Here is a 574,490-nt window from a genome sequence, read left to right on the forward strand (position 1 = left end):
CTTCTCTCAATGTGTAGTGTCAGAGGCACTCGATCACAAATTCACACACACACACACACACTCACGCACACACACACACACACACATGCATGCACACGAACACTCAAGCTGCCAAAGCAGAGTTCAACCCCACAGACTACTGCTATCGACGCAATCAGGATATTTACCTTTATGTACAGTCTCCTATTCAAATAAACACCAACAGCACAGTGACCCTGACACATGTTTTTATCTCTTTCTCTCTCTCTGTCTCTCTCTCTCTCTCTCTCACACACACACACACACACACCCACTCTCAAACACACTTGGGGACAATGCACTTCAGTGGGGTTTCCAATGGCCAAAGGCTGCAAAGCACTTGTAGTTTTTTCTTTTAAGAGAAAAAAAACAGAAAATAAAGAATAAAAATAAAAACAACAACAAAAAAAGACAGAACAGTGCACATAAGACGGGGTGACTTTTTCTTTTCTTTTTCCTGCATAAGAAATTTGGGTGAAAACGGAGAGATTGAGCTTGACTTGAGGATTATTTTTCAAAACAAAAATGTTTTTTTTTTCTTTCTGCTTCTTAGCCCTCTGCTTGAGTCGGAGAGAGAGAGAGAGAGAGAGAGAGCTCCGTCAGTACCGTCTCTCCGTGGGGAAAACGATTCTTTTCTTTCACGATTGTGGGCGAAAGAGTGCAAAAAGGTGTCGCTGCAGCCGCGTCAGAGGCGCTGCTCTCTCCGTGAGAAAAGTCATTTTTATTTCTTTATACATTACAAATGATAAGATAATGATTGATATAAATAATGCCCTGTAATACGCCTGAGAGGTTTCCTTTGTGACTAGGGTCAAAACACTGTATGGGGAAGAAGACGATTGCCTATGTGCTATTTAAGTGCTCTATTTTTTTTTTTCTTCTAGTGGATTCTATTTAAGCCTCTACTGGACCGTTGGACACGAAGTAAGAAAACACCATGCTTCTGTGGTCTAATATACTTCTCTATGGGGCTCTCTGCTGAAGTAGCTCAGGAATTGACATATGTGCATATCATATATACATTTATACAAATCTACTACTTATAAAATACTTTCTAAAGGCTTGCTTGAGCCTGTCTGGAACTGATTTGGACAGGTCTCACGAGCATTAGTCGGTGTGTGATTGTTGCGCAGGTCACAGGCCACTTCACTGATGTGTTTAAGGCATCTACTTGGGAATTGCATTCGGTGACGTCAACAATAGTACGGCGTAGGTTTTTTTTTTCGACAAAAGCGCGCGGCGGTATCCGTCCTCTGAGGGATCTACGACAGGGTTGGGAGTCTACGCAAAAAAAGTGATTTCTTAGAATGATTGTCATACTCAAGTCAAGCCGTCTCTCCTGTGAAAAATGAGCTCCTTCAAGGTTCACATGCTAGCACCCCAAGTGGAAAGTTGAAAGTAAGAGTCACAGTAGACCAATCAGTGACTTTGCAGCCATAAAAAGACCAAGGGTGCATCTTTTTTTATAAGTACTTCTAGAAAAATACCGCCCCTCCCCCTAAAACTCCCAAATTTAAAATACACTGGAACATGTCTCACCGTCATTCGGTAGGCCTATAAGCTAAAGAAAAAAAAAAAAAAAGACCTTGTCATACACTGCATAGAAAGCAGTCCCCACTTTGGTCAATAAAAAAGGAAAACACCCACAACAACAACAACATCATCAACAACAACAACGACAAACAACGATATCAACAAAATAAATGCATTACAATATTGTCTATCTCCAAACTAGCCTCTAATATTTGACGCATCTATAAGCACTACCTACATAGGCAAAACTTGGTATTGCATAATTTTCATAATTCTGAATTTCACCCTCCACAATAGTAACTGGAAGATGAACAAAATGAGCACTGAAAAAAATAAGGAAAAACAAAAAGATGACAGGTTATTTGAAAAACCACCAAAATACTGAGAAAAAAAAAAATGCTGGTTGATTACAAACTTTAAAACGGCAACTATACACAGCCTTGATATGCAATGTAACTGTGAGATAGAGTAGTACATGAAGTTAAAAATCAACAATTTCATTCAGAGTACAAAACAATTCTTATTCATAAAAATGTTAATTTTTTTCTATAATGATAAATGCAGCAAAAACAAGTGTAGTGATGTCTCTATATTCAAAGGCAAGGCACGTAATGTGGACTATATGTCATCGTGCAAATTAAGAGTACTGGAGAGATTTTCCTTGTATAAATACGTCTGGACTGGAGAGGCAATGGCTGTCAACATGCCATGCACAATTCTAGATTTCAGGGATCTGCCACCACCTGGATTCATAATTTCAGTTTTCAACCTCTTCCACTGCAGAGTTAACCTTGCACAAACTGTAGCTTTACACATAAGCTTGCTGTACATTTGCATGAATTGTACATTTCATGAATTAACACTTTGCATTCCATTTTTTTTTCTGTAAACATAAGCTTTAGAAGCTGATGGCCGAATACATATGCTCTTGATCTTATCGTGAACATCTCTTTAAAAAAATGAAATGCCATTTTTTGAACACACTATGTGTGTCTCATTTCTTTACTTATGTTCGCTTTTTTTTTTTTTTTTCCCCAAAATAAATAAAAAAAACTCCCCATAATGATGGGAAGGGCTCAAAAGAAGTGCTGGTTTCGCTCAGCGCTGCACAGGTAGCTTAGTGCTTGCCTTCAAATGCCTTTCGCGCTTGATGTTTTTCTCGTGAGGAGACGGATATGCGACTGAAATCAAATTCAAATGCTTTCTTAAACATTTTACCCATAAAACCATTTAATATTTATCCCCCTTCCTTTAGAGTCTTAGGGCTGACAGACTGATAGCTTCCCTTCAAAAATTCAATTGCACTTGCCTCTATCGAGATTTTCTTTTTCTCCGTCTTTTACTTTTTTTTAAAATCCTTTTGTAAAGGAGTTGCAAATTCTTTTAATGAGGGGTCCAATCTCAAGCCAAACTTTTAGTGTTTTTTGAAACCGCATTAAGAGTTCTCAACTCTTACCGTAAGTGTTTACATTAATTCTTGAAGTAAGTAGCAGTAAAGAATAAACAAAGTCAACACATTTTCTGAACAAAGAGTCATATCACAGTAAACTGAAATCAAACGGAAGAAGAAACACTCTGAATTCACAATTTTTTTGTTCCTATGGTGTACACAGTGAATCGTTTGACATGGGAAAACCTCTTTTCAAGAGGTCTGAGTCGGAGAGCTTAGAGTCTCAGAGCCTTCCACCAGGCAGAGGTTGTTGATGCACGGACCTCTTCACTTGTGTGTGTACGTGTGTGTGTGTCTGTGTACAAGGTGTGTGTGTGTGTGTGTGTGTGTGTGTAGATCAAGATTTTACATCTTCCCCCGACATGGAAAAGTAGTAGGAATTTCCACTAAGAGACTAGAGTGTCATGCAATAAAACATTAAGGCATCTATACATCACAGTATCTGAATGGATTGAAAAGTTCTGCAAACACAACAACTGACTGGTGGTGGTGGATGTGTGGGCTGGGCTGTTTCTTTTTTTCTTTTTTTTTTTCCTTTCCTTTACGAACCAACCCTCGTCTTCACTTCACGGCCAGGGTCCATCATGGTGTGGAGGGACGGGAGCGGGTGAGGGAGGTGTGGAAGGGTCCAGATCTGGGTTTGGGAGGAGAGAGCTGGGTGAAAGAAGGTGGGGGAGGAAGAGGAGGAAGAGGAAGAGGAAGAGGAGGAGGAGGAGGAGGAGGGGGGAACGATTGTGCAGCTCTTGCTGCTTTTGCTGGTTTCATCCATGGCTGCGGAGACACCTGTAGTGCTGGCTCTGCACCGCCACCCACCCATTCGCCCTGGGGGTCGTCCGGGCCTCTGCCTGTTCAGTTCCCCGTTTCCGTGGGGACCAGGGGCTCACCAATGATGTTTATGCTGTAGTTCTGGTGGACATTTGTTGGCAGAATCGGAGTCCCGTTCGGCACTTGGAATGGAACTAAGCTCGCCCAGGTACCAGGACTGTGGGGAGACACACACACAGAAGAAAAAGAAGACGACACAGAGACGTGGAGATTAGTCACATGCCATTAACTTGTTTTGTGCAGCATGAAATAAAAATTAGATTCTTTCTTTCAATTATCCTAAACACTGAACACTAATGACCAGCATCACTGATCTGCTGACAGTCATCAAGGTTCAAGGTCTTATTTTTGTTTTGTTCAGACAAAGGAGGGTAAACAAAAAGAAAAACAGCAGCAGTAGCTCATTAATCTAAGCTGAGACGATTCCACTTGATTCCCAGTGAAGGACATCATGTGAGCGGGCCGTGACGCAGGCCCTCCTCTCTGCATTGATGGTGGTATAGAAAGAGCACGAGGGGGAGAGTGAGTGGTGGTGGTGGTGGAGGAGGAGGAGGGGGGGTTGTGAGGGGAAAAAGTGGTGGTTGTGGTGGTGGTGGGGGTGGAGGGGGGGTCTCTACACAAAGCTGTCCCATCCCTATTCATCTCACGCTAATGGCAAAACAACACAGTGATTGTTCCTGGGGAGCAACGGTGCTAACTGAAAACGCGAGCGGGAACAAACAGCATGTTGTTCCCGAGGGGTGCTGCGCTACGTAGATGTCAGATAATTAGCCCCCCCCCCCCTCCTCCTCATCCTCCTCCTCCTCCTTCCCTCCCCACAGGCCCCCAGCATGCACTCGTCTAAACACCCTGCCACCTCTCACATCACCCCCGCTAAGTATGAGAATACCTGTGTCGTGCACTTGCTACCCCCCGATTTCAGTCATTTACAAAACTTTTTTTTTTTTTTTGCGCCGTACTTATCGGCTAAAAAACCTGGAGACAAGGGGGAAAAGAGGGAGGAGAGAGGGATGAGCGTGGGACACGGTGAGGGTGAGGGTGAAGGTGAATGTGGGACCCGAAATGCTGAGGGAGCATGAAGGAGGACGAGGAGGAGAGGAGGAGAGGAGGAGAGGACCAGAGGTGGAGCGCAGACTCGGCTCTTTGTGAAGCTTCGCGATTAGACAACAATGTCTGCTCCTGTGAAAAGCAACTCATCAACCAGTCTGAATTTTATACAAATCACCAGTCACTGCTCTTTTACCTAAAAACAATGGAAGTGCAAATTCAATTCACCTCCTGGCCTAAAAGCGCCAGACTCTTTGAGAAGGAGTGAATGAAAGGAGAGGCAGAGAGGAGAAGATGTGCTCCAAATAAAAACAAACATCATTCAAGTTTCACATTTCAGTGTGCGAAGAGTTAAAAACAACCCCAAGGCTAAGCCTCTCTATCCGTCCTCATGCTATCCTCTCTCTCTCTCTCTCCTGCTTTCTTCCCTCCCTCCTTCTCTCTTTCACCCTGCCAAAAATCATCGGACAGGAAACGGGGGATTAAGTTTTTCCTACCTTGCTGAACAAAGAGCGCACAGAGCGGCCAAGGCGCTGCAGCTTTCTCTTTTCCCCCCGTTTCACTTTCTTTCTCTCCCGCTCCCTCCCTCCTTCCTTCCATCGGCCCCGTGTTTGTCTTTCCTTATGAAACTTCTCTCAGGTAATGGCTTACATTAGGGAGGGGGACCACACAGCTACAAAAGCCGACTTGAGGGCCTTTGTGCGCACTAAACCAGCAGATCGGTTTTAATCTTGTTAAAATCGATGGATGTCAGAACGTATCTGCATCCTATAACCTTAAAGCTGCGCTCGGCTGGACTTTTATGTAAGGAATACTTCTCTGATCAGGCTAAATCACTAAATGTATGTATATGTGTGTGTGTGTGTGTGTGTATGTGTGTGTCTGAAACCTTCCCATCCCTGCTGAATAAGACTTGCAGATTAGTTAGACTTAAAACACAGACTCTATCTGAGTGAGGGCCCCACTCAAGGAAAGCCAGACCCACCAGAGATCCAGCTTTAGTATTTATATTATTCATATTTCAGGTAAACATGCACAGGGCCTTGCTGGAAATGCACGTCTTGATGCCGCATTACAGGAATTCTGGGTATTGTTGTTCCAACTCTGTCAAACATTTTCCAACTGTTACGATTTGAAGCTGTCAAAACGCTACAGCAGCTTCCTCTCTGTCCAAGTGTTTTGCTTTATGCTTCTGCAGCTCTCATAACTCTGACCTCCCGTCACTGTATTTCCTTAGGTAACCTTCAAGATGGCCTCCCCCTTACCCTGTCCAGCTCCCAAACCTCACTAATTCTACTCCCTGCAAGCACAGCCCGGGCATACAGCGTGCTTCGTTTAAGGATTAGCTCCCTAAATTAGATTATCTAATGGCATCTTAATGGATTGCTGACCCATTTCCTGCACAATGGCAACATGCGAGTCTGGCAGCGTTTTAATTTGGGGCTAGTACTGAAGAGGCATAGTGGAGCGCTCCGTTTTAAAGGGCAAGCAAAGATAAAAGAGAAATCCGACTGATTTCATCTGTATGTTGAGCGGGTTTTGTGAGTATAATCCATCAAAGAGGAAAAAATATAATACAATTACCATCCCATCCTTGTAACAAAATAAACTAAATCATTTGGGGTCAATTTTATCTGCACTCATTACTGTAGGCTCACATGGAGAGAAGTGCAGGAGTTAGCTGCTGCTGTGTGAGTGGAATAAGAGACTTGGAGCTGCTGCAGGGGACATTTTTCTCTGCTACCTCCACTGGCCTATTAGGAGGCCTGTTGAAGGGGCTTCTGCTGTGTGCATGTGTGTTTGTAAAAAAAAAAAAAAAGTCTGTAACTTCAGCGAGCGCAAAATGAGCTGTACACACACACACGCATTCACGCACACACACACACACACGCTTCCAGGGAAAAGGGGAAAAGGGAGACGTAACAGGAAAAGGCTTAGCTCAGCTTGCTCCACGGTGAAATGGTTCAGGTTTTTCCCCCCTGAGAGGGCGGGGGGGTACAGTATGGAGGCAGGGGGGGAGATGAAGGGAGGGAGGGAGGGGGGGGGCTTGCTGTAACTTTAAGTTAAGGAGAATAAAGCATGACTTCAGCACAAAATCAAACAAAGCTGAGCCTGTTCAAACGGCGGACAGTAAACGGCTTTTCCTCTGACCTGACGTGACTTTGATTCAACACGATTTGACTTCATTTGTTCTAATTACCTCCGGTGAACTTTGTGTTTTGAAGTGAGAATATTGTGGTGTTTTTTTTTGTTGCATGTGAATCCACGAGGACAGCTGCGTTTGAAAAGCAGAACACTGAAATCCAAATGTTTTTTGTTTTTTTTTACATTTGCAACTTTCAAGATAAGAAACTGTGTTTCTACTTTCTGAAAACAACAGTTTAGTTTATGGTGGATTTAAAAATAACACGACAAAAAGATCAATCCAAAATCATAGCTCAACTAAATCTAATGATCTTGTAACTTTTTTAAAGACTCCAAATTACTGAGAGAAGTGGGAAAAAGAGATGATGTATCAGAAAGGAGGGAAAGTAAAGCACAAGAGACACAATGGGATGTGTGTTACTTTTATCGAAGAAAGGCATGACTACTTTTTAAGAGTCCAAAAGATGAAGTTGCCCAACAAACTACCCCACTACAGGAACAAGAGTCATAGCTACTGAGCATTTACGTCTATATCTGTGTCAAATATAGGAATTTCTGACATGTGAAACGTAGACAATCAAATCAAATCAAACATTTTACTTGGCATTATCAATTCATGGAGTGTGTGTCTGTTTGCATGTGTGTGCGTGTGTGTAGTGTAGTGTGAGAGAGACAGAGAGACGGCATGATGAAAGAATGAAAAGGTTACCTTTGCCAAGTAATCCCCAAAGTGTCGTCAGTGGCACTGGGGCCATAATGCCTGCCGTTTTGAGTCACGCTCCAGTCACACTTCCTCAGCTGTCAATTGAAACCTAGCAGTCAGATCACTGGGCCAAGACAACTTCCACTTCAGATTACACTACAACTCAACACTGTATACACACATGCATGCAGAAGAGCCTAGAGCAAAAGCAGCAAAGATTTAAAATAAATAAATAAATAAATAAAATAAAAGACTCCAGAAGTGAGTCCTAGCTGTTACTGACAATATGAAAATAGAGAATGGAATCAGTAAATTATCAGTTAAATCAAAGCTGTGGCTAAAACAGGCACAAAGAAAAAGAAAAAAAAACAACATGCAATCACAGTTAATGGTTAACAGCTAACCTGGAAGTAAGAAGTAGTTAGTTAGAAAATGTGAGTGGCGTCATATTTGTAGTTTCATCTGTGAGTGGTTACAGCGTGTGGAGCTGGTTAGCCAGTGAAGCCATGCAGTCCACTGGATGCATGCAGCCTGCAGCCTGTCCAATCACTGCTCACTGTGAGTGCACTTTCAGATTCAGGACGGACTACGCATGCCCTCCAGCATGCAGACTTTTTTTCATTAGCTAACTGTTTTTATTGATTGGAGGGGGGGGGGGGGGGTCAAAATTACAATGAAGTTAAATAGCATACACACACGCACGCACACACACACATACACACACACACACACATGCACGTGCACAACCCTTTCCCCCAGCTCTAAATACATGCCAACCTTACATACAGATTACAAATTACTGCAACAAAAAAGCCACACACAAACGGTGTCTCCTTTGCATGCATTATGCGAGCGCACGTGTCGGCAATCCAGCTGAGAGCTATCTCTGCCAATACCAACCTAACCTTGCCCTGTGGTCAACACATTCATTTAGTAATGCATCAGGATAAAACTGCACTGTTAGCACTCTGCGTGCAGTGGCAGACGTTTTGCTGAGGCTCTTAAGAGGGATTTAATCAGATATACGCATACGCTGAATATTCAAAGCCATTTGTAGCGGTCAAGAAATGTGTTCTTTCTTTCTTTTTTTTTCTTTTTTTTGCTCCGAGCACCTGGATGAACACATCAAGAGATGATGATGGTTTTCCTACTTAAGCCGTATTTAAATTCAGTGATGTGTTTTTGTTATGCTCCTTGAATTTCTCTGGAACAAATGTGAAGTGGTGGCGGGAAACGAAACATTTTTGGGAGGAACTGCTACAGCAAATGAACGTGGAAGGCTTCGCAGTGATGTAATAACCTCTCATTATGTTACCATTTAATATATTAGTTCTAATTGATGAATTGCTTTGAGTAGCTGCTGTAGAAAATTGAATAAGAAGCAATGCATCTCAGCTCCTTCCAGTTGCGTTTTTCTCTGTATTTATGGAAGGTTGGGAGACTAAACCCCCCCCACCCCCCCGATGCCACTCCCGCACTCTCCAGCCTGACAAAAGCTTGGAGAGAATGTGCGGGTTGGGCCAGACGCTCTGTGCCACCGCTCCTCGAGGGGCTCGCCATCTGTCCGCTGGCACCGGCACATCAGAGTGGCACCGGCAGCGGGGAAAAGAGGGGGACGGAGCCGGGGAACGTTAGCAAACAGATGCGGGCAGATTGTGGATTAGGATCCTTCCTTAGATAATACCAAATGACATCTGATCATGGATCTTTCCCAGTGGAATGCTAGATGGTGGCATTCCCTCGAGGGGTTAACCAAGGCGAGAGATGAATGGAGGGTTTTCACACATTCGCTGCCTGGGAATCGTAGAGCAGGTGTGGGAGCGTGTGGTGGTGTTGTTTTGTTTTGTGTTTTTCATTTCTGAAGCCTAGTGTGTGTGTGTGTGTGTGTGTGTGTGCCCAAGGACTTCTATTCTAGTGGTGCCACAGCTTAAAATAGGCTCTGCTCTGAAAAGAGGCTGGTTTTAAACTTTATTATAAGTTATCAGGTGACTATTAAGTTATTTTACAGTAATGAAACAATATAGTTATCATAATTACCGTTCATAGTTTGGATTTAACGCAGTAAAAACAGTCTCACTGAGGGTCTAATGGACACACTCTGTTATTAAAACAATAAATCCAGCGTTTGAGTTTTCCAAAAAGCTTAATAGCTTTCTCAATCTTCTGTTTTTCCTCTGAAATCAAAGGTGGCTCTGACAGCAGCAGAGGCAGATGCAGAGCAAGTCATGGCCTTATCCATCACACAGACAGACAGACAAAGACCAGCGTACCTCCGTGGTGCGGGCCCCAACGCTAACCACATTTTAAAAGCCTCTGCATCGGAGAATCTGCTCTCCACGCATGTGCGCGACATCTTTCCCTTCCCCTGCCCGGCCGGGCGACAAACGGCTGCAACTAAACAACTAGAAGTGTCTGTGAAGCCTCGTGGATCCCCACATAATAAACATCCCATCGCCAGATGAGGACAATGACAGAGTATTCAGTGAAAGTGTTTAGTCCTGAGGGACTTGGCTCAGTGTCGGTCCCGCTCGGCGAGGCCAGATCCCAGGCCGTTAAATCATACCACAGAAAACAAAAACAACCGTGACAAGCAGAAGTATGATGAATCAATGTAGAGACTGTTTAGAGTTCCTTAAGCTGACAAGAACATTTATTCATCTGGATATAGCATGTAATAACCTTGTGGAGAGGTGTCACTGTTGTGCTTACAAATCTTTCATTTTTTATTCCACATTTAACGCCGCTGTCTGTTTGATAAAAGTCTCTCCAAACTGAGTCCAAAGATATCTGTTCTAAAATAATTTATGTTTTGTCGTGCAACGGGATCAGAAAAATATGTCTTAGGGTAATTCAATTTTGGGTAATCACAATTTAGCAAATAAAAATAACAGTAAATTGTTTTTATTATATTATCATACTGTGTTTCTTCTTCTGAGGATATTTATATATCTGGCTGATTTACACTTCAAAATCTGGAACAAAGAGTCCTTATAGCCTCTGGGGGCCGAGCTTTGGACAAAATTCAGCGGGTCATGCAGCTACGCTCAGACTGCTGCTGCCTTGTGTAGCCACTTTGTGCCCCACTGAAAGAAGTAGCAGGGCTACTAGAAAATGTGGAAGACAAACTGTGCAACATCAGCCAAGTGAATCCTCCCTCTCCTCCTCCTTCTCCTCCTGAGTGGAATAAAAGCATCCCACTACTGCTGACAAACATTTACTTTTTTTTTTTTTTTCTTCAGCAAGAGGGGGAAAAATGAAAGGCAGAGAGAGAGAGAAAAGGAAAGACAGAAAGAGGAGTGAGGAAACAGAGGCCAGCTTTGTCATTTTTACTAAACATAAAAAAAAAAAAAAGCGAGCCGAGGAGAAACCCAACGATCATTATGTAGCCGCGTGCAGATGCATTCAATTAGCTGTGGTTGGAAAAGCCTTGGCCTCAGACCAGCGCTTTCAATAAGATGGGGTGGGGGAGAGCACTCTCTCCCGTCCGACAACACCGCAACACTCCCAACCTCGCAGGCGCACACAAACACACCCACACACACACACACACTACACACAGGGTCACCACATCTGTCCTAAGACCACTGCTGGAGCAACCGCGTGACGCCAATGCTAAATATTCGGCTTGTGTGGCGTAAATGAGGGAGTGCACTGATTACATGTGGTATTTGTGTGTGTGTGTGTGTGTGTGTGTGTGTGTGTGTGTGTGTGTGTGTGTGTGTGTGTGCACCCGTGTGTGAGTGTTTCTAAAGTAATGTGCAAGGGAAATACAGTTGAGCACATTACACTCTCAAAGACACCCACATGTCCCATCCATCTTCTGAGTAGTGGCCACACAATGACAGTGAGTTTCCTGACACCTTCATTTCTCCCTCAAACTGACCTCAGGTCAACAGACGCCTCGCTTTGCTCTGGACTGTGGGATTTAACCTCACACACACACTCACAGTAATATCTTACATTTTTTATCAACGCTAAAAACTCCAGAGAAAGTGTTGTTTTCAGTTCCATCATTTATCTTTATCTTATGTACGTATTATTGGCATTTGGTTAATTCTACACTGCTCACAAAGAACAGATGAGAATCTATATAGTATATACATATTTATAGCGCATGGAGATTAAAGTAAAAACTAAATCAGAGGTGTTAGTAAAACTAAAACTTTAACAGCAGCATCAAGAGAACAGCATGAGCAGCACGATTTGATTATCGGTAAGACTCGCTATCTATAGCTGTGTTAAGCTCAGTCCTTTTGAGGTCTGAAAAAAAAAAACGTGATATGTTGGTAATTCTTCATGCCAACAGTGAGTGCAATGCTTGACCTCAGCGTAGCAGAGCTCAGATCTGATCTAAAAGCGCTCATGTCTAACATGACAGTTTAATGCTTCCTACAAATCAAATTCAGAGTGTGACTGGCTGTTGCAAAGGGCAGGGGCTTCACATCTGATGTGTGGGGAGATGGGAGGGTGACACACACGAAAAAAAAGAAAGGATAAGAGGAGCAAGTGAGCTGAGGGCTGGAGGGGGGGAGGTCTCACCTGTTGCTGGTGGAGGAAGGTAGGATCTCTTGGGCTCAGGCCTACAAAACGATTAGCCGTCGGGGTGCCAGGGGCTGAGTAGCCTGGGTAACACACCATCACAAAAACAAAAAGTCACGCTTGATTTACTATTAGCATTTCAGGAATTTACATGCAGCTGTTGTTCTTATCCGCACTGACTTAAATTGACTACAAATATAAAGTCATCAACAGCACAACAATCTCGAGAGCGATACATGGAGTCCCACAAGGTGCCATACTGGGCCCACTCACATTTTTCAGCCATTCGGAAACTGCTGTACATACAATGACTTTTTTATGTACGATTTAAAAACATTTTTCATTTTTGTGTCATATTGTAAACGAGAGTAACTTGACTATAGCTGAAACTCTTGACCTTTAGTGGCCTTACAGCAGTGATGCAGATGTGCACTCAAAGTGCTGATGGGTAGGGTTACAGAATACGCTCAAGACCACCCAACTACACCCATCACTGGTGAAAACATAAGTGCAACAGGCTTGACACTTTCACAGAGTGAGGGCACTGAAATACTGCTTTTTAGCTCCGTATTAAATTACTCTTTAAACATGACTTTCCTTGCTATCATTGCATGTTCAGAAGCCCGGTGCCCTGACATGAAACACTGAGCTGTCATGGAAGTTGGACACATTATAATGTGCAGAGGGAACAACTCAAAAAAACATAAAATTCAAGTCGGCTTCAGTTGAAACTGTTAAATTGTTGTAGCGCTGAAGGGTGCTTGGTGTTTTTTAGATTTGGGAGTGGCGGCGATTGGAAGTGGGTGTTGGCAGAGCGCAGCGAGCAGGACTCACCTTCTGTGGATGTGGTGATGGGCTTGGTGTCGGGCATGGAGAGCGAGACGGGTCGCACAGCGCTGTGGTGTGGGGAGGGAGCCAGGACCGGGGTGAAGTGGCCTGGAACCTTTCCTACCACCTGACCACTGCTGTTAGGCTGCAGGTGGGAGCAACACACAGAGAATTTAATTTCAGACAATAATTCATCTTGCCCAGATTTAATGGATGTTGATGACAAACACGTGTGGAGTGGTTTACTTCATTCCTGGAGTTTATCAGCTTTTGTTTTGGTTTGTTTGGTAAGATGAGAACAATGGCTGTAGTGCAGGGGGCTGTTAGTGAAAACACAATCCAAACTATCTGCCGGAAAATATGTAAATGTTAATTTTAATGGTCCTCCTTGACAAATATTGATATCTGCCTGGAATCTACGCTTGGAAAAAAATAACATAAGAGGACGAGGGGGATAGTTTAAGGTACAATCTTTGCTTTCCTGAAGGTTGCATTTGTTTTGTCTCCAACAAACCTCTAACCTCAGGAGAGGACAGGCAAACTGTCCAGTGACTCAGGTTTACAAGCTCTTGTAAATGTGTAAATGTGCAGTTGAGCAGATCTCAATAAACCGATACAAGCACGTAACAAACGACACTTTTTTAAAATGGTTAGCGCTAAACAAATTGAATGTCCAATCACACCCAAACGTCCCCCTGTCCGATCCCACCCATCATCCACTCTCCCGCCCCCTTTAACTGCTCTGTTTGCCCTCAAAAGCCCACTCACTCTTACACTTAATGCTCCGCCTGAAGAAAAGATTTTAGTACTTGCAGTCGCTGTGTTGTCACAGTTATTACTAAAAACTCTGGGGGGCAGGAGCAACAATAGATCCTCAGTCACTGACGATGGATTTCCTACATGATTTTAAACAATGATTTTAATGGCACTCATAAATGAAATTTAAGAGGACGCGGGTGTGAAAAGACAGAGAGAGCTGCGGAGTGACCCGGTACAATGGTGTGAATGTGTGAGTATAGAGAGTGCGGCGGAGAGACTATATATATGGGGGAAGAAATAAAGGAAGCTAGTGGGAGCTACTCTTTCAGACGGCTGGAGACTGTCTGGGGCGTTCATTCCAGGGCCGCCCCAAGTTCAAAACTCAAACAGGCCTTTTTGGAAAAGAATTGTGTCCACAGGGTTCCCTCCGATGTGAATAGAATGTTTAATTAGAGTGTAATATAATCTGCGTTAAAGCAAGCATAAAAACATTCTGGCACTCGTCCATGGGATTATAAGCGCTGTGTTATTTGCTGAGCCCCCACCCTATCCCTCCACCATCCCTCTTCCCCCAGCTGGTCTTCTAGCTACTCTCTCTTCCCGACCGGACCCCAGCTCGCAAGCCCACCGCCACGGCTCCCCCCTCCCTCCCCCCTCCTTCCTCCGCCGCCTCTCTCCTTTCTCCAGCACCCCAGCAGAGGGCCAGTTAATTCTGCACAAGAGCCGGGCCCCGGCAACGGCAAATATTTACAACCTTTATCATTCCCCGCGGTTTTTCTCTAGAGTAACAGCCCCCCCCTCCTCCTCCTTCTTCTCCTCTCCCTCCCTCCCTCCCTCCCTCCTCCTCTCTAACCCGCTCCCTGCTCTGGAGATGGAGCCGTCTACGAGGCCTTTGTTTACAGTGAGAACAGCGGGGATATAAAACTCACATAAATATCACACGGCTCTCTCATCTATAGAGACGCCTGCTTTCTCTCTCCAACACACTGGCCGCTCTGTGTACCCAGAACCTAGAAAAGCCTCTATACGCTTTTTTGATTTACTTCGCCGTCTCGATACAGTTTTGTATGTCACATCATGTGACTGCAGTTGTAATAGTTTGCTCGACTATTTTATGGAGTCGTGCAGTCAACACAAATACAAGGCCGGGGTCGGAGTATAACCTTTAACATGAGCTTGCAGAAAATATATGTTTCTGTGTCACGTGAAGTGAAGAAGTTCAGTCTTTGAAATGTGTGTGTGAGTGGTGATTTAACTTTATATAAATTGCTCCAATAAATTCACTCTTGACAGTGACTACTGGAATTACAAATACATCGGCCGACCAATATTATCTGTCCACATAAAGGGCAGGCAGTGCAGTGCAGTGCTTAAACTAGGGGTGTGAACATTTAAGGGGCCTCTGAAGGGCCCAAAGTGTCTAATATCTGGTTTGTAATACTTTTTTTTTTTGAATAGGTGGCACTGTCTAAATGCAGTTTTATTATGTCACTGAACAACCGGCATGTCATTGAAATTCACTTCTAACAAAGAGAATGAGCAGGTTTAAGACAAAATAATAAAAAAAACAGGCACAACAGGATGATGTGGCTCTACTTGCGAATGCACCGACGAGGCAGTAATGAAATAATGGTGAATGCATGCTATAATTTATCTTATCTTTAATCTTCTGAGGTCAGATAGGAGCTGAGCCGAACAAGATAACAGAGAACAACCCGAGGCCATGAAAGTCGTGCCAAACCAGCCCCAGACTTCTGGCCTACAAACCAACCAGCTTCTTCAAAGACGGAAAGAGAGAGAGAGAAAAAAAAGAATGAGACCGACCTGGCTGCTCTGTGGGCTGGACGGGTCGTATGACGGCACGTAGCTCTTGAGGGGATCAGCAGGGTTGAGGTGGGGCGGGTAGCGGATGGTGGTGTGCGAGAAGTAGGGCGACGGCGCCGGGGGCAAGATAGCCGAGGCCGAGAACTGCAGGGGCGAGTGTGGAGGGGGGCTCCTCGTCGATATAACTGCAAAAGAGAGACGCACAGAAGAGTTGAGCGGACGGATACAGACTGAGCGTGTGAGAGAGGAGCTCAGATAAAGCCATCATCATCGATCTACGGGGGCTAAATTAAGTATCGACATGGATTTTCCAACTGTGTTCATGCGGAGGGAGTCGATTAGAGCTTTTGGATCCTGCAACATGGTGGTTAAGGTTCAACTCACCACTGTGTCCTACACCAGTTAGGCCTGGGTGGTGAGGCTGAGGGAAAGTGCTGAGTCGTGGTGAGGAGTCCTGCGGAGAGGTGGGGCTGAACAGCGGCTTCTCTGGCTTCTTCATGGTGGGAGAGGACATGTCTGCTAGTAGAGACACACACACACATACATATTGATGAATATCACACAGTCACAAAGTCAAAATCTGCCTCAGTAAATATTCATAATGCACAAGTCTTTGATTTTTTTTTTTTTTTTCAGGCAGGTAAGGCAAGACGGGAGAATTATTATTATTATTTATTTTGGCTTTTTCGCCTTTTATTTGATAGTACATAGTGATATAGACAGGAAAGGGGGAGGCAGAGAGAGGGGGAATGACATGCAGGAAAGGTCTGCCCGACGCGGGATTCGAACCGGGGAAGCCTGCATTGAGGACTGTAGCCTCTACATGGGGCGGCCGCTCTAACCACTGCGCCACGCACCGCCCCAAGACGGGAGAATTTGACCCAACTTCTTGCATCAACAGATTCATAAAGGCATAAATAATAAAATGACATAACTTATGCAAAAAACAAGCAAACCCAAAAACAAATGTTGCAAGGTTGCTTTTTTTTTCTTTTAATGGTTAGTTGCTGAAAATGAATCACAGCATTTCCCTGTAGCTTCTGCTGGTGCTTCCATCTCTCATGAATGAAAGGAATTGAGAGCCAAAAAATGAATTATAGTTGAAATTAAACAGAATTTGATCTGCACTGGATTAGTATTATCAGGAGACCTATTTCTTTTACAAACTCGAAAATGAAAAATGTACTTTGCAAATTACAAACATCGCAAAGGTTCAGAATCACATATAATCTCTGGAATCATTACAAATCACTGGGAGATGTAAGTCCTGCGGAAAAAAATGTGGCTTTTGTCATGTGCGAGCACACAATTAAATCCAGCCAACTGACACACTGTTGGACTGCGATGCGCGGTGTACAGTTGGTCACTCAAAGAGGATTTGAGAATTTCAAGACGCTCACGTAATCTTAAATAGAATATTACACTGTGACATCTGCTCGCCTCGGCCTTACACGCTGTCGGACAAGCTGCTGTAATTCCCCATGAATAATCTTGAAGGCTCAGCGGCAGACATGGAAATTTGTTTAGGAAATTTGTGCAGTTTTACAAACTAAAAGTGTGTACACAAACTCGTACAAGTTGCTCATTATTGCCGCTCTACACTTCCGTGAGCAGCGCTCTGCTGTCACGGCTGCGCAGGTTTCAATTTTCCATCGCAGGACACAGTGTCTGAAGGGAACGTGATAACAAATAGATGTGAGGGGCAACAGCCTATGTCTGCCCCTTGCTTCTTCTATGAGCATTCATCAAGTGCTTTTCTGGTCTGCAACAGATTTTTGAGGTGTATAACTTTCAACCCATCCATCTCTTTGCCTCGGAAAAAAAAAAAGCCATGTAAGCCCTTTTTGTCGAGGCGTTTCTATAGTATAAACCATCCTTCCTTGTGTTTTTTCCCACAACGGGGATGGATCCACCCGAGCGACGGGAAGAATCACTCATTTCCAGAGCGGAGAGCGACAAAGGTGGCTGGAATTCAGGGGGATTTCCCACTCTGAGGTTGCAAGAGGATACAGGCTTAAGCGCTTTCATTTCTGTGTCAGAGGAGCGAAAATACCTTTGAGGAGATTGATATAGCTGCTTAATGTTTCCATGTAAAAGAGGGAAATATTTTCTGTGACGGAGGTATTCGGCTTTTCCTCTCTTTCTGCTAATTAAATCTTTAGAGGATCAACTGGACTGCCTCAGGGAAATTAGACCGGACAATTAATTACCAGAAATTAAACACTTTAAATAGTTTAAATTAAAGGTCAAAGTATTGTTGCGCTGAAATCAGATGTCTTTTGTTATCTGATTTATTTTGACCTGAATGGGTGAAACTGTAGCAGGACATAAAAAGCCCACAAAGAGAAAACAGTATTTAAAGTGTACAGTACTTTCCCAGAGCAAAGTACAAGAGAGAAACTATGTCTTCCACTACATGGTGAGGTTTTGTCGAATGACAACCATGTGCGAGAAATGACCGCCTGGCACTTGGGAGGCCTCATATGGGTTTAATATCACCCCACTTCTCATTTATTCTCTCCTGACAGAATAATGGCTGTCTTTGGAGAGTTTCCTACCCACTGCTTTCCCTTTCTCCTCGCCCCAAGTGTCTAAGTTTACGCAGAGCAATAGTCAGGCCTTGTGCAATGGGACACGCTGAAATTTCATGTACCCACATTGGGCTGTGGTTAAATCCCACGAGTGCCATGTCTCTTGTGTATCATCTGGTGTTTTCCTGCCTCAGCCTTTCTACTTATTATATTAGAATGAAAAAAAATGCAACAAAAGAAGGAGCGCAGATGTCAAACAACAGCTAAAAACCACACTACAGCCAGCTGAGGGAAAAGCTGGGATGTTTCCAATCCCAAATCATTCGACAGTCAGATGAAACCTTCCCTATCACCTCCTGTCAGATCAATCCTCGGACAGTTTTGCGTGCGGCAAAGTGCGGAAAGAAGTCCGGGAGAAAGTGAGAATGATACCGGAAACGCGGGACAGTGAGGCCTTAATTAGAAGTGCAATGGGCTCTGCTCTGCACCAGGAGACAGCGTAATGAGACATGCAAGCTGTCCCGTGAGGATCTCGCTTTCCCCCCACCGCGCACGCAGAAACAAGCACGTATAAAGGCAGCAGGCTCGCTCTTCCTGATTGGTGCATCTTTATCTTGTCTTTACTCCAGATCCAATAAAGCCGATGTATGAGCTTGTTAGGCGAGCTTTGTTTTTTAATTCCTGTCTGAGAAGTCCCACGCAATAAGGCGCAAGATCATTAAATTTCTACCAAAAGGGAATTTCTCTTAAGCTCAGCCAAGACATATATAGCCCCATTTCCTGATGAGAGATCAACTGACACATTTGCCCTGCAGGTTGAAGAGCTCTCCATCTGGAGTTTCTCTATAATAGCCACTCTCAAGGTGTTTCAGGTGTCTGGATGTGAGGAAAAATGGCACAACTGACACTTTGAAAATTCAAAACTTGCACTTTTGCGACAGTAAAACTAATACCATGATGTTTACCGGTCATGCAAATAACAAATGACCTTTTAGAGAGACTTTTTAAGCTAGAACAGTTTGTTCTCACTGAGGACGCTCTGCATTGTTTCCCTTGTTTAAGCAACAGGTGTGAGAGGACGTAAGTTTACACTCAGAGGGAGATTCAAATGGGTTGAAACATTTATATGACTGGGGGAAGCCTGGGGCTATCTCTGTCATGGTATGTATTTTAAGAGAGTTCAACAGGTTCATGAGCAGATAAAACCAGATGCAGCTCGTACGCGGCGAAACAGGCGGAGACGCTGACGTACAGTAGCTCATGACACGCCTGAGAGTTAAAGAGAGTTCAGCTGCTGCGAAAGAACAATGTGAGGTGTTTGCTTTGATCACAGATATTTGCATGTGATGAGAACGGAGGATCTGCTATCCTGCATTCGGGTTTGTCAACACGCTCTCCTGCCACGTTGAGCCGCGTTACTGACAGAGTGCATCCATGCCTGACACACCGCCCCGAGGTAAATAAGGCTGGTCAGGTAAAAAAAAAGAAAAGAAAAGGGAAAAAAAAACAGGAAAATCACCTCCGTCTCGGTCGTGCCAGTTTGCCCGACTGCTCGCCGGTGAGCTGGGTGACGAGTAGAAGTCGGGTCCCGTCGGGCTGGTGTCCATGTTCTCCTCCATATTCACGGTTTTGGGCCTTTTGCTGCAAACATGGAGAAGTTTTACAGTTTAACACACGTGGACATTTTTCATATCAGGACTGTCAAGATTAGATAGAGCCTGTGGAGTGGATGTTCAACTGATTATTAACATGAAGCGCTGGGATACGTTTGTTTAGCTTAGCATAACGGCTGGAAGCAGAGACACACTCATTAGGCCAACTGTAAAAAAAAAAAAAAAATCTAAAATTTTTCACTTTTTTTTTTTTTCCTTCAAATGTTTGACCTTTGACCTCAAGAAGTTAATCATTTTTACCTTCAGACAGTCATTCTGCTCAGCTTAACCAATCACTTTCTAGTACAGCATTATATCATAAAGATTATCATTATCATATCATATCAAACTATTCCTGTGTGGTTATTTCAGTTCATTATATGCATATAAAAGATATCATGAAGGTGCACAGGGCTTGACTAAACCTCACTCAACTAAAAAGAAAGACAATATCATTTCTATGGTGAAGGAGCTTTTCCTCAAGCGCTTTTTTAGCTGCTGTAGCTTCCACTGACCTGCCAGGAGGGGAGGACAGGGAGCGATGCAGCCCCACGCTGGAGTTCAGGTCGTGGTAGTAGGGTTGGCTGGGCATGTCAGCCATGGAGAAGTTTACTGCTGCACCGTGGGTGATGGGCACTGTGGAGGACAAAGGGGGGAAAAAAACAAAAGAGAAGACAGTTCACGCCGCAGTCACCGCAAAAAGAAGGAGTTCAATGTCAGCGGCTGAGCGCTGCCTTCCCCCCTAACCTTGCATCTGGAGACGCGCTATTAATTGCACAATAGCTTGACTGACTATTATTGATGCTTTGTGTTTAGAGGCGCTGTGTATCAAATTAAGTGCTCCCTGTTCACAGGTTAACTGTCTGACCACTGCAGGCGTTTCTGCTGAGCTCTCTCGTTAACAAATCACCTCCTTTCATATGCTGCAGGGGAAACACTGCTACGTTATTATCACACATATTAATAAGTCCAATTTAGTTCATTGGTGGCACTGGGAAGACAAAACCAATTTACATTATTATTAAATACAAATGATTAAATAGAACTACTGCCAAATGTGTTATCCAGTCATTTGTTGCTAAATGGAATTATTAGTGATGCATTAAAAGTCCGATGAGCTCAGTAAACTGAGTGAAATTTATGTTTCACTTCTCTCCAGTCCAACACAACACTCAGCAGTTTCCTCACTCGGTGATTAACAGTGGAAAAGGTGCTGTTTTTCTCACTGCGGTCAAGGTGAGGGATATTGTTTCAAGGGAGGACGGGGCCAGTGTTTACAGAACAAAAGAAGTTCACCACCCATCCTCCTCACTCTCTCTCTCTCTCTCTCTCTCTCTCTCTCGCTGCAGTGTGTGGCCCGCGAGGCAGCCTGCAGCTCGAGCGGTTGGTTGGTTTGGAGTCGATGAGAGGATGGAGTGTGTGGCGCCGTCTGTTGTGGTCTGAGGTTCACCACTGGCACGATCCCTCCGCCAGCCTCCGCCCTGGCAGCCCACTGTAGCCCTGGCAGCGGCCCCTACCCGCCGCGGCGCTACCCATACCGAGCTGTCTGTGGAGGAATGCATCCGGCCCGAGGACGCTGAATACAAGACCATTGTTTTGCTTTTTCATTCATGGCTGAGCATACCCCCAACCATCTCTCTCACTGCTGGTCTCTCTCTTCTTGGCACGGCACAATATTTGTGATGCCACTTGGCCGGCCTGCCAATCATCTCATTTAATAATCTGGGCTTTGACTTTTTAGGCTCAAAAACACAGTGAATGAAACAATGATTGTGCAGAAATCACTGCACAGTGCACAGTGCCCGCGCCACCGGATCACCTTGTTCTCCCCTGTACGAGCAGATAAGAGAAAAGAGAATGCCCCTCACATATTTAGATCAACAGTTTCATTTGCCCGTGCATGCCCACGTTTTTCTGTTGACAAAATATTTTTACGCTGGGAGCCGGGGCTCCTGTTGCATTAATGAGCGTCCTCGTCGAAATGCTGCATTGCAAGTCAGCCTTGAACTCCACAGCTCCCTTTGATGGACTTCAAAGAATGTCTCAAGAGCCTGGAGAGTTGGGAGAGAAGCGCGATGACGGATGAGCGGCTGCTTAGATATCTTCCCAGGGAGTGACCGGCTGACTGAGTGACAATTCCTGTGCGTCCGTCGACCTTTTTAAAATTCCAGCTCGACTTCAGTCGGCTTTAGTGAAACCCGGGCTCGGTCACATGAGAGCAAACACGCCGGCGCAGCGGCCATCTGGTCAGGGGGCAAATTAAACACTAAACAAAAACACAGCCTTTCAAAAAAAAAAAAAAAAAGGATGTTCAGTCTCTGAGCAGTGAAACGAGCAGGTTCTGCCTTTCAGAGCGGAGCGGTTAAGACGACTCTGTGCTCAACTGTTTGATACAGTCATGAACGGGAAACCAAGGTCAGCGTTAAATAATATTTGTGTTTTCCCATCAATTATACATGTCAACAGCTGTTTATTAGGAGCAGCACAATAAACCTGCAGACGAGCATTGAGCTTTCTATTTCTAGCTCTGATTTTAGTTCATTATTCTGCCACATGAAATGACATCAATTTTCTTATTTTGTCTGACAAACGGTTAAAAACTCAAAGGTTTTTCAATTTATTTTATATAAGATGGATAAGACAGAAAATTCTCATACTGGACAAGGTGCAACCAGAGCACTGTCATCTTTGCGAATAAAACAATGAATTGATAATCAGAAAAGCTGCTGATTAATTTTGCATCATTCAACTTAATTATTATTATTATTATTATTATTATTAATTAATTAACTGATTCTAACTAGAAAAAGAAAGAATTTCCTGCAGGAAATGCGTGTGAGTGCTGAAAGCAGCTGAACGCTATTGCTGAAGCAATGCTGAATTAGCTGAAGAAACTGCTATACTACATACTACATACATATATACATACTATATTATGAATTAATTAACTGATTCTTACAATTACAAATCATCCTGAATGTAACACCAGGACCAGGGCTGCCTGCTGCACGCAGCAACTCACAGACAAGCAAAGCCCACAGGTATGTGTCTTTTAAACACAGGTTGTCGGGGGTGACTGGAGTTTTTAAGCACCACAGGCCACAGTGTTCCCGAGCGACCACCACCTCCACTAAGAGGCAGTACAGGGAGGCTGTGTGTCACGCAGCGGAGGCCCTAAGCTACCAGAGAGAAGAGGACTGCAGCCCCTGGAAGAACAACCGTCAACAGCTTCACAGAGACATGTCCATACACATACACACAGGTTCACACAGATGGCTGAGCAGTCGAGTATTCTCTTATTGCAAAGCAGACTGGCCAAACTGGATTTACCGCACTACAGTTGTGTGGTGGATGTCAGTAATTATACAGGTTGGGATACGTCAAATAAGCGGTAACTTACGAGAATTTTTTGTGACATTTAAACGAGACGACAGACAGCGTACGTCACAGTTAACTGCTCAAAAGACTTGCAGCAGCAGAGGTGTAACCTGTTGTGGATCTGATTTTACTGCAAATCATCAAAGGTTTTACTGTGTTTTATTTACATATGTGACTGGTGATTCTACACGTGCACTTTATGACCAATTAAAGTGCAGCTATGGCTCTCTCTCCAGTCATTTAGACAGAAGCTTGGTCTTGTTAGCCCAAAAATAACTGCGCAGGGACGTTGCCAAGATGGCTGCCGAGTGGTGGGGCTGGCCTATAAGGACTTTGGCTGCACCTGTTAGATTAGGAAACTTACACCTTCAACAGTCTTCCGAGGACATGGACTTTGGTTTCCCAGTGTTATTCCCAGCCAAGCTCCGCCCCGCCTCGGGCTAAGCTCGGGGGCTAATCAGTGATAACTGACAGAATAACTGAATATGTGAAAACATGCACTTACTTCTGGACACTCGCACCAGTTCTGCAACACTGAAGACTCCTGATTTGATGAAGCTGTCTTCCAAGTAGACTGTAGAAACAGAGACATAGAGATAATTATTAATACAGAGTCCACAATCATGTGGTTGATCATTAGTTTAATACATTTCAAAGCATTATTAAGCACAAGATGCACAATTAGTGTGTAGAGGATAATTACAATACAGTTAGAGTTGTATGTTGTGTTTTTCTTGAGTGCTAAATGAACAATAACACTGAATAATTGCCACTAAATAATCTCAAGAAAATTGATACAACATGAACAGATTGTTTTTGTTAATATTTCCATTTTTAAATGTGTTTGTGCTGAGAAAAAAGAGGTAAAAGAGGTAAAAAATAAAAATAAAAAAATAATAAAAAGTTAAAATCCAGTCTTCTTTCAGACTGATGCATACACAAACTCCCTATGACTTGTTTCCAGGTGCTCCTCTAATCTGGATTTTATTCATTCTAACTTTCATCATTTTCCAACACAAGATGCACTGCAAAAACTTTTATTGATCTTTTCTTCTGGGTTTCCTTTTCTGCTGACACTCTTGTTACAGTGTTTTAAAACCAATGCCAATGAAGCGTTCTGTGAGAGTGACACAACAGGTGTGTGAGGACGTGACATGCAGATTGTGTCAGACTTCAACTCCTGAACCACAGTTGCTGCCTACTTTACTTTATCAAATACACATGTAAAACTTAATGACCGACAATATTGACACTGTAATGCTAGGTTTGAGCTGCATACTTAAATTCAATTATTTTACGACACCAACTGGATCTCTTTGATCCCTTTGGTTGATGTCTTCTTCTTCATAATAAATGTTCAAACACGTCTTGTTATTCTGTTTCAGTTTCAATATCTGATATAGAGGCGGGGCGGGGCTTGTGGAGTATCGTTGTGCCAAAGGGGTGAACGTAACGCTACGTTAACATGTCTTCAAGGCATACAGTGAGGTTAAATTATTACAGGCTTCATGCCAATAGGACACGATGCGTTATATGCAAATAGAACAGTACTCTGCCAAGACTATTAACAGGACGCATGTCATGAGAACTTCCATGAATAAACTCAAGAGCAGAGAGTTTCTCCATGTTGGACCTCGAGTACAGACCATATCTCCCTGCCAGACTCAGTGGCACTGTGACTGAAAGGTACTGCAGTCTGGCATTTAGTGTATACCTCTTTATCTTGATATATATCGGTTTCATATGAATGGACAACTTCAATCTGCAGTAAACAGGTCCGTTCTTTACGCCGTTAAACTGCTTTGAGTGGAAACACGCCAAGGTGCTGAAACATGAGACTAAAGAGTTGCAACCGACTTAAAACAAACAATAAACTTAAGCTGAACCACATTGTGACGAACAGGTTTATATTTTTTATGTTATGAGACTGCTGTGAGTGTGTAAAACTGTCTGGAAAAGGAGCTGGAAAATAAAAGTAAACTTGTTCTGTTAAAATGGAAGAGTATTGGACTATCCAGCCCATATGCACACGGTACGGTATCACGGGGAGACGGATCCACCTCAGTGAGACCTTCACTGCAGCTTTGATATGAAAGATTATTTTGAAAATGTGACACTGCCTGCGTCGCTCCCTCCAGTCTAAATAAACTGTTTTCAGACTCACTTGGAATCGTGAGCTGCTTTGGAACCGAGATGTGGTTGTTTCAGCACAGCCAGATTTTTTTTTTTTTCTCCTTCTCCTATTTTGAGAGTCCTATTTTTAGACTCAACAAAACAATGGTTAAAATGTATGTTTCTTGCGGTGCCGAAGCATCGGGTGCATTCTGTGTGACCTGCCCAGGACTCGGCAGCACTAATCAAAGACTGTCTGTCAAATAAAAACAGCTAGACGAGTTACTGACACCCAAATGACTCCAGCTCGGCTTTGAAGCGGTGCCAGGGACACTCGGGCCGTGCCAGAAAGATAGGCAGCTTGACTGGCACCTACAACGTCTAATGCCTCCAGTGAGCCAACGGCTTTTGAGGGGGAACTGTGCCACTGCCGAAGGCCTCCCAGGCCTGAGTCATTGGCTCGCTCGCATGTTTTCCTTGGCACTCGTATCTGCAGAACCTGCTCTTGAGGTAGAAAACTAATTATACTTCTCAAACTATTTTCATACCAACATTGTGATGACACAGTGTAGGTCAGTCCAGGGGAACAACAGCGCTGTCAGAGAATATTCTCCTCAGCTCAGCTCTGCTGGCTCACTTTGATGCACTCCACCACCAGCCAATCTGCTCCAACACTTTCACTTTGGATCTCGAGTGTTTTTTTGTTGTTGTTTTTTTTACACCGTGTTCAACGTTGCCACTGGGATGATGACAATTCAGATTTAATGATCCAATCAAATTTTATTCCACCTCAGCCCATGCTAAGTTAGTAACTGTGCCCTCAGCTTGCGGGCATCCCAGTGAAGTTGAATAACAACATTTTGTCCCACTTTGGCTCACGTCATTTGTGTTGATGTCTCTTTGTACGCGCTTTAATAAATGGAGTGTTAACACAGGCTAGACGTAGCGTGTCTTTGTTGTTTCAAAAGAGCAGTTTTGACATACTCTGACGGTGGAGCGTGCGGTTCACGACGAGGCTGGCGCTGGATTTCTTTAACCGGGGAATTCAAAGCAGACCAGCGCTCATTCAAATGAAGTAAGTTACTGTACTGTATGTAGTACACAGGTTGGTGTACAGTGTGCGAGCTGCAGGGGAACAATAGAGCAGTGACAGGAGGGAGGAGGGAGGACCACTGGTGCTTGTGCATACCTGGAAGAGGGTTCTTGCCTGGCTCATTGTTACTGGGACTTCCTGACTGCTGCGAGTCTGCAAACACACAGAGAGGAGGAGGGGACGTTAGTATATAGCACAGCAACATACCTTCCCAGCTAAAGCACCTTTTTTTTTTTCCGTGTCAGCATTGATTATTTCCAGCAAAGGCAAACATCCTGCAACTTTAAATAAAAAAACGGCAGATCCGAGCGTTGACTTCATTTATTATTAGCCTTTTGTTTTCTCACTGGTCGTCTTGAAGTAAAGGAATAAGAAACTCCTGTCAGCTCATACTGGACGACAACGTTCAGGACTTCATTCCTGGGTGCTTAAATGTTTTTTTCCTTATCTAGCAGTCAGGGGGAGCATACCTACTGTACATTACACAAGACAGTTTTGTTTCAACAGCATTATCATTAATGGGAGGGCAAACTGAAAAAAAAGAGGCTCTGTGTCTGACACAGGATAGCTTAAAAGTTTTTACCAGAAGACCTCTGGGTAATTTTTCAAAAGGGGCTAAGGGAGTGTTGGAGGGGGGGTGGATAGAGAATGTGTATAGTCCTGCTGTGCAAGGTACGAGCACAGAACAAAATGTGGTGCGAGGACAGGAGGGGCGGGAAAACACAAGGAAACATGAGTGGAATTCTTTCCACCGGCTCCGGTGCACAGGCTGTGGTATGAGACGGCCCGGAGTCGGACTGACGTCTTTTACCTCAAAGCCTCTATGGGAGGGGGATCTATCATTCCTCCAGCAAGCTCCTGCTCCGGTCCATCACCGGCAGCCATGACGCCTTTTATCTTTTTACACCACGCAACGCCGAAGTTGTGAAACACCCCAAATTAAGTAAATAATTAACCCGCTGTCGGATTTCGATACGTGCAAAGAGCGATTGGTGTTTCTTTTTTTGTTTTTTTAATAAAAACAAATGACTCATCCCCTAATGCAGCGAGGCCTCGCACCCATGCACCGACTGGCACTAGACTGATGCCTCAGCAGTGAATGGCAGTGTCTGAGCAGGACCCCCCGTAAGGACTCCAACTGGCCCGAGCCCACACAGACCCCCGAGCAGAGAGAGAGAGAGAGAGAGAGAGTTGAATGAGAACCAGCAGGGAGATTATCATCTACGCCTTTAACACGAGAGAGCCGAGACAAGAAGCTCGAAACAGTGAACTCAGATACCCTCGCCTTGCAACAACACCCCTTTTCCTGCCACGGCTCTCATGAGCTGTGTTACGGAGAGAAGGAAAGAGAGGGGGGGGGGGTGGAAGAGAGAGAGAGAGAGAGAGAGAGAGAGAGAAAGAGTGAGAGAGAGAAGAAAAAAAGTTGAAAGATTTATCCTTTTCTTGTTCTCTCTCTATGTCTCTCTCCCTCTCACTCTTGTTCCCCCTCTCCTAAATTTGACTATTAAACAGCACTGCAAAAACAGAATGTTCTTGGCTGAAGCTCAACAATGACAAAGTAGGGAGGGAACAGGACCATACGTTAAGGAGAAAAAAAATCCCCCTCTTTTCTGAGTGCTGGGCCCTAAAAACGTAGCAGAAACCTACAAGTTACGGTCTCATCATATATCTCAGTTCAGCTTCCGAAGAGTAGAATCCTGAGCCTGACTTGTGGGATAGTCCTACGGGTTTTCGGGGGATCTCTGTTCGATCTCGGAACAGTTTGAACATGTTTATTTTTGTCTGTTTCTCCGTCTACAAATTGCCCATCTCAATTTCCCAGAGCCAAACGTCATGTCTTCAAATTGCTTGTTTTGTCTGATTTGCCGCCCGAAGAGCGAAAGATATTCTCTTTACAATGATATAAAACAGAGAGGGAGAGTTAGGGTTCTTCCAATTGGAACGAGGACGACCACTGGCATCTGTCCTCGCTAAATCACTTAAAATGCTAATCAATTACCAAAATTGAAGATTAAGTTTCTGTTAATCATTTCAATACAAACATCTGTATTGCATTGCAAGTTGTGCACTCTCGAACATGTTCACGTCATTGTCTGGCCTCGGAGAAATACTTTCCTTCGCCTTGCACCAATAAGCAGTGGGTCCCTTTAGTTGCCCTCGACACACACACACACACACACACACACACACATAGACGCATATGCATACACACATTCTGTAAAGCAGCTTTTGTGGGTGAGCAGAGGCTTGTGTGGATTTGGCACAGCACATGTCCATAAAGTGATTGCAGGGAGCTCAGTGGCCTTGTCTCCCTGTCTTCTCCCGCCCCCATGCCATTTTCAGAGTCATCCATCAGTCTAGTTGTGACTGCCAACTCCACGTTCGCTCCCCGAGAACTGCTGAGAGCGAAAGAAACGAGCACGGAGGGGCGGGGGCGGGGGGGCGGGGGGGTGGATGGGGTCGGGGCGGTGGGCAGGGAGGCAGAGGAGAACGGTAGAGGAGGTGGACGCTGAAAAAAGGCGGTGACGGAGGAGGGGGAGGGTGGAGGTGGGAGCGGTGCGGCGGTACGTTCACACCGGATCAGAGTTTTTTCCTCTTTTATTCTTCCTCTCCTTCTTCTTCTTCTACGTCGGGCGAGGGCTGAACAGGCAACCATGACAAAAAGAGCAGATGGTCGTGGCAATTAGAGATCCCAGGAAGCATCTTCCAGCATGAGGCCCCACTGTAGCACCAGGAGAGACCACCTGGATGACTCAAGGTGGGATGCGAGCATATGGCGCATCTGCTGGGCCTGCACCAGACCTGGAAACACCTCCCCTATTGCATTACATTTTACCTTTGACCCAAGAAGGGCTGCTTCATGCTTCATCCAGGGTGATTTCATTATTTGGCAAAGGGCTTGCACATTTGTCTGGCTCTGTGTTATCTATTTCAGCCTTTTTTTTTTTTAAATCTACTCTGTTGTCTAACACCGCAGGTATTCAAATAAAGCATTATTCCTAATGAAGGAAAAGCTCATTCTGGATTATAGAAAGTCAGATTCAAGCGTAGATAGGTGTACAGTGAGTTTTATTCAGAAAAAGGCATTGGAATAAAGTGGCTGAAATGAAGTAAAGAAGTGAGATTAGAGTCCTGGTATCTGTATCTAAAAGGTGTCCTGTGCAGAAGCCTGGTCAATCTGATAGTCTTCAAATAAACACTAGTGTAACCTGTAAATAAACAGTTGTGGTGGAGGAGGCTGGGCTTTGCCCTGGAAGCTTGGCAGGGCTTGATCACAGAGCCAGACACCACAGACACACACTCTCTCCTGCACACACACACACACACACACACACATAAACACGCACGTACACACACGGCCCTTTTCCAAAAACAACATTTCTTGGCACCCTCCGTCCCTGCCACTTGTTTAAATAAACAAACTGGTTCATGAAGGAAGCGAAACAACAGTACCACGTATGAATCACATTATCTGCTGTTACTCAGCAAAAAAAGAAAAAAAAGGACGTAAAAGAGGAAAAAAAAGTAACAGAGGGGGCTTGTGGGTATTTTGGATGTGTCCACGAGTTCTTACACCTTCGTGTCCGGTGGGATACTTATCATACCACTGTAACGATTAGGGCAATTAGGGGTAATGGCAACAGAAATCTGGCTCGGGAAGAAAGTTTCTCAGTGCTTGTGAGGCGTCTCCACGCCCATGTGTGTTGCTCGCCTGGATTTTATAATCACTTAAACACTCACACACACTCTCCCTAACCCACCCACTCATTTTTTTGGCATGATACCCATTCTGTTCCCACTAAATTGCCGAACACGCATACACATACACACATGCAGTGTGGATTAAATTAGCCACACAGTTTGGGGAAACTTTCTTTTTCTTTTCTTTTTTTTTGGGGGTTGTTGTTTTTTTTTTCCTGACAGCGGCGGTGCACGTTCCTCGGGCCGCAAACACTTGCAGACGCGTACAGATATCCTTCCACAAAAAAACAGTGCGCACGCGCGACACGCACACCCTGCAGATGCATACCGCTGTCGACATTTCAGGAGGAGAAGCCTGTCTGGCAGCCATTTTATGCCGAGCGGGGTTCTGTGCACATGTATAGCACTCTGGCTGCCAGAGGCATGGGTCCCGAGCCAAGACGCATTTCAGCAGCCTGGGGAGGCGAGGGGAGGGGGGTGTGGAGGAGAGGTGGAGAGGGCTGGACTCCCAGAGAAGTAGGGAAACAGAGAGAGAGAGAGGGAGAGAAGGAGGAGAGGGGCAGAAAATATCGACCTAATTACGGAGCAGCTCCGATGCGTAATGTTTCGACAATACAGCTGCTCCTGAGTAAATATTTGATGTGGCCGAGCAGACTTTCTGCTCAGTGTCCTCCTGCTTTTCTTTCCTGTTCCGCTGCAGGAGACGCTGCTCTGTCCTTCGTTGGAAGTGCACAGTCCAAATATGACTCTGTGTGTGTGTGTATGAGTGTGTGTGTGCAGCACAGGGTCATGCAAGTCTTGACAGTATGCATAAATGACTGTACATGTGCCGGTATGTGTGTTTGTGTATGTACTGTATGTACGTGTGTGTGTGTGTGTGTGTGTGTGTGTATACTCTGTCCCGTGTCCTCCTCTGCTCCTGGTTTCTATCATTCACAGCTTTGTCGATGACCTCACAGCGCTCGGGCCGGCTTCCAGCAGCCAGCAGAACCTGCTCTCTTCTCCAAATCTCTTGTCTTTCTTCTCCTCCTCGCTATCTGTCCATCGCTGTCCCTGTGCCTGCAACAGTATCCGTCCTCCATTGTATCTTTTCATACCCGCCTGTGTGTATATCTACTATTCAGTGTGTATCTGTGACGATATCGTCTTATCCGGTGAAAAGTGCACACTATCTTTCTTGGAATTTAATGATTTTTTTTCGTCCATAATCTTCTTTTTTTTTAACACTTTTTCTTTCTTTTAATGTTTCCATCTGTGTTGGCGCTCTCTCCCCCCTTTGCTGCCTTTTTTTTTAATGCCCCCTCTCTTCTCTCTCTCTCTTTTTACCTCTTTGTCTCTCTATCTCTCTCTTCTCTCCCTCCCTCACGCTTTGTTGTCTAAACAAAGTGGCCTTTATCAGGATGAGCCGCAACCCAAACAAGCCAAACAAAAGATATGGGCGAGGAAATCTGCCCGCAGAAGAGGGAGGATCTTATCGTGCCAGCCATTGTGTGCCAGCCTGCCAACTGGCGATGCCCCCCACCGCCGACCCCTCCCTGCACTCACACACACACCAAATGCTGGCATCTCAGCCCCCCACCCCCCCACCCACCCGCCCGCCCACCCGGTCTCATGCATGGCAGTCTGCAAAGGGCTGGCACCTGACCTGGCCGAAAGGAGAGTGATGTTGACGCCAAGGGGTGAAGGGAAGACAAACGCAGCAGCCAAACGACGGACGCCATCTTGGGGCGGCATTGTCTCGGGGAAGCTTTGACGATGGCGGTGAAAGAAAAAAAAAAAAACCTAAACGCACACTTTCGCTTATCCGTTGAACTGTTTTCTCTGCGTTTGTTCGGCCGGGTGTTGAACTTGAGCACTTTTTTTTCTCTACAGTGTTTTATTGTTGGGTTCATAATGAGTGATACCTCTGCACGGACAGACATGGATAGGACTGTATTCCCTTTGACAAACTATGGCTGTGTTCCACCAGTGGTGCCCATACACTGTGTGACACTGTAATGATTATCTCATAATTGGAACAAGGCAAGTATTTCTTATTGGCTTAAAGGAGCACCTGGTAATCCGGATAGCTACCCTATCAAATGACTGCCACTGACGGCGGGGGGGTGGGGGGTGGGGGGGAATGCAGGTACAGTAGGATGAGTTACACACACAAACACACATAGGCACACACACATACACACACATACACACACACACACACACACACAGAGCAGAAAAGGAGAAAAGCAGGGAGAAAGTGAGAGGGGCAAAGTTGAAACGTCTGTGAGAACAATGACATTTTGCTTCTTTTCTCCAAGACAGACACCACAGACTTGTTCAATAGAGCAGGAGGGGACACACACACACCACACACACACACTACACACACACACACACACACTCGCATGCACACACAGTAGGACTGTCAGGGTTTTGAGACTTATGGAATCAAGTGGGATCCCAGCCCAGACAAGAACAATGACAAGCCATACAGTGTGTGTGTGTGTGTGTGCGCTCGCGGTTGACTGTGTGTGACCCAGCTCACTTGTATCTCCCTGTGTGCATGTGCTGCCGCCACCTCGGTGTGTACGGGCGTGCGTGCGGTGTGTGTTTGTTTCTAATCAGTGCATACTAATGCCGGTGAAGAGCGGGCCCTCTTTCTCTCTGCCGAGTCTCTGTGCCTTCTCCTCCGTAAACTCTCACGGCAGTGAAAAGAGGAGAGCATTTTAACCGAGCCGGGAGGACAACAGGCTCCTCATTGAGGTCACCAAACAGTGTGGACGGGGAGGGAGCGCATTCAGTGGCGAGTGGGCCTTGAACAAGGGACTGAATGGCCTGACGGATCATTAGCCACACCGGCCCGGGAGAGGAGAAGGAAGAACCTGGCCAGCACAAAGGGATACACAGCCACAAAACCAAAGATGCAGATGAGGGTTAAGCCATCTAAATTCAACTTCCCCACCTTTTAATTTGTGGAATAAAGTTTACCCACCTCGACACGGACGCACGCATCACATGCATATACTCGGCGTACGAACAGGGAGCTGAGAAAAACCGCGTAGGCCGTGCTACACGGGCACACACGCACACATACATGGATTCACATACACTGGTGCACAATCAAGGGGGAACACACACACACACACACACACACACGGCGTCCCGCAGTGAGCTGATCTGTGCCGTACATGTGCGGTGCAGTCAGCGACCGAGGTGCAGACAAACTGCACGACACGACACAGTGGCTCATCTGTCCCATGAAAAATGACCAGGCCGGCCTCCAATCAGCACACTGCGTCCCACTTAATGTTTCCACCTCCTCCCACTCTCTGTTTGTCCTTTTCTCACAATGTGGCCCTCTTTTTTATTACACTCCTTCTTTCTTCGCCTTTTACTGTATCCCCCTTTTCATCTTTTCCTCTCAGATTGCTGGCCAAATTTTCCTTTATGGCTCCTGGCACCATCAATTGCACTAAGTGCTACGACGCAGTTTATCTATACGATCAAAATAAATTCTGCTAATATAACCAAGTGGATTGAAGGGAAATCATTTTTGATAATCTTGTTAATCATTTAAGAAATGTAATCTCGAAATGTAATGTAATCTTCTATGAAATGCTTGCTAGATTTAGTGAAAATGTGTAAGTTTCTCATTTTCTCTCATTGTAAACAGCATCTTCTTGGATAAGAGCTTTTAGAAAGTGAAAACGAGCCATGTGAAGGCTTCACTTTGTGTTCTGGGAAACTGTTCTGACTTCTTTATGACATTTTATGGCCAAAACCAATAACTTATCAATGAGAAAACTGCATTAACAGATTGACGGATAATGAAAGTAATTCTTAGACGAAGCCTTTGAATTGTTTACAGTTTAAAAAAAAAGAAAAAAAGAAACCACATGGATTAGCTCGCCTGTCCAAAAGTGTGGGCTCATCATTCACAAGTTTAATCAGCGTCAAGTCTGGCCTGTGAGAAAAAAAGAAACAGTGCATCTGCGTGGAAACAATGGGCCCATCAATGGCCAACCTCGGCATCTTTCTGGTATGCACCAAACAAACAATTAGCTTTGTTGTGGCGTAATTGACTGGCAGGACCGGGTGGCATTTACATTCGCCCGCTGTTGCCACCCTGCCATTCGGCGGGACGGGGTAAGAAAGAATAGGTCCATATGAGGGTGGAAGGTTGGCCACATCTCCCTGGTACCAAGACACGGTGGGGTTTTTTTTCTCTCTCTCTCTCTCTCTCGACGGTGGCAAACTTCCAAGCAGGAGCGTTTTTTTTTTAATGCATGGCCGTGGAGGAAGGAGGGAAGGGAGGGAGGGTGGAGTGAGGACGAGACTATAGATTTCATTATGCATGCGTGTTTTCTCATTCATTGTAGTGGTGGGAAGGGGAGAGGGAGAGGGTAAGGGGTTTGTGGTGGGAGGGTTGTGGGGGGGCGGGGGAAACCAATGACATTCCGTCGTTGTAGTCCTCCTCCCACACACACACACACACACACACACACACACACACACACAAGGAGCAGTCTGGGAGCGAGCCGCTATAGGCTAATGAGGTGACACTCACCGTCTGGAGACTAGCCAAAACAGTCCATTAACTCCTAGCCAGTAGTTAAGAGGAGAAGAAGGAGAAAGGTGGTGGTGGGGAGGGTGGAGAGGAGAAAAGAGGAGGCGGATGAGAGGGGGAGAGGGTGAGGTGGGCGGCTAGCCGATGGGTTGGTGGGTGGAGCATGCAAGGGGGAGTAAAAAAAAAAAAAAAAAAGAAGAGAGTCTGAAGTCTTTCAGGATGTGAGGGTGGGGGGTATTTCTGCAGTTTTGTAGTTGTGAATGAACCAGCGGGGTGGCTGGTATGGGGGGGGGGGGGTGCTGTGCACGAGCGTTCACCGTCGGCGATTATGCTCTGTGGAGGCAGCTCTTGAGGAAAAAGTAAGACTGTGTGAGTGTGTGTGTGTGATGGAGTAGAGGTGGTGGGGTGGGCGGTAGATGCCATGAAAGAGAGAGGACAAGGGAGATAGATCCAAAACCCCCCAGTCAGGCAGACAGACCTTTGACAGAGGAGCTCTGTGATTCGCCTCTTTCATCTTCAGAACCCCCCCATCCAGTCGGATAATTATGAGACAAATGCAGCGGACCCCTGCTGCTTGAGTGGCAATGGGCATGGGAGGCCAGAAACACAGAGAGAGGGTTCAAACCTGCACGTCTCGACTGGTCCAGAGGGACGGGACGGGACGGGAGGGGAGGAGAGGGGGGGACAGAGGGGAATGAGAGATGGTGGGGGTGTTTAGGGGTCTGGGAAATTCCCCACTCTCCCAAGAGAGACAAGTTGGCCCACAGATCATAGTTCAGGGACAGCCTGGTTGTGATACTAGCGAGGCTTAACTGCTGTTAGCCACCAATTTCCTTTCAACTTCTACACACACACCCACACACACACACACTCATTTAAGAAAACACTGTTTTGGTTTTCAAACAAACTTTTCTGGAAATCATCTGAAATAAACTCCCAGATTTTTTTTTTTTTTTTTTTTGGGGACTTGCAGCTGGCGGAGTGCGCGTCTGAACCAGTTCACAACATGTTGTTTTATTAATGTATTTGATGGTGCTCTGGTCTGCACTGATAAGGGAGCACAGTTACCTACATCTTTATCTCACACCAGCCACGCTTACACCCTGAAGCAAACAGCCGTGCGCCACTCAATTGTATCCAACTACAAATTCCAGGAGAAAATCAATTTGTAAATCTGTAAAGAAGAAAAAAAATGGCTTTGAATCATGAAGTGATTTATGTGAAAATGATTTAAAATTTAGAAATAAGAGGAAAAACATGCAAGAAAAGAAAAAACTCTTATTGACGCCAGGACTTTCCGGTTTTAGTATTTTCAGATGAAAATCATTTTCTTGTCTTATTAAAGTTTCAGAGATGAGGCCGCTTCATTTTTCGACTGTGTAATATTGTGTCTGTGAGTCGCCTGCCAGTGATGTGTCAGTGATTGTCAGCGCTTACGACGCTGTCAGGCCTCAGCCAAGAGGAGTTCCCACTGGCTGAGAGCAGCAGGCCGAGCCAGGGCGACTGGGTGCTCCCTCACAGGGCAAAATGGCTCTCCTCCAGCTGGGCGAGAGGCCACTGAGGATCCCTGCCACCCATTGCCACTGTTTGCACTCCCTGAGCTCTGCCAAGCGAGCAGTGGTTAAAAAAAAAAAAGAAAAAGAAAGAAAACACACACACAAACACACACGCACGCACACACCTTAAACTGGGGACGTGGAAGGAATTATCCGATCATAGAATGCCACCACATCTAAGACCAGATCTTGGCCCAAAACAGACAAAGAAAACAAAGTGTGCACTCATTCAGACGATTTTGCTGGCACTGCTCCCCTGGAACAGGACATAGGGTGGAGAAAGAGAGAGGGGGGGGGGGGATCAACCACAGAGTTTAATGTGTCATTACAAGCATAAAAACAGACTACTGACATTGCCAACAGATGTCGAGCCAGTTTATTTTTGCCATTACAACTGCAGTAGGGAATAAAGCAGCAGGTGCAAAAGAACACAGTCTTGTAGCTTTCTTCTTTACTATCCTGGCTACTGTGCTTTCTGCTGCTGCTGCTGCATCATCATTTCTGCTGATCTGTTACTCCAGACATGCATCATGAGGTTACGGCTGATAGAACACTTAAATCCCTCCGTGATAGCATCCCTATCCAAATCTGGACAATGTGACGCCTGTTAAGTGTCAAAAACTACCACGGAATGTTCAATATGTGAACTTCCAGGTACTGAAACTCAGGTGTCCAGTCCAATGTGTTATTTACATATTACCTGCATGTGTCCCACATGGAGCAACATTCAAGACAGCCTTCCTTCTAATAAGAAGGAACACACTTCTCCGAGCTCACGACGTCCAATCGTGCAGTAATGAAGGAAAGATGTTTTAACTCTTTAGGGTGTAGGTTGTTCAGACGGAGGAGAGGGAGCTTGTTGGTGGTTTAAAAGCCGGCTGCCTGCCGCATGGCCAGTAAAAAAAAACCCTCCTTTCCTGTTAATGAGCCTGGAGACGGGGGCTTTCGGAGGCCCCCAGTCGGAGCTGGCCCGAATCAAAGCATCCGTGGGGATCAAGGCTCGGGGCCAAGAGGGTTTCTTGAGGGAGCGGGCTTCGGGTGTCTCTACTGGCACAAGCCCAGCGAGAGGAGCTTTTTTAGGGCAACCAGGGAAATGATGGGAGTAATTTCGCTGAAACCACGAATCTTATAAAGGAAAGTGTTGGTGGTTCTTGTAGAAATGGCCGCTGCGCCAGGTAAGTGCTCATTTGGTGAGCCACAGGAAGATGCAGAGCAGCAGTTTTTTTATAATAAAATAAAAAAAAACCCAGCATCATAAAACAGGTTCTCACATAAGTCAAGAGGAAGTGACAGCGGCTGTGCCCGCCACAAGGTCAGAGCGTTGGCAGTCGTCCAGAGACGGTGGAGCTCCTTCGCTCCTCGTGGACCCTCCAACTGTCTGGAGATCTGCAGCCAACAGCAGCCAAGGTGCAAAAGCATCTTTTGCTCTTTTGTGGTTGTTGGTCCCAGATGCGCAATTTAAACGCAAACATCCAGAGACTGGATACAGTCAACAGCCCCGTCGCTCGCCACAATAAAGTGCCATATAATCATGACAAAACATCTTGGTCTTACAGGAGATCAAAATGCAAATCTAATCTCTCAGGGTTACCAGAGTATTCCCTGTGCCACGCCACAAGCGCAGGATTTATAAATCATACTTAAGTGCATGCTAAGCGAGATATTCACAGCCACAGAGAGAGAGGGAGAGAGAGAGAGAACTCTATTCCACATTCCTGGCAGAAAAACAGAGAGCAAATCTGTTCTGTGCTACTAAGGCCTGCTGAGGCAGCCCCCTCTGCCACTGCAGCAATAACAACATGTGGTTTGGCTGCACAGCACCAGTTTACAGTGGGAAGAGGAGAGGCGCGAAATTAATTTCAGATTCTGTTGTTTGAGAGTCATAAACAATGTTACAGCAGAGCATGGCATCCAGAGAGGCAGCGCCAGTGTTTGGTCACATGTTTGAAGACATTACATCAGTGGCTTCTCAGCGTTTGGAGGATATTTATATAGATATATATATTAAAGAGAGGTATTACAGATCACATTTACTTGGCACAGTGTGGTCACATTGAACTCACTGTACGTGGAGCAGGAATGTGCGCATGCTGTGTCCTCAGGCGCGGCAGGCCTGGTCCCCCTTTGCTATTTAGAGCGAGACTTTGGAAGGGTTTTCATAGGAAATGGCTTGTGCTTGGTCTCACCTGGCAGGTTTTTCTGTTTGTTTGCCGCCTCCGCCTCGAACGCTGCGGTTTGGCGTTGACACGCTCGCTCTGATACAGTTAAGAAGGGAAGGCTTTTCTGTTAAAGCGAGTTTAAGTCGGGCTGTCCTCGGAGCTCTTGCTTCAGCCTTTCCCACGAGGCTCTCCCAACTATAATCTCTTGAAATATTTGCACAGATGACGGCAGCACTCGGCTGTTTTGACATGGAGCGGCATGAGTGAGATACTCGCAGTCACTTTTTCCATCGCTTTTTACTTCAGGAACAGGAATTCCCCCTTTTCCCGCTGTAACCGGCTCGCGACGCCTCCCACCAGCCCGTATAACTCCCAGCACTCCTTCCTCCACTTCCTCAGCCTGCTAGGATTTGTCCAGTCAGGGCCACGCCACAGGGGCCTTTACACCCGCCTCACAGCCAGCTCCCACAGCCCTCGCTTTCCACTCGTTCAAGCATGTTGTTTTCACTTTATCCGAGATGCCAAAAGTTCGTTCGCCGGGATCAGGGGGTGGGTGGGAGGGCAAACAGGGTTAGAGTAAATGCTGCAGGGGAGGAGGAGGGGGGGGGGGGGCAACGATTCCTGAGCATGGCGATGTTCATGTTTAATATCTCTGGCTGGGGTCGTGTCCGTGCTGCCAGGCTATAGAAGAGGTGGGTTATGTTTGTGTTTGACAGGGATTTGATTTTCTCGTTCATCACAATCACTCACCCGCGCCCCCTCCCTCACTGATGCCGGTTCAAGCTGCACACAAAAAAATCACAGCGCACACATGCTCGCACTCGCACACATTTTCCATTTTTACCTCTCTTAAACTCTTAGCGGTGGCCCCTCGGGCAGCCCGATGTGAACAGAAATATTACACTGTTGTCTTATGCAGCGATGATGTTTGCCTCCGAGTGCTTTTCCATTGTCTGACGTCCTCCCACCTCCTCATACCCCGTCCTTTAATGTCATCTCTTTCTCTCTCTGTGCTCCCTTCTTCATGCTGCTGACTTTCTTAATAACCAACCATAAAGGACACTTAGAGTGCTGCATATATTCTATATCATGAGCTTACCCATTAGCCTGTCAGTTTAATTCAGCAGCATGTGACCACTTTATATATATTTATTATATATATAAATATAATTCTCATTCTGCAAAGTGAAAAACTGTACGTCGTTCCAACTGGGAATACTTGAGAATTTCGGTCGCTTCACTTTGCACTGAAGTTAGTGTGAAATCTGTCCAAAGGCCATAAAAACATAATCTCCTCATACTAGCCACACTGTTGCATCATGGGAACTGGAAAGAATATCAAAGGGCCACCGCTGGAGCAAACTCTATAATCCCCCTCCTGGCAAGCATCTACATACATACATCTCTCCTTGCTTTAGTTTTTTTCTCCCCCTCCTGTGTGTATGTGCGTGTAGAAAACCATATCTCTTTACTGACACTGACAGCAACAACAGGCTTGTTGCAGTCACAGCTCTAGCAAGGTTGGCAGCCCTGCAGAAACACTTCCCATTTGCGGTGCGGGGCTTAGTCCAAGCCACTTGAACTTGGCAGAGCTCACCTGGAACAGCCTACCCGTAGGACTGCCACAGACTCCCCCCACACACCCCCACCCCCCCTCTCAGCCAAGGCAGGAGGCCTCACTGTAAACTACAACAGCTGAGGTCGGCCACACCTCCAGAAAACTGGCTACAACCGACTTCCGAGTATTTATCAAGGAAGAAGGAGGTGATAAGTTTTCATCAACCTTTTCCTGTTACGCTGGAACTGCTTGTTTTCAGCAAAAATATGTTTTTAATTAGTTGATACAAACACTTAAATGCTCAGGCATTCCCTCCAAATATAACCACGATCGTAGAAGAACTTGTTTCTGACTGGAACAAAGTTGATTAAATGTCCTGAACAGCACAGAAGCTACAGTACCTTCCACAAAGGACAGAGCTGTTCAAACAAGGTGACTTTTCTTTTTTTTTTTTTTTATCAATTGAGAGAGAATTACACAGATCATATGACACCATATGGAATTCTTTTTACACATAATGTATTTCCTTTGCAGGCGCTGTGAAAGGCGAGGCCTACAGGGAGTCCTCTTTAGGAGGAGGGGAGGAGAGAGAGAGGGAAAAAAAAAAAAAAAAACGCTGTATGTATGGTGAGGAGGGAGGGGGGTGGGGGGTCGGGGGGTTTAGTGGGGCGGTCCAAGCACGCTCAGCGAAAATATGCCTCATGCACTCGTTGAACTTGGGGCCTGCGCGGGCTTCTCTCAAGGTTACAGGAGAGGCCTGTGCAGAGAGAGGAGCAGGAGAAAGAAAGCATGCAGCCAGCGCTCCACACGCAACCAGCAAGCAGCTTTCCACTGCTTCTCAGAAACGCCTCATTGTCAGTTCCCTCATAAGCGCTCCGAGGTGTAAAAAATTAAAAGCTTGTGACAATTTTATGATCGTTTTTTTTTTTTTATCTAGTTAGTAGTATCTCAACCACAGCGAGCGTCTGACACTGACTCTTGCAAAGCAGAGTGTCTGTTGCTCAGATAACAGAAGCAGCGAGCGATCGCCTTTGACACCAGGTTTCCTTCCCTCCTCGGGGCCTGCCGGGACCCGGGCCGTGTATCCGCTGCCGCACCCCTGAGCCCTCGACCACACAAAGGTAGGAAGCGGCCGCCAAGGCAGGGCGCATTGTGACGAGGTCCACTAAATCACCTCTTGTTTCATCCAACCGCTATTTACGCACGTTTCGCCAAAGGAAACCATAAAGACAACAAGGCTCAGTAAAAAGAGGCTGTGCTGGACAGAAGGGAGCGCCGAGCTATTAGCTAATTGAACAACATGGATAGTTGGGAGTTTTGATGCGATACATCCACGCGCAAAGAGAGTGACACATTCACGAGGCCGTCGCGCAATGCAATCAAACGTATTGCAGTGTAATACAGCTGCAATAAATAGGACTGAGCCAGAGAGATGATGATTCGCCCTTCATTTCTACTGACGCACAGCGTCACATGTACATCATGTAATTTTCTTAATCTCCATGACACAGCTCAAACACAATATTGGATCCACTATTAACACTAAGAGTAAACAACACAACCCCCAGAGTAAAAGCTCTACACTGCCCCACTGTACAGGATTATACAGGTGTTATTATAATGTGTATGATATAATGAGTTCATGAGTGTGATCCACTGCAATGCACAGTAATTATACCCTATATATGCCGGTTATATATGTGATGGCATACAGCATTACGGTCTGTAAAATCAACATGTCAGAGCAGGGGTCAAAGGGCAATAGGTAGTAAACGTTGAGCTGAATGAATTGGTCACTTTGCCTTTCCTCAAGAATTAGCAGGCCATTAGCACCTCGTAAAAAGGGCCACTTCTCTGTTTTACAACAGATTGGACCCCGCTTCCGTACAAACAGCCAAGCAAAGTGATTCAATCACGGCTCTGGCGTAAATAAAAGCAAAACAGCCACAGTGGAATTATGTCTACATAGCCTACATCAATGGACAGATATTACTTTGATATAAGCTTATTAAAAGGGACCAAAAAACGCTTCTTCACAGTCAATCCCGGATCATTTTCCCCCCAAAAAAAAAAAAATCAAATTAGCATAAGATGAAGTGGGTCATTCTCATGTCTTGATTAAAGTAGGCCTCGGCTTTGCCCATGTGGCCGAGCCGCAGACTGCAAGTCGGGCTGGGCGCGCCGAAGGCCTTATCCAAGCCGCTTTCGTAAACAAGGGGAGGAGGGGAAGAAATAGCCCCGACCAACATAATAAAGGGAGCTTCAAAGCAGCCATAGAGGAGAATCAGTAGGAGTATTAGAAGCCACTTGGGGTTGTCAACGTGATGGCTTAGATGTCACTGGAGAACATCTTCACGGACGTAAAGCGGGCAAACAAATTAAGAGGGATGAGCTCGCACTTGGTGGATTAGTTTTTAGATTTATGGAGGCAACTCGGAGTCAATGCAGAGCAGGGGAGAAAACAAGTCAGTCAAAGCCGAGGAGACGTCCGCATGTGCACAGTCGGCGACTGAAGCACCTTTGCATATTTGTTTATAGTTTTTACTCAAGTTTCAGCATGTAACATTTGTTTTGGTCGTTTGATTGTGTTACTGTGATATAAAGAGCATCTGAGGTTCACTGAAACCGGCTCGACTCGACGGAGTGCTTCACATTGACGATTTCGACCTCATTTCCCCTTAGTTAACCCTGACAACTGTAGCACAGTCTGTTCGGTAAACACGACTGCACGGGAATGACTGTGTGTGTGTGTGTTGTGTGTCCTGATAGCAGGTTATGTGTGCTGAGCAGTAGCCCTGCGGCAGGCAATTGCTCATCAGCACTTCATAAAACAAGGGTGCGGTGCAGGTGCTATGCAGCGGGAACCTATAGAGTGAACTTCAACTGAGGTTGCGGTGCAGGTTTTGAGTCAGGAACAATTAAGGAATGCTTCAACCAAATGGCTGAAAGCGGGAGGGAGGGGGGGGGTTCGTTCTTCGTTCTTCACTGACACAAGACGGGAACAACCCTCAAATAAGTTTTAAATGCTTTGAGTGTTTCAACAGATGAATTTCGGCGCTGGCTTTCGGGGACAAAGTCCTGAGCAGCCAGCAACCCAAATGTGAGACGATGGGAAATGCACATGGAAGGGTATTTTTAGGCCGGCGCAATTTTCCTTGTGACACATTTACTGCAAAGGACCTGGAGAGTGATAACATGCGCAAACCACAGCGTGCCGAGGAGAGTGACAGCGATACTCGGGAGCCACAGGAGAGACAGGCCAATTAATGCCAAGAAGTCCTCAGAGTACAGCCCCCTGTATAATCCCACAACCTACTTTATGGGGGGAAAGCTCCCCTCTTTCGTTGATGTGTAGATCATTAATCACATTTCATATCAAAACGCCTATCCCTCGCCGCAAATATTCGTTCCCAAAACTCAAGAGCTATGTGTGTCAAATGCTCCTCTTCACCCGGGCGAAGCTACTCAAACTTTCCATGACCGGTTATCAAGAGAGACGACGAGCTGGTTAAAGTGCGTAAGATGTTTATTTTTGACAAAACACCCAAATCAAGAGAGTTGCATTTTTATAGCTGAAGTACCTTCAATCCCAGCGTTTCTCTGCCACCATGTGAAAAGACTGAAAATACACTTATGAAAAGAGCTTGCCAACATCATCGAAAGAAAAGAGTTAAGATGGTTTAAACTTCAATTTAACCAATTCCACTTAAAAGCCGCACGCTCAAAATTCTCGCTCAGCACACAGAACTGGCACTTGAGACATGAAAGGGCAGCTGTGACGTTTGGTTTACATTATATCTTAGTGGTTTCCACATTGTGGCCAGGGGATAAGCATCAGGAGAGGTTTATCTCTGTCACAGCGCTCTATGGAATATGTAAACACTATGTGTAATCAGCGCTGCAGTGAAATGGAGTGCAGGGGGGGAGGGGGGGTATGGGAAAGTGAAGTGCTTTAGGAATAAGCCGCCATCTTACTCCTTGAGCAAAAGGAAAGATAAGACATTGGGAGCAAAGCTGCAGGACCAATAACTCTGTACACTGTTGTTTTTGTGTTTTGTTTTTTACAGTGTTCTTTTACTTTAGAGAAAAACTGTATTGCATTGTTAGAAACTTAGGTGTTAACTTTCACTCTGCTGAAGACCTTCCCTCTCCTCTGTCCTCATCTCCTCTGTCTCTTGGCTTAACTCTTGTCAGAGTGTCTTTGTCCCCGTCACCCACCCCCGCGAGGCAGCGCTGCTCCTTTTTCTGTGGAAGACGGGCGCTCGTTTTAGACGAGGAGCCTCTCTCCCGTCTAGAGCCCAAGTTTTTAATATGGTGTCCAATCCAAGTGATTAAGCATTGCGGAGCACAAACAATGCTTTCCCTTAAATCTCTGAACCCTCTTTCACTGGAGCGAATGAAAGAGCACTCTGTCTGCAGCAGCAGATGACAGACGCGCGCTTGAAGATAAGTCTTCTCCATGAGCCCTTATCCTACCAACACCCGCCGTTCGGCCGAATAAAGAAATAAATAAAACGGTTACAAAACTCCCAAATACAACAGAATGGGATCCCACCTTAAAAAAAAAGGCATCAATGGGGGAAGTGAAGGGTGCAATTTGCCAGCAAATGTTCCCCTTTGGAGCCAAAGTGCCCCGAGATGATACCTAAAACCCAGTGGCACCGTGGAGAGCTCAGCAGAGGATGGAGGACAAACACAGTCACACGTACACACACAGACAAAAGCACAGTGCAGCGAAGGAAAACCTGTCAACACAACGTCCAACAGTTAATCACAGATCAATATCGACCCACTGAAGGACAGCGTGTTTCACATGAAAAGGAAATTCTCCCCCAAAAAAGGAAAAAGTTGGTGAAATTTCCCGCAAATCGCTCACGTCGCGCACATAAATTACCAACAATCAGAATGCAAGATGTACGCTGCATGTAACACAATACCCCCAACTAATGCATTAGATGCACGCGGTTCCTTAACGGCAGCATGAGGATTTAAGAAAGAAGCTGGACTAACCAACACTGAGAGGATACTGTTCGTGTTGCGCCTTTCTAAAAAAAACGCCAAGGGCCAGAGTAGTGTTGCAGCATACAATGACACAGCGGCTGGACAAATGTCTCATCATTAATATAAGATGAACATGAGACAGCATCACCTTGATACATGTTTTCACCTCCTGTAAGGCAGCCTCACATCTGCCAGTTCTCTGACTGGGGAGAAAAAAAAGTTTTCCCCAATGGGTGAGCAGGAAAATGCTTCGGTGAGGAGACTAATTCATATGAAATATTTAGCCTTCACGGTTGCGTACATTGTCTTCCAAAATTACAAAAACATTGCAGCCTCCTCACAGCTGTAGCTCTATTAGCCCACGAGAGGCATTCAATAACCACACACACATGCGGACACATCTACAAAGTTGAAACAGAGAGAGAAGCAGACAAGCGTCATCACTCAGAGGTCATGAGAGGGAGGAGCTGGCGCTATGACAACAAGACATCAGCCGTCTGCAGCCTGCTGCCGTCAACAAGTCAGCATGAGCACTACCATCTGACTGGGCTTTCCTTACACTGCCCCCATGCACTCAGCCAAAACTAGCTATTGCTGCTGCTGTTACTGGCTCCTGCTTTCAATTTCACTAGAATGGGCCAAGTAATGGCTTCAGCGTTTTGTGGTCTGCCGACACATATGGTCCATGTAGCGATCCGGTCCTGCCCCCCCCAAAACCCCTACCCCACCCCTCCGCCCCTTCCATCGATGCTTTTTGGGACATGTGGGCAGAGGGAGGCAGACATGCAGCCCCCGGGGGCTGGCCACAGTTATGGGGTAAGCATGTATGGGCCTTGTTATGACTGCCATGAGAATTGGGCTCCATCAGGTCACCGCAGCAACCGGAGAGCAGAACCAAACCGAACAGAAGCTTCACGTCTTTTTGGAAATAAAACATGTAGGAGGTGCTGTTAAAGCTCCTGCAGTTACACAAGTCCTACTTTTTTTCTTTTTTTTTTTTTACACCCACTGGTTGGTTGCAGAGTGAGATTTTAGCAGGTATGACCATATGAGGAATTCAACCCACTAATAATGAGGCTCGCCTCCATTAAAACCCAAACAGCCCCCAAGAAATAATGTTTACAGAGAAACCCATGAGAATGACCACATTAACCTTCTCTTTATCGCTTACGTCACCACTAATGCGGCTGCTGGTGGTGGCTGCTGTCGGCCCTATCTGGCTGCATGACCTAGATTAAAGGTTATTTGCTCAAGTCGCAGAGGCAGCTCCTTTGGCTCGCCCTTGTTGGGTTTCCTTATCTGGTTTTGTCTGGACAAATCTTGGGACACAAAGCACCCATTTTGTGCTCCTCTCTGGAGATCCTGTTACAGCGTTCCAGACACGACGCAGTAAACCAGCAGTGCCTCTGGGAGCACCAGCGTTTTTGGCGGGGGTGGCGCGATTAGCTGCTTCCTCGACTGTAAGCATATGATACATGTGCGCTCCCCTTACATCTCCGAGCGCGCCTTTTGTGCCGTTACGGGGGTAAAATGATCAGCGGTGGGGTCAGATTATGTCATACTGGGAGAATTCATATGGAGCAAACTCCCATCCCCTGTTACCAACCAAAGAAAATATACAAGTGGATCCAACGGTGCTTCAGGATTCCCCAAAGTCCATGTTCTGATTGCTTTTAATAATTGCAATCTTGCACAAGCACCTCCAGCCTGTTAGTACTTGAGATATATCAGGTAATTTTCATGTCAGTTTCCTGGACAGTTCCAGACAGAATGACACGTTATAAAAATAACGCTGGATCAAAAACCTGACAGGGGTGATTGTTGGGTTTAAGAAAACAATAACTCCCTCGACGACACTATGAGGAGAACATTAGCAAGTTGTTGTTTGTTAATGATCCTGCCGGAAACAACTAAGCCTCTCCACACCTAGCGGCGCACATGCCCGGCGAGCGCGTGCAGATGCCTCCAGGTTGATCCAGTGGCCTTATTCCTCCCGCTGCTCCAAGAGGACAAAGTGCAACTATAAGAGAGTGAGTGAGTGAGGGAGGCAGAGGGAGAGAGAAAAACGAGGGAGTGAGAGAGAAAAGAGTAGTGTTCGCTGACCTCATTCTGACAACAAGCCCGGGAAGAGCCTTTCCCTGGAACCATTTCGCAATACCGCTGTTGTTTATACAGGTGGTGGGTGAGTCGAGCGAGATATGCAGAGAGCATGCATTTTGCAACACCTCATTATGAATACTAAACACATGCGGCATGTCAAATCACACAGACGCACACATACACAAGCGCTTTATCCCCCCCCCTCCCTCCCCTCATCCCCTTTGTCCGAAGTGTGGCTTGAGTTTTGATGTTTTAGCCGTGACATTTGCAGGCGATGCATCATTTTCGTAGCGCCGTGGCCCATTCATCGCTCTCTGTTTGAATTTCAAAGTCAAGTTCCTTTACGCAATCCAAGAGCTGTCAAACACTACTATCCTCGGGTATCGCCCCGGTGAGTGCTCGCCTCCTGGAACGGAGGCCTCTGGTTGGCTCGCATGTTTGGCTGCGGGGCCGTCTCCTGCAACAACATCCACTTGGCCAGAGTTCAGGCCTGTGGAAGGCTACAATAGCCCAAAGGTGGCTGCCCAGACCATTGTTTATGCAACAGCACACCACTGCCAGGTTAAAGGGAAAAGAGCAAGACAGTGGATAAATATGGAAGGCCCCCGCCTGAAACAACCCTTATGCTTTCTCGTAATCTTTCCTGCACAAACACAGACGACTAGGAGAGTTTTTCAACATTGATTTTATCGTCGCATTTTAAGTTTCTGGGCATGTTGCTATCTAAGAATACTGCTATTCCTAGATATTATACTGTACACATTGACAGTTGATTTAAATTGTGTTTGTTCTGTAAAATAAAATAAATGGGACTATGGCACCTTAACCAAAGCTATTTAACAAAGATGAGATTAAATAGATTTTACGCTGTTATTTTTCTAACTATTGAGTCCTGAATGCAAATCAACGCATGAGTTAATGTAGCGCCTATCTTATTTTCCCACTAACCAGCGAGGTGAACCAAATCCATTATATCTTAGAGAGAGATGTGGAAAAAAAAAAAAAAGGATCCACACAACAGCTGTTTGGTAAACATACCAAAGTAATTGTTCCAAATGCCTTACTTTAACACAGATTAAATGCAATTAGAGGCTGTTTATCTAACCACAACAAGTCTCTCTGCCAAACGAGAAACCTCTGTCATTGTTTCTAGCAGTTCTGCTCAGAGGGATTACAGCTGGGAATAAGATGCCTTTTTTTTTTTTTTTTCTCAATCGTAGCTTCCTTATGTACAGGAAGGAACTTTTGTACACAAACAAAGCGTATGCTCGTTGCATAGGAAGAGTATAGGGGTGGAAAAAAAACAGTTGGTTGGCTAAGGCAAGGGTCTTCTGAGGTGAATATGAGGAATTTAGGTCAGTGCAGCCGAGACGTTTAACCAGCTCAAGCCGCTGCAGCCTGGGTGGAAATAGCATGGGAGGCCAGGGAGAGGGAAACCAGTGCGTCACAGCTCCCGGCCCGATTCCAGGCTCCCCCCCGACGCAAACAAGAGCCATGACTTCCCTAATGATCCCAGATCATGTACGCCTCACACACGTTCCGCCAATAGGGAGCGCTTCCTCCTCACCTTTGACCTTAAAGTGGGTGTGCCTACCTTTTGGCTGTGCATGAAGTTGAGAACGTGTACGCGTGGTGTTCATGTCGTGGAATGAAGAGTTGCCAAAAAAAGAAGGAAAAAAAAATGTAATCTGTGAGCTTTAAATGTGCAATTGTGGGAAAACTTTAATCCAAGTATATACAAACTCTCACCGCAACAGGCCTAAAAATCTTGGAGAAATCCTTTTTAAGACCTGACAAATCTCTTAATATGTTTAATATTTGACAAGTCTTGATAATCTGACACACTCTTTGCTTTCATTTTCAGTTGCCCTGTCACACACAACTGCACCGTGATTCAGAAGTCCGACGCCGCACACACTCACACACGCACACACACATTGTAAACAGTCTTTATTGAGACGTGAGTGCTTGTATAAACATAGACAAGCCCTATTGAGGGTCCAGGGCTGGGTCGAACAATAAGAGGGGGAAAGTTGCTGGACGTTCCTCACAGACGGTGTGTACAAAATCCAATTATCAGAGCCACGGCATTAACATTCCAGCAGTCTGGCAGGTGACGGCTCCGTCTTTTCAGCCCCCCCCCACCCCCTCCTCCCCTCCTCTCCTCCTCCTCCCCCTCCCCTACACCACCAGCATGGGATAGAGTCGCCCGGCAGCACCTCGACAATACACACACACACATGAAGCCCTCTTCAGCACCCCACCTTCCCCTCCTTCTCCTAAGATCCCCCAAGTATTGAGACATATATAGAGGGAAGAAGGCAAAGAGCGGGGAGGCAGTTGTGTGTGTGTGTGTGTGTGTGGGGGGGGGGGAGTGGGGGTCCACCAGCGACACTGGTCTTTTCTTCAGGAGATCAGCGCGACTGGCCTAGCAGGCAGTATCAGTCAATGGGGCATTCTTCTCCTTTCTGTCTCTGGGTGAGAACATGTTGATCGCTGATAACATTGCTTTGATTGCCATAATGGGGAAACCACTTTTTGTTTTGAGCGTTCGCCTCTAAACAGTGTGTGCTTTGTCAGCCCTGGGTGATGTTCGTGGCATACAAGATGCCGATTAAATAAAGGTTTAACGGTAAAACAAAAACAATGTTGTTGTTCTTGGCTACAGGGCCAGTTGATAATGGATTAAAATAAATTCTGCGCCCACGGGCCCCTCTGTGACAAAAAAGCAATTCAACTAACCCAGAGACCAGAACACTGCACACTTCATTTTAACCATGCATCCACTTAAAAACTGACAATACTAAAATAAAATGCTTACAAAATGCAGACTTCATAGTCTGTGTGCTTCAATTAGACTCACTAACTCCTGGAATTAGCATATATACCTTCTTCCAGCAGGCGTGCATCATTAAGAGTTGTTCTGTTCTTTGCTGTACATACAGCGCACAGGGTCGTTATCACCACGGGATGTGGTGTATGTGATATGCAACGCCTCTGCCTGGTGTCCATCTCCGTACCCTTGTCAGGTCCTATATATATATACGTACATCTGGCCCCCATTCTGTTCTTTCCATCATGTCATCCTGCCTACATACTGCAAGAGGAGGCTGTGAGAGATAACATACAGTGCGGGACATCACAGTACAGTAAGGCTGGAACAAATTATAGTTTCCATTATGGATTTATTATTTTGTGACTGATTATTCTCTTAAAACAATAAAAATGTCAGAAAACGGCAAAAAATGCCATAAATCCAAAACGTCCCACAGCTCAGGGAGACGTTTCCACATTACTTCTACCAAAACACATTCAATTCATAAAGATATAAAAACAGAAAAAAAAAGGCAAAATCTCCTTGTATCTGGGAGATGAGAACAACATGTGTTTAAATGCTGCTATGACAATTATCATAACTGAGATCGAGTCTTCAACTAACCGCATCATCGTTGTAGTGCAGCCCGGACAGGAATAAAGTTAAGAATAGAGCGCATGTTTCATCCCCGGTGGAATGTGTGTGTGTGTGTGTATATTTTCATTTCTGGGTAATGGGGCGAATAAAATGGTTTTCTGATATGTGATCTGTAAACAACGAATATTTAATGAACTTACGACAACCTGACTTTTCATTATCATTCTATAATAAATCTTGACACACCTTTTTACTCTATTTTTGGTTTCACCTCTCTTCCCTCTTTCATAGCAAACAGTGACTAAGAATGAGTTTATACTTTGTCCCGAAACAAAACTCTTTTTTTTTTTTTTTGTTGCTTCCATCTCCCCCCCTCTTTGTGTTTCACTGTCTTCCTCTGCGGTGTGAGATGTGAGTCAAGTGTCTTGTGGCTTTCTCCACCCTCACCAGAAGGCCTGCGAGCAGTTAATTATTCTTGGATGGTGGATGAAAAAACTGACTTCTTTCTTTTTTTTTTTTTTTCATTAGCTCAGCAGCAGTTTTTCATTCATAATAGTTGGCACTGGTTTCGCACTGCCTGCCAGAGATCACACCCCAACCATTTTCATTTTCCTTCATCCATTTGTTTCATTCATGTCATAGATTTGGCAGGGGCCCGCGCCGTTTTCCTGATGGCCGTCGACCCTTCAACACCCTCCTTTTGAGTCTCCAACTCCTGTTTGTGGCTTTGTTTTTGCACCAGAGTGAAGAATATGTGGAAACAACAATTCACACTGGTTTGCATCCAAGTGACGTCTTGAATTTATTTATATTTTTTTTCATCCGCGGTATTATCGATTGAAATGTAAAACGGTACTGTGTAAAGCACTGCTGACATACTTTTGGACAAAGAGGACTTCACACACCGAAATCTTTCCTGGGAAAAGTAGTTGGATATTGTTGGTGTATCGGAGTAGCAGTGTTGGGATAATTCCAAAGTTAAAAAAGAAAACCATTAAGTAAAGAGTGTGGGTTAACATTCCCCTGCCTTCCTATGGTATATTATCCTATATGACCGTGCGGAGGAAGTAAATGCACTCTCCCCCACGCTTTAAGTGCATTCAGCTATCCGAGGCCCCAAGAAACAGCAGTTTATCATCATACAACTACTGCAAATATGCACACTGACAGGAAAGCTAGATCGCACATGCACGCATACATCCAAACGCACGGCTCCCACCCACCCGTTCAGCACCCACTTTGCAAAATCTATCCGCTGCAGCTGCGTGCGTGCATGTGTGTGCGTTTTTATGCATTCACACAAGCCGAATCCACGTGAGTTTGTATGTGCATGTGAGTCAAAACACCGCAATGTACTGTGCAAGCTCTCGGGGCTGCAACATAATCCCAGGCAACTCCAAAGTGACAAATAAAACCCAAGCTCTATAACGTCCGGGGGACCAGGATTCCCAACATGGAAACAAACAAGGTGGCTACCGTGTCTCCAGCCCGAGCAGGCCCGGTGGTGTTCACCAGCTCCCATCTGAATGGAGTTACAGGCTGGCTAGCAGGAGCACAGAGGAGAAGAGTCTCCTGGGGCAGTTGGCTCAGCAAGCGGGACCAGAGGATGGCTGCACCATGGATTAGGGCCCCACAGTGGTCCATTGTTAATTGGGCGCCATGTGTGAAAGCTACAGAGAGATTAGTTTGTACAGCTGCTGCCATTTGTCATAACTGCCCTTAACAAGACACACATGGCAACCCAAGTTACAGCCAGAGGTTTTACAGAAAAAGGGGAGAAAAAATGTCTTGCGAGCGTCTAATAGTTTGCGAAACAGACCTGCATAAGCAGATAAAGATGTTCCTGGGAAACACCAAGCAGACTCAGCTGAGCTCCCATAAGAGATGATGAGTTGGAGCATTACTCATTTAGCCATCTGTAGGTCAACAGGGGTCATTATCATAACTGCTTAAAAGGCTATGTTAAGCCTGTAGAAATCCCAGACCACAGGTTGCAAACAACCCTGTGAAAACAATGAGGGAAGATCAGCTATTACATCATGGCCCTAATGGACAAAGTTCAAATTAGACGGGATCTGTGTTTTATTAGGCTGGAACAGAGACACTGCAGAGACAACATGAAGGCTAGTTAAGGCCGATGACCTCTCGTTGGCTACGTTTCCGTCAGATTATGGGCTGCGCCATGAGGCTTTTGGAGGGATGGTGGAGTGGAGTTATTTTTTTGGTAAGAATCCACAGTGTAATTGCGGGTTGTAGGTCTGCGCACATGTTGGAGGCCTAATTACAATCCTGACTTGGTAAATCCGGAACAAGCTTTTAAAGCGCTCTCACTTTCAGTTTTTTTTTGCACGAGAGACGCGAGAGCAGTGTTATTGAGGAGCTGTGGTTCATGGAATCTAAATGTAGTCCCGCAGCTAAATGAGCTGAAGTGCAGGTGAGCAATAATCTGGTGTGAGTTTGTGTGTGTGTGTGTGTGTGGAAAGAAACAGTTTATGGCTTTCTGCGAGCCTACGTATTTGGGCGTATGAGCGTAAACACGTGTCCCCACGTGTGCATTTTTGTGTTAGCGTATAAAAAAACTTTGGAAAAGCTTTTCTGAAAGTCAGTGCAGCTCAACTACCAGCTGCAGCCTTGTGCCAGTGCAGAGAGTGGGCCAATTTGAGAAGAATTCGAGCTATCTGGAGCCAGATCATATAGGCTTTCAGAACACACCATGGTAACCGGCCCTGTTCTTCCCCAGTAAAAATAATGGGCTTCATTAACCATCCTTGTTAGTACTACAGCAGGCTTTAATCACAGAGCCCAGACAGCAGTGGACTAACTTGCAAGTAGTTGCACAGTGGCCAAAACGGTTTCATAATTACCAAACCCACAGTTTCCTGCTAATTCAAACTGATTCAAATATTCAAATTCACACCAAATGAAACTTTTTTTGCAAAAAGGTGCGACAAACAAGAAGTGATAGGACTGTTAAATTTTATCGTTTAGCTTTGGAATCGAATCTTAAAAATGTTCCTTCCCAGAAAAACCTTTGTTTTGGAATTTCTGATTTACTTTGCCTTTTGTGCACCATGTGTTCAAGGCACGGCTAAATTCAACTCTCAAATATTTATGTGGGAATCGCTTTCAGAAGACGCTGCATTGCTCACTTTTTCCCCCCTTCTCCGCCGCGTCACTTTCGCTGCGTTAATGTAAAGAGACAGCGCGAAAAAAACTGTCACAATGGAGGAAGTCAATCTGTAGAAAATCTCTAACATCTGCCGGCTTGGTGGTCCACAGATATGAGATTTTCATGCCGATCCAATCAACAAGGTGTCCATATTTTCTCTCCTCCTGCCGTTCCCTCTGCATGGCTCACTTTAATCACACACAGCCCCACTGCTCAAATATGCTGCCTTTCATAAAAGACGGCATGTTTATGTAAGTGCTAAAAATGTAAATCACTTTCCCAGCCGTCTTTTCTATTGTTCTGTAACTTTTCTTACTGTGGTTGTATTCTTTATTACACTGAGTATTTGGCGTCTTTTGCTGATCGGGACTTGGTTTTTCTAAATTTGGGAGCTTTTAGAGAAGTGAACCTGACATATGTGAGGGAGGAGTGGAAGCTCTTTGGCTGGCTTTGACAACTCAATGGGGAGCTGATGAATCCGTCCCAAGCAGGCCATTCCCAAGCCCCAGACGCCATATCCCCACTTTGACCCACGCACTGACATTAGAAAGAAATCCTCCAGGGATTCACCCCCACCCACCCACCCACCCCCAAACAGCAACGTGCCCACCCAAAAGTACATTTTGCACAGCGCTGCGATGGCAGCCCTTTCTTTTTCTGTCTCGCTCAGGTCTTGTCGAGCCGTCACAGTGATGGGACGTACTGTACCGCCAGACAAAGGAAGAGACAACCATCACTCTGGGCCACTGATCGGCCCTGTCTGGACTGAAAAGACTTTGATGGGGCAAAGCAGGGTGGGGAGCGCTGCACAGAGAAGTTAGTGTCTCCTGGGCAACCACTCTGATTGTCTATCCCTGCCCGAAGTTCCCCATCACACCCCACCTACTACCCCTTCTCATTTTTTTCTCCCCTTCATTGGTTCTTAACAAGCCTCCTTCCTGGGTAAAGGGGACTGGCTTTTACATGAAAGTCTCAGTCTGGTACTTGAGGGCGCTTTTCTCCTGGCTGACTTAGGGAAAGAAAGAAAAAAACACAAGGTCAAAAAAGCTCTTCACGTGAATTCTCTATCTAAAAAAACCTCTGATTCTCCCCTCATCCTTCTTCCCACAGCAGACCCTCAAGTCCAACGTGACCAGTCTAGCAAGCAGCTGGGACAACTGGAAGTTTGTCTGGCGGTTACGCTCGTCCGATGGCAAAGAAGAAGAGGGCAGACACCGGACGGGGAGAGAGACTCAGGCAGCGGGGAGAGCCGGCTTTGTAAGGCAGGACAGTGAGGTACAGTGTAGCGCCTGGGCTAGGGGGTGAATGTACCCCATTTGTCTTCATTTGGGAGGACCGGCAGACAGAGTGGGGGTGGGGAATCTATCCGGGGAGGTGGGAGGTGCCGGTCCTCCAGTCAAGTGGCCTCGGGGGGATTTGAAATGCATTTGGGGTCCTCCCCGAAAGCCTGGGAAAGTGTGGAGAAGCTGAGATCTTAACCATAGACTAATGACACAAACTGCGCTCCTCCACCGAGTGTAGTCACAGACGCAAAAGTGAGTCTCCTGCTGAAATACACAAGAAAAGGCTTTTCAGCACAATGGCCGAGCCTCAGAATGCCAAAGAAAAGGCCTTGTCTGGTTTTTTGACGGATGCAACAGTGCAAACTGTGACACAAGCAAATTAAACACACTGTAGCACAGCAAAAGAGAGTTGTAAATTTTGTTGAGAAAGAAGGCATCCACATTTCTCAGTGCCCTCTGCTCCGAGTTGCCTTGTTTCCATGGAGATTTATGTACACATGGCACACAAAAGAGGGCTAAGGAGGTAACACGGCCTGTTTAAGCCTTGAGGTATTTGCTCGAGCAAAACCCCGCTGCTAATAACACAAGCTCCACACTGAGCCAGGCAACCTGGCTGCACTGCACCCAGGTTAGTGTTTGAGAAAGAGCAGAAGAGAGGAGAGGGAGGCGGAGGAGAGTCAGATGGAGACCCACAAACAACCAAAAAGATCCCGGGGAGGGAGTGAAGACATCATGACAGAAAGAAAGTAAGCGAAAGAGAGAAAGCGAGAACGAGAGAAAGCAAAAAAAAAGAGGGAAAGAAAGCAAGAAGTAAGCAAGAAAGAAAGAGCACTGCGAAACATAAATAGCTCCTGGGTTAAGAGAAAAAGGATCGGGAAGACATTTAGTGGGAAGCGGAAATCAATAAGGCAAGCGGTGAAGCTGAGAGGGAGTTCTAAGTGGATTAGATTGAGAGAATGTGTTCGATAGGTTATGGCTCTGAGAGAGAGGTAGCCAGACACCGCAGGCTGTATTGCATACTAATAAGGGAGCCAGAATGGAAGCTAAGCACGGGGTTGTGCAGTTCACTCTGAAGAGTTTTTATCTATATGGCTCTGGAGTCATCGGTTAAGGTCTTTCCCAGAATCTGTATTTTTAAAATCCTGCTGAATTTTTTGTCTGGATGTGCCCTGTTGAAATTCGCGTCCAAAAATAAAATTCAACTCAACTCAAAGAGAAAAAACTTCTCCTCCAACTTTTTGCCAGTTTCATCATACTGAGCAAACTTCACATTAAAGCTGAAAATTTTGACTTGGTCTACCAAAAAAAAAAAAAAAGGAAAGAAAGAAAAAAAAGAGGACAAACAGTAGTGTCCTTAATGCTGTCTGCTTACAACAAGTTTTGTCTCACACTTCTGGCACAAACCCAGACACCCTTTCTCTGGCCAAGCGCCTGGGCCTGGGACAGCTGTCATGGTCGGAGTCTCGGGCTTGAGGGAAAGCCAGGGAGTGAGAAAAGAAAAGAGACCGGGAGAGAAGGAGTGAGAGAGAGAGAGAGAGAGAGAGAGAGAGTCATTTGGCCTGGGCTGCGTGCCGCAGGGGTGATTCCTGATGGCAGAGGAGGATAAGGGGATGCAGGGAGGGAGGGATAGATGTTGTGCTTAGTCACAGACCTCCACTGTGACCCAGAAGGTCAGGCCTCCGCACTGGCCGCCTGACCAAAGCCTCCGAGGCAGCTGGGCGGAAAACAAGATGCAAACAGCCGCCCCACGCGGCGCGGCGCGGCGAGGAGAGGAGAGGAGAGGAGGAGGCAGCGGCCGGTCCTGAAGATAGGGACCGGCCAGACTATGCAGCCTGAGAAATTGGAGAGGGTGGTGGGGTGGTTGGGTGTGGGGTGGTGGGGGAGTCACTGGTGCCTACTCCTCCCCACTTAGGCCAGTGAACCAAGGGACCACCAGCCAAACCAGGAGTGGCGGGGGAGTGGAGGGAAACAGTTGCCAAGAGACCTCCGGTGATACTGCGACCGCCGCGGTTTGACCCTGATTGTGGAGGTCAACGAGGGGGGCTTACGAGCTGCCGCCTCCTCCCCTGACCACCACCACCAACAACAACCCCACCCCCACCTCCAACCCCAGGGCAAAAAAAGTCTTCCTCCTCCACGTGCCCTGGGCCACTGCGACGGCGCGTTTTTTCACTGATCTGATTTGCTCAATTAAACTTCAGAGGACACCCTGCCACATCCCTTTGCAAAAAAGGTCACGACCCCGGTGGCGGGAGGGGGCAGAGGTTAAGTCTGGCGCTCGTAAAACAAGGTCTCCATTAACATGGCAGCGTGTATACAGAGGTAATCCATCCATTTCCACAAACTATCATGACGGTGTGAGCAGGAGGGCGGAAAAAAAAAAGAAGTTACTAAGTTATTGGGTGGGGGTGGGGGCTGGGGGGGCGTCAAGGTAATGATGTTTTATGGCTGTGTTAACTTTCAGCACCAGAGTAATGGGAAAGCTGCTTGACCTTGACTTCTTTAGTCTCCATTGGCCTACCTCAGCAGTCCCTTTCTGTCACTGCTTATGAGGTAATCCACTTCCCTTTCAAAATGCTGCCAACTCTTTCCACTCATTCCTATTCTCTTTTAACATTCCCACTTAATTCCTCTTGTTGAATTCATTCATAATTGATATTATTTTGGAAAATAAACAGCCGAGAATTTACATGACATTTTCCAACGTTCTTCCAAATTCTTCATTATATTATCCTTGTGTTCCTTAATCACACGTGTCCGTTTCATTATTTTATTTCCATGTTTTTATTAATTGCATGCATGCGTAATGAGAACAGGACGTTTGAATATTCCAGAGGGCCGAGAACTTTCGGCGGAAACAATACAGTAACTGCATTCCTGCATTTGTTGAGGAAGCGGTGATGAGCAGCTTAAACCAAATACAAACGAGGCCTGCAGTACTCGAGCATGTCCGAACACGACAATTGTCTGACACGCTTTGTTACAACTATTCCATCAATCTGTCAAACTGGATATGCAAAAGTGAACGCAAGGCGGGAGAGGCAACGATTCAAAGGAGGAAAATAAAAAATAAAAGAATTGCACTTCTTGTTTTTATCAGTTAAAGATAAAGCGGCGCACCGAAGTACAACAGCAGTGTGTATGTGTGTGTGTGTGTGTGAGAAGCCAGGGCCCTGTATTGAACACTGCCAGTTGGCACAATGGATGCCACAACCCCCACTCCCAGCCCCCAGCCTACTTCCCAGCGGGCATTCATCTGGGCATGCACATGGGTGCTACAGCTCTGCCTGGCTAAATGCGTCTGTGCCCCAGAACAAGGGGGCTGAGTGCCCTCTCTAAATTCACCCAGCACACTCGCTGCCAACCCCACGACCTTTCTCAGGCAGCGACCCACCAGAACCACAAACAAATACGCTCGGAAGTTTTCGATTTTTGCCACGAAAAATAAGAGGGAAGAAAGACGGAAAAGAAAAGAAAAGAAAATACAGTCGAGTAAATTAACGGCAACAACAAATTCGACGTTTGTTCCAATTACACAACAGGGAGCAGGGAGGGACAACCCTCGGAGCTCGGTCCGCAAAAAAAAAAAAAAAAACGATTTTTTCCAGCAGTTCGCACAAATCACCAGATTCTGTTTGAGACGGAGCCGTTTGCTAGTTTCTTTGTGTTGTGATTGTATGTTTGTTTGTTTCGTGCAGTTGCAGCGGAACAAAGGCAGCAGCTTCCATTCTGCCACTGTCAAAAAACTTTCCAACGTGCCCACTGCATTGCGGATGCCAACCAACGAATCAAAGGCATGCTGCAAAGCAGACAAAGAGGGTTTGATGCCAACCTCCAAACCTCTAACAACCATTACTGGTGATTTGCCTGCCTCCCTGGCACACTGCAAAACAAAATGGCGCCATGCCGCACGCTACCACAATATGGCTGCATTGTCTAGAGATGGGCACTGCTTGGTAACTTGGAGAAAAGAGAAAGACGCTGTAGCTTGCAAAAAGACGAAAAAGAAAAAAAAGAAGAAGGAGAAAAAAAAGCATCGCCGTCTCTGTGATCCCGCTAAAAGAATGCTATTTTGTATTTGCCAAAAGTTGGGACGAGAAAAATTTTGAAGACGGCGGCAAATAATCGCTGTGATCTGCAAAGCGTTGTGAATCAGACTGAATTTACCCCCCGACAACAGAGAACAGTACGATACGGAGTCCGTTTGAAAACATTAAAATGAATCTTCTTGCCAGTAAACTGCTCTCCCCTCCGAGACAAACAGCTGAGACACTTCTCCCCTAAAATAAAAGCTGTGAAAGTGAAGTGAAATGTCCGTCCGTGACACAACACAACATAGGCGCTAGCTTCACATTTAAATGGTGAATATTAGAAAAAAAAAAAAAAAAAAAAAAAAAGCACCAAAGGAGCTTTCTCTCAAGTTGGTGCTGAACAGTTAAAAATGCAGCAGATGCAAACTAGAGGAGCGGTGGCATCCTACAAAAGACACAAAAGAGGGTCTGATGCCAACCCCGGTGCCAGTGGCAACCATTATTGTCTCTGTGCTGTGCCTTCTGCTTTCCCTGGCACTTATCAAACACAAAATGGCGCTCAAGGTTTGATGATAATGAGCTAGCTATACCACCATTTCTCCCTCAATAGCAAAAGCGTTGGTGGTTATTCTGTGCTGCTGCAATAGATTTAACAGAGGGGGATTTCAACAGGGAATACTATAGGGGGGATTCCTATGGTGAGTGCACATAAAGGGAGGAAGTTCAAACCTATGAGAGACATGAGAGATTGAAATTTAATTATGTGCTGTAACAGAACTGGTCTGCTGCAGACAGAGAATGTATTTGGGAGGATGTGATAAAGGTGCCTTTAATTCTGATAAAAATCAGTAGATGTGATATTTAAATAAGAATGAAAGAACACATAATTTGGGAATTTAGACCTTCCTTCTAAATAATGTTTTCTGCAGAACTTGTTTAGCGTCTGTCTTTAATTAGAGTATGGAACATCAGATTCAAATGTGATTTTCTGTAGTCGAATACTGGGTGAAAATTCACACTTTCTTTTCTCTAGTTTTACACTTTGGAAAGAAAAAGAATTTCCTGTGTTAAATTTTTTTTGGCTAAAATCATCAGCAACGTTTCAGTAAATGCCATGATTTTATGAGTGTGCAGGATACACTAGTTTTCGGCGTACATCAATGCAATACATAAATTATTTCTGAAAAGGAAAAATGTTTTAACACACAGCCAATCATGAAATGTTCACATCAACAAAAAAAAAAACCTACTCCAGTACCTGGCAACAATTTTTTGTTTAACCCCTATTTCACACTGAGCTGGAAAAAAAAGACTCACGATTCAGTTTTCACAAAGGCTTTCATCTGAAAGAAACCAGCTTTTCAGGAATGAAGAAAAGACACAGATCCCCATTTCAGCACAAACACGCTCACACATTATAACCATTTTGTATATATATATATATATATATAAAAATATATATTTGAAAACTAACAAGTGAAATTTATTGCAAATACAAGGAAGGGCCAAATTTCACTCACACTTTCAGTGTTAAGCTGTGATCTCACTTCTATCGGCAATACGTGTTTTTAATCTCAATTGAAAACAGAATTTACGCAATTTTTGATAACAAACTAATCTAAAAATGACATAATGTTATATTGTATAATAGAAACTATAGGGATGAAGACCGTATTTTTTTTAACATCATATGGTCACCCTCAGATTTTAAAATATACTGTCAATATAAACCTAAATTGAAATGGCGAAGGCTTTACAAGAACCCAAAGTAAATAGGCTCATTATTAGATTTATGCTTTATTTTAATTTAACCAGTCTAATCTGCAACTTTCCACTTACTCTCCAGGTGCACAGTGTGTGTGCAGTAGCACAAGCGTGTGTTGGATGTGTGTGTGTACGAGATAATACACACACAGTCCATTATGGTAACTGAATAATTAGTGAACATGAGTAGGAGCTGCTACTGGAGAACAGCAGAGCAAACACACATTAAAAGCATGTTGTACATTTAGTATTGATTACAGATTGTCTTTATGCTTATTAATGAGCCATATTTGAACCATGTAAAAATGTATGTTGCACACACACACACACACACACACACACACACACACACACACACACCCACTACGATGTTTCTTCTATTTGTTTTTCTTGCAAATGTGCCGGTGCGTTCGGTCGATCTGCGCAAAAAAGGGGGGCTGCCAAAAAGTAACACGTGTGACCCTCGACCCCGGCCACGCCATCATTCACACATGCGCGTTAGCTCACGCACAAAGTGAAACAAACACACACAGTGTGAGCTTGAACCTACCTTGGTCCTGGACATAGTATGCTAGAAACAAGTCCAGCTCCTTGACCGACACTGTTATGTGGTGTGGCTGGACACAAAGTGCTGGGTTGGTGCAATGTGGAGACTTGACGAGGCGCTCGCCATCTGTACTTTCCAGAGGGATGCCTTTGAAGAGGATGACCATCACCAGGTCCAGACGCCAAACTTTGTCGGCCTGCCGCAAACAGTCAATCCGGCGGATCTTGCCCTTCTGGTCCGGGTTGGACAGCACGCAGCACGGGTGCTTCTTGCCCGTCACGCTGAGGACAAAGTCCTCCCGGTACTCCTGCCGAATGTCCTTACGCAGCTTGGCCAGCAGCCTGGATGCCCATTTCTGCTTGACCTCGGCCTTCTCGCCCAGAAGCTCGTCCTTCACCGCGCGCTCCTCGTCCTTGGACATCCGCTTCTCGTGCTTCTTGAAGTACTTGCGTTTTCTGGCCTGGAGGTTGAACCACGTGTAGGCGATGGCACGGACGTGAGGGAGAAGTGCCTCGATGAAGGGATGAAATTCATCCTGGAGCGTCCAAATTGGGGGAGGAGGGGAGGGGGGGCAGTGAGAGAAAGAGAAGGAGAGAGAAAAAAGATGTCGTCAGAAACTAATGCGAGACATGAAAAAGAAATATGGGTTTAGTCAGCTGCTAATCTGAAGCAGGAGGGGAGTCAGACCACAAACTAACAATTCCTCATAATCAGTCACATCACATCTTAGTGGCAGCAAATAAAGCTTCTCTTCATATAGCAACTGTGTTTTTTTACCATTCTGGATGTATCAGGATGTAGTGCAGGTATGACAAGGAAATTCCACTGTTTACATCAACTGCCAGCACTACAATAGCAGCAAGCCCGCTGACTGATAGCACTCGTGTCTCCGCTCTCTCTTCTCCAGCATGCTCTGAGCGGGACTCTCGACTCGCGCTGCTGCTGCTGCTGCTGCTGCTGCTACATGGAGCATGCGCCTCTTCCACTTGCATATCTCTTATCAAAACTATTTCACACTCGGAACGTGAACTTATCCCACGTTCACCTCGGACGGAGCGGGCCTGGTGGGCCGCCGCAAACGTTATTAGGAAGGAAGCGAGTTCTCTAGAACAGAGCATCATACACAAGGCTGAGTGTAGGGAACGAACTCGGGGGAATGACACTTGCTCTGCTTCATTCCAAGACCCTGAGGTCAGACAGTGATAATAAAATATCCTCCTGCCTCCTTTTTAAAAAATCTTCCATCGTTGGAAAAAAAAACTTGTTTTTATGTTAGTTTCCCAGACATAACAATGTGATTACAGTGGAAATATTCACACCGTATCAGTTATTCCCTCTTGGAGGTTTCAGTGTATTTTCCCAATGAGAGTGTAAAACTTTATCTCACATCATCTTTAATTCTAAACTCCAAAAAAGTGTCTAAAATAAAACTTCCACTGTTCCCGTTTGAGAGAATTCGTCTTGACCTCTTCAGCTGAATAATAATAATAAAAAAAAGAAAAAGAAACACCTCACAAAATATGTGCACAGCAGCTCGCTGGCCTACGGGCTTTCACACCAATAACACTGCAGTAATTCTAAAGCAAATGATCATAATCAATCAATACAATTCCTCTGTAGGTGCAGGGATGTAGAGGATGGTGCAAATGATTTAAGAGTCGTCAGAAATTACAGCAGCTGTGAGAGATGTGGAAACATCAACTTATCTTTGTTTAAGGTCATTAAAATGTCAAATTTAATAAGTTAGAAGCTGTGTCTTTTCTTTTTTTTTGGAGCAAGCTTCTGAAGAGTTAAACCACATATTGTTCTTTTTTATAAGCAGCCAGTCAGGCAGGCCATAGGAAACCACAGAAATCGACTCCCTATCTGTGAGTGTGGTGCTGCTGGTGCTCCTCTGAGAAGCCACATTTCTGCTCTGCACTTTAGGGCCAATAAAACCCTGCTCCAAGTACACTGATGTCATATTGTAATCTTTTAACACGTAGCGTGAATTAACATTTCATTCCTGACAGATTTCAGTTTTGATATGTTTTATATTTACAGTGGATACTTACTACGGATGCTGTACATATTCACAGTCTGTTTAAAAGAGGTTTTTAAAAAAAATAATAATTCTCAACTCCTTTTAATGTCACCTCCTCGCTATAAAGTTTCCAATTAAACTGACAAAAGTTAGTAGTAAATGTGATCTGCAGCGACTTGCTTCCGAAATCCTTTTCACTCCTGGTTTCCTGTTCAAAAACACTTTAAATATTCTGTTAATTTTTTTTTTTTCAACCAGTCTGAAGCCAAACGCTTTAAAGATAAATGACTTGGCCAGGGCCTATGCAGTGCACTTCAGCTGGGGCCATAAAAGCACAATCCTCTTAAGTACAAACTAAACCACATCTCAGTCAATCACTTACTTATGCCAAGTAAAATATAAACAGTAAAACTGAGTCAGCCAAAACAGTCAGCTACTCTGTCCAAGGCTGAATCAACCTTATCATGTGTTTGATCTTCCTACAGTGAAAGTGGCTTTATCTCCTTCCACCTTCACTTCCCTAAAATATAGGGGTTTTTACTCCAAATAAAAAATATACAGGTGCAAAAAAAATACAAACACAGCTCATGCGAGGCCGGGAAGTGCGTGTGAGGTTATTAGAGGACACAAATAACCTAATTAAACCTGAGAGATACCTACACTTCTTATACAGGACTGTCAAGAACGCCAAGTTTTGGATTGCTCTTTAAAATCACCTTTACGCACAACTTTACGCACAAAAAGAGCGCAGATAGACTGACGCACACTTACTTTTAGGTATCTATAGGACTTTTTTTTTTTTTGCATTAGTACTTTCGGTGGAATCTAAGATTTCGAAAGTTAAAATCACCACAATTATAAAACCAACGTGCGCAATGAGGATAAACAAAGTAAAATTCGGTTCGTTTTAGCGCTATATTTTCACTAACAAGACAAAAAAGACATTATCAGTAAGAGTTATGAAAGTGTTCCCCACGCAGAGATGAAAACTGTAACTGCAACCCTGGCGCACGCACACAGAAGTTTCTAATATCATTATAAACCTGCAAGTCACGGCAATTAAATGAACATTTCAAAAAAAAAAAAAAAAGACACAAATACCTGAGTGAGACAAATTGGAGAGTACATGACGAGACGGCTACACAGAGAGTGAGTGTACTTGGACTGATTCCTCTGATCACTTTATCGCGCCATTCCTGGACCGATGTGCACCATGCAAGACTGTGGAGCTGCTATCCGCGTCAAACAAAAAAAGATTATCCAATAACATCCATGGATTTTTTTTTTTTGTTTAAGAATGCGATCCAAGATTGTCGTCTCCGCGGATAAAATGAGATTTTCTGCAGAAGGTTGTCTGTTTTTGTTTTTTTTGAAAGTTGACGTGCACAGAGAGCACTCCGCTGATTGTACTCTCGTAGAAAGCCGGTGCAAAACGGGGCTCGCTGCTGCTGCGTCCTCCTCTCTACTACAAGGGCTCTCTGCGCGTCTCGGTGCACTGATATCTGCTTCATAAAAGCATTGTGTGGAGCTTCAGAGGGCGCCGAGTGTGTGATGTTCACCCCTGCTTTAACCAAACTTGATATGAAATCGACCGGTGCACCTTCGGTCCTGCGCAATTCCAGCAAATCAGACCCAACTTTTTTTTTTTTTTTTTTTTTTTTCACCCACGTAATTACACAGTCACACTCCTCCTCCTCCTCCTCCACCACCTCCTCCTCTTCCTCCAAACACACTCACACACACATACAACCCCTATCTACCACCCAGCACCTTCTTCTCCTCCTTGTCTATCTTAAAACACAGCGTACAATTCATTTCGCCCTCCTCGTTGCAGCAGAATTATTACAAGAGCCTCGGGGACTTTGGACCACAGCCTCGGTCACAGAGACGCGGAAAAGGGAAAAAAATAAATTCCCCCTCCGCGGATCTGGCACCCTTCACCCCGAGCTCCCTGTCAACAACACGCGCTTTACTCCTTTTTCCAGTTTAGATAATTCAACGGGGTGTCTGTGGTTCACAGTAAAAACAAACAGCGGCTCTTATTTTACTTTACTTTTGCCACATAATGACAGGATCATCAGCTCTTTTTTTCTGCCTTAACATTTTATATATATAGATATATAGATAAAGAAAAGTTCCTGGAATCTGTTCTGATCAGATAAATAGCACCTGAGATAGAAGATAAGGCCAATTTTATACAAATAATAGGTATTTTTATTCTCATTAATTTCATTGTTTACTTAAGGATTGTTATTAAGATATCTATATTGAAACTTTGGCACGTTGCAAATAGTTTTTAATTGTTTATAAATCCATTTTTCTCCCATTAACCCTGCACCTGCAGGAGCTGTAAAGCCCTCATGACTCAGTTATGTGTGTGTTGTAACATTGCTGCTTTAATGCTTAAAAAGGACTGGAGGTTAAACATTGTTACTCTGTGGCTGCAATATGTGTGTGTGAGTGTGTGTGTGGATGAGTGTGTGTGCGTGTGTCCCACAGAGCTGTCAACAGTCCACATAGAGTTCATTTGCCAAATTAAGGGGAATGGGATGTTAACATAGGCTGCTGGAGAATCTGTGCCAAGTTTAGTACAATTTTGGCCCGACCGTGCCAATGTTGTGGTCCGTGTTAAGTTAACCCACTTCTCCACATTTCTCAATCGTCGCGAGGACAGGACAGAATATCACAAAAAAAAAGAAAAAAATGGTATCACAAAGACCGTTATCACAACATTTGAAAGCAATAATATCCATGTTCACGTACCATTGCACTGTACTGCATGGATTAATAGGGAATCCTGGAGCCTGGTTGAAACACACAAGCCGGTAGCTTCACATTTCTCACGTTCAACTTTGTGCTTTGGAGGGTTTTCTCTTGCAGTGCTCGCAAAAAAAAGAAAAAAGTCAACACCGGAAGACAATTCTTGGCAGATAGCGGTGAAAAGAAGTTAGGAGCACCTCGCGTTTTTTTCTCTTTTTTTTCTTGTCTTCCTTCCTCTTCGAGTCTTACTTTTTTGGATCGTTTTTTGGGGTTGTTCAGTGAAGTTGAACGTGATCCAGAAGAGGCTGAGTTTTCGGCACTGGGTTGGTCTCCGCCTTCACTTTCACTGTCTGACTAACTGCCGCCCCCCCGGTTCTCAGCGCTCCGCGCCAAGCCGGACACACTTCTAGTGACACCACTTCCGGTTGGGCTTTTCGACGTAAAAGCCCGCGGACATGTTCAAAGAAAGAAGTGATTCTGTTTATGCCATGGTTTAAAAATGAAACGTAAGTATTTATTACGAGTTACCATTTTTAATGGACTAAATAAATCTAGGGTAGGCATTTAGACACTCCCTTTTATAAGGTGTAACTGTTGTATTAACTTTACAAGAACGTGATCCCTTAGATGGAAGCACGTTTAATCGGTTTGATATCCACCAAACAATGAGAGGCTAGCTCCCATGGTTTTTCATTGCACATTGTTTAGCTGGCTTTAAGTTTTGGTTTTGTAATGTTATGTCATAGCATGTCGGCTATACCCATGTTATTTAATGTTTCCCGCTCAAATTACTTTAATAACTTGTGGTGACACCAAAATACATTATTTTCTAACCCACGTGCATAACAAATTGGGCCTTTTATTTTGAATTTTCCCAGCCACGTTTTCCGGGTATTATCTGCCTGTTTCTCCGCAGCTTGACGCAGCTCAGTTTTGTAATGGTGTTTGCATTCTTGCCTCTCATTGGCCAGCAGCAGTGGCCCCGGGACTCTCTACCCTGGGCCCCTCATTTCCGCTCCTCTGACGTGCTGTTTGGGGTTTGACAGAGCTGGACAGTCAATGCTGAATAGCGATGCAGCCGCTGGCTGATGGTGGAAATCACCACATTGCAGTAATTACGGCTCATACACAGTAAGAGAGAATTATTATTATTATTATTATTATTATTATTATTATTATTATTATTATTATTATTATTATTATTATTATTACTTACTGTGGTCATAAGTTGCTACCATTGTCTGATATTCTCTCCACATGTGACTGTACCAACATTTTCATGTAGCTGTAATGTTACACATAAAAGTCATTTTTGAAGAAATAACTGTGATTCCTAAACACCAAGTCTCTAAGTTATCCCAGTATCATGCTGCTTATTTTATTTACTCTTAGCTTCCTAGAGTATCATATAACTGTCATTATGTAATTCAGTCAAATATTAGCCACAAAAATAGCAATGAAAACACTGATATGGCTCCTACTTCAGTACATATCAGTTTTTAAGTGCTCATTAAGTAATACCCATAACATTAGTCTAACAGCAATAACAGTATTAGCAGCAGTTGTGAGCAGTGTTGTAATAGTAACAGCCCTAATGGCAGTGCTGTGGAAGGCAATAGTAATAATGGTTCAATATTGCCAGAAGAGTTGACTGATAGAATATTTTAAAAGGGTAACCTTGCGCTGAATAATCATTCACTGGGTGTCCATTACTGCGAGCCAACATAGCTACAACAGAAAATGTGATCATTGAATGGGTTGTCTACAACTGATTTTCCTTCTCTTTTATCATCATGATCACGATATGAGCACACTATTCCCAATTTCTAAATGTGCCATGGCTGTTGTGTAGTCCTGTCATGTCCAAATGATTATAAAGAGCTAATCAATGATCATTTCAACGATAAATTCAGTCTGATGCTGTTGCTGTGCCAAGTCTTTGAGTGACAGTCTTGAGGCAAGGCCATTTGGTGGCATAAAGCAAATCCTGTCCTTTTGACTATAACATTTTTAAAACATTCATTTATACCCTGATGAAATAGAAATTTAAAGTACACTCAATGCATCCACACTCAGTTTATATAATCAGTTTTACTTTCAGATTTACCACCTTGTATTTTATTTAAATGTTAATGGGTCATGGCCACGAAAGACTTGACTGCTATCACACACAATAACTCCATAGTTTCTGTGCTTCTATTTATCCAACATTAAATCGTTCCAGTCTAATGATGCTGATGGCATGAGCCCCCACAGATTCAGCCCTCTGAATGAGGATCTGCTGCCCCCATGTGGCTTTAGACAGGACTGCTAGTTGCTTGATAGGGACCCACTGGAGAATTCAACCTGGGGTCCTGTAGCTACATGTTGCAGTAGATATGTTTCAGCAGCGCACAGGCAACACAACTTATACACACACCTAGAGTAGAATCATAAAGTTTATTTCCTCTTTTCCTTTACTTGTCAAACACTTGTGCAACCCTATGAAGGTTCGTATTAACACAGCCATAATTGGCAGAAGAAAGTGCTGTTTCATTACCAAAATATCAACACTGACAGATACAGCAGAGGCTGCTGATATCATGTTGGGAGAAGAAATTATTTGTAGTAAGGGCACAGCTGTTCCTCTGTTCCTCAAGTGTCCTAGTAGACATGGCAGTGGCACAGTGAGCCAGCAGTCATAACAACATCTTTGATACCATTAGGTGGCAATAGACCTGAATGAATGAACTCTAAAGTAGCACCATTCATTATATCAGTGTGTTTGGCACTTAAAGGGATAGTTCAACATTTTGGCAAAATTCACCTATTGCCATAATCCCGATAGTCATAGCAGTAGATTCATTACCTGTAATTATTGGTGCATGTTGTTTTGAGCTCCGCGGGCAGAGAAGCATGCTGCTCAGTGAACACAATGGAGGTGAATGGTACAGGTCCCCTGTCCCTCATCAAATACACAATCCAACAACTCCAAAATGCTCTCGTGGAGAAGTTGTGACCTGCACATTCACCACGCTATGAAATAATAACGTAACATTACGAGACAAAGTTGTTTTTGAGGCAAATGCGTATGTAGCCAATGTCATATCTGGCCCTCTGCGTTGTGTTTCAGTATTGACTGCCCCAGGTGGGGTTCAAACCCTGGTCTCCCGCACCGCAGGCGACGATGCTAACCGTTTCGCCAAGAGCTCACTGAGCACTTGGCAAGTTGGTTAGCACGTCCTTTATGGGTGAGTGAGTGCACCTCCGTTACACGTAGCCAGAACTACATTCCAGACAAGGCAGCGGAGTGATTTCAAAAGTGCAAATAGTTCTGAGAATTTGCTTTATGTGTCGTAATGTTACATAATTATCTCATAGCGTGGCAAATGCAGGTCACAACTTCTCCACAAGAGCGTTTTGGAGTTGTTGGATTGTGTATTTGAGAAGAATACAAGCTCAGAAAATACAAGCTCTGATCATTCTCAAAATGTTTACATCTTTAATGATAGTACAACTACAAGGTTGCTGCTAGTATTAGCTGAGAGTTTCCCTTATGATCACATATAATGTGATCTGGACGTCCTTCTCCTCTAAGGTTAGATTGATAATCACTCTATAGGCGCTTCAGTCTGTGTGATGCAATTTCCTATCATTGCACCATTTCCTATGGGCTTTTCATAATGGCTGTGAGCAACTTTTCATCAGATGACAGCGGATCAGTTAGTCCCTGCCTAAATCCCTCTAATCTAACCTTTAAGATGAACTTCTAATTAACTGCTGTTTCTGGTCATGAAGTGCCTCACATCGTGTTCTGTCCCCTGCTCACTGAAATTGCTCTTAAAATCCCCACAGAATTCTTGAAAGCATAGAGGCTCTGTCTTTATTTGAAACCACCGATTTGAAAATCTGAGCTGATTCTGTTCTGTCCTGTCCTTCATTTAAAACAGCAACAGCTAAATGCACCAAAGTCCCCACATTTAATACATGCAAGCTAATTAATATCCCTAGAATAACATTCACGCATGGCTGCCATGTACACACTGACATCAGACATGAATGAATCCAGGATAAAATCAACCAGCAGGAGCATGACCTGGAAAGAAAGAGTCATTTCTTTCAGCTCATATGCATGGTGACGGACGGACAGACCTTGGCTCTAAACCCTGGAGATGGAGCACAATAAAAGCGCGCCTGTAGTCTGACATGTAAATAAATATTCAGAGAGAAATGTCAGGCTGTGTTGCCTCTTCAGCATGGGAAAGGCGCGGGCTGGACAAGGGCTCTTTGTTCCACACTATCAAATCAACACTGCGGAGGGTGCACAGAGAGGTGCACTTGAGGAATGCTCTTATACTTAAGGCATACTGAATGCTTCCTTTAGTTATTCTCTCTTACCACATATATATTTTATTTTCATAGCTTATTTTCAGCTCTCATCAACTTTAAAATCTTTGATTTTCTGCAGTCATATTGAATTATAACTTAATTACATGATCAAAGATACAAGTTAACCTCTGGCCTTCAGAATCACAGTTCTTTAGAAATGAATGTACAATTATTTCCAGAAAATATAATTTAAAACAAATAGCTTTTGACGAGCTAATTAGTGATGTAGTCAAAATCTTTCACTATGAAACATTTTCTACATTATTTCTCTATGCTAAAGAAAATATGGTGAAACATGTCCTGGGCACAGACACAGATAATGACACAAAACAAAATCCCAAAAGCAATAAAAACTGATGGCACCTCAGGTAAATTCAATTTTGAGAGGGCTGTCAGAAGGATATGATGTTGAGCTTAATCAGACAGAGTCACAGTTTCAGACAGGATTTTTCAGTCACAATTTCCAAAATAATATCAAATGTCTGCAATTGTGGCACTAGATTTATATTTTTTATTATTACAAGAAAAAAAATCTGCCTTTTTGAAGTTGATTTTTGCCCAATTGTGATGTTGACAACAAATGAAAAGATGACAAAAGAGCTTCACTTACCATCCACCACGTCCTGGCTGACATGTCATAACAAAGCTGCCATTTAATGGACCTCTCTGTGAGTTTCCCAGCCATCACTGTGCTCCCGGCTCTCATCGGATGCAGCCCGGTTGGAAGATAAGACACCTAATCAAAGGGCATCAGTGGAGGCATGCTGTGTCACATGAAGGCCGGTCCTTTACAACACTGCATTATGGGAAAAAAAAAAAAATCAGCAACAGCTTGACCAGGGACTTGAACCTGACTGTGGTAATTACAAGAGCCATGACCCTGCAACCCTCACCATCCCCCTCCTACTCTAACCTCCTCCCCTCGCTCTCTCCCCCCTCCCTCCCTCCCCTCTCTCCCTCTTTTACACTTGTTCTACAAAGTGCTGGAAGTTACAGTTAATGCGAAGATCCATCACAACAACATGGAAATACGTTTTGTGTCAAGTATGCGGTAATTATCGTAATCTTAGATCTCGTTTTTGTTTTGACAGACTGTAAAGAATCAGGATTTTCTGCTGGAGATGTGATTATGTGAAAACAAGCACACTCATCTTTTTTAATTTTGAACTGGCTGAGAACAGGAGCATCATTCTTGTGTAATATTGAGTCAGAGACAAGATAATTGTGGGACAGTGCTGACGTTTGGCCTGGATCCATCTCTCGGTTTCAGCCTCATCAGCTTTGTTTTTGTGTGACTAATAAAACTAGCTGCAGAGCCGGGGCGGTTCAGTATCACACTGAACTAAAGGTCACCAGGAGCCTCTTGTCTTCTGCATATTAAAATGCACTGTAACTTGCAGGGGTTTTGTTCAAGGGTCACTGAAAATGACTGTTCTAATTCACTCACTCTGTTACCTTTCAACCAGCGGGGAAGATCAAGTAGTCCTCCAGGGAACTGTTGCATTAAATGTGCCCTCAGTGTCAGGGCTCCGGTGGAAGATCAGCCTGTATTTTGATCCATGAATGAAGACGTTTGGCGTGTCCATGTAAATGTTATCTGAATGCCAGCTCAAAAGACCTTTTCTCCCCCTGCCACATTCCAATCCTCCTCACTGAGGCCGCTCGGTGGCAGCTGGATTTCCCCACAGGGACAGTGGGTGGACTTAGCAGCAGTTACTTAGCATTAGTTACAACAAGAAGAAGGAGAGAAAAAAACAGTGGAAAATGAAGACAAGGGCTTCGTTTGATTACGCTGCAGCTCAGAAGTCACAAGCACTTGGGGTTAAATCTACACAAAAGTGAAAAATGAAATGAAAAGCGAGAGCAGGATGCAGCAGCAGGACTAAGTGAGCACCTGTCGAGTAAAAACAACAGGCTGTAGCCTATGTTAGTCCTGCAGCTGATTGCTCCGTATAGCTGCTTTTTAATGAGGACCTGTTCAGAGCTGACCTTTCAGCACACCTGACATTAATAAAGCACTAATTAGGAGCCTAATCAGGCGCCGGCTAATTGAATTGGTTCTTAAACAGAGAAAACAATAAAGCACTCCACACTCATCATGGAAGCCAAATGTCAGAACAAGGAAAATGGATCTGACGGAGGGAACATATGGAAGGTCTACTACGTGAGCACTGTGGTTCATAATATACAACAATATGGAGGAAGTACATAGTATTATAATCAGCATCTAGACATAGGAGCAGTTTACCCTGTGATGTTTCCACATGTTATTCTGAAACTTTATTTTTGAAAAAAATTATAAAATAGTGTGTGCTAGTGTGTTTTTTTTTTCTTTTAACCTATGTTTCATCCATATGAACCCAAATGCAAACCTTTGTTATACATTATATACCCTTTTTCACTACAAATAAGGACACAGTAAAGTGCATTGATTAAATACTAGGGCTGGGCCGATATGCTTTTGTGCCGATTCGATTCTCTAACGATTTTTGGGTCCCGATTCGATTTAAATTGCGATTCTGATTAAACAAGTATTGCGATTCGATTTTACCAAGTATTGTGATTTTATACCTCAATTATTGTGATTTTCTTTCCTTAAACAAGAGCAGGTTGAACCAAACACTTGATAATACATCATAAGTCATATTTACAAAAAACAATACACACATCACATCAGTTTGTCTGTTGTGTTCGTTTGTTCACAGGCCGGTTTGACTTTGTCGAGTGTAATGGCACAGAATACATGATCGTACAATAAAGATCGGTTGTCCCAAAAAAAAGAAAAAAATCGCGATTAATATAAAAATCGATTTTTTGGCCCAGCCCTATTAAATACAGTGGATTGCAATTATTACTGTTTTTACACAAACAGCAGTGGGCTATGTGAGACCTCTAATGATGAGAAATGAAAACAAATCCCAGAATTTGTTCACTTGAATGAATAAAAAGGAACAGTTAGAAAAATAAAATGAAATAAAATAAAATAAAACATTTCTGACACAGCCTTGAGCTGGTGTCAAACATGTGCTCCACGACTTTGGAGAAAGGCAAATGTTGGAGGCCGAGCTCATACACCAGAGCCGCATGCACCTTATTGATTTTGAGGGTAAAATCGATACATTTCATCGTCTTGATTGGATTAACTGTTTCAAGTTCAATTTTTAATTGGATTTCTACTTTCTACTATGAGAGCTTATTTGAAAATCAATAGGCCAATCAATACCTCCATGTTCAGAAAGTTCAGCTGTGGAGCTGAAAATGGAGGAAAGTAGCTGACACCTGCCACTGGCAACTCACTCACATGACGATCACTGACCTGATAAATCTAATCATGTATTTGAAACAATATAGAAAATAATGTTTTTTTTAACTTAATCAAATCTTTAGTGGACATTTAGAAAGAAATCCAAATTTAAGATCTAAAAAGAGCTTCAAGGTCGTTTAAATGTGCCTTTTTATGTTTACAAAGCATAAGAAATTCCCAAATGTAGAGAATCACCAACCACAACAGCCCAACTTTTTGTCAGGATCCTTACCTCCAAAAAAGGGCATCAAAGCAAAGTATAGCTAATCTTGGGGATGATCCTACTCATCAAATCATATAGGAAATATGGCCCATATGGATAGAAATCTAAAAATGATCATGCTACTCATAATTAGTGAGCCGATGATGAATTGTATTTTCCATAGCGTAGACTTAATCCTTGTCTAGGCTTGGCAAAATGGCAGCAGAACACGCCAAGCCACTAACTCCAATCCTAGACAGGTAAACAGCCTTGTTCTTGAGAGATAACTGTTCCGAGCATAGTTTATGTTTATGAAGCATGTGGCTAATTATTTCTTTTGTTCAGCCAGATGTCATAGACTGTAAAACTAGCAGGTGGTCACTTATTTAATTAGTCCAGTTGACCAACCAATTGCCAGAGATTAGGAGCACATTGCAACCCAGGCTGCTGCGGGCTGCTATTATCTAGACTGGACTCCTTAAATTTTTATCATCCCGAAGCGCAAACCAACAAATTAAATTTCACCCCAGGCACATTACACCATACTGGGGTTTGAACTGTTTTTATTACAAATACTAATGTGGGTATTAAATCTATTGTATTTGCAGAATCTTTTCTTTTCAGGGTGATGAAGACACAGGCTGGGACACAGGCAGCAGAGACTGATATTAAAACGGGTTAATTGAAGGACATAGCCATGTGTTAATAAGCATATTTATCTCTGTTCGCTGAAATTGTCTGTACGTCCTTAAATGAAATCCTGCAAAATACAAAGCACTACAACAGGATCATATATTCAGAATGATCATTGTGGTATAACACAATTAAAAGTATGACATTTATAACTATTTGACACTTTAAGAAGGCATTTCCTATCTGTGATATTGATATTATTATTTTTTTAAAATCCTAATATAGGTAATATAAAGACAAATTGAATGAACCTATTAACCCTTAACCAGTGGGCTATCCTTTCATGATGACAGCTGTCACCCAGCTACTAGCAATGTGTTGTGACACCATCATTTACCAGTACATCACTGTAAGATAACTGTGACATAACAAATAAACAAACTTGACCTCATCTCAAGTGGACTGGGACAACACTGTTGTGACAGGTCAAGATTTTGGCTGGTGAAGCCCAAGTCACTCGGGGTTGCCGAGGGCAATGCAGTGCCATTGTGTACGTGTGTGTGTGTTCAGAAAATGTTAAAAACATGTAACCATTTTAGACAACACATATAGATTGTGTTCACGGATCGTGCACACATTACACACGCCTCACTGAGACTTAAGAACTTTTCAGGACAATGACCATTTGGTGTGAGACAAGTGAAGCAGCCGTAGGCTCTTATTGTGTGCAGTGTAATTGTACTGAGAGAAACAAACAGTGCGCTAAGCATTCATGCAGACTGACTTTGATGTTACCCAGTCAGACATTTACTGAAAATTGGCTGGAAATGAGAAAAATTGTTTTTTAATTTTAATATTGTTTTATCGATTTTTCCATAACTGTTTGATGTTATCACTTATCAACAGCTAATTTTGACTTATCATCAGAGCCAGAATAATAATAACAACACAAATAACATTAATACATGAACCAGACTAATAATATCACATAGGATGCAGAACCAACATGTGTGCTATTGATAAACAAGTTCACTCATGCTGATAAGACTTCACCTAACTTGTTGGGGAGGATTCATAGCTGAACAGTGAGTCGAAGCATAACTATGTGGTTTGTTTGCTGTCATTACGTGTACGGGAGCTGAGAATGATCAAACTTGCAGTTACATTTTCAAAGCAGGATGAAGTTAAAGCAGAAGTAAGTGATATATTTGTGTTAATATAAGTCTTAAATAGTTATATCTTCCGACAGCAATCACTTACATAGAGTGTTTGGACCGAAACACGGGTCTCTCAGTCCCTCTGCTCTGCTCTGAGCCGAAGAGAAAACATTTATCGTATCCTACAGTTTTTATCCAATGAGGAGAGAGAACGGCATGCAGGGCTGTGTGTGCAGCCAAGGAACGCCGTGAATGTGGTGACGTAGCGACGAGGACTGTTATGGTGCGTTCAAGGAAACTCGTATTTTTCCGACCGTGAAGTGGTACCAGTTCGATCTGGTACGAGTTCACTGGTCGGAAGTTACGAGTGGCCGTTATAGTGACTTTCACCGGTAAAACAGGTCGGAAAAACACGAGTGGGTTGCCTGAAACGCTACAGAGTCGTAAGTTGTGACTTGAAGCTGTAATTTACTATTTCAAAAGCCTGCCTGGAACGCAGCATTAGCGAAAACGACCGGACCACTTACTTCTGCTTTAATTGTCTGGTTACTTTGAGCTTGTTTTCTCTTCATTTATCCTACATTAATTGATCTTGAAAAAAGATCTTTGTTACCTGGAGTTAACCAGATACTCAATCTGTCATCGCATGAAACAAAGGGTTGTTTGGTCATATCCCTTAAGTGTCAGATGAATGTGGTGAACAAATCTACACATTTATGCCTTAATTTAGTTATGAACAGTCATGACAGTGATGGAGAAGGCTGAATTGACGTGTGATCAAATGAGCCAGACACTCATTATAATCATCCAGTGACTTTACATAGAGACATCTGCCTTTTGTTTTCACATGAAGAGACAAATCAACCAGTGATCTTGAGATAACATTTTAATTGATTGTAGAATAGTAATTCTCAGCCTCCATAACTTTGACTTTTACTCCTTGAGCCTGTTACAAGTGTCAACATACTATGGAGATAAAAACAATTAAGAAGAGATAAGAAGAAACAGCCTTTTGTTCTCTTATGATATCGGGTTGATTACCTCAAGATGTGAGAGTTTGAGATGTTTATACTCGTATTTAAATGTTTTAACTTGTCTGATAAATAGGCTCCAGCTCACCCGTGACCCTAGTGCAGGATAAGCGGTATAAAAAATGAATGAATGAATGAACGTCTGATAACTTTTACAGGTCTATGGTGTGGTGGTGACAAGACTGGAGGTCTCCACCACAGGATCATAGAAGCTTCTCCTGCAGTCAGTATTTAAGTTGCTAAATAGCAATCTGAGAAAGGAGAAACAAGCTCAGACTTATTCAGAATCTAATTTATTAGAATATGAATACCTGTGATATTATATGATATGTTCTATAATCACAATTAATACACTTTTCTGAGATAATTAACAGATTATTCCACAGGGCTTTCTACACTTAAAGAAATGGATGTTATATGGTGTATTCATTTAATTCACAAAACTTGGCTGTTCCAGCGTTTGAGGTATGAATCAAACAAAAATAAAGCTCGATAACACATTCCAAAAACCAGCAAATGAACATTGTGGAACAAAAGAGCACGGGTCCAAACAGAGAGCCCTGGGGGATGCCAGATAGCGGCCATGGAGGGAAGTGAGTGAGCACAGCTTCTCTGAAATCTTCACACCTCCAGTCTCCTGCAGCTCTTGATTCAACGCCTGAATTGGAGCCTTTCGGTTAGCCCGTCACTAACAACTACACACAGCAGCTACAGTAGTATTCATCTTGGTTGAGGCTACGAAAGGATTAGTGGTTAGAAAGTCAAGAGTGAATCCCATCGATCCAACTTTATATACTTTACAATACATATCAGATATTCACTAACAATAAAGATGGCTTTACTGACACACAACGCTTATTGCTTTCAAAAATGATATAAAAACAAACAGTAAATGAGATTCATCAGTAGTACCCCCTTCTTTTACTGCCAATCACACACATATAATACCCACCCGTTATCAAACCACAAAAAATTAAATACAAACATCCAAGAACCTGAATCTGAGTTATAAAAAACCACTGAGCAAAGTTATCAACACACACTCATGCAAATGTAAAAAAACAATAAAATCTGATTATGAATAAAACAAAGGATACACGACAAATATAAGAACTTCAAGTGAAGACTTGCTTCCAATATCGATGCAGTAAAGCAGGCCGTGTGCTAATGTGAAAAATCAGTGCATAAGATCGAACCACTACCTTCGGTCGTTTGATAAAACATGCATTGACTGAATGCTTTGCTGACTATTGCAACATTTCCCCCCGGTCTTTGGCTTGTATGGAGAACGACATGACTAGGATGTACCGTGAGAGTAAAAAACAAGACCTGGACAGGCACTTGGAGCTATTTTTGAAAAACTAACTAACGTTTCCAGCACATTGCAAGCTTTGATTACATACAGGCTGAAGGATTGCCAAGCATTATAGTCGATGACAACCACGCTATGCTAACGTCATTATGCACGGAATCATCTCCTCCTGTTAAAGAATTCAATAAAATCTCTCATCAGTACCATAGAGTTATAGCAGAATCACCATAAATACATTTTGATTGCTGTGTCAAGTGGCAACTAACCTCCTTGTGTTTGGGTTACTTTTTCATACACGTTTTAATACCTAACTATGTCCGCTGCAGCACTAACATGAGAAGTAGAAACCACAAATGATTTTATCAGCAGGATAAAAAGAATGATTTGTTCATCTGTGGCAACGCTTTGTTAAGTGCTATGGTTGATACAGCAGGTTCAAGATCAACAGGTCACACATCTGTTTGCTCTCTTACATTGAGTTACATGAGAGGGTTGATACCATTCTCATGTCTGTTTGGTTAATGAGGAGCTACAGCCTGCAGCTAGTTAGCTTAGCTTAGCTTAGCTTTATGATTGGAAAGTTATTTCTCTGTTGTAGGTGAAAACTGTTTGCTTTTCAACAGCTCACTCACTAATTTATTATAGCTTGTTTTTAAAAAAAAAATCTGTACAAAAACTATGAAGTACGTATATCAAGGGAACTGCCATCTTTCTGGCATTCCTAATGCTAAGCTAAGCTAATCAGCTGCAGGCTGACAGACATGTGAGGTATTGATCCTTTCAGCTAACTCTCAAGAAACAGAGTGAACCAACATCCCAAAATGTTAAACTACTCAGCTGAGAGGTTTAAGTGATCTTTGAAGGCAGTATATGACATAGAACCCCTTCAACAACGACAGGTCAGGATATTAACAGACTGTAATGTTTGTTATACGCAGAGTAACTTGATTATACAACGACACAAACAGCCTACGATTAATAGCATCAACTTCTAGATTCTAGTTGCACCGTGGCATCGTGATGTGTTCACTGTCTGCTGTTACTGCACATTATCTTCATAACCGGCTGCTCATCATTCTTCAAGTTATCACCTTTGTTCTGTGGCCATGCTTCATTAATACATCACTTTGTGGATAAAATGATCACAGAGCAGAGCAAGGAAACATTCATCAATCATCATATGATCACCATTTAAAGATCCCTTAACTATTCACAAGGAATTTGCCAACTGGAAGATCACCAACCAGAACACATAAAGCAAAAGCACTGCCCATGCATGACAAATTAAAAAACGACAACGGCTAAAAGAAACAAGGCACAAACTTTATACAAAAAATTGCCTCTCTAGCAGACACACTGGAGTTACCCTAGTTCTGTCTGTAGTTGATTAAAGGTCAGTAGTGAAGGCTCTTTTGATTAAAGTAACCTGAGAGGGGTCCCTTCTGCCAGCTGCTTTCAGGTGAAGACTTCCATCCTTCTGATGCACTTAGCCATTGAAAGTAGTTTCCAAATGCTGAAAGTAGCAGTCACAGTGAGTAAAAAAGCAACATTTCTCCATCATTCCCAAAGGTGTATCTTGACCCTGTTTACTGCCAGTCTGGGTCTCGTAGAGAAAGGCAAAAGAAAACAAAAACTAAATAAATAAAACATTAAAAAAAAACAAAAAAAAAAACGCTTCCAGTATCCACTCACAAACCAAGACTGCTGCCCAGTTCCCAGAGCACAGAAGAGGACGGTGAAGGCGAGCAGATGGATTCTTTAAGTGTGTGTACAGTGTTTCATGGTGGCAGCCCCGACCATCTGTGCAGGCAGGAGGTAGTGTGGCTACCGACCTACACGTGGGTGCGGTAGAGATGGCCCGACTGGAGCGGCTGCCTGCTCCGGAGCGGTATGAGCCACAGGAGTTTCCAACGCGTGCCACAAACTTCAGCTAGCGCCCACTGCCAGGATTTCTTCAAGCCATATCTGCAGAGATCAGGGAAAAGAACAGATAATCCTCATCCTGATCATTTTAAAAGGACAGATCATAATTTTTCATAATACACTCATTTGCTTTCTAGCCATGCTAAGGGGAGTTAGCTTGGAGTGGTGGGGATACACTGGTAGCACACTCACATTTCATTTGAGAACTGAGCCATTTTCTCAATGGTGGTCGTATCCTGTGCAGGGGGAAAAGCAAAGGTCAGTGCAATGGATCATTTCACAAAACAAAAAGCTCCATTGATCAGCCATTACATTTCAGTGTTTCTCTATATTAATTATCTGAGGTGCTTGTAGTGCCTGTATGTATATGTGTCTGTGTATATATGTGGGTGCATACAGTAATATATGTTTGTCTACATATGTATAAATGTAGATACGTGTGTATATATTTGTAAATCCATTATTTTAAAGAGATAGTTCAACATTTTGGCAAATTGGCCCATTGCCATAATCCCTATAGTCATAGCAGTAGGTTTGTTAACTTTAATTGTCGGTGCAAGCTATTTTTAGAGCGGCGGAGCAGAGCCGGGGGCTGTTCAGAGCTACACTACGGAGGCTCATGGGATTTCTTGGTTTCCCTCATCAAACTCATCAAATACACAATCCAAAAACTCCAAAACGCTCTGGTGGACAAGTTCTGACCTGCACATTCACCACGCTATGAGATAATAACAGAACGTTACGAAACGGAGCCGTGTTCGAGGTAAATACAGAGACTGTTTGCTGAAAAACTGTCCATGAAGGCAATGCGCATCAGCCGTTTTGCATGAATTTACCTCTAAAACAACTCTGTCTGGTAACGTTCCGTTATTATCTCATAGCGTGGTGATTGTGCAGCTCACAACTTGTCCACCAGAGCGTTTTGGAGTTTTTGGATTGTGTATTTGATGAGTTTGATGAGGGAAACCAAGAAATTCCAGTAGCTCTGAGCAGCCTGCCGCTCCGCTCCACTGTTCTAAAAATAGCTTACACCAACAAATAAAGGTAACGAACCTACTGCTATGACTATAGCGATTATGGCAATGGGCCAATTTGCCAAAATTTTAAACTATCCCTTTAATTTATTTTATTCTATTTTTTTCTTCTTCTTTTGCTTTTATACATACATGACCTAATTTGTAAAAGGATTCTTGAAAAAAGGGTTAGACTACATACAGTAAGTTTGCTTCTTTCATTCATTATTTTTTGTAATAAATTGTTTTTATTTTCTCACACATTACAACTGTGACAGAATTAATGATGACTAGCTCCTGATAAAACTATCTTATTATGTCTTCAAAGACATTATGGATATAGTCTTCATATATCACAGGTTGATGTAATGTAATGCTCTCTGACAGGATGTCCAAACACACTTGCATGCACACTCACACACACACAAACACACACACAGTCTCCAGACTTTCTCTCAGTTCCTTCTATTGATCCCTGCATTACTGGCATTGAATGTTTTATTTTTACGTCTAAAGCTTAGTGTGCTGCTGCTGCCTCCTCCTTTGTACTCGAACAGACAGAGCTCGCTTTCCAAAGCACAAAGACATTGTAAATAATGACCGTCGTGTTTATGTTTCAGATCCTACAAAATTACATTAAAGAGTTCAGTTGGAAATGTTTGAGAGGACATAACTGCATTAGCATTGTTGGAGTAGAGAAGGTCATTTGAAACAGGATAATAAGTCCTCTGGTCATCATGAAGTACTCACAGACAGGATGCCCGTCATCTGGGTATAGAACAAGCTAGTCATGCCACCGAACATGACCATACCCATGAGCGCTGAGATTCGCAGCAGAGCGAGTTCATGGCGCGTCGTAAACTTCTCCTGTCAGCGGAAAAACAGAATGACAGCCCCCTCATGTTAAACGATGCTATCTAAGTCACATATTAACTTGGAGCCGATTCCTCTGAGATATGATTAAAAAAATTCTACTGTGTTGGCAAAGCTGACACGTGAGCCTTTAAATAACTAATTACAGTGAATATTTATAGTTCATTCTGCTACACACATTTTCATGTCAGCTGAGGGTATCTTTTGCTTGTATTGCAGTGCAGCGTACCTGGTCTAGTTCTGTCAGTGGCTGGAAGTAATAGTATTGGCAGAAGTCCAACACCAGGGTGAACAAACTTAGGACCTGAGTGTAGAAACATAGCTGCAGGAAGAGCCAGTGGTTGTCTTCTCCCACACAGTTATTGATCCTAGAAGCAGACAGGGTTGCAAATTACCTTGTGTTTTTTTTGTGAATGTCTATATATATGATATGATATGATATCATCACATGATCTGTTCTCAGGGTCCAGAAAGACAGCGTTTTGGGCAAATACTCAACATCTTTTGTGAGAAAATAATCGATTTCCTCAAAAACAAAATAAATGGTACAAGGTATCTGCTGTTCACCACACACATGGTGTACACATGAGTAAAAAAAAGGCACTTGAATTTCTAGCATCATATTATTAGCCACTATCAATTACAATGAATAAGCATGCTATCAGCATTGTGTAGGCTACATTACGTTTATTTTCTATTACTGATGTCATTTAGCTGTAGAACTGTGCCATATATGTATTAATAGAGTTCAATCTCACCAAGGACAGTGGTGGTCCATCCTGCGTACACAGTGGCCACAGCGACTGCAGTGGTGGGACCTTTTAGGTCTCATTAAGTTGCACTTGTTGCACAGCTCCCAGTGCTCTCGCTCTGTCACATAAGGACAAACAAGACAGGGTCATACAATGGTAACATACAAATTTCAATAATAAACAGATGTTATGTAGCTATTTTAAACTTTTGTCTTAAGATTTGTAGTATGATCGACACATTGGAACAATATCAGGCGAGCTTTTTCATTTTACGCACCAGAGTGAGGTATGTGGGGGTCCACAGGAAGACGACCAGGATCAGCTGTGGAAGCTCTGACGAGGGCCGATATGCAGAGAGCTGATGCTATGTAATAACCTGAGGAAATACACAAGGAGGAATTTACTTCATGAGTGGAACCACACACTTTTGATCCAGAATAGGGATGTCACGATTATACATTTTCTTGGTACAATTATTGTCAGAGAAATAATCACGGTGCTATGATTATTATGCATTAATTAATTTCACAACACTATGAATGTGTAAAATCAAATATATTCAAAATATAATTACATTACTCATTGTTTACACAAAATATCTCAAGTATCTATTAATATATGACCAATTCTTAATCCCCAGGGGAAATGTTTGAAATATTCAGGTCATAAATTGTTATCTATACCAAATGTTTGCGTTTATTTTAATGATTTTTTGTTTTGTTTTTTAATTAAAAATGACACGCTAACATTTAAATTCCTACCAATTCAATGTTACATTAGTTAAATGGATCAGTATCTGTGCATTTACCTTTATTTTTGCGCACATCTGCCAATAAGGTTCCAACATCAAAGTTTTGTGAAAGTAACGGTATTTAGGAATCTTTACGATTAAATAATTGTGGCGTTTGATACCACGATTAATTGTGAAAACAAGTAATCGTGACATCCCTAATCCAGAATCATGATACTGCAGCTGTATCATTGTTTTGCCCATGGTTTCCTTCTATACAGAAATTCTCATGACTTTCTCTGTATCCTCAGAAACAGAGTGGACTCCTCCTTTCCTAATCTCTCAACGAGGAGCTGATCCAGTTGAAACAAGGACACTCACAAACAACTGTGGCCCAGGGGATGTGTCCTTCATTGTAGTGTGGAAGGAGGACCAGCTTAGGAATGAAGAACGTGTTGTAGAGCCAGATCCCAAACACCATGCTGATGCACAGCCAACCCATAGGGTCCACCACGAAGTGCAGTCGAAGTTTCATGGCTGCAGGGGCTGCACAAACACACACACACACACACGTAAATATCTAGTTAATGTTATAAATAGGTGGTCTTGCACTAATTAGCACGCTGCACATTTTGTAACGGCTGTTATCATACTTTAACATAACTGTGTGTGCACATCAGATATAATTGATTTGTGGTTATTTGAAATGATTTGTTATCCACAATGCAGTGACATTTTATTACAGGAACAGATTTAATATATTACTGAACATAAGCAAAGCAGAGTGATATGAATGAAATGACACTCTTATCTGACATGTGCGGAAGAGGAAATATTAGGTCATGATTTATGTAGATTTGCATGAGGTTAACCATCAACACAGGCCTAACATAATGTGTTATCAAGCAGCTTTAAATCAGAATAACCTTAATTATCACTACAAACCTTACATGTATTACAACGTGAGCACTATCTGTTTATCTCACACATACAGGATCCATATCACTGCCAGTATGTGCACTAGAAACCTGGTTATTCCACTGCCTCGCCTGCTCCATCATTCATACTACTGATACCAGTGACAGGCGTGACGGGCTTGGCTCTGTAGCCTGGCTGTGTTGTTAGCTAACCTCAGAGGGCTTTACCCCCCATTTAAATCACCCCGCACCGCCATATACAGATAAAATAATACAGCTACGCAGCGTCAGTCGCGGTTTCATCATTTAGAAAATGAAAATGTACCTACTTTCTGGGAGCCGTCCAATTCCGCGCACGTATCAGTGAAGCTACTTCCTCATCCGAGCCTCCTGTGGGCTGGACAGGACCACTGTTTTGTTACCTGCAATGAAAAAAACACACATTTCCGGTTCATTTACGATAGCAAATAAAACACTCTAAAACGGGACGATAGCCTAGCAAAAAATAAATGGATACGGTAATAATAAAATATATATATTTTAAAAGGGGCGTATTCGACACAAATAAGCATGTATTATACATGTAACATAAATATTATTAGAGTTTTGTGCGCTCAATTGGCATATGATATGAAGATGATATGAAGATTTAATGTCCATATAGAAACTGTTTTGTTTGTTTGTTTGTTATAACTAGGTGACAGCTCCAGATATCCTTTAAAATAATTAAAAAACAAACAAACAAACAAAAAAAAAATCGTGTTTTTTTTATACAGTCTATATGGTTGGACCGTGTTGTCATTCTTGTGTATCACTGTCGTTGTCTTCTTTTCTTTTCTTTTTTTAATAACAAATTTAGGGCTTTTATTTTTTCAACAGTTTCCTGTTGTGGTCCGGCTGTTCTGTGAGCTTGACGCAGCAGCGGGGCAGGTGGGCGGTGGACGCGGTGGACGCGCTTGGAGCGCAGTGCACCACCGCCGACCATGGAGAACGATCTCCTGCCGCCTTGTGGTGAACCGATGTAAATACATTTATGTTGGCAGTGTGTTTTGTTTCCGTCTGTGATTTTTTAAATGTATTTCTGAGTAAACATTCTCAAACATAATACTTATGAATGGGCATATTTAATTTCAAAGAAATTAATGACTTTATTATTTTGAATAGGGGGGGAGGGGGGAGGGATGGGTCAACGATCAGAGTGACGTATTTCTACTTCCGCTAGCACTAGCGGCTGGCGTTTGTTGACAGCAACGCCGCTCGGCATTAACACCACCGTTGTACTTTCGTTGTGTTGTCGGGGAAAATGGCATCGCCTAACTCATACAAACTCAGGTGCTCCATCCCGGGCCACGAAATGGACGTGAGGGGACTAGCAACCGCTGCTTTTCCAGAGGGGGCTTTCGTGTCTGTGTCCAGAGACCGAACCGGAAGGGTCTGGGTACCAAACTCAAGGTAGCTAGCGTTAGCTTGCTACTGACTCACTGAATGTTTTGGTTGGCTAAGATTTGTGCGAGTTTATGAACAGCCGTGTGCTCGGGAAGTGTATTCTGGCCGAGAACTGTAGCCTAGCAATAACAGCGCCCGTTGAAGTTATTTACAATTTCTAAATTTACTATGGCATCGGTAGCTAAGTTAGCTAATTAGCGCCTTGCTAACGTGTACTCAAATTAGCTTTGTCATTCATTCTGCCCTAAGTCAGTTTACACAGTCAGCGCAGGTAGTGCTAAAGTTCAGCATGTTCACAAAGGGTTTCCTCTTTACTCTGGCCGTCAGTTCACTGAGTCTTGTTACTATGAACACCTAAAAAGCTGCGCTGTGCTTGTTCCGACGCAGATAACTCTGCTGACTTGAGATGTCTCTGCTCTGTCCCTCCCTCCGACAGCCCGGACAAAGGCTTCACAGAGATGCACTGCATGTCTGGCCACTCAAATTTTGTATCCTGCGTGTGCATCATCGCGCCCAGTGAAACATACCCCCGAGGACTTGTTGCCAGCGGTGGGAATGATAATAACATTTGTGTTTTCACACTGGACCAACCACAACCTCTATTCACTCTCAAGGGTCACAAAAACACAGGTGGGTCGCGCACTATTGTGTATTATTAGTTTATAAACATACCTCTAAGCAGCTTCTTGGCTCCACGTTTCACATCAAGCATGTTAGCAGTTTGCTTCAGCTTCTCTAACCTTTTATCTTCTCAGTTTGCACTCTGTCATCTGGGAAGTTTGGGACACTTTTGAGTGGCTCCTGGGACACTACAGCTAAAGTCTGGCTCAATGAGAAGTGCATGATGACCTTGCAGGTATGTTGATGTATCTATAATCCTAAATCATACTCTGATCTATTCTTTCCCGAAGAGGTGGTTGGCTAAATTAACTTTCTTTAACACAGACTTAAACTGACTTATGAAACCTTCACAGTAATTGATGTTGATTTACAATCTTAACAGAGCATAATATTGTCTGCTTGTTAATTTTGCCACAGGGCCACTCTGCAGCAGTGTGGGCAGTGGTCATATTACCTGAACAAGGCCTTATGCTGTCTGGATCAGCAGATAAGACCATAAAGCTTTGGAAAGCTGGCCGATGTGAGAAAACGTTTACGGGTGAGTGTTTGCATATGTTAATATGAGTCAATATATTTTTCCAGTTTCTGTGTGCATCCAAAATTGTGACTGGCTCTCGACAGGTAGAACTACTTAGACTTTATAGTTTTAAAATGAGTAACTATTATCACTCTTTTATAATAACTGGACATTTTGGACTGACTGGTTTATCTATTCAGAAGTTATTCACTTGTGGGAGCCATGACTAAAACCATCTTTTGTTTTTTTTTTCTCCTCACTTTTAGGCCATGAAGACTGTGTAAGGGGACTAGCGGTGATCAGCGACACTGAGTTCTTCTCCTGCAGCAATGACGCCAGTATTAGAAGGTGGCTGGTGGCAGGCGAATGTGTACAGGTTTACTACAGCCACACCAACTACATCTACAGCTTAGCTGTCTTCTCCAATGGCCAAGGTGTGTACAAAATAAGAGACTTGTGATATGTGTTCCTGCTGCTCCTTCGTAACTCAACCTGACCACATACCAATGTTTTTTTTTTCCATTAGATTTTGTAAGCACAGGAGAAGACAGGACTTTGAGGATATGGAGGCAGGGAGAGTGCTCTCAGACCATCCGCCTGCCTGCCCAGTCTGTCTGGTGCTGCTGTATTCTACCTAATGGGGATATAGCTGTTGGGGCCAGGTAATAAAAATGCATTTGGCATGCTCAGCCCATAATCCTTTCATTGCTCATATCTGTTCTCCATTTGTCGCAGCTTCAATATTATCACACCTTTTTCTGCTGCCACTGACCTATATTTATGCTGCAGTACACAACATGATGCAGATTCTCAGGTGAACATCGGAATCAGTAAATAGTCCTGTGACTAACTCAGATGCTGCCTCTCTGTCCACAGCGATGGCATTATCCGTGTTTTTACGGAAGTTGAGGACCGGATGGCCAGTGCGGAAGACCTACAGGCCTTCGAAGACGAGCTCTCCAAAGCTACTATTGATCCTAAGACGGGCGACCTTGGAGACATCAAAATGGAGGATCTTCCTGGAAGGGAACACCTTGACGAGCCTGGTGAGAATATAGTTATTTTTACTGTTTTCTAATAAAGAAAGTGTACCATCCCTCCATTACAACGGCCTGCTTTGCTTACTTCCTCCAGGAAACCGCGATGGACAGACACGGCTGATTAAAGAGGGACAGAAGGTGGAGGCATATCAGTGGAGTGTCAGCGACGGTCGCTGGGTAAAGATCGGAGACGTGGTTGGAGGCTCAAATCAGCAGACTTCCAAGAGCGTGATGTACGAGGGAAAGGTAAGACCACAAGCTTAGTGAAGAGGAAAAGAACACAGCACAAAGAACGCAGCCATAGAGAGCCTAAGTGGAAGCAGGAAGTAACGCTTGCTAGGGCTGGGACGATATGCTTTTCTCCCGATTCGATTCTTCTACGATTTTTTGGATGCCGATTCGATTTAAATTGCGATTCTACGATATTGCCGATTCTCTCGATTTTTAGTCGCATTTTTAACATTTATCTGCACACAAACACTGTAGGAGCCTATAAATTAACATACTCCATTATAAAATGAACTTAAACCCTTTTCAAAGCCTGTACTCTCTGTATGTAAAAGAGGCTAACAAATACACATTGCACAATATTTAAAAAAATTCAAAAAAAAAAATTTCAAAAAAAAAATTTTTTTCAAAAAAAAAAAAAATCGATTTTTGAACAAAAAAATCGATTTAAAAATCGTCAAAAAAGATATCGCGATATCTATGTGAATCGATTTTTTCTCCCACCCCTAACGCTTGCCATGGGACCTCAAATCAGAATAAATCTCCATGTAAGTCAACGGGACTCAAAATTTTCTTTCGTGATCCGATTGAACTGTGCCATGAGAAAAATATATGACCTCTACCTATTTAAAACATCACGTTTCATGCCAAGAAATCGTCAGTTTGTTGTAAAACTATTGTAAAATAAAATTCAGAAAATCCATAACCAGAAAGACTACAGGTTGCGTAGGTCACGTCGCACACCACACGTCGCTCTTTCCCATGTCAGCTACTCCACTGCCTGTTACTGTAGTCCGTAGAGCAGTCTTCACACAAAATAAATTCTTCTGTTGCCGTTTTACGACAAACTGCTGATTTATTGGCATGAAACACAATGTTTTAAATAGGTGAAGGTCATATATTTTTCTCATGACACAATTCAATCAGATCACAAAATAAAATTTTGTAGGGCTGCCCCCAAATAGTCGGGGGGGTCGGGTCGATTAGTCGACTAATCACCATAAATGACGACTATTGGTCAACCAAGAAAATCTTTGGTCAGGGGCAGCCCTAAAATTTTGACTCCCATTCACTTGCATGGAGATTTTTTTTCTGAATTGAGGTCCCATGGCGAGCTTCTCTTCCGCTTAGGGCTCTCTATTGATGACTCCTGACCCTGCCCCTTTAGGAATACGACTACGTCTTCACCATCGACGTGAACGAGGGAGGACCATCCATGAAGCTGCCTTACAACGTGGCGGAGGACCCCTGGCTGACGGCACACAACTTCTTGCAGAAGAACGACCTCAGCCCCATGTTCCTCGACCAGGTTGCCAATTTTATCATAGAGAACACCAAAGGTCATGTGGTGGGACCAGCCCAACCAGCTGGCGGTGATCCATTCACTGGTGAGGCCAAGAGATAGTCACCCAGGCTTGTGTCATGTACTTTATCTATATTTTCATTTGTGTTTTCGGACACTATCCATAAGTTTCTTTGTGTCCTCATCTGAACAGGAGGAGCTCGGTATATCCCCGGGGGTTCTGATGATCGGTCAGCCTTTGGAGCTGATCCCTTCACAGGTACGAGATCTTTACTCTTTACTTTTCACAATTTTTACATTAGCAGAGGTTTTTCTTTTTTTATAACAGCTTTGTTTTTTACTGTGCAGGCTCTGGCCGCTACATCCCAGGGTCTGGTCCGAACCCAAGCGCTCCCGTAGGTGTTGCAGATCCCTTCACAGGTGAGTGATTTAATGAGGAACCAAAGAGCTTTGGATAACACTCTCAAACAACTGAGACAATGAGATGATGAGGCTTGTGTCTTGAATTTTGACCAGGGATAACATTGTGTCATGTTTCTCATCCTAACTGATAAAACAACAACAACATGAGCAGTCGACCCAGTAGAAACATCTACCTATCCCATGTCATTTGCATGTCTCCTATCTGACAAAAAGAACAAAGCAGTTGTGATTTGTTTTCAGTCCTTTTAATATTGAATATTAGACCATGTGGATCATATTCTTGTCTCCCTGGCAGGTGGAGGCGCCTACTCCTCAGCAGCTCTCAGACAGACGGCGACCAACATCTACTTCCCCAAGACTGATGGTGTAACATTTGAACAAGCCAATGCCACACAGATCATCTGTAAGCATTTTTATGGACTGATAACGATGTGCAATTTCAGTCTACAAAAGTAGCCAGCGTAAATTTCCACAATATCCGTATATTGACCAAATTGCTACTCGAGACATAGAAACTCAGTTAAAATCATTGGTTTAGAAATGGAAGGTCTCAGTTGGGGGACTGATCCCACAAGACCACATGCCTCACGAAGCAAAAAAAAAAACCCATTGGTTTTCTACCCCTCAAAGGCTTTATAAGTTGTGTTGATGAGGATATTGTACACACTTTTTTACTTGGTTCTTTCAAATGTACTGCCTGTGTCACGATAAGTGATATGTTCTTTCCTCACCAGCCAAGCTGAAGGAGCTTAATGGAGGCGCCCCTCAGGAGCACAAGCTTTCTGAGGAAGTTCTGGAAAGCCTTGAAAGGCTGCTGGTGTCTGTCTGTGGGCCAAACTCCTCTGAACCTCCTCCAAACCTCCAACAGATCAATCTACTCTGGAAGGCCTCTCACTGGCCTGAAGGTACAGCTAAAGATTTTTAACCCAAATCATGATAACATTTTCCTTTTACATTGTTTTTGGTTTCCTATAAAGTTGTGAACAATGTGTATTGTAAAGTACTGTGAACTAACTGTACCTTCCTTTCCTTTTCCTTGGATGGTAGACATAGTGTTTCCTGTCCTGGACATCATGAGGCTGGCGGTGCGCCACCCACAGGTTAATGAGAGCCTCTGTGGAGACGCAGAGGGAGTCCAGCTGTGTAACCACCTGCTGAGCCTGATTAGGCCTGAGGGGCGCCCTGCCAATCAGATGCTGGCTCTGCGGACTCTGTGTAACTGCTTTACTGGCAGGCATGGCCGAGCCCTCCTCATGGCACAGCGTGAAACGGTGCTGTCGCGTGCTGCTGACCTGGCCACAGTGTGCAATAAGAACATCCACATTGCCCTGGCCACTCTGGTGCTTAACTACGCAGGCTGCCTACACAGCCAACCTGATCTGGAAGCCAAGGCCCAATGCCTGTCCGTGGCCAGCAGAGCTCTGGAGACAGTGCAAGACAAGGAGGCTGTGTTCAGGCTGCTGGTGGCCTTGGGAACCACTGTGGCCTCAGACCAAACAGCCCAGGACCTGGCTCGCTCCTTGGGGGTCAACTCTCAGATTTCCAAATACACATCAGTGTCTGATCCGCCTAAGGTCGGAGAGTGTTGCCAGTTGGTTTTAAAAGAACTACAATGATGCAAATGATTAGAACAAAGGGCACTTCTTTCTTATTATCACTCTGTTCCGCTTAATCAGTTGTGGTGGAGACTCAAATAATTGTATGCTCTGCAATAAAAAAAGGATAAATAAAATCTGTGTAGTTTGTGTTTTTATTAGCCTCTCCTTTCCAAAGCACCCTGAAGAGTGAATGCTGTTACAATGATGCATACATGTTAATGAAACAATAACTGCACACTACATAAAGATACATTTATGTCTAACCCACCAACTTTTTTTAAATACTGTATATACTAACCAGCTTTGTACCTCCCTAAATTAGCTGTCACAGGGTCCTTGCAAAAAAAAAAAAAATTACACTAACTGGTGATATTCAGTTTATTTAATATATAAAGCAGCAAATATATGCTGATGTTCATAGAAGGTTATGTATGTCTATAATCTAATGATATAGGGCCCTGTATCCTCTCTACATCATGCTCTCTACATGCTTTAGCTCAGGCCTTGCTAGCTCTCTTCTGATTGGGCGTTCCTTACGCTCAGCGGAAGTACTTATTATAACATCCGGGTCACTTGGAAAAAATTGGCGGTTTGTTTGTGTAGGCGCTGTAGTGTTTTCCTCTTCACGGTAGGAAAGAGCAGTCAAATTTACTTCAACACATGACCGCTCGGATGTAACTACAACTGCACCTGGACCGATAAGACTTGTTGCTGCCCCATGGCAGGACTTAATTTGAGACGGAGTTGATAAATGTCTGCTGACAAACTAGGAGCAGGATCGAGAGCTAAGTCGGCTAACGCTAACGGTAAACTTTGTGGCTAGCAGCTAAGCTAGCTGGCTAGCTGGTTCATAAGCCAGACTGACTATTGGCTTTTTGACCAGTTACCACAGGGTACTCGTACAACTTCTCCTCATCTCGGAACAATGGCGAACCCGGTGTTATTGCAGAAAAGCAAAGGGAAATATTTGTGGTTTTCTCTTCTCGGACTGGGATTTCAACCAGAAACTGCAGTCTCGTCTTTCACCAGCAAAACCAACGTAAATCCTAAACACATCAACCTGGGACCGTGAGTCTGTTTCCACTGTTTACATGAATAACTACAGGGCGTGTGCAGTGCAGTGAGCTGTTAGTTCCACTTTAAATTGCATTAAACTTTTATTCACAATATTACTCCTAAGCTTGGTGTTGTGTATCTGTTGACAGGAATATGTTTGATAGACCAAACAAAGATGCCTTCTACATAGTGACACATTTCCTGTTGTTCAAACTCAACCCAACACGATATCATGAAGCGTACAGGTAACCTTTGTCACTTTCACTTTATTACTATACCCAGTAATAATAATAAAATCATAGAAATAAAAGTGCAGTCATAAAGATTAATTGTTTGTTTTGTGTTAGGTATTGTTGGCCTATTTTAAACCACAAAGCAGATGCTGAGTTCCGCAAAGTGACCTGTGCCTGGCTGCGGGAAATCATGGTAAGAATTTGCGAGTCTTTACCTGTTTTCCTTCTCAGTCTGTTCACAGTGCATTTCACTTTTTCCTCTCAAAACTGGTCCAACATTTCTTCCTTTTGATGTTTCATTTCGTTTGGGCTCTCATTTCATCCTCGTCAGCCGCCCAGTCTCCCTTCTCCTCACATACTTAACATAAAGATTGTAATGCAGTATTTATATGACTTTAATGTGATATTAAAGCAGAAGTAAGCGATCCGGCTAACTTCCTGAAAGCATATTAAGTTAGCAGTCCCCGCCCTCGTCCCTACATCACCACATTTCACGCGCATCCCTTGGCTGCACACACAGAGAGGACCGCCCCTTTATGCCGTTCTCTCTCCTCATTGGATAAAGGTTGTAGGATACAAGGAAAGTTTTCTCCTCGGCTTACAGCAGAGCAGAGTGACTGACAGACCCGTGTTTCAGACCAAACACTCTATGTAAGTGATTGCTGTCGGAAGATAGAACTATTTAAGACTTATATTAACACAAACATTACGCTTACTTCTGCTTTAATCTGCATCTCTAAGGACAGTTTTGAGATGTGATTATGGCCAAGTCCAATGTCCCTGATCTGAATCTTGTGGGATTCTTTAGTTGCACATCATCTCTCTCTCAGCACATTTCCTGCCTGCATCTTGACTGTTAACCATAAATTCAAGGGTAGAAAAAAACTCTCATGCTATTAATAAAATATCTTTCAATCTGTAAATACATCTTTTGCAGTTTAGTATATTATACTCTACAATTAATTGACACTCATGTGGCTTTAACTGTGTACAGGATGAAACTGCAAATGCAGGATCCAAGGTGGTTGCCTCCTTGTTTCTCTCCCCCGGAGGCCCCAAGTTTACCAACTTGATGCTTAATTTGGCCTGCCATGTCTTACTGCAGGAAATGAAGACATTCACCACAGGTATGTCTAGAGATGAGATCTGTTGTTCACTGCCAGTAGGAATTATTCACAGCAGCGGTCAGACTCTCTGTCACCTGAATCAGCTGAATTTGTCATGAAGTTTGGATGCGAAAGCTGAGCAATGAATCTTTAAATATTGCCATTTCCAGATGACAGCTGGGTGCCTGAGGCTGCAGTGACACCCGCCTCCTCTATGGATGTGGAAGCGAAGAGACTCAACCTGATCAATAAAAGGTTTTTGAAAACCGCAGTGGATGAAGATCATTTTCTCCAGGAGTACCGGAGACAAGCACAGTAAGTCCTGGGCAGTCCGGCTGGACGGAGCTAGTTGATGCTCATGCAGAGACACAAAAAATGATGATAGTACATTTTAAAGGGAACACTTCAATGAGTGCAGATGTTTCTGACACCCCTTATGCTAAGTTTAGACATTTTAACTTATTAACGCTACATTGTCCTATTCTTAGTGTTAACTTGAAGTCATTTTCAATTAACTACTCCAGAGATTGTATGTAATGGGCTCTATGCACAGCTCCAATACTTCCTGAATTTAAGGCTGCTTTATTATTGGACAAACTGATTAATCCAGGTGTGTCTGAGTAGTCACAATGGTCAGACACACCTGGATTAATCAGTATGTCCAATAATGTAAGACAGGAAATAAAGGGGTTGCCTTAAATTCAGGAAGTAGTGGAGCTGTGCATAAAGCCCATTGACTGTTTGTTGTAGGCCCCACCTGTTTGTGCGCACTAATTGGTAAACCCAGGGTTAACGAGGCCAGCTGGTGCTTGCAATCAGTGTGATTAAAACCATGTGCACAGACAAAGACAGTATGTTGTAGGTTTGGTTTTAGAGCAGTAGTATATGCTGTGGAGGAGTTTGTCGCTTAATTTAAGTCGTTTTCCATGCTTTATCCAGGCTTGAGGCAAAGTCTGTGAAGGATATCAGAGAAGAGCGGAGCAAGTATGATGAGCTACTCAAGTATGTATGGTATTTTTTTCCCATGTCGCACTTCTAACTTATGTTCCTATGCAGAGTTAAGTCATTAATTTACTGTCCCCTTTAGGCATCACAGCACTGATTCTGCACAGACAGGACCTCTTCCAGCTGAGAAGATCGAAAAGGTGCTTAATCTGTTTGCAAAAAGATACCAACAACTTACTATAAATCATAAGGTGTAATTTGTGCTCTCTGTGCTGATCAAATGCTTCCTGCTGTTTCAAACTGGTTCATATTATTGCCAGAGGTATGATGGGACTTACATTTTAGAATGAAGATTAGATTTAGAAAGCTGCTGTTCTGATTTGAGCCCACTCGTTTTTTTTGAGAGAGAGAATTACAGCAGTACTTTGTCGTTCAAAGGTGCGCTCCTTGTGGTCAGCCATTGGTGAAATGTTGTCGACTACCAAAAAGGAGCAGAAGTCAGTGGAAAGTGTTTTGAAAGGGGATGTAGACCAATACATCCTGGATGGGACAGACAGAGTCCTCAAAATCCCCAAGTGTCTGCTGGAGAGAATTGAACAGCTCCCACATCAGGTGAGAGCAAAGATTTGAATATAACCCTGATTCTGACCTACATCGTGAAATGTAGCAAATTCTATGAACACGATAATCCTGTGTGTTATTCAGGGCACTCAAGTGTGTATCCATAAATTACACCGAGTCTTCACACTTGGCTGTATTTGTGTATGAATGCCCTGCAGTTGAGCTCGGGGAATGTGTATGAGGCTGGCCAGCTGAACCTCCTGTGTGTGATTGAGCTGGCAAACCACGCGCTGCAGATCCTCAGGGAGGAGCGCCTCCGGGTGTCTCATGCTCCCAAGCTTCAGCTCGATCCTCAGCACCTGCAGGTGAAATGTCAGCAGATGGCCCGTACGCTGCAGGAACTCCAACTCATCAGGTATACATGACCCCACACTCTTTTGATAGGCGAGGTAAAAAATTTAGTTTAGTTTTTTCTTGGTGCAGGGTTGAGTTTTTTTTTTTCATGGTTTGGAAACTGATGGAAAATTTGGGAAAAGAGTGACCTTAGTGATTATCTGCTTGTTCGACGATGAGTATCCCTTTTTTTTTTTTCTCTCCTTCTAGACAGAAGATTTCCAAGGAGGAAATTCCTCGGGTCACAATTGCCATCAGAGAGTTGGAAGCAGAGTGGGACAAGAAATGGATGGATACCCTCAAAGTCACACCCCTTGTCGCTTTTCTGAATGAAGACCCTGTGAGTGTTTCTTGGAACTCATTGCTTTAGGCTGTCGGAGATCATAAGCCTCACCACAATACGTTGTCACTACAGAGCAGCAATGCTTGAATTGTTTTTCTCATAATTTTAGGCTCTTGGTTTCCTCTCACCAATGGCTCCACTGTCATTTGAGCCGGCAGTTGAAAGGAGTCACAGTAGCATCTTCTCACAGTTTCCTGCAAAACTTCTCGGTAAGTAGAACCACATTTTGATAGTGAGTGCAAAAAATAAATTACTGGTATTTATTTGATACTGTACTGACACAGTTGTATGTACTTTTTCAGAGGAGATGCCGGAAGAGAGTGAATCCCACGAAGGCATCAACTTAAGTTTTTCTAACCTGAAAAGGTAATCCATAATATCAAATGTTGTCCATCTATCATAGGACAGGTAGTAAGGGAAGTGTGAGTGTTATGAAAACATTTAGTGTTGTAATTGAGGTGGTGTTTAGTGTGTGTGTGTGTGTACCTTGTGTTGGGAGGCAGATACCTGGACAGTCCTGAGCAGTGCTCTGTCCGTCACTACTCCTCCCTACAGCATCCATGCTCTCTGATGACCGAGGCGAATTGAGGGAAATCGCCACGGACAGATACGGAGCAGACACTCCATTTCTGAAGTTGTCTTTAATTATACAGAAGTTGTGTATACAATGACCTTAAATACAGATAGTAGAGCAGAGAGGAAGTCAAATATACCAGCATTAGGCCTTGTGGCTTATTTAATAGATTGTGGAAAACCTGAGGTAAAGCACAAAAAAAACATACATGTAATAGAAATAATTCAGCTTCTGTCTCTTTGAAACAGCTCTTGTCCTGCTGCAGCTGAGAGTCCTGAAAGTCCTGTTGTCACTGCTGAGGCATCACTGCGAGTGAATAGCTCTCTTGACAGTCTTTTTGACACCCTTCTGTCCCCTCCTCTGAGGCCTCCACCTGTGGCCACACCTCAGGCTAGTGTTCATTTTAAGCAAACCTCTGTTTTGTGTCACTCTTGTTTCTTTGATTCACATTTGAATTTGTGTGCACCAGATCTTCAGATTTAACCATAACGAACAAACTGTGCTCATGTTTAGGCTAGTTTGACGAAGACGGCCTGTGTTCACCCCAAGGTGGCTCCCATGAGGACCAAGACTCAAATAGTCGACATGGAGTGTGATAACCTTGCAGATCAGGTATTGACTCAGTTTCATAGAAATATCAAAGGCTGTGATTCAGGAAGCATTTTTGATGATAGATAGATGAACAATAATGAATCATAATTTAGTTTTATTTGTACAACTAGAATGAACAAAATAAATGAGGTAGGTGAGATAGAAACCCACTGTGGGTTTATCTTCACCTATAAAAAGTAATTACACAAATAACAAACAAACATTTAATATAACTTGAATAGCATTACAAACAAAACAATACAAAATAGAATAAAATAAAGGAAACGATTTTTAAGTTACCAAGAGTATTCTGACTGAAGTGTCTGTCTGTGATGTGTCAGTTTGCAGATGCTGTAACTACAACCGGTCCTACAGAAGGCAGGCTCAAAGGTGTGGACCTGGAGGGTCTTCTCAGCACTATTCATGGAGATCCCTTTTCTACTCGAAAACAACTCCCGCGTACACCTGAAAGCCTCAGTAAGTCATGTCACATCTGTACATGTGAGACATTTTGTATGAACACATTAAGTGGGAAAGTGGGTTGAGGGATGTGTCTCTTTATTTACATGACTTTTGTTTCCTCTCCAAGTTATGGATGTGAAAAGCTCATGGCGGAAGGCAATGGAGGAGGACAAAGCGGAGAAAATCCGACAGAAGGGCATGCTGAAGTCCAGTCTGCTGTGGGACACCTTCAACACTGATGCCCAGGACAGCCCAAGTGGCACAGGCAGCAGTGCTGTCCAGTTCAGTCTTGACCATGAAACTCTCCCTGAGATGCCGAGCTGTGACAGTCTGCTGAGCCTGGACGATGAAGCGGTCGGCATGGAGAGTGAGGAGGAGGAGGAACTCCTCATCCCCTCTCTGAAGACTGAAGCAAAGCATTCACCACTAACCATGGCTCGTCATCACGGTCTAGTCCAGCAGGCGTGCCACGGCGTTTCCTTCACTGAAAGCAGCAAGAGGACACCGCAGAACCTTGTGTCAGGTCACATGGTTCCTGGTTTGGACAGAGACTGGCTCATGGAGCCTGCAAAGTCGGTGGAAGCCTCAGACAAGGTCTTCTCACTGGACCTAGACTCACTGGACACACCCTCACCCCCAAAGAGACAGGAGTACAACCTCCCAAAACTGATCACATTCTCCCCAATAGATGACATGAAGTGTTAATTGCTCACATCAAAACCACTTTTCAGCTTTTATGGTCTTAAACAGTCTGCCTTGAGTTTAAAAGAAATGTAATGTTACTGATACTAATTAGGTGTACATAGCTGTGAAATAACGTCATCACATACTAATGTAGTTTAATGTGTGACTTTATTGGTTTTAATTTAAATTGTGACATGAACTACTTTTAATAAAAGTGTAAACATGTTTTTCATTAGTTTGCTAACATGACAGTGTGTGTGATTACATGATTTAAAATAAAAGATTCCTCTGTTCACTTTGTACACCTGGGCATCAGGAGGTAGAGCTACTTTGATTTCAAGTCTTGCTCTTTTCCACCTATGTGCTCTTTGCACAGCTCACTACTTCCTGAGCTTAATGCTGCTCCTTTTTTCCTGTCTTACACTATTGGACAAACTGATTAATCCAAGGTGTGTCTGAGTGGTCACAGTTGTCAGACACACCTGGATTAATCAGGTTGTCCAATAACGTAAGACAGGAAATTAAGTTCAGGAGGTAGTGGAGCAGTGCAAAGAATTGTGCCTGAAGTGAGTCTGTTGTTGATGTGATCACCATCACCCACAAACATGCACGCACTTGAAGTTAAAGGATTACCGTGAAACTGAAATGTTTTTATTGGTGGACCAAAGGATGCAGCATTCCGGTATCCATGTAAATTACATACAATCAATAGTAACTTCTTGGTTTTTCAGTGAGGTGTCAAAAGATTTATATTTTATATCTCTATACAAAGTGTAGTATATGCAATTTACTTTAAATAAAAGTAAAATGTCCCATGGGCAGAGCTAACATCCTGATCAGCATTAAAACATTTTGATGCATATTTTTTTACATAAATATTTTTCCTAAAGTATTCACAATACCACAATAACAAAACACTATGTAAAATGAAAAGTTACACAAGCTAAATCATAATACTCATAACATTACATTTATTTCTGCATTTTACATGAACAATTACACAAGTGTGAAAAGGTTGGACTTATATTCACTCCATTATACTACTATAATATACATGTGCTGTATAATTATTTCAATGTTTAGAACAATGGGCCTCATTCACGAACCGTTCTTAAGAACAAATTTGTTCTTAAGTCCTACTTACGAAGTTTTTACAAAGATTGTGGCATTCATGAATGTTTTCTTATCCAGAATTTGTTCTTAACTAAGAACAAAATCTATGAACAGTCAGGAGTATACTTACGCACTTTTAAGTGCTGAGACTTCTGCAAAAATAACCGATTATAGCGTTTTCTTTTGTTCTGCAGTTGTATGACATTATATGATTTAAATAAGAATTATTTTCTTATCTTTTATGATGTTTTTAATAATCATATATATTAATAATAATAATTGACAAATCATTGCAGTCTCTTAAAAAACATTATAGACACTTAATTCATATCATATCTTTTTTTTTGGGGGGGGGGGCATACAGCTGCCGATATGATTTTTTTTTTTCCTAATTGCGGGCTGCAACAGTGCACTTACTGTAAGTGTTCACACTACACACAATTGTTTTTTTTTTCATATGTGATAATATGATGATATTTATGATGGCACACGTGAGAGTGTGGTCTCTCTGATAACAACCGAAGAGCTGCATCTACTGCTGACGCTACTAAATATAGCCTAAATATAAAAATATAAACTAAATATAAGCCTTTTGTTTGTTTCTTTGTTTCATTCCTGCTGCAGTAGCGCCACTTCACTACTTAAGTTCTTTTTACGTTTGGAGTCTGGTGCTCCCTCCCAGATTTTCATTTGCGCATTTCAACTTTCTTTCTCACTTCACCTCCTCTGCTCAGTGCCTGTGGTCTCTGTTTGCACACGGCCCTGCAGTCTCATGCCCTTTTACGGGCATTGATGGGGCCGTTACCTATGCTAATCCTATGTTAATTAGACTCACCTGGCACACGCCCTCAATTTACGAGGAGATGGCATAAGAACACAGCTGCGAACAATTCTGAGGCTTACGAACGCGTTGATGAATCTGACGTAGGGTTTTCTTAAGGAACTTCTTAAGAACAACTTAAGAAAGAATCTAAGAAGGTTCTTAAGAAGATATTGGTGAATGAGGCCCATTGTTATTTTTTCATTTATCTTGAACTCTCGCTGTGTGCAGGATGCTCTTCACACTGTAGACTGGCTGGAGAGGGTGGAGGGTAATTTCTTTACTGACAGGACCTTCAGATACTGTCTGTTGAGGGTAGTGAGTACGGTGCTGGCTGGTTCAGTGCCTTTGGTGCTGAAGAAATATGAACATACATATTGTTGGTCTCAACTCATCACAGCCTTATGTGACAGTTGTTACTTGTTTAGTGTCACTGAGAGGATTACGTACTGAGCCCACTGAGACAAAGCTGACCACTCTTCTCCAGCTGGTCCTGGGGTCCTCCATCCTTCTGTAAATGGTCTGGGAGTCCAGTGTTGGACTCAGGTCTTCCACATTGTTACTTCATGGGGGTTGATGGAGAGTTGAGACTGGGAAAGTCTACTTGCTCCACCTGTACCAACAATAAGAATCATTACCGTCATTGATGACTGCAATGCAATCACAAATCATAGTTTAAAGAATACAAAAAACAGGTTATAAAGATTAAATGACTTCTGACATATTCTTACCATAGCTGGTGGTGAAGCAGTGGTTCTTAGCATAGTCCTCTTTGCCTGGAACTAGACTGCAGGGATCTCCATCTCATTCAGCCAACTATACTTGAGGAAATTAGCTTCAAAATACAAAGAAAGTAAAACGAATAGTTAAATATGTGAAATTAACATTTTCTGTTCATGGTATTAATATAAAAATCTTACCTCTGGTATACATTTCAAATTAATTTAATTTATATAGCACCTTAAAAGCAAACAGTGTTTGCACCAAAGTGCTTCACAGACAAACATATCATACAAACATAAATACATGTGTTTGGTTATACAATTTTACTCTATTCTTATTCTTAGCAAGAGGGCCAGCACTCGGGTTTACAAAATGTACATTGAAGAATTTTTTTATTTTTTTTAAATCAAGGGATCTGAGGCCTGATGTTGAAGGAGCAGACTCCTGAAGGATTTTCTCTTTTTCTGTCCCACCTGCTACTTACCTGCTCACTGTCACCAGACAGAACATCACCAAGAACAAGAGGAAACTCTTGTTGGTAGCCATGTCAGAACTTTTCTAGGGGGAAATCCTGGATAAGAGGAGAGTAAAGCGTGCCAAGACTACCCAGGTTTCAATTGAGCTGCTTCATGGAGTCGAGCCCTGAAGGATTTTCTCAGTGTCCCATCCAGGCCTTTTCTTACTTACCTGCTAATATCATTAAGAACAAGAGAAAACTCTTGTTGGTAGCCATGCTAAGGTTGTGGTGGTGGAGCCTAGGCCTGATGTTGTGGTGGTGGAGTTGAGGACTGAGGTTGTGGTGGTGGAGTTGAGGCCTGATGTTGTGGTGGTAAAGCTGAGGACTGAGGTTGTGGTGGTGGAGTTGAGGACTGAGGTTGTGGTGGTGGAGTTGAGGCCTGATGTTGTGGTGGTAAAGCTGAGGACTGAGGTTGTGGTGGTGGAGTTGAGGACTGAGGTTGTGGTGGTGGAGTTGAGGACTGAGGTTGTGGTGGTGGAGTTGAGGACTGAGGTTGTGGTGGTGAATTCGGGCCTGAGGTTGATGGAGTTGGATCCTGAAGGATTTTCTCAGTGTCCTATCCGTGACTTTTCTTACTTACCTGCTAACATCATTAAGAACAAGAGAAAACTCTTGTTGGTATCCATGCTAAGGTTGTGGTGGTGGAGTTGAGGCCTGATGTTGTGGTGGTAAAGCTGAGGACTGAGGCTGTGGTGGTGGAGTTGAGGACTGAGGTTGTGGTGGTGAAGTCGGGCCTGATCTGGAGTTGGGTCCTGAAGGATTTCTCAGTGTCCTATCCAGGCCTTTTCTTACTTACCTGCTAACATCATTAGGAACAAGAGAAAACTCTTGTTGGTAGCCATGCTAAGGTTGTGGTGGTGGAGTTGAGGCCTGACGGGGTGTTCCCACCAAACGCGATGAACGCGATTGAATCGCGCGTCAAATGAAATCGCGTCGCGCTAGACGCTCCAGTTTTGACGCTGGTTCAATATGCAAAAAACGCCTCGTCGCGGCATCGCGTCGCGCGACGAGGCGCTGCACTATTCCTGTCCCTGTAGATGGGAGAGGAACAGCGGTGTGGGTCTGGCTGCAGGAGGAGGAGGAGACGGCTCCGTGAACTACTGTGTGACTGACCGCCTGTTGAGTGCTTTGGGACGGGGCGGCCGGCTCGCCGCGCCCGCTGGTTGAAAACAGCAGTGATAACGGGCTTTCAGGTCCGAATCTCCAAATCAGAAACGTTTGTAACAGCACCGGAAAAGCAACAGTGAAGAGCTGTGGCTTTGCTGCAGCTAATGGGGATCTGAATAATAAACTAAACTAAACCAGAAAACTTCTAATATTGTCAATAGACTCGCTCTGACTAAACTGCCAAGGGAACACCAGTACGTCCGTACGTCAGCACGTCGGTGACGTTCTCAAAGCTGATAGGCTGTCGCGGCGCGTCTTCACGCGAATTCGCCGCAAAAGTTCAATTATTTGAACTCGAGCGATGAAGCGTCATCGCGCCGGGCGACGCGATGGAGGCGATTTTTCGCGGCCAACGCGTCCATCGCGTCGCGCTATCGCGTCCATCGCATCGCCCGGCGCGATGACGCGACTAATCGCGTGTTTGCATTGACTTTACATGTAATCTCGACGCGCGATGAAGCGTCATCGCGTTTGGTGGGAACACCCCGTGAGGTTGTGGTGAAGTCGGGCCTGCGGTTGATGGAGTTGGCTCCTGAAGGATTTCTTCAGTGTCCTATCTGTGACTTTTCTTACTTACCTGCTAACATCATTAAGGACAAGAGAAAACTCTTGTTGGTAGCCATGTTAAGGTTGTGGTGGTGGAGCCTAGGCCTGATGTTGTGGTGGTAGAGTTGAGGACTGAGGTTGTGGTGGTGGAGTTGAGGCCTGAGGTTGTGGTGAAGTCAGGCCTGAGGTTGATGGAGTTGGATCCTGAAGGATTTTCTCAGTGTCCCATCCAGGCCTTTTCTTACTTACCTGCTAACATCATTAAGAACAAGAGAAAACTCTTGTTGGTATCCATGCTAAGGTTGTGGTGGTGGAGTTGAGGCCTGAGGTTGTGGTGAAGTCAGGCCTGAGGTTGATGGAGTTGGATCCTGAAGGATTTTCTCAGTGTCCCATCCAGGCCTTTTCTTACTTACCTGCTAACATCATTAAGAACAAGAGAAAACTCTTGTTGGTATCCATGCTAAGGTTGTGGTGGTGGAGTTGAGGCCTGAGGTTGTGGTGAAGTCGGGCCTGAGGTTGATGGAGTTGGATCCTGAAGGATTTTCTCAGTGTCCCATCCAGGCCTTTTCTTACTTACCTGCTAACATCATTAAGAACAAGAGAAAACTCTTGTTGGTATCCATGCTAAGGTTGTGGTGGTGGAGTTGAGGCCTGAGGTTGTGGTGAAGTCGGGCCTGCGGTTGATGGAGTTGGCTCCTGAAGGATTTCTTCAGTGTCCTATCTGTGACTTTTCTTACTTACCTGCTAACATCATTAAGGACAAGAGAAAACTCTTGTTGGTAGCCATGTTAAGGTTGTGGTGGTGGAGCCTAGGCCTGATGTTGTGGTGGTAGAGTTGAGGACTGAGGTTGTGGTGGTGGAGTTGAGGCCTGAGGTTGTGGTGAAGTCAGGCCTGAGGTTGATGGAGTTGGATCCTGAAGGATTTTCTCAGTGTCCCATCCAGGCCTTTTCTTACTTACCTGCTAACATCATTAAGAACAAGAGAAAACTCTTGTTGGTATCCATGCTAAGGTTGTGGTGGTGGAGTTGAGGCCTGAGGTTGTGGTGAAGTCGGGCCTGAGGTTGATGGAGTTGGATCCTGAAGGATTTTCTCAGTGTCCCATCCAGGCCTTTTCTTACTTACCTGCTAACATCATTAAGAACAAGAGAAAACTCTTGTTGGTAGCCATGCTAAGGTTGTGGTGGTGGAGCTTAGGCCTGATGTTGTGGTGGTAAAGCTGAGGCCGGCGGTTGATGGAGTTGGCTCCTGAAGGATTTCCTCAGTGTCCCATCTGGGCCTTTTCTTACTTACCTGCTAACATCATTAAGAACAAGAGAAAACTCTTGCTGGTAGCCATGCCTACTTCAAGCATCATTCCAAGGGGACATCACTAGTCGGAGTCGGTAGCATCAAACCAGGAGGGCAGGTCAGCACGACTAAGCCAGGGTCCTGTGGTTGTGGTGGGGCTGGTGCCTGAGGATGAAGGAGTTGGCTCCTGGGGGCTTCCCTCCAAGTCCAGTCTGGGCCTCTTCCTACCCAGCAGCTCGCTGTCGCTCTCCTCCCTGCTTCTTCTGGTGGAGCCATGGCCCGAGGTAGTGGGAACAGGGTCTTCAGAGCTGCTGGGACCAGCAAGGGGAAGAACTCCGGGCAGTTGCTCCTTAGGAAGCCGTGGGTGTGGAACATCCCCAAGAGGAGCAGGAGAAAACCTTCGTCGCCAGCCGTGCCAGAAGTCCTCTGGGGGGAATTCCTGGTCCAGAGGGGAGCGATGGCCGTCGTCGTCGTCATCTTCGTCTTCCTCGAACTCCGACAGGGTGCCATAGCCGGAATCCTCGCTGGACCAGTCTTCCTCCAGATCCGAATCTTCATCCTCCTCTTCCTCCTCCACATCTTCGTCCTCCTCCACATCCTCCTCTTCGTCTGAAGAGATGGCGATGGGGACATCCTCCTCTTCGGGGCGTTGGACGGCTGGCTGAAAGGAGTCACCTGAGGGGAGAAAGTTAAACCAACTAAAGACTTGTACTCACAGCTTAAAACTGTACCATAATATCAATATGTATGTATCAATATCAATATTAGCCCTTTGAGACAAAGGAATGAAGTCACTTTCAACATTTGAGTATCAGAATAATTTTCTACTGCACTTAGCCTACATGAGAAACTGATACTAACAAATAGCCTACTGCTTATTAACACACTTTTGTAACCTTTTACAGCAATAAGCTCCTCTCAAACCTTACATTACCTTGTACCTTGTGGATAACTTTATGCACATTTATATTGTAGAATTTATATTTATGCAACATTATATGTGCTATTTTCATATTCCTATATCTTGTAATCTTACATCTTACACGGTTTCTTATAGGCACAATAACACATTTTACTGTTCATTGTACTATGTGTAATTGCATATGTAACAAATAAATCTCATCTCATCTCTTCTTACTTAGTAATGACCAAAAATTAAAAATTATATTTAATTGCTCAATGTTATGAGGAAGGTTTTCTTGTTCTTTTTACATTTCTTGAATCTTAACATGTTCTAATATAATATAATAATAAAATATGCATTGTTATCATTAAACAATGTTTTATAAAGTGCATTTTAGTGTGTGAAATACCAAGATATCAACAAGTAAATGACAATAGGGGGGACCAAGGATGACATGGGTCAGTTGTAACACTGTAACACTAATTTCTCCAATCAGGACCAAGTTATGAATCATCTGATTCACTTTCAGATTAGTCCTTCTTCTATATGTCAGGAAGTAGCACCCTGTGGCAGACAGCCAATCATTTTGATGTGAGAAAGTTTTTTATGTTTTACTTCATTTGTTTTTGTGATAGTATTGCCTGTTTTGTAGTTAAACTCATAAAACATCACGTTTATTGTGTTTCAACATATCTTGCATGCAGGTTGCAAGCTAAGGTCACCCCTCTACAGAAAGCATTAACTGGAAATAGTAGGCCAATCAGTATTAACTTAGGAAAACCTATGGAAACTATTTAAGCAAATGCTAAATTACTTCTCTTAATAGTATTAATTCTGACTTTCAACATGCTAACAAAACTGGCTATTCACATGCACTGCTGTCACACAATAACAGATGATTGGCTGAAACCAATAATAGATTATAAATTGGAACAGTGATGTTGGATTTTAGCACAGCTTTTGATCTTGTCGACCACAAAATGCTAATTATAAAACAACATTGAGTTGTGGCCGTCCTTTGTCTTGGCCCTTTATTATACTCATTTTTTGTAAATGATATGCCATATATTAAAAAAGAAAAAAAAAACCTGAGACCTGAGCAGCATACTTCAAAAGCTGAAATGAATATTTCAAAAACCAAATGCCTTGTTATTTGCTTAAATTACGCTCAGAGAAAAGAACAAAAATGATACATTTCCTTGCTTGGAGCTATTATTGAACCATTGAGACCAGATTACAGATAAAAGACTTTCTTGGGGTACTCACATTATAACATCATAGCAAAAATGAGTATGCATTTCAATCAGTAGAAGATGTGGCTACTTTCTAACTAGCGCAACTACTAAGCAAGTAATAAAATCCCGCTGTAACATCTTGACTATTGCCAAGCAATCTGGTCAAATGCATCCAAACTGCAACTAAATGCTAACTCAAAATAGAGATGCAAAACTTGTTCTGCACTGCTCATTTAGGACAGCACAGTGTCGAAAAAATGCAATGAATTGTCATGGATGACAGGTGGTGGGAAACTAGCTTGAGAGAGTCAGTGTGTTTTTGTTAGTGTTTTTCTAAGCCTGGATGAATATCTGTAGCAGCTCCTATTAGAGCTGGTCAACGCCCCAATAATACTGTTCCCTGAGTCATCCAGGCAGCACATAAAACAATACATTCAATTTTTTAAAAGTACTTCACAGTTGGGCACATTTAAATAAACAAGAGTTGACTAGCACTGTGCCACCTGGGCACCTGAAGCAGCAACCTGTGCAGAAAGAAAGAAAGATCTGAATAGGGAACATTTAACATCAGCTGAGCAGATACTAAACCTACAGAGGAGTATATTAGTTTGAGCATATTGCTTAGAACACTGCCTATATGTCTATCATCTTGCCAATCATCAGTAACAAAATTCCCAAGATACTTTGCCTCCTGACATGGGGATTATTTTTTTGATTGATTTGATTTGAAATTCTTTATTCAGTCACATCACACAATAGCAAACATTATCGACACAAACATTATCGACAAAATAGTGAGTGAAAAGGCACAGGCAGAAGCATGATGCTTATATGCCTGTCCTACACCAAATGAAGCTACCCAGCATTCTTACAATATAAAACATAAGACAACAACTAACTAACAAACAAGCTAACGAACAAACTAAACTAAACTAAACCAGAGGAAAAAAACAAACAAAACGGAACCAATAAGGTTACCAGTATTTAAATATATTGTAGTAAATACATTTTTAAATAGCAGAGAAAAAAACAGACAAACAAAAAAAAGTAAAGCTACCCAACATTGTTACAATATGAAAAAAACAAACAAGCAAACAAACAAACAAACAAGCAAGAAAACAAACAAACATAAAAGCAAAACTAAACCAGAAAAGGACCAGAACCAATAAGATTAACAGTATTTAAATATGTAGTAGTAAATACATTTTGAAATATCAGATAAATATCAGAGAAATACATTTTGAAATATCAGAGAAAAAACAACAATATTTTTTTCTAAATTATCATTTAGAAAAAACTGAGGAAACACTAATCTCTTGTCCTCTTTGCTCCTGACTATCATGACATTACTCTTCTTGTCATTAAATTTAATGTCATAATCATTTCCATTGTGAACATACATTAAGCAAACTTTGTAAACCAGCACTGTATGGACTAGAAATGACCAGGTCATCAGCGTACATTAAATGATTTACAACAGTATTTCCAACAGGACAGCCTGTGTTACAGTTCAGCTGTCTTTACAGGTCATCCATGTAGATAGACATTAAACAAAAGAGGAGACAAAATGCCACCATGGCGAACACCATTATTTACATGAAACAGGGCATGACACAACATTACCCCATTTAGCTAACACTTGTTTGTTGGCATACCAGAATACAAGTATTCTGTACTTTGGAATACCTCTGGCTGACAGTTTCAAAAATAATTTTTCATGATTAATTCATTCTGTGAAATGCCTTAGATGCATCTATGAAACAGAATTAGTGGAATTTTGACTTTTATAATGAGCAAGTACTATTTTTTCTTTTAAAACAAAATTAACCATGGTTCTACTCTTTTTCTTTCTAGCACTTTAGATACAATACTAGCAAGGGCAATAGGCTATCCATGTAATTTCCCAACCTTGTCCTTAATGACAGGCACTTGAACAGAGGTGAGAGAATCTAGGAGGACCCCATGGATCATGAAACCTGTGAAGCACCTTGCGAGCAGAGAACAAAGCCTATGGCTGGCATTTATAAGATCCATACCACACGCCTTGTTACTTTCTAACATCCCAATGTCTTTGTATACATTGTCAGATCTAATAATTATGTTCTCAGAAAGGTCAACATTATCTACCATCAATACATTACTTTTAACACAAGTTACATAAGTTACAGTAGTGTTCACACCAGAGCTCAGCTATCTTGGCTGGTTCACAAGCACCCTCTATATTAGATAGTAAGGAAGTTTTACAGTTGTTCATGACTCTCTTTACAGAAATCATAAGGATTATTATCCCTCAACTTCCTGGCGAGTGAATCAGCTCTCATTTTGTTCTCATATCTTTTAATAAAACGAAGTGCATTTATATTTTGCATTTGTAAGTTTTTTGTGCTCAAACAATAACCCTTGTCTAGGCCTACCTGCATGTGACCAGAGTTTGAAAGCTTCTCTCGCTGCAGCATGCTGTTCAGCTACAAACAGCAACCTTGTTTTTATATTTACTTAAGGGCTTACTAGAAGTATTAAGGGCAGCCACTATATTGTCATACATAACATGCCACAAAGTTTGATTTGGGTTTTTACAGTTCATGTTAAGACACAGAGGAGCGTCCATAGGCAGGTCAATATTACTTAACAAGTTATCTGTTACAGTAAAATATCAATTTAGAGCCTCCTTGGTCAGATTTGTCCAATCCAGCCTCCCACTGTTAGTATCAGTAACTTTATTAGTCAGCAATGGTATACTTTCAACATTCATGGAGATGACAATTGGTAAAAGTAGTAGCCATTCCATATATCCATATTATCTATAGCTGCATGAGCGTCTGCTGTACACAGGCAGTAGTCAAGACACGAGTTGTGTGCCAGGCTTCACTGACATCTAGGTAAAACTGTTGTCAGGCAGGAAGATTTTGCTGGAATATGAGATTGCTATCACTACAAAATTGCAGCAGGTGTTTAGCAAATAAAGATTTCTGATCAAACAAATCAGCATTAAAATCCCCAATAACAAAGACACAAGATGAACCACTGTCCTCAATGGAGGAATGTATAATTGCTTATCTACTCAAAGATTCATCCTCAAATTCATAAGACTCATAATACATATTTATGAGAGTAAACTTATTTTTATTACAATTAATTTCAAGCCCATTAGCCCAATCAAGACAAATGGATGTCCTGTTCCAAAATACTGCCACACCTCCAGCTATCCTCCCTTGTACTATTTTTGTGCTGAGGTTTGTGGTGGACTCTCCAGCACCATAAAAGTCCTTATGTAGCCTAATATTATTATTGAGCATATGAACTTTGATAAAATAATAATATTGAAATTGTGGACCCCAGGAATAAACAACTAACCCAGACTATGGGGTGAATTGTGTTTGAGACTTAACCATGCATTTTCTGTTCCTGTTGGCCCTATTTTGTATCACATTTTGAACACACTCACTGTCTTAAAAGAGCTCCACACAAAGTGTCAAATGTGTCAAAAATATTACAACCATCCAGTCTCCCCTACTACAACCCTGTTCAAGATCCTGCAATATTCAGACACTGCTTTAGTTTACCTCACTCTGTTGGTTAACTTTGATGAATATTCAAACATTAGGTAACACATTTGAGAAACCTGAAGTGAGAATATATTTCAACTGCAGATACAATTTAATTCAAGCTACCATCAAAACAAACAGATGCCTGACTGTGCCCACCATAGACATATGGAGGCCTGTGCCTGGTGACAACATTCTGACATTCAAAGTTCCATTGTTGCTATGGTGCATTAAAAAGGCTCATTTGGCATTTTATAATTTTTTCACATTAATTTTACCTTTAAAACTTAGAAAAAATATCCCAAATCTAAATAACAAATGTTTCAAACTAAAATACAATTGTTAATTTATTCCACAGTTCTCCCGCCTCTTCTAACACATTCTAGTCACAAAGCATCCACAGCGGAATCCTTCGTTAAAGGTCAAAATCTTCGTTTTTCCACCACGGCATCAACTGTGCACCTTTAAATTTAAAATGTTACGTTTATTTTCCCACTGAGGGAGTTTTCAATGGTTTTAGATAGATTAAATATTACATTTGCAAATAAGAAAACATGACTTTGTGTCTTACCTGGGCGCTGGACGTCCATCTCTCCGGTGACTGCAGTCAGGGGGCGGCTGAAGGCCATGTCCTCTCCTTGGGTCCCTTGGTTATTCCTTGGTCCAGAAGGTATCCAAAAAACCCAAGGTCCAAGTAGGTTGTCCTCCAATGGATCCGGTGTCCAAGTATTTTCCTCCGGGGTCCAAGTAGTTGCGTCCTCCGATGTCCAAGAAGTTGTCCTCCAATGGATCCGGTGTCCAAGTGGTTGTCTTCTAGCAATGATATCTTAGCTTAGCTTTCCAGTGGTTAGCTTCCCAGAGGGTTTTTGCAGCAGGTCAGCTCAAATCAGCGTCCAGGTGCAAAAGGAACGTTATGATTGACGGGCAGAGTTTATATAGCATCGGTTGCGTCATCGTTCTGTTTCCATGACATTTACTGTGCGTGAGATTTTTCTCACGTTTCTTCACATTTCATACTTTTTTAAATTTTTTATTTTATTTCAGCTACTATTTTATTGTGTGTTTATTTATTTTTACACACTGATTTTGAACCATGGGTTGAACTGCAAAAATACAGCTTGAGAAGTGTTCCTGTATAACTTGCTCTTTTCGTGAAAAGGTCCCGCAAACAAACAACTGTTGAAAGATATGGGATGTCCTTTACTGTTGTGTGTATTGTCCCTCTCTCCATATTGACAATGAATTAAGATACAACTTTTCTTCCAAGAAACAATTCTCAGGCTTTCTGCTGTTTTATTCCCCCCATGAAGGTTTTCTCACACCTGTTGCTGTTTTTTTTGTGTGTGTTATTTCTACCAACTGTAGGGGGCGTCAGACACTGACCAAATTCACTGAAAGAGAAACAAGTGCGTCAAGGCAGCAGTGAAACATCAAAGAAGAGGGGAAGTCAAGACGTTTCACCTTCACAATAAAAAGGCCAAAACAAATAACTTCTGAAATTAGTTTTGGTTTTCTATCAGTATATCCTTTGGTCTTAATTATGCCACACCCTAGCAAGCTAACTTAGGTGATAAAGGCCTACACAATATTCAGACAGAACTATTTAGAAATACAGGTTGCATTATGCATTAATTTAAAGTGAAGAGTGAGGCATCACCAACTTCTAGCTCAGGTGTATTGTGGTTTTATCCATTATTTTCTGCATCATGTAAAATTGCATGATGACCTTGGACCTTTAATATCCAGTTAAGAAAATGGTTAAGACAAGAAAGCAGTAGCAAACAATGTACTCCCACGTATACCTACAGAATATACATATATACATATAATTAGTGCATTTTGTAAATAGTATACACATACATAGGCCTACATACATATATTCAAAAATATATATATATATATTTATATTTTAATAGTGTGGAAGATAAATTAAAATGTAGAATATGCAATATGTGTAATAGTTGTGTTACAATGTAATGGAAAAGTATGCAAACACTTTTCAAGAGTAAATAAAAACTTTTACTTTGAAAAGCAGCTCCGGAAGCTGGTGGTTTCCGGTGTGCTAGCTTGACGGAGCTCCCCTCCCCGGGGCCAGCAGCCTGTGTGAGCTGCGGTGGCCTCTCCTCTTCTCTGGGCGGTTCCACTCTGAAAGAGACGTTTACCAGGAAAGCTCAGCAACAAAACTCTCCGCTCAGACACAAACATGGCGCCTGCCTCCGCCGACAACTTCAGATGAGAGTGTGGCGAAGAAGTGTCCAGCGAACTTTCTGAGGACTAATTCGGAGTGGCTTTAGTTTTTTTTTTCCCGCGTGCCGTCCCGGTTTAACCTGTCTTCGGTTTGCACAAATAAACAAACGAACCAAAAAAACACGGAATATATCAAGCGGGTAAAAGCAGCAAGTTGCCTACATGTCAACATTGTCTCTCGCTGCAGTGTAAACAGCTGGTAAGTACTCATATTCGACTAAGCTGAGTTTGCTGTAAGTGTGTAAGTGAATATAATTGTAGTTGGTCTGTTTGGGTGTCAGTAACTGTGTACAAGTAAGGTCACCGGCTGAAAAGAAAGAAAAGAAAAGCCTTTTCCTGGTGTTGGGCTGCTGCGGAGCTGCTTCTGCACTTTCCACCGCGGAAAGAGACACACAGCCACGTAGGAGTGCACAGGCTGCCCGCGGGAGGGCATTTTCTATTGTTATGTCCGCGACGAGGTGTATTTCCTGCATCAAAGTTGACCGACTTATGGGGTCGGATGCAACAGTTGGGAAACATAACACCACCATCCCCCTCCTCCTCCTCCTTCTCCTCTTCCCCTCCTCCTTCTCTCCTCTCTCCTCTCTCCTCTCCTCTCTCCTCCACGGGCCCTCCGTGACGCCAGATAATCAGCCTGTGCTCTCCTGGAGCCAGTCTAACCTTGCAGGTGTCTGTCTGTCTGTCTGGTCCCAGCCCCACTTACTAAAGTGAATTTCCTGCCTGGAATAAAAAAGATAGTTGAATAAAACTAACTCCAGCAGGGGAGGAGGAGGAGGAGGGGGGAGGTAGCAGCTGAATAGACTCATGATAAGGAACTATTAACCTTACTTCCTTTTGGACATGTGGCTTTGCTTTCATCCAGGAACTTTCTTTCTGAGTAGGCTATATGCCCTGTCTAAGCGTTTTCTGTGACCCCAAGCCTAGGACACAGGAGTTGTGTAAGATGCTTCTGTTGGTTTTGTGGCTGTGTGTAAGGGGGGGAGCACTGGATGCAATGCCAAGGTGCTCACATATCTATGCCTCAGCACTTGACTGTTTGCCAGCCTGCAGGAGACTGTAAAGCCCCGAGGGCAGCGGAGTGGTGATTCACAGCGGTCCGTGTGAGGTTCCTGTTATGACAGCCGTGGCTCAAGTCCCAGCAGAAACCGAGGATGGCACTTCCTGTGGTATTGCACCAGAGGGATATTCTCATTTAAGTGTTTTTAACACCCAAAGATCGTGGCAGCGGGGAAAATCGTGAGATGGTAACAGAATAATTGAGGTTTGGTGGAGGGAGAGAAGTGAACTGCATCGGCACTGAGCCGCTGACACGTGGAAACATGGCAGGGAAAATCTCTTCCTTGACCTTGGCTCAGCCTGACAGCCACTGGAAAAGGGGAGTGGAGCGAATGTTGCCTCCTACTAACTAACGGCTGCAGGCAGAAGCTATAAAAAGTGGGTCATGGCTTGTGTACATTGAACTTGCACTTTGTCACTGCTGCTGCTGCTGCTGCTGCTGCTCAGCCAAAGGCTCCGTCAGGTGACCAAGCAAATGAAGCAGATTGGCCAGGGCAGGGAGCTGCAACAGGCTGGAGAAGGACTGAGCAGCAGAAGTCAAATAGGATTTCTGAGGAGTTTCTTTGGCTCAGTGTCTGCAGTCTCTGCTTTGATACATTAGTTCAGATCTTTTTTTAGTGTAGTTTTTATCTCCCATTCCTCAAATAACATTACAACTGCGTATAATCCAGTTTCAACACTTCATACACTGGAACTGGCTCCCATTTATTTCAGGACCTCCACTGGGACTGACATTTCAGCTCCTCTCTGAGCTTAAAGACCCACTGAGTCTTCACCTCTTTTCACCACTCTCACATTGACTGATACTGTACTTTAAAGAGGAACTAGGCAAGTCCAGTTGCTTTTCCTCTGTTTTGCTAACCCTCCTCCCGGCCATGTGCATTTGTTTTCAACGAAGCTTGCGATAAATCAATCAATAGAGCAGATGATAAAATTATATATTGTATACGATGTTACAACGTGTATATTTGCGTGGTTCAATCTGTCATAAAGAAGTGATTACGGGTCGTGTGTTGTGATGCCGCGGAGATGAGAGCTGGGATACCCGGTCGGAGGCTCTGATCTTACAAGGTTGGTTTTCAGCCAAGAGACTATAGGGGTGGGAATCTTTTACTATCTCACGATTAGATTCAATTCTGATTTTTGGGGCTACGATTCGATTCAAAATCGATTTTCGATTCAAAACGATGCAATTCATAATGATTTCTGCTGCAGTCTATCGGTGTGCAAAGGATCCTCATGATCTACTCCAGTCTGCTTTGCAAGACATGAATGACTAAAGTGTCTTTTTCACATTTATTAAGTTTTAAACATTTCTCCATGCTTAGATGGAATTGTTGAAACTGTAGCATAAAAGCAATATCACATATTGGCTAATGCTGCGTTCCAGGCAGGCTTTTGAAACCGTAAATTACAGCTTCAAGTCACGACTTACGACTTTGTAGCGTTCCAGGCAACCCACTTGTGTTTTTCCGACCTGTTTTACCTGTGAAAGTCACTATAACGGCCACTCGTAACTTCCGACCTGTGAACTCGTACCAGATCGAACTGGTACGACTTCACAGGTCGGAAAAACACGAGTTACGGGTTGCCTTGAACGCACCATAACGTCTTGTCAGCTGATGGAGTTAGCAGCCCCCGCCCTCGTCATGGATCTATTGGTCCTCGTCCCTACGTCACCACATTCACGTGCATCCCTTGGCTGCACACACACAGCCCTTTATGCTGTTCTCTCTCCTCATTGGATAAAACTTGTAGGATACGAGAAATGTTTTCTCCTCGGCTCAGAGCAGAGCAGAGTGACTGAGAGATCTGTGTTTCGGTATTAACACAAAAATATCGCTTACTTCTGCTTTAAGTAACAAAATTAAAAGTGCCTCTTTATTAAAAAAAAAAAAAAGTAGGCTACAGTTAAACATCCTGTTTTCAAATTCTAAGGAAATGGAGGCCGACAGCCAGCAGATTTGTTTCATTTTTTTATTTTTTAAAATCAATTTTGGGACAGTTAATATCGATTCTGAATTGTATTAAATGAGAATTGCGATTCTTATGTGAATCGATTTTATTTTTGGCACACCCCTACAAGAGACACGAGGTGGAAGGCAGAGAGCCTCCATTCTCCCTGTAACAAGTTACAAGTCATTTATTTAACCATCACAATTACTCTGAAAGTGTTAAATTAAGGTACAAATGTAGCACAGTCAAGGTAAAAATCCTGCATAGTTCCTCTTTAACTTTTTCATGAAGGAAGTCTTCATCCATGAGGGGGGGTGTGAGGTCACTGTCAGCAACACAATAGCATCCCCAGCGCCGGTGGGCTGTCAATTGTCCGCCTCAAGGACACATCAACAACCCTGGTCTGTGTTCTCGGCCTTGCTTGTTACTGCTGCTGTGTATGTTTTTCACGTTGTTTTCCACTTAAACAGCCAGAAATAATTGTGGATTGGATGCAGAGGCCCCCTGACAGTACAAGTCCTTGAGCTCGCTGATCCAGCACGTCGAAACACCTCAGTGCATTTTGCATAACTGCCTTCATGTCTGAACATACATTAACTCCAGAGAGCCGTCAGCAGTCAGAGAGCAACAACACGGGTTTTGTATAGCGCAGCCAAAAATCCCTCTCAGGTGACCTCTGTCCTTCCTCTGACTCTTGAACTCTGGCGTGTGATGTGTGATGTGCCAGCAGCGTCTGGGTCGTCCTCCCCGGGTCTGGGCCGGTCTGAGCCCAGCTAGTTAGTAAGGGCAACGAGTTTGCCCTCTCTCCCTTCTCCTCCGAGTGGAAAGAATGCTCTGTGTCTGCCGGGCTGTCACGCTCCAGGAGGGAGGCAGTCTTGTGACGTTTCTGCTGGGCCCGGCCTGGCCCGGCCTGGCCGCTCTGAGCTGCTTTCTCGTCCTCCGTCTCCCCCGGCAGCTTGTTTTTAATTGAAGAAAGTTGTATTTTTCTCGGCAGCTCGGCTCGCGCTGTCCTTGTGTGACCTTCTGGTCGTGCCGTAAGGAAGCATGACCTACCTGTTGGTGTGGGCTCATTGTTTTTCTGACATAGCTTTGAGCATGTCACTTTCTCTTGGAAACACATCCACCAGGTCTTTGTAGCGTGCAACGACAGAAAAAAATCAGTAGAAATGTTCACCTTTTGGTTATTTGTGTATAGCTACTTACTTCCCCTGTGATGGTAGCCACTGGTCGCTGCTGCTCACTTTGATGTTATCTTGACAAAACATTAAACCAGGATCCAGGGCAGTTAGATTGCTGCTAGCAGAGATGAAAGATAAAGTGCTGGAGGGTGAGCAGACAGTGTGAGTGAGCCTTCACTGGATGTGCTGACAGTTTTGATAATTAATGTAACATGTTGAAATATCACACGTTTACAGGTTACAGCTTTTAAAAGTGCAAAAAAGGAAACAGTTTTTATGTTTTACCTGGTAGCAAAGTGAATACTAAAGGTCTCTTTTAACTTTTGAATGTGATTATTTTCCATCATTTTTGACTCAAGTTGTTCTGACTCTGTTCCTGGTAGATACAGTAGGCCTCCAATGCTGCTTCAGTACTGAATTGGATATAGTTGAGCATGTGAGTCTGGGCACCAAACTGACACCACATCATTTGAATATAAACGTTATATTTTTAGGCTGAATAAAAAGGCAGTTTTCACTGTAATCAATTTCTCTCTGGTCTAGGTAGCCCAGACGGGAAGTTGTGTGTCTGTTTTAGAGCAGCAAATAAGAATTGGTTTCTGGTAAATAGTGAAACGGCATACGATTTGACCAGATGTTACAGTTTGAGTGAGCCTTCACTGGATGTTTTGACAGTTTAGATCGTTTTTAAACATGTTAGCCTCAGATAACAAGGCTTTATGACTTACAAAATTGATCAAAAAGCAAATTTATGACAAAAAATGAATCTATTTGTTGGACAGAAGGCTCAACCTGGACCATGGTACAGTATTCATCGATGACGGCTACCATTTGTCGTATTCTGGGAAGTGTTTTTGATGGCTATCGCTAGCAGCACCTGAAAACGGGTGTTTTGTGTGTATAGAAACTGCTCCCAGGGTTAAACAAACATGACTAAGGAACAGAGTTCACTGTTGGTCATTTTGCTTGGCTGAAGCCATGTAGAGCGACAAGAGATGTTGTTAGCATGTGGATGTGATAGTGCCTGACTATCCCTCGGGCTTATCTGGAGCCTAAAGGCAGATAGACTGTGAATGCTCCACCTCTCGCTCAACAGCAAATATTGAACAGTTAAATATATTTCCTGCCTCTGTCAGGTGCACTTGAGGTTGTTTTTTTATCGTTTTCTCCTTATTCTCTGTGATGAAAAGTGCAGGTTAGTGTGGTTTAAAGCTGGTAGTCTCATCAAGACTCGCTGTTGAGATTAATTAGCATGTGAGGTATTCACAGACCACAGTTTAACAGCCGACCACGTGCACACACGCTCCAGCTTTCCCCCATATGAATTTAATCAGACGACAGCTCAACTGACTTTTCATTTGAGTTCATCTCCCCCAAAAAGCCGCGCTCTGCCTCAAAGGGAATGCAGAGCGCTGGTTTTTCTGTGGTCGTCGCCTTGTAAAACGGAGGTTTCGTCACCTCGTTGGCACCTTGCGCTCAGCCTGGCCTCCAGCAACCAGCAGCACACTGTGATGACAGGTAGTACAGAGGGCCACTTTGCTCTTCACATCCTCTCCCAGAGCCCAGAGCTACAGAGTGGCACTTGAAGCTGACACGCAGCGTGGCTCAGCGGCTGCCACTGGAGCTGAAAGGGTCGTCTTTTGGAGACCATTACGGTTGAAATGCGATTGCCTGTTCCTTTGGCAATTTTTACTCAGACAGTTTTTTTTTGTGTCAGCGGGCATTACCAAACTTTCAGGACTGATTTTAAGTGCACTCCAGCCCTGTTACATGGAGATGGATGGAAGGTAGTGGTGTAGAAGCTCACATACATGTAAGTGAAGACTCAGCCTTATAAGTACTGTTTATAAATAAAGGGATAGTAGCAAATGTGCCTATTTCCATAATCCCTATAGCCATAGCAGTAGGTTCATTAACTTTAATGATTGGTGCATGTTGTTCTGAGATCTGCGGGGCAGAGATGTAAGCTGCTCAGTGAACACAATTGAGGTGAATGGTACAGGTTCCCTGTCCCTCATCAAACTCATCAAATACACAATCCATCAACTCCAAAATGCTCTCGTGGATAAGTTGTGACCTGCACATTCACCACGCTATTAAATAATAAAGTAACATTACGAGAGAGTTGTTTTCAAGGCAAATGCATAGCCGGAACTACATTCCAGACACTGGGCGGAGTGATTTCAAAAGCGCAAGTAGTTCCAAATATTTGCTTCATGTGTCGTAATGTTACATATGTATAATATACATATACACCACGAGAGCGTTTTGGAGTTGTTGGATTGTGTATTTGATGAGTGCGATGAGGGACAGGGGACCTGTACCATTCACCTCCATTGTGTTCACTGAGCAGCATGCGTCTTTGCCTCGCGGATCTCAGAACAACATGCACCGATAATTAAAGGTAATGAACCTACTGCTATGACTATAGGGATTATGGCAATAGGCGAATTTGCCAAAATGTTGAACTATCCCTTTAACAGTCAGATTGCTGCATGAGTGCGATCTAGCTGCATGGACACATGCTTTTTATCCTCTATTCGCTGTGTCCATAGTACAGATGTGTGTGTCAGGCTCAGCTGCTGTTTTCGGCAAAGCTGCAAGTGGATCTACATGGCAGGACTCCTCCTGAAGTAACCAAGACAGATACGGCACTGTCTGTTGTCCAGCATCACACACAAACACACACACACACACACACACACTTGTCTTGTGCATGCGCTCACATGCAGGCAGGCTCTTTCACCCCTGGGGAACGAGCCTCCAGGCTCTTTTGTGTGAAAGGGATGAGATCATCGTGGGGCAGACCGTGGGGGGATGGAGTAAGGGGTTTATACACACTATACTTAAATAGAGAAATCTCTCTTTCTATGTCTGTCCATGTCTCTCTCCCTGCAGCTATAGGAGCTTTGCTTACATTGAATTTGGCACTGTGGGTGCTCAGAGGCTTGATAGGTGAATGCCATTCACAGCACACAAGTGCTGAAAATGAATAAACATCAGGTTTGGTCCACATGAATGTGAGCAGTAGGACCTCCCTGGTTTTATTTCTGGCAGTGAGGAGTGTTCCCCTGCCCTCAGGGACTCCTGGGCTGCACACACAACCTTTGGCACGTTTGCAAGCAAGTCGAGACCAGTGCCACCACCGAGGAACAAGACTTTCTAGCAGAGGGTAACCTGAGGCCTTGAGGAATGGCTCAGTTTAGGAATATCAGGAGTAAAAGCGATCACCGATTTAATTTTCCATGAGCTCACCAGTTGTTGTTGTTTTTTTTTTGTTTTTTTTAGATCTGACACAAGTAGCCTAATCGCACAGGTCTGCAAGTGTTAGTCACGTTACTGTCTATGTCTGAAATGTGAATATGTTTCTCTGTACTACGAACCTTTCAAAATGAATACACCATTGTACTGGAAGCAGTGACTCACTGCATCTTGTTGTGTTGCATCACACCTTCCAAAACAGACGTGTCCGTCAAAAATAACAGAGCAGCTTGACAGTTCACATACTGTAGCATTACAGGCACGCGCTTGAATCCCTCTCTCGCACCTGCTTCATTAGAGATGACACTGAAGATGCTGTTGTCACTTCTGAAGCATCTGGATTCTAAACGTCTGTTTCAGTTCAGAAAAAAGAACGTAGGCATTAGAGGTCACTGTGTTTTCTATCAGTGATGATAGACAGTGGGATCTTGATTTGAATGTGATGTGACTGAATGATTGACACTTTCAATTTGCCTCATCATTGAAAATAAATGTAATACAGTTAAAAAGTGATCACTTTTTTATCAAATTTAAAATTGTCAGTTTGTCATCAAATAGTTTAGGTGAAGGCTTGAGCCAGAGTTGTGCACTGTAGATCAAATCCTCTGTCGATAATCTCACAAATAAGTATCTGTTCTCCTGTTAATCCGACAAATGAGATACTTCACGGATCAATTTATTTCACTGCAATGGTGTAAAAATCAAGTATAACCATTAAACATCTCTGTCTCTGTCCATTAAATGAAAAATTGCAGTGAAAACACAAGAATGACGATTAAAGGGCTGCAGCTGTAGTTTATATTCTTGATCTGGTGATTTAAAGTAATGGAAATGTCTATTCCAGTTGCAGTATACTGGGATGCAGAGTGACCTGATCAAACAGCCCATAAGCCCAGAATCAGCATTTTTTTTTCACATCTGACTAGTTTGACTCATCACATGCTTTTGTGGCTTGAGAAATGACCAGTTTCTGCAGAATTAGATGAAATATTACGATATAAAGGGGTTTCCATTGATTGATCATTATCTCAGCACACCAAACCTAACTAGTGATGAATTCCCAAATTTCCCACACATATATAAGAAAACTGAAAGTGTGCTGGAGGCTCACTTCACAGCTTTCGGATTTCATAGCAACAAGGAAGCCTTGAAGCCAGTTTCACGGTGTACATGTGTGTATGTGTGTCCACTACGGCCTCGTAACATTTCTGTGTCACGGTCTGCAGTGACCTGACTCTCGGAGCGCAACCCAGACAAAGAGCGTGACACTCGATCATCGGGGCCCAGGAGTGACAGAGGAACAGGTTTTCACATGGGGAGGGAGGGGCAGAGCAGAAAACAACCTTTAGAGGCAGGGGCTCAGGTTACAACACAGGGCTTTATACAGTGGAAACCCAATGGACTAGTCTGTCTGTCAGTTTGACCCAAGAAAGCTTCACCATGTTTGCCTCCAGTCTGAGTCTGAGAGGTGTTTATCTGCGCAGCGTGCTGCTACGAGCTCAGGACCAGAGGATTTAATGTTACACTCACTTGGGTTTACGGTGGGTTTAAAGCTTTCAGTGTAACTCCCTGTCAGCGCGGCCGGAGTTTATTGCCACCACCGTGTTTTATTTGCTCACTAGACATTAAAGTGAACAATAGAACAAGCCATTTTCTGTACAGAGAGTCTGGAAATGAGAGTGGACTTTTAATCTGGCGAGTCTGAAAACAAGACCACGCTAAATGTACCCTTCAAGGACCCGGAGATCAATTTCCTCAGCTAGAATGGCAGCACGTCACAGCTCAGGGTCGGGCGGCGCAGCCTGGCATTGTTTGGGCCCCGGTTGCCATGGCAGCATCAAATGTTTGTCTATCATGGTTTGTCACAAAGAGATATCTCTGTATGGTTGTGGCGGTGGGGGCTGCCTGCTGCCACACAATGACCCAGCCAAGGCAGTGTGTCCACACAAGTGTGCCCTTCTCGTGATTACTCATTTCAGCATCACTGATGGTGATTGTGACCCAGTGGAGGGGATCAGTGTTTGTTTGTTTTTTACGACGTAATGCTACATTCGCTGACCCCTTTTTGTCACAGTTTCTTCTCCACTGTAGGCTACAGAGGCGATACAGCATGACATATTGTATCTAATGTAATCCTAAACCTCCCCACAACAAATAAAGTGTTGTGTTGCCACCGTAACGCCCCATTCTGGTAGTGAGAACAGGAAATGACATCTCATCTGTACATCACATTCTGAGCTATTTAAACAGCCTGCAAACAGAAAAGCGCTATTAAATTCACTGACATACACATGTGATGCCTGATTAGCTGTGGTTGGGTTCTCTCATGAAAGCATGAAAAAGTGGTTGTGTATCTGCGGAGGGGGGTCAGACTCCACATGTGCACAATTAATAATAATAGTAGGCTAATGGAGCTGTTTTTAATCTCAGTTGATATAAGGGAGAAATTCTGAGTGTCACATTTAGGGCGACTGACGTGTGTTTAATGTTCTCCGTGGAGTACATGTTGATTCACTGGCTTACAGTCATAGGGCAGCATTCAAAGGCCAATCAGGACCAAACAGATCTGCTGCGTACCCAGAGTGGTGTTTGTTTTTCCCCTTTTTTTTCTGCTAACATTTCTTTGTTCCCTGCTGTGGCACTTTGTGGCAATCCGTGCCCGTACTGTCAGGAAGCTCCATGACTCACACATGGATGTTTTTCATAGCAGCGACATTACTGTTAGGGCAGATGAGATCTCTAAAGGCTGATGTTTATTGCTTGTTGCACAGCCGGAGCAGATTCTTGCACAGTGGTGTGAAAAAGATATGTAGCGGTCAATGACAGGGAAGACAATGTTCTTCAGGTGTTCTTAGGCAGAGCAAGGAGGGGAGGTGTATTAAAAGTCAGTTTCACCTCGATGAAGGACGACCTGCAGAGGTTGAAACTCACATACATGACCAGATATAGGTGTAAATACATCTCCTCTTCTTGCTCTCCCTAAGTGTGCCGAAAGGATATTTCCTTTTCTTTACTTTATTAAGATTTTTTTCTATTTTCTAAGCGAGGCGCTGCACTCTCTCACGTCACTAGAGTAATTTAATATTGATTTGGTGAACCAATGTCTTTTCATGTTTCCTGTATATCACACAAATACTATTTGCAGTTACATTAAACATAGTAGAAACACTTCACTTTAAGTAATAAGTTGTTCTAGGGAGCCATACATTCTTTTTTCTTTTTTTTGTCCTATGTCTTCTTGATATTTTTGGCCTTGGTGACTTTCTGTTGTCTTTGAAAGCAGCTATAATCAATATTTCTATGAAATGAATGTGTAATGTGGACAGTGGTCCTTCATCGTAGCCCACAGACAATCATGGCACTACAGAGCTTTATAGCATCATTCATCTCTGCTTTGGTTTGATTTTCTGGTCTGAAACTTTAAGGATTAGGTTCAAAAGCAGTAAAAAAAAAAAAGAAAAAGCCAGTGTGTTTTCTGCCAAGCACCAAACGGCATACAGACAAACTTAGCAGCTAAAGAGCCAGACTTTCCCTCAGGAGATGGTGGAGACTAAAAAACTAGGCTAAAAAGAAGAGTGAACACTGGGCTTCACATTTAAATGACCAGAAGTGCTCCAGATGAAAGCCAGTTAATGTTTGATCAACCTGCAAGCCAATCTCACTGCTGTGTTTAAAGGGATAGTTCAACATTTTGTCAAATTGGCCTATTGACATAATCCTTATAGTCATAGCAGTAGGTTTGTAAGGGGGCTTTCACACCTACCTCGTTTGGTCCGGACTTTCGGACTTTCCAGATAGTTCGGATCAAATTGACAGGTGTGAAAGCTCCCCCGGACCACGGTCCGGACTAAAGACCGAGTCTTTGGTCCAGCCTCAGGAGGTGGTCTCGGTCCGGACTATCCTGGACCAAGGTCCGCTGCTGCGTAGTGTGAAAGCATTTTTTTGGAAGGTTCGAACTATCAGACCAAATACAGGAAATAACGTCAGATTCGCACGTGCCGAAAAAAGTAAATAAACAGAAAAAAAGGAAAGAGGAGCCGCGGCAACCGGCGGCAACACTTGGGGAGAGGAGGAGATCATATTATATCCAGATTTGGTCAGAGGGATGGGTGTGTCAGTGTAGGCTACACTTTTTAACAGTAGAGTGTTTAATATAAATCCCCAAACGATACATGCATTTTCTTTATATATACATGCAAGCCTATTTCTATATATTGACCCGAATATATATTTTTTCCGCCGAAAAAAGTCTGAAAAAGACGGATATTTATCAGCGGGCTGCGGGTGACACCAAACAACGTCTGCCCCAGCAAGTCAGAGCTTTTATTTCTCTCACACTCACACACACAAGTGACCTGGAGAGATGCAGCATCTGACAGGAGGATCGCGCGTGTGTGCGCATAGCGTGTGTGTGTGTGTTCCCCTCCACTACACAAAACAGCTGATCGCTGATCGCTGCCACTCTGATCAATGAGAGCATTTCGCTGCGGCACAACCCTCTTTTTTTCTCTCCTTTCATCAGCTCTAAACTCACTCTTCTGCACCACGATTACAAACCACAGCGTGCTTTCCAGCAGTAGGCTATATTTTTCTTTTTTTTTTTTTACACATATTTCTATTTTATTTTTTTCAGAGCACTTTCTATGCGCTAACGTCAGACGCACGCTCATCCGTCATGACGTCGGTAGATCCTTTGGTCCGCTGTCATAATAGCAGTGTGAAAGCGAACTTTACTGGACTATATGGAAACAATGTAACAAAAAAAAAAAATTAAGTCCGGACCTTGGTCCGGACTATTAGGTGTGAAAGCGCCCTTACCTTTATGTGTGCAAGCTATTTTTAGAACGGTGAAGCAGAGCCGCGAGCTGCTCAGAGCTACGCTACGGAGGCTCATGGGATTTCTTGGTTTCCCTCATCAAACTCATCAAATACACAATCCAACAACTCCACAATGCTCTGGTGGACAAGTTGTGACCTGCACATTCACCACGCTATGAGATACAAACAGGTTGTTTTCGAGGTAAGTTCATGCAAAACCGCTGATGCGTGTTACTGTCGGGGGCAGTTTTTCAGCAAGCAGTCTCTGCATTTGCCTCAAAACAACTCTGTCTCGTATGTTACATTATTATCTCATATTGTGGTGAATGTGCAGGTCACAACTTGTCTACCAGAGCGTTTTGGAGTTGTTGGATTGTGTGTTTGATGAGAAAAACAAAGAAATCCCATTAGCCTCCGTAGCGTAGCTCTGAGCAGCTCACAGCTCTGCTGCTCTACTGCTAAAAGTATAGGGATTATGGAAATGGGCCAATTTGCCAAAATGTTGAACTATCCCTTTAATGTAGATCAGTATTGTCAATGCAGCCGTGGCTTGAAGGTCAGTGGTTCGGCTCATGTGTGTGACTGCAGTGTTTGAATGAGAGTGTGAAAACCACAAACACAAGGGCCAGCGGCAGGAGCAGCAGGTGCAACTACCCCAATTGTGACACACTGACCCATACCCATGTCCTGTGTGCACGAGCCGTCATGGGGACAATACACAGGTCAGCAGTTTTGAAGTTGAAAGAGAGAGACTGTGCAGTACCTCAGTTAGATGTAGACCAGACAGTTCATGGAACAAGCACCGTTAAAAATCACACGAAGACCCTGTTACATAACCACAACGAGTACGTTTATTGATTCCCACAGAGGGTGTAGCTCTGTCAAACTCTAGTGACGGTGTACACCACAACAGTTGTGTGAGGAGTATTGCTTTTGTTTCAGTTATAAACAGACACTCTTTCACCCACGCACACACAGGAAGATGATCTAGTCACTGTTTAAAAACAGTGACTACAAAAACACAAAAGTACATTCACTGGCCAGACTGGTCAGAGCTATGTGTAACGATGCAGTGCAGTTATGAAGCAAATATAGACTGAAAAACAGCTTCTTTTTGTTGTGCTTTTGAATACGGTTAGGGTCAGTGAGATCAAGTAACCATGGCTACAGTCTAGTGAATCTCTTCAGAGCAATATATCTCTGTTGTGTATCATCATACAACACAAGCACAGGTCTTTTTTAGTGGAGTGTGGACTGGCTGCGTTATTCATTGTGTTGTTTAAGAAAACCACATCTGGAATCATTTGGGCTTGGACCAATTTTATTTACAAGCCCCAATAAAAACTTAAAATTCGGCGACACTCCTCGGAACGAGTGAGTGTCCCGTTCTGGGAAACAAAACAAAGCAGATTGATTGGGGGTGGTCTCGGTTTCAAAAGTAAATGTACCCAGGACTCCCACTCACTCAGCAGAACACAATGCTGATCCTGTGTGGGATTGATGCACTTTTACTGCCTTTTTCTTTCTGTTTGTAGAACATTGAGGTCACAAAACATCTGATTGGACATGACATAAAACTGTATTGTTTTTGCTCGGGGGCTCGCGTTGACTCTTTGCTCTTTTGATTTGAGTGTTTTCCCGACATTGTTTGAAAGGGTAATGAAACATAGGGCCGCATTCTGGGCGAATATCCAGCTCCAATTCTTCAGAGCTACCTGGGCTGCGAGGCCCGGGCTGTGCACTTGAAACAAATCAATTTTGGCATGTTCACATTGGCAAAATGCCAAGTTTAAGATTAAAAAAAAAAAAAATAAGAGTGCTGCATGAATCTTTGAATAAGATAGGATGTGATATCCCGCTGAGAAATAATGAAACGTTAATTAGATGATTTGTCGCATGCATTATGCCATTGTTGTGCAGAATGCACGGCCGTACAACTGATAGAAATCAACGTCTCAAAGTCTGGAAAGGGTTGTTTTTTTGTGTGTGTGTGTGTGTGGAAAATGTGTGGAAAGTGTGTCAGCTGTTTGCTTGGTGCTGCGGCTGAACGATTTCCCTCCCAGCCAGGTCAGCCCGCCTCCTACCGCTCCTTCCACAAGCACCGAGCCAACGGATGTCCTGCTCTGAGTGGACGCCACCGTGCACTGCTGCTGCCTCCTGCCCACAGACACACACTGACACTGACACTACACTGCTCCACGACCACGTACACTCTCTTTCATTTCAGAATAACTCAGATACCTGCGCTGCGGCTTCACGGCGACGTGTCAAAGTTGAAACATGCGGTGGTTGCGTGGTTAGAGTTTTTAAAATTCAGAATGGTAATGAAAGAGCTACAGCGGTCGGTGTTGATCTGCACCGTGGAGTCCAGAGCTGTCTGTGCTTGTGCTGGCTGTGGCCTTACAAAGAGGCTTCTTTTTTTTTTCTTTCCTCTCCAGCCACAGCTGACTCATTGCTGGAAAAACTGAACTTCCTATGTCAGTCTTCACAGCTCTGTAAAGTTTTCTCTTTCTTCTCCAACAACCATGCTCTCTGTGTCAGTTTTGGCCTGGTGAGATAAGACAAGTGCTTTCCTTTGACAGGGCAACAGTATTTTCTTGCACTACAATAGAGTAAAATGATGAGCAGCTATTTAACTCTATCTCTATTATTATCACACACTAAAAAGTGCCCCTTCAATTTTCAATAGAGATTAGTGGAGAATTTATATTAGTTATAATAACAGATTCCATGTGTATTTTTGATACATGATCTACTTTAGTCAGACTGTTCAGTCCTATATCAGCTTGTGTCTTTGTTATTTTATGCTGTTGCATTGCAGCCGATTACTGAATCACTGACTTTTAGGAAACTAAATTTGGTGTCATGACTCAAAGTTCTTCAATAAGTAAATGACTGGAGCATATCTAGGGAAGAGGGTGTCATTTTGAAAATATTTTCCATCCCTCCAGCCAAAAGTGCCACCATATTTCAAGTGTTTTACAGACATCGGGTTCCTGCTTGATTTATGCTCCCGGTGACATTTCTGAGCATTCCTCCGGGCTCAGCCGCTCTCCCTTGGCTCTGCTGCAGCCACCGCAGCTTTAACTCTCTCAACGTGTCGGGAGCAGCAGCAGCAGCGGTGATATACAATGACAAGAGTGTTTGTGAATCTCGACAGATCCAGTCCCTTCATTACCCCTTGTGTTCCCCCCCCCTGCCGGTTTGTTTGCCTCGTTGTCGAAGCAGCGGCCTTAAAGGATCCTTTTATTGCCCCCTGGCCACGGTATTATTTAGCATTCTGGGTATGTTTGCATGCGTAGTCCATCCCACTATCCCAAAGTGAGACATAAGAGCTTGGCTTTCTCCAAATCTCCAACATGCAGTGTGCTTGTTGGCTATAGCTTAAATCCAGTATCTGGTGCTCTGCAGGGACGCGGTACAGGCCAGTTTATTGTTACTGAGCAAATTTACTCGTGGCTTTATAAAGATCCCTCCAAATCAATGTCACGTCTCTCCTCTCTGCCTCCCAGGTACACCCAGCCATGATCGAGGACAAGGGTCACCGTGTGACCGACTACTTTGTGGTGGCCGGGCTGACAGACAAGTCCACGCCCTTGGAGCAGGATCTGTCCGAGACCAAGTCCAGCGGGCCCAAATCCCCCATCACGGACTTGGCCGTCATCAACAGGTCTGCGGGAGAGGCGGTGCCGGAGGGTTTCACGTGCATCGACAGCACCTACAGCGGCCAGCAGGCCAACCTGAACCATGGCAGCCTGAAGAGCCCGGAGCTGTTCCTGTGCTACAAGAGGGCTCGGGGGAAGCCCCCCCTCATTGACATCGGGTAAGTCAGAAGTTTGTTGGTGTCGCTGTTTGTAATCTGGATTGTCTTTATGCCTGCGGCGGCGAATGACTCATTCTAATTGGCTTCACCATCAGTTTCTAGGAATGTGCCCCACTGAGAGTCAACACACCCTCCCCACAAAAAAAAAAATGCAACTTTTGATTAAAGCTCAGTCTGAATCATTCATTACAACATGAAAAGATCTTAAAGTGATAATTTTATATCACTCTTGATGAACTTTTATGACGACAGCTGTAAAATTCATTCTTACTGTGGGAAAGAATTTCCCCCTGGGGTCAATAAAGTCTTAACTAACCAACTTTATCCAATTCCACATGTTAACTGTGTTATTACTGAGATCACACAGTTCCACAGTGCTAGTGAACATGTTGTCAGTGTTTCACATGCACTAAATCACCCTGACGAGGGCCCTCATTGTCGCTCTGTCTGCTTTTGTGAGGTAACTTTGAACTGACTGTCAGTTTGTCACATTCAGAGCGACTCTGATAACAGGATCCAGCATTCTTTCAGAGGTGGAAGGAAGTAGGTGTGTCGGCTGCATCGCTCACCCCCCCCCCCCCCCCCCGTTTCGTCATGGAGTCCTCCCCTCCGGGCCACGCCTCTTGGCTCTCGTCCATCGATAGGAATTTTCCTGCTTCCTCCTATTATCTTATTTCAGGTTGCACCATTTTGATTTATTTCATCTGGTCGAGCGAGCTGAAAGGCAACACGGCATCGCTGCGTTGCATCATCTGCTGCGCTTCATACACATGTTGTCTGTGATAAATGAAGGAGCAGGAATGTTTCATCCAGAGTTGTGATTGCCACTACCTGTAGCGTTTCAGATCAACACACCTCCGTCTTTGTCTGAGGCCTTTTCACATCTCCTGCTAACAAACTGGACTTTCCAGTTACAACTGTTCACTCTGAAAAACTCCTGCAAAGTCAAGCTTAGGCTTAAATCAGAAATAGTTGTCGCTGTACTAAAAACGCCAACACTACACACTCTATTCTGCTTCGTCCTGTGGTGAATTTGCTTCGTTTCATCTCTTGTTAATGCGATTCCCGTGTGCTAACTGTAGCATTTGACTGCAGAGCTGCATAAAACCCTGCTGAAAGGCTGCAGCAGGTTGGGCCGCTGAGCATAAACAGAAGATCGTATGTCGAGTAATGTTTCCTCTTAAGAGGTTGTGCAATCCTGACATATGGGGCGGAGGAAATAGAAGTAACTCAGCTCCTATTCGAGGATTCACAGTCATTGTCGGGCTCCTATGTACTTTTGTTTTTATTCGCTGAAGCAACAAATCAGTCATGCAGTTTAATGAGGCTGAAGGACAGATTACACCAGCTTGTCTTCCTCTCTGTCTGCAAACACAGAAAATATTAAGACTCACTGTAAAATTCATGACTCTTTTATTAATAAATGATATAAAAGGCGTGTTTGTTTTAATAGAAAAGCCATGCATGGATGCTCGGTGCCATTCGTCCAACTGCTAATGGTCAGTGAATATTTTTGGCCGTGTTGCAACACCGGTGTCTTCCTCTGCCATCAGCTGACAGACCCTTAGACCTGCGAGCTGCCTTATTCCACTGAAATAATAAATCAGAAACTAGCAACCTGTAAATCATTCATTCTTCCGTCTGCCTCCTCTCTGCTGTCAGCGCAGCCAGCATTCCCAGCCCCGAGGCTCCACAGCGTCACGACTCACTGTGCCCATTAAGACTCTGTTTTTGTCGCCTAAATGAGAATTTGTTGGCAACTGTACTCCTGGCCTCTTTAGGTTTGTCCTGTGCTCTTTTCAGAGCAAATGGAGTGTTTCAGGACTATTATATCTGCAGTGGCTGGCCCGGACCCCCGCACAAGGTTACAAAACGTGTTTTGGTGTCGTTTTGGTTTAAAAGGGGAGGGGGGGGGGTCAGCAATCAAAGCTCCTGGACTCCCACATGGCATTGTCCTGATGGAAAGGGAGGACATGAAGCGTTCTGCCATTAAAGCCCTGCAGTCATGCAAAAAAGCCCAGCACAGTGGGGCACTGATTACTTTCCTCAGTGGAACTTTTAATAATGCGATACTTCACAGCAGGCGTGATAAGAGAGTGAGTGTTCACTTTTCTTTGTGCTTTTAAGTTGGACGTTAAAGTCTTAACATGCAAGTTTCCCCCCGTCTGGACTCTTGAGTGAGTCAGCTGGTAAATATGTCTGAATCAGATCACCCAGTGAAGAGCAGCTTCTCACGAGGCCTCAGAGGGAAAGCAGAGCTCTAAACAGAGGGACAGTGATGCCGACCACACACTGATACTCCCTGTGAAGCAGGAGAACCAGGGATTATCCCATAGGCCCGCCTCTTGATGGATGGATTGGCAGGAATGAAATGCACACTTTTGCTGTGTGTCTCAAACTCATGGTTCACTGTTAAAAGGGATTATTACATTTAAAGGGATAGTTCAACATTTTGGCAAATTTGCACATTGCCATAATCCCTCATCCGTCATAGCAGTAGGTTCATTACCTTTAATTATCGGTGCATGTTGTTTTGAGATCAGCGGGGCAGAGATGTGAGCTGCTCAGCGAACACAATGGAGGTAAATGGTACAGGTCCCCTGTCCCTCATCACATTTATCAAATACACAATCGAACAACTCCAAAACGCTCACGTTTGTTGTTGTGACCTGCACATTCACCATGCTATGAAATAATCATGTATAATTACCTAACATTGCCACACATGAAGGAAATATTTTCTTGAGTAGCTGCACTAAACGTGCACTTTTGAAATCACTCCACCCAGAAGCCATGTCTGGAATGTAGTTCCGGCTATGCATTTGCCTCGAAAATAACTAAGTAATGGTACATGATTATCTCATAGCGTGGTGAATGTGCAGGTCACATTTTGGAGTTGTTGGATTGTGTATTTGATGAGTTTTGAAGGTCAGGGGACCTGTACCGTTCACCTTCATTGTGTTTGCTGAGCAGCTCACGTCTCTGCCCCGCAGATCTCAAAACAACATGCACCGATAATTAAAGGTAATGAACCTACTGCTATGTCTATAGCGGTTAAGGCAATAGGCGAATTTGCCAAAATGTTGAACTATCCCTTTAAACTTGAACATGTTGATGTTCTTGCAGCGACACTGTTGCATCATCACAATGTGAGTTATTTGTCTCCTGGCAGCAGACTTTGTTTACCTAATAAAGGCCTGGCCTGACAGCAGAGCTGATCCCAGGACAGCAGCACTGTATCTGAGCCTCTTGATTGTCTCTGAGAGTTTTGTAATGTGTGGGTGTGATGTCAGCGGTGCCATCTTAATATCTCACTCTTAATTTAGAAACAGAAAACGCTTCGATAGACTTCCTCTTTACATCTCTGTTTCTCTCCTCGTCCTCTGTCCCTTTGAACGTTATCTCATCTCCATCTTGTCACAACATGATATTTAGCTTTCTGTTTTGCCGTGTTCGCCAGGGTTCTGTACGAGGGCAAGGAGCGTCTGATCCAGGGCTGCGAGGTCATCCAGGCCACGCCGTACGGCCGCTGCGCCAACGTCAACAACAGCTCGGCCACCTCGCAGCGCATCTTCATCACCTTCCGCCGAGCACCGCCCGTCCAGCCCCAGAACTCCCTGGCGGTGACGGACATCTGCGTCATCGTCACCAGCAAGGGCGAAATACCACCGCACACCTTCTGTAAAGTGGACAAGAACCTCAACTGTGGCATGGTACGTCTGGTTTTTATTCCCTCGCCGACACTTTAGCATCATCACTCCCGAGATAACAAATGTGTGACGCCTACGCAACCTTTTTGAACCTTTCAGTGGGGCTCCAGTGTGTTTCTGTGCTACAAGAAATCAGTATCTGCGTCCAACTCCATTAGTTTCAAAGCTGGTGAGTAAAAGTCACTTGATTATATGTCATAACATCTTCTGCCGTCATCTGTCATCTGTTCCCTCTGAGCAGCGTTTGCTCTTTTTTTCATTGGCTCCCTTTTATCATTGTTACTTTATGACTTACCTTTTATTTTATCATTATCATTTATCATTTCATATCATTAATAGTGCTTCATTTATCAGCCTTTAGCTCTGCTTCCTTTCAGATTTATTGGCTCCCTTCCTCTCATTATCCTCCCTGATGCCACAGTCTCAGATAAGAGCACAAACACCAGTGAATATACCTGTAAACTACTTCATGGCCCTGTATGTAAAACATGCTTTCACGTTAGCCTGATTTTATTGTTATTGCAAATTTGACATTTATGAAAAAGACACAAGATAAAAGTGAACACACTGGTCTTTAAAGGTCATTGTGTGTGTATAGGAAATACGCAGTGAGTAGAATAATTAATAGTGTGTGCAGTTTGCAGAGCGGTGTTGCAGAGGCACAGGAAGAGAAATACATAAGTGATAAAACACTTACTAAAATTATGAAAAGGCACATCACAATTTGCAGGAATTGGCTTTGACACACGGTATTTGATGACATTGTTATTGTTATCGATCAGCAACAGGTTGTTGCTCCAGAGAAGTAACACAAATAGACTAAACAACTCCTTTGTACCCCGGGCCATCCAACTGGTATATTCCACAGTGGGTGGAAGGGGAGGAGGGGCTAGAGGAGGAGTAATGCCTACTGCCTGATCACATCCCATCACACTACATCACATCCCACACAACACTACACCAAGATTCACTTTTTTTTTATTATTATTTATTATCTGGTAATTTAATTAACCCTAATTAACCTTTTTATATGTTATTTGCGCTCTTCAGTTTTTTTTGCTGGACCATATTGATATTGATATTTGACATTTGGCACTATTTTCTTTTTCTTTTTTTTATTAGATTTGTGTTTTTATTTTCTCTTTTTTGTGCATATTCTTCTTTCCCTTTCATCTTTTAATGCATGGCGCTGCAACTGGAACTAACATTTTCTGAAGGGATTTGTCTTCATCCATCCATCCATCCATCCATCCATCCATCCATCCATCCATCCATCCATCCATCCATCCATCCATATATTGTTTCTACAATTATGCAGCCTAGTTAAAGGACACAGTACCTGAATTTCCCTCATAGGCTTGAATAAAGTATTTTTCTATCCTATTCGATCCTACAGTGATATAGAAATATGCTATAAAATTTTATTTGGAAGTAGTACAGCTGCCATCAACTATGTTTTGGTCTCATCTCAAGCAGGCGGCACCGTCACTGATCAGGCTGTAGATCTTAATAGTGTTCCTCAGCTGACATTTCATCACTGCCGTGTGGCATTTTCACTGACTGAAGGCTTCCTTAACAACTTGACCTTTGGAATAATTTCATTGTGCAACACACATATAATCAGTGCTTATATAAACGTGTGGACACACACCCATGCAGACACACACACGCACACACACTAGCTTTATCTTCTCTTGCCGGCCTTTTTCCTGTGAAGCGACTGTTTATTCATCTCAGACAACAGCACTTCCTGCCACGCCTGTTAATTGTGTGTCAGCAGGCTTGTTTGGGTATGTGCAGCATGTTCATGTAAGAATGTCAGTGTCTTGTCAGAACTGCATCTCATCAAACAACTCACACTGAGAAGCAGAACAGCTATTCCTCAAAATGAAACCTCACCAATGACTGTGTTTCATCTGTACTGGAAAATACTGATGTCCCTTTGCTTAGAGTTTCCTTTGAATCAATCCTGTATTTTCTTTGATACCGTGTCATTGCTACATCAGCATAATGTGAGTTGACAGTGACATCCACTTTCTCCCTCTCTCTCTCCAGGTCTAATCTTTCGTTACCCGGAGGAGGACTATGAGTCGTTCCCTCTGTCCGAGTCTGTCCCTCTGTTTTGTCTGCCTATGGGTGCCAAGATCGAGTGCTGGGCACCAAACACGCGCGACCCCCTGCCTGTCTTCTCCACGTTCGTCTTAACCATCTCCTCTGGTGAAAAGGTGAGGCACGGCTGTCAGAGATAAAATATTACCAATGAATTCGGCAGAAAAAGAAGATTGCTCCTCGATTTAACTGATTGAAGGCTTCACAAGATATCTACCATGGCTTGGAAACCAGAATAATCCAGGAGTTTGTCCTCTGGTTGCAGGTGTATGGATCAGCCATCCAGTTCTATGAGCCATATTCAGTGGATTTGCTGAGCGAGAAGCAGAAGATCCAGCTGGGCCTGCTCACCACGGTGGAGAAGAAGATGATCCCCAATCGTCCCGTAAACACCAACAAATGCATCTGTCTGCTCTCGCGCTGGCCCTTCTTCGAGTCCTTCCGCAAGTTCCTGATGTTCCTCTACAAGCTCTCTGTCTCAGGCCCACACCCACTGCCTATTGAAAAGTGAGAGCCTCTTCACCACTGTTGTTCATTTGGCTGCCGTGGACACTTGGAAATGATTCAGACATCTTCTACACCAGATTTAATGAGCTGTGTTTGTGTATTTATCTCAACAGGCACATCTCACACTTTATGCACAACGTGTCATTTCCTTCCCCTCAAAGGCCCAGAATCTTGGTCCAGGTGAAAAATCCCCAACCTCCCCTTCCTCATCTCATTTCTTTAATCACAGATCAGAAATATACTTTTGCTTTTGTTTTCATATTTTCCTCACTGTCGACTTTGTCTTTCAGCTCTCAGCACATGACACCCTGATCCTCTCCCAGCCCGTGTGCACACCTCTACCCCTCAGGTACAGCGAGTGCCGCATCGCTTAACAATTTCTCTACAAATGATAATGTTCTGTTACTTTGCTCAAAGTCCTCACACGGACGTGGATTCTTTTCACTTCAACAGTTTTGTTTCCATTCGGGATAAACGTAACTCTTGTCCTTCACCTCATGTTCTGTATCAGTGAGGAGAGTTGAAGAAAAACACTCGAAGGTAGTTCCAGAAGAAAAAATAAGAAGCAAAACTCATTTGTTCGTTTTTTTTTGCCCATTACACTGAAAACAACCTTGCCCATGACTATTATTGAGTTTTTTTCAACTTTCATCAGGCATCCACTCTCTTTGACTCACCTTTTTGCGGCTCTGAAGGCTGCCTCATGTAACACTGAAAACTGAAGCGCCCACAAAAACCCCTGAATTGATATTCAGCTTAATGTGACCAACTGCTGCTGCCTATGCAACTGCAATTTCCAGTTGTTAATGAGGATAGCGCATGAAAAATGAAGTTGATTTCCAGGCGTAACAGTTAAAGCTTTCATGATGGTCGCATTATGTTCTGGAAATGCCTCAAACAATGTAACAACATTTGCACAAACACAAGAAAACTGCCTCGACTAGTGGAAACAGTGGATCAAATAGACTCTTGGCAACCACGAGCAAATAACACTTAATGGGATATTGTCCTAACAATATTAAAATCTGCTGTGCATCCTTAGAAATGACTGTCAAATTGAATCAGTGCCACACACAGTCTCAGAGGAGATTTTCCATTGTAAGCACAGTGTTTTTCTTTTTGGGATCTTTATTAGCTGCCATTGTTTAGATGAGTTTTAAGTTACATGTCCCAGTGTTTCTGTCTTGTTCTTGTCTCTTATATAACTAGCTACATGCCCTAGTTTTAAAGCCTTAACTCCATCTATTCACTCCTTCCTCTTATCTTCTTCCCATCCTGAGTTCATTATCTCATCTGTCTCCTCTGTGTTCTCCCTCCCTGTCAGTGGGGCAGACTACGGCACCCTCCTGATGAACCTGGGCTCAGAGAACTGCGCCACGCTGCTGCACTTTGTCCTTCTGGAGAATAAGATCCTGCTGCACTCGCTCCGACCCGCCGTGCTCACTGGAGTGGCCGAGGCTGTGGTGGCTGTGAGTAGACCGGCTCCACTGTCCAAGTTTCACACAGTCGTGCAGAAAGAACTTCAGTGACGTCTCCTGATTTCCATCTGCTTTAAGTTATCAGTTAAATTCAATTTACTTTTGGACCAAGTCTGTAGTTCAGGAGAAGTTTGAAGTATTCTAAACATTAAAATACACGCCATGTGAAATTACAAAATTATTTTCAAAATGTACAATGAACCCTCACAGCCTCTACACCGTATATGTGATGCGAGCAGCTTTTGGTGCCTTATGTACTTCAGAAAACAATTTACTGATTTACTGTATCTTTTCATTGCCAACTTTTAAGGTGAGGAACACATAACCAACACCATAAAAGCACACAGAATTATCACAAATGATGCTGACAAGTGAAAAAAAACAAGTGAATTCTAATAATAGATAGACGGATAATAATAATAGTTGTAGGAAATGCTAAGTGATAAATACAAAAAAACAAACAAGAATCACAAGTTCATTTTTGTTTGGATAAACCAGTTCTTAAACAGAAATATTAATACCACATCATCTGCATACATAAACAAGCATAAACTTTAATGTTGAGAAAGCCAAAAACACGTCCTGATCATTACCTGCATATGCACACACACACACACACACACACACACACACACACACACACACACACACAGTCATCATTTGGATTTCGTCCATTTCTTCAGGCATTTCATCATAAATCACTATCATGCCCTCAGTGAATCATCAACAGCTCATATTTTCCCATGCAGACAAAATATGCTTCTGACATAGTTTTAACATTAAGAACTTAACACTGATATAAACCGTCAGCTGCCACCATAGAGCAACAGCGACATGAGCGCTACAGAGTTCCTTTGGAAAATGTTTGTAGCTTTTTGCATTTTTGCATGGTGACAGTGTGTGTACACACTCACACATATATATATATATATATATATATATATCGCAAGAAACACAAAAATGGCGTTGCAAACAAAATAATTCTCAGAAAAATGTGGATATAAATCCTCTGTAACAATCACCAGATGAGTCATTATCCTGAGAGAATAAGGCACTAAATGTCGTCCGTTGGGTTACACCAGATTCTACATTGTGTGTAAATATTAGTAATGACACCCTGTCTATCATTATAGTACACAGTTATATCTCACTCTATAATCACAGTCGCTCTATCATCACATCTCAAAGCTAAAACCCGTTGTCATCATTCAATCACACAACATCAACGGTTAGGGTTAATTATAGGCCATAAAATGTAGGTACTGGACCCGCCTGACTTTCTCCCTACTCCCTGTTGCAGATTCTCCAGCTCCATGAACACAACATTTTCAATTATGTCTCTACAAATACTCAGGATGTCACAATCCCCCAAAATCCCCTGAGGCATTTGGACTGTCACGTTACATTAACAGTTCAGCTGACAATATGGAAGAAGGTTACGTAACTGAGATCGTTGCCCAAGTTTAATTCTGTAGACGGTCTTTTTAAGTTCAGAGTAGTGATCAGAACTCATGTACCTCTTAGCACCATTTTGGATGTTTGTTTTTCTGTTTTGACTCAATGTTTCTCCCTACCCAGGGTGTGATGTAAAACCCCTCACCACTGTCTGTCTGTCTGTCCTCTCCCTCTCGTCTCTCCTCAGATGATCTTTCCCTTCCAGTGGCAGTGTCCCTACATCCCACTGTGCCCACTCTCTCTAGCGGGCGTCCTCAACGCTCCGTGTCCATTCATAGTGGGTGTGGACTCCCGCTACTTTGACCTTTACGACCCCCCACCAGATGTTGTCTGTGTGGATCTGGACACCAACACTATCTACCTGTATGTTGTGCCTCGTCACTATAACCCATCTCACCACCTGCCTTGTACAGTATAAATATTATTATGCGACACAGCTGAATAAGTCGGTTACGTTGTGTGTTGCAGGTCGGATGAGAAGAGACACAACAACTGGAAGAATCTCCCAAAGAAGCCCTGCAAGAGCCTCATCAACTCACTGAGCAACTTACACCACCAGCTGGCCACTGGTATGAACAGCAGCTCCTGTTTAAAGTGGACAAAATAACAGGAACACCTTACAACATAATCCAGCTAAAAACAGCAACATGTACACGTGTGTAATGTAGAGTAAAGTCTTTATCACAGTCAAAAATACCCGGTCATTATAAGCGTGTCAATACCAGGGCCTTTGTATTGGTTTATATTGTTTTGCAAAGTCTGCATGATATATTGTTCAGCACCTGTTGTTGTCTATGAAGCCATGAAACTGAAATGTAGTCAAAGGTCAGACAAGTATAATTATACAACTTAACAGGTCGATAGATCATATTGGTTTATTAATAACAGTGACCTTTATTTATTTATTTATTCATTATGCACCTTTCAAAATATAAAAATTATAATTAGGCAAAGTAAGATAAGATAGTCTAAAAGCACAAGGTCTTAAAGAACAATAGAGATAAGTTATGCACTGAAACATTGAGATGCTTTTCTTTTATATGATTATAACTGCACATCTCTTCTCTATGTTAGACATAAAAGTTGCGTGGAAAATAAATGTGTGCAAAGACTAAAAACATTTAACCTGAGCAACAGAATCAGAAGGAAGAGTAGATTATAGAAAAACGTTATTATTTCATTATGTAATCAGTAATATTTCAAACTAACCAACAACTGTTTACGCTTTGTCACTCAAACAAATGCGTAAAAATACCCTTTTTTCCTTTGTGTTTCAGTTTCAGTGCGTCAGACGTCGCAGGAAGGCTCAGCGGTGGACATGACCCCCATCGAGGCCGACTTCACCTGGCACAAGAAGAAGACGGCGCTGGAGATGGAGATCCAGGAGGCTTTCCTGCGCTTCATGGCCTCCATCCTGAAGGGCTACCGCTCCTACCTCAAACCCATCACGCAGGCGCCGTCTGAAAAGGCCACAGCTGCAGACTCCCTCTACGACCTGCAAGGTGAACCAAGGGGATTGGGAGCTTACGTGAAACACAGTTCTTTTATGAAAACAAAAGTCAAAAGGATAACGTGAGAGACCCTCTAGATGAAGTATTGATTCTGTTCATGAGGCAGCCTGCTGCTTTAGAACCTGGATTTGTTGATGGCTTCCTGGCTTTGTATCCTATGCATAATTTACAGCCTTTATTCACCTAATGTTTAATTTTATTGACATCTCTATTTCAAGGAGGGTCTCAGCTATTACTCAGCTTAAGTGTGTTAGAGATCAATCACCTTTCCCATGGGCTGTAATAAGAGATCACTAATGCTTGTTGCTGGGAAACTGGTCTTTTACAAACCAATTTAGACGCGCCGTGAAGGAAAAGGCTTTACTCGTATATCTGAACACTTTTCAAAAATGGCTGCACATTGATTTGATTGACTGAGGTCACGCAGGGATGGTAAACACACAGGAGAAGAGTCGGATGCATATTTTGTGTATTTCTTTTTGTTTTAAGTGAATACAGAAAGACTGGCTTCTATGATAACCACAGACCTGCCTTTTCCTTCCTACAGGGTTTCTCAAAAGCAGAGACAGAGCCCACCAGAAGTTTTACTCCCAGCTCACCAAGACCCAGATTTTCATCCGCTTCATCGAGGAGTGCACCTTCGTTAGCGACAAGGACACCGGTTTGGCCTTTTTTGACGATTGCGTGGAAAAGGTGATTAACCAAACCTCAGCGTCGGCCTGGCTTCGCGTATCTACACGTCGAGCGCTGGCTTCTTGTTGTTTTGCGTTTCCTCTTCCTCTGGAGGGTTTTCTTTCCATAAACAAGTCTTTTGTTTTATGTTGTTTTATTGGCAAAATAACATTTGTCTGCTGGGAGACTAAGGAAGCCAAAATTTCCTCTGATTCATTCTTTTCCCTTTGCTCCATTTCCTCTTTTTGCAGCTTTTTCCCTCTGATAAAATCACCGACAAGGGCACCAAGGTAATCGCTTCCACTGTGATCAGATTTCCTCGCGCCTTGCTTCTTTTCTGTTTGTGTCTAACTTTAAAGGGTAAATAAATTGACCATTTTCTCCCTTCGATAAACGCGTTCACCGAGGGGCTCGAACACTTCCTGCTTTTCTTCTATCCTTGAAAATCCTAACTACAATCAAACAAGCATGTTTAACTTCCTAGTTAGAAAAGAATAACGGAGTGCGATATGCTTGTAGATGTTTACTTTCTGCCATCGGAGATAGCGTGTGCCGTTTTCAGTGAGGCTAATGCTGTGGATGTGATCCTCACTGCAGGTTGAGGGAGAGTCATCTGAGGACACCAGACTGCTGGAGCTGGATGAGTCTCAAAAGAGTGAGCACACCGTGTTTGTCATGCCCCCCGAACCTCCGCCTGACGACGGATCCCAACCGGCTATCCGATACACGTAAGTCCTTTTTTTTTTAACTGCAGGTTGTTAAAACTTCAGTAAAAATTGATGTATTTGAATATTTTCCCATCGATTTTTCACCGTCTCTCTCCTCCTCCAGCTATAAAGGCTTCCCCAGATTGCAGATGGATCTGTTTGACCGTCCAAGAGTGTTACGACCAGCACTCAGCAGCAGAGCAGCGGGGGCCAGTTTGTCCAGCAGCCCTGCACTGTTGGCAAAGAGGACAAAGCAGGTGTGTGCATCCTCACACAGTCAGACACTCTGTTCCTGTGTTAATTTTGTTGGCTATCTTTCAATTTATTCTTAGTCTTAGTCTTGTGTCAAATGCCCGTCAATCTTTTTTTGGTCTTTGAAAGCAGATTGACTGTAATGTTTATCAAAATTATTCTAGTCAAACCAATAGATTCATTTTAGTCTTTTTCTCACTCATTTCACAAGATTTATGTCATTATTACCTGATGAAGTAGCTCCACATGTTGCCAAAGATCCCACCAATTTAATTTTTTTAAACAGATGCAGCTACAACATCTCAAATAAGGATTTTCTTTTCTCAAATAAAGAAGTTTTATCTTTTATTGTTCGGTGTGTTTCAGGCAGGAATACATTTATTGAAACACGGGTTAACACGTGAAATGTGAAATGTGTATTGATTGGCAGCACGTTTTACCAGAGAAGCTCTGTTTGTACTCGCCGCATTTAGCACAGACAGCACCTGTGTGTGTGTGTGTGTGTGTGTGTGTGTGTGTGTGCTCCTCACTCAGACACACACACACACCTGGCAGCAGCGCAGGAGGAGAAAAAAACTGACGTGCATCCAGTGAAGGCACTTTTTGGATTGTAATTTAAAAGTCTCTGACGAAAAAATAAAGAGACATTTTATTAATTTTTATTAGGTAGATTTCGTCTCGTCTTTTTTCTTCAACAAAAAATGCGTGTTAATTTCGTCACAGTCGGTGTTTAAGGGCATTGATTTCGTCTCGTCTTCGTCTCGTTTTCGTCATGAAAAAAAAAAACATCGTTGATGAATATTTCGTCTAGTCTCGTCTGACAAAATGAACACTACGGTCTGTTCACGGTGCTACTCATCCTCCGTCTGCAGCGTCTTGTGCGTCTGCTTTGTTAAAGAAACGCCTCACGTGTTGTGTCTCCTCTATCCAACAGGAGATCAAGTTGGCCTACAAGATGGCAAAGCGTTTCTACTCCAACCCTCCGCTGTGGGCCCGCTGTCTGTTCAGTCACTGCTACAGCATGTGGTTCATCTGCCTGCCGGCGGCCGTGCGGCTGGCCAAGTCCAAGAGCCGCGCCATGCAGCAGGCGTACAACGTCCTCCTGAAGATGAGGACCACTGAGGTGGAGGTGCTGGACGAGGTACGGTCAAAAAACATGTGACATTTTGGTTTATAATGACTCAAATCTTCATAGTTTAATCTAGAGGCTTCATTGTGTGATAATACTTTTTGTTAAATTTTCTAATCCACGCATTAAGGTTCATGTTTCCTTGTCTCTGGCTGTAGGTGTGTTACAGAGTGGTGATGCAGCTCTGTGGTGTGTGGGGTCTTCCTGTCATGGCTGTACGGGTCTTGGTTGAGATGAAGAAAGCCGGAGTACACCCCAACGCCATCACATATGGATATTACAACAAGGTCATATATCACATAACATTCTTATATTATACCATACAATCTAAAGCCACAATAGAAATTAAAAAAAGCTGACCTCCTGTGTCCTCATCCTCCACAGGCCGTCTTAGAGAGCCCGTGGCCAAGCAGAAACCGCAGCGGCCTTTTCATGTGGACCAAGCTTCGCAATGTGCTTCGAGGAGTGGCCCAGTTCAAGCAAGCTCTCGACCGCACGACTTCCGAGAAGGGACTTGCACCCAGCACCACAGGTGGAAATTGAATATCTACCATATGGTCAATATTTTCTTTGCATTTCTCCATTTTTCACACTCATTTTCTGTCCGTGTTCTCCTGTAGCCGCATCAATAGGAGGATCAACCGCCTCAGACGCCGACTGCTTGAGTCACGGAAGCGCCGATAGCTCCAACGAGGTCAACGGTGAGGAACGGAACCTGTTTGCACACAGCCACAGCATGGAGGACACAACGGACAACCACTGTAGTACAGGTAAACCACTCCCTGGAGCTGCCACGCTGAAATATTTTCACAGCTTTGAAATGTTTCATACTGTCACTAACAGTCTCAATAGAGCTCAGTATGATGTAAACACATTCCCAGTTTAAGTCATAGTTATCTAAACCAGTCAGAATGGGGAAAAGGAAAAGACAAAATGATTGAAGTTAGACACAGGCTGTGAAAAATCTCCTTTAAATAATATGCTCTTTGAAATCCAGTTCTACCTGAGTGCAGCATGGTAATGTGATTCTGTGCTTCACAGGGCGGCAATCGGATCAAGGCTACGGCTCCAAGGATGAGTTACACCAGGAGCTGACAGAGCATTCAAACACAGCTGTGCTCTCTGCTGAGGAGAGGAGCGCTGCTAAAGCACAGCGCAATGGTGAGAGAAGCTTCCTCTTTTCACATGCGTTATGTATGTATGCACGTTGATGCTGATGTGTTATTTATTTATTTATTTATTTTTTGCACAAACATATTTAAAATAATAAAATAAACAATTATTAATGATTGGATGTGTAAACCGGTATGAAACCCGAGAGGGCTTATATGAAAACCTCACCCATGAAGACAATAAAAGACCACAATTGTTACAAACAATGGCAAAAAAATAAGAAACAATTAAATGATAACAAGAATGAGTAGGAGAAAGAGGCCATCAACTGAGTGATTATACAGTGAATATGGGAAGGAAAAATAAAGATACATACATCATTGAATAATGTAAAACAATAAAGATACATGCTGAGCAGAGTAGACAATAAATAAACATAGAATAGAATAGTAAATACTTTATTAATCCCTAGGAGGGAAATTCAGATCGTCCAGCAGCTTACATAAAAATGATATGATATAAATGCTATAAAAAGTAAACGTGTATAACCTAATAAATGGCATAACTTAACTATAGATGACTTATTATGTTCAATGGTACATAGTTTGGCTGAGAGCCTTTTTAAATGATGTTTAATAGATGATTTTTTCAGATAGTCAGGTAGCTGATTCCAGAGACAGGGACCGTGTTAACGTATTGCAAATTGCCCAAGAGTGGATCTAAAGAAGGCAGCGTGGAGATCGGAAGAGTTTCATGTCGAGTAGCTGTGGACTTGGTTGTTTGACACAATTATGTGTTGACTGTGTTTTAACCCAGGAGGCGACATCGCTGGCTCGGTGGACAGCGCAGTAGCAGTGGCAGAACCCCCCAGTCCTGTCGATGTGATCTCACCTGTCCCCAGTATTGTGAAGCTGTCCACAGGAAGCTTTGATGGTGAAACAGGTGAGGAGGAGGACTTCAGTTTTAAAAAAAAATAGCTTCATGATGAATGGATTCTTTTGTTTTTCATTTTCACTGTTCACCTCTGACTTTCACTGTTGCAACCTAAATTAAACAGGCAATTCTTATACCTTCTCTCCAGGGGCAGGGAAGCTGTTCAGGAGACAAAGCAAGAATGATAGCGTGTCTCTCCCTGATGACGATGCCTCACTAACATCAGGGGATGTGGCCAACCAGCCTCAGCAGCAGCGGCAGAAATCCTTCTCCGAGCGCAGCTGCAGCTTCAGCGCTGAAACCCGGGCGGGGATGCTCCTGGAGAAAGGCGTGGACCACATGGCCAGCCAGATGGGCGCAGACGCTCGAATCCTGGCAGCGCTCTCTGCAGGCCAAAGCCCGCCGCCCAGCAGTGTGTCCAAAGCACTTTTTAAAGATCTGGAAGAAGAGCCCGAAGACGATCAGGGCTTGATACTTGGGAAGCTGTCGAGGGAGGAGGAGGAGGAGAAGGAAGAGGCAGTAGCAGCAGAAAAAGGGAAGGGAGATGATAAGGAGGCAGAGGGGAGTGCGGAAAAAACGGAGGAACAAGAGAGGAAGGACCCTGAAGCAAACGAGGATGATTCCGCAGCGCGAGGGGCCGCTCTGGAGAGGGCCGACGTGGAGGCGGGCGCCGACCCGCTTTCCCTCCTGGTGACGGAGAGCGAGGAGTCGGCCTCCGTCAACAGCCAGGAGCCGCCACGCGCCGCCGTGCCCGCCGTGGTGTCCCGCAACTTGGCCGAGGAGATCGAGATGTACATGAGCCTGCGGAGCCCTCTGGGCGCCAAGTCCTCCAGCATGGAGCTCCAGCAGGCGCAGGCGGATTCCACCGACGCCCCGCAGCCCAAACAGACTCTGGAGCGCAGATCCAGCCTCCCCGTGGCTCCGGTTAAAACTCCCACCGGCTCGGCGGGCGACACGCCCAAACGCAGCCCCAGCACCGTCACCCGCTCCAAGACGTTTACTGCAAAGATGAAAACGCCCGCCAGCACCACGGCCAGCCCGGGCCCCAGGTCGGCCTCGCTGACGGCGCTGGTCAAGTCCTCACAGGGAGGGTCTCTGGGCTCGGTTATAAACTCCATTTCGGGCATCAAGATGGACACTCTGCTGTCAGGACCTAAAATCGATGTGCTGAAGTCCAGCATGAAGCAGGCGGCAAATGTAGCCAGCAAAGTGTGGGGGGCAGTGGCGTCGGCTTACTCCTACTCAGATGATGAGGCGAGTGTCCTTCAAGGAGAATTCCACATATTTAAGACATGTTTTCTCAGCAGTTGATTATTTTCCTGAATAGGCTCAGTTATTCAAATGTTATGTAATGTTTCCCTGACACAGGACTTCATTCTTGGTGTATTTGAGGTGTTTTTTATCTTATTCAAACTGAAAACAAGTCACTTTCTCCTGCAGGATGAACAAGCTCAGGGCGGCGGCGGCTTCCCAACACGTCTGGATGAAAACATGTTCGCTACGCATGACGTGGACGAGAGTCCCGAAAGAGGCGGCATCCCCGGCTTGGTGGCCAACGGTTTGAACCAGAGCTGCACCAGCCTGGGCAGCAGCAGCGGCAGCAGCGACACAGGCCGAGGGACCCACCAGACACGTAAGCACCGGCACCGCATCCGCACACACTGGAGCGGCAGAGACGAGCCCAACGCGGCGCTCTCTGACCGAGGAGTGGGATGTCCCGTCAAAGTCTGATTTTTTTGTCGCTGTCTGTAGATCCAACTCCAGGACGAGGGGGCAGAGGTCCGGACTCTGAGCAAGGCTCCTCGCATCACGCCTCCTCTTCAAGCATCTACCAGAACTGCGCACTAGAGGTCAGACATTGCACACATAACCAATCGCTGAGGCGCTGTTTGAGTTTGTACTCACAACATGTAGTAGGTCTAACTGAGGTCCTGTTTCCCCACTGACAGGTGCTGATGTCCAGTTGCTCCCAGTGCCGCTCCTGTGAAGCTCTGGTGTACGATGAGGAGATCATGGCAGGGTGGACGGCCGACGACTCCAATCTAAATACCAACTGTCCCTTCTGCCGCACAGCCTTCCTTCCATTGTTGCACGTTGAGTTTCATGACTTACGCACAATGACTGGGTAAGGATATGTTGTCTATAGTGTTAAATGCAAGATTTGTGTCCTGAATTGATGTTAAGACGTAATTCTCGCTGGAGAAAATGTTTTTAATAAATACAAATTAACTTTATTTTGTATTTTTTTACATTCTCATTTTCAGGTTCTACATGAACCCCAGTGCCTCAGGAGACAGCATCCACAGCACCAGTACCCACCCCACAGCCAGCAGCGCAGCAGACATCAAGACACCGGACCTCATCTCTTTCCCTGAAGAGGAACCGAGGGAGACGGCAGATAATCGCCCCGGAGCCCATAAAAGGTACATCTTCATGTGAACCACTGGCATGCATTAGTTACACTTGGATTAACCCTGCAGGGATCTGTATTCAAAAATTGTAATCGCCAGATTCCTCCAGCGGTACCTTTTCCTGACCCCTCTTTTGCCCTTTTTGTGTTTCCAGTCTGGTTCCGGAGCCGGTGCAGTCGGACCCTCTGGGTCTACTGGAGCACCACGGAGCGGGGAAGCAGCAGAAATGCAGCGGGACGTCACTGACGCGCAGCAACAGTGTTGGGGGGCCACTGCAGAGCCTGGACTACTCCCAGAGACCCGGACATGGAGTCTCCACAACCAGCCTGCCCTGCAGCCTGCAAGAGGTGCAGGTCAGTGTCGCATACAAACACAAACAAGCCCTGTTGCTTTAAAGAGGAACTATGCAGGGTTTGTATTTTAACTATGCTACATTTCTACCTTAATTAAACAGCTTTGGAGTAATGTGTTAAATAAATGGCTTAACTTGTTACGAGGGAGGGGCGGTGCGTGGCGCAGTGGGTGGAGTGGCCGTCCCATGTAGAGGCTGCGGTCCTCGCCGCGGGCGTCCCCGGTTCGGGTCCCGCGTCGGGCGGGCCTTTCCTGCGTGTCATTCCCCCTCTCTCTGCCTCCCCATTTCCTGTCTATCTCTACTGTCATCACTATCAAATAAAGGCAAAAAGCCGAAAAATATATACTTTAAAAAAAACTTGTTACGAGGGAGAATGGAGGCTCTCTGCCTTCCATGTGTGTGTCACTTACTGCGTCTCTTGGCTGAAAACCAACCTTGCAAGATCAGTGCCGCTACCCAGCTCTCTGCGCACCATGACACAAACACGCCCCATTAGCCGCAATCTCTTGTTTATGACAAATTAAATTACACAAATATACGCACATCATAACATCTTATGATATATAATGTTATGTACTGCTCTATTGATTGATTTCTCGCTGGCTTCGTTGTAAACAAATGCACATGGCCGAGAGGAGGGTTAGCAAAACAACGGAAAAGCGACCGGACTTACATAGTTCCTCTTTAATTTATTGCAAGGAAGTGCACTGTCTGTGATACAGTGAATTGAAAGTGTGTGTGATTGTCAGGATGGCATGGGAACCAAAAGGCCGAACCCCAGGCCTGTGTCTGTCCCGTACCTCAGCCCTCTGGTGCTGCGCAAGGAGCTGGAGACTCTGCTGGAGAATGAGGGCGATCAGGTACCCACACTATACAAATATTTAGACAGACTACTTTATCACTGTATAGGTCTCCACATATGATCTGGACTGATATGTTTCCCTTTAAATCCAACTTCTCTTTGTCCATCCAGGTGATCTACACCCACAAGTTCCTCAGCCAGCACCCCATCATCTTCTGGAACCTGGTGTGGTATTTCCGTCGCCTTGACCTGCCCACTCACCTACCTGGTCTCATTCTGACCTCTGAACACTGCAACAATGGAGTACAGGTTGGAGACTTAATATGTCATCTATCGTCACTGTTTCTTTCTCTTTCAGTATGACTTCTCTCTTTCTTTCACATTTGTTACGGTCATACAGGTCTGAGTGCTTAAACATACCATCTACACAATGTCTTTTCAGTTAAATATGATCTGTCGTAATATAACTGCGAGGTTTATCTTCACAGCTGCCGCTTACATCACTGTCCCAAGACAGTAAGCAGGTCTACGTGCAGCTCCTGTGGGACAACATCAACCTGCACCAGGATCATGGAGAACCCCTCTACCTGCTGTGGAGAACTTTGTGTGAGTATGAACACAGAAACACATGAGGTCAAAGTGTCCGCCCAAATGTTAGTCATGCCACCTGACTCCCCCTAACAGCATTAACATTATATGGTATAATGGATTGTACCGTGATAATATATTTACTAGATCTAAAACTACCACTAGAGGGCAGCAAAGTCAACAATTTAAAATTCTACACTTGGTGGCTTTAGTGTACGTGGTTCAAGGGAAATAAAGTTGAGTAACCTTATTCATGAATTCAAAAATAATCAATGATGATAATAATTTATATCAGTGTTTATGGATATTTGCAACCATGCAACACATTGTTATGATGTTTTACTCAGCTATTTAGAGTGTTTATGATTTTTTATTTTTACAAAGACACAGCAGTCTACACGAAGTCCAAGACTTTTTTCACTGTGGTCCACGATGTTAAAACTGATTCAATGCATTAACAAGTACTGAGAGGTCTCACACCTGTATATCAAACACAATGTGTATCATGAGCAATAAAATGGACAGTAGAAACTGATCATACACACATGAAAAAGACTTACTTATCCCCATAAACTACAAACTGGTTGTTATTTATGTTTTAATATACACTGGTAAGTTTCATGCAGCAAATAATCTAAAGGTTATTTGAAGATCAGCAGGCACAAGTTTGCAACAGTGGCTCCAGTCTAATGAGTACGTGTTCATCCAACCCTACAGAAACGGTCCTCAAGACAATGAGGGGCTCTGTTGTAAAACTTAGTCTGAACCACACTTAGTTGTAGTCATTTGGCTCTGTCCTGTAAAGGTAACCATCCAAACTGTTGGAATAGCCATTTGCCGTTTGTGTGCTCGAGTTCACATCCAACACAACTAATTTGTTGTGAGAGGAATAAAAATGTTCCCTTGAGTGTTTTCCCCAGACCCTTTAAGCAACCCAAAACAGCAGATTTACCAGCAATCTTACATTTTCTTTGCCAATGAAATCCTTTTCTTGCCAAAAACCTGATTCTTTTCTTCACCTTCCTCCAAGTCCGTCCACCCAAAGTACAATGTAAGAACAAACAACCTGAATAGCAAAATGTTTGGCAGCACAAATCTGACCACCTAAGACCAGACTGGTCAAAAGCAGTTAACTTGACTGAGGGTTTGATCCAAATAAAATAACTTGCATTCCAGTTGTATGGCTAGAAGAGGTCAGTACTGAGGCTGATTGCTTAAAGGATGGTTGTGTGTGTCCTTTCCCAGGGGAGAAGAAGGGGACACTGGCTCCGACAGACCACCAGGAGATTCGTACCCTCCTCAACACCATTGTTCGCAACATTCAGACCAACGACGTCTACGGACCAATCAACCTGTTGATCCGAGAGATAAAACGGCGCCCGGAGGGGGTGAAACGGCAAAGGTCAGTTCTTCCTTCACCTTCACCTACATCTGGGTTCAAAATATTCCTTCAATATTTTTTACAAGTTTATACTCATCTGTGTCTTCTGTGCTCTTACTGTTTCTCAGAAGTATCTATAGAGAAATACTGTTTCTGTCACTGGTGGCCTTGGGACGGGAGAACATCGATGTCGGTGAGTGAAATGTGTCACACTGTGAAAACCCGCTGCACCGTACAGCTCCAGAGTCTGAAGGTTGTGAAAAAGACTGAACTGTTCCCAAACTGTATCTTGACCTGAATCTCCGCCCCCTCTCTGTTTTCCTGCAGAGGCCTTCGACAGGGAGTACCGCCTGGCGTACGACGAACTGAGCGCAGAGCAGCTCAAGTCCTTGCACCGCATCGATCGGCCGCCCACCCCCAGCATCCAGTGGTGCCTTAAATGCTTCGGAGCCCCTGTCATCTGATGACCCCGAGACCTGCGGCGATGAAAGAAAAGTCTGGCTGGTCACGTGTAACAGGAAGGGGCGGGGAAGGATCGGTTGCGCGGCCCGGGGTGCGAGCGAAACATTTTGTAATTGAACGCCTCCAATCGTCCAAACATGGTACTACTTCCTACCCCCCCCCCCTTGTTCTGGAAGATGTCCATTGTGTGCTTTTCTTTTTTTTTTACGACCTTGTTAAGCTTTGATAGGTTTTCCTAGCAGCTGCCAACAAGTGGGGCTGTTTCTGTGAACTGCTTGGAGGGTAGCAGTGAATCTTTTGGGATGAGTTGTGATGTGTTTCTCTACAGATGGTGTATAGAATGATAAATCATTGTACAGAATGTATTGACTGACCCTGTGGTGAAGACATATCTGCTCTGTGTGTGTGTGTGTCTGTGTGTGTGTGTCTGTGTGTGATCACGTTGCCGGTTCCCAGTCTCGTAGCCTTTTCCCCGCTTTGTTTAGATCTGTCTTAAGTGTTCCCAGATTAGATCAGTGAGTTGTTGAGACCGTGTACAGACCCCAACTGTTCCTTGTGCACTTTCTAGGAGAAAAAAACAAAACAGGAACTCAAAGCCCACCTGTCTTTTGTACATATTTTTTACATGAGGTAAATCTGAAGCCTGAGTAGCAGATTCTTTTTTGGGGGGGGTCAACAAGTCTTGATGCCTTGACTGTTTTGTGTGATCCGAGTCTTATTGAATGTTTGGTTGTACATGTACAGGTTCAGAGTGAGAGGCTCTCTGTCTGTGTAAATATCTGCAGGTGACAGACATGTAAATGGGAGAAGACTGTCAACGACAATCACTAATTATAATCACTAAAACTGATTCATAACATTCCACATTCCCTGCAATCAAAACAGGTCTTAAAGAATATTGATCTCCGCAATAACACTCGACAACACGTGATTCAAATCTGCTATTTGGAAGGAGAGGGAGAGAGAGAAAAAAAAGAAGAAATCCATCAGTTCTAAGAGAGAAGGTGTGCCACACTACTGATTCCCACTCATCAAAATAAGACACGTTCTCTTGCAGGGAAACAGCAGCTCGGTGCAGTGCCTCTGTCACAGTGATCAGTCCAGCATGTGTTTTTAATATCTGCATTTTTTTAACAGTAGCTCACTGTACTTGTTCAGCTAATACGCCTTATTCTTATAAATTAGACATGTATTTGGGCAGTCCTTTACTCTAGCATAGAATATACCAGTAAGGTGTTTTAAATTGGGAATATTATTTGCTGACAAGATGGCTTTTATGGTTTACATACAGTAGCTTTGAATAATAGTGGTAGCATTTTGGGCTTTATACTGCAAAGGGCTTTCTGTACAGCTGATACTGCGTTGAGAAAGATTGACTTGACATTCCACTAAAAAATGAAACGGGAAGAGAAATAGCAAAGAGTTGAGATGGACTGTTGGGAAACGGTTGGAGATGGTCCTGCTGTAGACTTGGGAGAGTGACGCTGACTTGTACAGATGTTGTAAAATATTCAGTTTGCACTGCAATAGATTCAAACCTGACCTTAACCCGAGGTAAGGATGAGATGAGATGAGACCACCTGAGAAGATTAACAACATACAGTAGGGTTTTTTTCCCCCCAACAAAACAAAATGAAATTCTCAATTATTTATTTTTGTATTATTGACATTCGGATTGCAGACAGTGTAGTAACTTGGCATTTTTATGACTAACAACCCCTCTTTCCCTTTCAAATCTGTCTTAAGGGTTGCCACCTTGTACTGACTTTGTAAATTTGACCTCCTTATGGCAGAGGATGTACAGAAGAGACTGTTCTTTAACAATTAGATTAAGTGATCTCTTACCGTCCTGTGGAAAGGAATTGAATGTCTACACGTTAAGTGCGCTGCAATAAATGAATTTGTGAAATGATTGAAAACGAAATGTGTCTATTGTTTTGTCTCTGATGATGGAGCTTGTCTTTTTTTTAATTTACTTTTTATATTTTCTGGTCAGCAACAAATCCTCATGTTCTCCTTTAAAGCAGAAGTAAGCAATCCGGTCGTTTTGGCTAACTTCTTGTCAGCCGATGGAGTTAGCAGTCCCCGCCCTCGTCCCTACGTCACCACATTCACGCGCATCCCTTGGCTGCACACACACAGAGGACCGCCCCTTTATGCCGTTCTCTCTCCTCATTGGATAAAGGTTGTAGGATACAAGGAAAGTTTTCTCCTCGGCTTACAGCAGAGCAGAGTGACTGACGGACCCGTGTTTCAGACCAAACACTCTATATAAGTGATTGCTTTCGGAAGATATAACTATTTAAGACTTATATTAACACAAATATTCTGCTTACTTCTGCTTTAACTGTATGTTCTACATCTTATTCACCCTGTCTTCCATCTCCTATATTTTTGTTTTTGCATTTTTAACAATGTAGGTATAGCATTTACTGAACACATTCATTGAATTCAAGTAACATTAAAATGTTTTAATAACATTTATTCAATTGTGCAATTAAATACATACGCTTTGTGGAAGGATGTGTGTTTTTTTTTTTAGAGAAGACCCAAAGGACAGTGATGTGAAAGCTGATGTATCCTTCCGCCAGTCAACTTAGTTCTCGTTGAACCCCCATGGCGAGGTTTCATCAGGCGCACGGATACGTTAATTAAATGTGCGGCCTCAGGTGCGCGTGGCAACTTGGACACAGCAGAGCTCGAGGAGGCGGAGGAGGGAACAGGGAAGGAAGAAGGAGACAAGATGCCGGTGAGACGGACGAGAAATGCGGGGAATGCTGAGCAGCAGAGCCGGGAGATGCGACTGAGCAAACTGACTCTGTTCATCCAGCAGTTTGAGAAAGAAGGTTTGAGAGCTCCAGGCGGACATTATTATCATGTCAGGGTGGACCACTCACACTGACCCAGTGAGACCACTCTCACCTGTCTGTCCTAAACCCGGCGTTTGTTTTTACTTGTAGCTCAGGAGCGCATGAGCGACCTGGCAGCTAAAATGGAGACCATGGCGGCCACAGTGGACAAGATCAACAGAGTGGAGATGATGAAGAGGCCTTCTTCTCTTCAAAACACACTCATAGGAGACTTGATAAGTGGTGGGGATTTTTTATTTATTTTTTTTCCATTCTTGACTTTACCTGCCTAAAGTTATTAATTCTGAATAATATTTTTCATTTCTCTCTGACTCACTCACACACATTAGAGGAGGAAGTCTCAGCAAGTGAGGTGTCAATTGCCATGAAGGTGAGCTGAGTGAACAGTTTATGTCCCACCTGCTGCTTCCCATGTGTGTTTGTTATTGTAATGATCTGTACAACAGGTATAATTGTCATATCTTGCAGAATGAGTCCCCTGAGATGCAGCCGCCCCTCAGAAGAGCACCCAGAAGAAGACGTGAGTCACTTCATTTGAAACATCCTGCTCAGCATGTTTAAAGTAGTCTTGTTTAAAGTAATCATCTGCTCTTCTTTATTTTGTAGTCAACTCCACACCAGATCAGTCTACCCCAGTCCAGAGGACATTATCCAAGACCTCAAAGGTAAGGGGATGGAGGAGAGATATAGGTGTGCTGTGACTGATGTAACACACACAGGAGTTACAAGCAGCAGAATGGGTGCACAATGTTTTAATTTCACTTAAGGTTGCAAAATTCTGGGAATTTCCATGGGAATTAACGGGAATATATGGGATTTAACGGGAATAAGTCAGACATTTTACCATTTGATTGGGTGGGGGAGGGGGGTGATTAATATTTTACTCAACATTCATCTTTTCGTTGTTCATAATTAAAACTTGATAAAGTTCTCCTCACAAATAAATCTGTTGAAATGTCATGTTTTTAAATTGTATAATTTTGCCTGGATGTCTGCTTATGATAAAACAAAATATTTACATTTATGTTTGGATATGATATAGTTTGTTTAAATTACCCCCAATTTCCAGTTAATTCCCATAAATTCTCAATATGTATGGAAAGTTTCTGGAAATTTACCAGAACTTTACTGGACATTTTCCACCCCTTTGCAACCCTAATTTCACTTCTTGAAAGATTCAACTACTTAGAGCATTACCCAGTCTTGGTTCTCTATAAGTGCAGTATCCACAAGTCATGCATGATTACATCATCATGAATGGATGTTTATTCTTATGTATTTTTAGGGAGGAAATGGGACAAAGAAGACCAGAATCTTAGCTGGTAGTAACAGCACTGGGAATCTCAGGTAACACTGGAGTGTGTTGTGTATTTATTTAGTGTGTTGATGACTACATGTATGTGTATCTCGGCCTGCTTTGATGATGCTGTTGATTTCCCACAGGGGATCCACAGTCACTGGCAAAAAAACTTCAAGTCGAGCGACCAAGACCAACGACCACACTGTACCGACCAAACCAAAACTCAGGTTTAGGTTTTTTTTATTTCACCTGTTGATATTTGTTTATTTGGATACTAAGGAGAGTTTGTTAATAATCAGGAACTGACCTGTTCCTGTTGTGTTGCCCAGGTCTGTGGTCTCTACTGGTGATCTGCACTGTTCGATGGCCGGCTCTGCTGCACACGTCACTGTGACCACGGCACACGGCCAGGTAGTTTACTGTAACTGTAGTTTCCCCACTGTCATGAGTCATGATCTAAAGTGTTAATACTGAGTCACTGCATTGTCATCAGGTTCTACATGTGGTTCTCCTTCCAGACTGTCAGCTTTTCAGAAGAGACCAAGGATGAAGTCAACCTGGACTTGCTGGACGACGTGGCGTGGTGTCAGATTCAGAAGCTGACGGTACAGTGCTCAGTTTTTTTTTTTATTTTTAAGTTCATTATCAGAGGAAAGGATTTGACATTTAAGCCTTTAGAAACATACTATATTATTTGAAGTGTACCCATATAAGGACTGGTAATGGTTTTCTGACAACTGGATTTTGGACTTTCAGAATTTGATGGAGTATCTGTCCAAGCGAGGTCCCTGCCAGCGATGACCGAAGGAGCCTGACCATCACTGTGACTGGGATCTCATTTTAAAAATATATATATGGAATTGTTTTATAGAAGTTTGGTTTAATACTAAAGATTGGATCCAATAATAAGTAACAGTTGCTTTGTTTGTGTTTAAGAATTTTAAAAAATACATAATAATAAAGCTTATTAGTGTTATGAGCGACTGTAGAAAGTGTTTGTCTGTAAAATGTCAAGTCAAAGAGCAATAGTTAAAATAATCCAGGATAACCAACTGTTCTTAAATCATTAAATTAATCTAATATCACTGTTGAAATGACAGTAATGAAAACAATTTAAGAGCTTTTACTTGATAAAAGTAAATAGATTTTAACAATCTAATTTTATGTGAATCATAAGCTTTTTATGTGAAGAAAAAGTAGTAAACACAAATGACTGGTTCCAGCAATGTTTATGTAGAAATGAACACAAAGATTGCGTTTTTGACAGATTGGCTTTTAAATGTTTGTTATAAAATTTCTGCACAGAATTGTCAAATCCGACAAGTGAGCTGATTAAAGTACAAATTAAACTTAAAAAAGTACAAAATGCGTGCGTTGTGTTGGACACAGAACTACAGCATCATAATGTGTTCAGCATCTTAAACATCAGAAAGTTAAATATTTGCCAGTGACAATTTAAAAAGCGTGAGGCTGTGTTGGTGTCACTGCTCCTTCTGGAAGGGTAGTGACTCCATCTCCACCTCCATGGGCTCCTCCTCCCTGTGTAGCTGGGTGGAGGCCGAGCTGGAGGGGGTCGAAGGCGTGCCGCTGGAGGGGGCCGGTGTGCGATTCGTCTCGGGAGATATTCTGGGATAGAAGGGTCCGACCAGCCAGTTGAGGGGCGTGTTGTTGACCAGGTAGTCCATGACGTTGTCGAGAGAATCCTTCATCTTCCCCAGCTGTGCCTTGCTGTTGGTCAGCATGCTGTCCGGCAGGTCTCCCAGCACCTTGGCCGTGCTGAAGTTGGTGTAGACCTGTGTGGCGGAGCGGCTGAGGGAGAGCGCCTCCTGCTGGATGTTGTTGGGGAGGCCCTGCAGGCTGGAGACCAGGACCAGGCATGTGGTTTGGAGCTGCTGGGTGAGGGAACGTGCCAGGGCCAGGGTGCGAGACTCGATCGCCTGAGTGGACGTGATTGACAGATTTAAGTAACCTGAGATGACATTTATCTATCAACCCTAGAAAACACAGTATTCACACCACATGTTCAGATCAAACAGACCGGGATTGCCGGCCCGTCCTTGACACACTTGGGTCTGTTATCTCACAGCATATTTGTGTTTTCCACCTCCTCACCTCTGCCTCGTGACCGTTCTCCTGGTTTGGCCCGTTGGACTTCCACACTGCCAAAGAGCTCAGCTTGTCGTTCACCATCTGGTTGGCCCCGCCAATGTTCCTCCTGCCGTACTCAATCTGGAAAAACAAACACTTCAAATGAGGTTTGGACGGGAAAAACGATCAGGACATTTTCTTCATCATGAGGCGAAGTTGTGTAAATTGCCACTGATGCTGTTAAAGAAAAACAAGACTCACTAAATCAACAGTATTGTTGAGCTCAGAGATGAACTCCATGCTGCGCTGCCTGCCGTCGCGGATTCTGGTCACAGCCCCGGTGTAGGCCCGCTGCCTCAGCCTGGTGGAGAGGGAGCCCAGTCGGACGTAGTAGCTCTGCTCCCTCTTATCAAAGCCTCTCACAGTTTTGGCTTCCAGCTCTGTCACAAGAGAAGAAAACATAACAAAGAGGAAATCAGTGATCATGAGAATCCATGGTGATCGCAACACAGTTAAGATACGACTGCTAGAAGTGTAGAGAATCTTGCTGCAGATCTCTAAGATGTTGGTGTTCTGCATGTTAAAGTAGCCGGAAGCTTTAAAAAAACATAAAGAATGTAGTTGTACTACTTAGACATCAGTTTAACATAGCGTTGTTTGTTTATATAACATTGAGTATGTATGCACTTCATCTCCTCCTTTTTCAATGTTTTCAATTTGTTAGCCTTTGAAATCTAAATTGCTTGTAATTATTGAAAGGGGTGGAACTCTTTGTACAAGCCCCTTCGGCTTTGTTCCTTCCTTGCACCATTGAGTTTAAATGTATGCTAAATAATAAAAACCTTTAAAAACAAAACCTAATAGTGTGCAAGATTATTTGCCATAAGCTTCTGCAACTACCACAGCTCACTGGACAGCAACTCCTTTTAATGGTGTAGGAAAAAGAAAACAGCACTGATGCATGTTTAGATTCTCAGAGGGACATAATCCAATAAGCCCTTTAAATCCATCATTAACACAGTCCAGCTGCCTCTGACCTTTGATACAGCTTGTTACACATAAACAAGTTTAATCTCTCCACACTCTTGTTTTGTATATTCTTTCTTTAAACATCATTAAAGTGTGTTTTTGTTAAACGGCAGCCCAGGGTTCGGTGGCAGTTGCAAGATATTTAGAGGATGGGAAAGAAATTACGCAATGTAGATTTTTATATTGGAACATTTGAGCTCCAAGACCTTTAATCACATGTAGATGAATGTGTTTTAATGGCTTAACTACTCACCCAGCTCGTCCTCAGTCAGAGGCAGGTACTGCTCCACCAGGTTCTCGGACGTACTGAGGGCCGTGTCCACTCCACTGCTGACCAGCTGGCCCACTCTGCTCTCCAGCACCGTGCTGACGCTCCCGCTGACCACGGCCTTGGTCTTCTCCACCCCATCCTGCACCGCGCCCCGGGTCTTCTCCACCACGCTGGTCAGAGTGCCCGACACCGTGTCCTTGGCACTGGACACCGTGCCTGTTACCACATCTTTGGCCGAGCTGACCGCATCCTTAGCGCTGGAAACAATCTGGGTGGGTTGGGGAAAGAAACATGGACTAATAAATGGTAATGTCTTCAACACGATTGCAACAAAGGATGAGGAGACAGCAGTTTAGAAAGACGGGACACAGGTCACGGCTGCACACTCAGGAGATTGGCCAACCGACTGTGAAAGAGGATGATTGTGCAATTTAACTTGGTCATACAGTAAGTTGGTACATACCTGCTCAGAGGGCTGGTGCAGAATCGGCAAGGTTTTCTCAATCTTATCCAAACCTTTACAGGCCAGGTCATTGGCAATGGCAACTGAAGATAACCAAAAAATAAAGCAAATAATAATAAAGACAATGGTTTTATAGGAGAATGTACATCTTCAGTGTTCTATGTGTCATTATAGACTGATTATGAGTAATCTGGGTAACTGGGTGAAAGATCACAATGAGTAAGAGCCATTATCCTTCCCTGAACTTCCTCTTTTAACTCTGCCTGTGTGACTCAGACAGTCAGCACATAGCCTACTATCCTTATAGTTTCACTTCTCCTTTGGTTTTGTTTTGACATCCTACACAATTTGAGGCCACGTCTACACATGGATGATGACAACAAGTCGACACTAAACATTTCTTACTCTGAGGCTCCAGTTTGTCCATGATGGGGGAGGCGGTGGTGAGGGCCACGGAGGTGATGGTGCGGACCCCCTGCTCGGCCGCCTCGCACACGGTCCTGATGTAAGGGTGGGTGTCCTTGGTGTTGGTGTACACGCTGGACACCAGGCCGTAGGTGGAGGACACCAGAGGGAGGCTGGTCACCCTCTCTACCACATTCTGTGAAGGAAACACAAACATAACAGTTCAGTATTTCAACTCATAGTTCAACTGAGCTACTCTGTGATTGAATTATCTCCAAATTCATGCTTATAAAATGGTAATAAAACAGGACGTTGGTAGATTATCCTGAGACAGGGCCGTTGTATAGGGGAGAAAGGTGATGATAATTCTAGGGGCCCAGTGCCCAGTAGGGCCCACAAAAAACCCCAGTAGTCTAATCTTTGTATGACTGATTTATTCTGCATAAGACTCTCACTAATACTCATAGTTAATGCTGCATTAGCATCAAAACAAAGTAGGCTAAATAAAAAATGATAATACGTACGTAGTCTAAGAAAAAAAAAAGGAAAAGTTAAGGGGCAGGGGCCCACTTTAGTATTCTTTAAGGGGGCCCAGAATTCCTAGCAACGGCCCTGTCCTGAGTTCTATTATATACATTCATGTTTTCTTTAAGAATTGTGTCAGGCAGCTCAATAACATGTGTAAGTTGAAGTAAACAGAGGGCAAAGTCTTTCTAACAGTCTCACCTGATTGGAGATAACGTCAGCTGCTGCCATGTCTGCTGGAAACAAGTCTGAGGAGAGGACACACAACTTGTAAAATGTCTTTTCCACATAAAAATCAATATCCTATATTTACTTCCGTGTTACAGTTGGGTTGTTCTGATAGATAGATACATAATAATAATAATAAAAAACTTACACTTTAATAAAATTTAACGAAACTTTCGCTGTGAAGCTGGATAAAAAGTAACATGACACAGCTACAAGTAGAAACTCACCGAGTGATGTGTCTCTCCCAGATGTCAATGAGCTGTCTGATACCACAGCAGGGGCGGCAGCAGCTGTATTTATAGCGGTTAATTATCGCGAGATGTGGTGCCGGCGCTCTGACGTCAGCGAGCCAGTATTGTTTCCTGATTGTTTCTAGGGCAAAGGTAAAAGGAGTAAAAGTTTAGTCGGGGGGGAATTCCTCAGTAACCAGCGGTCACGTGCTCATGCGATGACATGTTACAGCAGTCTGGTTCCTCTGCGTGTCAGAAGCCACAGACTGGTGTCGGCCATTGGAGGAAGACTTTCTACAACGTCTCCAGGAAGCCTGCTGGGTAAATCTGAAAAAAACCATAACACAAGTCTGAAAGTGTGAGTGTGCAAGTACACACAGCTCAAGTCAAACACTAGCAGAGGGGTCCCTACTCGACCCACTTCATAGCCTGCTATTCCAGAAGTAGTAGCACACACACACACACACATACACACACACACAGTCCAGTCCTACGTGCTATTTCAATTATAGCTACTGTTATTTTTGCTTACAGCCCTAAAGACCAACCATTGCTCCTGCCCTGGAGAATTACCTGGCCCCAGGTTAGTTGTCTGTAGTTACACCAATAAGAAAGAGCAGATAATGGTGCTGGGATCATCCCTCTGTTCCCCACTTTGTATGGGACCGGGGAAAGCTTGCTATGTGCCCCCGCTTTTCCCCCAAAGGGTCCTATGTTCCCTATCTTTCCCCAAAAGGACCTGGGGAACATGCAAGTTATACCTGGAAGTGGAGTTGTGAGTGACTTGGCATATTTTTTGCCTATTTTTGAGTGAGAAGTTGACTCTGAGTTGTGATTTTGAGTGAGAAGTGGAATTGTCCCATTGGTTGGGTTTAGGCAATGAAGCAGGGAGTTGGTTAAAGCAGAAGTAAGCGATCCGGTCGTTTTGGCTAACTTTCTGTTAGCCGATGGAGTTATCAGTCCCGCCCTCGTCCCTACGTCACCACATTCACGCGCATCCCTTGGCTGCACACACAGAGAGGACTGCCCCTTTATGCCGTTCTCTCTCCTCATTGGATAAAGGTTGTAGGATACAAGGAAAGTTTTCTCCTCGGCTTACAGCAGAGCAGAGTGACTGACAGACCTGTGTTTCAGACCAAACACTCTATATTTAAGACTTATATTAACACAAAAATCCCGCTTACTTCTGCTTTAAGTTTAGTAAAAAGACCAGGTAGAGGCTAGACAGGCCAGATAGATAGATAGAGTCCAGATAAGTAGCCTACATAACCCTAACCCTAACCCTAACCGGGGAACATAGGACGTTTTTTCAAAAACACTATGAGGAACATACTAGGTACGCTCCTATGGTGCCTCCAGGTGCTTATGGTAGTGCTATGAGTTCCCAAACAAAAGTGGACACACAGTGTGATTTTTTTTCGGAGGGTGCCCTGGAGTCAGTTTCCATCTTTGCAGGGTGGGGGATCCAGGCTCTGCCAGGACCTGTCGTCATTATTAGGCTAAGTGTCGCATTATAGCTCAAATAGACATAGGCTAGTTAACGTGGTTCCTAAATAGGGGGGTTGTTGTCGTTAGATAAGACAATGGAGATGGAGACAGTCCAGCAAACCAGGTCCCACCTGCTTTATTTATTTTTTGCCACAGATAAAGATAAAGCCATGTGAGCCATATCAGCTCTGTACATTAATTCAAGCATCCCTCCAGACCACACATAATCTGTTATAGGTTTTAAGCGGAAAAAGAGAACAAGTTGAAATAGACCATTATGTATGTTTTCCAGGATATCAGTGAACAACATACAAACATAACATTCATGAATTAAGCAGCTTTGACGCTCTATGCTACACAGTCATTTAGGCCACTAAGTTTCTATGTAACGGCAAACTACCGCCTCATAAATACAAACCTCCAGGGCTCCCACTGGCAGATATAGAGTCTGTGTTAACAGTCTGCGATGGTAATGTAATGCACAACAGTACATATAATGTGTCTTTAAAATGTCACAGCGTGGGTTTCCAGGCCCTTTTCCCAGCAGACATTGTGATTAGTCACAGTGAGACAAACACGCGTGTAACTAATAACATTATCAATGGCTCCATTCTATTCCAGTAATCAATGATGTGGTTTTGTAGTCTTGTGGTTTTGATCATCCACTGCAGTTGTTACCACACATGAATGTCTGTGGACAGCGTTGAACACAGAGGTCTGCCCGCTTCATTTTATGTCACTGTTAGCTCACTGGGAGGAAGCCAGCGTAGTGCTACTTCTGACAAAAGTGATGAGATTTTTAATTAAATTTTTTTTTTTGAATTAATACATGAACTCTGAGCAGAGTAACACCTCCTCTAATTCATTTCTGAACACTTGATTTAACGGCCTTAGTACCGTACGGTACGTCAGTGGTTTACCCACAGATCAACAGGTCTGTGTTTGCCAGTAGCTCATCAGAGCCAGATGTGTGGCCCTGTTTCTAATTTGAGACTTTCTCAGTGTTTTTTCTGTCAGCGCTCATTCCTCTTAAGAATTCTTGTATGTGTGTTATTATAAATGGAAATAAAGTGTTAATTCAGTTTCTCTGGAGGCCCGATGAGGAAACATGGGCTTAGTTCAGCTTCTACACTTGGCTTCCACACTGGGATCCTGGGTTCTGTAGATAAAACCCTTTCAGGGGCTCATTTATCAGTCCCCGCAGAACTCAAATAGACCCCATATGAAAATGTTGGCGGCTGTAAACCACAGGCCTCTTGTAGTTTTTCCAACTTGTTTCGATCTCAAACCGGTCTCTTTCAGCCGAGTGGAACGTCTGCGCTGTGTGTGTTGAAGAGGTGTCGTAGGGGCTTGAGGAGGTGTCGCGTGGTTTGAAGAGGTGTATGTCGGAGATTTTTTCCTGTCCTGTTTTTGTCCGGAATGTTTTTAATTTGCTGGTCCATAGACACATGCAGGTTTCCCTCAAATCTTCCCTAAAAACAGATTTTTCCTGCTGCAGCTCAAAGGAAGAAGAAACAAATTTGAACTGAGTAGTGAATGACTCACTTGATTTTGTTTATTACTTACCAGACTAAAATGAGACAAACTTTTAAGAAGTTTCCTTTTGCACTATGATTATATGTTGCTGACAGAAGCCTGTTTATGTGTTTGTGCAGCTTGAAGTAGCTTTGGGCTTTTGCCTTTAACCTGATAGTTGCAGTGAGAGAGACGGAGAGCAGTAAAGGGCCTCAGGTTGGATCACTTGGATGGTGCCATGTGGGGTCCCAGTGCTTTTAACTCACTTCAGCAATAACCCTTTATTTGACTCTTCCATCCCTGACCCTTCATGTGTCCGTCACTGCCGTTCTGCTCCCTTCGACTGTGGAAAATGATCCCAAGTCATCGTGACTCACATGTACGTGTTGACTTGTTTTTGTTCAGTCACAGAGGTCGTGTTTTTTTGTTTTCTGTTGCTTTGAAATAAGACAGCTGACACATGTATGATGTTGCTGTTTTTGCTTTTTGCATTAGCACTGAAACCCTCCTCCTCCTCCTTCTCCTCCTCTTCTCACTCCTGAACTCCAGTGAACTCCAAGGTCCCAACATTGTAGAATGCTGTGACCACATGTTCTGTGATCAGTTAAAAGGAGCACAAACAAACAGGAAGACACTCATATTGTACATGACCTCACTCTCATATTGAAATGGTGATGTCATTTGAGGATCAGTGTATTAACATCTGATGGTGAAAGGGCTGAGGAGGCTAAAACAGCAGATTACAAAACAGCTGATCTCCAGTCCACGTATAGAGAGATAAAGGCTGAGTTTATGATTGAGATTAATGTTTGACAAATGACACGCTCAAAGTTTATCTTTAAATTCAGTTCATACTTACCACTTTTGTTTCACTTTCTTCGGTATTTGAGGCTTTTGAATTCTAGTTAGTGTTCAGATTAGATGTGAGGTTTCAGTGTCTCAGTAGTTCCCGAGAAAAGTGACAGATTAGATCAACCAAACACTTCATAAACACTGTTTCTCACACTCATTATAACAGTGGACATCACAAGCATCATTCATAGAGATAATGCCACTGTGACATTGAATTACTGCCCCCTCTGTGATGTGTTGAAGAGTCTGTTCCATCTGTGTTCACACCTCACTGTTTATTAGAAGATATACTGTATCTTCAAACCTATGAAGTTCTGTAGATTGTCTTCTGGCTTCAACAGAAATCTGCTTTTCTATTATTATTATTATTATTATTATTATTATTATTATTATTATTATTATTATTATTATTATTATTATTATTATTATCAGTTATTATAAAATCCCACCAACTGCACCAACCGTAGGAAGCTTTATAATGTCAATCACAGCAGCTCCTCTCTTAAATAGCAGTTTAATGAGTTGAGACTTTCTTTTTAACATGGAAACATAAAGTTCCCTAAATTTTAGTTTATCTTAAGCACAGCGTGCTTCGTTCATCATGCAGCATCCCAAATCCACCGCCGAGGGCAGAGCAGATGGACTGGTCAGTGTCCACATAACACAGTAGACACAGTCAGAATGAAAATGAGCATCTGTCTGTGTGTTCAATTCATTTCTAAGGCTGTTTCTCCTGGTTGCATCTTCATGCTGCACACAGAGCTGCCATTGTTAAGACTGCGTGTAATGGTTCTGCTTGTATGATGTATGAAATCACAGCAGCCCTGCTCACTTTAAAGTCTTATGATCATTGATAAAGTTCAGTCTGAGTAATTTGTGAAGTTTAAATTGCGCAAAATCCTGCATGCAGCAATTTTGTATCGTTAAAATGAGGTAAAATGAATAATTCCAGATACATTGCTACTGTAGCATTTGTATTTTCAAGGAAACTTTGGTGGAATGTTTTTTAGAAAGACAGAAAAAGAAGCATAAATTGGAAAGAGACCATCTTATTTTGCGTAATCTACGATTGTCCGAGTGATTTTTATTTGTAGCTGATTCAATTTGAGGAGATTTGATTTGATTTTTCGAGTCAGTCCGCCTGTCCATCAATCCACGAGCTCCCACAGAGAAATCTTAAAAGGTCTGAGTTTCCAGCTAACAGAAGCCAGAACCCTTCATCCTAAAATACTGCTCATCCGTGGATCCTCAGTGATTCACCCAGCAAGTTGATCAGATGAACAGTTGTTGAGAAAATGGAAAAAGACAAAGAGATTTCTCCATTTCTAGTCTCATTGTGTTGGAAGAGACATTTCTCATTAGTTTTGATTTAGTGAAGAGCTATAAAAGTAAGATATACTGTATCACTGAGTGACAGTCCACTTTAAAACACACAGGAGGCCTTGTAGAGTCCATATACACACTCACACACACATACACTCACACACTGTGACTGATTATCATACTGAACATTGATCCGATCATATTTTATTGTCCACGTCATATTCTCTTAAGTGCCCTATTCGGCCTTTGTGTGATTCGATGGCAATCAAAGTGCAACCAGTCGATCAAGACTTATGACTCATCAGGATGACATCACCAGATCAATAATATTTCTTGGCTCTGGGAGTTCTAACGTCTGGTTCTGAAATGAACGGGCTTAAATGACGTCTGCAGGCTCAGCCTCTTTTAAAACCTGGAAATGTTTATAGTTTATGGAGCATGAAAATGATTCTGTGTGGGTGCATAAAACCATGAGTGTTTTGAAATCCACACTCTCGGTGAAGACATGTTATAAATATGTAGAGTGTGTTCTGGTTACATTCTAATTGCCTTCAGGACGCTGCTGTGTGGGCTATTTGGACTTATCAAACGTCCAATTTAATGAGATAGATTGTTAAAAACTCACCACAACAGACTGGTGAATGAAGCGAGCAACAACCTGGACCATAAAAAAAACAAAATTATTTTTATCATTTAGACTCAAAGGTACCAAATTTTCAAACACTATTTACTTTGTGGACGGCACAGTTAATTTGAAACACTGCAGTTTGGTTGAGCTGTGTTTCCATACACCGTGCCATTACTCGGCTTCTGTAAATACACTCTGATTCAAAGTGACACAATCAGGCTCATTTCAGTTCAGTGTCCTAACTTGACTTGTTTCAGATCGTGTAGAAATCTCTGGGTCTGATCAGGGGGAGGGAAAGTTCGAGAGGTTGACCTTTTTCAGTGTGACACGGGACGATTTCACAATAGAGGGCAGATTAATTTTTAACGCACATCTTGGTCGAGTATGGAAGCCAAGAAGCTGTGACACTGGATGTTAAATCGAGGACTGGAACCAGAAAGTGGATCTGTCCGGCCGAGCTGTTTGAGCAGTAACTTTCCCCCTTCCTTCTCTTTTCACCATTTGCCGGAGTCATTTTTATTTCAACCCAAAGACCTGCTTAAGTGCATGTGACGTTAAGCTCCTGTAAAATAATTCAAACCCATAATTCATATGAATCAAATACAGCGTATTGGATAACGACACGCATGTTGTGACAGTATAACTGTTACCTGATGGCTAAACCAGTCGCCACTGCCTGGCCTGTTGCTGAGATGTTGAGCTGATTTCCTGGCATTTACACATTTAGACCACTAGATGGCACCAAAGTAGACAAAGTTGTGTCAAGTGTTGTCTATCACACCCAGTGGTGTCACTGGTGATGATGCCAGTATGGCTACTTTTACTACCGTATACTAATATTCTATTTAAGTGGACATATTATGAAAATATCACTTTTTGAAGGCTCTTTAACATGTATTTGGGTGTTTGTCTTGCCTTCTGGTCCCCAAAATGTGAGAATTGACAGAAAAATCAGTAATTTACAGGCTCCCCAGGTTGAAATCTGTGTGGTTTTATGAGCTGTTCCCTCAGTTGTCATACAATCAGATCATTAGTTTTCGAATTTTGCATAATACCACCCCTACCTGTGAGTACTGCTACCAGTAAACGGCGTGGGGCGAAGTGAGCAGTCTAGCATCTTGCATTTTTATTTGTCAAAATGTATGGTTGAAGGGAAGAATGACAGCAGACAGAAATTATAATTAGAACATAAATGAGATTAAATGAGATATCCTTTGATACAGCATGCAGTATTTTTAGCAGCTCCATAGAGGAAGAAGCCCAGATCAAAGTGCTTTTTATTTTTCTCCTCTGGTTTGACAGACAGTTGAGATGAAAAGACAGATCAGTCATGGATGCTCTGCTCTCCTGGTTCCCTCGGGGTCTGCCGGTGTGCAGGTGGCAGAGGGGGTTATAGATTCTGGCCGGACCGGAGAGGAGATCCTCACGCGGCGTCCTCGCCATTGTGCCCCCTCTGAGACAGGTAGGGCCGTGGGCAGCGCGCCAAAAGCTCCCGGCTGGGTAACAGATATCTGTGCGGGGCTACTGGGAAAGTGTCACACCTCCGGATCACACACAGTCAGAGGCGCTGTGTGAAGAAAGGAGCGCAGACAGGAAGAGAAAAGAGAGCGGGAAAGTGGCTATCCTTTCATGCTCTTCAGATGGCGAGGGAAGGAGGTAGAGATGTGGCTTTGGAGCGGAGGGAAGAAAGAGAGTGACATGTCTTTGGTGCAGCGGTATGCTTTGGTTAACTCTACCCTCATACACTGTCAGACAGTGGAGCCTTTAGTGACAACTGATAGACGGCTGGACCATCCACCAAAACTGGAACAGAGCGCTGTGGATTCACTTAATACACCGACTGGGATCATAAAATAACAGAAAACCAAACTACAGCTCCAGCTACAGCTTATAATATATTAAATTATATATCTGATCAGATGACAGGATGAGAAAAACCTATTATGGTCATAACTATGGCTGTCAGGACCTGGGTCATGCTAACTTTAGACTTTGCCACCTCTGTTTTGTGGAAACACAGTATATGTCAGTAGTTCACAGCCATCAGAGAGCTTCCACATAAACTCAGCCTTACCTACATTAAATATAGATATTACAAGAATTTCTTAAGGAGGTTTAACCCTCTTGCCCTGGTATAGAATTAACATCAGAGTACAACCCAGAGGAAAACAAATACCCCCAAATTTCCCTTAAGGAGGGTTACTAGGTTTTAAATTGTGTTTAACTATTACCTAAGGCATTTAAATGAATAGTTCAACAATTTGGCAAATTGGCCCATTGTTTTTGAGGCAAATGCAGAGACTGCTTGGATTCAGCTTAATCTCTATTAAACTGCCCCCAAAGGCAACACACATCAGCGGTTTTGCATGAATTAACCTTGAAAACAACTCCGTCTTGTAACGTTCCGTTATTATCTCATAGTGTGGTGAATGTGCAGGTCACAACTTGTCAACGAGAGTGTTTTGGAGTTGTTGGATTGCGTATTTGATGAGTTTGATGAGGAAAAGCCAAAAAATCCCATTAGCCTCTGTAGCGTAGCTCTGAGCAGCTTGCGGCTCTGCTCCGCCGTTCTAAAAATAGCTTGCACCGACAAATAAAAGTAACGAACCTACTACTAAAACTATAGGGATTATGGCAATGGGCCAATTTGCCAAAATGTTGAACTATCCCTTTAAATCAAATATAAGAAGCTGAGGATCAACTCTGTTAAATATTAGTTTATCAATAGTTAATATTTGAGTGTTATGCAAAGTTGTGTTACTGATCTGCAGCTCCAGGGCACCATTATCTCTTATCACTGCCTGTGTTTAACCAGGTTAAAGTAAATCTTTTACTTTGCTCCGTTTAGAATTAAACAGCCTTATTAATACATGTTCACAAACAAAATGCCTGGTATGATGATGATACATAGTCAAATTATTGTAGGTATTACGGGAACAACCTGGAACAGGACGTGAGATGAAAAGCGCTGCCATCGTGGAGAAAAGGTCTGGGTGTCATTTTGATCAAGTAGGAGTGAACAAACCATTGGCCGTCTTCTCGTTAGGAGGAATTTACACCAGAATTTCGACATCTAGGGGCCAAAAAACAGCTCCAAAACGTTTTCTAGCCCCTGCTGCCAGAATTGACACTATTATTCTTCCCAGCTTCATCCCAGCCGAGGAGCCGGAGAGGTCGTGCATGCAGAAATGAATTACATCTTAACAAGATGATGGCTGCCCTCTTGAAATAACCATTACTTCAGCCTTTAATAAGTCACGGATCTACACAGACAATATTTGTTTAGCAGGGTATTAACCATAGATTTGTAGCAACAATATAGACAAGAGTCTTGTTAAGCAGGGCTCTGTGCACCTGTCGGATATAATCCTCAAATAATGACTTCGGCTCATTAACTACAACATCCTAGATAACCGTCCACATTTCCCACTGAGAGGATCTGGTCAGACAATCAGCCAACAACTGTAGAGGGTTAAAAGTGTGAGAAAAGGTCAGTGTGCGATCGGTCTTGCTTTGAAAACGAAATCCTCGGGCGCTCCCGACGGGACCACGCCCTGACCCCCACTTCCAGCGTGATGATGATGATTTTCAATAATGATTTTCTATCGGGGAAAGCGCTGGTTCTGGTTTAGTGACCTGTGAGGCACAGATATAATTGCTAAGCCGATCTACTAGCGCATACTTTGAATGGGTCAGATAGGAGGTGAGACAATGACCACAGAAGGCTTTCCCCTCATGTGGCTCCAACACTGTCCCACATGACCCTGCCGTGTTTCGACAATATCCCGTCACAGGCCATTTTCACAGAGCCGTGCTGGGATTAGCGGGCCGGCTGTTTGTCCTGGCAAAGGGGCAGCAATTCACAGCTATATTTTCTGGGTGCCGATGCTGACAACCAGACCGAGTCCTAGTAATTATGATATAATTGAGAATGATCTAAAACCAAATGTCCGAGCTCTGCTGTCTGAGCCAGTGTTTACAGAAAACAGCTGCTTAAATAGGCACTTAGAAGGAATTAGAATAACATTTTTTATGTCCCAGTGTGTGAGTGTGTCTCTGTCTGTGTGCAAGTGTGCATATATGCGTGGGCTGGCTATTTGGGCACCTACACAGACAATCTCTTTGTTTTGGAAGTGTTCGCTTAAGTCTTTGGGGGTAGACAGGAGCCAAGAACAACGTGGGAAATGGGCCCTTGCTTCATTTCTGCTTTCTCTCCGGTGCTTTTCGTTTGCAGCCTCTCTGTCAGACGGACATTCAGCTGGCCTCCAAAACAGTACCTGAGGCGTGCTGAAGTTTGGAGAAACCAAGGGAACGGTGCCCGGACATGAGAGAGGTCATAATGGGAACCGAGTGGCAGCTGACAGCCGGGCCAAACTGTCTGTCAGTTCCCTCTCTGTCTTTCTTTTTCTTTTACACACACACACACACACACACGAGTCGTCAATAGGAGACGTGCACCGCACCAGCGCTCTGCCCAGGTGGTCTCCATGGGCAGCCAGTGCAAGTACAAGATGCTGAAATCTGAAGCGACCACACTGGCAGCAGCAGGATCCACTGTGAGGTCTGCTCCCATGTTGAAGTGTTGCATGAACGCTCGGCGTGAGCCAGCGCTTCTACCATCTCCCTTCAGCCAATTACTGTTTTTCCTCTAATCCAGGAAACTCAGGACATGACTCATGTGAATTGTGATGCAGTGACACAATATTAAGCACACATGTTTATCAGGATGCTGCGAAAGCCTTACCGAACACCTGACTCATTACTGTGCAATAACAGACCTGATACAGGAAGCGGGGGAAGAGAAACTAAACAAAGGAGCGAGATATTTTTTCAAATTTGATTTAAAAGCTTAAAGGGACAACGAGGAGTTTTGGAAAAGTGTTTTCACACTACATTTATGAGCCTCCGCGCGCACCGTAGAATTCTTTGACCGGCGCAAGACAGACTCATGTTTTCATTCATCAAGAATTAAAGTTCCGACCATAAACGGCGATTCGGCGGCGTTTTTCTCATAACTCGCAGCGAAACCGAAAGTAAGGAAATGCTGGTCGGCTCTGCCACCACTAATAATAACAAAATAACGATAGAGACAAAATGATATATTTATCTAAAATGGGCCCATTAACAAGTGTGGGTAGCGGAGATTCATCCACATTAACGTGAGACTTTTTTATAACCAAATAGAAACTCCTCGTTGTCCCTTTAAACTGACTTTTTGACATCTGTTTTCTCCACTATATAAAGAATATTACTATTAAGTGATCTAAATGTCAGCTTAGGATAGCACTTGAGATAGCCACCATTAGCCCTACTATTGCTAAAACTAAACTAAGGCCACATTTACTCACTGATCCCCCACTCCCCCTCCCCCAGCTAATTGAAAAATATTCATTGTGATGAACTGACATCTCTGTAATTCACTTTGTAATTCCACATAACTAAATGAGGCAGTAACTACATCCAGACAGGATGGAGAAAACAAAACCCTGCTAAACTCCTGCCAAAGCTAACTAACAATAGCTTAGCAGATCTCAGCAGCTGCCAGGCCAGCTTTTGACTCTGGCTTTATGTGGCCCTGCTCCCTTTAAATCACTAATTTAAATGTATTAATGCACATAGTGGACAGACGTGCAAATAGAAAAACAGATTCATTTTAATTCCTGTTCATGGTAAATAAGAAACGTTTATTTTCATACTTTAAAACTGAAACAGAAGAAAAATAATCTACCACAGGGAGTGAAGGTGAAGGTGGAGACAAAGTGAAGAATGTGCTCAGAGACTTATTTGCTCAATTCTTGTGGATGAAACTGATCCCAGGGGATGTTCTATAGCTGCTTGATTGTTTTCCTCTGATTCTTGCTGAGCTGTAATATCCATGGATACTGGATCTCAGGTCAACTTTAGTGAATAGGAAATCCTGGATTTGAGTTCTGTGATGCCTTAATCTTATTGCATAGGACCTGTTGCCAAAGTTTAGGCAAAATTTATGAATATTCAACCACCAGCATATTTGGTTTTAGCTGTAAGCTAGGATTTGTATGTAATTAGATACTTCCCTGAAGAAAAGGGAGGAAAAATTATACCCACGGGTTGTCAGACAAGCTGACCGATCACTGGCAACAGTGTGAAGAGTGTTGTGCCCACTGTCTACATATTTGACTGGTGGTTTGTGGCATGATGCCCTCAAACAGCATGCAGTGGATATGACATGCCTGATGGAACGCAAAGCCTGCAGCTGAAACAGATCTGCGCTGACAGACAGACAGGTTACTGTACCCTTAGCAAGCCTGGCATTCCCAGGACACTGTGGCCCGGCAATGGCAAAGAGCTTTCGTTTCCTCTGGAGTCTCAAGCATGAGCAGACACACGTACAAACACACACACGCGCACACACACGTACAGATAGTGTGCCAAATTCCACAGAGCAGTAAAGGCAATCAGGGACAGATGAGAAAGGCAACCATGCGGTGGTAAACAGCGTGCCGTGGGGAGTGGGAGCTATAACAAGGTGCCACAATAGACACTCGGAGGAGTTAAATGAGCTCTCTGGAATATGCTTTTTCAATTTTTGGCTGAGGATTTTGCTGAGGTGATTGTCAGCTCTCAGGTGTCTGTGTGTTAGCAAATAGCCTGGCACAAAGAGTGGAAACTGGGGGACACGGGGGGGCAAATGATCAAGATAGGTCAACCCCAACCAAGGTTCAATTCAATTCATTTAACACATAAACATGTGTGTGTGTCTGTTCATTCAGTTCTAAGCAGCGTGTGTGATTTGGTGTTTGCGCTTGGAGTGTTTTTGGGGCCCCAAACAAAATCTTGTTTTGGGCCACCAAAATCCTAGTGCCGGCCCTGGGGACATGGCTAACCTTACCTTACTCTGTCCAAGGGTTAAAAAAACACCCCACAGCACCACCAAGGCTCATGTGTTAAATGTGTAAATGCACCAATGACAAATAATGGTTTGACAGGAAATTCTGTGCAGGACTGTGTCATGACGAGGCGCAGTCACCGACTTGATGTCTTGTTACCACAGTGGAGACGACATGAAATGACATTTATCAGTTATTTAGTGAGATGTAGAGATGCTATCATGTTCTCTTGCTACTTCAGTGAGGCGAGCTGTTTCCCTGCGTTTCCAGGATTTATGATTAGATACTGTAAGCGAACTGTCACCTGGTGGCAGCTCCATATTTAACAACCACCAACACATGAGAGTGGTATCGGTTTTCTCATCTAAAGTCTTGGCAAGTAGGCGCGTATGAGTATTTCCCAAAATGGCAAACTATCTCTTTAATCACAGGAGTGTCAGCCCCGGACATGTTTGCTTTGGGAACTAAATCTGTTGCAGTGGCTGCCTCTTTAATGCAAAAACAAGCTCGCTGGTGTCCCGTGAAGGGCATTTTCTCTAGCTGGTATCTGGCAAATTCCTGCCCTCTCTTTGAACACATGTGACAAGCAGCGCTTTGACTCTCAGGGCCAAATATCACTGATCAAACGCCCCTGTTTGGTGTCAGCTAAGGGGAAACAACAAGCTTACTCATAAGGGGGTCGCTGACCTGCTCTGGGTATGTTTAGCTTGAAAACCAACACATGTACTGTACATACTATGGGCCTATTTTGCACTTGTAAAGTCATACTTGTGTGCTCGTGTGTTCATGCAGAGGCAGAGGGAAGCAGCCGGCTCTGAAAAAAAAACCCAACAACAACCTAGAAGTGTAAAGCGGTGTCACAGAGCGCCCAAACATCTAGCCCATCATTGCATTCAAACAAAAGATCTCAGCTAAAAGACTGTCATTAGCCACTGCCTCAACCCCTTATTTGTCTTCCCACACAGAAAAGTCCCTGTAAGATCAGTTGAGCAAACAACTGACAGATGCTATTTAAGCTTGTAGAGTCCCTAAAAATACATTTGTGCCCAGGGCAGTGATTTTGCAACTCTGCTGATGGGAGCTTCGAGCGAGCGAGTGAGCGATCCCACTGAACATGTCCATCAATAAGAGCAACAGCATTTGTAACATGAGGACGTGGCTTAGCCATGCACCGCCAGTCACACTGAATGTAAACTATTCATGTCTCAAAGCATTATCTAGCGCTCGCTCCGGCTTGGGAGGGTGTCTGCGCTGCTCTCAGGGTGCCGGGGGGGCGGTCAGAGTTCAACAGGAGGCTCCCAGGGCCTTTTCCCCTTTCTGAAGACACTGGACTTTTTCATGATGAGTGGCATGAGCAGGAGGGCTTTGAATGTCAGCCAGGTATTAAGGATGATAATTTAACCCTGAGGGGGGGAAGGCAATGAACCCACCCACCCACCCACCCCTACCCCTACCCCTACCCCCACCCCCACCTCTCCATCTCAGTGTTCAGGTAAAGATTTTTCCACTCCTGGGGAAATAAACATTTACATTCCTGTGTTCGGTGTGTTAATAGAGATTAAGCTGAATCCAAGCCCTGCGTGTCAGGCAGCAACTCAGGTAGCTCATACCATACATACCTGTTCTATTGTGCGCCTCTCAAAGGGCATCTCCCCTCAGCCCTTTGAGCTCGGCTGAGGACAGTTGACATTTTCGAGGAACATTGTTATTACGGTGGCCCTGGACAGCTTCAAAAGCAACAAGCGAGGCCTAATGCCCCACCACTGTGAGCTCAGCTTCAAAGAACGTCACTTTAGTCTCTTTAGTTCGGGATCAAAAGGAAGAGGAGTTTCTGACGCCATCTATCAATTATGATACAAAAATTCCCTCCTCACCGAGAGCGGAAAATTATCGTTGTGGTCATGTTGAATCAGTAAAACAAAAATCTTTTATTAAGTTTATTCTTAAATGTAATCGAATAAAAAAAACCTCAAAATAGGTTTTCTGTTACAGTTTATGATTACGGTTAATTTACTAGCCTCACAAAATTAAACATATCAGGTCAGGCCAACATTTGACCCTAATTTGAACCAACGTTTAGTGTGTGGGAGGCAGCCATGTCCAAAGATACACTGCAGGCCTTCATTAAAGTGCACATAAAAATATGATCCACTTCAAAACAGAGGAAACTGCTATTTTTATTGAAGCCGCCAGGGAATGACATGGGTCTCATCAAGGTAAATCAGAAACAACAGTGGATTTCAATCATATGCCAGCAAAGGCCCCTGACTTTGAGCGTTTCATTCCATCCAGTTGATCTCAGTTCATAAGCAGGCGAGGGCTTGATTCAGATAAAACTCTTCTTGACCTTAAATGGCACATGGCTGGCAGCGCGGCCGCCTCACTTTGAAAGACTAATGCATTTCATACTTGTGACTAAATCTAAAGCTGCGAAAAGTAGGCACAATCCTACACAGTGGTCTGCGTCCATATGGTGCGTGCTGTAGAACTGTAGCCCGTGCACATGATTCTGAATTGTCCACATGATGTAGCAAGCCGGGTAATAGGACCACAATTGGGTCTTTATACTCAGTTCTGTCCATTTATTAGTATGTGTATGTTTGAAGCCCTTTTTGAATGTTTTGGCAAAAAACCACAATCTGTAGTACGAATATATAAACACAAGCCGGGCCGCTGAGGTGAACAAGTGTGTGCATGGCTTGTTTACATGTGTCCTGATCAAACCGCTCCATGCAAGGTCCAATCAAAACAACAGAGCTGAATTTGAGCAGGGACAAGTAGCAAAAAAAAAAAAAAAATCAAGACACAAGCACAAGTAGAAGTCTGGAACAATCATACTGAGTGGGAATAGATTAAAACCAGACCTTTTACTGCATGAGAACTACAAACAATCCCACCTCACCTGGCACTGTATGCAGGTTATTTACTGTGAACACTCCTGCTCATATCAGCCTGTGCAGCTTTTTTTTTTTCATTGGGGATGAAAGTATGTCCACCGTCACCCAGAGCCAGGAGAACCACCCAGCATCACTGTGCATGTCTGTGCAGCCTATCAGCGCACTAACGGCCCCGGGAGTGTGTTTCTTTAAGAATGTAAGGTGGGTGAGCCCCTTTTTTCCTGACGCACGCCTGGTATGCAAACATAAATTTAGCAGCAACGTGTTTTGCTGTGGTGGAACAAAATATCTGGACTGCGACCGTGAAGTGTCATGTCGTCTCCGGCAGTTCTTGGCTGACTTTTACCTTTTTTCTTTCTCTGTGTGTGTGTGTGTAAAGTGGAGCCGCAGCGCAGCGCAGAGGGGGAGAGCAGCGGACCCATTTCTCCCTGAGTGACTGGGCAGACTGGGACTGGGACACACGGACAGATAGAGCGCGGCCAGTCACAGTTGTCTCTCTGCACTTTGATATCACACTGAACCTCTCGGCGCCAGAGATGACAGGGAGCTGCTTCTACACCACCGGGCTGGTGCTGCTGGTGTGGGTGAAGGTAAGCTGCCGCGCTTTTTTCACCCTCTCTTCCAATTAAACACAACGCTGCCAGTCATTCAAGCGGGTTTTTTTTTTTTTTTTGTATTATTATTTGGGGAAGCGAGGCGCGTCATTCCAGTTTGGGACAGTCGGTGAAGTGGACGCGCCGTGAAAGTGTGATTATTCCACGCTGGCGTCTGTCAGTTTGAAACTTTTTTTTTTCTCCATTTATCAAGACAGAAACCAGACACCTGTTGCTTTTGATTTCAGCTGTAAAACACTATGAAACCGAGGTGCTTTGTTTTTTTATTTTTTTGTTTTTTCCATTAGATCCATTTATAATTCATTACAGCATTGTTCTGATGCTCCACATTTATACAGGAGCTATATCTGGTACCTAAATAGCTCGGCTCAGCAGGAAAACTCTTTTGAAATAGACCTTGATCTGAAGCCATCAGACAGAGGTGTAGTTAACTTTGATTGATTATGCATACATGTAATGGGACTAGATGTTCAGTGGGGTCTTCATCATTATTATCCTCCAGTGATGCTGGAACAGGCCCAAGGCTGTTCCAGAGGATGAGATGAGCAGCAGTGTGCTGTTGTCACAAGTCTGAAGTGATGTTATGTCATAGAAAAGCCTGGGTTGATGGTAATAGACAGTTTGTGAACACACTGGAATGTTTTGACAGTCGATGAGAATGTGGCACAAAATATCGAAATAATGTCGAGCATCGATTTCACAACAGCCCCGTAGAGACAGACTTTATTTTGCCTTTGCTATCACAGACCTGAAACTTGATAGACGGAGTGCGGTTCATCCTTTTGAAAGGTCACAGCTTATCAGTCTTGCACTGAGCAAACTTCTTAAATCAGTGCACTCAGCTCGCACTAATCACCGCTGGAGTGGTTTCTACACGTTATCTTCCTAAAGGCCTGTCATACGCATGCATCAGTCATCCGGGGCCGAGTTGTGCAAAAGCTTGACACATGCTGCCGCGCAACGGCACAGCGAGAGCCTGAGCAGGAGTTTTAAGTGGGACACAAAGCAGTTGTTTGGCCTGGAGACAGACTTTACGGCTCAAACAGAGGGGCGGGATGCCACTGTCAGCATGTGTAAATGACCACGACAGGTGCTAATAGCACTTCAAGGTGATTTGGGCTTTAGACACCCTGGCTGCCATATAGTCCAGCTGAGCACGTCCACACTGTAATCAGTGAATGTCAGTGACAGATAAGCACTTGAGGCTTTGCAATATTTCCAGGCCACTGTCCAGTGCCTGGCCTGATTATATTACAGTTAAAATATTGGGTAGACAATCATGAAATGGCACATAAATCATTTGTGTATGAGCACAAGCATGGGTGTAAGGCTGCTGCTGAGAGTCTGCAGTAGGAGGCTGCAGTGAGTGAGTGGAGACTAGCCCTTAGAATCTGGACAAAGTGACCCCTGTTACATAATATTGAGCTAAATTAGATAAAAATGACATATGTGAACTGAGTCACTTGCATGTTTCAGACGTTTTCATCATGTTAGTGGTACTCAAAGGGGTGTGTGTGTTTGTGTGTGTGTTAGCTCAGTAACAGAAAATCATCTGTGTTGAAAGTGCATTATGAATGATTGCTCCCAGCGAAATGAGCTGTTCAGCTCGGTGTCCAGAATGTTTGAGGCGATACGCCCTCCGACTGACTCCTGTGATACAAGTGGCGGCGGTTTAATTATTTTTTTGCGTCTCTGTCGCATAGCGAGACTGAAAAATGACTCAGTTGGGCTTTTTGCTCAAGTGGTCAAGTGATTGCCAGCACATGACAAGATTTCCCATCTGTCCAAGGAGTGACTGTGCAGCATGAGTCAGCACTGGACATTTATCTGTTCACACACACCAGAATGACCCGGAGCTCCGCTTCAGACAGCAGGGATCAACAAGTGCCGCCTCCGGGGGTCTCTGCTATGCACTGGCCTTTTCTTTTCATCCTCGCTCTCAGGTCAAAGTCTCTGCGTTACTATTAGACGAAAGAATGAGACTCTATATTTGTGTGTATGGCTGCTGGAAGTTGTGTGATATGTGTGTGTGGGCCAAATGGCCCGTGGCTCCAACCCTAAATGGAATAGACCTTCCTTTGTGGGTGACATAATGACATACCTCAAGTGATTCTTGGAGGGTCTTGTTGCTCTCGCTCCATTGCCTTGATTTGTGCAGCAAAGTGGAACCTTCCAGAAACATTTTTTTTTTCCTTTTCGCTGGAGGAGGATTTGAAGGTGGCTGTGTGCGCAGGAGGCTGTGCCCTTAAAAGACACCCAAGCATCTCTGAGCACCAAGGTCGGTGGTTTTTAATAATGATTTGGCAGCTGCTGGTGCTATGGAGCAAAGCAAATCCTTGTTTTTCTGTTCTCTTGGCACATTTGCCTCTGTGCCTCTCATTGTTTTTGGCCTTTTGTGCTTCTGTTTTTTGTTAAAGTTAAATAGTTGTGTGTTAAATATTAGTTTAGTATTTGCCAGTTTGTCAAATTTTATCTTACAAATAGGGATGTATTGGTCCAACTGCTGTCATAGCAGTGGGCCCTTTTTATCCAAATGTAAAATCTATCTCAGAATTCAATGTATTATCACTTATGAGCAACAAACAACACAGATTCAAGTGTAAAAGTTTCCTAATATAATATCAATGTTTCTTAAATTCATAAACCTATAACCAAGATGCGAAAGCTAACACGAGCTAACAATGTAGCTCCTTCGTCTCAATTGAAACTAAAAAGTATGTTCATCCTTATTTCATTCTTCTTTTCATTCTTATTTTATATTATATAAGAAATATAACATTTTATTTTTTGTCCAAGGAAAATTTCAAATGGCCTCACAAACAAAGGGCAGAAAAATACTGACTGACATCAGCTAATGTTTGCTAAGCTCCTGTTGGCTAACGCCAGCTAGTGTCACAGTTGTGGCTTGCGGTTGCTTTTGCAATCAAAATGTATTAATCAGCACAAACGGGGAGAAATCACTCAGAAATATGAGTGAAAGCATTATGGACATTAGCTTACCGCCACACATAAACAGCGTGAAACCAAAAACTCCTATTTAATGTGTTGCAGTGACGTGCCGGTCTGTTTTGGCAACGACTGACAGACACTTAAATCTTAAGTAAAAATTATTCTTTTCCCAGCAAAGTTTCAGGTGAATAAATTACGCCGAGTTTCGTAATAGCTGCAAATAAAACACAGTAGGCAAACAGACTTTGACAATGATATCTCTCTTGAAGCTGATGATTATGCTCCTTTTGGGAGTTAGTGGAAAACTACATGTTTTACGGTTTTCAACATTTTGATGGATACAAGTCAGCTGCCAGACTTCCTCACAGTGTTTGGCTGCCACTCTCGCTTCACTACATGATTTTCTTCTAATTACTCAGCTGGAATTCAAAAGAAAATTAGCCAAAAAACCAACAGATTTTGATGTTTATTCAAGGAAATGGTCCCTCTCAGAGTTTGAATGCAGCCAGCAGAATGTATTGAAGTCCTCAGGATGGGGAGGCTCGGGGGCCTAATGGCAGGATTAAGTGGGGTCACGGCGTGCAAATGGTCCCAAGTGAGCGTCCGTCAACAACAACATCTCTTGTTCCCTGAAACACGCTCCTCCTGCTTGATCGCTTGATCATAAAGACCGCAAACTATCCAATTAGCTTTGAGGAGTGCCTTTGTTGTGGACGCGAGTGGAATGGGAAGTGAATTAATTTTGAGAGGGATTGGTCCCACTTGAGGAGCAGAGGAAAAGGCTTCAGAGAACATCTGGCCAGTGATGGATGGATGGAGCAAGTTTTTGGAGTGCGTTAACAAGAGCGAGTGTTTTCAGTTACGCAGCAAAAGCCTTCATACTCATCTCATTGTTCCCATCTGGGCTTAATCTGCCGAGTGAGACTCAGGGTTGCTTAGCGTGGAAGTGCGGAAGTGTGTGCGTATGTGTGCAATGTTACTCACAGTCCAAGGCCAAAATTCACTGGTACTCATGTTTACACAAATTGCAAAGGTACCCAAGAAACGCTTCGCTCCTTCGTGCAGTCCCCTTAATGTTCCTGGCGCGGTAGCAATTTTTCCGGTTGCGTCCCGCTCAGGTGCGTCGGGATACAGATCTTCCAGCCCTTGGAAGCCCAGAGAGAGAGAGAGCAGGCATTCATCCCTGTAAAGCCAGCCCAAAAGGAAGTAGCTTCACACCATTCTCAGTGGGCCAGCGAAGGAAAAGTCCTGCAGAACAGAACAAGAGATGGCAGCTTCTATCGAGTGTCGAGTCCCAAGGAAGAAGAAGTTCAGTTTCTGCAGTAACTTGCAATAAACCAACATGGAGGCTCAGAGCTCGCAGTCAGTTTCTAATTTTTTCTTTTACCTCGTTTGTAAATTTTCGGCACTGCCAGTTCTTTTGGTTCAAAGCAGCCACTGTAACGAGAAAAAAAACCCTAATCAAAGATTTTGCAAATGTGGCACAAATGGGGAAAGTATAAAATTAGACCTGGCTTCTTTTTCCATGGGATGAGTTTGACTCTGGTTTCATAATTTGTAAAGGACTCTTTGCCCTTTTTTCATTAACCCAGTGAAGACTTGTTCCTATTGAAGAGACAGTAGATGAAGTGACTTTTTTCTTAGTCATATGTCATTTGTGTTTAAAAGGTGGTGTATGCAAACATAAGGTGACCATCCACTGCTTCATATGACACAAGAGTGGTATTGATCTTCCTCTTGAGCTGTCACCAAAACACTGAATCAATGCATTCCTTCCGTGTGAACTATAAGATTAGGAAATGATAAGCAAACAGGTCTTGTGAAATTCAAAAAGATGTACAATGAGAATTTGTCTCTTGCTGTTTTTCCCTCTCCAAATTCTTGTGGAACTTGATAGTGTTGTTTGTCTTTCAATCACTTGATGCTGAGTTCTAATAACACGCTGTGACTGACTGCCCAAAGCGGCCTGTGCCAGTAAATGGCATAACTCGCTGGAATCATGTTGCGTTGCGTGTGCCAGAGTGTATGCAAGAGGGCATGTTGTTCAGGCTTCGGTATCAAAAAAGCAAAGTTTTTTGCGGTTTTATGTGGCTCTCAGAAAATGGAATATGTCTCATTGTGCCACATGCACTGAAGAACTCTTGATTTTTTTAATATCAAACTGTCACGCATTGATAAAGAACTGCCAGCAGATGGCAACATTACAGCAGACGGACCTTTTGTGTCCAGTTGAGCAGCGCGGCCCCTCTGTGGCTCCCACGCCCATCACAGATACTCGGCTCTATTGTGATCTTGCAGGTGGCTGCCCCTCCGTCCCCTCTCTCTCCGTTTCCTCTGGAGCCCATTGTCAACGTATTTGTTCCTTCACCGTGAGGTTTATTTGTCATTGCCGTGCTTGAAAGCCGAGCCTCTGGCATCCTGTTCCTCTGATGAAACATCTTGGGCTCCATCTGCAGCGGGCCCACGTCCCCTCCATCAGCGTGATTGAGCGTTGTTGTTTTATCCTGTTGTGTGTTCCTGGACGCCAGCTCAAACTTCATTTGCTGCAGCCGGGGCCGGGGCTCTCCGTGCATCATCTGGCCTCCACATTTTTTCACACACAGCCAATCCGAAGAGCCGCAAGAAAACCTCGCAGCCCAGCGATTCCTGCCTTGGCTCCGGCGCATGTGTCTGGTTCTGCCGGTTCTGTTCTGTTCTGTTCTGTTCTGTTCTGCCCCGGCCTTGACCTCGGACCTGTCCCAGGGTGGGATTGCAGCAGGAGTGCCGGGGAGTGGTGTTAACGGGAGGGGGTGGGGAGGCAACGCTCACGACCCTCTCGTGACGCCTAATTAGAGGGGAGGGCAGGTAGGAGGTGTGTGTGTGTGTTTGTCTGAGTTTTGAAACGGTGCTTGGGAGGATTGTCGGGAGAGAAGAGGAAGCCAGATTGGACAATACAGAGGGAAGGAGAGAGGAAAGAAGGAAGGAAGAGAGGCAAAAAGGTCAAGAATGGTAGAGGAACAGGACAGGATGAAAAGTGCAAGACGGTAATTACACTGTAGCCTTCAAACAGAGAGAGAACGAGTGGAAAAATGATGTCAGGGTGAGATGAATTGACGTGTTAATACAAAAATTCAAATGTAGGAAGTGAAAAAGGGAAAAAAAAGAAAAAAAACACCTTTATCACAGGCAAGGGTTAAAGACAAGGCAGTAAAAGATAACAAAACCATCACAGACTTGGAGAGGCAAGTGCCACGGTAGGGGATAGAAAAGAAGAGGGGGATATTTATGGAGTGATACTGATGTGGATTTAGGTGAGAGGAAGAGGAGAAAGGACACACACAGACACAGAGATGTCTGTAAAAATGGAGAGAGGGAGGAGGAGGAGGAGGGGGGAATATTGATGGAGTGAGAGGGGAAGAGTTGCATGAAGCATGCTCAGAGAGCAAAAGGCCAAGCAGGGCGAATGTAGAACAAAGCCATCGGCATAAAGTTGGAAAGTGAAACATAAATATTCAAGTGGAGCTCGTCGGAGAGAAAATGGAGATGCAGTAATTCCAGATTCACTGACTGGTTGACAGGCATGAAAAAGCAAACACAACACCAGTTATCTTTCTCTCTGACCTCACTCTTTTTTGGAGAGGGGAAGAGGAGGTTGCGTACGAGTGTGAGAAAGGTCACGTGTAGAGAGACGGCTAAATCCAGTGGAAACATGATTGACTGAGGAGCCTCAGTGCCGCTCTCTGACAGGATCTCCACGGCTGGCTGCGGCCAATGTTTGCAAGGCTAATGATGCTTCCTGGGGTTCTCACATCTGCTTCCCCCCGTGGCCACATGTGCTTTGAGTAAACGCTGCACCGCCATGACTAAACACTGGAAACCCCATTACAAATGAGGTGCTATTAGGATTACTATGCATACACCCACAGAAGCTGATTGATGAGCGTGTAATCATGCATGCTCACAGAGTAGGTGTGTGTCGGGTTGTGCGCGAGCCCCCTGTAAATATGCGTCCTGAAGTCTCCACGGAGACCGTGTTCACCACCAACAACAACGGTGCAGTGGTGGAAAAAGTCATCAAGAGTCTTAATGAGTAAAACTACTACTAGCACTGTACAAATACTCTCTTACAACTAAAAGTTCCACATTTTTATATAATTTATGAGTGGAATTTATTCAGGAAATCATTTTAATATATTCACATTTTTTACCAAAATCAACCTGGACTGAAATTAACAACCATAAAAATGTTGTGGGAAAGACACTAATTTTATTTTCTTGCTGAGGTTTGGATGAGAAGATCAATCCCATGTCCATAGCTGTCTGCTTAATAGCTACAGCAAGAAATCAATGCTTAATTTTAGCAATAAGATGGGACAGTGAGAACACCACACACACACACTGAAAATGCAAACTGACAGTTTTATACTGTTGGTTCTGTAATAAACACACCACTCACCAGATACAATAATAATAACTCACCAGAAGCAAATGTGAAGCACATTATGTTACTTTTGTATGTTTGCAGTTTTTGTGCTAAGCTAACTGGCTACTTGATTGACAGATGTAAGACTGGTATTTACTAAATTGTCATATTGTTCCTGGAAGTTATACATATTAAAGGGATAGTTCAACATTTTGGCAAAATGGCTCATTGCTTGGGGCAGTGCGTGGCGCAGTGGTTAAAGCAGCCGCCCCATTTAGAAGCTACAGTCCTCAACGCAGGCGTCCCCGGTTCGAATCCGGGCAGACCTTTCCTGCATGTCATTCCTCTCTCTGCCTCCCCCTTTCCTGTCTATCTCTACTATGTACTATAAAATAAAGGCAAAAAGCCCAAAAAATTATACTTAAAAAAAAAAAAGGCCCATTGCCATAATCCCTATAGTTTTAGGAGTAGGTTCGTTACCTTTAATTGTAGGTGCAAGCTATTTTTAGAAAGGTGGAGCAGAGCTGCAAGCTGCTCAGAGCTACGGATTTCTTAGTTTCCCTCATCAAACTCATCAAATGCACAATCCAACAACTCCAAAACGCTCTGGTGGACAAGTTGTGACCTGCACATTCACCACGCTATGAGATAATAACGGAGCGTTACAAGACGGAGTTGTTTTCGAGGTAAATTCATGCAAAACCGCTGATGCGTGTTCCCGAGGGAGGCAGTTTTTCAGCAAGCAGTCTAGAAAAAAACTCGTAACGTTCTGTTATTATCTCATAGTGTGGTGAATGTGCAGGTCACAACTTGTCCACCAGAGCGTTTTGGAGTTGTTGGATTGTGTATTTGATGAGTTTGATGAGGGAAATCAAGAAATCCCATGAGCCTCGATAGCATAGCTCTGAGCAGCTCACGGCTCTGCTCCGCCATTCTAAAAACAGCTTGCACCGACAATTAAAGGTAACCAACCTACTCCTAAAACTATAGGGATAATGTTAATGGGCCAATTTGCCAAAATGTTGAACTATCCCTTTAAATGTAAATCCTGTCATCATGCAGCATCATAATATTATTTAATTTAATATCTGAGTAGATTAGTACTAAGCAGTACTAATCTATGTCAATGTGGAGGATTGTAAATGAGTTTATTTTGGTATGTTTTGAAGATGATAAAAATGATTAGAATATAATATGATTAGTTGTAGCTGTGACTCCTACTTACTTCCCACCACTGTAAAGGTGTGTTCCAGTGTGTGTCTGTGGTCTTGTGATTTGTGTGTCTGTGGTGCGACGGAGGCAGCCAAAGGTTCATCCACCTTCCTCATTCCCAGGCTGCTCACAGGGATTACTCAGGCCGCGGTGCCCTCTATGAAATGCACTTAGACGCACTTCACACGCACACACCGGGGGGAGGCGGTGAGACGGCTCACATGCAGCATGGCCAGAGGAGAGAGTTCTGGAGGCCAGGGTCTCCTCTTTAAGGAAACCCTTTGAGCTCTTTGTGAGTGTAAAGTATATCTTGAGCGTGTGTTATATCTAAGAGTGTGGGCGTGAGGTAGCGTATGTATTTTTGATTAGAACTTCTTCAGCTGGAAAAAAAAAAGCGTGAGTCCTCTGACTCTGGGGGTGGGTCTGAACTGAGAGCGAACTTGACTGTGAACTTGAAATGACCTTTATTTAGGTTTTGATGTCTCCAGAAAAAGCCTGTACAGTCCTGTTTGTGTGTTGCGCAGTGATTGATGCGTGACCCGGGAAAAATGATTACCATTATGAGGAAAAATGCACCTGTAGGTCACCGTTGTTTCTCGGTCATCGGCCCGGAGGGGGAGGAGGAGGAGGAGGAGGAGGTCTTTGTCTCACCGTGGTGTTGCATTTGAAGTGCCACTGTGGAATTCTGTCCCAGCATTCTTCCGTGTGGTGACATCATCCCCAGTGGTGTCTTGCTGTGATCTCAGTGGGCGGGGATGAGGAGGGGGGGGGGGGACGTGTAGTGTACCATATGCAAAAACGGTCTCGCATGCACCCAGCTTGTTGGAATCTGTCGTCCTCCGGTCCGAATCCTCTCAGCACCCTCCCCCCCCCCCACTCCTCCTCCCCCCCTCCTCCTCTCCTCCTGTCTCCCTGATGACAGGTATGCGGCTTGAAAAGTATTTGGCAACCGTGACCTGGAAAAGTGCACATTTGACATTGAGCATGTCACTCACCCTTCATTTTTCTCCCCTCCCTCCCCCACTCCTTCACTTCAATGGGACATAATGCTCTCTTAAATAAGGCCTTTTGTGTTATCAGTACAGTTTCTTCTCTCATCTCGCCATGATTTGGCCTCATAGCTGGAATAGTTGGGATTGTGGTCACCAGGTGGCCTGTGAAGCCACCCAGATGATACGACAGATACGTAGCCCAGGCCGCTCCGTATGAAAGATCTTCAACTGTGTGTTCAGATGATTTAAGCTCAACGTTGAGAGACAGACGGACTGACAGACAAACAGAGAGACCCGCAGACAGATGGCGGACTAGCTGAGGGTGAGGTGCAGGGTAGGTGAAACCCAGCAGAGTCTTTCTTACCCCGCAGACTGTGCTGCTGCAGTAACTGTTGGACGCCTGAGGAAGTACATTCATCCTGTATAATAGGACTGCCCCCGACCAAAGATTTTCTTGGTCGACCAGTAGTCGTCATTTAGGGCCATTAGTTGAGTAATCGTCACAGATAATTAGGGATGGGTACCTTTCGCATTTGAATCGATACGGTATCGATACTCGGTACCTGGGAACCGATACCGGTACCAATCGGTACCTGTTTTCGGTACTTTTTGTGTGTGTGGTAATTAAAAAAATTAATAAAAACGTTTGAAATTTGAATATTTACCTCTTAACAACATCACAACTCCTCAGCCTTTAAGAGTATTTTATGTTTTAGGGATGGGCAATGATTTTCATATAATGGAATAGTCATTCAATGAAAAAAAAAAAAAGTTTATGAGACTATAGTCTTGTTTGAAAAAATGTCCGTTTTTACTGTGGGGAAATGAGAAACATGGAGAGACTCCTACAGCCATCAGAAAGCTCTGTGTGAAACTTCGTCAAAAAAAAAAAAAAAGAAACTGAAACTGCAGAGCAAACTCTGCAACATGTGGACTTCACGTTTTGACGAGGAGAGGGGGAGACTTCATCCTCGTTTAGATCATAGATGTGCTCTCATTACGTGACGAGGACTTGAATGGCGCCGCTGTGATGAGAAGCGTGACTCGGGACCGGACCGCTTCGGTACGAATTGTCGCAACAGTCCGTTCTTCACGTTGACGGACGGCTGTTTTTCAGGTAGTGATTTAAAACGACGGGCGACGCAGGTGCGTTCAGGTACCGAAATGTGGTACCGATTGACTTTATGTGAATCGATACTCGGTACTTTGGTGGGAATTCGGTCGGTACCAAAAAAGTACCGAATTTCGGTACCCATCCCTACAGATAATGATATATCTATATATTGGGAAGTAACAAGATAATTTGAATTTCAGGGCTGAGATAGAATATTAAAGCAGAAGTAAGCGGAATATTTGTGTTAATATAAGTCTTAAATAGTTCTATCTTCCAACAGCAATCACTTACATAGAGTGTTTGGTCCGAAACACGGGTCTGTCAGTCACTCTGCTCTGCTGTAAGCCGAGGAGAAAACTTCTTGTATACTTCCTTGTATCCTACAACCTTTATCCAATGAGGAGAGAGAACGGCATAAAGGGGCGGTCCTCTCTGTGTGTGCAGCCAAGGGATGCGCGTGAATGTGGTGACGTAGGGACGAGGACCAATAGATCCATGACGAGGGCGGGGGCTGTTAACTCCATCGGCTGACAAGAAGTTAGCCAAAACGACCGGATCGCTTACTTCTGCTTTAAAGGGGAACTATGTAAGTCTGGTCACTTTTCAGCTGTTTTGCTAACCCTCCTCCTGGCCATGTGCATTTGTTTTCAACCAAGCCAGCGAGAAATCAATCAATAGAGCGGTGGATACAGTAGCGTTATTTATCATATACGATGTTACGACGTGTATATTTGTGTAGTCTTATCTGTCATAAACAAGAGATTACAGGTTACGGGGTGCGTTTGTGTCAGGGTGCTGCTGAGACGAGAGCTGGGACACCGTGGCGGCGGCATGGATCTTGCTAGGTTGAATTTCGGCCAAGAGACGCTAGGTGGAAGGCAGAGAGCCTCCATTCTCCCCGTAACAAGTTACAATTTATTTCAATTTCAATTTCAATTTCAATTCATTTGGGATAGACCCTTGAGATGCGCCATCTCGTTTTCGAGGGGGTCCCACATACAAAGTGACACAAAGACATATGATACACAACAGACAAACAAAAAACACACACACACACACACTGCTCTCCCACTTCCACAGCCCCCATGCCCAACCCACCCTATCACAAGATCACAAGAGAGTAAAAACACATATATGTGGACATACTGTACCTACATATATAGGTGTTCATATACACACATAACAAATACACATACATTTAACCATCACAATAACTCTGAAGCTGTTTAATTAAGAAATGAAGCATAGTGAAGATAAAAATCCTGCATAGTTCCTATGCAGGATTTCAGTCTGCTATTTTAGTGCACAGCAGACCCCTCAGCAGAGTCTGGGTTTGACTGAGGTTCAAACATGTGGAGGCTCAAATGTTTCCTGTAACACCAACCATCTTGATGAAGCGCTCTTTCACCGGTCACCCCAGTGCAAGCAGCAATGATCCAGAATATTTCAACGAGGACGTAAGTGTAGCTGCTTCCAGCCCCTTCAGACTGTTTGTGCTTTTTATGACTGAAGACCATGTTGAACTAAGTATTAATCAAGTTTAGTTCTTTTTTATTTAAAAGGTATCTGGAGGGAACTTTAATGGGTTGTGTTGTTTTGCACAGCACATTTCACAAAATAAGTTACTTTGTGTGTTTCCTTTCCGCTCCATCCCATAACACTGTCCCCGTCTTCATTTATTTACGCTAATTCAACATTGTTTTGCTCAGAATCAAAAGTTGGGCTCTGAGTGGAAGATGAGTCAAATCAATGAGTCTTATCATGAAGCTCATCTCATCTGATGAAGCCGCTGACATTTACCACACTGTGGGGAAACATCTGTCTGTTCATCTGTCACACTCACTGTTTCCTACTACTGTGTGTGTGTCTGCTGCGGGTGTACAACGCTACATCATCATCTCACTACTGAGCGGATGCTGATAAGAATGGAACGGCTAAACACGGGGACATATTCAGGAGTTTATTGCCTGGAGGGAACTGCACCGCTCATCAAAGTCACATAGTTTATTATTTTTGATGAAGGGCGGGACGAGGGAGAATCTGCCTGAGCTGGGACACCGACAGAGAAAACAGGGATGTTTTTCCCCCGACGCAAAACAAGCAAACTGCGTGTGTGTGTGTGTCAGTGCTCACGGAGAACAAGAACCGTGTGTTTGTTTTCTCCTCAGAGCATTAGGAGCAGAGAAAGCTGGTGAAAGGTGTGTGTGTGTGTGTTTGTGTGTCGGCGCGAGACAAGTGCGTTGGGCTGACGTTGATTGGCAGGAGGGCGCAGCAGGAATGCGGCTGGCTGCAGCTCTCTATGGGACAGGTACAAACCGCTCTATCATCGCATGAGAGAGTAATCGTTACGGGCAAATCATTACATGATCAGAGAGAGAGCCAGCTCCGTGCCAAATATGCACCGCCCTCCAGAATATTGTGGAGAGGAGGGGAAAGTCGGCAGCGGTGAGGGAACGATGGAGAAAGAGAGAGATGGATCATAAACACGGAGAAAACACACTGCAAAAATACAAAATCTTACCAAGAATATTTGTCTTATTTCTAGTCAAAATGTCATTTCTAGTCAAAATAAATCTAATTATACATAAAATAAGACTCATCACATTTTAAAAAGCAGCTTGTTTTTAGACACTTTTTAATTTTTTCAAGCAAATTTTCCACTTTAAATAAGTAGAAAAATCTGACAGTGGAGCAAGTTTTTCTTTATTATTACAAGCACTGAAGCACAAAAAACTTCCTTTCACTGGCAGATTTTTCTACTTATTTCAAATGAAAATTAGTTTGAAACAAGTAAAATGATCTAAAAACAAGTTAATTTTTAGGTGATGAGTCTTATTTTAAGTGGAAAGAGATTAGTTTTGACTAGAAATGAGACATTTTGCCAAGAAATAAGACAAATATTCTTGGAAAGATTTTGAGTTTTTGCAGTGCAGAAGAATCTCAGATGAGATATAGGCTACGTTTGGGCACCAGAGATTTTACACATCCAATCTCAACTTTTACAGACAAGCCTCAAACCGCTCTGAGCCACCACAGAATCATAAAAGACTTAGTTTCCTCTGACTGCTTCACAATTAAAGCCCACCCCATGTTTGGCCAGATCAGTGCTTTTAATATGAAGCAGCAGCAGCAGTGGCAGCAGCAGCAGCAGTACTGAGACAAATTGACTTTACATCATCAGCGACTTGACGGAGCTCTGATGTGATGTAAAGGGAGTGAACGGCGAAACTGCGAGTCGGTGAGGTCAGCGAAATAAAAACTACATGCGTGCGTCGTTTTTCCTGACTCACCCAGCTGACCTGTAGCTGTGGAGGAATACGGAGGTGCACTCACTCAGTGGTTGAAAAAAAAAATGTAGTGCAGAGGGAAAGTGCTGTTTTCACAGGAAGGTAAAATATTCTGCATGAGGTGCACATTTAAACAGATCTGGATGGTTGTGGAGGGCGTGTTTTATAAAGAAAAAGTGTCTGAAGCACATTTTCTCTAAAGCTCTGCTACTCAGCTTTTCTAATTGGCAGTGTAGCAGAATCTACTGTGTATGAGTGCTTGACAAACAGAGGTGTTTCTTGTATTTCTGTGCTGATTCTACTCCGACAGACGTTTGACTCTGCTGCTGCAAACCATGCAGCCTGCAGAGAGAGAGAGAGAGAGAAGACAAGTGGGCCAGTGTATCCAGAAAAGGTGACATAAAACTTCCATATACCATAAACTGGACAATGTAACCGCCAAAAAATGCGTAAAAATGAGCGAGTTATTTTTCCCACAGCGCGCACAGCATGTTAATCAGAAGTCAGCTCGGCGACAGTTGGTCGATCAATCAGCTCAGCTTTTCTTTTTTTTTTGTCTGAGCGCATTATAGCTCCACCTAAATGTAACTGGCAGCGGATCGTTTTACATAACAGGTTTGGAATTTATTGCGTTTGCCCAAAGCTAACAAAATGCCAGTCTCTCACCTCAGATTGAATGATGCTTACTCGCCCCAGTGTTAATATTACAATATGTGGTTGTAATTGCAGCGGCTTAATCTATGCTGACAACAAATATTTTTGCAGGGGAATATTTTCCTTAAAACCAGACTGAGCTTGCAGACCGCTAATTTACACAGCAGATGTGGAATTGGGCAATGCTAACAACACATTTAGATTTACAGATCGCTGTGATACTGGAAGACAGCTCCCTAAGTTTTGCAATATACAACAGTGGGAGCTTTACATTTTGAAATGTAGGATAGTAAGGAGTCTTTTTTAATGAATTAAAGCTTGTATAGTATACATCTGAAGGTATTGTTTGCATGAAGCACCAGCTGTTAAGTAACCGGAGCTGCTGCGTGCAGGTGTGTCAGGCAGACAGACCGCCTTGAGGTGCAGCAGAGGATGTAGGTTCATGTTCAACAATGTGTGCCAAAACTGTCTCGCTTGTCTCTAACTTTTCTTTTTTCTATCTGTGCAACCATGTGTGTCTGTAATGCAACCTTAGGTGATTCTTGCTCCAACACGCCGTTATCTTTCGGGTCTTTCTGAAAGTAAATATGCGAGTGTGAGCTTACATGTCCCGTCTTTTTTTTTTATTATTATTGTTATCCATCTCTTTATCAACTGGACATGTTTGATTAACGTCTGTCTTTTGTTTGTGCTTATTAAGAAAGCTCAGCGAGCAGCATGGAGATACATTTACACTATAAATCCCTGTTTAATTTCCTCTTGTTAGTCCTGCAGTGCAGACTCCCAGCCGTTGAGGCCTGAGCTCCACAGTGTGGCTTTCGCATGCCCACTGACTGACTCACTTTGCTCCTGCTGAGCCCCGCTCCTCTGTCCGGGGGGGTTGGGGGTGGTGGGGGTTCATCCACAGCCTCTCCCTTTTCCTGGCTCTAACCTACTTCAGCTCCCAGGCATCCTGCGCCTCGCGGGTCAAACTCTAGCGAGAAAAGAAGGAGACAGATGGCCAGTGCATGCGCTGTGTTTGGTCTTTTCCTCTGCAGCGCTGTGCAGGGTGAAGGTGTGTATCACCGCCACCGAGGGCAAGATGATTTCCTCCGCCGCACAGAGAGAGAGAGAGAGAAACAACGATGGAGTAATAGAAATATGGTAGCAGTTGTCCAGAGGTGTAAGCGTTCTCATGTCAAGTTCATTTTCTATTCCAAACAGGCTGGGGGAGGTCACTGGTGTCAGCACTCAGGCCCGTTTTACACCTGGCCCTCAGTCCAGCATGTGTTATGTGTTTGTGCAATATTTTTGTGTACCTCAACAAACTTAACACCCTAATTTTATAATGGCATCTGATTGCAGCTGTACCCCCCATGCACACCCGACTAATTACTGACAAAAGTTTCCGACCGTTGAGATAAATTTGGAAAGACATTTCCCTGCTTTTATGTGATGATCCAGGGCAAAGGATGGATTGTTTTTCTTTCCGCTGAACTAATCCAGGTTGTTGCAGAGGCTTGGCCGGTTAGTTCCCAGATTTAACAGTGCAAGCGAACCCGCTAATCACATACACACGTGCACGGGGCAGCGAAACCCCCACGTAGGTAGGACTTAGTGACTGTCAATCACTGTCTGACATGTCAGAGGTCGTACTAGTCAAACTCCTGCATCCAGCCGAGGGCTTTTTACTGTCCATAAGAAGCCGGCTTGGCTCCTGGACCCTCAGTGAACTTGCATGCCCCAGTTATCTTGGATGACGCAAGTGAATCAGGGCAGATCCACCACTTGTGTCTCATTAATATCAGGCACACCCAGTGTTGTCATAAGGCTGCCGTGTGCGCGGCCCTCTGTGCTTCCATCCTTTCCTGTTTCATCAGTGACAACTGCTCTGTGGCAGTAATTATCTCCTCCATTGTTCTAACAGTTGTCACATCAGAGATTCATTATCAATCTTTCTTAACTACATTTACAAAAGTATTTGTTTTTATTGCTTTTTTTACACTGGTACCAAAGGTCAGGCAACAAAAATGCAATAAAAACAACCAAAACTGAAAAAAAAGCTTAACAGACAATGTTAAACACTCAGTATTAAATCACATGCAGTAGTTAATGAGAAGTAGACTGGCTTTGCATAAAGTATATATTTAGCAGCACACACATTATAGTGCAGTCATGAAATAATAACAGGGTTCCCGGAGTAATAATAGTTTAAGAATTCAGAAACCAGAACCAGAAAATATCACAGTTTGTGGTTCCAAACTCACTACACACTTTATTAGTCTTTTTTTTTTTTTTTTTTTCATCAGATGGAAAACATTTTATTACTCTCAAATTTATTGAGCTCCCCATCCAAGAGAGTGTGACCACCGAATACGAGTTTGAAATGAGTTTTCTCACCGTAAATGGTCTATTAACGTTTTGGTTGTTGAAAGAAAAGGGACGAGCGCAGACAGAGATGTTAAAAGTTTGAGAGCGAAATAACCTGCGAAGTCATTTGGAGAATGTCGGCGACAGAAAAGATCACGTCAAGATTTTGTGAAGTTCCCTTCCAAGCGTCTCACATGAATGCTGTGGTTGTTCTGCCACAGAGACCTCATAAAACCGAGCACAGATGCTAAAGAGGCGTTTTGTGTTGTATTTCCTCTGTCAGGCAACGCAACATAAACTCTGTAAAGAAGGCTATTTGACTGCAAAGAAAGGGACAGAATGACAGACTATGGTTAGATTGTCTAATTATCTGTAATTATCTCAAGACATTTTATTCTGACTGTAAAATTAGAAGCTGGTTTAAGGCACCAACAGTTACATCCAATGGCCTGTTAACAAAAAGATAGCTAACCTTGTTAAACAAATGATAATATTATGTCAGCATTATCTTAGGTTTTTTTTTAATATAAATATCATTATACTGCATATTTGTGATTTGTTTAAGCTCTCAGTAATCTGATTATCCTCCCACAAAAGCTGTTAATGTTAGCCAATACTGAAGATAATGGTGCATAAATTGAAAATTAAAGATGTGCAGCTTGTTGGATGCAGTAATAAATGTAGTTTTTTTTTTTGGACTCATTTCATCATAGATCACTTGTGATTTAGTTTTTGTCTTCTTAAATGAATGTAAAGGTGTGAATCATAATTTTTGTCAGGGAAATGAACACTGCTGTTGTATTCCTGGTGCCGGTTGTGATTTGTGATGGTGTCGGAAATTAAAATAACGAATGAAGTCCACAGGAAAAGCAAATAACACATTCAGTCTCCATCATCGCTGTGGCCGGTGACGTTGCCGTCGCTGGCGGCGCTCTCCAAAGGCCCCCGCCACACGTCTTTACTTCTCTGTCCTTTCCGTGACCCATGATTCCCTCCTTCCTGCCCACCTAACTCTTAAAGATTAACAGAGTGCTCACTACCTGTCCACCTGCTAGAGGCATCACATTTACTGGCACCAGGGTAATCTCAGGGGTCCAGTTGGTTTTCTAATCCTTGGAAACAGAAATAGAGAGCCCGGCCAAGGGCAGGCTGTTCAATTTCCAAGGGGATATGTTATGGGAACTGCCATTGTTCAGCTTGGGAGGCCACCTGTATCAATATCAGAATTTATTGTGCCAGATGCAACTTATTTGGATATCGTTTTCTTGGCCTTACCATGATGTTACATGATTTTACCTTGATTATTGCTAAGAGTTTTTTCCAAGTAGACAAAAAACTTTTAAAAAAAGGCTGATGTGTGTGCTGATTTGTGGCAGTGAAGGTTTTTGTAGAGGTCATGCCCTTGTTCCAAAGCACACCGGGGTGTTTGGTAGCACCACCAGATTACTATAAAGCTGCGCTCGAAAAGCTTTCATTGGCTCCATCTCCCCTCCTCACCCAGAGATATGCCCTCAGGATCTCTCAGTGTCACCTGGATATCTGTAGCCAACGTGAAGCCCGCAGAATGTGAACCCATCTCCGTTACACACGCCAACAACAATGGAAGGGCTGCTTGGACCACATTTGGAAGGTTTTGGTTGCAGAGGCAATTTCGGAGCTATCAGATTGAAACTCAAGATGCCAGAGCAAGTCAATTCTGTCAGGAATTTCTAAGAGGGTAGTGCGCCTTTTCAAAGCTACTTTCTTAATGCAAGTTAAAAAAAGAAAAAAAAGAAGAAAGGCTTTCATGGCCAGAGAAGCGCAATCACAATGGAGATGAAGATGCCACTATGAGGTTTTAGAGTCTCAGATGTCTGCTCTGTTTAAAGAGCGATGTCTTTAACTCTGAGGTTGTCCTTAACAAAGCTACTCAGGTGTTTAGGTGGCCCTGAATGTCTTTGATAAGGGGCACGGTATTACATTTCCATAAGTAGATGAGCTGTTATTTTGTGGTGTAACTTTATTCCATTAATTTTCGAGGCGCTGTTATCTGCTCTGTCACCGAGCGCCGTCCAGAACTTAATGGACCCTCTGATTTCCAGTTTTTAGGGTCTGGTAGCTCCATCTCCCTGATGCACATTGCACTGATCACACTGTACTCCATCAGCCTGAGGTTCTCCCTCCACTTCAGACTGCATGTATGCAAGACTAAATGATTTATGCGATACTCTCCCGTCTTTGTGTGTGTGTTCGCATTGTAAGTCGAGCATGATATATCCTTCCAAAACAGTATTCCTGCAGGATGGAGGCTATAAAGTGCAGATGCACTGTGCAACTCATGACAAACCTGTTCCTCCTGACAATAAACCTTGATTCAGTGCCTCAGCTTGCGGAGGTTTTAGCGCTGCTGAGAGACAGCTTCCAACCACTTGGCTGCTCTTAGGTTTCATGCCACCAGGGGTTTGCTCTTCACTCTGAAAGAAAAACATTTCTTACACAAACCGAAGCCACGGCCAGCAGGTTTTAAGAGACAGATCCCTCATCTCGGAGGGTGAAACTCACCTGCTTTGCCAGCTAAGCTGTCAAGTTTGTCCTATTTAGAGAGGAACTGTAGTCGCTCTTTGGGGAAGGCATCAGAGCTGTAATACCATCATGGCAGTTTCTGTCTGCACTGACAGTTCAAAAGAAAGACATGTTTTTTTATATATAGAATGATCGTACAGAGTATTGCATACACAGGATGAGTGAATGATATCCAATCTTGATTTCAGTAAGCTCAGTGTTCTTGCTGTTTCCCATCAAACATAGTTAGGAAAACCAAAAGTTGTTCTTTTACTTATCATAATGGTGGCAGAATAACACAAGAGCCCTGCCAGCAAGCCCAGGAGTTGGGATTGGGAGAAAAATAAAACTGCCTTCCCAAAGCTGAACTGGTGTTTTGTGAGTGGACTCCTCTGTGAGCCTTGTGCGTCCTTGCGCCTCGCATGTTTCTGAAAAAGGGGAACGACAGGGAAAGGGAGGCGTCCAGTGATTCTTCAGTGGGCTTGTACTGTACTGGAGGCTGTGCCCGGCAGTGCCAAACCCTGCTCCCCGCTGAGATGACCCTGGGCACACGCTCCAGCTGTGCAAACATAGCCACATTGCTGAGCAGACACTCACGTCCAGACCGAGCCAAATCCAATTATTTGCCTTCGCCTTGAGCCTCTTTTTTGCGTTTCATTTCAGTAGCACATATCCAGCCACCTTCCTCAGAGCAACACATGAGCTGCACCGCCAGCCTGAGCGAGGCTGACAAATGCACCTACTGTGGCTTCTTTCTCCTCTGCGTTTCTCTCGTGTGAACGTTTCCCCCCGGTTGTCAGCATAATTTTCAGCCTTTTGCTCATTTTTCTTCCCATAATTCTGCCGTGACAGTAGGTATCCATTTTGTTTGAAGGAGAACCACCAAAGTCAACAGGGAGGGGATGCGAGCCACTGGATTGTCGGCCGGTTGAGACAGACAGCGGGCAAAAAATATTTTCGTCAGGATGGTCCAGCCCATGAACATAAGCATCAAACCAGTTATGTTACACCCGCTGACCTTTGGCGCTTCAGGTCATCCTGCCCCTTAAAGGAATTCAACTTTATTGTTACTCAGGTTATTTTTCTTCATTGACTTGACCTTTATTTCTGTTGGTATTAAACTGACATTAAAACAGATGTTTGTCTCTAACATAAGTGGAGGCTAATGTTAGCATGTCCCATCAGCTAGCTCACTACCTCCAATAACACAATGTGACTTAAAGGCCCTGGGTCTAAAAATGTGTAGGTACAGAACAATAGATATAACTTTAAAAATGTTGCAACAAAATAGTATGATTATGTTTACCTTGTCATGATACCAGGATTAACTACCTACTATGATCGTGCTATCTGGTGAACATGTCTCTTTTTGTCTGGGACATGTTTAGCACTGTGGTGTGTAGTCACTCAATGTTGATTAAGGGTGTATACTGTACAGACTGGTGGTTCATTGGCTTTATTCCGATTCAGGGGCTAAAACGATACAATTGTTGCATCTTCTGGGTCGTTTGTATTCAGTCCCAAGTAGTCCAAAGCTGTAAACAAATGCCATGCGCAAACCAACTGTTTTCTCATTGGTCAGAAGTCTTACCTGGAAGGAGAAGGAGGTTACCCGGGAAGAACAAAAACCATGAAACAGAGGAAAATGAAAACGCGGCCCGGCAAGGACCGTGGTTGAAGCCCGGACCCGACCCTATCCGAGTCAATTGCATATACCTATTGTCGACCCAAACCTGGTCAAAAAAATGGAAGCTGACCCGAGTCATCCTATACATTCTCGGCCTGAACCGCTCCGAGGCTCGAATGGAAGCGAGTCGAGACCGCCCCTTCTAAGCGATCTTGGCCCGCTTGTTTTATTCCGCATCGAGTGCGATTGCTGTGTTCACATCTGACCAAACAAACATTTCTTTGGAGTGAAATGCTCCCTATTTCAGAACAACTGCTCCAAACGAGCCAGGCCTGAATACTACCTACCCATTTTTAAGGGCTCTTGTTTTAGAATCTGGTAGGAAAACAATTAAAAGTCAGCTGGAGATAGCTTAGTCAAGCAACTCTGGGAGCTAACATTAGCTTTATTAGCTAGCTAGCAATAGCTACAGTATAATCTTCCAGTGACGCTCATTGTTTCAGTCAGGGAATCAGAGGTCTAGAAATGATAAGTCTGGTTTTTTCCTCCTCTGCCTGAAGGACTCAGTGGTTCAAAAGGATTTTCAACTGGTAATTCTGACACGGTAAATTGCACTAACCCCATGTTAGCCACAACTATGCTGGAGAACAAGGATTAATACAGTAAAGTTATCATCCAATCTGTTCACACACACAACAGTTTCTCTGTGTAGTGAGATGATTACCAGCACAGTAGATGCTCACTGTAAGTGCTACAGTATGTCTAAATAAAGCACTCTTGAAAAGCCTTTGGGTTGTAAGTTTCCAACTTGAGAGAATGTGCTGCCAGTTTCATACAAGTCTCTGATACAACACAGGCTTCACTGAGCTGAAGTCAGACAAATGGAAGCTCACTCAACTGATAAAAGTCATTAAATAGATCAATTGTGTGCAGTTATGTCTCAGTGTGTGTAGCTGACGTTCATTTGATCTGTTCGCCAGTGTCCGCACACAAAGAGCTGCTCCCAGCCTCTGTCTACCAGAACAAAGGCAGCGGAGGAAGAAAAGTGCGGACTATCACGTTGCTATCAGCTTGACAAGCAAGAGAGTCTGATCAGGCCGCAGTGAGCTGACATCTTAATGGCTGCAGCCTTGATTCCCAGTCTAACTTTCTCTCTTTCTCTCGTGTCAAATGCTGAGTGGAGAATATTTCCACAAGTATCTAATTCCAGCTACAGAGGCGCAAACTGAAATGAACATATTTTGTCATAAAGACAATGTGCTCCATGTGTTCGGTACTGGACAGCAACACGTTTTTGTGTGCTGTAATTATCCACCCATGTAAAAAAAATCCCTCTGCAGTAATTCTACATTCGCGGCCAAGTACTTAGAATTAGCCAAACACACGGGCTGAGTTGTGTACACAGAGGAACGGCACTTACTTCAAGAATGCTGAGTAAATCTCCCCACATATTTGGAAACTGTCACTCTGTGCGCACCGTTGTTGGAACAAGTTAAGTGTTATCATAACTGACAATAGTTTGTTTGGGAAAGAATTTCTTCAATAGTTTTGGGTGACATCAGCGCAGTAACACCCTGACGACTGAATCTTTCCATTTCCGATGAACCGGCGTGACCCTGCTTTATATATAAACTGACCGTAGTAGGCAGCGGGAGAAGCTACTTTTGGCTCCACCGCGGCTTCGGAGCTAAATGATTTTCCTGAGATAACAGAGTGCATGTCGACCCGGGGCCCACGGGGGAGCACTAATGCAAAAACAAACACATGATATGCTGTCTCTCAATGCAGCTGGGCCTATATGTGAATGACCTGACAGGCCTTAAACACAAAAAAATAGAAGTTCCTGGAGCTTTCAGATTACAGTATGCAGCGCACACATGTAGGGACACAGGGAAAACTGGGACAGGATCATCAGCCTGCAACACAAACATCACAACAAATCTGGAATCCCCTATAGGACCGTCGCTATAGTTAGCGAGAGCAAACACTGCTCTGTTTACACGGGCAGGCGCGTATAGTTGGACACATAAAGTTAGACAAACAGAGGCCCCTCTGGTGGACTCATACATGGTGTCAAATAAATCTCCCATGGCGTGTTAAAGACTTCAAATGGCGCCTCCAATCTGTCTCTTTAATACAAAGGGAATGTGGAGGGCGAAATGTGCCAACTCACCCCCTCAACCATCCACCCCCCCACCCCCCACCCCTTCCTTCAAATGCCACTTTGGCTGCATCCCAGATGTCAGGGCCGTCATTCATCAAACTGCTCCCCATCGCCAGCAATTACACAAGTATGACTGGGATGTTTGACTAATTTTTCTTGATGTGTGATCATTGTCGCATGTCTCTGCAATCATCCTCCATTATCAGCATTAAGACACAGTTTTTTTTCAGTGTGTCTATTATTATAAGATCCATGTTTGTTGTCTGTACAGTAATATTTCGATCAGGCCTCTCCTGAGAGATGTCTTTTTCCTGCTCTTTTAGCCGCTGTCTGTCTGTCAGTCTCCTTGGATAATTGCATCCTGGAATCTCAGCATATCAACAAGACAATGGATGAACAACAATGATTGTCACATCGCGCCCGACAGTGTTGTCATGGAATGAGTGGGGAATACGCTGTGGACTCTGATCTTCAGTGGTGTGTCTCAGAAAACAGAACAGTCCCCACGGGGGTGATTGTCATATTTAGAGGACCCTGGACAAATGACTGGGTTTCCCCTGCTTCATCTGTCAGAGCCATGATGATGTTGTGGTTTGTTTGGCTGCAGGAGAATGTCGAGTCAAGTGGGGGATGTCTGCTGCGTGTGTGTGTGCGTCTGCCAGACGGAGACTTGGGGCCCTTCTTAAAGTGAATCAAGTTATTGTTAACATTTGCTCTGCTACAGTAGGACAGTGGAGCTGTTAACAGAAACATGGCATTTTCTTGGCCTAATTTGGGTCTATTGAAAAAAAAAAAGCTGCCCGAAAGGCCTCTCTAAATACAGATAACATTAAACATAATCAACACAGCATTAACGTTAATGACAGTGAAATTGCTCTCTGATGGATATCTATGAATCTGTTACAAATGAATGATAACACATGTAAAAGAGCTCCTTTCAAAAGGACTTTCCAGTGTAAGGAAATGCAGATTGATGTTAAAGTTTACCAGCAGGAATTCCATTTTTTTTTGTGATTTTCCGTTGTTCTCAACTCCAGTGTTGACAACCAGGAGGAAAGTCAGAGATAAACTACACCCTGCTGGAATTTTGAACTAGTTTTGTTACGAATGAAAAGGCGCTGGAGAATACAATCTTTACAAAAAAAAGAAAAAGTTTTAAAATCCTATCTTGTTTGAGAGAGGGATGAGGGAGCTGTTAAATCCGTGTTCTGCAGCTCTGTGAGATGCACACAGTCATCTGTCAAAACCTGTGAATAGGATTATGTAGATTTGCATTTTTCTCTCTGCCGGTCTCCTTACACCTGGGACCAGACGCATAAAACTGTCACTGTCACTAAAACTCTGTGCACAAAGATACATTCTTTCCGACCAATTACAAAGCAGTGTGTGTGTGTGTGTGTGTGTGTGTGTGTGTGTGTGCTTTATTCTCTTTTATAAACCTCACACGTTTTGAAACTGGAGCCATGTCAGCAAGACTGATCCTGCTGCCACAGATAGTCAGCTATAGATATCTGACATATCCATAACTCCTTCTATTCCCCCTACAGCATTAAACATCAGAAGGACAATAAATGATAAAGTTTATTGCAGGGATAGTAAAACATGTTAAAAATGACAAGAGCATGCACTGCAGTCACATGTATATATTCATCACTTATACATCTAGACACATAAAAATACACTTAACATGATGCTATTATAGTTGCATATGTTGCACTATAATTCTAAAATCACATCCACATAAAATTGATTCATATCTGACATGAATCAGCAGAGTGTATGACACGACAAATCTGAGGGAGGGAAACACCTAATGTAATAATAAAAAAAAAACTAAATTATAGGTTTACCAGCCTAAGTGCTGCAGCCACATATCAGCCCTCCAGGCTATAAAATGACAGTTTAAGTTCCATAATTTATAATCATATTTTCTAGGCCAGTCTGCACACATACAGAGCTACATCTTCAGACTGCTGAAGGATGCTGCCACTATCATGCATAAAGAGAAAGCAAGTGAAGGTCGAGGTAACAGGCAAAAAAAAACTTAGCTAACTGGTCAACATCCAAAATTCTTTCCACTTTGTGCCCACTGTGCAGCCGAGTGTGGATTATGGAGTGGACTGGCTGGATGGTTAGAAGATGCCACGCTACAGGCAGGGCAGCGCTATTTGCCTCGCCGTCAGCCCCGATGAGATCAGGGCCGGAGAATGCCGCAGAATATGGAAATTAAGAGTGTTCGATGGTCAGGCAGCTCCGCAAATGAGGGGCTTAATTTGGGAGCAGGAATGCAACAGTGATTCGTGAGGAACCGCAGACGGAGCGAGGCTTTCGTGGCGCATGTTGATGTTGGTGAAAACAGTTTAGGAAACTCGGCAGAACAAATTGGTCGGCCTCCGCTGTAACATAAGAATGGGGTCTTCTCCCGCTCCCATGCTAGTAAAGACGTCATTCGCAGCACCTTCGCTGAACACCAGCGATGTTTAATATGTTCGGCCTTCAGGCCAGCAGCTTGCCAGGATTGCTCTTTATCTGTTTCAAAGAAAACAGCGCTCACTGGATTGGTCTTCTGGGAGGTCTGGCGTGGACGGCCTACATGCATCTCATGTTTGGTTCATTGCCACTGTCAATTCTGCAGAGACTTCCAACAGGATGTTGTATTGAATAAATGGATAAAGTGGGAGAAAGTGTCCAGATCTCAGAGTGCTACTTGATTTTTGGCTCCTGAACAACCACTCACTAAAATCCTGATCGCGCTGCGGCACCACGGGTCATTGTTCACACACATTGACAGTGTTTTCTTCTTTCTTTCTTTCTTTTTTTTTTTTTATTTATTATAGCTTATGCATGGAAAACTTGAACAACACTCTTCAAAGTCATCTTCATAATAGATAGCGTTTCTGTTTGTTTTGAAGCACTCATACTGTGAGATGGTAAATCTCAGCATCCAGGTCAGTTTGAACTTGTTCCTTAAATGAACTTGTGGAGCGATGTCAGACTTGGACTCCCACTCATCTCTTGACGAGATATTGGTTCCTGTACAAAAGATGGAGTTTGTTCTCAAAGACATTACGCTGATCCTGATGAAGTAGAGCTTCATATTAAACTCTGACATGGATACGACAGACAACATGGAAAACAAGGTAACAACATTTTACATTTTACAGAAAAAAGAACCCAGTTGTTAGTGAGAGGCTTAAAGGGATAGTTTGACATTTTGGCAAATTCGCCTGTTGCCATAATCCCTATAGTCATAGCAGTAGGTTCATTACCTTTAATTATCAGTGCATGTTGTTTTGAGATCAGCAGGGCAGAGACGTGAGCTGCTGAGTGAACAGAATGGAGGTGAATGGTACAGGTCCCCTGTCCCTCATCAAACTCATCAAATACACAATCCAACAACTCCAAAACACTCTGGTGGGCAAGTTGTGATGTGCACATTCACCACGCTATGAGATAATAACGTATGATTATGTAACATTACAACACATGAAGCAAATACTCAGACCTACAGTATGTGCACTTTTGAAATCACTCCCAACTCTGTCTCGTAATGTTACATTATTATCTCATAGCGTGGTGAATGTGCAGGTCACAACTTGTCCACCAGAGCGTTTTGGAGTTGTTGGATTGTGTATTTGATGAGTTTGATGAAGGACAGGGCACCATGTACCATTCACCTCCATTGTGTTCACTGAGCAGCATGCTTCTCTGCCCCGTGGATCTATCCCTTTAAGACTCAAACCTGAATGGATGAATAGGTGAAAAGAGAATTTCTCTGGCGCTACTACAAAAGCCCATATAAACTTTTCATCATCAATCACCCAGTGACAGTCACCTTTATGTGTGAAATCACCCCGGTGTTTTGAATCAGCCGTGCAGCAGCACACATGCAGTCAACAGTGAACCCGTTGGCCCGCTCCATGTGGAACTGTGTGTTGTAATTGTGCCACCCAGCTGCCAGTCCTATGAATTGATATGATTAAGGAGGGCAGATGTTTGTATTTGTGTGTGTGTGTGTGTAGAATATGGTTCTGACTGACACTGTGAATTGAAATCCTCTACTTTAGTTATGGCTTTCTCCGAGACACTACTGCGCCCATTAATCTCTTTGTAGCTGCTTTTGTCAGGGCGGGCGGCCTTGTGTTCGCGCAGCTCGCCGACACGCTGGGCTCGCACAGATCTCTGCTAGAGGTCAGCGGTCAGGGTTATTTAACACCACTGTGCGAGAGCCGCAGATGCGCCAATGAATCGATCAGACTAATGAAAAGCTGTGAGGAGAGAACTGTCGCACAGCTGCTGCCCGCTCTCTGTGCATGTCCGATGGTTGGACGGCCACCAGCGTCGTGTTAATGTGATAGTATGCAGCGTTCACTCACACTATGCAGCAGGGCTGGTTTTTAGTATGTGTGTGTGTGTATGGTCTGGATAATGAATTTTGTAATATTATATAATTGTGTCATATAATTTTATTCAATTTTAATGGAAAAAATAGCTTAAAAGGCTTAAAAGGAATAAAAAAGCAACAACCTCTCCTCTTGTTTCGTTCCTTCATGTCTGTTGTATTTCATGCGCACAATAACTTTGACAGGTTTGAGTTTCCATGAATAAATGCATGAGACTTTAAAAAATGCGACTACATTTATCATACAAGATCTAATATTAAAAATGTGTGTAATTGAATCTTGTTGCTCCGTTGTAGTCAACTGGCCACAAACAGTATATCCTTTTTAATATGATGCTGAGCCATTTATTCTTCTCAAACCTCCACAGATAAGGGCCGTACTTGTATCCCTGCCCAAAAGTCTTTCTAAAGACCATCCATCCCTGCCCCCTCCTTGTAATTATTAACATTTAGAAGCCCCCGTTGGTGGGAAAGTAAATGATGGATTTGGTCGGTCTTCTTCTGAGCCTCAGGTCAGTAAGCCAGAAGGAGGAGAAGATGGATGATTTTGGGGGGAGAAAAAAAACTATAGCTCCGGTCCCATCATCCCATGAAAACGTGATTTGGTCATGATTGTCCACCCTCGCTTGCTTGAATTTCACACTCTTACATAACCTTTTCCCTCCTGCGTTACATGCTGCAGTCAGCTATAACAAAGGGCCAAGGCCATCCATCATGGGCCCAGGCAGTAGTCAGGAAAACAAGTGAGTTTTTTGTGTTTAAGTGGGTGTGATGGAAGATGCAAACTGGGTGGATGTCCTGAAGCAGAGCTGTTATGTCAAAGCTGGATCCAGCTGAGGTCTCTCAGCTGCTTCTTTTTCTCTCCCTCATTGGACGGAGAGCTTGGCCCGACACAGTCCGACCACAGGGGGATCATGAAAAGAATTTGATGATTCAGGAACCAAATGCATGAGCGCTTTTCACTTTTCACTCGCTATTATTTAATATAATGAACTACTGAATTCTACGTGCGTTTAAATCATATCCGTGTGTTCTGAGCCACAGCAGCACGGTAACAGTTTTTAATTTAACTGCACTACTCGGGTCTGTAGCAGGAAGAACTGGCATGTATCAGCAGATGACAGGAGATGTGTCCGGATGTGGTCTTCCCTCATGTGCTCCGTCACTCTGCCCTCCCTGGCATCACCGTGGGAACCCATGAGGATCTGTCAGTGTTTCCTGCAGCTGGTATATACTGTAATACCCAGAGGGTCGGGAGGGTCACTCCCTACTCAGGCTCTTGTCACTGCACTTTGCTGTATCTTTCAGCGGGCCTGCTTTAACCTTGTTTTGACACAAGAAACACAGTCCATCATCTGTCCAGCTACTCTCTACTTTTCTGGTTGCTTGTTCAGAGGCGGGTTCAAGTGGCAGCAGGTTAAGCCCCTCTGTGAATTATTTAACATGGGGGTTTATGTACCCTGGTGATCCTGGAGGCTGTGTCATAAGGTCAAAAGCTCCTGGTAGAGTCCACCAAAGCAGATTGGTCCCAGGAGGAGGGCCAGAATGAGAGCAGTCCATACAACCCCTGTGGATGCTTTTTCTTTCCCACTGAGATCAGGGAAACCAGGGCCGGACCGGCTCACAGCCAGCCAGCATGTGGCGGGGGCCAAGCCCTCCACCCTGTGGGCCGACTGTACTGGACCACCTGCAGGGAGGAATCAGGTTCAGGTGCAGTGTAAGCTGGGTGGCAGGAAGCCAGGGTATAGTCTTTATTTACATCAGCAGTGCACTGATGTCTTTTTCTGGCCATTTAAAGGGATACCCCAACATTTTTTTTTCGTGTCTTGCCTCACTCTCTCACCCATGGCAAGCAGATAGACACCAATAATATTATAATATTAAGCTAATATTAGTCTAAAAATAGATAACGTAACATAACGCAAGTCACAACAAGCACACCGGACCATTTGGAGTTGCTGAGGAGTTTCTCTGATGACTTTAGGTGGAGGCAGGCTTAGTGTTGGGCGATTTTGACATTCTCAGATCGTCCCAATCGCCCTCCCTGGAGATCGCCGATAGACCTATCTATCGCCGGGGGGGGGGGCGGCCGTTCCGTACGTGTTCGTTCGACGGGGGGGGGGGGGCGTCGGCGTCGGCGTCGGCGTATGAGTTTCGCTTTTACCGTGCCCTGCTGTCATGCTGTCATGCATGCGCGCTTCTCTCTCTCTCTCTCTGTCTGTCTGTGTGAGAAAGAGCGCTATGATCAATGAACGGAACGCTATTGCGTTGCCGAAAGCCGAAAAATCTATTCTGGCGGACGTAATTTATTTGTGGCATATCAGGGAACACCTCGTCGGGCTGTAACATAGGCTACAGTAACAGCGCTGGCGTCGGCAGCCTAGTCACAGCCACAACAACACCAGCTAAACGTGTTTCCTCAAATTTGAGGCGGAGTGGCCACCCTGTTTACCACAGAGATGTTGTGTGCGGCCATATGACTACCTGGCTCCGTCTGATTGGACGTCGCCAGTGGCTGCATTTGATTGGTGAAACACTGTCATATGACAGAGTGTCTGTTGGAAGCAGCCAGAGAAGCGGCTTCATTAAAACAAAACAAACAGATTGCGCATTGGATCAATAAAAAAGTAGCGAGTATGTGTGTGTGTAAAATCGCCAAGAAAACAAAACATCGCCGATCGTCCTTCCAATCGCCGATAGACGATTGGATCGCCAATCGGCACAACCCTAGGCAGGCTAACACTACCCATGCACTTCCAGCATTTGAGCTAAGCTAAATAGCAGTGCGCGAGCTCTGCTTGTCATGGACTCGGGAGTGAGGCAAGACATGAAAAAAAAAGTTGGCGTATCCCTTTAAGGGCAAAACCTCACAACAAGCCAATCACACACAAACACACACACACACACACACACACACAGGTTGCACAATTAATTTATTATCGCAATTTTGTTGTTGCAGGTGACAATGACAATAAAGTATTGAATTGAATTGAAAAAGATAGTTGCTGTCTGTTGTGTAAACCTCAGTCAAGCATTAGTCTTCAAATTGCTCATGTTCCTTATACAGCCTGAGTATTTAAGAGAGAATTACATAATTTTCACAGCTTCTTTCTATGCTTTTTTGTCTACATAATACTGTGGTGCTGCTGCGCTGCAGAGGCCATGACTTTCCATTCATCCAGGGAGAACTGCCACCATGCTGGCTGTGGAATATGTATTGTATTAAGAAAAAAACATTTTTGACTTTGTGGTCTAACAGTATGTTCCGGTGCTGGCGTTGTCACAGATCGCCGAGCTGTTTGCCGAGCTGTCAGAACTCTTCTGAGGGCCTCATTAAAAACCTCCACATTAAATATAATAGCAGTCGTTACCTGAGTGGGGGAAAAAAAGAAACCCACATGACGTCTGCTGCAGAGATTAATGTTAGTGGTGAAGCTATTTTTGAATTGAGACGTCTCCCCGCCGGCTAATGGGACACAACGTCGCAAGTGGATTTCATAGCTCCATCTGTTTGGGCTGTGAGATGGGAGTAGATTGCGTTGTGGGGGTGTCACACACCACTAAAAGTGAAGTAGAAGACTCGGCGATGAGCCCCGTGTGACCTCGCGCGTGGTCAGCAGGTGGACTGACCTGTCTGCTTTGCAAGAAAATATGCTACCTGCTAAAGTTGCAGGCTCAGACTGGTCAAGCGCTCATGTTGCAGTCAGCCTGTGGTCAGCTCCGGAGTGAGGAACTGTGATTTATTGTAAGGGCACAGCCGGTGTGAGCATTACAGGATTTGGTCTCTGTTTATATTGCAGGCTGATATTTTGCGGTCAGAGGCGATTCTCGCAAAAAAACAGTGAATAGTTGAAGAGAAATGGATGGTGACAACTACGGTATAAAATGATCAATGACGACTTCTTCAGATGAGTTATCCTGTTGCCTTAGTCAGAGAAACCACGGGACGCAGCCGGCGTTAAAACACTAAATATAACGCCTGTATAATACTGAGCAACTGTGTCATATTTTCTTTTTTGTTCCCTCTCTATAACTGAGTGTAAAGTACACAATAAACTACAGCTACTCTATTAAACCAGAGCAAATAAAAGAATAGAAAACATTTGGTAAAATAGGCTCGTTTGCTTTCCTGGCAGTCGTGGCACCAGACGACTGATACTTTGTATAAAGCTGTTACCTGGCGAGCTGTTTTCCCAAATTTCCAGTCTCTCTGTGCTACTAAAAGCTAAGCTAACTGCAGTCATCTCATCCCACATACTTTCTGCAAGCTAGAATAAACTTATTTCCCAAAATGCTAAATGATTTCTTCAACATTCAGGGATTCAAGAATGAATCCTGCAATCAAAAACAACTGCAAAGGATCATATTAATGACATGAGTCATGAATGCATAAAATATATTTATTAGACATTGTGTATCAAAAGCTATATTACATATTTACAAAGTCAACTTGTTGTTGTAAACTTTCTTGTTCCATGTCCATGTCCTCAGATGTAAGCAGCAGGCTCAGCAGCAGCTTTAAGGAGTCGGACAGGCAGCAACAGTCTGGGAGGTGTCAGCATCTTGCTGGCTGTTTTCTGTTGGATGAAGAACAAATAAGGAAAACATAAATACCTATCTCCTTGTTCACTTGTCTAGTCTGTGATTCTGCATTTTTACAGTTATATTGCAGGCTGAAGTCCAGTCCTGTGTTATTGTGCTGGGTGAGTACACCGGAAGGATAGCAGGTCACCGTGGCGCCCTCGCTTACGTCTGAGGTGTGACTTGCTTGCGTCTTTTAAGAGGCTTTTACTATCCCTGCACTGATAATAGCTGTGGTGTGAACTTTTATTGTTTTGCTTCGATAGTCTAGTAATTTGCTGTTGCATCAAACCCTGCGTCATGAACACCTCCTCTACTTGGCAGCCACTTTTTCACATTTGCAAAAGGGGAATTTTCTGAAAGCTGGTGTTGTTTTTGTTCATGGAAATGCACAGTTGCATTACTTTTTAAAGGAGACATATTATGCCCCCTTTTCCACAAATTAAGATAGTTCCTAGGTGTCTTAAAGACATATTTGTGACATGCTTTGGTCAAAATACCCCAAGGATCAAACATCACAGCTCTTTTCATCCTCTCTAAACAGCCCTGTTCAGATCGGCTGGTTTCAGTGCACACCCAAATATGTGTTTAAGAGCCTTCAAAAAGTGATATTTCCATAATATGTCTCCTATAGGTGTTTAAAGTGCTACACATTTAAACATTAAAGCCTTAGTAGAACATTTTAAAAAGTGAAATTAAACATTTATACATTTGGGTGTGGTACGTCAAAAAGCCATCATAAAGATTTGTAACCGTTTGTTTTTAAATTACCTCGGTCCTCTCATTTGCTAACATGAAGATCTGGAGTCTTGTCCATGTGCTGTATGTGTCCCCCAGTTTCCTGGCAGGTCTCCAGTCTGTCTGTGTGACCAGTGTTTTTGCCGTTTATCATCCTGATGTTCAGACTGCTCATCACAAATGCCAGGTCTGGAGGGAAACAGTCTTTGGAGCTCCTCTTCCTCCAATTTTTATACTTTTGCACTTCTTCACTAAGTCGGTGTCTGCGCTGGACAGATGTGTGGCTGTGATGTTCAAGTGAAAGGGTTGATTCCACCGCCATAGCTTTTAACAAAGAGAAGCAACCGTCCTAGCATCCGAACGTCTTGTTTCTCTGTTGTGCAGTGTCTGGAGTGGAGTGAAGAAACTGTTGTTACCATCAGCCAAGTGCTCAGCGGTCAAAGTCTTAAGTTTACTGACGACAGCCGCACTTTTATCCTCTTGCTCAGGTTTATAAGCTCTGTACGTCCAATGGAATCATACAATCTTCCTGACGTCTGTTCTTTTATGAGTGATAACCGTAATTGCACATTTTGCAGAACAACACATGAATATGGCCGTGCAATTTGTTGTAAATGATTCTCTTTCTTTCTTTTCCTTCCTTGTATGTGCAATCCATGTCAAGCAGTTTTTGTTAAATCGATTACCTTTTTAGGAATCATATGCAAAGCGAAGAATCAGTGACCAGCAGCAGGTTGGAGCACCAGACTGCACAATACGCCTGTAAACAGAATACTGACCATGTAAGGTGACAATTACAGCTGCAGCATTGAAGAGGCATATCTCACCACTTTGAATTTTTAGCCTCACCGTTGCACCCACGATGCAAAAAAGCCTGGAGTATGGTATCTGGCTCTGGTTCTCTGTTTCTGCAGCCTAGGTGAACTGACAACTCTGTTTGCCATAGGTGTGAAAGTGAGCCTGACAGTGACTGACAGCCTGTACAGGGTGTACCCTGCTTCTCACCCTGTGTGACCTGTGAGACAGGCTCCAGCTCCCTCTGACTCTACACAAGATAACTGGTATACATTACAGATGGATGGATGGATGGATGAAGCGTAAATAGATTTTATTTTTGGCATATAAGATTTAATGTTTGCACAAGCTGTAAACATAACACTGTCTCAGTTTATAAGTGTTATGCTAGCATTTCATGCCTACATGTCATGCTTACATTCATCTGGAGTCATAATACCAGACAAATCTACTGTGCATTCATAAAGTATTCAGACCCACATTTTCTAAAAATTTCTTGTTATGTTGTAGCCTAGAAATCTAGCTGCACCCTAGCGGCAGCAAATCTATTTGCTCCGTAGGTGGGTCTAGAAACGAGCCATAGGAACTTTTTGAGTCTCGAACACCGTTTGTGTTCACCAATCACAGAGCTCTATCTGTTTAGAGAGTCGTTGGGCGGGCTTAACGCGATGACGACATACATTTTAATTGGCTTGTCAGGCTAACGTCATCCTGCTCTTTGCTCTGATTGGTCGTAGCGCTACCCTATTGGTGCAGAGGCAGTTTGAAAGACAGCCTTCATCCCGCCTCCTGGATTGAGCCGAGGTCTACCGGTCGTTTCCGCCAGACTATACATGTTAGTGATATAGTCTGGCTTGTCAGGCTAGTTATGTTGCAACCTAATGCTGCAATCCTTTAAAGGGATATTTCAATATTCTGGCAAATTCGCCCATTGCCATAATCCATATAGTCATAGCAGTAGGTTTGTTACCTTTAATTGTCGGTGCAAGTTTTTTCGATCGGTGGGGCAGATATCCAAGCTGCTCAGCTAATGCTATGGAGACATATGGTATTTCCAAGTTTCCGAGGCAAATGTGTAACCGGAACTACATCCCAGACACGGCTGCTTGGCAGAGTGACTTCAAAAGCGCAAGTAGTTCCGAGTATTTGCTTTGTGTGTCATAATGTTACATAATTATACATCATTATTTCATAGCGTGGTGAATGTGCAGGTTACAACTTGCCCACAAGAGCATTTTGGAATTGTTGGATTGTGTATTTGATGAGTTTGATGGGGGAAACCTGAAAATACCATATGCCTCTGTTGTGTCAGCTGAGCATCTTGTATATCTGCCCCGCCAGTCGAAAAACAGCTTGCACTGACAATTAAAGATAACGAATCTACAAATTTGCCAAAAATTTGCCAATATGTTGAAATACTGTATATATCCCTTTAAATAAATTTCCCTCATCATTCTACACTTGGTATCAAACAAAATGTGCAGTATCACCTTGTCATTAAATACTGAGATATTTTGCTCTGACTCTTAATTATCTCAGGTGTCTCACATTTTCCTCTACTGACTGAAGTCCACCTGTGGTAGATTCAGTGTCTCCCTGTGTGATGCAGGCGCGCTAAGATCAACCATCAGTGGAACCTCTCTCTTCTGCCTGGTTTAGGCTTTTATCTGATCTGCATTACGTTACGCAGTCAACACGTAACGCGCTCTTTCATGAAGACTTTAAAAGGCCATGTCAAAGACGTGCTCACGCATCATTTGGAAGGTGCCACGCATCATTATGAGACATTACAACATGAGGGTAACAGAGCGTAAACACAAAGGGATGTGAAGACAGTGCCAGGAAAGTTCTTCACCTATCAAGGATAGACATTTTCCTTTCCGCCCGAGGCTTCTCATTCCTTGCGCTGTTTAAGGGGAGAAGTGTCGGGAGCTGAAGAGGGCAGCGATGGAGACAGGTTGAGCTCCTTGCCACTCGTCTCTTTATGCTCGCAGGACAGGCTGCTCTTGGGAGACAGAGATCAGTAAATCAAGTTGAGAGAAATCTGGCAGAGAAAGTACAACTTCAAAGGGTTTCTGAGGAAGAACATTAAAGGTAACTAAATAATCCATCAGGAATCAGAGAATGTGATGAAAGTGGTGTTTCAGTTTTATTTAGTTTCCCAGAGAGCTTAGTCATGAACTGTTGCTTCGCAGATATCCTGTGTGAATGCCTGAAGTGAAAATTGTAACCAGGAGTGTTTTCTCCTTTTTTTAAACTGAAGAGTGTCTTATTGCCTGAGGCGAGCCAAGACCCTGTCATGGCCTGTATGACTTTTTACCTTTATCAGTCCCTAAATCCTGAAATGGCCATGGCCTTTGTAGTGAGCAAACATTAAACTAAGGGCATCGTAATCCCATGGTTCCTTCATGGTGAGCGGAAAAATCCGCTGACGGATCGATGTGTGGGGGCCAGTGACGGATATATCCAAAATTTCCTTGGATGAGAAAAAGTGCGCCCTTTTTCCTAGCTTGTGAAAGAGGAGCAGAGCAGTAGAGGAAAAGAAGGCCACAATGTTTCCTCCTTCAAAATGTGTTAAGTGAAAGCTCACATAAATCCCCTTGAAAGTGGATTAGCAAAAATATCTTTTCCTCTTAGGTTTCATTCAGACAGGAGCCAGTCTCGAAAAAGGGGTGTCCTTATCTAAACATTGGACGGAATCTTATTAATCAAAGGCAGCGGTACGCAAAACACAAGTCTGGGACTTGGCCTAGTGTAGCATGGTAAAAGTCACTCACTTTTCACAGTTTCCACCCAAACAGTGGAAGCTGGCACCACGTTATAGGAAAGCTCAATTATGATATCAGGTTGGATGTTATTACTGTTGATTATGCGCTTTTGAAGACCCGACTTGCCCCTGAGTTCACTTCCTCTCCTCTTCTCTGGCTGAGATGTGCTCTTTGAAATGTAATCCGCCTTGGAGGTTAATGAATCGCCGGCCTAGTTCCCTGTTTTACTTTCACCCTTGTCCTTTGTCACATTGACACGCACACACACACACATGCTCAATAACACTGGGTTGAAACCTCACATGTGTACGGTTTGGAGATGGAGATGCCTGTTGGAGTTGGTTGTTTCAATCACAGACACCCCTACAAATCAGGAGTGTGTGTTTTCTTAACCCTTGTCATGTTCATTTCAAATTAGCTTAAACATTGCCTGAGTGAAAGCATGCTGGTTTAAATTCTCATGCACTCATTACATCCCATAGAAAAAAGACTTTGTAGTGCACTGAAAGGAGCTCCCGCCTTTAACCTCTCATCGCACATAACAACTGTACCTCATTATTGTAAAAGGTATGTTTATATCCTGTAGATTCATTTTTGTCCGATATGTAATTTAATTAGTTTTAATGATCGTTGAGTAAACATTTATCTGCTAATAAAGTAGCCTATGTTTTTTCTTCTAATAGCTCCTGGCAGAGCTACTATGATTAATGTTGCATAGTTCTACAGTTGACGCAATTCAAAGCACTTTAGTAAACCTGCAATTATGTCAGCTTTTGATTTGACGGTAGCACAACAACTATAAAAACAACAGGGAGCATGGGACTTATTATCACCTTATTAAGTTATTCTGGCTAATGGGAACAAGCACTAGTCTATATGGATGCGTTTCTAGCCACCAGATAAATGTACTAACTGTCCATTTGGCTTTAGTTTGTTCTCCACCAACTTCTGAATTAGATATCTGGCTCTTCACTGACCAAATGTTTCCAGCTATAGCTGACTTCTATGTGCTATATGGTGCTTGGCAGTTAGCACTCTGAGCTCCCAACGTCTATGAGAGTGAATTGAATAGAATAGAATAGAATAGAATATCCCGGAGGGCAATTCAATTTTGCAGCTACCATTATACCAAAACAGTAAAGTTGTAAAGTTTGTGTGCCTTAAAAGTGCATAACATAAATTAATATAACAAAATAAGGCTTTATTGAGCTTGTTAGCATGCTGTTAACATAACATGCACACTGTAAAAATGTAAGCATATTGACCTCTAGCAGGCAATGCTAACTGCGTTCACCACTTTAGCTGAGCATGTTAGCATATCAGTATTTCCTGGTAGCCTTCTAATTTAAAGAGACAACGAGGAGTTTCTATTTGGTTATAAAAAAGTCTCACGTTAATGTGGATGAATCTGCGCTACCCACACTTGTTAATGGGCCCATGTTCGATAAATATATCGTTTTGTCTCTATCGTTATTTTGTTATTTTAATTAATGGTGGAAATGCTGGGTGAGCCGACCAGCGTTTCCTTACTTTCGGTTTCAAGGACGCTCATGAGAATAACGCCGCCGTATTGCCGTCTATGGTCGGAACTACGACGGTAACTGAACCTCTTTGAACCTCTGACTTTAATTCTTAATGAATGAAAACATGAGTCTGTCTTGCGCCGGTCGAAGAATTCTACGGTGCGCGCGGAGGCTCATAAATGTAGTGTGAAAACACTTTGCTTTTCCAAAACTCCTCGTTGTCCCTTTAAGCATTTCCAGAGGATTCATATTTTCAGTCTGGGATACATTTTGGGACTGACAAAAGCCAAAGGCTTGACAGTTAGAGAAACACCAAAGTCCTTAAACACTAGTTTGAAGCATGACACAGCTATGTTCAATATGGTTCAGGGACACGAATGTTGGTCTCATCTGCTTTGCCAGTTAATGCAGACTGTCTTTCCTTACATGAGAGCAGAACCCAGTACTCAGGCCGTCTGTGGAAACACTGAGCCCTCTGCTCTGCTCGTTCCTAATGGTTTATTTCAGTAACAGTGTGCAGGATGCGTGACACTGGTACTGAACAGTCAGTTTGTTTTCTTGGGGAAACAACTTTGATAGATCCTTCTTTTAAGACTCCAGCAAGGGAGAGTTTAGCTGTCATGAACCATTAGCCTGTAGCTCAGTCTGGTTCCAGCATATCCCACGTCTCAAAGGAGGATGGATGCAGACTCCAAAATGACAGGGAAATGGTTGCCAGATTTGTCTGGTGTTAAGACACTAAAAGTGTGTGAGAAAATAATTTCTGAGGACCGGGGAAGGAGATCTCTTGAGAGAGACACGATCAGCGTGTTCATCTCAACCGGGCCTCCATTTAGCCTTGAGCAAGGACATCTGGTCACTTAAGTGGTTTTCAGTACATCCAAACTGACACACACACACATACACATACACACATCAGCGAAGGGTCTCCTAATGTTCATATGCTTGACTTATGTTTGCTTTACCCCCGGCTTGTGGTTTTGCAACATTTTCATTTTCAGCATCGGTGGCAGAGAAGACATGCCTCAGTGCAACACTGTCAGCAGAGATATCATGTTGTCCTCAGACATCCAATAATAGGCTGTATTTTGATAAAACATTAAACTTTCTCATATCAGTTATTGGGGCTTCCATACTGAATGCATTAATGTGTCGGGGGAATATAGTTTGGAGCTCTGTAAACTGTTGAGACAATCTGAGAAACGTGCTGTATTACATTTCCCATAGTGTGTTTTGTCCTGTTTCTCACAGGTATAACAAGAGTTTGCATCTCATTTCTGATTCTGAATGCAACATTTCAGGTGCCTGGTACAAAAAGCAAAATCTTGTCTCTTATTTATCTTCAGAAATAAATCATAATGTTACATGTGGCCCAACAGCTGCAACATCTGCAGCTCCATACCCAACAAAAATGTTCCTGTACATTATGATGGTGGTCATCCGAGGAGGCTCTTGCCCGCATTTTACAGCAGTGACTTATGTGTTGTTACAGATGCCTCCGCAGTGTAAGTGACTGCGGCTAAGCAGTGCTGAGTGTGGGGCTTTAGACCAGATTTGATTTGTCTTATTTAAGAGTCCACTCTGTGGGTCTTTCCCACAGAAAGGTGGTGTAAGTTTTGCGGCAGTTGCTTAGCAGCTCTTCTATTTTTTTTTTTTTTTTACCGCCCCCGTCCGCAACTAAAGATCTGCAACCCCCTACATTGCGAAGACCCCTCAACTACCTCGAACCCACATCCCCTGCTCTGCTTAGTTTGCGCCGCCTTGGCACAGGCCCAGGAGGCAGGCAGTTGACCTGGGTCGTAACAGGGTGTTTATGACCCACGGAGAGCAGCTGAGGGCCCCTGCTCTGTGAATTTTGGTGCATCTTCTAGAATGCGGGCCCTGCTGTGCCGCTAATGGGCCCTATCCAAGATGCCCCCTCCTCACCCCCCCCCCCCCCTATCCATTCTCCCCAAAGAGGTGGGTTACTACGTCTTCTGATATCAGATCCCTTGTGCTCTGAATTCCTCCGAAGCCCACAATGATTCCCCTCATCAGGAGGGATGTGCAGTTGAGAGCACAAACCGAAACGAGAAAAAAAAAGAAAAGAAAAGAAAAGAAAAGCAGAAAGCACTGTGTTCAAGATATGATTGCAAACAGAAACAGGAGTTTCTACTACAGATTTCCCACCATCACTGTTTCTTCAGAGCAGAGTGGTGAAATTGTATGGTCTGGTGAAAACACAATGGTATGAATAACATTGCGTCACCGGGCTCTGGTACAGTGTATCTGATTCCTTCTGTCTTTTCATTTATTTCAGTACAGTAGAACCCATACTTCACTTTAAATCCTACTTAAAACATTTTCAAATTCTTGTTCAACAGACTTCTAATGTCAAAAAAAATTCCAGAGGTCGTTGCGTGAGGAATGAAATGAAAAATGAGAGCTGTGTGTGTACGTTCACACCTCCAAAACCCCTGGCTGCAGTCGATGTGTGAAGTGATTGTCTGGATTTACGGGACACTTGTGACTCTGTCTTTGTTTTTCAGGTGGCTGTGTGGGCCAGCGACGGGGAGGCCGTGTTCATCAGAGAATTCACCCTGATTCGACGAGACCACCTTCCTGAAGAGCCTCTGCACGACAGCAGCCAGAAACCAGAAGACCCAGTGAGTGTCGGATGAGAAAACACTGCAGCTTTTACAGTGCTGCACTGACTCTACGTTTTGCTTTCAAACACAAACCTCATAGTACAACTTTCTCTTTTATAACTTTCCTGAAAATAAATTGAAATGTCAGATAAAACTAAATCAGCCTATAAATCTATTTGCAGTGACTTTTCCATAACGCACCACAGCAGAGGAGTGAAAAATCAGCCTCATTACACCTTCAGTAATGAATACAAGTGAATGATGGTAGTTGGACATTGGGAGTGGAGGTGTAGTCTGACTGGGCTGACGTAGCTTGATGTGAAACAGGGCAGCGCATGCGAACGCGCAGACACTTAACACTCGTGGCAAACGCACACGCGCACATGTTGCACGTTCCATCCAGGGCGGGGTGGGCTTTTTTGCATCACATTACTCCCACTCTGTCATCGCCTTTGATGAGACATGAGCGCTTGGACGTAGCGGTTTCTCTAAGCTGATCTCTCACCCAGATATTTTATCTAATTGGGTGGGAGGGAGGGGTCGAGCCGCTTTTGTCTCATCATCCCTTTTGTGATGGGTTTGGTCGCGGTGCAGCTTGAGAGGAATATGTTCAAACTGATCAAAGGTTTTTGAGCAGTATTACATCATAGCTAGCTGGAGGTGAATTTCACTGCAGCGTTTTCCTACATGCTCCGAGGGCATTACGCGTTTGAACTGACTGTACTCCGGTTTTTATATGCGCTGACCCACATACTGTATTTGACCTTTCACGAGCTTTCACGCATGAGTAAATCACCCCTTGACCTCAGCACCCTCTGAACACCGATCAAATGCTGTGACACTTCTTTGAAACAGCAGATCTGCTTGAACTTGACATCAGATTTTAAAGCGGGGGATAAAGAGGGCTTATGCAAACACTCACATGTGCAGGATAGCCTTTCAGATCAGTGGTGGCGGGCAGAGGTCATTTTCAGTTTTAGGAGGCGATCAGAGATCATTCTGGACTCACCCTCCTTCAGAGAAATGCTTTTTTTCTTATTAAGTCTAATTCATGTTAACATTGCCCTGCCTTGTATCATAAAATAATGTATATTCGAAAATGATTTTTGGTTTTGGGTTGCTTTTTACTCGCTCTTTTATATCCCAAAGGCAGACTTTATGGAAAAACCATATAAAATCCCTGTTAGAATTTAAATGCCGTTATACATGCTTACAGTACTGTAGTTGGAAACCACAAATAGTTCTGTCTACAGTATTTGGATTTCATATTGAAACCAAGCGGCTCTGTGATTTACGATGCTCTGACCTCAAGCAAATTTTTGAATTTGCATCAGCTAGTTTTTGAGTGATTTTCAAACCAGACATTACAGAACGAGTATTTATGCCTCCCCTCCCACAGAGTGTACCCACGCCATCAAAGCCTCAGATGCTCTTTATGGGCTTTCATTCTAACTCTGGCTGCATGATTTTCTCCATCCAGACACAGGTGCAGATAAGGTGCACTGGGAGTGAAAGAACAAATCATTTGACTGGGACTTAAAGGAACAATCCACACACTGGGAAATTTGTTTATTTGCTGTGTCACCTTTTTAGAGCACGCCGATTAACACTCGCCTGACTTGTTCCCAGTCAATATAAAACAACAAGTTAAAGGGATAGTTCAACAGTTTGGCAAATTGGCCCATTGCCATAATCCCTATTGTTTTAGGAGTCGGTTCGTTACCTTTAATTGTCGGTGCAAGCTCTTTTTAGAACGGCGGAGCAGAGCCGCTAGCTGCTCAAAGCTACGCTACATGTACGGAGGCTAATGGGATTTCTTTGTTCCCCTCATCAAACTCATCAAATACACAATCCAACAACTCCAAAACGCTCTGGTGGACAAGTTGTGACCTGCACATTCACCACACTATGAGATAATAACGGAATGTTATGAGACAGAGTTGTTTTAGAGGTAAATTCATGCAAAACCGCTGATGCACGTTCCAGTCAGGGCAGTTTTTCAGCAAGCAGTCTCTGTATTTGCCTCGAAAACAACAGATTAATGTTGCTCCACATAACTGCCTCTAAAATCCCTAATTGACATTTTTATATTTCTGTTTTTGTTAACAAATAGATTAACAAATTATTGTGCTTTTGGTTAATGCCTACATTTGCTTTCTGGCCCCGAGTTGAATCAGATGGTTGATACAACTCTGCCTGTTAAGTATTAAGCTACAGCCATGAGCCAGTTAGCCCAGCTCCACAGAAAGACTGGAACCAGCAAACCCAGAGCACTTGGCCCCTGAGGACATAACTCCTTGTAAAACACAGTGATTTCTTCTTTTTTCTTTTTTTTAACCTTGTGCTAAGCTGAGCTAACCAGCTCCTGGCTATAGCTTTATATCTAATTACGTATGAGTTCCTCTCATCTATCTTTCCATCAGAAAGCGATTAGGCTTCTTTCTTCTGAGTAGTTGGAACCTCGGAGTGTGTCTGGCTCGCTGTTAAGCCCTGCTTCCAGTCTTCATGTCGGGCTAATCGCCCCCTGGCTGTATGTCCACAGTCCATGCTTAATTCACAGACACGAGAGGTGATATCAGTCTTGTCATCAGCAAGAAAATTGATCTGCATTTTTCCCAAAATGTTAAACTACTCCTTAGAACGACTGCTAATTGGCCGCAATGTCAAACTTTAACCAGCACCACTTCATTTCAGCCTTATGATCGTCAGCCTGCTCTGAAACTCAGAAAAAAGCTGCTATTTGACCTTTGTAATCGGACGCCATGACAACACAGTAGAGATTAGGATGAATGACATAATCTCAGATGGCTTTTGCAGGATGTTCAGGGTCAGGAGACACTCATCAGCAGTTAAACTGGACGTGAAAGTAAAAGTGTTGGCTCGTATGGACACGAATGATAGAAAAAGAGACTTCTAACCTGAATGGTACAGTATTCCCGTCCTTTGCTACATGATGCTAACATCTCTTCACATGAGGAGCCCACAGACTCCCAGGAGCCACACTTGTGATTCCTTTCAGCACTCAGCTGGATTGGGTCTCTGTGCGCCTGTAGCACTGTTCTATGTTGGATCTTGGTTCAATATTAAGCTTGACTGGAAGCCAAGAAAAGCGCAGCTTAATTAGCGAGCAACCCGGGACGCAGATCTCAAAGTGTATTCGCTTTCTCTTGTTTAACTTCATGAGCATGTGCCAGGGTCGGTTGGTGGGCAATAAGACTGACCTCCCCAGCACCCTCTCCCCATCCCCCAAGAGGGCCACAGATGAATTGTTCTCTCCAAAGGAAAGTGTTTTTCCTGGCAGCCTCGGCACAAGCTCCTTCGATGGAATAGAGCTGTCTAAGGCAGCTAAGGTCTGACATACCTTTCTAAATTAACCCATATTCATTATACGATGGCACGCCTGCTATAGAGGCTCCGCAGTGTCAGCATTTATAAACAAATATTAAATCCGTTTATTGGGCTGAGAAGTTCCTGAATCAAAGTGTGCGTGGGGTCTGATGGCTGAAATGTTGGCCGCTGGGTCTGAGAAAGTCTTTTTTTATCACTGTAACAGGGCTGAATGAGTTAGACTGAGAAGATAAACAGAAAAGCTGCTCATAAATCTAGCTACAACTATTCCCACTCATTGTTTGGCCATGAATGAAATTTTCCAGCATGTTAGTTTGATCCGCTGCAGAGAGGGGAGGGAGAGAGCTGTAACTCACACTGAACCTGCAAAATATGTTTGAAAACGGTGACAAACACCGCGCTAAGTTTTGTTAAATAATCAGATTCACTTACCGGCCAAGGGGGTATTAGTCTGTCATTAGAAAATTGAAACTTTACACGTTAAAGTGGAGTTTGAAACTCAATCTCTGGAGGAGTTTCTGTTCCAAAGGCGATGCACAGGTGGCAGCTAAACCGCTCGACCTCAGGCTGATTGACAGAGAATGAGAAGAAAGAAAGAAAGAAAGAAAGAAAGAAAGGACAGAGAGTAAGTATTGTAAACTTCTAATCACTGTTAGAGAGTGAAATGGAGATTTAAGGCTAAAAGAGAAAAAAAGCAGCCTTTTGACAAAAGAGGAGAAAGGAGATAGAAAGAGAAACACGCCACTCGGTTTGTCTCCTCAGTCAGCTGCCGTCTAGACGGCAAATATGATCATCCTGTCAACAGGCAACTTTAAAGTGGGTTACTGAAAGGTGATCCTTCATTCACCAGATGAGTGTGCGTGTGTGTGTGTATGTGCGTGTCTGTCTGGGTGTGTGATAGTGAAGTGTCCTACCAGCAGGACTGAGGTCAGGGACTCTATCAGAGCTCCGTGTCTGCTCTTAGCTGTAAACAATCTATTTACATTGTGACGATCTGCAAACTCACAACTGGACTTGACTGTTAACATGAAAACATTCACCTCACTTCTCTGCACAGAAACCAAACCCTCTGAAAAAATCCAAACAAAAACATATATGTATAATACGTGTCGTGTATTAAAACTTGTTATTAAGTTTCTGTCCACCTGACGACTCTCTGCAGACGCTAGCCTCCTCTTGGTTGTGCTGTGGTATCTGCCAGCTCTTGTGAGAGATTTAGTAGCTGAACGTTCCACTGTGTTCCCCAGGCGGTTCCCTGACTCCTCTGCTGCTCGGCGCTGGACAGGTAGCACACATTTGATTTGTTGGAGTTTGTCATGCAGCTGGAAACGATGCTGATGAGAGTGGATGACCAAAACAACCAGCTACAAAAGGTTCAGTTTTATTAGTCGTCAGCATAAGAAATATTCATTGAATTTATGAAAAAAAGACAAAAAGCATCAACATTGCAACTTGGTTTCTAATGATTTTATTTCTAAAAGGCTGTAAAGACATGGTCACAGAACTATTTATAAAGGAGAAATGTGGCGCTGCAAACTTTTAATGAGTTCCTCTGACCTGTAAAGCAGTTTATGCTGCACTTCCAGGGTCAGGATGCACTGATTGCTGCTCTGGGTTACATTTTGTGTTAACAAGACCAAGAACAGCCAGGGTATTATGGGTTGTGACAGTTAAGTGGTGGTAATGACAGTCATTAGAGCCCCACTCTACAGTAATGACCTGAGGCCCAGTGCGAGGACACTTCCACCCTGCCTGTCTCTGCACGTCTCGTGGAATGACGGTTTCTTCTCCTCGCACTGTTGTTTTATTTTCTCACCTTTTCTCCCTCTCGTCTTTCTGTGAGACGTTGGATGTTTTGTTAGACGTCTCTTCCTCTCTGCCCTCTGCCTCTCTCACTTCATCACATGCCAAGCAATCCGGGCCTTAATGTTTTTACATGCTCAATTGCACCTCAGGCAGCAACAGTCGGGGGCCTCCCACACCCCCTCCTCCTCCGCCGCTCTTTCTAAAAACCTTCAGGGTGAACAAGTGCCGAGACGGTTCTGCCTTCTGGCAGGGTGTCAGGGGTGGGAGTAATTGGGGTTGGGCGAGTGGGACCAAGGGCCAGTCGGGGTGGCGGACAGGGGGAGCTGTGAGTGGCCGAGGCAGCGGCGGTCTGCACAGACAGACAGAGAGACAGAGAGAGAGAGGCCCACGGCTCAGCTGCAGGCTAACCTGGCAGCTGTGTTTTGCATGTTGCGCCAGGTGGAAAGGGCAACGGTTTTGCACAATTGAACACTTCATTTGTCTTCATTAAAAGGATGGGCATGTTAGTTTTGGCAGTCAGAGGAGGATGTTCAGGCTGAAATTTTTCTTCTTCCACGACGTGCTGAGCCCCCTGTCGTTAACAACGCTTTAAGTTAGCATTAGCTTTAGCTTTAGCTTCTTTTCTTTCTTTTTTAAAGTATATTTTTTTGGCTTTTTTTTTCATGCCTTTATTTGACAGTACAGTCAAGAGAGACAGGAAATGGGGAGGCAGAGAGAGGGGGAAAGACACACAGGAAAGGGCCGTCTGATGCAGGATTCGAACCGGGGCCGCCTGCACAAGGACTACAGCCTCAACACATGGGGCGCCTGCTTAAAGACCCCCTCCCATGAAAATCGTGTTTTTCGTGCTTTTCACATGTTCCTGTGGCATTTTTCTTGTGTTAGAGGACATATCAGCAGAAAAGGAAGTGCAAAATTGCATTTCTGAGTTTTTCTGCCTTCAAATTGCTGTGAACCAATGGCAGACGCAAACTGGCAGTTTCAGGGAGACTGGAGTTGACGTGTCACAACTCCAGGGGTGGGCAGAGCAGTGCAGTCTCCGCCCACCCTCCAGAGGTGCATTGCTAATGAGCTGCTGGTTTTAAAATGACCAAAAAGGGTCGCGGGAGGGGGACTTTAACCCACTGCGCCACTCGGCGCCCCACCCCGGGGAGTTTTTGACCGCGAGTGGTGCTATTGAGTGAAGTTTTAAAGAGGAACTATGCAAGATTTTTACCCTTTTTTTGACAGCTTCAGAGTAATTGTGATGGTTAAATGACTTGTTACAGGAGAATGGAGGCTCTCTGTCTTCCACCTAGCGTCTCTTGGCCAAAAACCAACCGTGCAAGATCATTGCGCCGACCCGGTGTCCCAGCTCTCGTCTCGGCGGCACCACAACACGTTACCCGTAATCTCTTGTTTATGACAGATAAAACTACGGCTTAAAAACAAATGCACGGCTTAAAAACAATGCACAAGGCCAGAGCGGGAGGGAGGAGGCTTAGCAAAACAGCGGAAAAGTTAGTGGATTTGCATAGTTCCCCTTTAGAGAGTGGGTCCCAGCATCTCCTGCATGTGCACATGGTTTCATCCTGTTCAGCAGATTGAACCTGCTATGGAAATATAGTAACATATGAAAACAATAAAAAGAAATACACAAAAAAAGAAAGAAATATATTAGCATGCAGGCAAAGCAAGAGGGAGTAAGATTTTATGGCAAACAGTGATGGTGTTTGGAAGGAAATGACAAGGATATGAAGGATGTTGGTTTTGCATTCTTCCAAACTAATCTGCTCTGCAAATGTTTAATGGGGAAGGAAATAGACTAGCTATATACACACACTGTGTTTTCGTGAGAGAAAGTGAATGTTGACACAACTTTTATTTGTTAACCAAAAAAAACAAAAAAACACCACAGGGTACCTTTTTAGGATGCTGCGACGTTCTGGGAAACATGCTCATTTGCTATCTCGGTGAGAGTCAGATGGACATGACCGTATAGTTAATGTGCAGCTTAGCTTAGTGTAACGAGCGGGCAGAGAGTTCCCCTGGTAACCAACGGGGGAAAACCAAACCGCATCAATGACGATTATATGTTTCGCAGGGTGATGTGCCAAGCTGTTCCTCCTGGAGCCGTTAGATGCAGGAGTAGTCGTCTTCCAGTGCTTTTAATTTGATTAACTCATCAGGATATTACATAGAGACACTAAGGCAGTGCAGTGGTGTGTGATAAGAACTGGCACTGGCATGAAGTTCCCACTCATTTCTATCCAGCCTTAATAAAAAGCACAATGTGCCCCGCCACTATCTTTTAAAATCACTGTTTCTGCTTGTGTTTAGACATTATCGGACTTGAAATGAGCTTCTCTGGATCCATCCACAGCATTGCACTGACACTGAGTGAGTTGTTTATTAGAAACATTGCCTCCATGTGAAGCGGCTCATGCTGTAGCTGGATTGGAAAAGCTTGGATCCAAACAGCGAGTTAATAACTGCTTTCGTGACGCCAGTTAGCCATGAATGCCAGTGTTTGTTTTTGCATAGCCAGCAATCTGAAAGATACCCTGAGTCTGCTGAAATTTGTTTTGCGAGACAGGGCCGGGACGACGGTTTGTTTTTTGCACTCGAAATGATGTCCGTTGTGCTTTTTAAAACGAGAAAAGGCAAAAATGAAAGAGGCCCGAAGACGAGCGAGCAGTGAGTTAGGAGACTTTTGCCTCCTCGACTTGTTCGCTTTGGCTGGCCGACTGCTGTTTGGCACATGTGAACGCTGTTTGGAGCGCTGGCTCCAGCGCTCTTGAAGAAAGTGCTGAGTGCTGGTGAATGTGGTGTAAAGCCACGTGGCTTTGGACTGGGGATCTTTCTCTCACCCCTGTGTTTGTTCCATCAACATATGTGTTCAGTAAAGCCTTGGCCCTCACAGTGCCACAGTGAATATCTCCCCCTACTTGATGTGGTCTAACACCAGTGCACTGTGGGTACTGGAGTGGTGCTGCTGAGGTAATACCACCAGGGACAAGACCTCACCACAGCACCCACATAACAAATGTGTGTGTGTGTGTGTGAATGCATTCAGCCAGTAGTGTGTCTCTTGCTGGCTACTGTTGAATGCGTACTCCCGTCTGCAGAGACACTTGCACACCGACCCTCATGTTATTCTATAGTTGTTTGTGTTTGCACGCTGGCTTGTGCATGTATGGAGCTGTGCAATATGGGAATCCATGTGTTTCAGATTACTGCACCTTTGGCATTCAACACTATCACATGTCGCCTTGCATATGCACAGCATCCAAAACTATGTCTTTGATTAATGGGTGAAACCTCCCCCCACCCCCACCCAACCCCTCCCTGCTCTCCCACCTCCCCCTCCGCCCCTATCATCCCCTCACTCTTCTCTCCTCACCTTCTGCAGGATCTGCTTCTCCTCGGCGTGTGAAGGCATGCACACATTGTGTGGGCGACTGATTGATTTCTAATTGTTTACATTTCAAATTGCACTCCCCGTTGCAGATGTTTGTATTCTGCTCCACGTTCAGCGTGAATTTACACAGGCATGCACAGACACAAACAGAGACACACTTATACAATGGGGATGTGTTGATGCCAAAATGTTTCATCCAGGAATTTTTGGATGTCTTAGCTCTGGGTTTTGGCACCGTGTGGACTAATTGCCTCCAAGTGGAGGCGATTGTTACTATTAAGCCTGTATTTTATGATTGTGATCTGTTTATGGGCACGTGGGCGAAGTCCTTCAAGGCCTTTTGCCATCAATATGATTTCAGTCTGGTTAAACGAGAGCAACAAGTGAAATTAAAGTTTGTCACAATTTTCAAAAGGAGGGAATATCAAGAGGGATATTTCAGCCAAACAATAACATCTGAGTTTAACAAGTCCTCGATCTTGACGGGAATCCCCCGCCCAGCTCTTGGACTTGAGTGCTGTTTTAAATAAATTCAGCCTCAGATGTTGATTTAAAAAACGAAAATGTGCATAAGGACAAGTTGTGTTTCACCTTGCGGTTCTCGGCTTGAAATTAATGGACTGACTGCAGGGTGGCAGTAACTTTAATAACTTCAGTAGCACTCCAATGTAAGCTTCTGTATGAGGTGTTCACAGTGGCCACTTGGCTGCAGCAGCCTTTCAGTGCGTAGCCAGCCAATCTCCAGTGTAAGCAGCAGTGTTATCCTGAGTTACAGAGGTAATTACCTGCTGCTGAAGGATCCCTGCCACCCGTGCGGAGCAGAGTTTAGGTTAAGCAGTGGGCAAGGTGCAACCTAAAACGGACCCCTCTCTTTAATGTGGGCTGTAATGGCTCTGTGTGGTGGTGCTCGGCCATGTACAGTACAGTAGCTAAACTAACATACACATCTCCCAGTTTTCCTATCTGGAGAGCCATGTCCCGCTCCGCTCTCTGTACAATCGGCGTGCTGTATCCAGCACAGCCGGGTGGGGGAGTGGGAGGCGGGGGCTGCCGTTTTTAAGTTGATCCCTGAGACTGTGTCTGTCAGCAGTCGCAGCAACAATCAAGACCCTTGTGTGTCTTGTGTTAGTCCTGCCTTTTCTGAGGAAAATTAAATCTGCCACAGCTTTGAAAGTTGTAATTGATCCAGTATTGAATGTAGGAAGCTTTTTTTCTTATAAAATGAAAAACTCTGGGAGAGTGTGACATCTAAAGCAATAAAAATATAACTTAAAAAAGATGTCAAATATTAATTCTAGTGCTGCAATCAAGTCAATTATTTGATGACGATAGAATAATTTGGCTATTCTGATAATGAGTATATTTTAAGTCATGTTTTTGAGCAAACGTGAAGATTTACTTCTTTGTGACATGATAGTGAAAAATGAAATATCTTCAGGCCTGTTTGGACTGTTGGTCCAAAACCAGCAATTTAAAGGGACATTGTGTAACTTCTCCTGTTATCTATTCACGAAAATCGATTATTTGGTTCAAAAGTCTGTTTTTCATTAATCAGTAATATCCCCCATCAACAAACTGAAGTGTTCCTTTCAGTTCTGAATTAGCCGTTCATATCATTCATATCTACATGGAGCGGGTAAGCTCGGTGCTGGCTGCCATGTGGTGTCGCCATGTTTTTACGTTCAGTGGCAGCGTGACGGTAGGAATCCACGGAAACTCAGCGGAGACACCGGAGCTGTCGGCTCAGGTGGAGGTGGCGTCTGTGAAAAGTCACCGCGGTAACGCAGTGAGGAGGAATGGAGCGTTACACTGATGCTGCATTCACCTGCAGTCGGGCAGAAGTCCAGAGAAAGCCGGTAAAACGTGGGCCAGGTAAACAATACGACATCGCCATGACAACATATTGTCACGTGTGTTGTTTTGCCTCGTGCTGACGGACCACTTGTTTACATAGAGGCTTGTTTATGCCATTACGTGCAGCGGCTGTTGTCCGTCTGCTGTCTGCCCAATTTCACGTGAATGCAGCATGAAAAATACGATTGAGTTGCTTGCGATATACAACCACAACGCTAGATGGGAGGAATTCCTGCACAATGTACCTTTAAGAGCATCACTAGCATTTTTTCATATGCCAAACAATGAATCCGTGCATTGAGAAAATAATCAGTTTATAAATCTGTAATGAAAATTGTTAGATGAAGGATTGAAAAATTGAAGTTTGCCGATCCTGCATATTCTGCATCTTCAAATCACAGCCTTCTTCAGTGTTACCACAACATGGATTTTTCTTCCCAAGTTCTATTTTTGTCTTTTTGAATATGTACAATCCATGTTCCAACAACTCCAGCGAGTTTTTCAGTCCAGCAGTAGTTTTTTTTTTAAGGGATCTTCATGTTCATGTTCATGTTCATGTTTATCCCTCCAGGCCTTTATTCAGATTGTGCAGCATTATCAACCACGTCCTTCACCTCACTCAGTAAGTAGTTTTGGATGACAGCAAAAGCTACGTTTCCAAAATGTAATTTATACTCTTCAGAGCACAGAGCAGTGGAGCTTGTCTGTCTGTAAGTTGTGTATTCTTGAGGGATTTTCAGGTTCTTATAGGCCGGTGCTTAACTTGGCATCTCTGGTTGCGCAGGACTTACAGCGTATTGAAAGAAGTGGTCTTGCTCTGGTGCATGCTGAGAAGCCATCACTGCAGACGGGGGTAAGTAACATGAGCGTAAACATGAGAAAATCAAGACCATGAAGTGTATGTGTGCCGACCTACAGCAGGGCCGCAAACACACACACAGACACACACGTACAGTACACACACACACATATATGCAAACTCGCGCCCTCCTGTACGCACTCAGACAGTTTTCACTCTCAGGGAGCTCAGGGAGAGAATGTAATCTGTTCACAAACCACAAAATTGAAAAATGACCCTGACACTCTTCCAAGCTGAAAAGTGAACAGCGCTTGCAACACAAGAAGCGTTACTTAGTCCAAAGCTTTACACAGCACAGAGGTAAAGCCTCTGACTTCAAATTAGCATAATTTAAGGATCTCTTAGGCGAAGATTCATTTCAGTTCATTTGAGTCTCATTCATTTGAGTCTCTCTCTCATCCTTATGTACACACTCTAATCCTGTGTGGGGCAGAAGGCAGCGGGGCCTGCCAGTGCAACCGATGTGGACTTGTCACACATTTTTATGCTCTTATACACACTGGTGGTATCTCTGCTGATGCAGGGCTCAGTGGCACTTCAGCGTTCTGTGCATGTGATTGTAATTTGCCAGGCATTGTAACTCTACATGTCATGATGCAGAAGTGAAGTTCTCTTGAATAAACCAAGTAAAAAAATACTTCTATTTATTTTGTACTTGAACTCAGACTTTTCAGGTCATCTAAATCCTTTGAGCTTTTACCTCAGGTTCACTTTAATACCTTTGAATAAATAAAAGGTATTCTCTTCTCGTTAAAGTGATCCCAGCAGTGTTACCATTCTCTTGCTTGATTACAAATATGAAAAAAAAATCCTTGGTGAACAAATCAGTGTATTTTACATCCCCTCTTTATCTTATCATAGTTTGTTTAAGCTTTTCTAACTTAGCTTCACCACACGAGCAGATGACAACCTTTATTTGCAAAGCCTGAAAAACACATGACCCACTGCTCGTTAGCATGTGAGTGTGCACTTTTTTGTTAGCTGAAGTTTTGCAATCAAACAACACAAAAACCTCTGCCAAACAAATTCAGAAGAAGGTTTGAGGGCAGATGGTATAATAATGACCTGCAGGACAATTCCCAGCAGCACTGATGAGTAATGCACATGATGTGTTTGAAGGATTCAATGACTCCTAATCAGCAATATGACTTTATTATAAACTGATTTCCCCCCCTGGAAACCTATCATATGAGACGAGGCAGCTTGTGTGAGATGACGCGGCCTTGCGGTCTCTCTGCAGATCAAGCGTACAGTACCAACCTCTTAATCGCGCAACAAGTTTGCAGCTTCGTTGGTTTTTTTCGCCTCCGAGCGCAGAGACGCGTGAGGTTTACGGAACGCTGTGGGCCTGATTGCGAGCGAGGAACCCGTTCTCTGATTCCAGCACGAGTGCAGAAACCACGGAGGCTTCGAGGAACGGGGGCCTTCTCTGTCTGATCATCCGGCAACGTGGTATTAATTCCATTGATGCTTCCCAGATGCATCCACCGGACACTGACTACGGAGAAGCTGATGTGTTAAGCATAGCAGAGAGTAGTCAAAGCTCATGTGTAATGCCAAAGCCATTTTAAAGGATCAGGATTTTTAAGTGTGCATATTTTAAGAACTGAAACTCTTGAGCTTTGAGCAAAGTTTCACCCATTCCTTTTTCTTCTTTTTTTCATTTTACTCACTTTAACCCTCCTGTTGTCCTCCTGGGTCAAGGAAGGAAGGAAAGAAAGAAAGATGGAGGAAGGGAACAGATTGGATCAGGAAGGAAGAAGGGAGGAAGGAAGTGAAAAGGATGGTGGGAGGAAGGAAGGGAGGAAAGAAAGAAAGAAAGAAAGAAAGAAAGAAAGAAAGAAAGAAAGAAAGAAAGAAAGAAAGAAAGAAAGAAAGAAAGAAAGAAAGAAAGAAAGAAAGAAAGAAAGGAAGGAAGGAAGAAGGAAGGAAACAGATTGGGTCAAGGAAGGAAGGATGGAAAAGAAAGAAAGAAAGAAGAAGAAAGAAAGAAAGGAAGGAAGAAGGAAGGAAGGGAAATGATGGTAGGAAGAACGGAGAAAGGAGTGGAGAAAGGAAGGAGCAAGGAGGGATGGAGAGACAGAAGGAAGGGAGGAAAGAAGGACCATTCGAAACAGATTAGGTCAAGGAAGGAAGGATGGAGGGAAAGAAAGAAAGAAAGAAAGAAAGAAAGGGTCAAGGAAGGAAGAAGGAAGGAAGGGAAATGATGGTAGGAAGAAGGGAGAAAGGAGTGGAGAAAGGAAGGAGCAAGGAGGGATGGAGAGACAGAAGGAAGGGAGGAAAGAAGGACCATTCGAAACAGATTGGGTCAGTTTGAACCAGGAGGACAACAGAAGGGTTAAGAATATGAGATCCATTCAGAGGTCAGCACCTATCCACCAGTGCTGTATCAGAGCAGCATCTGGAGCTTTAGGGGATGTGCATCCTCCCACAACATGCGTGCAAACTCCTGAATCCCGACCCAACTCCCAGTGAAAGGTGACCCAGCGGAGTATTGAAGCTTCCAGATTTATGAGTCCGCAGCGATACGATGAAGGTCCCGCGATGAAAACATTGCCTGGAGGCCTCGGGCCGGGAGCCAGGGTGTTAGTTGACTAAAGACAACTATTCGTGCTGGTCCCTCCTCCCCTCCCCCCCGATGAAACGTCTGCATCGGGTTGTTATACGGGGTGTCTGTAAAGAGAGCCTGTGATTTATGGTATTAATCTTCGCATTGCTCCGGAGCCAAATGCGAATATCTGCGGTCACAATATAAAACCATCAATCACTTGATCACTGAAGGAATAATTAATATTGTGCAGAAAACAAGCAAGAGCTCATCTCTAATCAGTTGGAAATGAAAAACATTGGAGCAGAGTGTAAGAAATCTATCTTCTTTTCAGCGTACTCCTACTGTCCTCTGCGATATGAAGCAGCGTAGTATTTGCTGGATGTTCAGAATGTGCTGTGTACTGTTGGTGTATGATTCCTGCATGGCGCCTTGGGTTTTTACAGGTTGGACCACAAGCAAACGAGCAGCGTTTTCTCACAATCAGTTCTTCTGGGTGACCTCACTGGGATAATGATAGGGGGATGAAGTGCAGCAGAGGGAGCTTCTCCTCTACTCCATCTCTCGCCGTGGATGATGGAGTGATGGGAGGCGAAGGAAGAGAAGGGGGGATGGGGGGGGGGGGCAACGGATGAGGGAGAGGTTTTAAAGCCTGGCGCTGTTTTGCCCTCAATTGCATGGCGGCACGGGGCAAAAGACACCAATTAGAGGGAGGCGTGGAATGAAGCCCTACTAGATGAGCTCAGACTGCGGCTCCTGTCTGGCACACACACATGTACACACACACACACATTATACGCACAAGCTCTCTAACATGAGATTTTCTCCTCGGGTCATGTCTGCGTGCACTTACGTCTGTGTTTGCAAAAGTTTGGCGACGACGGGCCACAAAGAGAAGAGTGCTTGTCTATACGAGCTACTGTAATGATTTAAAATGTGTACGTACATGTGGATTTATTTTAACACCCTCTTATTTTCTGTCTGATGCCAGAAGCGATGGGTTTGTTTAAAGCGCTGCCACACTTAAGGAAAGTTTAGACCACCCCAAACACTGCAGACAGGTCTCATCAGAGCTCGTCACACATCTCCTATGGAGTCTGTATATACAGTATGTAAACTGTATGTGGAAGTTCATAAAGTGGGACAGAAACTGGTTGTAATATCTGAAGTCGGAGGTTGTGGATTGTGTAGATAAATATTTCACTGGTACTCGTCCCTTCCTCTCACTCTGGCCTCTCTGTAAAGGTCCGACTAATACTATCATGTTAGGATGAGGAACAACGCACACCGTAATTGTAGTAGAGGTGCTGGCGATGGATAAAGTTGAGAAAAGAAGAACGCCGCACACTCAGGTCCAGTTGCAAGAGATTTATTGACAACGTTCTGGCCAGACAAGGCCTTTGTTAAAGTAACATTGCAGAGTTTTTCGGCCTTAAAATAATGTTTCCAGACTCATTGCAATGGTAGAAAAATGGTTAATAGGATGAAGGGTGCTGCCGCTGCAGCCTGAGCCGGGTCGCATCGGCTGAAACTGCACTATGTAACTTCCCTGCACGGGTACGAATCACCGCTTATTATGTGTCTTTCTTGAACATCTCAAATCTGATGTGTTTATTAAATACAAAAATGCATTTGGATATGATCTGTTCAGAATGTCCCAGTATTGTTTTTCTAAATGGGATGTATTTACCTTTATTCTTATATCCCCCCTCCCTAAATCTCTAGATTGTGTTGTTATTTCACTACCATTCAAAAAATGTTTCTCCAAAAATGTTATTTCTTGTTTTTCTTGGATTTAGGATACTTTTTTCTTGTATTTAGGATATTCCTTTTATGTGAAGCAGTTTTTTCCTTTTTTCTCCTTTTCTTTCTCTTTTTTTCAATACAGGCTTGCATGTGGTGATTAGTGGCAGGTGGGCACCTGCTCACAGAGGGCTTCATTAGCCACTCCCCTTGCCACCCCACACTGGACTTGACAAAGGCCTTGTCTGGCCCAAACGTTGTCAATAAATCTCTTGCAACTGGAGCTGAGTGTCCGGCGTTCTTCTTTTCTCAGACTAATACTATCAGCCACCTGATTGGTTGCTCTCTTGGTGTCCTGGATGTCATATTGATGCTGCTGCTCTGGATGAGTATGAGGGTCACAATGACTTGTAGTTTTGTCTCTCGGACACAAGATGCTGCTGTTGAGCTGTGATCTCTAAACAGAAATCAGTTTTGCTTTCTCTACTTCTCCCTCTGTTTTCCCCCACCCTCAGAGAAGATATATGTAATGTTGAATGTCTAAATGGCAGGCGTTCAGCACCTTTTGATGGATGAACCACTTTGTGTCTGTAACTCAGTTTCAAAGTAGATTTCAATATAGAAAGCTGCTTCCTCCTCTCCTCTCTTCTCCTCTCCTCTCCTCTCCTCTCCTCTCCTCTCCTCTCCTCTCCTCTCCTCTCCTCTCCTCTCTGTGTAACAGTGCGAACACCTCGCTGGTTGGGAGCTCATTACAGTAGCATGTTTAAACAGCTGTAAGCCCCCGAGAAGCTCCAGGGAAAACAGGGTAGAGGGGTTTTAATGTGGGAGCGGGATGGGATGGGGGTGCACTGATCCATTGCAGCTCTTTTCCTGTGCGGTTACTCTTCAGTCATGCATCCAAATGTTTCCTCTCCCCTCTCCATCACCTGGGCAACTCGACACTAGGACATGTGAGGTTTCTTTTCATGAGCGTGCGCTTGGTGATTTTGTTTTGTAAACTGTGAAAGAGAAACCCCGGTGTACTTTCCACATTACAGAAAGGCGGCCCGAGGCGTGAGTTTTGTAGGATAAACTGTGCTTTGTCAAAGCGTGTTTAAAGAAATGATGTATTGCATGGCATGCTAACATGCACGCTCAGGCTCAACACAGTCACTCTCACATGGGTTTTGTCACTTCAGTGAAGGCGTGGGGGTGTTTTTTTGAGGCGGTTTCACTCAAGACCGATGCCGTCGTTCCTCTTTGGAGAAGGAGCCGCTCGTAATATCTCAGCCGCAGGGTAATAAAGAAGAATGATAATACCAGTTAAACAGTTGAATGTCCTCTCCTCGCCGCTCCCAGCACAGCGTTCACTTGGCACCACTGATTCCTCCTCTTGAGTTGGCGAGGATGCCTCCCCTGTTTCATCTCTGGTTACATCCACAGCAGTGATGTCAGCTATTTTCTTTTGCCATTATCTTGCGGTTTCAGTTCTTGGATTCTGAGTTTTACTGAATCTTGGCGTCTCCTTGCTACAACAGCATCCTCTCTCCACTTTCTTTCCAGAGGAGCCTTAAAGCTCCTCTTCACTGTTGGTGAGGAGTCTGAGGGGAAATTTGGAGGGAAGGACGGGCATTTGTTTGAGTCGTGTTTATCTTGAGGCTTTGGTGAAAAACCATAATATGTGTCCCGTGGGCCATATTTCCTTGTTGACCTACTAGTGAGAAGTCTGTATTTGATATGCCAGTGGTTTTGGAAAAGAAGGGCGGGACAGCAGGCGTGTGAGTGCTCTTTTCCATATAGATCTGTGATCTCCTCAATAGGTTTGGACAGACCGAGCTGAGACGCCATCCAGTAAATTTTATACTAGAGGGATGGAAAGAGACAAGATGACTTGATGGAGTGACAGGGAGAGAGAGAGAGGATGGAATGGATGTGTTTGGCTGAACTGAGTCACTTCTTTTTCCACTCTTTCCTCTCTGCTGTTCTTCCTCTTGTCTTTCACTATCTGTCGCCTTCTGTCGTCTTCTCTTCTCCTCTCTTCTGGAATCAGCTGCATCCTCCGTGTGTTCCTCAGCTGATTGCAGCAGCATATGGGTGAGGAATGCTTGATTGCAGGGCTGCAGCGGCGTGGAAGTGTGATTGATCGTTTCCCTCCTCTAGATGTGGGTGCTGCACGACAAAGTCCAGTTGACGTGTTGAAGTGTAAGTGGCTGACAGAGCTGTCAGCGCCCCCAGCACCATGCTAGGTTATGATAGAGAGGTATATTGCATAAGAGCTTATGTCATGTATCCTATAGGAAATCATGAAAAGTAATCCACTAGGATTTTTATCATTTTGGCTTTTGCAGGAAAAAAAAGAGCCAGGATCAAAATGTGTGTGTGTGTGTACACATCTGTAACTTCAGTTTCTCACACACTCTGGGAACTTTGAGTCCTGAGTTTCACATGGACTTTTCTGCTTAGACGTTCATTAAAACCATTGTTGTTTATTGTTCAAATTTATCCACACAATCTCTTTTGCTATTCCAGATTTCATTAGAATCATACGGAGCCTTGTTTGAGCCCATGCTTCCACTCAGTCCTGAATGTTTGAAGTTGGCAGGAACCAGTACTAATCTGTTATGATAACCTAGACTATTTTGGACTACTTCCTCTTTGTTTGAAACCTCCGTCATGCAGACACTGATCAGAAAAATCTGCATAATCGAAGAGAGTAGAGAGAAGACCGAGGTCCAGGGCAGTTTTCACAGATTTTAAAACCGTCTTGTTCATATTTGAACAATAATAAAAGCCAGCATGTTTCAGCCTGAGACTAGCCTTCAACGGAGAATGAGTAATTGCTCGAGAAGTATTTTGCTGAAAATCTAATTGCATGCGTATAAAAGATTTGGAGAATTTCTGTGTTTCTCAAAGGGGAATTGGAACAATGTGCTGGAGGTGTCATCCGTTTCTTCTTTAATATTTTCCATATTTGTAGGTCAGGTACAGGTCATTACAAGGAACTGAAGCGCACACGCCCCTTTGCTCTCCTTGTTATTGCATCATTATTTAACCAAGTGAAAAAATGTCAGGTTCCCGAGGACGCTCCAAGGGTTAAAGCCTCCTTTGACCACCTTTATCATATTACTATCACTTTCTCTGATCGTCTCCGAGCCAAAGAAAACACACAATACATTTTCCGCAATAAAAAACACATGTTACTGATGTGACTCAATTTTGGGGTTAAAAACTGAAACCTTAGCTGTGTGTAGCGTATACAGGGGGATCAGGCACGTCTTCTTGTGGCTTGAAAAGCTTCAGCTCGCTTTGAGTGTAAATACTCCACACTCGCACATCATGCATAATAAGCTGCTGAGACAAACCAGGTGCCCTTTTTTAAAAAAAAATCTGGAGTCGCTGCTCGGTGTCTGCGCTCAAAAGAATCGTTGGTGAACTGTTGTGTCTCGTTTTGCAATTATGAACGAGGTTAACAAGAGATCCTGTTTCACGTCAGGAGTTCAGGAAGATCTGTTTTACAGCTTTGAACTCGGTTTCTCTTAACTCTCATGTTATATAGATGCAATAATGAGGCTAATCAGGAAATTGACTCTATGTCTCTTCTTAAAATGAACTGTATTCTTCAGAAAATTACAAAGTTTTCCATGTTTTTGAGGATTTTCTGCTGTTATCCATTAAGGTTTTGGCACCAGTGGCTGTTAATTTCTCCCACAGATCGGCCTTTTGTAGAGAAGCCGTGGATCCTGACATGATCGTGAATGTCATATTTACAGTTGTGAAATCCTGATGGAGGCTGTTGCAGCCAAAAATCTTTGGTTTCACAGTGTTGATTACTGCAAATTGCTGCTGCAAATGGCTGCAATATCTTTTCATTATAACTCAACATTTCCCAGAAAGCCCCTCCTGAACACGGTCTGTAAATTCATCAAGAGGCGCAGAAACTGATCCTAATTACCTCGGAGTGCAGTTCAATTAGATTGTCCTTTAAAGCGGAGGATTGAGTTATCAAACTACTTAATAAGAAAAACATCCAGTGGATTTTTTTTTTTCAAGATGAGTCGGGGCTGTTTTTAAGATGTTCAGTGAAGTCAAGAGGACGGATTTGGTCCTAATCCAAACTGTGATTGCCGTCACAGTGGCTGAGCTGTTCGGTCATTCTCCAAAGTGCTGCCAAATAATGAGCTTTGAGCTGTGACACATTTCAGTCCCTTTCAAACTCCAGGAGAATCCCTGATCCTCACATGTGTTGTGCTGGTAGGACATGAGAGGAAAGCTCCCTCTGTGAAAAGTGAATATTTATGCCCCTTGTTCTTCTCCAAACTTATTTATTTCATCTGGAAAGAACAACAGAAACTCCACGACACTCATATTTATGAATTGATTTACAACCACTGCCATCACTGTGTTGTAGTGTTATTCTTCTTAACTAGGAAGAAGGCCTCTATTTGAGCTCCATCTTTTCATCAACAGCAGAAGAAAATGACCCCCACAGTTCAACAGCGTGCACGTAACATGTTGAGTAATTTATTTGGAAATGCGTGAGGAAACCAAAACCAATTAGTCTCTCAGACAGGAAGGAGTGCAGAGGGGGAAAAGGGATGACAAGAGCAGGACGCGTGTCCAATGTGAACAGGCCCAGATGGAGCAGTGACGTCTGCTGTTTAGTTTCGCATACAGCCACCCAGCACACAGCAAAGTCCACCACTGTTGTCATTGTTGTGGGTTATTGTTATTTCCATTCAATTTAACATAGCATCAATACATAATACATGTCTGAACTATTGTAACAGCATCAACCAGGTCAAACGAGAGGTTAAGTGAACTCTGGAGTAGGTTTGAAATGTTTTTTATATTTATTCTGGCTTTATGTGTATAAATAATTGAATTTTTAGCCACTTAGGGAAGTTGAAAACATGACATCTGACATTTTGTCAACTAGCGAACAGTCTTGTGTAGACATCCAGCACATATGGATGCTTTCATTTGGAGCCATGTTTCTGGCTGTCGCACAAAGTCCAGTGTTCTCGCTGCTCAGCCTCCGTAGCTCTGTTTTGGTCCTCACCATCTCCAAGGAGGGAATATTTGGTTCTTTAGTTTACGCCCGATGTGTTTTTATTAGATAGTCACACAAGAGTTTTCCAAGCCGTGTCTGAAAATATTGTACTGAGTGGTGATGGTGAAGCAAAACAATAAAGTTGTTACGCATAAAAAAAGAATGGAAAAAAGCTGAAGATGTTAAAACGCTGCAGAGAGCTGAAGGAGTTGATCGTTCTCTGTGGGTCCATCACTTTGACTAACCCCTTTGACCTCCGAGTTATTTAAATGCTCCACTGCTGATATAAAAATATTGATTATAGTTGGTTGAAAGTCAGATAGTGTTATTGATTTGCATTGAGATTTCAGAAAATGTATTTAAACTGTTGAAAAGCTATGATATCCAGATGATATGGCAACGAGGTCTCCGTTTTGAAGCACAGGGGATCAGTCAAGCCCGATGCTGGCTGGGAGTTCATAAATAAGCCAAGGTGCTTAGCGTCTGCCCAGATCTGGATCCGGGTCCCACGCTCCCCGTTTCCTTCCAGCCCACCTTGGCGGACCAGTTTAGTCGACTCCAGCGGCTTTACACGGCTAATTTATGCCCATCCCCTCCTGTCATACCCTCTTTAAAACGCCACAGTGGCCGCCGTTGCGTTAAGCAGGGAAGCATGTGTGTGTGTGTTTGGGTGGGGGGGTAGTGGGACCATGATGGAGTCAGCCTGTGCATTCACCAGAAAGCTGCTAAAACATATGAGCTCTCCTGGATGTGCTAATGGGAAAAGCTCTGCGTTGAGAACGTATGAACGCCGTCTCAGGAAGCAGTAAATGTCACTGCTGATTCTTAATTACGTGCCCCCGTTCCACCTTTGTGCTGCAGTGTGCGGAGGTTTGGAGGTTTTCTCAGGTGGGAGCAGATTGTGGTTTCTGGCTTATTCAAAACGTCTCTATAAAGATTACAGTAAATTATTATAAAATATTGTTTTGGTTGCAGGTGCAAGGTAATATGAGCAAGGTTCTCTGCTCATATTGCTTCATGTTTCTTGAGAAATAATATGTTTACCGATAAATTATTTTTTTTTTTTTATTTACTATACTAAAGTCATTGTTAACCCTAAAACCTGTGTATTCTCTCTGCTTTCAAAAACTCCTGAATGGATTGGCACGTGTGCATGGTGCTTCTGTGGCCAAATGTGGTCAAAGAGACACCTACTTTAGTAGGAACCAACACAGAGGTGAGTCTGAGGACAAGGTGTTTGTTGGTCAACTGATTTTTTCTTTTTTACAATGATGCAAGATACAATCACAAAAGTTTAAAGGTGTATATAGCTGAGATCAAAATGAAGGTGGGGTCTTACGATGCAGTGTGTAATACCCATAGACTGTAAAAAGAATGGACGTAGCACCCGTGACGTCACCCATTGGTTTGGGGGAGTCTGTTTTGTGCCGCTACTACGGGGGTTTGAACCGCGCCATGTTGGATTCTACTTGTATACATACATATTTGGAGCGGTGCGGCCGTTAGCCGGCCGAGAGCCCGCCCACTGGCCTCGAAGGAGCGGTCTCCGGACCTGTCACTCAACATTTCCGTGCCCTAATTGGCCAGAACTTTAAACCTAATAATAGTAAAACGGTAGAGTTTTAAAAAAATTCACCCCCCTCAGAGTGTGTGCGGGGGTAGAAACTATCGGTTGAGACCAAAAAAATAAAATGTACCAGGCTGTAAATATGTTTTTTTAAGCTGTAAAATCGGCTATTTTAACATGGGGCTCAATTGGAGTTGCTCCCTTCTGGAGCCAGCCCCCAGCGACAGCCGAGGGGATTGCAGTTTTTTGAACGCGGAAGTGAGCTTCACTTCTCAGACCGACAACTGCCCCCTTGGTAATACCGCACCAATGATTGATAACTAAAAGGGGTCAGAAGGTCGATTTGCATCATGTATCATCCAATCATGAGACGTCTACATCACAATTAATTGAGTTCCCATCAGTCCCAGCTGCTCTTTGTTTGTGTTATGATATAACATCAGAATGTTAGCATGTCCATGTTAGTCCATGTGAACATGCTAGCATGCTAATGCTAACAATCACCTTAAATAGACCCCGAGGAGTTTGCTTTTGGCTATAAAAGAGTCTCATATTAATGTGGATGAATATATTACCCACTCTTGTTAATGGGTCAATTCTTGATAAATATATTGTTTTATCTTTATAGTTATTTTGATATTATTTAGTGGTCGACTCGTCCAGAATTTCCTAGTTTCGGTTCCCTGGACGCTGCCCGGCGGGTCATGGGAATAACACCGGATCGCTAGTTGGCATCGTTTATGGTACTACAACGGTATCTGATCGTCTTCGAACCTCCGACTTTTGTTCTTAATTAATTAAAACATTCTTGGCAAATGCTTTCGCTTTCTTCCATCTCGCAAAGGTCCTAGAATTTCACCGTGCGCGCAAAGGCTCATGGGAAATGTAGTGTGAAAACACTTAGCTTTCCGAAAGTCCTCATCATCCCTTTAAAGCGTTTCTGTAACTTGTTAATTGCAGCCTCACAGAGCTACTAGCATTACCCTCGGCCCTGAGTCTTGTTAAAGTGAGTAGGCTACATAAGCCTCCACTAGGAACCTCTTTGTTATCAAAACAGATAATATCTGATTCATTTCATTCATTTACAACACACTGATGATATTGTTAACTTTACTGTATAGTCCTTTACCTGCTATTGTAGCAGATGTAAAATGTGTTGTGAAGCCATCCAACACGACCTCACTGGATGTTCCGGGGCTATGCAAGCTGACAAGACCTTATTATGCGCCTGCTATTCTGAGAAACAAATCATTTTGTTTTCATTCATGCTGTAAAAAGTTCTGGGACCAATTTCCAGGCAGAACAAATGTCTTCCTCTGCAGAGCTGTGGGGAGTTCCAGTCAGAAGGTCTACCGGACTCCATGCCAGCAGAGATGGGTCCGTCGGAGGCCAAGTTGGCGTTTGTCTTTCCCTCGAGCACATTATTTATCCCTAAAATGGCCCTGAACGCAGCACTGTTCTTCCTCCCACCTCAGCCATGATACAGTATCCTCAGAAGGTGTGTTTATGGCTCTGTAAATCTGTCATCTTCAGATTACCACCAAATACTGAAACCAAATATTACTATCACTTGCAAGACTCAGCAATCCAATTGACTGCAGCTCTACATCAAGTATTGAATAGTAAATAATCCCAATCAGGGAGTTAATAAAAGGAACACTTGGACTCTGGGGATATGAAGGGAATAAATGCTAAGAGGAACAAAAGTGCTCATGATCAAAGACAAAGGAGAAAATATTTAGGGAGGATTTTAAAACACATGTTTTAGCTGTAATAGTCCCAACTTGTAGTTCACCTCCCATCTGGCTTAAATTGGTTTTAGCTGATTGTCGGGGAATTACATCTTCATTTTAATCCTCCAGTTTTTCTGGAGACTGGGAAGTGTGGTTGATTTTCAGCTGCAGGTCGTAAAATCCCTGACCTGGTAAAACATTTTATATTGTGGCCCAGAAAGCTTTTTAAACAATGGCTTTGCTGTAAATCATGCCTGGAGCACATACGTCGTTTGTGGAGGTAGTGGGAGGCTACCATTTATCCCGCCTGAATCACTTAAGGCTTCTCGTGGGAGCCGAGGTTTGGACTCTAAGTGTAACTTAATGTCATTCCCTGGTAACCTTAGCTTCACCTGTCTCTCTTTCTGAGAGCTCGGGGCCTGTTAAGTCAGGTCATCACCCCGTAATACTGCAATCTTTTAATTTGACTTTTTATTCTGCATCTGAGGAGTAGAGGAAAGGATCAGTTAAACTTCTGCTGCTTGGAAACTCTACTTGGTGTCCCTTTACAAGACCTGAAAAACATTTCACTTTACATTTATGCTGTTTTTTGCCTGAGAGAACTTCTCTACTGTCAGTTTACCCTTACTCTGCTGAAATAACCAGCAACAGGACAATGGTCTTTTAACAGTGTGATCCAACTTTCTACACTGTGCTCTTAAAGGAATAGTTCACCAAAAAATGAAATTCAGTTTAGGCTGTAAAAATATCCTAAATCATGTTGTTTCAAGTAAACTCTGGACTGTATCCCTTCAGGACACTTGGATTGCAGCGGACGAGCAGTGTGGAGGAACATTAGAGGGTTTTTGTGTAGTTTTATGGACTGTGTGTTGTGTTGGGTGCTATTGACTCTCATATAAAATTTCCGTTGGACTACGAACTGGCCTCCCGGGTCTCCAAATAGAATAGAAAACTACTCCGGAGTATTCATCAGCATGAGGGTGAATTTCATTTTTTGGTGAACTATTCCTTTAAGTTGACAAGTAATATTTTACTTTATGTTTCTATTTGGACAACGATTCCTTCTTATTCCTGTATTCTTTATGATTTATATTTGATATTTTTATTTTATTGCTCAATAGAAGACAGCATGTAGCATGTTAAACTACGTACATTCAAAGCCACTAACAGCATGGCACTCCAGATTGCAGTGCTGCTTGGCCGGGGCGGTCCACAACTTAAGTAGGTTCTACAGGAAAAATACATCTCAGAATTTTGAACCCATTGCAAAATGTAACGTACATAACATAACATAACATAACATAACATAACATAACATAACATAACATAACATAACATAACATAACATAACATAACATAACATAACATAACATAACATAACATAACATAACATAACATAACATAACATAACATAACATAACATAACATAACATAACATAACATAACATAACATAACATCAAAAGACAAACAATCTATGTAACAAGAAACAAAACAATAATGATACTGTGCAAGTTTGAGAAGGGGCTGAAGGAAGCAAAGCTTATCAAGTTCAGCCCCCCCACTTACATTGTGTTTCATGTCATACATCTGTAGTTCAATACAATTCATTAGAATATATAGTTCATACTGTATGTTTTAATCAACTAATAATGCCCAAGTTAAATGGCAACATGGTATATCATAAAGAAGTTTGTCATATCGATATTTTTGATAAATGCACTACAAATTCTACTGGGTTTTTAATCTTTTATCAAGTTATATACTACAAGATGGGTCCAGGATGTACGTGATAAGAGTCTGTCCTCCTTGTAGGTGATTTACATAGCAACATCACTCTTGATAAGAACACATGTTGTGTATTACAGTAACGTAACATAAACAGCCCTCCCATCTATGAAAATGATAACCCAACAGCACTGAGCCACTGTATTTACTGTAGCCGTGTTCACACAAGTCGAGACACATGAAGTGATTTAGCTCGCTCATCTAGCTAAACTGTTGGCTTGTTTACAACCTGTCTGCCTATCTGATCGCTCGCTTCATGTCCCATCAGGCCTCGCTGATTTCACCTTGTTCCCAGATGCCAGTGATTATGGCCTGCAGTGTTATCATAGTTGATAGGAGTGAAGGCCAAAAGTAGAGCAGTGAGAATTATCCTTTAAAACACTTGAATATTTGTCTATGGACAATCCATTCCCCTAATCCTCCCAACCACTTGCATACTTCCCCCATGCAACCTAATATCCCAACCTTCCTTGTGTGTAAAATAACAATGCACTATATCAATTTTTCTCACCTCATCATCTTCATGGATTATTGTTTAAACTGTGAGGAGACACCTCCAGCAATGTTGTGGTAGAGAACAGGCTCCAAGTGAGTGTCAGTCAAACACATTAATTTCCTCCTCGGGTGTTTGGTTTTAAACTCTGGGCACATCACCGATGCCACGGTTTATTTTCTGTAGTCGTACATTTGCAAATATGAGAAGGATTTCTTCTGAAAGCAAATATCAGAAGGTTATGGATTAAGGGTGCATGGGGGTGTGATTTCTGTGTCGGCCTGTGAAAAACGTGCACGTCCGCGAGTCCCTCCCCTCCCCACTGGCACCTCCGAACACACCGGTGTTAAGTGGGTAGTTGAGTGTGTATTAGTGTGCGTTCGTGCGTGGTTTTAGGTAATTCCCCGATTCGCCGACATTCCCCCACTACCAAATCAAACAAGCCGAGTCCCAAAACTGTCAGCAGTGAGTTAAGACTCCAAAATGGCTTTGCTGTGTAGAACCTAGTATAAAAAAGTGTGTATGTGTGTCTATGTGTACTGGTTAAGTGTCGAGACATCCGCTCCGATGTTGTGATTAAGGTTGCTGACTGTTTGCTCTGGAGTGCAGCACATTCCCTGCAGCCTTAATTGATAGCAATTATGTGGTTTTTGATTTGCTGTTTGATTGGGAGGTGGATTTGAAGTCTTGATTCGAAGGGCACAGGGTTTTTATTGTCTTTGGAAACGTCCGGGGTCGGATGCCTGAGTGATAGCCTGCTACCTCGCGAGTCACATCAAGGGGCACCAGCGAGCTGACACCGACTTGGACTCGCTCTGTGTCTTTTTTTAGCTCTCTGTTTCGAGGCGTTTGTGTTTTGCCGTTGCAAAAGTGAAAACTGAAAAAAAAAAAAAAAGCTACTCGAGTGTGCGTAGTATAGTCCCACTGTGCCAAGAGCTGTCCATCTTACCAGTTGTTTTTCTCTCTAACCAGAGGAATTGTCCCTCCAGGGGACACCTGGCTTGTTCCCCACCTCCACAGAGAAAATGTTCACCGGCTTAACCTGCCAGATGTTATGAAAGGAGCCATTGAAGTAGACCTTGAGGTCATAACGGAATAGAAAAAAGTCACCATGACTGAGAAGTCTATCCTGATACCTTCACTGACCAGACTATGTCATCTGATTGAACACGGGGGCTCTCACATGTAACTCCTTGTAAAGCAAAACACAGTCAGGAGCCGGACATGAAGTCATGTGCTCCCAGATATTATGTGTCAGTTTTGTTTAGATGGAAGTGTGGAGTCAGCATTTCTGTGCATGACTTCTTTTCTCTAAAGATACCAAAGTTTTTTTTAACACATAATTCAAAATGAGAGTTCTGGCAAAAAGCTTGAGAAAAGCTACTCCAGAGCTAAAAAAAGAAATGAGAAACAGTGGCATGAGCAGGAATGACAGAGGAGAGACAGAATGGCAGGAGAGGTGGAAAAAAATCGGAACGAGGAATATGAGAGACAGAAATTTGAGATATTAGCAGAAGAAATGGAAAGAATCAAAGAAGGGGAAGAAAATTGGTTTACAGTTGTCTGCCTGCCATTATTCCCACTCTATGACTGTCTGACACACACACACACACACACACACACACACACACACACTTAGACACACACACAAATGTGTGAAGTTGTGAAGTTGCAGCTGGCCCAGCTTCTTGTTTGAACTAGCATGCTTGACTGAGGCCCATTTATTGATTGGCTGGTGTGCCAGACCTGAGGACTCGCGGGGGCTCGGATACCCCCCGATTACTCCCCCTCGTTCACACATCGCACACACAAAAAAAAAAACACACACACACACACATACACACACTCTCTCTCCCTCCTAGCCCTTCCTCCCTCCCCTCAACTTGCACAAGTTACTCCTGAGGAAGAACGGGAGCAAGTCAGAGAGGAGACGGCCGGGAGACAGGACACACAGAGTGACCCAGAGGAGGGCAACACACACACACACACACACTCAACACGCACATACAGTACACACTCACACAAACACGGGCAGAACTGGAGTTGATCGTCTCAAATACTTGAAAAGGCATGGAGCAAGATTTTTCATCTTGCAAGCTACTGCTGACAGCTCTCCTGATCCTGGTACAGTACAGCTTTCTTTTTTTCATCTCATCCTGTGAAGATTCATTGATACTTTAATAATTTATCTAATTCACCCAGAAAGCATGTGTTTAAATAGATTTCCCTACTGTGTATTTCTATGTATTCTTGCACCTCTGATCGTGTGGCTCCATCAGCAGTGGTGCAGTAGTTAGTGGTGTGAAAAGTCACCATGCCTCCTTTGTGTCTTTGATCCAAGTTCCCAAAAATAGCCGACTTGTCATGCGTGTGCAGGTCAGCGGGGCTGTTGTTTGGGAGATGAGCGCTCCCTGTTACACAGCAGCCACTGCCTCGCAGCATTACAGTTGAGTACAGTGCCGTGCAATGCGCAGCGGTCGACAAGAGATTCAGCAGATGTGCAAATATCGTATGTCTCCGCCGACTGAAAAGGCCATCGTGTGTATATTGACACAGTCTGCAAAAGAAGGCACCGGGCTCGGGTTTCTTTTTCCCTGTCGAGGAGTTTTCCATCTTCAAGGAAAATGTCCCTCCTCTCAGCTGCTGACAGGTGACTTAAATAGAAGCTGTCCATCAGGAGAACATATAATGTGGAGATCAGTGGTCTTTTTTATCATATGCTCATTTCCTCTCCCCCCCCTCTTACTTGATGTGAAAACATGGGTTGGGTGACAGCCAGGCTTCCTTTGTGGTCATGTGTTTTGCTCTGTTTTTCTCATAGTAACTGAGCCGGAGAACGAAAACATCTAAATATACATGCTTTTGTTGTGTAAATGGTCCTGTTGAGGAATCTGAGGAGGCTTTGTGAGTGATATGAAAGGGAGCCTGCCCCCTCTATGAAGCCATCCAGTGCAAATAAAACCCTGGGGGGATCAGAGCAGGAGAGGTGGGATGTGTAGCGACGGAGGGCTAGGAAGCCTCCAAGTGGATATCCGAGCCTTTTCACCATCGGATCCAAAATCTCAGCAGGACGGCCTTGCGACCAGCGGAGCCTTGTGTTCCTCGGCCTTCGTGGAGAACAATAGCAGCGCAGTCGGCCAAACAAACCTCCACATCTCCATCCCCTCCGTCCCTTCATCCACTTCCCCTCTCTCCCTCTTTCCTCACCATCCTTGTTATGCCTCCGGGCTCTCTTGGCGTTGCAACACACGGCTCTCAGCTGTAATTGAGTGCAAAATTCACTGATTGCTTTTCAAAGGAGAATTAAGGTGGTGCAGCTAACCGGCTGCCCAGAGTGCAGCCTGTGTTTATTTACCGTGGATCCAAACATTGAAATAGTTGGCCCGTGCAGAAAGTCGTTCCGTTGCCGATATGTTTGGCTGTATGCTCCGTTGGCCGTGTGTTTAGGTCTTGCCGTTCCCCTCTGCTGTTCCTCAGGCGTCATCGGCACTGACAGCCATTTATATCAGTCCCCATGCACTTTTAATAATGTGAACCCACCAGCAGCCCCCTCTCTGCGGCGCGGCATAGGTGTTTTTGCTACCGTGACCCAAAGAAAATAATCAGAGCGGTATTATTACCTTGTATCTGCTTTCCTCTACAAGATCATTCATCTTTGTAGACAAAGCACAATGCCACGCTGTTGGGAAGAGGAGGTCAAAGAGGTCAAAATAACTCAGCATACCCGGAGTTCTCCCTCTAAAAAACCCCAACGCTGTGTGTCTCAAACACAAAGCTGGACCTTCAGCTCAGTGAGCGTAAATCTTTTCAGAGCAGGTGCTGCACACTAACTTCTCAGCCGCTGCCCTATTCACTGTGTTCAGAGTTAGTGGGCTTGTTGTTCCTCACATTTCTCTGCTAATCTTGCAGGATTTGGGATTTTTAAATCACTGTCAGAAACTCTGCTGGATGCGCAGGCACAATCTGCCACCTCACGGCGTGTAGATGTCACGGTGGGAGCGCACAAAAAAACATTGCATTTCTGCAATCTTAGAATATTCTTTCATGGTTCACCAACAGCAGAGAGCCCTCCTCTGTGTTGGGCTTATTGTGGAAAAATGATAATTTTCCTATTCATTGCTTTAAACCCTCCGGTGAATGGCAGATTATTTTATTGAATGTGTTTGCACCTCCAGTCCACTGAGTCACATTCCTGCTGCACAGAAGGTGGATGATTGGTCCCAGTGTTGGTTCCAAGTTCTTTTTCTTTTTTTCTTCTTTTTTTCATTTTCCAGGTTTTCATCCGTTCAACAGGTATAGAAGCAGTTTTTTTCCCTTCACCTCTTTCTCTCTGGCAGCTTTTGAGTAGAAAACCACCTTCACTCAGATAAGCTCTCATTGTTAAAGGCAGCAAAAGCAATTTATTCTCCTTTTCACTCTGCTCTTTAGGCAGCACAGCTCTCTTAACTTAACTTAACTTCAGCCTGTCAGTTCTGCAAAGTGTTGTGTTGTTTTTGTTTTCAATGTAATGTAATTCCTTACTTCGTGCTACGGAACAGGAATCTTCTGGTGTGTCTGGTTAAATACATGAATAAAGTAAAATAAAAATCAAATGTAAAGGTCATTGAGCTGAGTAAAACCAAGAGATATAAACATACCTCACACACAGCCGTCATGTGACAGTGCCAGCCTTACAAATAAACACCTTCTAAGAGCCTAAGGTGAGTCAGCCCAGTCCAATCTTCACTGAAAGATATAAAAAGCCTGGAGAGGAGAGGAACACAGAGGGCTGGAGATGATCTCCGTTTTTTGGCATCTGAGATACACATTGTCCTTGCACTTGAAAAATTCATCTTCCCATAATATTGATTTTGGACCCAGCAGTAATATCCAAGCCTCCGCTGCCAAATACAGCAAGATGCAATTAACAGAAAGAGGAACACAAGAGAGGCCTGAAGCTTAAGAGAGGACTAATACTTGATTACTTCCCTTTACCATCTGTCTTATTCTGTCACATGTACTGCTATGCTTTAGGAGTATTCACACTAAGGAATATTCCTAAACCAGATGAGAAACTTACTGTAGGGAGTTTAATAGGTCACTTCTACCATGTACGATTGTTTAGACAATCCAACACAAAGACAGCACTTGTGTATTTTATCTCAACGGCGGTTGCCTCAGAGGGAAAGGGCTAATAATGAATGAGGTGACAACAGCGGAGGAGGGAACTGGGGATGCTCACACCGTCCATGACAGATCACGTAAACTCTACGCTTCCTTTCTCCCTCCAATCCCAATCCCGCCTCCTCTTCTCTGTTGTGTAGAGCTCGCGCACGGCCCGGTCAGAGGAGGACAGAGACACGCTGTGGGATGCCTGGGGTTCGTGGAGCGAATGTTCACGTACCTGTGGAGGAGGAGCCTCGTACTCCCTTCGTCGATGCCTCAGCTCCAAGTAAGGCTACAGTACAGTACCAATCCAACCAGATGTCACCTAAAAACCTGTTTTATACATGTGGTAATGTCGTGTGCAGCATATTTTCCTACATTTTTACAGAGTGTATTATTAGGTAAAACAAATTGCATTCATTTAATTGAGTGGTGATTCATGGAAATCACAGATAAATGTTAAGTACATAAGCAGAATACAGCCACTTACGAGTATACTTCCTTAAAGGGATAGTTCAACATTTTGGCAAATTGGCCCATTGCCATGATCGCTATAGTCATAGCAGTAGGTTCGTTACCTTTAACTGTCGGTGTAAGCTATTTTTAGAACGGAGGAGCAGAGCCGTGAGCTGCTCAGGGCTATGCTATGGAGGCTAAGGGAATTTCTTGGTTTTCCTCATCAAACTCATCAAATACACAATCCAACAACTCCAAAAGGCTGTCGTGGACAAGTTGTGAGCTGCACAATCACCACGCTATGAGATAATAACGGAACGTTACGGGACACAGCTGTTTTAGAGGTAAATTCATGCAAAACCGCTGATGCGTGTTGCGTTCAGGGACAGTTTTTCAGCAAGCAGACTCTGTATTTACCTCGAAAACGGCTCCGTTTCGTAACGTTCCATTATTATCTCATAGCGTGGTGATTGTGCAGCTCACAACTTGTCCACCAGAGCGTTTTGGAGTTTTGGGATTTTGTATTTGATGAGTTTGATGAGGGAAACCAAGAAATTTCTTTAGCCTCCATAGCGTAGCTCTGAGCAGCTCGCCGCTCCGTTCCTCCGTTCTAAAAATAGCTTGCACCAACAAATAAAGGTAACGAACCTACTGCTATGACTATAGCGATTATGGCAATGGGCCAATTTGCCAAAATGTTGAACTATCCCTTTAACAGCAGCATGTTGCCATTGTGAGCTTCTTAAACTCTCCCCCACTACAAAGAAGCATTATTTCTAATATAAGAGCCAGAGACATGAAGAGCAGTCACATTTTGGAGGGAGTGATGCCCTGTAATAAATAAGTCTCAATGATTAAGAGATGCTTCCATCCAAGGAGCAGAGGATGTGCAGCAAATTGAATGTGTATAATTTAAAGTTAGAGACTCATTGACCCTCAGATAAATGGAAACATCCCACGGGCAATTTGTAAGCATGTGTTCAAACACTATCCCGGGTAATCTCCTCTTTTAAAGAGGAAAGTCCTGACTGGTTTCCATTAAAGCGCCATATAGTGGCTTCAGGATTCAAGAGAAAAAAGGGGTGGGGGTGGGTGGGGGTCTCACAGCTGCTCTGCCAAATAAATCCAGACAGCGGCCCTAATAGTGTGAGTAAATCTCATCAATCGCTGCGTTCCCATGGGCTGTAATGGGAGTGCTCAAAAATACATATGACTGGTTTGTGACTGTTAAATAGCCCTGAGGGCGTCAACCAAGATCACATGCCCGTCCACCTCTGAAGGCTGTCTAGACGCCCATATGAGCCCCTAAATCTTGACAGTGGGGTCCGATCCTCAGCAACGGCCTGGACATGTTTCTCCCAAACAATACATGACACTTTTGATAACTCTCTTCTGCAAACAATGAGCCCACAGTGGTTGGATTCCTACCGCTCATCATCTTGGCTTAAACTGGAACTTGCACTCTGAACCTCTCTGTCCTTTCATCCTGGTGCCAAAGTCACCCAGTTGGGTCGACTTCAAGCTAACCCAGTGGGCTTCAAGATTAAAGCTGCGGGCCAAGTGTTCTGGGCAAAGTGGCCAATTACAAATGGATTTGAGGAACAAGAGAAAAAAAAAAAAGAGAGACTGAAGGACGGTATGTTTTCCATAGAAATGTTGTCACATTTATGGACTGGGAAATAGCTGCGGGGTGACTTCACTGCATTCCTGTATTTTACAGTTCCCAGAAAGTATCGCTCACTCAGTAAAGGTAGCCAGTGAGCTTTGCTGCTAAAGTCACCTCTGTTTGGGTGATGGGGGCCTCTGAGGGAGCAGCGGTGGCCAGTGAGATCATTAAACAATGCAACTGTCCAAAGACCTAGTGGGAAAACAGCACGGATCACACATGAGGTCACGGCCCAGGTCCGCCATCAGGTGCTTCCAGCTCTCCATAACCATGAATCAATCTGCGCTGGCACTGAAGACCCGGGCTGAGAAGCATAAGGCTGTCAAATCCTCCAACTCAAAGTGACAGACTCCCCCCTCCCCGTCCTTTACTGCATTGTAAACACTGAGGTCAATGGCTTTTTGAGGAGTTCATTTCATGATATCAGCAGCTGCCATTTCTCTTTGCTTGCCCAGAAATTTTTGGTCAGGCAAACCTCAGATTGCTACTGGCTGTAAAAGCAATTGACGTTTTAAGAGGTGTTTGGGGTTTGAGCTCCGTGTGGGATGTCAGGAGTGTATGTATGCGTAGACGTACATGCTCATGTAAGCCCAGGCGGGTGTGTTTACAAACCGGTGTGTCCTTTGGCGGTGGGCAGTCATGTATGGGCTTCTTGAGCGAATGGAAGAACTCTCCAGTCCCACCTCATCCCACCTCACCCGCTATTGCGTGGGAATGAGGGAGCAGCAGCCTGGCCCCGGGTGGCAGATCAAACAGCGTCATTAAAAAGCACAGCACAAGGCCCCTTGTGTGTGCGCGTGTGTATGTGTGTGTGTGTGTGTGAGAGAGAGAGAGAGACTCCTTGGAAGGAGCGGCTGGAAGCGGGCCTGCAACACCCTCCCACCAATACCACTCCAACTCTCTGACCTTTAAACACACACACACACATGCACACACACACATGCACGTAGGATTCACTGCTACTGCAAAAACGCTAGACAACCTCCCGATCGGGCACAGACTAAACACAGATCGCCTGGCCCTCATTAGTCCCACCCGCACAACACACTTCACTTGATCACAAGCTCCATTATTAACATCAGCATAGCTGGTTTGAAGCAAGTGTGGACATATGGATTGGGTGTCATGGCAAGAGAGAGGGCTGCACTATTATTTATGAGGCTCACGGTTGGCAAACACTTAAGATATCTGTCTCTTTCTGTCATTTATTTTTATAACAAGGAGCCTGTCTTTACTTTATTTAGATTGTGTTTAAATAAGCTGATAGTAAATTGCAATGTAACCTGGTAATAACCTTCCAGTGAGGAAGACAAGATGAGCGGTCAGGGCAGGGGCAAGGAAACAGTTAAACATCCAGTGTTCGAAAAACCTTCTCATTCCTGATAAGGATGTTTTTAATATTCAATGGGTCACTGACTTTCTGAAATTACTGGCAGTGACATTAAATATCTGTGGCATTTGGAATTTCACCAAAGGCACGCCACAGCTGTGTTTAGGGTCTGTGTTTAAAGGCTAAGGTAGTTAAAAGTGAATTCTCTCCAAGGCAATGAATTGTCTAATTACCCTGTGCCTGGCACCACGTTTATGTCTCTGACATTACAGTATAGGGCACCACCCTCTGTGTGGCCGGTGCTAACAACACCCTCCTTCTCTACTCTACCACTCAGATTAGATCAGATCCAAGACTTTGAAATGATCTAGAATCATCGAGGCAGAAAAAAATAGAAAAGAGAATAAAACAAAAACTGTGAGCAAATCTTCAATTCATCATTGTTATGGAAAATATAGCTGTATCAAGTGGTATTAGGAATCTAAAGCAAAAATATATGACATATAAGTTTAAAACTTTAGGCTTCATCCTCAGTGGAAAATGTCTATAAAGAATAGTCATGACAAGATATCCAGAGTATGTTGATTTATTAACTGAGGACCAACCAAATGACTCAAGATCCAAATGTTTGGTGGATGCTATTATATGGAGATGGTCACTGCATTGTCAAGTCATTACAATGAAGAGTTTATCTTCTTAGGTGCAGGGAAGTGCTCATCAGATTTGAGCTCATTTGAGAAAAGCAGGGAGATAAAAAGAGAGAAAGAGAGATGAATGTATCTGAAGGTCAAGTTTTATCATGCTAAATGGAGAATCCTCATCCTCTAAAGGAGCATGAATGTGCAGTTAGTCTATCCATACCCATTTAATTCTTTATTTCGTATGTGTGAGAAGGAACTTGTCCAAAAGAAGTTACAAAGGACACCACAGAAACATCAGGATTCATCATCAGGGGAAGACAAACATCTGATGAAAAAGCACTATAGAACACTTCATGGATATGACAAAGTGTTAAGGACAAATTTCAGATGGTGGCAAAAAGTGTGGATGAATAAAAGGTCACTGAAGTCATTAATGACCCAAATGGGGACCGTAAACATTTCGAATTTCATAACACTCTGGGCAACTTACAGGAACATTTCACTGTGGACCATAGAAGAACAAAGGAGTGCCTTTTTCTGATTTTGCTTCATCTTTTTCAACTTTTCCTTCTTAGATGTCCCGAATGCTCCCAGTTTTCCCAAACCGATCAATGGCCGAGCTCACGGCATCGGCATATTTTAGTCATTACAAAATCGGCCACATTTTCATTTGCCGACTTGCCTCAAGTGTATCAATATTATGGCAAAGGTTATGGAGCTTTGCCTGCAATTACTTTCAATCTAGCAAGAAGAGTTGATGACACATATATGGGCCAGACAAATTTTACTGCATATCCAGCATTATAAGGAGTTATTACTATGAATTTTTCATGGTTACAGTGGATTTTAGTTCTTTTCTTTTCTGAAGATGAGGTTATTGGCCTGCTCTGGTAGTTTTACTCTATGTGCACTCTTGTGTGTTGTTAGCTGAGTAGCAAACTTTGTGTAGTTGTGTCTTTTTTGTGTATATTTGGCAGAAACGAGCAGGGTCATAGTCTGTGAGTTATGTATTACGTGCTCCAGGAATTTTGATATTTCAACCAAGTCGTTTTTCCCTAACCTGTGATGACGCCATGATGAATCCCAAGTCCAGGCCCTGCTTCTGCTTAGCCTCCACTTTGTAGCTTGCAAAGTCAAGAGGAAATGAAAAGGGAAATTCATTTTATTCCCTGTGCCTCCTTTTTTTTTTCAACGTCTAGATTATATATTGCTCCTCCCAGCGTGATTTTCCACACGGATCCAGATCTTTGCTACCTGTCTTTCAACTCTTGGTCTTTGAAAGTCTCTTGTTTGGGTTGAAGCCCCATGACCTGCTGTTTGGCTTGGCAGAGAGGACCGTCTGAATTTGTCACAGGGTCTAATGTTCTTGCCATGCCACACGTTCCACATTCACTCCCTCTGCTCTCTGGAATAATATTGTAAAAATCCTTAAGCCCTCGTTCATCCGTGAGTCCAAACTCTGCAACGTTGCCTCCAATCATGATTCCAGATTAGCTAAGGGCCCGTGACACTGGAATTCCTCTTAAGTTTCCAAACTCCAAAGAATATCCTTTGATTAGTTTCCACTGGGGTCTTGGATAATTGGCCTATCATAGTCACCATCAATGGTTTATCATCACTCGGCATCAAAGCACAAAGGAATCCTAATTTTCAGTAAGTGGTTAGCTCCATAATTTGGGCAAAGACACTGCAGACTGTCATACACCGAGTCGTGATCCAAACTGCTCCAATCTCTTAAGCAGACACAGACTGGAGGACTCTGCTGTGTCTGCTTTACTGCTGTATGTGTGGTACTAATGGTTATAAAGCAAGGATTTATTTAAAGACTCGTCACCAGAAGAAATGAGGGAATATATTGCATTTTCTGTACCTACTGAGTCCTGTTTTCCATTTTCCATTTTCCATTTTTGTCTACAGCTTAAATCCTGGATATTTGAAAGTTTAAGTTTTCCTTTGTTTTGTTTTTTTTGTTTGCGTTCCAAGAAAGCTACACTAGATTGAGATCAACTGATCAATTAGTTGAGTGCATGTTTGAATGCTAACATGCTAAACTAGGTTGGATGACAGTGGTAAACATAATTGCTAAACATAACTGAGTTAGCATGTTGTGGCATTGTGGGCTGGCCAACAATAGCATGCTAACGTGCTAAATTAGATGGTGACCATTGTACTGTAAACACGACCCAGTTAGCGGGATAGCGTTGTGAGCAGATTAGCCTTTAGCTAAAAAAAAAAAATTGTTTTATAGAGTTAAGGATGTTAAAGGAAAGGATGCTGGTATTTGTAGTAAAGGTGGAAATCCAACACTCTTATTATAAAGTTTATTGACGATGCAGTAGCCTAATTTACAGTTGTAACACCATTGTTACACACAAGGCACAACAACCAGTTATATCATAATTTGCTACACCCCCCTCCCCTTCTGAAACGATATAGGCTACACTTTTCTATTTATGTATAGTCATACTGTGTGAATTAGACTTCAGTCTCAACATATCCACTTTTGTGGGCTGCCAAACCATGACTGTAGGATTGCATTCACTGCTCAGCAATTCAATTAGATAATGAAAGTCAACGGTTGAAATACCAGCCAGCAGGTCACTGGTGTGCATTGTGGTTTGTTTTATCATCCGCCCCCAAAGCCAGTACACCCACATTTTATTTTATTTTTTCTCCTGCAGGACCTGCGAAGGGCAGAATATCAAATATCGCACTTGCAGTAATGTGGTAAGTTTAGCAAACTCATCTTTATGTAATGGGTGTCAATAGAGCTTTCAAGTGGTTTTCTCTTGAGACATACTGGGACGGCAGATTGTGATTGAAAAGCCAGTGAGGTGGAACTGTGAAAATATTTTCAGGATTTATGGTTATGGGGTGTAATTTTATGATCTAGGATCAAATGTTGTGAGATCTTTGTGGTGGGAAACATCAAACCCCCATTGTTTTCATTTAAACTGGTATTTACATGTAGCGATCACAAAGTCAATCACTAAGATCTGTGATGCTAAGAGTCTTCTGCACACATGTACATTATCAATTGAGTGTGCAGATCAGTAAAGTGTCTGTAACATTGTTGTTGTCTGTGACCCTCAGGACTGTCCTCCAGAGGCCGGAGACTTCCGTGCCCAGCAGTGTTCGGCTCATGCAGACGTGCGATACCAGGGTCAGTACCACGAGTGGCTGCCTGTGTACAACGACCCGGACAACCCCTGCGCCCTCAAATGCAAAGCCAAGGCTTCAGGCCTCATGGTGGAGCTGGCACCCAAGGTGCTGGATGGGACTCGCTGTTACACTGAATCCTTGGACATGTGTATCAGTGGAGTGTGTCAGGTAGGTAAAAAAAACTTTTTTTGTCTTCTGCCACTTATGAATAATCATTTATTTATTTTCATTTATCTCAGGGTATCTGCAGGGTCTTGAAAAGTATTAAAAGGTGATAAATCAATTTGGGGAAAATTAAGACCCTTAAAAAGTATTTAGAAGTCTTTTCATGACTTTATAAAGTCTTAAATTTTGAAGGTATTTTTTCAGAATTAGCTGTCCAAGAGTCCTAAAAAACATTGTAAAAGTGTGTGAATTTATTAATTTTATTAAAAAACAAAGATGAACCGGTACATAAAAAAGAAAAGAAGATTGTTTTTTTTGTTTTTTGAGAGTGGAGCAATGTTTTTTTTCTTTTGTTTTTTGATAAACTTTGCCTTATCCCAGCCTATTTTGAATTCTGTAGCATCATAGTGGTCTATAGTCTTGATCACAAACTAAAACTGTTACGTTAAAAGTGTCACTGATGTAAATTGTTACCTACGGCTTGAAGTGGCGGTGAGGTATTGAAAAATATTGAGAAGGTCTTGAAAAAGTCTTAAAAAGGTATTAGGATTAACTTCAAGATTCCTGTATTTATGGTGCGTTCCAGGCAGGCTTTTTAACCCGTAAATCACGACTTCAAGTCACCAGTTACGAGTTTGTAGCGTTCCAGGCAAGTTACGAGTTACTAACTGGGAACTGGGAGTAGGTCGATCTAGTACGAGTTCACAGGTGGGAAGTTACGAGTTTGACTGTACGTTCTAACAGGTAACCATAGGAACAGGTTGGAAAAACACGAGTTACGGGTTGCCTGGAACGCACCAATACCCTGTATCTATTGCTGACATCACAATGAGCCAATTACAGACTCACAATATATTGAGAAGACAAATTGGACGTGACCTGGTGAATCCTCACTGTTTCAGTGTTTGCAACAGTGTTTGTGATGTTGGCAAGACAGATTTCTTGGAAACTAAAACATGATATACAGTAGATAAATTGCGATTAAGAAAAAAAGTGACTTGCCAAGTAAACTCAACAGTATGTTGTGAGCAGCCACAGGCTTCGATTAAACTGAATCCGCTCTTGGACAAATATTAAGTGCGTGGAAATATTTATGCTGCTTGATGGAATAAAAGCACTCAAGTAATGAAACATCTGGCTTCAGCAGACACCAACCTTTTAGAATCTGTGACATTTATGAACGTGCATTTCAAGGGTTTTACAGTTTATAACCAAATACAATATCAAAACGGAATCGCAGCTTAAGGGGAGTTATATCCAAAACTTCATTATTATTTCATTTCTTTATATATTTATTTATCGATATAAACACAACAGTCTCTGTCATTACAGTGCATTTGGATGCAGAAGATGATAAGTGAACCAAAACTAATCTTGTAAACATCTTCGGGCTCAGCCTTATTTTGAAGTCAGCTTTCCTACTCATTATTATTATTATTATTATTATTCATAAAAATGGCCTCTGTGGTACTTCCCGCCACAGCAGGTGTCTCAGACTCACAGGATCAAAACAGCACCAGCCCCGCTGTTGCTGCTTTTAATTATCTGGAGTTCACAATAACATTACCTCCACTTTGTGAATGAAGCCTCAATGCAAGACGCTGATGCATGTCCCTGTGTGAGTGGTGTAGTTCAGCCACCAGCCAAAGTTCTGACTGCCCAATGATCCGGTCTGATGATTTATTTATAAAAGCGGACTGGAAGGGGTGCTCGGTGGCCGAGTTGGCAATGCCCAATGCATTGATCACAAGATTGATTCCCTGACTGTGCCACTTTCCTGTCTCTCTGTCAATTAAAGACAAAAATGCCCCAAAATATCTTAAACTGGACTGTAAGGATTGGAACCACCATGCATTGATTACATAGAACAACTTACAGTAAAACAAACATAGACCAACAATAGAAACTCTAACCAGCCCCCTTGGTCAGGCCACACCCACCTTTATCTTGATGTCATCCACACACCTGATGCTGTGAGAAATGTTCAAACTGCCTCTGTGGTAGTTCCTACTACACTTAGTGTCTCTGAGACCACAATTCGCCATGATGACACACACACATGCAGCTGGTAATAAATCTGAGACAACTCGTACACGGTAGGTTGACTTATGCTAACACCATGCCATCTGCTTTACAAATGAATACCCAATGAGAATAATAGTTGGGACTCTTCTTTTGACTGACACTCCAGGAAATAGTTTCAAATGCATTTTTTCCCGGTTGAATGGAAGTACGTCCCAAGGCATTGTGTGTGTGTGTGTGCAGAGACACACTAGGATTTCAATGAACTCTCTTACCATGCTTAGAATCACACTGTGGTTTTTGGGTTTTCTTACCGACAGAGGTTGCGAAAAACGCCATCAATCAAGTACGGTTGGTTGCAGATAGTATTTAATAGAAAACAGTGGGGAAAAAACCATGATCAGCTCAGAGGGGATGTTTCATGCTATCTTAATAAGACAAACAGCAGATGTGGTCTGAATATGGACGAAACCAGAGATGTTTGGATCATTTGATTAGAGCATTGACATGGTATGATGAAGAAATACATTCTTTTTGAATTTAGATTGAAGGTCTAACAGAACCAACATGTACTTTAACTGGGACTTGTTTTCATTTTTTCCTTGTGTTTCCTCTTTTCCTTTCATATTTTGGCACCAAACCCTAATATAGATTGAGTTCCATGTCTGGTCCTTTTTGAAAGCTGAAGCTTAAAGAGAAGGAATTCATTCATAAATCAGGTTAGTGTGTGAGTCTGTTGTTGTGTTTGTTTGCTGAGGTTCACCCCTTTGTGTTACAGATTGTAGGCTGTGATCATGAGCTGGGCAGCACGGCAAAGGAGGACAACTGCGGCGTCTGCAATGGAGATGGCTCGTCCTGTCGGCTGGTGCGAGGACACTACAAATCCCAGCATGCATCAGGAAAAAGTAAAGAGTCTATCTATCTATCTATCTATCTATCTATCTATCTATCTATCTATCTATCTATCTATCTATCTATCTATCTATCTATCTATCTATCTATCTATCTATCTGTTGTTTTTTTTTTAAGCAATTCATTATAAGTCCTGATTACATTTGTCTCTCTCTGTCTGTCCCACTCCAGCTGAGGACACAGTTGTCGTCATCCCCTATAAGAGTCGTCATGTGCGTCTGGTTCTGAAAGGCCCGGATCACTTGTGTAAGTCCTGGTAGGTCCAGGGTGCCCATCCCATCTAAAACAGTTAAACATGATATTTATATTTGGCAGTGTTTTTTTTTTAATTGCCAAATATTGCACTTACTTTTACTGCAGGCTACGATATTTTTTAATGATGTGTGATGCAAAAAGAATATTACTTTTTCGTTATACACATTATACTTGCCTGACCTCTCATAAATCTTTTTAATAAATATCTCACCCAAATAACATTCATTCAACATGATTAACCTTTTATTCCTGATAATAGCCAAATATATTACATTTTCTCATAAAGGCTGTTTTTAAACGTGGCTCAGGGAAGAATAACCAGAAGAGATATTTATTTCCCCCCTCCGCTCTGGCTCTGAGGAGACACAAAGCTTCCAGCAAATATCACTGATGTCAAAGTACTGGCACCAGAACTCCCCACTGAATCAAATCGATAACAAATGTTCCATCTCCGTACCTATCTTTTGCTCCACGGTTATTTTACACATCACTTCCTGAGCCAGGCTGAAAGCTCTTCTTTTTCTGAATGGGCAGATTTTTTCATTAAATATTTCCCTCACTTCTTTTTTTGGCCAAGGGCACTTAAATTGTAACCATCTGTCGGCAGATGATGACGGCTGCTGGTTCCTGCTTGTTCCTGTGCTTCCCCCCGTTGTTTTTGTTTGAATGTGTTTGCTGGATTCGCACAAGACCCGGTTAGGCCAAGGTTGAAGTGAGGTCCAACGGTGGAAAAGCTCACTGCGGTGCTGGCTTGCCTGCAGACCTAACATGCCAGTGCCAAACTTGGTCTCTTTGCCTCTCAGCACCACTAGGATGAAATTCATCCTTTTCTTGATATTTGAATCACTTCCTCTGATTTATTCGGTCACATTACACGTTAATGGTGAAAAAGAAGGTGGGAAATGATTGTGAGAAATCAAAGAGGAACTGAACTGGTGAAATGGTGGACATACTTAAAGGGATAGTTCACCCAAAATTGAAATTGCACTCATTATCTACTCACCCTCATGTGGACTAAGGGCTGGGAGAAGTTTCAGAGTCCTCTATGGCTTCTCTGAGTTACAGGGGGTCTCGACGTAACAGTGCAAGCTCCTCTTCCCGGTTCGTCATATTTGGACGAACCAGGGTCTGTTCTCTTCCCAGTTCGTCCAGATATGACAAACCGGGAAGAGGAGCTTTGAGAAGCTTCTGCTACAAAACAAGCTTGAAATATAGACTTCTTTAATTTTTTTCGGGACAATTTCGCATTTCTGGGCTTCAATACAAGACGGACATTACATACGAGCAGCATGGAGGTATTTGGATGTTTTTTGGTGTGTCTTTTTGTTACGAAGACAGTTGGTATCCATTTGCAACCGTTATATGGACATGCACTGCTACGCCGAGACCCCCTGTAACTCAGAGAAGCCACGGAGGACTCTGAAACTTCTCCCAGCCCTTAGTCCACATGAGGGTGAGTAGATAATGGGTGAAATTTCAGTCTTGGGTGAACTATCGCTTTAACTCTACCATCTGATCTCAATGTGTCCATCCATTGCTCTAGTTGTCTACTGTGTTTCCTCTTCAGATGTGGAGAGTAAGACTCTACAGGGGTTGAAAGGTGAACTGCTCTTAGATACAACAGGCCAGTACCACCTGGAAAACACCACCTTGGATTACCAGAAACTTTCTGACAAGGAGATCCTGAGAATCACCGGCCCACTCGGAGCAGACTTCACTGTCAAAGTAAGAGCTTGAAGGTTGCACTAATCATTGTTTACGATTACATGTTAAGCATTATGATTATCACCTCACCTCCCTCCTCAGGTCCCTTTGCTGAAAACTATACAATAAGTCAGTGTCCCTCAGCTGTTTGTTTTGGTTTTTACAGCCCTCAGCTTTTCAGTTTTGATTCACTATCAGCGCTCAGATCAGCTGTGTTCAGAGGAACTCCCAGTGCACTACCTGCCCCGAGTGAAACAGTGGAGCATTTAGCAGCTATGGAGGCAGATGTGTCTCTCAGGAGTAGGTGGAGCCAGACCGAGGCTCAACTAGACGGAGTACTGGAGCAAATCGCTGTAAATATTGCTCATAACTGCAGGTTTATCATATCAGTGTCTGCCCCCAAGTGGCCAATAAAAGTCAGTTATTGCTGGTTGGGTTGAGCATCTTCTTTAAACTTTCTTTTCTTTTCTTATTATTGAAGTCAAACCATCAGCCTTCAGCCTCGGTCTTCTGAACATCTCACATCACAGGGATGCTTTTGTTTTTTCTGTTCCGCAGCTCAACTCAGAACTGTAGTTTTTGTCAGTGTGGAGCTCAGAAAACGGTGCGCTGCAGCCAAAGTGCACTCTGATAAGTTCTTGTTTCCATGAACTCCTGGTGAACTCCTGCGAGTCATTTAGAGTCCAGAGCAGATTTGATTTCGGATGTTTAGATTTAAAGATATCAGAGCATGTGTGAGCCAATTAGATATTAAATGCAAATGACTTTTTTTTTTTTTTGCTGTAGTGCCTTCTCTGTGGCAGTCAGTATATTTCTGAAGTACTGTGTCATACAGTGATAACAATACTATCAGAAATTCAGTAGTGGAACAGTGTTTTTTTTTAATTTCTTTTCTTTCTTTTTTTTTTTTACGATGCAATGACACAGTGGCTACAACATCGTTTTCTGTATTGTATTCACACACATTCTCAGACGAGGGCCAGAGGTTGGACATTAAAAATTATACAAGCCTCAGACCAAGGAAATGCCTGTAAAAACTTCCACCCTCATAAACATGAGTCAGGATCGGACAATAAATAGGAAGTGAGGAGACAGAAATCTGAGAAGCTATAAATGCGTAATTTTCTAATCTGTTAGGAGGCAGACGGCCAACTCATATCGCAGCGCTGGAAGATTGGGCAAATGGAAAATTATATTACAACAAAAGTTTCCAGAAAGTCTTTCTCCTCTGAACACATGGATGTGAATGAGTCAGAGTGGAGTTTGATTTATGCATCTAATAGGTATAATCTGTTTGGGGGCATTTCCACAATAGGATGTTTGCTTAAATTTGAAACTTTACAAAATCTCCTCCACAAAAGAACCAGAAAAACCAATGTCTGAAGAAATTGTGTGTCTGTGACAGATCCTGTCCGGAGCTGTGTTGGACTTTTAGGGGAGAAACTGACATTTCAAGTTCCTCAAATTACTCCATTGTCTGCATGTGGAAAAAAAACATTACTAAATGGATTCTAGCATTTTCCAGCCATGTGCTGCACTGTACACTATCTGAAGAATAGTTCTTTTTGCTTTGCATAGGAGAAGAAAAATAACTTGACAGCAGAAACAGCAAATGATTGCAGCTCTATTTACTTTCTATACAGATCATCTAGGAATATTTTGACAGTCGTTCCCTAAACACTGTTTCTGCAGGTGCTGTTTGCCAGCGGAGTAGACAGCGTGATCCAGTACATCTACTACCAGCCCATCATCCACCGCTGGAGAGAGACCGACTTCTTCCCCTGCTCTGTGACATGTGGTGGAGGTAGGAGAGCAGTGGTGCTGCTGGCATTACAACAGTGCACTTGGCTAATAATGTTATTGGCAATTCAATCATTTGCCAAGTGATTAATAACTGTGATGCTGACAGGTTTTGACAGATAAAAGCTTTGACTCTTTGATCTAAGACTCCAGTAAACGTTTCCCCGAGTATCAGTTTCTGTTGCTTTGTTGAGGGGGGTGCGATATCTGACGATGCCTCGTCCGCAGGTTACCAGCTGACCTCAGCAGAGTGCTTTGACATGCGCAGCGGCCGGGTGGTTGTGGATCAGTATTGCCATTATTACCCAGAGAACGTCAAACCTAAACCCAAACTGCAGGAGTGCAACATGGAGCCTTGTCTGGCCAGGTTAGAGACCAGACCTCTAATGATATTTGAGTTTTCCTGTACATTCATCCAAGTTTATGATGAGTCAGCAGCAGATTGAATCTTCTGAACTCTGCTTTCCTTGATTGGTTTGACCTTTTAGTGATGGCTACAAGCAGATTATGCCATATGACCTCTACCACCCTCTGCCCCGGTAAGTAGGCAGTTCTTTCATCCTTTGCACAGTTTTATAGTTATACATTATGCATATCTAAGTTTACAGTTTTTTATTTTTTCTCTCTATTTATTCTATTTTAGCATTTTATTCATAACATATGTATATACATAATTTCATAAGGATGTTATAGTGTAGATTTAACAGTATATTGCTCTTCTATGCCCTTGTATTATATGAATGTCTGCGCTACTGGATACTTGAATTTCCTTTGGGATCAATAAAGTGTCTCTAAGTCTAAGTTTTACAATAACAGATGGGAGAGCAGCCCCTGGACCGCATGCTCTACTTCCTGCGGCGGAGGCATCCAGAGTCGCTCGGTGTCCTGCGTGGAGGAAGACATGCAGGGAACCATCACTCCCACCGATGAATGGAAGTGTCTCTACTCCCCTAAGACGGCCATCCTGCAGCCCTGCAACACCTTCGACTGCCCCACCTGGCTGGCACAGGAGTGGTCACCCGTAGGTGCTCTTTGTGACTCTGTCTGAATAGATTTAGCTCATTTTATTGTTTTTTTTTTAAGAGATGTTTCTTTGTGTTCTGCAGCTGTTAGCACCGGGCAAGTCAAATATTAGCGAATACTTCATTTGTCCTGGTCGTCTGCAGCTCCCTGCGGTGGGTCTTAATTAACCTTTGAGGTTAAGAGAAATAAAAAAAATGATTAATTTTCTCACAGGGGGAAACAAAAATATATTCACTCCACGTTCTGAGCTGTAATTCTGTCACCTCTGAGACGTCAAGCAGCGTCCTCAGTGTGAGGGCGACTCCTGCAACTGCTTGGAGCTTAAACACAACCTCGCTGTGTGATTAAGAGGAGCGCTTGCTAACCCCACTCCGAGCGTCCCACACCGCCCCTCGCCTTTGAACGCACCGTCCAAAACATACAAAGCTTTAATAAGAACCTTAAAGTCAGCAGCACACATGGAGTTCTTTAACTCACTGTGTGTGCTTATTCACGTCCAGGCCGTTGCACGTGGATCATTCTGACCGTCCTGGTTAGCGTATTTATTTGACAGAGTTGCAGTCAGTCAGTGCTCCGTATGACTTCCTCATGGGGATTTTTCAACCTCACCACTCACACAGGCGCAAGTAGAGGCCCTGGGAGTCAGATTTGTAGCCTCCTAAAATCCTGGGATGCTGTTTACCTTGCACATTCTTCCTTTGCCTTTAAATGCTTGTTTTGGCAGAGGAGAGACCAAGTTCACCCCTGAGCAGTGAGCTTTGGAAGGTCTCTTTCTTTAACCCCTTTAAGTCATAAGCGAAAGGCTTTCTGTTGAACACAGGCAGAGAGCCGGCCATGGGAACAGGGCTCAATACTTATCAGTTGATCAGTTCTTAATAGATTCTATCTGCTGTCGTCGCCAGTGCACGGTGACCTGTGGTCAGGGTCTGCGCTACAGGGTGGTGTTATGCATCGACCACAGGGGACTCCACGCTGGAGGCTGCAACCCCACCACCAAGCCCCACATCAAGGAGGAGTGTCTGGTCACCGTGCCCTGCTACAAGTCCATTGGTCAGCTGCTTTTTTTGTGTGTCACTTTTTAACCCCAAAATTTCTACTGATAAGTGAAATAACAAGTGTGTGATGTTAAAGCTTTGTCTTCTCTTGGTTGTTTGTTGTAGATACACTCCCAGTGGAGGCAAAGCCTGTGTGGCATAAGCAGGCCATAGAGCTGGAGGAGGAGATCACAGTGACTGAGGAGCCAACGTAAGTACCATAATGATATGCCACGTAGACAAAGGGATGGGATGCTGTGAAGATCACACTGGTTTCAACTCTACTATAGGTCTATAGGAACTGCAGTGGCATGCAAAAGTTTGGGCACCCCTGGTCAAACTTTCGGTAACACTTTATAATAAGTAATCCCATATGGGATGGGCCACAGTGGTGGCGTGACACGAAAAAAAAAAAAATCATTCATTCATACACACTATTAAGCATTAGTTAAGCATTAAATACTGAATTCATGTATAGCACTTTAATACTCATTATTAGTATGTAGTTTATAAACACAGTTAAAAATGTTTTACTCATAGGGTTAGGGTTAAGCACTCACTGTATTTATAAACTACATACTAATGAGTATTCATATTGAATAAATGAAGAATTCAGTCTTTATTAATGGTTAACTAATGATTAATAGTGTGTACTAATTATAAAGTGTCACCAAACCTTCTGTTAATGTGAACAGTAAAGCACATGGAAGATGAAATGATCACCAAAAGGTGTAAAGTTACACATGACACATTAGCCTTTACATTTTAAACAATGTATGTTTGTTTTTTGTTTTTTTCATCTTTTACATTTTCAAAATGACAGAAAAGGTTTGGGCCCCTTGCATTGTTAGTACCTAGGGGGGCTACTAGGTACTTACTATGCAGGGGGCACAAACCTTTTCTGTTTTCCTTTGGAATCTATCACAGCGTGTAAATACTAAATAACTTGTCTGAAGGCTTAGTCAAAGTTATTTGAGAGCTCAAGTCTCCTGGATTTACCATTCCCTTGCAGGCTACTTTGTTTCCCCTTTTCACTCTAAAATTGTAGAAAACAAAAAGAATACACTGATATTGCTTAAAATATTGCAAAAGAACCTTTCATGTTTAACTTTATACCTTTTGGAGATCATTTAATTTTCACAATTGCTTAACTGTTTACATTGACAGAAATTCTGACCAAACGTTTGCATGCCACTATATAAGTCTTTGTATTTATATGGCTCCCCATTTTCTCTGAATCCTACCATACTTGTCACTCACTTTACATAACCTGTTTGGAACCTCGGTTTATACAGTCAGAGGTGAGTATTGCACTGCTAAAGCTATGCAAGGCTCCTGAGGTGCACAACCCAGAAAAATCAGGAAAATTTTTACAGCAGTCATTTCCCCCTTTTAAAGGATTACTGTCACTCTGCAGGGGTAAAGGAGTAGAAGTCAGGTCCCAGATACAGAGTTTTAACAACAGTTTTCACAGTCCAGGGCTCAAGATTTACCTGGAGGTGAAATTGAAGTCGACAGGACGCAGTGCTGCCAAGAAAACCGCCACTGAATCGTGGTTGTGTTCACATCAGCTGCCATTTTCGTCAACCCGGTGTCAGAATGTACAGCTGCGGCTCTGATTTTTTTACGACACCAGTTTTAGCGACGTTCACACCTGCGACACGACCGGTTTAGTCTCGAAAAGATGAATTCACCCCTGGTTAATATACTAGGCCTCCAGTGCTCTGATGATTCAGTGAACATGTGCGTTGTCAGGTAGTTTTGCTGGATTAGGTTATTCCAGGTAACAGGGGAGCTGAATGTGAGAGAGAAAAAAACATATTTTGGGAAATGAGCTGTTCAGTCACCAGCTACCAGCATTACCTCAGCAAGGGCTCAGATGTTCCAGATGTTCTTGTCCCACATATCAACTGACTAATAAAGGCTGTCCTCTGAAGATGGACAACGCTTGGACTCTACCCAGTGTCTTGCATGACTTGTATTAGCGACCATGTTAGCCAGTTCAAAACATCTGTTGCTTTGACTTATCTTTGGAGCACAAGATGGGGGGAGAGAAAGAGAGAAAGAGAGAAAGAGAGGGAAACGCCAAAACATATGATTTTGCTCTAATGCGAAAAGAAAAAAAAAAGCATGTCTTTCCCCCAAAAGCACATAAATATGTGTGTATAATATGCAGTCATTCATAAGCCAACAACAATATCTGCCTACCATATGGGGCCAGGTTACGGATGTGAGAGGAAGGAGGAGGAAATTCCTGTGTTAGACTTATTGCACCTCCACTGCCAGGCCTTACTGCCCCCAACCACCACTGTGCAACTGCTTGAAAAATTAAACCCATATATGTCCCATAACTTGGCCAAAAGTTTTTCTTTTTTTTAATCCCACCACAACCACGAGTAAATAAAATATTTCCATTGATGGAAATTTAATTGATATGATTATAATGGAGCTTTGGCGGATATTACAAAACTGTGCTGTTTCCCCTCCGCGAATGAAATCAGGATTGTTTTTGAACTGACAGATGTATTTTAACTACGCATGAAGATAAACATTTCTGCGGGTTCGCTTGTTGACTTTTGTTGTTCCCGTTCCAAGGTCGAACTGCCGGTGATTCATTTGTTTGTCCAAAACACAATGAGTCCTTGAGCGCTCATAAAGAGCCAGGTTTGCTGTAATTATGAGCTCTTTATTGAGGCATCTTATAAAGCAGCAGGGAGTGCTTGTGTTGTGGTCACACTACTCAAGCAAGGAGGAATGCTGCGCGCCGCTGCACGCTGCCATGTTAGCGGTGCCTTCGCGATACACATACACACTGAGAGCAAATGTGATCTGTACGGTCACTCACAGGAACATCTGGGCTCTGGTGTATATATATGGCTGTCAATGGCTGGAATCACTGACTTCCCTTACTCATTTATTTATTGTATTTAAATGGGATGAGAATATTACAAATGAGCTAAAATAAAACTTTTACTTTTACAGTTGACACCATATCAAAACCATTAGATTAAAGACTAAAACATTAAAGTGAGCTACAATGGCAGGTTATTGTAGATTATGTAAAAGTGGAAATGATGCATTGTTCATACTCCCAAGGCTTTGTTCAGATCAGCTAAAAGAGATTCATAGTCAGGGGTCTTCAATGTTTATCAGGCCCCCTACTACTGTATATATACAGTATATTGTATAAAATTGTGTGTTATATTACCCTGGGCCTAGTGCGATGTATAAACATACCTTGTTATTGTGCATTCAATAGTACTAAGTATTGAAATAATACACAGGTTCATATATTCATGGCCGTGCCACTGCCATTTAGAAACAGACCTTGTTAAGGTACATTGTGTAGGAGTTACTCCCATTGTAAATCGCAAGCAAGTTCATCGTATTTTTCATGCTGCATTCACGTGAAATTGGGCAGACAGCAGACGGACGACAGCTGCTGCACGTAACGGCATAAACAAGCCTCTATGTAAACAAGTGGTCTGTTAGCACGAGGCAAAACAATACACGTGACAATATGTTGTCATGGTGATGTTGTATTGTTTACCTGACCCACGTTTTACCGGCTTTCTCTGGACTTCTGTGACTAAAATGACATCTGGTTTGTTACCGACGGCCGTCTGTCCGACTGCAGGTGAATGCAGCATCAGTGTAACGCTCCATTCCTCCTCACTGCGTTACCACGGTGACTTTTCACAGACGCCACCTCGACCTGAGCCGACAGCTCCGGTGTCTCCGCTGAGTTTCCGTGGTTTCCTACCGTCACGCTGCCACTGAACGTAAAAACATGGAGACACCACATGGCAGCCAGCACCGAGCTTACCCGCTCCATGTAGATATGAATGATATGAACGGCAAATTCAGAGCTTAAAGGAACACTTCACTTTGTTGATGGGGGGGATTACTGATTAATGAAAAACAGACTTTTGAATGAAATAATCGATTTTCGGGAATAGATAACAGGAGAAGTTACACAATGTCCCTTTAACTGATACCGATATCAATATCAACAATGTCTTTCAATTGCATAATAATCATGTGTACAAGCTCTTCTAATGTGGAAACGAAAAAATATTTTTTTACATTGTCCAATAAACCAAAGATTTGATGATCCCCCTGCAGTAGCCTACCTCTGTGGCCCCCCTAGGGGTCACGGACCATCTGCTCTAAGTTAGCAGTAGTATAACCATTCACATGTGCATATTCATATTCATTTCATATTGTTTGGACAGATCTGATTTAGTTTCATACAAAATTAGGCCGATACAGCCATTGTTTACAAGATTGTTGCTCAACAGTCATCTATCAGTCACTGAGTAATCATCTTTATTTCTGTGGATGTCATGATGTTTCAGGCCAGTTCAGCTAAGACTGATTTTGTCAGTGAAAGCGTTTGATCCAGCGGTCCTGGTCCACTCAGCTCGTGGTTTTTGAGCTCGAACCACTGTGTTTGCACATGTTGTGATGTTTTTGAAGATCATAAACTTTCCCAGCTGAGAAAAGGCAAAAATGGTGAGCTCAGCCCTGAGCAGGACAGCTGCTAGACGGCGCAAACATCAGGTCTGCCATTTAACACCCTGTAGTTATGATCAGATGCGTAACAGGGTGTAATGAGAACAAGTGAAGATCATAAAATGCAGACCTGTGTACAAAGGAACAAATAACATCTAATGAATCGGGTGAAGCCTCCGTCCTCCAATGTGTTCTACAGCCTTCAGCCCCCAATGTCAGCTTTTCATGAGTCACAACACACAAATAGCAACACATAATCATACACAAACCCTGTTCTGTCTTCACATTTCCATATTTGAATTTGAGAATTCCTCCACTGCTGCATCGGTTAATGAAGACAAGACTGACATCAAACAGCTTCGAAGATCTCCTCAAACACCAGCTCTAAACATCAATGGAAGATTTTTGGAAAACAGCATGATGTAGATTTCCCCTCCTTGATCCTTCCAATAACAGAGCTTTTAATTTTGGCCTTTGGTTTTTCATGTGCGATCCCCAGACAGTTCGATTTCCATTGAGAGCATCAATTGTATCTGAAGATCAAGTGGGATTGAGATGTCTTTCTGTCTCACGTGTTATTATTCTCTGTGAAAGCTATTGAAGGGGTGACAGTTCCCTGACAGGCCTTGGGGCGTTCATGAACACCAGCGATCTACAAGTATTTCCCTCTCTGATCTATTCTTTGAGATGAGGAAGGATGTGCATGAAAGCCGTTTTATCCGTGAATGGCTGATCCTAAGTCTTCACAGCTGTTCAATTAACTACAGCGGGATAAATACAAAGTCCTGAGTGAGTTTATTTAACTGCAGATGCCTGAAGTCTATACACAGGTGGAACGCTAAAGGCCTTGCTATCAAAACTGCTTTCTAACACTGCAGTCTTTATCAAATCAGATGGGATCTACATTCCTAAGCTTGTTTGTATAGGTACGTGATGGATACTTCCTGAATGAACTGTATGCTGTTTATTTTAATATGTTGGTCTGTGATGGATCTCTCCGCTCCAGCTTCATCCCCGGTCCCTGGCAGCCCTGCAGCAGGACCTGCGGCGCCGGAACCCAGCAACGGACCGTCAAGTGCCAGGTGCTGCTGTCCTTCTCCCAGACCGTCGCCGACCTGCCCGACGACGAGTGCGAGGGGGTCAAACCGGCGACGAGGCAGCCCTGCTACCGCACCCCGTGCTCCGGGGTGTTGGGCCAGGGAGAAGGAAGCAAAACGGAGGGAGAGGAAGAGGAAGAGGAGGAGGAGGAGAGCGAGACACCTGAAAGAGAGGAGCTGCACGACTGGGAATATGAAGGGTTTACCGAGTGTTCGGAGAGTTGTGGCGGAGGTATGAGTCCCTGCTTCCATCTAGTACTGATATACCTTAGCACAGAGGTGTCAAACGTGCGGCCCATGGGCCAAAACTGGCCCGGCAGAGGGTCCAATCCGGCCCTCAGGATGAATTTGCAGCAATGGGAGTGCCGGCAAAGCAATGGTTATTTGCTGAAAACATCTTAAAGGGATAGTTCATCATTTTTGGCAAATTGGCCCATTGCCATAATCCCTATTGTTTATTGAGGATCCCCATTAGCCGATGCACAAACGCTAGGCTAGTCTTCCTGGGGTCCCTATAGTCCTAGAAGTAGGTTCGTTACCTGTAATTGTCAGTACAAACTATTTTTTTTTTTATTTTTTTTTTTTATTATTATTATTATTATTATTTTTTTATTTCAAAAACGCTCTGGTGGACAAGTTGTGACCTGCATATTCACCACGCTATGAGATAATACAATAACATTATGGCAATGGGCCAATTTGCCAAAATGTTGAACTATCCCTTTAATAGTGTGATAAAACAAAGGGAAAAATTCAAAGTTCTTTTTATTTAAAGGTTATCATGCTATTATTTCACTGGTCCGGCCCACTTGAGAGCAGATTGCGCTGTTTGTGACCCCTAAACTAAAAATGAGTTTGACACCCTTGCCTTAGCATATCAACATGCTAACATTTACTAAGCAGCAGAGCGAAGGGGAATCTCATTAGTTTTGCAGGTATTAATACTTAAACCAAAGCATAGTGTTTCAGCTTCTTATGGTAATGCTTATTTTGTTGCATTTCAGCACACATTATCCCACACAATCCTCCATTTAACCCACAAATGAATATTCCTCAGTTTGAATGTGGCCTAAATCCTGAGAGCGGACCTCCCTCCATCACCGTTATTGAGTTTGTCCCAGTTTCTATATTTAAGAAGAATGAGAAAAGTCACTGCAGTAACCGATGATGTTATGTCAGCGGATGACTAAAGCCGTTACGGGCTTTGAAGTAGGTTATATGATGTTGGATGATAATAGATGGAATACCATCCATTTAGCCCTAAAGGTCATACGTCAGCGGCTCTCGCAGCAGAAGCGAGCGCGGCGGCAGACAGAGACAGCTTTCCTAAACATCCTGCCAACATTCATTGAGGTCCACTTTAATCTCCCCACCTCCACATCCAAACATGTACGCCTGCGATCTGCGTCGGGGTGTTAATGTCTGCTCTGAGTGAGCATGTGTAACTTAATTTCTGCACATGGGCGTAGGTCTTTCGTCGTTGTCGTCGTCTGTGTGTATGTGCGCTCGCCCAAACCCAACAAACTCCCCATGCAGGGATGATTACAGACTGGTATCGGGTGTCACACACACATACATACACACACACCCTGAGGGCTGCGCTCCTGTGGACCATCACACCACTGTGGCGTTTGAAGTGCCTTGCCTCACTGTTATTGTCCCCAACATTGGAAGCAGACTCCAAGATTTATATTTCGTTGCTTTTAACATGAACTGACATCACACCCTTAAAGGGATAGTTCAACATTTTGGCAAATTGGCCCATTGCCATAATCCCTATAGTCATAGCAGTAGGTTCATTACCATTAATTGTCGGTGCAAGCTATTTTTAGAACGGCGGAGCAGAGTCGTGAGCTGCTCAGAGCTACGCTATGGAGGCTCATGGGATTTCTTGGTTTCTCTCATCAAACTCATCAAATACACAATGCAACAACTCCAAAACGCTCTGGTGGACAAGTTGTGACCTGCAGTTGTTTTCAATGCAGAGACTGCTTGTCGAAAAACTGCCACCAACGGTCAGTGGTTTTGCATGAATTTACCTTGAAAACAACTCTGTCTGGTAACGTTCTGTTATTATTTCATAGCGTGGTGAATGTGAAGGTCGAAACTTGTCCACGAGAGCATTTTGGAGTTGTTGGATTGTGTATTTGATGAGTTTGATGAGGGAAACCAAGAAATCCCATTAGCCTCCGTAGCGTAGCTCTGAGCAGCTCGCGGCTCTGCTCCGCCTTTCTAAGAATAGCTTGCACCGAGAATTAAAGGTAACAAACCTATTCCTAAAACTATAGAGATTATGGCAATGGGCCAATTTGCCAAAATGTTGAACTATCCCTTTAAAGTTTATCCACAGGTTTAGGCAGTTGCCACATTGCTCTGATCTGTACTCTGTTCTCCCATCAGATACAGCCACTGCTTGCTGTTATTGAGGAATCTAATGTCTGGGATGCTTCAGTGTAGTGTCTGCTTGCAATTTTCTATGCTCCATATGTGTGTGAATGTGATAATATGTGAATAAGGGATGCCTAACAAGAACAGTGTGTGTTTGCATCCTCCTAAGAAGAAAAGGAGACGGCAAGCATGTATGTAATGAACACTACGTCAGTGCTGGTGGCTCTTTGTTCATCCCCTCTTTCCACTTTGCTGCTGTTGAATCCCAGGTGTGCAGGAGGCTGTGGTGATCTGCCTGAACAAGCAGACCAGGGAGGCAGCAGACCAGAGCCTGTGTGTGAGCTCCCGTCGACCCCCGCAGCTCCTCCAGGACTGCAAGACTCAGCCCTGCCCACCCAGGTACGGCAAAATAAAACCACACACAAATCAGACCTCCACATCATTTGTTTAAATTGTTTACGCATGAACAATAAAATAGACTTGATTGATGGATGCCATAAAAAAAACGAAGAGGAAATGTGTTTTCGGAAAAAAGGGGTTTGGCTGCATCCACGGAGCAAATATTAATTAAAAGCAGGACGAAAATCTGGCTGTGCACTCTGTGGGTTTGCTAAGACTGCAACCCAGCAAAATATGCAATTCTAAGAGGTCGGGACATTCGTGCACCATTTTCTAGAGCCCTGATGCACCCTGGGTCCTGCACCTGAAACCACTTAGCTCTCAGACTCGGATCAAAAAACACACATCACTCCAGCTGAATCAATGAATCTCTCCTAAAAACTGCTTGTGTACAAAAAGATTTTTAAATCCTTCTAATCCGCCTCATTATCCATCTCAGCTTAAACCACTTAGACCAATTAAATCGCCATTTAGGCCACTTCTGTTCAAGAGATACGGAGGCAGGAGGACAGAGATGGATGGCCGTATCACTGAGGGCAGGAAATGAAGGCAGAGAGACGGCGTGTGGAGCCTGGTCACAATCAGACACAGTGCAGATCAGATGTCGGTGGCGGTGATACCAGCTCAGCTCAGATGTCAAACTGTCCTTGGAAGAACTTTTCAGGATTATCTTTTGGGCTGTTGAGTGAACATGGTGGAGGCCTAACACAACAACACCTCCACTTGGCCCTTTTATACTAACAGTACAACTACATGTCATAATGACAAATTGTGCGCATTAGTGAGGAGGATAAAAAATATCAAGTTTGTCTTAAGTTGATAGGACTGGGAAGCTGAAATGATGAATACATTTACTGAATGTCATTAAATTACTTGCATAAAAACAAAATTTGCAGTTGGAGAAATGTCCGACAGCCACTGAAAACATACAGATTCATCCAGGAGTCATGAGTGATCATGAAAATTCAATGGATAAGCAATTAGTTCTTTTATGCATGTGATGGAAATTCATGGATCTGGTCAGAAGCTTTGGAGAAACCTTGTGGCTGATAAAAGTGGAGAAAGTTTCCTGTGGTATGAAGTTATTAACTTGATAAGTGAGGATTTCACTAAAACGATTGTGAATCATCCCTGGAAACTGGAAACCTCTGAGCATTCATACTAAATTAAAAGTTGAAAGAAACTAAAAGTTAAAAGAAATGCAACGAAGATGTGCTACAGTAAGTAACATGTTCTTCAAAAGAAATTTTAGTCCTAGTTTTGTGCTCTCTTCAGTTCATCCACCCATCATCCGGTGGACGTCAGTCCGGGAAAACAGCGGATGAGCAGTGTTGAATTCCAGAGGTGGAATTGTAAATGTTAACTGCTTTTTTTTTTGTAAAACAAGCACACAGGATTCATCAGAATTAAACAGCATAATACCATGTTGTTTAAAATATGTGAGCCGTGGCTAAACGGTGAGTGGATTTCGCGGTAGGCCACACGTTTCAAGTTAACACCGTGTGCAGTGTCGGTATCCCACCACTCACACTCCGGTCTGAAAACTCAGAGGCTTGCAGCCTGCCCTTGACTGTTTTTCCAGGCCTTGAGTCTTGTTTTCAGGCACAACAAACGCTGTATTGGACGTATTTCCTTTGGCCCTTTACTACCTCCCTGAGGCCTCCTCACCCTCCCATATTAAGCTACACTCTTTGGATACTGTTCCCTCTGAGGGGAAGCAGCCATAAGATTTGGCTTTGGGTATAGCACTGCTCCAGAAACAAGCTTCATTCCCAATTCTCCTCAGTCCCTGGACCCCTGAGTAAATACGAATAGATTTGAAATATCACCTAATCTGTCAAGTTAAAAATCGCTGCCATCTTGGTCAAAGCCAAAACCATTAGGTGTCTTTAAAGTCGTAGCGACTAAGCAGACACATGCCACTTTAGTTTCAAGATTAGAATAAAAATGCCAAGGTATCTCTGATGCTGGATTGATCACCGGGTCTGAAACTGTGTCCGACAACAGCATGAATATTGGTCCATGTAGGTATTTGGGAAAATGTGGGTGAAGAAGTAAACGCCAGAGGGAAATCTCAAATATCTCTGAGCCTTAATGTATCAGGACTCAGCCCTATGAATCACTCTTTTTGTTTTCACTCGTGTTCACTTTCATGAATTTCACTTTCATGAACTTACACATTCATAAGACTGCAAATGTGTCCTCTCTTGGGATTGGAAAAAAAACTTCAAGTACTCCGACTCTCTGACTACACTCCTTTATATGTTGGAGAATAGGTTACACAGATGTACACGCAAAGAATGAAGAATGGCCATCAGTCAGGGTCTGTCATGATCCACGTCTTTGAATTTAAAACTAATCCGTCTATATCATTAACAAGCAAATACAGGTCAGATTCAGTAGAGGAACTATAACCCAGTGTTGAACTGGTTTAAAGAAATCAACTTAATATCTGCCCAAAGAACTAAAGAACATGTGATTTAGTACATTATTTACCCTTAGACCCTGCAAGGATGTTTTGAGTCCTTGCCTGTTACATTATTGAGCGGCATTTTGGCTACAACCATGCTATGTGGTTAGATTGTTGTTAGATTTAAGTAAAAAATCAATGAGTCCTTAACAGGGCGAAAGGGATTTTTTTTACTTAAATCTAACACTACAAAAAAAGTAAAAATGCATAAAAACTGATATTTTCCATAAACATTGTCTGACCTCAGACAGTTGTAATCATGAAAAGAAAATCCATCTCTAATTCGAAAATATCTCATTTTTGGACCGTTTTTGTATAGAAATGAGTGTACATCACAGAAACCGGCCTGTAAAGGGTTAATTAATTAATTTTATTGTTTGAAATTAACAGTCATGATAGGAGAGAAGTTAAATAACATAACAAAAACATCTGTAAGGGTTAAGATTTAGTAGATGATCAACAATCATTGAGAGTGATATGGTTTAGTGATAACTGCTGTGTTGACAGGTGGGAGACAGGTGAATGGAGTTCATGCTCTGCGACCTGTGGGGTGGGTCTGATGACCCGCTCCGTGGCCTGCACCCACCGACCCTCCCGGGACAGCAACAGGACCGAGGTCCTGAGGGACGAAGACTGTCAAAATCCCAAGCCCAGTCCCGTCCAAGCCTGCAACCGCTTCGACTGTCCTCCGATGTGGGACACCGGCGCGTGGGCACAGGTAAAAGGAAGTTCACCAACTCTAAATGCCAGGCCTCAGCAGTTTGTCTGAAACATCTAGAACGTTGGTGTTTTTTTGTCCCTGCAGTGCTCCCAGAGCTGTGGTGCGGGGGTTCAGAGGAGGCAGGTCCTGTGCAAACAGCGGCTGGCAGATGGCAGCATCCTGGAGCTGCCCGACACCTTCTGCCCCTCCAAGAGCCCCGCAAACCAGCAGCCCTGTGTGAAGAGAGACTGCCCACCTCACTGGGTCACCACCGACTGGTCACAGGTAGACCTCAAATAAAACAGATTGTCTCAACAGATTGTTTATCAGGAATCAGGAATACTGCAACTCAAAGATTTAGTTGAAACATTGGCTGTAATGTATGAACCAAAACATAGAATATTACCAGAAAACCTACAAAAACTGTTTTTAGCTCGGAGGATGAAGAACACAGGAGGAAATTCCATTTGAAACTCCAGTTTGCACGAACAACTTTAAAACAGATGTGGATCTCTGTAGTTGGAGTCAATTTGTGGAATTCTCAATGTAATGATCTCAAGACCTGTACAAATATTCCAATTCAAGAAAATACTAAAAGAAATAACAATCAGAAGTTATGACAAAAGTAATTCATGACTCACAAACTCTTTTTATTAATGCAAAAAATGTTGGATTCAAACTTTGTTTGTTATGTTTTAATTTGTTTTGTTTTCTTTATTGTAACCCGGGAATAAGAAAGTGTTGTGTTTTGGTGTGTTTATCTGCAAAAATCATGAAATTACCCTGCCTGGAACAAATTTAAAAAAAGAAAAATCGATCATGTACAATCCTAATCGATCATGTTTGTGTCTTAAATATTATCTGTCCAGTGTTCTGTGACCTGTGGAAATGGCATCCAGACCCTCCAGGCCATCTGCAGGAAACAGAGGGGGGATGGGCGATACTGGACCTTAGACCCCAAGAACTGTTCCCTCACCGCTCGGCCCACCAGAATCCGGTCGTGCTCGCTCAGGCTCTGTGAGAGTAAGAAACCCCTCTGTTAAGTTCATTTGTATTTCCAAGAGAGTTGAGATTGACAGAAAGATTTAATATAAAGCAAGAAGCACATCCCACATCCCAGCTGGGTCAGTGGAAATTGATGGAAAATTAAAAACGCAGTATAAGAAATATATTAAGCCATTCGTCTGTTCTGTTCATTTCATCCCAGATTCTATCAAGCCTGAACCCACCATACTGGCCCAGAGGAAGGTCTATATCCAGTGGAGGAAGGGCAAAAAGTTACAGTTGTTAGTGGGCGGCTATGGCTATCTCCTGCCTTGGACGACCGTTGTCCTTCGCTGCCCGACGCGCCACTTCCGCAAAGGCCACATTCGATGGCTGAAGGAAGGGAGGCCTCTGCTGGGCCGCCCACACCTCTCCATAACGCCACAGGGTTATGTGAAGATCCAGCAGGTTCGTGCGTCTGATATTGGAATTTACACTTGCGTCGCAGGCCAAGCACAAGAACATTTTGTCCTACAGATTATTGGCAGCAAGCAGAAGCTCTCCGTTCCAGAGTCGTGGCTCCTCACAGATCGACAACAAAAGGTCGGGCAGCCAGATGTGGCCTCGACGGGAGAGAGATTTCAGGAGCTGCCCATCTCCCTCAACCGATACGACAGCGTCGTCGAGCGTTTGCTTCTGCTCAAAGGCTCGGTCCAAGATGAAAAAGACATTACTGGTAAACCACACTCCAGTGAAAAGAACAGGTCGACCCTAGAGGATGAGAGAGCAAGTGTGGAGTTTTCCAGCCCGGTCGTTCTCATTGCTGATACCCACAGGCTAGATGAGATCATGCACAACCTCTCTGAAGGCCTCGGAGGAGCTCGGGAGGAACAACTCATCGCTCAGTTGCTCAGTGAGCTCACCATGACGCAAGGTGAAAGCAATGACTCTACTCTTCACCCTCCAGAGAGCGCCGAAGCGTCCACGCAAGGGCCGCTTCTTTACAAACCCAAAGTCCTCACCACCAGGCCCAGGAACCCGGTGATGATCCAGCGGCCCAGGAAGGTCGGATCGGCGTCGTCGTCCGAAATGATACTTCACGTCGGAGTGCCGGCTTTGCTGCAGAAACCGGTTGCTAGTTTGGAGTTGAGGTGCGAGGCGCTGGGAAACCCCGAACCGTCCCTAACCTGGACGAAGAACGGGAAAGAGTTGATGTTCAACAGCAGGTTAGAACTGCCCGTCATTGTGGCTGTCTGTGCAAAAGACATCAACAAAATTACAGCTGAGTGGGGTTTTTTTTATACAACTCTCAGATTCAGTGGTTATTTTGTCTTTGTGTTGGCAGAGTAGGCCTGTTGCCCAGCGGTTCACTTCAGATTCAGTCTCCAAGCAAAGCGGACGAGGGTTTGTACACCTGCACGGCCAGGAACCGTCTGGGATCTACAACTCTTTCATCTTGGCTGCAAATTACAGGTAAAATCCATGAGCACACAACTTTGAGAGTATGTTTGCATAAAAACAGCAGGGAAAAACAAACAAACCCTGCATACCATTTTTTTGAAAACCGAAAATGAACTTCACATTCATAAATCCAGGTTAGCGTCATTCCATAGTTTAACTCCAACAACAGATAAACATCTGTCTCTTTTCTAGCTTTTTGTACAACAAATTTACAAACACATCGCAAATTATATAAAAACCTTTGTACACAGACAGGGAGTAACTTTAACTTTAACTTTTTGCATTATTTTATAATAAACCAAGTCATTAAATTTAATAACATGGGATTTCATAAACAATGGATTTGTATGTTCATAGTAACTAGTCTTATTAATAATACGTATGGCTCGTTTTTGTAGGAGGACTATAGCATTTACTGTTGTTTTCCACCACATCGCACTTGTTTGGCAAAAAGAGAAAGTAGTTTACTCTCTCCATGAAGCGATTCATAGTCAGTGATGATGCTGAAGTTGTCATTAAAGGTGTGCAAATATAATAAAAAATGCAGATATTTAGATACGGCATATTACAGTAGCTCTAAATATTGTTCTGAATTTAAGTCATCCTTTTGGGAAATATGCTTATTCACTTGCTGAGAGTTGGATGAGAAGGTTGATACCACTCTGGTGTGAGTTATGCAGCTGGAGCCAGGAGGTGGTTAACTGGGCTCAGCATTAATACAGACAACAGGAGGAAACAGCCAGTCTGACTGTGTGCAGTGGCCTGGCAGCTTCCTTAAGTGCGATACAGCTTCGGTGTGGCTCCATAACGAGCAGATTATGAAGACATTACTGTGAGTTTGCTGAAAAGTGTTTTTGTAGCTACACATACAAATTATATAGTCAGTACTCACCCCAATGTCAAGTCGAGTTTGTCCTAATATACTGTCATGTAGTCCAGTTTACAGTAATTTGTGTTGTTCTTCTGTGGTTCAGACTTTGAGATTCTGGGAAAGCATTCTTCTCAACTGAGAAACACGCACACCCCGGCACAACCACAGACACAAATACAGATACAGTAAGCTTCTGCTGGCTGAGTCAGTGATGGGGAATGTCTGGAGCGTGCCACAGCCCGGGTCACCTATGTGCTGCTCTGTCCTTCGTCTCCTCCGAGCGCAGTAATTCACAAGCTTGCTGCGTCGTCAGAGCACCTCCACTGCGGCTTTCCTGATGCTCCAGCACTTTTCAGCCCCATACGACAACAATTAGAGGTTCCAGGCAGTGTTTCAAAGGAGATTAAGTGGGTGCACCCCACTCGCCTAATCTAAATGGAAAGGATAAAGAGACTTAAAAGTGCTGAGAAATATTCAAACTGCATTTTTTCAAAAATATTTTTAACTCAAGAGTCATTTAAAGGCCGTGTCTGATGGGTGTACCTCTGAAATCTAAAGAATGGGAAGGGAAAGGGGAACTGTAAATAGAGCTCTTTCCCAAGTTTGTGAGAAGCTCATTATTTTGGAACAAGGACAATCCGCCTGCCTGTTCCAACCATGACCCTGTCAATAAGGTAGAGGAAGAAGCTTGGAGCTGCAGGGACTGTAACTGGAAACATATTGAGACATCCAGTAATTTGTGGTAATGTTTAACAGGCTTTAACACATTCTAGTCATTTCATTACAACTAAACTGTTTTCCTCAGTCGTGGATTTATTTCTCTTACGGGAGTTGTTATTTTCTTCAGCATTTTCACTGACTTATTTAGGATCACTCCAGTAAGACATGAAATCTGTTGAGTAGATGTTGACTACCTGATTCCTGATAAATGAAAAGAAACAAATACTGAATAGTGTCAGTGGTACATGGTATGATCCTCCCCTGTTGTGATTTCTGTTAGTATCCATAACAATGACAACAATGTGTTTTCTTTGCTGCACTTTCAGGTGGCAAAGGGAGAAGTTGTAGCAGTATGGGAGTTTGCTCTGAGAGGAGAAACAGCAGCCAAACAGCAGAGCTGTGCCTTGGACAAGGCTGTTCCCTCAGGTACGGTGCTGCTACTACATGGATGTTCCCTCCATCCCATGTAGCATCCTAAAGTCTGATGTGTGCATGTGTCGATCATGCAGATTATGTACAGTAAAGATGATCCCAAGTCTGCTCACAGCTGAGATGATCATCATTTTAGGGTGACTGAAAAAAGCTTTCTCAGACACTGTTTACTTCTTCCTCTGTGGTGGCATTAGGTGGAGAATGGATCCTTGGTCTCCCTGCTCAGCCACTTGTGGGGGCGGGTCCCAGACCAGGGCTGTCCGCTGCATGAGGGGTCCTGAGGGCCGGTCCAGAGAGGTGGAGAGCCAGTACTGCCTGAGCACAGGCAGGAGACCCCTTGATAGCCGGTTATGCAACCTCCTGCCCTGTGCCAGATGGGCCACCACCTTTTGGGGGCCGGTAAGTTCATTTATATTGGAGCCAAACATTGAGTGTAGAATTAAAGGGATAGTTCAACATTTTGGCAAATTTGCCCATTGTCATAATCCTTATAGCCATAGCAGTAGATTTGTTACCTTTATTTGTCGGTGCAAGCTATTTTCAGAACGGCAGAGCAGAGCCGCGAGCTGCTCAGAGCTACGCTACAGAGGCTCATGGAATTTCTTGGTTTCCCTCATCAAACTCATCCAATACACAATCCAACAACTCCAAAACAAACAAGTTGTGACCTGCACATTCACCACGCTATGAGATAATAACAGAACATTATGAGACAGAGTTGTTTTCAAGGTTAATTCATACAAAACCGCTGATGCGCATTCCCGTCGGGGGCAGTTTTTCGACAAGCAGTCTCTGCATTTGCCTCGAAAACAACTTGTCTCGTAGTGATCTGTTATTATCTCATAGCGTGGTGAATGTGCAGGTCACAACTTGTTTGTTTTGGAGTTGTTGGATTGTGTATTTGATGAGTTTGATGAGTTTGATGAGGGAAGTGCTTAGTTCTCTAAAACTACTACTTAACTTCTACTTCACAGAGGCAACTAAATGTGTTGCTCATGTGTTTTACATCTAAATCTTGGGAAAACACACAGGAGGACAGTTTTTTTGTTTTTCAGTTCAACTTGCTTGTAACTTTCATCCATTCTTTCCTCCTGTAGTGTCACGGTCAGTGTGTAGGTCCCAGTCTGGCCACACAGCACCGCCACGTTTACTGCCAGATCACAAACGGTACTAAAGTGCCCTACAGGATGTGCAGCGGACTCCACAGGTAAATCGAGACCTCACCATATGAGCCGATGACTGTCGACGTAGTACTGACATCGATGTCTGATGTGTGTGTGTGTGTGTGTGTTTTCAGGCCCAGCTCTCTAAAGAACTGCTCCACAGACGGCTGCGCTCTCCACTGGCGCGTGGGACCGTGGACTCAGTGCACCGCCACCTGCGGTCGCCACGGCTTCCAGTCGCGCCAGGTGACGTGCGCGCACCGCCGGACCGGCAAGGCCACGCGCGAACACCACTGCATGTGGAGGCCGCGCCCCCCCAGCTGGCAGCGCTGTAATATTTTGTCCTGTGGAAGAGGTGAGAAACCGTTGGAGCACTGTGAAAGAAAGACTTGAAGATGTGAAAGCGATCTTCACTTTGTTATTGAGAACTGTGTTGATGATGATTCATGTGTAAATTTCCCCCGAGGAGCATATTTTTAGAGGTGGAAAACTAACCTTCACACTATTTTTGCTGTCAGTCCCAGCCTATGACACAAAGACATTGATAGAATATTTCTGTGGTCTTGTCCTAAATAGATTATTTTAAAGAATAACCTAGATTCCCTTAATGGGAGTGTAAAAATCCACTGTGTACATAGTTTCAGTTTCATGTGCAGAGATTTGAGGATACGCTTTTCACTTGTGGTACTCAAAGCGCTGAAAAATTACCTTGGAAAATTCCACTTACCTGCTTTGTATTTGGATATCTGAAATCCTCTTTACATAAAACTGAAAAGGGCTTCGCTAGGAAACTTTTTGTGGTTTTGGTTTTCATTTTTCATTTAATGTAATGGCTTAACCCATGGTGTTTCCACTCACAGTGCTCTGTCTTGGAAAATGATTAGGCCTACAGCGAGTATGTGTAGTAGTGTAGTTTCTCTGTGTATTCCAGCAGGAGAGTGTCGAGACAGCACAAGGTACTGTGAGAAGGTCCGACAGCTGGAGCTCTGCCCGCTGCCCCAGTTTAAGAGTCGCTGCTGTCACTCCTGCCGAAACACCTGAGCCGGGGGGAGTGAGATGAGGGCTGTGGACAACCTGGATAGGTCAGGGAAGGTGCCAACAGAGACTTGAAAACCTCTATGCCCCATCCTAACGCCAACGACTGTCTTGGATGAACGGTGTAGGCTGGGGATACCAGAGAGTAGAGGAATGTGTGGACGGTCGTACCTGGAGTGGCTGTGATGTACTTTCCTCAAAGATGTCATGTGTGGGTTTGAATTAGAAAGTATTGTTTTGAGAGGAGTGACGTGTCAGTTAATGAAGGCTTCAGCTTTACTTTACCTTTTTTTTTTTTTTTTTTTTTAAATCTGAAGTTCATTTTCAACAACTTTCCTAAATTATGCAAAAGTGAGGTAGACACATTTCCATTGTGAGTAATAGAGACTTGTGGTGACTGCATGGTTGCATAACAGGAAACTCTCATAAAGAGGCGTTACACAAGACCTGTCTGCATTAATGCAATGTGCTGTTGTTTCAGGGTTTTCAAAAAAAGAGAGAGGAGCCACCATGTTCTACTGTAGCACCGCCTCACCGTCTCAAATAGGGTGCACATTATCATGCAACTAGCATGCAATAGCATTAGCATACAATAGAGAAATACACTTTTGAACCTGCTGCCCGGGGATTCTGGGTAGACCGCTGAGTTTGTGATAACCACTGGATAGTTGTGTGTTTGCCTTTATTGCAATGGTCTCTCAAAACAGTATTGTTACATAGTTTAGATACTAAATGAGCTTTTATTAATGCGGTGTGGGTATACTCTTGTTTCAAACTGAAATACAGCATAGTGCTGTATACAAATGGGAAATAGCTAACATGACTAAAAAGCCTAGTATTTAATAAAAGGTATACATTTGGTATTAGCCACCTGGGAAATAGATCATGATCTGTGCTACCATTTTGGGTCATTAATTAGCACGTGTTGACAGCAGAGATTGGTCAAGTCATTTAAAGAGGAAAGGAATTAGGATCGCAGATGTTTTTCCTGCATTTTTGGCAGAATAGAAAGTAGGACAAAGATTTATCTCGCATGGGTTGCACTAATGGAGGTGTATGACTGAAGCAAGTCAGTTTTTTGTTTTGTTTTTTTGTTTTTTTGGAGATTTTGCACTCAACTCATCCAAGTCTTTGTTAAGAACATGGCTTGTAGAGTTTTTGTATCTAGTTTGTAAGGTTACATTGTCTATACATGTTGTCTTCTTGATTTTGATATTTCTTGTAAAGATATTTGTTTCAATGTCTCTTAACCACTTTGCAACGTTACAGCACGTTACAAATCATATTTTTTGCTCTAGTTTGATATTGTAGGGAGAAAAAAAACAATTACATTTCAGTACATAAAGTTCTTATGTAAGTTTTCTTCTTAGGACAGATTTCAGTGTGAGTTGAGCTTAAAATATGTAAACATGACCTTTGTGTCATATTTGGATATAGGAAAAAAAATAGTTGGAAACTTTTTAAAGATCATAATTAATGTACCACAATTACATTATTGCAGTGGGTTTGCACTTTTTGATATTATATCCTGGGTTTAAACAATGCTTCATCATCAAGCACCACACATACCCATGCTTTAGGAGACTACTTGGCCTTTCATTGAGGTGTGATTATTTGATTTTATGAGAGGAAAACATCATCAACATGTTACTTATGCTCTTAACTTATGTAGATATTTGTCTCGTCTTTTAACTATTTATTTCATTGTGTGTTCTTGTGCATACTTTTTGTAAATAATTACAGGGGTGGGTTTTAAGTATTCATTTCCCAACAGCTGGTAGTATTTGATGTGCATGCAATGGGGACCCTCTGCTGGTGACTTGATGTGTTGCTGTCTGCTCATGCCTGGTTTATCATTAAATAAAACCAAATACATTCCTTTCATAATCTGTGTATTGTCATTATCGCTCCTTATTTATTTTATGCTTTTTTAAACAAAAAAATCTGACCTCTATTTATGTTTGTCTGTAGGAGGTCAGGCTGTCAATCTCAGTGTGCCTGTCATTTGCAGATGAGTGTGCATGAGAGTGTAAATGTTCTGGGACTGGAATCTCTGACAAATGTCCTGACCTGAGCACATCAGTCTAGGAATACATTTCTCTCCCAGTCCAACTCTGGTCTATAGTGGGGAGACCATGGCCTCTAGTCACACTTGTTGCTTTCACTTCAACTTTTTGTCCTCAGAACATCAGTCACTCAATTGAAAAGAGTAATCATTGTATCACCCTAAATGGATGATCTTTAGTTTTTCACTCATTGGGTTATGAATGGAGTACATAATAAATAATAAAAACAAGTTGCCCTACTGTATCATGAGTTAAGTTATCACATTGTATTTTCAAGAAGAAACTCCTCAATCCCTTTGACTTTGTGCTGGTGCTGGTTGTTTTGGAACTATTACCCTTCAACCACATTAGATTTAAAGTGAAAATATGACAAAAATAGAAGTTTTCCATCCTCATTTTGAAGACAAAAGTCTGACTTTTTTGAGAAAGACTAATCAGTGCAGGTGCTTCATGTCACAACTTCATGTTTCTGTTCTGTTACAGTATGTGATAGCCTATACCAAGCTAACTTTAGTACAGGACTGTGGTTGATGTGTCACACTACACCTACACTTCCCCATATTCTATGTAAGTAATAACATCATTGAACACAGTCGCTAATCATAGTTTTATGACCTTAATAGTTCTGGGATTTCTAAGGCGAAGTGCCTTAGGTCACAGTCAATTATGTCACATGTAAAGAGCTAAATAGCTGTGAAGTGACACATGTCACACACTGTTGGATTTTCACTCCATGGTCAGCTAGATATGACCAGTGTGACAAGATCCCCTGGTCTCCCCTACAACAGCTGGAATTTCTGTAAGTACTCTATTCTTGTAATTACAGCTCTAGCAACACATTAAGGGTGCATGTATATAAAATAGGAGGCCCCTCTATGATCCAGAAAAACAATTGAACTTTGTTTTGATAGTGAAGGTGACGCCTCACATTATATTAAAGGCACTTCCTCATTCAGTTCACTCAGCTTCTCCATTCAGTCACACCAGAACTTCAGAGTGATGGGAGGAAATCACTTTACGATGTGCAATTTAAGTCTGTGATTCAAATTGGCATCATCAGAGGATCACAACTGGACTTCTCTGATTGGTACTGGGGATTATTTCAGAGTAGTCACAGTATGGTGGAAGATGATGGTTGTAATTCTGGTTTGAAAGCACTCAGGCTTCTGCGAGTTTCCCTTGTGGATGAACTAGAAGGTCGCATTGACTCTCTGCTGGAGAGTTTAGTAAGTGGAGAGCTGTTCACTCAGGATGACCGCGAGGATGTGCTGTGTCAGTTGGGGCCTCGGGCAAGAGTAAGGAAGGTGTTGGACATCCTGGAGTGTAAAGGTGAGGAAGCAGCCCAGGTTTTTTTCTTCATCAGCAGTCATCATGAGCAAGAGGCAGAGAGGCACTCCAAAGGACTCAACTCACATCAGCATCAGCCTGCAGGTACGTAGTCAAACCTAAAACTATTACTGCTAAAATGTTGTAGTAGTGCATTTCTTTACACTGTTTACTGGTGCTGTCATTTGTTCATTATTGTGGCTAAAATAATTGAAGCTAATGATATCATGATAGGGACAACATTGTGTAGGTAGAACAATAATGCAATTCTTCACTCTTGTCATTTTGACTATTGTGTATTATATACTAAAATATAAATGTAGGAAGGTGTTGCCATCATTTAGTTCACTGGGTAGAGCAGGCACCCCATATGCAGAGGCAGCGACCCTGGTTTGATTCCACCGGTGGCCCCTTGCTGTATTATATTCCCCTCTCTCTCTTGGTCTCCCCATTTCCTCTATCTACAGCTGTCCTATCTATTAAAGGCCTAAAAGCCTAAAAGCCCCCCATATGTATATGTATGTGTATGTGTGTTTTTTTAATTGTTCTATGGACCGCCGCTGTGTCCGAAATAAAGTATTGAACTGAATTGAATAGTTAGTTGGAGGGAGAGCACTAAATTCCACATAAAGTTATTTCAATTATTTGACTTCATGGACAGGCAGCCTAATGAACTGATTAACAAAAGATCCATAAAACCTGACATCTGACAAAAAAAATCTGGCAAATCTCATTAATAGTCTCATTAATGCAATATCAAAAGTTCATTTTTAAAATACCACAGCTATGGTCAGTACTGATGTATTGCAAAACCCTTAGTTCGCAAAGGTTTCAATTAGATCAACTTACTTTCTTTTGCAGGATACGATAAACTCATCCAGAAGCATAAGGACGTCCTCAGGCGCAGAAGCGAGAGCATGCTCTTCTACAACACCCGACACGGAGAGAAAATCCTGTTTTCTGAACATTATGTCAATCTCCTGTTAGTCGACGGACACCAGGGCTTGGAGATAAAAAGACACGAGGTGCTGACATTTGGACAAAAGAGACTATCACTGCAGCAGAAGTCGACCACGCACAGGAAAATCGCACCAGCTGAACTCTTCTCAAGCACGAGTAGAAATCGTCCAGTTAAGAAGGTTCTGGTTACTGGTGTGGCTGGCATTGGAAAAACTGTCCTGGTTCAAAAGATGCTGTTTGATTTTGGTGGGAACAAGAACCATCTTGTCTTTGACTTTATCATCCACATGACCTTCAGAGACCTGAATCTGATTGACAAGCCCACAAACCTCCGAGAGCTGGTCTTGAGAAAGAACAGACACCTTGCTAAAAACCTGGACACCGTTTTGGAGAATGACACTAAACTGTTGATTATCTTGGATGGTTTTGATGAATTCAGACACTACAGGAGCTGTGATGTAGACAATTTTGTGACTGAGCCAGATGAAGATGCAGAGTTGGTGGAGGTGTTGGGAAGTCTGTTGCAGGGTGAGCTTCTGCCCAACGCCTCTGTCCTGCTCACCAGTCGACCGGCGGCCATCAACCACATCCCAGTGGGCTGCATCGACCGCTTCGTGCTCATCGCTGGCTTCTCCTTGGCCGAGGTTCAAGATTTCTTCTTCCGTTATTTCCAAGACAGCGCCCTCGCTGAGCGAATGTTTGCAGTGGTTTCGGCAAATGAGCTGATGCTGACGCTGTGCTACACTCCCGCGTTTTGTTACATTGTGTGCTGCATCCTCAAAGAAAGCAAAGAACTCCACGAAGAAAGTCCCAAAACCATGACGGACATTTATGTGCAGTATCTTGTGGCTTTGATTCACTCTCACACTACGTCAAGGGCTGAAACGTTTCTTCAAGAGGGAAGAGCAGGGGTCACACAGCAGCTGTCTGACGTAGTGCTGAAGTTGGGCCAACTTGCCTTCCAGAAGCTGATGGAGCATCAAACACTGTTCTACAGCAGCGACCGAGATGTTGCAGCGTTAGAGGGATGCAGCCTTGTGAGCACCTTTCTGGACAAGACAGTGGCGCAGCAGCCCGGCTGTACCGAAGAGGTTTACTCCTTCGCACATCTCACTGTTCAAGAGTTCTTTGCTGCACTTTACTGTGCAGTGAGCCACAACCCTTTACCTGATGCACTGCAGAACCATGCAGATCCTGGAGAGACGACCAACAACGGACACTTGGACCTTTTCAAACGCTTCCTGTATGGAATCCTTTCTGAACGCAATGCCAGTCTTCTGTCAAGGCATTTAGGGTTATGTCATCAGAGAGAAAAAGTGGAGACCTATCGCCAGAGGATCATCAGAGAACTTACAGTGCTCTGCAATGATGGGAATAATATCCTCAATCACCTACACTGCCTGTTCGAGCAACAGGACCCCTCACTAGCCCTTGCTGTGCAACCAGAGCTGATTCGAGTTAACGTTAGTGATGAAACACTTTCACAAATGGACTACCATGCAATCAAGTACTTCCTAAACCTCACAAAGGGCAAAATATACGAGCTGGATTTAACAGGAACTGGAGTCGGCTGTGAGGCCCTCAGAGATTTGCAGCCCCTGCTGATTAGATGTGAGAGACTTTGGTGAGTTCTGGGTGAAAATTTGATTTTGTTTTTAACTATCTCTTTGTCTTTTTTTTTAATCTGTGCAGATACTTTAGGTTTCACATCCTGTTCTGAATGTGCCCAATTACTGCCACCTTTGCCTTTCTTTTCCCCTTTTTATTAAAAGATTGAGAAGTGATGACATCGTTGGACCGTGAAACATATAGTGACTTATGCACTGACATCACTGTTCTCCTTTCAAGGCTCGGAGAAAACAATCTAGACATGGACACAGTTCAGGTCATTGCTGATGTGCTGCAAGTGTCAGACAGTCTAACACACCTAGGGTGAGTTTATTATTTCATGGATATAGGAAAATAAAAATCCATGCTCAAATAAAGAATATAAACTGGTCTTTGTCTGTTTCTGACTCAGAGAAAAATACCCCTAGATGTTTTTCACAGTTTCTGTTACCAATTTTAGAATTGGATGGTCAAACGTTGGTGATGATGAACTTCTGGTTCTTTCGAGTGCCATACGGATTAAAAAAAAGCTTGAAGAATTATGGTAAGACACGCATGTAAGCAGACTGACAAGTGGTTAACAATTATGTTGCTAAAAAAAATTGGGAGATGAAAGCCCTATGGTTTATGTCCAATCTATTAAAATTACTGTTTGGTAACATTTCCTCCTCCAAACCAGACAATTGATTCCCAGACTGTGGTCTTTCATTCTTCATTACTTGAATGAGTAATTTAAGGGTATTTGTTATTAAAACATTAAACACTGACATATCTTCCATGGATATTTATGTCAGAATCAAGTGCAAACACTGGACATTATGTCAGAGAGAAAGTCGAATACATTTAGAAAAATGTATGTACTGTATGTAGGCTTTGTATATCTAAATATAGCTAGTTTTCTGTCTTCAGTTCACACAGGGGAGGGGACACGGGTGGTGAACATAGTTATGTTATTGTTTGGGTGTAAAACACTGTTGTGGACGAGTTGTGTTTTCCTTACAGGATGGAGGGAAACCAGGTGAGCTCCAGAGGTCTACTCTCACTTGCTGAGTTGACCCCTTATCCTCTGAACAAAGTGGTGTGAGTATATTTCTCTTTCTTTCAATAAACAGTATATTAAAACTTGTTCTAAAGCACCCGTTGATTCCCTCTCTGTGCAGGGCCATCTGGAATGACCTACCAGAGTCCGGGTGCACCCAGGAAAGCATTAGTGTGAACTTCACAGATGACGAGATGTGGGAGTCATGGGGGGAATGGGTCTTCAAACGGTGTGAGGTCAGCAGCAATGAGAAACTAGTGACGGTACTCCATAAAGTGTGTAAGGTATCGGTCCACTGCTTAGAAGCCCAGTGGGCAAAGACGTTCTACAAAAGACTCTCACAGCTCATCAAGCACAGGATTGAGTTCTGCACTGAGGACGACATGTGCAAGAAGCTCAGGAAGTTTGGAAATGTTCTGAACCTCTGACAGAGAAAAGTCTTTTCTCACCCCAAGGCAAACACTAATTTATACAGATTGACATGGTATAATGATTTAATGCTGCAGAAACACTAAATGAAAAATATAGTGGAGGCCTGCTCCCACAACATGATTAGCTAATTAAATAATTTTCCTCAAAACATATTATAAAGACAGTCTCGGCTATGTAGACTGTACACTTACAGGGGTACATGTTTCATTGTTGTCCTTCTTTGTTTCCCTTAGAGAAAGTACTGACTCGAGAAAATGAATATGGCAACTCATTGTTAATTCTACAGGACAAAAACAACTATTGGCCCGTACGGGGATCGAACCCGCGACCTTGGCGTTATTAGCACCACGCTCTAACCAACTGAGCTAACCGGCCATGTTTTCCTGCGTCAAAGCTTGTCTTTATAACATCGATCTTCTCATATTCATACAAATTCCTTGATGATGTTAACGAGCTCATATACCATGTTTGGAAACGTATTACTTTTATTCAGACCATGGATGTATTGTCTTATAATAGATCCATGATTCAGACCCTTTCAGTCCCCTGTTCCTCATTTTTCTCTGGAGCATTGCTCTCAGTACCCGGATACGGCTATGAAGTGGATACTTCCAAATAAAAGCACATAACCACATGCAAATCAACTAGCCTATTTAAAAAGACACTGCATTTATAATAATATTAACATATAGGCTACAGCATAATATATTGTATCAAGACAGTTCGACAATGAAGTTATTTTTGTTTAACGTTTATTTATGAATGTATTTTGGTATTGATGTGTTTTCTATTTATTTTGATTTATAGCATGAGTGCATCAGCTTTCTTTGAAGAACATTGTAATTCCGTTGTTATATTTGTAACGCACTACTTTTACAAAATCAAATGGGACACATTGTAAATTGTGAACAACTGTCAATAAAATGTTGTAAACTTTAGACGGGTCCGTGTATTTGAGATTTTATTTTGAAAAACACTTCACGGAAGTTGTGGCCTGTACCGTCATAGATATATATACGTTTATATATCTATGCTGTACCGTCGTATGACGCGTTTATTGTGCGACGTGTGACCGGCAGGCTACTATTTTATGTTATTTTTCTGCGCGTTAAGCAGCAAACTGGACAATTTCCTCTTCACATACTGAGTGAGTTGTGTTATTTTTGTGTCATTTGTATTTTAAGTGAAGGTCGGGCGGACTTTGAAATGCAGTGGGCATGACTGCAGCATTTTAAAAAATGTCACGACCCGCGAATTGACGTACTAACTTCGACAGCAGTTTGCTAAAGGTAGTGAAGATAGCTAACAGACATGAAACATGCACTGCCAACCCATTGAGGAGGAAAGTGAAAGGAAAATGAAGTTCTTTTTATTTCGTTTTTCATATGTAACGTTAATAATAAAAATTTCAGATAATCATAACAATAATAATTAATGATAATTAAATGTTTAAATCCCCCGTGAACCATCACCTTATAATTTAGAAAGATGAAGGATGCTGTAAATTTAAAATGCATCAACCGATCAATGTGTGAAATAAAGTTAGATAACTATAGATAAACACTGGTAAAAAATAAAAATAAATAAATGGACACAACTGTGTGTTTCTGGCCTGTGTTTCAGTTCCACCCACAGGATGATTGACACAGAGACAGGAACAGACGATGCTGGAGACGCAGAGGCCAGGAATAAGAAAAAAGAAACAGAAAAGAAGAAGCGGTCCCGAGTCAAACAGCTGCTGGGTGATGTGAAGAAGCAGGTGGAGTTCTGGTTCGGGGATGTCAACCTCCACAAAGACCGCTTTCTCAAAAAAATCATAGACGAGTCAGATGATGGATGTAAGTGTCAACACAGCTCAGATACACCACTTAAGCCATAACTGTAGCTCAGACTTTTAAAAGATAGGTTTGGATTGACTGTTATCTTAGTGAGATACTCTGATGCTTAAATCAGTCCTGTTCATGCTCATTTATTTGATATTTTCTTAATGCAGTTACACTACAAAAGAAGTGGGCAATATCCACAATCAGTACAAAAAAGCACTCTTCAGCAGAAACTGAAGAACAGTTAAAGTTAGCCAAAGAAATCTTCCAAAGATACTCCGCCATAATGAAGTGTGAAGTACCCTCTCTACATTACTTTTCTGAGCTGCTGCTGTAGTGGGATACAGTCTCTCACCCTCACAAAGGTTTGAAATTGAAAGAATAGGAGTGATTACAATGGCCAACAACAACAGTCTGATATAATATGATATAATGTGAGTGGGATATTTTATGACAGAAAAATCTGAACTTATCCTTTAATGCAAGTGCTGACATGTAGGCTTCTGATATTATATTGTCGACCAAACCATCTAATGTAATATGTTAAATGTGTCTTTTAGATGTTGATATATCTGTGTTGGCGAGCTTCAACCGAATGAAAAAGCTGACAACTGACACCAAGCTGATTGCGAGAGCACTGAAAAACTCATCTGTAGTTGAGGTACTGTGTGATTCTCATAACTGTCCTATTTTATTACTATTATGAAAAATGTTTTCATAATTGAAATCAATTTACACTTCCAAAAACTAAGTTGCTGTGTTTTGGGTTTCAGGTTAACCTGGAAGGCAATAAAGTACGGCGTCAGTTTCCAGTTGGAAACATCCCAGACAACACAGACAGCCGCACAGTGTATGTGGTAAGAAATGTTTTCTGTTGTCTTCAGTCCAAGTGTTTAATTTTCTCAAGAATATCAAGAATAGAGGAGATCCACATTAAACCTCAATGCACCATTTGATTATAGCTCTCATCTACGAAGATTTATATTGAACTCTTTTCTGTGGAGAAACCCCACACACTCGCATATTCACAAATCTACCTAGACGGATAAGTTGTTTTGGATAACATAATAATACAGTTCTGTCTCCCTCTCATTTTCTCCTCTCAAGGAACTTCTGCCCAAGGATGTGACCCACAGCTGGATAGAAAGAGTGTTCACAAAATGTGGCGATGTGGTTTATGTTAGCATCCCCAGGTACAAGTCTTCTGGTGATCCCAAGGGATTTGCGTTTGTAGAGTTTGAGAAAGAAGAACAAGCACAAAAGGCCATAGAGGTGAAACTTATTATCGGATATTTCAGAATAGCCTGAAACATGTGATAATTAATGTCAGTCCAGTGTTTATTTTTAGCCAGAAGAAAACTCAGGGGGATTTTTGTTCTCTTTGAAATAGATGCTGAATAATCCCCCTGAAGATGCTCCCAGGAAACCAGGGATTTTCCCCAAGACGAAAAGTAGAAAGCACCTTCCTCTGCCGTCTGACAATCCTCCATCAGGTACAATTCATTAGACTCTAAAAATGATTTCTTTTTTAATGTCACTGTTTCTCTGTCAGTTAGAAAGACTTATGAGAAATCTGCTGCTGGTGTCGTATCAAGAATAAGGCTATCGGTGAGATTTGTTGTGGTCATTCCCGCTTCTTAACATTCACAAACTGTAGGTGAAGAAGAAGAGAAGAAAAAGAAAAAGAAGAAGAAAAAGAAAGAAGGCGCCACAGTGCCAACACCTGCAGAAGAAGCCAAAGAGCAGGTGATGGACGCAGAGCCCTCAGAGGAAAAGAGGAAGCACTCGGCAGCAGTGGATTTGGAGGCAGAGATGGCCAGCGCTCAGAAGACACCGGGGAAATTGTCTGAGAAAAAAAGACGACGGTCTCAGACGGTGGAGGCGTCGGATGGTGATTTACCAGCTAAGATAAGAAAAACCAGTGAAAGTGAATCAGAAAGGAAGGAGAAAGATGAAGAGACTTGTAAGTCATCACATTATGACACTTTCCACTCTTGTCGCCTCTGTTTTGTATGATGAGTAATGAAACCACCAGCTTGTTGTTGTGTTAACTCTGTGATTCCTCTCAGATCCATCCACTCAGAGCGACACGGACAGAGGTGTGGAGGAAGGGAAAGAAAACAGGGATGACTCAGCAGTTAAAGCAAAGAGGAAGAGAAAAAAGAAACACAAGGAGAAGCTGAAAATCGGAGAGGAAGTCATCCCACTACGAGTTCTATCAAAGTAAAATCCTACATCCCGTTTTTATACATACATCAGTACATCAGTATTTCATAAATATGGGAACATTCCTGCAGAACGACAGTGACATGAATATCTCTCTTCCTCCTTTTGTCCACGTGAAGGAAAGAGTGGCTGGAACTGAAGGAGGAGTATTTGACCCTGCAGAAGCGCAGCATGGCGTCCCTGAAGAAGTGCATGAGCAAGATTGATCACAAGGAGCACAAGAGTGTGATGGAGACAGATAATGATCCACAGGATGTAAAAAGTGAGTTTTACCTCCACTATACCCAGTGATAATTAGAGATGCACAGATCTGAAAATGGCCCAGATATAGACTATAAAACTAGAAATGATATCGGATAATGGGGTTGATCCATGTCACCGATCTGTTCACTTCAGTTTATTAATTCAACAGTGGTATCGGATCGCATCAGGTATCAGCCGATACGCTCAGCCCATGTATCGGCATCACCACTGCGACTGAAAAACCAGATTGGTGCATCCCTGGTAATAATAGCTCAGATGGACAAAGTGCAGTTAGAATTGGGGAAAACATGACTGATGCAACTTTCTGTGTGACATAACACAAAGACATGAAAGGATTTGTCAGTTCCTTGTTTTTTTTCCCCCTCTACTTTCACATTCTCGGTTCTTTTCAGCGGTAAAATGTTGCACTGAGAGTTTCAGTTATATGAGTGAAGATGACATTTGTAGGTCAAACAACATTTACACAAGCTTGCGTGTTTATTGTTTGTCTTTTATCTAGTAAAAAGCGAGAAGAGTGAAAAAGCAGCTAACCTGGGCCCTCAGTTTACCAGTGGTGTCATCATGAAGATCACAGACAGCAAGCCGCTACCAGGGAGAAAGTTCCTTAAGGTACAGTGCAACTCCATACACCCAAGAGCTTTACTGTGGCTGATAGTCTCCTGTCATTTTCTCTGTCATAAAGGTATGAAAGGTCTTAAGTATTTTTTTTATTCCTTCTTTTGTGTGTCTGTGTAGGATGCCTTTAGCAAAATATCCCCAGTGGCGTACATTGACATCTTGGATGGAGATGCTGAGGGTCACATCCGCTTTCACAGCCCAGAAGAAGCCAAGGCCGTTAGTGATGCCAGAGCAGAGCTTCAGAAAACACACAGCTGGAAGCTCGAAATTCTCTCAGGTATGAATTTTTATTTCTGTCTGAAGAGATGCCATTTTATATTTGTGTGGGCTGCACCCCTGCGGTTGAAATGAGCAGAGGATGCGGATGACTGAGTGAGCACAGTCTCCATAATTGATGATGGAGAGAATAAGTTATTGGGACAGACTATCTGCTTGTCTCATGTTCTGTGTTTTTTAAAAAGGTTTCACAGTTGAACTTGGCTTAAGAATTTTCTTTGAAGATTTTTTTTTTCTTAATGTGAAAGGTGACCATGAACAAAGGTACTGGCAGAAGATCCTAGTGGACCGCCAGGTCAAACTCAACCGTCCAAGAGAGAAGAAGCGAGGAACAGAGAAGGTGAGATCACCCTTTAGATATATATTAAAAAACTACACATACACAGACATTATTGTGTCCAGCAATATATTTTGGATCAAATTCTACAAAAAAATATGTGGTTTTTCCAGTGTTTTATTGACATACTGTACATAATAAAGACCTCATATACACTGTTAGATAGAATCATATTCATAGTGTGCACAAAAAGACACATATGTGATTAGAATTGCATATTTTGTAAGCAGCTTATTGAACACTGTCTATGTTTGGATACAGTCTACTACCTGGGATGACTTTGGCCTATAAACACACTCAAGTGACTCCAGTCATGACTCCACTTAAAGCTGTTCCTCTTTTCTTTATCTGCTGTCACATGTGGGTCCTTGTTTTGTTTTCTTCTCACACTTCAGCTCATATCCAAAGCAGAAAAAATCATCATTGCCCGAGCCAAGGAGGCTAATAAGCACATCCGTTTCCAAGAAGACTGATACCTGCCGGAACTAAGTCCTTATTTTTATTTTTTACAACCTTACATGTTTAACTCTGTAGACTTCACGTGATGTGACTGAGGAGACAGTTGGTGATATTGTTTATTTAGCTGGGAGAGAACTAAAAGAGGATTAGTTCAAAATGTCCCTTTGTTTTCTTTTTTTTAGTTTGCACTGGAGCCCCCAAGATAATGTGGAACGCTGCTATGCATATTGACATTTTTTTAATTGACAACCTTTTTTAAAAGAGAAGAGACAATTCTGTATATGGTGTAAATATAACTGATTTGAAAGTGCTCCCAGTCGATAATTATTTCTTTTGAATGATATTTGCCTCTTTGTTTTTATTTTTGTTTTTTATTAATAAAATTTCATCATTTGATGAGAACATTGTTTCCATCTACATCAAAATTGTGCTTCTTATTAAATTCAGTTTATGTGGAGGTAAAAAGTGGTTTCAAATGAAACAAGTGAACAGCCATGACAAACACTGACTTAAATACATTCAGTCTTAAATAATACTTGATGATAAGGAGGTGAGGTAAAATATTTTAAGTAAATACAAAAAAGAGAAAAGAAAACCAAACGTTTACCACCTTCTTCACAGTTATAGACTAGCAGCTGTTTCAGTTGCAAACACACCATAAACTAGAGGGTATATTGTATATTTCACTGTCAGTTAGCGTGCTATATTTAGCTGTTAAACTTTATAAAACCTGTCTGCAAAAGTGAGGGCAATTCATATTCCTTTTAGCAGATTGCATAACACAATCAGATGAGTAGTGGTACAAAAATAGCTGCCATTACATAAGCTCAGTTCCATTTATGGCTTTTATTGATGCAGTGGTACCTGAGGTAGAGTGTGGCGGCACCACACCCTGTCGGTGGCTTGGTCTTTAGGAAGCTTTATTTTCCTGGGACTGACACGGGCCATCGCACATGTCACCGTCGGGCCATGGCCCAGTGGTGGCCCAGAACATGCTGGACTCTTCAGGTCCCGTGGAAATGCACCCAAAGGAAAACACTCCATCGTCGTTAGCTTTCTCTGCAGCCTTACAGATGGAGGTATAGTCGGCCTTCTGGTTTGGTTGAGGATCGGACTGTCTTTGGTTTGATTTGCAAGTCTGGCCCGGCTTACAGATCTTCATGGGCACCTCTAGCTGTCCTTTGTGAACGATGGGGAGGCGTCGCTGGATGCTCCAAGCTTTGTAATCCTCCTTGGTAGTTGTTAGAGGAAGGGGATCCTTGCTTTTCTCTTCCCTTTGCATAGATGGCAGTATTGGCTTGGTGCGCTGGCACTTGTGCGGTATGTAGTCCGCATGTGTGGTGGTGACATATTTGTTGTGATCTTCAGATGGACTGACCACTTTTGCTTTAACTTGCCCGGGGGACTTGGCTGCAGGAGCGCAGGTCTTGAACTGCTGAAAGAATTCCCGGGCTTCGTTAAAAAGATCCTGGTGGAAGTGCCAAGGCCACTTTGGCTCAAAGGAGGATGCGGGTTCAGATGGCATTGATTTGTTGGCCTTGGCCCCGGGCTTCATGGGCTGTGGCCTGGGCTGCATCGGATGGAGGACGTAGTCAGATCTGTAGCTCGTGACGCTCTCGATGGGTTTGCGGTCTTGCTCCTGTGAGTCCGGTTTGGAGTTTGCATCCACCTGGACGGAGTTCTTCAGGGCCTGACCTTTAGAACCATTGTCCATGACAGATAATCCCTTGCTGGCTTTCAGGTTGTCTTGCTGCCTGTACGGCTTTCGTGGGTTTGTACTCCATGCTTGGAAATCATCTGAACAGAGCAGTGAGAGATGATTAGAATCAGGATGTTATCTCTATCTATATCTCTACTATGACATTTAAGTGGCTTACTTTTGTAGACGGTAGTGTAGTCCACCACCTTGGATTCCTGCTGGTCTTCTCTGGAGCAGCTTTGACCGTGTGGAGCACTTTTGCATTTCTGTTGGACCTTGGGTGGCAAAGATGGCTGTGGAGGCTTTGGTGCATTCTGCATCCACTTGTGGGTAAGGTAGACTGATCTGAAACACACACCTATGATGTGAAATTTATTGGTATAACATATTCTAGCTTGTGGTGTTTGGTTTACTGTTCAAACACGTCATACCCCGACTATTCCCCACACACCACGGACAGGGAACTTACTTGAAAAATCGGATGTCATTGCTGGTCCCCTTCAGTGAGTGGTAAGGGTTTTTCAGACTTGATGTCGTGGTCAGTGTTGTGTGGCAGTTGGGATGCAGGAACCTCTCCTGGTACTCGGTGGTTATGGTGGCCCTGGTCTGTGCTCTGGGAGGGCCACAGTGCTTCCTGGACAACAAGACAAATGTATAAAGTTCTGTAGTTTGTGGTTCTTCAATAACACAGTTAGTTGAAATCATGCTGCACATCTCTATCAGCACCTTGAACAGCACAGTGTTTAATGTCAACCCACATTTTCCTTTTCATTCACATCACCTTTCCACATCAAGTCTCCTTTCCATGTGTTAAATGACAGTTTACCTACCTCACACATTCCTTTTTGCACATTTGTATTCATGCACAGCACATTTAACTTTGTACTGTTGCCTATAGTGGTTCCCTGGCTACTTGTTGAGCAATTTGCTCTGATTACTACACAGTGATTAACACAAGTTCAATTAAACTCAGATTTAATAAAATTGTAAAGTGGCAGCAAGTGCTTTTCTAAGTCTCTGAAGTTAAAGCATCTTCACCTTCCCACATAGAAGATCCAATATGAAGCAGATGTTGTGATCCATTTTTTTGATTGACCTTTATTGACAGAGTTGAAATCTATAGCACATGATCAAAACCTTTGCAGGAACAGACATTTGACATGACAATGAAAATAATGTCAAAGAAGACGCGACACAGCACGAGCAGATCTCTGGTATTAGAAACCCACAGCAAAAAAACAGAACAATACAAAAAGCATGATAAAGACTGGGCTCACCTCATAGCTGTGGCTTGTTGACCGACCATCCGTCGTGTCCTGTGCTGCCTGAGCTGGTGGACGTGGTCTTGTTCCTCTCACTGCACCTTTGCGCGTTTGGTCTTTGGTCCCGTGGCTCAGCCTGCTCCGCGGCTCCTGCAGGCCTACAGCACATGAATTATTGACCGGAGGGGACGCGGAGTGTGTGTGTCGGAGGAGAGCAGCATGCAGCGGACCGACAGCTTCTAAAAATAAACACGAATGGATTATTCTCAGATGCAGGCCGTTGTCAAGGCGAAGACGCTGCGTGTGATGATGCGCGTTCTTTTGGCGCGTAAAGAGGATTCCAAAGGGAGGAAATGGAACGACCGCTGTCAAACTGACATTATTGATTGGATTATTAGAATGTCCTGTCAGTGTGTATGTGTGTGTGTGTGTGTTGTTGTTTCATTTCAATATTCCTATGCTGAATATGCAAGGTGCAGCTTAACTTGGCAACGTGACTTGTCGCAGGACTCCATCTGTTACTTTGTAGCCTGGTCCAACAACACAGAATAAGAGAGAGAGAGAGAGAGAGAGAGAGAGAGAGGCTGCAGTGGCAGTGGGCGGTATGAGCCCACACACGTGTACAAACACACAAACACACACACACGATGGGGAGTAAAGGGAGTTGTGACCTTGTGACCTTCCCCTTGGTTTTTACAGACTGATGTAGTCATGGGGATTGTGCCACTCACAGGTGTTGAATTATGGCCTGTTGAAACCATAACAACCAGTGTAGTGTCGTGTTTGTCCACCAGATGGCGCCCAAAGCTTGACGAAAGAGCAACATGTCACTTCTCCTGGAGTGTCTGCTGTTTGAACTCTGATGTTAGATTAGATTGAACTATTATTGTTCTATATAAGTTATTTGTTTTTTGTTTTTTTTCTTTCTTTCATCAGCATTAGAATTATACCCATGTAATAAAAACCAGATGTAACATGAGAGGAAGAAGCTGGTACAGACTATGGCCAGTATTTTGAAGGCCAACTGATATTCATGACATTGCCATATGATTAAAGGGATAGTTCACCCAAAATTCAAATTTCACTCATTATCTACTCACCCTCATGTCGACTAAGAGCTGTGAGAAGTTCCTCCGTCCCTTCTCTGAGTTACGGGGGGGTGGTCCGTGCAGCAGTATTTGTCCATATAATGGTTGTCAATGGATACCAACTTTCTTTGTCCAAAAAGACACACCAAAAAACATCCAAATACCTCCATAGTGCTTGTCTGTAATGTCCCTCTTGTATTGAAGCCCCGACATGAGAAATTGTTCCGCCGGTCATTGCACTGACACAGGAAGAGCAGTGAACTGAGACACTGGGAGCTTCCGCTACAAAACAAGCTTAAAATATAGACTTATTTAATTTTTTTTGGAACAATTTCTCATGTCGGGGCTTCAATACAAGAGGGACATTACAGACGAGCAGTATGGAGGTATTTGGATGTTTTTTGGTGTGTCTTTTTGGACGAAGAAAGTTGGTATCCATTGACAACCATTATATGGACAAATACTGCTGCGCGGACCCCCCCGCAACTCAGAGAAGGAATGGAGGACTCTGAAAATTCTCACAGCCCTTAGTCGACATGAGGGTGAGTAGATAATGAGTAAGAAAATAAATTTGAATTTTGGGTGAACTATCCCTTTAAATATGTAGAGTATTATTAGTCTGTAGTGTAAAAAGTCTGTGAGCCAGTGCTTATTTAGACCAGAGGTCTCCACTGGATGTCAGTTTTGGGGGAGAAATCTGGCATTTCACTTCCCCTGGCTCATGAGACTCATCTGCTCAGGTTAAAGTGGGAATTACATGAGATCATATCTAGCAACAAGAATAACACATGGGCCGTCTGTCCTGCCCACAGGTGCAGAGGAGTTAACAGCAGGAGGAGGGAGAGGCCAAATCAGGTAAAAAGAAAGAATGTGACCTTTGGTTTTGCCTCTTTGCAACAAAACAAAAGACTGTCATTGTTAAAGACTTACCTCTGTTGATTAGATATTGACAGTGTGTTACAGCAATGCAACAATTTGTTATCTCTGAACTGATTTCTCCCACTGGATGTGACACTCCTCATTTGAGAAATTGGGAGTTGTAGTGGTTTAATGTGTGATTTCTAGACAAACCTAAATCGGATTAATGTTGAATAACTTGATTATTTGGAAACATAGGCTACAGAAACTGGTTTGATGGATGGTTAACTCATCCACTCTGATGACCCAGACTCGCGTGCAGTTGTCCCTTCAGACTCCACCCCCATTCATTCGGAGTGGTTTGGAGTGGAGGCGCACATTTTCACAGAGGAGCATTAAAATGCAAAAAGGCTGGAAAGAGGAATCTCAGAATAAGAAGTCAGGAGTGAGGGGAGGGTTGTGGATATTTCAAGTCATTTCCCATTAAGAATTTCTGACTCGACTTCTCTATTCGGTGTCATTCACATCAGTGAGGACAGATCTCGGTGGTGGAGAAAGACAGCTGTGATGTCACTACTGAATAAAGTTTAAAAGCACCTCAAACTTGGAGCAACCATACGCATATCAACTTTATATCACAGCCTAATGCGTCAGAGACGACACTTGTATTTGATGCTGATTGAAGACAGGCGGTGGTGCCAAAGCCCAGTAAATACACTGGATTACCACTGTGCCATTCAAACATATCGTGCAAAAAATGTTTGGAATCATTTCCCACCTCAGCAATTCCAGCCTTTTGGCTCGGGACCCTGCAGTAAAAAGGGAATCACCTTCTCTAACGGGAATAATCGCCCCACATTCCAGTTTCCACGCTGTTCGTGGTTTGGGTGCATTGTCTGTTTGTACTATCACCATAAATCCACGAAACAGATATGAACCAACATCATCATAATCAGAGCTCCGTGCATCAAACGGTCCGGAGGGGAGACAGACTGTGGGATTCACTCGACGCCACAAGGCGCATCTCTGTCTGAGCGCTGCTGGGCTTCTGCGGCTCTCCCCCCTCCACGCGAGATCCACGGAGAGCAGTTTATCAATAAGATATATTCTCTCCTCATAGCTGGACGGTTTATCCAACTCCTGTGTTCACCTAAACCCACAGCACTGGAGATTCCCGTGCGTATTTACGCACCGTATTGAATATGTTAACGTTGCCATACAGTGGTTGCACCAAATGTTTTAGTAAATCCATGAATAACTTATCATATAAAACGTGCTTGTTATTTTTACATTGTCCTTACAATGAACCTTACATTTACAAAACGCAGCTATGAGGGATAATTGCCTTTTTACGCAGCGTTCTGTTGTTTCATAGCAGGAGATCTCACATAACTGCACTTCACGTCTCGACTGACAGAAATTCTACTGGAGGGGAAGAGCGCAGAAAAAAGGAGCGGGTCAATAAATTATGTTAATCAGTCAGGACAGATTGGAGGCGTGTTTGTTGCTGTAATGAGGGGGAGCGTGCCTGCGCCGTGGAAAAGCTCCGAGTGGTAATACTGCCTCCACTACATGCGCGCTGCCTTATCCTGCCTCCCCAGACTCTCTTTCTACTTTATAGTGCATAATAGCGTTTTTTTCCTCTGCGCTAGTAGACTACTGTGCAAGGCTCGGCGCAACAAGTTTTCGCAGGTAGCCCCGTACGCGCCGTCAGACAGGTTGATTTGCTTTGGCTGGAGCGGAGTTGGGGGGGCTCCACTCGTCTATCTGCCGCTGTCACCACAAAGTCACTGTCCGTGAACGCCGCGTCGCAAGCAAGCAGGCAGCCAGGCGCACACACACACTGACACACACAGACACGCACAGAGGAGAGGAACGGTGTGCCATAAATTCGCGACTCCGCGCCAGATGCAGTTTGCTCCCAACAGCGCGTGTAGTTGTAGTTAAATGGAGACCACGGCGACGAGAGGAGCATCAAAGTGCGTGGAGAAAATGGAGAAAGTGGCGCCTCAGAAGCGACAACAGTGTCGCACAACAGTGCTGAACATCATCTCGTCTTTATGCTCAGTGGCGTCCATCGCCTTTTGCATTCTCCTGAGCATTAACACAGCTGACATTAAGAACCGGGTTGTGGATTTGGAGAGTGGGAGCAGCGAGCAGGCGTTAGTCCGTGCCCCCGGCTACTCCCTGGATGATTTTAATTCATTGATTCAAGACAGAGTGGATGAGCTGCTCTCGCAGGTAAGACACTTGCACTTGATCTCAGTGAGTTAATTGTTTTCAGATGCTTGGTTAGTGTTGCATTCAAGAACCACCACCAAAAAAAAAAAAAAACAATAAAAATAAAAATCCTCTAAATACTCAATTGTAAGTGAAAGCATCATATGCACATGAATGAAAAATGTCATCCTTCACATTTCAGCGCTCCTATGAGAATTTTGTGAAGATTCGCACTGCCAGACAAACATCACCTGAATGCAACTGTCCTCCAGGTAAAGCCAAACTACTTTCCTCCTATATGCACTGTGGACATGTGGATGTGTGTGTATGTGTGTGAGATACACTGCGTTTGGAGCTTGATGTGAGGAGGAATGAGAGCTTTATGAACAGATCCTGAGTTGATTTCATTTAAAGAAACTGGTGACACATTGACAGTTTGCCTGGACAGCGTTGATAGTTTGGGGAGGTCTGCAGTGAGGGATGCAGACAGCTGAATGGCCATTAAGCTTAAACAGAAAGAAAGGTATTTAACAGTGGTCTATACATAGAGGTGCTGAGAGCTGTGACCTGTGATGTTGTCTGTCCACTTGGGAGGAAGAGAGAAAGAAAAAAAAGCCACGTGAAATTCACATTTCCCACCAGTAGATGGAAACATTTATTCCTTCACTGTGGGTCAGCATTTTGATCATTTTGGGATGGAGTGGAGGTTTGGCTCAGTCAGTGCATCACTGTGCTGAGGGATGTTAGAGGGATGCTGCAGGATTTGAACCGTACAACCGCATTTTCTCCAACTTTCAAATGTCATTGTGGTTGTCACTGCTGCATCACTGTCAGACAGCTGAGGGGAAAACAGTGATTATGAGATTGACAGCTGTATTTTATGTCTGAATGAAAACTAGGTATCTGCAATTTTGTGGATTTCTTTTTAAAATAGGGATTTGGAGAAGAAAATTCTACAAATTTTAAACAGGACAGATTTTTGTTGCTCATAAGTGGAGATACTTAGTTTGACGGCAGCCACCTTTAAGTTCATGTGTTAGTTCTTTAGGATGCCGCCAGACATATAGATATTGATTGCTTACAGCCTTTTTACATCTACAGATCTTAATTGGAAATGTTTGTATGAACTCAGTCTCCAGAATCCCAAACTATTAGTCAAAGAAAAGATCCCCGGCCCCGTGAGACACAACGAGCCCTTGAAACCAGAATAAAGAATAAAGGCCGGCTCTCTAGGAAGTGACATTCACAACTTCTCAAAGTGCGATGAGCGCAGCGTCAGTCGATTCCAGCTGGGAATGTGATGCAGTCAGTGTGAACACAGTGTGGGTGACCTCTCTGGAAAAGCCATAGCTGTGACATAGAGCAGAGTATGTCTTTGTGGTTGGATCTTCACTTTTAGATGGACAATCCAGGTGTCAGAAAAAACATCTGCACTGCAGGGCTGAAGTGTCCTTGAGGAAGATGCTGAAGTCTCCAGTTGTTGACCCTGACCTTTGACCTCTAAATAGGAAGGAAAACAGACCAAATAAACACAGTCATCCTCATGGAGACTCAGACCAACAGATTATTACATCTATTATAATCAGAGCGATGAGAGAAGAAACGAGCACAGTGAAAGTGATAATCATGAATGAATGGCGCAATTCCTTTAGTTTTCTCAAGTGGTTTATCAATTACCAATGAGTCATCTGCTGTGAGTGAAAAGGCCTGGATTAATGAGCCAGAAGTACTGGAAGTATTAACCATAATGAGACTCTCACAATCACGCTGCTCTCTGTTCTCAATCCCTATCATGTGTCTGCCACTTTTTCTTTTCTTTCCTTTTTTCTCCTCCTTTCCAGCACATTTCTGTCGAACGCAGAAAATAAAACAATGAAAACATCAAATACAGCACGACAACACTAAAACCAAACCGAGGCGGCACCGGGCTTGATCTCAGGAAACTGGCAACTCGTCAGCCTCTCAAATCTGATTACATTTTTTTCATGTCCACTATTTACCCGTTTCGTTTTGAACTATGGTTACACACAAAAACACATATATCATAAGGATACTTTGAAGAATCTGGAGTGCATTTAATAATGAAACGCTCATGTAGTGTAAGTGTATTGTACCATACTACCCTAATGCTGTGTAGTGGGCGTTTTCAGGCCAAATATCTTTATACTTTATGAATGCTGAATGGGTTCACTCAATATTTATCCTCTCCTCTGTCTAGGAGACAGCCCGTGGCTCAGATGTGGCTTTTTTTTTCTTTGAGGGGAGGACTATAATGTGCTTTTCACAGTCTTCACTTTATTGCTGTCAAAGAAGATGGAGTGGTTGCACAGACAGAGCAATGGTCCGTGGCTCGGGGATATTTTATAGGTTGCTTCTGAATCAGAGAGAGTTGGTGCCATCTTTATCAGAGGAGCTCTGTCGTGAACTTCGAGAATATTTCTATTCACGCTCTTGTACTTCTTAGTTAAATGAAAGTGAAGTTTTCGCCGGTGCCATTTGTCATTCTCGCGCTGACTGTTATCGCTGTCACTCAGGACTCAGGTTTTAGCTTCAGAGTCCCTGAAAGCTTTTTTTTTCACAGTAAGTCTGATAATGTGGCTCTAAATCTGAGACCGGGACGCCCATGTCAACGGCTCAGCATCACTTTGGTCCATGCTGCAGCGTTGAATGACATTTCGGCTCCTCAGAGGATGAACCCTGTTGACTCTAGTGCTCACATGAATTTCCCCGTAGTGCCACTGACACTTGCTTTTTTTTAAGCCTCAGTAACTACTGGACTGATCCAGTTGATCTTTTACCATTTAGTGCCGCCAGGAGATTGAGCTTTGTGATGTGGAGTGAAACGTGACCGGTGTATGGATCAGCATGACATTTGCTTGAATTCATACATGTGATGTCCTTTAACTTTTCATCTATAGGCCACCGTCGGGTCTTATAATAAGGTTAATATTTTTGCTTTTGATTAAATATTAAAGATAATACAAAGAATTTCCCAGTGCTGTGTTCATTATAATGTTACTGTGAGCATGTTAGCATTTACCTCAAGGCATATAGCCTCACAGAGCTGTAGACTGGTGTGTATGAGTGTGTGTGTGTGTGTGTGTTCTATTGAATTTAATAGGGAGCCACATCGCCATTTTCATGTTAATCCCTTGTCAGTTCTCTCTGGACGGCATATTGAGTTTGAAAAGCTGTTTTTACACCATACATTCAGTGGAAATAGTCCTGGGTCTTGGGGAAAAGAAAAACCTGTCAAAGCAACTCGATGTGAAACCGTCTACAGTCACACCCCCTCGGTGTGCCACTCCGTGAAGCGAGTCTCCTCCTAATAATTGTTTCAGCATTGGCGAGCTGTTTTTCTTTTTCATTTTTTTTTTTTGTGTGTGTGTGTACCTTCTCCTCCCCTGGGATCTGCATTCCAAGCAGGGCCTGTTGTTTAATGGGACTATAATAAAATGTGCATTCAGCAAGCACCGGTGCTTTGCTCTTTCTCTGTTTACTCACCCGTACACCTCAAACCCCCTCACCACCACCCAACCCAACCCATACATCCCCTTTTCCCCACTCTGCAGCATTTCTTGAAGTTAACGCTTCAAAAAGTCTGGCAGCCAAACACCAGATGAAGTGCTCTAGAGAGAACAGCAGCATACAGCTTGTAATGTGCAGGACTTTTTTGTTTTTCCCCACTAAACACCCAATACTGGTTGTCAAGGGCAAGGGGGCAGCTGGGGGTCACATCATCCGGATGGTGTGTATTCAGATTTCAAAATAAAATCAGAAGCAGATGCAGAAATATCTGTTTTTTTGCTTTGTCAAGTCTAGATTTGATTCACTTCACCAGAGGCAAAACTACACACACACGTAACCTTCTCAGTCTAATCACTCCTTTTCAACTCCTTCTAGCCAAGATGGGTTATGCTCCCCCTTTTCCGCCTCACAAAGTGTATAATCCCAGTGGCCTGATACAGTTACAGTTGTGCCAATCCCCTCAGATATCCTCATCTCGGTGGGCAACTGGTAATTAATCACCGACAGCTTTTGAATTAAGCCCTCTGTGTGGTTTGGTGCTTGGAGGTGCCCTAATGGCCATGTAATTACTGAGTGCTAGGTAAAGCTAAGCAGACTTCTAGGTAGCCGCTGCGGCCAGCTGCTTTTGTTTAGTGGAAGTCAGGTTGGGCCGTTTCTTTGTGAGCAGGCGAGGCCGGAGACAAAAGAGATGGAGGCCGGGAAGCCTCGTCTGTGGGCGACGGTGAATAGGCAATCATGACTTTGATTGCTGCTCATTCTCTAAAAAAAAAGAAGAGAATCCGCGTGTAAATCATGAACGCAATGTTCTCTACACAGCGAACAACATCTTGCAGGGGATCGTTTCACGCATGAAAAGCTTGACTCGTTCGGCTCGGATTTAACATTAGTCCCAATAAATTGACATGACGTGATTTATCATGATGAATCATCAGAAGTGGGGCATTTGCCCTAATTTTCAATTCTCACACAAGGGTTGTTGGAAAGGGCAGGATGCTGGAAATAGCACAGATGTTCTCTTTATACCTTTGACACAGCAGTTTTTTTTTTTTTATGAGCAGTGATGAGACATGCCAGCTGAAAGCACGAGTAATGACTGTAGGCTTTGAAAGGGTGGCACACTTTTATCTCTCCACTGTACATTAACCTGAGGGGACACTCTGAATAGAGAGGAGATGACATGATTTTTATACGAGCCGTGTCACAACAGTACTCGGCGAGCGCAGAACCTCAGGCAGAGGGAGAACAGGAGGACAGGGCCAAAGGAATGGAGCAGAATTGAAATTCTCATGCCTAATGATCCGTCTCATGTGTCCTTGAACATTTCCTGGCGGTGATCCTCAATCGTCATTTTGTGTGGGATTAAGTAGGAAGCTTGGAGATCCTGTCTTGGCTGCTCCTAAGGTTACGACTTGGAGTTATATGAAGGGCTTTCCATCACCACAACATAGCGGCACACCCCACAATTGAATAAAGGAATTGTCTCCTGTTTTGCATTTGCTCCAAAAATAAACTGTGTTTGTAAGAAAATGAATATTTTCCCTTTTAGGATTTATGTGTCAGAAAAAATAATGTTCGACAATGAGACTCAAATTGCTAAAGGTGGCGCAAAGTTCTTCCACCGTGGTTTTTGTGCCCTCAGGACGGGGCTTTAATGCTCTTATATGATGTCACCCAAGTTCTTTGCCGGCTGAATGGTTTTCCTGCTGGATGTGCTGCATTTAAACTCTTCTCGGGTCTTTGTGTGTCTACCCGGGCATGATGTTTGAGGGAAGATATGAGACAGTAATATTTACAATGTATTCAGTTTGCTGTTTGTTCATGTAGATGCTTTCTTTTTACTCTGCCTGGAAGCAAATTTGTTGTTCAAATATTGAGCAAAAGCGTCACATTAGCAGTGGTGGCGAGTATCTTGGTGCATTCAACGGGACTCTTTTTTCTGGCGCTGGCTGGTACAACATCACCCCTCCGTCCTCCGTCGCCCTGCAAAACTCCAGTAAAGAAAGTGAAATCGCTGCTGTTGGTCTCCTTTGATGCGCTTTTCTTCCGTGGCCTCAGCGACTCGACTCCTCTGCCTCTCCGTCGGAGCCGGGTGGCAAATCCTCCACAAAAGGCGGCTCACAGACCCTGTGTCATCTGCCGGGCGCCCTCTGACACGGGATTGAAACTTTCACTCATCCTCTTTCTGAAGTCTCCTTTGTGACGCCCGGAGTTCACCTCCCCTCATGCGCCCACATACTCATCCCTGACCCACCACTGCTCAAAGAAAGTTTCATAGACGAGGGGGAACCTTCTATAAGGAACAGCCGGTCTACTGTTCAATATGCTGATTTCTTCCTTTCTTTCTTTCTTTTTTAAACTGGCAACTTTCTAACCATGACGATATTTGTGGATTTAATGATCTAATCTCATTTTAAGATTCTGTATTTCTTTTACCAGCTTGTCTCATTTATAGTTTCCTGGTGAAACATTTGATATATAGTCAGTATTTCCTGTTTGTGAAGCATTATTGGCACAACGCTAACATTCTTACCCTCTGATTTTTAAGAGAGCAACTTCTCCCCCAGTGCCTGTCTCCACAAATCGATTCGTATTTCATTTGTTTTGATTGCAGCAATGATTTTCCAGTGTCTGTCGTCGGCTTCAAATCACCAGTAATGCATGATGATGCCAGTGTTCACCCGTGTCATGGAAATTCTGGGCTCCAGACAAGCAAAGAAAAACTGGGAACCCCTGAGGCGCTCCCTTCGTACCCTCCTACCTCCCTCTCCCCCCCTCTCCCTCCCGCCCCACCGCCTGTGGCTTTATGCCCCAGGCCTCTCAGCCCTAGCAGGCATGGAGGATGAGGGGTGAGGGGCACAGATGCTGCTGCTCTGTTCTCCATCAACCTAATAAGAACAGGCACTACAAATAAAACAGGGTGGTGTGCAGAAAAAAAAAGCACTAGTTTGTGCCACTGCAGGAAGCTGTAATTTCACCACCGTGTGCTTGACATGCAAACTATGGTTAATATGGTCTTGCCACATTCATGGGCATCCTTGGCAAGGTTAGGCTGATGTTTGCCAAATTTGTTTGCATCATTTACTGCAGGCCCACCGTCTGAGAGCAGCATTAACTCAGTGTTTTTGTTGTCATGTTCAGCAGCTCACCTTGACACCCAAGTCATTTTTCATTTTTTGAATCTTTAAGCAACTGCACAGAGATCATTAATATTGGGAAAGGGCTCAAAACTCAAGGCTGTCTCAGATTTTAGTGCCATTCTCATAGTAAATGTTGAACTGATGACGTTTTTCTATATGTATTATTTTAATACAACTTATGTTTTAACAATGAGTGCCGTCAGTATGCATATAAGAAGTAAAAACTGGCTCTTGCTCATTCCACAGCAGACAGACAGAGGTATCCCATTCAGTAAATCTTCCACCCACACACTGTTTTTGAATTGCCATTCAATGAGCAGTGAGCTGGGCCAAGGCAGCAACTGCTTCTATTGTTTGGGAATAAACACAAATTTCAATCATGAAACAAATCGACATGTTTTGTGATTCTTAAAATTGTCCAGTATGTAATGGTAAAGTATACGTGCTCTGAGACACTGCTGTTGTCGTCTGCATCAGCCATAATAACTCATAGCAAACATTAATTTATTGAGTCTTGACAACGCAGGAATAAAATACAGGCTTAAAAAGGCTTCCTGGCTTAACCGAGAGCCCAAATAATTCTTTCTCCAACAAGTCCGCCCAGATGAATTCTCCCGAATTAGAATAACAGCCCTTTCATTGTCTGTTGTCTGATTTCCAGGTCTGAAGTGAGATATATCAATCTACACCTCCCGCCACATTGACCGTCAGCCTTTCAGAACATTTATTTACAGTGGTTGCAAAACATTTGTTAGAGCTAACATTTTGGAGTGCCCTCTTTTCAATTTTCAAACCATCCAGTCCCAGCAAAAACAAGCAAGCAATCCCTGAAGCGATCCAAAGACAGCAGGGATTCAGGCGTTTTTCTCAAAGTGGAAAAAGTGATGGAGACAAGCAGGGGTTTGCCCAGCGGCTCGCCAGATGATGTACGCTCCCAGACTCCCCTGGGGCGCCACCAAGAGGTTAGACTCAAAGAAAAATCAAACGGCCCAAACAGTCGGATCAGACTGTTTCCTGTCCTCTGAGCCACACATCACTAGACATCCAGTATTTTTGTCAGTTAAGGGGACGCTCTTCACCCCCGCTCCCCACCCTTTCGCTGTCCCCCTTCTATGTTCATCTTAAGATCTAAGAATGTCTTGCTTGAGATCTTGTCGGCTTGTTCAATAACCCCCCCTCTTCGCTCCTCTCTGTTCCCCACCACTCACCAGGGGACCGGCTCATCCTCCCCGAACATGTGCTAAATGTGACATGAAATACGAGTCATGCTGTAGATCTGAGAGGGTAATAAACACTCCGAGCAAACATTTGAGCCCCTGTGCACTCACAAACAGGCTGCTGCACATCCACGGCCACAACTGGATTACAAAACCCACACGCTTTGCAGACGAACCCACTCGTGCACTTGCGGACACAGAAACACGCAGCCCTGCGTGACACCCTGGAGTCCCTCAGTGTCGCTTTTGTAACTCAATCTATTACTAGTGGCAAAGGGGTTTTGAAGTTATTGTGGTTTGGGTTAATTTTATTTTCTAAATTAAGAGAGAGAGAAAGCATGAAATAAATGGATTGAAGCCATTCATTCTCAATTTTCTCAACAAGCTGTGATGTTAAAAATGGTGTGGAGCGCGGTTTACTAATTAAGGCTTATGCAACTCCGTTTATGAATATGTTTTCCCTTTTAGCATGCGATCAATCTACAGTAGAACATGCAGTGAAATAATCTGTCTCAAGCAAACAACACGGCCCCCTGTGACATTGCCTACCTGCGAATGTGCATGCAACTACTGCGTCGGTGTCAGTGATGATGGGTCGATCTGCTGGGAGTTGCCTCATGGTCTGGTTGTAGCACAGACAGTCTTACTTTCAGGGGCCCCTCCCCTTGTATCTGATGTAGAAGAGGGTAGAAACAGCTGTGTAAGCCACAGTTAAGGCCTGGAAAACCCAGCGGTGAGACAGTCAACCCTATGCACTTTAATTTAACTGGCTGGTCATATGATATGGGCCACGCAGGCTAGACGGCTGGTTGAATTGTAATTTTTGACAGCTTGATAAACAGAGCTGATGCAGCGTATGGCGGGTCGAAAATAGGTTCGTCTAATTTCTCATCTTAGATGGGTTTGGGACGCTGCGGTGTAAATATGTGACCTGCACTTGTCTGCATGCATCAGTGGACCAGCTTTGAACTGTGTGAACTTTTCTTTTATATAAATGGCCTTTTCTTTTATACGCTAGGCCTTAGTGGCAATTAGATTATGGTTATGTAAAGTCAGGCATGCAGTGTGTCCTTGTGTACAAATCACCACATGCACATTTAGAATCTCCTATAGCGCTCTTGTTCAAACATGATCAGCTGGAAACAATAATACAATGGCTGCGCTAACTGGCTAGCCACACACAGCTAGCATAACCAACATTTTTAACCAAACAACATCCAAGGCTGAAATGAGAAGCCTGCTTTTGTCCCAGTGTGAACTTCTGTGCATGAAAGACTCATTGTTGTCGGCAAATTATGAAGATGGCTATTTTGGGTGATAATATGCGGTGCTACAATGGAGGGCTTGACAGGCGTAGCATTAGCAACCAAGGGAGGTGGGACGACGACGTAGTGTAGGAGGGTCAGCTGAAGCAGTGAAAGGTCATTATGCTAAATACAAATATGTATTTAAGTTTGTGTATATTCAGCATGTAGGCCTCGTGAATGAAGATTTAAAGTATTTGTGCTGCTTTGAAGGTAGCCTAATGGCGCTCTTGTTTCCTTGTTCCTGTGCGTAGGCTACCGTAGAGGGAAGATTTTCACAGTCGATGGTGTCATTCATCTGGATTCACGCTGTATGGCTGTGAAGTTGATGACTTGTTTGTGTGCACTGGTGCGGTGGTGTTTGTTAGGTTTTTAATGAATCACACCCAGCGAGCAGAAATGTTGTAAAATTGTAAATCAGAATACCTCATGCATATTTTATACATTTTCCCCGCAAACTCATAACTACAATGCTCATTTAGGCCGACCGTAACAAGCAAATGATGCACACACACAAAAAAGTTTGAAGTAGCTTTTTAAAGTGTTCGACATTTGGATACTTACACAAATGCATTCATTTTATATTAATATACTCTTAGGATATGACCCAAATCCCTGACTGTGGGAGTGAACAGTTCCTCAGGGTGTCTCTGAGAAAAATGGACCAGGAAAAATCCACAGCACAGAATGTGATTTCAAGAGTTAAGAAAGAGTTTTTGTTTTACCTGTAAAGCTTTAAATACAAGAGCCTGACAGTGGCAGCTACTGTGCTCAGAAGCGGAAACAGTCGCCCTACATCAACTGACCTTTTTGACTCGCAATGACGTCCTGTCAGGATCCAGGTTAATGAGCCGCCTCCCGTGAGCCGTGCTGCTATCTCAAGCAGCTCCGCATCTCGTGAGATTCTCCTAACGTACTCGCTACCGCAGCTCAAAGGTCAAAGATTGACTGTGTCGGTATGTTGGCTACATTTCACACAGAACACTGTACTTACCACCTGCTGTGGCAGCTGCGGGGTAGAGCCTCAGGTAGAGCTCAACACATGTTACAAATTCTTTTCAAACACCTGAAATCCACACTTCAGTGAGCGAGCTGGATTTTCTATAGTAGCTCAATTTGGATATGAAAAAATCCAATGTTTTGCTGTTTGTAGCTGCATTCATAGCTTTGGTGGTAGTTTATTGCCTCTATGACCCTCAACAGAGCAAAGTTTGAGTAAATCAATTGCTTAATTGGAGTCATCTCTGCCCCTTAAATGTTTAGCGCACTGTAAATGTTTATAGTCTCATAAGTAGGCCCCCTAAGTGTTTTCACTGCTCTCTGCTGTCTGTATACAGTGTGATGAATGATGATGCCTGAGTTTGATGCCGGAGCAGAGTCAGGTCACACCCACTGAAACCTCGCAGGCAATAGTGATGGCTGATGGGAAAATTGACAGACTGACACCAAGGGCACCACCCCCGCTGAGTGATTACAACTTAATCCGAACGAAGGAGTGTGTGTGTGGTCAAGGTTATCACTATTTTGACTGACAAAAAAAAAAAAAAAAAGATAAGTGATGTTTCCTTCTTGGCTGATATGCAAGGTGTCAGTGTGACGGATCTGAAGTGCTTCAAGTAGAGATGATGTCTCTCTCTGTTCTAAACAGCGAAAGATGAACGTGGATCCATCACCATGCCCTTGACCTTCAAAACAAATTACTTCCCCAGCACTCTCCCTGCCTGGGCTGCCACTGTTGAACATTAGAGTCTTTTTAATAGCCATAGGAAAAAATTATGGAGAGTAGACATGACTTTACATGACGTTAATTTCATCTGATTAAATTTGACCTGACGTGCCAGTACTTTGAACTTGATACAATATTTTTGGTACCCAGGGTAGGACGGTGACCAGATTAATTTGTTTTACTCGTGCTGCCAGATGAATGTGTAATGTCAATTTTAAGCAATACAGGACATTTTTATAAACACAGTGACACCCAAATTAACCACTGGGTTTCAGCCTTGGCATGTGTTTGCTGTCAACTTTTTTCCCCCTTTCATGCAAAAAAATAATGAACGAGGGGGAAAGTTGTGCGCACGTGTGGGTTTTCAGTCAGATTCCCCCAGTGTAATACAGACTTGATCATACACTTGTTATGCTTAAAGCAGTTATTCATGCACCGGTGGCTATCCCCGTGCACCTATGAACCTGGAGTTGCTTTTATGAGATGGAGGTCAGTTGGCAGGAGCTGGCAAAAGCATCTGTGTTACAGCAAAATGTCAGGTCCCAATAACGTGAGGGTGTCGGTTTCGTCTGAGCGAGAACAGGGAATAACACGACATAACTCAGCGCAACTCAAGATTTAAACCAAAGAAACACAGAGTCCCGCTGGAGTTAAGGCACTCTTGCTTGTGAATGTCACACTCATAAATCTACATTTTTGCCAGCCCGAGATCCAGTTTCAGTTTCAGACGATGCTCCTGAGTTGAATGAAGTTAATGATATTTCATCGTTAATGTAGCCTGTCGTGTGCCGAAGTGCAGGGAAGAAAAAGAGCATTGTGGTGTCTTTCCAGTTAAATCCTTCAGTGAGGACATCAAGATGACTGTAACTTATCATCGGCCTTGAAAACCTCCAATATCGCACCACGTTTGCCTGCAGCCTCCCGGTTGTGTTTTGCACTGGTGGTGGTGGCAGAGCGAGATGGAATCGGAGGCGGCGGATATGAAGCTACCTGTGAGAGGTGCAGCCTGAGGCAGGGCACGGTGCTGACAGAGGTCAGAGCTGCACAGTTTTAGGTTGCAAAACCGCCCTGCTGCATCGGGCATAGTGTTTATAGCCGTAACAGTTTGCTTGAGGAATGCATTTTAAAGAACCCTGCATAAGCTGTGTGCGAAAAGCCAGTGGCTGAGTATTTTACAGTCTCCTACATTGGGATCGGTGTTTGTGCTGTCATGCTGGCTTGTAAGAACAGCACACTGAGAGGGTGAGATGTGCTGCAAGTGCAAAGGGGCAAACTCTGAGTCCTTGTGAGAGAAGAAAAATAAGTTTGGACGACATTTTTCTCTTTACAGTTTTCTGACACTCTGCTCCAGGTAGACCTCTACCCTCTGGCCTGTTCTCAGATTAGCGTGCGCGAGCCAAAGTCAACACGAGAGGAAGTGGAGAAATGACTTCCCTCGTTCGCACCAAGACTGCTAATGCTTCACCAGATTTGCTGTCAGACAAGTCAATTTGTCCAAAGCGAGGCTTATTTGGGCTTAATAACGCTGCGAAAAAGCATTCATTATTTTATAGTATTATTAATCTCCATGGATTTGGTGGCTGACTGTGTTTAAAGTGACTAATTAGCTACTTATTATTATTTTGTGTGTTTAGCAGGTTTGCAATAGAGAGGTAATTCAAGTATTTGGAATGGAAGCTGTTTGCATCTTATGCCTGGGAGACATCCAAAATAAACTTATGGCTTTTTAAAATGCATTTGGCTGCAAGCAGAGAGCTGCAGGCAAGCCATACTGCGGTGAAATACAGTATCTGTGTTTTTGACCTTCATTAAGGGAAAACTGTTTTAATACTTAACTCTCTGCTAAGCTACGTTAACCAACCGCTGAGGGCTGGGATACATTTTCCCATCCCACTTTCTGCAATGAGAAACAAATAAACCGAAAATCCTCAATATGAACAAATAAAAAAAATGAACAACAAATATGTTATCTATAATACGTCGTCCGTGACATATAAAATCCAGTCCCTGTGTCGTTGTTGTGTTTCCACGAAGCTTGCCTAGAAATGTCAATGAAAATAAAGCGTTCCGCTTGGTTAAGCATTCGCAGCTTTATATCCACATCACACGGGCCAAAACAGAAGGCTAATAAGCCAGAAAATGAGGCAAAGTGCTCATAAAACAGGTTACGCAAAAGTCACCAAAGCATCATCAGCCACTGCTCGCCACCTCTTCATGTCAAAATTGGGTCATGTGCAAGGCCCTTCCTAACCCACCCGTGTTTAATTGCCATGTGCTAAAGAATTTCCCATGTGCACTCAAACCAGTCAAGTCTGGTGCGGCCTAATAATTGTTCACTTAAATCGCCTCTTTGTGCTGCTGTCTGCACTCAGCCTGCCAGGATTTTTTTTTTCTCTTCTTCCCCTCTCTGCGCTCTTCAAATGAGATCTCCCCATGCTTGCAATGATGGAACAGATCGAGACAGAAAGAAAAACATTCTCTAATTGACAGGAGTTATCTGCTCAAAAATCCTTGCGCTTTCCCTTTACTACCGTCAGCCACTACATAAAAGACATGTTTAGCTGCTTCAGCCAGGAGCAAAGCTGTCTTTTACAAGCAATCTCTGACTCACAAGAGACATTTATCCCTTCCTGTAGCAGCAGCACGGCCTGCTCTGCTCCATCCAATCGGCTCTTTATTCTGCTCAAAGGCTCTCTCCAGTTTCAATGAGAGGAGCACAGGGAGGCAAGCTGTTTGGGGTCCACAGCCATTGACTGGATTTATTGACTAAGCGAGACAAAAAAAAAAAAAAAGTGACCAAAATAAGCAGCAAATGACAAACACAGAAACAGACTGGTGGGTAGGAGGGAAAAAAATCCACTTTTGTTTTTAAGCGAAGCAGCCTGTGTGTGCACTGCTGATATGGATCCCCCATGAGAAGGCTCAGGTCACAGAATCCCTCCTCAAACAGGCCTCAGAAAAAGAAAAAAAAGATTTATTTGAATTTTTTCTTCCTTTTTTTTTGCTTCAAAGTTAGAGGGAAAACACAGGAAACAAACAGGGTTTTTTAGCATGCTCTTTGCAAGCGGTTTTTTCTGTGACGCTTCAGAATGATAAATTATATAAATGTCCATGGAGGCCACATTAAATGGTTCATGAAAATAGCAGACCCTCTGAGAGTTCACTGTGCCTTCTCTGTGAAACACGCTTTGATGGTAGTAAATGGTATACACTGTTCTATCTGCTGAGACAAAATGTCAAAGTCCTGAGTAATTCCCCCCTCTGTTGGTGTGTTGTCTCTCCTGCCTGTGAACACAGCAGCGGTGTAAGCGGTGTGACTTTTAATGATTGGTTTGGACTTGCTGATGACACGGTGTTGTCACAGATAGCCGGGGTCTTTACCTGCACCGGCCACATCCATTACCAGCCTCTGAAACTTGAAACGTGCCACGGAGATGAAGGCGCTCAGGTTTTGCCGCATATTGATGTCCTAAAATATTGAATATGTCAGTTAGGTCTTGTAGCTTGTTTGGTTGTTTTTTGTGTGTGTGTGTGTGTGTGTAGAAATCCAAGCTCAGGTTAGACAGACCTTTGGCATGACTCCGAGTTCTCACCAAGAAAGCAGCCCCTGTCAGATTCCCCAAAACCCTGAGCTGGAGATGAAACAGAGAAGAGTGTGTGTCGGTGTGTATATGTGTGTGTAACTATGTATGCATGCATGTGTGTGTGTGTGTGTGTGTGTGCACTGTGCATCTCTGACTTGCCTGCTGCGCCCCAAACTGACATTTCCAACTGGTGCTGGTGTAAACAAGGCCGCCAACCACAGCAGGTGTGGGGAGCAGGGCTGGGAGCAGGGCTGGGAGCAGGGGAGGTCTGCGCCCCTTCAACCCCAGGCCGCAGTAAAACCGTCCAGGACGAGTCAATATTTACACTCGGTATCAAAGCCGACCCTGTTTTTGTATCAAGAAACCAGGCCGTACAGAAGCAAGCTTGTCTGAGAACCCAGGAGAGATGTCAGGGATAACACATGCAATAGCTGCACCGGTGTGACACACTTGTCATATTTTGTTGAATTAGCATAAACTCTCAGTAGCTGTGATTTGAATATGGTGGAAGTGGCATGAATTAAACCACATTTGTTCCTTTTTTGTAATGAACAACTGCTCATATGTAATGTGAAAAGTCTCGGTTGTAGTCAGAAATCGACAGAGATTACCACCTGAGTTCATGTGACCTTTTCCTTTTAAGCCTGTTTTAGCTCGTTGTTTTGGTTTTACTCCCATACTCTTTACTCTCAGAGCTCGGCTTGAGTGAAACAGAGCTACAAGGAGAGTGAATATGTGGCTTCACAGGTGGCCAGGAGCATGAATCAAAATGAATGGTAATGTTACTCCCCGTCTGCTGGATGTGTGAATGGAAACTGTTTCCAAAGCATTAAACACAAGCCAGCTTCTTGTCGCTATCACAACCAATAGAAATTAAGGAACTGAAATCCAAAAAAGATGTAGAGATAAATCTGAATGATCTTTTATGGTTGCTGCAACCTCACAGTCCAACTTCAATCTGTTGATCTATGTTCAGACTAATCAATATCTTCAAATAGCTCCCCTCCCCTCCCTTCGCAGTATTAAAATTTCTCACACACGCACACAGCGCACATTTCAATTTTAAGACATTTCACAGGAGAGCAGACTGCGGCGGTGTCTGGGTCTCTTGAAAGTGTGTGGAAAAACACTTACATGGCTTCACTTTGATTTGCAGTGTGTACCGAGGGGATTCCATCTCAGTCTCTCTCATGTGGTCCACTGCTCCTGCTCCTGTCTGCTCACTGAAACCATCCTCTCTCACACAGGGCTCCGGCACAAGACAGCGTCTTGACTCAATTGCAGACCATCGCGGTGGATATTTATTTAGGTTGACACAACCTCAGTTTAAGTGAGGGAGTTTCTACAAATTTACTGAAGGAGGTGCAGACTGGTTAGTTATATGCCCCAAGAGCAGCAAAAAAAGACACCAGTGAGGAAAGATCACACATTGGGGATAAAAGATCACAGTATGTTTAAAAAATGCAGCAGCACAGATTCCTAAAGTAAACGGGCCGTAGAAAGCCGTCACTCAATTATACAAATGTGAACAGACCACTTGAGTCACAGGCGGAGAAGCTTTGGTTAACACTTAGCGAGTGACTGCAAGGTCCAGTTTAGAATTTGGAGAGTGCACCACATTGGCTTTCGCACACCTTCTCGCATGCGAAGCAAATCAGCCACACTTGAGCTCTAAGGTTCCACATTAGCAGGAGCTTGTGGTAAACAAGCCGAGCCAGGGCACTGCCAGCCCGGCTTCTCCAGCGCTGCAGTCTTTTTTAGTGTCCTTTTATAGCCTCCTTCCTTCCTCCTCACACTCCACAGTCTTCCGAGAGGCCGCACAGGCACACAGGGGAGCGAGGAAGTCAGCATGCTTCATTAAGTGAATGCGGCGCACCACGCATGTCAGTGGAAACAACAGAGGCTCTGTTCAGGAAAGAAATGACACTTTAGAAATAATAGCGGGCCAGAAGCCGCCTTCAAGGGATGGCTGATGGTTACAAGGCCTCCAGCTGTGGTTCACAGATTTTTATTTTACATTAGTGAGCTGTAAGTGTTGGGGGAGAGAAAAAAAAGCCCACTCCTTTTCATTGCGCTCATTCATTAGCTTGAACATGAGTGCAATGAATTGCTCTACCCTGTATTTGTAGCTGTTGTTAACTCTATTTGTTTAATCTGCACTCAAATTGGAACATGGAGGCCTTTTTAATCTGTTAGTATTCATTATGTAATTTCCTGATTTCTCTGAGATAAGGTTTGTCTGACTCTTAAATTTTTTATCACGCCAGTATTATTTTATCAGCACGTAATAAATTTGAAGTGTGCAATTTGAATTTTGGTCTATACTGGGTCAAGTGTCAGCAAATATTTGAACAAGAATACCATATACCCCTGAAGAACAGGACAAACTTTAGCAATCTTTAAGTAGTGGATTATCTTGGCACATGTCCAGTGTATCTATATGGCTGCCAAGATGGGGGATTAACGCCTTTTCCTTAAAATTAGGTGGTGGGGAGGATAGATGTCTACTAAGCTGACACAAGCCCACGGCTCACACTTGGAATGTAGTCCAGTTGTCTTCGATACTCCTCGTACGGATTTGATACTACAATTATCAGAGCTCCTGTAAGTGGCTTAACTCTCTGAATTTACACCTGAGGACCGGGATCGTTCATGAAAATAGTTCTGCTGCTATAATGATAACCTGCTAATTGTTTAAAGGTGCCCCATGTTGTTTTCTTGTAAACAAATCTATTTACAGTAAAGGAGCGCGCCACATATTTAGTTTTCCTCTCCTATGAGCATCTTAAGCTTGCTTTCAGCTCATGGAGACTGGTAGCGTAGCCTGAAGCCACAAGGCTTATATTACTATTACTACTTCTACTGTTATTATTTCCTTCTTTTTACTTCCAATTCTCAGTTTTAATGAATTGAATGTGGTTTTTCAGACTTGATAAAGCTCACTCTAAAGCCACAAAAGGACTGATACACCTGTTTTTCACATATGCAAACTTCTCCTCAAGACCTGGAAACAGACTTTCAAGTGTAAAATCAGTGGAGTTCCCCTTTAACATCCATGTGAAGGAGCAGAGCAGTCCTCTTCTTCACTTCCTTTGTCAGTGCATTACTTCTCTCCTTTGCATGTTACTACTACCAGCTGTAGATGGGTGGAATCATGGGAAACCATTTCCAGGAATGTGTGGCAATACAGCATTGTCTGCTCGCTCAATTGCATACACACATACAATACATACGGCCTTAATACAAACACACATTCATAGAGACATTACTCCATAGCTGCCAGTGGTCAAATCTCGACAGGGCATACCCTTAATTCATGTGTCAAACATTCCAAACATTCTCTCATTTTGGTTTTTGTAAATTGAATATTTGGGGTTTTGGGGCTGGTGGTTGGACATAACAAGCAATTTAAAGATGTCAGGCGAGAGCTCTGGGAATTTTGTGGAGTGTATTTTCACTGTTTTCCACATACAAAATTAACATTGCAGTTGGTTAAACATTTGTTGGATTAAGCAGCAAATAAAAATAACAATTTGTGGGATTAGTTTACAGAATGATTATTGAATAAACTTGCACATGATATTTGCCAGGATGTTGAATCCATGCCTAATGAGCAACTGGGGGCTCGTATACGGATGAGACTGGATGAATCCCCTCAGACAGGTGCACGTCTGCAGCACCTCCGGGTTGGCTGTGCCAGAGGGGGGGTGGGGGGGGATTAGGGAAGGTGAGAGTGCTGGAGCTATGCTGCAAGGCCTGTCCCGGCTGCTGCTGTTTAGCCAAGAGAGCGCCAGCGAAACAGAAAACAGATGACGGTAGAGGGGGCGGTGGGGGGTTTGAAAGCCTGGCTTGTGTGTTCCTTCTGTTCTGTGTCTGTTTACCCTCGAGGGGTGTCAATAGGATATGGCTACCATATTGTGCATGATATTACCCATGTTTCAGCGTGGTGTGCTTCCTCCATTTGTCCCGCTTTACTGGTTATTATATCAAATACAAGCTGTGAAATCCGATAATGACTCGTCACCTTTTTGTATTAAAACATGCTCACTGTGGACGTCTGTACACAGATGCGACACCAGACTGGTGCAGCACTTCTGACAACATGCGTGTCCCTGTAACGCTGGAGACTGGTGGGTATAAAAACATCTTGAAGAAGTTAATCCTCACTCCATCCTGTGTAGATATTCCAGTCCATCTTCTACTTAAACAATCACCCCTGTGCTCACTCAGGAAACCTTGACACTCCACTTGCCTCACAGCTGTGCAGTGGTCCATTTCAAAGTGGCTTTGGCAAAGCCTGACAGCCTCAATTAGGACTCCTGTGCCACCTCAGTTTTTGCACCGGCTAAACTGGTCCTTGCCCCTAATCTTGGCGGATCATGCTGTGTTTTCTCTAAGGATTTTTCAAATGATTTTATATCATGGTAAATCTCTCACTGCCCCAGAGCCAAGAATACTCTAAGCCCCATATCCTTGGATGTTCTACTCCACTTGCTACAGAATAGTGTTGGGGTGTTTTCTTTCACCATCCTGAAATGGCATGGAGTGATGAATACCCAGGTTTCTCCCACTGGCGTTGTGAGTTTTGGCAAGTCTTGTAAATTTGGACACAAATGGGAGTAGTGCTCCATGATCAATTTAACATAAAAAAAGTAATGTTCTTGGACACTGTGGCATTGGATTGACTGTTTGCCAGCCCCAGGTAAACATGCAGAGTATTACATATAGTCCTGAGGATCATTACACTTTGTATTTCTTTGGAACAATCTGAGAGACAGTAGGCTACTGCAGATGTACCTTTTGTGTACGTGTTGCTCAGAGATTCATTTAAAATATGGCACACTTCAGTGTTTTATTTCGCACTTAGCACTTTACCTATTCTTTAGTATTTCTATGGTGCATATTTTGTATTGATTCTGGTTTGTTTCTAGGTCAGTTTTTATCTGTCTGAGCGAGTACATTGACAGTTCGTTCCTATCTATCTATCTGTCTGTCTAACTGTCTGTCTGTCTGTCTGCCTATCTGCCTTGTGTGCTCAGTCTTAGCCAATTTGCTATCATATTGATAAATTGACATGTTGAATCAATGAAGCTCTCAATGACGTTCTCAAGCCGGTATTTCTGTTTGAATTGATGGGCTCTCAGAAGATGAATGCAGGCTGATGGCTGAGCTCCAGGTTGCACCGACCTTAGGTCACTACGCACACGTGCCATCACGTCAGCCACTCAGCGATGACAGGATTTGCCAAAGCATGGACGTGCAGGCGGGTGTGTGGCCAGCCGGACGGGCAGACTCTACTGTCTGGAGCAGGCGAGGCTCAGAGACAGACGGCTGAGCCATGTTTGATGTCTCCCCGAGCTCATCTATTAATCGGCACCTTTCCAAACCCTCAAGGCTTTTCAGAGATGCCACAGATACCACAGTGTGACGTCAGCGCTGACAAACAAAAGTGGAAGTTGGGGAAACGGCTACTCATTTGTTTATGGTCTGCTGCCCTCGGAATGGACAAGACCTTTGACCTTAGAGAGCTCTTGTCAGATTGTGAGGCAGGCAACACAACAACACTCGAGACTAAAATAGTAACAGAGGGGAAACATGAGATTTCTGCCCATCTGTTGCTATGCTTAACTCCCAGAGAGATGGTGCTGAAAGAAATCTCAAGAACACTATTTGCAGTATCTTCATTGTAATACAACATAAAGTAGATGTGTCTGCATTGTAATTTATCTCCAGGCAACGGAGTCTGGTTCCCTTTTATTCAAAAACAACATGAAAAAGATAATGATATAGTCGTTATAACTCCTGTGTTTAAAAACAGACATACTAGTCACTGCTCCATAAAGGCTTGTGGAATGAGATTCATGCCCAACCATCCAACCTTTACATTTCTTCGAGTGCTGGTGAGGTGGCAGTGTGAGTGAACAGATTAGTCTCCAGCTGGCTTTCAAATCCCCAAAACAACCCAGTCAACTCGGCACACCAGGTAATTTCGATAAACACTGATGTCAAATTTGTACCTTTACGACTGCGTTGAATAAACTGGCTCGCTCTATGTGCACTTTGAATTGTTCTGGCTGGTGCACACAATATATAGTTTCTCCAAATGGCCCTTAAATAAGCAAACCAGTACGAGATGCCAGTGTGTCTTTCTCCGTCAAGAAGTGCCAAGAGACCCAAGTGTCATTGGTTATGTAGAAGATGAAGTGTTATTTAGTTTTTTGGCCGAAACCAAAATAGAACGTTTGCTGTCTTCGAGCATATTTTCTTTGTGTCTGTGGTACAAACCTTGGCCTTGAATTCGTCCGGTGGAACTCGTCCATGTGCTGTGCTCGGTAGCTGCAGAGACACAGATTCTCTTCCTTTTCAACAGTCCAGCAGCACCCTCCACCCCCCACCCTACCCCTCCACCCCCTCCTTCCATCCTCTCTTCATCCTCACTCTCAACTTAACCAGCACCGTCAGGCCAAAACACCCCTGAACCACTGGGATTGATGGGTGCCAATGGCTGCCCCCTCTTCTGGGAAACATTTCCTCGAATGAAGGCTTGTGGTGAAATGTTTACAATGTGGGAACTATTAGCAACCACCAGGGAGAAACAACCCGGCATGGTGTAATCAATACTTCTTTTGTTTGCTGAACCCACACACTCAAACCCAAGGGTCTTCAGCTCCTTGGCTATATGGCTTATGGTACTTTTTTTTTTTGCAGTGAGGAAGCTGCTTTTTTGTATCTGATGTCATGAAGTGTAACACTAGATTCTTAAGAACATGTAAATGTGCTTATTGATGGTGTGTAGCTTAGCGCTGGGAACACAGCTGCAATGGTGGAGCATATGAATCAGGTTCTTGTTACTAGCACCAGGCTAACCTGGACGCTAAACCGGAAAGACAGTGTGTGTCTGTGCTGTAGGTGTTTAACTGCTATGGTGACTGAAAGTATGATGCCCATAGGCTAACTTTGTGCAAATCCATCCTCTGCAATAGAAGCCATCAGGGGATTTAAGTGATAATGGGAGAGATCAATGAGAAAACCTGTTGTGCGGAATTAAAATGGTATTTCTGCAGCCATCCCCATGTGCGACAGCTGTACATGTGTATAACATGCTCATTTCCGTGTGACACATGCATCCGAGTCATGTGGTAAAGATCCCACAAAAACCCTGGATACAATCAAGCGAACTGGGTCATTCAGCAACACCTGCTATTGGAATCTGAGGATCAACACTCACGCTAGCAGCTGATTACCCCTTTTCACCCAAATCCCAAATGTATCCAGATGATTGATGTATCGAACACATGCGGAGTAACTGTTTATCTCGGGCATCATCTCACACCTCTTTGAAATTAGTCTCCCATGCACCTTTTGTTGTATTTTGCTTAAAGCTTGCTCTCAACCGTGCCCAGTCCAGCAGGCACCCACAGTTAAAATGACCATGCACCTGTTCCCACTTTGGCTCGCTCCAAAGTCCACAACAACTGGGCTCGATGCCGAAATCTTTTGGGGCTGAACTGAGATCGGTTTGCCAGCGGATCCCCTGTAGTTTTCTGTTTCACTTACCAAGTATCTCTGAGCAAATGCAGATATTTTGATCTGTGAATAAACAACGCCTAGGGCCAAGCTTGTGACGTAGATTCCTCAAATTAATTTTCAGATATTCAATTGAAACATAGCCTTTTCACAACAAGGTTTTAAAAATAACCCCAAAGTTGTTTTAAGTGCAATTCAGTGGGAAGGTGCAGGGGGTACACCTGCTGTTAGGTTTGTAGGTGTTTTCAGATCAGACAGAGGGGTTATGTTTAATGAGGGAGTCCTTGATTTATTCTTGGCAGGAAGGTTAGCTGCCTAGTTAGAGAGGTAGGATTACTCAGAATATGATTTTATTCATTCATCCACCCACAAATAAAACAACTGAGACAAGGTCAAATACCACTTCTGAATATAATTGAAGCTAAGTGTGTAAAATACTACTAACAGATTGGGTTTCAACACTACTTATCCAAAGTTTGAGAAAAAAAAACAAGTATTTCTTCTAATAGGTCAGCCTGTTCTGTACAAACACCTCAAATATTTAAAAGGGTGACACTGTTCTTCATAGATAATTGAATAGACAAGTGTTGTGTGCTTACCTTCCTCAATAATGAGGTTTGAACCCCAGAATGAGGTCTGGAGGAGCTGCTATTGCGTTTTCAGGATGGGGAGGGCATGTTGATGTCTGCCAACTAGGCGTGGACAGCTGTGAACATGAGAGCAACAACAGAAGCTGTGTACTTTTCCTTTTTTAGCAAACCCACTACAGTTGTGTGTTTGTGTGTGTGTGTTGAGAGTATGAATTACAGCCAATATTTCATAACATTTCCACATGATCAGAGTGGGTCGTCCAAGTTAGGCTCTGATCTGATCATACTGGCTGTTAATCTGAAAGTTATGTCGAAGGTAAGATGTCGCTCAGTCCATATATGCATTTTATATAGAAGCAATAATCCATGATATACTATAAAGCCATAGCACAACAGTTTATGAGTAGGATTGAAACAAGTGCTTGTATTGATTAAATCATTCAAATGTTTTTTCTAATAATACATGCAATATATCAGTCATTATACAGATGCCACTGTTTGACATGTCAATTTTTTTCACCAGGGTGGTGAAACATGCATAACACACAGAATTGGACAGTAAATCAATCAAAGCTACAAAAGGAGAATCAATGCACCTAACAAAGCTAAAAAACTAATTTAGACATTTTGACAAAGTAATGCCACATGATTTTGGCCTCACCCAACAACACACATGTTGATTGACTGGTCAATACTCGCTGCTACAGCTTCTGCATCCGTCCATTTTTACATTTTATTTAGAAAAATAAATAAATCAAAAGGTGTGGTTGATAAAGGGCAAACCGTGTAACCTACTTAACTCACTTACATTGCTGCCAGTCTGGTATCAACAAATGGTGCGAATAACACGCCAATTTCCCAGAGTCATTTCGTGCCTTATCACAATGCAGGTTTTTTTCACATGACATTTCACACCACATTATTTCTGCACCGACTGAACCCTGATCCAAACCAAAATGGCATTAAATGACACGAGAAATGCTGTGTGCTATTTATACACAATCCCATCATATTGCATAGTCCATGCATGCTCTGGGTTCACGTAGTGACACAGAAAGGCATGATGCAGACTTTAAAACTCTTTGACATTTGACTTTCGCTTGTATTCTAATTATATGATCACCTGACAGTGTGCCAATTGGTGCGCCCAATTGCCACTGTGTGTCTGAGCGCCAGCGCCTGTGGTAGTGACATTGTTTCACGCACATCACTCAGTGCAGTTGACAGCTGCACTCTCTACTGCAGCAGTAGTATCATCTGTCAGGTTACTTAACATCGTGCACTAATAATCGAAGCTGGGTGTGTGTGTGTCTCAACTGTGCAACTGCAAAGCCGGCCAAATCAGTTTGCTGCCAGTCTGCAACACCTTGCAGCTGCTGACAGTTGGCTGGCAGGTGAATGACCTGTAATTTAAAAGGACAAAGCGCATGTGATTAATCTCTCACATAAAAAGAGATATGTGCTTGTTCATAACTTCGCTGCAGACACAACAAACGTACAGTATATCACTGAGAGAACGCTGTCAACTGTTGCACGGCTTGAGAAACACGGGTACTTATTCGAGTCCGACCTGCAAAATCGCACCATGAAATCCCCAGGTTAAGCAGGCTATGTTATGTAAATATTGATATTTCAGAAAAGGGTTTAAAATTTTTCCTAAGGGAGCTTTAAGCACATTGTAAACAAGGTCAGATCAGTCTGGCCAGTTGGCTATAAACAAAGTCTCAGCCTTTCGTCATCATGACATAAGATCGACGCCGATGGCATTAGTCAATCCTGTCTGTAAACACTGGCGCTCCGAGGCTGGACAAAGCTACGCTCTGACTCTTGAACCAGCTCGGTGTTGTGCTTGGATGTAAAGTTGTATACCGAAGGCAACTGGAGAGAAAGTGCCTGCTGTCTATGACTGCATTGTACCACCCTTTCTCAGAACACTACCTCATACTGTGCACGGCTGCCAGCCTGTGCTGATACTACACAGTACGTGCAGCCTCTGGCTTTCTTTATTTAACCAAAATCATCAGTTGAAGCAAATAATTTGATCTTTTTCATTCGTGTCAGATATTTAAAGTAATAGTTTGACATTTTGAGGAGATGTGCTCATTTGACACGCATTAGATGTGGAATATTTTCCTTTCAGTATGAAGCTGCAGCCAGGATAGTTAGTTTAGCAAAGGAAAAAAAAGGATAAAGACTGGAAACTGGATCAGTTGAGATGCATGTTAAATGAACTCTAGAGGTGCTCCAGCTTTCTGGGTCTAGCAGTGCCCACCTTTGTCACGTATGAAATATAAGAAGCAAAGTGAATGGATTTGATTTTGTCACTTTCTTTAAACCTGCTGTTATAGGTATGCACAGACTAGTTAATACTAATACAACTAAAACTATGATAAAAATAGTTGAGAAATTGTATCTCAGTAGTGCTGACGTAGTTTATACACATCTACTTTTTGCAGGTGAAATAAAATACGAGTGCCGGGAAAAGTGTTAGTGGGTAATGACTAAACTATGGGAGGTGGATCAGGGCGACCATGTAGCTTTAACACTTCCCTCGAGTCCTGGCATAGAAATAAATCTAACATAGCTAGACGGTGTTTCATCATATGAGATTGATGTTAATGCAGCTCAGTTCACAGCTAAATGCATGCCAATTATCTGCTGTTTGAACACAGTGGGATTTAATTGCTTTAAGTATAAATATTTTCAATATTTTGACCACCAAACCCCATATATTATTTTTTCCTCTCAAAGACTCTAATAAACTCTCTCTTCTGGCGACATCAGTGCAAGTCCAGAAATCCCCCCAGCGCTTGTCTTTCTAATTTCAACAGAAACACATTCTAGTATCATATTTTCATTAAGTGCTCAATGTGGGCTTTGTGTGGCATTTTAAAGCGTGGAGACAGTCGCAGCGAGGTCGGGCACCAGGCTGTAAGGTTAGAAACAGTGCCTCGGGGACAGCACCGAGTTAGAACTTGGCGTTGATCATATGGAGCTCAGGTTACTACCAGCTGCCCACCCAAATTTGCTGGCAGGTTAAAGTGTCCAGAACCAAATCCCTGCCAACAGTGAGCTCAAGCCCAAGCCCTGAGGAGAGTATTGTGTCTCTGGCACAACCTGACGTTCAGCTGCAGCGAATGCCTTGATGGAGGGGAGCTAAGCGTTGATACTATGCCTAGGTTATGAAAGCCACAAATCAAAGGTACTCCGCCCATGGAAAGAGATGCCCCATAAAACACTGGAAAATATCTGCATGCAAAATCAAATATAAACTGCGATGGAGAGTTTTTTGAATAAAAAACATCACAAAGATGCAAGGGGGATTTTTGTAACTTCCAAAACCCTGATATTTCTCCCTACTATGTAAATAACACAATTTCTATGCGGTTTCATCTGTCCTGTTTTGTGTTTGCATGTTGCATTGTGTTTTTTTAGTATTGCAGTGGCTGCTGTTTTTACAACAGATTGTATGGAGAGCTTTTTTTTTGTTCATGGAGAGTAATGGAGTTTCCGAGAAAATACACAGTCGGCCTGTGCACTGGCATATCGACCCTGATATGTGAAAACTAATAACTTTGTTGGGAATAAACTTGGTGGACCAGGCAGCAAACCTTTTGTGATTTTAGAATTTCAGGTTGCATCCTCCATTAGCTTGTAGTTAATAGAGCTTGAAATTAAATGGCAAACTGCAAGTGAACCATTTTCTTTTTTCATGATCTCTTGCTTTCCCTCTGCCATCCTCACTTTCCTTGCCTACCATTTCCTCCATGACCCATGCACCACCCCCCTCTCGCTGATCACATTAATCTTTAATCTGAGTTAATGAAGCACATTTTCATTTGATTTTGAGTTCTGGACAATGGCCTTATGATGGCCCTCTCGTTGGCATTGCTCAGTTTGTATTTTTAACACCATGGCAACGAGTAGAGGCTTGGGGTCCAGTGGGGGTGTGTGTTGGGTGGACTTTTGCCCGTTCCCATGCTCGTTCGATGAAAGGCCAACATTGTCAGCATCCCAAAGATCTCTTTGTGTGTGGACGTGTTTGATGGGGGCCTTGTCATCTTCATGAGACGGCATGTTTGTTGACTCACGACGGGAGGCCTTTGTGAGGGTCTGTCACTACAAACGGCTGTTTGCTCCGGTGCCAGCTCCTCTGTCTCTTACAGTATCCCAGCAGTTACCCCAAATGATGACCCATCACCATTATGACGTTTTTATCCACGCCATGGCTCCATGAAGAAGTGATGTTGGTTGGGCTTCCACTTCGGTTTAGACATGAAAAGCTCTCAACATTTTTTTAATGTGTGTGTACACAGTCATGGTTCCCTGATGATGTACACTAATGGCCTTGGTGATCTTCTGACTTTTCTTAAGTTTTTTTTTGTGACATATCTTAAAGGGACTATGAGGAGTTTCGGAAAGCGAAGTGTTTTCACACTACATTTCCCATGAGCCTCCGTGTGCATGGTGAAATTCTTGGACCGGTGCAAGATGGACGAAGCGAAACCATTGCCAAGAATGTCTTCATTAATCAAGAACGAAAGTCGGGGGTTCGAAGACGATCAGATACTGTCCAACCATAAATGATGCCTACTAGCGATCCGGCGGCGTTATTCTCATTAACCGCCGGGCAACGTCCGGGAAACTGAAACTAGGAAATGCTGGGCGAGACGACCACTAAATAATAACATCAAAATAAATATAAAGACAAAACGATATATAGAAAATTGACCCATTAACAAGTGTGGGTAATGTAGATTCATTCACATTAATATGAAACTCAAAAGCAAACTCCTCGCGGTCTCTTTAATCTCTTGTCGTTGTTGTTGTTGTTTTGAGATCTGCAGGGCAAAGACACAAGCTGCTCAGCTAACATAATTGAGGTAATGGTACATTGTCCCCTGTCCCTCAAAACTCATCAAATATACAATCCAAATTGTGACCTGCACATTCACCACGCTATGAAATAATCATGTATAATTATGTAACATTACGACACACAAAGAAAATACTCAGAACTCTTTTGCGCTTTTTGTACAATTACCTCAGTTGTGTTCGCTGAGCAGCTCACATCTCTGCCTCGTGTATCTCAAAACAACATACACCGACAATTAAAGATGATGAACCTACTCCTATGACTATAGGGATTATGGCAATGGGCAGATTTTCCAAAATGTTGTACTATCCCTTTAACATTCATTCGACGCATTACCTTCTGTGTTGTACAGAGGAAGAATGTTAATGACTTAAATGACCCTTTGCCCTTTCTTCTTGTGTCATATTATTGAATCATATGAGTGAACTAACATTCGCACCAGCCTTGGATGTGCATTTTGTTTAGTGATAATCAGGAAGTCTTAGCATTAGCATGCCAACACACTAAACTGAGATGGTAATTGGTAACCTGCTATACTATCAGCATGTAAGCATTGTCATTACAAGCATGTTAGCATGCTGATGTTAGTGTAACAAAAGCTGGAGGCACCGTAATCCCGAGAAGTCTAAATTTAAATTGGAGATTAAATTGCTCTTGAGTCATATTGTCAGATTGAAAGAAGACCCGGCCCTTAAAGAGGTGTCACAACCGTTGTGAGACAGTCTGTCTCACATCCTGTCATCTGGAGATGCTGCTGAGAGTGAACAAGTGGCCACTGTGGAGTTGAGGTCTGCTTGAATCACTCAAACCTTTGGTGGAGTTATTTGTGTCAGCCCTGATCCACCGTATTTGCAGCTTGTGGTATCAAGTGTTGTGAGTGTGTGTATGTGTGTTAGGGCTGGATTTGATAGGGAAGTTGAGATTTGGTGTATGACTTTGCAGAGGGAGTTGGTGGGCGTTGAGGTACGAGAGCAGCTGGTAACTCTTCTCTGTCTGAAATGTCTGGCGCTGGAGCCGGAGTGAGGAGTCCAGCCATTCATTCCCAGCAAGAGCAAACACAGCCAGGTCAATATCTGCCATCATGGCCACTACACTCCTTTGGCCCACAGCTCTCAGAGGAGGGAGTTTTTGACTGTCTAGTTTGGCAGTGCAGGATTTTTGTTGAGACTTAGGCTGCCCAATGAGGGGCCTGTGGCCTGATTTGGCTCTCTACAGAAGTTTTTATTGGCACTCCGACAATTTGCAAAAGGCGATATAGTAAGTTCTTCATGTGGTCGAATTAAATGTGATTTAGCAATATCTGAAGTGTGTTTTGATTTTCTTGGGCATATTAACAAGCATTTTGGAGACCAAGGAAAATATTCCTACGCTTACATTTGAAGATTACCAATGACCGGTGGCGTTCTGGGCTCAGGGCCCATTTAAAATGTTAGATTTCAGTCCTTACCCTCCATGTCACACCTGGACATGTCTGGTATCAACTAGCAGGAGGCTGTGCTTTTCTATTGTACATTGATATATATGTAAAGCATATGGACGTAGGCATTAGAGTGAGACAATATGTTTAAAGTTTAAATTTGAAGCTTTGTGTATCATGTATCAGGCTTTGGTGGGGAAAGAAAAGCTAAGAAGGAGACTATAGTTTGATCTTGCTGCATCCACTGGAGAGCAGGACTGAACCTGACAGATGCACTGGCAGTCACATTAATCTCCATGATCAGTAAGAGTCTCCCCATCTGTCAGTGCAAGGGCTGCTGTGATTAATGGTGAGGAAATTAGCCACTGTTTGACTGAGTACACTGAAATTGCCTGATCGACTCAGGGCAGTGCAGAAGGCCTTTAACTAGTTTGTCTTGTGTCACGCGCTAAATGAGGCAATTAATGGAAGAGCCACATTACTTGTCCCGCTGAAAGCATCCCAAAGGAAACTTGGTCCACTCTTTTTTGGTATACTTTTTTAAGACTCTCTGCAAAACTCTGCTCCAGCTTCTAGCGTTATAAGGTAACGTCACATGATATCGTAGGTCAGGTTTTACAGGCTGGTGCTGGGTCCAAGTTCTTATGAGAATCTGCGAGATGCTTCCTCGGCCCCCGAAAGTGGCCTTTTAACAGGCAGAGAACTTTAGCTCTTGGTTTTCCGAACACATTCAGGAAAAGGGTCCTTTTTTGAAAGGAAAATAAAGCAACAAGCCACCACCACTTCCCGTCATCGCCCCTCAGGCCAAGTGTGGGATTGACTGACAAGGTTTTCAGTTTCAGGCCCCTCGAAGCTGTCAACATCAGGCCTCAACTGCCAGTTGCTTACCACATGCCCTGTTCACAAGGGCAGACCCATTTCTTCTTCTCACCACAAACATTACCTTGCTGTTTTGACCCCCGTTTTGTTGCCCTCACATGGGGCTCGGGAGGGGGCTCATCCCAGCATGTTTTCAATCTAACACAGGAGCCACTGTTTCAGACATTTTCTTGCTCGCAGATCTGCCCCACCGTCAAGGAAATGCTGTGAAACAGACATAAGATCTCCTCGGTGCCCCATCTCGCACTAACCACCTTGCTCTGGATTTGTAGACCCACAGGATCAGGGCCATTAGTCACAAGTGTCACAACTGAGCCCAGGTCACAAACATGTGTCAACTGAGCATGTCACTCTGCCTGGCACCAGGATACCAGAGCTCCTGATCTTTTTCATCACTGCCACTGCTGACACCAACGGCTACGAGTCCTCAGGAGAACTGCTGGGTTTGATTTATGAAAAAGCGATTCTGTTACACAGGCTATGTTTGCAGCATGTATTTACTCTTCAAGTGCTGTTGCTGGATCTACATCAGAGGGTCGAGTATTGGAATAGAACAGGGAGGATGCTTCAGAGGCTGAGTCAGCCAGTATTCACACCTGTTATTTAGTGCCACATTAAATGCTTAATCCTCTGTACCATCATTACACAACATACCAAAATAAATCCCTGCATAGTTTGTTGATCGTGTTGCCCGAAGGACAAATACCAGCGCAGATAGAAAGAGTCATACACACATATAAATTAGGTCACTCACATATAGATTCTTCAAGCCAAAATCAGATGTATCACATATTTCAAATTGTGTGAAGATTTCTGATGAAATCATCAAAATAGATTGATTTATGTTTCTTTCTAGCCCAACAGTGTTTTTTTTTTTTTAATTTTCATTCCTGCTTTCGAGGCCACTGCCGGTGCCTTTCACATATGACATGTAGTGGACAGATGGTGAGAGGGAGTACTGATGATAGTAAAGGTTCCCATGTGCAAAGCCATACGTTGTTTTGCCAGCAACAGACAAGAGGATGTACTGTATTTTACGGTTTACGTACCACGGCCAAATCAACAGCTGACCCAGCCCTTGAGTGTATATACTGTGTGTTGTGAACACACGACTGTAGCACAGACCGCCTCAACTATATATCTGAGTGACAGATGGTTGTTATCACCAAAGCAAAGGCGGTCATTTACTAGTTCCACCTGTGGGGAACGTATGTGTTTGCTTCTACTGTACTACTTCCATTTGTCTACAGTCCCTTCTTCTTGACATTGATGCACCGTGATAATACTTTAATGGGTTACTTGCACATTATTTCAGAGCCATTCTTTTGCATCTATCTCCCATCAAAATGTTTATCACTGTTGTTAGTGGTAAAACTCCTCTAGGGCTGAAACAATTGGTCAGTTAGTTGACTGTCAGGAAAATCAATGCACAAGTGCCCAACAGTCACTATAAAAACTCAACTCAACAGATTATTAGATATTGAAAATGATTATTGTTTGCAGCTATATCTCCTAAATGGCAGTATATTATTAAGTTATTTGAGCATGCAATAGAGATGCTTATCCAGCCATGTCAAGGCGCATTTCCTTTATTTTTCATTATGACTCATTCAGTAATGAAGTGCACAAGCATGCTATGACTCAACATGCTTTTTAAGATCTACCGTAATCCACTGTGTTAATATAAAGTAATATGAACCTATCAAAATATGGTTCCTGACTTTGATAATAGACTTGCAGTGTTCAGGGAGAAGGAAAAATAGCCAAACTACAGTTTTGTTCCTGCACTCCACTGATGTCAGAGCACATCAGTGGATTGTGTTAGGGAGCTAAGCCAACTGCAGCCGTACAGAAAACACTGGCAAGGCCTTATTAACCTGCCACCACTTATGACTAATACATGGAAATAAAGTTGAAAATCACTGAAGAGTTTCTTTTAAAATTCCAAATTGGATCTGCTATACACGACTTTTAAGGTAACCGTTTGCATTATGACATTTTCAGGTCTCTTATGAGACTTTAACTTGAATAAGTGCTGCCTTGTGTGCCAGAAAAACTGATAAATCAAAAAGGGAAGTCATTTGCAATCCTTCCACAAACACACACACCATCCAATTTCCTCAGCCCGTGTACTTACAGAGAGCACAGTATTTCCTCTCTATTTTTCTCAATATTTATTGAAAAGCACAGCATGACTGCATTTTATTTTGTTTAGAAACCGAAATGTTTGCAGCTGAGCGATTTTTCAGAAATAAATGGATAATATGGGGTGACAAGATGTTGAGTTTCTTTGCATCTCAGGAGTGGGAATAACTTGTCAGAGCTTTTGTCGCGCTTTTTCTTTTGAATTTCACGTAGCCTATTCTCAGCCATTATAGCTTCATTTATGTTATTAGTGACAGCAGGCCTTTAGCTCTGTGCTCTTTATGAATGGTATAATGAGTCTGGGTTTATTTCTCAGGCTTGAGGAAGTTCCTCAAGTATCCTGGCAAGGACATTACAGTATACTGTATGTCTCATTTCCTTTCTTTTTGCTGCAAGCTTTCTTACTGTGATGCTCTTTAGCCTTGTGAAGTGGGAGAAAGTCGACCAAAGTTAGCATCAGCTAAATGTGTCCTTGAATGGCCTGTGCCCATGTAACCATTTTCTCACAGTAGGTTGCAGCATGTTTACTGTAGATACCTGCCACCAAAGTAAACATAAATGTATTAAAAGGTTATCCTTGAAAAGCTTGTTTATTTTACAAAGCAAGTTTAATGTACGTTTTAAATGTGTCAGTTATTTAGTTATAGTTTAGAGGTTTAAATGTCAGTTGTGTTTAGTGCAGAGATGGTTCCAGGGTATGTTTAGCTTAGCTTAGCACAAACACTGGGGGGGAAGGGAATAGCTAATTTAGCACATAACTTTTGCCTTCCAACCACTGTAGCCAAGTAGCCACTGTATCTTGTCATTTAGGCATGTAGAGATGTAAATGGACAAACTGTGGTTAAGGAGGCTGGTAGCTTACTACTCGTTAAAGCTGTTAATCACCTACACCTGTGCTCCATTGCTGCCACACTGCACATGAAAACTCCTGTTGTTGTGGTGATGTTGTAGAAGGATAGCTAAAACGCAGCTGATCCCTGGTTCAGGATGATGGTTAGCTACAGTAACAAGGTAGGACACAACACTTACAACAATAATTGAAATGTGTATATATCATAGACTGTAAAAAGAATGGACGTAGCATCCGTGACGTCACCCATTGGTTTGGGGGAGTCTGTTTTGTGCCGCTACTACGGGGGTTTGAGCCGCGCCATGTTGGATTCTACTTGCCATATTTGGAGCGGTGCGGCCGTTGGCCGGCCGAGAACCCGCCCACAGGCTGTAAATATGTTTTTTTAAGCTGTAAAATCGGCTATTTTAACATGGGGCTCAATTGGAATTGCTCCCTTCTGGAGCCAGCCCCCAGCGACAGCCGAGGGGATTGCAGCTTTTTGAATGCGGAAGTGAGCTTCACTTCTCAGACCGACAACTGCCCCCTTGGTATATATATATATTTTTTATTGTTGACCTGTTCATTGGAGGGATAATTAAGACTGTTCACGGTTAGTCAAAGAGAAAGACGGCCAGTTCAGCTAGTCCGCCAGTGGGCTGAGCCCCTGCAGTTGATTTGATTTTTGATTATGTTTTTCTCCAGCTAGCTTAAGCTTAGTGAGCAAAAACAACAACTGAGTCTCAAAAATATGGGATAGAGTGCATTCTATATTAATTCAATATGAAACGTCTTTTATGGGATTCTGTGGGCTGGGTTTTTGGGCCAGTCAGTACCTGACAAGTTTTTACATTCATTATAGTGTCTAACAGTAGTACAGGTTCAAAATACATGACACCTGGACTGTCCCCTTCAATGACGCATTGACTGTCAAACTGGGAATGTCCCCAGAATCTGATGAAATGTACTGTGCTAAATCCCCTAAATCCTCTTGGTGTCTTTTATATTAAATACACAAGGATGAAATTTATGACAGTCTTCCCCAGCCATCTCCTTGTAAGAAGCACAGGCATAATGTTATTTAAATTGTTTTAATGCACTGATCACCCAAGAGCAGCAGAATAAGCTGTAAACAAACTGCAGAGGTGGTATAACAGTGTGGATTAATCACAGAGTGGTCCAGCTTCCACATTACACATGCAGCCATTTGACCCACTGTTATTATTTAAATCTTGATATATGCAGTGTTGATTTAATGCAGATTGCTGATATATGCAGTGTTGATTTAATACAGATTGCTGAGTGTTTTCAGTCTTTATATTTTGAGTGTTGTTGCTGGGGAACTTTAATAAGTAATTTAAATCTATTATATCAGAAGTCCTAAGTCAGGGGTAAATCTTTTTTCTGTTCAAAACTATCATCTGCAAGATGATGTAGTGCACCACAAAAACATATTCACTGCTCCACTGGGAGCTCATTTGGGAGGAGGAAGAGACGAACTTGGAATGCTTGCCTTAAAATTTGTTTTCTTATATATAAAAAAAGGAAAAAGAAAGTATGAGCATGCTGTAGTACTTTTTATTTAGAAGATGAAGGCAGCCACTTGCCAAGGTTGCGTTGAAGACGTTTGTTTATTTTGACAAAACCAGAAGGCACAGAGGGCCACACAAGTGAATGCCTGACAAGTGCAATATAATGATAATAAACAATAACTCATGGTGCAGGGATTTTCTTGCAGAAGCATTCCCTTGCAGAGGCAGTCGGCTATCTTTTTTTTTCAATTTCTTTTATTTTTTTGGCAAGGACAACCCAAAATTACAAGTAATTGCACCAGTTGGTTGCCAATTTGCATCTGTTGTCATTTAGCAGGTAGATGAAAGACAACCACAGAACAGCAGATACACCACATAAAACAGTAGAACACATAAAAATCTATGACTCTGAGATGCATAAAATAATACAATAAAAATGATAAACACAATTGTAAGTGTTTGTTGAAATCTTGCAGAGAATCTAGACTATCACTTGACTAAAATACCATTTAAAAATATGTATTTGATAATTTGGGGAAATTATTGAATGATTTTAGTTTTAGTTGTGTGTTGATTAGCATTTAAGTGCACACACTGTACAGTATTTAAACATTTTGAATGATCCCTCAGATTTGCGATCATGCAATGTTGGCCAGTTATGTTCTAGAGACGGGGAACTTTTTCACCAAATGTTGAAACTGGAATGCTATCTCCCACCATCACATTTGGTTTCCCTTTACTTGAAATCTGAAAGGAAATATCTGGGCCTTTGTGTCTCAGTTCACCAACAAGGCACAAGGACAGTCTGTACTTAAAAGATTCATCCTCAACATCCAAGACAGCAGCCAACATCTGGTGGCCTCACCCCCACATTGATGAGTAAAGGACTTTTAACCATGTGTTGTGGGAAACCAACATCTTACAGCAACCCATTCTGACAAAAAATAGAAAAGAAATGCATAGAAACAGCTGGGTGAATGTAGAGCTTTGTGATTATCAAATTAATGTAACAACCACCCAACACATAAAACAATATATCTGACTAGTAACACCGTGTTTCCTGGAACAATAGAGAATTGCCTTTACAGTACTGGATACCTATATGTTTTGCACAGTGCATAATGCCCTTGCAGCTACAATTCAAATTCAACAATAATCCTACTGCATGGCTCATATAAGTTGCAGCAGTGCCCTTCGGTGGTTGTGGTTAGATGGAGACAATGGATTGTATGAGTTTGCATCCAGAACATTGATGATGGTAAACTTGGTAACTCTATCTACAGTGTTATGGTTCTCATAAACAAAAAAACCCTCAAAAAAGCAACAGTGTGGTCAAAGTGCCATTTCAGAACGCATTTCTGATTCTAATCTATTCTTAGTGGTAAAACTTTTTTTTACTTCATTAATTCTGTTTGATGAAGGAAACATGACCAAGTTGTGATAAGAGAGATAAATGAAGGCGCAACACATAAGATTCTTTTAAGTTTTGAGTCATGTTTCTGCAAACCATTAAACAAAATGAGGAATTCCTAAATATGCTAATGCAACAGTCATTTATTTAGTAACTCTTCTCAGTGTGCTCATCAGACTCGGATTTCTTAGCTGTCCATCGATGTCTTCTGGAGGCCAGTGTCCACCATCGACATTAGTTAAACCACCTCTCTCCCTGTGTACACGTAGTTTCACTTCCTGGAACATGTTTATGCTTTCTCCCTCCCTACTCATTACTTCTCCTGCACGCGCTTCCTGAGGTTTCTGCCTCATCCAAGATGCATGGGTCCTTTGTCTGCACCATGCAGATGAAAGGTCCGCGGTGAAGCGGCAAACCGCGTGGAAACAAAAGGATTCTTTCTCTTGCGCTCACACATTGGAGCAATCTCAAAGACAGCTGTTCCCCTCCCGGGTGTCCCAAAATCTCCAACTTGATCTCTCTCTCTCTCTCTTTTGCTCTTTCTTATTCACTCACTTTTCACTCTACCATGTTTGTCACTGATATTTGAAAGTATCAGGAGGGAAAGGAAAGGGCCCACCAAAGTGGTACAGACTAGAGGACACAGTTGAGTTGAAGCTGCCCCCTCCTCCTGTTTACTCTGCCCTGAGCTGCTCAGATACTCCATCCAGTTCAGATAGCTGGAATTCTGGAGCAGGGGAGCAATCCAAGCACCACAGAGGATACAGTCCTGTCACAAGCTCTCCCTGCTGATCAGGGCAGATGACTTTTCAGCACCCACAAATTTAACCCATGGTGGGTGGGGTCTGTGCATAATGAAGGGATGTAAATCAAAGCGGTACACCGTAGCTGCAACATGTGGGTTTGCACTTAAAGGCAGAGAGCACTCCAATTACTGACTCTGTCACCCGGGCATGATGAAAGTCAGTCGGTGTGGAGAGCTCGCTGCTCCAACATGAGACTATGCTGTTTAAACCATGCGCTACAACTTGATCCAAGGAAGGGCTGTGATATTATTTGAAAGACAGAACAGGATTTTCATTCATCAGGTCTTATTGTATGTTATCACATTTTCAGCTCCTGCAGATGGGACGAGCTCTGACAGCCATGATCAAATCCAATCTGTGTGGTAGCCATCTACTGAAAAGTGTCATAATTAACACCAGAGAGAAGTGTCTGTGTGCCTGTCAGATTCCCTAACTGTTGCATTGAATTGCATAGGAGTGTTTTTTTTTTATTTTTAACATAGGTTGATGTCCTGTGGCGTGTTTCCATTCACATTTCACTGAATTTAATTAAATCAAATCAGCATCTTGTAAGTTGATTTGCATAGATCTGTTTTTACCCAATGTGAAAAAAGACTGGATTGTGAATTCCCTACAAAATAGGACATAATACAAACTTGGCAAGCGTTAACAAGATTACATAGTATTATAATGAAGCATTTCAACTCTAGCTTTGCGTAACATTTTGCATTTAATCAGTGTTTTATGCATTAATTGGATTTCTGGATCCCATACCTTACCAGAGTAAACAAAGAACCACGAAAAATCGTTGGGCTCTGACCTGGCAGCTCACCACAAACCAGCTCTAAACTAAATGGAAATGAAGTGCAGAGCCACTTACACCCTGGAGCTTGGAAAAAGAGCCAGCCTCCTTAGCAAATCTAAAGCATGGCAGGTTTACTGGTCATAAACACAAGAAAATATTAGGAATCCAAACATGGGATTTACGGTACTACTTAAAGGCATCTGGCACTGTTGAACTTTATGTGAAACGTGTAAACCCTTATGTAAAGCATTAGAACCTCTGCAGCTAGTTGGGCCTGCGCTAAATTGGTAAGAGCATGTTTTTTCTTTTATTGTATCTGCCCACCAGCAGCATAACTCATCTGATCTCAAAGCATAGATCCAAACACAGACTTGGAAACACTGGACTTTATTATAAAAGTTAGACTGAATAGCCGTAGCTCTTTCTCAACTCTAGGAAACCTCAAGTGTCACAAATGAGTGCTAAACACAGTTCACTGCACTGCACCACAATTACTTGGGGTAGTTTATCGTAGTAAATGGCTGCAAGTTCAGGCAAACTATACTGTAGTCTTACCACGAGTAGTTTTCCGAAATGGAGCTAAAACCTCCTATAGAAATCCCTTGTTCCCCCTCAGACCTCTACACAAATCCGCTCAGAGCAACTCTGACTGTGAGAACTCCTAAGTTAGACGATGGGGCTGACCCCGCTGTGAATGACCTCATGTTTCATCAATGACCTTAGTCATGGATTGGCAGACGGTGACTGGATCTGTGTAATTGACTGTTAGAATAAAATATTCACCCACACACAATGCAGACCGAGCACAGAGAGATGGTCCTCATTTTAACAGACGTTTGCAGTAGTGACAATATCGGCAGCTCGTCCACTTTTCAGCGGCCATGAAATCCACTTTATTCGTTTATTTACTGCAGTTGATCATTATCTAATATGTCATGTTGAACAAGTTTGGGGTCTGAAGACCGCAGCTTTGGTTTCATGAATAAATCTGAGACTTTCCAAGTTTGTCCGCAAACTCCCATTTTCCTATTGTCCAAAAAAATTAGCAAATCATCATCTCTAAACCAGCATTTCAAAATCATTTGGAATATTTATATTTGATGCTGAAGTGGTTGGATTATTATTAATACACCTGTAATCAATATGTTATCATTACCATGTCTTCCAGCAGCTGACAGTGACGCAGTGACTCATTGAATCATCTGGAATAACTCCACCTTCTGTCTCGTAGTTTTAGCAGGAAAATGCTTTGTAAATGACTCTAAATGCCAAACCTAGGACCAGCCCACCCCTCATTTTGACAGTGTTTCAGGTTCCAATCTCTATCAGACCCTCGACAGAGACAAACTGTAGTTTTAGCCCATTGTCATGCATAGAATACCATTTGTGGCATAGCATGTATAGGGTGTAGATCACTGTGTAGACAGCTGGCTTTTGCAGTCATGAAAGCACAGCAGCACAAGGATCGATCAGCTTGCTCAGCCCTGTGGAAAACTGCTGGGATCTGAAGAAAAATGTAGCTAATCACTTATTGCAAGCATGCTCGGCCTTGTAGGAACAAACTTACACCGACAAAATAATTAGGAATAAATAGGGCAGAATAAGCAGTAAATTAGGCATACATGCACAAAATAACTATGTAGTGTAAAAAAATTGGGCAGCCAAGAAGTGTATACAGTGAGGAGCTGTTTGTATAGTGCACACCTCCCACAGCCACTGCCCCGTGCTAAACAGAGAGGAAATTATAATCTGGAAGACACTGTGTGTGCCCTTCCAACACGCACTGCACTCTATGTCTGGCACTCATCAGATGGGATTGTGGGATTGTTTGTGTTTAGTCAATATCCCATGTATTTATGCATGCTGTCAACAGCATGGCTACAAGGCCCTGCAGCAAGTTTAAAAAAAGTGTCAACAAATCCATCTGGATGGTTCTCTCTGTCAGGTAATATATCCTGAAGCTGACACCCCTCCTCTTACCCCTCGTGCCCCCACCCCTCTATACATATGCATACTGTAGCAATGACTGGGCCAGATATTTAACTTGGAAGACTCATAGTCCTTATCTGTTATGACAGCATTCATAAAATGTCAAAATGAATGAATTGAAGGACAGGGGGGAAAATACAAGTGGTGCGCGATGGTCAAATATGAAGTCATGTTTTTTCCATTAGCTTTTGTGAATCCTCTCTTTGTCTCTTTGGAAGAGGATCTGAGGAGATATAGTTTTGACTCCGGGTGTTTTTATACCCGTCGCCTCAAATATGATCTTGCAGTGTGTTCCTTCATGTGTGTGAACTGTGTTGACAGCTGAAGAATGTCATGTATATGTTTAACTGACAGTTTGTTGCGCACACACTGGTCTGAATTCAAGAAGTCAACTTCTAAGTGATGCCAAAGCTGCTTTACCATGAAATAAAAGTTTATTGAACTCTGAATGTAACTGACCTTGTTCTGTTTCTCTCTCTCTCCCTCCTCCATCCCTTTTGGCTGGAAAACCCAACGTCTTTCCTTGGATCGCCTTGAATGACTTCAGGTATGTCAAATCACTTTATATCACTACAGCAGCCACAATAATACGATTACCTCCCTCTGCCTCTGTGCAGGCTTTCAAATGTTAGTTCAGCAAACGCATGTGCAAAAATATTTGAATAAGGAATCAACAAATGATACTTGACACAATGCACAAGTTGCGGTTCACTTCTGCAAATGTTGCCGTCTACTGCCATTAGAGAAAGTTTGAAGAAAGCTGAGCTAGCATCTTTCAGGGCCTCGCTGTTATGTATATTAATATGTAATGCAAATAAACACATTCATTTAGATGAAAGGCCACTAAGTACTGAGTGGGGACACTAAATAAGGCTTTGAAGTGGTCAGAAAACCACAGACCTTTAATGTTTTTTTTCCCCCTGTGAGTGTTAAATACCCGTCGTCGTTCAGTCCTTGTGTTTTCATGGCAGAGATGAAGCGTCTAAGTGCCCTTAAGCTCTTGTGTTCTGTATCTCTGGATTGCGTAACGGCAATTTGCACCCCACTTTTCAAACCAGAGAACAAAGTAGCAAAGCGTAATATGCGACCAAAAATCTCTCTGTTTGCGTCCTCCTATTAGCGCAGGCATGTTTTCTTAAATAAAAGGACCCACTTTATGCAATAACACAGAAAGTCTTGGCTATATTGGATGTCCTTCAAACCTTAGGCGTATTTCTCTTCCAGTGTTTCACGAAGCAAAGGACCTGTATTTCTAATATAGCAGAAGAGAAAAAAAAAATCTTGGCGACAAAGTCAAGTTGAGAAACACCGAAATGGATAATGACAATATTTGGCGGTATAGAGGGGGGGGGGCTTTTAATGCTGACGAGAGAGACTAAAGGATCAGTTCAGAAGACTTGTAATCCTGGGACTTAATTGCTGGGTTCTGGCAGCCATCTGAGGCCGCAACCAGCACCAACTGGGGCAATCAGAATATAATCTCATCAATCTGCTTGATATGGTCATTACAGTGTGGATTAAAGTAATGCATATGATCCCTACTCAGTTTTTTTTTTTACACTGTGATATGCCCTCATTTACAAATAGTACAAAAGCCATCGCTGCTCAGGTTTATTCTTTGCTTCACAACGTATAAAATACACAAGTGAGAGTTTGTGTGCCTACATGTCAAAGCAGTGACTAATTTGTGTTTGGTTTGAGTAATTAGCAGACAGAGCTATGGGCAGGGACGGAGCTGTGTGCAGAGCAGCTTGTAGCAGTTAAAGACTGGTTGTTGCTAAAGCTCTGCCTCCTCTCCTGCATTCCTCCCCACCCCTCCCTCCCCTAGCATCACGTCTCTTCCCTGATTTAACCTCTCTTTACCTCATGCTGCTCAAATCTCCCCACATCATACCATCATCATATTTTCTCCAGTGTCCCGTTTCTCTCCCTCCCTGACCTTCACACCCATTCTCTAACCCCAAACAACCCCCCACCCCCACCCCCCCACCATGACCACTTGTATGTACTGTATGTCTTACCTCTCCCAGTTTCTACCAAGTCCCTCTCCTGGCCTCCTTCTGCATGTAGCTCACTATAAATAATGCCACCTGTTGGGCCGGGGCCTTTATTGCACTCATGTAGGACCATGAGGGTCCCATATACAGGCCAGGGAAGTCATACCACTGGCACAGAGAGCTATGCCTGGCACTCACTGACTAATGAATTCACTAGTGAGGCCAGAGGGAGAATAGGTTGAGCAATGAGGCCAAGGTTAAAACAACTTGTGATTCCCTGCAGATAGGAGGATTTGACATGAAAACCTAAAGGCATTTATGATGATGAACACTTGCCTACATGTTCTGGCAAAGATATCCAATGTGATCTCAGTGTTTTTAACATGCAGATATGTACAGTATGTTGTAAGTGTGATAAAGCTGCAATCCAATATCGCTTCTTAGAGACGTCTAAAGTGGCGGCGATGCTCGGCCCAGGAATTGGGTAATCGATCCATGTTTCGCACTTTAAAAGCCGAGGGCACGGCGCTGGGGTTAGAGGGTCGAGCACTTGAAAGCACGCACAGTGGGATGTGATCAGGGTGTGGGCGATGGGGTCAGAGGTCAACTCTCTCAAATAGCCTCGGTGAGTACAACGGGCCATCGGCTCTTCTCGGCTTTGAAATGGGAGGCGGCGCTGGCTGCTCTCATGCTCATACCACAGTCTGCCATCAGACACAGTTGTCGTGTCAGGTGTCCTCCTCCAAGAGGTTATTTTTAAGATGATGAAGGAGGGATTTATGAGTGTATTTGACAATCACATAGTGCATTTGATGTACAATCAGCAAATTAACAGTATCGTAAATCGCATGAATATTAATTTGAGCCTTGCTCTGTGGCTTTTTTCTCTCTCTTTTTTCTTCTCACTGTACATTTGACAGTGATCATTTGTGCAAATGAGAAGGCATGTAAATGTGACTGATTCAACATTGCTGGCTGGTAAATCATTTGAGTTACTAAGTAGGAGGATAATATGTCCAGTTAATTAGCTCCTGCTGCACATCCATAAAGAAGAAAATGCCACCCAGCTCCAACGGACAGAAAATCACACTTTTCTCATGACATCTGTCTCCAGGGCACTTTTCTTCATCTGCTAATTACTGTCTGATACATCTGCGAGGAACAAAACTGCCTCTCGTCCTCCTTCAAAGGGACACACCATGTCAGCCTGTTCTTTACGCCAAATCAATTAGTCATCAAAAGTCCCTCGGAGAAGAACAGTTAACCTTTATCTCCATCAATGTTTCATTAGTTTTATTATTCCCTTGCCAGCACCACGTTTGCTCTCTTGCTGAAATAAAAGCGAAGCCCCGTGGTGGTTAATGTAAATAAAAACATAAATGTGGTCATTAGTATGCTCTCTGTTCTCTCACAGACATGCTGTTTAAAAAATGTTTTAATGAACGTCTCTCAGACACTTGCTTTCATGGATTATTCAGAGGAAAAGAGGTTATACTGCTGACTGTAGATGGACAATAGCTTTCAACGGAAATGCCTCTGCATCTCTCCTGCAAAGTCAGGTACACGCACAAATTAACTTTCCATGTTTCGTCCTGAAAAAGCAATAAGAGGATGTTGTCAGACTGACATGAGTTCACATAGAGGATTGTGGTTAGTGAGACTGGCACAAGTCGAAATGATTAAACAAGACTCATCGCTTTAGTTTCTTAGTTTCTGCATTTCTATGCAAGTAACTCATCTCTAGACTGTAATGAGCTTGATGAAAGTAGCTGAACTTGGATTGCTTTTGTTCTATGAACTTTAGCATGGTGTTGCCTGTTTGCTGCTGTTTTTTACAGACAGCAATTGGCAATCTTTTGGAAGACCAGTGTTGTTTGTTGTTGAGGTTGATAGATATGAAACTTAACAAATCCGCCCACTGTAGAAGATACAACCAGAGAATGTTTGGTATTTTTCTTTCATGAATTGCTTTACAAATTCAAATTTCTGTGTAAACTTAAAAAACAAACAAACATGATCACAAGATTTAAAAGCCTTCACAAGATGCTAAGTTAATGATCTGCAAACATACACACGTAGGATCAGACATGGATATTGTGAGAATACAGCTGGTAAAAAGCTTAATGACACCGAACATGAAGCTGGATCGCATTAACAAAACAGTTTTCTCCAGTTGCCAGAATGGCTTTTTTTTCACTTGTGATCTCTTAATTGGATCCTGAGCAGGGTGACGGCGAGGTGGGAACTCCTGCTGGTCGCATTTCCTCACATCCACATAGTCCAATCTGCAGCGTCTGCCTGGGCTGTTGTGCCTGTGTCCCACTCCATTAGAACAGAAGTGACGGCAGGCTCAAGCGACAGCCCCAAACAGGAGGAAGTGGAGGACTGTCGTCTTCCTCTCCTCTCCGTGTAGGACAGAGTTGCTGGGATAGGTGGCAGCCAGGCAGACGGCAGCTGGCTGCGCCTCAGCTCATCTAATCACAACTCTACTCTCCCCGCCTCAGCACAGCCATGTCCTTATTTCCTACAGTATATGGGTTTTCTCCATGCCTGAAACCACTTATTGTTGACACATGACAGGGTAATAAGGGTGAAGTTGGAGTCATTAATTCTGGCATTGTCAGCACCCACATAACAAGCTGAGCCAATTGAAAGCAGTAGTGAAACAGTTCCAACCACTTCTATCAGCAGAGAAGATGTTGTAGTTAGCTTCCCCCTGTACAAACTTCTGGAAGTGACTGACTATTGTAGGGTAGTGTTATTCCAACATTCAGTACCATCACAAAGAAATGTGTCATGTGCCATTAATGTGAACTTCTCTGCCATTCAGAACATAGAAAGATCTGATTGATGAGACCTTCATCTCATCTGGGCGCAGTCTTACCTGTTCAACTCAACTACTGTACTGCTGTTCTGGCTTTGTATCTTGTTTTGTAAATACATTATGGTCATGGATAATTTCAAGTTTATACATGGATGAAATTAAGCTGATGATATATTAAAAAAGGTCATTGTTATGATAACTGGGTTAGATACATTATATTCCTGTGAATTGTTGTATTCTTGCAACTTGGCTGCCTGTAAAACATTAAGCGTACAGTAGTTTATCCAGGCAGCAGATCCAGATGTTTTAAGTTGGTTTTGGAATGACCCACTGATGTGGGTTGTTTTTGAAAGTGATGACCTGCAGTTGGTTAAGTGTGAGGACTGTGGTCGATCTGCTTTTTGAGTTGCTTGTCGCACACACATTATAGTTGTATGTAGCATTATGGGGAAACAGTTTCCCTGATTTTAGTTTGTTGAATGTAATTTGGTAAAAAAAAAAAAAATGTGTCAACATGTTGCATACTCGAAAAACAGCAAGAATAGGCCCATGGAGTTTGTTTATGTAACAGCAAGAGCTGCAATGAATTCTCTGGCTGCTGATGGTTGAGCCACTTTCATAACTTTGGCTCTTGTTCCTCTCAACTCAGATTAGGGCAGAAAACAAAACAAACAAAACAAAAAGTAGAAAGTAAAGAGGTGCCATCCTCTATGATGTCTTCCTGAACTTGGCTCTTAAAGATCATGTAGTAGTTGTAAAAAGGAGCAAAATTACAAAGAAATACTTGTGCTCAGTGTGAATATCTCTCTTCCTCTTTATTTAGGTTTTGGGCCTGGCTCTGACTCATTAGCAGCAACACAATTTACCCAGCAGAGGCAGTCATGCAGATGGGCAAAGGTTCAAACTGATGGGCTTTGTCACCTCACATTAATCCTGCCAGTGATGATTAGAAAGAATCCACCGCCCAAAATTCCTAGTGATCGGGATGCTCATCTTGATGAGAAAAGCCATTGTGGATTGGGTCTTGCTCGCTTTCCCTTTTTGTCACCATTGAAGTTTCTTCCCAGGAAAAAAAAAAGTGTAGCACCAATGAAATGCCCATGGCAACACCACAATAAGCAAATAACTGGGTTTCAGTACAAGGCAAGATTAATGAATACAAACTTACAATGAATCCCCAGTGTCTCAGAGTAATAGTAGTAGTTGGACTGTCAGTGCCAACAGTGCAGAGAATGGTTTTGATATTGTCTAGCTGTTATATAAGTGCCACGGTTTAGTATGTAGTGGAATTCAGAGCTCATCGACCAAATGCCACAGAGCTGTTTTTGAATACAGCGCAAACTGGTATCATTTAGCTACAGTTTGGAAACAGTAAACAGTTCCCGGTGACAGATGCACCCCTCTATTTCACGCTCATGCACAGTCCTGTTCCTGTCGCAGACAGAGCACACAGTCATCCAGTCTACCAGTCTGTCCCTTGTATTTCAAGCTCACAAAAATTCACCTTCCCAAAATTGGAGCCGTCTCTAAAACTTGGAAAACGCTACTGTGCACGCAAGAGTTCATTTTTCACTGTCAGCAAATCGGCCATTTCCAGAACAAAGCCCATCAATTTTTACAGTCATTTTTATGTAGCATGCTAGCAAAAACAAGGTTTTGTCGGAGGATAATTGTTTGCTGCCAGCACGGGGCTGTCAGCAGCCTTTTGGTTAGTTTTGCTCTTTAAAGGAACACTGAGGAGTTGGAGGATGCTGCGTCTTGCAGGAGTCCACTATGGGCTGGCTATTCTGATGATTATTGGACTGGATACTGATGCTTGTTATTAAAGTGAAGCTGTCTTCACCTTTTGCGATCAATGAATTTCATTTTGAATAAACTGCTCATTAAGAGGAGCTGTCACGGTTCTGTTGGCAGCGAGACACTTTGACATTAATTGTCTCCTAAGAATATTGTTTTGGTAGAACGTCCCTTTCTAATTGACTTGTAATTCATTCCCACTATGTATGCAGCACAACACATTGTGCTTTGTGGAGTCTTGCATCTTTTGCTCTTTGTAGGTTTCACAAGGGGCTTTTTTATTAATAATAACTGAAATGTGAAGGTGTTACTTTGTTTAGCTGAGCAAATAAGACAAGTATTATTATGAGTTATGGCACTGTTGATGCTGCAGAGAGTATAACGGGACAAATATACGGTGTGAAATGGTTACTGGGAGAATTGAAGAATTGCAAATCATGGACAGCCTCTCATTTGGGGTTCATGAGCGCGGTGTGGTGTGTGATCAGCGGTGGGGAGCCTGTTCAGTGGGGTGCCATCAAGGGCCCGTCTGCTCTTATTTGAAGCCACCCCAAGTGATTCATTAAATGATATTGGTGACCGAAGCAGGCTTTGGGAAGGAAACCAAAACCGCAGGCATTCCCACCTCCCATTCCCACCATCCATTCCCGGCTGGAGACGAGAAAGCAAGTCCTCTTGCTGCAGACATGCTCCGGTGGCTTTCCCAACTTTCCCTACGTGCTAAAATCAAGCTGTAATCCAGTGTAAGAGAAGTTCCAGCTTCCCACACACATAACATCCAAAGAAATCAAAAGGCAGAGATCTGGTCTTCTAACTCTAATAAGACACTAAAATGTATGTAAACATGTTAATACATTTGTCTCTTATTCAGGGCTTAGTTAGTGCTTTAGAAGTAAATGCTGCATCAGACCATGAAAAACCCCATCAGCAAAGTGGCAAAGCTGCTACCAGTCCCAGACTCTAATCTAGTTGTAACCCAATCCGTGCGTGGGGTTTGTGTGTACAAACGAGGCCCGCTCAGTCACTTCAGCCCCGGAGCTTGTGGTCTGCATTCCGCCTGTCGCAGACACAAGCTGTCTAAATAAATGCTCGCTCTCGCTGCTTTATTCTGGTGGCAGCTTGTGTTCGGGGGGGCCTCTGGCGCTTTCATGCCAACATCCATGCTGCACACATGCTCGTGAACATCCGCAGACCAAAACAGTGGCGTGCTACCAGTCTAAGGCATATACAACACACAGCAGACACCAGCTGGGGACCTGTTAACAGCCCAATAGCATCGGTCTGTCAGTGAACAGCTTGACGCTGGTGGTGCCTGTTGAGTCTTGTGCCAAGCTGCGTTGCTTACAGCAGTTCAGGGCTTTCAGTTGGCACTCAGCGCTGGTATCACATGTGCCAGACCCTATAGCCATGTGCATTTTGCCCAGGCTATACAATTAGCCCTGAGAGCTTCTCCTCCCATTGTGCAGGCAGCATGTGCAGGGGCTAAATGGTTCCTAAGTTTTTAAATCAAGCATTTGATTTTGGCTGTTGAACAGTACTTATTTTAAGGAGTTAGTCAAGTGAGTTAACCTCGGTTTAAATGGGATTTGAACACTGCCGTGTCACAGAATAAGGCTTCATTGTTGTTCTGAACCCACATGTTTACATTTTGCATGCGCCCTCTTCTTCACACCTCCCTGTGTGGCCTGCTCCAGTAACATCTCCGAGACCCCACCCCCCTCCCAAATGCCAAAACATGTCAAAATGTTAAAGGCCTGTAACAGGAAAGCATTTCATTTCATCAGCAATAATTACACTGTATTCAAGAAGAGAAGAGACCTTCATCCTTCTCGTAATGAAATAATGACGGAAAAGAGCGATCAAACGGAGCCATCCAACAGACACTGGATATGATTTTTTACAGATGTTCAGGTTTAAAAGTAGAGCTGATGATAATTTTCTTAAATTTTATCTTGGGCCCAGGAAACCATCTTGCAATTATTGCTTGGTAAAGTCACTGCTGCAATTGTAGGATGCAAAATTAGATTCCTGATAAGGTCAAGGGGAAAAGAATCTACCTCAAGATGTGACAAATGAGAGATGACAAAAGCATGTGTGGCTTCTGGACAAGTTGTTTTATTTCAAACTGAGTCACAGCCAGGGATGTTCACGCATGAAATGTAAGGATTTATTTGTTTTAATAAAACACTCCTAAAGCAACCTTCGCTGACTGACTGACTGACTGACTGACTGACTGAGTGAATATGATTTAACATTTTCTATCTAAAGGATATTGTGGTTTTTCTGTGAACCATTTTCTGGACGTCAGTACCAGAGTCAGCTCTGCAGCAGTCCATGACATTTTCAACATCTCCTCCTGATGAGGACAAATAATGAACCTCTTGAGCTTGGCTCCAACGTTGACTGAACACAGGAGTACCGGTGTTTGTAATGATCTAATAATGTGGATGTATCTGTGACAGTTTTGGCTTGTGCTTTTTTAAATTATCAGCAGATATTTAGTATCTTTGACGGCCTTTGGTAGCACAGCCTCAGGATAAGGAGGATTGGACTTTGCGTGTGGAACCTTTAGAGTGCATTGAAAAAAAGGGGGGCTGCAGAAAAGCTCCAAAAAGTTTGTTAACTTGGACTCTTCCCCATTCCCCCTCCTGTGTCGAACCACAGAGAGAGCCAAAGCTTTGGTGAATCAAAAGCACAGATTGACCCTGTTCCATCTCTTGTCATCGAGTCTCATTAAAGGCTCGGGTTTTGAGGTCACAAGCATCTGGATTTAAAAATAGGACCCCAAATTGCCCTGTTGTATCCTCATTTGGTTTGTTTATTTACTTCATGTAGGCCGTGCATCATGCAAAGCATTTTCTTGGGCGCCTTTTGTTCATTATGCTTGTTTGCACATTGTTGCACTTCGATGCAAATACCTTGATGAATCAGGCCCAGATGTCGGCGTTGGAATGCCAGAGGTAGGCCTTGGCAGACGCGCGTTGGCCACCCCTCAGCTCAAATAAATACAGTCAACACTGAGCATGTCAATTATTTCTGCCTCTGCGGCCAGAGTCAACAGCCACGCACTGCACTGTCCAGCCATTACACATCTCAAAATTAATTTTATTACAAATCTTGACAGGGAAAATAAAACCGTAATGGTGCTGAGTTTTAAATGTGGCTTCTAATGACTTGTAGGAGCAGCCGCTTTAAAAAAAAACAACAACTGTCCCACCCCCTCACCTCCATCCCCCTGACTCCAGACAGCAGTGTTTCAATAAGCTGCTTCAGGAAGTGCCAATTAAATTCAGCAAAAATCTTTTATGACACTTATTGCAGTGAAATCGCCGCAAAGGTCGACTAGATCCAGTGATACTGTCAAGTAGGAGACGGAAACTTGGATCTATCTTTTCTCACTCTGTCACACACATGTAGAAATGTCTAATATCGTTGGCGTGCGCCGTAGAACCCAGCGGGTGACAGTGTGGGAGTGTTGGGTAGTTCTTGTTTTTTTCAGATATCAGCTGTGACTTGTTTCACTTTGTGGTAGTAGAAATGTTGGCCAGGGTGATTTGTTATACCAAGCATTTTCTATGTGGGAAATATTGATAATGGAAAAGAATCAAAGACGGATTTAGGTTGGCGAATAAACTCAAACAACCAATTCTTTTTAGCAATACGTGCTTTTCCTCCTAGCAGTATAGGCCAAAAATAAATTTACATCCCATAAATAAACAGCATTCAGCTTATTCCTCAGTTTGTCGTGCATTCAGACTCTGCAGGTTTGCTTCTCTCTGTATACAAAGTGGAGTCATGCAGTTCAGAAAAGCCACAAACTGTGCCTGTTGGTTTGTCTGTAGCCTTTGAACGATTTTGCCATCCGGCACATGGTGGAAATCCCAAAGCTGATCAGTGTCCCTGCTTCACTGCATCGTTGAAATTTCTTGTCCAAGTTGAAACATTTTAAACCGGAGGGGATGATTTCTCTTACTCGCTGTTTGCCGGGGTGAAGCTGTTTCTATTTGCACCGCTAACTTAGTATATACACTGCGCTTTAGTCCTCAAATTTGTGAGTTAGATATTGACACCACACACACAAGAACCTGCTTTGCAAACACCACTGGAGGAGTCCCGAATTGTAAATTCTAGGTGCCTGCTGCCTCTTCCCTGAGCATATCTTTTTTATGCATCAGCAGTCTGATTTAAAAAGGGTCAAAGCTTGCTTGCCTCTTATGTCAAACACATTTCCCCAATCCTGCTTGCCTGTCTGATCTCAGCTGCATTTTATTCAGCTCAGCATTTCCTCTTCAGAAAAAAAAGCTCCACTCCTTCCTAATATGAATGCAGGAGTCATATATTATATATACAACAGAAGCTTTAGCACATGTATAGATTTTCGGACTGTGACATGTGTCAGACATGAAGAGGCAGTGAGTGTCGTCTACACTGGATGAGAGTTGAATGGCATATGAGCCTCAGTGGCTGAATGTGTAACTGTTGCAGCCTGTGCAGGGTCAGAGGTCACCGCAGAGTGATTTGAGGGCTATGTACTCGTGTATTTGGTAATCAATGTGTAACCTCCAAACTTAGCAAGGTCAAACAAGCCTAACATACGAACATACTGATTAGAAGTAGCAGGAATACAAATTAAAGCTGCATGTTTACACTGATGCATACTTACAGTATGTCACATCTGTTGGTGAATCTGGAGTCTGGAATTTGGAGGTGTTTCCATTAACCTGCACAATTACTAGCTAAAAAAATATGGAATGAATGAATTTTTAAATCTGGTTTGCATGACTTGCCTTTTGAGTTTATTCTACAAAGCAATATTTTTCAAAAGTCAAGTTGTCACACAATTCGTGGCCCCTGCTGTATCCTGCTCCAGGGAGCCGGCTCCATCCGAGAGGCAGACTGCTGGAAATCTGTCGTCACTTGTAATTGGAAGGAGATCGTGAGAAGAGGAAACCTCGCTTCATTAGCATAACATCTCACTCAATGGAAAGACTATACAGACTATACACCATTTGCAATTGCGTTCTCTAAAAAATAAATACATTCTCTTTCAAATGCAAAGAAAGCCCAGTGTTTTCTGCGCTGATGATCTCATGCAGTCAGCTGGAGCACCTCTGTGAGCCTGGAATTCCCACATTTCAATATGGAACGCGGCCGTTTCCCACAAGAACTCATTTGGTGCGACTTGCTGTTTGGACAGACAGATATGTTCTGGTTTCCTCCCACTTCTGTCTATACAATGTATACTTACTCCAGACTATTACCTTAATGATCTGCAAACTACCCTGAATTGAAAGTAGGCGCTGGTGCCGTCGCTGGGCCAGCATCCGAGCGCTCAAGGGCAGTCTGCACTCCAGCAGACCTGCCTGTCGATAATTTCCCAATCCCCTTCTCACTTTGCAAAGTAAACACACGTCTGCTCTCCAATTAACTACTACAGTTCCTTGAGTGTTATTGGTGGGCGAGTACGCTGCGCCTGCAATTATTTAGGGTGCTCACAGCATCGCTTTACAATAACATTTTTCTTTGCCGCAATTACCACGTTGGAGCAGCGAGAAAATTAGGATCTTTTTGTATTGCGGGACAATTAACCCCGTCTGGGTTGACCTGTCACGTTCCAAATGTGTTTGAAGAACCTTTAATCTACTTTTCTATGGAGCCAATGTGGTCTCACCTCCGATGATCCCTGCTTTGTTCAATTCATTTGAACAGATATGTGGTCATATCTCCTTATTATGCTGCTCTTGCAGTATTAAAGTGATAAACTGCTCCATAACAAGCTACAGAGTGTGAAACAAAATGAGATGGTTTGTGCTGAATTGGCTATAAAAAGCTGTTCTTTCATACTAATTCAAAGAATAACATTGTGGGCCCTTTGTTACATCGTAAAAAAAAAAGTGGCAACACATTTGATGTGATGTGGAGATAATTATTATTTTATTTTTTTTACTGTTTTGCCTCTTGGCAGCGGTGTGCTAAAGATGCAGTGGTGTTTTTAGTCTGCTGTCCACAGTGGAGTTTAAGTAAAGTGGGCTGTGTAGTTTTCAGGGGCAGGTGAAGTGAAATCAGTGGAACTGCTCTTCAGGAAAACCAAAATAGAAGAGGTAACAGGAGGTTGTAATTAGCAAATTAGTTTGGTTTTTGTCGGGAAATGGTCATAAATGTGGTGCTTTATCAGGCCTGTTTCCTCTGTCCGCTGTCTCCGTAGAGCTCTGTCCAGATTTATAGCCTCGCTGTTTTTTTTCCTCTGTGCTTTCCTGTGTCAGATACAGACAGAGAAAGTCAGCCACATTATTGCATTGTGGCGCCATCACAGCACTTTTATTAAAACCTCCCTCACCAGGAAAATTCCCGTCGTGAATCGTCTTAATTTCCCATAAATCTCACCATCTCTCTCTCAAACTTTTCCAGCATTCGATAAGAGCTGTCACGTTGTTGTGAATGTGTCATTGGGTGGTGCAGCACCTACACTTGCCCTCAGTCTAACAGCCCCCCCACCCTCCTCCTCCCCTCCCTCCTCTCCTCTTCATGTCATCAGCAGTCTCTTCCTCGCAGCAGAAGGCTGGAGTTTTCCTCTCCAGCTCATCAGCGTCCCCTCTGACCCTCTTGTTTACCCATCCTCTTCTTTTCTGGAGGCTGGCATGGGTTGGTAATGATTCCCCCCTCTCCTCCTCTTCCTCCACCTCCTCCTCCTCCTCCTCCTCCTCCCTGTCCTCTGAGGCTGCTCCTCTCAATTCCCTCACCTCCTGTTTGTTGTGGGCGGCAGGCTCAGGGAGCGCTCAAGCTTTTCTATCACATATGGTAAACAAACAAGCAATTACTGCCCCAGTGACCATTTACAAAACAGTAATAGCAGTTTCTTTTTGGGATTATTGCACTCCCAGTCTCTCTCCCCCTTTTGTTTTTGAAGCATGCGGTCCATGAAAAGGTCTCGGTGAAAAAGTGCACTTCCCAAACGCGCTTCCAAACTCTTAAAAAATGGTTGTAATTTGAAACATACACACGGCTACGAACAAAGACAACTATGTTCTCTTCTACTGCACTGACTTCCCAATCATCGGCGTAAAAGACGCTGCCTCATTTCCTCTATTTTTCTGTATTAGTAATTCTGATGAAAGGCAGGGGTTCGCTGCTCCCAATGTGAGAGAAGGTCTTTGGAGGTTTCCCTTCGCTGCAATCGATACACATACGCATGCCTGGATTTAATCAAGGTTGCAATATTAGTGTTAACACCGCAACACTAATTGGCTTCCTGTACAGTAGACAGCACGGCCTTAATCTTTGCTGGCAATCAAAAGTTGCCAGACATTATTCAATGGATGTCGAGCGCACAGTCACATTAAAGATCAACTGACAAAGGTGGCTGACGTTAGTTTTAATCTTTTACAAGATGTGAAAAGCAGTCGCAGGAGCCACCACAGTGAGACAGATGCTGGTTCTTTCATGATGAATACCGACTACTGTTCTTCCTCTATGACCTCAAGCCCCCAGAGGGCCACATTTAGAAGTAGGAGCCAATAATGGGACTTAATATTCTTCATTATTGGCTATGCTGCCTGGATTTGTCCATGTTCATAATTACGATCTGTTTCTTCATCATATCCGAGGAGCTTCAAGTCTCACATGACGACGTCTCATCTATTAACTCTCCCTTTTCAATAAGGTGGTCTATTTTAGTTGGAGGTCATGTGCCCACTCTGTTTCTCTGCCAGTCGTCCTTCTGTTGCACTGCTCTCTCAATGTCCATTGCTGTACTTGTGCAAACTCTTCACATTGCAGCTTCTGCCACTGCTGGTGTAGCATCTGTAAGCAAGCAAGCTTTCCAACCAAGTCCGTTCCTGCTGCATTTGAGACAGCCTCGGTGGGAAACCGTGTGAGGCCCCAAGCTGCTGCTGCTGCTGCTGCTGCTGCTGCTGCTGCTGCTGCAATCCTGCAACTGCACTCACTGCTGTTTGTTATTATCAGCCGGGCCGCAAACACCACTTCAAAGTGGAAGCTGTTCTCCTGTCTGCTCTGTAGGTGGCTCTGGATCGTGTTGATTCAGTCTTAAACGTTTAATTCCCCACTGAAATCCTAAAGAATCACTAAGAGTTGCTGATTGTGCATGTTATTGTCTTCTTTCAAATATTATTTTACACGCTTGACAAATATCACTAAAAACGGAGGCTGTTGTTTCAGATTAGTAGCAGCACAGGCTTGGAAATGGAGACAGATCTGCACTTATTTGCAGATTTTCTCATTCATTCACAGTGGACGTCCGGCTCCGCCCACTGCATCTGTGTCTGCTTGTTTGAGCATTAGGATGCTTCATGAGGTTTGTTTCCATAGTGGGTAAAAATGACATTTGTGTTTGTACTCAGCTACAGGCTGATTGGTTTCCTATTGTGTTGTGCTGCTGTTGTTTGGGAGGCAAGATTTCATATCCAGGTCTCCTGTTGATAGTAATATTGTCCATTGGCTTTACAGATGTAAACACAACTATAGTTCTGTACACAGTGTGTTCTGAGTTATTTACCCATAATGCCGGCTTCATGGGAAACACATTGTTGTCACGCACTGGATAGATAATCACATTCGCATTTTTTCCACACAGACTATTAGGAAAATATTAAACAAAATAGTTTGATGTAAAACCTTCATTACAGATAATCTTTCTGCACTTCATAATATTTAATCAGAAAGAGACATGTTGGCTCTGGAGCTTGGACTTCTGTGATTTCAACATTTCCCATATATTATATCATCTGAAGGGGGAAGTTCATAGCACTGTTGTCCAGTCGCCTCCTCCCTGAGCTCGGTCTAAGCTGGCAGGAAGTAATAACGTCAGGGCGTAGAGGGCAGGTATCAACTTCTTAAATACTCTGGTTTCACCCCAGAGGAAAAATTCATGTCCAAAATATCCACAACAACAGTCTGTTAATGTGCCGTTGCCCCAGCCGGCTGTTTGGTTGAAGAAGACACTTAAGTCCTTGTACTGGGGAGAACAGGGGGGATGCAATGCCTCATCTTTATTGTGCTCCAGAGAGGCCATCCAGAGCTGCTTCGGCTTCAAATTAATTCCTGTCTAAGGTATAATGTACAACCTTGGTATAGTGTCATTTTATGCTTTGGTCTCTCACGTTGCATTGGAAAGGATGGATGATTTGGCATGTTATTACCTCGGCTAAGGAAAGATCATGCCTTATCTTCGCAAAAGGCCAAGACAAAATACAGCAATTACCCCGGAGAATTGAAATGTCAAAGCAGGTTTAGCATTTCCAGCAATCGAAATTGGATTTCAGACATACTTCTAATGTTTGATAAAAGTAAGATATTGAAGTCTGTATTCTTCAGAGTGTAACTGTCTCAGCAAGTTCGAAAACGCACAGCTCCTAACTCTGTGCGACTGATGCAAAAACAAACATTGTGGCTTACTTTACCATAGACTCAAGTCTTGTAATCAACTGTAATTAATTAGCTTCTGAATGACCTGATGAAACTTAAATGACCAAAGCTGTTTTTGTACATCCCCTTCCTTTTAATTAGTAATCAGAGCTGTGGTTATGGTGGGTAGAAGGGCCACAGTATGGGGATTAATGAACTTCTAATGGCTTAGTTTTAATGGAACACTTTTCCTTGCAATTTTATTAGGCCCGCTATTATTACCTCAATAACTGTAGTAATTTTGAGTGTTTTGGTCTTCTAGGATAAAGATAAGTCAGTCAAGAGCAAATTCATCATTTTGATGTGGCTTTAAAAAAAAGCTTATGCTATGAAAAATAAAACACACCACAGGGAGAAAAATGAAAAAGATAAAATCAGACATATACGGGAATAACCTGTCGGAAGCAGCAGATTTTACAAGAATGAAGGAAATGAAGATGGGAGATAAACGTCACATGTGCGACTGGTCCGTCTAAAGTTAGTCCTCAGAATCCATCTTGTGCCTCTCAGAGATTTGAAACTGAGAAAGCCCTTTTGCTTACAAGCTGCTGTCACCACCTGCCAAAGAATCCCCAAAAGCTGAGTGGTGAAGTCAAAACAGCTCATGACCTTGTCTGAAGCATCTAACCCCTCTCCTGGTCCCTAGTGTGCTACATTTTTGCACCATGGGAAGCACCTGTCTGCCCAGCTTCCCCCGAATACACCCAGGACATCACTCAGAGCTGTTTAGTGAAGGAGTCTTTAAAGGTAATCCAGAGGCAAGAGCTTGGAGAGGTCTCTGCCTATCCATTTGGCACATGCGGAACCATTAGCGGACAAGACAGGAACAAAGTATTTTCAGAGAGGAAAATTTAGAGGGGAAAAGGAAATGTTTCTGGTATGGGAAATGTCAGCCGTCTGACATCTGCTTCCATGAATGTGTCATCTGAGAGCTTGATGACTGAAAAAGAGCATTATTCAGAAATATGATGAGGCAAATTAAGTAATTTCTCAATTTGGATTTAGATGAAATAGTCAGACCCTGCCAGTGAAATCATTTTCTATTTGTGTCAAAAATGTTAAAAAGGTAGAAATCCTACTTTGTCTGATAAAGCGGCCCGGGGAAAGAAGCAGAAGAGTCATCCCGAGGGGTTTGCCACTCCGCAGTGATAAAAGACAGACCCACCTACATCCTCCTCTGCGCCTCCACTGTGACTCCACAAACCCCACTGTCTGTCTGTCTGTCGCAGGGGTGAACGCTGAGCAAAGACAGGTTGCTAATGCTGGAGACTGTGCGCTCTGAATTCCCACACCCTTCTCTCGCCTGCGCCTCTTTTTCCTTTGCATCATGCGCCTGGCACCGGCACAACTTAAAGCAAGGCCCGTGATCTGAGTCCAACTACCCACTCCACAAATCACACAACAACAACGGGGTGAAGGGGCTTTTCATGCCGGGGGTGTACTCTTACCCTCTGCGGTAAAGTTTCACATGCGTAATGTCTTCTGGCAACGTCACGCTCATGTCCTACGTCTTGTTATGTGACAGGATAACAACTGAGCTGTTTACTGATTGTACAACAACGCTGAACAATTGCACTATTGTGTGCTTTTGACACCACTTTTTTACAGTTTCACCACTGAGAAGGGAGCTGCAGACAACCGGTGAAGGAGCTTTGGGTAAATTTATCCCCATGTCAGAGAAACCATAGGGCTGACTTTGCATTAAACATGGTAATGTCTGTGTTGGGTTGGCCTGTGTTATCCATCAGACTCTGTGGGAACAGAAAACGCACTTATCTGCTTTTAATACCACTCTCATATCTGTCAAGGAAACATGACGCTAGGGCCAGCAGTTGGTTAGCTTAGTTTAACTTAGAGCCTGGAAAACAGGGGGGGAAAGCGCCAGCCTGGCCCTGTGCAAAGATAACAAAATTAGCCTATCAGTATCTTTAAAGGTCATAACAGGTTATATCAGGTTTGTTTAATCAGAGCTTAAACAGATAGCAGGTTTATGGACTGCTGTGTTCATGAACTAATATTGCTTTAATTAAAAGTGAAAAACATACATTTTAACAACTGAAAAAAAACACTTTGATGTCAGCAAAGTTTTTCTAATAACTCGTGTCAGTTTTGAGACATATGAATTTTGTCACATTCAAAAGTGCAAGCAGTCACACAGAGAACAGTGAGGTAAGCCTTGGCAAATCACACCAAGGACCACTTATTAGCACAGTCCAAGCCTGGTCCTGCCCATAAAGGCCCATTCAATCAAAAGTTATGTGGAAACCATTGTTGCAAGATTATTGTAGTGTGGCTGTAAATTGTGTGTAAGGCTCATTATCAAAGGGGCCTCCCTGGCAGAGCTTTGGCACTGGGGAGCCCGACAAGCCAGGGTCTCACCATCTGTAAGTGTAGTAAGCGGAGGGAAAACTCTTGTGCTTCCACTGTATACATGGCGTTAGACAACTTCTCTCTTGGGCTGAGGCCAGAGCTCAACAAAGTTTCCCAAGCTTTATTGGGAACGGTAAAATCTTTGAATATGGCGGACCAAGCTGCTGGGAGAAGTCAAACTACCAGTCATTGAGCAGAACGAAGCATATGGTGCATCAGTGGTAGTGAGAAGAACTGAGACTAGTTTTCCCACAGGGTCAGTAAAGAGTGGTGTGTGTATCTGATGCAGTAGATTTTTGAAGCAATATGATGGGATACAGTATCACAGCATACAGGCACGTTGAGTTCAAACACAGAAATCACAGCAAGGAGGAGTTTTTATGTGGTGATGAACTTTAAAAAGTCTCCTCCATGACATCCATCACTTGATTTTTATTAGTAGTCCTTGTCGGTGTGTTCATATATGCAGAGGTTCAGTAATGCATTCTAACCACAGCTGCAGCACTGAAGTACATATACTGTAGGCCTACTTACTGCTCATGTTTGCTAATAGTGACTGCAGGTGTAAAGGGGAATCAGAGAGTCTCTGCTGCGATCTGGATATTTCAACTGACAAGTTTTCAAACTCAGTTAGAGGACCCGCTTTTATGTGCATGTTGTGATAATTCATTGATCAGAACAATGAGCTCATTAGACGTTGAAGCACAGAGAAACCTGACAAAAACATCCATGGGCCTCGCAACGCTGGCAGAGATTATCTTATCAACTTGAAAGGAGTCTGTTGACAAGCTGCAGTAAATGGCATCATTAGGCACAGTGATATGGCAGTCCTATTAGGATTTTCTAACAGAGATCTCTGGGAGCATGCAGCTGATTCCCTCCTTGTCCTCATTCAGCCTGTCTGAATCAATGCAGCTGAATTTTGGATCTCGGGCCGGCCAACAGTAGATTGAGTGAATTGCTGCACACCTAGTAACCAGGCTGATGTTGTTAAGATGTTGAGCACATGGAAACAGCAAAAATATACAAGCAGGGATGGTGATTTTAATTTATTGTAATTTATTATAAGAGATAACCTTACCAGTCTTACATTTGAGTGTATACTGTATAACTGGCAGCTGATTAGCTTAGTTTAGCATTGCACTGTAAGGCTGGAACGTTACAAGACTGAGTTGTTTTAGAGACAAATGCAGAGACTGCTTGCCGAAAAACTGCCCCTGAAGGCAACGCACATGAATTTCAGGTCACAACTTGTCCACCAGAGCGTTTTGGAGTTGTTGGATTGTGTATTTGATGAGTTTGATGAGGGAAACCAAGAAATCCCATTAGCCTCTGTAGCGTAGCTCTGAGCAGCTCGCGGTTCTGCTCCGCCGTTCTAAAAATAGCTTGCACCGACAATTAAAGGTAAGGAACCTACTCCTAAGGCTATAGGGATTATGGCAATGGGCCAATTTGCCAAAATGTTGAACTATCCCATTAAAGCTCTCTAATTAGAAAAAAAAGAAAGTAAAATTTCTTGTTTGTTTAAGTTTAATATCATAATTTGCAACTGGGTACTTGAACTAAGATCCAAATCCAGAGTATTTGTACTGTACATGTAGTAAGTCACTGAATAAATCCTGTCAGCTTTAAGGATACATTTGTCCTGTTTTGATCCTATCGCAAACTGATTTATACATTTCATTATAAAAATGATAAACTTTAGTGGGGAGAATATTAATCTGAGGTAAAACACTTTGCCCCTTGATTATACAGTTCATGCCAGAAGTGTTCTTCAGGATCAAGTAGATTAAAAATCTTCATCGCCTGTTTTTAATAATCCCCATCTGTAAGCGCTCAGTGTTTACGTAAATCACATCTGCCTTAGCACGCACCAAATGATCCACCAAAATTACTGCTGAGGGCCTCTGTTTGGGCACTCTTCCAGTAATGATTGATAAAGTGGAGCTTGTGGAAAGTGCCGGCTGCCAGGGTAGGTGTTATATGTAAAACATCACAGGCAGTTAACCAAGCAGCACCAGCACATGACAACAGCGCTCCGGCACAAGCGGTTGCCGTGCATGACAAGCGCTGTGAGAACTGCGCATGTTGGACGGCAGATGGATGCTGCATACCACGGTTTCAGAGGCTGATAGATTTCAGAGAGAATTGTCAAGGATGGCTTGGCGCTGAATCTGGACCAGAACATCTTCACATGCAGGCTTCGAATAATTGAACCTCTCTTTAGGAGTACAGTAACACATTGCTCACCCCTTTCATCTGCTTCCCACAAGTGCGAGTCAGTGACAAGTTCTCATGGAACATACACAGCAATAAACAGTGTAACATGGCATTTGTAATGTGAACAGTATGCTGCCACTCGCACAAGTAATTGACTTCAGCAGACTTACAATCAGTGCCCCGTTTTCAGCAATAAAGCCTATTTCTTCCCTGTAAGAGCATCCGCTGTTAGGAAGAACTCACTGTAAAATCTACGATTTGATCTCAGTCAAACAATACAAATTTTTTCTGTCCTTTTTCAAATAGGCCCGCTTTCTCAAACACAATTAAAACAGTCGAAACCAAACCGTTGTCTAAATCTATTTCCTCTGCTTCCAAGAACAGACACCAAGAAGCGTAGTCTGTTATCATAGCATCTGAGAGGACGTCCCTCTTTATTAGAACACTTAAAGTAAACGACCTTTTACGTCCTGTGAATGGAAAGTGCACACATGTCACATGTGTGGTCTAGCCGATGTTCCAGCCGTCCCCAACTGTAAGTAAGGAAACATGCACATGCTACTGTCTGATCTCATTTTCATTAGCGTTTTGGAAATTGGAACTGCAGGCTACTCAAAAGAGATGCCAGTTACTTTATTTGGTCAGAAAACCAAATCTGATCTCCACCCAGAAAGTTTCTTTTTCAAGTTTCCTCAATGTCATCATCTCTGGCCTAGTTCTGTCTTTTAATGAAGCGACCAGAAGCTTTGTAGTTTGATTAAACAGAGATTTTGTTAAAGGTGACAGCAACATGTATGTTCAGCTCTCCGCAGACATGCAAGACTCATTTGGACAAAGAAATAATGAGGCAGAACATCAAAAATGATGTGTAAGAGCTGCTTAAGTAGAAGAATTATTTGCCTTTGTCTTTCTTCATACGCTGTTTTCGTGACAGCTTGTTATACCATGAAGGTAATACATAACAGAATGCGATCTTGGACACACATGAGCTCTAAATAAGAATAGATTTTATCACCGCCCCATCCAGGAACTCAATAGCTGCATTGTATGCTGAAGGATTTTGTACTTTGGCTTGGACTGGAACAAATGGGTGGCCCCGAAAATAGCATCCAGGTTCCTCGCATAAGCCATTTAACCAAAAGATCCTCCACTCCACCGCTGGTTCTGTTCACTGTTTATCTAATAACCATCTTGACTCCTTTCTTTTGGGCCATGGTTATTAGTTTGTTTGCCATTTACTGGTACAGCCGGCCTCCTCAAATCTCTTTTGTAAATACCTCTCATACGGAGCCCAGGGTATTTGGGCTAGTGTGCAATTTCCGTGCTGCTAAGGTTAAGCGAGCAGGACTAATTGAATCTTGCATGTCTTCTTATGATTTATGAAGGAGCAGAATAGATTCACGGGCTTGATCTCCTATAATCTCTCTCATTAAGGGAGATGTAAGAGGAGATGATTGTCCGGCTTAATTTAAAACGTCTGCAAATTTCTCATAACCTCTTTGATGGTGCGGTATGGCTGCCAGCTGGACCCTGTGCCAAATAAGGTGCTCCCTGCCCCGAACGTTAAAATCTGTTTATATCGCCAGCTCATTCAGATGCTGCAGTTTAGCAGAGTGGTTGCAGTTGTTTCAGGCTAAAGCAAACCATAAGGGATGAAAGTCAGCTCAGCTGGTTTCCCATGTCCTGATGCAGCGGCATGCAGGACTCAACACAAAGTGTCTCCTTTCCTTCACCCCACGTCCTTAAAGAAGCATTTGAAGATGCAGGTCTACCATGCGGGCTCGTTTCCAGAACATCTGAGTCACTTTCCGTGTTTACCATGCTTCACCTTGCCCCCCCTGCTCAGGCTACATCCTGTCCAAACGGCATGTTTTACTGGAAAAGTATTAGTTTGGGACTTGAACATTTGGAAATGCTATTTCATGGTGTCTTTAAACATTTCTCTGACGATGCATTGAGCTGTGCAACCGTAGCTGTACGCGCCATGATCATAATTCATGCATGTGTTTCTGTAAAGGAATAGTTGGACATTTAGGGAAATAAGCATATTTGCCTTCTTGTATCTGTCCCGTAAAAATAGATCTACAGCCAGCACCTGGTCAATTGAGCAAAAGAGGGAAAAAAAAGAAAAAGAAAACCCATACATCACAAACGTTGACATAAGCAACTGCCTTATTAGTAAAACCAGGGTTTTGTTACAGTTAGACTGAGCCATGCCAGTTATTTTCAGTCTTGATGCTTAGCTCGGCTGCTCAGTTCCACACATTGTGGAGCTGTCACTGCAGTGTAAAGATAGGTGACTCTGGCTGACACCGAGGTGAAGTGTTATATATATTTTTCCTTCTTCTCGCTCGGTGACAGCAGCAGTTTGCTTTGTGATCTCACCTGTGAGCGGCCCAGTGAAACCACAGTGCTTTATCAGGCGGCCGAGGAGCTCCACTGGAGCAGTCGGGGGGTTAAGTGTTTCGCTCAGGGGAACTTTGAAATTAGTTAGTGAGGGAGGGGGGAGTGTTACTCATTTATTTTCTCGGCACATACTGTATTTTCACAGACAGTCTGGGGATTTAAACTGACAGCCTTCAGGTCACAAACCTGCATTTTATCACTTTTCCCCCAAACCCCTGTAACATCATAGGAAGGCTTACTTAAATATTTATAAAACTACTTATATAAATATTATATGTATGTAACGCATATATTACTGTAGACTTATGTAATACATTTATGTTTATTTCAAGGCAGCCAGTGCCTCGGAGCCGAGCAGCTGGCCAGTTGTTGGCATGATGGTATTTGCAACTTTTTTTTAAAAAACCCTCCAGGATCAAACCCATAATGAGAACAGTGTGTACTGATGACGGGCTGGGCCCCAACAGCCGCTCCTCTGTGGCCATCCCACCACCTGAAACCACAGGTCAGGATTACAAATGATCCCGAGAGGCTCGGCCCCCCTCCCTCCCTCCCCCTCCCCCTCCTCCGACCTTTGACTTGGTCAGTTTGACTGACACACGGGGAGGAAACATGATGCAGAGGTGCTTTGCCCGAGCGCTTTCAAAACACACTTTGTTGTCTTTTCTGTGGGACTTCAAGGGATTGTGAAAAATCTCCTCCAGTCATTTTTCATCTGGCATTGTGTTACCGTGTCTGGCGTTTCTTTGTTAATCACAGAAAGAGTCCTGAAAGCCCCAGGTGTCACATATGATTTGCATTTTTTTTTTTTACCCAAGCTTGATGCCATCACTTCTATATCTAACAATCTCATTCCTTACCAAATATTTTGGTTAATGCAATTACACTAATGCTTTTCCTCATATTACGTTAAGCTCTCCAAATGTTTTGATTACATTTGCATGGTGGCGTGTGGCCTGTGTTTGATGTTTCTCAGACCATGAAAACCGTGGTTCACGGTCTCTGCCGTTGGTTTTACTTACAGCAGTTTTGGGCCTTTGTTGCTCTGGTGATGTCAAACTCACAGCTGTAGTATAAAAAGCCTTATGCTATGCTTTCTACAGGCTCTTTGTTGTGTCTGCCTCAGAGGAGAGGAACAAGAAGTCCTGGTTTGATATGACAAATTGTGGTTGTACATATAGAGCGTTGTGCGCTGGACTATTTCTTGGCCGGGCGCAGTGACTCCCTGGAGTGGTGAAGCCAGTACAACCAAAAGAGACTCCAGGAAGTCACCGCATCCGACAAAGAAACAGTCCATAGCTGTAGCTATTAAGCTGTAGAAGTTGTGGGAGGTGGATATATTTAAACTCAGGACAGAGCCAGACCAGCTGTTTCCTTATGCTAAGCTAAGTTAAGCTAAACAGCTGCTGGCTGCTGCTTCACATTCACTTTACATCCAAATCTCGGCTAGAAAGTGAACCAACCATATTTCCACATTATTTCTTTAATAGCCATAGTTTTTTCTCCAAGAAGAAAAAGAGGCAAGAACATTTAAACTAACAACTGTTTGTCTGATATCAAGAAAATTTCCAGTAGAAAACCCTTCCAGATTTGAGAAGCAATGTTTGTAGGTTATTGTGCGATTTCCGTGCAACAATCTTCTGAATAAATGTTTCATTTGAAACAAGGTGCGCAGAGTGAATTAACTTTTATGCCTGTTTATAAGGCTCCCCTGACTGGATGCAGTGAAATTGCTTTTACGCCATGTACTGCAGTAAAAAATGAACAAGGTGTATATAAAGGTTGTTGTGCGCAGCTATGACTCAGCTCCGGAGGAAGGTCCTGCTAGGAACTGTGATTGCTTTGTGAAAAAATTGCCCTCATTAAGAGGAATTAATGGCTCACAAAAGTAACTGAAGGTGCAGTGGTTTGAGCAGGAAACATTGACAGAGGACAGAAAAACGAGAGCCTTGTTCATTTATAGGGAATTTTGGCTTTCCCTAATTTATTTCCACTTAAAACTGCACTTCAGCTGCATGTTCTGTATTCTTGCTGTTTTTTAACGTTTTCTTACAAGCCATCACTGCAAGTCCAAGTGGCAAGATTACCATATTTTGTGGTCACCAATAATCTCTAATAAGAGTGTTTCATTTTCATTTAGTAGCTCTGGGGCTGACATTTGGAAACAGGAGGCAGGCAGCTCGTGTCTGTGAGTGTTGCACAGGGTTTTCCTGGGTTGGGAAAATAAACTAGGAGATGACTGACTCTGTGAGTATAGGACTGACAGCCTGATGATGACACTTTATTTTCATTTCCACTCGGGACGGTGAAGGTTTGGGAGACACTCGCAGCATTCAGCATTCTCCCAGAGCTCATCTGTGATGTTTTTAGTTTATTCAAGGTCTTGTTAAGGGATTTGTGATACATGTGTTCATCCTGCCAGCACTCCCACCATCTTCGCATGTTTGTGTAGCTTTGTGAGAGGCAGACAGTTCTGATATCCAGATGCTGGATCTGGTAATTGTACACCTACCTGTCGACCGGAGCATCAGCCTCCTGTCTGAGCCTGTCAGCCCACCGGTGTGTTGAGACCAGACCTCTCCAACCGGACTTTATATTTGCAGATAACACCACAGTTGATTCGACATACTGCACCATTATTTTATGTTTTGCTGCAGGGCTGAATGGAAAATTGGATAGTGTTTTTTCCCTCAGTCTGTGCCCAGCAGGAGCCTAAATTGGCACTTGTTTTTTGTGTGGGCAGAGGTTTTCATTTGATAACAAAAAATTCTTTCAAGCTTTAATTATGTCTGTCTTCATTTTTTTTCATCTGAAAAAATAAAAATGATCTCTTAGCTGGCATTTAATGTCCAATATATACTGCTGGGAGTGTAACAACTGTAACATCTGCCCTGAGTGAGGAGTTTTATTTGAGCAATGAATTCAACAACTGATTCAAAAACACTTCGCCCAAGACTCCAGACTTTCCATTTTGCCCTTAAATCTTTCAACTCTCTGTTCTATACGAGATCTTCTTCCCAGCGCCTCCTCCTCGCCCCTTCCTCACAGCCCCTCTATCATACATTTTCCTTTACTGTTGACAAGATGGGGTATCTATGACATAAGAGCCTGTACCCGTCACGCTTGCGTGCTCAGGCTGTTGCAGGAATAATCCAACATGGGTCATGCAACGCTCAAGTAAACACCAGCCTTAGACCACCAAGGCTGGTTGATAAGTGGAAAGATAATGAAAGTGAAGCCCTTGGGAGCCACGGGGGGAAAATACAGTAAAGAATCTGGGGGGAAAATAACAATAACCGTAAAGGGCAGATGAAAGGGGAGGGAAACCTCAGTGAAACTGCAGGTTAGCTGACTGATGTGAAAGGATGGATGCAGCATTAGTTTAGATTAAAGGTCAGTCCAGACAAATTACAGGAAAATCACTTCCTCGTTTACTTCATTCACCACTCCCTAAACAAGTGACTCTCTGTAGCTGCTGCACCAGTCAAGTCAGATTTTAGGACTTTTGACGATGCATGCACAATATTCAGTACTTGGTTTTATTAGGTCTGAATGACATGTGAGGGGAGGTAACCTCTATGGGTCACTGATGTTGCTGACTTGTTAGTGTTTGAGGTTGTTGTAATCTAGTTGGATCTACAGTATTTACTGACAAGTGTTGACAACCAAGTCCAGTCAATACCATGGGAGGGGTTTTGGAATAGAAGCATCTCACAGGTGCCTTTTTAATGTTGCTAAATCTGTCTGTGATATCATCTCTTTCCCCACTGAGCCACGCCCCCCTCAAACCAAAACTCCACCCGAACTGTTGCTTTAACTGCAGCTGATCAAGAAAATAGATCTTCAGTGTCTTTAAAAATAGAGCAACTTATATTCCAGTAAGAATATCCTAGTTACTCTGTGAACAGTTTTCACTGGAGCAGGTTTCTTGTAAAGAAACAGTCTGCTGCTCTGAGTATTTGAAAAATGAATTCTTTTAACCTTCATCATATTAGACTGGAGGCAGAAATCTCAAAGCCAATAAAGGCAAAACTATCTGCATGGTTACGTACCTCCAGAGCTGAGTTTAAAAAAAAGAAAAAAAGGGTTTGTTTATTTTTCTGTGATTTAGGTGAAGAGGCGCTTTAACAGCTTAATTTTTTTTTTTTTGATTAAATCAAACACCAGGGATCACAATCCGCACAACAGATCATTGCAACACAAACAGTATGCAGAGTAGAGCAACAAAGCATATGGTTTGTAATTATATAGGGAAAAAATACAGCCTTTATGAATTTACATGACGCTTTGAGCAGTCACGCTCACTAAATAGATAATCTTTGCTCTGCATAATCCCAAAGAACAACCAAATATAATACAAATATGAAGATTTTGATAAGTTTGCTGCATGAACTGTATCAGTTGATGGTTATTCAGGTGGAGAGGGTCTATTAAAACTGTGGGATTAAAATAACCTGTTGTAATAACATTTTTCTCTCAAGTACATTTGGCTCTTTTCCAGTGAGTCCATCTTCGTCGAGGGGCTGCAGTGATAACTGTCCTTGAGCAGTTTGAGGCCCCATGGTCCCCATTATACAGCCCCGTGTCTCTAAATCCATCCACACAGCACTGGCTCGCACATCGCTGGCGTTGATAAGGTCAGCCAGCAGTCATGTCATGCGTTAGCAGCAGGTATAGGGTTACACATGATTTCAATGTGACATCCAATAGCCACAGAAGTCTTAAACACAGATAAAGTATTTCATTTGAACTTGAACAAGAGAGGGATCATTTGATGCCAATCATGCACTGTATGTCCCATTTGCCTTCTGGCATCCCGCTGGACACTTTCTTCCAATGACCAGAAATGTTCCTGCGACTATTTCAGCAGCTCAAGCACTCCACACACACAGAAGGCACACACACACACACACACACACACACACACACACACACACACACACACACACACACACACACACACACACACACACACACACACACTCACAGGTCTATGTGATGCTACGCATGTGGCCATCAGTATGCACGGTGCAGTGTTCACCAACACACCCCTGGTAAGCCTCAAAAGCATCCTCTGGCTGATCTGGAGCCATTCCCCGATGCGTTCATGTGTCCCTGAGTTTTTCAGTGCTCATCCGTCAGCCTGACTGATCAAATCACTTTGTCTTTGTAGTAACTACTACATTTAGCACACTGTATGTTTATTCGCTGGCGTCTGCAACTCGGCCTCCTGTGCTCTAATTAGAGGTATCGACCGTCTACCAGCGAACGCGGGTCAGAAACTTAAATCAGTAGCTGTGGCTAATCAATGTTTGTGAGGTTGCTTTCCTTCCTCGTGCATATGCTGAGTGGGTTAATCAACTCCTGGTCAATATCGGCTTTTAGTATGTACTACCGTTCCTTGCTAATCAAAACCTGTGTTCTAGATCTTTAGTTCTTCATACCAGACTAGTTGCTGGTGTTGCAGTGGCTGCCTGCGTCAGCAAGCTCCCAGCACGGAGCGGTTCTCTTGGAGCGCAGGTGGAAGACGACACAGTTCAGTGCAAGGTGATGAGACTGCTGGCTGTCGACGGACACTTTGTCATGACAGTTAAATTTGGTTTTATTTATCCGGTGGATTCCTCATCCGCTGTGCATGCAGGGGAGCGTATGCCAAGATATAGCTTGGTTAACACTCAAAAGAAACCATTAATTTCCACTGTGGATTACACCTCAGCCTGGCCAAGCCAAGCTGGGCTCATCCTAGAATTTCCGTTTTTTGTTTTTTTTGTTTTTTCATTTTCGAGACATTAAACTTTTTCTCAATTTCCCAGTTAACGATAATAAAGTTACCCAGAGGTAACTCCCCCTTGCATGCAAGTGTAGGTTATATCACCAGAACTGTCTCTACGGTGAAGCCTCCTGATAGAGCCGTCAGGATGGCCGCCGGTGCCAATTTAACTTGCAGCATAAAGTGATGGGACTTGGCCAATCGATTGGCTTATTACTGACCTCCCCTCATCAGGGAGTGTGTTCTGCTTCCATCTTGACCGCAGTCAGTACTGCGGGGAGGATAATTGCAGTGTGCAGTGCACGGGCTGGGTCTCAAATATCCCGGCACTCAGCCTGTTGCCAGAGGAAAACACATTGATCTCTGAAGGTGATGAAAAGACTCTCTCAAAGGCCCTGCTTCCTCCTCAGTAGCGTTCCAGCCTTGACACTGAACCGGAGCAAAAGCATAGATGATCTGTGCATGCCTGCCAGGCACAGTCGTATTCATGTCATTTGTCTTCCACGATTGTGTAAGTGTGTGTGTGTGTGTTTGTTTGACAAAGGATGAGGAAAAAAAGCTGCTTGCTTTATAATGATTTTAAATCCCTGTAACTGTGTATGTTGGCATATTTGTTTAGGTATTAAAAATGGGAATGTAGCTTCTTAATCAATGAGGAAAGTGTAAAATGTACTCTGCACTGGGCGAGTCTACTTAATTCTGGTGGTGCAGGGAGAGAAAGATGCATTTTTAATACTAGTTCCAATCTGCCTGACGCAGTGTTAATGGAGCCTGCAGCAACAGACAAATTCCTCGCATCCTAATGGATTGACTGGTGGTTTAATGAACTGATAACTGGCATCTGGACAAACAGGACTCGACCAACACACCCACACACCAAATTGCAGTTTTCATCAGGGATGGGTGGAGAAATGAATTCATTTCAAGTTGATAACAACATCCTATGACCACTACTGAGAGTACAGAGACACAGAGACATTCGCAGAAACTATGCATCATTAACTTTTTTTTTTAATCAGTCGCTGCCTTCTGCATGATAATGAATGTTGTTTCATGTAATTAGTTTCAGATTCCTGTTGGGCGATGTCTTGGGACTATCTGACATTAACAAGTGTCCTGTTGGTTCTGTGAATTAGCTTTAACTTTAACATAATGATAACAACACCAAGCACAGGGTTGTGAGTATATCAGAGCCGTGATTTGATGATGCCTTGTAATTGAAAACTGCAGAACTGAGTTTCATTAGACTTTTGTGGAGCAGGCGTCACTGTTCATTACCTCTCATGACTGTTGGTTAGATTTAATTCAGCCCCTAATCAGCGAGATGTCTTGCTTTACAGCTGTTGTACAAATCAAACTGCAAATTTCCAGCTAACTAATCATACTCTCTGGAGTAGCAGTGTAAACACACGTCTGTCTACATATAACAATACACTTATTAAAGAGAAATACAAAGATGGCCTTTAAAAAACGTGTGGAATTTTGTCAGAGCCTGTTACATTTGATTCACTAAATAGAAAATCAACATTTAAACTGGATGAATGGGGTGTGTGTGTGTGTGTGTGTATGAATACGAGCAGCACGGAGAATACACTGCATGATTTTATGTGGTGGCAAAAAAAAAAGAGCACTCTTGAAAACACAACAAAACAATGACTAAATGTAAAAATCAGGCACAATGGTCTCTTTTCTGGGCAACAGATTAAATATAATTGCAAAGAATTATTTAGGAAATGGCTGTAATCATCATATTTATTCAGGAAATGGTTGCATTGCAGTTAAGTGCAGTTGGAAATCAGCATAATGAAGATATACGCCACAAGATCAAGGATTAATGTGAAATATCCTTTAGAACGATGTTATTCTTGGTTGGTTTGGGATTCAAATGTGAGTCTTGGGGGTCTTAAAATAGACCCCCAAATTTATCTGCAGAATTTGGTGTTTTTATTACTTGCTACCAAAACCCTCTGTGGCAACATAGACAAGTGGACTAAATGCCATATGCAAGCAGCGTAGCTCTCTTAGCACTCTTTAAACAGCTTAACAAGGTATCAGCCTCATCTGAATTACAATCCACATCTTATTTTTGACTTGTAAGAAAAATCGTCCAAACAGCACGGCTCTTATTTAAAGGCAGTTGAAATACCACTGCTGTTAAACAAGCTTGATAGCAGGGTTGCCCTTTGAAATAGCTTAGCATTACATGCTAACCAAGCTGTATCAGATTGCAAGCATTTGGAAACTTGCCTCTAATTTCCCAAGAGTTGAACTTGTATTGACACAAGCAAAGCTAACCTTCATCTCAAGTTTGTTTTTAGAAAAAAAAAAATCCTCTCGTGTTGAAGTTCATGTGTTTCAGTGCAACTTTTGTACTTTTGTCAGAATCACGACAACCTATACTTGACCTCATCCAAAGTTGTGACAGCAATTAAACAGACTGTGTGCTTTTCTTATGGTAAATAAGCACATGCTGCTTAATAGGGTCAAGTTCCTGTTTGAGAACAAACTCTTTGTTCTGCTCTCTGTCTCCACATCTCTCTTAAATCATAAGGGTCTGAGGAAGTTGAGGGATTAGTAAAAGTAGTTAAGAAGGCAGTCGAAGTGGGCTACTACAAGGGCAACCCTTCCGGAGCCGCCGCTAAGAGGGACTTTCCTGTTTTTCTCAAATGCCCAACACAGATGACCTCAAGAGGAGTCTGAAGACCTGAAACCCCTCCGTCTTGTTGTAGGGACTCTTATCCATTCGACTTCCAGAGAGTTCAATTGGGTCTTTGTGCTGATCACACACAGATGCAGGTTATTTTAAAGTTTAAGTTCATTTCAAAGACATTAGAGGTCAGAGCAGTAGCTGTCCTTATACTATACAAGTTAAACGTGGACTGACTGCATTTTTAGTGCATACAGAGATAATATTCTACTACCACTTCTTCTCTAGTAACTTCCAAACAGGGGTATATTTGTACCCCAGCAGGTGTGTCTGAAATTGCTTGGCGGCATGTAGAGAGATTGTGGCATAGCTCTACTAATCAATAAAAGATATGAATTTGCACTGTGTATGAAGCTTAAAGTAATGAATAAATGATGAAACAAATAATAGTAGATAGGATGAAATTGTTATGAGATGTTGGGCTTAAATTATGAAACAAGGACAATGTAAATTTAAAATGCGTAATTTGCTCATGGGTTCTCAAAAGATTAGTTTAAGGAGCTAATTAAATGGTGTGAGTGCTTTTCTCTCTGGATGAGAAACTTCTAATTGATAAGAATATATATTATTTTGCCTATATATATATTGTAGTATGAAGGACTATTGGGTATGTCTGAAAAAAAAAACAGTGAACTATGGGAGACAAATTACTTGCAAAGTGATCCTCTTTGCTTTCTGCCAGGATTGTACACCGAGTAATTTACCTTCTCCAGGGAGGTAAAGTCCCAGACTTGATGTTTCATAGCAGCCTATACTGATATATTATGTATAGTTTATTTTCTCCACTTACTTCTATGGAAGTGTTTATATCCTACTGGTTGTACTAGTGTTAGCTGTTTGACATTGTAATTCATATTTTGACAACAACACACGTCCAAGGGAGAGAGAACAGTGACATTCAGGGATGAGGCTGATTGTAAGATCGTGGCTCCATTTCCATTTTTTCCTTTGGACAGTGGACTCAGTGTTCCATGAATTAGCATTTTATGCATTGATTTATTCATTGTCATGCAGAGTAATAAGGATCTTGGATCAGAGCGATTGTCCTCTTTGCCAGAAGTTTCCACAAAAATGTACTTGTAAAGTAACAAATGATTGTACAGTAGAAAGCCAGCTTTTGTGCAGCCTTAGTTCCGTTGACCTGGATACCCAAGTCCTGCCAGGTTTAATAAATTTATCCATCCATGTTGAGGGATTAAATTGACTTTATTAAAGTCTGTTGTGACTAAATCTTCCCAAATCCTTGGAAAGCTTGCAAAGACATTGATCAACAGTTTTTAAAAAAATAATATTCTGAACATCATTCAACTAAAGGCCGAGATCCAAGTTCACAAACAAGTTGGAGCCTCCTTGAGATGCCCAGTATGTTTCACAGATAATCATTTAATTCAGACGCTGTCAGGCAGATGGATGATATCAAACACATGTATCTTAATATTGTTGTTGATGGTTATTAAAAAGATAATGCACAGCTGTAAGGCCAAGTGTGTTTCAGTTTTCTTTAGGTAAACAGCTTAAATGACCTTTGGACTATATTACTCTACATTTTGAACTCATTAGCTCAATTCAACCTGCTCCAAATTGGCTGCAGAATATTTTAAGAACCAAATCACTCAGATTTTTTTTTTTTTTGCCTCAGATGAACCTTCTTACCTCGGTGTAAAATGTGCCATAACGGAACCAAACACGGGCGCAGCAATTTCACGTTAGCATCTGAAAACATTGGCAGTGGGCACAATGGACAGCCATGACATTTCTCCCAAACATTCATGCAGGACATTGTATTTTTATGACTCATATATAAACAGACAGGTCGGCAGCACTTTTTGGCATCCGTGAAATAGGCTGGTTGTTTACAGTTCAAAGGAGAAAAATAGCTTCAAAATGAACCGTGGAAAATGTGTAGATGAATGAATCAAACATGAATCTCTTTTATGCTTGGCAGACAGTTGATCTCAAGAAGGAGGTGTTTGTTGTATGGTCATTAGAAAGGGCAGCATTTCTAAAGGCAGCTGTTCTTACTTTGAAAATGTGAGATTTTTTATTTTGTTCCCATGATCCGCAGACTGCGACACAGTCTCCTTCAATAGACGCCACTGACATATTTAAATCGTTAGTCCACAACAAACAAAAGTAGATTTTTCTGTCTTCTTCTGATCATTTGATTTAATTTCCACAAAGAACACAGCAAAAGTATTTCTGAGAATAATAATAATAGAAAATGTTTTATGTTTCAATTGATAACATTTCAACATTGGAAATGCAAACTACTCTCATAACATCTGAATTTATTCGCTCAAAAAGGTCCAGTTGGGCTGAGAAGCCTAAAGCCAGTTCTCTTCAAACCTGATTTACTTTAGAGGTTGGAGCTGGTACCCAGTTTGCTATTTTTGGCACAAGTCTGACTTTTATTCTAAGGAATAGCTGCATTACTTAGACAGAGGCTTGAGTGGTCTGATTATGTATATCAAGCTCTGAAACAATGCTGGTATTGTAAATGAGTCTGGCCAGGGTTGGTTTACTTAAAACTGATTGATTTGAGGGAAAGAGAGAAATAGAGAGGTGCAGTGGTGTTAACTGTCCTGGGCCAATCAATATTTTATGGATGATGGATAGAGGTAAAATGCAATTTTGTCTCAAATGCCTCAAGTATAAACAAGAAGTTTATTATGTCAAGCAAAGCGTAACTTTGAAATGATGTTGTAATGAAGAACATGAGCAAAAGTATTCAAAAACAATATAGCCGTGCCTTAGAACAGCATGTTTCACAATACTGCCAATTACATGGGATTCTTTGGTGCCAAATAGCATTAAAATGACTACTACTATGTATTTTGGACCAAAAACATTCTGTGGGATTGTAAAAATCTCATGTTGTTTGACTATTCCTGAAAAAGAAGAAAATGAATAAATTTTGAGACTTGAAAGCGTTGTGCTGATGGTTTCCTGCTGCTCTTACAGCTAACTTGGTGCCATTCATGTCACAACCTATTACCATCACATTTAAAGATGCAGTGACAATTTCTGAGAGTTTGTATGATTCTTTGAGTTTGAGCAGTGTGTCAACTTTTATGTGACAATTTCAAGAAAAAAAGAAGGAGAAAATGACTGCTCTCCATATGAATGACCTCAACCAGTGGTGAGATGACTGGTGTGACAGTCTCTCATCTTCACTGGTCAAAACCTCAGTTAGCAAAGAGTTGTGATATTTGACACTGTCTCATAGTCCATATGTGCAGTTCATTTCTAACTTTGGCTGCAGTTGCACCCAAGTGTACTGTACATCCCTGTTACTGTAACTTTCCTATTAACTCCAGAGTTTAATGCATCCTAGCTCAGCAACATGCAGCTGTCATTTAACATGATCAGTGTTCAAATGTTGAAATATAACAATAGTGAGTGTCTTAAAGTGAACTTATGACTGTATTTTTAACTACTTGCTATTGTGGCCAGTCATTCAGCTCTATAGATATGACTGCGCTTTGAGCGGATTGCAAACACCTTCTCTACATGCTACAGTGATGATAGCATGCTAATGTCATTGACAAAATTCAGTTCCAGGAGAATGCTATGGTCAATTTGCCATGTTGATGTTTTTAAGTTGTTTTGAAGTAACCAAAACTTCTCCTATACATCTTAATGCCAATAAGTATCAACAAGCTAGTGTTGAGCTATGGTGATCTAAAAATATCTTCTGTTAACAACTGGACAATGTTTATCAATGTTGGTTTTCAACGTGAAGCCAATATTTCCAATTAAGATCTAATGTCTGCCCAAAGTGAGTATTGTTAAGAGTCTAACATCTTCTGAGAGGCTAATGGGAATTTTATTTTCCACTCTTTAAGACATGTAACAAAAATGTATTTCTTTTGGGGAGCTAAGAGAAAAGTCAAGGGTTTGATGAGCTACATAGTCTGGGAGCCTTGAATGGCTTCTCAAAATTTCTTGGCGATCCACCCGATAATTGTAGAGATATTTGAGTCTGGACCAAAGTAGGGGACCAACCAACTGACAGACCAACATCACCATCCCTAGAGCTGCACCCCAGCAGGAGGCTAATAATAAAGCCAAGCACTTACAGTGATGCCTTTTTCTTTGTGGTCCTGCATTATAAAAATGGCTTCCGGCTGTTTATTTTCTAAAACAGAAAAAGCCAAAAAAATATCAGACTTTGAAAACACAATACACATCACCGCAGGGTCCATTTTATGTTGTCTGACCAAAATCTTTGAATGAACATCAAGTCCATTTTTGATTTATTTCGCTTTAAGAGTCAGACTCTGTGAAAAGGTTGAAAAGGTTTCAACAGATTGTTCGTAGCTGTTGACCCTTATCATGAAATTCCACGCTGTATTTTTTTCCCTGAAACCGCTGTTCCATGACCCTTCTTGGGACGCTGAGAGAAAACACCAGGCCAATACAATGTTTCTGAGCAGGAATCATGTTTTCTCCTTTGACAGGCAGCTAAAGATCCTCAGAACTAAGTTTGAGTCCTATTCATTTCATTTATAGCCTGCAGGTCTTACAATACTTGGTCACTTTTTTGTCTTAATTCATTACAAAAACATCTGTAAACCTATTTTGACTGGTCCTGATGGACTTTCAAAAGTTATTCTTTCATTTGTGTTTCACAAACTGAGATGTCATAAAGTTTTTGTTGGCTTTTGTTTTGTCTTTTTTTTCCAGTGTTACCGGTGCAGTCGGGTTGTAAGAGAGTCTCTCCTTACAGGCTATAATCAGAATGAAAAACTTTGTGATGAATATTGTGAATCCAGATGATAGCTGAAAATGATGTAGGGTATTTTGTCTGGACCAGCAACCCCCATGTGGGGAGAGTTTTCTCAGCAGCTGTCAAAAATATACCACCGAAATCAGGAGGATGTTGTTTCGACGTACAAAATATTCCTCTCAAAGGTGTCAAGTGTCATTTTCAAAGTGAGCAATAATGAAGGGACTGCCAAGTGCAGTAAACCCCCGTCTGTTTCTTTTAAAACCTTAGAAAACAAACCTATGGAGAAGCCCGGGTAGATGCGAGCCATAGTAAAGGGAGAGTCAAACTCCACCTGTGGTTACATACTTTAAACTGAGCCGGGACCCTTCGCTGGCAGCGCCTGACATTATCCTGGAACCCGTCCAGAGGGAGCGGGGTTGGAAGCTGAAGGAGAGCCAAACAGTGGGATCAAATTGAGGACTAAGCATCATACAAAGAGTTGTGCAACATAATCCCGCATTTTGCACCCCAGTAACACATCTGGAGGATCATAAATCAGCCCGACGCTGCGTAAAAGAGATTGGCCTTTTCTGCTTTTATTTCCCTTTCTTATAGAGGCACACAGCTAGAGAAAGGCCAGCAAACACGGAAAGCACAGTGGATTAGAAGAACATGCTGAAATTTAAAAGGAGGTTTTGGTACAGGCGGGGGCAGGAGGTTAGGTCAGGTTATTTCGACTAGTAATTAATCTGCTTGGTTTGTATTTTCAGTCCTGTTTTTTAGCTGCTGACAAAAGCCCAGTGTCACGATGTCATCCCTTGAAACAACTTTTGACACCCCGGCAATTACTGTTGATGCGTGCAGTCTGTTGAAAATCTTTCACCAGCCCCATTACATTTCCGTAATTATCTTGAACCCCCTAACATGATGACAAAGTGCTTTTATTTGGCAGCATAGGGGTCAAAAGAGATTTCAAAATGATTTGCATAATAACTCTTCACAGTGTTTTTGCTGCCTGAAATTGGATCTGGATATTTTCTGGGAAGCTTGTTCCTCCTGTTTCCATTGACTTCCAGTCTCTTTGATACTGACAGCTCCTTTTTATGTCGGTAGAAAGTGCAATTTTCCTCTTTAGATATTATTATTCCAGTGCAAGTTGACAAGTCCTCCTTAGAGGTGGAGCATGCCCGTATGCTGCTGTGGGACCGTGTTATAAGAGCTCAGCTTTTAATTTCCAGCCAGTCTAGAAGTCGTAGCCTCACCCTGCGGATAAACTGTGAATGCAACCAGTTTTTTTGAGCAGAGAGCAAACAAAATGCCAATGCCTGAAAATTTGTTTCCAGCTGCCAACCTCAGGAAAACAGCATGTATTGCTTGGAGGAGGAGGAGGAGGAGGTCATTTTGGGATAGATGCCCCCAATTTACAAAGATTTTTTCTTTCTTTCTTTCTTTTTTGTTTTTTACCTGCATACAATACAACCCAGTCAAGTCTTCAACACGTAAAACCTGACAAAGCGTGTAATTGTTTCACTCCTCCAGCTGAGCCTGGGAGGATTGACGGTGCTGGCAGGAAAATGGCAAACAGGAAAGCACATCGAGATAAACAAGAAGATAAACAAATTACACAAATTAAAAACGGAGAGACGGCGATGACAGGATGGAGAGCGCTTTTGTTTGTGTTTCCCTTTTTCACCTCGGCTGATGTCTAAATAGAGCTGCAATGCTTAATGAACCTCGAGATTCTGAAATGTTTGAAGTCCAAATCTATTATTTTTCAGCAGCTCTCCCTAATCCTCCCGTTGGGTGGTTTGACTGTGAAAACCCTTGAAGAATTCAAAACTTATACAAACAGAAGGACAATTAAATTACTGAAGATATGTATTATATTCTCTCTTGCAGGACCTCCGGGAAAGCGAGGAAGAAGAGGCCGCAATGGAGAACCTGGTGTGTACATTTGTGTGTCTGTTTGTTTGTGTGTGTGTCTATGAGTGTGTGTGTGTGTGTGTGTGTGTGTGTGTGTGTGTGTGTGTGTGTGTGTGTGTGTGTGTGTGTGTGTGTGTGTGTGTGTGTGTGTGTGTGTGTGTGTGTGTGTGTGTGTGTGTGTGTGTGTGTGTGTGTGTGGTCAAAGATCGCTGTAGTCTCGATCCAGAAACGTTTAAGGAATAATTCAGTAGGACATCAGCAAATCGTACTGCACTTACAATCATGTAAAAGTACACTGTATATCTTTGGAGGCCAAAATAGGTTATAGATGTGTAATTTGTGGCCTGGTGGTTTTCGGTGTTTCAGTGTCAGTCGCTATAGAAACACTCGATTTTCACAGTCAGACTTGGAGACAGCGCCGTTTGAGAAACTAACGGTGATGCCCAAAACTTGTCGAAGGTGATGACGTCCGTGTCTGAACTTTGAGACGAACATTATGTCGTTACGTTCAGCTTCGGTATATGTAAAATAACCCACGCTTATTGGCCTCGACCAAATTCAGCAACAAGTTGTCTTAATGCATTCACGATCTCCCATCTGTCTGCCCTCCTCCCACACACACACACACACACAGACTCGAGCTGACTCAACAGACTTGGCCCGTGCCGAGGCCTGGAGTATCTAGGAAAAGGACATGTTGTGCGGTGACACTCCCACAGACGGAAAGTGTCGCCACAAATTGAATTCACAGTGAGAAGATGTACTTGGCAGGGAGCTGCATCCACACACACTCCGGCTCACCTGATAGTGAAAGTGATAATGGGCTCTGGAGTGTGGCCGCGTTCCTGTGCTGAGAGCGCAGTGCAGCAGAGCACAGCCAGCGCTTCGGAACAAAAGTACTGCCCTTGTAAAAAGAAATTAGAGAGACAGGGCAAAGCAAGGTCCCAATTTGAAGTGAGGCAGAGCAATGAGGGAGCGGTTTGGTTTCACAGCCTGAGAAACAAACACTGTGTCTGTGAGGGGGGGCAGAGAACACAGCTGGTTTTACCACCAGATCCACTCGCTGCTTTTTAAAGTCACAGGAATCAACTGACATCATTTGAGTATCACAGATTGTATCATGTCTGTAGTCTTTGATTTTGCCCAAATTAATTTCTGATCTTGTCTGAGTCATGTATCAGTGCGGTGTGGCTCTCCTCTCTCTTACATAACACCAAATTGATCCAGCGTCTCACTTGTAAGCCAGAGAAAATGAAAAAAAGAAGAGAGAAATCAAATGACAGATGGACAACAGTCCAATGTTCTGGTTGGCTGCTCATCTGAAATACCGCCACAGGCTTTGTTTATGCGGCGCTTTACTTTCCAGCAAACATCCACAGTGTCACCAGAGGATTTCACATAGCACCATTGTGCAAAGACAGTTTATCCATTCTCCGCTCGGGGAGGGAATGTGAGTGGCTTCCTCTCGAAAAGTCAATCGGAAGCATGCGTACGATCTTCCCCACCCTCAGTGTCTGGACTGGAGTGGCACGGTGGTCTATCAATGGGAAACAATAGGAAGCAATCACAACAACAGGCCTCAGCGTTCTATACAATAGATTAGCTTCAAATTACAGACTAAACTTGGCTGAAGAGTTGTCAGATCAGACAGATTTGGCTCAAATTTGCCAACCTGAAACACTGCCTGTTCAGAGAGACCGTAGCAGTGTTCCCTGCAGCTTTTTATCAGCATGTTAACTTGTTATGTGCAGCTTCTGCAAAAAAAATAAATATCCCTGGCTTTTAAATGACAGTATAAGCAATGCTTTAGAAGTGCTTGCACAGAGAATGCAATGGAAGACTTTGACAGTTTGAACACTCTTAAAGTGATTCTGCATATTAGCATGCAGTTATAGCTCAGTAGTTTCTGCCACATGTACAGTTTTGATATGTTGATGAACATAAAGTGGAGCAATATTCCGTGTGAAGCTCACAGAGGTGTTCAAAACAAATAAGTACAATGGCACTGTGCTGCAATATTGGAAACCATTGTCAAACTCTGTGTACCCACTCCACAGGAGGAGGGGGAAAAAATTCAAGAGAAAAATTCAGTCCTTGACAAGCACAGGCAAGCTGCGTTCTGCACTGTAAGCCTTCTGCAAATCTAATTTCCCTCTTTTAAGTCCTCAACACTGGTGGTTGTTGAAGGGAAGCATATTTAATTCATGATTTGCTTTAACCAAAAGTAACTAAGCCGCCGCTGCAAGGTTCCCACAAATTCGTGGGGAGGTGTTTCAGGGTTTACTTGTCTACAAAGGCAAAAGGAAGCTCTGGGCCAGACTTGGCTGCAACTGCAGGAGAGAACAAATAGGAAAAAGACACGCTGATATTTACCTATGCGTTAAAAATGAATGGGATACTTCATTAGGATCTCTTGTTTGTTTACCGGTAACATATGGAAAGGAAAAATGTGGCATGACTGTTTAGGATGAAAAAGCAATGAAAGCCACAGTCCCAGACTGTTCTAGCAGGTGGTCACTGCTGGAAAGTGTTAGAAGTTTTCCTCCCATATTTTCCTCATGTGAATAACCAGTTCTTGTTACTCATGTACCTGCGTTCACAAAAGGAGGAATTGATGCCTCAAAATGAGGAGCGTGAGCGATTTCCCCTCAGTGATGCATCAGATTCACGTATGAAGCAGAGCAGCTTCTCCTCACAATGAGTCATCTTGGGACAAAAAAAATGTCTTTGAGAGGCCCATCGCAGCTGTGTAACCTTTATGTCATCGTAGAGGGTTATAACAACTCTCGTCATTATCATGCTTTGTAGAGTACAATACCTGCAGCAGGAAGCACACTCACCTTTACACTCAAAGTGGGAGGGTGAAAAATCGGGGAGGAAATGAATAGAAGTGTTGGAGGAGAAAGTGAAACCTGAGTGAATGATGCTGGAGCTTTGAGGATGGATGATTTAACCCTAACCCTATGTATGTTATGCATTTACTATTTTCACGTGCATCATATTCAATATTTGGTCTAATGTATAGAAACAACCCCTACTGTAAACCATTGGGGTGCCTATTAAATGCAACATATATTTTATGTTTTTCTCACATTATTTCTTTGATTTTTTCCGTCGTTGTTAGTTGAAAATGTTCTACCGAGAAAAAATACACAGTGGAGCAGGTTTATTAAAAGCTAAGTGGTCTACTGTAACTCAGTGATCCATAAAACAATGCTACAGAAGTGCAGCCCAGCGAGCCTCAATGTGGCTCCTTATATGCCCCAGCTGCAGGAGCGATTTGCACTTTCCCCTGGTCATGAAGAAGAAGAGTTCAAGGACATAGGACTTGTAAAGAGGAAAAAAAGCCAGCCTTTTTCAGGGTTAAAGCAGCTGGGTACCTTTTTAATAAGAACCTAAAGACCTAAAATGATTTGCAGGGTTCTGGGGAGCCCTGAAATACATTGGCACACAGTCCTTTGAGCTGCAGTAATTGGGAAAAAGACGAGTGTCACCTCACAAAAACGTGGGGGGAATTTTTAACAAGCGCTCAACCCCTTGTAGTTGTGAAATTAGAGCCACTTAGAAATGTAGAACGTGATGGTCAGGCCTGGTGGCCATTATTGGTCCATGTGCATGGAAAATAGATAGGAATCAATGCTTTTGTTCTTTACCATAGGTGCAAAGAGTGGGTTACTGAAAACAGTGTCTGCCTCTTTGGCGCGGTCGGCGAATACATCATGGAAGAGATGTATCTTTGTGAAATGTTCCTTCCCAAGAAAATGATTCTCAGCAAGAGTCTGCTTTCCCATCTGACTTATTTGGATATGTGGTTTCAGTGGAACATTGATGATCTGACTCTGTTTGATCACTGATTGAAAACACACTAACCATGTATTTTTTCCTTTCTCTTTTCAGGACCTCCTGTAAGTATGCCTGTTTCACATCTTCCCCAACTGTGATAGCAATGTGAAGGTAAAAAAAACTCCAACACAGCAACAGTGAAACATGTCTGCAGGATGCTGCAGCAACAAGTTGCAAACATCCAATAGGATTAAAGTCAAGAGTAGCTTTAATGAAAGAAGGCTGAAAGGCACAAGGTCACACTAAAGGAACTGTTTGGCATTTTGTGAAATAGACTTACTGACTTTGTTGCTGAGAAAGATACAAAACAACCCCTCATGGCTGTACTAAAAATGGCCACAGCCAACAACCAGATATCATGCTAACAAAGTGAGTCTAAAGCTAACAGGTTAACAGCTGTTAAAACCTATAGACAGGTTAATATTGCAGTGTTTAGGAGGCCAAGTTTCTTCTATATGCAAATCTAATAAAGATCAGAATTGTCTGATACTGAAGCTTCCTGTGGAAGCAGGGAAACAATCTTATTTGCATTAGCTATACTGCTAACATAAAAGTTCAAGAATATGTTTTTACAATTGATGTGGAGGAGATCTGATCATGACAAATTTGCTCCCACAAATCTCAGTTGCACCACACACTCTGACTCTGTTATTAAAATAATCTCTTCATCCCAGCTTTCCCCGAACACAGACCCTTTCCCCTGTCATCTGGCCAGTCTGGTTTGTAATATTCTTGCTACCATCCTACGACCATGCCAGCTCCCTGAACCCCAACAGATTATGTCACCTCATTATAGTGCAGGGTGATCGCAGATTCACTCCCCTTACCAGATGGAAAACTTCAGAGTTTCCCCAAAGATGAAGACAAAGCCATACATCCATACATAAGCACCGGGGACTGTGACAGTTCCCTGCATAACCGGGTCAAGTGCACACCGTGCGTCTGTACATGTGTGTGTGCTCTGTTAAAATTATTTATAGTCCAGGGGCAAGTGTGATTGAATAGGTATAATAGCATGTGCCGACTGAGCTGTAAAAGTAGTAAGTTAATCCTCAGAGCCTTCTCAGACACTCGCTCCTGGGGTTCTGGGACGTAAGTAAGTGCAGGTGGTCTCACTTCTCAGCCTCTCTGGCCAGACTTTACATCTGACAAATAAAATCATACTGTGAGACGTCTCCAGAACCGCCTGAATTCCAAGAAGTACTGTCTCTGAGGGGTTCATACAGTAGGAGAGCTTGGATTTGTAAATGTTTGGGATGCCTGTGTATTTGGTTCTTTTTGGATGGCTTCTTTAGTGAAGCCGGTGCACACAAATTCAGGTCCTGACAGCAAATCACATCAACAGAGTCATTTTTATGCCGGAATAGCTATGAGTGTTTGTCAGAGATCCTAGTTTTACTTTAGGCAAAGTAAAAAGCCGTGTTGCACTAAACACAGCAATTTTACAGTTTAGACAATAAACACACCAAGTTTGGGTGAGCGACTGCATTTCTACAGACAAGTCTTTAGAAACTACAGTGATCTGGCAATGACTCACCCAATGGTCACAGAATGTGTTTCCGAAAAATAAGAAAAAAAAGTGGCACCAGTAAGTGATCTCATGTGGTTTTCTCATTTGGTATGCCCACCCGGGGGATGGCAGAGGACACGTCGCTATGAATATTCAGCAGCTCCCCCGTATAACTCTGGGAACACTGCGTAAATTGTACATAGCCCTCAGATCCAAACAAACCGACCGCTGCTGAAGTCATTACAGATGCGACTTAATAGTTACCCGGCCACTGATGAACGGACAGGGACCTGTGGTTGCAGAGACAGAGAGAGAAAAGGTCTCCTCAATCAAAACTCATCAGGAAAAGATCTTCATTGGTGGTTGACGATTGGCGTTTAGACATGGAAAAGTGATTTGCTTTGTTTTGATTTCCCCCGCTTTTCCACTGCTTGTGTCCGTTTTTGTACAAGATCACAGGGTCAGTCGGCCAGTGGTGAATGGTTCTTGTTCTCCAGACAGATTGGATAAAACACGAATGGAGACCTGTTACAGATATGCACTGAGGTGATATTTAACTCTTACATCATTTACAAGAGGAGTAGTTTGTCTCCTCTTGCAACTGACACCGTGTAAATATTTTTCGCAGTAGGCTGCATAAAGGTCAGTGAAGTCTGTAAAACTACAGCTGAGGCAAAAGTGATCATGTCTTCTCTTTTTAAGAAATCTCCTTTGCTCATCTTTCCACTGCTCTTCAAGGGTGGTCCGTGTCAAAACATCAAGCCCGAGTGCCCACCACTGTGTGCGCACACCATTTAGCACTAATCAAGCATAAAACACCATCCCTGAGGCTGCACGCGAGTACCCACTAACACCAGCCGCCGGACGGACTTTTTTAGCACACACTGTATGCCTGCTAAATTAGAATTATACAGACAGAGAAAAGCAACTAGCATACTTTCAAATCTGGTCAGAAGCAAAAGGGAGAAATATTCAGAAGTGATACAATATTGGAAATATCAAACCCACTTTGAGCTTTTCCGCATGCCTCTGCACCACACTGGAGTCCCAGGCCAGGCCGGCCACAGTGCAGCACGAGACCTTGCAAGAGTTCAGTCATGTAAGCGCTGAGGTAAATATAGCTGATTATATTTGTGTCTGTATTTGACGAGTAGTTTCCACCTCCCCTCTTCTTCATCGGCTGAGATTCCAGCGACGCAGGTTGAGGATGATCTGTCAAAACATATGAATTATGCAGCCGCGATACAGGGATTAGAGGCAATGTGGGGGTGAAGCAGAGGAACCTAGCCGCCCTCTACCCTTCATCCTTCATCTGCCATGCACTGCAGCTCCACACCTGTTAATAAAACATATTCCAGCTGAACTTTGATCACTCTTGCCCGCCAGAGGAGGAGAAGGTGCCAGTTTATCTAAAGTGAGACTCTAGTTGAAAGAGACCCCACATGCTCTGATGATGTGTTAATTTACACCTCTTGCTCGGGTGTATGTTGTGTGAGATTAAAACAGAAAATGCCCATTAACAGGTCCAGATCAGACACAGAGGACACGAGCGCGCTCACATTCTCTGGCACTGAGGAGGAGGCTGCAAGTGGATCTATCTGACATGACAGCGTTTATTTGGGCTCATAAGGGCAGCGCTGCCTGAAGAGGCCTACTGGCACTAGATGTGACAACATTAAGAGTTTGACCTTTTAGATGTCAGCCCCGCGCTCACGCTGTGCCCATCAGCGGCGCTCGTCTGTCAGCAAATGACGAGAGGCAGCGCTCGGGCCAAGCGTGAGGTTTACTTGCAGTGATTTGAGGCAGTCCGTAGTGAACTGTGGTCGGCTGCGCAGGCTTAGTCCTCACAAGGAAAACTGACTGTCACTACCTTAGAGTGGTAGGAGCATTAACACCGTATGAATGCGATGCCCGGGGTTGAAGAGAAAAGTCGACATCTTTTTGATGGAGAGGAATTTTCCCCCAACTCATAACATCAAATGATGAGAAATGTGGAGGGACCAGTATGTGGTTCTAATTGAATCAACAGAAGAAATAGTTTTCCAGCTGGAACATTGTCCCCTATTCAACATTTCATATCCACGACAAGAATTTTGTGGGTCAGAAATTTGCTTACGTATCGTGCAGAAAAAAAAAAGTTGGCTTCAACGTTTGGCTTTTCATGCCTACGATTTGGTCGAAGCTGTTTAAATGTCTCCCCTCCTCAGGCCTGACGAGACCTTCCCCGAACTGAGATTGGGAATTTAGAGTCTCCTCCGTGTTTGATTTACATCTTGTCACCGCACTTGGACGACACACACACACACACACACACCTCTAACCAATCACACCATCAGTTTCACTTTCCTCAGTTCACGGCACCCCTGCTCCCACAAGAACATTAAACACATAACAACAAGCAGAGACACACTCACAAACACATACACACACATTAAAGTCATTTTCTGCCGGCTAATTGTGATACACTGTGGATATGGGAACCAGATGCCATTCCCAAGTCAGTTTTCCAGTGTGGTTTTCCTATCCCCGCCTAACCTCTGCATACAGATTCCCCCGACGAGCACCAGCCACTTGTGGTCATCCGTTCCTGCCCATTCTGCTCTGATTACTCACATCCCTGTCCTCCATTAGTTTCCCGCCATGAAAAAAAGTTCCCCCGGGGCCCATGGTAATATGATTGAGGGTTCCCATGCAGAACTAACAGATGGAGGTGTACATATAGATATGTTTTTACTGGATGTCTTTCGCTCTGTTCCAGGGTTGTGCATGTTTGAAAGTGAGTAGATTTCACTTCCAATGATGCCCGCAGATGGATTTTTTAGCGTCAAATGGCAAAATATGTATTTTTGCAGTCGTTTCCGTTTCTTTGCATCGGTGCATTTTCTTTATATTTTCGTATCCAGATGGGATATTTCATCTCACCCTCTCTCCGTGAAACGCTGTGAGAGCGTAGATGCTGTCTCACTTTCCCTTTTGCACAGTGCAAAGAGAATTGCTCCTGCAAACAACTCTTTTCTGGTAGATTGTAAACTTTAAAGAGAGAGTTCAGCTGTTCAGGAAATATGCTCATTTGCCTTCTTGCTGAGAGTTAGATGAGAAGGTCAGTACTACTCTGTGGGCTAGAAATGAAGCAGCGGCTACTGGTTTAGCTTAGCATGAAGACTTGAAGCTAGCTAGTCTCCCCCAGTCTTGGCTAAACTAACCAGCTGCTGGTGCCAGTGCTAGTAAAGATCCATCTGACTCAGAGAGAAGAAGACAAAGAAAATTATTTCCCAAATGTCAAACTAGTCTGGTGAGTCAGGTCAAACTGAACTGAAGCCATTTCGAGATCTACAACGCCTTTGTATTTTGATGCGTGGCAACATGATGCATCACTTTACAGTGTGAAGTGCGTAAGTCAGGATTTAGGCCTTTCAAACCCTTTACTTTGGCCGTCTTCCCACATTTGTGGTGAGCAGCACTCCTCACCTGCCCCCTCTTCACTTACTCATTCCTTGTCAACACTTGGAGCCTGGAGGATTGCTTTGCTTAACTTCCTGTGTACACACATGTTTATTAATATTATGTGGCTCTGTGAGAAAACCGTATGCTCATAAAGATGAGGTTGTAAAAGCGGTAGTTGTTGGCCTGGTGCTCTCAGAGATGCCAGTGCTCCAGGGTGAGGTGATTGGATCCATGTGGCCGGCAGTTGGGGCTACAGCAACCGCTGCCAGCCCAGTTGGCCCAGGCTCTCCAGCGAGGATGTGAGCTCCGTTTGATGGATTGATTTTCTGGACCTCCGCAGGTTTAACAGGTCGCTGTGATGAAAACGAATACAGCCGAGTCCAGACAGAGTCTACATGCAGATCCCACGTTCCTGACTTTTTGCATCTTGTTGGATTAAGTGGATAGCTTCACAAGATCGTACCAGCAGCTCACAGCTAAACCCACAAGAATTACTCTGCTCATGTCAACAACAGCCAGAGCAATGGATACGAGCCAGCCTCTCTCCTTGCACTGCACAGTCAGGCGCAGCACTGTCTAGCTTTCATCCATCATGTTTCCAGAAAATTATAGGCGAGTAGGAATGTGAAAAATGGCTATTCAATGTCTTGACTTCTTATGTGAAATAAGGCTGACAGAAGTGAGGTACTTTTCAGAGGGTGAGTTAGTGTGAGAGTGAGAAGTCAAACCATGTCTTGATTGCAGGCTGTCAAAAACTGGACCGTAGCTTAGAAATAACAATGGGAATAAAGAATTTGTATATTTAAATCAATCAGTCATCAGATCAATCACATCAGGATCATGCTTGTATTTAGAAGATAAAAGATCTCCATCAATCCATCAGTGGGTTCTACTGCTTATGTGTACAGGATCATGGGATAGGGCAAGAGAGGGGTACACCCTAAATAGGTTGCCAGTCTATCACAGGGCCAACACGTTGAGGCAAGCAACCTCACTCAACCTCAGCCTTACTTAAAGTCACACATACTGTATGGGCAATTTAATTTAAGATTCACCAGTCAAATTATTGAAGTGAAGCTGGAGAACCAAGAGCACGCAAGCACAAGAACATGCAAACTCCACCAAAAGAGGCCTCAGGCCCACCAAGGGCTTGATATGAGCAAGTTGAATTCTGTTCATATTACATATGATATCATTTGAAACGTCTCCTTGATGTAGAGGATGGAAACCAGGTGCCTAGTGCCCAATAAATAATTTAGCAACACTTGAAATCATCTCTGCAGGAGCTGCATGTACCACAGTGCCAGGATCAGTTTACTAAACATCAGTTACTCTTTCCTCATAATATGAAGTTAAGTAAGTTACATTTTCAAACATGAGTGGCAATGTTCTCCATGTTGCTTGCGGATTTGGCTCCAGTTGGCTTTGCCTTTTTATATTTCCCTGCAGACCTTTCCATATTTCTCCCCCACTCTATTTTAAAGGTGGCAGAGCTTTCCTCTTTTTTTTTTCATACCAACAGCTCATTCAGGCCATTACAGGAGACAGTGGTCATGGTTTGGCTCGCAGTGAGAAGCTAGACATGTATCTGGATAGAAAAAAAGCTTAATCTTGATCCAGTGGTCCACCAACTCAACAATATCATGCACGCAGGAAGTTCTGTTACAAATCATCTTGCGATGGAAGTTTGACATAAGTTTGCCCAGCGTTAAGCAGCAGAAGATGTGAGGCTTACCATCGACCTGATGTGTGTCATTTTCAATAAGTGGATATCGAGCTCATGCTTTGGGGCAGCTGCTATTTGTTCATCTTAACACATAGGAAGAACATATTTTTAAGACATTTTCACTATAGGACTAATTTTTAAAGACTTTTATCTGGGAAATACAGTACAGCAGTGAAATACAGGATGCACAAGGAAATCCAAAATTCAGACGTGATTTAAACTACTTTGTTTTTAGCTTCCATGCAAATCTGTTCAAGACATTGTTCGACATCTAGGAAAAACAGCTTGCTAACATTTGCTAACAGTAGCTAAGCACAAAAACACAGGGGGAAACGGCTGCTTACTTCTGTCTACAGGTTACAAACCCAGGCTTTACCAGCACCTCTAAGCTCAGTTATTACACATTATTTACATATCTTAATATACAGTACTAACTCTAATTTTTACTGAAGCCTCCTGGTTGCCTGGCAACATTACGGTATCTTGGCATGAACATACATGTATGAGGCCACTCAGGAATCCTGAGTAATTGCAGTGTATCCAGTGTAATAGATGACACTGTAGAGGGTTAATCATGTTCAACAAACCAACTGGCTAATGCAGCATGAGCAGCCTGATGAGCCATGAAGCACCTGCTGCAGGGCTGCTTTTGAAAAAGAGCCAGATCAGAAGCAGTAAAAAGATGTGAAAAGCATACACAGGTGCTGATTGGAAACCTTCCTCAGGGCAAACTAAAACCACAAAGCTACAGAGACGGCTTGACAAATAGATACCCTCTGCAGTTCTTCTGTAGTACACTTAGCTCCTTTGAAATAGTCTTTGCAGGAGAGCTGTTTAATAGTCTCTATAAAAGACCCTCACTGTATGCACTTAAACCCTTTGGAAAAGCTCCAGTGGATGCTGTCTGTCCAAGTGATGTGCAAATGATGGGCTGTATAATGAGCAGGTGCAGGCTGTGTAGTGAAATCATTGCCACATGCTTCACGACCAGCGAGAGGAGGAGGAATACCAGCAAGATTTGAGCAAGATATGATTAGGTGTGTCAAATGCAGCACTCCACTTATAGTGGGGTACAAATCGGTAAATGCTGCTGACGGAAAAGGCTTTCCTTGATTGATTCAGTATAAGATAGGAAAACGTTTGTTGCATATCAACCTGAGATTCCCAGCAGGAGTAGTTTTACTAAAGGGGCTACATCTGCAGTTGCTTTAGTCTACATGTTCAGATAGTGGAGAATTGTTATAGTATTTTTTTTTTACAATTTGAAAAGAAAATCTAACTTGAAAGGAAAAATATATACACAAAGAGAGGCACTTGAACTTGGCCTCATGTTGAGAGAAGTTAGTGGGCATGCACAAAAGCTAAATTGATGAAATGGTTGAAAAAATATATCAGTGTTGATGACGTTTACTGGCCAGGATTCAGTTCATTAAATTCATTTATTTTGGATATCTACTATATAAATGTATCCTCAGTTTCAGCTTGTTTATGTTGGTCCTTATCTATATTATAAATGAAGAAATAAATCATAACTATATTGGTGAAAGGTGGAAGCTGAAGCTCCATGACTCACCAGCCTCTCGTTATAAACCAAAGTAGTCAGTATCTAGCACCGGTGACCTTACCTTGCTTTTTGCCCTATTATGGAAGTTCAGCAAGGGGCTGATCATGTTTCACTTCATTGCTGTACCTATCTTGAAACAATAAGAATTTAATGAAATGCTAAATCCTATAAAACAGTTTTTTTTTTATTTCTCTCCACAAACTCAGGGTGCCCAGTCATGTAGTCCAGCAGTTGTGTGTGCCAACTAGATGCATTTTACAATGCCAGACATAATACGTTACACAGGCTTGTGGAAAACGCTGCAGTGGGTATATTTATGTATTTCCTTGTTGCAGCCATTCATATGTTTGCAGTAACAGCTTGTCAATAACCTCCTATTGTCCAAAGGCAATTTTCCTTCACAACAAAAAAGGCCTGGACTGATTTCCTTTAGCTGCCCTCCGTTTTGAGGAACACATTGGAAACTTATTTGTCACTCTGGAATGCTTCTGCTTCATTATAAAAGTAAAAGTCACATTTGAGTCCAATATGTTGCCTCTGTTAGTCCTTCCCCAGGGAACCACAATCTCAAACATTGTTTTCATAATGGCACATTTTGTGTTTACAAGTGTGTTGTGGCTCTTTGTACGGCCAGTCAAGGAAGCAGCAGGACCACCTCCTTGGATGTGTGTGTGTGTGTGTGTGTTAAAGCAGCGCTTCCCATCAGCGTTTGTCTGCGGTTTTCGAAGCGAACACAGTTGCCTCACATTTGAATTAATAGCACGATGCAGCACACGTGGTCGTCGTGCAGGTTCACAACCTCATGACCAAGGCGAACCGGGCCCAGCGCAGATCCAGTTGGAAACACATGTACGACTATACATAAACAAAAAGTTACAGATGGTTAACTATGCATCAAAAATAATGTCCAAAGACACTGAGCAGGCAGAAACCTGGCTGCAGCTCACTTCCCCCAGAGCAGTGTGGTAGATGTTGGCTGAGGAAAAGTGCTGGACTACCTCTGAAGCATTTCACTTTCAGACTGTACTGTTCTGTGCCAATGCAGTGGAAGCCTCTCTGTGTCTGCAAGCCCGCTATTCTGGGTCACTGGCCCACTAACGCACAGGAACAGCATCCAAACATTACCCTAATGTCATCAATCCATGGATTAGTGTCAGTGTACTTTTCTCTGTGTCTGATATCTCTGGAAACAAACCAGTATGATCCTGGACCAGAGGCCACTGCACAGCTATATTACAGTACTACACTTGTGTCGGTGGCGTGCTGAGCAACTTGTTCTTTTCATCCGGAGACGTACCTGACATTTTGACCGGCAGCCACGAAAGCAGTGATAAAGTTAGATGAGCAGATGCAGAATTTCGCAAATGTTTGAAGTGACTGGAGAGGATTCAGGTCTGGTCTCAGAAACCAACTTTCTCTGTGACCAGAGGAAACAAGTAGTTTCTAATAAATCTGTTCCCGACAGATAGTTTTTCATGAGAAATACAGATTAGCATTGGCAAAGCAGTCTCTTTCAGTTTCTCCAGGGGCTTGTGAACACTGCTGCAAAGCGGGTGGTCAGTTAGTCACTCCGCTGACACCGATCTAATAGTGATTTTTTCCAAAGATAGCCTGTTTCCAAAAGTCCAACCTCAGAGGAAGAAACAGAGCCCAACTACTGAACTTCATCCTTCCACTTTCGATGTTACAAACACTATTTATGAACGCAAGCTCATTAGGCTCAGGCGTATAGATGCACATCTCCTCATCAAATCTTCTACTCCAACCATGATCTTTAACCGAGCCCACCCAGGAGCCCCCGCCTGCTGATTGACAGACATTGGATGCAAAGCTGCTTCACAAAAACTGCAGCGTTTAAAAAGAAAAAGAAGTGTTCCTCATGATCGGGGCACTTTTTTTTTTACAATGTGCTTTCCAATGCTTGGTTGGAGATTGTTGGATTTGATCCTCTGAGTAAACACAGGCTTGATTTGGGCCTGTTTTTGGTTTTAATTGTATGTTTATATAAGCCCTGCATGTCTACAATGCATAAGGTACTAGTTCCCAGTCTGTGACAGGTCATTTTAATCAAACGATGAAAGTGATGTCAAAAAGTACACAATGTTGGTTTCATCAAAACTCAATTTGTTAATCTTGTGATTTCAACGGTTCCCTCAAAGTTCATGATTTTCATGTCTTGTTTGTTTCTTGGCTAACAAGATTAGTCAGCCTGGTTTTTCACAGTTGGAGAATTTGTATCTAACCAAAGTGTGCCATGGCACCGGAACAATTACAGCAAACTGACATGAACCATTGTTTGGCATTTTCTTGTTACTGCTGTGTGACGTTTAAACCACCTTTCTTCTCTCTTTGTAGGGTCCCCCAGGTCCGAAGGGTGAAAAGGTGAGTCATTTATATTTTGGTTGATATTTTCATTGGTGTATTTTCTCTTCTGCTTTCTTGTTACTTTAAAGATTGACACCAGTTAGAGCCAGTCTCAACTGAACACAGATTGCACTGATTGCAGTCTTTTCACTCAGCTCACCAACCTCATGTTTGTACAGGCACATAGAGAGACTACCATGGTATCAATCTTCTTATCTAACTCTTGGCATAAAGATTAATATTTTCATTTCCTAAAATGTGAAACAGAATCATGTGAAATTCAGTCTTTCTTATCTGGCCCCTCGTTCACATTCACAGGTCAAGATAATAAAACTCTTTGTTTTTGCTTTCCTCATACTTAATTTGTCCATAAAGAGTTTCATCTTTCAAGTCCCTCTATAATTCACATTCAAGTCATCCTGACCCCAAGTCGTAGAGTCTGAATATTTAAATTCTCCTGTCGTTCACAAATCCACAGCACAGAACATTAATGACCAAAAGCCAGAGCCCTAGTTGAAGCCCTTAAATGCCTCACTGAGCATTCCTCCATAAAACAGCAGTGGAGCATGCAAAACAACCACACTGTCTCTTTATAAGTCTGCAGGATTCAGGGACAAAATGTGTGACCGTGGCTTTTCAGTGAAAGAGTAAAAGGCTGAGACCCCTTTAATTCAAACTATTCACATTGATAAAGTCCCTGAATTTGGGTATAATGAAAGTGCTTACATTTAAAATGCTACTGGGGAAGATCAAGGCCTTGTACGACCTAGCAATGAATAAATTGAAGTGTTTATTCACATTTTGTGTGAAGAAAGCAACAACTTGGGCAATAAGCTATTATATTTAAGGGATTATTCAGCTGTAAAAAACAAGAAATAATGCCAAGTGACGTGAGAGTACAAACCAGAGTCAGCATTAAACACAGAGGAATAGATGATCACAGTTGTCATCTGCGTCAAGCTGCACTCTCTGGTAACTGATGATCTCTAGTAATGTGGGGTGTGGAATGACGTCGCTGACAAACGTTATGAATCAACATTGTCATTTTTTTCTCTCTGTTGGTGTCCTTTAAGGCAAAAAAAAGAAATCAGCATGACTTACAAAACCATCTTAAATTGAATGTATGACCCAATCTTCCTGATTAGATGCATGTTCATGCCTCTCATGTGAACCACTTCATCTGCAGTTTAATGAAATGAAAAACAACTGTGTTCATTCCTTCCCACCCAAGACGAATAAAGCATCAGCGTGGCCGTTCGCAACTGTTTCCCCGTTAAATCCGGTTCTGGAGCGACTGCCCAGTGAGAAATTAGAAAAATTCCGAGATGCTGTTTTATTTGAAATTGCTCAGGCATTACATTTACGCTCCCGTCCGTGTGTGATGAGTTGTTTGGTTCGTTTTTACTGCTGTGGCTTAAATTGTGCCTCAGCCAACAGAAGAGTGGAGTGCATCAAATTAGATTTTTTAAAAGATGTTCAGTTATCTGATTCTAGGCGGATTAAGGTCCAACATTCGGTCTTCCTCCACTTATTTCAAACAAAAGTCTACTTCTGGTTTGGTTTCACTCTAATATGATAAACCCACAGTCTTCACCATGCAGGTTGAGCTCAAACCAAACGTTTTCTACTTCAGGAACAGGCTCCATCCGCAGAGATCTACCCCCAGAAAAGGCAGGAAGCCAAAGATCTCTGGGGCAGAAAATCTGGCCTGGCAGTGCAGTTCGCCCACACTCAGCCCCCCTCACCAAAACCCACCAAACCTCACACCACTGCGCTCTCTCTCTCTCTTTCTTTCATACTCAATTCATGTCAGTCCCTGTTATCATAAGTGATTTTACTGTCAACCACAATGAATAGCTGAGGGTTCCTGTATTATTTTTCTTTATCAATGTGTTCTGAATTATGCCTCAGTGATTTTGGTGTGAGCCTCGGCTTATTATTGGCACCGTACTTGGGTCTGTCTGTGTGTGTGTGTGTGTGTGTGTGTGTGTGTGTGTGTGTGTGTGTGTGTGTGTGTTCAGTGTGCATTCGACCCTTGCATTTCAAGACATTCTTTTTCTTCTTCTTGCCTTTTGCAGGGGGATCAAGGCGACCAGGGACCACGGGTATGCGGTTTACTCCAATTTCTTGTGATTAGCTGACGAATGTGACTGTGTGTGTCTCCCCCAGCAGAATTGTGGGCAAAAGGTTTGAGATGCATGAAATTCCTGGGATAGTGTTCTTCCCATCTGGCCAAATACAACAAGCATTTCAGCACTGCTTATTTCTACAACAAAAGAGGGCAGGAATACGTGCAAGATACCTTGGAAGACACGCAGTGGTCTACAGTTCAATATATGCAAAAAAACTTTTTTTTTTTTTACTTTTCGTCTTCAACTTGAACAACTTGTGCAAAACAAATCTGCTCAATCTCAACTATAATCAAAAGCCAACAAGCTCTGTCTGTATAATTACTCGTGAATCACTTCACTCCTCAACGTGACATGGCATATTCAGAGCTTTAATCATTTCCAGCTCTGTAGTTTGACATTTCTATCAAAGCGCAGCTTCTAAATGATGATAATGTGAGTGCTTTTTTGTGCTCGACAGCCTCTGAAATTAATTACTCTATCTCCACCTAACAGTGAGAGCAGCCCTCATTTTTCTCGAATATGTTTAAAAAAATGAACTTTCTTTGAAAAAAGCAGACTATGGCTGTGCAGGTTTGTTTAAACTAGACTGCATTAACCAGGGTCACATGTGCACCGACATACACAGACTCCTCACTTCCTCTGTGTCTGCTGTCGTCATCAAGTGTAGATCGCACAGAGTCAAAGTTGCTTTGAATGCCGGTAATTGATTTCCGTGAGGGCAGAGAGCACGCAGAGGTTTGGAGCGCAAGGACAAGAGAACACGGCAACACAAAGGTCTGTCTTGTCACCAGAACGCCAGCCATCTCCCAAGTGGATCTGATCCCAATTCAGTCCTGGCGCCCACCCAGACGTTAGCAGTTTGCCGATTAACTTTGTCAGCTCTCCTCCGGGCCAGTTCTGCGCGTCAAAGCACCACGTTTCTTATGATTTGGAAGTCAATACAAACGACCTTCCCTGTGAAATTTGATTAGTGTTCTTAGAGTGATACGTCTAATGTTACAAATGCAGCCTCCTCCAATGACGGCCAAGTTCACAGAGATTGTGGACCTCCGTGTGGCTTCACACTTCCACAAGATCTGAGAACACATCCCCAGCTCCGTGATAACCTTAGTTAATTTTTAATGACATAAGACGTATTGGATAATCACTGTAGTTGCAAGAGCTAATCTGAAAACCACTGCAAACAGTCAGAAAGGAAATATCTTTGGTCTTCTGTTGAATTGACTGGAAGCAAACTCTCCCCTTTTGGATTGAGTTTCTTGGGCTTTGTCCGTAATTTGTACCCTTTTAACCTCGGAAATGGAGTCATCTGTCTCTATCAGTTAAATGATTTATACTTTGGAAACAGCAGTGTGGCTGACAGAGTTGTAACAGGGACCAGCCAGGCCCTATTTGTCTTACAGAGTAAATAAATAAACTGTCCCCCTCAAGATAGTGTTTCATTAATTTCCAATTACAGCAAAATTGTCCACTAATAGGTACAAATTAACACACAGTCACAGTTATATATGAAGGACTGCCGAAGCATAAAAGCATTCTAGGTCACCACCAAATCATATTACCTCCCCGGAATGGCATATTGACTTTGTACATTAGATTAGCAGGTAAATGTAGTGGAACAGAGTATTAGAAAGATTTCCTTAATAAACGAAGGCATAACAGGACAAGTGCTGCCTGACCTTGACTCTATCTATCTGGCTGGAAATGAAGCTCATTTCATGCCCAGTACTGGCTGTGTGCAGAGAGTTGATTAAACCCATATGGAGAGACATGTAAACAACAGAGCATGTCAAGAATATGTCCTCTACGCATCGCAGTCTGCCAGATTATATCCAATCTAAACAGGTTTAAATTTAGAATCATTTAAAAGACAGACTACTTGTGTTTGCATGCATGTTTTTCAAGAGGTCAAGTCATAACCTCTGCGGCCAAAGACGTGTAAGAGCGTAAGAATCGCCACATGGCTGAGAGAATGTCCTCACAGGCGGCCACTTCCTCTGCCTGTTCCCCACATGTCGGGGTCAGCCATTTGTCGACCCCGGGGGTCAGTGGCCACATCCATGTGTCAAAGGTTAACCAAGCAACAAATAATAAATTGGCCAGTTTTGACAAACAAATGTGAGGCCACCTTTCCAGCTCCACTGCCGGGATATAATTAACCAGAGTTTACTGGCTGTGTGTATCGGCAAGAAAGGTGTGTGTGGTCCTTTTGAGCGATGACACTGGCCCCAGCTGTCAAGTAAAGGTTGGTGAATTCCTGGGTCAGTTACAGGAAAAATTCTTGAGATTTCACAAAAAAAAAAATCTGCCCTTGTTTGTCCAGTGCTTTATTTCTCACATCTTGGGATTTGACCAATTTGCCCAGTGTCCTTCCAAAATAAAGAGTGTGGTTACGCAATTTCCAGTATTTGACTTTTCAATCGTGAACAAAGAAGTGTTTTATAGCACACTGTTCGCACATGAGATCAGGAGCCTTAAATGAATTTCACTTGAGATAAATTTGATGTATCAAACCAATGCCAAATCTGAGGCTTCAAATGAATGGATCAAAGACATCTGTAAGAAGGGCTGGAAATCCTCCACATATAGATATTCAGAGAAGACCACAGGCTGCAGTTGCTCTGGATGCTTTGTGTGTTTGGTGTGGTCAAGGAGATGCTGGTTCTGGCCAGTGTCCTACAACGGCTGCTGCTGATTGTTCTCATATCTTGCTCTTTGTTTACTACAGTTGCACTCATCTCGCTGCAGGCGAATTCATAGCATTAGAGCTCATCACTAAATAACCGACATCCGTTTTGGAGGAGAAAAGCAAAACAAAGCAATCTGTGAATGGTTAGGATTCTCTGTCAGCCGCCATGTCATTATCATTCTCACACATAGACATCAGCATGGAGGAAATGCAGGCTGAGCGCTAACCCACACCTAGTCCAGCTTTTCTCCTCTTTCTCTCATCTCCTGCACAGCGAGATCAAACCGCTGTTTTGTTTGGTCAGATAACCATTCAACTTCTCTTCCCCCCACATTTCAGAAACACATTGGTCAGCGAGCTTGTCAACACGCTGTCGACCTGGCCGCAGCTTCTCTGCTGTCTCCTCTCAGCATATGTATCAAAATGATCGTAAAAGCAAGCATGCAACAGCCCAGTGAGCAGTGTGCCAGCCTGCAGATACACCACAACACAGTTCCATGCCAGGACGCTTTGTATTGTCCGCTCCCCTCAGACCACAATCCCCTATATGGTTTTCCTTTTTTTGTCCTCAGCATGTTTGAGGTTGTAAATAACTTGAGAAATATTTGCGCTTCAATCCCAGTTACGCACAGAATGGCTATTGTCTGCAGTGTAAGAGTATCCATTGCACTGTTCTGCAGCAGGCCTGAATTCAATCAGCCTGCCTTGAAAGCCATGTTCCTAATGAGCCATACTTTTTGAATTATCTGTGGAAAACCAGAGGGATGGCACCAAATCCATGTTTGGATAGGCCAGATTTTTATCTTAAGCTTCAATATAGAAGAAGATTGATCTCTTACAGGGCATGTTTATGTCAGTGTGCCAGTCTTAGAGAGGAACTTTCATCAGCTCATTCAGGTTGGTTATTTACAGTGGAGCAAAACCTGCAGTTGATAAATGAGAAAATATGCAATCACAATCAATTTCTGTCCCTTCTTCTTCCAAGTAGTTGTTGTTACTGGTATAGTTTACAATAATACTGCCTCCAGCTTGTCTTGTAAACAAAATATTCTAGTTCCTTCCTACCCAGCAACAGTTGGTTTTGAAATCCGACAGGACACCTGTTTTATCAATTCATGCTAGCTAGCTAATGAAGGAAACAGCTCCATTAGTAAGTTTCCAGTGTAACACATTTAAAAATAAGGATCCTGTGAAAGAGCTCTTATGTATGTATGCATAGAAGATATTAAGTTGTATAAGCCAGAGTAACAGCTACCAGGCAAAGAATTGTCATCAGCTGATGATCTACGTGGAAGCCATGCAGATAAAATAACTATTGTCATTAGGTGCAGTGTTGAGCTTGTTCTTCTAAGTATTCTAAGAGAAATGCAAGGTCAAGCTGTGACTTTGTTCTTAGCTTAAGTACTTGTTCGTATTTTCAAACCATATGCTTTTAATTTGAACGTCACAGGGGGAAAAGGCTTTTAGGATGAGGATGAACTTATGAGTTTGGCAAACGTAACACTATCTCGGGAAGGTTGGCCGAGGTTGCTGGAGAGTAAACTTGCCCAAATCAAACACAGAGCAGGACAGAGTCGCTAACATTACCCTCCACTTTGATAGCATCCAGGACCAGCTTCCATCCTGTGAGGAAATGCTACACAGTAGATGAGCTACTTGTGAATGCTGCTCTTGTTAATAATGCTACAAATTAATGTAGTTCATGGAGCCCTTTTGTCGCTGTATAGCCATCATGCTAGTAGCTGTTGCTGGTTTGGAAGAAGAACACTGCTTTGGCCTGACAGACCCCCCCAAAACTTGAAAGACCTCCCTAACTTATTTACAGCTGCTAAGCTTTTTAGCAAACAATCAATTCATGTTACAGTGGACATTTATATGGCATTAGGCTGTAAAAGTCTTGTCAATAAGTCTACAGACATGCAAGTAAGTGCAGTAAAATAAAAATGTATAGCCTTATGTCTACGTATGGAGAATATCCCCCAAAAGAATAAAAATTAATGGGGTGCATTCATTTGAGAATAACATTCAAAACCATGTTTAGCTAACGATATGACAATGTTTCTGGACTTGGATCAAAGCTGATATTCATCTATAAACCATTGTCTCTCCTCTTAACAAGCAGAAGACCCCATGCTTTCTTCTTTAATTCAGTTTTCATGAGCAGATCGCATCTGTCATGAAGATTGTTGACAAGGGAATTGTAGTTGATTGAATTTCCAGGGAACGTTTCAATCCTATGATGTTCCCCAAAACTCCATGAACAATACCACTCCTCAATTTACCAGCATATTGTAACGCAGAGTCTGCCCTATGATAATCGTCTCAACAAATGTTCTCTTGGAATATCTGAAAGAAAACAACAGGAAATGGTTATTTAGCTATTAGACTCTATACCAGATGGCCCCAGTGCCATTGTTTCATGATGGAGTGGAAACATGGACTTGTTTAAGTGGTGAATGTTTTTTAAAATAAAATGCTTGTCGTGTTTATGTCTTGATTGAAATGTCTGGTCCTCAAAACTAATTGCCTGCCAGTTAAATTTGATGTTGGCTTTTGATAATTGGAAAAAGAAGTTGGGACATTGTTTTAAATCCTTCATCTAACTTGACAAATTTGTAGTAATATTTATAGATAGGATGCTTATCTTCTTCCTCCTTTTATCTGTTTTTGTTCACCCAGTGTTTGAATGTCATGCGTGTGTTGTGCCATGTTCTGCTGTTTGTCCCTTTAGGGATTGCCTGGTCTCCCTACGCTGGCTGCTTTGCACAGCAATCAGATCCTGACTGTCAAGGTTTGTCGGTGGTGGTGCCGCCTAGCTGCTTAGTCCGACCCCTGTGCAGTACACACTGGGAGTGAATGAATCACTGTCGGTTGCTTTTCCTCAAAGCCCGATGATAGAGTAGACACAGGAAAAACCCCATCTAATTAATCACAGCCAGTCAATCGTTATCCCCTTCCTCAATGCCACTACCAGTCTTTCACTCAAGAGATTTCTGTTCCATGCTACATGCCAGGTCTCCCATTGAAAGCAAAGGTGGCCTTTTATAGCCCAGTAATATGTAGCGGACTGGAACAAGAATAAGCATCCAGAAACCAAGACATGGTCTGGCTTGTGTCCATTGATGCTAAAATGAATGGAAGGAACTCTAAGAGGAATACTCAATGAACCAAAGTGGCAAAATGTTTTTTTTAAAGTTCATGCCCATGGTTCACCACAAATCCTTAAATCCACCAATTTGGCCTTCAGGATTGTTTCAGCGATGGATGAAGCCACTAAAACCAATGGACGCTAGCAGAATAATGCACGTATTGACAGGCATAAGGTTAGATATCAACCTCAGCTCAGAGGGTCATCCTGGCTGGTGTCAGTGCGTGCAGCTCCCGGGGTCTGATTTCGCAGCAGGCACGATGATGATGATGATGACAGCGCTTTCACAGAGGGGGAGAAATTCCCATTTTTCCGGGGACTGTGAGGCCGCTGTGGCGCCCTCGCACCCCTGAGGTGGTAATTATGGTCCCTGGCTCCAACAAATAAGCCCAGACTTCCGAAGCAAACCACCTCCATGCTGGAAAAGTGTGGATTTCTCCCCCCACTCTCATGTGTGAAGGCGCTGGACCAGGGTTCATGAACATAGGCCTTTCTAACAAAATCTGTTTCTTTTTGCATTTGCCTTCCTCCTCCTTCTTCTTCTTCTGGGACTTCATCCTTCTTCAACCTTCTCTCACCTCTGACCTACGACCTCTTGACCTCACACACCTGCTCAGATGGTCTTCCCTAAGATCAATCATGGCTTTCTTTCCGCTGACCAGCAGCTCATAAAGCGGCGGCTCATTAAGGTAGTGGCTGTGTCTTCACTCGTCTCCCTGTCCACCGTGCCAAGTCTCACCCAATCACTTCTCTCTGGACATTCTGCAGTTTGCATGCATGCCTTCAGTCAGACCTGTCACACGCACTCTTATAGTCCTTCTGTTATTGTTGAAGGGAAAATGGAAATTTCTCTTTAGAAAACAAGGTTTTTTATTAATGTAAAATGAATTATTATGCTGGCACTACTTAAAGCATTTTCCCTACAACTTAGATTGCTGAATATTTACTTAGAATCTCTTATAATCCACTGTAATAATGGACCACACATTTCCACTATATTTTTTGCTCTGATTATTTAGCTTTGCACTGACAAATGTGTTTTTTTTTTCATTCAGCTCCAAATGCACAAACCCTATTCAGCTCGTGAGGTCCATTTAGGAATGCATGCATTTTAATGGATTAATGTTTCAGCTATAAATCAGAACAATTACAGCTCCATCCTTATTGTTGTATGTTAACTTTAGCAGTAATATCCAAAATGCAAACTCTCCTCCATGTTTTTAATGGAGGCAGCCCATAGCCACCCACCAGATCATTTCACTACTCTCTTCTTCATTATCATTTAACTGCCGTGGCTCCAGTCTCAGTGGATCCAACAATATCACACCATAATGATGTTGGAATGTGTTATTTTGCCACACAGGGAGATCAGGGGCAAGCAGGACCACCTGGGCCTCCAGGGCCACCAGGTCCTCCTGGGCCAAGAGGGCCTCCAGGGGACACAGGCAAAGACGGACCCAGAGGTGTACCTGGTCTCCCAGTGAGTATTGATCTTCACCTCACACGTGATTTATTTATTTTTTTACCGGATTCCTTTCTTTTGCAGTTGTGTGTTTGTAGAAATGGAAAATATCTGTGGATCTCCCCTTTAAAAGCACACTGCATTGTTTCCAAACAAGTTAAACTCCTTTTGCACTCGATTCAATATGGCTTTGAGTCGGTGCCGGAAGGGCTTGTCCCAGAGAAAACCTTAATGAAAACTTGACAGGCTACATTGCCGTTCATTGCCCTGATGTCCTTAGCTAAACATGAATGTGCTCCCCAAGAAAATGCTTTACTGTATGGGTTTACGTTTACTTGGTTGGATTTCATTACAAAGTAATATTTTCCATGTCTTTAAGCCTGTCACTGGCATCACACTAATTTATGTGAACTCTGCCTGTGAGAGAAAGAAGAAACAGAAAAGGCCTGTCAATTATGTTCTGCCATAAAACCTTCCTGAGGACTCCAGCTGATCTTTATTGACTTGGCAGTGTTCACACTGGGAGTGCAAAAATATTAAGTGTTGTTTATCTGCTTCTTCCCAACTTTTTGATGATTATTGTTTTCTGTTCTTCCAGTTGCAGTTGCAATAGTTGTTTTTCCAAGAAATTAAACTTCTCTTGCCGCTGCACTGTATTTCTCCTATGATTTATTTCTCCTGCCGTGAAACACTCAGGAGGAGGGTGGCAAAAATTGTCTTGTAAATGTCACCAAGAGGCAAAAATGGAATAATGTATGAGCAGGATTTTGGCATTGCAATCTGGACAGGGCATATGTTTCATATCTACCCCAAGACCTGTAAGAACATCCAGCTTCCAAGAGCCAGGTCTGAACCAGAAGCAGAGGCATAGAACAGGGTTGTTGGACAGAGACAGTGAAGGGTGCAGGTGGCACAGCGTGATAAATGCCTCCCAGCCAACTTGCTATATGAGCAGAACAATACTCAGCTCTACTTGGCAACCTTGTCTCTACACACCATAGTGACTATTGAACACTAAAAGCAATGGGGAATTCAAGCGTAATGTGGAAAGTACAGCGTTTTTTAACCAGACAATTGGACTTGTTTTTGTTTCAACACTGTTTATGATCATTTTACAATTCCATGCATGTTCTCAACTTCTCAAATACATCTCAACCCACTGCTCTCACATTAACTGAGTGCTTTAAATTTCCTATAGGGTGATCCAGGGCAGCCTGGAGACACAGGACCCATGGTAAGCACAAGCTTTTCCTTTTGGCATCACTTATTCTTCATCATCTGTGACCCACAGTGGATTCTAAAGAGAAGCTCAGCATCAGTGAAGTGTTTGAGATGTAAAGGATCGTAGTTAGCCTGAGCTCATGTCATGTAATTATGCTCTGCAAAACAGCAGTCATGTAGGGATGCTGCCACTTGGGGATATTTTTAAATGAACGTTTTAATTATGAGAAATTCATGAAGAGTTTTATGGTTGCCACGATGAATATTAATGACGCATTTTATGGTGCCCTTCAAAAAACGTATGCTTTCTCTCACAAAACCCCTTATACAGTAGGGACAAGCTGTTCCAGTTAACAGCAACTGGATACCACTTGTGGTGTTCAGCAAATAAAGCATGTGATTAAAGTTTCCTCATAAAAGCTACATTGGATAGGTCAAGCCAAATTCCAGAGAAAGCGAGGTCTTTGGTGATGTCAGTTCTCACAAGTGCAGGGGAGGGTGAGTGAAGCTGACAGAGGAGGTGTTATCAAGCGCTTTCATCTCTGATTCCATCTCCTCGGACTGGTGTGGAAAAATTTGGTGCAGTGGAAAGAAATGGACAGAAAATAAAGGATGGTGAGGTTTATGTAGTAAAAAAAAAAAGACACATTAGCTGAAGAGTAAGGAGTTTAAAGTTGTAATCAATTCCAGGTCACTCAGCTTGTTTGTGTTTCAGCTTTTGTTGGTTTTAATGGTATGTTGTTTTTTTTGTTGCCTTTAATTATACATTTTACTCCACCATCACTTCACATTGTTAATGTCCTATTGCAATAGATGGTCGCAGGTGTGCTCCCATAAGTCTCCGGTGCTTACACAACCTCTCGTGGCAATCACTGGAGTATTTCTCCAAATGATGAATAGTGAATCCCACTCAAAATGAGCTCAAGAGTTTTGTATTTAAAAAAAAAGACAAGCTGCTCATTGTAATTCATGAGAGAGGGCGTACTATTTCACAAATATATACACAGTAAGACACTAATGTACTTTTAACAAGGAATAATGTCAACATTTGGAAATCAATCCCCTCCCCCCCTGCGTAAAGCAGCGCGAGATGAGCTTATCCCAGAGGTTGTAAAAAGATGTGATGGCCACTCAAACTCAGTGGAGCTGCTTCTGTTTCCAGCCAGCAGCAGTTTGTTTGCTGTTTCTTGGAAAGGAAAAATAGGCACAGATGAGATAACAGATTAGAGAGAAAAGTTTCTGTAATTGGCAATTTGCGCTGAGAAGGAATAAAAAGAAATCCTCCATCCAGAAATACAACACCACAGCCTTGAAATGGCCTTTGAAAATCAATATGAATTAGTTGTGCATAAGCGAGCAGGGGGCGATGAGCTCCGCCTTGTGCAGCGAGCTGAAAGGACGAGCTGCGATCGGCACCTTCTGATCTACACAAGCGAGCTCAAGATGAAAATCCAGAAGTTGCTCCTTAACTCAACTTCTCCAGCTTTTTACGATGTTCTAGCGGCAAGCGCCCACTTGACACAGCTGAGCATTTTTGTTGTAGATGCTATTGTTCAAGAGGCAAAAGTAGATTCCAGAGTTTTCCAGCAGCCTTCCAGGACATATGGTGCTGGTTAGAAGGATTAAACTCTTGTGGAGCAACAAGGAGGAGGGGGTCGGTGGGACAAAGAAGAAAAAGAAAATATTTTCAGGACTTAATTCAAAATCATCAGTGCCATAAGGTGTCTCTGGGGTAAATTAAGGGGGTCTTCAGCTCTCGAAAGGTGGCTTGCAGCCTTGCACACAGTATTCATTTGGAACTTGGTTTTGTTTCAAAAAGTCTAAATATGGAAGAGCAGCAGTGTATTGTATGGAGTCTTCCATCCATAACTGCAAAAACCTCCTCCAGCTGCTTTATGCTGTTCCAAAAGCACTTCCAATTATACTGCAGAAGTTCACAGATCCACTTTTACATCCTATTCATTCCATAACTACCCTCCATGTGCCACTGACTCACCTTCCATATTTTTTAAATGCACAACAGGCATGCATGGAGGGGTCTCATTTTCTTAATATGCCCACATAATGAGGACATACCTATGATATTTTGGTGTCCTTGACTAAGTTTTTCCTTTAATGTGAAGCCAAACATGAGGAGCAAAGATGTGAGTAAATGGCTTAGGACATGCTCCGTGCTCTCCAACAATGTTGTGGCAAATGTCGACATCAATGGGAAAAGAAGCATTTTTGTGTGGAGCAAGTCTGTGTTTTTTTTTCTTCTTCTTTTTATTTTTGTTACATTCTGGATCTTATTGTCATAGTTGTGGGTTGTATACTGTATCTATAGGCACGGCTGTCACCAGGATTTCAGAACTGAGGCCTTTTAGTCATGTTTATTGCTCGGGAAGTGCAGATGGAAAGTAACTAGTGGCCAAATCTGGTGCCAAGACCAAATGTCTTATCATTTAATCGATTAATGAGCTGACAGAACTGATAAATATATACCAAACCTTCCATCCATTCTCTGGGATCAGTTTCTCAATTGTGTGGAAAATATTTAGTCTAAATTGCATAAATATAACACATATGTGGAATATGTGTGTAATTATACAGTGCTCATTAGGACTAAAACCATACTTTGTAGATGAACTGGACTAAGCACTCTCTGATACCACAATGCACAGAGTCTAACCTTCACCAACACACCACCTGCCATGTGATGGTACAAATGTGTTTTTAATTTCAGAGCCACTTCTTGTCTAAAGCTTTAGGTTGGTTGGGTGGCCTACACTATTTAGCTGTGTTCTGGCTAGCTGCAGTGGTGTTTACAGTTGTAGCAGCAGTAAAGCTGGTGTGATTGAAAGGTCTTACAAAATGAAAAGTAACGTACACGGTTAAAATAAAGAACACAATGTCACAATCTTTGCAATAATGGCACTGAAGACATTGTTATCCTAACCTGCAGCTACGTTGGCCAAACCTAAGACAATAAGACCCAGACTGTCAAGAAAATAATTCTCCTTTTTAGAGCTGAAAGCGTTATAATTGAATGCAAATAACTGCATAATATTGTAAAGCCTTTTTCAAAGATGTGTTAAATGAAGCAGGAGCTTTGAACAGGAGCTCATAATGTGTACCCCAAAGCTCCAACATGTAGCTTTTCTTCTTTCTAGCTTTGATCAGCCCAAATATTTTTCCAGTAAATGCTGAGCAAGAGTTGCTCAGTCTGGGAGTTCCTCAAGTGGCTGAGGGTTCAACTGCAGACGGAGTGTGGGAATTGACCTGGCAGTCGCCTCATTGTTTGTCATTTCCGAGTCATGAATGAAGGCACCAAACATTCAGAGCTTTGTGTTTGCGCTCAGATGCTCCACTTCAATGGACTCCCTGTTGACATTGCACATTTATGGATTCCTCCCCTTTATGAATGTTAAATGAGGGAGTGAAGGTGCGATATGCCCGAGACACTTTTAGCTGAAATAATTATCCTTTTTTTAAAAAAAAAAAAGGCAATTACGCAACTATCCTCAATTTTAATTTTCTAGCAATGTCAGGGCCTAAAGCAGAGAAGGAAAGAACCAGGACCAAGACTTCCTCAAGAGCTCTTGACTCTCTGAGAAGTCTCCTTTTCAGCCAGTAGCCCCTGAGTGCTCTCAGATGTAGCCAAGCTAATTAGCGCTCAGGCGAGTGGCACATGCTCTCACATACCTAGTGGGTCATAAAGATGTTTACCAAACCCTACTGAGGATAGCTAACAAAGACTTTTAGAGGCAAGCGGGAGGAAAACCTTTTTCTTGGTTGGCTGGGATAATGAAAGTTGTTCATTGAGGTTTTTGTTAAAAGTGCAGATGGAATGCTCTATAAATGAGCTGCAACTGTGTGGGCCATTTCTGTAAATGTGAGAACTTGTTGCTGCAGCATATTTACAAGCTAGTTTTTGTTTTAAAAAATGGAAAAATGAGAATGGGAAACTTTCAGCTCCGCAGTCACTTGGTGATCGCCTTGTTTCGTCAACAGAAACTAGGCAAGATATGGAAAGCTCAGTTTATATTCAGAAAATTGGTAATTATTATTGTCCTTTTAGTTAAGCCAGGCATCCATTGGTGCTTTGGCCACAAGGCATGTGTTGGCCGCCACCAAGCTCAACTTTTTCTTTACTAAAATTTGCACTGACAGTCAAACTTTTCAACCTGAGTGTGTCCTTGTTGGCCACCTTTTAAGACAGGCGCACAAAGTTTTCACACTCATCAGGAGACCAGATCTCTAGTTTTGCCAATTATACTGCATCAACAAGAATAAAACAAGGAATGCTGTTGTAGAGGCCTTGTGTGGCATAAGGTCTGTCTGGCCTTGACCCAACGGCACATGATGAGCCAAATGGCTCCATTTACTGTGGATCCTGAGCCGACAGTGAGAAAAAAGCTGGCCAACATGAGGTGTCATAACAGCCAAGCGTAAAGGTGTTGATGAACTGCTGTGGGTACTGCAATAGTTCAGAGTCTGGTTTTAGCCAACATGGAAGGAACTCGCATTCAGCCGGGTTTCTCATTTTATTCATAAAGCAGTCCTGCTGCGTTTCAGCAGGTTCTGCTGGTGGAGGTTGACGATGGCCTCCAGTTTCTCAGTGGTAGCCCAGCAGCAGCTTTAGAATAGAAACTGTCCTCCCAGACACATCTATCATTGACTTAAATCTCAGTTAGCGATGTGGCGCCTTTTTTGCCTTGTCTAACTTATTAGCTTCGCGAGCCTTTCCAGCTATTGGCCCACTTAGGTAATGATCCTCGCTCTGCGTCGGATTGTAGTCTTAGGATGCAGAACAGTCAAACAAGGCAAGTTTTTACAGACGCTAAAATGATTAAAGAAACAGATCAACATAAAAGATAAAACCATAAAAGATTTTGTTATTCATGGTCTCATTAGAGATTCATGTTTATGGTGCGGCTCAGTGAAAATAAGGCTCTGAGTGAGTTGATTTTCAGTCTTTGTCAAAGAATAAAACAAGGGGTTGATTGTGATTCTGCTCTGCCTGAAGGGTGTGTGCTCGCTGAATTAAATCCTACCAGAGCCTTTGCCAGTCTCTCTGCTGTGACCATGTTGGCTGCACGAATCATATTATTTCATCTGACATGGACTCTTTTGTTCTATTTCTCTTCCCCGCTCGCTCTCTCTCTATCTGTCTTTTCTCATTTATAGGGACCTCAGGGGCCACAAGGGCTGAAGGTGAGTTACAAAACATTGTTTATTGTTCCACTGCTACTTCTTAGTCTTCTTTTCAATTAGATCAAATGAGTTTCCCTGAGTCATAAACTGAAAAACAAATTCAACAAAATACATTTCACTGGGAGAAGATGCTGTCTCAGTTTCATCTCTTTTTTTAAATCCCTCGTGCAAACCTATAAGGAATTCTGAGCTATCAGTTTTGCGTTTAATAGTGAAAAAGTGTAAAATAGTGTAAAAGTGTGCACAAATGTCAGTCAGCGTGAGTGGGGAGACAACATGAGGAGGGAAAAGAAGAGAGTGACTCAGAGAGACAGAGAACAGAGACCCTGCAGCTAAGTGCTGTGATACAGGCTGTGGGTCCCTGGCGGTGCTGATGTGAGGAACAGATGTAAACCTTATCCAGCCATCAGGTAGCTGCCAGTGTTTGTTCAGTGTAACCCAATCAGACACTTCCTGTCTGTGCTGTCATCTGTCGGCAAGGCCTCCCGTCGGTGTGTGGGAGGGGGGGGGTCGTGCGTGCGTGTGGGTGTGTGCGGAGGGGTCAACGATGACACACCGCCGTGTTAATGGCCCATAAGCCAGGCCCGAGGCTACTCAATTAGGTCTGCTGCCGGCATAGTGCTGCCTTTAGCAGAGCGGCCACGGCAACAATTATTCATCTTTCATCACCTTGGTGATTCATTTGCTGTCATTACATGATCTAAAGTGGAAAGTGAATCATATACTTGAACTTATCTCAATCAGACCGATATATTTCATGAACTTGTCCACCTTTATGTCCTCTTACTCATCCTAGGCCAGAAGATCCCCCCAAAAAAAGAAAATTTTTCATTGGCTCAAGTCTGTGTATCATTGTTTCGCCCATCTCTGATACATCTGTAAATGTGATCATGGTGACAGTAAATCTCTTCTACTATGAGGGAGCACCAACAGCCAACACAAGCAAACCGCTAGGCATGAGAGTGAGAGTTCAGTACAACATGTTTGGTTCAACCTCTGACTTTTAATCATCTTGTTTTTATGAGCTAAAGGAGAACATGCAAACATGCAGCCATATACTATATATAAAATCTCAACAGAAAGATCCCCATCAGCCGTTTCTTATCCTCTGCCCACCCAGCAGATCTTACAGTAAAATATGACAGGCAGTGTTTATTCTGGCCTGGTTTTGTGAGATCAGCACACACCGGGTGTATATTAGCCAGCCAGCCTGTGAGAGCGTCTTATATAGGCTGTGATCTGTTGGTGTTGCTGTGTGTTGGGTCAAACTCTAACTGAACTGTAGTAGTGTTTCTGTAAATGGTTTTACGTTTCCTTTGGGTGTTGGCTTTTCCATTGGGAGATGGTTTTGTCAGGTAGAAAGTCAAAGTGCATTGTCACATATTTGTTTGCATATTTGCTAACCATAACTCTACAGTGTTTCAGATTCTTTCCCAGTGCAGCACAGTGTCATTTTTTCCATGCAGTGACGCCTAAAGGCCTTTGTGTTTATTTCCTAGGGTTCACTCGGGCCTCCTGGCATGTCAGGTGTTGATGGACTGAAGGTGAGTGCATACAAACAACACAGCTGATGATTGTTGTAAAAAAAAATCCTACACCTTCATTCGTTCAGCTGTTGTTACTTAAAAAAAAAAAAGGTTTGAAAACTGAGCTGTGTTGTTCAGATGGATATTTCAAACCTACTACAAATCCATAATGCTAAACCTTTCCAGTTAAATAAAGTAGCTCCTCTAAATTAACCTGAACATGGTATACAGCTTCCCTCACAAAACCCACAGAAGAAAAAGTTCAGATCCAACTTCCATCCACACCTGAAAGCATTTTATCTTCAAAAGGTCAACCCAGAGTTTTCATTAGTCTTTCTTGGCCATGTGCTGTACTTTTCATATTAGAAAAGTTCTGCTGCACATTCTGACAATTTCAAACCGCTATCCTATTTAGGAGAAATCCCTTGGGCTGCATCTTCAAGTCCTAACCACAAAGTACCGTTTGGAACTGCCTGTGAATCTGCTCACACTCTCGGCTCATTTCTGCATTTCATTCTCCAACGGAATAAAGGAGACACAGTGCAGGTGTTTCACTATGGAGGGAAAAATGGAAAAGCATATTTATTCCAGAACAAACGATGGTACAAGTGACGAGAACGAATGAGGAGATGATTTGAGAGGCAACATCTTTCTAATCTCAGGCACGCATTTATAAAGATATGAGCCGAGAGGCACGCATGGCCGTAATCGGAACCAGAGTATAGAAGGTTCATTTTAAAGTGAAAGCCATACTGACTGTGGAGACAGCAGAAGTTGAAGGCCTAATTCCATACTTGTGTATGGAGTGGGGCTTTGCCAGCGCCCATGAAATAGAACTCCAATGCTGTGCAATGCAGTTATAAAACAGAATCTGTTCTGGTATGCAAGTGTCACTCATGCAGAAAGATGAACTCTGAGGCAGTTACAGCTGCCCCGCCAGCAGTGGCAGGTTGACTGGCAGACATCATATTGATCTGACAAAGATATCCACTGAAAGGGGACGATCACTAATGCAAACCTTATCAGCCCCACTTTAGGAGTTCTTAATCAGACTCCATCATCATTATGGCAATGAGTCCCATATGCGAGCTGATAGATGAGAGAAGATTCCTGCATTTATGAAGGCTTGCACCAGCAGTGTGCAGTGAACAGGGATCATACACACTGATTCCCATAATGCTTCATGCAGAATTCATCATGAGGCATCAAAGAGCTTTTGAGCGTAAAACACTCAAAAATGAAAACAATAAGAGAGGAAGAGAGAAGAATGAATGATGTGTACAGTAACCCTCATAATACTGAGAAGCCATTGACATGTATTTTAATCCAAATAATAGATTGCTTTATTTTCCATCCTGGCCACATTCATCAGAATCATCCGATTAAAGTTGTGCGTCTGGGATGAGGAATAGCCGCAACTCTTCTAAAAGGCTAATGATGTGGTAGGTTTGCAGAGGTCGGCAGGTTAATTGTTGTTGGCAGCAGATGAGATTGGTTTCCTCAGTCAGAGCTGCAGAGAACAGGGGATTCCGAGCCACAGTAACAGCGACCTGGCATTCATCAGATGGACTTGGCTTTCTTCTTTTGCTCGTGTTCAGAACCAAAGCGGAGATAATTAAGCTTTTAATCAGCTTGTTTATCCTCTCTACATTCAGTTTGTGGTTTTAATATTTTATACTTTTGAACTTTTTTGGAACTTTATGGTATTTATTTGATGGAGCTGTACGTTAACGAGTGGAAAATCCACTTCATCTGTTCCGCTGACTGCTCAGTTATCGACTAAACCACAATTGTCTACCTGTGTGACACGAGCATGACCTCTGTGGAGGTTAGAGGTTATCTCTATCCAGGGAGAAAAGAAAAAGAGTTTTTTTTTTTTTTTTTGGTGTATCTTTTGACCTGAACTCAGAGGTCACAATGCAGCACACTCAATGAGCCACTGTGTGTGTTATGCTGTCCATAGGGGGATGTTGGCATCCCAGGATTGGACGGTGTCCCCGGAGCCAAGGTCTGATGCACACAGATTCTGTGTGCTCTTATTCTTTTAATATCATATTATCATTTTTGTAGTTTTGAAATAATTTTTCATCCTCCCCCATCAAAGTTACATTGACCTTTCTTTAACTTTCGGACTCTCTTTTTTTTAATCATCCCTTTTGACCTATTAGAAATCATTTTTTTCCATTACGTGTGGCACCTTTTCCCCTTTATGTTATTTTAAAAATCCTTTTTATCTTCTCATTCATCTGTTTTGTATTTCATGTTTCATAATGATCTGTTTTGGCAGTATACTCTATCAATCACGTTACCTTATGGCAGAAATTCATGTGTGATTTAATTATCTATCAGTTGCTACACACAGGCTTTATTCAATGAAACTGTGGTGTAACATTGTTGAATTAGAATTTTAGTCTGTTAATGTTGATACGAAGCAAGTTTTAAAAAAATACTTAGAAGCTTAAAAAAGACTGATACATGATGGTCCGTCTGGGGAGAAGACGACCGTAACACAAGAGAATTTCCATAATCTAACATGAATTTAACCCCAGATACAATCTGACCTTTAGTGGCTGCAATAATTCCCCAACTGAACCCCCCCTCCCCCCTCCAAGCCTTCCTGTGTCTAACACTCTGCTTTCTTTCCCAACAGGGTGAAATGGGAGAGCGAGGTGAAAAGGTAACGCACTCGTTCAGATCACCAAACATTATTGTTAGCATCAGTCTTGATATCCCACCATGTGTTAGAGCAGCCAAGGTGATAAAATGACAGCAGCTCCGCCTTTACTTTACTTCTCACTGCTGCAGCTTGTTTTTCCAAGGGGGGTGGGGGGGGACTCCCTTCTGAGATTTAGCCATCAATGACTCAGTGATTCAGCGAGTCACAAAAATGAACCCAATTTCTCCAACTCCAAGCCTCAGAGGAAACGAAAAAATTGGACCCATTCAATAGCCTCAGTGAGAAAAAAAGCAGCCTTATTTCCTCCATTTCCTAATTCTGCTGGTGCCCAAATTCAGTGCTGTTGGGCAGCAGCAGGTGGGAGGTGTGAACACCGACCGGGCTGGGGAAGGTGCTGATGACTCATTGTGCTTCATTCACCACAATAACCTGCTTTCAGGCAGTTGTTCTGTTGTTCTCAGTTTTTTCTTTGTCAGAGACTTATTTCCTGTCATTAGTTCACTTGGTTCAGTGCTGCAACACGGTCGTGCTGTCACAATCACCTAGCAACCTTTTCTCACAGCATCATAGGTGCATGGTGAAGATTTATCTTCACGGAAATAATGTCTCAATACACAGTTATAGAAACTGTACTGAAAGATTGTGATGATGCAAGATCAGGTCACCTCAATAAAGTATCTTTACAAAGCAACGACCTGACAAGGTTAGGAGTCATTGAAGCTGCACTGCTCTGCTTTTGTCATTGAGCCTTCACTCTCAAACAGAAGTTCCCAACATTTTTGGCTCAAGATCCTTTTAAACAAAGCTATGTCTACTCATGACCCTTCACCTTGTCACTGCAACTCACAGACACAACCTCTCCCAGATTTATGTAAGCGTAAAAAAGAGAAAAGTGTCCTGTATTTTATAGTAAAGCAAAAAGCAAAGCAGCAGAAGCAAAGATTAGAGAAGAGTTAATTATCTTGAAGCCCACTAGATTTATCCTGAGACCCCTTAAAGGGCCGTGACAGCCATGTTGGGAATCACTGCTCTAAAGCATCAGGAGGATTTATTGTCAGGCACAGAGGAACAGTTGTGTGAACATGAACTGCAGTTTTTGCTTTTGTTTTCTAACAAATGAACTTCAGGAGAGCAATTCATCCAGACTGCTCCTGCTATCATTTTAACTTCTAACATATAGATTCATAGACAGTAAAGTAAACAACAATTCATCTCCTGACACACACTTGACGTCAAAGAAGCTATAGTATAGTGTTATATATATATATATATATATATATATATATATACATACATACATATATACATATATAGTATTATATTGTCTTTTTTAATGGTCTCCATGAGGACAGAAACTGAGTTCAAATTGGAATAGCTGTTCATTTTATGACTTGGACTCTTTGTAGACAGCAGTTTACTAAACATGATGTCATGTGGATTTATCAAAGGTTAAATGATTCAGACGCCACTGAAACTCACTCCAAAGGCCAATGAGCTTTTAATTCGAGAGTAGCCAGATATGTCAGCGTAAACTGTTGTCTCTGGCATCGGCTGCTAATTAAAGAGCCAAGAGCCACAGTCAAGAAAACAATGCTAACCGCCAACAGATAAAAACTCTTTGTTTGAGAAGCACATCAGCCTCTTACACAGCCCTTTATATTAAATCCAAGTCACCTTCAAATTAAGAACATGGATTTATAGAAGCAAAGGATAAGTATTATATCAACAAGACAGAGAGACGGCAGCCGCTGGAGAGGCTCTGTGACTCAGCATACCAACATTTGCTAAGTAGCACTAAAGAAAAGTTCCAAGCTGATGGGAATGTCATTAGTTTTTCACTTAGGGCCAGGTATGTTGGGATAGCTTTTCCCTTTAATAAATTAAATCATCATTTAAAAGCTACATTTTGTATTTACTCCAGTTATATTTGTCTCATAGTAAAAAGTGTTTTACTGTGACAAATTTGTGCCCCAAAGTTAATGGAAATCTATCAAATACTGTTGAGACACTTCAGTTTAACCACAAATTTCGAGGTCATGGTGGATGTAGAGGAAAAGTCACTGATTACACTTTTTAAAAAAGGCAATCCATCCAGTGTGTATGAATTTCAGTCTGGACCAATGGCTTTATGAAGAAACATCTTTATATAGAGTTACAGTGGTCTGGACCAAACAGAAGAGCTGACCTGCCAACCAGTATCACCATCCACAAAGCCACGCTGCTAGTGTGACTACACACAGCCATGAAACTCAATCTGTTTCATACTGCAAAGATGGAAAAGTTGTGAATTTCGATGTGAAGTTTTTCACAGTTGATGCCAGGAGTTTATGACCTCCATTATGCCCCACAGAGTGGATTACATCACCTGAAATCAGTCAGCGCTATATGAACCATGTGTGATGACTCAGTTTGTGACCAGAGTGAATTTAACATGTACATTAATGGCACTTCATCTTTGCCGCAGTGCACTTGGACTTTTTAACTTTTTTAACAAGCATCCATTAAGCTGTTTTACAGCGCACAAATCACAGAGGGAGATTTTGTCAATGTCCTACTGTGTGTTTTGTGCAGTCAATGTGGAAATCATGTTTAAAATCTGGATCTGTAGATTTTAGATGCCCACCTGTCTGTTCCTTCACACTCTTGTGATCGATGGACTTCACATGATGACCTCTGTGTGTTTTCGTCACAGGGCGATATGGGTGAAGACGGGCCGAAAGGTGAACTAGGAGAGAAGGTATGTAAATTCCACTTTACCTGTCATTCTCTTTGTTTATGTCTTGGAGCTGCCTCAGAGAAACAGCAGCGTGTCTGGCTGTGGCTGGAAAACATAAAAAAAAGGAAAGTTAATGTTAGCCATGTGAGAGCTAGGAGATCTGTGGAGAGGGAGCGGAGGCAGAAGCAGCTCGGGTCATGTGCCATCAGCTGCAGTCAAGGCTGCACAACAGCAATCATCCTGGCACTTGATGCGTCCTTTGTGCTTAATGTGGACTTAATTGCTATGCTACGCTGATGCTACATTTTCTGCTTGAACGGCTCCTGCATTACTTTGGGACCATTTATCATCAAGACAGCTTGTCAAGTTAGGATCCATTTCCAACAGGAGGCAGGACCGAGCTCCTCTGGACAGATTGTTCAAGTAATAGATTTGTGTTTCCGTCCATAAAGCTTTTGTTGTGAGAAATGTTTTTTGTTTCGCATTAGTTCCCTGACATCATGTCGAGAGACAGATTATGCATCGTCTCCAGAAGTTGCCTCGCAGTTATTTTCCTGTTAAAGCAACACAGACTTGTTTGTATTGGGTGACCTCCATGGCAATGTTTGGGCCTCTTTACCCTTCAGGTTTGTGGCAAAGCTTTTCAGAAACCAACCAGTTATTGGAATGTGAAAAACTTCTGAGAAAAGTTTAAAAAACAAAAAAGTTCAAATAACGATGACAACACAGATGCCGAAACAGACGGCAAATACAAAAATACCGTGATATTCAGTCCACAGGAGATCCTGCTTTTTTTTTTTACTAGGAGTTGGGTATAAAAACAAACATTACTGATAGACCAGCAGTGGAGCAGGAGCAGTGTACTCAAAATGTCACCGCCAATTTATTGCAGTGCAGCAGAGGACAACTTTGATAACTTCTCACTTTATGGGCGCTGTGTTTTTTTTGTTTTTTTTTTGTTTTTTGTTTTAAAAGACTGATGAACGCGGCTGCCAAGAAAGACACCATTTGAGGGAAACAGATGCAGGATATCATCTGTGGAGAATGAGTGAACAAAAAGGAAAGTGGTGGCGATAAAACTTTGCAGCTCGAGCGCAGCTTTGATCTGGTCCACCTCGGCACAGTAAAGGGGGAAAAAAGTGATGATGGGTTTTCTCTGCAGGAATAAAACAGAAAAAGTGAAATTGAGTAGTAAAGGGATGCAGACTTCTGTAGCAAGTCACCTGTCATTCATTCGTCTAGCACATAGCCATGTATTTGTAATAAAAAGAAACACTGCAGTTTAAAGGAAGTGGAGAAGATTTTGGAAGATAGGATTACCTCATCTTTTCAGATTGTCAGTGTCAGGATGTTAAGTTTTTAAACATACACCATGGCAGTAATTGCTTTTCAATCAAGAAGTATAACCAGATGAGTATAACATATGCCAGATACACCAAGGACTGATTTATTTCTCACTGCAAACTCTCATAGACATGCACATGATCAGTCAGAAGAGAAAATTGCGCATCACTCCACAGGCTGACCCTCCTGTCGTCAGGCCGACCAGAGAGCTGCGTGTCTGATCAATAGCTCATCCCACGTTATTATTGTTTTTACATGGAGAGGAGGAAACCTGAGAACGGAGGGACAGCCGAGGGGAGAGAATCTTCAGTCTTCCAGTGGCGAAGATGCCAAAGCTAACAATACACAGCACACACTGCGGAGAAAATGTGGTAACACGGGGTGAGAGGTGAGGCAGTGAAAGCTTGGCTATGGTGAGCAGAGAGACCTGAGGGAGCGCGGGAGGGGGAGAGGGAGATGGCAACACAAGCAGCCGCAGCAGACTTCACATGATACAATGGGAGATTGTTTTGACGGAGGGAGTCTGCAGAGTGTGAAAGAGACAAAGTGACAGCACAGATGCACTCAGTCACATAAACGCTCCCTTGTACTGTAGATGTGCAGTTGCAGAGATGTGAAAATCTGTTTCTTTCTGCCTAAAGGACACAATCTATTTACAGTTACACTCTGGATCATCATTGACTGAAAAAAAATGATCACTGTTATTGTGATGCATTTTGTTGTCGCAGATTGACCACTTTTTACTTTCTATAGTCTTATATTCAGACCTCCAACAGCCACAAACGCTCACTGCTCACTGTTTGTGATATTGTATAGTTTAATGAACTTCAAAATTGTTTTCAACTAGAGTTAGAGGATTGAAAGCACAATGACATGTTGTTAAGAAAACAGCATCAAGTTAGATTAGCTTTGTAGAAAGACTGGAAAAAACTCACTGATTAACACGTTAGATTTAGTTTCTTCCTTCTCTAAAGCAAACAATATCTTTATCTGCAGAGTCATTGTCTACTAGAGCAGTGGTTCTCAAACTTTTTTACATTAAGGACCCCTAAACTGACACAAATTATACAACGGACCCCCCATTGGATACAATTTTAAAACAAACACCAGAAATACACATATATTTGTTCTGAGACTGAATAACGTTGCTTTTTTTAGTCAATTTACATTCAAATTACTGCCAATGGCATGATTTTTTTGGAAAAAAAATTCAAGAAATTTATGGGGAAAAAATGTGGTAAAATTTTGAGAAAAGGTTGGGGACCCCCTTGAACCCGCTCAAGGACCCCTGGGGGTCCCCGGACCCCACTTTGAGAACCACTGTACTAGAGAAGTAAATAGTAGAGTGTATTTTAAAATTCTGCTCAAGAATAGTGTTTGAGTAAATATACTACTTATTTCCTGCCACTCTTTTTCGTGTACATTATGTGGTAGATTACCTGCTGCGCTGCTTTCGTAAGCCATCATCAACTGTGAAGAGAAATGTTTCCAACAGCCTCTACATGTCCATCTCTGGCCTCCTTTAAAACAAATCATTACCACAGTTAAAAGCTTTAGTTCTAAACCATTTACTTCTGATGCATTCAGCCTAAGTATTTAACTAGGTGTGAAATTAACTGTGGCTCTTCTCATTGAAAAGTCGAACCTCACAGATAGGAAAATTCTTTAAAGGTTTTAGAAAAAAAAAAAAAAAAAACCTAAGTAAACTCTTGAATTGGCTTTGGGAAGTTCCAGGCTGTGAGTGCTTGGCTCTGACCGATGTGGCACAGTGGTTGGTATAAATTTTGAATCCTAAGATCCGGTCCAAGTTCTTGCGAACTGGCCAGGTTTCAGCTGTTGGCAGTTTCTCGCCGCCCTGGGAGCCAATCATGATCCGTGTCGCCTCACATATATTCTAACTAAGTGTCAGAGGTCGGTATCCAGCTGAGGCCGCTGAATTTGGTCATCTCTGCTAATGGCCATAATATGAAGTAAGAGTGGTGTTTTGAAGGCTGTGGTGGCATTTAATGGTTACGTTTGTCACAACCCAGCTCCGGCTTCACTGCTCGCTGATTAATTCTCTCCATCTCATTCGCTGTCACCAGGCAAACATCTGGAAAAAGGCCTGATTTACCGAGCATTCATTATAAGATCTTCATGCTATTATCTTTTAAATGCCAACGTGCAGGGACAGTTTTGGACGGCTGTAATGAAGGGGAGCTGTGGTGACAGCTCTCCATCCTGCTCTGCTCTGCGGTTAAATCACAAGTTGTAGCCTCACCATGGTAATTGGCCCAGTTGGGACATTTCAGCACTCGGTGCCACACCTCAACTCACCTCCCAACTCCACCACTTTTTCCGTCCCACAGTACTTCACTTGGAAAAGATTAAACCAGTGAAAACTCTCACTTAGTTCCCGAAGTTGGTGTCACTTGGTGTTGGATTTGTCATGACAAGAAAATACCAATGGTGTTTATCAGTTCAGCAGCAGGGGAGGGAAGTGTTAATTGCTTGTGTTGCATTCTCCCATACTTGTTTTCACATGGGGCGTGCTGGCTTTTTGATTAAAAGTGTGTAAACCGTGCTGTAAATTGTTGTTTTTCACATTATTAGCTCCTTGTGATCTCATCCTGCTGAGATAAAAAAAAAAAAGTTAATTATGCTCACATATAGTCCATAGTCCATAGCTTGATTACGAGTTTAACAAGGTGAGATCTTTTGTAGTTTCTTTTTTGTGTAAGATGTAACAATTGAGTACAGATGTGAGACATTCTTGCATATCCCTTCCAAAAAGCAACAGGTGTAAACCAGTTCTGACTTTGATGTTTGTTTTGTTGAAACAATTATTCAATCAAGACACAAAAAAGCCAGAATAATGGGCGTCTGTATAAAGTTTCCTCTTTTGTAATGATTTTTATGTCAACCACAACATGACATGTTGTTTCTAAAGAATACAACCGAAAACATTTTACTTCATGCCTTTCATTCGTCTCTTCTCTCCGCTCAGCTGTACCCTTAATAAAAAGTCTGAGGACTTGTGAAAATGGCCTTATAAAAATCAAAATGATAAGTTTTAAGATAGGGAGAGAGGCAGTTGAGTGTGCAACAAAACCCAGCTGTAAACAGTAACACAGTTTATTGTCTGAGGAAAAAAAAATGCTGCAATTAAACATGCCTTGTGTGCTATGCATCGTAATGACTCCCATAAAAAGCTGAGGGCGAGAGGCATTCCTTCAGCAACTTCTGAGCGTGAGGCGTATGTGTAGTGAAACCACAGTCCACACCAGAGCTGCAGACCCCGTCTCCTTCTCCCCACTCCCTTTTCCCACCAACCGCCCATAATTACGCTTATTGGCCTCTTGTTTTATGTCTGTTTTTACTGTACACTGCAGTAGTAATGCAGTGCAAAAGAAAGACCCTGGTTGTGGATGTCTGGATGACTTTGCTGGAAAAATGTGATTCAAGCAGCTCCGGCTCCTCCTGGTTCAGCACCCTACCTGAGGAGATGCAGTGAAGGAGGGTTGAAATAGCTGCTGCCTGTGCTGTGTATCTACATGTATCCAGGCTTCTTACCTCCTGTGCTGTTGTGGGTTTGGTGTTTCTTGTATATCGTGTTAGATTTCAGCCCTCATGTCATCACCAGTGTGCAGCTGCACAGTTTGACTGTGTGAAAATGACGAAATAATTCCCAGCACTGCAATAATGAAAATTCTTTCTCAAACTTTTGAGAGAAGGTACGTTCAATCTGAGCGGAGCTTAAAGCAGCAGACAATCTGCTTTCTAATTGGATTTTTTTTTTCATTCGGTTTTGTCCAGACAAACCAGTTAATGCAGCAGCTGCAAAATGATGTTCTGTATTGTTTAGTAAAAGGAGTCTGTCTCATTTCTGTAGCTTTATTGCATTCCCTGCAATCTCCTTTGACTTTCCACACCTCTCTAACTTGTGTTTTCTGTCGTTTCCTCAGGGAGATGCGGGCTCCTCTGCAGCCGGTATCAAGGTAGGAGCTAAACTCATATTCAAGCTTTTTCAAATGTTTCTTTATCTACATCAGGTTCAGCACTAATGTCCCAAAATGAAAAAGGCTTTTCCCCACACAAACAAAATAGTTCTTACAGAAAGAGTTGCTTACACAAAGATACTGCATTGTGTAACCCAACCCACTAATATTATAGCTAAAGAAGTGTGTGAATACTTTACCTCAGATTATAAAAAATGCCAATTACATTTACTAGCCTAAATGACCGTTAGCTACAGTAGGTTCACCAAATAATCATCAAGGACTTGACTCACAGAGTTCTTACTAGGAATGAAGACGCTGAACAGAAACTGTTTGCCTGTATTACAGGGTGAACCTGGAGAGCCTGGGCGAGGTGGAATAAAGGTAGGCTCACACTGGTCCTGATACAGCAGATGATAAATGACTGTAGGATGATGGATAGAAAAACAATCTTTTTGTTTTTGTTAATAATTTTTGTTAGTAATTAATGTTAATAATGGATTCTACTGTATATTGATACCAGAGTACAGAAATGAAATTATGACCATACAGTACCAGAGAGAGCTCAACAGGCAGCAGCTTTTCTGTCTTTGCTTCACGGTGACTAGCTGTATATGTGACAAATAAAGTACCTTTACCTTTACTTTTACTATATATCTCACAGTTTTAATGGAAAAGGGTGAAGCTCAAGTCTGTTGTGCAAGATAAAATAGCTTAGGTTTTGACATGAGCATTTCAAACTCAGTTGAACCTCGCTGTTAAAAGTGTAATAAGGATGGTTGTACATGGGGGAGCAGAACCTGACACGTTCATCACAGTGTTCCAACTCATTTTACATTTACTTTGGCTTGATAGTTGTTCTGAGCCCCTGCAAGGTCCCAGGTATTTAACTAATACCTCTGGACACACTAAATCTTTTTGGATGTTTTTGCTCTATTAGACTTTGACCTGGACTTGTCAGAGTCTAGCCAGGTCATCCCATTACATTGCAATGCATTGGTCCAACTACACAATGTTTTTTGCAGGTTAAGCAGCAGTAGTTTGACTCTCTTTCTCCCATCCAGCTTTTATTCTCATGTTTGACACAATTTATAAGCCAACAAAGGAAATTGCTGAAGAAACAGTTGCCGATGAGATACTAATAAAGCACGCATCCAGCAGAAGAGGAGCTGTTTTTCCTGAAAAATAAAGTACAGTTCTTGTCCCTGCTGCCAAGATTGCACCAGTGCCGCATTTAATTACACTTTTTAATCCCAAGTGCTGCACCCCATTAATTTCCTCCTCTCTTTTCTCTGTTTGGACAAACTGGTTCCAGACAGACACAAGGGCTTTGAGCAAATGTCTTTTTTTAATGCTGTGCTGCGGAGAAAACACATGTGGCCTAACTAATTTTTGACTGCTTTACCTTATCTCTCATTTTACAGACCCTCTGCTTGTGCTGATACACTCACAAATGACATTTCTCATCATATCAGCCATCCCAAGATTGACTCGTTGTTGCTATTAGATATCACCATTTGGATGGTGTTCGGCAAGTGTTGGTAGTCCACAAGAAAGACTTTTATTCATTAGTTTTACAATGCTTTCATTAGCCACAATGGAAATTTACAGCCCTCTCTCTGATCCCCAGAGTGCCGTTACAGTTGATCATTCTCATGCGGCGCTAATCATTTCTTTTCATATGCCATAAATACAATGGTCTTAATAGAGCGTTAAATTATCCTGAGTCAGAAATTTTGTTTTGAAAGTCTCACAGAGGCCTCACAAGGGACTTGACCTCTGATTTTTTCCACAGTTGGATTAAGTGACTATGCGTTGCTCAAACTCGTATGTATAATGGGAGTCTGGAGTTCCGACCTTGGTAACAGAGAAATAGGCCAACTCTCAGCTTTTCGCACTGCCAAACTCTAACGACCTTGAAGCCACGGCAGCTCTCTCAATCAGCTTGTGCAACTTTAATCCAAAGTATCTGACAGTTTTTCCTTCCAGAAACTAGAACTTTTCACACCTGCCCAAACCAATAAAATCATAAAACTAAAACTCCATTGCACTTTGTGGAGGGTTGAGTGTTATAACAAGCACTAATCTCGCTGTCAAGCCATGGCTGCATGAGTTGGTATGAAAGTGCATGTGCAGTACCTTCTGCTAGTGCTTACCGCAAGCAAATGACAGTCAACATTCACTCATGGACAGCAGACCACTTTCACAACTACAGCAGCAGATAGCCAGTACAAACGGTGAAGTGTAAAGCTAATAGAACCCCAAAGAGCCAACAGATGAGGCTTGACTCAGCTTAGCTTGGCTTGGCTGTAACATGTCACACTCTTCCTATGTAGGGAGAGCCAGGACTTCCAGGGCTGCCTGGACTCCCAGGGATAAAGGTAAATGCTTCGCTGTTTTTACCCCCAGTCATTCCCCCAGTGTTGTCCCTGTCCATCCGCTTCAGCCCGTCCGTAGCAGAGTTCAGACCGAAACTCAGCTGACCTATCGTCGCGTGTTATGTACGACACATCAAGGTCTAATCTCGCTCTTCCTGCTGTTTGGGATTTGTACCAAGACAGCGAGGCTACATCTGCCGCAGCGGCAGCACCACAGTAATACCTGTGCATTCAGTGCAGTGAAAACTAAGGAGCTTAGGCAAACTGACAAGGCCGAGCGCTCGATGCTTTGGATCTGAACATGGCACAAGTCAGCAAGAAAACCGTCTCATTAAGGGTTGTGAATCCCATAGAGGTCTATGAATTAATGATCAGACCACTGCGACCCTTGAAAACACTTTGGTCTACTTCCTGGAAGTGGCATCAGTAGGCTCGCTGCCAAATGTACCAAAACTACTGCGTGTTAAGGAGAGGGAAGTTTATTATCATCTGATTGTTTAGTTTTCAAACTAGGCTTGTATTGTTTCAGCAATGGAGCTTTCTTTTTCTCAACTGTATCACAAAAGACCCACAGCAGATGGTGAAACTCAATGCCCGAACAGCACAAGATGATTCACTGCCAGAATAGCAACCACCTCAGTGTATTTCAGGATCATTAGCTTGAAATATAACATGTGAATGCAAGGAATGCTGAAACAAGCATGATGGGATGATGCTTGTTGCTGTTTTAGATGTTTGATGTTGGTATTTCTCTTTTTGTATGCCTGTAACGTGCTGGCCTTGTAAAAAGCCCCTTTCATTTTATATTTTATATACTCCTGTTTTTACTTAAGAGGCCTGAATGCTTGATGGATTCTAACAATATTTTGCTAACGCAGCACTCACGGGTTCTGAGCTTGGCTTGCACTTTGTTCTGCTCCACATTCTTCACTGTTTATCCAATCAAAATTTCAAAGTTTTTGAAGTAGGCGTTCATTACCAACCCAAAGGCTTCCAGAGCGCCTAAACTACTGTAAGTGGGAACTCTGGGTGCAGATGGATTAGTCATATATTCCAATTAAGTTATTTTTCAATAAAATGAGATGTAAATCACATCAAATTGAGCATCACACCTCATACTAGATGCTCATTCCTCATACTTGAAAGTGCAAATGCAAAAATGTGAAAGCTTCTTTGAAGGTGGCAGAGAACCTGCTTTTTGCAGAACATTTATGTCTCATAAAAGGGTGTCACTAATGTTTGTGAAACCAGGGGATAAATTAACAAGCCACTGATCGTTTGAGTCGATGTGTGTGATTTACGCATGTGTTCCTGCGTGTGTGCGTGTCTGTGTGTGTGTGTATGTTTGTGATTGTGTGCACGAGCAAGTGTGTGAGAAGTAAATGCATGCCTGTCATTTCGAATATGTTTGCCCATGCATCTTGTGTTAGTGTGTAGTGCCGGATGGCCGTGAGTGGAGGCAGCACTACATCAAAACTACCCGCTGGAAAATGTAGTAATATTTGCTCATTATTTGTTTGTTTTGTTTTCTTAGGGTGAGCCTGGGTTCCTGGGTCCCCAGGGTGAGCCAGGACTTCCTGGACTCCCAGGAACCAAGGTGCGTGACTCGCTTCTCTGAATATTTCTAATATATATATTCTATCTTCTATATTTCTATTAATATTTCTATCTGAAGATTTACAGCTCTGTCTCACCAATGTGATCATCATTGAAGTCACTAATCCCTTATGGAGCATACAGTCTCATTATCCACTATTATCACTTTACCAAGGTGATTGAGCCTCTGTTTATTCTAAATGTCATTAGAAGTGGTCAGAATGAGCTAATCCTCTGCTGCTCCCTTTGAGTGGTGACATTATCCCACTGTGGAGCCAGCGGTGATAATCCAGACACACAACAACTATAATCATCATCAAGATATTTGCCATGCATTGTCTTCTTATATGAATGTGGCACAATTAAAAGCTGAAATGGTCGAAGCTGAAACTTAGCAGAAACATTGCAGAAATGTTTAATCTGATGTTATTTCCTTTGGGCTCAGATCTTGTGAGGTGATAACTGGTGTTTCACAAGTTTTTGTTTGTTTTTTAAAGCATTTTTTAATGCTCTGCCTCTTAGTTATTACTGAGCAGTAATGTGAAAAGGAAAAGACAAAGGTCCATTGAGTCAACACTGCTGAATAATGATTGTGTCCCGCTCCGGTTTCAGTATCAGCAGTAAAGAGTGTGTCTGAGCTATACCACATCCCCATCTATTGGCTCTCTGCGGTAACTCCATATGAGGAGAAAAAGCAGACGAGCAAACAACGAAGGATTTTTCCTAATATTCAACTCAAAGGAGAAAAAAAAAGTTTGATGCAAATGTTTGTTTGGATTTTTCATATATCATATATAGATGTCCGTAACCTTGTCAAACGTCTCAACCTAGCAGCAGTGCACACTGTGCTGAGTCAGCAAACATATCTACAACTGAATGTGTTGAGTAAGCAAACTGATGCAAAGGGCAGGATGTTCTTACTGTAGATTCCTCAGTCATGTAAATAAATACTGCATAATATTAGGGAAATTGTCTGATGTTTAGGACATGCATGGTAGCTCTGCAGCTGATCTGCTCTTTACAATAAAATGAACCAATCAGCAGTTCTCTAGAAGTGTGAGGAAGTCCAGGTTTGATTTGATTTGATTTGATTTGATTTGATTTGATTTGATTTGATTTGATTTGATTTGATTTGGATCCCCATTAGTTGATGTAGTTTTACATCAACTATTCTTCCTGGGGTCCGATCAGTGTAACAATAAAAAATAAAAATACAATTCAGAAATACAGGTGGCAGGAGAACTGTGGTTATCACAGATGCTCAACAGTTGTTCTTTTGTCTGTTCAGGGTGAGAGAGGTGACCACGGGCCACCAGGAAAGGGTGAACGAGGAGAACTCGGACCCATCGGACCAAAGGTCAGTGGTTCGTGTGCAAATGTGCATGTGTTGCCATATGTGTGCCCATGTAGCCGTCCTCTCCCCATGTGGTTAACTAATTTTTGCTGCCATCTAGAGCCTCCCTGGTCAAAGCACACAAAGTAATGCTCACAGACTTATGAATAAGAGAAGGTAAAATGTGTCCCCAAAGCAATTCAATTCATCCAATATTCAGTTATGTTAACAAAGAGAGCTGGCTGAACAATTATAGCCCGTAATAAGTTCAGGGCTTTCCCTGGGGTCTGTGTAAAAGTAAACCAATTATAAATGAGTTTACCACTGTTTATGTCTGGCACTGACCCAGCAGGTAGCTTAAGCTCCAGTCTAAACTTAGACGACCCAGAGCTCTGTTTCACATCCGACCAGAAACCCCAAAAGTGAAGCCCCTACTTTATCAACGCCAGAGTTCAAATAAACACTTCCTTTATTGCTTGGCAGTAATGGCATATTAAAATGTGCTTATTTGAGTGAAGCTGACTGTGTTGCTCCCTCGAGAGGAGAAAGAGAGGTTGATGACATTTCCTTTGTGAAATATGCATTATGTTGTATTTTTTATGATGAATTTGGATTGAACCTATAAAGAGGGCTTGTTTTGTACTTTCAGTCCATTTATATCTTGGTGAGGAGCTTTCCTCTCTATTTTTTCCTGTCCTGACTATGACTCTTTGTTAATTATGTTTTCATATTCCTGGCAGGGTTCACAAGGAGAGGGTGGTACACCTGGTCCTAAAGGGTCAAAGGTGAGCATGGCAGACATGTTTTCTTTAAATCTGAAGGAAAGAGAATCCTCTATAAATTATCTTTTGCGTAGGAACGGCCAACAAGATTTCTATCTATTACTATTGGATTATGATTGTTTTTCTTTTTTTCTTACTTTATTAATGTCTTGAACATGTCTACACAGAACATTTTTTGTTCAACATTGTGTCCCCAAGCAGCAAAAACATTTATAATAATAATTTTAGCAGTAAGCAGAATTCAGTGCAGGGCTCTCTCATGTATTAGACCTAGCAGTGTTGTTGTGGTTAAATATTGTATAAGGTTTTTCCTATGTAAAACTTTGAATAAATTAAAGTTATATTTCCACTGCACTCCACTGCACTGATCATACTGTGTGTCATACAGTTCTCACACAAGACGTTGTAGCTCGACCAGCACGAGCTTTGAAAATGTTTGTTTGTCTCCTCACGTCAGGGAGAGACTGGAGATAAAGGAGACTTTGGATCTGATGGCCCGAGGGTAAGCATCTATATTAGATAACATAAATGCCTCTATTCTCTCTGTTTCTTTAATGCTGTTATGATGTTTCAGGCTGGTAAATATTCAGCATGTGAAATGTTTATTTCCCACGAGTTGTTACTTTGCCTGCAGAAAGCCAGTTACTACTCATATAACCACACAGAATACCACCAGGGGGCAGCATTCGATCCTCATCTGGGTCTTCCATTCCCTCTTATGTTATATACAGTATATAAATCAAGTGTGCAGTTATGGAAAAACATGCAAAATGTTTAAAATGTGTTTCTTGATGTTAACCATGTGCAGGGCCCCCCTGGGCAGAAAGGAGACCAAGGAGCCACTGAAATCATCGACTACAACGGAAACATTCAGGAGGCTCTGCAGGTCAGACAACACTTTACCTAATGCAGCTTATTTCCCACATTGCTGTTGTTTCTGACGTGTGTCACAGTGCAGCTCTGCTGCTGTTTACACTGCAGGAGGACTGTTATACTCATTAGTCTGCAGGAGAAGTAGAGTGTGGATATCTAGTGTGAATGGTGGATGGGCATTTAAGCGTTTGCTTTTCATCATAGATGGAGCTCTGGTGATGTCTCTGTTGCGTAACAATGACTCAGATAATTACTAAAGAATTGTCACATCTGTATCCACATGGTCCAACTATACTGGAGAGCCAAGGAAATGATTAGTAACACATTTTGTAAAGGATAAAACTGTATGTGTAAGACAATATCTCACCTGTTGAGTTGAACAGATTAGATTCAGTCTTATAGAAGTAAAACAGGCTCATATCTGTGGAAATGTTGACACAAAGGTTTCTTCTCTGTGTGACCTCTACAATCTTATCTTCCATCTCCTCCCCATTTCCACTCCTTTGGCCCACTGCAGAAGATTACCACTATTACAGTAACGGTAAATAGGCTCTGAGTATTCTGTGTACTGTGTCATCTCCACAAGTGATTCATCTCTGACCTCGCATGGGCCCAACCCGATCCCAGCCACGGTTTGCACTGCCGGTTGACTTGTGCTCCCTCACCCAGCAACATGTTTTTGCTTGACAGTGAATGAAACTGTATTCAGCGCTGCGTTTATGCTTCTGTGTGATCAGCCTTTAATGCTTCCTGCATCGCTGGTTGTCTGTATTAGCTAATCTTGATGTGAGAGGGTGCCCATGTCTAAAGTTTTAGGAGCTTTATTGTGACATTCTTGCACTTTCCAGTATTTTGTATTATCATTATCATATTATTCCAGCAAAGAAACACTGTATGCATCATAAAGGGAAGGGAAAGAATAGAGAACTACTGGGCCCCAGCAGCTCATCTGACCTAGTAAAGAATATAATGAAAATCCACTCTCTCATGTATCTGTCATCAGCTAAATATTACCACTGTAAGCTAAGTTGCGTTCTCTATTATATACATCATTTATTTGCTGAGAAAAACAAGCTGCAGATATAAACTTGGAAAAACTGTTCAAACTCTACGACACTAAAGCTTTTATACCCTGATGATATCATCATGTTACCAGAGCGATAAAAGCAACATTATTGTGTTGTTGATTATGACTATTATGACACAGAAGGAACCCCCCACCCCACCCCCCATGATCACACACAAAGAAGTAGCAGCTAAACTGTGGTAGACCTGATGCTTTCATTGCTACATGATAACCCTCACATCCTAACGTTAAAAACATGCCACTGATCATAATGATATATCCATATGTCCATATGTTGTACTGTAGCTAACATGGTTCAGCATGTGTGTTTCAGCTGAGCATCCTTTGCTGTTTGCAAAATATCTCAGAGTGATGCTCAGCTATGATGTCACTGAAATGCAGCTCACGCCATCTTTCCCATGTCTGAATACAGTTGTGTGTCATTCACAGCGGGGTTGATACTCACCCCATCATGCAGACCTATGCAGTAGTATAATAAATGAACTGTGATAAAATCTCCTTTTGTGTTTGTGTGTGTGCAGGGTCCACCTGGGCCTCCCGGGCCGATAGGTCCACAAGGTATAAAGGTAAACTGTGTTTCTGTACTTTTCTTCATGATGCTGATGGCACCAATTTCCTTTGCTACCAAAGTCTAAACATCTAAGCTTAATCTGAACTTTTGCTTTTGACAATGTGTTTTTGTCTCAGGGGGATCGTGGTATGCCTGGTCTGCCTGGACTTGATGGAGAAAGAGTGAGTTGATGTTGGTTTCTCGACATCAAGTTGTTTTTAAGACTAAAGTTTAGTATTTTAGTCAAAGTTATATTTAATGGACACGTATGCCTAGTGTTTATCATAACACCACATGCGTTTGCTTCAATATCCTCAGGGTAAATATTCAAAATAGTTCCTTTTTAATTCTCTTTGTGTGTGTGTTTGCCTTCTTCCCTCAGGGCTACAAAGGTTCAAAAGGAGACATGGGGATGCCTGGAGCCTCAGGGGAGAAAGGAGCAACAGGTTTACCTGGCCTACCTGTAAGACTTACAAATATTTTCTCCAAATATTGTCCAAGACAACAGCCTTTCAGGAGTCTGAACTGTGGTCAGAACGTTTGTTCATCTTGTTAGATAGAAACTTCACGTGTGTTCATGAAGCTTTTGTTATTCAGGGTGTCAATGGGGTAAAAGGGGAAAAAGGAGATCTGGGTCTACCTGGTCCTCAGGGTCCTTCAGTGAGTCATATTAAGGCCTCAATTTTTCATTACTACATTCATTGCTAATAATATAAGATGCTTCTCATTCTAACACCATGATTTAGTAATAAAATGTATATATTTCAGATTACTGGCACTTCAGGGCCTCCAGGGCCTCACGGACCACCAGGACCCATGGTAAGTTATTGAGACAATTATCATCAGTGAACAATACACAGTCCTTGGCTGTGGCACATCCCAGTGCTCATTTAAGTACATAATATAAACAGACAAACACAAACCCATGGCCTCAATATATATTGACAGGTGGGGCCTTCTCAATAACTCACTGTAACAGTGAAATGCTGAGTAATGTGTCAGTGATAACAGGTTTCCTCCCTGTAGTGAACAAGCCCAACCTGCTGTTTTCTTTGAATTGCTTTTTACATCAATCACACACCCACACAAAGCATATTTATTACGGGTCATGTCAGTTGGGCTACTTTTAATCCTATTAGTCAGAAGTTCATAAAATCTTTCATCGGAAGTCGCTGTGGCTCAATGTGCCAGTTGGACTTGTTTGTTTGCACAAAGTCACCTAGGAACAAAAGAGCCGATAAAACACAGAGCTTTGGACTTCGCAGCATGTGGCTGTGTGAGACTTCACAGTGCTGCACTTGTTTTACTTGTACCGCCTCCTTCTTACAACTTTGGTAGCTTTTATTTGGAAAGTTACATACAGTACATAATAATAAATGACAATGAAACAATAAATATAAGACAGACCAGGTGCTTTTCAAACTAATTCTTCTGCCTTTTGATGTTTTACAGGGTCCCCATGGTTTCCCTGGACCAAAGGTAAATGTCAGCAAGAAAATAAATGGACCATTACTTCTGATAAAAGATACCAGGGCACATTTGACTCCTCCATTTTCAGAGACATGCTCTACATGTTTAGTGAAGGATGTTGCTAAATGTTTGATCCACATTGTGACATACTGTCTTTAAAGTGGCTTTATAAACTAATTCTAAACACAAGACGACATCAGTGTCATCACCTGCTGTGTCAAAGCTTTTAGCCAACTCTCCTCACTTTAATCAGTGCAGTTGTTTGAGTAAAGAATAAACCTTAAAGCTTCTCTATCAAGTCATTTTTGTAAAAAAAAAAAAGAAAAAAAAGAAAAAAGTTTATAGAACACCAATTAGATATCCGTGCATGTGTCATCTGCAACTCATTTGGAAATAGCAGATTCAGGCTTTCACGGGTGGAGCAATAGATAACAATTCTTAAGAGTTAAAGTGAAGAAAGGAGGGAAGAGCCACAGGGGAAGTCTTGATAGAAGGGTGTTGATGAACCAGAGAAAGAGTCTGAGGACACGTACTGTACAGGTGCCAACTGCAGATACAGCAGCTGCATCACATCTGCCTCCTTCTCCTAGGGTGAACCTGGACTGCATGGTACGAAGGGTATCCGAGGGGAACTGGGACACAAAGGGGATCGTGGACCTCTGGGTCTCCCCGTAAGTACAGCCACACACCCCAGGTTAAACACACACACAGAGCCTTTATTCATCAGACTTCATTAGAACATCTATTTCTATTTGAGCCCTGTCAGATTTTTGGACTTGTGCCTTAGTGCACACAGTCGAGTGCGTGTCTGCGCGTGCGTATGTGTGTGCGTGTCTCCTCCATTTTCTGTCCTCATGTCCATTTGTCTGGGCTGACTACTTTGCCAAGCTCCCTGTAACACACACACAGTGTAATCTAGTTGTTGTAAACCCTGCCATCAACCTGTCCTAATAACAGTGTTCATCTGGTACTAATCCCGCCTTGTTCATGTCACTCATACCTCCATAACCACACAGGGAGCCTCCGGCTTGGACGGCAAGCCCGGAATGAGGGTGAGTGTCAAGTGACCAAGAGGCTTCACCACCCAACTTCTGTCTCCTCCTCTCCCCCTCACCTTTCATACAGCACCCCCACTCTTCTCCCCTCAAGACTATTTTTTTTACCCATGTCACCTCATTTTATTGTGTACCATTGTGACTGGAAAGAAACGTACATAAGCTTCTGTTGGATTTATTTACGTCTAAGCAAACAAGCCACACTGAGTTTAGTTCACAGCAATGGGGCCATACACACAAAGCTGTTACAGCAGGCATTTCAAGGCTCTCGTTTGTCCCGTGTTGCATTAACTCAGCATTAACACACACTCATACATTAACTGTGTCAGCAGTGTCGTAAATGTTCTGTGTGGCCAATGCACGTGTTATCAGCCGTTAGTTCTGTGTGCTGGTTGTAGGTCAAAACCACGTGGGAATATTGTACATACCGCGGACGCTGAACATGATTCTTGCTTTCCATCTGTTATTTGTTTGGAAAATCAACTTTATTTTGGAAGGCCTGCTATTAGTCTAATGATGTAAACTCACCATGACAACACCACTGTCTGCAGGGCATGGATGGGCCTTCAGGTCCAGCTGGTCCTGCTGGGCCAAAGGGTGACATAGTAAGATGGACATCTATTTTTACCCTTTGTTTTCACTGAGAATACATAATAACTTTCACTCTAGATGTTTTAGCTCTGGCTCATATTAATGATGGTGTGGGATTTATGCGACTGTAACACTGATTCATTTGTGTTAGGGTGAGAGAGGAGCACCAGGTGAGCCAGGACCACGAGGACCTTACGGACTTCCTGTAAGTTTGACTATGAAGAGACATTACTTTTGTTCAGTGTAGATCAGTCAGCAGCACTCGTATCAGCTTCAGCGAAGTGATGACATGGCTTGTGTTTTTTTCATTTGCAGGGATCTGCTGGAACACCAGGCTTGGATGTAAGTCTGATTGATTATTTACTACTTTTTTCTGAAGGCAGAAAGACACACACAAAAAACCACCACCAGCAGCTTCAACAGTGTTAGTGTGAACAGTGTCTTCCAGTGTATGGATACATACAACAGGGAGAAGCTGCAACTCTCCAGAATCAAATGTAAAAGCATTCTTTCATTAGTACAAACACAGTTTCAGCATGATGTCTCTGTCTTGGTTTGGGCGTTGTTGACAATGACCTGTCCTTCTGTCTATCAGTGTTTTACTGATGTAGCATCAAGTGTGTGTTACCACCGTGTTCACAAAGAAACAACAACTTGAACCAGTGTACAGGAAGTTAATTGTAAGTTATTGTATACAGAGCTTGATTTGTGTAAATGGTTACAAGTAATATGATTTAAATCCCACAAGCCACCATCTGTATTTGTGTGTAGGTTGTTATAGGAGGGGTAAACAGACTGCAATCTACAATCCACTTGGCTGAATAGACTTTACTTAGTTAGATAGATAGTTTATTGTCCCTTTTTAGGGAAATTATTTGTTGTAGTATGACAACAGCAGTGACAGATAACATTCATAAACACATAGGACTCACTTTGAAAAACTACAGATTAACAAAGCATGGTAATCAGATGTCAGTTTCCATCAAGCTGAATCCTAACTGATTCAGTGCTCTGATGGCTGGAGGTAATATACTTTGTGCATATTAAATGATGCTTGACACATTGCTGCTAATTAGTTGCTTACTGATGTAGAGAAGCTTCTGTGTATAAGTTATTACAATTGATTCTGGGTAATTGCTGCTTTTCCCTTTTAAGTGTGATTTTCTATCACTAAAAGCCAGTTGTATATCAGTGAAACAGAGCAACAGAGCTGCAGTTATTTCTTATTTTAGACTCAATTATTTTTAATTGCACATCCACCCATTGTCTCTTGAGCTCAGTTTATTTTGCTTTTCACCTTCCTCCTCTTAAGCTTCACTTTTGTTTTTAGTCTGATGCTGATGTGTTGTCTTCAGCTCTGTAAGGACAGGTAAATCGCTCCTCTGTCTTTGCTCAGTAAAGCCAGAGTAATTAAGTGGAGCTGTACTTTTGCAGGGGTTGCCAGGCTTAAGGGGAGAGAAAGGAGACGATGGGGAAAGAGGAGAAAAGGTAGATGTAGATACGCTGTAATGATTTGTTGATTAAACCCTTAATGTTAACACAGAGGACTGATGTCAATGGACAGCGGCAGGATTTGTGGAGGTGTAGTTTTGGTACTGAACTAGTTTTAGACAGGTGGTGACATCGTCGCTGAAAGGAATGAACGCTTTATAATAATAATAATAAAGTTTATTTATATAGCACCTTACAACATCGGACAGATGATCAAAGTGCTTTACAGAAAAGAAATAACATTTCAGGTGACAAATGGCATGGAAAAAACAAAACAAGAAAACACAACAATAAAATACATATCAAAAGGTAAAAGTTAATCAATATTAAAAGCCAGTTTACAGCTTTAGTTGTATGAAATCCATTTTTCTGCGTCCTAATGAATTGATTTTACTTTTTCAGATATTTTGAACACATTTTCTATCAGGCTTCTCTTTAAGTCTGTTCTGTTGAGTTTTTTTTTGACAAACTCACTTTCAAACCAATTGGAGCTCTATGCAGTGTAAAGTTTCCTTTGCATATAAAAACCATCCCAGTCCTCTCAGATCAGCTTTTGTTCTCCACTTTGAATGATTTACCATCTCATTTCTCAATATCACAAGTCCAATCTCATTCTTAGGCATCAAAAAGTTACTTTAATGTCTTTGACCAAACAAGTCCATTGACAACAGGCTCTTAAAATTCACATTTGTTTTTCTTCAGTTGTTCTCATGCATGAACTTTTCACTTCCTTGAGTTCTTGAGCCTGTTGATAACTCTTCCCTTGCTTGTGTAAACAGTAGCTTCTATCTTCCATTGCTTACTCTGTACGTCCTGACCTTTACTAACACATTTGACGTGTTTCTTAGATGTTTTTTAATGTCTTACTGTAAGAGAAACTGTATCCCATTCCTTAGAACACGCGAATAAACAAACTTTGGCATGGCTCTGTGAGTCTTTCCCAACTTTAATCCAGCACAGAACAGATGTTAGCACAGCTGCTCTTGGGTATTTGGCATTGAATGTGACAGATTATGATGCTACTTTTGAATTAACACAATGAACTTTCATTACTATATTATTTGCACAATATAATATAGTGACACTTTGCTGTAAATCATTCCATTACAAGTGCTACTATACCAAACATAACCCATTTCATCTCATAATGGCCGCACATACACCTGTGATAGTACATCTGTGAGGTTTGGTACTAAACATGTTCTTTCAGTTTTTATTTACTAACTCTTTTATAACCAGTGTTTTATTCTGAAGGGATACAGTTTGAATTTGTGTAGTTGGTTTAATTCTGTCTTTCTGGAGGTTTTTTCCCTGCTACTCTTTCTCATCCTTTGTGCCCTTGACACCCCTTTTGGCGATCAGCTGTTTTCCCACTGTATTATTCCCCTTTATTGTCCTCTTCCTGTCCTGAGGAGTGTTTTTAGAACCCAGTACTGTCTGGTATCCCCTCCTATCTAACACTGACAATGTGTCCTTCTCCTTTGTGGGCCATAGCCTCCCTTTTTAATCTCTCCCCTCCTAATAGCAGTGCTGTCCCAAATGTTCAAATGATTTTAACTTGACCAAACCGTTGTATCCACAGGGGGAGAAGGGAAAGAAGGGCAAAAAAGGGCCTAAGGGCGAGAAAGGAGAACAGGGTGCCCCTGGATTAGATGCACCCTGCCCATTGGTATGTGCCAACTGTCAGCTGGAAACCATCTTCCAGCCGTGTAGAGCAGTCGTCCCAAACAGGGATGAGCTCCCTGTGGCGACACAGATACCTAGCTTCCACCAGACCACAGCAACCTGAAACACAGAGTCTATTACTTTTCTGAAACTCTGCAATTCAGACACAGAAACATGTCATTAGTTACTGGAAAACATGCAATTGGGCCGGGTTGTGGTATCGGCAAGCTCGCAGGGCAGCTCCTCCCGCGTCCCCGCCCCCTCGTGTCTGTCACGGTGGACAGGTTCGGGGGTTAAAGGGTCGTTCCACCTCTCTCCCAGTAACACTCCTAGGTCATCTTTGCAAACAGGGTTTCCGGGGATTTAAGGGTGAAAAGGGGGAACCAGGGCAGCCAGGTCTGGACGGGCTGGATGCCCCATGCCAATTGGTACAGTATTTTCTTTTTCCTCCTCCTCTTACCCATGCATGCCTCTCGCCCTCAGCCATCACCGAAGCAAGACCATGCATGACCTGAGAGCTCGACAAGCATGAATACACCGTATTTCAATCACATGTACATCTACAATCCATTCATGGAAAAAACACACACAACAATTATATCACTAACTCTCTCACCGCAAGCAGCCTGTTTTGGATTACCTACATTACAAGTCAGATATACAAAATAAACATATGATGACAGATACAGTATAAGCGGTACCTTAAATCTATCCCTCTAACTGAATCCTTTCATTCCCTTGATTAAAACTTGAGACAATCACTTTGCTCAAATCCTGTTTCCCTCCAGCTGATTCTTCCATGGACCAACCACCTCTTAACCTGATGCTAACACAGACTCCTTTACTGATGAGCTGCCCATGCTACGGGTGCACAGCCCCCTTCTTTACTCTGTTAACTTCCCTTTTCCCTTCCTGTATTTGTACCAATTGGGCCAGACCACGACCAGAAGAGAAAACCAAATATTTTTGCTTCAGATCTTTTCAGGCAGGCTATTTAGGATCAAAATGACATTATTGATGTTTTGTTTCTATGATGTTTTCTGTTTCTGAAACAATGCTGTGTAATGCATGGAAGTTCTAACTGTGTGGTCATCAATATGAGTGGTTCTGAAATCCATCTTGAAATACCATTGGATCTAATTATATTATATTACATATCTTATATTATATAACGTATGAATGTAAGGGCCATAATAGGTGAGAATGTCAAGTGTCATCTCATTAAGTTACATCTTCATTTATTCACTTGAATCAGCTGTCATTACATTATATTACAATAAACACTTACTTTTGTTTTAGTGTCCCCAGAGATCATATGATTGTGTTATGAAACTCAACTGTTGGGCCACTAAAACAAAATGAACATATAGAATCAGTATGTATTGCCATGCATGAGATATACATTGCTGTGTATTACATGCATGAATCACAAGTCAAGTAAAGTGTCAGCTAAACAATTCAATTTATTTCTTGTGGATTATCATGTTTAAGATCAGAGAACAGTACAGTTTGCATTCTGATGTTTCCTTCTTAAAACTGCTAAATGTAATTTTATCTCAACATGATGATGATGAACATGCTATAGCAAGAAATCCTGTGCAGTTAAATGGCACAGATAGCCAGTCAGTCTATTAATGCATTTCAGCTATAAGAAACAGTATAATTAATATGAATGGGTCATGCTCCCTTTTGAAGAAAAATAATTAGTTTATTGTCACCTTAAGGCAAGTGTGGATTTTGATTTGTTTAGATGCAAAATGTCCCTGCAGCAGCCATGATGTCCGTTTTCTCCCACTTTGTGATTTGTGATTACATATAAAAATCAGGCTTTTCACATCTGTACTCACATATGATCTACAGGTGTTACTAACAGCAGAGCGTTCATTCCTCTTACAGTCTTACAGTTGCTTTTTTCTTCCCCGCTCCTCTTCTCTGAACAGGGCCCAGATGGATTACCAATGCCTGGATGCTGGCAGAAGGTAAGATGATCATATGACAGTCTTCAATCATCAGAGTGCTCCTAATATTTTGTTCACTCTGTGTCAGTTTCTTCATGTGGGTTTCTGCTTCTCTATGTTTGCATGGGGTTTTGTTTTTAATAGTAATAATAGTGTTTGATTGTGAAAAGTCTCCCTGATTGTACAACTCAGTCATGAAACCAAACGGAAACGTCTTCATCTTTGTGTCATTCTCTCTCCTGTGTTTTTCTTGCAGTGATCACTCTAACCTGAAACGCATGGAGTTTGTAAATAATGCTTCTTTTATGGTATTTATAGTTTTTTTTAATGGAAAAATAGTCTAAAAGAAAAAAAGAAGTCTATGTGTACAACGATACAAAAAAAAAAGAGATAACCGTCCCAAGTGTCACGCCCTAAGCTGCTTCTACTCACATCGCCGTGTGGAAAAAACCCCGTGTGTGTCTGCTCTTTCACATCCACATCGTGGTGGAGTTCAGATCCTCGGCTGGCGGCAGAACTTGTCTCTTTAGTCTTTGCATGGCTCAGACTGGAGCGTCGCAGCCCGGGCCAGATTCACGGGGGCGAAAAGGAGACGTGGGAGGAGGAGGAGGAGGAGGAGGAGGAGGAGGAAGTGGAGGAAGGGGATCTGGACTGGCTCTCTAACACCAAACGCTAGGTGTTCTGTGTTGTTTCGTCTCAACAAGCTCACCACCATTCATGCAGCACCATTTTCTAGAAGACTAAAAAAAAAAAAAAAAAAAAAACTGAAAGAAAAAACTGTGCCAAACAGAACATTGCACCCCTGACCCCTGCAAAAGCATGAGTAGTGTACTGAAACTATATTTATATGTGTTGTACATACATGTCACTGTTTTGTGGTTGCGTCATGGCTTCTGCAGAAAAGAAAAACAACACTAACATAAAAAAAACAACAACAACAAACCCAGAGCTCTGAATTAGTAATTTTTGCTTTCCTTCAATCTTCAAGGGAGTCACGCCATGGCTGGTAGCCTGAGCCCCCACACCCCCCCTATCCCCAGAAAGTAAAGCTGTTGGTTATTGTTGCTTTATTGTGGTGATGCCTGCAGAGGGTAATGGTATCAGCAGGTTTTTCACCGTTGCACTCGTGGCTCAGCATCCTCGGCGTGGTGCCTCCAACAGTTGCACACGTCTCCAGACAAAGAGGGAGACGAGAGAACTTGGCAGGCTCTTCCGCAGCGGCAGGAAAAACAAATCAGGCTCGCTCGGATTTGAGATTGGACAGGTCTGCTCTGGACCCCCTCTGAGCACGGGATGGGTTCCTGCAGGAGAGTCGCTCATGGATCTCCATGGAGATCAGCTGGAGCATCTGCCTCTCCTGACAAGCTACGCTTCAGAGTCTACTGAGAGCGTCAACAGAATGCAATCATATTTTTTTTTTCTTTGTTTAATTTCTCTCTTTTTTTTGTTCTCATTCTTAAACATTGTTTGTATTTTGTGTATAATAGCCTTTGGTGCCTCAAGCTTTTATTCATTCCTTTATCAGAAATGTACAACTTTATATCATATTTTTAATTATTGGAATGGTGTTTATTTCAGAAGGGTTGAGCTTTGTTTGAGAGCATTGAAAAGACACACACTGACTGCGCACTGTTTTTCAAATGAATTTTTACAGGATGTTGAACTAGCATTAGGGTTGTGGCGTACAGCCAGACTGCATCCAGCCTGTCTGTACAGCCTCTGATCTGACTCGTGGTTTTCGAAGCAGCTCAACGTAACTAATATGCTACTTTGTTCCTTCTGGATTTGTTGTATGGGATGTCGTTTGTACAGTGTTGTCAGTTCACTGCATGTACACAATTTATTACTTATGGATTTCCTAGATGTTGAAACTAAGCATCGTTTTAGAGGAGCTGAATGTCGAGCTTTGTTTCACGCAGCTCTAACAAAACAACAGTCTGATTTAGCTGAACACAGTCACTGGTGGTTCAGATCTAGTTGAATAGAATTATCTCAGTTCTCATGTATTGTCTTAAACACGATAGAAAACATATTAAACCAGTGCCAGAAATGCTGAATTTGACAGACACAGTTGAGTCGATTTCCATTAATTAACCACAACTGGTGGCCAGTTATGTCACATTCCATGTCAGATGGAGCAAAACTAAATGGAGCAGTAGGTCAGAGCTAGGTTTATTTTTTCCACCACAGTCTTTTCACCTTTTCACGTTACTTTGTATTCAGATTGCCTTCTGACATAGTGGGTGCTATGCAAGGTGATACACTTCTTTTTTCTTCAACATATGCATGAATGATTTACTGTAAGGGCAGATGTGAAAACAAAACCAACAGTTTGTTGTGATGTAGCAGCAACCACAGGTGGACTCGAGAGGATTTATTCCCGTATGGTTTCTGTTTTGATTGTACAGTTCATCTCATTATAAAGAATGGATGCACATCTGTATAGATTATAATGGTGCTAACTGATAGGAGGTCAACAACAGCTCAGTTGATGCGCTCTACCAGTGGCAAGAACTACACAACAGGTTTCTTTATTGTTGTTGGGGTTTTATGTATGTAACAATTTAAAGTTTTTGTGCATTATATTTGTGTATTTGTTTCAAGTATTTTAAGTGGTACATTATTTATTTTTCTATAATTTCTTAAATGAAGGCATTTTGGTTCTAAACAGCATTCCTTTCAGTTGTTTGGCTTCTGATGTCAGTTTGCGCTGCGTCTCTGTTGATGTGAAGAGTTTTGGATCATGCGATGCAGATGGTACAGTGTGAAGGAAGTTGGTCATTTTACAAATTACAGTTTGTATTCACTTTATACAATAGGCCTTACCAAGGAATACACCTGCTTTTATTTGATTTAGTGTGTCCGAAAGTCAGAAATCTAACTGTTGATGGCCTGAATGTTGACAGGCCCAGCCAATGCAACCATGTTAAATATCACAGCTTTTTCTCATGCTTTCTCTTCTCTCTCTCTCTCTCTGTCTCTCTCTCTCTCTTTGCATTGAATGTAGTTTGATATATGTATAGTGGATTATTAATGTACTGTTAAAAATGTGTGCTCATTTGACAAGAAGTGCAATTTATACTTTGGTTAATGTGCGTAGCATCAAATGCAGCTGAAATATCACGTCACTGTGATTGCTATAGCTCCATTTGTTCAGTCATGCTACCCTGTATACCACTACCTGGAAAGACATGTTTATTTACCAGAAGACAAAGACACAAATACAAACACAGATCTTTCATTCAATCTCACTTTAGATTGGATGATTTTTACTTCAGAACTCTCCCTTCACTTGTGTTTTAAAGTGTTACTTCCATTACTTAATATTTACTTTATTTTCGCCATGTTTTTATTTTTTTATTTTGTGTTTTGACCTCCAGCCTTTGTTACAGTATTTGTTCTCACACGGTGCTGTATCTTTAGCATGTGCAGCTAATTTTTTTAATTGATTGATTTTTTGTTTTTGTTTGTTTGATTGTTGTGTTTCCTTGTTTAATTTTAAGATTTTGTTTTATTCTGCTACTAGCAGAGGTGCCAAAATATTTCAAACATTTATTTCCATTTCAGTATTAGCAGAGCTGGTAAGGAGCTCCAATATGACCCACTGATATCTGTGTATTTGTCATTGTTATAGAAATATCTTCAGTCATTTCCCTCTGAAAAAACACTGCATACACATGCAAATCCCTTCTAACTCTTCAAGACCTTTCAGAATAAAAGTATTTGTTTAGATTTGTTGAAGTCACATCTTCACTATTCTTTTGCATTTTGCTGAAAGACGACATAAGAGTACTCCTAAGAGTACTGGTCTTTCACTCCCCTCCAATTTACGGCAGCCTTACTAAAATTATCACGTTACCACATACTTTCTAAAATTAAACAGTCTTGGTTCAGAAGCAAAACTGCAAAGTAAATCCATTTTATGGCTTTTTTTGTGACAATTGAATTTTTCGTTGTAATTTTGTTCTGATTACATTTGTGTAGAACTCATTTTTTACCCAGTTGATTGACATTTCTTTAAAGACCCTTGTGTGTCACACACTAGCCTACTATATTTCAAGATGACATTTCATATGACTGTACTGTTGGAGCCAAATAAACACAGTCTTTCAAATACATCAAACAATAGGTTTGTCTTTATTGGTGATCATCAGTATCCCCGTCAGTGTTTGTGCACTGCATGCTTATATTCTGAATCATTTCAATATATTGGTGGACTCTTTCAGAGTACTGAGTTGTAAGTAATATTATCAGAATACAGTTAAAGTAAATAATTGCTTTTGTCAATGCTAAATTTTTTCAGCTATATTATAAGTCCAGTAGCTATAGTGAAATAAAAAATAAGATGTTTTTTTTTTTTCAATAAATCTTTATTGACAGAGATATACGGTATTCAATACAAAGGCAGTTATTATTAATGTACCTTCAAACAAACAATTGAAAAACAGCCAGGGGGGTAGGCTTTTAAATAAATATAGAGAATAAAGAGCACAAATTATATGTTTTCATAGCTTACCTATTATTCGAGTCACAGATACTTTGCATGTACTGTTCCGTTTCCCTTTGGAATGCCACAAAACGGGTTACAGTGACTAAATTTAGGTTTGTGTATGTGATATTTCCCTAATATTATTATCAAGTTTATGACATAGGACTACTGTTCTTTCTGTTTCTCGTGGACACCAAAAAGTATATTGTTCCAATCTAAAGAAAATTCTGAGTCAATCTTCAGTGTGATGTAACGCATTAGCCTACTTCTTTCCAGAAGGTGGCAGAAGTGTAAAAAAAAAAAAGTTTCCCTTCGGTGTGTGAATAGGTTTACATTCCACCACTACACAGCTGTTTGATAAAAGACCGATATCCGCCCTCCAAAAGTTAAACACTACACGGTACCGGTGTGCTTTTCAAACACACTTATCTTCACACGTGACTGTCTCCTCGAGCCACCTGGTACCAGCTGTTAAACAGCGCCTAGGTGGCAGCACGAGAGCACAGCGCGAGCCGCCGCTCCGCGTGCTCCCAGCCCTTGGGGCGTTTGTCTGACAAGCGCGCGCGCGAGCGAGAGAGAGAGAGAGAGAGAGAGTGTATAAAGTCTTGGTGTGCGCTCGAGCACATGTCGCTGATGTTGAGGTGAGAGGAAGAGCTCATCTGGACAACATCATGATGTCTGTGGAGAAGCTGGAGAAAAACAAGACGTTAGACTTGAGGAAGAGGCACGTTGGGTAAGATGACTGACACATTACGCCACCAAGTTTCCAGTGTACAGTGAACAATGCTCAAACCAGCTTCTCCATAACTAATTATTTATGTGAATATCCTCCGGTAAAACAAAACAAAACAAGAAAAAACGTCCGTTAGACTTTTTCCACAGAAAGCTATTAAGTAATTTCAACGTTTTTTAATTTGTTTCTGTCGAATTATAATAACTAGTTCCACAGCAAACTGAATTTAATGGAGATTATACATACTTCATCTAGTTTTTTTCCCATTTATTAGTAACTTAATTTGTAGCCAAGAAGCCAATTCATCATTTTTACTTTACACGTAGGCTACGTCCCTGCTACTATCTGTAAGATAGAGAAGTCAGTTTGCTTGTGTGGATCGTGTATATATCATATTAATGTGTTACCACTTTGCAACACAGTGCAATAACTGCCCTATTAATTGCTCTGCAGGCCGTCCTGTAAGATTTTCTTCAGTCATGACCCGATCAAGATTGTGCAAGCCAGAGGCCAGTACATGTATGATGAAAAAGGACAACGCTACTTGGATTGCATTAACAATGTGGCTCATGGTAAATACCCCTTCATGTGCAACCCCCCCCCCCCCACACACACACACACACACACACATGCCTGAAAGAAATAATAAAGAACAGTATGGACATAACTTGTTCCTCTTCTATGCAATTAGCTCTGACATTTAACTTTTCAGAGCTGTCACGTGATGTACCTATAAAATCAGACTAATAAATGAATGTATTTAATCTGGACCATGTTGACCTGCTCTAATCCTGTGCATCCTTCCTTCTGTTTTTCAGTTGGCCACTGCCACCCAGATGTGGTGAAGGCAGGAGCTCAGCAGATGGAATTACTCAACACCAACTCACGTTTCTTGCATGACAACCTTGTTCTGTATGCCCAGAGGCTGCAGGCCTCACTGCCTGAGAAGCTGTCAGTGTGCTACTTTGTCAACTCTGGGTATGTCTGTCTGCATATTTTGTAATACTCAACAAAACAACTTGGAGTTACTGACTTGTTCCCAGGGTGTGGACCAGTGGGGGAATATGAGAGTACAGATAATAGCAGAGATTAAGGGTGGAGTATCCATCAGAGGAGCAATAAAGGTTGGTCTGAAGCAGGATGCATGAATGCATATCAGACCTACCATCATGGAAAAGAATTTAAGACAAAATAGACAAAGTTTCAAGTCTGAGAAAAAAGCTAAAAGTGAACATCCCACATCAGTTAACACAGTTAACAAAAGAAACAGTGTAATTTATTGCATATTCAGCATTCTTTGTCTGGACACAGACAGCAGGTTGTCACAATGGCACCGGTCTGGTCAGTAGTTATTTATTGACACCAACTGCTGCAGTTCTGCACTGTGAACAGGAATTATCTGGTTGTAATGTCATATATAATGCACCATATGCACTCACTACTAGAAAACATTTATTAGTCACAGGGTAATAAAGGCTGTGATGGAAGTCATAAACCTGACCAAACAAGGCAAAGGTTCTCAAAAGTGCACCAGCACTTCCAAAAGTCTTTACGAATCCCTTCCTGAATCATTAAAAAAGTTTAAACCACTCAAACAGTATGAGCCATGTTCAAACAGGATAGATAGATGAACTTTATTGTCTGTCACGAGTGACAGGAATTCATCTTTGGCAGGCTCATACAGAAACATTAAAAACAAGACTGTAATCAAACGTTAAAAAACAACATTATAAGTGCAATCCTCCAATCATACTACTGTATAAAGGAGGGGGCTGTAAAAAGCAACACGTGTCTATTTCTGGTTATTCAGGGTGGTTACTGCCGATAGGATGAGAGATTTTTTTGTAGATGTTTTCCGGGCCAGTGGAACTGGAACCAGAACCGGATATGCTCTATATGATGCTTTCAGCTCTGGTGTTTGGCAATGTGATTCTGTTTTTAATTTTGCAAGACTGGTACATGTAACTGGCCACTTACAACTCCCACATAATTTTTTTTAAGTAAACTAAGTTTTAAGTTACTATCAGCAGGTGTCACCTCATATGCCCTTATGGAAATGGAAAGTAAAACATGAAACTATGGCTGACGTGCGAGTGATGTCTGTGCCTACACCTGTGTACCTGTGTATTTTGTGGTGACTGAGTAACTCAAAGTAACCGTTGCCCCTTTGAACTTCAGCTCCGAGGCCAATGACCTGGCTCTGAGACTGGCATGGCAGTACAGCGGCCACAAAGACATCATCACATTGGATAAGTAAGTGTTGCTGGCTGTCGTTCTGAAACACCTGGTTCCATGACAGACAAGCAAAATGAAAGTATACAATTGATAATGAGGGGTGAAAGTCCTTCTTTTATATTGATTTTCTATGTAACACTCTGTCATATATCCACATTACAACAGAAGTTTTAATAGTCTGGATAATATTGCAACTGAGAAACTTTCTGACGTGGTGAATGACCTGTTTTCTTTGTTTGCAGTGCGTACCACGGCCACGTGTCATCGCTCATTGACATCAGTCCGTATAAGTTCCACCAGCTGTCAGACGCTGTGCAGAATCAATTTGTCCATGTGGTGAGTGCTTTTTCTCTCCCTGTCTCCCCGTCTGCAAACTATTAAAACTCCATGACTCTACTTGCTCTATTGGGCTTTGGCGGGGCCGCTGAGTCCTCCCACCTTGCACACACGTGGACATCAGTGTGTATGTGTGGATAAAAACAGAGATGCAGCGGGAGACCAAAGTGCTTTTTATGGAAAATTCAACGGGGCAAGGCGTCACTGAAGTGCTTTTGAAAGGAGGCATTTTACTGTTGGTGTCAGAGGCCTCTCTTTGAAAGCACTTTCTTAATCACAGAGGACAGAGATAGGACCGGCAAGACGGCAGAGAGGCAGGTTATTATTAACCAAACAGCCCCAGCCTACCATGATGTGTAGAGAGGAGCATCAGAAAAAAACACTGCAGCTCCTACTCACCCGCATTAGTGTGTATTATTTTGAATTTAAACATGCGAAGCACATAACTGCATGCACATACTGTACAGTTCCACCTGAGATTCTTTGGAATGAGGCAGAGCAGGATGACTATCTGGATCTACAGCAAACATGCATCAGCTTGCTGCCATAAGTCAGCAACAATGGCAGAGATGTTCCACTTTTGTAACGCCTTTGTTGAATCACTACTACTACAAATCACATACGCTGTGTGGTTTCATACTCAGTACTCAGAAACAAGCATCTCTGCTTGAAGTTTCAATTTATTTGTGTTTTTAAAGTCCAAGGGTAGGGTGGAGGGTAAAACAATGAGCTGTATGTCTAGAGGTGTTGTGTGATTGTGTGAATTCTTGCCCTGCTCCTTCATCATTATCACTGGTGTAGTCTGGCGTGGCAACTTGAGGAATACCCAGCTCTAATGTTACATGGCAAAGGAGGGGCAGTTCACCAGCTTGCATATATTATTTATGATCATAGACACTAAGGAGTCTCAGATGCTGCTCATTGAGGTCTCTGCTTACCCTTCACAAAACCATCATAAAATTCATGCCCTCATACATTTAGCTCCCCAAACAGTCATGTCTGTTCATCACATATGTTCACATAAATCTCCAGATGCACACAACCCTGGGTGGACAAGTGTAGCCAAATGTTTCAACATATGGTGGACAGACCAGTTTGAAGGAGATCTGTTACATTCATATTTGATTAATTGCATAGAACAGCATGTGAGAACAATACAGTGACGTCCAAAAGTCTTAAGAGTGGTCTCAGACTTTTCAAGGTCACGATATTCTTTGACAAATATTCGGCTGGTAACATTTTATGTGTCAAAAAAAAAATATATATATATATATATATATATATATATCCATGTATATATATATATATATCCATGTTGAGTGCTGATCTTTTTGATACGTTATTGGTCCATGTTTTGTTTAATGAATATGCTGCTCACTATATACTCGGTTGCACATAAAGTTAGAATCATTTTGTTTTCAGACACATTCCTCTTTTTATTCCTGTTATAAAGGTTAAGTGAGGTTTAATCTTCACAGTGATATAGATAGAGAAGAATGACCACCACACACTGATATGACTCTATTCTATGAACAACTCGGTTCACTTGTAGTGTCGTCAGGTTCGCCTCTGGCACTGCTGGGTGTGTTCATGTACCTTCTGGTCTGGCCCACTTCAATTTCACAGTGATATGTTTGGAAGAGATTGATCAATGATGTTTTGAGAAGATATATTATACACTTTACCTATCAAGAATCACATGGTCACAATCATTGTATGCCTTGTTTCTATGAATAGTAATCATTTCACCTTCTTGTGCCCTGAACAGGCTCCCAGCCCAGATGTGTACAGAGGCAAATACAGAGCAGACCATCCCGCTCCTGCAACAGCATATGCTGATGAAGTCAAAGATATAATAGACAAAGTCCACCAGAAAGGAGGCAAGGTACGGAGTGTGTGTAATATTGTTGTGTTATCAGATATCACTTGACACAAGGTCAATGTAATGTTGCTGCAATAACTTCCGCAACGTGTTTCACTTATACAGAGATTTTGATTGATTGTCTTTTTTTTTTTTAAGGGTAATTCATTTTCTTTCCTAGGAAGAAGCCTGGGATAACAAAAAGTTTTATGCAATGTTATAAAACTGGTATGCTAATGTGTGAGAAAATAGATACGATTCAAAATAGCAAATGTACACAGCCATGACACCAACATGTATTTTGGTTTTGTGTGTGTGTGCGTGTGCATGTGTCTACTATAAAATATTTCTCAGTCTTGACATCAGTGGCAGTTCCCTTGTTACCCCCCTTTCAATTTTTATTTTATTTCTAGCTGCTTATTAATTTTCCACCTTTCCTTTTTCTCTCCTCTTCTTTTACTTTTTCTCACAATTCCCAGGTTCAGGCTGAGGACTCTCGACGCTTTTAGGGTCAAATCCCAGATCACAAGAACATGTGTAGGGTAGGGGGACTCTCTGTGTCCAAACTTGTCGGCCTTTAATCCAATGTTTAACAGCACAACCAGAGGTTGATGTCCATGCATCCGGTGGTGAGAGGGACGTGTTGTCAGCCCAGAGATCGTACAGAATACATGAAGCTGTTTGTAATGGATGTTTGTGCAAATAAGCTTCTACAGGAGGAAACCCAGTGAAGACAGTAACACGTGTATGTTATTATACATTGCATGTGCTCATCTTCTGAAATATGCATCATTTCTTTTTGCCGCAGTGACCTACAGTGACATTGTGGCCAAGCATTGCACAAGTCAAAGATGCCAGGACTCCTCCTCTTTTCCACCTAATCGGTCTGGCTTCCCACTGACTGATTTTCTCTTGCACAGATTGCTGCTTTTATTGCTGAGTCATTGCAAAGCTGCGGTGGACAGGTCATTCCCCCTGTTGGCTACTTCCAGCAAGTGGCAGAGTACGTACCCACAAGGCTGCAGAGACTCATTCATGTTCATACACAGATTATTACAGATTATTAACTGACTGCAACTATGTTGGGCATATATAATTACATATTACACACTAGAATGTGTTTTGTTTTGCATGTATTTAAGTGAAAGCTTAATCTCTCCACACTCATGGATTTTTGTTTCCTCCTTCACAGACATGTCCGTAAGGCAGGGGGTGTCTTCATCGCCGATGAGGTCCAAGTGGGCTTTGGGCGTGTTGGCACCAACTTCTGGGCCTTCCAGCTTCAAGGAGAGGACTTTGTGCCCGACATCGTCACCATGGGGAAGCCCATTGGCAACGGCCACCCCATGTCGTGCGTTGTGACGACCAGAGAGGTGGCAGAGGCATTCATGTCAACTGGAATGGAGTATTTCAATACCGTAAGAGCACTTAAATCAAATCTTTATTGATATTATTCATATGCACCAGAGACAACGTCACACAGTACAATGAAATTCTTATTCTGTGATACATCTAGCAACATATACTTTAAAAAGCAAGTCATAATAAAAACAACACTAGTTAAAATGACAGTAATAAATAGTGCAAATGCAGCTAAAGTGTCATCGGGCAGGTAATCTATAGGTTTGATCCAAGTGATACAATTATTTTTGTTAGAACTGGAAAAAATAATGCAAACCACATAGGACACATTCTATGATCTTTGCTTTCTGTCCCAAATTGACCAGAAATGGCTCTTGACCCGACCTCATCCTTGACATAGAGTTCCAGTCCATATTTGCAAAGCGTATCGACACATCTGTTTTCCACATTAAGGGGAAAAACACATTCTATTCAAGCCAGATTTTTTTTTCCATTGACAGTCTCAGATTACAGTTATTTCCTGTGAAAGAATATAAGACTTCTCTCTTGTTGCAGTTTGGATCTTTTCCAGCCACAAAAAATACAGTAGAGTGTATAGTGTTATCAGTCTTTCAACAGCTAGACACAAAAACACAGATTTTATGATAAAGGAGGTTTGTAATATACATAATACATCAAACTTTTATTCCTGTTCTCAGTATATACGTACTGGATAACCTCCCCATCATCATCAGCAGATTTCCTCTGTGGTGTGAAGTGAACCTTGGTGTAATCTTTCCTCTCTGTGTGGGGTTTTAAATGTCTCAGTTTGGCGGTAACCCAGTGTCGTGTGCCATCGGCCTGGCCGTCCTGGATGTGATTGTGAAAGAGGATCTTCAGGGTAATGCACTGCGTGTGGGCCGATACCTGACCAATCTGCTGGAAAAGCAGAAAGAGAAGCATCCACTGATCGGAGATATCAGGTACGCAAAGATAAAGCCACACACACACAGTACAGTATGAGCATCAGGTGATTGGTTTTGTGCTTGTGCTGTAAAGCTGATCCCAAACACTATTGAGAGCTTTTAATGTTTATAAGTAATGTTCCTGTAAATCCTGGGCCAACATGTAATTCAGTAACTTCTGCCAGTGACGTATTGCACCGAACTCCTCAGTCACTGTCAGTTAAACATTGTGCACAAGTCTACAACATATTTACCTCGGACTCACAGCTGCCACTGTATTCTAACAAACCTGAGATCTGTCACTTTTTTTAAGATGAATATAACACTTCATTAAACCAAATTGTTTTTCATCATGCAGGGGTTGTGGCCTCTTTGTTGGGGTGGAGCTGGTGAAGGACAGAGTGAAGCTTACTCCTGCTACAGCAGAGGCTCAAGAAGTCATTTATAAGTAAGTGCAAGTCTGAGAAAGGACTCAGAATAAAGTTTGATGTCATGTATGTGATCAAAAATACCACACTATGCAGGGCTAAAACCAAATGTGGCTTTCGCTCAGCACCATTCCCTGCTCTCTGTGGTGAAAACTGTAATTATGCCTCCACAGCTATGTTTTATTACAACACTGGATATCCTGAACACAAAGTTATAATGGCTTTGAAGCTTTGAAGAACACTAATCTCATATCTCACAGACGGCTTATCATGTAATAAAGTGAGATAGACAAAACTGCTTCATATGCACTTTGTGCAATATTTTGTGTAATACAGCAGAGTGAAGGCTCACTCGAGCCTCCTCTTAATCTATAAATATTTAAATTACACAAGCCATGTCGTATACAGCCTTTGAAATCAATAAGCTGCATAGTGCACCATTTGTCATTTTTATCCCGAGCTCAAACAAACTGGCTTGAACTTTATAATTACTAATTGATCAGTTTGTCTAGTACGGTATTAATGAAGTTCCCCCTGCATTATGCATTTAAAAATAGACATAATTACAAAAAATGATTATACAGAGTATTACTGTAACAGAGGCCAGATGATGCTGATCTATCAATATCTGACATGGGGCTCAATATGAACTGTTTTTGTTACAGGAAACATTTTGTGATAGCAGGAAATGCACAGGTGAAATCAATAGTACTTATTAAGGCTGCTTCTATTCAGGTGTGTCTGCTGCTGTGCTGTCATGGCTGCTTTTCATGCTATGGCAAAATATCTGCTGGGAAAAACAGGCATTTCAAGTTACTCAGCTACTTCATTTGAACTTCTACAAAGCTACAGAACAAAAGCTGATTTTTATTTTGTTCCAGGCTGAAGGAAGAGCACATCCTTCTCAGTGCTGACGGACCTCATCGCAATGTGCTTAAATTTAAACCCCCCATGTGCTTCTCTGTGGAGGACGCTGATCTGGCAGTGGAGAAGATCGACCACATCCTCACAGGTACTTAACATCTCCCCCATTAGCGCAGTGTGGTCTGGGACGGTGTTTCTGAAACATGCTGCCATCCCTCTGATGTGTGCATTATCTATCTAGATAAAGGTGTGTAAAGAGCTTTCAATCGTGTGTGTTGTGTCTGTGTTTCCAGAACTTGAGAAAGCGTTAGGCTTGAAGTTGCCCAACACAGTGAATGCAGAGAACGATTGCAGTAAAAGAAAGGTAAGTTTGACACTGACCACCACACAGCAAAACAAACTGTCTTTCCCATCCCAAAGATTTAATAACATTTATTAAAAACAGATTAAAAACATCAATCAAGTATATTTGCATCCGGAAAAAAAACTTAACAAAAAGTACAAAAGAGCTCTCTAAAATTTCAATTTTTTGGACTTTTTTTTTTTTTTTTTTTTAAATCTCACCTTTATCTGTTCACGATTGTTTCTCAAGCTGCCGACTGATGAAAATGGACACCAGTATCAGAGTGGTTTAGTACACACCAGGGGAAGCAGTCAAGGAGTTTCTCCACAAACCAAACGCGTCAAGACATAAAGCATCTTGTGACCTCGACACTACATCTTTCACGTAGTTAAAGAACTGATTAACAGCCATCGTACACTTTGGAGGTAACAGAATTCCGGGGAAGAAGTGCCTTAACGTTTAACCTAATGATGTTAATAATGTACTGTGTCTATGACATTGTAGTGTTTTCTCAGGTAATTTTATTGTACAAAGGAATCAAGCCACTTGTTCAGCATAGCATGTCTAATGTCATTTTACTATGGTGCAAAACTTCCCTTAATTGTGCAATTTACCAAGCTAAGAGGTGTGTGTTTTTATTTTGCCAATATTATCAGGGAATCATTATTTTAATAAGTAAAAATGTGTATATGTACATAAAACATGCCATGCTGTCTCAATGTGGATTTTGCATTAAAATCCAGCTTGACTCTCTGTGAACTGCTTGGTGTTTTTTAGTTAGAATACCTGTATATTTACCATTAGGCATTTCTGATGAGTCAGTCACTGTATTAAATAAAATACTGCATGTGATACTTCATCGATCCAGTTCTGCTCTCTAGGATAGTCAGCTTGACTGAGTGCATGTGGAACAAATTGAAAACTACTGTTCCACTCTGCATCAGCCAAACAAACAAGAACACTGTTTGAGAAGTCTGCAATTATTTACCAGAGTTCCCATGTTCTTTATTAACAGAAACTTGATGTGGTTCCCAAAAGCTGTTTATTACTCATTCTGCATTATACTCTGATAGAAAGAGGCCATTTCCCTGCAGTCTAGAGAAAAATAAATGCATTATAGTCCATCTTCAGTGTTAATAACGCATCACGTCAGCAGTCAGACCAGGACAAAGCTGAAAAATGTTGCAAAACATATTTTTATATGTATTTTATGTCTTAAGTTATTATTATTTTATTGTTTTTACTATTTTCATTGAATGTCTGGACATGAAAAAGTATAGGAAGGGGAATACCTTGTAGATAAATGTAAGTGTCATAACTGAATTTGATGAAGGAAGCGATTATTTCCCACTGCAAAGGAAGTGCAGCTGTGACACAGCTTCAGTAATGATGAATAGTTGTAGCACTGGAAAGCCTTAAAACAAAACTTTGAGATGTATGATAATTATGAATTACATGCTTCATACTACTTTGATGGCGGAGCATGGACTCAGGGATTAACCTTTTCCTTTAACGAAAGTCTGTTGTCCACATTTGGAGCCCTCTTTTTTCTCATACATGTCCAGGAGTGGCCCTCAGGGACCTTCACACTGTCTCATGAGTGGGATGAACTTCACAGACAGAATGATTAATGTCTTCCTATCAAGAAGTATATAAAACTGCCATGGATGATTTGTAGTGTTTTTCTAAAACAACGCAAATAATAATGTAAATAATGGTTTCCAGAACTTAGTGTTATTAGTCTTGTGCTATTTTATGTTTTATGGATATGTCCACACAGCTGGAAAACTAATATTTATCACCTTTCAAACTACAGAAAGATACCCCCCCCTCCTCCTCCTTGAGAATACAGGTTTAAGCACCACATCCCGTTAAGTGTTGTTACCAGATGGTGTGTTCAGCAAATTTGGCATCTTACTGGCCTGTAATGGGGTTTACTATGTGCAGTGTTGGTTGGGCCAAAAAAAAAAAAGAACAGGTGGGGGGGGGGTCTGAATTCAAAATCATAAACTGCAGAAAAGCAGTCATTTCAAATAACGTAAAAGCTCTAATACTAACTCTGAGTAACCCTAAAATCTCTGACATTCACTTAAAGTTCAATAATCATAAAAAGGAGCTGTGATTTTGAGGCTTGTTACAGCTCAATGTTGTGTTGTTGATGGATCTATGACGCCACCTCCTGGATGACAAACTGCATTGCTTATATGAAATCCACATTTCCCAAATACTGCATTCTGCAAAAGGTGATAAAACCTATGTAAGTCTGTGTCATATAAATGGATGTAGGAAAAAAAAAGTTTGACAATCACAAAGAGCTCTGAAAAGGAAGATTTATTTCACAACCTCATACAAAAATGCAATTGTGGCAGGTTCAACAGGTTTTTCAGTTACTTCTCAACAAAAACATACAACATAATCATTTTCAGACCTCCCTTTGACATGATACACACAGTGCTAATTGTGATTTCAAAGCAGTGACTCAGTCCTAGTGGCGTTCAGTAACTATCTCTCTTCTTTCTTCAGTGTCTGATACTCATTTCACCTACTGCAAAGTTGTAGCTTCTCAGTGAAGTGAAAATTACATACAAAATTCGTGCTGATTCGGTCACTGAAAAAATAGCTGACTTTTTGCAGTTCTCCTGGCTTTAAGAAAAATAGGAAAATTGATGGTGTGCTGCTACCAAGGTCAGCTGCCACAAAGCATCAGTTTAACTAATTTGTAACACTGAAGAAAAGAGGAGGAAATTGAGTTATTGAAAACCAATAAAGACATAGCCAGTCTGAGACTGTCTCTAATTTCTTTAAGGTCAGTGCTATTGGTTGTTGATTATAGTTTAACCATAATTTTGAAATCTTCTTGGGCCTCCTCCATACAATGTCATCTGTCCATCCAAATATGTTTGTTAAAGTCTGCGGTCCGTGTCTTTAGCCCATGAGGTATCCTCTGAAAAGACAAAAGACGAGACTTGTAAAAGACAGTTTAGTAACTCAAAGAATTTCATATGGGCGTGTTTGTTTTTTTGTGGGAATCATGTTCAGACTTACGGCAGCTTCATGCGCATGAACACTCTGGCCATGAAGAAGCTGAGGAGGACGCTGACGAAGCCGATGAAGAGCAGCAGGAAGCGGTTCAGTTTGGGAATGTTTGGTGCGTTGGAGCGGTCCAGGATTATGAAGCCCAGACCTCCCATTGTGAAGAGGAAACTGGAGGCCAGTCCTTCCATGATGTACTGACCATTTACCCTGCAAGGCAGATGTTGATACATTATCTACATTTTCCATGTCCCTAAAGTGTTGAGTTCTCCCAACCTGTCCTGTTTGACATACCTGTATGCCAAAAAGGCAACTGGCCGCTGGTGTCCATGCTCATCAGTCATTGAACCCACACTTGGTGGCTCTACAATAACGTCGTAGATGATACCTAGGGTGAACAAAATAGTTTTCATTATGCATCACTCAAACCACAAAGTCTAATCAGCTTGTGAGCTCACTGAAACAGCCAATCGATATATTGCAACAAAAAACTGCTGAACCCACTTGAAGTGATATTTATAGCTACTGATAGACGACGTGGACTTTTATGAATTAAAGTAAACAAAGATACTCAGCTACTGTCTGGTGCTAGCTTAGCTAGACAGTTAGCCTCCCCTCTCCTACATTGTTATTTACGTGCATACTGGTGATAACGTTAGCAAGCTGATTAACAAAGGCATCCAAATAAACAATATTTGACAGTATTTCAGAAGCACGTTAAACAGCATTGGCCTTAAACAGCGTTGGCCTCTACTGATAGATTTGATGTAACCAGTTAGCATAAATGTTAGCTTAGCAGATTGATTTAACGTTACCTCCTGTGATGAGAAAGTAGGACACAATAACGACCGCATATACAGTCATAGCAGACGGCATATGCAGCCACGACGGCCTCTTCAGCTTTATGTTTGGACATTCAAGCACAGAAAACGGTATGCTGTACAGAGTCTCCATGGTTTGTGGAAATGTAGCCTGCTACCTCCTACTGTTGCAGCCGCAGACTGTGTCCGTCTGAGCAGCGACTTCGTTGACGTGTCCCGGAAGTACATGTTTTGTTCTACATCTATCCTTATAATAGGAATAATTTTATTCATGTTTTATTTTGACGTTTAAATTTGACGTTTAAATTTGAGCAAAACATGAATCAGATATTCTAAAATCCATTAAATAATACTTTAAACTCTTAAATTGTGTTCCTTATCGATGCATTTACTGTGACGTCAAGTTAAAGAGACAGTAAATAAGCCTTACGTCATAACAACGCCAGATTTCAGAGAAAAAGATAAAACAAAAAACTACCGATTATGAATTAACCGAATCTGCACCCAAATTACTGGCTTTCTCCCTAGCCCGTGACCTATTCCCCGACAAACTTAGATGCAAATTTCTGTGTGGTTTTTATGTATTCCTGCTGTGCTGACCAATACTCTGGTGAAAAAATGTGGCGACAATCCACTCACTTTAAACCAGAGACTGTTAAATTTGTCTCGTTTTGCTATCTTCTCAGTCCTCAGTTTGTTTCTTGAATTCTGTCTCAGTACCTATAAAAAAATATATACTGAAACTTGCATTTGAGCCAAGTGTGCAGATGCTCTAATTTTTTTTTGTGGTTTTCTAGCACCTTGGCATACGCTGGTCATGAGTGCAGTGATAAAAAATAATGTTTTGTGTCACTGTTGATAGACAAATCCATCAGTGAAGTCTCTGATGATCACTATTAACAATATGATTTACTGTTGGGATCTGTAGCATTTGCCATGCTTCACTAATGCTTTAGCAGCAGGCTGTAGATTTACAGCAAGTAGTTTCCCCTGATGTAAATTACTGCACGCAAGATTTAGCATAAAAGGATGGTGTACTGGAACTATTAGTCGTAGAATCGATACTTGGCAAGCCCTGTGAATTTGATGTGATGCATATGCCCTAAAGTAAGGCTGAATTCAGATGCTGGAACAGTTTATTATCTCACCATTTCTCTAACATATCTGGAATAATTAATGATGGGCAATATCAAAAGGCATCATAGACGACAGCAGGAAATGGATTTGTTTGTCATTTTTTATTGTGGCAATACAAATACACATTTTACTTAGATTTCTGGCTCTGTGCCTGTGCCTTCAGCACCTTGACGACGATCTTCTGCTCCTCAATCAGGAAAGCACGCTTGATCCTGAGGATAAAAACAAAAAAAAGAGACAGTTTAGACTAAATACATTAGCCACTCAACTTGCATCAGCTGCATCCATGAGCACTTAATTCCCCTCTGTTTTTTATCTTTTCAATTAACACCATTTCTCGGAGAGGATGAAGGCAAATGCTTCTCTTACCTGTCGCGCACAGACTTGGCGCACATGGAGCCTCCGTAGGCCCTGCTGACGTGCTTCTTGGTCTTGGAGAGCCTCTTCAGAACCTGAGGTCTAACAGCCCGGATCTGTAAAACAAAACAAAAAAAACAGCCAAGATGAGAGAGAGATAGTGATACGTTGTCCCACACATTCACTGCAGTACTTTGCTTGTGCATGCTGAAAAACAACCAGCTTGTGGGTTGAAAGACCACCAGCATATTATGTTAACAGTGCCACTTTAAGCAACCTTGATATAAGCAATCCACCATGCCACTAAAAAGAAATAGGCCCTCTGTCAATACTGGTAGTAACAAAAATATGCATCAGTTATGTATCCAACTTTCAGGCAGGTTTGGAAATGGACCTTGATCTCTCATCCTTCCTATATACCCATTAGACAATGAAAGTTTATTTTTGTATGCAAGTATTAGAAGATGAAGCCATGTATTGAAATGTGAGACAGTGCTCTTGCTCTCCTCTGATTTTACCAGTGTTGACTGAGACCTCTAAAGAGCTATTAGCTTTTAAATGCACTAGTTTTAGACAAAATGCCATATGTAGGTTTGTTCAGTGCCTAGCTTTGCTCTTCAGTGATGTTGCACCTCAAGTACTATCAAATATAATTGCACAATTCCTAAATTTTAGTTCACCCTCCTAAAGGTATGGCGAGTTAAGATCAACAAAACTGTTTCGACCAAAAAGTAAATCAGATTTACAATTTTATCCTCAGTCACAACAATGTTAACTGCTGCCAAATGCTCATGCGTTAAGATTACTTGGGCTGTTTTCAGTTCCAGACCTCAGCTTCATCATTTCAGATGCAATGCAACAATCTCAAGGAAACAGAGTAGTCCTTTTACATCTTTGTGGGACTAGGAGTGGAATCACATTGAGAGGGTTACAACCATGCAAACAAAAGTCAAGTTCAGGTGAAATCCTTCACGTGATATTGATGCATAAAGTGTGTTAAGATTATCCAGGATTCTATGTCTAGACAGAACCACCATGTCATGTCATGTCTAGTACCAATATAGCTGACCATTACAAACACAACAGTAGTTAACCAGCCACAAAGATCCCAACAACACAACAGTGTTACAGAGGCTTCATATCCACACCATGCTGGGTCGGAGCCAGAACCCTTCCCCAAAACACAATGGTTGTACTTACTCCGCGCAGTCTTCCTGAGCTGATGCCACATGCTGACTTGGGGGCTTTGCCAACCTTCTTGGTGTACAGGTACACAATACGGTTACCAGGCGTCCGGGACCTGTGGGACAGCGCGGGAAACACGATATTAACGTGACATGTCCACAGGTGGGTGATATTTACAAGTTGCAATGGTGGCCCCGAGCTTCACAAGCAGACAGCACAACAGTTAATGGAGAGAGGTCACTTACAGTCTGGTCTTGTTGGAGGCGGTGTTGTAGGACAACCTACGACGGTAAGTCAGGCGCTGCACCATGTTGAAACTGCAAAACAGACAAAATACTCAAGTTAAATGTGGAACATGATGCTTACTGTGCTAACCATGCTAACGATGCTACGACTTGAGACCATACGTAGCGACACGGGCTAGCATCATTGAAACTCACAACAGTGGCCCCGTTATCTGTATATGTATTTTCACAGCAACATAGTCTACAGGCCAAGTACGATTAAATGTATCAAGATATTAATGTAGTGCTAAGCTACGGCCATTTTATCAGTCACTTCAGTACTGAGACGCCGGCCTTTCAGGGACCAAGGTACGGCATGTTAAAAATGTCCCACAAAACCCACCAACTGCTACAATTATACCATCACTGGAAACAGAGAGTTGTTATTATCTGTATTTGTCCTCTAAATCGACCACTTATGCTTCTAAAACACAGGATTGGGGTGGATTATTTAACCATAATGTCTCGGAGGAAAGCAGAAGCCGCCATACCTGCTGTCGCCGTAACCGGAAGAGGAAGGACCGAGGCGGATGATGGAGGTTAAAGTTCCTCCATGCCGGTGCTTCACCGCTCCCGCCTCTTCTGCCCCCTGCTGGTCTGTGGCTTTTACTACACATCGATGCTGGGGTAAGTAGGTGTTACAAACTGTGATGTGTAATGATAGCGTGTTATATAGGCTATAAACTGACATTATGAAATGTTCTTTAAGTAACTTTAGCGAAGAGCTTATTTTTACTTTGATTTCAATTTCCTTGCCAGACTATTCCATCGATATAATTCACAACTATGACAATATAGGTTAGTCTATAAAAAGTGCTAAACATTTAAATGAATTTAAAAATGAAACTGATTCCTACTCGCATTCCTACTCAACAATGAAACTAATTTACTGCTACAAGTAAATTAGACAAGCAAGCATAATGACCTAAATATCCAACATGAAACTGGATTGTTTATAAACAAAAATGCAAATTACAGAATGACACTACACCATTAATGTGCTACAAAGTAGCCTAATACTGTTGCCTTGTCTCCTTTCATTATGTCAAGGCACGACCCACAACTCCATTGTTGGTCAACTGTTTTTTGTTTTGTTTTGTTTTTTAATTTTCAATGAAAGGTCAGGTTAAGCCCCTGATGCAAGGACTTAACCTGTTTTGGTTGGTAAAATGTGTCCTTGCAATAAAGATGGACACTTTGAGCACAGTCCCAGCAGGAAAACCACAGGTGTAACCAATTATCCTAACAAAGGTCGACTTCCAGAGTTGTTGTATTTGCTGCTGTTGTGACATGGCACAAGAGCCATAATTAAGCCAGTTAGTTGCGCCTGTGTTTTTCCTGCCTGACAAGTCAAACTATTCCACAGGACAAAAACCTGTTGAGAGATAGCTGCCTAATCCTCAAATGAGTGCCACCCTTCAAGCAAGGAACATGGGAAGTTAGTCCAGACCAAATAATCCTCTTTTAAGACAATATTGTCCAGTAGATGGCACCAGTGGCATATTTGCTAGTTGGCAGGTTTCAGGAAGGCACAGAGAGTAGGAATTCTCCTCTCAACCTTTACACCTCTGTCCAAATTTTAGATACACTACTTTGGATATAACTTTTTTTTTGTTTCCACACAATAATGAAAAATGTAAACATATCTCTGATTGTTTTATTGTAATTGTTTTACTAGTAAGAGATCTTTTAGCTGTCTGCTGTACATGTTTCAACCTATGTTCAGCTACGTCCCTTTAACTGACTTGCATGCTACTATTATTATAGGAGAGTGCATGCTTAAAATTATGTTGTTGTTTTTTTGTTATGTATTCATTATGTTTTGCTGGTAATTTTTTTTTTTAAAGTAAATTTTGTGGCTTTTTTTTGCCTTTATTGGATAGTATAGTTGACAGCGACAGGAATTGGGAAGGCAGAGAGAGGGGGAATGACATGCATTAAAGGGCCGCCTGTTGCGGGATTTAAACTGCAGCGAGGACCGTAGCCTCTGCATATGGGGTGCCAGCTCAACCCACTGCGCCATACAGCGCCCCTTTGGCTGGCAATTTTCAGTGCGGATTGCAGCTGCATTTACTAAAGATTGCTAAAATAATAATGGTTCAATAGTCAACAAGAAACCGTGTAATTTAGAAATGTAATTCTTAGCATTCCTCTAAATCAAAACAGTTAGTTTACCCTTTGAATATACTTGTGCCTCAGTGCCCTTTGAACATTTCTTTATAAAACAAAAACACCCATGCCATGCATGCTGACAAACAGTATAGGAGCTGCAGCCTACACACTGAATCTCTGAAAATATTAGCAAAATAGCTAAAAATGTCTCCCAATCAAAGAGGTGCTGTGTCAGAAACAAACGTTTGCCAGGCTCAGCCAACAGATGGTGAGCTTGGCAACCTTTTAGATGAAGCATTTGGCAAAAGCAAAGTTCAGTGACAACACAAGGCTCTGTACAGTGTGTTGGTGCATTGCACATCCGTTTTAACGGCATGAAACTGACTGTGTGGTTTTATTCTACACTTAGCCAGAAGTCCTTATGAGCTGGAATTTGTTTTTTCTTTTACAAAATTAATTATTTTTGCACTGTAGTCTATTTAAGATCAATTAATCTCTTTTCTGTTTAGCTGTGCATTTTCTTAAATGTCTTTATATGTATGAACTTCTGTGTGTCTTAGTATCTATTGCTATTTACATTTTTAATATGTTGTTCTATCTCTATGTAAAGCTCTCTGAACTGCTTCTGCATAATATGGTGCTATATAAATAAATTGAATAATTAAATAATTAATTTTAGATGTGATTAATCTAATCAGTACACCTAGAAATGTTGTTTCATAGTAAAACAAAAAATGTATGCCCGTGGATCATGTTTGAAATTCCATTTTCCTACATTGAATGTCAGGTGTTACAAATGGCATATTAGTGCTGGAAATCTGGGTTTTTGGGTGGGACAAAATGATATGTGATTGATGCACATTACAGGCTTGTTTTACATGGGAATTTCTGAAATGGCCTCTGTTAGTGAGTTATGCACAGAGACAAAAAATAACTGTACCTGATGAGTCTTCCTAATCACCATCATCACACCTGTAATCCACCAATTTTAACATTTCTAGCAAAAAGCATTGGCCATATGTGACGAGTATTAATATGGACCTCAGCAGCCCTCACACAAAAGGTCAATTGTTTTTTTGTTTTGAGTGGATACTTTTTATTACTGGTGACCTCTACAGGTTGAATCTTGTTCTACATGATCTGTTAAGGGATTGATTTGATTAATTCCAGATGTGATGTGACCCGGGATTAACCCGTTCTTCATGAGAGGTCCCTTACAAAGGGTGCCAAGGAGATTTGCACCAACTCCAAGGGACAGTGAGGCACATGCACTCGCATCCAAATAATTAGTAACATCTGCAGGCACTCTGTCTTAATCTTGTCAGAAGTAATTATTAAGATTATTAAAACCACATCTTAGTGTAATATTAAATGTAAACCTCAACAAACTATCATTAAATTCATGTTGGTTGGCCTCTAGTCTTTATACAGTAGTTTTAGGATGCTCCTGATGCCCATGTGCCCTCCCTGTCACTCAACCCTGACCAGTCAAAGATGAACCATATCACCTTAAGTGCACTCGATTATGCAAGCCTTTCCACCCCACCCCCCAACCCCCCTCTCCACATCTCCTTGGGCCTTCTGTGTAATCTGCTGAGATTTAAACCTGCTGCTCCTGTTTAATAAATCCACTGCGATTAAAATAGGATTACAGCTCTGCTTTCGCCTTCCTAATGACATCAGAGCATGAAACATTTTTCAACTTTTTTTTTTCTCCCAGTTGTCAGGTTTTTTACTCATGCTCACTCACTCCTCCGTCTGACTCGTCGTAACCAGACAGGCAGCGATGGTTTTCAACTTCTTCCCCCTTAAAATACTCATCCCTGCAGCCCAGCAGGTCAGCCCATCTGTGGGACTGTTGACGAGGATTAACCTTATAATGCAGCACACATCCTGTATCAATGCTGTCCTCCTTCACATCAGACTTCTCAATGACAGATAACAAGCAGAGAAAACATGCTGCAGTATCAGGTTGTTGTTAGCTTGAACCTCTAAACCACACAAAATCAACTGCACAAATCAACCCTCCACTCTCCCAGTGTACCAGTCTGATCATTGCTTTGTGGCCACATCTCATGGACGTAAAGCCATGAAATATTAAACGCCATATTCAGCTACCAAAGGTCACAGGGACACACTGCACATGTTGTCCCTCCTGCTTTTAGTCATGTGAAATGAGGTATGGAGCGAACAAATCAATACAACTCTTTTGTCCTTTTTGTCCTTCCGTAGCATTGTCCTGCAATGGTTAAATGCTGTAAGGTCACAAAAGGCAAAGATTGATTGGATTTTTACTTCAGCTAAGCTCATGACCCCAGCAGATAAATCTATTTAAGATAATGTATTCTGCTGTAATACTCAATATAGCCTAACAGCTTTCAACCAAACGTAAAACACTGATGTGAAATATTTATTGGTTTCTGCTGCACTTCATGCATTTACTGAACATTGCATATAGAGGCAATCAAGTTTGTAATGACTCCAGGTTTAGCCTCCTCACATAATCATCTTGTTCCCACTCAAACTTGGCTAAAATACAATAGCACCTTCTCTCTACTACAGATTAAAGTTGACTGTTTTTATATGCTCCAACAGTATACTATCTTTGCCTGTGAGAAATTGATGGCATAAGATTTGTTTTGTTAAGTGGAGTGTTGCAGCTGTTGCAGCTACCTGAGAAACCCAGAGGAGACACAGAGGCTGATGTCTGCTGTTTCCTCTGGGAAGTTACATAATTTTTTTGCCATGCAAGAAACGTGGCTCTAATGATGGCAATGTTGGTCTGTCAGTTGTACTACCACTTTTGTCCAGACTGAAATGTTGAAAAAACAAATGAAGCTCAAAGCACAACTGTCAAAAGTCAAATATTTTTTTGTTCTAGCTTGTCATGTTGACAATAAAGAAATATTATAAAGCAATTTTAAAAAATGTATGTTACCTACTTATTAGATACAATAATAAATCATAAACAACACAAAGTACAGTAGGAATTATGGGGTATTGGTTATAGTTGTTTGGACTTTTGCCTGCACTTAATCTTTACATGGACCACCAGTAAATGCAGGGTCTCACTTTCACACTGTGCGCTCATACCTAATCAGCTCCAGTACTTAGTGATCAGTCCTGCCTGTGGATTATCAATTCATTAATCTCTTTAGAGCTGCTACTGCTAAAATGATTATTCCCATCTACCCCCAGTTTTAGACTAAAATGGCCTCGCCCATGTTATCTTTGAACAGTCTTGCCTTTGTGCTTTAACTCTGAGGCAGACTTTTTGTCTTTTGGAATACATTTACTCAGCTGTTTTAAGAGCCTCATTGATTCACTATTTACTATCAGAGCATCCCATTGGTGCCTGTGCCCAGTCTGTTTTGCTGACCGCATTTTCCTAAGGGGCAGGTGGTCTGTCCAAGCCTCTTTGTGCAGACTTGTGGTGGTGCTGATGTGTGTGTGTGTGTGTGTGTGTGTGTGTGTGTGGTGTGGTGTGGGGGGGGGGGGGGGTAATATGAGGCTTTCATCATGTAATCCGGAGCAAGTCTCTTAGAAAAGTCTCTTATCTTAGGACTCCAATTTCACTACTTTCTTCATCTACAGGGCCAAAAAGCTTTTGGTGTTAGTTATCAGTGAAAAATTCTTTTTTAATAGTGCTAATTCACTACATCGCTTCAGTCAATTGTCCTTCCCTCCTCACCGGAAAAACTTGCTTGGTTATCATCACCCTGTCTATCCCCCACTGCCCCTGCCCCATTGCTGACAAATCCATACAACTATGTGGGACACAAAGGCTTGGATTTAGCTGCTGGGCCAAAGCGAGGGTGGGCCGGGTGGGGGGCAGGGCCGGCATGGAAATTTCTGTTGTTTTTGTCTGAGCACAGATTTCAGACAAATCAAAACAACTGCCACCATCACCCCTCCAAACCCCCTTCCTCCCCACCACATCCCACATGACCAGTCATCACTTTTATGCTGGAAATGTTGCCAGATCAGGAGTGGCCAGTGCAGCGGTGTGCAGGAGAGGCTTGCGTATGCACCCATGGCCATTGTTGAAAAAGAGCTGACAGTCTGGATTGGATCTCATTTGATAGGCAAAAATATTGACAGATCTAATTTGAAGAGCTGGGGTCACAGGCTTCAGAGTGCACTGTATGACGATGATGTGTACTGATCAGTTGCATGTGCTCATGCAGGCATTTCAAACAAATGGGTCAGATACTGTGACAGCCCTTGTGTACTGTACAGTCACTAACTTTTTTTGATTTACTGTCACATTACAATGACAACATTGCCGCACAGTTACAAAACAACTGAACTTAAACCCAGCTTTGATTTTATGCAGTCTTTTCTATTAGTGATATGAGAGACAGAAGCGTAGTTTGTTACTACTCTTCTAAATGGCAGTTATTGTTGCACTTACTCTACATAGAGTTGGGTCGCTCATAAAGAATGATCAATATTGAAATATCAGAAGTTGAGATATCCTGATTTTTAGTCATTTAGTACAGGCCATGCTACAAAAGCTCAGCATACAACACCTACTATGACATTTGCCTCTTAATCAAAACTTAACTTAAAGCAGAAGTAAGTGATATATTTGTGTTAATATAAGTCTTAAATAGTTATATCTTCCGACAGCAATCACTTACATAGAGTGTTTGGTCTGAAACACGGGTCTGTCAGTCACTCTGCTCTGCTCTGAGCCGAAGAGAAAACATTTATCGTATCCTACAGTTTTTATCCAATGAGGAGAGAGAACGGCATGCAGGGCTGTGTGTGCAGCCAAGGAACGCCGTGAATGTGGCGACGTAGGGACGAGGACTGTTATGGTGCGTTCAAGGAAACTCGTATTTTTCCGACCGTGAAGTGGTCCCAGTTCGATCTGGTACGAGTTCACCGGTCGGAAGTTACGAGTGGCCGTTATAGTGACTTTCAAAAAACCTGTAAAACAGGTTGGAAAAACACGAGTGGGTTGCCTGGAACGCTACAAAGTCGTAAGTTGTGACTTGAAGCTGTAATTTACGATTTCAAAAGCCTGCCTGGAACGCAGCATTAGCGAAAACGACCGGACCACTTACTTCTGCTTTAATCCCCAGAGAGAGGTGATGAAAATTTGTAAGTCACTTTATTTTCTTTCTTTAAATCACACGCCTAAGCTGAGAATAACCCTGGTGACATCTGTCTGACATCAGCAATTCTCAAAAGTTATTTTTCACACTTTGGAAAAACTCCCTCTAGGAGCACAGAGAATGTGCATAACATAAAACATAAAATTACTGTTTTCATATTGCCGCTGCCCCACAGCGTCTCATCATTCCCAACCATCAGACTGATGTAACCTACTCATATGTTCATTCACCAAAAAAACTGAAAATTAAAGTACTGCAGAAGCAGAGAGGCAACATAACCCAATCACTTGGCAAAAGAATGAATAGTCCTCTGGGCCTTTAGATGCGACGCCTTTCACTTAAATGGATAGTCTGACATTTTTGGAATTACGCTTTCTTGTCAAGAGTTAAATGAGGAGATTGATTCCACTTTCATGTCTGTCTGGTACACTTGAAGTTACAGCAAGCAGCCAGTAAGCTCAGTTGACAGCGGTGTTTGTCCCAGCCTAGACACAGTCTGATACAAAACTACTCTATATCTTTGATTGATAGATGTAATTTATTGGTCACAAACTGGGGAAATTCTTGAAAAAGTTGATTAAGCTGTCTTGAATATGTAAGCCAGCTGCCAGCTAAAGCCTTAGATCCATACAGAGATGTAAGAGTAACATTATCTAATAAATGGGAAATACCAAACAGGGTAAGCATGCTCCCTAAAATGATAGAGGCATACCAAAGACATAACTACTAAATCATCAAATTTAGATCAAATATAGTCTTCACAGAACATCTGACTATTGATAATGTGAGGTAAGTGAAGTTAATGTTGTCGGCTTCTGTGTTTCCTGTTAGGTAACAAGAGACAACTTCACATAGGAGGAGAGGAGAGGAGAGCAGAGGGGGAAATCAATGAGGTCAGTGAATCATGATTTATTATACATCACCAGGCCATTAGTGTCACACATACTTTGTCACACTGTGTAGGGATTGCATGTTTGCTTCTGTCCAACAGAGTTTGACCTGTCAACTAATGCTAAGTTGTTGGGGGACTTTATTTGACATTAGAGGAAACATTGCAACCTGGGGGGCAGTAAGGATGATGAATGTGTCAGATGAAGCCAAGCAAACGGGCACATTATAGGGGTATGTGTTTTCATGTTTGCCATGCCATTGGTAATTTAGAATATAAAAAAATATAAATTTAGCTAGATATTAATATTAAATGAATATTTCAGCATTTTGGAAATATTGCTTTGTAATGGATATGAAGCAGTAGCCAGCCGCTGGCTTGCTTGGCAGTGAGTTTCAATGTGTGGTTGACTGCATATGGGAGAATCCAACAAGGCTTTTTGCTGGAAAGCTTTTGCACTTGGTTTTAAGCCAAACCATTATGTTCTACTTTTATTGCATAAACTTAACCAAGCTGGTTATTGAAGCCCTGTAGGTCATCCTCCCCCAACATCATAAACCTCAGTAAGTCATTGCACTGCAGTGACAAACCATGTAAACCTGCAAATTGTCATTTTGATTCATGCAGATTAAACAGTTCAGATATAGCCTGCTATTTAATCAGTGAACTTTAGTAGTGCTGGTAGTAGGATATGTTCTGTATGTTCTAACTGGCTGTAGTGTCATATTATACAAAGAGCATTAAGATGTTTGTGGTGTGAATTTCTTAGATAAAACTAATAATTTCACCTCACAAATTGTGTATTGTGAAGATATACGCTATGGTTTGTGGGCTAGTGATGCTGCACCTTGAGCAGCACACTGCAGTGATATCTTTGATCGGGGACTTGCCTATAACCTTGAAATGACCTAAGGCGTACACACAGATCAGCTGCTGGGCTGAGGCACATCCACCTGTTCCGTCATCAGAGAAATAAAAAAAATCAGTAGGAATAGTGCCTTTGCTGTGTAACCACGGCAACTCCTCCCTCAAAATGCAACATCACCAGAGCCCCCACCGCGTGAGCTGAGCTGGGAAGGATGCGCCGTCCGCCGCTTACCTGGCTTTATTAATAAACCACTCGGTTCACGTGGTTAGCCCAGCCCAGCACAATATTCTGCTACATTAGCAAGGTATTTTCGACCGGGTGTTTTTTTTTTTCCTCATCCGAGACGGGAGGGATGCTGCTGCTGTGAGAGGGAGAAAGACACACACACACACACGCATACACACACACACACACACACACACACACAAAGAGAGAGAGACAGGGAGAGAGAGAGGTGAGCGCAGTTGGAAAGGCAGTTTTTTCCTCTCCAAAGCTCCTCCTCTGTCGTCGGAGAGCGGAGAGCGGTCACATTTTGCTCAATGAGAGCAAGAGGGCACGGGAGAGGATTTCCTAATTTCAACGTGCTGCTGTGCTGTGCGGCTGTTTTCCTGCCTCTGTCCAAGGTAAGGCATGACACAGTCTGCAGCCTCTCCACGCGTCATGCGCCGCGCCAGGGAAACTAATGTTGGCTGTTTTGGCCGGGGATGATGGTTAGCTGTTTGTTGTGTGCTGATACCGCCGTTAAAGGGCGAAGGCGTTATTGAAGGGCAGACAGAGTTGTCAGTGGAACTGACATCTCAGACGAGCCGTTCAGCTGAAAGGCAGCAGGCTGTGCATCTGTGAAAAGTCAAACAGGACAGGATGTGTGTTTGTGTCTGCCTTCACCTGAGAACAGCGTCATAGCCTTTAACCGTTTTTCACTTGACTGCAGCCAAGTGATGTCCGTAAACCGTCGGCCTTCACGTTTCCTGAAAATTTCCCAGGTAAAAACGACAGATTTTTACATTTTGGATGCGAGTTGTCTGTCCAGCATTTTAATGGAGAGGATATTTACAAAGATAAAACCAGCATCAGTCAGAATCATCTGCCCTTCTCACAAGTTTTTCGTGTTTGTTTATGTCACACGTGGTTTTGAATTTATCGTTTATAGCCTATATTGAAATTATAAGTGAATATGTTTAGATTCAGATATCATGAAAATGTAATCGAACAATATGGCTGCACATCTCTAGCTATTTATTACAGGATTAAAGGATGAGTTGATGGTCTGTCATTAGATTTAAGAGATTCTTGACTGTTTTAATATAGAGATTTATTTCAGCGCGATATTCCACATGTAAACTAACTGAGCAAAACAAAGCTCGTGATTATCGCCATTTTATCGTTATTGTTGTTATTATTATTATTATTATTATTATTAATAACAATAATAATGTTGTCTTTCTTGTTATTTTTAATATTATTATTATTAGGCCTATTTTTTAATCATTAATAGCATTTTGTTAATTATGTGTTGACATGTATGTGTGAAAATATCAGGAAATCGTTTTCCATTTCAATTTATGCTATGTGCAATCAAAGGCTCACATTTGAAAATCTGCATGAATGTTATGCAACAGATGACATTATTGAAAACCAAATACAGAATCAATTAATTTATGTTTTGTTACATTTATTTATTAATTATTTTTTTTGTTAAAAGGCTAGTTTATGTCAATAGTATTAAAATAAACATTTAGGTATCCACTTTTAATTTTTTTGTATTTTGTTGTTAATTTACATTCTTGAGTTGTCCTGGCTTTATAATAATTCATTTTTTCATTCTTTTGACGTTTACCACCAGAGGCTAATATGAAGACATCATTTGGCAAACCAGACCCTGGAAAGCACCTACAATATTTTCAATTCATTTGAGACTGAAGACAGCGCCATGCATTTTCTCCAGTAAAACCTCCCCACTCTCCCCTCTTCATACCTAGCCATTGAGAGTGAGGACATCCCAAGCTGCATAGAGATGGGTTCAGATCAACCCTGCATGGATACACAAGAGCGACGACCCATATTGGGTCCTGCCTGCAACCGGCGGGGCCACCGGTGTCTGCGGAAAAAGCTGAGGCCAGTGCGAATCTTAGGGTTCGTCTTCAGCCTGGTAGCCGTTAGTGCTGTCTCCTTCAGTGCCTTGACCTGGAACTCAGATGGTCTCAGTGAGTCAGCGCTCCCACAGAAGAGTCTCCACCAGTCAGCCCCCCACAGGACTCTACTTTTCACTCAACACCAGAGGGACCCCAATGTCTCAGCCGACATGCCAATAGCCATGAAATCTACAGCAGATAGCAACAAGAGCCAGGGGGATTACCCGCCAGACATTTTCACCCTCGAGGAGAGGCGCCAAGGGGCAGTGGCCCTCCACATGTTTGGCATGATCTATATGTTCATTGCCTTAGCCATAGTGTGTGACGAATTTTTCGTCCCAGCGCTCACAGTCATCACAGAGAAGCTGACCATCTCGGATGATGTCGCAGGTGCCACCTTCATGGCGGCAGGCGGCTCAGCTCCAGAGCTCTTCACCTCCATCATTGGTGTCTTCATCTCACACAGCAATGTGGGCATCGGGACCATTGTGGGCTCAGCCGTCTTCAACATTCTCTTCGTCATCGGGATGTGCGCCATCTTCTCCAAGGAAATCCTCAACTTAACATGGTGGCCACTCTTCCGCGACGTCTCCTTCTACATCCTGGATCTGATCTTGCTCATCATCTTCTTCCTGGATAACGTCATCTCCATGTGGGAAAGTATCACACTGCTTTCAGGCTACGCCGCCTATGTGATCTTCATGAAGTTCAACAGCACAGTTGAGGGCTTCGTCAAAAGCTGCATGAGCAAGAATCAAGTGGTAGAAGTGGCAGTGCAGCCCAAGGTGAGTTGGCTTCTTGAACTGTACTGTTAATTTATTTCTCCCACTTCCCTCCACCACCATCTTCTCTTACAATACAATGTCAGACTATGTGGAAGTGACAGCAAGTGTGCAGTAATGCGACTGAGTATTTTGGCTGATAAAATGACTTTTGATCCTCAGGCATGGGCACACACACTTATACTTTTACACACATGATGTAGCGGATGTGCTATTCTAATCAAGACAGGTTGCATTGATAGTTGTTCCAGTTGAGCCAAAAATGAAAATGAATCCAGTTTGTTTGTTAGTGGAGACATGCTTTCAGTTCAAATCATTTCTTTTCTTGTTTTTATCAACCGATTCCAAATGAAACCAATGGCTCACAGATGTCCTACTCACTTAGATCATTCAATATACAATGACTGTTGCCAAACACATGGCTTATCAGATTTATGTATATGTTTATTACTTCATGAGACAAATTCAACACTCCTTCACCAGCTAAACTGACCATTTTACTGTAATACAGTTGGAAAACGCAGCACAGCTCTGGAATACAGTATTCCACTGTGGGATTAATAAAACACAGTCAAATGTGTAATTCTGGGTTAAGCTCTACAAATTGTGTCCCAGGCTGACAAACAAATCCCTTGGAAAATCTCAGGAGCTATTTTTTTCCCCAGTTAAAGATTTCCCACATAAATACTATCTTTAAATTGTAGCATAAACTTCTAAAACACATTGAGCTTGTTGAGCTGAACCACAGATAGTAAATCTTTGAAGGACTGCTGCAATCGTCTTCTTTGTCCAGTGTCCTTATCCATATCTGCCTTCAGAGGAGGTTCTTCACGTCCAGCCATTTGGTGTAGTATTTTACTTTTTGCTCTTGACAGGCAATATTCAAACTGTAGAAATCATTGCATTACTGCACGTAGTATCACGCCCTCAATGACACTTGAGGGCAAAAGACACTGCAGTGCAATTTGATACCGGTGTAGAGATTATCCAGACGGATTTAGATTTCTTTGTGACATGAGATGGAAATTAAATTTTGAGAAAAGTTGTATTGTAAAGCTTTCATTAAACTGGGATTTATTTAAGTACATGAAGGATATTTAAATGGCAGGTTGCACAATGTTTGGAGAAACTCTCGAGGAAGACAAAGGTATTGTTGGCCATGCGTTGTGTAAACCATAATGCTAAAAATGATACCACTTTTTTTAAAAGCACAAAACTAGTTATCACTTTGCACTGCATCACTTTGATATAAAGCTAAGATGCAAGAGAAGATTTAGAGCTGAGGTGCATATAGGCTGAGTGCCAGAGAAGACTCAGGTGACCTTGAGGTGCAATGGATTCTGGGTGTTTCGGCCAAGAGAGGTGTGTGCGCATGTGTGTGCGTGAAAAACAAGTTTTGATGAGGGGAAAAATAGTGCAAGACGGATGAATCGATCAAACCTGCCATCATGTTTCATGTCCCACATCGCTTACAGCAGATTTAGCTTCTCCTCTCTCTTGCATTGATGGTCACAACCCCATGGCTGCACCCCTCTGTGGCCTGCTTTGAAAATAAAAGACACATGTACATGAAATGCATGAATTCAAAGTGTACAAAATTAGTCCAAAGCTATTATTTTACCTGACACAGTCACGTAACCTCTTTTTAGACTGTAGTGGGTCTACAGGGTTAATAGAAGTAGAAAGGCACAAATATTATTAGAATACAATCATCTAAACACCCTTTTTAATCAAGCTGTGACACTTTGGGGACACGTGTATTTCAAGAAAAGTGTTATTTTGAGATCTAATTGGCAATTTAATAGGCATGTGTGTGTCATACATGAGCGATGGAAAATGAGACAGGAGGACAAGGACAAGAATGTGTGAGTTAACACACTGCATGTATGTATGATCCACTTGTGTTTTTCATTTTATTACTGTTGCTGTTTTTGTTATTATTATTATTATGTGTAGTAGTAGTAGTAGTAGTAGTAGTAGTGGTGGAAGTGGCGGAAGTGGTAATATAAGGGCCATTCAGCGCTATTGTCATGACGGTAATAATTGAATAATTTATGTTTATACAGCACTTTTAAAAACATAGCCACAGTGTGCGTTAAAGCAAAAACAAGGAATAAATGTGACAAATCAAACGGCTATGGTATAAATATGAGTTTTAAGACGAGATTGAGCAGAGGGCAGTGAGTTAGCCTGTCATAGATCCTGTAGCAGCTGAGCTGAGGGGTCACCTTTACTGACAAGTCGAGATTTTGGAACCATTAGGGCCCTGCTAGAGGATCTTGAGCAGTGATTAGGCTCATAGGGAGTTCAAAGCTCACAGAATTCGGCGGGAGCCAAATTATTCAAGGATTTAGAAACAAGCTGTAAAATCTTGAAAGCAATTCTAAAGCTCACAGGTAACCACTGCATGGTGGTGTCAAAAGCCTGGCAGCAGCGTCTCGTATCAGCTGCAGTCTTTGGATGTTTGGATGAACTGAAAGCAGCTCTTCTGTAGGTTAATCATTTCACAGTCATGAGTGAGCACCAAGGTGTCCTTAATCCTCCCGATTGTACTGTTCACGTGTGTGACATTTTGCATTGTAAGGACGGTAGGATGTCATTTGACGCTATGCCCTTGAACTTAGCACATGATCAAAATGGACTTCCATGAGATTACTTCATGCATTATGATATTGGGAGGTCCCTGTCCTGCGTTACATTGCTGCCGTAGACAGAAGTACAGGCAGTCAGCAACCTACAGACACACAGCACCTCTGTTCTGTGGCTGGCGTGGTAATTGGCACCAGGCCATTAACAGTTTATGCCATAAATACCACGTAAATTATATTCTGAGAGGAACATTGACAACAGTGTAATGTTCTGCATTTAGAAGCCATCAGCCAGTTTTGCACTGTCTGCGACGGCTGCCTTTCATCTCATTACGTAACCGCTGCTCCTGTGTTCTCTTTTCCTTTTTTGACATGAAAAGTTTCTTTTGTACAACTTGTTTATTCTGCTGCAGGTAATATAAAAATAGATGGCTTTGTTTCTCTTATTTTCTAGAAAATAATGCCTTGGCTCCCAGGCAGCACGTTAAATGGTGAGAGCAGGGCTTGCTTTTCGATCATTTGACAGATCAAAGGTGTCATGGGATTTTTTTTTCTTTTACCCTGTAGGAGTGAGGTGTAACATTATCAATACAGCATGAAGAGAGCTGTCCGATCCTCCAGTCCTATGCAGTAAATGCTAGGTCTATTTAAAGCTACTGTTTTATCAGCAGTTCAATGGTCAGCCTCATCAAATGTCTTAATCCAGTCAATACCCCCCATCAGTGCTCCATAATGCTATGCACTTACTTGGGATTCCGGCAAAACAGGATGCTATAGGCTTTTGTTTTCGAGAAGTCCAAGACCACATAAATTTGGGGGGATGAAAGAATGTTGATTTCTTTTTTTCATGCTCTTTCAGTGCTAAAATCTTGGCTGAGATCTGTATGAAATGTATTATTACTGTAACTGCTCACCACCCCTGACTATGACAAGTTGACAACCTGAGCTACCAGTTGATGAATGAGTCAGTCTGAGGTGAAAAATTAACTGTGCTTGCACTACTAAAAATGTAACCATCCATGCTGACAGTTAAGAAAAAATGTGTTTACTGCTTAATGCAACTGCCAACAGTTACACTCAAACTAGGGCAATAGAGGTCAGCAAAAACAAGCCTCAATCACAATGCTGCTGACATATTACCACCTTTTATGCTGAAACAGGTGCTTATTTACACATGGACTGGACACAACATCAGTCTTCATTTGGGGCTGTGTAGCTTGATGGGTTTAAGTCTATACATCCTGCTTCTGCTCCAGCTTGCTTTCCTCCAAACCTCAAGGACATGTTCCACTAAGTTCAGCAGTGAGTTGTTAACTTTGTTAGTTTTTAGAGCTTGTTCAAAACATGTGCCTGCTGCACTGATGGAGTCAACTAAAACAGCAAAGTTGCATTTCTTAAAACCAAAGCAATGAGCAAGAGCAAGAGTCCAGTGTTAATTCTCTGTAGGGTTATCACTGAGAGAAAGGGCTTTCACATATTCACATATTTGATTGAATGAAAAGATAAAAGTATGAATAAAAACAGCTTTAATTTTGACAACTCATTATCTTGAATGTTTTTAGAAATTAATAAACATAGTCTACTGTGTGCAGTATATGCAAAGTTATGTTTAAAATCATACCATCTGACCTACTAGCTCAATAACTCAGAATCACATAGTAGAATCATGAAAGCCTGCTTCAGAATAGTCAGTTCAGTGGATCCTAGTGCATGATGTGGTTTTATTTGTTCATCTTTAATGAAAACAGATGTTGCAAGGAAGCATTTATCTATTAATTCTGGTCTGATTGGTGCTTAATACCTTTGTTTACCTAATGAGTGCTTAGCTGCTCCTTAATCTTAAGTGCACTCCGCCTTAGCCCAGTGAGCTAGCTTGGCACCTTTGCCATCCCATCCCTTATGAGACACAACCCTGCAGCCACCTTCTGTTTAAAACAATAATATGTCTTTTTGGTATGGGCACATTGTGGTTGTTTTAATCAACTCAGAGTTGATCCACTTACTAGCCAGAAATGACCCTGAAAAATGAACCCTTGTTGTTTTAAGCACTGATTCTACTACACTGACTTTAGATATTAGGGCTTAAGAATGCCAGTGGCCTGTCAGGATAAAAAATAACATTAACGCATTGCAGTGTAATATAATCTATTACTGTTTCCCTGCCACAAATACCACCTTGTATTGTAGCTTTATTAAATTTTTTTCCTTGGCATTTTTTAAGGTTGTGGGCTGGATACTAGTCTTTGTTGTAAATTCTTACTGCTGTTAGTCAGCCTCTGAATTAAAAAGGATGACTGCAGTGTCACATCTTGGCCCTTTGAGCTGTAGCAGTTCACGGGTCAAAGATGATGTCACTTCACTGTATCGCAGTCTTGAATTGTTGCACGTTCTGTTAGAGCTAAGCTTCTCAGTCTGGTGGTATAGTTAGTGACTTAACGGGACAGAGCTGACTCGCACTCATGAGCAAAGGTCTGATTACTGAACACTGGGTCACTCAGTATGTGCAGAGGCGCTGAAAGAGGTCACTAAATGCCCCGTGAGTTTTTCTGCCCCGTTTGAATGCACACCCACACACTCAGTAAATCCTTACTGTACATACTGTAGAGGCACAGTTCAAGGTCACATAGAGCTAGAGGCTCTTACTTCTACCTCACAAGCTTGAATCATCATGGCAGCACAAGATGGAGGAGTATGGACATTGGTAGCACTTTTCCCTGCTTCTACCATTTTCACTTGATAAGCAATATGTGTACTGGAGTTGGCTTTACATACTGACGGTGTCACTGAAGCAGTCATTTGTCCAACCCCTTTCTTTTTCTTTCCCTTTACAAAAAATGCCCAGTACACTAAGCCAATCTGGCATCTCAACTCCACAGTAAAAAAAAGAAAAGTGTTATGTTTCCATTCCAATCCATACCTGCCTGACTTTTTCATGCTATTGTTACACATTTTTAAAAGCTTACGTATCTTTTAAACAGGCCAGTTTAGTCCTGATGTTACATTTGGATTTACTTGCAGTGCAGTGCAGACATGCTCTGGCTGTCGCATTAGTAGAAGGGTCTTCCGTCATCTGCACACCCCCACCTCAGGACCACCTCGCCAGCCTGGCCCAGGCTTATCTCGTTATCTTGTGGCCTCTCTCATTGTTTGGCTGATGGACTGACTGGCTGCTTTTGAAAATACGGGCTCAGATCAGATTAGCCAGCACTTTGTGAACCGTGGCTTTATGAAAGACAGAGGAGTGACAAGCCCCACTTCTACTTGTTATGATCGTTGTGACATGCCAAAAGTCAGTGTTTGTCATTCTGTCAGACTAAAGAAAGAGCATGGTCAGATCTGAAAACACACTGAACGACCAGTACACCGATGTGTGTAGTATACAGTGCATCATTTAAGCCATCTCATTACATTAAAATGTCACCATGAGGGTTATGTCAGCATCAGATTTAGCAAATTGAATGGCTGATAATTAATTGTAAGATAGTAAAGAAAGTAAATCAAACAAAGAAAATGTCTCAGATTTTTGTTGAAATGAGTCTTCAAACTGATCCTGGGCTAAGATTCTTCCTCGAAGCACGATCTGCCTGCTCTCGTCAATGCTGGATAAGCCAGGGCGTATCAAGGCAGATGTTGGTTCTGCTGAGATGGAAGGTGCGACCTCTGATGCATTACCAAGCTATAAATAGCGTCACGAAGGCGAGATCTTCCATCAGGATGCGCTTCAAAGATCGGTTACAAAGCAGGTTCTGTGCAGGGAGCTGCACTGTTTGTGTTTCCTCCCTGTGGATTTGGACATTTGAGCTCCAGTTCTGATGCTGTGCACCTTCTGTTCACACATAAGAACCAGTTGTTGCTGGATGTGCCGTTTTCATTTTTATCCAGTCCAATCAACCCGCCCACCACATACACCATAATATCAGCCTGCACGGCATGAACTCTGTCACTCGCTGTTTATTTTGGTTGTGTGTGTGACGTGCTCATGGGATTATCTTCCATTATGAAGGATGTCGAGCTAATTTGCAGTACAATCCAGATGTGCACTGCTAAACTCCCACCAAATCATAAACTGCATCTGTTGCAGATTTCTTATTTGAGCTTGAATGGATAATAAAAACAGTTGTGTAGCTAATTTCTAGGAAATCCTCTTGAAATACCCATTTTTAATCACTGAAAAGCAATGGTTTGTGCAGTATTTGTGCAGGAGTATTAACCTGACTTTTCAGTGTAGGCCTGCAGAGGTTTTGGACACTTACGAATGGACCTGAATATCTTCTTTATGTGTAAAGACTGTTTGACCTTGTCCCTGGTCCCTGGCTGAGTGTTTGTATGAAAGCAGCAAGGTATTCATGTGTGTATTTTTTTTAAAGGAAAGTTGTAGAAGTGGCCTTGGTTCATACTGAATGTGAAATGGGTAGAATAATTCATTTTTATGCAGGCAAGGTCACAGAGGAGGGAATTACAGTTATAGTTTGACATGACAAAAAATAGAGGAAAATATAGGTTTGTGATGTCTGAATTATTAAGCAAAGATTGATTGTGATGTTGAAGAGAGTTAGATGTCCTGGTGTAGGTTAAAGGTGGTCTGTACATGCTGTTGCAAACATGTACAGTATACACCTGCTCACACAGAGAGAGGGAAACAATCACTTGGTGTTTGAGCTCAGCCAGTGACAACAGAGCCAGAATCCAATAATTTAAAAATAGAAAGGCTGCGACTTTGATCTCACCATGACGATGAGGAGTCCAAGTTTTATCATCCGTTCCAGCTGTGGCTTCTTGTCTAAAGAGGGGGGAGGGAGGGGGCGCCGCTGTAGAGCCAGTAATTAGTTTTCCTGTTTTAGAGGTTTTCCCTTGTTGTTCGGCTGTTAGACCAGTCAATAGAGATAAAGGTATTGTTCAGAATAAAGTAACGGACCAATCAAAACACAATGTTGAGTTTTAGAATCCAGAGCGGAGGGTGGATTGAGCCAGAGCTGCTGCTTTCTCTGTCTCTTTTCTATTGTCTACAATTATTCCGTGAGCTCTCTTGGCAGTGTCGTTGCATCCTGCTTTTGTCCAAATGCGATTTAATTATATTCAATGGTAACAGTTGTACAAATGAAGTTCTCATTTGCATCACAGGTGCTGATGGCTGCATTTTATATTGTCCTCAAATGGTTATTGTGCTCTTTACCTTCCCCCTCCACTCTTATCGGAGTGGGCAGTCTGGCTCTTCACTGCATCCCCAGTGTTAAAGGGTTTGAAGGTCACCCTGTCACTTAATACTGTACAGTTGCTATGTAATTATCAAAAGCACAAAGTAGTCTGCTAAATAAAAAGTAGAACAATGCTTTTTATTTATGTGCCCAAAAAAAAGTTATACGTTAAGCACATCCATTGTGAGTTTACAACCTAAACATGTACATGAGTACCAATGACCTCCAAGTTCTTCTAAAAATGTCCTTCACTTTGTTTCAATCTAATTTTATGATGTCTCCATTAATTCAGATTTTATTGGAGAGACTTCTTTTATTGAGGCTCAGTGTACTTGAGTGAATTGAATTTTGTGATGCTTCTGTCAGTTGCCAGGAATAGATTTTTGATCCCGACCTGCCCATACTGAGCCTAGAGTTGAAACAAGTAATTGATCAATTAGACAGACAGAATCTGCAATTATTTTCATAGTTTTTGTTCCCCAAAATTCACTGGTCAGAACGTAATATTTTTAATTTTTCTCAGATGACTACGAAAGCGAATGGAATTTCCCCTACTTTAACTCTACGGGTAAACCTGGGCTTTGGAAAACTGTGATTAACATTTTAGATATCAATAAAACAAAATGATTGATTATTCAATTATCATTCAGTTAATCATTAGTTGAAGTCCTGATTGAGAACTGTCTGATTTAAATTATCAAAATGTTTGTCAAACAAAACCTTACCAACTTTCACACTGAACCCAGTCTTTGTCCATGGTGCAGCACCATGGACAGCACCTCTCAGTCTCACTGCTCTGCAGCATCTACTTATCTACTTACAGCATCTACTTACTACTGTGATCTGCTGTAAGTAGATCACCCTCTTGCATCCTTTTTTCATATCCTCTATTTTTTTTTTATGTGTGTGTGTTCATTCTTTGGTGATGTGCATACGCCATGATTGGCATTCTACCTCTGAAACCGGAGCACGAATGAAAAAATAGACTTGGGACAAAACACCAAGTAGTGGGTTGCTTCCTGAAATGGAGACTGCTGTTGGAAGAGGGTGCCCTCATCAAATACCGACAAAGACACTGGATCATTCAGAGCATCAAATCACTGTAGGCTCAGTCATGAAACCATTTTTTTGATGTGACCTCAACAGCTTGATCTGCTCTTACTGGAGCTTTATCCACTGTCTTCACTGGAGGCCATCTCTTCTTTTGTTGTTCATTGTTTGGACCTTAGGTTATTTCACATATTCTCCTGAAGTATTTAGATCAGAGGCTCTGGTGTATGTCTATCCAGATTTGTCCACACTCACCCTAAAGCAAAGAAATTAGAGAAAACCTGAATCGGGTGTATTTATTGTTCTGAGGGAGAGCCTGAAGGTGAAATGTTGAGGCTTGCAAGAAACTGAAAGCCTTATCGATCACAGGCTATTTTTGAAAGCGGGGTCGAATTAGCTAATGTAACTGCACTGTAAAAGCATCATGTGAAGGGCACCAAGATCCCTATCTCATGGGTGTATGAAATGACAAACAGCCAAGCGAGATGGAAACGGTGCATATGGTTGGATGTGACGGAGGCCTGGCGGGCCTTACATACTTAACTCCTTCCTTGGGGGGATTTTTGACCCTGAACATCAGCTTTACTAAGCTGCAGCAGCTGAACATTACATCAGCTCCGAGAGTTGTGGTTCATGTAATGCCCGTAATTTGTGAAATCCAGAGCGATGATGTGTGTGCATCAGATGGTGTATAGATCTCACAGCTGCAGACAGACCTGACAGCACATTGATAACTACAGAGAATTTCAAAGCAAATTTAAGAGAGTAAACTCTTAAAATGGAAGTGATTGCAGTCAGACAGTCTCTAATGAGGTAATTAGAAAACGCTCTGGGGCTCGGTGAATCTGCTGAAAGCCTCTCGTCCCCTGTTCTCATCTAAAAGGGTTAGTACTTATGTCCATCACTGGTAGACGAATGATGCATGAGGCTGCTTCTCCACCCCCCCACTCCCCCACTCCCCTTCTCAAGCCCACCAAGGTCACCTGAAAAGGCTCTATGAGTATATTACTCCGTCTGTACTAAGTGTAACCAACCAGCCTGATGAGCATGTAGGAGGAAGCCTCCTCTGCATACTTCCACCTCCAGCTCCTCTAAGATAAGACTCTTCTGTGTGTGCTCTTTGCCTCAGAGAGGAGGTGACTGCTGACAGTGCAACCAAGCAACAGTGCAGTTTGTCATTGGTCAGGATTATGTCCCATAAAGTCATAGTCGCTTCCTTGATGGGAAAATTGACCTCAAACCAACATCTGCTGGAGATTTGTGCTCATTAATGTTTAAGTGGGATTAACTACAAAACCTAAACTAAACTGCAGAGAGGCAGAAATTGCAATTTTCTTGGCCGATTTTAATTTCAGATATTTTTTCTGCCTTCTGATTACAATATTTTCTCTGAAAACAATAATTGACAGCTACACAAACATCGCATAATGTTTATTGAATGAATTCAATTGTATGCTCATGATGAAACGCTGACTGTTAACTATTACATAAACAAAAAATCATATCAGTGCATTCTGGTGAACAATTGCAAAACTCGTCACTTGTCAGACCACTCAGAAATAATGAATGGTTGTTATTATTGAGGGTTATTATTCAAGGCACAGCAGAAATGCTGACAGTGTGGGTTCAGGAGCAGTTCAGCAGGTAGCCGTCATGCATAGAGGAGGAAAGCGGTGTGGCACGAGTTGTAGTCCCATCATGCAATTGTAAAGTCTTGTTTTTGTGGTTGTTCCTCCATGGCTTGCTTTGGTCTTACAGGTATTACACATTTCATGCCTTTTGTCTTTTCCCTCATGGAGAAGAACTTCCACACCAGTGACATATTGAGTGGGTGTAACTGTGTGCACAATACAAATTGTTGTGTAGCGCATGAGTGTAAATGTGGAATCACACTGATCAGCCAGTCTCCCTTCATGGCCACTGGTTCCGATCACCAGCCAATCAATCAGTGCATCTCTTCTAAATTAAAACAGGACTAAAAGTCCGTTGAAATTCTATATCTATCTTGTTATTGTTATTGACCAAAACTGGAAATGAATTGATCCCACCAACAATTGTTGTCCATGTTGCAGAAATGTGTGTATAGTTTATTCCTCTGAATGACTGGCCAGCAATGGATAGACCACTTTTGTTAACCATTCATTTTAACTATTTTCTTACATTATCATGATTGTATTTTTAATTGGTTTCAATTGTACATTGATGATGCCACAGATAACTCATAGTAAAAAGATAACTATTGATGCTTACTACTAGTATTGAGAACAATCTCAGAAACGAGAGGCGGAACTACTGTATCTTACACTCAGTTTTTTAGTGAGTGAAGCTGAAATATAAATGGTGCAACAGAGCCTCTGGTTGCTCTGATTTGGTCGTCCCAGCTGGGGCTCTAGTATTTCCAAGTTTACCTATATAGAGCTCCAGTTTCACAACATCTTACAAAATGTTAATTTTTTTTGTTCCTTGTGCATTGTGCATTAAAGCAGAAGTAAGCTGAATGTTTGTGTTAATATAAGTCTTAAATAGTTATATCTTCCGACAGCAATCACTTATATAGAGTGTTTGGTCTGAAACACGGGTCTATCAGTCACTCTGCTTTGCTGTAAGCCGAGGAGAAAACTTTCCTTGTATCCAACAACCTTTATCCAATGAGGAGAGAGAAAGGCATAAAAGGGCGGCCCTCTCTGGGTGTGCAGCCAAGGGGGCAGTTGCATAGACTGAGGACGATGCGTGAGCATGTGGTGACGCAGGAACGAAGGCGAGGACTGCTAACTCCATCCGCTGACAGGAAGTTAGCCAAAACGACCGGATCGCTTACTTCTGCTTTAATGATTAGAAGTCATGCTAGCTAGTAATACTGACAGAGTAAAATCGAACTCATAGTTTGTAGGTGTATGTAGGAAAACATCATCAGTGTCTGGCAGAGTAAACAAAGCCGTTACAGCAATACTGGGAAAGCTGGAAAGTACTGTGGGTGTTTCAGCACAGACATGTCATCCCTATGACCAATAGCTGGAAAAAAGCAGGGCTGCCCAATTGCCCCAGGGCAACCAGATTTGGACCTCTGTCAACGATTAGCTTGGTCCGATTCCAACTGACAATACAACAGGACCCGTAGTCTTACATCTAAACCAAGCATAGACAATAAACTCTATGAAAAACTCGCAGGATATGCAGATAAGCTAAAAAAGAAAATCTGGGTCAAAGCATGCTGCAGCAGAAGCACAGCGGACACACTGCAGACTATGAAACTTTTCTTATAGTGTGCGACAATTTCAAAAACAAAAACTCAGCCTGACTCATCCGTGTTACTGCATAGTGCTGATCAAGCCATTCTAATCTGTCAGTAATGACTGATTATAGATTGGATCAGGTGTCAGGGTCATTATTGCACCCCTTGTATTAATTTAGCTAAAACATTACTTTGCACATGTAGTCTAAATTTAATTTGGTGAATAAGTGAATATCATTATAAGGCATTATACAGTATCCCTACCAGCCTATGATAAATATTATTAACTCAAGATTCACTTACACAAGAATACTTATGCAGTGAAATACTATACATATAGTACTGACAGTGAAATGACAATAAGTACAGAGAGCCTTTTCAAACCCAGCTTTGGGTGATTACATTCACTTCCAAAAATGACACAGCAGTTTTTGTTCCCCTATTTGTCTCCCAAAAGCATGAGTCTGATTGGTTCATTGGAGGGGGGAGTAAGAGGAAGCAATTTTGGCTTAGTCCTGATGAGCACTGCCTTGTGGGAAATCAGTGTCGTGGCAGCTCCTGTAATTAGTTCTGCTTGTTAGAAAAATGAAGGGGTTTCTAATTAGCAAGTGGATGGCTTCTTGACTTGTTGTGCATCTTTTCCCTCCTTTCCTTGAAGATCATCATTAGAGAGAGAGAGAGAGAGAGAGGGAGCATGCACGCTCAGTCTTGCTGCTCAACAGTTTAGCTCCAACACGATGAATCTAGATGGACAAATCTCAAAGGGTATTCTGTCATGCTCTGACAGACAGGCTGCCGACTGTAAGCACGTGTAGGCAAATGCCTGGAGCTGTGCAAGATTTCACTTTTCAAGTGCTTAACAAGCCAGGCAGTCTGGTTTTCACAGATCTTGACATACACAGGCTGACTAATGCTTTATTTATAGTATAACGTTTACTACATTTTCGATATGTGAGAATTTATTATGCACCAAATGTCAGATCTAATGTAAATGAGCTTTTCTCCCAATGAGCTTGTCTGCCTGATTTAATCCTTGGCTTGTGTACTTTGTTCTTTTCCACACAATCCTGTGACAACTATCAAAATTCATAGTAAAGGCTCTATTTGAGCCTCTTTGTCATCAGTAATGCAGAAATTGGTATTTAATTTGATTGTTTTACTTGCACATTTCAGATTTTTCTTTTATTTCTCTTTTTTTTTAAAGTATATTTTGCCTTTAATCGACAGGTTAGTTGAGAGAGGAAATGGGGAGACAGAGAGGGCGAATGACACGCAGCAAAGGTGCGGGATTCAAACCGGGGCTGGCTGCAGAAAAGACTGTAGTCTCTGCACATGGGATGCCTGCTCTACCCACTGAGCTAAACGGCTCCCCACACATTTCAGATTTTGAAAAATGTAATTAATTTTATATACAACCTACTCTACATTGAAGTACACTTGGAGCAAGGGCTTGATTTAAACTTGATTTAAAGCAGAAGTAAGCGGAATGTTTGTGTTAATATAAGTCTTAAATAGTTAGACAGCAATCACTTATATAGAGTGTTTGGTCCGAAACACGGGTCTGTCAGTCACTCTGCTCTGCTGTAAGCCAAGGAGAAAACTTCTTGTATACTTCCTTGTATCCTACAACCTTTATCCAATGAGGAGAGAGAACGGCATGAAGGGCTGTGTGTGCAGCCAAGGGATGCGCGTGAGTGTGGTGACATAGGGACGAGGACCAATAGATCCATGATGAGTGCGGGGACTGCTAACTCCATCGGCTGACAAGAAGTTAGCCAAAACGACCGGATCGCTTACTTCTGCTTTAATCACCAAGTCTGCACCATAATGCAAATGCTTAACATTACGATTGAAAGAAAGAGGAAATAGTGGTCTGGCTCGATCTAAACCTACCGCCTCCAAATAACAACTTTGTATAAATTTGTTCAATCTGCACAGATCCCAAAATGTAAAAATGATAATTTAACGTTTTTGCAGGAGGTTTTTCTGCTGCACAGTTTTGGATTGTTTTGTTACGTTTGGAAAGAGCGCCTTTAGCTCTTTCTCTATTATTCTCCTTAATAGTGTGGCTAGGATGTTGAAGCACAAAGGAAATGCAAATCAAATTCCTCTGAAATCCTGGACTCCTTTTTGTGTTCTCAGATTGCACATGAGAAGATTTATAATCCGCTGCTGATGTTCGAAAGTCAGGACTTCCAGCACTACTTTCATAGCTTCACTCGTGTGCTGAGATTCCTCCAAAACTTCCCCCACCCCCACTGTCCCTTCTAAGCTGTGGGCAATTTGAGTGGTGAAAGCGGAAGTATTTCTGCATGATGTCACACTCTTCGTCAATAATTCTCTGTAACACGTCGTTACATGCATGCGGCTGCAGAGGAACATTTATCTCCCTCAGCTGATCCGCTTCCAAGAATGATCCTAATGTGACATTATGTAAGAACTGAAAGGCAGAGCTGCTGGTATTAGAGAACACACAAACTCCAGAGAACATACTAATCTCCCTATGTGATTATTAGTCATAATATTTAACGCTGGCTTAATGATCGACCCATGGCATAATCTCTATCTGGCATATTCACCTGTTCTCCTGTAACCCTACTGATTTGCCTTTGAGGACGGTGATACGGAATGAAATAGAGTAATTATACCTCAAGTGTGCAGGGAATTACCCTGAAGATATGAAATGGGGGGAGGGGGAGGTTATAGTTGAACAGCTGTGTCGAAAATCTCAGGATTAGCTCAACTTCTGTTCAGTATATTTGACAAATGTATGATTTCAGCTCCAACATTTCTGTAATTGTGTAGCTGTGCCGATGCATAAACCAATATATGGTAAATTATGAGCTGTTAAACTGAAGAGTGGCACATAGTGCTGGTATTCACAATGACTGCAGGGGTAATTTTTTTCTCAAAATGAAATCAGCTCCTAGGTAAGATGAATTTAATATGATTTCATAAGTAATAACTTTAAAAAAACAAAAAAAAACAAATCTGTTGGAAAGACCGTAAATAGATTGTTTCATCTCACGAACTGGACTTAGCACCACTCTCCTCTTTCCTGCACAGTTACCAAGAGATTTGACATTCAATACAATGTAGCGGCATTTAGTATGCGGATGGATCACTAACATGACAAGCTTGAAGGGTGGGTCTTAAAATGTGTACATTTGCTCTGCATTCTTAAACATTCACAAGATCAAACTGGATCATTTTCTGCATTTCATTATTTGGTATTGTGCACTACACGAACGTCAGTGTCTCCACGTTACGCATGTTTCAGTCTGAAACCAGTGAAGGCTCAGGCTGTGAAACAACGCCTTGATATGCTAAGATCTGAATAAAAACATTGTGTTTGTTATCTTGCAGTTGAAAACATAGGCCTTGAGCGACTGTTATTTCACACACATGCACACATGTTTTGGAGATGAAGTGAGCGCAGTTTAGTCAGGCAGTTGGTGTGAAAGGCTTTTGTTTCAAAAATAGACTGTGTTACAGTACTGCACATGGCAAAAAAGTCCCGCTGAGAACGATGGCAGAGAATTGAGTGATTTTTAAAAGACTGGAGCACATACCAACTGTTAGAGGCAAAATTATCACATTAAAACCAACAGCACTGGGCCTGCAAGGCAAAGCTTTTGAGTATATCTACCCCTCAGGTCAAGACAAAGCACGGGCAGCTCAGAAAATATACTTACTCATGTCATGACAGTAAAGAAGCTGAGTCAGTAGCCAGTAGCTAGTAAGCTTAGCATAAAATCTGAACCATCACCTTTAAATCTTACAAATTAACATTTTGTTTTGTTTGTTTAATCCATTCAGATTAAAAAATAACAATGATGTGACATGTACTTTTTTCCCATGTCTCAGGCTCCCTGTTTAGCAGTTTACCCCAGTTTACCTTCTTAATGCTTTGGCTTACTAGTTGTTCACTTGGTGTCAGAAATGTCAGGTTTTTCCTCTTATTCTAGATTTTTCAGTCACCTTGAACCTTTTCGGTCTGGCTCTGTAAATAATGGGTATGGGTACTAACTCTTTAGTTGATGTTTTGGAGTTAACGGTCTAGACAAGGCTAACTGCCTGCTATCTGTAGCTTTGTATCAACTGTACAGACAGCATACCGGTATCAGTGGAAAATAATAAAATGTTAGTTTCCATTTATTCCTGCTCGAGAGTAAAATTGAACTTCCATTCTGAAGATGTTTATTCTTCACCTCTTCACCATATTCTACTTTTACAGTGTGTACTGTAGTTACTTTGATATGCCAGGAACTCTGATACGAGTCGACATCCTTGAGTCAAATAAGTGTAATTTAAATGACATTTTTGAACGAATTTCATGGAAATTCAAGTAGACACAGTCTAATCTGGCTCAGCTTGTGACTGACACAGTAGGCAGGCACAGCAGTGGGGAAGAATATGTCTCTCAAGTCTTGTCCACTTACATCACAGTCAGTCATCGCCATCACTGTAACTGTCGTAATGTCTCTCTTTATCATCTCTTCATCTTGTCTGTGTGGTTGTGTGCGGCATGCTTCACATCTATGTCCTGTTTTCTCTTTCTCTCCCTCTCCCCCTTTTACTACTTCTTCTCTTTGTATTGGATGAGAAGATAAGTCCTGGGGCACCAGAGGATGACGGCAAGTTGTCGGTAGGTCCTGTCTGATTGACACTCTTTCTGTCTGCTTCAGTGTTTGTCTCTGTTTCTGTGTAGCCGTAGCAGTGTAATTTGTGTCTCTTCCACCATATTGTGTACGAGACATGTACACCTTATCTGTAACCTTTAGCCTCACTGTGTGCAGAGAATAACTCTGTTTTCCAAAGCCTTTTTTTTTGCTACAGTTATATTTTTTAAAAAGCATGCAAAAAACAATTAGGAAAGTGCAAAAGCCTGTTAAGTTTTGATGCAGATTGCAAATGAAGCAAATAAACAGAGCAGCAGAAGGAGAATCTTCAGGGTCACACCAAGAAGCCACATCTTGAAGATCTTACACAAGCTCTGTCCGTCTACATGTCTTCCTTACCTCCCGCTCTCATCCATATGGACCTGGGAATTAGCACCTGACACTTCCTGTGCCTATGCATCACCTGTGGGCAGCCGAAGGCAGACGCACTCCAAACAGCTGCCGCCTGCAACGGTGCCTAATTTCCCACAGTTCTCAAGTTCAGCTTGAACAGCTGAAGCGACCTTGGCGATTGGTGGTTTGGGAAAAAGAACTCAAATGCCACTTGCACTGTGAATGCCTGTCTCAACACATGGGGCTTATATTTTTAAGAAGCTGGGGTACTTCATGATAGCTTTACTGGGTTGCAGGTTCTGCTTAGGGGTTTTATGCAAAAGAGGATTAGAGAATCATATCCCTACCAGTAGCGTAACTGAAGGTGGTGGAGCATCCTATATGCATGAGAAATTGTTGCAGTCACATGAATCCTTCTCTCTAAGCTTTAAATGTTATAAATGCACAAGAACCAAGCACAAGTATCTAAAATGACCATACTTTTATAATGTAAAATGAAAGAAGCTTGCAACACAGCATGGTTTCCTGTGCTTACTTAAATAAGCTTAGATAATAAAACAGCTTTGAGAAGTGCTTACATTAAATAGACTGATGCGTTTGCTTTGACAAAAGTAAGAACCAGTGACTGGACTCTGACGAGGAGAAAGCATGTCGTGCCTACAGAGTCCCAGTTTATGCAGCAGGATGTTTTACTCACACCCCGTCTCTCCTCTCACAGGCAAGGCCCCGGCTGCAGAGAGGGGGCAGTTCCGCCTCCCTGCACAACAGCTTGATGAGGAACAGCATCTTCCAGCTGATGATTCACACATTAGACCCTTTAAGTGAAGGTAAGAAAGTTAGACAACCTCCACAGAGAAAACGCAACTCTTCAGGTCTCTAAGAGCCCAGAATGTACAGTACTATGTTCTTGCTAACTGTCCACACAGGTCTCTATTTTCAGGTTGATATGACAAAGAGTCTTTTCATCTTTTCTATCTTTCTCTTCTCCTGAAATAACTCAAATCCTGTTTTCAGATGTAATGGAAATGCAAATAAGGAATTCAAGACTACGATTTTCATCTTGAACAACCTTAACTGAAAGAAACCAAATGCAAATATTGTCTTTTATGCATTTGCAAGACTAATGTCCTCCATGAAGTCCAGAATCTCCACCATCAATGTGTAGAAATACTTCTCAGCCCCCATGCTGTATGCCTAGACTGAATTGATCCATTTTTAAAAATAGTCCATACAAGACAAGGCCAGCTCAGTGCTGTGTCAGAGCACAGCTGAGGTGGAAGATCATTTCCCTTTAATCCAAGATGAAGGCCTATTAGTTTAGCTCAAGAAAACGTAAAATGGCAGTGTCAGTGCTCGGCGCAGGGGATGAATATGTTAATACAGCAAGGGAGGTGCAGTGTCATCCCATTTTGAACCAACCCTGAAAAAAAGATGAGGCTAAAGGAAAGAAGTCATGTTAATGGGGACAACACAGGTGACAGGGGTTTAAGGGGGGTTTTGAAGAATTTGTCATTAGAATGTCTTCTTTTTTTTTAGCTTTGATGAAATGTCTTTGAATTAGATTTGGAAGGAATGTCTCATGACGTGACAAATGCTAATCCTTTAGAATGAATATTAATGTTGCCATCATATTGGCTCATGTCACTTTTCAACCCTTTTTCTTTTAGTTTCGACAGAGATGTATGTGTATGTTGTTTGATTGAAATCTTCAGTGTTACTAGATAACACAATACCACATAGAACAAAGTCCAGAGGACAAAATATTTTCCCTTTGGATGTGATTGCATTAGCAGACAAGAGCATGCATCAGCTTTCTCCAAAATGACTCCACATTCCTTGAAAGCCAAACCTAGAATGAGTCAGCTGAGAAAAGATTAATAAATTGTGGGCTTTAAAGTGCCCATTAACATGCATCAAGTCATTGTTGTACACTTAAGCCAAGGCATCCCATCTCTGTGTATTCATCTTTCCATCTCAGTGATTAAAATGTAAATCATAGCCCACTGGGGGAATTGAAGTCAGTATGGCTGGTTGTTGTACAACACAGGGTTATACAAACTCCACCTGGCTGCTCCTTGTAGTGCCTTTTGTCAGTTGGTCTTCATGAGGACATCTAACATGCACTGGTGATGGTAGGCTGAAAGATTTACTGCTCCTTTGACATTTTAAAAATCAATAGACTGGAATATCAATGCGAAACACTGAAGCCAGACATTTTTTACTTGAAGGTTGTGTATGACTAAATAAGTTGTTTCTTGTAAGTGGCTTTAAACTGGTCAAACAGGCAATTTGCCTCAGTGTGAATACAGCAGAAATGTAAAGATGTCACTTAGATCACATTAGATTAATGAGTCTTTTGGTAAGTTACTGACTGGAAACAAGTGCACTGAAATGAGGATTGAATTGATAACTGCAGGCAACAAAAGCAACACTTTGAACCTCAGTTTGATTTGAATATAATGTTGAAATTTCTATTCAGCACACTGTAGAGTTTTCCCCTGCTCCAGTGAACATGTGTTCATGCACTCATCATGTGCCTGTTTAAAGTGTTAAATGATTTTATTGATTGCATTGTGTTACGGGTTCGATAAAGGTTGATTCAGCGATGAGTGACTGTGTTCTGTGCACATTTACTGATAGCATTAATGCAAAGCAGCCCTTTGTTGGTCAGCTTGCAGAGTGAAGAGAGATGAACAGGTGCATCCATCAAAGACAGAGGCTGTGCTGCTTGTCCTTGCGTGCTCTTAGGCTTTAAGTGTAGCTCTGCAGGACCGTGGGGAGCCGGCAGAACTCGGCCCATACATTTTTCATGGACATTTCTCAAAATAAAGTCCTCTGCGCTTCTGAGCTGAGCGAATATCTAAGGCTGTCTTGCCAGTGCTGGGGGCTGGTTACCGTCCACTTATTCAACTTTAAAGTGGGGATAATTAAAGGCGTAGGTGTGTATGCATTTGTGCGTGTGTGCATGGGTGTTTATGTGTGTATTGCGTGTGTGTGTGCATTTGCGTGTGTGCGCTACTTTTACTTTCAGTGTGTTTGTCTTCATAGTGTTTTTCTAGCTTAAACGCATTTCACTCCTTCATTGTTCCCTTGCTCCTGCAGCATTTAATCTGTATTATGGCCAACCAGACAAACTTAAATTTGCTTTTAATGGACAGCTGTAATTAGACCACAGTGGAAACTGCTTATAGTGATCACAGTTACAGCTAGATCAAAGAGCTTGGCACAGAATCATTCCGGCTGTTTGTAAACTGATAATTCACTTATAATACTTAAGTATTCTACTTGAAGGCTAAATGTTGTTTTTTATATATTACAGCCTATGGGGAAAAATATAAAGCAGTTGTAGCCTACAACTATGCTTTGACTGTCCTAACTTATACAAATAAGGTTTATAGACTACTCTCCTAACACAAGTTCAGTGTAGGACATGTGATATCTTTGCCACCGTGGCTCAGGGAGTTATTTTGCCCCCTGTTCTTGCTCTGCTCACATTTTGGGTCTTCTGCAGTGCATAATTACCATCATAGCAGCAGCCATGTTACATGAGCAGAGTGTCATGCTTTCACCCTGACCGCTCAGAATCACTGGGAGAGGGCAGCGGCCTAGATTCATTTATATTCATGCAATGAATATACAATTTGATGATATTCTGTGTGAGAAATAAAGAAAAATAAAATCATTTGTTTTAATAATCATCTTTTCATATGTGTTTATACTGAGGAAATGTGATCCACTGGAAGCAGTTTCCATTTTATTATCTTCTGATGTTGTCTCTTCACCTGGTTGTGTCACAGGCTGTGATGAATTTAATGCAACAGAAGTAGGTTTAGTTACTGCAAACATGGCAGGTTTCAAGGCAGCATGAAATGTGGGCAAGATTTTGAATGCCATCTCTGCAGGGGAAAAAAACCTGGTTTATGTTTGTGGATGTCTGAGAGTATGTGTGTAGGAATGCTTGTGTGTCTCTTGTAAAAGTTTGATATTTTGGGAAATATGGTCTTTGCTTTCTCGCACAGCGTTGGATGAGAAGAGTGATACCACTGCTGCGTATCTGTTAAATAGGAAGCCAGGGCCAGGATGCAGTTCAGAAGCTCTAGTCGGCAGATTTCTTTACCTTTGCACAGGGTCAGTTTCGCTGGATCCTCCTGCTTCTAATCTTTTTGCTGAGCTCAGCTGCCTGTCTCCTTTCTCAGCGGGAAAGTGAATAATTGTATTTCTTAAAATGTCAGATTAAATCCCCAAACCAAAGTATATTTACCATAACAATAGAAAGGGTCTGTTGAATCTTTTAATGTCAAATTAAATTTAAAAAACCACATATCTCATCTTGAAATAATACCAATCAATGATTAAATGTACCCTATCGAACTAAATATCACCTGGATTTATCTTTTCTCTGTTTCTGTCTTCCTATCTCTCTTTCTTCTACTGTCCCCTCAGAATTTGCTGACTCTGGTGAGTTACTCCTCTAATTTCTGTACCCCTCCTCCCCCAAAACAAAACAAAATCTGTTTGTTCTCATTCCCACAGCCTGGAGGCAATTCTCTTGCCCGACCTGTCCCATATGTATACATTTCCTAAGTGCCGCTGTGCTGTATGTCAACTCTGTACTGTCCATCCCTGCAGACTCCTTCAAGTATCTCATTCTCTTCTGTGGATGTCTTATCTCCCTGGAAACCCTCTGTGACCATTTCTGCATTGTTTTCCCCATTATTCCTAATCCTCTCTCTCCTCTTATGAATTGCTTGTACTGTAGTTGTTGTAGCTCTGTGTTACTACTCTCTGAGAGACAGGTGGAGGCATAAAATGAGTGGCTTGTGTTTCCCTGTCACCTTTGACCTTCAGCTCCATGTTTTTGAGAATTCTGGAGGGTCATCAAATCAGCAGATTTTTTTTCAGATAGGAATGATCATGTCCTTATTCTCTCAGCTGGTGAGCTTTGTGCTTGGTTCATGAATTTGTGTGCTGGGGAGATGGAGAAAAGATGTCAACTGCCTTCTTTGCATGCCCTTGAGCTTGACAGAGCAATTAATGGAGTGACATGGAGAGATGCAGTAGATGTTTATTCATCATCCAAATTTTGTCCTGTTCTTGTTAAAGTGAATGTCCTTCAGTTTAATAATAGGCCTTTAATCCTGCATGTTTTTTCATGGGAGAGAACATGGTAATGGTCTGGTACAGTTAGTTCCAGGTACAAGTGCTGCATCTCTTTTTCCATCAGCGTGGAGCTACAAACAATATCGCTTAGGAGTGGCATCAAATATTGAACTACAAAGAGAGATGGGGAGGGAGAAGGACAGAGTGGCTCTCACTCTTCTGTCTGAGCCCTAAGTGGATGACTGAAACAAGCTTCCCAAAACAGCACTCAGAGCACAGGCTGTGTGCATGCCTTTGGCTCGAGCACGGCAGTAAGATTTGTCACCCCAAGATCTGAGCTCTGGTGATAACGTGTATATGAGCACTTAACATTAAGTAAAGGTAAATTAATGACACTTAAGCTTTCTTTCTTTTTTTCAATAATCAAGATAAAAACAAAATAGAGACCTTGCTATGCATTTCAAACACTGACAATGTCCTCATGTTTTTACATAACATCACTTCTGTGCGATGATGTAGAGCCACACTATAAATACGGTGGGACAGACCAGCGATCTCATCAGATGCTTTCCTGCAGATCATTATCTCACTCAGATATACTGGAAAGATCGCTCACAGTGCCAATGTGGATTTGAACATCTTTGTTGACGTTAGTCCATTTCTATTGAGCAGACATTGTACGCAGGTCCTCCACAGGCTGGGCAGGAGGACAGGACAAGGTCATTCGGGGCAAACCATGATGCACCCACGTGGGAAGACGGTACACTTACTGGGTAAACTGGTGAGGCAATAGGGGGCGTGGCCCACGGTTTCATTGGAGGTTGTTGACGCAGACACGGAGGGAAATACCCCAGGGGTAGCAGAAGGGTTTTATTAGTGTACTCATATTGTGAGGTCTTCTGGAACACTGTAAATAAATCAGCAGTCTCTCTCTATGGTGACCCCGGGCCCCATTGATCACATGGTTCAATAATGCACTCGCTGTCACTGACCTCTGACCCATTGTGCAATGGAAATATAATTTCCATTAATGTAGATATAGTATATTGACTGTCTACTGTATATATTACAGTGTTATAGTATAACACTGTAATACAAAATAATACTTATTTTTGTCCGTTACAGTTTAAAAGTGACACTGATGCAAAGATGAAATAGGCATATGATTAAATGGAATCTGCATCTGATAATGCAGACCTATAGGCACACAACCCCACATAACAACAAATTGTCTTTTTTCTACATAAACAAAGTGCTGTTAACTTTAGACACTGCCAGTCTAACTGCCTTTTGTCTTTATTGAGCAGATACTGCCTTAAAACCACCCCCCCCCCTGCATTTTGTTTTGATAGCTAATCACACCTACAGTATGTTATGTAACTGTGACCGGCCAACCAGACTCATTAACCCACCATCCCTTCAACCACTAAATACACCAACACACTCACTCACTCACTCACACGTCACTCCCCCCCTCCCGCGCCCTCTGAGCCACCCTGTGTCGGGTGGGTGAAAGAATCAATGTTAAAAGCCTTTTTGCCTCTGCACAGACTGTGAATTTCCCTGACACCCCAACCCCCAGCAGACAGAGCAGGCATGCACACACGCGCTTGCACACGGCTCACCAGAGGTTTAGAGGTCACACCACAAGGACAAGAGGGCCCCTGGTAAACAACAACAAGCCTCTCCGTCTCTCCGGCCGCAGAGGGCGAACAGACGACGACCGCGCAAGTGGTGATTGTGTCGGGGGGTTAATAGCCGTCACAGCAGCCTGAGTCAGAGGCCGGCCTCGCAGTGATAGTGCACTTCAAACCCAAATCGCCTAATCGTATGGGATTGAGGCACTTGTGTGGGAGTGCAGCAGATGAGCAAGACACTCCGCAATGGGGTGTGTTTTCATCTCATTAGATTGTGTTTTCAGGGCTGCCAAGTCTCGCATTTGGCATGAGATTCTCACCATAATCCTCTCACATGTGAGTGGAGTGGTCGCCCACTGTTGGATATTAGTGTGAGCGCATGTGGGCTTGTGGGTGTGGACATATACACTGTATTGTACACACCCACTACATTTACAAATCTAGAAATCTCTTGTGACCTAAATTACGAAAGACATTAAATTTGTTCAACTTTTGTTTAATAAGTCTGAGAGCAGCGAAGAAATGACATACACATGTAGCACAATAACCACAACTTGAGAGGAGCTTGAATATACGCTTAAATATGGCGTTTTGTTAAAACCTTCTCGTGCTCAATCAAGATTATCCACCTCGGTGAGTTTTCATGTGTGTTTGAAACATGAGGAACCATTTTATCGGGGTAAAAAGGAAGCTCACCAAGAGTGGATATCGAGATGAAAATGTTTATTATTCCGCCTCCACAGGTCCATCCACTTAGCACAAATTACAGTGAGGATTTCGTGATGTGTGTGTGGTTTTACCACGCTGCCCATTAAAGTCTTCTTTGAGCTTTCACTGCTATAATTCACAGAACATCCTATCAGCCATCTTCATAGGAACTATTTCTTTGGTCAAAGGGTAGCTCTGCAGAAAGCTAATCTGTGGGGATGTTGGTAGTTTCCCATCACTTCCATTGTGTTGAGGTGGAGACAGAAATCTCAGAGACAGATATACAGTATGAAAACTTGCTCACGCTGACGTGAACAAACAACTGTATTTTACAGAACAACTGTGGGTTATTAATAATAATATATAATGATGATAAAAAGACTTTCATGACCAAAAAGTAGTTGGTGTAGAGAACTGGATATTTCCCCTGTCAAAGCTGTGAGCCGCTTTTGTAAGTGCAGTGTTGGAGGATGAGTTGTGTGGTCTGGTATCTTTGGTTCTGCTGCTTTATGTTCAGCTGTTGCTGCAGGTTTGAATTCCTGGCTAATTCATCATGCAGATGTGCTGACTTTCTATTTGCTGTAGCGCGAAGAACTGCTACAGTAAGGGAATCGAATTAATTGTTTGGGTTTCATTGTGGAAATAAAATGTTGACTCATCAAGCCTTTGAATAAGCTTGCGTGCAGAGGAGAGGAGGACTCATCATTTTGTTGCATGTTGACCCAGTAAATATTCTTCTGACTTTCCTGTTCTATTTGTTTTTGAATATACCATTGTATGAACCTTTTTATTTTATTGTTGGTGTTGTTGTTGTTTTTAATAGTAGTGTATCAACCGCCCCCTCCCCTCCCCCTTTCTCGCAAATCCTCTTTACTAGTTGGAGCCTGTGCCATTGGCAGACTCTTTATCAGACTGAATTACTGTAAGACTATAATGTATTTGTACTTGTAATTCAATCCTTGCTGCTTTGTTTTGCACTTCTGCCGTGATGACTCTGAGAGACTCCGTCTTTCTGTGTGTCACCTTGTGCCTGTGTGAGTGTTTGTACAGTATGTGATGTAGAACCAGCAGACCTGTCTTTGTTCTGTCATGTTCACTCTTTTCCTTTTCTCTGTGTGTCCGTTGCCTTACCCTTGTCTTTTGCTGTGATGTTGTAGAGCTTGGGACTTATGGGAAACTAAAATATTATCACTCAATGACTGAGGAAGGTAAGCCTAAAAGTTTTCACTACTTGATTCTTTGAGTCAGCCTCCGTCATCCCTTTTTGGTTTTTCTCCATCTCGATCATGAAACGGCACCCTAACCCCATTTTATTGGTTGGCTTGTAACATACAATTTGCACACTTATGTTTTGTTTTGTTTTTGATTTTGATAACCTCTCCGAGATTTCACTGACATAAGTGCAAATCATACCATTTTTTAAAAAAGATTTACGTTGTGCTCTCATTTTTATTTTATTTTATTTTATTTTTATTTCAGCCCTCAGAATATGTACATACATATTGTGTGTTACTGTGTGTAGTGTTTTTTATGGATTTTTATTCAATTTACTAACAAGATATTTTTGAAAAAAAAATAATGTTGATTCTTCCACCACTGCTTCTTTGGATTTTTGGTCAAATTATAAGACATTTACTCTCCTTTATGCTGGCTGGTAAAACCACACACAGACAGATGCAAAGCATACCATCCCTGCCCCACGCCTCCACACTGAGAAAACTCAAGGCACAAGTTATTCCTTTTTTCTGTTTTTGCTTCCTTTCTTTGGCCCTCTTACCCATCTGCGTCTCAGAGAAATACATCATTCATGCCTCAGCGCTCACTTGGAGGTTCCACTTGCACCAGCAGCGGGTGCACACACGTAAGACTTACGCTGCTGAATTTGGCAAACTGGAGTGACTCATCCACCCAGTGGTTGTGTAACAGGCAGAGCTGACAGGGAAAATGAGCAGCTAAGACGGCAAGGGAAGGGCTGGACTTGGTTATTCTTAAAGACTCTGCAATTGCTTCATCATTATGCAAATTGTGTGGTTTTGACAATGTTGGCACCTAAAATGGCAGGATTTTTTTTTTTACAATGCTGCACAGACTCAACACAGCCACTTAATCAAGAAAAATGTGATGTTAATTGTTTTTTGGGTTTTTTTAACGTTAAAGTTTTTCTTTGAATGGAAGCATTTGTGCCTTTTTTTAGGTGCTGACTTTGATTAATGCACCTGTGAGGTTGTGATGAGCTTCTTCCCTTTTATTTTGCCCTTACAACTAAAACATTATGACATTTCAAACCATGCCCGAGGCAAAACACAGGAGCTAATACTTGATTAGTTAATGAGTTAATACTTTCCATGGCTAGCCTTAGTTAAAGCTAAAACTTTAAACTTTTAAAAATTTTTGATTACCAAGTCTGCTAGTCTACAAATTAAAAAACAAAGTGAGGCAAAATGGAGAAAGAAAAATGTCCAAACTCAGGCTAAAGCTAACTAGCTTAGCAGGTTCGTTCCTGGTCTAGTAGAACAGTGAAATGGTGTTGATGTGTTAATTTTAAAATCACACATCTAAATGTATTAAATTGTTAATTATACTTATACTTATACTACTTATAATTATAGATTTAAGCTTATAGGCTTGGGTAAATACTCCATATTGTCGTTGGTGAGAATGGGTAAAATGAGCTCTGCCTTAGGCTGTTGGGTCTTTGTAGATATTTTTTCACAGCTAGTTGAAACTTCATCGGATGGGTTTCTTCAGCACTTAAGACTTGCCAACAGCAGAAAGCCCAAACCTAGTGTACACCCACATTCAACACACGACCACACACAACTAACTGACAATGGCCACTGAAGGTGAGTGATGTCCAGGCAGTGGAGCCTGTGAAGACGTCTCGTGAAAATGTACAGTACAGTGTGTGCTTGTGTGTGTGTGCGTGCGTGCATGTGTGTGTGAAAAAGAGAGGGGAGTGGGGAGGGGCTGCTCGTTACACAACAACAAGAAGACAAAGTGAGAGAAAGATGGCGTTTGTCTAAGATAGATGAGTGAGAAAAATCCAAGCCATGGAGAAATGTAGAGTGAGAAAGAGGAGGCGGGAGGAAGGCCGGCAGTGACTTGGGGTGGTTAATGATTTTGCCAGAAGGTCACAGACAGTGTTGACATGGCTGGGTGGAGTATGTATTGATGCGTCACTGTGTCAAGCACTGACAAATCAGCCATGCCCTCTAAAAATGAAAAAAAAAAAAAAAAAAAAAATCTTTCAGATTGATTGCAGTGGACTGATTGGGACTAGGCAGGACATGCAAAGACTGACACGCACAGGAAGTGAGTGAAATTAAATATGGATATATGACGGTAATGGGGTTAATGATGTGCACAAGGCTTTACAACAAAAGAACTTGATAGATGAGTCAGAATTTCTGACACTGTTAAATGTTAAATGAAAACACCCTTAATAGTTACAACTGCTGCAATTGTCCAACCTGCACAGTCCGCAAATCTTAGAATCTAATATACATCACAAGGAAACTTGAAAATCTGCACTAGATGATTTTGGTTCATTTTGATTGATGTTTCTTCTTGTCTCCGTATCCTATTGTTGTTTGTGTTGTTGGGGGATTTCACCGACAGTCCTTGTACCACAAGCCACTAGCCAGTCATTGCTAGTCATTGCAACAAGGACACTATTGCCATGCGTGTGCTTTTATTTATAATGTCAAAAGGGCACGCCGCTTATGTAAACCACAATGTTGTGTTGTTCAATTGATGACTGGTTTCAGTTCAGTGTACTGCATCACAGAATCATCTCTCATGACGGAAGTTCTGAAAACTACAGTGTTTTTGTTCCTGAGGCTTTGCATACAGCTAATGTGCCATAAAACAGATGAGGTTTATGAAGCTAAACAAGTTCATAAAATACACTAACGATTAAACACATGAATTCCAGCTATCGATTAACTGTTTTAATTTGTGTATGATGTTTTATATGCAGTTCGCAGCTAAACCACCGAGTGCTTTTAGTTCCCTGCTACCTTCTGACATCTCTTGTGAGCTTTTGATCTGAGAACTGCACAAGAACAGGAGTGTATCTGACCTCCAGAAGGCAGATCTCTTCACAAGAGATCCTCTCCCTGCTGGCTTTGCCTCCACCAAGGACCAGGACATTGCAGGATCATCAATATATGATATGCTATGTCATATTGACTGTTGATTTTGTTTGAATGGCAGTTTTGTGTACAGCCAGTGCCCCGCCTGTTCTGTGCTTTTTGAAATGTGACCTCTCTGGGGTCAAAGGTGACAGCGAAGGAGCTCTGACCGGGATGAGGCCTTGAGATGCTGCGGTGTGGAGCACTTTCTTCCTTGTTTGACCACTGTGGCGATTCTTTTGCAGGTAAATTTCGAGAGAAGGCATCCATCCTTCACAAGATCGCCAAAAAGAAATGCCAAGTGGAGGACAGCGAGAAGGCCAATGGAGTCGCAAGCCGTTCAGGTACAGAGCTCTTGGCTACATTTATGTTACTCAGATGTAAAGGGAATAGTTTGACTTTTTGGGGAAGTATTTGCTTTATTGCTGAGGGTTGGATGATTAATACCTGCATTGTGTCTGTACTTTGTATATGAAGATCCCACCAGCAGCCAGTTAGTTAATATAGCATAGAGACACAGAGAAGATACAGGGGGAAACCGTGTAAAGGAAACACAACTAAGCAGCACTAATTAACACATACTATGTTAAACTGAAGTGTGAAACAAAAGACAGAAGTTGATTTTGTTTCCAGAAGCCCTTAATTAATATAATCTAAAATGATAAACTGTCCTCTTAATTAAATATTAGATTATTATTCACAGAGATCAGTTTCCAGATGATAAAAGTTAATGGCGAGGCATTACCTGGCTTAATATTCCTTATATTAGTGGTTTAGTTTGTCGACTAAAATAGTTAATGAGCATCACATCCAGTGTTCAACAAGCATGACATTATCAAGAACAGCCAAATTGATTGCAAGTGTTGTCTTCAAGCAGTATTTAAATCAATCACAGTCACTGGCAAGTGTTATTTATGTGTTTTTCACTTCAAAGAGGACTGGACCAAAGGATACACAGGGGGCCAGAGGAAGCTCTTTCATGGCAACAGCGTAGCCAGAGCAGCCAAATCAAAGCGAGACATAGATGTTTATCAACAAGGCCAAATTATGCTAACGGAACCATATTAACATATTACCATCTTAATCAAAAGGCATAACTGGTCTTTCAGACCTCACATATCTTGATTTTAAAAGATCTGCTGTCAGAATAGTGTAGTCTATTCATGTGATTAGATTCATATCCCATATTATCTGTAATATCGCAGCATCCAAAGCAAAGGAGTGAGGCCATGTGTTGGATGATAGTTGTATGGAGTCACATTATCTACCTGTGAATCTTTCTAATTGTGTGACAACCACACTCGGATTAAGGCAATTTCCATGGCAATTATAGTTTTATCACCTGATTACATGGCTTGCGGCTCTTTGTATTTTAATAAGGGCTGTTAACTAAGTCTGGCCTCAAATGAAATGGAGTCATATCAGCCACCAGAAATGATGAGTGAGAGGGATGATGGTAAGCCTCAGACATGAACCTTCACACTCAGACATGTTCTGATCATCAGATGCAATTTAAAAAAAAAAAAAAAAAAGAACCTCCAATCATGGATATTGCTCATTTTGTCATATCTTTATTTTGTTACAACTCATTACAAATGTGAATGGAACAGGCATGATGTGCACTCCTTCAGCGCAGAATGTTTCCATTAATAGTTACTAAATTTAGCAAAATCATAATAACAGACTGTATCCAGTCACTAAATTACTCAATTAATGAATAAAATAATAAAGTGAAACATAAAAGTAAAGTATTTTGAGAGGGTGTCCAGAGGGTTGATATGTGTTAAGTGCTCAACTGCTGCACGTCTTGATAACTAACACTCTCATGTCTATTTGGAGCAAATTCCTCTAAATGCTTTTCGTTTTAATTATTTTTCAAATGTCCCACAGATAAGAACCTTCCTAACAGCTCCAGTGTGGAAGTGGAAGTGACACCGCCCATGAATGGAACAGCAGGGCAAGAAGGGGAGACGGTAAGGAATCATTAGACAGGAACACGTACACTCCATGCTTTCTGTTTTCAACCCAAAATATCCAACAACAAATGGGGTTGTTGTGAGAAGGCAACACAACTGAGGGACTGATATCGAAGTCAGAGGCATTTATGAATTTTTTATGGCTCTCATCTGTGTCTGTGTTTCACCTTGAGTGTGATTGATGCAAAGGTTGTGCTGACTATGGCACAGGTCACTACTGCTGATAATTTCCCAGCATGCACCGGGGCAAATTCCTCCATCTTCAGCCAGACCTGCCAAAGAGCCGCCTACTCCCACTGAGTTCTGTAATCACACTCCTCACTCACCTGCTGCTCCCTGCCGCTGGGCGCTCGAAACAGACACACTCGCCCACATGGCCCAACACAAACACACACGGCCTTTGACGTACAGCCAGGCACACACAGTCTCAGAACGGCACCTGAAGCTGTCGTGCCGGCATGAGCGATGAGGGTGGGACGCAGCGACCTGCCGGGCCAGCAGACGGTCCTGAGGCAAGAGGGCAGCGATTCAAAGTGGCACACTGAGAAGGCAGCAGAGAGCAGCAGGCGTGGTGGTCATTCTCACTCGTTACAATGCCACGACCTAGAATAACCCCGAGACAAACAGGACCCTGCCACAGGGTGAAAAGTAGCATTTTAAATCTTCAGGTCTGACATAATGTAGTTTCAAGTACTGTGTACAGTCAACAATCATTTTTCTGCTGTGATTTAATTTTAATTATTGGTCAGTAATAGATGGTCAATTATACATAGATGCATCAGTCAAGTGGGTTTTGCCTCCTTTGCTCATCACATTTTGGTGGTCAAAGCTGAAGGTCACGGTGACCTCTCTCAACAACGTTATGGCTGTGTGAAAAAGATATATCTGTTTAATGCCTGAAAGGAATTTCCTCCTCTTTCACTTCCATCAATATTAGCACAAACGTTGGACAAAAGGATGAACTGATAAGGTTTTGGAGGTCAAAGGTCAAGGTCACTGTGACCTCGCCATAACGCAAGAATCCATACATCAGTTATCAGCACAAATGTCTTTATGTTGTTTATTGTTAATCAGGTGACACCTTTTTTCCCTTGTAATGAATATAAGTGGAAGTTTAATGGCTGGGAAGTGCTGTTATAGGGAACAAGATTTTCACAATGATACTTCCTCAAGGCCCAAAACTAAGTTCATAGGCTGATACCATTTGCCTCAATTCAAGCTACTACTCTATATTATTATTCCTTATTCACACGATCTTGTGTTGCAGGAACTTGTGAAGGTTTTGAAAATAATGTGGCCAGTAGCTTTTTATACAAAGGCCTCCACAATTCTACAGGGACCAGTTTTAAAGGTGCATGACCCACCTTTGAATCAAAGCCCAGTCTATGAATAGGATTTTTCTAGTACACTCTGTTGTCAGAACCAAAAATTCTTCAGAGTAAAACCTTTGTGCACTTACTCTGTTATACTGCAGATTTACTCCAGCACTTTGACATCCAGCTCTCCTCCTGACTAACCTACAGCGCTCTATAGACACAGTGGTCTATAAATACAAACCTGTGAACCCATATAGGAGGATCTCAGAATAGCGTTCACAAGAAACAGCTAAAGACGAGTTCTGACTTGCAACATGGCCATGTGTGTATTGATCTATTCCACTGCACCGAGTTGTTTTCAGATTGATCTCACATCTTATGTTAATAATAGTCTTTTCTGATAAAAGTGTCATCACTCCCCTGAAGCTGAAAATATTTGTGTCTGTAAAAACAAAGCAATGCAGACCATTTTTAGACTTGCTCCAAGAGGTGAAAGTGGAAAACCAGATAGATGGAACAGAGAAACACCTTTTTCAGGTGGTGATTCACAGAATTTGGAAGAGCTGAATGCTTATTGGCATGCCAAATTCTCACTCAATGCTATTTTTAGAGGTCTGTCCCACAGTGCACCTGTCTGTGTCAGCCAGGAAGTAGCTGGAAACAGCTCACACCTTTATATGCCGCCAGAGGCCCCGTCATACTAATTGTTCAATTCCTCCTGGATGCCTTGGCAACCAAGATTGGGGAATAAGGGGATAGTTAAGGTCAAATTAAAATCTGCAGCAGACTTCCAGCACAATTTTCCAGCTCCATTTTTTCGTTGTTAAAACCCCTGAGAGCTGTGCTTAGAGAAATGATCGTATATTGTCATATTTCCCAAAACTGCAGAAATTAAAGGGTTTATTTTTAATATAAGTGAATGATGAGCACATTCAGTCTGTGACTCACAGCAAAATTCCCTTTCAACACACATTTTGAATATTTATGAGAGTGTAAAGCTCCTGTAATCATTCCTTTAAATAACATACTGGGAAACTAAAGGAAATCGTAACTGACAGGGTCTTATGACTCATCCTCCCGGATTTGAAAACGTGTGTATGATGTGTTTATCCCTCTTTTATGTGTTTGCTTTTCTTTTAGTAAATGGCAGGAGAATTTCACATGCAGATGGAGCCAAAAACTGAATAAAGTAAAAAAAGATGAAACTGTCATGAGAAAAATGTGACAAGTCTATCAGAAAATAGTTAAACTATGAAAAGACAAGTGACAAGTCAAGTTCGAATGATACAGTTCATATTTTTTTCCACAAAGACAAATACTTAAAGGATCCAACTGTTAATTGTGTGAATCCTAGAGCAACATGGCCTCAGCTCACCTCACTGCTGCGTGACCAGCATAGACATACTGAGAAAGTGTATAATTTATGTAATTTTTGACAGGTAGCTGCTTCTGTCCATTCCATGTTACTAAAAGGTGACTTCAGGTTATCTGCCTCCATCTTTGGACATTTTTTTTAGCCATTTGTACCACTTGTCACATTGTTGCCTCACACCAGGTGCTGGTATAAACGTTTCCGTCAGGGAGGAAAAAATAAAAAATAAAGCAAATGTCACGCCTCCCCTTGCAGCTCTGTGGTGCCTGGTAAAAGTCAGTGCCTTTAAGCTTGGAGTTGGCACTGTTGCCAACTGAGGCACCACAGGGCAGGAAGCGCCCCCAAGGGGCTGGCATTTGGGAACCAAGTCGGAGGAGAGAGCACCAGCTCTATGGGATATTTTAGCACAGAAAGCAAGTAAAGCAGATCATAAATAAATAGACAACATAAATAGACCGATGGTGTGTGGTTTAGGCCTGAAACACCTCGACTCACCTGCGTGCAGCCCCAATATGCATGACAGAGCTGCAGGGCAAACTGCAGTATAATGCAGCTTTTCCTGCTATAAGAAGCTTTTGTTGTCATTCATATCTGAGTCAGGAAGTAGTAACACTAATAAAAACCTCATATCTTTACGCACTGAATTAGGTTCAGAATCGATCTTCACAAAGCCTCAGGTTTTGGGCCTCTTAACAGACAACAATGCAGCCATCTGGATATGGAGAGGAGGAGAGATCAGGATGCTGAACATAAGTGATGCATGCACTGTCTTTTGTTTGGCAGCTCTGATTACCAAGGTTACCAGGCAATACTCAACAGCAGTATCTGTCACAGCAGGATAAGCTCCATATAATTCATGACTCGTGCAGTAGCCTTGAAGAATGTATTTTACTCTCTGGGCTTTGCTGTCACAATGAAAGCTGTTAAGACTTAAATAATGTTCTTGATAAAATGATTATTTACAACATCTGTTATCAACATCTGTGTGACTTTTTGTTTTCCTCCTACTGTATGTCTTTTGCTCTGTTTTGCTGCTTGTTTTGTTTTTTCTCGCTTTGCTAACGTCACTCTTAAAAGGACAAGAGACTGGTTCTAGGTCATCAGTGTGTTCTGCTGAGATTTGCATGTGTGGACCTGTTCTCCGCACGTCCCCACGGCTCCTTAGCATCCTGTATAATTGGATACAAAGGGACCCAAGACGTCTTTCCACTCTCAGTAGGCTTTGTTTGTTGCGCCATTAAAGATTAGTCTGCTTTTGCATAAGTAGGCACAAAGTCAAACAGGTGAATGAAAAGATAATTTGGTTCTCTTCCCGTCTGCCTTACCCTGTGACAGCTTTTGAGTCTGATCCAGTGATGTGACAGTCTTTGGCTCGCTTGGCATTCCAGTGGCAGGCCCGATCAGACCCTGGGGGTCTGCCGGTGCAGCCAGAATCAGCCGTCAGTAGTGATGAGCCCCTGATGACTGGAGAGGCAGAGCCCTTCAGGCTCGGTGCAATCTCCCAAATCACAGTCATCAGACTCCTCTGTCTTAAGGTCACAGCACAGCAAAGGCACGTGCACAACTAGGCCCTGCCATCAATTTCTGCAGACCTCTGTGCTGCCTTCTCTCCCTAGAAGAGCTCTTGCTGCCTGACTCTCTGAATAGCTGCTGTGGAGAGGTGTATCCCAGTGGGACGACTTATCAAGCTAAACAGACACTTGGATCGTAATGAATTTTTCAGACAGTCTTGTAGGTACACACAAAAAGCATGACTCAGCGTAGTGGTGCTCAGTGCTTTGCCTCAAATGGATATTTTGTCCAATATGGTAAATCAAATTGTGTAGACACTTATACATGACACCCGGGCCTAAAATAACTAAAAGTTCATGTTCTGATGAATCTTTGTAACCTTTATATCCTGTCCTCCTTTTTTCCCTGGCTGCCTCCTCTCAGGCTGAGGATGAGGAGGAGGAGGACCAGCCTCTGAGCCTGTCCTGGCCAGAATCCGCCCGCAAGCGCTTCACCTACCTCCTCATCATGCCTATCGTCCTCCCCCTGTGGCTAACGCTGCCTGATGTCAGGAAACAGGTGTGTGTTGTGTGTCACTGGTTTTATCTGGGTGTCCGAGTGTGCGTTCCCCGCTGAATTTACTTTCTGTCTCGTCTTTCAGTCGTCAAAGAAATTCTTCCCCATCACCTTCTTGGGAGCCATCTGCTGGATTGCAGCCTTCTCATACCTGATGGTGTGGTGGGCTCACCAGGTACGATGTTACTTCTTTTTTTTTCCAACAATATCTTTATTTGTTTTCAGACATAATAACACATACATATACATCTAACTACTGGGACTCCAAACTGTGCCCCAAACCGTATAGAACCCATGTGTTCAATTCACAATCAAGACATAACAACACAACACAAATGATAAATATAAATCACTAACGAAAGAAAGGAACTTAAATACACAATAAAATAATAATACACATACTACATAAGTAAATAAATAATAAATAAATAATAAAAAATAAAAAAAGAATACAAATACAAATGGGGGAGAATAAGTACAAAACCAACCATACACTGTTCATATTCACCTGTGTGCACTGCACATAAATCAGAAAGTGGTCAATCCACACCAGACAGTAAACATTTTTCCAAATGAGCTGCAGAGGGCTACTTATGGGTCATCCCCAGGTGTGTCCACCAAACCGGACAAGTCTTTATTTGAAAGAAAGTTTCTAAAGGGGCCCCAGATGTTATCAAAAATAGATTGCTTACCCTTAACTGCATACGTAATTTTTTCTAAGGGCAGGGTTGCTGTTAATTCAGAAAGCCATTTACCTATCCTTGGTCTATCCACCTCTTTCCAAGCTAATGCAACGGCTCGTTTGGCCAATAACAGGCCTATATCTAAAAATAATCTATGCTTCTTTCTTATACGATGTTACTTCTTAAGGACATGATGGTATTGTAAACGCAGCCACGTTTTCTCCTGATTTCCTGTCTTTGACATTGAAAATGAAACCACTCATAAATAACTACAACTGTCTTATTCAAAACAGAGAGACTGTCAGATCTGTACGTTTGTCACCTCCATCAGCTCCCAAGCTTCACAAGAAAATTAAAAATAGCCAGAACAAAAGATTAGGTTTTATTTACCCCAAAGCTTAGTTTCCTTTTTTTTTTTCCTTTTTTGCAGGTTGGAGAGACCATTGGGATTACGGAGGAGATTATGGGCCTGACTATATTAGCAGCTGGAACCTCCATCCCTGACCTCATCACCAGTGTTATCGTGGCACGCAAGGGGCTGGGTGATATGGCTGTATCCAGCTCCGTAGGCTCCAACATCTTCGACATCACTGTTGGGTGCGCCATCCGAGCATGTTCTGAGCCCGGTTATGGCTGAATGTTTGATTTGTAGTTTTTAAAGGAATCACTGAGACAGAGGGACAGTTTTTACTTTGTCTGCACTCAGAACAGCATCATATGCAGCATGATAGATAAGTTATGAATGATCTGGCTATATAGTGCCTTAGTTATAAACCATAAGACCATTTGTTTTGGTTTTTGATTCCAAAGATAGACCCAGCAGTAAATCCTGCTTTGTCAGTGCAGCAATGTGAGAAATCAGACTGTTGTAGCTCAGCACAAACATGGTACTCAGCTTCCAATTTGCTCTTTGATTTGGTTTTCTCTGAATGACAGATCTCTTGTGGTCCCATTCTGTGTAATATAATTTGCACATTAGATAATTCTCTAGTGATAAACCAGAAAACAATGTCTTAATATAATATATAGTGATGTATTGACACTTAAGAGAGAGCAGTTGTTGGCAGCTGACGGGTATGTACGTTGCTGAATGGTTAAAAAATGTGTTTGTGCATTTGCAGACTGCCGTTCCCCTGGCTCCTCTGGTCCTTCTTCAACGGCATGAGCCCGGTGAAAGTCAGCTCCAACGGCCTCTTCTGCGCCATCGTGCTCCTCTTCCTCATGCTCATCTTCGTCATCATCTCCATCGCCGCCTGCAAATGGCGGATGAGCAAGCTGCTCGGCTTCATCATGTTCATGCTGTACTTTGTCTTCCTAGTGGTCAGCGTCTTGCTGGAGGACAAGGCCATTTCCTGTCCGGTCACCGTCTGAGGGCCTTTGAGTACCTACTTCCTCTTTCCTCTCCCTTGTCACCACCACCACCACCACCACTACTTCAACCATCCTTATCGTCTGCCATCGCTCTCACCTGACCTTTGTGATCCTTCAACCCAGGAATAAAAGAAGATCTGGACGAAAGAAAAATAGAAAAATATGAAAAATAGAAAAAAAGAGGAATCTACCAATGTTTTCAGTGAGCAGGTGGTGGCGGGGAGCAGTTAAACCAATAAGGGCACAAGACTTTGGTTTGGCTGGAGAAGCTTAGGCCAAACCTGAGTGGATTTTTAATTTATGATTATTATTTAACTGGCAGGTGAGGGGAGTTATAGGTGTTATCAGCCAAATATAGAAACATTATGCATGCCATTAGTGTCACTAGAAGAGCTGAAATCAAGACTACTCCAGGTTGAGGATGATGATGACCTCCTGTGAACGTTGGGGGGTAAAAAAACAAACAAACCTTAAGATACACTGAATAAAACTCTAATAAATGCAGTGACTGAACTGAAATTGCGAGCATATTAAAGCATATTTGAACTAGTTCAACAGACTCAGATACTGTCGCCAAGAGCGAAGAGGAATTTGCAGCCGAGGGAAAGGCACACTGTGTGGATGAAGATTTTGTTCCCAACCTGTTTCCTGTCTGACAATATTGAGCGAAAAAGATTCTCCTGTGAGCTTCGCATCTGAGCAACAAGGGATCACCGTTCTTGAAAGACTCTGGCTGGGCTGAAAAATTATTCGGTGTTGTTTCTTTTTTTCTTTTTTTTTTCTGTGAATTCATCTGTGCCCAGTCTGAGTGACGGGTTTAAACTTCCCCTCTCCGCTGCCAGTTTTTTCACCGCTGAATGTTTCTTCAAAGGATTCTTTTTTCCTTTTTTTTAATTTTTGGATTCATTTTCATTTAATATAAAAAAGTAGCATTAGATGTACTGTAGCAGTATTAGTTGGTGTAGAGTCCTCTTGACAATCTGCTCCTCTTTTTTTTTTTTCTTTTGCCACTGAACACATCTTCTAATTGTACAGACGTTTTCATGCTTCACATGCACCGACTGATAATGGTAAGAAAAAAAGCAGCCTAACTGAAGTTTAGCCTCAAAATATATGCTAGCCTTCAATATCTTTCACTGGTTGAGGAAAAAAAGCATGAGTAATGTATGGCTCATTAAAGTTCCATAATGAAGTCAATGTCAAAATAATACATTTGAAAAGAACTTAACAGTGTTAAAGCGTCATGGTTGATTTAGATTAGTCAATGTGTAGTGCTTTGTTCACAGTAGAACTGGGCTCAACTCACCGGCTAGTCAAGCTCCTGGGGTAGTAGATTCAAGGAGTCAACTGCATGTTAAAAAACACTTGGAGGTGAATAATACCAATCAACATTTAAGAGGTTGTATACCAAAATGTTTTCAAACATGTTTCATTACTTCTTAATGCAAACCCGTGCTCAGTCTCTATGTAGAAAATGTCAACATGTATAGTCGATGATATCTATCAAACTTGTGCAATTTCTTTTCAAATCAAAGGTGCTTTTGTGTGCATGTGTGCAAACTGCGTTTGAAGTCATCACACAATGACCATTCCTTCAATTAATCTATAAATAGAGGTTATACTACCAGTATTTTGCAACTAATTGCAAAAAAATAATATACACCAGTGTGTGTTTTATACTGGAACTAGAAATCATAATCACAATCTCTCTTTAAGCTACATAGAATGTGGAAACCACAGATTTAACAGCAATATACCGTGTGTCACAGTTGAGAATTGCACCCCCTCCATGCGTCTGTCCCCCACTGTCTCCCTTGTCTATCGTGGTCCAAAACCCCCACAAGCGTAAAAAAAACAAAAAACAAAAAAAACAACAGGACTAATTCTCCTAAAACTGACCTACAGCCCCTTCCTGTTAGAGCTGGCCACAAACACTCGCTTTACCTCAACACAGCCACTGTACAGCAGCTTATTAGGAATTAACTGTAATATAATAGTAAATAGATTCTCCGAATGTGTGAGGAAAACTGCATGCAAGGGATATGGGCTGGTTACCCACTGACTGTACAGCTGAGCTTCACTTTTATGCATCGATTCAGAGAAGAACACCAAGAACTCACTGGTTTTGCTTTGTAAATACAAAGTCCTGTTTTTTGCAATAACCAAATAGTCCACACATGTATTTCATTCACTTTTATTTATTTTCCTTTTTTTTTTGCAATAGTGGATGGAAACAGACATTGATACAGTATACTGGTTGCCCCTTATTATGATATTACTGATGCAAAACAAGAGCATTTATTTTTAGACCACTCAACATCTGATTAGCATACATTAAACTGAACATGCCTGTTCAGTTCAGTTCAGTTTCCGGGAAGAAAACATAGGCTTGAAACACCACATTGCCTCCATGGATTCAACACGTGTAGGACTTACAGTAGTGATATAGCCACAGTGGTTTCTGACAAAGCAAACTGGCATGTTAACTTGCTGTGTGGAGTGTGCTCTCATATTGTACATTTCCAAAACCAAGATTCAAAGATTCAATTTTCACTCTATGGTGACTCATATTCATTGTGCCCACACACTCTCCTGAACCTTTAGTCTCTACCTGCCCCTCTCTTTGTAACAACAGTTTAACATTTTAGGAAATGCATTTATTCACTTGGTTGCCACAGGTGTGGGGAGAGGATACCACTCACGACTGTACAGTAGATATGAAGCAGCTCGCGACAGTGGTGTAAATCTTTTCATCTAACTCAAGAAAGTGAATAAGCACATTAACCAAAATATCACTTATACTACTACAGTCACACGTGCATACTACTAGCTATGCACTTCCATTCCTAAATATCTATTTTCTTTCTCCACAGTTCCCACAATGTTTATTTGTGTGAGCGTATGAATGGTGAGAATGAAAATCCAAAAAGCAAAGAAAGAGAGCGGGGGTTGGCACGCAAGCTTGGCATCGAAAGTGGTTTCCAGGGTAAGCCACCATGAAAGTTGACCACTAATGAACATTCTTGCACTGTAAATGTTTTATTTTCTTGGTGTTAATGTAAGATTTATTTAAGGTGTACATATATACAGATACAAATTAACCATATAATCTATATGTGTAAAAGAAATATGTCTCTTTATGTAAAAACACAAAGTATATAATAAAACAAATAAAGATGATAATTCAAATATGCAACAAGGTGTTTACTGGTTTTACATCACTGTCAGTACTCATACATAAGAATATATTGTTTACAGTTTTGCCATCTTTAATCTCCCTATGTAGTATTTCTGAATGGGGGGGTTAAACTGTTGTTAAGGCTATACCAGGTGCCCACATTTGTAAAAATGTTTTTGTAAATATATAAGTGTATATATCTATTAACAGCTATAATTTCCTCAGGTGTAATCTGATACAATAACAATTATACTATATAGTCTACTGTATAATGTATAATGGGAAATAATTTTAATTTCACATGTGATAAGTGTTTTAGTGTGCATGAGCAGTTATAATTTATAGATCCATTAACAAACACTTAAAAGCCACCACATCTGTGGACTGGAGTATCATCTACCATCTATAAAGGGTAAACAGCCTTCTTGAAGCTGCTAAATGAATGTTGCACTTTCATTTGTCTCATCTATTTTAGCATTTAATTGTGTATCAGACTATTTCCACTGGTAGTAAAGATTAAAACACAGGCACACTGGAACAGTACATGGACAAAAAGTGTGTGTAGTCAGAACCAACACGCACAGGACACCCACTTAGCTAAATCTTGGCTAAATCTTCTGCTCTTTGAATCTTTTCATAGGAATGAACTTAAACATACCCACATGTCTCCACTGTCTCTAGCAGCTCTCAGTTCTCATGGTGAATTCTAGTGAAAATCCAATAGAAGAAAATAAACAAGGCCCGACAAGTGAGATTTCTTCAATTTCAGATTAGATAGTCATCATCACCTGAGATCATGGGTAGTTTCACCTCAGACAGCGATCAGAAGAGATATCATTAGAAAGAAAACATCCTCCATATTGTGTTACTTCTATTTATGTTGGCAGAGATCTATATCCTTATCTTACACGCAGTTCTTTCCTGAATGCATGAAGATGAGTGGTGGAATAGGGCGCCCTCTTGAGATCAAACCCCGATACTTCAATGTGACGAAGAGCAGTAATGATGCAATCATCACTATGACGTGGTTCTTATTATTCACCATCGACATGTGTCCTCCAGGAGTTTCACTGCTTTCTACTTTGGTCTTTCCATAGAATTGTGTCTCATGGTTTTCCCTCTTCGCCTACGACTATTGTTTTGTTTCCTTAAAATTAACTGGAAGTATTTACGTGAGTCAAAATCCCCCAGTTGATTGTGAGCATACAGTAAAGTCCTGTTTTTTGTTTTGGTTTTTGTCAAATGTCATGGATTGGATGTTGTGAGATAACAGAGGGGTTTTTTCCAAGGTAAAGCAGATGCCAGAAACCTATTGCCTTTTAACCTTGTGTCATGTAGGCCTGAAGTCAGTCAGTGTTTGCACTCCCAATCAGCTGTTAAAGGTAAAAACTGAAATACTTAAAAAAAAAACACAAAAAAAAAACATATCTCATCAGGCCACTGGTAAAATGCTTTGACACAGAAACCAATGGGGGTTAAGAGCATGAGGGTGAAATTTTACTTGGGGTTGTATCTCAAAACATGACAAGACATGTATGAAATTCCTCAAAGTGAGGGGTATTGTTTGGAGTATTGTTTGTGGTACTGTATAACTCCTGGAGAGGCAGAGAAATCCCCTGATTTTTCCTGCTAACTCCACCCGGACATTTCTTCGTATTTCTCACTGCTTGATTCAACAATTTTTTACCCCGCACATCCTCATCACTTCTAGATGAAGAGCTGTATCTGCATGTTCTGCACTAACCAGACTTTCCCTAAATTATCCATGTCTGATCTTTCCCTAGAAGTGCCTTTCATCCTCCCAGGTATTGGGATTGTTTCAAGACAACACTGGTTAACTGCGCCTTGTCACCTTTCACTGGAAACTGATAGCACATGTCTGATTTCTCCTACTTACAGTGAGTCAAGCTTAATCATCAGAGGTTTAATTCACTGATATTATGAGACACCCACTAGTTTGACTGTACAATGAGGAAAATCAGCTGAGTTACTTTTCTCAGTGTCGCTGATGTGGCACCGTGACGACTTCTTCCTCTCAAACCCCTGGATAACATTTGTGGATAGACTGCTTTGGTTTGGAAGATATGATAATACGGTAAGTCTGATGTAGTCCTGTAAAGTTTTAAACAGTATGACAGAGACACTTAATGATACAGTTAGTGGCTCAACAACCATGTCGGCTTTATACAGATCAGACTAGATACAGATAATGAAAATCAATCAGGATTTAAAGTGCAAATGATGAGAGAACTTAATATAAAAAAGATAAAATAATAGGAAAAATAGACCTAGAGGTTTCCCTGCATTCAGACTATACAACATATTACACTAAAACAGGATATTATTATTATTTTATTGTATTTATTTATTTATTTATTTAATTCTACTTGTACCACATATCATTGTCATGATCAATAAGTTACTTGTGCTACATAATAATATTACTGGTAATATAATTTCCTTTCATTTGTCTTATCTAATGTCTCATCTGTACCTTCTCTCTCAAGCTTATTAAGTACTTTTTTATTTGTATCGTTGATCTGCTTTTGGTTTCCGCTGGTGCATGTAGTGGTTGTAGTAAACAAATGACAATTGCAGTGCTACTGGTCCAGGTCGTAGGTGGAGCAACTTTGCTGATTACTGACAATTTAAAGACAATTTCTGAGATTTGTACACAACATTGATTTGACCAGTTTGGATTGTAAACAGTAGGCTATGTGGTAGGCTGTATGTGTGTACTCTCACTTCATGACCTGTGGTGACCTCTGGTGACTTCTTATCTCTAGTAGCTCTTCTTTCTGTATTTCAAATTTTCAATAAAATATTTTATCTTAGGAACATAAATTATTTTTGTGATAAATGTGCATCTTTTACATTAACATATTTTTACATTAATGTTCAGTGCAAAATTATTATTAATTCCAATGGTGATTGATCACTGAGCAAAATAAAATGAAAAACAAAACAAAAACAAAGAGGCATTTTAATGTATTTCTGTTCTAGATACAAGTGTTTAAATGCTTAATTTAAAGGAAAGAAGAAATTTAAGAATAGTTAAAAGAATAGATAATGTATATTATTTAAATTAGGATGTGTTAACACACCTCTCGCTGTGGCCAGTTGTTTTTGCAACTGAGCAGAATTGTTGCATTGTGGCAACCCAGGTAATTGCTCAGGGGCCCGAGCTGGATGAGGGCCGCCAGAGATGGCTGACATTGGTCCATATCAATGACACAACTTGAAACCCCCCCAGACACTGACCTCTCCCTAATGGGGCCCCTACCTGCCGGCTTGCTAGTAGGAGGGGAAGTGAACTTCATCCAAGACAGACAGGTTTAGTTTAATGAGTTTATTTCGCTCTTTTGTAATTTGTAGAATCAAGTGCACACATGCTGCACTTACTGTGAAATAAAACAGGTATTTGGCCCAGAAAACTATGTTTTGTATAATTTGTCTAAAAAGAAAAGATCCCTGTGTGCTCAATTGAGAGCAGGCAGATATGTTGCAGCAGAAGACGATAGAATTTGTAATTTATGTGACATCCAAGAGGTGGAGTATGAAATTCATTTTGTGTTCTACTGTCCTTTCTATGACTCTATAAGACAAAAATAGTTTAGTAAGGTAGATCCAAATAACGAATGTGTGTGGTTAGACGATGCTGAGAAGCTAAAACATCTTTTTCAGTTGAACATATTTGCATTTTCTTTATTTCATGAAAAGGCTTGGGCAATGAGACGAAGAGCGATATATACAGTAGTTGAATACTGAAAATAATCTTAAATTGTTTATTTATGTGTCACACCTGTGTGGTATAGGTAATACCAACAGGAAGGACTGTCTAGTCTTTTTTTTTTTCTTGTATTTGTCATTAATGTGTCTTGTAATCCCGTAGGGGATGGGCCACAGTGGTGGCATGACACGAAAATTAAAATTAAATTAAAATTAATTGATTCATAGATAAACAACAATACACAATAGCCTATATATACACAAATAATATAAACATAAATAAACAGAAACATATAACAAATAGTATAAAAAGCCAACACAAATGTACCTTGACCGAAAAGGTGTCGGCTGAAGCTTCAGCTTGTTTTGCCTGCCCTTCTTACATTCATAGTCAGCTGATTTTTGAAATATTATACTTACAGTAGACAGTTTTTATGTAACACAAGTGTACATAATTCAATTTTATATTTATTAATAATTTTATTTTTAAATAGGTTTTTGAATCTATTAAGTGTGTTACATATTTTAATTTCTATTTCTTATTTTCTAGGAGTTATTTATATTCTTTGTTGTTATGTAAATTCTGTAAAATAGACTATTTTTGTTAAAAATTAAAATTATTTACCTTTTGCATGGGGCTTCCAGAGTGTCTAGAGATGACCCTGCAACTGTGGTTTCTATTATACAGTAGAGGTTACCTGAGGAAATTGTGAAACTTTTTCCCACTTTCCCCTGCTCCACTTCATTATCAAGTTTCCACAAGTTTCTTATTGAATGAGAGACGTGGTTTGCATGTCTGATGCAAACTGATGGTCGGATGAAGTCGGTTCAGGGGAATTTAGAAATGTAAAACACCAACGTTTTCTTTTCAGATTTCCTCATGCAACTTGATATATTTTGTCACATATTATATAAATGTGTTCTCTGACAATACTAATACATTGTGAAAGTGGAGAGCTGCTGTGAAGTCAAAACATTTTAAATTGTAAAACACAAACTGATTCACTCAGTTGAGTGCAAAAAAAAAAAAAAGCTTGAAGATTGTTTGAAATTTCTGAGTCAGTTTCAGAATCTGTGGGGATTTTCCCTCTCCCAGCTCACATTTTACAACACACCGACTCACTTTCTAACTCATTTGCCAGCAGTTAATAAACTCCACATGGTTCTGAGGGCAAGGTTAGTAGCACCGAGGGCGGCTTGTTCAGCAAGTCGGCTTACTATCGGCCAGACTTTGCTCTGTGACTTCATCTGCTCGCTGTTACAGGGTGTGCTTGCATTTGACTCAGCAAAATACATCTCAGCGGAGGCTCCCGGCCAAATCCCGCACACTCACTCAATCCTGTTACAAGCGTGGCGGCAGGGAAGCTTGTCTGAGGCAGACTTTGGCTACGGAGTGAGAGGATAGTTTCAAAAAATATCTCACACACAGGCCAGTCATCACCAAAACTGCCCTGTTTAGCTGTTTTTAGAGGATTCATGTGGGAAGTTATTTTCATGACACTTTAAAAAAGGAGGCCTCAGTGGACTTGAGACCATGTGATGACTCACAAGAGGGTCTGTGTTGATCTCAAGAGTAACTGCTGCACATGTGGCTGTGTGATTCAGCTGGGGGGAAACGTCTGAGAGGGGTTTTGGTTTGCAACACAGAGAAAATGATGTACAATAATAGCCATGCACACTGACAAGCACTGATATGTCATTGTGACAATTCAGCTTCTGAGTCAGAGACGGTGAAATAAAACCAAATAAGGACAAAACAAGCAATCTGTCTTGGTCTTTCTGAACAGATGTTACAGCATCAGGCTCACCTTAGGTCAAAGATTTAACCCAAGAGCAGAAAATAGGAGCTTTTTGTCCTGAAAATTGTCTTTAACCGCAAAGATTTCTGGGTGAAAATGCACCTGGCGTAGAATCAAACCTGTAACATTTTTGAACTGAGGTTGGGAAAAAAGACGCCCAATCATCTGTCATCATAAGACATTTGGTGCTATGTCATTAAGGTTTATGGTAATTGTATAGCACCGTTTTTTGTGTTTTGTGCTGCTTTTGTGAGCGTGTTCCTGTAGAGGTGTGTGTTTGGTGCAACCTGTTTGGTGTATTTCTGTGCCGAGCATTTAGACAAAAGCCAACTGAAGAACAGACTGGTGTAGACCATTAGTGGTTCATGTGGTTTACGCTTATCCCTAAGGGTCAAATAGAAAAGGGACACGAAAAGTTAAGACATCTGATTAAAGGTCATAGATCACCTTTTGAATAAAAAAAAACAATATAAAAACTAGTTCACAGGTTTGTAGCCTAAATGTCATACCTTTGACACCCACACGATCAGGCACACCTTTACACTTGCCCTGTAGCAAAACCACATGCACCTGAAGACAGATTCCTTCAGGAGTTTAGAGTGTTTCCCGCGCTTATGTTGTTTAGAGTGGTATGTTATGATGACGTAAATTCTATAGCTTGAATTGACAGATTTAATTGACAGGCATTGATGTATTTTTTTTTTTTTAAATGATCGCCCTGGCAGTTTATTGTATGTCATTTAACTGCAGATGACTGCTCACAGAGTGGAGAGTCCTCTATTAAACAGAGCCACCTTTCTGAAACCAAGTTAAACTTCCTCATAGTGATTACATCCCTTTATTTTCTATTCACACTGTGGTTACCATGATAAACAAATGCCTACTGTACGTAATGGAAACATTAACCCTGTCAGACCCTGTATTTTTTTTTTTTTCACGTTAACGTATTTGCTCTGTGGGAGTTTACAGGTGTGGCCATTGTCGACACCTTAGGAAGTGAGTCATCAGTGCCAAACATACCAATGTCAGCTTTAGGATTGTCAAATTGTTTGAAAAGAACAAAATATATGAAGAGTTCATTTGCAAAAGCAGATAACTCCGTTTTTAAAAAATTCTAGAATCTTCATTTTTTTTTTTTTTTAATTTACATCAGGTGATATCAGTCAAACCAAAGTTGAGTGACTTTGAGATGTAACAAAACAGACATATCTCAAAAAAATAAAGTTTTATTGAAAACAACACTATGCAAAGAATAATTACAAAGCCTCAGCTCATTTTTTTCAAAATGGCACTTATCTGGTTTTGCAAATGAACTCTTCATATGTTTCTTTCATCAGCTTCAATTTATAAATGCATGAGCAACAGGCTGCAGCTCAGTGTCTCAATATGTTCTTCATATTTTACATGAAATCTACGTCCATTTCAGACTATATAGTCATTTCACCGCAGTGTTAAGTTGATGTTATGACCGATCAGTGTATTTTTTGTCAAGTCAAGACATGAAACATGAAAATAATCAAAACTTCAAATGATTCAGAATAAACTGGTCATGGGTTTATAACAGCTGCCTGTTGTAATGCTCTGGCTGATCGCTGTGTTTCATGCAGTGCAAACGCATGAACAGCAAAATGTAGCTCAAGTGTCACAAGTAAAATTCAACATTCAGTGGAAAAATGCCCACTGTCATATCTCCTACGATATTATTGGATGCATGAGTAACATTTATCTGTTGGAGCTGATTTATATTTAGTTAGAAGTGGTTTCACAAAATAAATCAGACAGGCCAGGAGTTTATTTCTCCTTTTTCTTTTTGAAGATGTTGCCAAGCTTGTTTTTGTGAGTGTAACTACTGGTGAAAGATGACAGATAAATGTATAACAGTACAAAGGGAGCATTTCTTTCAGAAAGGTGGTGAGGTAGAAGAATAAAGTTATATAAAATGGAAATGTTCTTGTATCTCCATCCTGCATCTGGCGGGAGGACATGTTCTTTCCTTTGACCACTGATTGTTCACCATCTTGAATTGCTTATACACAACAGCTGTAATCCAGTGATGTGGGGAAACAATGTGCCACATAACTGAACATCTACACGCTGTTTGCATGGAGGAGCTAGTTGTAATTAAGGGTCATAAAGACTTCTTCCACAAAATGATGTGTCCTGTCCTGGATGGTCACCGCGTTCTGGTCTAGACGGGTTTTGAATCACTCTGTGTGACTCATTAATGAACTGGATCCTGGAGTCATGGTTTCGTATGTGGACCAGCAAGTCACAGTTCTGGTAAACTGGGACTTCACAGTTTGGTTCATGGGCGTCGCCTATAGAGAAACTGTGTGTGAATAGTGAACAGTCTTTAAGACTATAAAACAGATTTTCTAGACTAAAACAATATCTTGGGGATGATATCTGTGATAACTTACACCATTTCTACACCTATAACATGTATTTAGGGTTATAAAATAAAATTAAAAGGGTGTAGAAGAAACTTATGAAAGTTCAGAATTGATTTGGTCATTTATCGGTGTTTCTCATCGGAAAGGGTGTCCCACTTTAAATCAGGCCAATAGAATTCCTCGTCAGCGCCCAAGGTGCGGGAGGAAGCCGCGCCGCGCCGCGCCGCGCCGCAGCTGGCCAGACAACCCTCCAAACACACCTCCTGCGCTGTAAAGCACGATAGTCATCCAGAGACAGAAGTGGGCGGTGGAAAGCAGACTTATCTCCTCCACCCTCAGCCTACTTTTATTCTGCTGACGCGCTGATGCCAAGACACATGGATCTAGGACAACGGCCGAGGGAGAGCTGGATCAGAGAGTTCCTGGGGGGACGCAGCTCAACAGGTAGAAGTGATGGTAAAGCTGTGGGGCAGAGGCAGAGGAGGGGGGGGGGGGCTGGAGGGCAGGCCCGCTGTCTTATCATCACTGCTGCTCGCTTTCTCTCGGTGCTTGTGCATGTTGGCCCAGCTGGAAGGTGAAACCCTGTTTGTGAGGCCACACCTGCGCTGCCCTCTTTCTTTATTTCTTTTTCTTTTTTTTTATGTCTGACTATTGAGGCTTTTCCGTTTGGAGCCACATAGGCTACACCTGATATTATCACTACTACTTATCACAGTGCGTGTTTTGGAACCGAATCTAAACGCATCCAAGCCAAACCTCTTGGATCAACGTGGGTTTATTTGGCTCGATTCCAAACCAGTCCACGTTGTGTGCAGCAGTGGTTTTGGATTCTTCTGGCTCCTCTGGATGGAGATGGACCTCTGGATGAATTCATGGAAAACACCAAAGCATCCGCGTTAGAACATGGGTCCAGGAAGGAAGGCAAGATGTTGGCATAGCTGTTGAGTTGAAAGCCCTGCTATGCCATCAAATTGTCATCTTTCTCTCCCCTTCGCTGCAACATCCCCCCAGATATTCTCTAATTCTCCACGGATGTAACTGGGCCTGTTTGGTTTCTTATTTTGTTTTAATTTAGCCTACTTTTTTATTTTTTTTATTTGTTTGTTTGTTTTTTGCTTGAGTGTTGATCATTTTAAACCATGCCCACGTGTGTATACGTTTATAAAAGCAGGTCAATATTAAAAACAAACAAACAAAAAAAACACTTTGCTTGTGTGTGAGAAACCAGTGTATTTCACAAATGCACAATGTATTTAGTGTAAATTAATGTTGTATGACAATGTTTGACACAAATTTTTCCAGAAGCCTATTTGCAGTTGAATTTCAGATATGATAGGCTACTGTTATGATGTTTTAAAATTGTGCTATCTATGTCTTTACTCCTAAAGAATTGAATTGCATTTCCAGCAAAATGTTATGTCAAAGCTTATTAATTTCAGATATAGGCTACTGCCCAGCCCGGTTTTCACACAGAAACTTGTTTCAGTTCACAAATGTCAAATGTTGCCATGAGCATAATGATTAAGGTGAGGCAAACTGACTTTGTCTGTCTGTCTGTCTGTCTGTCTATCTATCTATCTATCTATCTATCTATCTATCTATCTATCTATCTATCTATCTATCTATCTATGCTATTTATTTATTTGTGTGTGTGTGTGTGTGTGTGTGTGTGTGTATTTCATTTCATTTAGTTGGTCTGTTTTTATTCCACTATCTTACTATTTACAGTAACTAAAAAACTTTTGTGCTACTTTAAATGGGCAAAGTGTGTGTGTGTGTGTGTGTGTGTGTGTGTGTGTGTGTGTGTGTGTGTGTGTGTGTGTGTGTGTGTGTGTGTGTGTGTGTGTGTGTGTGTGTGTGGTTGGTTGGTTGGTTGGTTGGTTTTCCTTATAGGTTATTCGCCCTATAGACGTACTACTGTATATCTGCACCACTCTGGCCTTTGCCCCTGCAAAGCTACTATGGAAGTGCTTTATTGTTGACTTGTCAAACCTGCATGTAATGAAGCGTTGCTGCAAATAAATACAATTTAAAATCTGGAATGAAAGGAGTGACATGTCAAATTATTTCCAAAGGCCTAAATATTGTAGGCATATGGATATATTTTCAGTCAAATTGTAGCTATTTTTGTTCTGAAACCAATTTATTCACAAAAGAAAACCTTTCAAAAATATGAACTAGCCTACCATGTTCTATGTTTAAGCCTCTGTTTTTCCTTCAGTCCTATGCTAATAGATCCTTAAAAAATAAATATATTTGAATATTTTCCATTTTGAATTTATTCATAGGCATAATTTATGTCACTGTTTTTTTTGTCTGAAAATAACATCTCGCCTAATAGAACTTTTTTTTTTTTTTTTTTTTAAGCTTAAGGCTAATATAATTATTTGCATTTGAATAAAAGTTTTTTCTTCTTTTGTCAAGTTATAGGCTACTTCTTTGAAAACTATTTTTTCTATTAAACTTGACGCTGGCCCATGCATTGGCCGGTGACTCTTCCGTGCAGCGCTTGACGTTGGTCACATGATCAGCGCTCAGAAGTCATGTGACCGCCTGACGTCGTGTGTTGGGTTTACAGCCTCTTCCTGCTCGTGCTCCTCCACTCTCCTCGTGCCTGTGTTCACAGTGTGGTCGGTCTGACGGCTGGAGGCACGAGCGCTTTAACAGAAAGGTAAGAGGACACAGCTGCACGCGCCTCTTCCTCCCAGGTAAAGTGTAGCTTAGCAGAGCTGCTAGCAGCTAACGTTAGCCTCCTCCTCAATGTAAACAACACAGCGCCTCAAAGTGAGAGCATGCTCCCTGCCGAGTCTGACCTCACACGCCTCAGACTCTGTAGCTGGAAGGAAGTTCAGCACGTTTCCTGCTCTTACGTGTTTCTGTTTGACGCTCTGCTGTGAGGCAACAGACAGAAAACTGAAACTTGGCAGGTAACAGAACAACAAACACAAGGTCCATGACTCTGTTCATCCAGGACAGGGCCTCGTTCAGATCAAACATTACCAGTCTACACACTGCATGGTAACAGCACTGCATATGACACAAGAGTTACATGCAGGGAGTTAACGTTACATCAAATATATAGCTACTTTCATAAAACATGATTTTGAATGAATGATGATTTTGTTGTTATCTAAATATGAAATGTGTCTTGTAAGCCCTTATAGGCTGGGCACCTTCATTGATGCATGACACTACTTCATATAGCTGCACATGTTTATTTCCCTACAGCCTGGTAGCTGGTAGGAGCAAGGAGCATTAATGTTATGGACACTGGATGCACAAATGTGTCAGTACACCTAGCCTCCTCAGTGTACACAGTGTGACACAATGAGCCCAAACTGCTACATAACTTCTAATTACACACACACACACACACACACACACTCACATAAATATACTTGTATGTAAATCTCGAGGTAATGTAAAAGAGGAACACAAAGAGGACAAGAATAACTTCATCAAAATAACAAATTCTCAATCATGTCAGAGCCCCAGACGGTACAATAATACAATCACCACAAACCTATTGATAGGCCTACTTGGTCGTTCCTCCCTTTGCTCCAAAAGACAGCCTCAGTTCTTCATGTCATGGACCTAAGAAGATGTTGGACACCGTCTCTTTATGTCTCCTCTCCATGTTGACGAGATTGCATCACACAGTTTTGTCAGTTGCATATTAACACTGCCACATCACAGAGGTTCAGATCCTGGGAGTTCACTGAAAAACACACTGTCATGTTGATGAATTCATACCTAGGCGAATAAAGAAATTTGTGGTCAAAGTATTGGAGAATTATCAGCTGATGTAAGCAGGATTCTCTGTGTTTGACAGATGAACAGTGAAAACTTCACCCTGAGCGAGAAGATAGTGTCGTCCTCCTACGTTCGTCAGGGGTGTCAGGCACGCCGCGGCCATGAGCAGCTCATCAGACACTTACTGGAGCAGGTAAAAGTCGACCGCTGAGCTGACATCAGGCTACCTCAGGGTCACTGCAGACACATCCACATCCACATCTGACGTTGTGTGTGTTGCAGGGCAAGTGTCCAGAGGAGGGCTGGAGTGAGAGCACCGTCGAGCTCTTCCTGAACGAGCTGGCCGTGATGGACAGCAACAACTTCCTCGGCAACTGTGGCGTGGGGGAGAGGGAAGGCAGAGTGGCGTCCAGTCTTGTGGCAAGACGACATTACAGGTTCATGTCTGCTATCAGCTTGATTATTTTCCTTCTTTCAAAATGTTTTTATTTTTTATTTTACAGTGACAATACAAGACAGACAGACAAGGTGTGAACAGTAAACAATAACAACAGCTTGGGAGAATGACTGGCGTTCTTAAATAATAAGAAAAAAAAGAATAATCATAGAAATAAAGAGACAAGATTACAGAATAAACAAAACATTATTATGAGCAAAGGCAGAAGATGATAAAGGTGGTAAGTAAAATAATTTTTAAAAAGTTGTATTTTTTATCTGACAGTAGTTAAGTACATCTGTGCTGTCAGTCTATATTAGCCATTCAAAATTAGAGCTAAAGTTTGGCCCCAAAAGTTTCAGCTTTGTAACTCAAGGTGCATCTAGTAGTCCTTTCCAGAACTGTCTCTGTCAAATGACTTGATGTATTGTCATCCTGTTTGTGAGTCTGAACATTCTTGTTTTGATAAGTAATTAATCCACGGCGTGCAGTGAATGCTGGGATTGGCAGGGCCACGAAGGACCCAGCTGCTGGATTCACTGGATCCTACGTGGCCTGGGAAAAAAAGAGTGCATTTCTTTATCTCAGCCCCATCTGAAGAATCCCCAGCAATCAGTTTTCAGATGCATCCCTCAAAGGTTGCAGTCCCCGAACTGAACCATTTCATGACAGATGACTAAAAGCTCCAGAAAAAAGCGCACTGACATGTATTCAGAAGTTTTGGCCATACAAACACCATATGTCAAAGTCTAAGAAGTTGTTTTAACAGTCCTGTTTTGACATCCAGCTGTTTTGTGTAGGCTGATCCATGGTATAGGACGATCAGGTGACATTGCTGCTATTCAGCCCAAAGCTGCAGGATCCAGTCTGCTCAACAAGCTGACCAACTCGGTGGTGTTGGACATCTTAAAGCTCACAGGTGTGTATGTTGTACCAGCCAAACGGAGAGTATTAAACTCTACAAGAACATTTACACTTACACTCCCAGTAAGGTGGCGTCATCATATGAGACTAAAATGAATATCAGAAACACAGGAGGAGACACGTACTCGCTATTTTTTTCTTGCATGTGGAAATGGAGAAATAAAATAAGCATGTTATTTTTCCTCTGGGCAACAGGTGTGCGGAGTGTGGCGAGCTGCTTTGTAGTTCCCATGGCAACAGGAATGAGCTTGACTCTGTGCTTCCTGACCCTTCGTCATCGGAGGCCCAAGGCTCGCTACATAATTTGGCCTCGCATCGACCAGAAGTCCTGTTTCAAAGCCATGATCACAGCAGGTGACGATGTGACTTTAACACCCACTGTCATGCTCATGTTGCCTCCTCTCACGTCCTGTTCTCAGGCCGGACTGATGAAAATGGTGAAAATCACACCCGATCGCCCCCTGCTCACATTTTGACTGTTTTCCTCAGGCTTTGAACCGGTGGTGGTGGAGAACGTTCTCGAAGGCGACGAGCTGCGGACTGATCTGGAAGCAGTAGAGCGCAAGATGGAGGAGCTGGGAGCCGAGAACATCCTGTGTGTTCATTCAACAACGTCCTGCTTTGCCCCACGAGTCCCTGACAGGTCAGGTGTCACAGCAGGATCACAAATGTTTTAAAGCAAGTATTTACAAATAATGTACACATTTAAATTTGATCATTCCTAACAACCCAGTATCTTTTCTTGCAGGCTTGAGGAACTGGCCACACTATGTGCCAAATATGATATTCCCCACATAGTAAACAATGCATACGGCGTACAGTCATCTAAATGCATGCACCTCATACAGCAGGTACGTACCACTCATCACCAATCCATCTCTCGTTTGTGTTTTTAAGCAGTACATGTGATTGACTTTAAATGTAACTGAATGCAGCATGTTTTACAGGACCCCCACCTCTAAATATAACTAACAAATACATGTACATCACCATATGTACTTGCTCAGGGGGCTCGTGTTGGAAGAATTGACGCTTTTGTACAGAGCCTGGACAAGAACTTCATGGTGCCAGTAGGTGGCGCCATAATCGCAGGTTTTGACGAGGCCTTCATCCAGGAGATCAGCAAGATGTACCCAGGTGAGTGTGTGTTTGTGTCCACATTTTTGCATTTCAGTAGATTATTGTGTGAAACATACACTGTGAATATCTTATTTAATTGGCTTCACTCTATTAAGGACATATGTCCCTTTATGACCAGATTTAACAATTCAACTTTAATATTACAGTTTTACAATGTCATGAATTTTGGGGGCTACAGTAGGAATGCAGTAATGGTACAACAAATTATGTTAATGTAGTATTTATTGGAGTATATATTGAAAATTTTCAGTGTCAGTATGATGCATGGATTCCAGCAATGATACTAGAAGGCTTTCTATACCTTGAGGGTTATAAATAATTGCCTCTATTGATCAGGGTTTAAATTTGTATTGATACACATTAAATTGTGCTTGTATGTTTTATCCTCTAAAATGAAAAATCTGACATAAAGAAGGAGCTGCTGATATTCTACATTTCACTCATCAACAACAAATATGTGTCAGTCCTCCCTGTCCTCAGCAGCATCACACAGGGCAGCAGTGTGGCTCACTGATGTCATTTTAAATGTTTTTGGACGCCGCTGGAGCTCAGTGGCACAAGGGAATACACTGTATCAGACTGAGGCTCTGATGACAACAAATAAGAAATATAGAATAGCATAACTATTGTGCTTTAGATCATTAAATAGATCTGTTTGCTCAAAGGAGTAAACAAAAAGAAGAATCTAATGCCAGCTTTTGACTCATTCTGATTCTCAGTGCTACAGTTGCACTTTTGTCAGTCCTGAGGTATTGAAATTCAACACCCAGCTGTAACTATCACCCATGACTATACAATTTCTTTCTTTTCTTTTGTCAGCCAGAGTCTTACCCAGTCAGAGAAAACTGATACCTGGTCAACCATATCCATCTTCACAGCCATGATTCTTATTTTATTGTTGTAAAATAAAGTGAATGTGGGATTTTTGAACCTGTAAATAATTAGATTTGCACATGTTTACTTCCTGTTACTGTTCGTCAAAGTCACTTCTTGACCTTCTGCACCCAGGACGGGCGTCGGCCTCACCCTCCCTTGACGTCCTTATCACCCTTCTCACCCTGGGAGCCAGCGGCTATAAGAAACTTCTGTCAGAAAGAAAGGTGAGAACACGCACACACATCACTTAAAGGGATACGCCAACTTTTTTTTTTTATTTACATGTCTTGCCTCACTCCCGAGTCCATGACAAGCAGATAGACACCATCCTTTCGACTGTGCGTGCAGTAACGAGGGAGAGCCCGTACTGCCCGTAATTAGCTTAGCTCGAACACTGGAAGTGTATCGGTAGTGTTAGCCTGCCTCCACCTAAAGTCATTAGAGAAACTCTTCAGCAACTCTAAACGGACCGATCTTCATCTCAGAGCTGACAAAACTCTCCGGTAAGGCATCTTGAGCGGTCAAATGCCGGTAACGGGCCGAGATCGGTCAAAACGGAGGGTTCAAGCAAAGACGGTATATTTTGTTTCAAGCTAGCTACATCGAGGGTAGGTTGGCTTCCTATTTCAAAGTAAAAGCACAAATTCTATCGTCATGGTTTTTTGTATGTAAAGGGCAACGGGTGTATTGTTTTGTGAAAGTGACTGGAAGTGCATTGGTCACAACGGCTAGCTTGAGTAGCGCCGAATTCGTCCGAACAAAATTGTAAACAGCTGGTATTTAGACAAATTAGCGACACACTGCTGATCTAAACGGCTACTTTCTCACCTAAACATGTTTGATATATTTACAGAGTTTAGAGCTAAAATGAAATCAGCTTCTGACTGCTGATTTCAGCTCGGGTCGGAGGCAGGCTAACACTACCTATACACTTCCAGCATTTGAGCTAAGCTAATTACGGGCGATACGGCTCTATCTCCCTTGTTATTGCACGCACAGTCGAAAGGATGGTGTCTATCTGCTTGTCATGGACTCGGGAGTGAGGCAAGACACGAAAAAAAAAATGTTGGCGTATCACTTTAATAAGGCTAAATATAGTGGGACAGGTACTTGAGGTAGTGTGTGATAACTACTGGATCCTCTCACATGTTTTGATGGAAACAGTGCAGATGGTATAAAAACACTGCGGCAATGTCAGTCATGCAATAGAATCATTCTGAATACGGCTCTGTGCATGCTGTGTCAACATCACTCCTCTGAAGATGCCAAAGAACAGCTTATATAAGTTGGATTGAATTGCAGGATCACATGTTATGACTGTGTGTGTGTGGAGCTCTGCTTTACCTGCAGTCTAACTGAAGATGAGTGAGACTTTCAGCCTGAACAAGCACTGAGCTCCGTCGAGGGAGGAGTATGCTATAGCAAGATAAAATTGATCCAGAAGTTTCAGAAAACATCCCCTGGTGGCTCCGTGCTTTAAAGCAGAGTTGCTCACAATGCAGCATCCCCTTCTTTAAATGGGAGGCACTGCAGCATTCTCACACCTCCGGACTGCTGTGCCATAAATGTACTGTAAATGTACCGGACTGTATCTCGTTCCTCGTGATGCTCAGTCCTCTGGAAAAACTGAGAAAGAAGTGACTTTTTTGCTGGGAAGATATGTTTTTTTGTTTTATTTTGCAAATAGAAATGTACAGGAATCACAAATTAGACATAACCTGCAGTAGGTCTAAAAATGACATTCTTACAGGATGGCATACAATACCCCATAAGGCTGCCTTTGTAAAATTGACTCCATAGCCAAATTATACAGCTAGGAAACTCCTCCGGCCTCTCGCATGACCCGACTCCATCAAGGCTTATTGATTTCTCTTGGTCCACATTATGCATAATTAATGTGCAGGACCTGTTTTTTCCATAGCGTGTGGAGAACTGAGTGATTTCCTCACGTCCCTCCTGGGGTCAAAAGCTCATGAATAATTCAAACATTTCATCTGCAGAGGTTCATTTACAGCCTCATGTAAGCATTTTCAAAAATGTCTGGATGTTGAAAGGAGTCAACAGATGATGTGTGCTTTTTGCTACACACGCACTTATTGTCTGCAGAGTCGTAGCCACGCACACCCTCCCCGCCACTTGCACCCCTCCTCTAAGGATGAGAAAGTCGTCCATTGTTATTAGAGAACAACGGACAGACTTGGTGACACTTGACATCATTGAAAGGCTGTTTGTGTTTGAGAAAATATTTTCCTTCTTGATGCTTTCAAATTAGGAACGTATGAGTCAGCAGAGTACGCGAACACACACACACACGCGCGCACACACATCCCCAGTGTTGCAGAGAGCACAGCCTTCTAATGTGCGACGCTTCACTGGGGAATCTGGCGCCAGTAGCAAGCAACAAAGACCCTGTGATTTGTTGTTGTGCAGCCTTCCCCTCCCTCCCTGCCTGGTCTGTGTTCAAAACTCCATCGTGTCCTTCCACACACCGCTTTGATACGCCGCGCAAAACACGCCATGTCAGCATATCTTAAAACATGTGGACGCTGGAAATCTGAGGGTAAAATGATGTGCTCCTCCTCTCCTGCCTCTGTTATTGATCTCAGAGGTGGATGTGTGATGTGAGCAAAGATCCAGAGGCCAGAGGTGGAGAGGAGGTTTGGTGGGAAACGCAGCCAGGCAGGGGGGGAAAGAGAGAGGAGGGGGGGGGTTGTGGGTTTGGACATGGACTGGCCTGCTTGCGGGTAGATTTGCTTGATTAGCAATAAATCCAAGGCTGCCGCTGCTAAAATAAGGCTGTGGCAGTGTGTGAAAGCAGCATTGTGCTACTATTTATAGATCTCTTACGCGGCCCTTGCTCCCTCTTGTTCTGTCTCTTCATGTGTTTTTTCTTTTTTCCGTCTGCTTGGCCTGCAGGAGATTTATTTGTTCCTGGCTCAGGAGTTGAAGGGTCTGGCCTCTGCACACGGGGAGAGACTGCTTCACACCCCACATAACCCCATTTCACTAGGTAAGCTCCCTGTGCTGCTACTACACACCAGACTGTAGACTTTGTCTATATATTTAGAGTTTAGAGCAGTGGAAGTTAGATTCCTACATTCCTTTAAATGCACAATATATACTTTTTTTCCCTTTTTTTATTGATATTTTTTTCTTTTCCAAACAGAAACCAAACAAATTTGACACTTACATCATCATTACAAAACAATACATTTCTGTCGCTGGGTTTGTCTGAATAAAAAAAAACAAGATGGAATTTGGTAGTGTTGGATGATGAGAATTGTTGTCTTCTCTCAGTGTTAATCAGCAGGTGTTTTTTGTGGGTGGAACTGAATTATCAGAGTTCCAATTCTCCAAAACAAATGGACCATGTGATTAAAACCAGTAAAAACACTGAAAGAAGCAGTTTTGCTATAAGAATCAGTGTTTCTTTAATGCTGTTAAGTGGATGCAGGACGTGTGGGAGACACTGTGAGCTGAGCTGTTGTAACATTTGCTCAGCTTGTTTCTCTGATAAAAAGATCCAGACATCAACAACAAAAATCTTACATCTGGGCAAAGAAATGTTTTGTGAAAATGTGGCTACAGACTGGATAGAGTCAGTTTTGACCACGTCTGGTAGAAAACTGAAATGAATACACGTGGGAAAAGTGGAAATGACTCCATTGGTGTGGTTAAAATGAATGGGCACAGGCTACATATTCAGCTGGATTAAATGTGTGTGTTGGGTGTGGCATCTCTTTCTTCCAGCCATGTCTCTGGATGGTCTCCAGGCTGACAACGACAAGGCAGTGACTCAGCTGGGCTCCATGTTGTTCACCCGCCAAGTGTCAGGAGCCAGGTATGAAAACTTGAAAAGGGCATGGCCACGTTTGGCCTGCAAATGGAAAAACAGGGGGAGGGGAGGGAGAACAAGGGCGTGTGTGTGTGTGTTGTGGTCAGAAACAAAGCTTGGAAAGACACAGAGTGAACCGATGTACCACTAAAGTCAAAATAGTGTTTGTCAGTGTCCTCAAAAACAAGGGGATGAGCTGTGTGCTGCCAGTGGACATCAGCAATCAGGCAGATGGATCTGCTGAATATGGTGGAACAGAAACTACTTTAGATGATTAGTCAGCCCATCGTATCAGGGCTACCTCCTAATTTAACAGGATTTTTCCATTAGCATCCACAGAGCAATGTTGTCTCCACAGCAGGAACTAACTCTAATGCAGCACTGGCGGCCATGTTTGAGCTCCTATCCCACGTCTAGTGTTTTTTTTTTGGTTGTTTTTTTCTCAGCTGTTGGCAGGGGGATTTATTAGTTCTTCACTCTTGCCTTCTGCCTCAGTCTGTCATGGCTGCATAAATACCAAATATTAAGTTGATTTCAAGGTCATTTCTTTCCCTCTGTTTTCCCCGCAGTAACTTCTGACCATGCATGAGAGCCGATCTAAATATTTAAAATTCCAGAATAAATGATTTATTTGGGTCATTCTGTCATGATTGTTGGTGATTTGAATGCACCCGTGGCTCAGTTGCATAACAAACGCATCAAAAAGCTCGCCTCCACTCTTCCACCTTCCTCCCTTTTGCTTTCTTTCAAATGAGCTTTTTTTTTTTCCAAGGTCGGAGTGTTGGCGCCTGCTAAAGTCTTTTATCCCACGTATCTCTGCAGCATACCAAATGAGAGGCATTGACTTCTAAACTTTGTGCTTCAATGACACACATTAATCTTCATATTTACACTTTCATTAAGTTAAGTATCCTCATCTGAGAATGCAGTGAGGAGGGTGGGGCAGGGTTTCTCACATCAGCTGTCAGCTGTTCTCTTATCCTAGAAAAACAGATGAACAGAGATCTACATCTTATTCCAATGCATGTTTCCCACATATACATAGTCCTAATAGCTGGCCAGCAATTTATTTCACATTTAAGTGAGTCGAACTACTAGTCGAACTACAGTTTAAAAGTTTACTAGTCTTCACCTCCAAATCTGGTTTAGGAAGGAATTGAAGGAAGTGACTGAATGGAGCCTCCCTCTTGTCCTTCCTTCCTCTTCCTTTCTAAGTGTTTGGCAGATCTGTCACATGCTAATGGCCTTTGAGGCTGCTGCAATCAATAATGAATACTTACAGTGGATACCATGGCAATCTGTATATGAAAGGGGTTTCTCATAAGCGATGAATCCACAGAGATTTATCACTCGACTCTGCGGCTCTCCAGAGCTTTGAGTTTTCCAGCCCAACACTCTGCTGCTGCTGCTGTGCTGTCAGGCAACAGGTAGCTGATAAAAAAACAACCATGCACCAGTCAACAGACAGCAAGTGTTGGCTGGTAGTGGAGCGTTTAGCAGCTAAAGAGACAGATATGTCCCTCAGGAGTTGGTGGAGACCAAAACGGAGCTAAAAGGCAAGTGAATGTTGAAAAATCTGACATGTTAACTGATGAGATGATAGTGTGTCATTGTTGTTTTGTTGTTGCCACCAAGTGGCCCAACATCAGTTACTGAAGGTTTAATTTTGCACATTCATCTAATGGTATTTTTCATAAATACATAAAACATATATTGTATTGCAGCATTTACAGTAGCATCATCTGATAATTATTGTTAGGGTAAATTGTTACAGATAGGCCGCTTGTATTGGAAGTGGCACTTTCTGAGAAAAGGAGTAAATTCAATATTGCTCATTTTTTTCATATTGAGTAATAGAAATGTTAAGGTCATTCGACTCCCCTGGTGAATATTCCTACAACATTGTCTTTTAATTAAATAAGCAGTAAAAGTGTAATGGTACTATTTGTTTGTCATGTCCATGTTAATTGCTTTGGGTAGGTGAATTAAAACAATTAAAAAATCTGTTCCCCAGTAGGTTCAATAATAATCCAACTGCATCATTCTTGTTTTTCATCCATGCCTCTAGGGTGATACCGCTGGGGAAGGAGCAGACCATAAGCGGACACACGTTCCGTGGATTTATGTCGCACTCGGAGGCGTACACCACTCCCTACCTCAATGCTGCCTCCGCCGTGGGCATCACTCGGGAAGACGTCACGCTGTGCATCAAACGGCTCGACAAGTGCCTGAAGACTCTGAAGAAAGAATTAAAAGTGGCTAACAGTAGCTCCTCAGTGCCTCCAACCAACCAGGAGGACACTGCAGGAGAGTGACACTACTAAAATAAGAACATCTCAACAGCCTCAAGTGCACAAAGTGGTCTCTACTTCCCTCTGCTGCCTGCGCTTACTTCTTACCTGACACTGTAATAAGGTCAAAGACATGAGTTGACCTCCGACAGCTGGCGATGAAACTGCGTGCAGGTGTTCATTACAAACAAAAATGACACGAGCTGATGTCACTGATTAATTCCCTCCTCTGAGCAGGTGTGCTAATTAGTAGATATCGTAAGGACATAATGTGCATACAAATACATCCAGGAGCATGTGGTTATATGGCACTGATCTAAAGTTAGACCAAAACATCTGCAAAGTTGCACAATACTTCATTCATTATCGATTTTGTGTCGTACTGTATGTGTTGATTAAAGCCATCTAAAGTCCCCTTATTGCAGTAGTTGGCTGAAATATTCAGTATCCAACTCTCCTTCAGTTTAAAATAAACTGAGAAGCCACTGTGTACGTACTTTATCTGTGTTCTCTGGTGGGAATACATTACGCTTTTCCAACTGCAGTATGTGGTTCTATGTCTTCTGTTGTGTATTGTAACACGATACAACCACCATTAGGTCCTTATAACTCCATCTGAACCCTGTGTATTGCATTAGTATGGTATTTGACTTGTTTATTTTCAGGCTTGGGATCACATAGTAAGTAACAGATAATCAATGAGAGTACACTAAACATAGAGCTCCATTGTATTGAGTGAATGAAATGAGGTTCTGTGTAACATTAACAATTTAAGAGACATGTAATTCATTGTATTTTACATTTAACAATGTACTTGGACATCGGTGAAATAGATTTTTAATCACACATCTCTATGTGCACATTTCAGACTTCTTCTTTTTTTTTTAAACACATCCTCTCTCTTCCTCCTGCTGCTCTCCAGTCTCAGTCATTAGGAAGCAGGGTAGGTAGTGCCCCGAGGCACAAAAATAGACTCCTACTAAAGCCTCTCTGACTGATGACTAATCTATATCTCGATACTGCACTGTCCAAGTTCTCTCTGTGCCGTCCCCTTCATCTGCTGCATGTTATCAAGGCTGATTGCTCTTTGAAATTTTTTGGCATGTGATGTAGCTGCTTCTGCTGCTGCATGCTTGTTGTTGAAACTGTCATGTATGTAGCAGAACTGGAAGTACAGACTCTTCATAGTCGCTGCACCTGTGCCTGGCCCATGGGTGGTATAGTGTGACAGTGTATTCAATCAGTGCATGTTGGTTTTTCAATATGCAGGTTGGAATACACGTGCAGCAACAGCAACAGCAGAGCCAGTCTGCCCGGCAGCCTTTGAAAGTGGGCTGGTGTCAGATAAGGCTGCTGTATCAGCACACTTTGACTGTTCCCAAGCTGTACTGAGCCGCTAACAGAATATTCACTGCACACAGTGTTTGTTTTTTTTCTATAATAGAGCTGGTACAGTGCAGCTCTCTAAAGGGGGTAGCTCTCACTAAAGAGCTTAAATGCTGGTTTCTGTTGAGGAGGAAAATGTCAGAGCTCCCTCTTCTTATACAGAAATGCTGTTTTAATATCGTTAAAACATCCGTTGCTCCTTCATCTCTCTTCTCTCTTCATTCTTCATTCCCTGTCACCCGTTTTCTGTATTTTTACCTCTTTTGCTGATTTAGCAGAGATTCTGTGAGGATGGAGAGCCAGGCCTGCTTTTCAGTGCTGGACACTTTTAAAGAATCCCCCTCTATTAATCAAATCTGCTGCAGCGGGTAAATCAAAAAACGGCCACCACTGAGAAACTTGCACAAGACATTGCATTGTGTTTTTTTCTGCTTAATCAGAAAGTCAGAGTGTTTTCTCAATGTCTAATTGTTAAAGTTTTTAGCTGTCTCTTGTGTACCTGAAATGATTATTTACTATCACGCCTCCTCACCAGAGTAGACGCCTTTAAAAATATTCCTTCTGAATCTGCACTTCACACACTCAATCATAAGTCCAAGTACCCCGGGGATGTTGCTGCTTGACAAATGGGCTTTCGCTCGGGGGCTCTCAGCAGCTGCCAGGTAAAGTTCAGTGGTGATGAAGTGCGAGTGGCACAAACGGGGCCACCAATGAGCAGCCTGCTCCCAAAAAGATCAGTGTACCAAAACTATCTATTGCCAACAGCAAGGCTGCAAAGTCGCCTTTTGTAACTGTGGAATAACAAAACCTCTAAGAACTGCAATGTATGTTAAGAGCAGCAACACCCAATGAAATACAAGGATTTATCCTGCCTGTGCCCCACTATTCATTCCTTTTGAAATATGTCGAAATGTATTTTTTTTGTCTTGAACTCATTTTGTTTGAAGTCTTAAAATTTCCAAGTGCAAGTTACATCTCAGATTAACCAATATATCAACAAGATAAAACGAGAAATACGGTAGATGGAAGAATTGTCTTGAAGCCAAAAAAATGGAAAAACTGGGAAATATCACACCACACTGAGGAAATGCATGGAAACAATCAATACCAGCCTTCTAAAATATTTGAAAATGATTTTGTCTAAAGCAGAATAAAGGACAAATTTTACTCTGAATAATATGTCCAGGTTTCCACTTGTAGCAGTTTCTACCTTTTTTGGGGGAGGCTGATTCAGTGTACACATACTGTACTGTATATAGATACTGTGTATCTATATAGACTACATACTTTATGTAAGCACTGAGACTGCAGTTGTGTATAGTTGTAAAGGATATACCAGCAGAGCAGCCCTGCGTGGACCGGCTCAGAGACGCTGTCCATGGTGCTGCAGCTATGCGCCTCAGAGCCTCAGTATGGAGGAGGGGTTCAGTTCTGTACAGCTGACTGTATATGAAAATTACCTATGTATTATTAGACGATTTGTCTCGAGCCGAGAGACTTTAATATTATATTATATTTAATGATAAATCTCTTGATGTCAAAATGGTAACAAAATCTAAATGCGCGTATAACTGAGGTCACTTTATATGTCTATTTTCAAGCCTACAGATCCACTGTATGCGCTACACGTGCTGATACATTGAAAAACATATCTGTAAATGCAACCTATGTTCGCTTGCATGCTTTGAGCCGCGTCACTGAAAGCATGTATGAAACATCCACGTCTGCAGATCAGCACCTTCATAATGACTTGTTTACGTTGGGGTTTTTTTTTTTGTTCGTCATGTGTGGTTGTTGGTTGTTTAACCAACAGTTAAACTGGAGCTGGAGCTCTGGCTTTAATAAATAATGAAAGTGGACGGAGGGGAGCTGCAGCTGATTTGCTGATGTCAGGGAGCCAGTGCAGCATTTCATGGTGCAGGGTGGAAACGCGCGGTGCCATCTGCCTCGATCCGTGCTCTCAGCGAACCTCACACATGCGAGCCCGGCAAAGAAGATGCTGCCAACTCTCAAGATTTGGGCATTGCTTTTTGTGTCGCTGAGCTGCCTGTGTCAACCGGCTCATTTGAAGAAGGCTTTCCGATGTCCTTCAACATGCAGCTGTTCCAGGGAGTCTATCATTTGCGTCGGGTCCTCTTATGTCCCAAGGATATCCCCCAACGAGATCAATTCATTGTGAGTAAACCTCCCCTTGTGTTTTTTTCACTCAATATATAGTTAAAAATGTATTTACGTTTAAAATACTGCAATATTGGCATATGGGGATTGGTTTCTGCTGCCCCTGGCTGTATGTCTCAATGCACCCCATCTTAATAACAGCTGAGATTGAAAGGCATTGCAGTCCTGCCTTCACCAGTTAATGACTTTACAGCATTTTATCTCCTGTGGTAGCTTTCTGTTTATCATTTCTGCCTCTTCCTTTCAGGAGTATCGTCAATGGAACTTTCTCCGAGGTCAGGGAGGCTATGTTTTCTCACATGCCGTCTCTCCAGTTACTGTAAGGATACTTCATCTGCCTGTAGCACCTCTGTTTGATGAGATGTCATGGGCCACAGTTTACTTGTGGCAAAGGTTCCTATCAAAACAAAAATGCAAGGACAGATTGAGTCCAAAACTTATTGCAAATCATTGACATTTGAAGATTGAATACACCTTTCAATGTGGGTGTTGAGATGACTGACACTTCAGAATGTGTACAGTCGTATATAGCTGTGATACACACACAAAAACACTTATTAAAAATGAGAAATAAATTACAGCTTTGGCAGTTCATAGCAGAAATTAACTTTGGCTTGTATGCTATTGAGGTGCATATCGCTGTGACTAACTCTGTTACAACACAGATACAGTGATGCACCCTTTGAGTCTGTCTAATATGTGTTAAAGCTATTAGCTGGCAGGGCCTTTAAACAGAGTAGGCACTTGCAAATAAATAGTGAAAATCAAGTTTTGAGAATCTGTGCAGTCCCATGTCATATTGTACCTAACAGGCCGTCAGTCTGCTTTGTTTGATGGCAGCACAAACAAAGGCGTGGCAGATATAGAGCATTTAACCAATGGGATGACACACTTGATGAATTACATAGTGTTTTTCTGTGGGCTGTCTCTGTTGCACTTGAGTGGAGGGATGTGTTAGATCCACATCAGGCTTACTTCTTTATGTGAATTTGTGTTCTTAAAGGTGTTTTTCTTGATATTTCCTTTAAAAACTGTGCTGAAATTGTCAAAGAATAATTGTGTGCTATCGTGACTTTGTGTCCAGTCTTGATTTCACAGGTGTCAGCATTAGTAACTACACCAAGAGCATTCAGAGTTGACTCATTTTTTGCCTACTGATTGTGATTTAGCTTGCTTAACAATAATACAATCTGAGAAATGTCAGTGTCATCTTATCTTTATTGTTCATTCCAGGCTTTTGAATTCAAACTCTCTAACAACTATAAGGGATGATGCATTCTCAGGCCTTTCACATCTGGAGTACCTGTAAGTTCTAGTAATGTTTTCATTGCAAAGACATTCTTTGGATTACTGCAATAATTACATATCTTGCATAGATGCATGTGTGCTATTTACTTAAAATCTGTTGCTGGGTAAAGTTGTACACTTAAGTCTGACATAACAGAACGGTTTACTGTGGGCATGAGGCTATGTGGTTGGATGTTGGTCTTTAAGACTAGACAGGAGAGTATCGACTGTACGCCCTCTAGTGGCTTCAGTTTTTCTTCATAGTAAAAAAAAGTCAACGTTAAGTAATTTGTCAACATTGAGTTTAGAGGAAAATATGCAATTCAGAAACTGCACACAATTAATCAGATTCAGAATGCACAATGTGACATTCACATTCCTCCTCATTGACACAACAGCTGACTGTGTTCAATATGTGTATGAGTACTTTTTTCATGTGTTTTGGGAACAACACCATCGATAACTTGTATTACAAATTATAAATTATATCATGCCAAATACATTATTAGGTATGATGCATTGTTTTAATTCATACACATGCTGTAAATGAACATACTAAAGACTGCTCACAAATTCACTGTATTTTCTTTTTTTGTATCCTGCACAGGTTCATTGAGAGTAATAAACTGGAGACCCCGTCCAGATATGCCTTCAGAGGACTCAGGGACTTGACTCACTTGTATGTTTCAAAGACTGTTGAATACAATATTTACTGTTCATATGATGCTATTACTACAAGTAATTCTGACACATGCTATACAAAAGAATGATATTAATTATCCAGATATTTTAATATAACTGACTTCTGCACACTATCTCTAAACCTTGTCCTTGCCCATTGACTTGAGAAGGAATGATCATTTTATTACATGGATAGTTTTTGATATTTTGCTGCTGTTTCTAGATCTTTGGCAAACAACAACATCAAAGCCTTGCCTAGAGATCTCTTCATTGACCTGGACTCACTGATAGAGCTGTAAGTTTGTCTCTCAGTTAAGTAAGATGCATAGAATAATGTCCTGTATTGTCAACAATTTGTCAATGTGTAACTTTCCTTTCTCCTCCTTTTATTCTCCTTCACTTCTACCTTGTTTACTTAGTTTCTCAATAACATACAGTTCTGCCCTTGTACAGGGACCTGCGAGGCAATGCTTTTGAGTGTGATTGCCGTGCCAAGTGGCTGATGACGTGGCTGAAGAACACCAATGCCACAGTGTCAGATGTCATGTGTGTTGGACCAGAGGACATGAAGGACAAGCGCCTCAATGATATGACCAGCTTGCACAATGAGTGCATCTCAACGGGTGAGAAACACTTGAGCCAACTGGCCTTGTCCTTAGTCTTTCTGGCATCAGTATCAGCCAACTTACCCCTGACTTGCATAATATGCAGTATGCAGAAAGGGCAGAAGTGTTCTTTTCCCTGTTTGCCCTTTTAATATTGCCAACGTTGCTTTCATTACCAAGTGAATTTATTTATTTTTATTCTGAATGCTTCTTTTCACAGATTTTGTCCTCCATCAGTCTGTGGCATCCGAGTCTCTGTCTGTTGACACATTCAGTTATAAGAATGATGTCTATGTGACTATTGCTGCTCCCAGCATAGAGAGCTGCATGGTTTTCCAATGGGACCACATAGAAATGAACTTCAGGACTTATGATAATATCACAGGTACATCAGTGCCTTAACAACCTCCCAGAACATACTCAAGCTTTACACTCATGTTGTCAATCTAATGTATTTCATTGTTGCTGCCTTTTTAGGTCAGTCCATAGTTGGGTGCAAGTCGGTTGTAATCCAGGACCAGGTGTTTGTCATCGTGGCTCAGCTATTTGGTGGTTCCCACATCTACAAGTTTGATGAGGACCAAAGTAGGTTCAGCAAGTTCCAGGACATTGAGGTGTCCAAGATCTCCAAGCCCAACGACATTGAGGCTTTCCAGATTGGCACTGACTGGTTCTTTGTGATTGCTGACAGCTCAAAAGCAGGCCTGTCCACACTCTACAAATGGAACGATAAGGGTTTTTATTCATACCAGTCACTGCACGAGTGGTACCGTGACACAGATGCAGAGTTCCTGGACTTGGATGGGAAGGCACATCTTATTTTAGCAAGCCGCTCACAGGTGCCCGTGATCTACCAGTGGAGCCGGAACAACCAGAAATTCATCCTGCAGGGTGAGATCCCCTACATGGAGGATGTTGTAGCTGTGAAGCACTTTCGCATCAAGGGGGAGCTCTACCTGGCTATGACACGCTATATTGGAGACTCCAAAGTTCTACGTTGGGGTGCCAAACAGTTTGCAGAGATTCAGGCCTTACCGTCCCGAGGATCCATGATTCTGCAGCCATTCTATTTCAAAGAACGCTACTACCTGGCCTTGGGAAGTGACTACACCTTCTCACAGATGTACCTTTGGGATGATGACAACAAACTCTTTGACCGCTTCAAGGAGGTGTACATCCAGGCACCACGCTCCTTCACTGTGGTTTCCACTGACCGCAGAGACTTCATCTTTGCCTCCAGCTTCAAGGGAAACACACAGATCTTTGAACACATCATCATTGACTTGAGCTTGTGAGGGTCTGTGCCTTATTGCCCCTCCCACAATCAAACGTCTTCCACGATACATTTGTGAAGGGAATAGAATGGACCAGAGTTTTTTGAACTGGTTAATATCAACTACTACATAGTTTTCTTTCACAAGTAAGATCTGGGCTGAGTAATGTTGGAATCCTTTGAGTTTCTTAAGGTCTCTTGACTATTTCTCAATGGCCTTGTCCCATTACCTGTCCTCACAGCCTTTCAACTTTCAAAGATAGTTGCATTTCTGAAATTGTACAAAGTACTTGGTATCAATATCCTGCTGACATTCCTGAGGGTGGAAAAAATTTAGATATAATTTGTTCAGTTTGGATGTTTAGATGTTTAATATCCCCCCATGTTAATAGTTTTATACTAAAATCAATGGACCAGGACCTGAGAGAGTGATGGTGTTAAGTTTTAGTTTGTTCTCATTTTGGGCAACTGAAAATGAAACAGAGTTGGTTGCCACTTACTTCCTATCCTCATGGCCTGTGATAATGTACAGGATGTTGCCTTCTGGGTTCTGATGGACCCACAGTGCCTCCCTCTGGCCGTGATTAGGTATCACACCCACATGCTTTTGTCATACAGGGAATGTCTTGAAAGCACAAACCTTTAACCATAAGAGCTGAGATGACAGTCATAAGAGTGTAGTTGTTTAGTGGGAAATGTTACTGTGAGTGCTATAGATTATACTGCACACAGTAAAAAAAAAAAAAACAGAAGGGGTTGTTTTAGGACTGGATATAGTGAACACCTTCTCAGACAGATGTATATGAATAGAAAATTCCCAGTTAGATACCCTATTAGTTCAATGGTACTTTCAGTGGCAAGGTAGATAGAAGCTGTTTTTATCCATTAAGTTAAAGGACCTGCATTTAGGTGATGTCAGGGAAATGAAACTTACTGATGTTGTATGTGAAAATATAACTACAGTTATTGAACTACTAACATAACCAAAAGAGGCTCCTCACAGTTGAAGTTAGTGGCCTCAAATAAATACATTTGATAGAGGGCATACTTTGTCCAAAACTGAAGAAAACACGTTGTGTAAATATACTCACAAGCTGGGAGACTTTTTCAAGCTTTCTTTGAAAATACAGAATGTTGACTCACAAGCTAAAAAAAAAAATGTACATAAAAAAGGCCATTCATTTGCCACTATCTGTTTATCACACAAAAAACCAAAACAGATCTTTGCACTTACTTTTAAAAAAAAGAAGAAAATGTTACTGCAGCTTGCAAGAGCATGACATTCAAAAAAGGGTGTTTGCCAAATTCTTTTTAAATGAACCTAAACAAAGTCAAAAGTCTAAAAGTGCTCCTACTTATTAAGTGAATGGTATTGCAAATAAAAAAGACATAAATGGAATATGCAAGCTTTACAACATGCAGATTCTTTTCTATGATTTTGTTTTAAGCATATTGAATGTTATTCTCAAAATATACTGTAAGTTTAATCAGTTGTGTATCAAAATAAATGTGTAAAGAATATGATAGTGAAATGTGTTTTATCATTCTGTGCTCTTCAGGATTTTGAAATAATACTGAAGTCCATTTCTCCCTGCGTTATGGTTTATGGTTTTAGTTCGTAGCTCACAACTATACAGTATATTGTCATAAACTCCAGCTACTGCAGGAGGATAATTACTCAAGAAATCTCTGAAAAACATCATACTGTATCATTATACTGTACTGTATACTACACCGTTATTTATGATCGAAATTACAATTTAAATTTTCAGTTTCTATTTTATATTTTAGTGAAATGTAGTTATGCATGGTATTTCTATTTATGTGCATTTGAATATAATTGCTTACTGTGTACAGACTGGGTGTTTATGTAGACTAATATGTATTCATGCATTATCCCTATACTGTAGTTAGGTACACTGTATTATGATTGATGATATCCCAATAACCTTTGCTGTTGAGGCAGAGAAGGTTGTATGTCACCCGAGATACAAAAATAAGGGAGAATAATTCTCTGTGCTTGATTTACTCGTGAGCTTATAAGCTAAAATGAAGGTGTTATTATTTTTGTAATATTTGATCTTCTCACATTCAGAATACAGTAACAGGGCACTCAGAGAACAGTGTGGTTACTTCAGGAAGAATTGAAACCTAAGACTAAAGTGTGGGCGGAGACTTAGGTCACTTCCTGTATAGGGGCTCGGGCCTCTGCTGGAAACGGAGGGAGAAAAAAAAGAGTATGAGAGATATGGAGAGATGGAGAGAGACAGACAAATACAGAGCACAGTATGTTAAGTTTCAGGATATGATTCATACTACAGTAGAGACTCCACGGTAAGTTATTTTCAATACATTCCTCTCAGTTATGATACAGTTTAATTCTGGCAACATTAGTTCTTGTGTTGAGGTCTGTTTTACTTAAAGATTGTTTTGAGATTCCTGCTGAAATAGACAGGCTCAGGCTTACAGCCAAACTCGTGATTAGGAGTAAAAGGAAACGGGTGGTCGAGTTTATGGATATAGACAGTTTCATGTTGTGTGTAAAAACATAACAGAGAAACAGACTTCAACCTGTTTGAATGTGCTATTTGAGATTCCCACTCAAATAGCATTGTCTTCCAGCAGGCTAAGGCTTAGGGCCTAGGTTATGATTAGGTGTAGTGCAAATAACTGCTTGAGTTCAGGGATAAACATCAATGGGGAAACAGACTTCAACCTGTTTGAATGTGGAAGTCTGAAGTCTTAACTGTGGTGTGGCAGACTACATTCATATCTAAATGACCCCTTAACCTATTGCAACACTAGCCATAACCATGAAAAATTAGAAAATAAAATACAGTGATATTCAGATCTCTCTGGGTAGATTTGATTTGAACTATCATATAAAGTTACTGTATACACAGTTATGAACTTCTAAGCTAAAAAGAAATCTCAAAACATTTTTCCTGTTCGTCTAAAGGTTAAAACATTTCAAATACAACAATAATATTCTATACCTTCTAAGCTTGTACAAGGGACTTGTACCTGGAGCTCTGGCTCTCTACCACCAGGCCCTGAAGAAGACCATGATGGTCAGAACCGGTCTGCACTTTTTCTATTGTTTAAATATGCCCTGATTTACAGTATAAAAGGCTTTTACACATTATCCTTGGCTCCTGCTAGTGAGTACCTGAGGCAAGTCTAGCGCTTTTTCGTTCTTCATAATAATAATAATAATTCATAATTGTTTTGTCTTTCCACAGATAATCACATCAACCAGAAATGAATATTTTCACACAGTTTGAAGTGACCATTCAACCAAGTGAAACACATCCTATAATTCAGTGTATAATCAACAAAAACCTCAAGAAGCTCAAAAAATCACTGAAGGATGGTGACATTCACAATGCCTTCCCATGTATTGAATGGAAGGATTTTATCACCCCACTGATTGCTGCTGTTGCTAATCACACAGAAGGTATTTTCTCTTACCTTATTCAACAGGGTGTGGACCCAAATGCTGCTTCCCAAAATAACTTGACACCTTTGCATTATGTGTCAATATCTCGAGCACCTCTAATATTTGTCAAGAAATTGCTTGAAGCAGAATCTAATCCCAATGGATGCTCAGGGCAGCGATTCACACCACTGCAACTTGCCATCATGTTTGGCAGGGAGGATGTTGTGAAAGAGCTCCTATCTGCTGGTGCACAGGTAACAATGTTACCTGCTACAGATCCTGAATGTCTTGCTCTCAGTGAAAATACAATCCAGATGATTCATGATTTGGCAGCCAAGGGACATGAGCTATGCTCCAAAATCAAACCTTTTGTGGAGATGCAAATAGCTGCGCGAAGGAACCCAGTGGAAGAAGTGTTCAGAACCTTTGACAATTACATGTTGTGTCAGAATCCTCAGAACCATCTGACCATTATTGAAATGCTCTTTAATGCAACTGGTCCACGTAAAGAAAAATACCGCAAAGAAAGTATGAAATGGCTGAAGGATAATGTGAACTCCTACATTGAAGGGGCAGTGAGTCGCTTGCCAAACCTTATCCCTGAAGCTGTATGTGTGGCAATTGAAACGTTACATGCAGTTTTCTGCACAATGAAAGAGATATCCAATGGTCAAGCTCTAGCTATGATCCCCCAACTACTGGAACTACTTGGCTCAGAAAAGAGACCTGATATTTGGAAAAACGTTCAGCAAACACTTTATGTGATCACACAGAAAACAAAAGGCATAAATGAATGGGATGACAGTTTTATTGAGAAATTATGCAACACAATTTCTCCTTTTGTGAATGAACTATTTTCCTCTGACATTAGAGTCTACACATATGGCATATTTGCAAACTTGCTCTCAGTTAAACATGCTGTTGAGACTTTTACACCAGTGGGAATAACATCAGTGCCTGAAGACATACTGACATTTGCAGATATGCAAAGAGATGAGAAGCTGAAAGAAGTGCTCAGACGACTGAAACATCATTTCAGCGGAGAATGTGAGGATGATACAGTCTCATCTGAGTCCAGGAAAAAGAAGAAAAGGAAAAGTAAGAAGAAGAAGTTGGAAAATCATGAGGACCCAACTGATGCAGTTTGCAGTGTTTCATCTGATCTAGCAGCAGGTCCTGTTCAGGAAACAACTACAAATGTAAAGCCATCTCACTTCAATCTCAGTAAATCACAGGTGACACAAAATTGGTCTCCAGTCAGCAAGAGGTGGAAGGAGAAACTAGAGAAGCTTGTGAGCACTGATGCAGGAAAACTCACCAAAATTAAAAGCATTACTTATGTGAATGATGCAGAGTTCCGCATAGCGAAGGGAAGTGATGGGACTGAAGTCTTCTTGGGGCTGAGAGAGGACGGCACTGAAGTTGCAATCAAGAGAATGTCTAAAAGCAACTATCAAGTGCTGAAGAACGAAGAAGGACTTCTACGACTTCCAGAGCTTGATCATCCTTTTATTGTCCGATACATTGACTTTGCAGAGGACGAGAACTTTGGATATCTTTGTCTTCAGCTCTGTGAATACACCTTGGAAGAGTATATCGGAAAAGTTGATGACAGTCTGCTGATGAAGGAACTTGTCAGGCAGGTTCTTGAAAGTTTGAATGTGCTTCATAGTCAGAATCCTTCAATTCTTCACCGGGATCTCAAACCACAAAATGTTTTGATTGGTAAGTCAAAGATAGAAACATACCGAAATGATGAAACTCATGATCTGAATTTCAAAAAAGCAAGAATGATTCAGTTTTTCATTATGATACTTGGTATGTTTTTTCTCTATATGATTTGTCCTGCAGATGTTAAAGAGAGAGCCAGGCTGGCTGATTTTGGCATAAGCAGACGTTTGCTCAAAGGCCAAACAACTTTACGTACATCCAGTGCAGGAACTAAATGCTGGATGGCCACGGAGACTTTGGCAGGAGAAGCCGACATACCATACAAGTCCAACACTGATGTACAGGTCAGTTTTCCAGCTACACAAACCTAACTGATGACATGGTGAAGAATATTTACCTGACTGTTTATATGTTGTATTTATTGTTAAGGTGGCAGGGATGCTGATTTATTATATCCTCTCTGGAGGACACCATCCATTCGGTGATAAACCCTATGAGTATGAGTACAACATTCATGAGGGGAGGTACACTTTGGACCATGTTCAAGACGTTGTGGCAAAGGATCTCATCGAGTGGATGATCCAAAAGGAACCAAAGGAAAGACCTAAAGTTCAACAATGTCTGAGTCATCCCTTCTTCTGGACCTGTGACAGGTGAGGGAGGAATGTTGATGGACTGATGATCAATTCTTGTTATTATTTTCTGTGGAATGGTCCAGAGTGAGATGGTTCTACATTTACTGAATTGATATGCACAAAATGTGATTCAAACAGTCTTTCTCATACAATAATTGCTGATCTTAGTCCCATGTTGATGTTTTCACTCAGGTCAATGTGCTCATACTTTGAGTAGTTACACTTATGGAGGTTGAAGGCTTATTTGCCGATGATACATCGGAGGGCAAGTGTGGGTTCAGTGTCTTGTCCAAGGACACTTCGACTAGAAGAGCCAGCGGGAAATGAACCACTGACCTCCCGGTTAGTGGTCGACCCGCTCTACCTCCTGAGCCACGCGTATATAATTTTTTTTTTTCTTCAGGAAGGAGGATTACCTGTGCAACATTGGTAACAGACCAGAGGTGACAAACTGTCGACAAGCTGACAATGAACTGATGTGTTCACTGGAAACATGTGCTGAGGGAAGATCTTTCAAACCATGGAGAGATAAGGTAAAAACAACATAACTACTGTAAGTTATATCTTTTGTTCCTAAATACAACAGGTGTGATTATTTGTGGTGTTGCAGGTTCCACCAGAGGTGCTGCAGGAGATGGACAGCAAGAAAAAAGCCTACCCTGAAAACACATTGGGATTACTGCGCTTCATACGGAACCTCCACCAGCATTAGTGAGTAAAACAAAGATGAGTCAGTAATTACAAACTAGACAAAATAATGTACATAGTTCATCTTTTCCCACATTATGATTACATTAATTACTGTATATCAATTATAAAATTGTCTCCTTCCTTTGCAGTGCCAGGTTTGTAGATCAAGTTGATGTGATGACAACATTTCCTGATCTCTTTGGGTGTGTTTACAAGTTTGCCAAAGACCGAGGATGGAATTCAGAGGCTCCCCTAAAGAAAATGTTTCATAGAGGAGACATCACCACCAGCTGTGTAATGTTGTCCACAGCCTTGGAGGAGCAACTTGTTTTCCCAGTTCAAGAGTCTGATCCCAGTGACATGAAGTGATATTGGATTCAAAAAGGATTAAGGACTGCAAACATGACTTTTCACTTTGACTCGACCTTTGTGGCAAGAACCGCTCAGATTTTGTTTAAACCTTGTCTGTATTATGAATGGGTAAGAAAGGGTGTGAAATATTTCTCCTTATATCATATGATTTCATATTTTTTCAGCGCTGGGTTTTCTTTCATTTTCATCGAGGTCTCTCTCCATATATGACTGAAAAAGGGTGTGGTAGCCCCTGGTTAATTTTCATAGGCCAAAGTGCACTAGTAGTGACATTAAAATCATCTGCTTTTCCTTCACATGAAATATAGACACAGATTTGAAGGATGTTTTAATAAAAGAAGCAATTTCTTAAATGCCCTCTCCAATGAATTTAGACAGTGTGTTTCCTACATAAAAGGTTGGATGTACAGTAGGCTATATGTAAATGTCATCAAGCACTGTCATGTTACGATACTTAAATGTTTTTCTCTAGTGTATAATTTACACTGTGTCATTTTCAATAAAGTTATATTTTTATTTAGATTTTCTCTTCATTTTTGAATATGGGATATAGAATTTAACGATAATGATTAGCATGTGTCAAAGTTCATGTCTTTTTCGTAAAAGTGACCTTGATTGTAAAGAATGTAGCTTGCATTATGACCTATGGTAACATCCTTCAGAGACTGAGATAGGCTAATACTGGTTGGCCTTGCATTATTGTAGGCTTTATGGCATTACAAGGTCATCCAATATTCTTTATTTATTTATTCATCTTACTTCTACAGAGGCAGTTAGGTGTCGTGTCGTCAGACTGTGTGGGAAAGGAGGTGAGAGGTGAAAAACGACGACCAGGAGTGCCAGCAGGCAGCAGCCATTTGCGTGCAGGCATGTGGACATGAACATCTAAGCACCCCTCACTGACCTGAGGACACTCTTTACTACATACTTCTAGCACCCTCTAAGGGACATAGTGTGCAACACCTTGAACAGCAGGGCGCTATCTAACCTGACACCCTATTAATCTTACTTTAACATTTGCTGTGCTTTTCTCTTAAACACCACAGTGTATACCCTGTATTGTGATTGTTAATGTCCCAACAATGTTTCCTTTTGAGGAAGAGAAGATATACCACCTGAGACACAAAACTAATGGGGAAAAGTTCTCTGTGCTTGATTTGCTCATTAGCTGTTGTCAAAAAACTGAATGAACTAAAATTATCATATTCTTCTACTATTTGATCTTCTCACATTCAGAATACAGCAACAGGGCACAGAGAATAGTGCGTGCAGTTACTTCAGGAAGAGATTAAACATAAAACAAGTGTGGGCGGAGTCTTAGGTCACTTCCTGTATGGGGCTGGAGCCTCTGCTATAAACAGAGGGAGCAAAAAAAGAGTGAGAGATAGAGAGGGATGGATCGAGAGAGACGGACAAATACAGAGCACAGTATGCTTAGTTTGAAGATATAATTTAAACTACAGGGGACACTACAGTAAGTTATTTGCCCTACATTCCTCTAATAGTTTCTACAAAGTTAAATTCTGGCAACATTAAGTCTTGTGTTGAGATCTGTTTCACTTTCAGATGGGTTTGAGATTCCCATACAAAAAACATTGGCTTCCAACAAACTAAGGATGAGGGCCTATGATTAGGAGTAGTAGAAAGTGGGTGGTCGGTGGGTGGTTTACCGATTGGTTCAAGTTGCCAGTCTTAAAACTGTTTGAATGTGGAAGTCCAAAGTCTTACCTGTAAGGGCAAGGTGTGGCACTCCTATATCTAAATGTCAACATAGCCTATCTTTTGCAATGTTTTATCAGTAAAACATTTCTGTACTTTGTCAAGGGAACTGTGAATCACAGCGTAGTTATCATGCAGATAGTCTCTGATGTTGGTACTTTGAATTATCCACCTAAATACAATAGTTGTAATGGAATTGCAGTGAAGCATTGCAAAGCAAAAACAAAGCTAACCTTAACCATGAAAAAATACACTTGAGAATAGAAAATCCAGCCACATTCATTTATATTGAACTATCAAACAAAAGTCACTATATCCACAATAATTAACTTTTAAGCTACAAAAAGAAAGTAACTTTTTTGTCCTGCTGGTCTAAAAGTTAAAATGTCATCACATATAATAATAATATTGTTTTATCCCCCACAGATAATCAGATGAGCCGGAAATGAATATTTTCAGACCATTTGTGACCTTTCAACCAGGTGAAACACATCCTATAATTCAGTGTATAATCAGCAAAAACCTCAAGAAGCTCAAAAAACTGCTGAAGGATGGTGACATTCACAGTGTCTTCCCATGTATTGAGTGCAATGATTTTATCACCCCACTGATTGCTTCTGTTGTAAATCAAAAGGAAGATATTTTCTCTTACCTTATACATCAGGGTGTGGACCCAAATGTTGCTTCCCAAAATGCCTTGACACCTTTGCATTATGTGTCAATATCGCGAGCACCTCTTACATTTGTCAGGAAACTTCTTGAAGCAAAAGCTAATCCCAGTGGATGCTCACGGCAGCCATTCACACCACTGCAACTTGCTGCTATCAATGACAGGGAGGATGTTGTGAAAGAGCTCCTATCTGCTGGTGCACAGGTAACATTGTTATCTGGTACAGATCCCAAACAAAATATGCAAAATGAAAAGATTGTAAAGATGATTCACAACTTGGCCTCGAACGGACATGAACTAAGCTCCAAAATCAAACCTTTTATGGACATGCACTTGGCTGTGCGAAGGGACCCTGCTGAAAAAGTCTTCAGAACTTTTGACAGTTACATGTTGTGTGAGGATCCTCACGACTATCTGACCATGATTGAAATACTGTTTACTGTAAGTGGCAAGACTGAAGAAGAATACCGCAAGGAAAGTATGAAATGGCTGAAGGACACTGAAAATGTGAACTCCTACATTGAAGGAGCAGTGAGTCGCTTTCCAAACATTCCAAAGCATAATGTACATCTGGTAATTAAGATTTTACATGCAGTTTTCTGTACAATGAAGGAGATATCCAATGATCAAGCTCTAGCTATGATCTCCCAACTACTGGGACTACTTCGCTCAAAAGAGAGACCTGATATTTGGAAAGATGTTCAGCAGACACTGTATGTAATAACACAGAAAACAAAAGGCATAGATGAATGGGATGACAGCTTTATTGAGAAATTATGCAACACAATTTCTCCTTTTGTGAAGGAACAACATCCCTCTGACGTTAGAGTCTACACATACGGCATATTTGCAACCTTGCTTTCAGTTAAACATGCTGTTGAGACTTTTACATCAGTGGGAATAACATCAGTGCCTGAAGACATACTGACATTTGCAGATATGCAAAGAGATGAGAAGCTGAAAGAAGTGCTCAGACGACTGAAACATCATTTCAGCGGAGAATGTGAGGATGATACAGTCTCACCTGAGTCCAGCAAAAAGAAGAAGAAGAAGAAGAAGAGGAAAAAGAAGAAGTCTGAAAATCATGAGGACCCAACTGATGAAGTTTGCAGTGTTTCATCTGATCTAGCAGCAGCTCCAGTGCAGGAAACAACTACAAATGTAAAGCCATCTCACTTCAATCTCAGTCAATCACAGGCGACACAAAAATGGTCTCCAGTCAGCAAGAGGTGGAAGGAGAAACTAGAGAAGCTTGTGAGCACTGATGCAGGAAAACTCACCAAAATTAAAAGCATTACTTATGTGAATGATGCAGAGTTCCGCATAGCGAAGGGAAGTGATGGGACTGAAGTCTTCTTGGGGCTGAGAGAGGACGGCACTGAAGTTGCAATCAAGAGAATGTCTAAAAGCAACTATCAAGTGCTGAAGAACGAAGAAGGACTTCTACGACTTCCAGAGCTTGATCATCCTTTTATTGTCCGATACATTGACTTTGCAGAGGACGAGAACTTTGGATATCTTTGTCTTCAGCTCTGTGAATACACCTTGGAAGAGTATATCCCAAAAACTGATGACAGTCTGAAAAAGGAACTTGTCAGGGAAGTTCTTGAAAGTTTGAATGTGCTTCATAGTCAGAATCCTTCAATTCTTCACCGGGATCTCAAACCACAAAATGTTTTGATTGGTAAGTCAACAATAGAAACATAGTGAAATGGTGACACGCAATTATTCAATTCGTAATTATGATGCTTTAAAATGTTTTTTTTCTACATGATTTGTCCTGTAGATGTTAAAGAGAGAGCCAGGCTGGCGGATTTTGGCATAAGCAGACGTTTGCTCAAAGGCCAAACAACTTTACGTACATCCAGCGCAGGAACTAAATGCTGGATGGCCAGAGAGACTTTGGCAGGAAAAGTCGATATACCATACAAGTCCAACACTGATGTACAGGTCAGTTTTCCAGCTGCACAAACCTAACTGATGACATGGTGAAGAATATTTACCTGACTGTTAATATGTTGTATTTATTGTTAAGGTGGCAGGGATGCTGAGTTATTATATCCTCTCTGGAGGACACCATCCATTCGGTAATGAACCCTATGAGTATGAGTACAACATTCATAAGGGGTGGTACACTTTGGACCATGTCCAAGATGTTGTGGCAAAGGATCTCATCGAGTGGATGATCCAAAAAGAACCAAAGGAAAGACCTAAAGTTCAACAATGTCTGAGTCATCCCTTCTTCTGGACCTGTGACAGGTGAGGGAGGAATGTTGATGGACTGATGATCAATTCTTCTTATTATTTTCTGTGAAATGGTCCAGAGTGAGATGGTTCTACATTTACTCAACTGATGTGATTCAAACAGTCTTTCTCATACAATAATTGTTGATCTAAGTCCGATATTGATGTTTTGACTTAGGTTATTGTGTCCATATCTACTGTATTTCTAAGCAGTCACACTTAAATGAAGGTTAAAGTCATATTTGCCTGTCTTTAAGCCATCTCTATGTAGCAAAACATGATTTATATAATTGTGTAGTGATGTCAATTGAAACAATGCTGAGAGTTTGAAGTCATTTTTGCCAAGATGTCTGTTTTGGGTTTAACTATTGTCACATCATCATGTCATCAAAATGACAGTGCTAACACATTGATGTGAAGCAGTTTACCACACTAGTTTAGCATGTTAACATTTCCTACTCTTGGCGAGAGAGGAACTTTTAAAATGAACAAAACTGCTATGTATTTCTTTGGATTTTTTAGTATTTGGAATTGAAACATTCTTTTCTTCAGGAAGGAGGATTACCTGAGTAACACTGGTAACAGACCAGAGGTGACAAACTGTCGTGAAGCTGACAGTGAACTTATTTGTTCACTGGAAAAATGTGCTGAGGGAAGATCTTTCAAACCATGGAGAAATAAGGTAAGAGGAAGATAACTACTGTAAGTTATATCTTTTGTTCCTACAGTAAATACAACAGGTGTGATTATTTGTGGTGTTGCAGGTTCCACCAGAGGTGCTGCAGGAGATGGACAGGAAGAAAAAAGCCTACCCTGAAAACACATTGGGATTACTGCGCTTCATACGGAACCTCCACCAGCATTAGTGAGTGAAACTGATGAGGGCCTCAAAACATTATCAAAGATGAGTCAGTAATTACACACCAGACAAGAATAATGTAGGTAGTTCATATTTTTCTACATATCATAACATTAATTATATCAATTATAAAATTGTCTCCTTCCTTTGCAGTCCCAGGTTTGTAGATCAAGTTGATGTGATGACAACATTTCCTGATCTCTTTGGGTGTGTTTACAAGTTTGCCAAAGACCGAGGATGGAATTCAGAGGCTCCCCTGAAGAAAATGTTTCATAGAGGAGACATCACCACCAGCTGTGTAATGTTGTCCACAGCCTTGGAGGAGCAACTTGTTTTCCCAGTTCAAGAGTCTGATCCCACTGACATGAAGTGATGTTGGATTCAAAAAGGATGAAGGACTCCAAAAATGACTTTTCACTTTGACTTGACTTTTGTGGCAAGAACCGCTCAGATTTTGTTTTGTTTTTGCAGGAAAACTTGCCATTTTATCTGCTGCAGCTGCACCTTTGGATGAGCATGCCATATTTCACAAAAAAAGTAAAATTGCCCAGTAAAGAAAACTTGTGTTTTGTTGAATATCTCCCTAGTCAACCAGGGGATTTTATTTTTTTCAATGTGAAAAGTTCTACTTAGGTGTTGTTTTGAATCTACATTTGAAGTTTTGTGCAAACCCTTTTTCTTCTGTGAGTTAGCCTACAGCTTTTGATCAGGATTGATCATGACCATAGAGGCAGACTTTACCACTAAAGGCCTACTGTATACACCCACAATACTAAACATCAGCAAAAATGTACATTTTGTCAACATTTATCATATACCAACAATAATTAAGTATGTTATGATGACTTTGGCTCTGATATATTGGAAAATAGCCTAAATGGAAGACCAGAAAAATAATTTTTAAGCCTTCCACTGAATTTCACTTCATGTATGATGATAATAAAACATAACAGTAACAAAGTGCTTCAGAATAGTAACAATAATTATAAAAGATGAAGTAATAATAATGATGATATATCTTTTTCATTTAGCCTATTAATTTTTAAATACATTTCAACATATTCAGTGCAGCCAACTTGTTTTATGAGACACACCTCTTTCTTTCAAACTTTTAATGCATTTAATACCCATGTCTGAAAATATTTGCCATGAAATCGGCAATAAGGGGCGGGCGCACTGGAAATGTTGGAGCGGCTGGCTCGACTACACGAAAACGAGAGGTGGCTGCTGCCTTGACCGCTGTCAGTCAGCCCTTCCTGCACGAGCGATAGACGGCTCACGGCTGCAGGCCTGCCCAGCCCGGAGCCCTGTACCGATATCAAATTACACTTTCAGACCTCTGGCTGCTATTGGCTTAACAAGCCCGTCCCACACCAATCAAATCCCGAAAGGAGCGAGGGTTGACCAGTGTCTCCGCCGCTGCGTAAGTTGACAGCAAAACTTTTTTTTCTATCTGAAGGACACACACGTTTTGATGTAAACTAGATTGCAACTCGCTGGGTACCTTTCCAAGGTAGGATTGAGGCTTTGTTTGTGCCATAACTACGTTTATTTTATGAGTTAATGAATCAGGAAGTTGTCAACGGTCCAAGCCGTCTGCGTCGAAAAAAGTTTGTAGTGTCGAGCATGGATGTACAGTATTATGGGGTCGAGGCGCCGGGAATCAATATCAGTGCAGCAGATGATTCGTTGAGTTGTTTTAGTTTGTGTTATTAGACATGCCTGTAGCTTCTAGAAATATTCACACAGGGGCTACTTGCAGATTGTTACGGTGTCGCCGTAACTGAAAAGAGGATGTACCTACAGGCAGCTACTTACTGCAGGACTTGTTGATGTGTAATGAAACCTGCATTACATCCTGGTGGCAGGAAGCTGACAAGGTGATGTGGTTGACAGAGGGCTTTCTAGGGCAAACCGGTCAGAACTGGATGTCATGGCCGACACTGTATTAAAGATAGGCCTACTTTAAGCCGTCTTTGACTGTATGACATTACATCATCTTAGTCAGATGAGAGATGTGAAGACCAAAAATGCCCATTACCGCTAATGACATAAGTTAAGTTAAAGCAGAAGACAACACAATCACACACACGCATCATACACAGAATACACAATAACAACAACATTGCACAATCCGTTAAAGCATGTATAAGTGAGTAAGAGCAGCAAGGTCTAAAATAAGATTTAAAAAATGTAAAAGTAGCATGGTCTAAAATAAGATTTTAAAAGGGAGAGACACTATCCCATGACAGAAGTTAAGAGAAGCCAAGGCTCATATAAGTTTGAGAAAATGTCTAGGACAGTATTTTCATTTATTCTATACTACCAGTGTGTTATTTAAAGATAGATAGATAGATAGATAGATAGATAGATAGATAGATAGATAGATAGATAGATAGATAGATAGATAGATAGATAGATAGTTAACATTGATGACTAGTTGATAAAATAATGAATTAAAAATAGGCAGTGGCTGCCCCACAACATTAAAATGACCAGGGTTTCTTCTATAGCCATTTGTTAATGAATTGATGCAGACATAGAATATTTATTAACACACACAAATAGAATCCCTGGTCTTTATAATAATACAATTTGCCCACTAATTAAAGATGGGGACAAAATAGTTTTTGCAATCAGGCTAAAATCTTTTGTATAATATTACACTAACTTCATATTCTTGTCTTCCCAGATACTTTGAAGGATTAACAATGGAAGATGAATCAAAAGAACATGCATTACCACGTGCAGGTGGCAGCAGCCTGCAGGAGAGCCAGAATTTACCAAACCACAAAAAAGAAAAGCACAAAGACACAAATGAAGAAGTTTGTGGGGCTTCAACTGATCCAGCAGCAACTCCTGTTGAGGAATCTGCTTCAAGTGTCAGGCCATTTCCCTCCAACATCACTAAACCTCACAGTGGGAGGTGGGGGGAGAAGCTAGAAAAGCTTGCAAGCACCAATAAAAGTAAACTCAGAGTTGAGAAGTTGAACATTACTTTTGTGGATGATGACGAGTTCCGGATAGCGAAGGGAAGTGATGGGACTGAAGTCTTCTTGGGGCTGAGAGATGACGGCACTGAAGTTGCAATCAAGAGAATGCCTAAAAGCAACTCCCGGTATCCAGCGCTGAAGAGTGAGAAAGAATTTCTACAACTTCCAGGGCTTGATCGTCATTACATTATTCGATACATTGACTTTATGGAAGATGAGACCTTTGGATATCTCTGTCTCCAACTCTGTGACTACACCTTGGACGAGTACATCAGAAAGATTGACGACGATCTTCTGAGAAAGGAGGAACTTGTCCGGGCCATTCTCGAAGGTGTTAAAGTGCTTCACTGCCAACTTCCTCCGATTCTTCATGCCGATCTCAAACCTCAGAATATTTTGATTTGTAAGTTAACAAGTAGAAAATGTAAAAATGTTATTCACTTAAGTATACAAAAAGTATAGAATGTATGTTGTTGGCTGTTGTTAACTGAATCCATCTATTCTTGCAGATACGACCAAACAATTGAAATTAGCTGATTTTGGCAAAAGTAGATGTCTACTGAAAAAACACACAACTCATCGCAGAGCCAGCACAGGAACAGGAGGCTGGATGGTTATGGAAACTTTAGAGGATGACGATGATATCAGATTCAAGTTGAGCTCTGATATACAGGTGAGTCTGTCTGTCATACACATACTCTTGATTAGATAAAAAGTCACTCAATTAATTAAACTGCTATATCATTTTTTAAGGCTGCTGGGATTCTGCTTTATTTTGTCCTGTCTGGGGGGCAACATCCATCCACTGCACAAGGGAAGTACATTTTGGACCATGTTCAAGATGTGGTGGCAGTGGATCTCATTCAGGGTATGATAAATGAAGAACCAGAGTGCAGATCAAAGGTGGAACAATGCTTGAATCATCCCTTCTTCTGGACAAAAATGAGGTAGAACTTCTTTTAATATAATCTGTGAACTCAGATTTTTTTCAACTGATTTGTTTTTGTTGCTTTATTGTTTTGCTGCTTGTATAGTGTTGACATGCTAAGCAGGTATTACCATGGTCACCATCTTAGTATAGCCTGATAGAATGCTTATTTTTGTCCACTTTTACTTAACACAAACTTGTATGTATGTATTTGGTCCTAAACTAGAGTACTGGACAAAAGTTTCTTTGATTAATTGACAGGGTTGTGTTTGTTAGAATCATTTCACAATCACTACATTACACAATCTATTTCTCTGTATGAAATGGCTGTATGTGTATTCATTCAAACTGCAAAATGGCCTCCATTTTTTTTGTTTGTTTGTTTAACATGCTCCCTTAATGTACAATCTTTTTCAGCAAACTCGAATACTTGGAGAAGGTTGCAAACAGAGAAGAGTTTGGAAAATGTCGAACAGCTGATACAGGGTTCATTTCTAAAGTTGAAAAATGTGGTGGAGATGTGTCGTATGAACAGTGGAAAGACAAGGTAACTGTAACCTAATTTAATTAATCTTTTTTTTTTTTTTTTTTTTTTGAATTTTTAACGCCAAATAATTTCAATTCAGCATGCAGTAGCCTATAGTTGTAAATAATATTTGATATTATAGTTTCCCAAAGAGTTGGTGGAGAAGATGGATGGCAAGAAGAAAGCCTACCCTGAGGACATACTGGGTTTGGTTCGCTTCATCAGGAACATGCGTCAACACTAGTAAGTTACAATGGTGAAGGACCTCAAAAGGTCATACATGAATAAATGCACTCAACAAAATACATGCTGTGTTTGATATAAATTATTGCCTTTTCAGGGGTTTAAAAATTCTGAGTTTAAAATATGAGTGGTTCAACTATTCACAAGATGCAAATGATGATAACTGTTGACTGTTGAGATGCTAAGGATCCCCCTTGAAAATGAGGTGATCCACCTCAAGGGGCTTTTCCTTTAAATAAATAAAGTTGATAATAATAAGGGATTACAGGTAGAAACTGCTTCTTCACTGGCACAAAGTCTAGGGACTGTTTGTGTACTGTACAGACAGACATAGATGCTTTGCTATAACATGTTATTTTTTCTGTTTGCAGCCTTGAGGAAGCAGCTGAAGTTGATGTGATGTCACTGTTTCCCGGTCTCTTTGGATGTGTTTACATCTTCAGCAAGAGCCGAGGGTGGAATTCAGAGGGTCTCCTGAAGGAGATGTTCACAGAAGAAGAGAACAGAGGTGCCAACAGCAATGAAATGCCACTCACTAACGACATGGAACATCTCAGCGTCGCAGTTCAAGAAGATCAGCGCAGTTTTACTCAGCCAACTGCAGACTGATGCCGGACTCTTCAACGCGGCCCTTCAGCTCAGTATGGACAAATTTTGTCCATACTGTCACCATACGCTATACTAAGATGGTGACAAATTTTGTCCATACAGTGTTGTGCTTTACCATGAGCGGGATAGAGCAAGACTGGAGCATTATCACTCACAGGGGAGGGTCTATCTGAGCTTTAAAAATTTAAACTAATAATATCAGAGACGTTCTAATATGAGGCATTTGGTTTCCCAGCGACCTCAGTCTACATGACTACATGTACATCTGCCCCATTCACAAGAACCATTAATGGTTTTGGGGAAAAAATGTCTTTATGTTTAATTTATGTGGGTACTTGTACTTGCCCGGTTGTGTTCTATGAAACAGGGACCCAGTCCATTTCAAATACAGTGATTCCTTTCTGTGATTACAATCAATACTTCATCAGGGCGAACTGTATGTGGTACAAGTATTGTGAGGTTATTTGAACAAGCTTTATCCTTTACTCCAAAGGTCCTAGATTTTAGTTGAACTTTTTTTCATTTATCATGATCTGCTTTCTGCTTTATCTGATAGAATCATTGAAAATCAGAATGACTATATCTCAAGATTGTTTACTGTAGGATACATACTCATTAATTGGTGAATTCATTTAATGAAACCACTGTATTTTTATATCTTTAAATTCATTTATATTTTGAATTTTGTAACACTGACAAGATCAGGTAAATGTGTCTTTAGGATGAGCCATAAATATTTAGAATTTATTTATGTATTGTAAATAACTGTTTTCCATGACACTGTTCTTCATAAGTGCAATTTTATTGGATGTTTTCATGAATTTTGTATTTATGTATATTTATATGGTTGAAAAAGGGGACACATTAAGATGAATTCAGTCTTATCAAAGAGCTTAATGTAAACAGGACATTTTTTTGTATGATGTGTATTACATCATGTTTTGCCATAATAAAAAGACGCTCTTCTGTCATTTTTGTGACTGGTTTTGTGCTTTTATTGTGAAGGAAACTTCCATTTCCTCTGATTAAAAGCCATCCCATTAATTCCTCTCGGGGCGTTATTTCCAAATTAAAGAGAAAACTCAGTGTATCATATTGAAATTTAATAATTGCGCAAAACCTGTTCTTTGTTCATTTTATTTTTATTCTTATACCGGAAGCCATTTTTCACCTCAGTCTCACCCCACGCGACTTGACAGAGGAGCCAGCAAAAGTGACGTTGCAGGATAAACAAACGGGAGTAGGTGTTGTCGAGGCTGCTCGGACGGAGGCTGAGGGGGGGCAGCCTGTGTCTCGACATTGTGGTCTAATATTTCGGATAATGCAAAATGCAGTCTTCCAAAAGGAGCGAGAGCGACTGGCAGGGGCTCGTCAGCGAGGTAAGTGAGCGGCGGACACCGGGGAGAGCAGCCTCCGAGGCGGGCTGTCTCTGTGGACGCTTCCCTTGCTCCATATGGAACGAGCTCGGTCCGTTGGATTGAAACACGGAGGAGCTGTCAAATATCACATTACCAAACTCTGCTTTGTCGTGTTTAGCTAGATAAGACTGGTTATTGATGGGGTGAGCTAGCATGCTATTCTGTCAGGCCGATAGCATCCCACTCTAATGACGCTCCTGCCCACCTCTTCTACACATGTGGTGATGTTAACCAGATATGAGCCACCTGTGGGACCGCGTTTAACCACTGACATGCAGACGTTTTGAATATACGAGTCATTGACAACGTATCTTTTTGCTGTTAAAGGGCAAATAAGTCCATACATTACCCAAATTAGCAGGCATTGTAATGTATTCACGGTATTAAGAAAACAGCCTTTAGATAACGTCAACTCCGTATGAATTAAATGGTAGTCAGTCGCAGTCCACATTAAAGAAACAGGAATGCAGAGGGAGACATAGCTGATCAAGTAGGGGTAATGTATTTTCATCAGCATTGAGAAACCTGGATGAATCATATATTTAGAAATTCTTCCTGCCCCGAGGGTCTGTTCATTCAGTTGTGGTTAACAAGGAACATCCTCCCTGTGGGTGAAAGAGGTGACTTGATAATCTAATGATGAAAACCACTTCTTCTTAAGTCTATGGAGCAAACTGTGGCTATTCGAAATGCTTGGTTGATCAGGAATTAAGTTTAAAGTTTAGAAATTTAGAAAACTTTACTTATCAAATCCAAATATATAAATGTGAACAAGCATTAAATACAAACCATACTACAAACTTTACTACACACTGCTGTAATCGCCTCTGTGAAAGCAGCTGGTGTTTAATTTGGTTATGAGCTGGTCTGACGGCTATCAAGGTTTACTCTACCTCCTGCTCCTGTCTTATCTACACTTTAAACACTTGATCCCAGTGTGTGTTTTTCAACCTGTGTGGAACTGGTCTGGGTTGGTATCATTTGTGCAGTCAGGTTTTCCATGTCACATTAGAGACTGTAGGAAATTACCAAGCAAAATAGATACAGTTAACTGTATTCATCAATGTATCCGATGATGTCTCTCCTCCCTGTTCTATCCTTGTGTGTGTGTGTGTGTGGTTAGTTCCTGGTGTGTAAGCGTAAACTGGAGAGTAAGAAGGAGGCCCTGCTCATTCTGTCCAAAGAGCTGGACACGTGTCAGCAGGAGAGAGACCAGTACAAGCTGATGGCCAACCAGCTGAGGGAGCGCCACCAGGGACTCAAGAAGAAGTACAGGGAACTCATTGTGAGTGATGTTCATCTGTCCATATTCATAGGGCTTCATTGTGCTGACGAGGATGAGATAGTTGCTATTTGATGATGAAGCTTATTCTAGTTGTGTAATTCTTTCAATGTTTCAGGATGGTGATCCATCGTTGCCTCCAGAAAAACGCAATCAAGTAAGTGTCTGATTTCATACTTACACTAGTGCTAAAAAAAATGTGCTTTTATTAAGTTACAGTGTAAATTCTATGATGTGATTAAATGATATTGTTCTTGGAGGGCATAAGAACCTGAGTGCAAAGGATCTCAATGGACAAACAACCTCATATTACTAAACAAACACAGATCACATGATGACTTTGGGACAACGGAATAGGTCAGCTTTCACCATGTAGACTTGAATGGTTACTAAGGACATTTCAAGACACTTACTTGACCAGATTACTTCAGTTAGGGGTGACATCTCTCCCAAGGGTGTGGGTGGATCTTGTGAGACACTTGTGCAACTGCATAGTGGTGCTTTCAAGGATATTTTGCCAACCACAGTTAAAGAGCTGCAATAATAAAAAATGACTCATATTTTTAGAGGACAAACAGCAAACAGGCATGAGTGAGCATTAAGAAAAGGAGAAGGCCGACATGCACACAGTGAATAAGGTGTTTATTGCAATGTGGTTGTAGAAATGAAGTATGAGGATGTTATTATTTAGACCAGGAAGTGACTGAGAGAGTTTTCTGGTTCTGATGCTGTTTTTATATGGCTCATATATCAGCCAGTTTATTATGTGATTATGTACTGTACTTCTTGTATTAGTTAAATTAATTAAGATTTGATATTTTCATATTTTCAGCATTCCATCTGTGATAGTTGTGAAAAGAGCTGTGACTGCTCTGAGTGATTAAAAGGGAGACATTGGTCTTTGCCAAGAAGTAACTGAGTGTATTTTCTCTCAGCCTCATGCTCTATCTTTGTCCCTGCAGTCTGTTCATCCTGAAGTACACTATTTAGTCGTATGGGCTCAATGTGTTTGATGGCACGTAATGGTTTCTGCGTGTTCCCTGTTATTCCTCTGTAAGTTGTGGTCTAATTGAATGGTTTGTGGTGTGTTTGTTTTCATTGTTGTGTAAGAGGAATTGAACCAGCTGTGTTTTCTCTGTCCATTCATGTTTTTTTTCTCATCCTCTCCACCGTCTTCTCAGGTGAACCTGGCTCAGCTGCTGAGGGACTCGAGGGAGCGAGCGAAGCAGCTCGCAGAGGAGGTGAAGGAGCTGACTCAGAGGCTTGCAGAGGCCCAGGGGGACAACAAGGTGAAGTTACCAGTGGCACCACACATAAACTTAAATTGCAGTTTAAATACCACTCATTTGACCCGACCACCTCACTTAGGCTTGTGCCTGTAGATGTGTTTAAGAGAGGCAGTGAATTTAACATGTTTTATTTGTTTCTACAGCTCCTTAGAATGACGATCACTCGCCAGAGGCTGGGGGATGAGGAGGTGGGAGTGCGCCACTTCCCTGCTCATGAGCGTGAGGATCTGGTCCAGCAGCTAGAGAGAGCAGGGCTACAGGTTTCTACATTTCTCTTTCTCTCTATATAACAATATAAAACATTGATGACTGTGTCACATTGACATATTTTCAGTGCAGATACAGTGAATTTTCAATTACCCCAAACACTTACTGAAAAATACATTGTATATCCTACAATTAACCCTTTTTTTTCTTTTTAATTTTGATTGGAAATTTAGACCCAGGTGACTGTCAGATCCCCTCTATAATAGTATTATTTTAAGTTATAGGAGTTGCAACAGGTTTGGGTTGGTTCAGCATTGTTTTGTTTTTTCTAAGTATATTTTGGGGCTTTTTTTTGCCTTTATTTGACAGTATAGTTGAAAGAAACAGGAAATGGGGAATGACATGCAGTAAAGGGCCGTCCAATGCAGGATTCGAACCGGGCCTGACTGCAGCAAGGACTATAGCCTCTGCATATGGGGCGCCTGCTCTATCCACAGCACCACACAGCGCCCCATCGCTCAGCATTGTTCTTGGAGTGGCAGCCAAATAGACATTTTTTGTTGAATTGATAAACATAAAGAACCAACTTATGCTGTCACCTTCCTCACTAGAATGATAGATGCAGGATGAAGAGAAGTCATTCTTACAATGACTAGGTTGGGACTCTGCCACTATTGTCTCTTACTCTTAATTCATTATCAGATTAATTTGGCCTTAAGTGCAAAAGAGAGTCTGTGTTTTTATTCCCTGCTTAGATTTCTGAATTTGGTTCCTGTGGCTCCACAGTCCATGGAACTACTTTGTCAAAAAGTGAGTAATGATACAGAGAGAAATCCATCACATATTTCTTAAACAGCTTCAGTAGTTCATAACACAGTTCATTCACATTGTGCATTATGCATCAGGGACATTGCTCACTTCAGTTGGAAAGACTCTCACCCCACCACTCCCATCATTCTCTGTGCTGTACATACAGCCTTCACGAGGCTCTTAAGATTTACCCTTTTGAGGCTGTGATGGGGTCGTATTGGACTGTGTTATATTGATGAAACAATACCTTTTAACCTGCTGTTGATGTTCTCAAGCAAGACACATGATTTCTATCTGCCCGAGCGGAGCCACTCGGTTGCAATAAGTTGTGGAGTTGCAAGTTCCTAAGGTGCTGAATGCTGAAAACAGTGGATGCAATCTCAGCAAACTCTAAGTAAACAAAGCTTTGAAATATCAGTCATTTAAACCTTTCAGCAGCTCAAGCACTTTTTTGTTTTGTTTTGCCCGATTCCAGATGGAGGAGATGGAGCACAATGTGAAGGCTCTGACAGACGAGCTGCAGGACGTGAAGGCAGAGCGCAACGTGTTCAGGGAGAAGGCCGATCGACTCAACGTGGAGCTCAACCACATCCTGGGCAACCGCGAGGCCCGCATCATTGATGTGGACGCCCTCTGCATGGAAAACAGGTGAGTGGGACCTCGAGGTAGATATCTAAAGGACAGAGCCACTGTCAGTAGTCAGATTATTTTAAGCCTGATCCACAAGCTTCAAATACTAACTGGATAAAAAAATAATTGCACTATTTTTAATCAGTCTTTATCACAGCATATGATTTGAACTACTTATTCTTATCTGTGATTAGTTGTTTCCAAATTTCAACAGTTTTCCATGTTTCATATTGAAAATATTCATTATTCTCTGAGCTTCTGTTTAAAAAAAAAATTAGTCTCTGTTATGTTTTGCACGTAATCTGCATGCTCATCTCATCAATCTTGTTATGTGTGCACGGACTCCTCTGATTGGGAATTTAATTGTTGTTACTATAGGTATTTGCATGAACGTTTCAGCCAACTGCAAGAGGAGGTGAATCTGCTGAAATCAAACATCATGAAGTACAAGGTACAGATGGTGCAGCTCTATTAAAATGTAAATGTAAAGGTTTTTTTTTTTTTTTGCAGGCATATAAATCCTGACAAAATCCATGTGTTTTCACAGAATTTGTATTCTTATGCATATTCACTAAGTGTAAAAGAGGCTGCTTTTTATTTAAAATGTTCATCAAACATGGCAGGGCCCGGCTTTTATTCTTGTGTCTTGCGCTTCCCTACAGACAGCTCTTGAGAGGAGGAAAAACTCCAGCACATATGGGAAATCAAACAGCAGTCCCCTCACCGGAGTCCTCTCAGCCAAACAAGGTGGAAAACACAAACGCTTCAGCTCACTTTGAATTCTCTTTAAATTCAGACACAGATAGGTGCCAGAGCAGCGCATCTGAAAACCGTATGAAACATTTTCCCATCACGTTTGTTTCAGAACATGTCGGATAGGTTTTGATCAGATAAACTCTGCAACTGATTCTTCTTTCAGTTTAACAAATCGTCTTAAAACACCTTTTTGTTACAAACCGTGAATCATCATCACTCTCTTTTTTTTTTTCTCTTTTCTTTCTTTTTGCCGATCCTTCAAGCCGCCGCCCGGGCACCAGCTGGGTTACTAATTGTATTCTGAGTGGTAGAGAGCACCACTGGCAGGGAAATGAGCCTGCCATGATGACTGACAGTTGCTGGCAGAAGCAGCACAGTGGGCTCTAGAGTTAAAGTTAGGAGAGTGTCACCTAGTAGACAGCTGCTTCTAACTCTGTCTTCCTCTTGTCGTGCTGTTTTCCCTGTCTCTTGCTATATCACCCTGTTCTTTCTTTTATCCTTTTTTTTTACCATTTTGTCAAAGTTTTATTGCTGCGTTACTGACAGAATTTAAGTTATTATACAAAATGCCGTCAGTATTCGAGGCCATGTTTTCATCACAGACATCTGGCTTAATAAAAATAACTTCCTCCCCTCTGTCTGTTATTTGCTTCTATTCACTCGTATGTTTCCTCTGCCTCCCTCCCCCTCCTCTTCAGTCCAGGAGATGCTCCTGGAGGAGCAGGGCTGCAGTCTGCCAGCCACACCTCAGTCCATCTCCGACCTCAAGTCCCTGGCCACGGCTCTGCTGGAGACCATCCACGAGAAGAATCTGGTCATCCAGCACCAGAGGCACACTAACAGGTACGGAGAAGGCACGTTATAATGATGTTGGAGGAACTCTCACCTGCTCCTCTGCTGACTGCATAATGTACTTTTTTTTAATATGGGTCATCCTAAAAATTCAATTACTTCACACTTTTACAATGTTTGCCGACCTGTTCTGAGAATCCTCCTCCACCTCCAAGGCAAACACTCCACATGCACACACTATTCGTCAGTCACCACCAGTAACCTGACCCTTCCCTACTTGGTCTGCAGGATCCTGGGAAACAGAGTTGCAGATCTGGAAAGAAAGCTGAAGACCTTGGAGGTTTCAGGGCTGTGGAGCCTTCCAGGTGGGTTTTAAGTCCGAGAGTTAAAGCTTCTATCAAAAAAAACATGAATGAAATCTTGAAAGTCTCACCATAATTTAGTATATCAAGTAACATCAAGCTCAGTTCAGTTATTAAACAATTACAGTAATAACAGTAATTTGATTGTTGTTCTGAGCTTATGAAAGTATGAAACAAACAACTGGTGATTCATTTCATAGCGTTCTCTCTTAATGAGCTGTATTCCAGCAGCACAGTAATTTGTCATGGATACAAATTACTGTAACTTGTGTGTAAAATAATCATGATAGTCAATCATCTTACAATTATGTACATTTGTTTTTGTAATTCAGGTTGTAAGCAGTGGGTTTTAAGAATATGTAAACACAGCAAAGTCTGTTAGAAAAAAAAATCCAGCTGTGGTTTCTTATGAAAACATCAACTGCTCCATATGTAATGCACCAGTCTCAGTGTGTGTGTGTGTGTAAGCAGCACTCTAGATGAGAGAGTGGTTCAGTATTACTGCATATTCCTCAACCTGATTGGTGCGTAGCATAACAAAAGAACCTGCAATCACACTGCACCATTAGCAAACATAACCGTGTGTGTGTTTACTGTACCGTAAATGTTAAAAAGAAAACTTGCAAGTAACTCACTGTAAACAGTGCTATAATTACTGTTCCCGTTATAGTTAATATGTTTAGAAATTTTAGAGGAAAAGGTTTTTGAACCCTCCCTATACAGTAATCTGCTTTTGATTAATAACCCAAGAATGTTTTATGTAATTGTTAAAGCTCGGCAGCTGGTTTAGATCTATTTCACTTCTTCTCTGTTTTAATCCAAATACATTAATGAGGATTTATGTTCATAACAGTTTGCTTTCTCTCCTCTCTCACTGCGTCTCAGGCTTGACCTACCATGTATCTGTGGGAATTGGGAGTATGTATTCCTTCTGCCCCACTTAGCCCATCCATGCCCTCCACTATGTCATGCCAGGACAAATCTGGGCAGACGCCCAGAAAGCATGTCACCTCATGCCCACCGTTTGCAGTGTGTCGACTCCATTGACCACCCGCTCATGTGTCCGTTCATGACACCACTGAATCAGCCAGGCAACCTGAATATCACACACTGACTCTTTTTGGTCCAGTAGTCCTGTCTTAAATTATACGCCCAAGATGAAAAAAAATAAAAGATTCCTTGTGAACATTGGGGTTGAGAATGTTTTCAAGGCAGTGGAGACCTTTTTAAGGCAGCACATTACTGTTCTGTTTGTCCATTTTAAAATGCATTCAGATTCTCACCGACAAGAACTTGAATCATAAATCATAACAGAAAAGGCTGAAGGCTGCCTGAGAATAGACAGATATACAGTATGTTGCGGACTGTCAGAGAAAAGAGAAGAAACTGATTGTGATCAACAGAACCAAACCAAACAAGAGTGAGAGGAGAAATAAACAGAGAAATATGCTCTCAAAACTCTCCTCAATAGAAGAAAATGCTCCTTTAATTTGTGGAGCACAGTAAGAATTCATGACCCAAATATTTGTATTCAAAACCACAATTACATACAGTATACAACACCTACTTAGTTTTTTGCGCCCACATTCATGCGTTTAGAAGAAATACTTTGATGTACACTGTATCTGTAACAGCCTTCACTTTTGGCAAAGAGACACGGCTGCCAACTGTTCCCCTCCTGTAAACAACTCCCCCACCGTCCTCAGGGAAACTAAACCGAAGTATAAAAACTGAATGCTCTCCCTCCTAATTCAACCCGGAGACAGGTTTTACCCACCCAGAAAACACTTCCCTTTTATCCCCACTGGAGGGAGATGTTGCGTCGCGTATGAGTGGAGCCGGCGAGGCGGAGGGGCTGCGGCTGGATGGAGGTGCCCTGTCATGAGACCGTCATTCTCACTGCCATAAAACTGACAAGCATCCATTACTGAAAATGATTGCCCACATTACAAACACATTTAGGGGAATGTGCCGTTATTAGGGAATTTGTAGGCGAGGGCCCAGAGTGCCTGACGACCACGCTGTCCACCACAGTTAGGGAGACGGAGATATCGAGAGAGATGTGAGCGTCTGTGGCCTTGATGTGATATGAAGTTGGGCTGATGGATATTAAAGGCAAACAGGATAGGATAGAGGGCCTTGGCTGGCCTACCTGAGGCCTGGAGAGCACTAGAGGTGACTACATTGTCTCCGGGTGAGAGAGAGCGGAAAACAATAACAATCACATTGATGCAGTGAGTCAGATAAAGTTGTGATTGATAGATCCCTCCAGTGCACCCCCTCCTTCCTAGTCCACCCCCACCCCCACCCCCAAAGCTGAATGAACACAAGCTGATATGTAACACAGAGTGCATCAGATATTGAACAGACAGAGGTGGATACTGAACGCACCCACATGGCTCGTTTTGGTTCAGTGACAGACTTTTTTTTTCTCCCCCTCCCTCCCTCCTCCCCTCCCCGTCTCGTCTTTTCCGTCTCTCATGTCTGTGATGTAGAGTTTATGATCTGGTGCGTTGGGGATGTCGTGTCGAGCAGAAAGGTCTGTCATCCTTTGCAGGATGGGTGCATATGGATCTACAGTACGTTGTATATTTGTGAGAGAGTGGTGAGGTGGTTAGATGACGGGGCGAAGTCACTGATGCTTCCTGCCTGCTGTGCTGACAGCCTCTAGGAAATACACCGCTATGCTGAGTCCTGGCCTCGCTCTGCATACCTGATAACCAGCATCACCATATTACTGGCTTTAAAAGAGCAGTCTGCAGAAATCCCCTCAGGCCCCTCTCTTGAAACTTGAAAAATGGGCTTGGATGCAGTGGCCTAGTCTTAACACTACAGGCCAGTTATCTGCACTTAGTGAAGGACTCTTCTCCACTCTTTGTCTTCAGACAGCTGTGGTATGACACTATGGCACTGAAGAATCTGCTATTTTCTCCAAAAACCAATACAGCTCAGGGCAAAGGCAGAGTTTAGATGCAGAAATTCCTTTTTATCGATACATCATGAAATCACAGACATGTGATTATTATACCAATCACTGATGTAGAGATTTTTTGTTGCAGTTGATATGACTGTTAGGAGTCTGGTTGTACTGGGTCGTTGTGGGCAGCGTTGCAAGTCAATGAGTCCAACTGCTTAATGGCTTCATTTTCATTAATCACCTAGATTTTTCAGATTTCATTGACTGAGTTAAAATCCTGTCGAGACATTTATCGACATTGAAATTTTAGAAGTTAAATTGTTATTTTGTGATTAAAGGGTACATTTAGGAAAAACACAACTTTGCGAGACAAACTAAACTCTTATGTTTAGTTTATTTATTCATTTGGTCGATTAAAAAAGAAGAGACTGACAAAATGCATAGATTGGTCAGTAATACATGCAACCAAAAGGTGTAGGCTGAAGCAATAGTTTATTTTGCCTACCCTTTGTACATGAGATATCCATTTACATAGTGAAAATAAAGAGCATTAAAATAAAAACAAACAAAAGACAAGCTAACAACAAAACAAACAATGTCAACACACTAGTGTGCACGGTGGCAATGCTAACATGCTGCTACAGTATTTAGTGTAATCAAACAAATGTGGTGAATGTGGTATCTGACAGCTAACTTTATTTAGCTCAAACACAGTTTACTGATGGGAGTGTTATTCATCTGCAGGTATCTGATCATAAATCAAAAAAACTTGTTGAAACTTTCACCTGGGGTCAACAGAGCGATCATTCATCCTGACATCCCATCCAATAGATGCTTAGACATTCAGTCAAAATCACAAATGATAACCTCATGATGGCACTAGAGGAAAAGTCAGCCGACGCCAAAGTCTTAGTCTTTAGGATTCATTCTCTTTGGTCCATGAATGTCTGTACATTTGTGGCAATTCATCATATTGCTGACGCAGTCTGGCCCTCTCATCAGACAGATTGTCTTCCCCTCAGCCACACTGCTGAAAATCCCCAAACATGATGAATCAGTTAATATTCTCTCTAAAAGAAATAAGGCAACATCATGACACCTTTATTTGCAGATGCCCCAGAATCCAAACAGCCCCCCCTCCCTCGTCCCTGCGAGTGTAAACAGCGAGCATCCACAACAGTATGGACTGCATTCATAACAATATGGTCTCCGTTCACCATTCATGATTCTCACGCATCGTGTCACCCAGTCATCCATTTTCTCATTCTTTCTGTTTGTTTTTGTGCCTCACACTCGAGCGGTCAGAGAACCAGGCGGGCTTGTGTCTATTCGCAGGGTTTCTCTGAGGCAGAGGCTGATGTGCACGCTTCCAGATTTTACATGCTTCTGTGCATATAGTTTTGCTGTGTGTATATTTGTGATGTCTGGTTTCGTAGCGCGTAGTCTCCTATGAGTAGCATATGGTGTCAGCCTAAGAGGCACGCAGCCATCACTAATGAAGACAGATGACAGGGAGCTGAAGCCACTTCCTGTAAGCACTCCAATGCATACATGTGTTTGTACGCCATGTGAAAGCACTTACATTGCAGCATCATACTTGTGCTTGGATGAATCCCATCCATTCCCATCGTGAGCAAACCTCTTGTAAAACTCTTCCTGTCACTCACTTTGTGTCTTTGTTTTCATTTGCAAGTGAAAGTAACGATGACTTTATGTCCTCTGATGGCGGTGTCACAGGGACGCGAGACAGCATCGCGCTGAACGACAACCATCAACCACAGCTTCACCCGACACGTGTCCCATCGCAGCCGAACCGAGCGCAGCCACCCAAAGGTGAGTGTGTAATTGTGTGTGCAGCCGGCTTCTCCTCCCATTGATAAGAGCACCCACCGCTAACGGCATAAACACTGTAATTAGCCGCTACGTGCTAAACACTCCTCGCTTTCTTCCATGTTTAACACCAAGTCCTTCCCCTTCCCGCCTCCACTCCGTCTCTGTTTCTCATTGGTGCAAGCTGCCCAAATGCCATGGCATTTTGGAAATGTGAAGCAAATTCTCGCCCGCTGACATTCAGAAACTTCTGCCATCTTCTCTTTGAAAGGGGAGGAGGGTTGGGGTGAGGGGCATTAATATGGATGCCAGTTCAAGTAACGTTGCTTTTCTTCCTGCATGTGTTTGTGTGTGTGTGTATGTGCGGGGACAAGGTGGCTGGGATTCAGTGTGCAGTCTTTAACCTTTTTGTCTGCACATCCACAAATATGGGTCAGTAATCACCAAAGTGAGAGCATATTTTGGCAGAAAGAAGCAGAACTAAGCTGTTGCTGTTGCTGAGATGCGGGGCGTCACACTTGTCTTGTGTCCCGTTGTCTGGGGCACTGCTGCTATATTTAGCCTGTTGCCATGGAAGCACTTCAGTCACATAAGTAATTGAAATAACTTTCTACATTGACACAGTGGTATAGCCCCAAAAGAGGAAAGTTTCTCTTATGTTTTCCTCTGAATTAACTTTTTTTTTTATTCTATCACATTTTCATTTCAAACTTTGGGCTTGAAAAGACTTCCTGGGTCGTGAAGGGATAGACGTAGCCCATTGCCCTGAGAATCAACAGGCAGAGCTTTTTTTTTTTTTTTTTACCAAACTCTTTGTAACAGCATTTTTCCTGCAGCTAATACATTACCATGATGTGTGCTCTCATCAGCATCTCATCGCTCTCATCCGCATCAGTAGAAAGAAAGAGCAAGCAATAGTAAGATATGCAAAATAAGACACCCCAGTGGTGCATCAGTTTAAAAAAGAGATCATATATTTTTGTCACTCCTCTGTCATAAGGACAGAAATATATGATTTTCTTACAGTAATGTAAAAGATTTTGTATTTTACACTTGTCTTGTGTTCATAGTGTTGAGCTATGAGAAGATATATTTGTGGTTTAAGTATCAAAAACCAACTCAGTGCTTATATCTCTCTCAGGCTTTCTTCCAAGGAATAACTGATTGTGACTGCTTTGCTGTGACATCACAAATTTACAGCAGCCTTGACAGCTTGTTTTTAAGGTTCAGTCTCTGAATAAAAGCTGTGTATTTCTCTGTGAACCAAGCTTTTTGATACTTCCACATTATTACTGTAGAATCTAAATGGGCTTTATAATCAAGAAAGATATGGAAATCTCAATTGCTGCAATATGGGACCTTTGATAGACTGCTGGTAATATTTTCAAAATTATCACTGGCTGTTTTTAATTGCCTTTGTATGCATTTTTTTTTCTTCTTCTTTGAAAATGTATTGTAGACCCTACAAATTATGCCATTCAGGAAATCAATTGCAGCAATTTTAATCATCAGTTTAGCCTTTTATCCTTCATCAACAAATTATGAATTGCAAAACACACATTTGGTAGAAAGGCATGCAAACCGTGCCAGCTAATCAAAACCAGTCTTATATTTAGAGCAACCAAACCGAGCAAAAGTGCTTGTTTTCTAATGACCGCAGATCAAGCGAGCAATTAAAATGACCAGTTGTCTCATCACCCATCTCCCAGTTGCGTCGGACGACAGGAGTTCACATGAATCGCCATGGGAATGCCACACGGCTGGCAGCGACCTCGGCACAGATGGCGTCAGCGGGGAAGACACACCTGCGCTGCTCAACCGTCTGGAGCCTCTCGCAGGGGCGGAGACGAATGGGACGGACAGGAGAGGGGGAGAAACGGTGACCCTGGATGAAGACGGAGGAACGGAGGAGGAGGGGCGGAGTCCGGTGGAGGAGGCGGGGCACGAGGAGGAAGGGGTCGAAGATGAAGAAATAGGTTCCACGGTGGAGGAAGGGGAAGAGGCGGCGTTGGCGCTGGATGTGCTGCACACTGAATCAGACCTTCCATGGCTTCCAATTAAACAAGCCTCTGTCAATCATTCAGAGGTGCGAGATCAGCCCTGCCAAACCCAGGACAATGAGTCTAATAATGCACCAGAACATGTAGAAGTCTCTATGTCAATCCCAGAGAACCAGGGCACAGAGGTGTCAAGTAGAGGGGAGAGAGCGCAGAGTGACACCTGTCATAGCGCCAACTTGGCTTGATCTTAATTCACAGAAAGCAGTTTATTTAAATCCCTGTCCGTCTCGTCCTTATTGATGATTGCATTAATCATCCCTAGTTGCATTCTCACAACGTAGCCACCACTCACCAGCTCCCCGTTCCGCCTGACAGCTCTGTTTTAGTCAATAGAACACAGAGAAAACACTTTCACACTTTCACTTTTCATCCACCGTTGACAGAGCCGGAGGTGCATTTGTATCTAGACAGGCTTGTTACTGCGCAGGAACAGACAATCTTGGAATCAATGGAGTTGCAAACTTCGTGCCCTACAGGAAGAATGTAGCTTTGAAAATAAAAAATGTGGCAGCCTCAACTCTAGGTCCCCATATTCTCTCCTTCCTCTCCCTTGCGATAAGATAATCCCAATTGTTTGCTTCTCTCCCTCTTCCTTGGGGATGCCAGTAAAGGGTTGAGTGCTGCATTTCTCTCACGGGGGAATCCAAATTGGCTCACCAAAACTTGTAATGAATGTGTTGTAGTCATATGTAAATGAATCATGTTGACATAAAAGATTTTATTGATGTCAGTCCAGCTGTACAGGTGAATCCTACCAGTTGTTTACTTTTTATTTTGCCTCATTTAGAAGATGATATTCAGATGAGACTACATGTGCCTTATATGTGGAAATATTAACTGATATTTATAAATATGAATACATAAACCTGGAGTATTGATGGCTGTTTGTTTTTTTTTTTCTTTCTAGCAGTTGTAAAAATCCCATGACCCATGTCAGAAAAATACCTTAAAGGGATAGTTCAACATTTTGGCAAATTGGCCCATTCCCATAATCCCTATAGTCATAGCAGTAGGTTCATTACTGTACCTTTAATTGGCCAGGCCGCCCTTGAAAATGAGATCTTGATCTCAATGGGTCTTTTTTACCTGGTTAAATTAAATTAAATAAATAAAAATTGTCTGGAGGAGGCTTATGGGATTTCTTGGTTTCCCTCATCAAATACACAATCCAACAACTCCAAAACGCTCTGATGGACAAGTTGTGACCTGCACATTCACCACGCTATGAGATAATAACGGAACGTTACCAGACAGAGTTGTTTTCGAGGTAAATTCATGCAAAACTGCTGATGCACGTTCCTGTCGCGTTCATTTGCCTCGAAAACAACTCCGTCTCAGGCCAAAATGTTTAACTATCCCTTTAAGCACAGGAAAAAATATCAGATTTGTCCACTGCAGAACCCCGACCACAGGGCCCTCGTGGAAAGACTGTGACTCAAAACATAAATTATTTGGTAAGATAAA

The 574,490-nt window shown here is 42.4% G+C and overlaps 23 protein-coding genes, 3 long non-coding RNA genes and 2 other non-coding genes across 73 annotated transcripts; 19 read left to right on the plus strand and 9 right to left on the minus strand.

Moving 5' to 3' along the window:
• Positions 1–736: 736 nt before the first annotated feature.
• LOC146969602 (nuclear factor 1 B-type-like) lies at positions 737–71,347 on the minus strand. 16 transcript variants are annotated; one of them, XM_085759062.1, is made up of 12 exons: positions 66,055–66,399; positions 61,272–61,803; positions 26,534–26,590; positions 23,738–23,806; positions 20,370–20,490; positions 19,722–19,843; positions 16,056–16,187; positions 15,672–15,856; positions 13,095–13,233; positions 12,261–12,343; positions 7,728–7,816; positions 737–3,983 (listed from the first exon to the last, which is right to left on the minus strand). In XM_085759062.1, exons 1-12 carry the CDS (start codon positions 66,070–66,072, stop codon positions 3,851–3,853), a joined length of 1,680 nt encoding a protein of 559 aa, XP_085615188.1. In that variant the 5' UTR covers positions 66,073–66,399; the 3' UTR covers positions 737–3,850. The 16 variants fall into 16 exon arrangements, with proteins under 16 accessions (XP_085615188.1, XP_085615186.1, XP_085615197.1 ...); XM_085759060.1 differs by lacking the exon at positions 66,055–66,399 and adding an exon at positions 64,393–64,874; XM_085759075.1 differs by lacking the exon at positions 66,055–66,399 and adding an exon at positions 71,030–71,347 and having other exon boundaries at positions 2,872–3,983; positions 16,056–16,190.
• A 7,372-nt stretch (positions 71,348–78,719) lies between these two features.
• zdhhc21 (zDHHC palmitoyltransferase 21) lies at positions 78,720–84,695 on the minus strand. 2 transcript variants are annotated; one of them, XM_085759507.1, is made up of 8 exons: positions 84,596–84,695; positions 83,731–83,895; positions 82,897–82,995; positions 82,626–82,737; positions 82,097–82,235; positions 81,745–81,861; positions 80,174–80,217; positions 78,720–80,023 (listed from the first exon to the last, which is right to left on the minus strand). In XM_085759507.1, the coding sequence occupies exons 2-8, from the start codon at positions 83,882–83,884 to the stop codon at positions 79,891–79,893; spliced, it is 798 nt and encodes a 265-aa protein (XP_085615633.1). In that variant the 5' UTR covers positions 83,885–83,895; positions 84,596–84,695; the 3' UTR covers positions 78,720–79,890. The 2 variants fall into 2 exon arrangements, with proteins under 2 accessions (XP_085615633.1, XP_085615634.1); XM_085759508.1 differs by having other exon boundaries at positions 83,731–83,886; positions 84,596–84,682.
• Positions 84,696–85,495: 800 nt separating this feature from the next.
• Positions 85,496–91,576, plus strand: plaa (phospholipase A2-activating protein). The gene is made up of 14 exons (XM_085806180.1): positions 85,496–85,718; positions 86,149–86,342; positions 86,468–86,568; positions 86,751–86,871; positions 87,117–87,284; positions 87,377–87,512; positions 87,727–87,896; positions 87,985–88,136; positions 89,287–89,506; positions 89,615–89,680; positions 89,770–89,841; positions 90,140–90,247; positions 90,579–90,749; positions 90,892–91,576. Exons 1-14 carry the CDS (start codon positions 85,570–85,572, stop codon positions 91,458–91,460), a joined length of 2,397 nt encoding a protein of 798 aa, XP_085662306.1. The 5' UTR covers positions 85,496–85,569; the 3' UTR covers positions 91,461–91,576.
• A 428-nt stretch (positions 91,577–92,004) lies between these two features.
• haus6 (HAUS augmin-like complex, subunit 6) lies at positions 92,005–98,522 on the plus strand. Its single transcript, XM_085806181.1, has 16 exons — positions 92,005–92,510; positions 92,648–92,743; positions 92,846–92,924; positions 93,726–93,858; positions 94,008–94,152; positions 94,777–94,839; positions 94,925–94,982; positions 95,221–95,394; positions 95,562–95,758; positions 95,947–96,076; positions 96,189–96,288; positions 96,382–96,445; positions 96,902–97,043; positions 97,167–97,265; positions 97,586–97,721; positions 97,834–98,522. Exons 1-16 carry the CDS (start codon positions 92,368–92,370, stop codon positions 98,409–98,411), a joined length of 2,337 nt encoding a protein of 778 aa, XP_085662307.1. The 5' UTR covers positions 92,005–92,367; the 3' UTR covers positions 98,412–98,522.
• On the plus strand, positions 96,573–96,703 carry LOC146969606 (small Cajal body-specific RNA 8). Its single transcript, XR_015034343.1, has one exon.
• Positions 98,523–101,006: 2,484 nt separating the features above from the next.
• Positions 101,007–103,567, plus strand: LOC146969607 (uncharacterized). 3 transcript variants are annotated; one of them, XR_015034280.1, is made up of 3 exons: positions 101,007–101,785; positions 102,029–102,276; positions 103,464–103,567. It is a non-coding gene; the product is annotated as an uncharacterized LOC146969607 (long non-coding RNA). The 3 variants fall into 3 exon arrangements; XR_015034281.1 differs by lacking the exon at positions 103,464–103,567 and adding an exon at positions 103,223–103,437 and having other exon boundaries at positions 102,029–102,441; XR_015034282.1 differs by lacking the exon at positions 103,464–103,567 and adding an exon at positions 103,223–103,437 and having other exon boundaries at positions 102,029–102,279.
• A 753-nt stretch (positions 103,568–104,320) lies between these two features.
• LOC146969608 (uncharacterized) lies at positions 104,321–111,222 on the minus strand. The gene is made up of 2 exons (XM_085759903.1): positions 110,820–111,222; positions 104,321–105,239 (listed from the first exon to the last, which is right to left on the minus strand). Exons 1-2 carry the CDS (start codon positions 110,875–110,877, stop codon positions 104,647–104,649), a joined length of 651 nt encoding a protein of 216 aa, XP_085616029.1. The 5' UTR covers positions 110,878–111,222; the 3' UTR covers positions 104,321–104,646.
• Positions 111,223–112,638: 1,416 nt separating this feature from the next.
• On the plus strand, positions 112,639–152,083 carry dennd4c (DENN/MADD domain containing 4C). 2 transcript variants are annotated; one of them, XM_085806236.1, is made up of 34 exons: positions 112,639–112,694; positions 128,277–128,587; positions 132,048–132,300; positions 132,397–132,466; positions 134,353–134,522; positions 134,672–134,913; positions 135,027–135,093; positions 135,204–135,262; positions 136,238–136,382; positions 138,034–138,209; positions 138,315–138,415; positions 139,124–139,348; positions 139,905–140,050; positions 140,281–140,319; positions 140,627–140,757; positions 140,861–140,993; positions 141,923–142,129; positions 142,276–142,404; positions 142,502–142,649; positions 142,738–142,887; positions 143,159–143,278; positions 144,047–144,172; positions 144,312–145,417; positions 145,604–145,796; positions 145,916–146,013; positions 146,113–146,288; positions 146,428–146,586; positions 146,729–146,927; positions 147,676–147,786; positions 147,900–148,037; positions 148,217–148,334; positions 149,562–149,718; positions 149,826–149,890; positions 150,025–152,083. In XM_085806236.1, the coding sequence occupies exons 2-34, from the start codon at positions 128,289–128,291 to the stop codon at positions 150,159–150,161; spliced, it is 5,793 nt and encodes a 1,930-aa protein (XP_085662362.1). In that variant the 5' UTR covers positions 112,639–112,694; positions 128,277–128,288; the 3' UTR covers positions 150,162–152,083. The 2 variants fall into 2 exon arrangements, with proteins under 2 accessions (XP_085662362.1, XP_085662363.1); XM_085806237.1 differs by lacking the exon at positions 140,281–140,319.
• A 740-nt stretch (positions 152,084–152,823) lies between these two features.
• cdca9 (cell division cycle associated 9) lies at positions 152,824–155,305 on the plus strand. Of its 2 annotated transcripts, none has more exons than XR_015038200.1 (10): positions 152,824–153,005; positions 153,120–153,251; positions 153,359–153,399; positions 153,498–153,549; positions 153,636–153,694; positions 154,315–154,376; positions 154,473–154,556; positions 154,659–154,740; positions 154,823–154,934; positions 155,086–155,305. XR_015038200.1 is itself a non-coding variant. In XM_085806244.1 (10 exons), exons 1-10 carry the CDS (start codon positions 152,903–152,905, stop codon positions 155,128–155,130), a joined length of 747 nt encoding a protein of 248 aa, XP_085662370.1. In that variant the 5' UTR covers positions 152,825–152,902; the 3' UTR covers positions 155,131–155,305. The 2 variants fall into 2 exon arrangements, 1 of the variants encoding a protein (XP_085662370.1); XM_085806244.1 differs by having other exon boundaries at positions 152,825–153,005; positions 154,848–154,934.
• A 236-nt stretch (positions 155,306–155,541) lies between these two features.
• On the minus strand, positions 155,542–159,607 carry plin2 (perilipin 2). Its single transcript, XM_085806243.1, has 8 exons — positions 159,566–159,607; positions 159,312–159,358; positions 158,586–158,781; positions 158,181–158,263; positions 157,700–157,985; positions 156,679–156,857; positions 156,442–156,558; positions 155,542–156,266 (listed from the first exon to the last, which is right to left on the minus strand). The coding sequence occupies exons 2-8, from the start codon at positions 159,339–159,341 to the stop codon at positions 155,811–155,813; spliced, it is 1,347 nt and encodes a 448-aa protein (XP_085662369.1). The 5' UTR covers positions 159,342–159,358; positions 159,566–159,607; the 3' UTR covers positions 155,542–155,810.
• Positions 159,608–175,325: 15,718 nt separating this feature from the next.
• Positions 175,326–284,082, plus strand: adamtsl3 (ADAMTS-like 3). Of its 4 annotated transcripts, none has more exons than XM_085806238.1 (27): positions 175,326–175,341; positions 175,536–175,730; positions 216,381–216,497; positions 247,949–248,076; positions 254,565–254,610; positions 254,977–255,213; positions 258,011–258,137; positions 258,316–258,390; positions 259,967–260,124; positions 261,796–261,907; positions 262,132–262,270; positions 262,392–262,442; positions 262,720–262,924; positions 263,829–263,976; positions 264,087–264,171; positions 269,482–269,804; positions 272,230–272,359; positions 275,337–275,547; positions 275,635–275,814; positions 276,399–276,552; positions 276,737–277,739; positions 277,859–277,986; positions 279,892–279,991; positions 280,192–280,396; positions 281,095–281,204; positions 281,295–281,515; positions 282,092–284,082. In XM_085806238.1, the coding sequence occupies exons 2-27, from the start codon at positions 175,677–175,679 to the stop codon at positions 282,199–282,201; spliced, it is 4,557 nt and encodes a 1,518-aa protein (XP_085662364.1). In that variant the 5' UTR covers positions 175,326–175,341; positions 175,536–175,676; the 3' UTR covers positions 282,202–284,082. The 4 variants fall into 4 exon arrangements, 3 of the variants coding, with proteins under 3 accessions (XP_085662364.1, XP_085662365.1, XP_085662366.1); XR_015038199.1 differs by lacking the exon at positions 175,326–175,341 and having other exon boundaries at positions 175,353–175,730; positions 282,092–282,630; positions 282,677–284,082; XM_085806239.1 differs by lacking the exon at positions 175,326–175,341 and having other exon boundaries at positions 175,353–175,730; positions 282,095–284,082.
• On the minus strand, positions 195,035–195,741 carry LOC146969613 (uncharacterized). The gene is made up of 3 exons (XR_015034198.1): positions 195,529–195,741; positions 195,255–195,363; positions 195,035–195,166 (listed from the first exon to the last, which is right to left on the minus strand). It is a non-coding gene; the product is annotated as an uncharacterized LOC146969613 (long non-coding RNA).
• Positions 284,083–285,298: 1,216 nt separating the features above from the next.
• On the plus strand, positions 285,299–289,666 carry LOC146969614 (NACHT, LRR and PYD domains-containing protein 3-like). The gene is made up of 6 exons (XM_085806241.1): positions 285,299–285,692; positions 286,449–288,171; positions 288,396–288,479; positions 288,616–288,699; positions 289,158–289,235; positions 289,316–289,666. Exons 1-6 carry the CDS (start codon positions 285,380–285,382, stop codon positions 289,620–289,622), a joined length of 2,589 nt encoding a protein of 862 aa, XP_085662367.1. The 5' UTR covers positions 285,299–285,379; the 3' UTR covers positions 289,623–289,666.
• A 261-nt stretch (positions 289,667–289,927) lies between these two features.
• Positions 289,928–290,001, minus strand: trnai-aau (transfer RNA isoleucine (anticodon AAU)). Its single transcript has one exon. It is a non-coding gene; the product is annotated as a tRNA-Ile (tRNA).
• Positions 290,002–290,659: 658 nt separating this feature from the next.
• Positions 290,660–296,028, plus strand: larp7 (La ribonucleoprotein 7, transcriptional regulator). Its single transcript, XM_085759548.1, has 13 exons — positions 290,660–290,773; positions 291,250–291,464; positions 292,010–292,110; positions 292,223–292,306; positions 292,557–292,721; positions 292,840–292,942; positions 293,107–293,412; positions 293,519–293,672; positions 293,795–293,937; positions 294,439–294,548; positions 294,675–294,834; positions 295,082–295,173; positions 295,566–296,028. Exons 2-13 carry the CDS (start codon positions 291,263–291,265, stop codon positions 295,641–295,643), a joined length of 1,698 nt encoding a protein of 565 aa, XP_085615674.1. The 5' UTR covers positions 290,660–290,773; positions 291,250–291,262; the 3' UTR covers positions 295,644–296,028.
• Positions 296,029–296,458: 430 nt separating this feature from the next.
• On the minus strand, positions 296,459–298,883 carry saxo2 (stabilizer of axonemal microtubules 2). Of its 2 annotated transcripts, XM_085758902.1 has the most exons (4): positions 298,606–298,883; positions 297,798–297,962; positions 297,507–297,673; positions 296,459–297,426 (listed from the first exon to the last, which is right to left on the minus strand). In XM_085758902.1, the coding sequence occupies exons 1-4, from the start codon at positions 298,632–298,634 to the stop codon at positions 296,540–296,542; spliced, it is 1,248 nt and encodes a 415-aa protein (XP_085615028.1). In that variant the 5' UTR covers positions 298,635–298,883; the 3' UTR covers positions 296,459–296,539. The 2 variants fall into 2 exon arrangements, with proteins under 2 accessions (XP_085615028.1, XP_085615029.1); XM_085758903.1 differs by lacking the exon at positions 298,606–298,883 and having other exon boundaries at positions 297,507–297,686; positions 297,798–297,956.
• A 3,192-nt stretch (positions 298,884–302,075) lies between these two features.
• col25a1 (collagen type XXV alpha 1 chain) lies at positions 302,076–440,796 on the plus strand. 15 transcript variants are annotated; one of them, XM_085760294.1, is made up of 38 exons: positions 302,076–302,777; positions 302,959–303,028; positions 380,159–380,203; positions 384,080–384,087; positions 394,625–394,651; positions 396,712–396,738; positions 403,220–403,291; positions 403,966–404,082; positions 405,263–405,298; positions 410,455–410,481; positions 411,981–412,025; positions 413,971–414,015; positions 414,658–414,684; positions 417,377–417,421; positions 422,689–422,721; positions 423,070–423,105; positions 425,058–425,102; positions 426,634–426,696; positions 427,984–428,052; positions 428,769–428,813; positions 429,268–429,312; positions 429,619–429,696; positions 430,201–430,224; positions 431,292–431,336; positions 431,458–431,502; positions 431,703–431,783; positions 431,918–431,980; positions 432,089–432,139; positions 432,773–432,799; positions 433,381–433,461; positions 433,807–433,842; positions 434,397–434,450; positions 434,588–434,641; positions 434,752–434,778; positions 435,871–435,924; positions 437,510–437,596; positions 439,533–439,571; positions 440,539–440,796. In XM_085760294.1, the coding sequence occupies exons 1-38, from the start codon at positions 302,484–302,486 to the stop codon at positions 440,563–440,565; spliced, it is 2,094 nt and encodes a 697-aa protein (XP_085616420.1). In that variant the 5' UTR covers positions 302,076–302,483; the 3' UTR covers positions 440,566–440,796. The 15 variants fall into 15 exon arrangements, with proteins under 15 accessions (XP_085616420.1, XP_085616411.1, XP_085616413.1 ...); XM_085760285.1 differs by lacking the exons at positions 384,080–384,087; positions 394,625–394,651 and having other exon boundaries at positions 380,159–380,207; positions 396,681–396,738; positions 440,539–440,795; XM_085760287.1 differs by lacking the exons at positions 384,080–384,087; positions 394,625–394,651; positions 437,510–437,596 and adding an exon at positions 437,943–438,020 and having other exon boundaries at positions 380,159–380,207; positions 396,681–396,738; positions 440,539–440,795.
• Positions 440,797–444,505: 3,709 nt separating this feature from the next.
• etnppl (ethanolamine-phosphate phospho-lyase) lies at positions 444,506–453,896 on the plus strand. The gene is made up of 13 exons (XM_085806273.1): positions 444,506–444,772; positions 445,226–445,344; positions 445,591–445,750; positions 446,951–447,025; positions 447,250–447,343; positions 449,112–449,228; positions 450,125–450,207; positions 450,397–450,622; positions 451,374–451,528; positions 451,869–451,958; positions 452,820–452,950; positions 453,096–453,166; positions 453,395–453,896. The coding sequence occupies exons 1-13, from the start codon at positions 444,711–444,713 to the stop codon at positions 453,494–453,496; spliced, it is 1,485 nt and encodes a 494-aa protein (XP_085662399.1). The 5' UTR covers positions 444,506–444,710; the 3' UTR covers positions 453,497–453,896.
• A 1,565-nt stretch (positions 453,897–455,461) lies between these two features.
• Positions 455,462–457,191, minus strand: ostc (oligosaccharyltransferase complex subunit). The gene is made up of 4 exons (XM_085806474.1): positions 456,994–457,191; positions 456,473–456,566; positions 456,191–456,388; positions 455,462–456,089 (listed from the first exon to the last, which is right to left on the minus strand). Exons 1-4 carry the CDS (start codon positions 457,130–457,132, stop codon positions 456,071–456,073), a joined length of 450 nt encoding a protein of 149 aa, XP_085662600.1. The 5' UTR covers positions 457,133–457,191; the 3' UTR covers positions 455,462–456,070.
• Positions 457,192–458,222: 1,031 nt separating this feature from the next.
• On the minus strand, positions 458,223–459,994 carry rpl34 (ribosomal protein L34). The gene is made up of 4 exons (XM_085759941.1): positions 459,924–459,994; positions 459,694–459,793; positions 458,506–458,609; positions 458,223–458,348 (listed from the first exon to the last, which is right to left on the minus strand). The coding sequence occupies exons 1-4, from the start codon at positions 459,986–459,988 to the stop codon at positions 458,264–458,266; spliced, it is 354 nt and encodes a 117-aa protein (XP_085616067.1). The 5' UTR covers positions 459,989–459,994; the 3' UTR covers positions 458,223–458,263.
• Positions 459,995–469,363: 9,369 nt separating this feature from the next.
• LOC146969622 (sodium/potassium/calcium exchanger 2-like) lies at positions 469,364–511,185 on the plus strand. 7 transcript variants are annotated; one of them, XM_085759942.1, is made up of 12 exons: positions 469,364–469,577; positions 470,798–471,871; positions 488,543–488,581; positions 489,667–489,775; positions 493,392–493,406; positions 497,551–497,601; positions 500,772–500,870; positions 502,417–502,499; positions 507,126–507,260; positions 507,343–507,432; positions 508,371–508,537; positions 509,062–511,185. In XM_085759942.1, the coding sequence occupies exons 2-12, from the start codon at positions 470,969–470,971 to the stop codon at positions 509,309–509,311; spliced, it is 1,941 nt and encodes a 646-aa protein (XP_085616068.1). In that variant the 5' UTR covers positions 469,364–469,577; positions 470,798–470,968; the 3' UTR covers positions 509,312–511,185. The 7 variants fall into 7 exon arrangements, with proteins under 7 accessions (XP_085616068.1, XP_085616071.1, XP_085616070.1 ...); XM_085759943.1 differs by lacking the exon at positions 469,364–469,577 and adding an exon at positions 469,660–469,937; XM_085759945.1 differs by lacking the exon at positions 497,551–497,601.
• LOC146969623 (uncharacterized) lies at positions 483,029–483,896 on the plus strand. The gene is made up of 2 exons (XR_015034290.1): positions 483,029–483,189; positions 483,538–483,896. It is a non-coding gene; the product is annotated as an uncharacterized LOC146969623 (long non-coding RNA).
• An 11,774-nt stretch (positions 511,186–522,959) lies between the features above and the next one.
• On the plus strand, positions 522,960–534,076 carry sepsecs (Sep (O-phosphoserine) tRNA:Sec (selenocysteine) tRNA synthase). The gene is made up of 12 exons (XM_085758896.1): positions 522,960–523,081; positions 524,243–524,356; positions 524,446–524,600; positions 525,400–525,518; positions 525,719–525,877; positions 526,013–526,166; positions 526,272–526,374; positions 526,531–526,660; positions 527,672–527,763; positions 530,456–530,549; positions 531,290–531,380; positions 533,443–534,076. The coding sequence occupies exons 2-12, from the start codon at positions 524,243–524,245 to the stop codon at positions 533,687–533,689; spliced, it is 1,458 nt and encodes a 485-aa protein (XP_085615022.1). The 5' UTR covers positions 522,960–523,081; the 3' UTR covers positions 533,690–534,076.
• A 2,758-nt stretch (positions 534,077–536,834) lies between these two features.
• lgi2a (leucine-rich repeat LGI family, member 2a) lies at positions 536,835–542,308 on the plus strand. The gene is made up of 8 exons (XM_085759482.1): positions 536,835–537,226; positions 537,477–537,548; positions 538,463–538,534; positions 539,124–539,195; positions 539,421–539,492; positions 539,651–539,820; positions 540,023–540,187; positions 540,280–542,308. The coding sequence occupies exons 1-8, from the start codon at positions 536,964–536,966 to the stop codon at positions 541,095–541,097; spliced, it is 1,704 nt and encodes a 567-aa protein (XP_085615608.1). The 5' UTR covers positions 536,835–536,963; the 3' UTR covers positions 541,098–542,308.
• A 975-nt stretch (positions 542,309–543,283) lies between these two features.
• LOC146969626 (uncharacterized) lies at positions 543,284–553,815 on the plus strand. The gene is made up of 7 exons (XM_085759489.1): positions 543,284–543,409; positions 550,028–551,955; positions 552,058–552,221; positions 552,307–552,530; positions 553,068–553,197; positions 553,280–553,380; positions 553,528–553,815. The coding sequence occupies exons 2-7, from the start codon at positions 550,047–550,049 to the stop codon at positions 553,745–553,747; spliced, it is 2,748 nt and encodes a 915-aa protein (XP_085615615.1). The 5' UTR covers positions 543,284–543,409; positions 550,028–550,046; the 3' UTR covers positions 553,748–553,815.
• On the plus strand, positions 543,303–548,400 carry LOC146969627 (uncharacterized). Its single transcript, XM_085759490.1, has 7 exons — positions 543,303–543,409; positions 544,318–546,239; positions 546,366–546,529; positions 546,615–546,838; positions 547,224–547,353; positions 547,431–547,531; positions 547,660–548,400. Exons 2-7 carry the CDS (start codon positions 544,337–544,339, stop codon positions 547,877–547,879), a joined length of 2,742 nt encoding a protein of 913 aa, XP_085615616.1. The 5' UTR covers positions 543,303–543,409; positions 544,318–544,336; the 3' UTR covers positions 547,880–548,400.
• A 2,270-nt stretch (positions 553,816–556,085) lies between the features above and the next one.
• On the plus strand, positions 556,086–558,705 carry LOC146969628 (serine/threonine-protein kinase/endoribonuclease IRE1-like). Its single transcript, XM_085759409.1, has 6 exons — positions 556,086–556,770; positions 556,877–557,040; positions 557,121–557,314; positions 557,713–557,842; positions 557,964–558,064; positions 558,436–558,705. The coding sequence occupies exons 1-6, from the start codon at positions 556,086–556,088 to the stop codon at positions 558,671–558,673; spliced, it is 1,512 nt and encodes a 503-aa protein (XP_085615535.1). The 3' UTR covers positions 558,674–558,705.
• Positions 558,706–559,847: 1,142 nt separating this feature from the next.
• Positions 559,848–573,897, plus strand: ccdc149a (coiled-coil domain containing 149a). Of its 2 annotated transcripts, XM_085760085.1 has the most exons (13): positions 559,864–560,052; positions 561,215–561,376; positions 561,492–561,530; positions 562,555–562,662; positions 562,806–562,922; positions 564,155–564,327; positions 564,688–564,760; positions 564,972–565,056; positions 565,764–565,908; positions 566,146–566,222; positions 567,105–567,137; positions 570,874–570,969; positions 572,676–573,897. In XM_085760085.1, exons 1-13 carry the CDS (start codon positions 560,002–560,004, stop codon positions 573,209–573,211), a joined length of 1,695 nt encoding a protein of 564 aa, XP_085616211.1. In that variant the 5' UTR covers positions 559,864–560,001; the 3' UTR covers positions 573,212–573,897. The 2 variants fall into 2 exon arrangements, with proteins under 2 accessions (XP_085616212.1, XP_085616211.1); XM_085760086.1 differs by lacking the exon at positions 567,105–567,137 and having other exon boundaries at positions 559,848–560,052.
• Positions 573,898–574,490: the final 593 nt, after the last annotated feature.

Source organism: Trachurus japonicus, chromosome 18 (assembly GCF_045865225.1).
Source record: "Trachurus japonicus isolate A0001 chromosome 18, Traja_1.0".
Taxonomy (NCBI): domain Eukaryota; kingdom Metazoa; phylum Chordata; class Actinopteri; order Carangiformes; family Carangidae; genus Trachurus; species Trachurus japonicus.

Bases quoted from the DNA above. Each gene is read 5' to 3' on its own strand.
- LOC146969602 (XM_085759075.1), bottom strand. From the start codon at position 71,125: ATGAGAGCCGGGAGCACAGTGATGGCTGGGAAACTCACAGAGAGGTCC. The intron at 19,844-20,369 runs GTCAGTGGAAGC...CCATGTTTGCAG, and splicing joins CTGTCCTCCCCTCCTGGCAG to CAAAAGGCCCAAAACCGTGA. The intron at 12,344-13,094 runs GTGAGTCCTGCT...TGTGTTACCCAG, and splicing joins CATCACCACATCCACAGAAG to GCTACTCAGCCCCTGGCACC.
- zdhhc21 (XM_085759507.1), bottom strand. From the start codon at position 83,884: ATGAAACTTCGACTGCACTTCGTGGTGGACCCTATGGGTTGGCTGTGC. The intron at 80,218-81,744 runs GTGAGTACTTCA...CCCCCTGCACAG, and splicing joins AGATGACGGGCATCCTGTCT to GATACGACCACCATTGAGAA. The intron at 80,024-80,173 runs GTGAGTGTGCTA...TGATCTCTGCAG, and splicing joins GCTCAGTTCTCAAATGAAAT to ATATGGCTTGAAGAAATCCT.
- plaa (XM_085806180.1), top strand. From the start codon at position 85,570: ATGGCATCGCCTAACTCATACAAACTCAGGTGCTCCATCCCGGGCCAC. The intron at 87,513-87,726 runs GTAATAAAAATG...CTCTGTCCACAG, and splicing joins GATATAGCTGTTGGGGCCAG to CGATGGCATTATCCGTGTTT. The intron at 90,248-90,578 runs GTAAGCATTTTT...TTTCCTCACCAG, and splicing joins CAATGCCACACAGATCATCT to CCAAGCTGAAGGAGCTTAAT.
- haus6 (XM_085806181.1), top strand. From the start codon at position 92,368: ATGGCGAACCCGGTGTTATTGCAGAAAAGCAAAGGGAAATATTTGTGG. The intron at 92,925-93,725 runs GTAAGAATTTGC...AACTGTGTACAG, and splicing joins CCTGGCTGCGGGAAATCATG to GATGAAACTGCAAATGCAGG. The intron at 96,077-96,188 runs GTGAGTGTTTCT...TCATAATTTTAG, and splicing joins CTTTTCTGAATGAAGACCCT to GCTCTTGGTTTCCTCTCACC.
- LOC146969608 (XM_085759903.1), bottom strand. From the start codon at position 110,877: ATGGCCTTCAGCCGCCCCCTGACTGCAGTCACCGGAGAGATGGACGTC. The intron at 105,240-110,819 runs GTAAGACACAAA...TTCTCCCCTCAG, and splicing joins GATGGACGTCCAGCGCCCAG to GTGACTCCTTTCAGCCAGCC.
- dennd4c (XM_085806236.1), top strand. From the start codon at position 128,289: ATGATCGAGGACAAGGGTCACCGTGTGACCGACTACTTTGTGGTGGCC. The intron at 139,349-139,904 runs GTGAACCAAGGG...TCCTTCCTACAG, and splicing joins CTCCCTCTACGACCTGCAAG to GGTTTCTCAAAAGCAGAGAC. The intron at 140,758-140,860 runs GTAAGTCCTTTT...CTCCTCCTCCAG, and splicing joins CAACCGGCTATCCGATACAC to CTATAAAGGCTTCCCCAGAT.
- cdca9 (XM_085806244.1), top strand. From the start codon at position 152,903: ATGCCGGTGAGACGGACGAGAAATGCGGGGAATGCTGAGCAGCAGAGC. The intron at 153,252-153,358 runs GTGGGGATTTTT...CACACACATTAG, and splicing joins CATAGGAGACTTGATAAGTG to AGGAGGAAGTCTCAGCAAGT. The intron at 154,557-154,658 runs GTTTAGGTTTTT...TGTGTTGCCCAG, and splicing joins CCGACCAAACCAAAACTCAG to GTCTGTGGTCTCTACTGGTG.
- plin2 (XM_085806243.1), bottom strand. From the start codon at position 159,341: ATGGCAGCAGCTGACGTTATCTCCAATCAG. The intron at 158,782-159,311 runs GTGAGACTGTTA...TTTCCTTCACAG, and splicing joins CTGACGTTATCTCCAATCAG to AATGTGGTAGAGAGGGTGAC. The intron at 158,264-158,585 runs GTAAGAAATGTT...GGTTATCTTCAG, and splicing joins GGACAAACTGGAGCCTCAGA to TTGCCATTGCCAATGACCTG.
- adamtsl3 (XM_085806238.1), top strand. From the start codon at position 175,677: ATGACAGGGAGCTGCTTCTACACCACCGGGCTGGTGCTGCTGGTGTGG. The intron at 258,138-258,315 runs GTAAAGAGTCTA...GTCCCACTCCAG, and splicing joins CCAGCATGCATCAGGAAAAA to CTGAGGACACAGTTGTCGTC. The intron at 262,271-262,391 runs GTTAGAGACCAG...TTGACCTTTTAG, and splicing joins ATGGAGCCTTGTCTGGCCAG to TGATGGCTACAAGCAGATTA.
- LOC146969614 (XM_085806241.1), top strand. From the start codon at position 285,380: ATGGTGGAAGATGATGGTTGTAATTCTGGTTTGAAAGCACTCAGGCTT. The intron at 285,693-286,448 runs GTACGTAGTCAA...TTTCTTTTGCAG, and splicing joins ACATCAGCATCAGCCTGCAG to GATACGATAAACTCATCCAG. The intron at 288,172-288,395 runs GTGAGTTCTGGG...TCTCCTTTCAAG, and splicing joins ATTAGATGTGAGAGACTTTG to GCTCGGAGAAAACAATCTAG.
- larp7 (XM_085759548.1), top strand. From the start codon at position 291,263: ATGATTGACACAGAGACAGGAACAGACGATGCTGGAGACGCAGAGGCC. The intron at 292,111-292,222 runs GTACTGTGTGAT...TTTGGGTTTCAG, and splicing joins AAAACTCATCTGTAGTTGAG to GTTAACCTGGAAGGCAATAA. The intron at 292,307-292,556 runs GTAAGAAATGTT...TCTCCTCTCAAG, and splicing joins ACAGCCGCACAGTGTATGTG to GAACTTCTGCCCAAGGATGT.
- saxo2 (XM_085758902.1), bottom strand. From the start codon at position 298,634: ATGGTCGGTCAACAAGCCACAGCTATGAG. The intron at 297,674-297,797 runs GTAAGTTCCCTG...TGTGTGTTTCAG, and splicing joins AATGACATCCGATTTTTCAA to ATCAGTCTACCTTACCCACA. The intron at 297,427-297,506 runs GTAAGCCACTTA...TGCTCTGTTCAG, and splicing joins CTACACTACCGTCTACAAAA to ATGATTTCCAAGCATGGAGT.
- col25a1 (XM_085760278.1), top strand. From the start codon at position 302,484: ATGGAGACCACGGCGACGAGAGGAGCATCAAAGTGCGTGGAGAAAATG. The intron at 428,053-428,768 runs GTCAGTGGTTCG...TATTCCTGGCAG, and splicing joins TCGGACCCATCGGACCAAAG to GGTTCACAAGGAGAGGGTGG. The intron at 431,503-431,702 runs GTGAGTTGATGT...TTCTTCCCTCAG, and splicing joins CTGGACTTGATGGAGAAAGA to GGCTACAAAGGTTCAAAAGG.
- etnppl (XM_085806273.1), top strand. From the start codon at position 444,711: ATGATGTCTGTGGAGAAGCTGGAGAAAAACAAGACGTTAGACTTGAGG. The intron at 445,345-445,590 runs GTAAATACCCCT...TCTGTTTTTCAG, and splicing joins CATTAACAATGTGGCTCATG to TTGGCCACTGCCACCCAGAT. The intron at 451,959-452,819 runs GTAAGTGCAAGT...ATTTTGTTCCAG, and splicing joins GCTCAAGAAGTCATTTATAA to GCTGAAGGAAGAGCACATCC.
- ostc (XM_085806474.1), bottom strand. From the start codon at position 457,132: ATGGAGACTCTGTACAGCATACCGTTTTCTGTGCTTGAATGTCCAAAC. The intron at 456,567-456,993 runs GTAACGTTAAAT...TGTTCACCCTAG, and splicing joins CTACTTTCTCATCACAGGAG to GTATCATCTACGACGTTATT. The intron at 456,389-456,472 runs GTATGTCAAACA...TCTGCCTTGCAG, and splicing joins GTTGCCTTTTTGGCATACAG to GGTAAATGGTCAGTACATCA.
- rpl34 (XM_085759941.1), bottom strand. From the start codon at position 459,988: ATGGTGCAGCGCCTGACTTACCGTCGTAGGTTGTCCTACAACACCGCC. The intron at 459,794-459,923 runs GTAAGTGACCTC...GCTGTCCCACAG, and splicing joins GCCTCCAACAAGACCAGACT to GTCCCGGACGCCTGGTAACC. The intron at 458,610-459,693 runs GTAAGTACAACC...TTTGTTTTACAG, and splicing joins GCTCAGGAAGACTGCGCGGA to ATCCGGGCTGTTAGACCTCA.
- LOC146969622 (XM_085759942.1), top strand. From the start codon at position 470,969: ATGGGTTCAGATCAACCCTGCATGGATACACAAGAGCGACGACCCATA. The intron at 471,872-488,542 runs GTGAGTTGGCTT...TTGGATGAGAAG, and splicing joins AAGTGGCAGTGCAGCCCAAG to ATAAGTCCTGGGGCACCAGA. The intron at 497,602-500,771 runs GTAAGCCTAAAA...ATTCTTTTGCAG, and splicing joins TCACTCAATGACTGAGGAAG to GTAAATTTCGAGAGAAGGCA.
- sepsecs (XM_085758896.1), top strand. From the start codon at position 524,243: ATGAACAGTGAAAACTTCACCCTGAGCGAGAAGATAGTGTCGTCCTCC. The intron at 525,519-525,718 runs GTGTGTATGTTG...TCTGGGCAACAG, and splicing joins GGACATCTTAAAGCTCACAG to GTGTGCGGAGTGTGGCGAGC. The intron at 525,878-526,012 runs GTGACGATGTGA...TGTTTTCCTCAG, and splicing joins CAAAGCCATGATCACAGCAG to GCTTTGAACCGGTGGTGGTG.
- lgi2a (XM_085759482.1), top strand. From the start codon at position 536,964: ATGGTGCAGGGTGGAAACGCGCGGTGCCATCTGCCTCGATCCGTGCTC. The intron at 537,549-538,462 runs GTAAGGATACTT...TGTTCATTCCAG, and splicing joins ATGCCGTCTCTCCAGTTACT to GCTTTTGAATTCAAACTCTC. The intron at 539,493-539,650 runs GTAAGTTTGTCT...GCCCTTGTACAG, and splicing joins CTGGACTCACTGATAGAGCT to GGACCTGCGAGGCAATGCTT.
- LOC146969627 (XM_085759490.1), top strand. From the start codon at position 544,337: ATGAATATTTTCACACAGTTTGAAGTGACCATTCAACCAAGTGAAACA. The intron at 547,354-547,430 runs GTAAAAACAACA...GTGGTGTTGCAG, and splicing joins TCAAACCATGGAGAGATAAG to GTTCCACCAGAGGTGCTGCA. The intron at 547,532-547,659 runs GTGAGTAAAACA...CTTCCTTTGCAG, and splicing joins CGGAACCTCCACCAGCATTA to TGCCAGGTTTGTAGATCAAG.
- LOC146969626 (XM_085759489.1), top strand. From the start codon at position 550,047: ATGAATATTTTCAGACCATTTGTGACCTTTCAACCAGGTGAAACACAT. The intron at 551,956-552,057 runs GTAAGTCAACAA...TTTGTCCTGTAG, and splicing joins ACCACAAAATGTTTTGATTG to ATGTTAAAGAGAGAGCCAGG. The intron at 553,381-553,527 runs GTGAGTGAAACT...CTTCCTTTGCAG, and splicing joins CGGAACCTCCACCAGCATTA to TCCCAGGTTTGTAGATCAAG.
- LOC146969628 (XM_085759409.1), top strand. From the start codon at position 556,086: ATGGAAGATGAATCAAAAGAACATGCATTACCACGTGCAGGTGGCAGC. The intron at 557,843-557,963 runs GTAACTGTAACC...TTGATATTATAG, and splicing joins ATGAACAGTGGAAAGACAAG to TTTCCCAAAGAGTTGGTGGA. The intron at 558,065-558,435 runs GTAAGTTACAAT...TTCTGTTTGCAG, and splicing joins AGGAACATGCGTCAACACTA to CCTTGAGGAAGCAGCTGAAG.
- ccdc149a (XM_085760085.1), top strand. From the start codon at position 560,002: ATGCAGTCTTCCAAAAGGAGCGAGAGCGACTGGCAGGGGCTCGTCAGC. The intron at 564,328-564,687 runs GTGAGTGGGACC...TTGTTACTATAG, and splicing joins GCCCTCTGCATGGAAAACAG to GTATTTGCATGAACGTTTCA. The intron at 564,761-564,971 runs GTACAGATGGTG...GCTTCCCTACAG, and splicing joins CAAACATCATGAAGTACAAG to ACAGCTCTTGAGAGGAGGAA.